The sequence below is a fragment of the Equus caballus genome, chromosome 9, assembly GCF_041296265.1.
Source record: "Equus caballus isolate H_3958 breed thoroughbred chromosome 9, TB-T2T, whole genome shotgun sequence".
In the NCBI taxonomy this organism is placed as follows: Eukaryota; Metazoa; Chordata; class Mammalia; order Perissodactyla; family Equidae; genus Equus; species Equus caballus.
The window spans coordinates 98,261,395-98,810,351 of record NC_091692.1 but is presented as its reverse complement, the minus strand read 5'-3'; the positions used below and the strand labels follow the sequence as shown (position 1 = coordinate 98,810,351).

General features: G+C 52.4%; 28 protein-coding genes, 6 long non-coding RNA genes, 1 other non-coding gene and 1 pseudogene across 156 annotated transcripts in view; 21 read left to right on the top strand and 15 right to left on the bottom strand.

The window, feature by feature from the left end:
• ZNF252 (zinc finger protein 252) overlaps positions 1-10,415 on the top strand; it is a 15,301-nt gene extending 4,886 nt beyond the window's left edge. For all 4 annotated transcript variants that reach the window (XM_005613380.4, XM_014728142.3, XM_005613382.4 and 1 more), the window contains one exon: positions 6,475-10,415. In XM_005613380.4, coding sequence (XP_005613437.1) covers positions 6,475-8,846 — 2,372 coding nt within the window. In that variant the 3' untranslated portion in view covers positions 8,847-10,415. The remainder of the gene's footprint in view (positions 1-6,474) is intronic.
• Positions 10,416-26,047: 15,632 nt separating this feature from the next.
• Positions 26,048-41,979, top strand: ZNF16 (zinc finger protein 16). Of its 4 annotated transcripts, none has more exons than XM_023649319.2 (3): positions 26,048-26,214; positions 28,787-28,991; positions 39,868-41,979. In XM_023649319.2, the coding sequence occupies exons 2-3, from the start codon at positions 28,796-28,798 to the stop codon at positions 41,631-41,633; spliced, it is 1,962 nt and encodes a 653-aa protein (XP_023505087.1). In that variant the 5' UTR covers positions 26,048-26,214; positions 28,787-28,795; the 3' UTR covers positions 41,634-41,979. The 4 variants fall into 4 exon arrangements, with proteins under 4 accessions (XP_023505087.1, XP_070078773.1, XP_023505089.1 ...); XM_070222672.1 differs by having other exon boundaries at positions 26,059-26,214; positions 28,787-28,885; XM_070222671.1 differs by lacking the exon at positions 26,048-26,214 and adding an exon at positions 27,048-27,121.
• Positions 41,980-51,527: 9,548 nt separating this feature from the next.
• Positions 51,528-62,084, bottom strand: LOC138915628 (uncharacterized). 2 transcript variants are annotated; one of them, XR_011421723.1, is made up of 3 exons: positions 61,948-62,084; positions 58,115-58,347; positions 51,528-56,591 (listed from the first exon to the last, which is right to left on the bottom strand). It is a non-coding gene; the product is annotated as an uncharacterized lncRNA (long non-coding RNA). The 2 variants fall into 2 exon arrangements; XR_011421722.1 differs by having other exon boundaries at positions 51,528-56,551.
• Positions 61,520-79,077, top strand: ZNF250 (zinc finger protein 250). Of its 16 annotated transcripts, none has more exons than XM_070222668.1 (6): positions 61,520-62,270; positions 68,862-68,955; positions 69,187-69,313; positions 69,512-69,625; positions 71,712-71,774; positions 74,489-79,077. In XM_070222668.1, the coding sequence occupies exons 2-6, from the start codon at positions 68,914-68,916 to the stop codon at positions 75,811-75,813; spliced, it is 1,671 nt and encodes a 556-aa protein (XP_070078769.1). In that variant the 5' UTR covers positions 61,520-62,270; positions 68,862-68,913; the 3' UTR covers positions 75,814-79,077. The 16 variants fall into 16 exon arrangements, with proteins under 16 accessions (XP_070078769.1, XP_070078765.1, XP_070078762.1 ...); XM_070222664.1 differs by having other exon boundaries at positions 62,131-62,270; positions 69,172-69,313; XM_070222661.1 differs by having other exon boundaries at positions 62,131-62,270; positions 69,169-69,313.
• Positions 77,039-77,179, top strand: MIR9015 (microRNA mir-9015). Its single transcript, NR_128027.1, has one exon. It is a non-coding gene; the product is annotated as a microRNA mir-9015 (primary transcript).
• Positions 79,078-89,364: 10,287 nt separating the features above from the next.
• ZNF34 (zinc finger protein 34) lies at positions 89,365-100,566 on the bottom strand. Of its 5 annotated transcripts, none has more exons than XM_070222673.1 (5): positions 100,487-100,566; positions 94,626-94,713; positions 94,193-94,319; positions 93,635-93,754; positions 89,365-91,773 (listed from the first exon to the last, which is right to left on the bottom strand). In XM_070222673.1, exons 2-5 carry the CDS (start codon positions 94,656-94,658, stop codon positions 90,164-90,166), a joined length of 1,890 nt encoding a protein of 629 aa, XP_070078774.1. In that variant the 5' UTR covers positions 94,659-94,713; positions 100,487-100,566; the 3' UTR covers positions 89,365-90,163. The 5 variants fall into 5 exon arrangements, with proteins under 5 accessions (XP_070078774.1, XP_070078775.1, XP_070078776.1 ...); XM_070222674.1 differs by having other exon boundaries at positions 99,755-100,506; XM_070222675.1 differs by lacking the exon at positions 100,487-100,566 and adding an exon at positions 98,829-100,357.
• Positions 100,567-102,062: 1,496 nt separating this feature from the next.
• Positions 102,063-104,650, bottom strand: RPL8 (ribosomal protein L8). Its single transcript, XM_023649328.2, has 6 exons — positions 104,475-104,650; positions 104,096-104,242; positions 103,874-104,015; positions 103,443-103,661; positions 102,476-102,591; positions 102,063-102,255 (listed from the first exon to the last, which is right to left on the bottom strand). Exons 2-6 carry the CDS (start codon positions 104,231-104,233, stop codon positions 102,097-102,099), a joined length of 774 nt encoding a protein of 257 aa, XP_023505096.1. The 5' UTR covers positions 104,234-104,242; positions 104,475-104,650; the 3' UTR covers positions 102,063-102,096.
• Positions 104,651-107,505: 2,855 nt separating this feature from the next.
• Positions 107,506-120,281, top strand: ZNF517 (zinc finger protein 517). Its single transcript, XM_070222677.1, is given in 9 exon segments — positions 107,506-107,634; positions 110,013-110,078; positions 113,785-113,911; positions 114,096-114,209; positions 114,966-115,908; positions 115,910-117,118; positions 118,586-118,754; positions 119,354-119,592; positions 119,789-120,281. Coding segments are annotated over 6 exon segments (1,506 nt in total). The 5' UTR covers positions 107,506-107,625; the 3' UTR covers positions 116,157-117,118; positions 118,586-118,754; positions 119,354-119,592; positions 119,789-120,281.
• Positions 120,282-129,165: 8,884 nt separating this feature from the next.
• Positions 129,166-143,186, top strand: ZNF7 (zinc finger protein 7). Of its 16 annotated transcripts, none has more exons than XM_070222642.1 (7): positions 129,166-130,456; positions 130,947-131,152; positions 131,507-131,724; positions 131,828-131,872; positions 132,237-132,363; positions 137,155-137,271; positions 141,341-143,186. In XM_070222642.1, the coding sequence occupies exons 3-7, from the start codon at positions 131,635-131,637 to the stop codon at positions 143,137-143,139; spliced, it is 2,178 nt and encodes a 725-aa protein (XP_070078743.1). In that variant the 5' UTR covers positions 129,166-130,456; positions 130,947-131,152; positions 131,507-131,634; the 3' UTR covers positions 143,140-143,186. The 16 variants fall into 16 exon arrangements, with proteins under 16 accessions (XP_070078743.1, XP_070078745.1, XP_070078744.1 ...); XM_070222643.1 differs by having other exon boundaries at positions 130,226-130,456; positions 130,947-130,992; XM_070222647.1 differs by having other exon boundaries at positions 130,254-130,456; positions 130,947-130,992; positions 137,158-137,271.
• A 9,397-nt stretch (positions 143,187-152,583) lies between these two features.
• Positions 152,584-155,424, bottom strand: COMMD5 (COMM domain containing 5). The gene is made up of 2 exons (XM_023649329.2): positions 154,985-155,424; positions 152,584-153,821 (listed from the first exon to the last, which is right to left on the bottom strand). The coding sequence occupies exon 2, from the start codon at positions 153,762-153,764 to the stop codon at positions 153,096-153,098; it is 669 nt and encodes a 222-aa protein (XP_023505097.1). The 5' UTR covers positions 153,765-153,821; positions 154,985-155,424; the 3' UTR covers positions 152,584-153,095.
• An 11,702-nt stretch (positions 155,425-167,126) lies between these two features.
• ZNF251 (zinc finger protein 251) lies at positions 167,127-182,427 on the top strand. The gene is made up of 4 exons (XM_014728141.3): positions 167,127-167,952; positions 168,178-168,310; positions 168,779-168,892; positions 179,598-182,427. The coding sequence occupies exons 1-4, from the start codon at positions 167,920-167,922 to the stop codon at positions 181,274-181,276; spliced, it is 1,959 nt and encodes a 652-aa protein (XP_014583627.2). The 5' UTR covers positions 167,127-167,919; the 3' UTR covers positions 181,277-182,427.
• A 2,179-nt stretch (positions 182,428-184,606) lies between these two features.
• On the bottom strand, positions 184,607-193,157 carry LOC111775069 (uncharacterized). Its single transcript, XR_002810572.2, has 3 exons — positions 192,993-193,157; positions 190,508-190,645; positions 184,607-186,208 (listed from the first exon to the last, which is right to left on the bottom strand). It is a non-coding gene; the product is annotated as an uncharacterized lncRNA (long non-coding RNA).
• A 3,705-nt stretch (positions 193,158-196,862) lies between these two features.
• LOC100064451 (elongation factor 1-alpha 1-like) lies at positions 196,863-201,796 on the bottom strand (annotated as a pseudogene).
• A 23,676-nt stretch (positions 201,797-225,472) lies between these two features.
• ARHGAP39 (Rho GTPase activating protein 39) lies at positions 225,473-350,487 on the top strand. 8 transcript variants are annotated; one of them, XM_023649236.2, is made up of 12 exons: positions 225,473-225,613; positions 280,159-280,322; positions 299,821-300,255; positions 319,535-319,618; positions 329,737-331,111; positions 332,999-333,560; positions 342,234-342,326; positions 345,658-345,731; positions 347,169-347,368; positions 348,141-348,232; positions 348,650-348,819; positions 348,946-350,487. In XM_023649236.2, the coding sequence occupies exons 2-12, from the start codon at positions 280,243-280,245 to the stop codon at positions 349,138-349,140; spliced, it is 3,360 nt and encodes a 1,119-aa protein (XP_023505004.1). In that variant the 5' UTR covers positions 225,473-225,613; positions 280,159-280,242; the 3' UTR covers positions 349,141-350,487. The 8 variants fall into 8 exon arrangements, with proteins under 8 accessions (XP_023505004.1, XP_023505005.1, XP_023505007.1 ...); XM_070222619.1 differs by lacking the exon at positions 225,473-225,613 and adding an exon at positions 225,638-225,767; XM_070222621.1 differs by lacking the exon at positions 225,473-225,613 and adding an exon at positions 226,672-226,694.
• A 456-nt stretch (positions 350,488-350,943) lies between these two features.
• C9H8orf82 (chromosome 9 C8orf82 homolog) lies at positions 350,944-353,808 on the top strand. The gene is made up of 3 exons (XM_023649310.2): positions 350,944-351,134; positions 352,027-352,075; positions 352,300-353,808. Exons 1-3 carry the CDS (start codon positions 350,985-350,987, stop codon positions 352,743-352,745), a joined length of 645 nt encoding a protein of 214 aa, XP_023505078.1. The 5' UTR covers positions 350,944-350,984; the 3' UTR covers positions 352,746-353,808.
• On the top strand, positions 351,045-357,843 carry LRRC24 (leucine rich repeat containing 24). Of its 7 annotated transcripts, XM_023649263.1 has the most exons (6): positions 351,045-351,134; positions 352,027-352,075; positions 355,211-355,460; positions 355,621-355,899; positions 356,065-356,233; positions 356,943-357,843. In XM_023649263.1, the coding sequence occupies exons 3-6, from the start codon at positions 355,293-355,295 to the stop codon at positions 357,773-357,775; spliced, it is 1,449 nt and encodes a 482-aa protein (XP_023505031.1). In that variant the 5' UTR covers positions 351,045-351,134; positions 352,027-352,075; positions 355,211-355,292; the 3' UTR covers positions 357,776-357,843. The 7 variants fall into 7 exon arrangements, with proteins under 7 accessions (XP_023505031.1, XP_023505032.1, XP_023505034.1 ...); XM_023649264.2 differs by lacking the exon at positions 351,045-351,134 and having other exon boundaries at positions 352,024-352,075; XM_023649266.2 differs by lacking the exons at positions 351,045-351,134; positions 352,027-352,075 and adding an exon at positions 352,994-353,127.
• A 390-nt stretch (positions 357,844-358,233) lies between these two features.
• On the bottom strand, positions 358,234-362,244 carry LRRC14 (leucine rich repeat containing 14). Of its 18 annotated transcripts, none has more exons than XM_070222630.1 (6): positions 362,169-362,244; positions 361,799-361,829; positions 361,537-361,582; positions 360,213-360,566; positions 359,446-360,030; positions 358,234-359,351 (listed from the first exon to the last, which is right to left on the bottom strand). In XM_070222630.1, the coding sequence occupies exons 4-6, from the start codon at positions 360,539-360,541 to the stop codon at positions 358,784-358,786; spliced, it is 1,482 nt and encodes a 493-aa protein (XP_070078731.1). In that variant the 5' UTR covers positions 360,542-360,566; positions 361,537-361,582; positions 361,799-361,829; positions 362,169-362,244; the 3' UTR covers positions 358,234-358,783. The 18 variants fall into 18 exon arrangements, with proteins under 18 accessions (XP_070078731.1, XP_070078732.1, XP_070078733.1 ...); XM_070222631.1 differs by having other exon boundaries at positions 361,695-361,829; positions 362,169-362,228; XM_070222632.1 differs by having other exon boundaries at positions 360,213-360,433; positions 362,169-362,228.
• On the top strand, positions 361,892-368,859 carry RECQL4 (RecQ like helicase 4). 7 transcript variants are annotated; one of them, XM_070222616.1, is made up of 23 exons: positions 361,892-362,027; positions 362,570-362,603; positions 362,700-362,791; positions 363,000-363,140; positions 363,441-364,039; positions 364,129-364,228; positions 364,304-364,430; positions 364,554-364,667; positions 364,771-364,902; positions 364,981-365,073; positions 365,153-365,289; positions 365,729-365,812; positions 365,891-366,070; positions 366,150-366,329; positions 366,401-366,542; positions 366,624-366,886; positions 366,960-367,251; positions 367,324-367,453; positions 367,534-367,703; positions 367,773-367,953; positions 368,033-368,189; positions 368,313-368,421; positions 368,512-368,859. In XM_070222616.1, exons 5-23 carry the CDS (start codon positions 363,495-363,497, stop codon positions 368,634-368,636), a joined length of 3,261 nt encoding a protein of 1,086 aa, XP_070078717.1. In that variant the 5' UTR covers positions 361,892-362,027; positions 362,570-362,603; positions 362,700-362,791; positions 363,000-363,140; positions 363,441-363,494; the 3' UTR covers positions 368,637-368,859. The 7 variants fall into 7 exon arrangements, 5 of the variants coding, with proteins under 5 accessions (XP_070078717.1, XP_070078716.1, XP_023505003.1 ...); XR_011421709.1 differs by lacking the exon at positions 361,892-362,027 and adding an exon at positions 362,343-362,505 and having other exon boundaries at positions 364,774-364,902; positions 367,834-367,953; XR_011421708.1 differs by lacking the exon at positions 361,892-362,027 and adding an exon at positions 362,351-362,505 and having other exon boundaries at positions 367,888-367,953.
• Positions 368,860-368,950: 91 nt separating this feature from the next.
• MFSD3 (major facilitator superfamily domain containing 3) lies at positions 368,951-371,154 on the bottom strand. 2 transcript variants are annotated; one of them, XM_070222638.1, is made up of 6 exons: positions 370,720-371,114; positions 370,170-370,230; positions 369,631-369,778; positions 369,420-369,544; positions 369,244-369,353; positions 368,951-369,167 (listed from the first exon to the last, which is right to left on the bottom strand). In XM_070222638.1, the coding sequence occupies exons 1-6, from the start codon at positions 370,849-370,851 to the stop codon at positions 368,994-368,996; spliced, it is 750 nt and encodes a 249-aa protein (XP_070078739.1). In that variant the 5' UTR covers positions 370,852-371,114; the 3' UTR covers positions 368,951-368,993. The 2 variants fall into 2 exon arrangements, with proteins under 2 accessions (XP_070078739.1, XP_001495551.3); XM_001495501.5 differs by having other exon boundaries at positions 370,170-371,154.
• Positions 371,155-372,935: 1,781 nt separating this feature from the next.
• GPT (glutamic--pyruvic transaminase) lies at positions 372,936-378,484 on the bottom strand. 3 transcript variants are annotated; one of them, XM_023649281.2, is made up of 12 exons: positions 377,753-378,484; positions 375,551-375,716; positions 375,324-375,413; positions 375,140-375,248; positions 374,856-374,989; positions 374,469-374,712; positions 374,224-374,303; positions 374,009-374,145; positions 373,720-373,894; positions 373,457-373,612; positions 373,252-373,364; positions 372,936-373,181 (listed from the first exon to the last, which is right to left on the bottom strand). In XM_023649281.2, exons 1-12 carry the CDS (start codon positions 377,905-377,907, stop codon positions 373,091-373,093), a joined length of 1,650 nt encoding a protein of 549 aa, XP_023505049.1. In that variant the 5' UTR covers positions 377,908-378,484; the 3' UTR covers positions 372,936-373,090. The 3 variants fall into 3 exon arrangements, 2 of the variants coding, with proteins under 2 accessions (XP_023505049.1, XP_023505050.1); XM_023649282.2 differs by having other exon boundaries at positions 376,876-377,759; XR_002810565.2 differs by lacking the exon at positions 374,009-374,145 and having other exon boundaries at positions 377,753-377,907.
• PPP1R16A (protein phosphatase 1 regulatory subunit 16A) lies at positions 377,852-384,024 on the bottom strand. The gene is made up of 10 exons (XM_023649295.2): positions 382,971-384,024; positions 381,431-381,501; positions 381,207-381,352; positions 379,896-379,999; positions 379,703-379,827; positions 379,496-379,621; positions 379,328-379,403; positions 379,122-379,251; positions 378,740-378,905; positions 377,852-378,484 (listed from the first exon to the last, which is right to left on the bottom strand). The coding sequence occupies exons 1-10, from the start codon at positions 383,227-383,229 to the stop codon at positions 378,110-378,112; spliced, it is 1,578 nt and encodes a 525-aa protein (XP_023505063.1). The 5' UTR covers positions 383,230-384,024; the 3' UTR covers positions 377,852-378,109.
• LOC138915626 (uncharacterized) lies at positions 379,951-389,066 on the top strand. Of its 2 annotated transcripts, XR_011421710.1 has the most exons (5): positions 379,951-380,189; positions 380,548-380,722; positions 380,854-380,936; positions 383,785-384,095; positions 385,919-389,066. It is a non-coding gene; the product is annotated as an uncharacterized lncRNA (long non-coding RNA). The 2 variants fall into 2 exon arrangements; XR_011421711.1 differs by lacking the exon at positions 380,854-380,936.
• A 24,196-nt stretch (positions 389,067-413,262) lies between these two features.
• On the top strand, positions 413,263-414,996 carry FOXH1 (forkhead box H1). The gene is made up of 3 exons (XM_001917145.3): positions 413,263-413,503; positions 413,843-413,947; positions 414,048-414,996. The coding sequence occupies exons 1-3, from the start codon at positions 413,330-413,332 to the stop codon at positions 414,849-414,851; spliced, it is 1,083 nt and encodes a 360-aa protein (XP_001917180.2). The 5' UTR covers positions 413,263-413,329; the 3' UTR covers positions 414,852-414,996.
• Positions 414,984-422,551, bottom strand: KIFC2 (kinesin family member C2). Of its 4 annotated transcripts, none has more exons than XM_023649242.2 (18): positions 422,270-422,551; positions 421,957-422,038; positions 421,647-421,798; positions 421,400-421,538; positions 421,110-421,234; positions 420,965-421,030; positions 420,745-420,873; positions 420,251-420,328; positions 420,024-420,138; positions 419,840-419,949; positions 419,270-419,378; positions 419,004-419,161; positions 417,100-417,204; positions 416,895-417,016; positions 416,683-416,806; positions 416,439-416,568; positions 416,093-416,349; positions 414,984-415,966 (listed from the first exon to the last, which is right to left on the bottom strand). In XM_023649242.2, exons 1-18 carry the CDS (start codon positions 422,366-422,368, stop codon positions 415,712-415,714), a joined length of 2,355 nt encoding a protein of 784 aa, XP_023505010.1. In that variant the 5' UTR covers positions 422,369-422,551; the 3' UTR covers positions 414,984-415,711. The 4 variants fall into 4 exon arrangements, with proteins under 4 accessions (XP_023505010.1, XP_023505013.1, XP_023505014.1 ...); XM_023649245.2 differs by having other exon boundaries at positions 420,024-420,087; positions 422,270-422,519; XM_023649247.2 differs by having other exon boundaries at positions 415,373-416,031; positions 416,078-416,349; positions 422,270-422,519.
• On the top strand, positions 422,459-438,824 carry CYHR1 (cysteine and histidine rich 1). 7 transcript variants are annotated; one of them, XM_070222612.1, is made up of 4 exons: positions 423,492-423,727; positions 435,249-435,487; positions 436,255-436,466; positions 438,108-438,824. In XM_070222612.1, exons 1-4 carry the CDS (start codon positions 423,635-423,637, stop codon positions 438,497-438,499), a joined length of 936 nt encoding a protein of 311 aa, XP_070078713.1. In that variant the 5' UTR covers positions 423,492-423,634; the 3' UTR covers positions 438,500-438,824. The 7 variants fall into 7 exon arrangements, with proteins under 7 accessions (XP_023505079.1, XP_070078713.1, XP_070078712.1 ...); XM_070222611.1 differs by lacking the exon at positions 423,492-423,727 and adding an exon at positions 425,844-425,931; XM_023649303.2 differs by lacking the exon at positions 423,492-423,727 and adding an exon at positions 425,964-426,499.
• Positions 438,825-441,835: 3,011 nt separating this feature from the next.
• TONSL (tonsoku like, DNA repair protein) lies at positions 441,836-455,296 on the top strand. 8 transcript variants are annotated; one of them, XM_023649232.2, is made up of 26 exons: positions 441,836-442,632; positions 442,725-442,820; positions 443,105-443,247; positions 443,815-443,998; positions 444,373-444,502; positions 444,807-444,978; positions 445,067-445,181; positions 445,749-445,894; positions 445,991-446,143; positions 446,327-446,452; positions 446,574-446,769; positions 448,047-448,102; positions 448,204-448,293; positions 448,613-448,685; positions 448,760-448,923; positions 449,010-449,133; positions 449,272-450,032; positions 450,142-450,218; positions 450,607-450,760; positions 450,843-450,921; positions 451,470-451,771; positions 451,932-452,097; positions 452,406-452,581; positions 453,039-453,112; positions 453,666-453,799; positions 455,034-455,296. In XM_023649232.2, the coding sequence occupies exons 1-26, from the start codon at positions 442,608-442,610 to the stop codon at positions 455,225-455,227; spliced, it is 4,110 nt and encodes a 1,369-aa protein (XP_023505000.1). In that variant the 5' UTR covers positions 441,836-442,607; the 3' UTR covers positions 455,228-455,296. The 8 variants fall into 8 exon arrangements, with proteins under 8 accessions (XP_023505000.1, XP_070078706.1, XP_070078704.1 ...); XM_070222605.1 differs by having other exon boundaries at positions 442,019-442,632; positions 450,610-450,760; XM_070222603.1 differs by having other exon boundaries at positions 442,230-442,632; positions 450,610-450,760; positions 452,346-452,581.
• Positions 455,070-460,899, top strand: VPS28 (VPS28 subunit of ESCRT-I). 3 transcript variants are annotated; one of them, XM_014728129.3, is made up of 10 exons: positions 455,070-455,569; positions 457,081-457,147; positions 457,761-457,789; positions 457,905-457,942; positions 458,234-458,323; positions 459,323-459,428; positions 459,552-459,653; positions 460,214-460,267; positions 460,390-460,481; positions 460,561-460,899. In XM_014728129.3, the coding sequence occupies exons 2-10, from the start codon at positions 457,111-457,113 to the stop codon at positions 460,676-460,678; spliced, it is 666 nt and encodes a 221-aa protein (XP_014583615.1). In that variant the 5' UTR covers positions 455,070-455,569; positions 457,081-457,110; the 3' UTR covers positions 460,679-460,899. The 3 variants fall into 3 exon arrangements, with proteins under 3 accessions (XP_014583615.1, XP_070078715.1, XP_070078714.1); XM_070222613.1 differs by having other exon boundaries at positions 455,478-455,569; positions 457,038-457,147; XM_070222614.1 differs by lacking the exon at positions 460,561-460,899 and having other exon boundaries at positions 455,462-455,569; positions 460,390-460,485.
• A 771-nt stretch (positions 460,900-461,670) lies between these two features.
• LOC138915625 (uncharacterized) lies at positions 461,671-465,453 on the bottom strand. Its single transcript, XR_011421707.1, has 2 exons — positions 465,201-465,453; positions 461,671-462,415 (listed from the first exon to the last, which is right to left on the bottom strand). It is a non-coding gene; the product is annotated as an uncharacterized lncRNA (long non-coding RNA).
• SLC39A4 (solute carrier family 39 member 4) lies at positions 465,048-469,832 on the top strand. Of its 3 annotated transcripts, XM_023649253.2 has the most exons (12): positions 465,048-465,529; positions 466,029-466,310; positions 466,834-467,029; positions 467,145-467,296; positions 467,385-467,556; positions 467,922-468,094; positions 468,244-468,381; positions 468,457-468,588; positions 468,783-468,837; positions 468,977-469,129; positions 469,237-469,424; positions 469,525-469,832. In XM_023649253.2, exons 1-12 carry the CDS (start codon positions 465,314-465,316, stop codon positions 469,651-469,653), a joined length of 1,986 nt encoding a protein of 661 aa, XP_023505021.1. In that variant the 5' UTR covers positions 465,048-465,313; the 3' UTR covers positions 469,654-469,832. The 3 variants fall into 3 exon arrangements, with proteins under 3 accessions (XP_023505021.1, XP_070078707.1, XP_070078708.1); XM_070222606.1 differs by lacking the exon at positions 468,977-469,129 and having other exon boundaries at positions 465,205-465,529; XM_070222607.1 differs by lacking the exon at positions 466,029-466,310 and having other exon boundaries at positions 465,235-465,529.
• Positions 469,833-473,581: 3,749 nt separating this feature from the next.
• CPSF1 (cleavage and polyadenylation specific factor 1) lies at positions 473,582-491,779 on the top strand. 3 transcript variants are annotated; one of them, XM_070222601.1, is made up of 39 exons: positions 474,159-474,266; positions 474,353-474,510; positions 479,471-479,515; positions 483,568-483,595; positions 483,684-483,826; positions 483,961-484,041; positions 484,147-484,298; positions 484,387-484,533; positions 484,696-484,835; positions 484,912-485,022; positions 485,110-485,203; positions 485,344-485,431; positions 485,502-485,624; positions 485,709-485,760; positions 485,840-485,934; positions 486,002-486,076; positions 486,158-486,238; positions 486,313-486,402; positions 486,652-486,762; positions 486,840-486,981; positions 487,058-487,236; positions 487,314-487,450; positions 487,528-487,702; positions 487,780-487,986; positions 488,085-488,174; positions 488,265-488,408; positions 488,491-488,643; positions 489,511-489,627; positions 489,701-489,791; positions 489,864-489,948; positions 490,016-490,157; positions 490,237-490,389; positions 490,465-490,641; positions 490,727-490,793; positions 490,871-490,918; positions 490,991-491,146; positions 491,230-491,359; positions 491,450-491,588; positions 491,667-491,779. In XM_070222601.1, the coding sequence occupies exons 5-39, from the start codon at positions 483,755-483,757 to the stop codon at positions 491,712-491,714; spliced, it is 4,092 nt and encodes a 1,363-aa protein (XP_070078702.1). In that variant the 5' UTR covers positions 474,159-474,266; positions 474,353-474,510; positions 479,471-479,515; positions 483,568-483,595; positions 483,684-483,754; the 3' UTR covers positions 491,715-491,779. The 3 variants fall into 3 exon arrangements, with proteins under 3 accessions (XP_001505047.3, XP_070078702.1, XP_005613423.1); XM_001504997.6 differs by lacking the exon at positions 479,471-479,515 and having other exon boundaries at positions 473,582-474,266; XM_005613366.4 differs by lacking the exon at positions 474,159-474,266 and having other exon boundaries at positions 474,334-474,510.
• Positions 491,766-509,001, bottom strand: ADCK5 (aarF domain containing kinase 5). Of its 2 annotated transcripts, none has more exons than XM_023649267.2 (15): positions 508,886-509,001; positions 500,974-501,080; positions 499,786-499,935; positions 494,334-494,409; positions 493,999-494,199; positions 493,782-493,922; positions 493,583-493,696; positions 493,349-493,480; positions 493,197-493,280; positions 493,021-493,102; positions 492,862-492,940; positions 492,677-492,768; positions 492,358-492,610; positions 492,164-492,283; positions 491,766-492,083 (listed from the first exon to the last, which is right to left on the bottom strand). In XM_023649267.2, exons 1-15 carry the CDS (start codon positions 508,895-508,897, stop codon positions 491,978-491,980), a joined length of 1,749 nt encoding a protein of 582 aa, XP_023505035.1. In that variant the 5' UTR covers positions 508,898-509,001; the 3' UTR covers positions 491,766-491,977. The 2 variants fall into 2 exon arrangements, with proteins under 2 accessions (XP_023505035.1, XP_070078703.1); XM_070222602.1 differs by having other exon boundaries at positions 491,766-492,088; positions 492,169-492,283.
• Positions 509,002-515,800: 6,799 nt separating this feature from the next.
• On the bottom strand, positions 515,801-516,956 carry LOC138915623 (uncharacterized). Its single transcript, XR_011421705.1, has 2 exons — positions 516,820-516,956; positions 515,801-516,014 (listed from the first exon to the last, which is right to left on the bottom strand). It is a non-coding gene; the product is annotated as an uncharacterized lncRNA (long non-coding RNA).
• A 6,787-nt stretch (positions 516,957-523,743) lies between these two features.
• On the bottom strand, positions 523,744-526,543 carry SLC52A2 (solute carrier family 52 member 2). Of its 15 annotated transcripts, none has more exons than XM_070222593.1 (6): positions 526,404-526,531; positions 525,538-525,782; positions 525,287-525,423; positions 524,553-524,917; positions 524,332-524,455; positions 523,744-524,225 (listed from the first exon to the last, which is right to left on the bottom strand). In XM_070222593.1, the coding sequence occupies exons 2-6, from the start codon at positions 525,665-525,667 to the stop codon at positions 524,013-524,015; spliced, it is 969 nt and encodes a 322-aa protein (XP_070078694.1). In that variant the 5' UTR covers positions 525,668-525,782; positions 526,404-526,531; the 3' UTR covers positions 523,744-524,012. The 15 variants fall into 15 exon arrangements, with proteins under 15 accessions (XP_070078694.1, XP_070078696.1, XP_070078701.1 ...); XM_070222595.1 differs by having other exon boundaries at positions 525,538-525,778; positions 526,404-526,470; XM_070222600.1 differs by having other exon boundaries at positions 525,623-525,782; positions 526,404-526,450.
• FBXL6 (F-box and leucine rich repeat protein 6) lies at positions 526,371-529,629 on the top strand. Of its 4 annotated transcripts, none has more exons than XM_023649251.2 (9): positions 526,371-527,017; positions 527,254-527,412; positions 527,571-527,616; positions 527,943-528,074; positions 528,149-528,256; positions 528,340-528,453; positions 528,521-528,752; positions 528,839-529,085; positions 529,377-529,629. In XM_023649251.2, the coding sequence occupies exons 1-9, from the start codon at positions 526,371-526,373 to the stop codon at positions 529,525-529,527; spliced, it is 1,836 nt and encodes a 611-aa protein (XP_023505019.2). In that variant the 3' UTR covers positions 529,528-529,629. The 4 variants fall into 4 exon arrangements, 3 of the variants coding, with proteins under 3 accessions (XP_023505019.2, XP_005613473.4, XP_023505018.2); XM_005613416.4 differs by having other exon boundaries at positions 527,571-527,634; XM_023649250.2 differs by having other exon boundaries at positions 527,501-528,074.
• A 344-nt stretch (positions 529,630-529,973) lies between these two features.
• TMEM249 (transmembrane protein 249) lies at positions 529,974-532,293 on the top strand. The gene is made up of 6 exons (XM_023648347.1): positions 529,974-530,034; positions 530,264-530,491; positions 530,879-530,973; positions 531,090-531,285; positions 531,634-531,719; positions 531,988-532,293. Exons 1-6 carry the CDS (start codon positions 529,974-529,976, stop codon positions 532,171-532,173), a joined length of 852 nt encoding a protein of 283 aa, XP_023504115.1. The 3' UTR covers positions 532,174-532,293.
• Positions 532,294-535,728: 3,435 nt separating this feature from the next.
• On the top strand, positions 535,729-537,159 carry LOC138915624 (uncharacterized). The gene is made up of 3 exons (XR_011421706.1): positions 535,729-535,868; positions 536,952-537,048; positions 537,143-537,159. It is a non-coding gene; the product is annotated as an uncharacterized lncRNA (long non-coding RNA).
• Positions 537,160-548,957: the final 11,798 nt, after the last annotated feature.

The window sequence follows — 548,957 nt, the reverse complement described above, 5'->3', positions numbered from 1 at the left end:
CATCTAACCTTGTGCTACATAGCCTCTTGTACACCATGGTGGATGCATGCCATGGGAACAGTGGGCATGTGGGAGAACAGGTCCCTGTTGGCAGGAAGGAGGTGCAGGTAGCAGAGGTGCAGTAAAATAACTGAGTGGTAGCATGGCCTCTCTGTCTCTCTCACCTGATGAAACAGAACCAGTTAAACTTACTTTTGGGGTCCCCCTCAGTTTCTCCACATGCAGTGTACCACCCTCTGTGGGTTAACAATCTCTTAAACATTGTCCCCTGATGACTCTTTTCTGTCCTGTCATTCTTCCTTGCCTGTACAAAGAGGTAGTTTATCTCCCAGGAGATTTCCCAGAGCCTGTGATGCAACCTCCCATATGGCTTCTTAAGGGCTCAGTCTGTGCTAGGATGGTAGGTCCTTTGTATGAGTTATTTCTAATTGTCATATAATCTACAAGAATGAAACTTCACAGCATTATTTTCCCTATTTCATAGGCAAGGAAGCTGATGATCAGAGAGATTCGTCAGTTACATCTAGCTGGGGAGCACTGGGGTTTGAACCAGAGCCACATGGGCTCCAGAGACTGTGTGGTTCCTTCTGCACCACTTGAGACCAGTGTGGACTTTGTCCTTCTGCCCAGTTGCAAGGATGTTCCTGCTCCTTCAGCTGAGAATTTGACATGCTTCTCCTCCAGGTGGCTTTGTGACATCCTGTGGTTTTGCCTCCTGGGCAGGAGGAGGAGCCTAAGAAGGAACTAAAAGCAGTGGGAAAGTAGGGGTTGCAAGGACAAGGAAGCCCAGGCAGAAGAGTTTGTCAAGGACAGGCTGGTCAGTTAGTCAGGGAATGTGGATGAGTTCATATATGTCAGTGTGTGCCAGGTGCTCAGCTGGGCTCTGGCTTATGATGGTGAACAAGCTAGGTGGCATCCTTATGTCTCTTGAGCCCATAGTATGCAGGGGAGAAGAGGCCTGAACAGAGACACATGTTCAAGAAGTGGACAGGACCACATCAGGCAGGGCCTGGCAAACTGCGTTAGATGTGATTCTTATCCCAGGGGAGTAGAAAGCTGTGAAATGTGTATTTAAAAATAATTATTTTTATACAGTGAACATGTATCATTTTAGGAAAACAACAAAACTGAGCCATGTAGGGAAGTACGGCCGTGAGAATAAAACATCACCCCAAATCTTGCTGCGCAGACATGTTCATTCTTGGCATTATATGACAGTATTTCATAGACCCAAATGCATTGGCTCAACCAGATAGAAATTTGTTTGCCTCATTTAGCGGAGTCCCTGTTTAGTGGGTTCTCTGTTTGACATGCTTCTTCGGAGGCTGGTTTGCGTGTCTGGTTTCTCTCCCATCCTCTGGAGCAGCATGCCCAAATGCTCATCTGCAGGTTTAACACTGGGTCAGACGCCTCTGTCCTCAGGCTTGTGAGAAGGGGAAAGAGAGTGGAGGAGGCAGATCGACTGCTGTGGAGGCTCTGGCCTTGAAGTAGCCCGCCTCGCTTTCACTCACATTCCACTGGTGAGAATTCAGTTATGTGGCCACACTTCATACCATTATTTTCCTAGTTGTTGCTCTAGAACTTACCATATGCATGTTAACTTATCAGAATCTACTTCTGGTTTATACTGACAATTCCAGTGACATGGAATTGTTACTCCTGTATAGCTCTATTTCCTCTTCTCCCTTTTTGTGCTCTTTTTGTGCAATTACATCTATGTATGTTACAAATGCAACAATACATTTTTATAATTATTGCTTTATATAATTTTATGTCTATTATGGAAAAGAGCAAGCATATATTTATAGTTTGCTGCTGTCATTTCTTTACTGCAGTACAATTCTGCTGTCACCCACCTCCTTTGTGCTGTTTTTGGCACATGTAATACATTTCTATCTGTAATACCGTGATTTATATTAAGAAGTATGTATTTGGTCCTTGTCCCCATTCTGGCACAGAACTCCTAAAACCCTTGGAATTTCCTAAACGATGAGAACAATAAAGATTGCTCTATTGCGGGCCAGTCCCATGGCTGAGTGGTTAAGTTCGCACGCTCCGCTTCGACTTGCATGCTCAGCTTCGACAGCCCAGGGTTTCACTGGTTCGGATCCTGGGCGCGGACCTAGCACCACTCATCAGGCCATGCTGAGGCAGCGTCCCACATGGAAGAACCAGAAGGACCTACAACTAGAATATACAACTATGGTTTAGTGAGCTTTGGGGAGGAGAAGGAAAAGAAAAAGAAGATTGGGAACAGATGTTAGCTCAGGTGCCAGTCTAAAAAAAAGATTGCTCTGCTGCTTTTGACAGTGCCCTGGGGTATAAATAGCTCAGCAGTCTGATTCTCTTAAATTTGGGCAGCATTTTTTTTAAGTCAGCCTTAGAGGTTTGTTCTGACTCCAGGAAGGTGGGTGGAAGAAGGGATCCCCTGCCCACTCAGCCATGCTCACCAGCGATTTTGTGTCTTTAACTTGGAGTTGGAGGGAGCAATAAATGCTGGTGGCCTAACCTCCTGGTGAGAGACGGTGAGCCTTCCTTGGGAGCTAAGGGGAGAGGGAGCCCCTTCTTGCCCCACCTAACTGGAGTGGAGCATCTGTCATGCTGAGCTGAGAGGATGGGGGCAGAGTGGGTCATGGTTCAAATGCCACACACTCAGAGTTCTTACCAAGTTTTAGTAGATTTTCTTGAATAAATATTTCTTCGTTTGCTTTGGGTTTTTTTTTTAGAAGGATATACTTTATTTTATTTTTTTGCAGAGGAAGATTTGCCCTGAGCTAACATCTGCCAGTCATCTTCTATTTTGTATATGGGTCACCACCAGGGCATGGCCACTGACAGACGAGTGATATAGATCTGCGCCCAGGAACCAAACCAGGGTCATTGAAGCGGAGCATGCCACACTTAACCACTAGGCCACCCGGCCCCCTACATTTGCTGTTTGTCCTTAGGACAATTTCCAGAGACTTTATTTTGTGTGTGTCTGAGGAGGATTGGCCCTGAGCTAACATCTGGTGCCAGTCTTCCTCTACTTTATGTGGGACACTGCCACAGCATGGCTTGACAAGTGGTGCTAGGTCCCTGCCTGGGATCCAAACCTGTGAACCCCAGGCCGCCAAAGCAGAGCACTCAGACTTAACCACTATGCCACTGTGCTGGCCCCTCCCGAGACTTTAAATGGTTCTTAGTTTGGAGCTTTTTTTGGTTTGGGGGTTTTTTTAATAGTTCCTGCCAGCTTTGCTTGCTTTCCTGTGATGTGGATCCAGAGTTCTTTACACTGTCATCCTGGAAGTGGACTTTCATGGCTTTCAATTTTGAAGAACATTTTTCTGGATGTGAAACTAGGTTGGCAGTTACTTGCTTCAGCACATTAAAATGTGCTTTGATCTGCTGTCTCCCACTTCTAAAGTCAGAAAGTCAGTCTGCAGTCTTATTTTGCTTTGAATGTGACCTGTCTTTACTCCTGCTGCTTTTAATGTTTTCTTTCTTTGGTTTTCAGCAGTTTGACTATGTTATACCTAGGTGTGGTTTTCTTTGAATTTATCTTACTTAGGGTTCTTAGAGCTTTTCGAATCTATTGTCTGTAGACTTTTATCAGTTGTAGAGAATTCTAGGCCAGTATTTCTTAGCATCTCTCTTCTGCCCTGTTCCCTTTCTCCTCTCCTGGGATGTGAGTGTACACACTGCGCCTTTCTGCCATGTCACACTGCTTCCTGCACTCTCTTCTGTATTCCCTGTTCTTTTCATTCTCTCCGTGTTTCAATCCGAATACTTACGTGCCTTCCTGTTGAGTAATCATCTGTTCTGTTATGTCCTGTCTGATAATAAGCTCTCTCTCTATTGAACTCTTAAGTTTTCATTTGATTTCTGGTGTTTTTCTTACATATTTCTTTGTTTTCTTACATATACTAAACATAGGTTTGGTTTGCTTTTTTCTTTTTATCTTGGTTCATGACTATCTGAATCAGCTTTGGGTTTGTTTCTATTGTATATTGTTTTTCCTCTTGGTTTCTTGTCATTTAGTCTTTTTTAAACATGCCTTCTGATATTTAATTGTCAGTTATTATAGATAAAGAATTATAGAGGCCCTATATGATGTTACACTCTTGAAAGAGGATTAAGTCTCCTTCTGGCAGATGGATAATGTGCCACTGTGCCACCTTGTCTGTCAGGGGGTTCGTCTTAGGCTTTGTTAGGGCTGGTCTGATACTCAGAAAAAAAATTCCCTGCTCACTGGTGACCTTTGAGGAATGTAAGAAACTGATTTATTATGCTGGACATTGGTAAGTAAAAGAATCAAGTATTTATTCTCCCTTTACTAGATATATTAAATACCTCAGGATAACTAAACAATTGATGAGTAGAACTTTCTCTTCATTGAAGTTCCGGGTGAAAAAGAATGAATGACAGGATTAGAAATCACTATTTTGCAATCCCAAATTTAAAAACAAATATGATTACTAATGGCTGTTAACATCACAAAAAGAGAAGCAACGAGACATTTTGCACCTCCTGATGGGAAAATATTCTACCACATGTGGAGAGGTTTTTGTGTTAAAAAAAAAAAGAAAGAAATCAAGCCTAAATCCTGAGATATCAACTAAAATACCTACGTACAGAAGCAGCTAATACTACCACATCCTTCCTCTAACCCTGCGTGAAGAATATCCAACAGCAGGCATCTTCTACCTATGGCAAAAGCTAGGGGATTGCCTCAAAAAAAAAGAAATAGCCCTAGAGCAAAGACCTCCAAATTTGAGCATTTGGGGGTGCCCTGGCCTTATAGCTACCACCTCACTCAAGTGCCCTTCCAATTGGCAACACCACTCATACACAGAGTTCCCAAGCATCTTCTTAGTGCCTCTGTTTAAAATACAGACAGGCAGGGGCCGGCCTGGTGACGTAGTAGTTAAGCTCGCATGCTCCACTTCAGCAGCCTGGGGTTCACGGGTTTGGATCCTGGGCACAGACCAGCACACCACTCATCAACCCACACTGTGGCAGCATCCCACGTACAAAATAGAGGAGGATTGGTACAGATGTTAGCAACAATCTTCCTCACCAAAAACTAATTAACTAATTAATTAAATACAGGCATCCAGGGGCCACCAGATATCTGAGGGAAATGGCAGGGTGAACCAGTGTGAGACATTGCTTCGTGATTCACAGATCACTCTGTTCTGTGGTTTGTCATTTTTTTCACATTCTTTATTCTGTTTCCTACCTGGTGAAATACAACCTCTTGATTAGGATCACCTTTTTAGACTCTGGTCCTAAGATGCTGAAGGCTCTTAATACCTCAGATAACCCTGACAGAAGCCACAGGAGTTTGGGTGTTTGCCATCCACAACCTGCCCCTTCAGGCTGCTTATGGGTTTCTAGAATAAATTATCGTTTGCTTTTTACCTTTAATACTTTGAATATTACAATAAGTCCCTTTGAAATACTGCGAGTGGTTCACTGAAGTCTCTTAAGACTACTTAACCCAATTTTGGACCCTGTCCAGTTAACATTTTCAGCTCAGCCTTCCTGTTCTGGCTAAACAGCCAGAAGTAACAGCCTGTTACAGCTCTGATCACACCACTGTCTACAGGAGAGATTCCACTGTGCTTTTGTGGTATCTCAAATAGGGCTCCCCTCTGCCTGTCCTGACCTGGCCTGTCCTTCCAACTGTCTTTGTATCCATGTGATTCAATGATTTTGTTTGGGTTTGGGGTTTTTTTGTTTTGTTTTGTAAATTTCCTTTCATTGGGACTAAGAATTCAGTGATACTACAGTTTTTACAAATTTTCAGGTCCTTTTATTCATTGGGAATGTGTGGGGTGGACTGTTGCACACATTGGCTTTTTTGCCTGTGCTGTGCCTGCTATTTGAATGAGTAGGTTGCTTCTTCATTTCTGTTTTTCTCTATTTTCCCTGCTTTGCTTCCGTGAAACTAAGTTGTGCAGATCAAATGGTTTTTCCCATTATCCATTACTCTGTATACCCTACATTCATTATAAGTCATTTATCATTCATTTATTTTTTCAACAAATGTTTGGATACTTGTTATGTGTAAGCCATGAAAGATACCTTGTTCACAAAGTTTACAGCAGTGACAGGATCACCACAGGCAGTGAGGTTCTCCACCACCACTCCCTTCTTCCTCATTGCCCTCCTCACCTCTGAGAACTTTCCCCTCCGGTCACGCCTCACTGTCCCTGCCCATCGTGCCAGTGAGCCTGTCTGCAGATGTCAGCCTCTGGCCTCGGGCTTCTTCCTCCCTCCCTCCCACACCAGCTTTCATTGCTGTGATGGCATGCTTCCCTCTCCTCTGCTTTCTTCTCCTCTTCCGAGTGAGGTTGTTTGTGGTTTTTTGTTCTGAGAATCCACTAAACCCCCGGGAGACAGTTGTTTCATATAAGTGTTCTTATTTATGCTCTAATTCTTTCTCCTGTAGTAAAACGCAAGTAACTCATTTTTTCTTCATTCTTTCAGGTTATGAGTCTAGGATGGAAAAGAAGGAGCTAACTCCAATGCAGGAAATGTCCGAAGAAATGGAATCCCAGAGAGCAAAATCAGAAAAATATTTAAGGAATATTTCCAAGGAACCTGATTTTGAAGGGATGAGTAAAATTGAGGGCAAATTAAAGAATTACTGGAGAAAATCTTCAGTGGAAGGACTTAAGAAATCCTTCTCCCAGAACAGCAGTTTCAGGCCAGTGACAGTGACACATGTGAAAACCCCCACAGGGGAGGAATGCCAGAGATTCAGTGCTATTGAGGTAAACTGCGCTGCAGACCCAAACCCTGTCAGCTCTCATAGAGTGTCTAGAGGGGAGGGTCTCCTTCAGAGTGTGTCACATGTAGAAAACTTTCAACAAAGTAAGGAGCTCGTTAACCTCCAGAGTTTCCATCTGGGAGAAGGAGCATTTCAGACAGACGTGTTTGTGAGTTCGCCCAGGCAGAGTTTAGTTCTTAGTGAGAAGCCGAGGATTAACAATCCACAGAAACCCTGTGAGTGTACTAAGTGTGGGAAAAGTTTCCGTCAGAGTAGAGCTCTTGTTCAGCATCAGAGGATCCATGCTGGAGAGAAGCCCTTCAGGTGTGGTGAGTGTGGAAAAGCTTTCAGTCGACACTCTTTCCTTAGCAAACATCAGAGAATTCGCAGTGGTGAGAAGCACTACACATGTGGTGATTGTGGCAAAGCTTTCAGTGCTCGTTCGTGCTTTGTGCAGCATCATAACAGTCACTCTGGAGAAAGACCCTACAAGTGCAGTGAATGTGGGAAAGCTTTCAGTACACATTCATCTTGTACTCAACATCTTAAAATTCACACTGGGGAGAAACCTCATGAGTGTAATCAGTGTGGGAAAGCCTTTAGTCATAGCTCTAACCTGATTCATCATCAGAGGATTCACAGTGGAGAGAAACCTTACAAGTGTAAGGAATGTGGGAAAGCCTTCAGTAGACAGTCACACCTCGTCCAGCATCAGAGAGCTCACTCTGGAGAGAGACCTTACGACTGCACTGAGTGTGGCAAAGCCTTCAGTGCACGGTTGTCTCTCGTTCAACATCAGAGGATTCATACAGGAGAAAAACCCTATGAATGTAATCAATGTGGAAAATCCTTTAGCCTGAACCGAACGCTTATTGTCCATCAGAGAATTCACACTGGAGAGAAACCCTACAGGTGTAATGAGTGTGGAAAATGCTTCAGTCAGCGCTCACAAGTTATTCAACATAAGAGAATTCACACTGGAGAGAAGCCTTATATCTGCAACGAGTGTGGAAAGTCATTCAGTGCTCGCCTGTCTCTTGTCCAGCATCAGAGGATTCACAGTGGAGAAAAGCCTTATGAGTGTAACAAGTGTGGGAAAGCCTTCAGTCAAAAGGGACATCTTATTCAGCATCAGCGAATTCACACTGGAGAGAAACCCTATGAGTGTAGTGAGTGTGGAAAGGCTTTCAGCCAGAGCTTTAATCTTATTCACCATCAAAGAACACACAATGGTGAGAAGCCCTATGAATGCAACGAGTGTGAGAAAGCCTTCAGCGTGCTCTCTTCCCTCGTTCAGCATCAGAGAGTACACAACGGAGAGAAGCCCTACGAGTGCCACAGATGTGGAAAGGCCTTCAGCCAGGGCTCACACCTAATTCAGCATCAGAGGAGTCACACCGGAGAGAAGCCCTATGAGTGTAACAAGTGTGGAAAAGCCTTTGGGCAGATCTCTACTTTAATTAAGCACGAGAGGACGCACAACGGAGAGAAGCCCTATGAGTGCAGGGACTGCGGGAAGGCCTTCAGCCAGAGTGCACACCTGCTCCGCCACCGGAGAATCCACACTGGAGATCATCCGTACGAGTGCAGGGACTGTGGGAAGGCCTTCAATGTTCGCTCCTCTCTCATCCAGCATCACAGGATTCATACTGGCGAGAGGCCTTATGAGTGTAGTGAGTGTGGCAAGGCCTTCAGTCAGCATTCACAGTTTATTCAGCATCAGAGGACTCACACTGGAGAGAAACCCTATGTGTGCAATGAGTGTGAGAAGTCCTTCAGTGCACGCTTATCCCTTATTCAACATAAGAGAATTCACACTGGAGAGAAACCCTACAAGTGCACAGAATGTGGAAAATCCTTCCGGCAAAGCTCTCACCTTACCCGACATCAGAGAATTCACAATGGAGAGCAACCTTACAAGTGTAATGAATGTGGGAAAACTTTCAGTCAGAGAATAAGTCTTATCAGTCATGAGAAAATTCATGAGGTTCATGTTGGAGAGCAAGCCTGTAAGTGTAATAAGTGTGGGGAAGTCTTTAGTGCACAGGCAGCTTTCATTCAGCATCATAAAGTTCACAGTGGAAAGTAATCGCCTTATTCGATCAATTCTTCACTGGTTTACATCAGGAGAGTCACCCTGATGACACTGCCACTGCTTAATGACATTCATTTCAGATATTCAGCTCTTCAGAGATTTAACTGTCTCCCAGTGAGCTCCTAACCAAAGGCAGGCTGCCAAATTACATGGTACAACTTCTAAGGCAATGTGCCTTCCCTGAGAGTTGGAGGATGGCCTCTGCTTGAGGACTTTAAACAAGTGCAATTGAAATACACTTATTTAGGGCGTGTTTATAGCACCAGATGTTAAAGTACTGTTAGGTATTTCATTTGGCCACTGGCTTTTCTTTTCTTTCTTCTTCATCATCTATTTCAGCTTCAAAAAGAGTAATTGGGATCCTTGTACTTTCAAGTGTGATGGAACCAGGTTGAGGCTTTCTTATGTATTTGTTTGGCCCTTTTCAAAATGTTTTTGTTCAATTGTGAGAGATATGGTACTTTAACTTCAAAAGTGTTATTTTTTTTCAGCAGCAAATAACCCACACAGGAGAGAAACCTCATGAGTATAAGCAAAGTCTGTTAAGGAATGAGATGAGGCTTGTGTGTAGATTCAAACAGTTGAGATCCTGCCAAGAAGTCAAATGATAAGTGTACAGTGGGTTTTTCTGCAAGGTAATTTGGAAAGAAAAAACCCTGTGAATTGGGAGGAAAATAGGCATAAAGTAGATACGTGATGGCATGGGACACAACTTACAGATTCTGTTCTTAAAGCCAAGATTGGTGTATCCCATCAGTTCCTACAGGAAAGCAGGTGAGTAGCCGTAGCTGCTCCCTTTTCCTGGGCAGCTCAGCACTGAGCAGGGTGGCGGGGAAGGCAGGTCCTGCTGCTGCCACAGGACGGGACCAGGTGAGGCAGGGCCGTGGCAGTGAGCAGCTTTCAGTAGGTGGATACTCGTGCAGGTTGTCAACGCGTGAGCTGGTGTCTGCGCTGGAAAGGTGCCTGTTCTTCTCTGGAGCCATGTTGGTCAACAGTGTCTCAGTGTCCTTCAGTTCTCACCTGGTGTTTGAGATGAGGGTAAATGTCCCAGGAGCTCTGTTTTCCTAAGCGCAGTCGTCAGAGTTGCTGCCCCTGTCCTCTGGGGCCTCTGCCCGATTCACTCACATGTGGTTCACTCCAGCATCCTTAGAACCCTGTTCTCCAGAAACTTCTATAGTACTGTCGTCTTATTTTGTGGAAGAAAGAAGATTAGCATGAAAATGGGCTGAAACAGGGTTATAAATATGAGAAATTCAGCAAAAGCAGTCTGTGAGAGACAGTTCCAGAAACAAATCTGGCAACTGAAAGTGGCTATAGAGTCTGATGAGCAAGCTGGATGTCATATATGCAGACACTTCAGAAGGGGTTGACCACTCGTGACTTGGGATAAACTGTAATGGAACAGTGCTTTGTGTCTAAGAATCAGGGTAAGGAAGAGATGAAATGAAAGAAAAGGTAAGAGCAATGAATTATTTAATAATTGGACATTATTCCCTTATAATATTCTTTTCACTAGTAAATTGTTCCAGTTTTCCTATTTATTAAAGGAACTTCCTCTTAGAAGTTGGCCGATCTTTTCTCCTTACATTAACCTGGCCTGTGGCTCAGGCCTTATTCGCCAGCCTTTGTCCATATAGTAGTAGTGGTGGTCTTTATTCATTTTAGGATTTTGAAAAGCTGATTGGAAAATCTGCCTCTTGGTGATAATCTTCCTAAGCACACTTCACCACAAATAGCTTTGACTTGTTTTTTTTTAACTGGAATGAATTCCCTCTGAAGATAATGGTTATCATGTGCTGAAGAAAAATTCAGTCAACAAACCTTTGCCTTTTTTACCTTAGCGTGTGCCAGGAACTGTGATAAATGCTACTGGGTTTTCTCATTTAATCCTCGCATCAACTCAGTGAAGTAGGTACTTTGATTAACCCCGTTTTACAGTGAGACTGAGGCACAGAGGCAGCTCAGTGGCTGCACTGGCACCACGTGGCTCCACTTCCCGTGCTCCTGGAACACCTCCTGAGCACCTGCTGCAGGCTGGCACCCCCAAGACTTAAGTCACTGCTGGCAGGGAGCTTGCCAGTCTGACTAATTCTAGGTGGGAAGTTGTACATTTTACTCAAACATGGTTTGGTAAATGGGTCTTCCAGATGTGTTATCAATGAAGGAAAATGAGAAAACAGTCCAACAGTGGGTCTCTGGCTTACAACTTACTAATCATAGCCCAGTGGCCACGTTGCCCCTGAAAGGGAGAGAATAGCTATCTTCCTAAGCTGGCTGGAAAGCTTAATCTCCTGAAGTTGTGTCAGAAGCTCCTTCTCACCCAGGTCTCTGGGCTTGAGTTTGGGATGGGGCCTTGGAGCTCTTTACCCAGTTACAACTTCTGCTTCTAGAGAAAGAACTTTTAGGAGAGGAGAAAAAGAAAGTCACTATTTTTTGCTCTGAGGATCTCTTTGGCATCCTTTCAAGAGACAAAGGATGAGGAAGCCATGGCAGTGTCCCCCTCAAGGTTGCATGATTAGAGTGCCAAATCAGGAGGAAATATTTTGGCTTTTTCTTTTTCACTCCCATCTTTATGTACATTGGAGGTGTTTACTTAATTAAGAACATCAGCTTTTATTCTAATCCCATTTTAGGTTGTGTGGCTAAAACATCTTTATGACTAATTTCTATGATCAGTTTGGATTGTTTTAGTTTTCAGCTAAAAATTTCATGCAATTTGTATTGAATTTTATTTGCATAGTTGCAAATGTTCTCAATTCCAGTCAGAAATTTCTGTTACCCAGTTTCTTACTTAGCTAGGTGAAGGCGTTCCTGTCCGTTGGTAGCCAGACTGTCCCCTGATGGTGCAGAGCCTCTGTGCTACCCTTGATGATTGGCACGGAGCAGTCGCCCACTCGGTGCCTCCTGGCTGTGAAGCCAAGTAATTTAGTTACAATTAAGAAGAGAAGGGCATTTCACTTTTTCCAGTTTCTGGAGGAGTTTTATGCCAGTGCTAGCAGACGTACACCCTTCCAAGAACCCCACCATGGCCCACACCAGTGGCACAGGCCTTTGTCACCTGAAACACTCTGGAAGCAAGGAGACTGATGTTAGACAGGAGAGTTTTGAAATCCAGGAATTTGAGCTCTGCTCAGTAGACATCATACTCATCTAGTAACTCATTCCAAAGACTCCCTTATTCGTGCTGTTCCCAGAGGGAGCTGCTCTGTCTAGTCATGCCCGTTGCCCTCACAAGTAGGGTATTTTCAGGTCACCCTGGAAGGCTGCTGTTCTAATGAGGCAACAGGTGTTTTCTCATAGTTCCCTCTTACTAAGTAGAAGGTGGATGACGGCTCCTACCTCATATGTCTGTGTATCAGTAATTCTTCCCACAGGCTGTGTGGGTCATGACAGCAAACAACTTAGGGTGGTTAATACTTTGAGATGTGGGCCTGATCTGCTGCTCAGTGAACTGGCAGAATTCAGCAGTTTGGATGGTCTGCTCTCCATGAACTACTTTTGTAGCCTGACTAGACTTGGGAGCCAGAGATATTGGGAGGGGAGTGTTGAGAACGACTCTTACCTTCAAACTTGTACTCCAGGAGCTGCCAGAGTACTCAGCCTTCCTGGCAGACTGTGGTCACAGTGAGATGGTGGGCCGTGGAGCTCAGCCAGGATCTGCTCTGGGTGTGGGGGTCAGGAGTGGAGTATTTATAAGTCCAGGGTGGTTTTGTTAGCTCTGGTGCCTGGCTATTGCCAGAACATGGGATTATTGAGTAAAATTCCCAGAGACTTTGGGCAGCCTTTGCTTGAGGAGAAAGGATGCCCCAGGCAGTGGAGGTAGGTGCTGAAAGGTCACAGGAACCCCTTCACTTTTCCTCTGGGTCTGCCTGTCTTACGGCATTTCCATTGCTGCCTTGGTGTGGTGGACTTAAGGTTGACCTATGGCCTTGACCTCCACCACTAGCCCTCCACCCACAGCTGAAGATGTGTGTCAGGAAGGGACTGAGATCTGGTCTTTCTGCTGTGAGAGATGTTCTGTCCTTCAGTGCCTGTTAAGTTGTTGTCTATATTCCTGTGACAATCCTACTGGTTTACCATGTGTAGTTGATATTTCAATTTTCCCCACCAATTCTTAAGGTTTGAGTTTTATATGTTTATTCACAAGCATTAAAAGGTAATGAGTGGATTCCATTATTGCATTGCCCGTTTTCATGCAGGAGTGGGAGCCACCTGGTATCATTGAGAAACTGCAAGATCTTTAGGACTCAAGTCCCTGCTTCTGATCCCAATTTCTGAGGACCCAACTCTCCAGGCAGTGGGATTGAGCTGGGTTTTTTCACTCTAACACTGCATACGCACAGCATCTTCTGTGTATCTGAAGGTGGGGCCAGAGGAAAACTGCAGGATTGAAGTTTGAGGGGTTGTGTGTATTAGGACTCCTAGTTGGAGGTAACAGAAACCCACTGAAGATAACTTGAGCAAAGAAGGGAGCATTAGCTGTGAGGATCCAGGGATGTCTCAGGAACCCCAGGCAGGAAAACAGCTGGAGTCAAGAACTGGAAAGATTTCAGGATTTTCCACCGCTCTATCCTGGTTTCCCTAGAGATGTGCTTTCTCAGTTTCCTAGTTCACTGGGCTAAAACTGGCCACCACAGTTACTGGGTTCGTATCTGCTGCTTCTGAGAGGCCTGCCGGAATAAGGCTGGGAACTGTGTGTTTCGATTCATATTCTAAGGAGAGCACTCTGGCCATCTCTGGTCAGGTGTGCACTCATAGACCCATAAACTTGCAAGACTGATAAATATGGCCATGGGTACAGAGTTTGGGGGAGGAACTCTGGCTCACCTGGGTTAGATGTCAACACCTATCCAGCTGCCCCTCTTAAGAGGGGCAGAGTGGCTTCAGGAGCCACTGTGTGTGTTGAGTGGGCAGGAGCAGGTCCTTGAAAAGGTTGTGGGGCATTGGAAAGCCAGGGAGATGACCTGGGGAGGAGAGTGCAGGACAGGAGGGCCTTGTGAATGGAAGGGACTAGAAAGGAACCTACTGCTCTCAGCAGGAACTTCCGAGCACCCACCCAGTGCCAGCTTTGCAGAAGGATAGGGTGCCAGAATTGGGGTGAGGGAGTCCTGCCTCCACCTTAGCAACCTGCTCTGGGCATTCAGTCCTAGCAGCACCATCCTTGGGCATGGCCACATCAGCAAGACTTGGAGCATCAGGCCAGGTGCAGGCTGGTCCAGAGAGAATTAGGATGAGCAAGGGAGGCAGTTTCTCTAAGGTGGTGCATGAGGATCCTAGGGCGAGGGCATCTGGACTGAGGTTTCACCTTCCTAAGACATGGGCCTGGAATGGGGGCATCTCAGTTGAACCTGAGACCATGAGCTTCAGGGAAGAGCTGGGATTCAGGGGTCGTGTTCCAGGCCTGCTGACTGGAGAGGCTCGTTCTGCAGTGGCCAGAAGTTTTGGCAGGTGTCCTGTTCCTGGGGGGAGAGGGAGGGGGGACCATTTGGACTCCCATCTGCACCAGTGTGCAGCACCCAGGATCTCCTGCCTCCGCCGCCACCTTCTGCCACAAAACCCACTAAAGCTTCTCCAGTGCTCGAGATATTCCCACAACCAACCTGTATGGGAAGATGGGCAAAGCTCATTAGTAATCATGGATGTACAAAATAATGTCACCGTGAGGTGCCATATTACACTCATCAGACTGGCAAAAATTGTCTGACAATAACAAGTGTTGCAAAAAATATAGAGCAACAATTACTCTCATACAGTATTTATGGGAGTGAAATTGGAACAACACATTGGAAAATAATTTGGCATTATTAGTAAAGATGCACATAGCCCAAACCCAATTCTACTCCTATACATACATGCAGGAAACACTCTTGCATGAAAACCAGGAGATGTGTCTCAGAATGTTCACAGCAGCAGTGTGTGTAACAGCAAAATGTGGTAACTGATGTGTGTGGAAAGAAGACAAAAAGTTTTTTTATTCATACACGCAATAGAAAACTACATCACAATGAATTACCTACAGCTACCCTCATCAACATGCCTGAAGCTGTCATCTTACAGGAAGTGTGAGTTTTCCTCAGCACACACCAATTTGGTTGCTTCTAGCAGTGAAACCCCAGCAGAGCCAGGAGATGAGTGCAGTTTGACCTGAATAGGAGTGCCCTGCATGGGAAAGAATGGAAAGATTTTGCCAGTTTGCTATCCACAGAAGCCTGAGTCATGTGACTGGGAACACACTCAGGCCATTAGACTAGAGAATATAATGCCGAATTGGGCTGAATTCATGATATGAGTGCACGGATGGCAGACTGGAGTCTGTGCTAGCTTCAGCAGCAACTGGTTGATGGAAGTCTATTTGGTCGTGGCCTACACTGATGAAGCTGGCATGCCAGAACTGCCTGAGTTTACAATGGCGGGTAGGGGCTCAGGGAGATGGGAATGCTGGAGTGGATGCTGAGGAACCTGCTCGCCTATCCCTGCCTGTGGCCCCCAGGAGGGTCTAGAGACACTTTCACCCGGGCTTTGAGAAGTGCATTGGTGAAGGGGTACTAACACCCGTGAAAGACTCTACAGTGGCTATTTTCTTTTGGCTTTTTGGGGTTTTTTTTTTTTTGGTGAGGAAGATTGGCCCTGAGCTAACATCTGTTTCCAATCTTCCTCTTTTTTTTTGTTTTATTCTCCCCAGAGCCCCAGTACATAGTTGTATATCCTAGTTGTAAGTCATTCCAGTTCTATGTGGGATGCTGCCACAGCATGGCCTAATGAGCGTGTGTAGGTCTGTGCCCAGGATCTGAACCAGTGAACTCCGGGCCACCGAAGCAGAGCATGCAAACTTAACCGCTTGGTCACGGGGCTGGCCCCTACACTGGCTATTATCTGTAGGCTAGGAATGCCAGTAGGAGGAGCTGTCATGAAAATGGGTTTCCTAACTCAGTGGAGATGGTCGAATGCCAGACAGCAGTATGTAACCCTTTCAAAGACGGGGAGGTTGTGTCACTGTAACAAGCACAGCCAGAGCAGTAATCAGAATGGTTTGACCAGACATTTTGGCCCTGGATAATAGTGATGGTGTCTCTAGGACTGAAATAGGTAGACTGCCCACTAAAGTCATTATCAGTACAAGTGGAAAGACATTAAATCTGGTGAAGAGATGCCTGAACTTTATGAAAGACACGGATAAAACCAGCTTCAAAGGTCGTGGGAAACAGTAGTTCTCCCAAAGATATGCACAGCTGTAAGCTGTCATAACGTTTTACCTCTGCCTTCTTACTTACTGAGAAACTTTGTTCTCTAATGTCATAGGCTAACAGAAACATGTTAAAAATTGCATCAAGAACAAAACACTCCACTCTTTCCTAGTGGATGTAAGTCACTTTGACACAGAGAAGCAGCCTTGGTTTACAACTGGAATCACGGAGTTTTGACCACATCCCACATGTAAACTTTGTGATTTCCAAGAAAACAGGAGCCTGGGTCCAGACCTGATGATGACCCACTGCTCAACCCTGCTTTGCCACCTGCCCATCAAAACACTGCTTCATGTGGATTTCACCTGAACTCCAACCTTCCCCACAGTTCCGTAGCAACTCTGCTCTCAGGAAAACAAACACCCCCATAGTTCTCCCGTTTGTCACCTCGTGGCAATGGGCCCATAGCCCTGACTTTGTCAGAGTACAGGCTTGTTCCTGGTGGTCTGAGCTGGCACGGGGATTACTGGACTGTGGCTCTGAATTGACGTTAATTCAAAATACTGCTATTGTTCACCAGAGTAGGAGCTTATGGAGTCAAGTGGCGAGTGAAGTTTTAGCTCAGGGCCATCCCACAGCAAGATCACTGTGGGACCTAGAACACCCCCCCCCACCCCCCCCCCCACCCCCAGTATTCACCCAGATCCAGAAAACAGATGGAGTAGACATCTCACACCTGGCAGAGTCCCCACGTGAGTTCTCTGGCTCATGGAGTGGGGCTCTTGTGAAAGGAATCTGGATTAGGAGGCCTGGAGGTGAGTCTAGCTCCCTCCTTGTGGCTGGATTACTCTGGGTAAGCTAACATCTCCCATGTGAGTTTTCTTATCTGCAAAATGGGGATAAGAATACCAATCCTTGAAGGGCTGCTTAGGGATTCGGCAGAACCAAGTGTGCAGAGTAGCCAGGGTGCTACTGAGAATGCAGTGGGCGCACAGCGGAGCGGAGGCCCCCTGCAGCCTTGTCAGGGCAGCAGGCACAGCAGGAGGAGCACACCACCATTGGTGGGGGACAGCCTGGTGACAGTCCTGGCTCCACCTCACTGGCCTGTTTTCTCGTTTGTGAAAGAGGCCATAATATAACTCGTATTACAGAGAGATTTATGTGGGACCTTTATAATGTTGTGGCATAATTTTTTCCCAAATACCACTCTCTCCCCTTCTTAAAAGAGAGCTAATATAGTTGACTCATGGATTCATTTAATCAACAAGTGTAGATAATGAGTACCTATTCCAGCTGTGGTTCTAGTGCCGGGGACAGAGCAGTGAGTAAAACAAAAGCTCTGCTCTCGTGGAGCATGCATCTATGGGGAGAAAGATGAAAAGCAATTAACTTGTCTGGTTCTGATGAATGCCCTGAAGGAAAATAAAGCAGAAAAGAGAACAGAATAGCTGGTCGTGGAACAGAAGTAGGTATCCTTTCCATTCACCGTGGCCAAAGAAACATATCTAGAAGCTCTCATCTCAGAAGAATTTGGCAAGTAGCTGCAGGGCCCGGGTCCCCAAGCCCTGTAGGCATGGGTGCTCTGGGATGGTGACATTTGTTTTTCCCTCAACACTGTGGGGCCTTATTAAGGATGGTCACTGGCCATTATTTGCTTCTGTATCTTAAGTATTTTGTGTAGATCAGTGGTCATTACGTGTTTCAAACCCTGGCCAACCATGGAGAAATTTCAAGTCGCTCATTCCCCACCCCTTACACCCATCCCACGCCCATGGGAGGCCAACCATTGGGAAGAGGGTGGGGGTTCAGGTTTCTGCTTTGGGGCTCACAGGCTTTTCTCTGCTGCAAACCTTCAGCACCCAGGCTTCAAGGATGCATCTGGGGCTGGCAGGTGAGGGAGAAGAGAGCAATGAGAGAGAGTGTAGGGTACCCAGAGCTCACCTATCCCAAACTTCCTCACCAAGGCGGGCAGCTGGTCGTCAGCTTGGGCATTCACTGTGAGCAAAACTAGAGAACAGGCAACAGTAGCCCCAAGACCCAGGAGACAGCAGAGAGCCTAAGTGGGAGCCAGGAGCCTCAGGGAGCTGCCACTGACCCTGCCAGATCCATCTTCACACGTCCAGATGCTTGGGCTGTTCCATTTGCTCCTCGCGGGTTCAATCCCTGTTCTCACCCACCTGGACTTCAGGGTTGTAGTTCTAACTTTGTGGAATGAGAGGAATGAGATCAGGAAGGCGCTCTGTATTATTCACAATCCCATTTTCCAGAAACCTGCAACTGAAGGGGCCTTAGAGGCCTCCAGCTGTGTTGAGAGTCCCTTTTTCTGGGAATGAAGATTCTCTGCCACACTGAAACATCCATGATGTGTCCAATTCCTGAGCAGTGGGAAAGGCCTGCATTGCATCCAAAAGCCCCCTGCCTGCATTTTCAGGGCAGTTTCTCTGGCCTTTTTTTTTTCCAGGTTTATTGATATATAATTCACAAAAATTATATGTATTTAAGGTATACAACATAGTGACTTTATACACCTATACATTGTGAGATGATCACCCCAATCAAGCCAGTTAACACATCTATCACCTCCATAGTTTTTCACATCTTTTTTATGTAATGAGAACACTTAAGATCTGCTCTCTTAGCAAATTTCAAGTATAATATACAGTATTATTAAGTCTAGTCACCATGCTGTACATTAGATCCTCAGAATGCATTCATCTTACAAGGTTGTACTCTTTGATCAACATCTCCCCATTTTCCCCACCACAGTTTTTCTCTTCTTGATGTCTGTTCCAAACTTCTTCATCAGAACACCAAACAACTTCCTAAAAACCATTAAAATGGAGGAAACGCCACCCAAGTGCACAAACTCATAGCTAAAAACAGCCTCCCTCCCACCTACCCCAAAACTCTGAGAGCCAGCCCTCCCTCAGCACCCACATGGGAACATACAGCTCAAATACCCTCAGTTTCTGAGGTGAATACAACCTGTGGCTGTTCGAGCAGTAATGTCACCTTCCTCTGCTCCATCTCCAAGTGAAGGCTGAGAAAAGGAGGGAGGTGGGAGAGGGAGGACCAAATCTGGGTGAGCCAGGGGCATCAGCCAGGCAGTGAGGGGAAAGGGACAGAAAGGAACCAGGGCAGGCATGACAGCAGGTGAGTGTGAGCACAGGGGCCATTCACATGCTGGGTGCAGAGTCCCAGGCAAGCAGAGTCAGAAGCTGAGACTGAGAAAGCAAAAAGCAGCCCAGTTGTACAGGACCTTGTGGATCGAGATTGAGCATTGACTGTAAACAGAGGGGCACTGAAAGCTTTGAGGGTATTTGAACTGGATCCTGTTGGGACCTTGGACAGATGACTAATTTTATGGAGTGTTGCTTTAATCAGCCAAGATAAGAGACAGGGAAGTGGGTGTTACAGCCCTACTGGTAGGGAAAGGAATGAGGAGATTTTAGGGGTGATCCAGGTAAAGGTATATGTGACTTACGTGGTGGCAGGGAAATAGGGAAAAAGGATGTGTTAATCCCGGTGAAGTGATATGGAAATGCACCTATTGGAGAGAAATGGGTAAGGGAGGTGTAGGGTGATGCCAGGAAAAGGTGTTATCAGACTGAAAGGGATAGGAATCATCCAGGACAAAGATGATATGGTACTGAATTCATGAAAAGCGTGCAGGAGAAGGAACAGAAATGTTTAAGGGGCAAAATTGGAAGGACAGGTGACTGGATGGGTTTGGGGAGTGAGAAAGAAATAAGATCAAGGATAACCCATCATTTCTTGTTCAGGTGTCTGAGTGGATCAACCAAGATAAATTTGGGGTATTCTTTTGGGGGGCAGGGGTAGATGAGATGGGAAAGAAGATGAGGAAGAGATGGTGCTCTGGGCCTTGCTAGGGCCCGTAGATTGGCTGAAGTTTGGAGTGGAAAAGTAGGCGCTGGTGTCCTGGGCAAGAGAATAATGGAGGGCAGTTAGAGGAAATGGGATCCATCAATGAGAGAGGGAACTCATTAGTGGAATCAGGATCCTGGTAATGTTGAAGCAAAAGAGAAATTCAGCGGATGGGTGATAAGTGGATCAAATACTGCAGAGGCCCTTTACATAAGGACCAAAAGTGTCCCAGGATTTGACACTTAGAATGTCAACTGGAACTACGAGTACAGCCCAGGGAAAGTGAGATAGGGGCAGGAGCCAGGCTGCAGTGGGAATGAACGGGTGTGGGCAGCAAGTGCAAACTTCTGCCAACACTGCAAGCTGAGAGGGCCAGGGTCAGTTTAGTAGTAAGGGCTATGTAAGGTCAAGAGGAAGGGCACAGAGGGAAGCAAGCTGAGGAAAGTCCTTAGGAGGGCATAAGACCACGAAGCACAGGCTCTGGGCTCTGCTAGTAGACTGCATGCACCTGTATGAGGATTTGGGGTGCACAATGGGGCTGTTGGGGGGATAAAGGCTAATCTTCAAAAGGTGGAGCTGCTTGAGGAGAGCATGTTAGCACTAGGAACACTCGAGGTCCTGGACAAAGAATGGGATGCCCTCGGGAGAAGTCATGGTGATATTGTTGGCACAATGAGGGAGCCAAGTTTCTGGTGTTAAAGCAGAGAGGGGTCTCCCCAGGCTGGAGCCTTCAGAAGTGTGGAAATTAATTAGAAACCTCTACTAAACTGGAGTCACGGAGGCCTGTAGGGGAGCTCTCAACCCATCACACCTGTTAATTACACCAAACAGGAAGAGATGGGCGCTTGCATCTCAACAGGAAGTACCACTACTTTACTTCTGAAGGGAGATGTCTCTCCCCACCTGGTAATAGCCCAGCCAATGAGAAACACCACAGCTCAGCCAATGAGAAACACCACAGCTCAGCCAATGAGAAACACCACAGCTCAGCCAATGAGAAACACCGCAGCTCAGCCAATGATAAATGTCACAGCTCAGCCAATGAGCAACACCACAGCTCAGCCAATGAGAAACACCACAGCTCAGCCAATGAGAAACACCACAGCTCAGCCAATGAGAAACACTGCAGCTCAGCCAATGAGAAATGTCACAGCTCAGCCAATGAGCAACACCACAGCTCAGCCAATGAGAAATGTCACAGCTCAGCCAATGAGAAACACCACAGCTCAGCCAATGAGAGATGCTGCAGCTCAGCCAATGAGAAACACTGCAGCTCAGCCAAGGAGAAACACCACAGTTCAGCCAATGAGAAACAGCACAGCACAGCCAATGAGAAATGCCACAACTCAGCCAATGAGAAGCCAGTGCCACCCAGAACTCTTACTCTCCCTTCATGGACTTTCCTTTAGAACAGCCCCTCCCTCTCCCCTTTTTCTCTATAAAGTCAGCTCCCCTCCTTTCTTTTCTGGATTTGCCTATGGTTTGTCATGGCATGCACATCCCAAAATGCAATTCTTTTGGTTATTCCCAAATAAACTCATTTTGAGGTTTTACAAGTTAACAGGAGCGGGCAGTGACCCCCACCAGAGAGATCTTCCCCATCTTCTGACTCTCAAAGGGGAGCTTGTGCAGGTCCCTGTGAGAGTCAAGAGGTGAGAAGTGCATCCTGGAGGGAAGGGAACAGACGGGGCAGATGGGCCAGCAAGCATCCCATTTCCCCACATCCCTGACTTCCGATAGTCCTTCTGTCCCTCCCCACAAGGCTGCTATCACATCATTTTCCTTATGCTTCTCCCTCCCGGGTGAACCCTGTGCTGCACGGGGCCTGGAAATCCATGGGGAAGCTGGGGAGAGGGGACCTGGAATAACAGAGGAGATTAACTACCTTCTCTCTAAAGGGTCAAGGTCCGTCCGTTGCCACTTTAGGCTCTCTCAGGAGAGCTCGCTCAGCTGGGAAATAGGAGCCCAGGTCGTAGTGTTGAAGGGAGGAGCAAAGGGACCTTGTGGGAGCCTGTCTTCTTGGGCATAGACTACTTCAAAATTTGACGGTCAGCACCTGGGGAATTAGTGTTCAAGGTCACAGGGTCAGTGAGCACAGCAGTAATGCCTAGTCTGTGACTGCTGGGTCACGTGGAAGGTACTTTCACCACACGTCCCAGTGGCCATCACAAAAACCGGCATCGGAACAAAGGATCTATCATACTCAATTCAAATGTGTTTTTCACTCAGCACATTATAGTGGATTTTTGCTGTGTTTTCATAAGACCTTGTCTTGGCCATCTTTATCTGTTTTTTCCTCTTATAATTTCTGATGTTGCTTCCTGGTGTTGTATTTATTGTGTTATTTTTCTCTTGCAGTAGATGTGCAGAATCTGCTGGTTGTCCCTTACTATCTTTCCATTCTCCCTATCCTTTTTAGAAATGGAATTTTAGCTGAGTATTTGCCCATCCAGACAAAAATGACGATTCTAAGCTGTACTGCAGTGAGATGTGGCATGTGGGCCATGGGCGGAGGGATGTGTGCATCTTCTCAGTGTGTCCTCAAGGTCTCACCTTTTCCTTTTCCAACTGGCTGAGATGGGATGTGGTAGTGCAGCATCTTTGGCCACACAGGTGATGGCCATGCTCTGGGGAGGGTGGAGTCCTCAGGTGGAAGGGGCCTGTGCCCCTCCATCTTCAGGACAGCCACCACCCCCCCCCCCCCCGACATGGACTGTCACAGGTGTAAAAACTATTTCTGAACAGCTCTCTGCCTTGCTGAAGCCGGTGTTAGTGTTGAGCCTCTTTACATCAGCTGAGCTTTATTCTAACTAATTCAGAATTTGATACCTGGAAGTAGGGCAGTGCCAAAACACAACCTAATACATGTGGAGTTGGCTCAGTGATCAGGCCATGAGGGCACAGGTGTTACAAGTGGAAAGCTGGCAACCCCTGCTATGCATGGAAAAGCACTTGGTATGACTCTTTCTTGTGATATATTAGGAGTAGACTACATGTGACTAAAACTATAGCCCTAGAGGAAATGGTTGAAAATACTTCGAAATGTTGGCAAGTGTTGGTTACTTCTTGCCACTTTCAGCAAAGCCATCCTAGAGATGCAGGCTAGAAGAAGGCAGACAGAAGTGCAGGTGGAAGAGAGCACATCTGGACAAGGGGATTTGCCTCTGCCTGTGGCTATGGATCTGTTCTCACCCGGAGTCTGGTAAGTGGGCCCCACAAGGCTGAAAACACCAGCTTCTTCTGAACCCCACATGAAGCTTTGAGAAAGCAAGGCTCTGAAGAGGCAGCCAATGTGCCCCACAATCCTCCCAAATACTCAGAGTTCTTGGCCAGATAACAGGGATCAGTCCAGCATTAAACCAAGCTTTTGCCCTTCTAAGCACAGAGCCCTTGTCACTGCACAGATCTAACGCCCATGAAGATGGTCCTGCCCACAGAGAATGGGCCTGTGTCTTGTGCATGGAAGGTAATTCTGTAAATACTTGGTGGATGAATGGCCAAGTTTAGGCTGCCATCTCACCTGAGTTTGTCAATACAGGTGGCCTCAAGGGAGCCATATTGAGCTAGAGAGATAGAGGAGGATGGTGAGCACATAGAAGCCAATAAATAAAAGACAAGCGTCTTCAGACTTAAACCCAAGACTAGATGGGGCATTTGAATCTGGAGCTGAATAGAAGTGTGTAGCAGAAAAGCTGACCCAGGCCTCCAACTGCCAATCAGGAAACCTCTGCAAAGCTGTGCAGCCTTGCCTAGGGTAGCCTCTCACATCGCTTTGAAAGTAGGTATGGGGATCATGGACAAGGAAGCCCCGCAGAGGGTCAGGTCAGACCTGATGAGGCCCAGAGCCAAGGGACTTCCTCCCGTAGCTGAGTTTGGGCACGAGGGTGCTGTCCCACAGCTCCCTGCCCTGCCAGGGAAAGGGTCTCCAGCATTTATACAGAGGTGCCCATGGGAGGACGCTGCAGACCCTGCAAAAGACGACTGCTAGGCTCGCTTACATATGTGAAAACTTTGCATTCAACACAGCTATGCCGTGTACACAATAACCACATGCCAGACTTATTCTTAGACACTGCCAGCAGACCGAATGCTGCTGTGTGTTTCCTATCCTCCTCCTTCTCCACACTGCAAGCTGCGTGTGTAGGGGCAGGCGACTTGCCCTTCAGTTCTAGGACCTGGTGGAGAGGCTGCACCTTGTCCAGAGGGACTGGATGAAGAGGCATTAGGGACTGGACGGGACTGTGGATTGTTCCTCTTGGCCAGGGGTGGCATCCTGATGCAGCAGGTAGCCACATGGAAAGGCTGTGGCAGAAGCAACTGTCATCCCTATTATCCATTCTCCTCCAAGTCAGCCAGCAGAACATCCAGGGGAGGCACCTGGGTCCCTGATCACTGTCTAGGGGAACTGCCATACAAACTTGTGATTTTACATGAGAGAAAAATATTCGAACCTCAAGTGCTAACACTGGTATTATCCAGGCTTCTAACTTTTCCAGCCCAGCAGTGTGAAGTGGTATCTCCTTGTCATTTAATTTGCAATTCTCTGATGGCTAATCAGCAGAGCATCTCTTCCAACCCAGGGTCTCAAAAATATTTCCTGTGTATTTTTTTCTGCTAATCTCATTTCTTTATGCTTCATATTTAGGTCTTTAGCTCATTTAGAGATGACCATTGTGTGTGTTGTTGGGTAGGAATCCGGTTCTGTTTTTCTCCATTGAGTGAGCTCATTTGCTCACACCTTCTACCAACAACCCACCCTTTGGCCATTGAGTGTGGTGCCACTTTTATCATCTATTAAATTTCCATCTGTACAAAAGTCTGTCACTGAGCTCTTCACTGTGCTGTTTTGCTGTTTGTCAATTCTGTGCCAATACTGATAGCACACCCTCTCCTTCCCTTTTTAGGTTGATTTGGCTATTCACTGATGTTTCTTTTTCTATACACATTTTGAGTTTCCTCCTAAAAATTCAAGTAGAAGTTTGATTGGATTGCAGTAAATCTGTAGATTAAATTGGGGGAAATTTTACATCCTTGAAATACTAAATTGTCCCATCCAAGAGCAAGAAATCTCTCTCCATTGATAGATCATCTTCTGTGTCCTTTACTAGAGTTTTCAAAGTGTTCTCTCTTTGGCCTAGAGTGCTCTTTGTTAATTCCCAGTGTTTTATAGTTTTTCTTGCTGTTGTGGAGGACATTTCATTTTTTGTTACATTATCTGATATGTTATTGCTGGTGCACAGAGATGTATTGTTCCTTTTTCTAGCTTCTTAAGATAAATGCTTTTGTCTTTTTTTTTTTTTTTTTTTTTTTGAGGAAGATTGGCCCTGAGCTAACATCCGTGCCCATTTTCCTCTACTTTCTATGTGGGATGCCTACCACAGCATGGCTTGCCAAGCGGTGCCATGTCCGTCCCCCGGATCCTAACCAGCAAACCCTGGGCCGCTGAAGCAGAATGTGTGCACTTAACCGCTGCACCACTGGGCTGGCCCCTGCTTTTGTCTTCTTTAATAATGAAAATGTATTTAAGGTGATATACTTATATATTTTTCTCTAAAAAACATTCAGGGAATATTATATATTTTACACTGAGTTTCATAGGTGTGAGAATGAGATGTTTTCTTTTCATTGCTTTGTAAATAGTCTGTAATTTTCCAGCTAATATCATTTTTGATTCAAAGGTTATGTAGACACTGTCTCGTAAATTCCAACAGTTAACGTGTTTTTGGTCAACTTTTTATCATGTATTTCTAATTTTGATAGTTTTATCCGCCTGTAAAATGCAGAATATTTGTATTCTCTATGTCTAAGTGTATAATGAATTTTTGTAAATGTCCCACGAAATTCCTATTCAAGGAATTTTGGCTTTTCCATCTGTCTGTCGAATCACTTGCTGACGGCGGGATTCCTTTCTTCTACATATATCTCCATGTGCTTATCAATCTACAGCCTGTTCGACTCTAGGTACCCGGTATCCAGGCCCCACGACAGCGGCATATCTGGTTCTCCCCCCATTTCTAACAGGTCATCTTCCGCAGCTAGTTGTCATCTCGTTAGTTGCATGGATACACTCGACCCCAGGCCTCCCACCGCCTAGAGCGGCTACGCTGGCCGGGGCGGGGCGTGCCCGCGTTCCGGAAGTCGGGGCGGGACTTCCGTGGTCCGCCTCGGGGCCTTGCGGCTTCGGGGCTGCAGCCGGTGCGCCCTTCGCAGACCGACCCCCGGAGTAGGGGCCTTCGCGCAGGCCGGGCTCCAGGTCGCCGACCCCGCGCCCGCGAGACTCCGCTGCCGCCGCGGTGGGTTCCGGGCCCGCGGTGCAGGCTCGGACGGGCGGGGGTCGCGGGGGCTGCGGTGGGGCGCGGGGGCGGCCGAGCGGGCGCTGGCCGGGGGCTGGTGGCGGGCCTGCGCGCGAGGCCGCTGCGGAGCGCGGGGCGGGTGTGCGGTGAGTGGTGTCCCGGCGCGAGGGGCGGCGGTGGAGGGGCCGCGGGCGTTCGGCGCGCACGCGGGAGCGGCCCGAGCCGGGCGAGACGTGGGGCTGCCGTTCAGGGCCGGGCGTCCCGCCCGGAGGGCCCGGCGGTGGCGGACTCGGGACGGGGGAGTCCGTTCTCCCCCGTGGAGCGGGCCCGCGAGGGCCGGGCCGTCCTGCGGTCCTTCCGGTCATCTCTGTTCGGCGCCGGGTTGAGCCCTCAGCCGGGAGAGTCCGGTGCCTTGAGTTCTTGCACCGAAGTGCATGTTTCCTCGCTGACCGTCCTTCGCTCCTGGAGGCCCAGTCCTTGCACGGGTCCCTGCGTCTCAGAGTCACAGCAGCTCATGCGGTTAGATGGGGGCCACCAGGACAATCCAGGCCCGTCCCTTTCGCTCCCTCTGCGCAGTCTGTGCTGCTGTGTGGTGGAGCGTGACCACAGGTCCGGGGATTCGGTGTGGACGTGGTGGGGAGGGGCATTCTGTCTGTCACAGGTTGGTGTCAGTCCCCGAGCCAGAGCCGACGTGTACTGAGGTGAAAAAGCAGGATGTAAAGCGAGCATAGTTGGGTACAGTTTATAATAAAAAAATAAAAATATATATATAGGTGTGTGTGTGTATATATATATATATATATATATATATATATATATATTTGTTTGTGTAGGCTTAGAATAATCTGGAAGGATGAATTAGAAGTTGGGAAGGGGAGCTGAGTGGCCGGCAAGGAGGTGTTTCGCCGTAAGTCCTTTTTTACCTTTTGGATTTTGAGCCATCTGACTGCACCTGTTCAGTGACAGTGATAATGATTTCAGGAATTTTAAAATAAAATGAACTAAATAAGTATTGCCTATGATAGAGTCTTCCCTCTGGAGAGGGATACTGAAGGTCCCCCATGGCCGCGGCACCTGCTCAGTTCTGCTGCCGCACAGAGGGACGCCTTAAGTCGGTGCTCTGCCTGCTCTGCGCCGTCCCTCTGGGCACCAGGGCCAGGTCAGTCTCCCTGAGATGTTCGGTCAGTTCTGTCTCCTGCTAGCGAAGTGTGGCCAGCGCCTCCCATTCATCAGGCAGCCTTGGCCTCTTATAGTCTTTCCTGCCATGCCCCTGCCCCTGAGCTCTGCCCACACCTCTGTCCCATTTCCTCTCTACCTTCTCCCACCTTTCTAACCAGACTTGTCCTAAGCCCCCTTCTCTGGGCCTGGTCTAAATGCCCCCACCTGCCCCAGGGCACTGCCCCTTGACTGCTGCCTCTGCCCAGAGCTCTTGCCCACCTTACTGATGTATTTGCTATGACCTGTCTCCTCGCTAAGGTCCCTGAGGAGGATGGTCACTGCTGTGTCCTCACACCATCCCCAAAACAGACCCTGGTGTGTGGTGGGTGTTTGGGAAACACAAAATGCATGTCCAAGAGGAGAAATCCAGTCCTTAGATTGGAAGGCAGTGTCCACAATGGGCTTCTGACAAAATTTCCTGCCTCATCTTCTCTACCCCTAAAGGGTAGAGGGGTCAGTGGTAGCTGTCAATGGTGCAGTGTGAATAAGGGGCCAAGGGGTGCCACCACACTCCTGGGTGGGCCGCTGGACAGGGCATGGTGCATTTGTACAGAGCGAAGGCAGTGGGAGTGGTGGGGGGAATCAGTAACTCCGTCCATGTGGGGGACCCAACTTGTGTCCGGGTGGAAATGCCCTGTTTCCTGCTCAGGGAGCAGTTAGGACTGGAGATGAGCCCAGGTTTGGCAGTTTTCACAGGATAAGGGATGTTGATGCCTCAGGACTGGACAAATTAACCAAGGAAGTTGGTATAGATGCAAAAGTGAAACCTGGGGCACCAGCACGAAGAGGGAGGTGAGGAGGAGCCTGGGAGGGAGCTGCTGGTGCAATGGGAGGACAGCCCAAGAGAGTGGAGACAGGGACATCCTCTGTGGGTGCTGTCAGGAGGGCACAACTCAGACAGACCTGACCATTGGAATGACCAACTGCACATCTGCCGCACACGCTGCCCAGCTTCTGAAACTGCTGCCCCTGCTGTGTGGGAGGCTGGTGGTCCACCCTCAGGGTGTTGTGTCAGGAACGAGGGTGCAGGCTTTGTGGGGGCTGCTCTCCTATCATGGCAGGCCTTGGCCCTTCCAGGAGGTGCCCACAGGGCACTGTGTGCTCATCTTGCCCTGGGTCAGCATCTTACCTATTCCTATCTGTGGCCCTGGCTCGTGAGTCTGTGTCCCCATGGCTGGCTCCCCCTCCCCCTGGGTCCAGGATCAGGGAATGTGGCATTGGTCCCTGACACCCAGCGCCACACCGTACTCAGGCCTGGGCTACAGGGTGGAGGAAGAGACCCCTGCCTGGTGGGAGGATGGGCCCCTGGAGCTAGCCCCTCTGCACACTCACCTACGTCCTTGCTGGTCTCCAGGTCCCAGCCATGCCCAGCCTCAGAGCTCGCCCCGAAGAGACAGAAATGGAGCCCTCAGTTCCTGGACCATCCCCTTGGACCCCCACAGCCCAGGCCTGTGTGAGTGATGCTCCCAGTGTGACCCACCCTGGATCTGCCCTCCGTGGTCCCCTCTGCTGTGGCAACACTGAGCCAAGAACCACCTCCCGTCACCATCAGCAGCCAGGTATTGGGAGCAAGTTTCTCACTGGTGCCTTCCCTCTGGGGGACCTCGTCCACCCCCAAGAGGTGTCTCTGTCATCATTAGGGGTGGGGTGCCTTGTGGACTTGAGAGGCCAAGACTGGAGGTCAGCAAGGAAGTTACCTGGCCCCTGGCGCCCTAAGCAGGACACTAGTTCCCCTCCCCCCCCCATAGAGGGGTCGTCATGATGGTCGTCAGCTGTGCCTTGTTTAGCCCAACCACCAGGCTGGTGGTGGTCCTATGACCTCAGAGTTCTGCCATAATCCAGGCCTTGGTTCTGTTCCCTCCTGGCTGCACTCACACTGCCCAGCTGCTCCCATCCCCTTCAGAAGCCTATCAGAGGGTCCTCCCTGAAGGCTTTCTGGCTCACCTTTTCTGGACCCTCAGCAGTGATTAGGATGGATACTCAGCATTAAGCTTTCCTTACTGACACTTGACAGTGGCTGTTTTACAAGAGGACACTATTAACTACATGGCACCTGTAATTACAGCCAGGACATCTGGGCGGTGCCTCTGTAGCATCCTGTGACATCCTGGTCAGACCCTGTGTGGCCAGGAAAGGTTGGCCTAAGGGCAGAGATGGTGCAGTTCAGTCCTGGGTGTGCTGGAGGAAGGCAGTGGATAGAGAGTGAGAGACCCCAGAAAGTGGCCCTGAGAGACAGACCTGCTGACTGTCTTGGGCAGAGGCAGAATGTCAACCAGATGGCCAAAGGGATGCCAGGCAGAGAATGGGAGGGAGGCCAGGACCTTGCTCCAAAAAACACCAGGTTGATGGTACCTCATATTTAAAAAGCCATTGCAGAGCAAATTAGTAGAGTAGGCAGTTCCGAACACTCATTCCTCCACATAAACATAAAAATACAAGCAGAAGCTGTCAGGACCAACTTTGTCAGAAATCTGAAAGTCAGGTTTACAGCAACTAAGAGAATGCTGAATCAAGAAAAAAACTACTTATGGGGCCCAGTGGCATAGTAGTTAAGTTCGTGTGCCCTGCTTTAGTAGCCTGGGGTTCACGGGTTCAGATCCTGGGCACAGACCTAAGCACCGCCCATCCAGCCGTGATGTGGCAGCGTCCCATATACAAAATGGAGGAGGATGGGCACCACTGTTGGCTCAGGGCCAGTCTTCCTCACCAGAGAGAAAGAAAAAGGCAACTTAAAAATGGCAGGAGAGCTTTGTGGTGTTTTTACTTGTTCATGCCCCAAACACTCCCTGGCTCAGTAGCAGTCTTAAAGTGAGCAGCCTGCATTCCCAGTGTGGGACCCTGGTTCTACTGGGAACAGAGCAGACCTTATTCAGAAATTATTTTGTTTGTTCTAACGTGTGTAGGATTAGATTAAGGTTTGATGCAAAGTGCTCATCTCTGTTTTGCCCAACTCAGAACTTACTCAAGGCAGAAAAGCAGTGGGCTCAAACAACATTGTAAGGTGAACTAAAACCCCACAGCCACTGGCAACATCACCTAACAGTACAGTTAACCATGTAAAGCCTAGGAGGGAAAGCTGGGGAGATGAGGGCATTCCAAGACCCCCTCATACATCAGGGAATTTAGGAAAGACAGGATGTGTGCTCACAAAAGACCTATGAAGGTTGTAGCTTCACCTCTGGCTGATCTCCAGGACCTGTGAAGGCAGGAAGCTGAGGCAGAGTCATAAATGATGTTGGAGAGGCGCCCCAGCACAGAGCCAGTCCACAGAGACTGTGAGAGATGATTATTTTTCTTTTAATGTTGGTGTTCAAGGAAGTCTCTGTCAAAACACTAGCGGAACACAAGCTAAAGAAACAGAGACCTCAGTGACCACACAGGACAAGGAATGCAGTCCTTGCAAAAACAGTTTGGAAAGTCACTAAATGAACAGACAACTGTAGCCTTCAACACTCAAGAACAGAAAACCCTGGAGGAGGGAGAGAGTGATTTACAGAGTTACCACAGTATATATTCAAATGTCTAGCCAAGAACACAAAGACGCAGGAAAATATGGCCAACCCATTCAAAGGAAGAGAAATAACTGGCATAAATTGTCCCTGAAAAAGCATAGCTTCTTGACAGACTTTAAATCAACTGTCTTAAATGTGGTCAACGAGTTAAAAGGAAACGTAGAGAGAACTCAAGGAAACCAGGAAAACAAAATGAGACTATCAATAGAAGACTTTAAATTTATGTAGTTAGAAGTATATGATTTATATTTATATAACTATAAAAAATATAATTTATATTATATATAATTATAGAAAGGAACAGAATAGAAATTCTACAGTTGAAAAGTACAATAACTAAAATGAAAAACCCACTGGAGGGCTTCAGCAGCAGATTTGAGCAGGCAGTAGAAAACCAGAGAACTTGAAGATGGGAGAATTGAAATTGTCCACTCTGAGGAGCAGCAAGAAGAAAAGTTGAAGGGTCTGGCCCGGTGGCACAGTGGTTAAATCACACGTTCCACTTCAGCGGCCCAGGGTTCACCAGTTTGGATCCTGGGTGTGGACATGGCACCGCTCAGCAAGCCAACATATAAAGTAGAGGAAAATGAGCACAGATGTTAGCTCAGGGCCGATCTTCCTCAGCAAAAAAAGAGGAAGATTGGCAGCAGATGTTAGCTCAGGGCTAATGTTAAAAACAAAAATGTTGAAGAAAAATGAACAGCCTAACCGACCTGTGGGATACCATCAAGCAAACCAATATATGCATTAGGAGAGTCCAAGAAGGAGGAAAGAGAGAGAAAGGAGCAGAAAGAATATTTAAAGAAATAATGGCCAAAACATCTCAAGTTTGATGAAAGACATTAAATCTACACATCCAGAAAGCTCAACAAACTCCAACTGGGATAGATTCAGAGATCCACATCAAGACTCACTATAATCAAATTGTTGAAAACAACAACAGAGAAGCACCCATCTCATGTAAGGGATCCTCAATAAGATTAACAGCCAGTTTCTCATCAGGACCCATGGAGGTCAGAAGGTAATGGGATGACATATTTAAAGTGCTGAGAGAAAACAACCTCAACCAAGAGTTCTTTATCTGATAACATTATCCTCCAAAATGAAGGAGAAATTAAGACATTCCCAGATAAACAGAAGCTGAGGATATTTGTTACCAATAGACCTGCCCTACAAAACATGCTAAAGGGAATCCTACAGGTTAAGATGAAAGGACACTAGACAGGGACTCAAAGCCATACAAAGAAATAAAGATCTCCGGTACAGGTAACTAGCAAGGTAAATATAAAAGCTGGTATTACTGTGTTTTTGGTTTATAATTCCACTTGTTATTTCCTACATGATGTAAAAGACAAATGCATAAAAATAATTATAAATCTATGTTATTGAACACACAACATATAAAGATGCATTTGTGACAACAGCACAAAGGGAGGAACAGAGCTGTATAGAAGCAGAGTTTTGTATGCTGTTGTAACTGAGTTGGTATCAATTCAAACTTGATGGTTTTATTTTGGGGATCTAATTACAGTATGGTGACTGTAGTTAACAATACTGTATTATATACTTGAAAACTGCTAAGAGAGTAGATCTTAAAAATCCTTACCACAAAAAAAAGTAACTATGTAGGTGATAGATGTTAATTAATGTTACGGTGATAATCATTTTCCACATAATCATATATCCAATCGTCACATTGTACACCTTAAACTTACACAGTATTATATGTCAGTTGTATTTCAGTAAAGCTAGAGAGGGAAAACAGCTGGGGAAACAAACTAGATTGTTTTAGGATGTTAAGATGTTAATTGTAATCCCCACGATACCACTAAGAAAGTGTCTTAAACTATACAGAACAGGAAGAAAGAAGAAAATCACAATGGTACACTGCACAAAATAAACTGAACCCAAAGGAAGACAGCAATAGAGGAAATGAGGGATAAAGAGGTAAAAGGTCAAAACGAACAGTGAATGGCAGAAGTGAGTCCTCCCTTACTGGTGGTTACGTCACATGTAAATGCCTTAAACTGTCCAGTCAAAGGCGGATATTACAGAATGGGCGAACAGGCATGGACTCAGCTGTGTGCTGTGTACAGAAGGCTTGCTTTAGATGCAAAGACACACATAAGTTTAAAGTGAAAAAAGATATGCCTGCAAATAGTACCAAAAGAGAGCTGGGGTGACTTCGCAAATATCAGACAAAATAAACTAAGTCAAAAACTGTTACAAGAGAAAGAAGGACATTGTATATTGATAAAAAGATTGAAAACATTTAAAGTCTCATCTCCAACCAATAACAGCAGGAAAATTGGAAAATTCACAAATATGTAGGAATAAAAACAACACTCTCTCAGCCAAAGAATCAAACAAGAAATGCCAAGGGAAATTAGAAAATACCTGCAGACAAATGAGAACAAAAGCACAAAATACCAGTAAAACTTACGGGATGCAGGGAAGGCAGTGCCAAAGGGGAAATTTATAGCCATAAAAGCCTACATAAAAAAGGAAGATTGATCAGTACTGAACTTTACATCTTAAAGAACTACAAAAAAGAAGAGCAAACTAAACCCAAGGCTATCAGGAGGAAGGAAATAAATGTTAGAGCAGAGATAAATGAAGTAAAATAGAAAAACAGTAAAGGATCAATGTTGATTTTTTGAAAAGATCAATGAAATTGACAAGCCTTTGACAAAGAAAAAAGACAACAAAAATCAGAAATTAAAATGGGGACATTACTACCAACCTTACAGAAGTGAAGAGGAATATGAGAGAATACTGTTAACAGTTGTACACCAACAAATTAGATAACATAGATGAAAGATATAAATTCCTAAAAAAACACAAATTAGGGGCCAGCCCTGTGGCCAAGTGGTTAAGTCTGCATCCTCCGCTACAGTGACCCAGGGTTTCACCCGTTCGGATTCTGGGCATGGACATGGCACTGCTCACTGAGCCATGCTGGGGTGGCGTCCCACATGTTACAACTGGAAGAACCCACAACAAAAAATACACAACTATGTACTGGGGGGCTTTGGGAAGAAAAAGGAAAAATAAAATCTTTTTTAAAAAACCACGGAAATTAACAGGGTCAGCCCCGTGGCTGAGTGGTTAAGTTCACATGCTCTGCTTCGGCGGCCAGGGTTTCACCAGTTGAGATCCTGGGCACAGACATGACACCACTCATCAAGCCATGCTGAGGTGTCTCTCATATAGCACAACCAGAAGGACCTACAGCTGGAATATACAACTATGTAGTGGGTGGGTTTGGGGAAAAGAAGAAGAAAAAACAGATTGGCAGCAGATGTTAGATGCCAATCTTAAAAAAACACACACAAATTACCAAAAGTGACTAAAGAATAGGCAGGAACTCTGAACAGACCTGTGGCAATTAAAGATTTAATCAGTAATAAAAACCCTCCTAACAAAGAAAAGCCCAGGACCAAATGGCTTCACTGGTAAATTCTACCAAACATTTAAGGGAGAATTAATACCAATTTTTCTCAAACCCTTATAAAATTTAGAAGAGCAAGGAAAGCCAAATAAAGACATCACAAGAAAAGAAAGTTACATATCAAGATCTTTTATGGCTATGGATGTAACACCCTCAACAAAATACAAGCAAACAGAATCCAGCAGCATATTAAAAGTATTTTACCCCATGACTACATGGGTAATAACCCTGGAATACAAGAGTGGCTCAGCATAAGAAAATCCATCAGTGTCATTTACCATGTTAATAGAATGAAGAGAACAAACCACAATCTCGATGCAGAAAAAGTATTTGACAAAATCAAACACCGTTTCATGATTAAAAAAAATACTCAGAAAACTCATAATACAAAGGAATCTCCTCAATATGATAAAGGGCATTCATGAGAAACCCACAGCCAGCATCATACACAATGGTGAAAGATTTAAAGCTTTTCCCCTAAGATCAGGAAAATATGCCTGCTTTCACCACCGCTATTCAACATTGTACTGGAAGTTCTAACCTGAGCAGTCAGGCAAGAGAAAGAAAGACAGGACATTTAAATTGGGAAGAAAGAAGTAACACTATCTCTGTTTGCATAAGACATGATCCCATATATAGAAAATCCCAAGGAATCTGTTAAAAGGCTGCTAGAGCTAATAAATGAATTCAGCAAAATTTCAGGGTATGGGTCAACAACACACAATATCACATGTGTTTCTATACAGCAGCAATGAGTAGTCCAAAAAGGAAATTAAGAAAACCAATTCTTTTATAATAGCATCAAAAAGGAAAAAAACCCTACAAATAAATTTAACCAAGGAGGTGAAAGATTTGTTTGCTGAGAACTACAAAGCATTGCCAAGAGAAATTAAAGAATACCTAAAGAATTGGGAAGACATCACATGTCCACGAGTTGGACTGCATAGTGCTGTGATGTCAGTGCTGTCTAGAGCAATCTCCAGATTTGATACAATCCCTATCAAAACACCAACAGGCTTTTTTACAGAAGCAGGAAAGTTGATCCTCAAATTCATATGGAATTACAAGGGGCCCCAGATAGCGAAAACAAGCTTGAAAAAGAACAAAGCTGGAGGACTCATACTTCCCAGTTTCAAAACTTACTACAAACCTGCAGTAATCAAAACAATTTGGTACTGATGTAAGGATAGACATGCAGATCAGTGGCATAGAATTCAGAGTCTAGAAGTAAACCCATACATCTGTGCCCAATGGATTTTCAACAAGGCTGCCAAGACCATTCATTGCAGAAAGATAAGTCTCTTCAACAAGTGGTGCTGAGACAAGTGAATATCCACATGCAAAAGAATGAACTTGTACCCCTACCTCACACAGAGATAAAACTTAACTCAAAATGGTCCAATAACCTAAATATAATAACTAAAGTCGTAAAACTCTTAGAAGAAAACAGGTGAATTTTCATAACCTTGCGTTTGGCAGTGGATTCTTAGATACAATACCAAAAGCATAAGCAAAAAGAAGAAGATAGGTAAATTGGACTTCATCAAAATTTAAAACTTCTGGGCATCAAAGGACATTATCAAGAAAGTGAGAAGACATCGTACAGAATGGAAGGAAATCTTTGCAAATTGCATATCTAGTAAGGGTGTAGTACCCAGAATATATAAAGAATTCTAACAACTCAACAACAAGAGACAAACAGCCCAATTTAAAAATGGGCAAAGGACTTGAATAAACATTTCTCCAAAGAAAATACACAAATGGTCAACAAGCAAATGAAAAGATGCTCAAATTCATTAGTCATTTGAGAAGTGCAAGTCAAAACCACAATGAGATTACCACTTCCTGTACCCTAGAATGATTATAAGTAACAAGTGTTTTGAAGGGTGTGAAGAAATTGGAACCCTAGTACACTGCTGGTGGGAGTGTAAAATGATGCAGCCACTGTGGAACACAATTTGGCAGTTCCTCTAAAGTTTAAACAGCATTACCGTATGACCCAGCACTTCCACTGCTAGATATGTACCAAAGAATTGAAGACAGGTGCTCCAGCAAGTACATGTCTATCATGTTCACAGCAGCACTATTCACAATAGCTAAAAGGTGCAGACAGCCCAGATGTTCACCAGTAGATGAATGGGTAAACAAAATGTGGTATATCCATGCACTGGAATATTGTCCAGCCATAAAAAGGAATGAAGCACTGATACATGCTGCAATGCAGACAAACCTTCAAAAACGTTAGGCTAAGTGAAAGAATCCAGGCACAAAAAGTCACATGTTATGATTGCATCCATGAGATGTCAGGAGGAGATAAATCCAGAGAGGCAAAATGCAGATTGATGGTTGCCAGGAGCTGAGGTGGGGAGGCATGGAGATAACTGTGATGGGAAAGGGGCATTGCTCTGGAGTGCCGGGAGTGTTTGGGAACTAGATAGAGGTGGTGATTACACGGCACTGTAAATGTACTAAATGCCACTGAATTGTTTGGTTTTTTGTTTGGTTGGTTTTTTTCTGAGGAAGATTCGCCCTGAGCTAACATCTGTGCAGTCTTCCTCTTTTTGCATGTGAGCTACTGCCACAGCATGGCTACTGGCGAGTGGTGTAGATCCACACCAGGAACCAAACCCAGACCACCAAGGCGAACCCTGCCGAACTTAACCACTAGGCCACCGGGGCTCACCCTGAATTGTTTATTTAAAACAGTTAATTTTATGTTTGTGAATTTCACCTCAATAAATTATTACATAAAATGAAACAAAAGCTGCTGTGTGAGAGATGAAAGATTAGTGGAGCCCCCACCTGAATGTGCAGGGGCACATGGGGGTCTGTAAGGCAGGTGGCTCAGTGAGGCACTGGGGGGTGCAGTTGCTGCTGTGCCACTGGCAGCATCCTGTGACCACAGGCACACGTGGCATTCGCCCAAGCTTGGCTTTCACTTGGGTACTTATCTAAAGTTGTTTTTCACAAACCTGGAAGCTACTCATCATGAAGGTCTTCAGTGAGCATTCTTCTTGGTTGATGCCGTAGGTTTAGTGTGTCCTAGAAGGGCTCAGAGTCCTCATTCTTTTGTCCAGTTGGTGTCAGTTGTGGGGTCAGCAAGGACAGTGCAAGCAACTGTGTTTGCCTTCAAATCTTTTGCTTTGCCTTTAAACCCAAATTCTACTGGATTTTTTGTTTTTTTTAGATTTTCTTAAGGAAAACCATATTTCTGATTTTGTATTTCTTTTCAAAAGAGGAACTTTCATTATTTCTTCCAAGAGTTCTTATGTTGCAGAGAATTACATCAGATTTAACAAATCCAAAGTGACTTCACCTTCCTCACCCACAGGACTCACTTTCGTTTCCTGTCTAAATAAAAGACTTCTAGGCCGACAGTGGCTCAGGCCCCAGGACTGTTTCCATTGCCGCCACCTGAGCCACACAAGTGACTGTCTCAGTCAGGGCTCAGCAGACTATGGCTGCAGGCCACATCCAGCTGGCCAGTGGTTTTTTATGAGCTGTGAGCAAAGACTGGTTTAGAGAGTTTTTAAGGATTGTTAGAAAGCAGACCATGTGACAGAGACCATACAGCCACAAAGCCTCAAAAGGGTCCTCTGTGACCCTTTACAGGAAAGCTCTGCTGACTCCTGTGTGTGCCATCCCCTTCTGGTCCTTTCTCCACATGCAGCAAGAAGAGAGCGGGGGCTCCCTGGGTCAGTTGCTGGGGGCAACAGGGGGCATAGTGAGCCCCAGGCCATCCTGTCCAGACCCTTGTTTCCTGCTGCACCCTCCCTTCGTGACTCCTGGGAGCCTAGCAGCATGTGGGCATTTCCTAGACACCCTGAGGCAGGGCTCCCAGCCTGAGGGAGTGAGGCTCACTGGAGGACACGGTCAGCCTGTGTGCAGCGTGTGGCAGTGGGCCTGCCCCAGGGTCAGCAGGAAGGTAAAGCACGTCACCCACATAGGAGAGAGGCCTGGCACAGACTCCATGCAGGTGACTGGAATGTGAAGTATCAGCACCAGATGTGTGCACATCTGAGACATGCTGAGCATGTGACCAGCCAGGTCTGCCTTGAGATCACTCTGGTGACTCCAAGGAGAACAGAGGCATCCATATGAGGCAGGAGAAGTTCCAGGCAGTGTTGGCCCAAACTGAGTGGTAGGTCAGAGGGCCATGGGCCCAAGGAGGCTGTGTGGTGGGGGGTGTTTCACCCACCCACTGAGCGCTACTGACTGCAGCCAGACGAGTGGCTGCCCAGACCCAGGACACGGAGCCCTGTCAGGGAGCGATGGCGGTTGTGCAGGAGATGGCCAGAGGAGGCGCTCCAGTGAGGTATCTGAGCAGAGGCCAGGAGGGAGGGAAGGGGAGCATGAGAACCATCCGGGGAGGCTGTTCAGCAGGCGGATCCTGAGGTGAGCGTGTCCACCTGCTGAGGGCACAGCGGGAGGAGAGGTGGGTATGAGCGTGGGAGGGCCTGGGAGAGTCTTGAAGTACCTGGTGTCACCGGGCTGTCTGGGCATGAGGGGAAGGTGGGGGACCAGGTAAGCTGCTCAGTGTCCAGGCAGGAAAGGCGGCAGTGGTATGGATAAGGGGTTCAACTTCAATGAGACGGAGACTCAGGATCTTTGCTGAGGTGAGAGATCCAGGAGAGCGAGCGTTTCCTTGTTCCTTCAGGCGGGAAGAGAGAAGGGCGAGGTGCCGAAGCCCTTCTGGTGTGGCGAGGAGCCTTGTGCATGTCTCCACCTTCCCAGAGAGACGCAGCCACTTCAGCATTGTAGCATAGCGTGAAATCACCCAGCTAACCCAGTCAGGTCTCTTAGTGGGTCTTAAGGGGCAATAGTGGCTTTGGCAGGGCAAGGCCTCTGAAGGGGCCCCTGTTGAATGAGACAGACTCTGATGCTTCACACAAGTCCCCAGCACAGCCCTCAGCCCACCACACCTCCGGAACCAGCTCTGCTTTTCTGAAGGGAGGGGGCTCCTTGCACCTGCTGGTGGCGGGCCCACCCCCCACACTGGCAATTCCTCAGGCAAAGTCTGAATGCCGTTAGTTGGCACTAGGAGGACAAATGGAGGCTTGAGAAACTGACACCACGCATTGTGGTCAAGAAAAAGGAGTAGAGCGTTCAACAGTGTAAGGCGAAGTGTGTACTGCTTTCCCTGTGCACATGGGAGGGGTGAGCACCTGGGTGTGGAACACACTCCAGGTAGAGCTGACAGGACTTGCTGATGACCTGCTGCGGGCAAAAGGAAGGCAGCTGAGGGGCACTAGGATTTTGGCCTGAACCAGTATGGAGATTGCTGGTGATTTTCTGAGATGGGGCTGAGGGTCAGTCTTCGTTGCTCGGCAGCCTTGTCCTCTCGGAGCTCTCACAGCCCCTCCCTGGCCCCCTCAGGAGATCTGGGACTACCACCCCCAGTGGGTCCCACACCCCTAGACTCACCTGTGTATTTTCCTGTTTCCTTCCAAGTGACTTTGTCTGTCATTTCAGATTGGGACACCAGGACTGAAGGTAAGGAATTTCTTCAGAAGGAGGAAGTTTCTGAGAATTTGGAACTACAGGCAGGAATGTCAGAAAACTATACCAGTGATGTTTCCCAGGCACCTGAGCTTGGAGAACTCTGTGACGATGTGTTAGAAGGAGACTGGGGAGTCCCTGATGACGAGAGACGGGTGGAGTCCCTCTGCCGGAAGGAGGACTTCACACCAGTGGCCGTGCTTCCTAAGGGCCCTTTAGCAGAGAGTGAGCTGGACTCGGATGATTTTGAGAGAAACTTCAGTCTGAGCCCAAACGCAGTGGCATATCCGGGAGTCCCTGTGGAAGAGAGACTGCCTCCGTACGACCTGTGTGGCCAGAGCTTCCAACACGGCGTGGACCTGTCTAGCTGTGAGGGGCTTCGCACAGCTGAAAGCCCATTCATTTGCAATGAGTGTGGGAAAACCTTCAGCCAGAACTCAGTTCTTAGGAATCATCAGAGGTCTCATGTGCGTGAGAAGCCGTATGAGTGCAGTGTATGTGGGAAGGCCTTCAGTGTGCACTCAAACCTCGTGAGGCACCAGGTGAACCATGGTGGAGAGAAGCCTTATGTGTGCAGTGAATGTGGAAAGGCTTTCAGCCAGAGCTCGAGCCTTAAAAAGCACCAGAAGTCCCACGTGAGTGAGAAGCCCTATGAGTGCAGCGAATGTGGGAAGGCCTTCAGGCGGAGCTCAAACCTCATCCAGCATCAGAGAATCCACTCTGGGGAGAAGCCGTACGTGTGCAGTGAATGTGGGAAGGCCTTCAGGCGAAGCTCAAACCTCATTAAACACCACAGGATCCACACAGGCGAGAAGCCTTTCGAGTGCAATGAGTGTGGGAAAGCTTTCAGCCAGAGCTCACACCTGCGGAAGCATCAGCGGGTCCACACTGGAGAGAGACCTTATGAGTGTAACGAGTGCGGCAAACCCTTCAGCCGGGTCTCCAATCTCATTAAGCACCACAGGGTCCACACTGGAGAGAAACCCTATAAGTGCAGTGACTGCGGAAAGGCCTTCAGTCAGAGTTCGAGCCTCATTCAGCACCGGAGAATTCACACTGGAGAAAAGCCTCACGTGTGTAGTGTGTGTGGGAAAGCCTTCAGTTACAGCTCGGTGCTCAGAAAGCACCAGATAATCCACACAGGGGAGAAGCCATATGAGTGTGGCGTCTGCGGGAAGGCCTTCAGCCACAGCTCAGCCCTCATTCAGCATCAGGGCGTCCACACAGGCGACAAGCCCTACGAGTGTCACGAATGCGGGAAGACGTTCGGTCGCAGCTCCAACCTTATCCTCCACCAGCGAGTTCACACTGGAGAGAAACCCTATGAATGTACTGAATGTGGGAAAACCTTCAGCCAGAGCTCAACTCTCATTCAGCATCAGAGAATCCATAATGGATTGAAGCCCCATGAGTGTAACCAGTGTGGTAAAGCCTTCAATCGAAGCTCAAACCTCATCCACCACCAGAAAGTTCACACTGGGGAGAAGCCGTACATGTGTGTTGAATGTGGTAAGGGCTTCAGTCAGAGTTCACACCTTATTCAGCATCAGATAATCCACACTGGTGAGAGGCCCTATAAGTGCAATGAGTGTGGGAAGTCCTTCAGCCAGCGTTCAGTCCTTATCCAGCACCAGAGGATTCACACTGGGGTGAAGCCCTACGACTGCACTGCTTGTGGGAAAGCCTTCAGCCAGCGGTCGAAGTTGGTCAAGCACCAGCTGATCCACACCAGGGAGTGAAACTGAGTGTGCTCTCCCTCCAGCTCACTGGCCGTGTCTCAGCCTCTCCAAGCTCCCAGACCTGAAGCCAGGCCCACCCGCTGCCCTCCATGCCACGTCTCTCCATCCACAAAGCTGGGCCCTCTTTTGAGACGTCCTTTACAGGCTCCCTTCCCTCCTTCCCCCTGCTGTCACTCCTGCCTCATGTGCCCTCTTGTTTCTTCTTTGTTTTGTTTTACGTTTTATCATCAGACTGCCATATTAGGAGGGAAAAGATGATAGAGGCTGCATATTCATGAATAGAGTTTATTACTGTAATCAAACGTAACCAAAAAAGTAAACTGACCTTTGGTTCAGGATAACCACAGTAATTCTGTTGTCTGGTAATTAGACATAAGGAATGAGTTGTTTGTCAGTGGCTGTAATTGATATTCTGTTTACAAAAAGTCAGGCCGAGAGTTTTCAGGTCTGCTTGCTGTCACCCTCCCCCAGAGGTGGTGTGTACTCATTACCACCAATTCCTCCTCCTTTCCTATTCTTTCTGTAATTGCACACAGGACTCCCCCACTGTTCCCTTTCCTTTGTGTCCATCTGCAGTCTCAGGTCCTGCTTTCTCCTCACAGCTCCACTGTGACTCAGGTCCCCATGGCCCCACTTGGGGCTGCTGCACAATTATGCATTCAGCTGTTTCCCAGCCTCCAGTTCTGTGCCTCACGGTCCCAGCTGTCAGCCCTGCAGAGGCCAGCTCTCTCTCTGCCCGTCTTGTTCTCCCCACAAGCTCCCAGGCTCAGTTTTTTCCCAGGTCCATTCATCACTAGAAATTTATGGAGCACTCACTAGGTGCCAGGACCGTGCCCCCCCCCCCCCCTTCAGTTTCCCAGAGCTGTGCTCCTGCTCCCTGAGCGAGGGCATCTTGGCCCAGAAGCAACATGTCTGCCATGAGGGAAGCCCCTGTATGCCAGCCAGCAAGTCCCAACCTGGGGGTGTCATAGGATGGATGGATGGATGGGTGGGTGGAGCATCTCCTGCATTGTTCCAGGAGGAAATAGGCAGATGAGGTCAGGTTTGGTAGTTATGGTGGGAAGGTAAGTGTTTGGCTTCTATGTTTTCAAGGAAGTAGAGGCAAGGCTGTCAGTCACAGATAGGGAAGAAGTGGGAGGTTTGAAGAAAGAAGAAAGTGTGGAAGAGTTGACTCAAGGACGCAAAGGTTGGCCCATCAGCTTGGGCCAAAGGCTGCCTACCCTCATCTCAGAGACCATCCAGAAGAGCCCGTCACCACTCACCTGCAGAGGCACTGCTCGCCACACTCGCCCCTCGGGTTTCCGCACCCCTTCCCCTCCACCGCAGCCCCCCTTTGCCAAGGCAGCACCCTAGACAAAAAACTGCCACATCACAGTTTGGATGACAACCTTGCCCTGTTATCCTCCAGCTCACTTGGTTGGTCTTCTCATCTTGTGGAAAACTCCAAGGTGCTTTCTCATTGTCAGGTAACCCTCTGGCTTTATTTCTCCTTGTCCAGCCTGGCTGTGAGCATTCCTTCTTTCAGTAAATACTTGTTGAATGCTTGCTATATGCATATAAACAAGACAGACAAAAATGCCTGCCCTCAAGGAGTGTACATGCCAGTGGGGAGAGAAAATGCCCTAATGGTAATGATTGCTGTGAAGCAAACTAAGGAGGAGCTGGGGTGTGGCTCAGTTTTAAGTGGGGGCCTCACTGAGATGTACTCTGAGCAACAACTTGAAGCAAATAAGGACCAGTGAGATGGGGGGGCGGGGGTCAGTGAGAATGGCCGGTGCAGAGGCCCTGAGCAGAAGTGGGCCTGGAACATTGAAGGATCATCAGAGGTCAGGTGGCTAGGAGTAGAGCAAGCAAAAGGAGAAGCAGATGAAGTGAGCGTGATGGCCTTATCGCGAAGGGCCTTGTGGCCATGACCAGGACTTTGGCTTTTATGGTGGGTGAGATGGGGAAGTGCTGGAGGGTTTGATGTGACTTCCATTCAACAAGATCATCTGTGTGGAGAAGACACTGGGGGCAAGCACATGTCTCTCTCTGTCACACCCTTCCTGACTCCTTTCACCCCTTCCCCAGCCTTATTATTTTCCTTAAAAGACCCTTAAGTATTTAAATTCCTGGTTTATGTGGTAGAGAAACCGAAAGAGAGATTGGGGAGTGGAGACGGGAAGTGGAGAGGACAGAGAGGGAGAACCCATCACACTCCATGCTGGGACTGGGGTCTGAACACTGCTCCCACCTCCTAAAACGCCCATCCCTCTCTTACCGTGTTCATCCGTGGACTCCCGCCCTCCCTGCCCTGGCTACTACTCGCGTCTCAGGACGGCATTTGTTAAAAGGACTGAAATCGCCCAACAAGTGAGAGCTAGTGCCTACCCTGCCCCGTCTTGTTGCTGCCAATCCCCCAGTTCCTTCTTGTGGTCTGGGGGAGTTCTGGGTACTACAGAGGCAACTGCCATCCCTGATCACCCCGTGCAGGGGCAGGGCCAGCAATGAGCACATCACTAGGCGGCAGGTGGTAGACTCACACACCTACAGACATGTGCCTGTGACAGTGTAACAGCCATGATTCCAAATGGAGCTTCCCCAATTAAATTTTTAAATCAACATCATTTGAGAAAATGCACATTTGGAAAAGGGAAAAAGTTATCTCACACAATTTCACCACTTAACACATTCTCTAGGGACACCGCTGCAGGGCTGACTCATGTTCACCAGGCTTTCTGGGGCCATCTGTGCCTGCATGCAGGATGCTGAGAATCCCAAGCAGGAAGCAATGAGGAGGGAGCACAGCAACTGTCCAGGGATCTACCTCAGACCAACAGTGGAATGGGCAGTCCGAGCCTGAGTTTTGATGTTTGTTGACAGCATTTAGCCTTGCCCCATACACACCCCTTGTGCCGACATAAGGGCACACTGGTAAGAAAGCCTGGGTGCTCCCTCCCTTGATACCAGCAGAAGATTCAAACCACTCTGCTCGAACGTGGGGGGCTCGCCCCAGCCCCACCCCAACCACAGTAAACACCCAGGCCAGTCTCCTGTCCTCATGCTCTCAAACCACTTTGGACCCGCCCTACCGGCCTCAGTCATGTAAGGAATAAACCTTTTCATACCCTCATGGTGTGTGTGTGGCATCATCAGTCTTGACATCAGAACCTAATTTGGGGTGGCGTCCATCTGCCTCTGTAGGTGAACATGAGAACAGGACTTGGCTCTGCGAGCAGACAGTCTAGGCGATGGCATCAGCCCAGGGAGCCACCTTCTCTTTGGCTCACTTGCCAGCCCTTTGCCTGCAGGCTGGTGTGCACTCAGCCGTGTTGCAAGTGTTGCATTGTTGAGTCCAATGGAGCCTCTGTTACAGATTTAGCTGAACAAAATCAGCAGGTTTGATAATTGGTGTTTTAGAGACAGAAGTATGGGTTTGGGGCCCTCCTTCAAGTGGCCCTGGGTTCTGTGTCTGATCCCAGGCCTATCTGTATGTGAAAACAGAGCTGTGACTGACTCGGCTCAGAGGAGAGACTCCACCCTGTGCAGGAGGTGCATCTTTTGGGGGGAATACGCAACACTCATGAGAGCATATTTGGGGGGAGGCATTTGGTGGCATGCTAAGGAAGAAATGTATCAACGTGAGTGCAGTAGAGAGGCCTCCCTGAAGTATATCCAGTGACCCCAAGAAAGGAAGGAAACCTGGATACAGGGTGAGGAAAAAAACAACCAAAACAGGGGTCCACAATTTGACCCACTGGAAATTCAGAATTTACTAAAAGAACTTATGTGACAAAAAGATGAGTGTCTTTCGCGTCTCTATAACATGGGTTCTGAATTTACATCTGAAGAAATGCACCAGTTGGCAAACCTTCAAGACTTGATATTGGGTGTCAAATTACAGTTACACCTGGGGATCCCATCACATTTAAACACGGCTCCATAATTATGACAGAATCACTGAATATAAAATAGAGGACAGATGGTATGTGTAGGGTCACTTGCTCAGCAATAGCTGCGAGCCCTTTAAGAGCCACGTGTCCCGGGCAGGAGGCCAACATTCTGGGATTTGTAACAGTTCTGGGCCTGGCCAACCCAGATCAGAACTTACCTCAAGGAACACAGAGACCCTCCACATGATCTACGGTTCCTGGGAACGCTGGCCTACCAGGGACAGCCCCTCTTGGCAAGCACAGAGTCTTTGTTGCCCGCCTATATAAGCAACCCCTCCCTGTTCACGGCAGCGGCTGCAGGTGCACAATGCCATCCCGCCAGCCTCTCCTAGACAGTCCCAGAAGTAAGACCCAGTGAACCTTTATGTCTGGAACGCCATCTCTGGGTCTTGTCTTCAGTCTCTCCGCAACCTGACCTGCACTGCTCACGCAGCTGGACGTGCAGCCAGACAGCATGCCTCACCGTAACCATCGGAACTGTTGCCTTGCCTAAACTCCCCATCATCATAGCACTCACTGCCCTAAAGTATTCCATCGTGGGCATGGACGCTCCGACGCAGTAAGCAAGCAACTAAAATTTAATTAAGTCTTTGCCACTTACAAGTTGGCTTGACAACATGGGACCCCATGGACCCCGCAGTTAAAATAGTTAATACAGCCCCATGTAAATTAAAACAGGGCATTTAAGGATTGAAACCCACGATACATGACTTATTTAAAGACCACACCCAATATTATTGAAATTACTGACTCCATCCAATCAGCAATTAAGTATTTGGCTATGATAGGGGTGCAAGTTAGGGTTAGGGTTAGGGTCAAGTGGTTAAGTTCGCGCGCTCCGCTGTGGGGGCCCAGGGATTCGTCAGTTTGAATCCTGGGTGTGGACATGGCACCGCTCATCAAGCCATGCTGCGGTGGCGTCCCATATGCCACAACTAGAAGGACCCACAACTAAAAATACACAACTATATATGGGGTGCTTTGGGGAGAAAAAAGGACAAATAAAATCTTTAAAAAAAAAAAAAAGGATTTGGCTATTATAGATTTGGCTAATTTGTCCCATTCAGTGCCTATTTCAACAGCCTTTCAGCCACTGTTTGCCTTCACCTCTGAAGGGACACAACACTCCTTTTCTAGGATGCTCCCGGGGTACCTCAGCAGCCCTACTGTCACAGGCAGTCTTGGCAGACAAGATCTTAACTGCATCCACCTTCTGCAGGAGCACAGGTGTGACATTACATTGATGACCTCCTCCTCCAAGGAGATTCATTTGACATTCATTCATTCATCATTTATCAGGACACAAAAATACAAAGGAGCTCACCAAGAGGGGATGGGCCACTGCCCCAAATGTCATGCAAGGCCCTGCCACCTCTGTTAAGTTACTGAAAATGACTGGTAAACCAAGAGCCACTCCCTCCCTGATGCTGTCAAGAAACAGCCATTGACCCTCTTAACACCCACAATATCTTTTAGGTGTTTTGGGAGTTCTGGAGGCAACATATTCCTCATTTATAAATTTTACTTAACCCCATTTATACTGTTACTTGCAAATCGGCCCACCTTAAATGGGGCCTCCTCCAACAAAAGACTAGAATCTGTCCAGATTGCAATACCACAGGCATCCCCAATACTGCCCCCTACCAAGACCCCTCTATGGCAGGGGCTTCAGCACCCTCCTTTCATGCCCTCTGGAGTCTCGGGACCACCCATGATGGCCGTAAGTCGTCCAAGGGCTTCTGATGCAAGAAACTGCCCTCCTTGCCCCCATATTATGTGTCACTAGAGCTGCAAAATACTGGACCCTCCCGGAATTGGAGGCTCTCACAGTCCCTAAGCCTGTGACGCTCTGTCCTCAGCTGCCCATTCTGCTCTGGGTCATGGAAGCAGCCCCCCACAAGCTCAGCACTGCTGCTAAGGCTGCCTTCGTACAGGATGGGGCCAAACCTGGGTCCTCTGGCATATCCCACCTGCAGGAGGGGTGGCCTCCCCCATCCTCAGTCCCTTGCCAGATGCCAGGGTGCTGGAGGTCAGCCCTCCCTAGACCCCTCAGCTACTTCGGTAGCCCCTTGGAATGAACTAGGTGAACAGCAGTGGGAGTTCATGACTATCTGAACAGCACTGCCAGCCACAAAGGTGTGGAGCTCAGTGGGGAGCTGCTGCTCATTTCTGAACCGGGACATCCTTGAGGGTTGGCACAATTGGCCGAACTTCAGGCAGTTATCTTAACACTGGATGGCCTGGCTAACAAAGGGCCCCATCTGCACATTTTTACAAACTCTTGTGTTATTGCCTAAGAGTTGCCCCCTTTGGGGTAAAGAACTCCAGGAATCTCTCTCCTCACAGATGCCCCAAAATACCAACAAAGGTCACTGACGATTCTGCGTATATGAGCCCGAGGCCCTGTCCCCTCTGGAGTTCCAGACTTTACCTACAGTGGCAGAGGCACTCACGTCACTTCTCAGAATACACAATGCCAGGCTCTTGAAGAAGGCATTCAGTGGGGTTTTCACCTCCTTTACCAGCCTCAGGCTGCAGGCTGCAGAGAGTGCCATAAGGTTTATTTAAACAAGCTCTAATTCAGTTAAATGAAACATGGTATGTCTCAGCCATAAAATGTCAGGGTGAATTGTAATGAGTGGTCTGGCCCCATTTTTTGATGTTTGCTGACAGTGTTGAAGCCTCATCTTCCTTTTTCTCCATGCCCACATCTGGACAAGCTGATAAGAAAGCCGAGTGCTCCTTCCTTTGACACCAGCAGGAGAGTCAAACCACATAAGCCCTTGCCTATGCGTGGGAACCCTCCTGCCGGCCCCATCTGCTGACCACAATAAAGACCAGGCCGGCATCCTTTCCTTGCTCTCTCAAGCCATTTCAGACCTGTTTGAGAGGCCTTCACCACTCTGCCCAGAGACCTTCATTATGTAAGTAATACACCTTTTCACACCTTCAAAAAAAAAAATAGAAGCCCTCCTTGGCCACACCTTCGACGCTGCTCTTGTTTATGGACATCAACAAATTCCTCTGAATTGTGACTTCTCTGAAAGTTTCCTTCAGCTTCTTGTTTTAACTAAACCGCGGCTGCTTCCTGACCACACAGGTCGCCTGAAGCCCTCTCCCCGCCACCCCCCGCCCCATGCACCACTGGAACTGGAGACTGCAAGGATGTGCTTCCTTGCTCCTTTTTTCCACTTCCAGACACTCCTACCTCCAACCAACAACCCCAATTTCTTTGAGAACAACAAAGAAAGTAGCCCTAACAGCTGGGAGCAGGCCTGGTACCAACCGAGCCAGGATCTTCACATGCTTGGTAGTTCTGCGAGATCTCCTTCACGGACTCTCACAGCCCAGGCCCCACAAGTGGGTCCTGCAACTTGTGGGGTCAGATTGACATGAGGGAAGAAAAAGTCTCCCCCGAGAGGTCCCCGTCCACACAAGGTGAAGCAGAGAAACTCTGGAGTGCAGTGTGTGGGGAGTGGGGCCAGGATCCCCAGCAATGCTGGAGCCTCCGTGGACCGGGAGGGAACTCCAGGGTCTGAGAGGAGAACAGGGCCCTGATGGCTGAGGCCACACGTGGCAGCTGTGGCAGCAGCAGAATCTCAGCTGGACCACTCACCTGGGGCTTGGCAGGCAAGGGCCGACAGTCCTCACTGAGCCTCCCTGGAAGTAACACAAAGGCCTGGGGGTCCCCGTGTGGCTTGTTCTACATGAGGGTCTTCTGTGTCCATGGGCCAGGCTCTGGGTTTTTCCCAACATCAGAACATCTACTGGTGAGACCACTCCCATGTGGAAATTTGATGTAAGAAAAAGGTGGCATCCCAAATCTGTGGGGAAAGGATAAACTCACAATATGTAGTATTGGGATAACCAGACAGCCCTATGGAAAAAAGATAAAATTAGATCCATTCTTCACATCATATAGCAGAATAAATTCAAAATGGAACAGAGATTTAAATGTAAAGAAACAAAACCAAACAAGTACTAGATGAATTCCTCCAGAACCTGGACGTTAGGGAAATTTCACTATGACTCAATCAAGAAACAATAAGGGAAAACACTGATAAATTTGACTGCAGAGAAATAAATTCTTGCATGACCAATAACATAGTCAAAGTAAAAAAACAAATGACAAACTGGGGGAAATATTTACAACTTATATTACAGGTAGCATATATAAATTAATTTACAAAAGATTATTTTAAAATTAGGGTTTCATTTTCAACAAATGATGCTGGAACTATTGAATAACCATATACCAACAAAATGAACCTCAACCCTTACCCCACACCATAAATATTTGAGTTAGTTTTTATATACGTATCATCAGGGGCTGGCCCCATGGCGTAGTGGTTGAGTTCATGCGCTCTGCTTTGGGGGCCTGGGATTCACAGGTTTGGATCCCAGGTGCGGATCTATACACCACTCATCAAGCCATGCTGTGCCGGCATCCCATATACAAAGTAGAGGAGGATTGGCACAGATGTGAGCTCCGGGACAATCTTCCTCATGCAAAAAGAGGAAGATTGGCAACAGAAGTTAGCCCAGGGCTAATCTGCCTTGCCAAAAAAAAAAAAAAAAAGAGTGTCACTAACCAAAACGTAAAGTAGAAACTTCTAGGAGAAAACCTTAGTGACACTGACTTTGGCCAACATGTATTAAATAGGATATGAAAAGCATAACTTTCAAGGAAGGAAACCAGTGAATAGGACTTCATCAAAATTTAAAACTTTTGCTCCTCAAAAATGAAATGAAATCAAAAGGCAAAGCACAAACTGGGAGAAAATATTTGTAAAACATATATCCAGCATAGGACTTGTATCCCATCCTACAAAGAAGCCCTACAATTCAATTAAAAGAAGACAAATGACCCAATAAAAAATGGGCAAAAGATTTCAACAGACATTTCACCAAAGAATCTATCTTGGCAAATAAGCACAAGAAAAGATACTCAACATCATTAAGCATTAGAAATGCAAATTAAAACCACAATCAGACAGCACTCTGTACCCACAAGAAGGGCTAAGTTTTGAAACGATTGACTATACCAAGCGAGGGCGTTATGTGAAGCACCTGGAGCTGTCACGTCTGCTGGGGAATGTAAAGTGGTAAAAACACTTTGGAAAGAGGTTAGCAGTTCCTTAAAAAGTTAGACATACATCTACTATACCACCCAGCTATGCCACTCTAGATATTTACCCAAGAGAAACAAAAACAGGTCCACACAAAGACTTATATACAAACATTTGTAGCAGTTTTAGCTGCAATAGACAAAACATGGAATCAACCCCATGTCTAATAACAGGTAAATGGGTAATCAGAGTGTAGTATGTTCTTACAATGGATACTTCCCAGCACTCAAAAGGAACAACTATTGATACATACAGCAATATGGATAAATCTCAAAATAATTATGCAGAGTGAAAGAAGTCAGACCCACCCACCCCCAAAATAATATCTACTCTAAGATTCCATTTACATAAGATTATAGAAAGTGTAGACTATGCGACAGTGACAGAAAGCAGATCAGTTGCCAGTGATGGGGGGATGATTTTAGAGCTGATGAATATGTTCATTGTCTTGATTGTCGTGCTGGTTTCACAGGCATATATTTATGCCAAAATTTTCATCAAATTCTACACGTAAAATATGTGCAATTAGACATACCATATGATCCAGCTCTCCCACTACTGGGTATTTATCCAAAGAACTTGAAATTAACAATACAAAGAGACTCATGCACCCCTATGTTCATTGAAGCATTATTCATGATAGCCAAGAAGTGGAAGCAACCCAAGTGCCCAACAACTGATGAATGGATAAGTAAGATGTGGTGTGTATATATACTATGGAATACTACTCAGCCATAAAAAAGACAAAATTGTCCCATTCGCAACCACATGGATAGACCTTGAGAGTATTATGTCTAGCGAAATAAGCCAGACAGAGAAAGACAAACACCGTATGATTTCACTCATTTATGGAAGACAAACAAACACATGGACAAGGAGAACAGTTTAGTGGTTACCAGAGGGGAAGAAGGTTGGGGGTTGGGGGTTGGGCACAAGAGATGAAGGGGCACATCTATATGGCGATTAACAAATAATAATGCACCACTGAAATTTCACAAGGTTATAAACTATTAGGACCAAAATTTTAAAAATGTGCAATTTATACTTCAATAAAGCCATTAAAAAGACATAGCACTCAAATATTTTAAAAAATCAATGTAGTATCAGCCATATAGTGTATTTCTCCCTATGATATTTCCACTTCTGTTCTCTGAACATGGTATTTCTAAATATCCTCAGTTGTGCACATTAATTAGGTTGAGGACGAATTGAATAATGATAGCTAATGAAATAAGATTAAAAGTATGTAAATTAAAATTGATTTTGAAGTCTACTCTTTATAACCATCTCTCTGGTATCAAATCGATTGCTTATTACAACTTGTCAAGTTACATCAAAAAACTATAAGGGTTGGGAGTTTTTTTTGCAAATTTTAATCTTAAAACAATTGATCAATTGGTGCGTTAAATATAGGGTTTTTAAGATACCTGCAACTTACATCACAAAGGGTTAACATAATGGCGCTTCTAAAACCAGAGTTAAGAGGCCAACAACCCTGTAGGAAAACGAGCAAGTTCACAGATGAATTAAGTGAAAATGGTCCTTAAACATATGAAAGGACGCTCAACTTCCCCATAAGAAAGATGCAAAAGGAAGCCACACTGAGATGCCATTTCTTACTTCCCAGATTGGCAAAATTCCAAATACTTGACAACATACTTGGTTCACAAGGCTGTCAGGAAACATCGCCCGTGGGAATGCAGGATGGTACAACCCTATGGGGGGGAACTGAGCAACACACAGCAAAAACACATTACACACGCCCATTAACCAAGAAATTTCTAGGGATCTATTCCAGAATTAAACTGGCAAAACTATGAAAAGACTCACATAAGCAAAAAGCAAAAGCAGCGTTCAGCATCTGTTGGCAGCGAGCCGCCAGAGGCAGCGCGCATGCCCAGAAGCAGCGGGCGTGGCGGAGTCGGTCCCAGGACCACTTGCGGCGCCTCAGCATCAGTCGCCGCATCAGCCACTGTCGCTTGAACTGTGTCTGTGAGCATCTGTACTTTATTTTGACTTATTTTGGTAGGTTATTTTTGGGGTCTGGGAACACTCAAAAAATTTTCCCATATAAATTACTGGTAGTTGCTTCTTCACTTTACGCCATTTCAGCTTATGAAGGGTTTCATAGGAAAGCTCTACTTTCAGATAGCGGGGGAAACCTGTGTTTCAACTTAATTTAAAGCAGAGTAATATCCCAAATGGGATATATCCTAACAAGAACAACTGCAAAAGAATTTTAGACTGTTTTCAATAATTATACTGGTAATAATATTGACACTGTTATTCTGACACAATTACATATAAATAATAAAGTAATTGTGTTAACATAATTTGGATTCAAGATTTTTAATATAGACATCCCCCAGAAATATTGTGGGTTTGGTTCCAGATCACTGAAATAAAGTGAATGTCGCAATAAAGTGAGTCACATAATTTATTTTCCCCAGTGCATATAAAACTCATGTTAGGAGCTGGCCTGGTGGCGTAGTGGTTGTTTGTGCACTGTGCTTCAGCAGCCTGGTCTTCCTGGTTCGGCTCCAGGGTGCGGACCTACACATTGCTTGTCAAGCCACACTGTGGCGGTGTCCCATATACAAAATAGAGGAAGATTGCCACAGATGTTAGCTCAGGGCCAATCTTTCTCACCAAAAACAAGAAATTTATGTTTACACTATACTGTAGTCTATTAAGTATGCAATAGCATTACATCTAAAAAAACAATGTAGTGGGGCTGGCCTGGTGGCGTAGTGGTTAAGTTCATGCACTCTGCTTCGCGGGCCCAGGGTTTAGAAGTTCAGATCCCTGGTGTGGACCTACACAACATTCATCAAGCCATGCTGTGGCAGCATCCCACGTACAAAATAGAGGAAGATGGGCACAGATGTTATGTTAGCTCAGGGACAGTCTTCCTCACACACACACACACACACACAATGTAGATACCTTAATTTAAAAATTTGTTGTTACTGCTGTCGAGTCAATTCCAACTCCTAGCAACCCTGTGTACAGCAGAGCAGAACCCTGCCCAGTATTTTTGTGCCATCCTCTCATCTTCCAGAGCTACATCAGACAATGTTCCTCTGCTGTTCACAGGGTTTTCAAGGCCAGTTTTTCAGAAGAGGGTGCCCTGGTCCTTCTTCCTAGTCTGTGTTAGTCAGGAAGGTCCATTGAAGCCTGTCCACCATGGGTGACCCTGCTAGTATTTGACATATCTGTGGCATAGGTTTCAGCATCACAGCAACATGCAGCCACCACAATGTGACAGCCAACAGACGGGAGATGTGGTTCCCTGACCGCGAAATAAACCCAGGCCGTGGCAGTGGGAGCACCAAATCTTAAACACTAGACTATCTAGGTTGGCTAATTAAAGAAAAGAAATACTTTATTGGTCAGGGTGGTGGATGCTGAAGGCTGGGGTGCCTGTGGCAATTTCTTAAAGTAAGACAACAGTGAAGTTTGCCACATCAATTGACTCTTCCTTTCACAAATGATTTCTCTGTAGCATGAGATGCTGTTCGATAGCATTTTTGCCACGGTTGACCTTCTTTCAAAAGTGGAGTCAATCCTCTCAAACCCTGCTGCTGCTTCATCACTAAGGTCATGTGATGTTCTGAATCCTTCGTTGTCACTTCAACAACCTTCACAGCATCTTCCCCAGGAGTAGATTCCAGCTCAAGAACCCACTTTCTTTGCTCATCCATAAGAAGCATCTCCTCATCCGTTCAAGTGTTATCATGAGATTGCAGCAATTCAGTCACCTCTTCAGGCTCCACTTCTCATTCTAGGTCTTTTGCTGTTTCCACCACATCTGCAGTGACTTCCTCCACTGAAGTCTTTCACCCCTCAAAGTCATCCATGAGGGTTGGAGTCAGCTTCTTCCAAACTCCTGTTAGTGTTGGTATTTTGACCTCTTCTCATGAAGCATGAATGTTCTTAATGGCATCTAGAATGGTGAATCCTTTCCCAAGGTTTTCAATTTACTTCACCCAGATTCATCAGAGGAATGGCAGCTACAGCCTTATGAAATGTATTTCTTAAATAATAAGACTTGAAAGTCTAAATTACTCCTTGATCCATGGGCTGCAGAAAGGATGTTGTGTTCGCAGGCCTGAAATAACATTAATCTTGTTGTACCTCTCCATCAGAGCTCTTGCGGGAGCAGGTACGTTGTCAATGAGCGGTAATATTTTGAAAGGAATCTTTTTTTCTGAGCAGTAGTTCTCAACAATGGGCTCAAAAGATCCAGTAAACCATGTTGTAAACAGATGTGCTGTCATCCAGGCTTTGCTGTTCCATTTATAGAGCACAGGCAGAGTAGATTTAACATAATTCCTAAGGGCCCTAGGATATCTGGAATGGTAAATGAGCAGTGGCTTAAACTTAAAGTCACCAGCTGCATTAGCCCCTGATAAGAGAGTCAGCCTGCCCTTTGAAGCTTTGAAGCCAGGCGTTGACTTCTCCTCTCTGGCTATGAAAGTCCTAGATGGCATCTTCTTCCAGAATAAGGCTGTGTCATCTACACTGAAAATCTGTTGTTCGGTGCAGCCCTCTTCACCAGCGATCTCAGCTGGATCTTCTGGGTAACTTGCTGCAGCTTCTACACCAGCTCCTGCCGCTTCACTTCACTTTCATGTTATGGAGACGCTTCTTTCCTTAAACCTCACGAACCAACCTCTGCTGCTTCAGACTTTTCTTCTGCAGCTTCCTCCCTTCTCTCAGCCTTCACAGAATTGAAGAGTTAGGGCTTTGCTCTGGACTGGGCTTTGGCTTCAGGAAATGTTGTGGCTGCTTTGACCTTCTATCCAGACCACTCAGACTTTCTCCACGTCAGCAATAGGCTGTTTTGCTTCCTGGTCATTCATGTGTTCACTGGAGCAGCAGCTTTAATCTCCTTCAAGAACTTTTCCTTTGCATTCACAACTTGGCTAATTGGTGCAAGAGGCCTAGCTTTCTGCCTATTTTGGCTTTCAACATGTCTTCCTCACTAAGCTTAATCATTTCTAGCTTTTGATTTACAGTGAGAGACGTGAGATTCTTCCTTTCACTTGAACACTTAGAGGCCATTGTAGGGTTGTTAATTACCCTAATTTCAATATTGTCCCATCTCAGGGAATAGGGAGGCCCAAGGAGAGGGAGAGAGATGGGGAACAGCTGGTCGGTGGAGCATTTTATCAATTAAGTTCATCAACTTATATGGGCTGGTTTGTGGTGCCCCAAAACAATTACAATAGTAACATCAAATATCATTGATTGCAGATCACCATAAAAGATATAATAATAATGAAAAAGTCTGAAATATTGTGAGAATTACCAAAACGTGACACAGAGACATGAAATGAGGAAATGCTGCTGGAAAAATGGTGCTGATAGACTTGATGCAGGGTTGCCACAAACCTTAAATTTTTAAAAAACAAAATATCTGCAAAGTGCAATAAAGCAAAGCACAATAAACTGAGAGGTATGCCTGTATATGAGAAAGAGATACAAATATAAAATCAAACAAGTTAATAACCACCTAGCCCTAAATTTGTATTTGAAATATCAGTGTGAACTCATAATTTTGTTACGTTAAAAAAAAAATGTTTCCTAGCTTTGTCCTCTGAGAAGACCTAGAAGGAAAGAGCAACCCAGTAGCAACAAGCTCTCCTAGAGCCCCAGTTCTGTGCTCTAAACACCATTTCCCACCAAGATGGGCTGGAGCTCCTTGAGAAAAGTATTCCCATGCCAGGTCTCAGGATCCAGGGATTATGGGAGATGAGCCAGGGACATCTTGTGACATCAGAAACTGAAGAAGCTGTCGATGATCACAAGGCTCGTGTCAAAAAGACTCAGGGTGAACTTGAAGAGGCTCCCACTGGCCAAAGATGGGATGACATGAGTATTAATTTTTAAAACTGTAATGGATACAAACACATCAAATATACTTAAATCTTTGAATTCAAATGATAATAGAAAAAAAAACTGGTCACCTCTGGAGAATGCTAGGACGCCAATTCATTTTTCTGAAAGCTAGTAAATAAAGGCAATCATTAAACATTTAACTTCCCTGTACGGACCTACTTAGGACAACCAGTTGATGGAGGGGAATTTGTCTTTGTAGACAAATACAGAATACACAAATACAGAAAGGATGCCAACACCAGAATGTCACCATCTTGCAAACTCCTAGTGAACTGCACATTGGCAATGACTGTCAGTGGACTGTCACAGTACCCACTTATGAGGTATTCTTGCCCCCACCTGAACCTCACGTGCTTCTATCTCTAAGTTTGCAGGAACTTCTAGGGACAAAAGGACACCACAAAAATGCAAATGGCAAAATCCCAAATATGAGAAACTCCACAGGATGCATGAACTGACTTCAATAAATAAATTTCAAAGAGGAAAAAAAAGAAGTAGGAAGGGGCAACAGATTAAGAGATTTATGAGCCTATTGACCAAATGCATTGTGTGTACCTGATTTGAATCCTGATTTACACAAACCGGTTGTGAAAAATAATAATAAATGTATGAGACAAATGGGAGAATCTGAAGACTGATTAGATGTTTGATGATAACAAGGGATAATTGTTAATATTTAGGTGTGATAATGGTCTTCTAATTACCTTTTTTAAGAGCCCTTATCTTTTAGAGACAGATATGGAAATAATTATTAAATAAAATGACCTCCTGTATGGGATTGGGGAAGGAGGTAACTGGATAGGGAAATAGGTGAAAAGAGATTGGCTATGGGTCAATAATTGTTTCATGGGCACGTGAGTTCCTTATACTACTTCCTCTACCTTTGTATATCATTGAAATTTTCCATAAGAAGAAACTAAAAGGAAAAAAGAAAGAGTGAGGGGGGAAAGTGGCTCCCCACAGAGGGGCTCTGTCCCCCTGGTCTGCTCCATTTTTCTTCCCATCCCAGCACACTCGCTGCCTGAAGTCATCTTATTTGCATGTTTATGGTGTTCCCTCACCAGGACATGAGCTCCACAGAAAGGGGCTTGCCACTGCACTATTCCCTAGAACCCAGGGCAGGATTGGTAATAGGTGTGTCAATCGGATAAAGGAAATCAATAGGCTGGAAGATGGGTGAGTAGGGATAGTCACCTCGTGGACAAGTGACGTCCAGCAAAGGACCAGTGGAGGCGCACATGTCATTTCCCACACACAGTCAGACCTGCAGGGTCAGTTTACATAAGAATTGCTGGATGAAAAGGCACGTCCCTTTGTGATGCAGATGGATATTGCTGGATTGGCGTCCCTAGTTGTCCAGATTTGCAGTCCCTGTGGCAGTGTGTGAAGGTGTGCATTTGTCAGTCATTCATCCCTCCACGTATTCACATATGTGCACCCACTGTGCACCAGGCCCTCTTCTAGGTACTTGGGACAAGCCAGTGAACAAAATGAGCATAATCCCTATAGCACTTACCTTCCAGAGGGGTGTGTGGGAAAGATACTCAGGAGAGATTTAATTTGAGAATAAATTATTAAGAGTGATGTTTTAAGAGTCATTTGTGGGGCCAGCCCCGTGGCCGAGTGGTTAAGTTCGCGTGCTCCACTTCAGCAGCCCAGGGTTTCACCAGTTTGGATCCTGGGCGCGGACATGGCACCATTCATCAAGTCATGCTGAGGCAGTGTCCCACATAGCACAGCCAGAAGGACCTACAATTAGAATACACAACTATGTACTGGGAAGGGTTTGGGGAGAAGAAGGAGAAAAAAACACAAGATTGGTAACAGATGTTAGCTCAGGTGCCAATCTTTAAGAAAAAAAATGAGGGGGCTGGCTCCGTGGCCGAGTGGTTAAGTTCGCACGCTCTGCTGCAGTGGCCCTGGGTTCGGATCCTGGGCGCGGACATGGCACCACTCATCGGGCCACGTTGAGGCGGCGTCCCACATCCCACAACTAGAAGGACCTACAACTAAGATATGCAACTATGTATGGGGGGTTTGGGAAGATAAAGCAGGAAAAAAAAAAGAAGATTGGCAACAGTTGTTAGCTCAGGTGCCAATCTTTAAAAAAAAAAAAATGAATACAAAAAAAGTCATTTGTATTTCCTTTTTTGTCAACGGTTCATATTATTTGCCTAGTTTTTCTTAATGATTAGTGGAAACTCTGTATTTTAAGAAAATTTGCCCTTTTGCTATTATATGAGTTGCAAATATTTTTCCCAATTTGAGGGTTGTCTTTTTTGACCTTGCTTATGTTGGATTTTTTTTATGTAGTAAAATTTATGCTTCCAGATTTGATTTAGGACTTCTGCAGTGTGGACTATGTGATAAGAAAGAACGAACAGCTATGCATGGAAGGCTTTCCCAACACACATTAGACCCCCAAAGGTCAATGAAGATGAAGGTTTTAGTGGTAATTTCAAACACACGCTTTGAGAACTGTGGGATAGGATATGGTCAACACAACTGGTTGCCTATGAAATATGCCTTTCCCACTTCTTCCCTCCTGATAGAACTCCAGTTTTATTCAGCATGGTACTGTTCCCAGCTGAAAGGCTACATTTCTCAAGCCCCCCTTGGAGCTAGAGCTGGTCCTGTAACATACTTTAGGCCAATGAACTATAAGTCAGTCACTCAGTGCAGTTCTGGAAAAGCTCTTTACAACGGGATTGACGGAGCAAGTATTTGCTTTTGTCTTTTGCTTTTTCCCATTCTGCTTGGAATGTGGACGTGATGCTAGAGATGGAGCAGCTTTCTTGCAACAAGAAAGAAAATGACAATGAAAAACCACATTTTAAAATGGCCAATGGGAAATAAGGGGGAAGCTAGAGGCCTAGCGGCATTGAGGGGCCTAGACAGCTCACATAGGGACTTCTTGTTCCTAGGGGAAAAAACACAACAAACACTTCTTTGGTTAAGCCACTGTTGTCAGGTTTCTGCCGTACATAGCCAATGCCAATCCTGAGACAGTAACATAATGTGTTCAATTGGCCAAAAGTCGATGTAAATGCAACCTCAAAAGGACAAGTTCCAGCTTGGCACTCTAACAATGCACCAAAAGCACCAAAAATTTCAGGTGCACCTCTGGAAGCCCAGACTTTGGCCTCTCATCCTTTTCCAAAAGCAGTCAGGGATCCTGAGGGGACTGAGTCCAAAGCTATAAGCCAGAAAAGCATGGGAGCCCTAAAAGACCCCGTGGTCAAAAATCAGGGCAGGTTCAATGTCAGCCCAGCTCAGAGGCTCCCCTGACCGTCTGGGACAATTTGGACATTTTTAAATGTAACTAATAATTATAATGGCAGTTAATTGGATCACGTAGAGTTGGTGAAAGGCCTTGAATTCACTGTGCACTCAAAAGAGTTAATAATAAATGAAACAAAAAAGCAGCTATAATAGAGTGACTAAATGTCTAATTCTCCATTTGCTTTAACAAATAGGAGTACGCGTGTGCGTGCCCAAGTGTGTATGTGTTGTCTATAAGTATAAGGTATCAGGGACCAATCAAAGAAGCAGAACCACTAGTAGACAGAAATTACATGCATACTATATACTATCTGTTACAGGGGTTGGACCTCATGCAACTGCAGGACATGAGCAGTTCCTACAGGCTGCTGTCTTTGATCTGACGCTGGAGTAGGACAGGCAGTTGGGATGAGAAGACAAATGTGAAGTGGGGAGAGAAAGAACAAGCTGGAACCTACATCACGAGCTTGGACCTATGAGGCTAGACTGGAAACCCTTTGTTTTCCTGGATGATGCGGGTGTCCTGAAGAAGTGGGAGCCTTTTCTCCTGGAGCTAAACACAGCCAGGAATCAACGAAGCTGAAGGATCCAGAAGAAGGCGGAGCAGCTGCAGACCTGTTGCTGTCCCGGGCCGCCCAGTGAGCCAGGGGTGTGTGTGAGCGGCAGTGGCACCTGCCCAGACCTTCCACAGCACTCTCCGCCTCTGAACACACCCTGCATCCACATCTTTATTCTGTGTACTGCCTGCCTTCCCCATTCACATGTAAGGTCCACAAGGACAGGGATTCATGAGGAATGTTGCTTGTCTTGTTCAGTGATGTCGCCCCAGCACTCAGGACAGCGCCTATCACACACAGCACTCAGTAAATGCTGTGCTTGTTAAAGAGAGACAGAAAAGAGGTGGCAGACTAGGCACAAAAGAGATGAGCTGGGGGAAATGCTAGTTGTTGAACTGCCAGAAAAACTATCAAAATATTAGCTGTTGAAACGAAGGAAAAGGTATACAAGTGTTCATGGTATTATTCTTTCAACTTTTATGAACATTTGCAGAATAAAAACCTGTGGGGGAGAAAAAGAAAGCAGGGTGTGCTGAGAAGGTCCTAGAAGCATCAGTTGGGACCAAAGTTGCTGGGACAGAGTTCACTCCTCGTTGCTAAAAGGTAAACTGAGGCATGTTAAACTCTTGAAGAGTTTATCTGAGCAAACACGGACTGGAACCAGCAGCACCAAACCGAGAGCGGTCAGGAGGGCTGTGCCGACAGGAGCCAGGGAAGAGGTTTCTAGAGAAGACTCGGAAGCAAAGCAAGGAGCCTGACTGGCTGGCTGCAGCTTGGCAGCGCTTTATTTGGCAAGCCTAGTTGGGGTTTGCTTCAGTAGGTACCAAAGCATTAGAGCCACCCCAGTCTAAGGCCTCCCTGTTTAATTACTTTAACACTGTCAACCGGCAAAACCATCCGGGACCAACAACGGGGCCAAAGTCTGAAGAGCCTGGTCCTGCGCTTCACGGAGCCTCGGCAGAGGGGACCCTGCGCCACTGGGGTGTGGGGTAGACGGAGTGCCCTCCGGCAGGCCGACCTCCCTCTCCATAAAGCGGAACTCCCGCCCTCTCGGCTGTCAGGAGACGCGTGGACGCACCCGCACAGGGCTCGGTGCCCACGTGGTGCCCTGCGGCACACACACCCAGCCCCCGTCGACCGTCCGCCCCGCCCCGACCAGACGGTAGCTCTCCGCACGGCAGTCAGGGCGCCGGTGCGCCCGCAGCCCCCGGAGCCTCTGGGCCCGCCTGCCCTTCCTGCCCGTCGGGCTCTTCCTGCGAGCCTCGGAGCCCAAGGCCACCCGCGCCGGATGGCGGGACGCGGGTGTGGCCTGCGCGTCGGGGTGCGTATCAGAAGCGCGAGACCCCTCGGCCAGTCTTCCCCGCTCCCCAGCTGCTCCTGCAGGTCGGCCCTAAGCGTTCCGGGCGGCCTTCAGGCACTGGCCGCCCGAGCCGCCCCTCAAGCGGGTGCGCGCGCCGCTGGACCGCCTCCGCCGGGCGCACGGCTTACACCCCCCAGACGACGTACACACCGGTGCAGGTGGACGAGGAGGCGGTCCCTGTCACACGTGACGACCGCCGCCAGGCCCTTGCCGGGTCCCGGGCACAGCCACGAGCCACGCCTTCTAGGGGACGGCACCCGGCTGAAGCGGAGCAGGGACCACCCGGAGCAGAGACCGGAAGACGGCGACGGACGCGCGGCTGGCGCTCCAGGAGGCGCACCGGAAGCTTCCGCGGAGCTGCCGGAAGTGCGGCCTTGAGCGGCCGGAGCGCGGCGTCGCCTCTCTAGGCATCACGGAGGCCTCGGCTCTCGGTGACTCAAGAGGGCGAAGCACAGCCATCAGCCTGGAAAAAGGTGCCGGGCGGGGGAGGGGAGCCGACGGCTGGACTGGGAGGTGTCGCGCTCTAGGATTGGTGGCCCAGGAGGCATGGGCGGGGCCTGAGGAGGCGGGGCCCGCAAGGATTGGTGGAAGCGCAGACGGGGCGGGGCGTCCTCTTTGTCTGAGTGCGCTCGAGGCGGCCGCCCTTTAGCGCGAGAGGCTGCGGCGTGAACGGTGAGTGAGCTGCGTGTGTGGGTGCCGGCAGGCCGGGAGCCGCTCCTGTGGCTGACGCCGGAGCCGCGGCGTGGTCCGCGCGCGTCCGGGTCTTCCCGCGGCACGCGCTGCTCCCTCCCCCTGCGCGGGTTCCCTCGCCCTCAGGACGTGCAGGGGGCCCCTCCTTCCCGGACCCACTCCGAGTCCCCCAACCCTTTGCCGCACCCGGACGCCCTCCTCACGCCCCCAGACCTCCACCCCTAGGCCCCCGACACCCTGGAGCCCCCCGCCCCCCACCCCTGGGCGCCCCCGACCTCCCCCCGCCCTCGATCTCCACCCGAGCGCCCCTGACACACCCCGACCCTCTCGGGTCCCGCGGACGGCGAGCCTGGCCGAAGGTCGAGCGGGGTGACGGGGGCCCCGGGGAGAGCGGTCGGCGCCCGCACGTCCCAGCCTGGCACGGGGGCTCCCCGAAATGCAGAGCCGCGGGCGTCTCGGCTTCGCGGCAGGCGGGCCGGGCGCGGCCCCCGGACCCCTGCCTTCCCCCGCCCGAGCCCCGAGCCCCGCGCCCCGCCGTGTCCCCGCCCTCCGGCGTTCGGGTGTCTCCCCGCCGGTCGTCCGCTGTTCCGTGTTCTGGTGGAAGCGGGCGGCGGCGCTTCTGAGCGGGCTTTGTTCGCCGCTGTCCCCGCCGCCGCCGCGCCGCCCTCCGGAGGGGCTCCCGCGGTGGGGGCCGGGCTGGGCCTGGGGTCCGCGCTTTCCGCCCCCGGCGCTGGGCGAGGTCGCTTGTGCTTCCTTTGTGCTCTGCCGGTTCCTCTTCCTTTCCGTATGTGTTCAAAGTATTCTCACGTTGTCACTGGGCTCCTGTTAGGGCGTTTTGCTCTGCTTTGGGGGCTTTCTGAGGTAAGAATTTTCAAGTTTTTAATGGTCAAACGCTTACTCTTAAGGCTTGTGGGCTTCGTGCTCTGTTTTAAAGGGCATTCCCACCTCAAGACTCTTTGAAATGACTCTTGTTTTCCCTGGTGCTTGTAAAATGTTGGGTCCATCTGGAATTTATTTTGGTGTGGGGTGTGTTGGGAATCTAGCTTCCTTTTTTCTCTAAATCATGCCGTTTCTAACACTACCTATTGAATAATTCATCTCTCCATTGATTTGGAAAACCGCCTTTGTCGTGTGTTGAATTCTTACGTGTCTTTGGACCCATTTCTGGAATTTGTGGTGGCTTTGATGTGCATGAGGTTTTTATTTTCGTGCGGTGGATCTGTGGGTCTCTGCCCCCCAGGCTTTCTGCTTTTGATCTTTTTCTTAGAAAGGCCCTTCCCACCTAAAGTAATAAAATTTACCTGAATTGTGGTTCAAGTTCTTTTTATGATGTAATTTTAACTCTTATTCATTCATGGCTTCTTTAGACTTTTGATAAAGGGTATGGGAAGATCTGATTTTTTCTGTCCTATTTTTTATGTCTTTGCCTTTGCTTTGCTCTCTGGGAGATTTCTGGAGCTTTATGTATGTAAAGGTCTAATTTTATTTTCCCTGAAGCATCTGTCCCCCAGCGGTTTGGATCACCTCCTCTGTCCCCCGTTTGTTTATATAGAGTTGGCCCTGCTCGGCCAGGCCCACTTGGCCCTCAGCACCGTGGCTTTGTGGGTACAGTGGGCAGAATCAACATTTATAAATGTTATCGTCACATTTATTCATCATATTTCTAAGTTTGTTTCTTGTTGCCGTTTGTGAACAGAATCTTTTTCTGTGTGTATTTGCTGACTGGGTGTTGCTGGTGTGTAGCAAAGCTGTCGGTTCCTGTGCTTATTTGGGATCATTTACTGCTGAAGCTTTCGGGGTTGTGCTTTGTGCTCACAAGCAGCTCAGAGCTGCCTCTTCTGAAGGTGGTTTGACCCTGGAGGGTGGGGCTCCGTGGAGATGAAGAGGGGCAGGGCATTCCAAGCAGGAAAACCTGGGGGTGCGGATGGGGAGGACAGAGAGAGGGAGACCTGGGAGCCGCCCACCCGAGACCAGGGACTCAGTGTGCCTGTCGCAGCCCGTCACTGTGGGTGGGGTCTTTGGAAGCACAGGCTTACTTGGTTTTTGGCATCAAGACCATCCGGAATTTCGACAAGGGTAATAAGTTCCCAAAGCTTAGCTTACGAAACAAAATAATAATAGTAAACCTTGAATTGTAAGTTCTTTGCATCTCTGCAGTCCCTTTTTTGTTGGCTGTCCGTGTTTGCGGCTGCTCAGTCATCACAAGAGCCGGAGCCGGCTTGGCAGAGTTCCTCACTGCAGTGTGGCTTCCTTCCACTTTCTTTAAGTGACCACTGCTGCTGAGAACATTGATCTGTTCTGCTTTTGTTTGGGTTAGTCCCTAGGGAGACTTCCCAAAACAAAATTCCTGCATCTGAAGAATGACAGTGATGGTGGGCGGGTTAGGGTCAGGGCACAGTGTCACGGGTGCTGTTTGTACTTGCTCCTGTATTGGGGCCGCACGGCCTCCCCAAGCGGCTCATCAGAGTCTGTTCTGACATTCAGTGGTGATGGTTCAGGTCCTGGGGGCCGTCTGGGGGCACTCGTCATGCCCACTGTGTCCCTTCCTGTCTAAATTCCTGTTTTTCCCGCAGAGCAAAGCCTGGAGTTGGGCTTCAGAATCCTGAGGGGCGCGGAGGGAGGGGTGCTTGTTAAAAGCCAATTTCGGTGCCCCATATGGCTCTGTGTTTTCCTGCCTTGCAAGTGTCCAGTGGTTTCGGTTTGAGACTCACAGGGTTTTGCACATTTTTGCATCTGATCACAGACTTGTTCCAGAAGACCCAGACCTTTCTTACCAAAGTATAAGTAAAGAAAAATTAAAAATTAGTGCTACTTTTAAAATTTCTTTTGTTCATTTTTTATCAGACTGCAAGTGTCTTAGTCCATTTGGGATGCTGTAACAAAATGAAAGAACAGATATTTATTTCTCACAGTTCTGGAGGCGAGAAGTCAGAGAGCAGGTCCCCACACGGTCAAGGTGAGGGCCCTGTTCCTGGTTGCAGACTTCTGGCTGTGCCTCACATGGAAGGGGCGAGGAGGTCTGTGGGGCCTATTTTATAAGGGCAGTAATTCCGTTATGGGGCTCCACCCTCGCGACCTAAGCACCTCCCAAAGGCCCCGCCTCCCAACACCATCTGTTTGGCATTAGGATTTCACCAAATGAATGGGGGAGACACATTCAGACACAGCAACAAGCATACTTTGCGGTATGCTTTTTTCTCTTGGCAATATGCAAAGGTCATCCTAGGTAGAGATCTTTTGTTTTTATGCTCTTCTAGAACTCACCCCAGGTGGAAGTCTTTTCTGCTTCTCCCTCTGCCTCACGCATATTGACAGCCTAATCCAGTCGGAGGAGATGACTCCCAGTCCAGCAGCATCTGCCTGTACCGGGCAGTTCTGAGCGGTCTTTTCACTGACCTTTTGGTCCTCATGAGGCCCTGAGAGGAGGTGTGTAATCTCCCTGTTTCACAGATGGGGACAAAGTGCACACATCCTTTATGGCCCTGGTGTCTTTGTTTATGAAACAGGAGCATTGTCAACATGCTCTCTGCATCCCCTGCTTTCATTTACCTGTCAAGCCACCTGGCACAGCATAAATCTTTCTGTTAGCTGGTGTGTGACCTGTGTGTGGAAGGACCTTGGTGGCCTTGGTGGCTGCACCTAGAGCCTGTGTCCATCCCAGTAGGGCACCTACTGTCCAAGGGTGATCTGATTCTCCTAAATAATGCTAGGCAGCTTTCCTGAGAAAGAGTCTATTAGAGATTTAGAGATTCCGCTTTCCCATCCCTGCCAGCGGCAGATGCTGGTACTTGGTGTTGTTCTAAAGGATGTAAAGTTTGGTCTCGGTGCTCTTTTAATTTCATTCGTTTATTCAATAAACATTGGGCCACTGGCTGCTCTGCTGGGGCAGGAAGGGAGGGTCTGAGAGCTGGACAGGCAGAGGTCCCCAAGTGGGGTCAGGAGGAAACTCAGTGAGAGGGCAACATAGCCGAACACTGGCCAAGGGGTCAGAGCCTCCCTGGCAGAAGTGAGGCTGGGCAGGGTTCTGAGCAGCCTTGCAGGAGTCAAGGAGGGGCTGGAGCCAAGGACAGTCACTGTGTCCCATAGGGGACAGAGGCAGGACTGTGCTGTAGCAGGGCCAGGTTCTGGGTGCACCTGGAGGGTGTGTTGGGAGTGGGGAGTGAGAGTGTGAGGAGGAAAGGCAGCTTCAGGACTGTGTCTTGTGTACCAGAGCACAGACCGAGCTGTGGGCAGAAATAGGAGCTCAGGGTTGGATGTTAAGTGTCTGAGATGCTATGGAACATCCACATGGAGATGTCCTGTTGGAAAGAAGGGGACCGCCAGCTCAACCACACCGAAGAAGAGCCTCTGGGCTCCACTGAACATTTAGGATTGTAGGATGACCACACCCAGTGCCAGGTATGTTCAGGACGTGGGGCAGGAATCAGCTCAGGTGCACAGACACAGGACACAGGCAGGAGCAGGAGAGGGCCTGGCCCAAGGCCTCATGGCCACATGAGGCAACACCTCCTGGATCGGCCGTACCGGCTGTCAGCACCCACTGGAGAGGCCCTGAATGGGGTTCCTATGGGTCTTCGTTGTTGGATCCCAGCCCAGGTGCAGTCGGGCTGTGGTGTGAATGACCGTCCACCTCTGCCAGGTTCCCAGGGGACCAGCGCTGGATTGTTCACGAAGGTCGAATTCTCATGCAGGTGAGGATGGACAGAGGCTCCTGCTAAAAGAGCAGTGTCCAGGAGACCTAGTGGAGACTGAGTTACAGGAGGACGGGGTGACCGACTGCCCCCACTGCTGACACTAGACAAGGGTTTGGCCATGTGGCGGTCATAGGACACCCTGACCAGGGCCACTTAGTGGGGGAGACCACTCATGGGGAGGCATCTAGACAAGGCTGTGGCCCTTGGGAGGATGACTGACCATGAGAGATGGCAGGTCTGTGGGTGACTCAAGCATGGGACAGGGTGAGGCAAGAGAGATGATGCTGTTCCTCGAGGGGGTGTGGGTGGTGGATATGCCACCAGGAGGGCGGGAGGCAGAGCACATGGTGGCAAGGGCTTCCCCACTGTTAGTTCTGAGACCTGGAGAGACCCCAGACCCCTGCTTCTTTCATATTCTATTCTTTCTTATTCCCCAGCATCCATCGTTCACAGGACTTCTAAGTAGTTTTATAGTCACTCCTTCGAAAGACTCCTGTTGGAATTCTAATTAGAGTTGCATTGCACTTACACACAGATTTGGGGGAATGGGCATTTTAGGTGAACAGAGGGACAGGGCAGTGAGAGGCAGCCGCGGTTAGAAGTTCAGTGTGTATCTTCCCGAAAGTTGTCTGTGCAAACATATGCATACATCTGATGTTTTACACAGAAAACCGGGTCACGGCGCCCCCTGACTTCTTGCCCCCGGGCTTCCCTCCCCGTGGCCCAAGGTGTGAAACCTCCTGTTAGTGGAGGTGCCTGCTGAGTCGTGTGCAGGAGAAGGTTGATTGCATTCTTATACCGTCTTCCCTGGAGTGATCTGCCGGCTGGGCGTCTGTGTCCCTGTTGCAGACCCCCTCAGTGCTCAGAAGATGTGAACCCCGCTCCTCCGTCAGGAGAGCTCCCAGTCCCCCCTTTTTTCCAGCAGTTTGGATGTGACAGACATCTCAGCTTAACTTGTCCTATGTCCCCAGAACCCACCCGCCCCCAGGCCTCCCGGTCAGGTGCGCAGACCAAATCCCTGGGTCACTCTGAACTTAGTCCACCAGAACCCAAACGCGTCTCATGGTCCACTGCCAACTCCTGGTGGTGCCACCACCGGGCTGACACCCTTGCCTCATCGAGTACCACGGCCCTCGGGGCACGACCCAGGCATGGTGAGGCATCAGCGTGCCCACAGGAGGGCATGGTCAGGTCAAAGCGTGCAGGGCCTGGGGTGAGGTCCCCACAGGAGTGTGGGCCTCAAGCAGAAGCAGCCATTCCCAGCCTCTCTTCATTGGGGGTTATCTCTGGAGGCAGCCTGGCCTGGCCCCCACACAGATCTAATGACAACTTAGACCTCTGTGGGTGTCCTTGTGCGCGGACCGTGGACCAGGCCAGGTGAGCTGGGCAGGCGGCCCCGAGCCCTCACTGGCTCCCTAGCCACAGGTGTGGCTGGCCAACCATGAGGAGCCCAGGGGTCTGGGACACAGAGCCTTATGGCCAGACCCTCAGGGTGCACAGGCATCCCCAGGTGTCTCAAAGATGGGACCTTCCTGGGCCCGTGGCCAGAGAGCCCCGCAACTGCTTGTTTTTGCAGCCCCTGAACTATGGAGTCAGAGTTCACAGGGGGCAGGGTCCCCCTGGAAGTCAGGGTTTACAGGGCAAGGCAGGGCTTCTCATGTGCCCCCTTCTCTTCCTCAGCCCTCAGGCTCCTCCGATTTCCATCTTCCTCAGAGACCCCAGGGCCCAGGTGATGGCAGCAGCAGGGCTCCTGCCGCCGCCGGCAAGACCGCAGGTGAGCGGCCCCTGAGGCCTGTGCAGCAGCCCTGCATTCCTCATGGTCCTCCTGTGCCCTCGGCTCCCAGGGCAGCCCAAGTGTCACGGTGGCCCCTTCCTGTCGACCCTTAACTCTCAGGGTGCATCCCCCCATCCCAGGGCGTCCCCCACCCACCTCCACGCTGCATGCACCCACTCTGTCTCAGACGTGGAGACTTACTCCAACCAGCAGCAGCCCCTGTCATTGCAGGCTGAGGTGACCTTCGAGGACGTGGCTGTGCTCCTCTCCCAGGAAGAGTGGGACCGCCTGGGCCCTGCTCAGCGCGGCCTCTACCGACACGTGATGATGGAGACCTACGGGAACGTGGTCTCGCTGGGTATGGCCTCTCAGCAGGCGTTGTCTGTGTCTGTGTGCCCAGCCAGGGGCCATAGGGTGGGGGCCTCAGGGTCACCTCCTGGGTGCTCAGCTCCAGAGGGAGTTCAGTACTGGCTGTCTCATGCCCGCAGGCCCTCGGGTGGGGTGTGGGTCCTCACCAATGTTGTGTAGACAAAAGGACTTTCCTCCCCACGAGCAGGACTTCCAGGATCCAAGCCCAGCATAATCTCCCAGCTGGAGCGAGGGGAAGAGCCGTGGGTGCTGGACGGGCAGGGGACTGAGAAGAGCAGGGGCCCAGGCAGTAGCCACTCAGGTGAGTGAGAGGAACCGGCTCTCCTTCACCGAGAGCTGAGCAGGTCCTGGTGGTTGTGGGCACTGACGGGAGACAGCAGGAGTGGCTTCCACCGCGGGCTTCTCCCAGCAAAGGAGCCTGCAGGTGGGGTGGTGCTGAGCCAAGCAGAGGCCGAGTGCAGGAAGTCCGTACGGAGGTGAGTACAGAGGGCAGTGAGCTGGGCATGCATAGGAAGGGCGAGGGAGAGAGTACCCATGTGGTGATCCCCTGCCAGGTCCTTGGTGCCTGTCCTTATGGGAAATTCAGATTTCGAGGGTTCCCAGGTTGATTCAGAAAAGAACGAATGAAGCATCCTAAGTGTAGAAGGGAAGTTTCTCAATCTGATACTTAGAGTGAGGGCTGAAGGCGTGTGTGTGAGATGAAGACCCAGACCAGGGAGCCACCATCCCTGTATCTGTATAGCATTGTCCTGGGGGTCCCACACACAAAATAAGGCAAGATAAACAAACAAAACAAAACAAAACAAAACAAGAAAACTAAAGCTGTAAGAATTGGAAAGAGTGGGCTGGCCCCATGGCCGAGTGGTTAAGTTCACGCGCTCCGCTGCAGGCAGCCCAGTGTTTCGTCAGTTCAAATCCTGGGCGCGGAAATGGCACTACTCATCAAACCACACTGAGGCAGTGTCCCACATACCACAACTAGAAGGACCCACAACGAAGAATATACAACTATGTACCGAGGGGCTTTGGGGAGAAAAAGGAAAAAAATAAAATCTTTACCAAAAAAAAAAAAAAGAATTGGAAAGAAGAAAAGTGTTGTTTGCAGTTCATATGATTGTCTGCTTGGAAAAACATTGCTTAGAATTCACCAGAGTTTACCAGTTGGCTGGATACAAAATCAGTTTTATTTCTATTTGTCGGCACAAAGGTGTGATTTCTTTTTTCCAGTTTTATTGAGATATAATTGGCATACAGCACCATATAAGTTTAAGGTTACAGTGTAATGATACAACTTACATATATTATGAAACAATTACCACAATAAGTTTAGTTAACATCCACCATGTCATATAGACACAAAAAAAGGAACAAAAAAGTTGTTTTAAAACGTGTGATTTTTAAAAAGATAACGTTTACAACAATATCAGAGATGTAAAGTGTCCAGTAATTAATGTAACAGAAGATGTGCAAGACCGTTATGGAGAAAATTATAAACAGGAAGATGACGGCAGATACGTCCACCCCTGAAGGTGGTGTTCAGCACTTGCTTTAGGCGGAGATGTGCAATGAAGGAGGATGACATCTAAGTCTGGGGAGAACCTCCGTCAGCCTGTCCTGCAGGACGTGGCCCCCTCCGGGTGTGTGGGGGATGGCTCGGCACCACCCTGTGGCTGATCGACTTCACAGTCTCAGGCGTGGCACTCTCCCCCTTGTTTCTAGGGACTGTGTGGACAGGGCACCAGGTGTTACAGACAGCCCACCTCTTACCTGCAAAATCAGATATCCTCAGAGAAACAATGAATGCGCCAGTCCCAGAGGAACTCAGTTTCCCAGTGAATAGTAAAAAAAGACAGCATTATGTTGTGGAAATCTCGCCGAGGACTTTAAACTGTTTGCTGACTGAAGCCATGGTGCACAAGAAAACACAGATCTGCTGCCAAACCATACCTGGCTCCCTGGGCTGGCTGTGGGCTCACCTAATCGAGCTGAGATGAGTGCCCTTCAGATTTGATGCCAAAGAGATTATGAAATTCTCCAAGAGCACAGCGGGTTGGAGATGAGAGACTTTTGTACAGAAGTTCCTGGTTACTCTGCCCCATGCATAGGCCTTGGAGGCTCAGGGCACTGAGAGAGAAGGATGTGCATGGAGCAGAGCAGCCTGCTGTGGCCTGGGGCACTGCCACGGGCACTGGAGCAAGGAGGAGCAGGAAGGGCTGCACAGCTTGCGTCTTTGCCCTCTGCAGGATGGATAAGCTGTGAGCACTGCCCTGCCCTGCTGTTGTTAACTCAGTGAATTGCACTTACATGTTGTAGCAGCAAATGAAAGGATTTTTCCACTTTTAAGACAAGTGTTTTGTTGTCACTTCAACTCTCTGTTCCTTTTGTAGACAGCCTCAAATGTGACCACGTGACAGCTTGTATGCAACAAGACAGTTCATCCTGTCCATGGGGTAAGTGTATGTCTGATCTTTTTAATCCAGTACAGTCCCTGAAGGTGTTAACGCCCATGATTTACAGAATGTAGAGGTTCCTGGGGCGCTCTGATGCAGAACATGTGTTCTCATCATACAGCACATGCAATCTCGGCAAAACTTTGGGGAGGGGTTTTTTAAATTAAAAATTTGTTTCACTGGAATTGCTTTTTTCTCTTTATTTGTCTTGTTATACTTAAAACATTCTTCCGTACCTTGTACTTGAAACAACGGCTGAAGCCATCATTCTGAAAGCGAGGGGCTCTTTGCTCATAGCCAGCTCCTGCAAGCATGGATGAGAAGTGGCCTGTCGCTGGCGTTCACAGCAGCTTGAGTCTGTCTGTGAGCATGAACGTTTGGTCATACGTTGCTTTTATGCCATGGATGATTGAGTGAGTTAACTTCTCCACACTTAGTTTACTTGTTTACTACTAAAGTCATCTTACTCATCTTGTTACTTTGGCATCAGGCCAGAAGCTGCCCACCCATTCAGGAAGCTTCCAACAATAGAAATAATATTTTTCAATGTAAATGAGTAATTATTTATTTGGCCTATCAGCCTTATTTTGTGAAAATGAGGCTTAGAAGTTGAAAAATAAAGAATTAAACTTATTTACCAGTTGAAAAAACACATACTATAACTTCTTAAAAATAAGTTACATAAAAATCTTATTAAGCAGATGACAGTGAACTCAGATATTTTTTAATGAAGAACCTGAAGAATACTGTTACCATTTATCAATACAGTACACACTTAGTAAATAAATTGCTTTGAAGAGAATAAAAGATACAGAAAAACCCGATAAGAAAAGTGGGCATAAAACTTGAACAAGTTCTGTTAGAAGAGGAAAACAGGGCCAGTAAAAAATGAAAACATCCTCAGCCTCATTATTCATCAGTAAAGTGGAAATCAAAACCATGTTCACCTTCAGAATGGAGAAAATGGAAAGATCCGACAATACCAAGTGCGAGTGAGGGTGCAGAGCAGCAGACAGGAGTGTGTGCACACGCTCACTTTGGAAAACAGTGGGGTGTTATCTCATGAAGCTGAAAATAGGAGTCCCCACGTTAAATACTTCCGCTCCCTTGTGCAGACAGTAAGGACGTTTGTGTGGAAGCACCAGGAATCATAGGCTTCATGACAGGAAAAACTGGAAACAACCCAAATGTCCATCAGCAGTAGAACAGACAGATAAATACGGTGTTTTAATATAACAGAACATATCACAGTGCTTCCTAATAAAGAACCCCAGAATGAGACACTTACCACCTGATTCTGGCAGGAAGGGACCACCCTAGGCCCCCGTCTTGGGGCCGCCTCTTCAGGTCTTTGAACATGGAGGAGCAGAGCAGAATGTGGTTTCCCCGAGCTGGAAATGCCCACTTCTTACCCAGACAAACCAGTCATATCAGTTATTCTGCTCACCCTGGAGAGGAGGGAGGGGGAAGAAGCAGTCACCACACGCGCACTCTGATGCTTTCCTAACAGGTATCTCTGTGTCAGCGTTTGTAAAACTCCCCTCAAAGGGCTGCTGGCCCCCCAGCACCTGTCATAGGCCCTGAGCGTGTTGTTTGACAAGAGAGAGAATTCCCTCCTTGGATCTTCCTCTGCCCACAGGGCTTCCCATTCTGGAGTATCACTCAAGGACAGCATGGTCTTTAACCGTCCCCACGAGACCTTGGGAAGCTGGAGGCGTCAGCATGGTGGGTGGAGTTGGCGTCCTCAGCTGCAGGGCTTAGATTGGACACCAGGAGAGTTCACAGGGAGGCCTGGCTGCGTCTGTCTTCCAGGAGGAAGAACGTCCTGTCATTTGGAGTCGGCCTCTGGCCCCTAGCAGCCCTGACTGGGGCCAGCTCCACCTGTTGAGTGTCCTCAGTGAAGGTCGCTGACCACAGCCTCTCCTCCCAGAACATACCTGTTCCCCTTGTAAAGTCTTGGTCTCTGAGTAGCATCTTGTCGTCTCAATGGCTTGGTCTCCAAGATTTAAAAAACTTGTCGTCAGCACCTGCTGCTCTCCTCCACTCACACAGTCAGCCCCCAGAGCCCTGACCTAATGGTAGAAATGTCTATCCCAGCCTTCTCGGCCATGTTCACTGCGGCGCCTCAGGCCTCGTCTCTAGCCTAGACTTGACGGGGTTCCCATCGTGTGTCTCTCGTCTTGCCCCTAGTGCTTTCTGCACAAAGAGGACATTATGGCCTCCCATGTACATGTCTGTTGGACCCGGACATGAGAACCCACACATCTCCCCACCTGCCCCACACTAGGCTTCGCTGTCTGTGTTGCTGTCTGCTGGGCAGGGCTCCCCACCGTTGTAGGAGTGGTCCTGAATTTATTCCTGCTCCAGTGGCTTCTGGAAGCTTGGTGCACAGGAGGACTCCAGGGAGGGCAGGGCTCAGGCAGTGATGGGCTGTCACCCCATTGCTGTGTGCCATATGTGCACCTCACACATGGAAATGACTTCAGACTAGAGTTTGCACCTTTCTCTTACACTGCACTGTCAGCCTGAGCACGTTTCTAGTTGTATGATGTGGTTTTTCTGCTCCTCTGCAACTGACACAGCCATGTGCGTTCAGGGACCAGGTTCCCACCGGCCACCCCACTTCAGCAAAGCCACCTTCATGGTTCCACTTGCTTTCGAGTTTTGAGTGGATTAGCATTTGAGTTAATATTTTCACTTTGGATTTGTTTCAGAATGTGAAAACAAGGGAGAGAACCAAAATAGAGACTTGAGTCTTAAGCCATTCATTTCAGAGGAAATATCAATGATTCTGGGGAAAACACCCACAATGTGGGTTGATCAAGGAAATTATGAATCTGAGCGGAGCTTCTGCCTGAGTCCAAGCCCTGTTGGCCCCACCCAAGTTCAGGTCCTGAGCCAGAGCGTGGCTGTCACTCAGCATCAAGCCGCTCCTAACGGGGAGAGACCCTACAAGTGCATGGAGTGTGGAAAATGCTTTGGCCGGAGCTCCCATCTCCTCCAGCATCAGAGAACCCACACTGGAGAGAAGCCCTATGTGTGTGGTGTGTGTGGGAAGGCCTTCAGCCAGAGCTCGGTCCTCAGTAAACACAGGAGGATCCACACGGGGGAGAAGCCCTACGAGTGTAATGAATGCGGAAAGTCCTTCCGCGTGAGCTCGGATCTTGCTCAGCATCATAAAATACACACGGGGGAGAAGCCGCATGAGTGTCTCGAGTGCCGGAAGGCCTTCACTCAGCTCTCGCACCTCATCCAGCACCAGCGGATCCACACCGGAGAAAGGCCGTACGTGTGCCCGCTGTGCGGGAAGGCGTTCAACCACAGCACGGTCCTGCGCAGCCACCAGCGGGTGCACACCGGCGAGAAGCCGCACGAGTGCGCGGAGTGCGGGCGCGCCTTCAGCGTGAAGAGGACGCTCCTGCAGCACCAGCGGGTGCACACGGGCGAGAAGCCGTACACGTGCAGCGAGTGCGGGCGCGCCTTCAGCGACCGCTCCGTGCTCATCCAGCACCACAACGTGCACTCCGGGGAGAAGCCCTACGAGTGCGGCGAGTGCGGCAAGGCCTTCAGCCACCGCTCCACGCTGATGAACCACGAGCGCATCCACACGGAGGAGAAGCCCTACGGCTGCTACGCCTGCGGCAAGGCCTTCGTGCAGCACTCGCACCTGATCCAGCACCAGCGGGTGCACACCGGCGAGAAGCCCTACGTGTGCGGCGAGTGCGGGCACGCCTTCAGCGCCCGCCGCTCTCTGGTGCAGCACGAGCGGATCCACACGGGCGAGCGGCCCTTCCGCTGCTCGCAGTGCGGCAAGGCCTTCAGCCTGAAGGCCACGCTGATCGTGCACCTGCGGACGCACACGGGCGAGCGGCCCTACGAGTGCGGCCGCTGCGGCAAGGCCTTCAGCCAGTATTCGGTGCTCATCCAGCACCAGAGAATCCACACGGGCGAGCGACCCTACGAGTGCGGCGAGTGCGGGCGCGCCTTCAACCAGCACGGGCACCTGATCCAGCACCAGAAGGTGCACCGGCGGCTGTGAGCTCCGCGCGGCGCGGCCTGGCAGCTCGGCGGGGGCCCCCGGAAACTCAGTGTCACCGAGTGACTCCGGAGAGAAGCCGGGCGAAGCTGCAGGGGACGCCCGTTTCATCCTTCTCCACGGCTCCAAGTTGCGCAGGAGAGGAATCACACAGCTGTGGGTTTTGTAAAGACACCATAATTCTTTAACGTTAGACAGTGTATTTGAACTGAGAAACTAAAGGAAGCTAAGGCATAGGATTACTGTCGCAATAAAACTTTCTGACATTCCAAATAACCTTTTTTTCTTAGAGTATTGCGTGCCTTCCCTAAATACAATGATTATTCTAGTTGAAATTAGAAAGTTGGACTATTTTCAATATTCTGTTAAAACACTAAAGTGCTGTGTGGATAAAATATTTTTAAAAAGATTGTCATCAAGTATCATGTAGTATGGCTGGAAATCTTAAGTGTGTGGAACTACCTGTTTGGTATGCAAAGGGAAAAGTCTAGAGGTTAATTCGTGAGAAATGATGTAAATTTAGAAAACCCTTATCTAGTGCTTTAACTTTATTCACGATCAGAAGGGATGTCCTAACTTTTTAGTGAAAATTCAACTCAAAAGTGGATCTTTTCCTCAAAACCCACCCTCATGATACAGAATCTGTGGCCCCAAAATCATGGGATGTCTGTGGCCTCTGGGCTCCAACTGGACATAGGAGGGGGGCTCTGATCTCAGGGCCCAGACTCCACAGTTGCTACACCATGTGGGTGCCTCTTTACACAGTAATGGTGTTTTAAAAAAAAAAAGTTACTAAAAAGACAGTTCTTTCGTGCATAATTTTAAAACATAAAATTCTCAAATTCAAATAGTTCTTTTCACTGTCTCTAATATCACTATTCCTGTGTTTGAGGGGTTTTTTGTTTTGTTTCATTTTTTTACTCCCGGTTCCAAGATAGTCTAGTATCCCATTGTCATGTACTGTGATGCATCTGGTTTAGTCATAATTTTAGTTATTTTCTCTTTCTTGTGAAAACGTTATCAGCGTCTCAGGAAAAAGTGAGCGCTAGGGCATTGATCCTTAAGGCCACAGCCGTGCACGGTGACGCAGATAAAACCTTGTTCTCGCTTCTGCAGACAGCGGTGAGACAAGGTCACTGGATGTCATCACAGAGGAGATGAGGTCACTGTGTGTTACTTCTGAGAGGAGATGAGGTCACTGGGTGTCACATCCCAGAGGAGACGAGGTCACTGGGTGTTACTTCTGAGAGGAGATGAGGTCGCTGGGTGTTACTTCTGAGAGGAGATGAGGTCACTGGGTGTCACATCCCAGAGGAGACGAGGTCACTGGGTGTTACTTCTGAGAGGAGATGAGGTCGCTGGGTGTTACTTCTGAGAGGAGACAAGGTCACTGGGTGTCACATCCCAGAGGAGATGAGGTCACTGGGTGTTACTTCTGAGAGGAGACGAGGTCGCTGGGTGTTACTTCTGAGAGGAGACGAGGTAGCTGGGTGTCACATCCCAGAGGAGATGAGGTCGCTGGGTGTTACTTCTGAGAGGAGACGAGATCGCTGGGTGTCACATCCCAGAGGAGACGAGGTCACTGGGTGTTACTTCTGAGAGGAGACGAGGTCGCTGGGTGTCACATCCCAGAGGAGACGAGGTCGCTGGGTGTTACTTCTGAGAGGAGACGAGGTCGCTGGGTGTTACTTCTGAGAGGAGACGAGGTCGCTGAGTGTTACTTCTGAGAGGAGACGAGGTAGCTGGGTGTCACATCCCAGAGGAGATGAGGTCGCTGGGTGTTACTTCTGAGAGGAGACGAGGTCGCTGGGTGTTACTTCTGAGAGGAGACGAGGTAGCTGGGTGTCACATCCCAGAGGAGATGAGGTCGCTGGGTGTTACTTCTGAGAGGAGACGAGATCGCTGGGTGTCACATCCCAGAGGAGATGAGGTCACTGGGTGTTACTTCTGAGAGGAGACGAGGTCGCTGGGTGTCACATCCCAGAGGAGACGAGGTCGCTGGGTGTTACTTCTGAGAGGAGACGAGATCGCTGGGTGTCACATCCCAGAGGAGATGAGGTCACTGGGTGTTACTTCTGAGAGGAATGACATCACTGATGTCCTGACGCGCCGCAGAGCAGCTGTGATCAAGGCTTACTTCAGAGGAGCTGACATCACTGAAGCGGACTCCCTGAGGAGTCATTTTAGAGAGGAGAAGAGCTCACGGAGGTGCCGCCACACTGGAGCTGGGTCACACGGCTGTGACTTCAGGGCTGGAGCAAGTGTCTGTGGTGATGCTTTAGGAAGGCTGAGACCATGAGGTGACCGGGTAGAGAGGCTGAGATCACTGGGCTACTGAGAGAAGCATGGATCGCTGAGGAGTGACTGCAGAGAGGAGGTGAGATCACGCAGGTGTTAGTACAGAGAGGAGCTGCGGCCACATTTCGCACCCCCGTTGGCTGGGTCCACAGCTGGCACGCGGCCTGGAGCCCAGTGCTGCTCGGCACGATTCCTAATCATGGGGAGGAGTTAGAGTAAGAAACAGTCATGTTCCAGTCCGGATGAAAACAACAGTTCAATTAAACTCAATGTCCAGAAATACTGTTTGGAAAGACGCTCTCTGTGTATCACAGGACAACTCAAAGCACACAGTACACGTCATGCTGGATTGCTAAGTCCGCCAGAGAACCTGGGGTTTTCGGGAACATCTTTCCAAAATGTACAGTTTGCTTTCCTGCCTTCGTGAATGAAGTGTACTTGGTATCGTTCTGCCTTTTCTTGCTGTCAGCTGCCCGTGACCCATTGCGGGGCGTGCAGGCTCGGGCGTCCACGGAGCTGGGAGGTGAGCTCTAGTGCCCCCTCCCCGGGGCGGACCCCAAGGACACGCATTTTTGCCACTCACGTCCTCTCCAAGGAGCAGGAGGTAGCACATCACATACTGGAACATATGGGCAGTCTGTCTTTTGTGGAAGTGGCATCAGAGGCCAAAATGATCTTTGGGGTCCCCCTCACCCTGATAACAGCCTTCTCGGCCATTACCTCCCACCTCTGACTTGTCAGCAGTACTCCACACTTATTTTGGATTTTTTATTTTTATTTGGAAGTCTTTACATTTTATGTATTTAAATCTTTCTCCATCATTTCTCTTTATAGCTACCAAGAATTTGAACTTGGTTCTCTTACAATTTTCTGTTATTTGGAAAACATTTTAGTCCACCTGAAAGTTACTTCTCTGTACTATGTATAATCTGACATATTTTCCAATAAAAAAGCAGTGACTGCAACACATTTGTGGGTGAAGGAAGCTCAGTAATTTTGGCATAAGGATCTCCTACAAATCAGTGACCGCAGGACGTGAGCCGGCAGTTCCCCAAAAGGGAAATACAACCAGGAAAGCTTGGAAAAGGCTCGAGTGTGCCAGTTCCAAACTAAAAAACTTGCCACCTCCTCCCAATCAATTAGTAAAGTTTATCCGTACTACGCAGAGCTGTGGAGGAATGGGAAGACGGGCACTTTCACGTGTTGCTGATAACGTTCTTAATACAATCCACCTGTGCCAGGTGTGGGGCCACAATAGTGTGACCCATCTCTTCTCTGGAGGAAGATGACTGCACACCAAGACTTGGCTTGGCAGGTGCCAGGCAGCCCAGAGGTGGCCCCAAGGGAGGCCGGGGCACTCCTGTAGGACAGGCTGGGGAAGCTCAGGCCACCAAAGGCCACTCCATGCACAGAGGGGCTGATGGTGAAGGTCCAGGAGGTTCTCTCCCAGGAGTTAGACTTGCCCTGGGGCACAGGGAAATCATAGGAGGTGGTAATGAGAGCAGCACTGGGGGGCCCTCTACTCTGGCCCACCTGGATGAGTTTGGGGAACACTTGGTTTCATGTGTAAAAGTTCCCAAGCTCAGAAATGCAGGTGAGGTAAAGTTCAGGGTCTCAAAGACTGCCCTCACTTGTGACTCCAATTGCAAGTTTAGGGGGTCCCCAAGATCATCCTCAAGTTCAGTAATTTGTTACAAGGACTCCTAGAACTCACATTGAAAGCTGATATACACATGGTTACAGTGTATTACAGGGAACAGACACAGATTGAAATTAAAATTGACATTGGCCAAGGGATTGCATGGGGCAGCATCCATGAAAAGTAGCAAATTCTGAACTTCTGTTTTCCTCTCCCTGTGAAGTCTCGGACCATTACTTTCCCCGCAGTCATGTGTGACAATGTGCACGAGGTATTGCCAACAAGGAAAGCTCACCTGAGCCTTGGCATCCAGAGCTTTCATTGGGGCTCAGTAACATTGACGCAGCTGGCTGCCTGCACATCGGCCCTCAGTCTCCTGCCCCTCCAAGGTCAGGCTGATGCCACATGGTCCGAAGCCCCCACCATAAATCTCACTGTTAGGGTAGACTGTCTGGCATGGCCAAAGGCCAGCCCTCTCAGGGGGCAGGTTAATCATTTCAGCACAGGTGGTTCAGAGTAGGTCAGAGCCCAGGCCTGCCTCCAACTGCTGAGACATCGGTCCAGTCACTTCTCTTCCTGAACCTCAGGTTCTCACCTGTAGACAGGAATCCCACCATCCAGGTCATAGGGTTACTGTGAAAAATTAAATAAAATCACTGCAGGAAGACCAGCCCGGCACTCAGTTCTGTGTGGTCTGTGTGTTGTGAGTTCGAGGGACTCTGGACAGGTGCAGCCACGAAAGGGGGTTGGAGGCCATGGAGAGGAACGGGTTGGGGAAGCAACTTACCCCCCAACAGGGGCCAGCCGAATGCTCCACAACCCCAAGGTATCTTGGAGAAGCTAGTGATGCATGCAGGAAACTGAGATGGGGCACAGCCGGCCCTAGGCAAGGCCTCATTCCCTTCTTAGCCTGAGAGGCCACACAGCCACCTCCAGTGGGGACTCAAGGAGAGCCTAGAGGCCACTAGCCCCAGTGGGCACCTGTGGACTGGCCCAGCCTGAGTACAGAGGTGAGAGGGCCCAGATCCAGCTCCCAGCAACTCTCTGGCACAGATCTTACATCCTGCCTGGGTCTCCCTGCCCCGGGAGTACCCGCAAGGCCAGCCATAAAGGCCTAGGACATGGGGCACCATTCATGCACACAGTAAGCATGACCCCACCCAGCCTCAGCACTACCTTCAGGGTGGGTCCATTACCTCTCTTTTACCCAAAGATGCTGATTCAAGACTCCTCTGACAAGCCAGGGTCCTCAGCTGTCTGACCCTCTCCCCATCTCCTGACTCACTGCTAGCTGCCCAGAGCTATTAACAATTATTAACAAGCAGCCCACAGTCTGAGATGACATCACTCCCAAAGGCCCTCTGACACCAGCAGGGTGACAATTCCGTTTCTGATCTTGTGAGCTGAGGAGACAACAGGACGGCCACAAGGAGTTAGTCCACCAGATGCCCAGGAGTGACTGCCCAAGATGGCACAGTGGAAACATCTAGAACCAATAGAGCCCTTTGCCCATGTTCCCTCCCCACCCCTAGACAAGACTGACACTGGGCCCCTGTGAAAGTGTGGTAAGTCATGCTACCAGCCCTCAAGTCAAAACCAAACAACCAAGAAAATCTGTCAATCCATACGTTCTCTAGTTTTGTACAATGGGAAGAACCAGCACATTTTTCTTTTTCTGGGTATACTTTATAAAAATATGCTTCTTCAGACTGCAGTACCCCATTACCCCTCCCTCCCTCTCCAGCCCTTCCACCCAGGGCTGTAGGGCTCCCTTCAAGGGCCACAGTCCCTTGACGTGCCACTGGCTCAGGGGGCATCCATGCTGACAGGACGAAGGAGTCCCAGAGGGGGATTCTTAACAAACACCCAATGAGAAGCATCTGGGCCACAAGCAGTAACAGGGCAAAGCACATGAAGGGAGAGGTGGTTCCTACAGAAACTGACGTGAAGAAACACAGGTTCCCTGAGTAATCAAACTCAGTAACCAGTGGCAAAGACGTGCCTACGTAATTAGCAAACAGAGGGTAAAAGTACAACATCCAGTGCAGGGAGTTTGTGCGGAAATCACTGTTCTCTACTCAGCTTTGCATCCTGGCAGGCAGGGAAATGGTCTTCCAGGGGTTCAGTGCTGGTGACGTTATATATTGGGTACAGCCACTTTGGAAAGTATTTACATATAGTCATCAGTGTCCTTTAAAAAGTTCATCTTGTTTCTAGGAATGTATCCTAAAGACATAGTTTGAAAGAATAAGTTAAAGGCATGAAATTAGTCACTATGGAATAATATATGTCCAAATGTTAAGTTTTATAAACTAAAATATGTCAACTAGGGGACTGGCCTGGTGGTGCAGTGGATAAGTGTGTACATTCTGCTTCGGCAGCCCAGGGTTTGCCGGTTCAGATCCCTGGTGCGGACATGGCACCACTTGGGAAGCCATGCTGTGGTAGGCATCCCACATATAAAGTGGAGGAAGATAGGCACGGATGTTAGCTCAGGGCCAGTCTTCCTCAGGAAAAAGAGGAGGATTGGCAGCAGATGTTAGCTCAGGGCTAATCTTCCTCAAAAAAAAGAATAAAGAAAAAAGAATTTAAATTTAAAAAAAACAAAGAGAGTAGTAAACTTCAGTGAATTTCCACATTTGGCATAGCACCTACCATGCCTATGCCCTGGTGCCACGGCAGGCAGCTGTGTGGACAGCAGCCTGCATTCCTGGTGCAGCTTGCTGAAGCCAGGATGGGCAGTAAGGACCTTGTCCTCCAAATATCAGGGTTGTGTGTTTTGATGATCGATTACCACTGTTGATCACTGCAGGGCTGGCGCAGGTTTGACTGCTATTGTTTTAACCACTGAAGAGGTTTCTAGGGGGAATTAAAGAGATAATACTTGTTTCTTGCCCTTTTGGAAGCCAGACATTTAAGGAAATCTTTTTCAGGTCACTAGATGACCACACAGATAATGGAACAGAAACTTCAGGGACCACACACATCAAAGAATACACATTCTGTTGGAGCCAACCCCGTGGTGTAGCAGTTAAGTGCATATGCTCCACTTTGGCGCCTGGGGTTCACAGGTTCAGATCCCAGGCACAGACCTACACACCACTCATCAAGCCATGCTGTGGTAGCATCCCACATACAAAATAGATGAAGATTGGCACAGATGTTAGCTCAGGGCCAATCTCCCTCACACACACACATAAAAGAGAATACACACTCTACAGAAAGTCTTTAAAAGTCACAGATGGCTCCAGCCCACAACAAGCAAAGGGGCAGGAGACAGAATTCCAGAGTTACCACAACATAATACTCAAAATGTCCAGTTCTCAACAAAAAATTACAAAATATACAAAGAAACAGGACAGCATGACCCAATCACAGGGGAAAAAGAATTTGACAGAAACCATCCATAAGGAAGCCCAGACACTGGAATTATTAGTAAAGGATGTTAAATCAATGGCCTTAAATATGTTCAATAACCCAAAGAAAACCAAGGACAAAAAAACTAAAGGAAATCATAAAATGATATATGAACAAAATAAGATTAATAAAGAGACAGAACTTATAAAAAGGAAGCAAACTGGGGCCGGCCCCGTGGCCAAGTGGTTAAGTTCATGTGCTCCACTTCGGCAGCCTGGGATTTCACTGGTTTGGATCCTGGGCGCAGACATGGCACTGCTCATCAGGCCATGCTGAGGTGGCATCCCACATGCCACAACTAGGACCCACAACTAAAATATACAACTATATATTGGGGGGACTTGGGGAGAAAAAGCAGGGAAAAAAAAAGAGAAGATTGGCAACAGTTGTTAGCTCAGGTGCCAATCTTTAAAAAACAAAAAAAGGAACCAAACAAATTTTGGAGCAGAAAAGTACAATAACTGAAATGAAAAACCTCACTAGAGTGGTTTAACAACAGATTTGAGCAGGCAGACAAAAGGATCCAGGAACTTAAAGATAAGACAACTGAAATTACCTGGTATGAGGAGCAGAAAGAAAAAAGAATGAAGAAAAATGAACAGATCTGAGAAGCCTATGAAGCACCATCAAACATACCAACGTACACATGATACGATTCCCAGATGAAAAAGAGAGAAAGGGGCAGAAAATATATTTGAAGAAATAATGGCCAGGAACTTCTAAAATCTGAGGAAACATGAATATATATGTCCAAGAAACTCAATGAACTCCAAACAGGATAAACTAAGAGATGCACACTGAGACACATTAAGTCAAATTGTCAAAAGACAAAAGAGAAAATTTCAAAAGCAGCAACAGAGAAGCAACTCCTCACTACAAAGCCTCCTCAGTAAGATTAACAGCTAATTTCCCCTCAAAAACTATCAGGCCAGAAAGTAGTGAGGTGATGTATTTACAAGCCTGAAAGGAAAAAACTGTCAACCAAGAATTCAATATCCATCAAAACTGTCCTTCAAAGGAGCTGAGGGCATACAACGGAGAAAAGAAAGTCTTTTCAACAAATAGTGCTGGGAAAACTGGAAAGCCACATGTAAAAGAATGAAAATTGACCATTCTTTTTCACCATTCACCAAAATAAACTCAAAATGGATCAAAGACCGAAAGCTGAGACCTGAAACCATAAGGCTTCTAGAAGAAAATGTAGGCAGTACACTCTTTGACATCAGTATTAAAAGGATCTTTTCGGACACCATGTCTTCTCAGACAAGGGAAACAATGAAAAGAATAAACAAATGGAACTTCATCAGATTAAAGAGCTTCTTCAAGGCAAGGGAAAACAGGATTGAAACAAAAAAACAACCCACTAACTGGGAAAAAATATTTGCAAGTAATACATCTGACAAAGGCTTAATATCCATAATATATAAAGAACCCACACAACTCAACAACAAAAAATTAACTCGATCAAAAAATGGGCAGGAGACATAAACAGACATTTCTCCAAAGAAGATATACAGATGGTCAATAGGCACATGAAAAGATGTTCATCATCACTGATCATCAGGGAAATGCAAATCACTAAGATATCACCTTACACCCATTAGAATGACAAAAATAACTAAAACAAACAGTAAAAAATGTTGGAGAGGTGTGGAGAAAAAGGAACCCTCATACACTGCTGGTGGGAATGCAAACTGGTGCAGCCACTATGAAAAACAGTATGGAGATTCCTCAAAAAATTAAAAATAGAACTACCATATGATCCAGCTATTCCACTACTCGGTATCTATCCAGAGAGCTTGAAGTCAGCAATTCCAAAAGTCCTATGCACCCCAATGTTTATTGCAGCATTATTTACAATCGCCAAGATGTGGAAGCAACCTAAGTGCCCATCAACAGATGATTGTATAAAGATGTGGTATATATATATATATACAATGGAATACTACTCAGCCATAAAAAAGAACAAAATCGTCCCATTTGCAACAACATGCATGGACCTTGAGGGAATTATGTTAAGTGAAATAAGCCAGATAGAAAAGGACAATCTCTGTATGACTCCACTCATATGAGGAATTTAAACCTGTGGACAAAGAGAACAGATTAGTGGTTACCAGGGGAAAGCGGGGGGTGAGGGGTGGGCACAAAGGGTGAAGGGTTGCACTTACAACACATCTGACAGACAATAATATACAACTGAAATTTCACAAGATTGTAACCTATCATTAACTCAATAAAAAATTTTAAAAAAAAACATGGAAGTTCTCAAATCAGTAACTGTACACTTTAAGGAACTGGAAAAGGAAAAAAAAATAAACCCAAGATAACAGAAGGAAGGAAACAATAAAGAAAGAGTGGAGACAATGAATTAAAAATAGAGAAATAGAGAAAATTAACAAAACCAAAAGTTGGTTCATCAAAAAGATTGACAAAATTGACGAACCTTTAGCTAGACTAAGTAAATAGAGCAGGTGCAAACAACTAAAATCATAAATGAACAGGGGGATGTTACAACCAACCTAACAGAAATAAAAAGGATTATAGAAGAATATTATGAATAACTATAAACCAACAAATTAGATAACCTAGATGAAATGGACAAATTCCTAGAAACTCACAATCTACCAACACTGACTCATGAAGAAATAAAAAATGTGAATAGATTTATAACTAGTAAGAAAATTGAATTAGTAGTTAAAAACCTCCTAACAAAGGAAACCCCAACACAGACAGCTTCACTGGTCAATGCGACCAAACATTTCAAAAAGAATAAACACCAGTTCTTCTCAAAATCCTCCCCAAAACTGAAGAAGTAACACTTCCTAACTCATCCTATGAGGCCGGCATTACCCTGATATCAAAGACAGACAAAGACAAAAACTATGGGTCCAAATCCCTTATGAATACTGATGCAAAAATCCTCAATAAAATACTAGCAAAGTGAATTCAACAGCATATTAAAAGGATTATACACCAGGACCAAGTGGGATTTATTCCTAGAATGGAAGGGTGGCCAACATATGAAAATCGATCATTGTAATACATCACATTAGTAGAATGAAGAAAAAAACCACTTGATCATTTCAAGTGATGAAAAAAAGCTTTTGACAAAATTTAACAGCTTCATGATAAAACACTGAATAAACCAGGAGCAGAAACTTCCTCAAAATGACAAAAGCCTTATAGAAAAACCTAATGTCATACACGATGGGGAGCGACTGAAAGCTTTAAGATCAGGAACAAGTAAAGGGTGCTTACTTTTGCTACTTCTGTTTGACATAGTACTGGAGGTTCTAGCCAGAGAAATTATGCAAGAAAAATAAATACAAGGTATCCAAATTGGAAAAGAAGTAAAATGATCTCTGTTCACAGGTGACATGATCTTCTGTGTAGTAAACCCTAAAGAGCGCACACACACAAACAACACAGACAAACATAAGAGCTAACAAACTCACTCAGCAAAGTTGCAGGACACAATATCAAGACGAAAACTAGTTGCATTTCTGTATACTTAACAATGAATAATCCAAAAAGGAAACTAAGAGAACAATTCCACTAACAACAGCATTAAGAGAAATAAGATCCTCAGGAATGAATTTACCAAGGAGGCAAAAGACTGCACAGTGAAAGCCACAAAACGCCACTGAAAGAAGCTCAAGACACACAAACAGCAGAAACACGTCCTGCGCTCATGGACTGGAAGACAACACTGCCAAGATGCTAATACTAGCCAAAGTGACCTACATACTCAGTAAAATCCTTATCAAAATCTCAATGATCTTTTTTGCAGAAATAGAAAAACTCATTCTAAAATTCATACGGAATCTCAAGCAACTTCAAATAGCCAAAATAACCTTGAAAAAGAACAAAGTTGGAGGAGTCACACTTCCTGATTTTAAAACTTACTACAGAGCTACAGAAATCACAACAGTATAGTGCTGGCATAAGGACAGCAATAGAGACCAAAGGAATGGAGAGCCCAGAAGCAAACCCTTGCATATATGGTCAATTTACTTTTGACAAGGGTGTGAAGACCATTTGTTATGAACTGAGCGTTTGTGTCCCCTCCCCTAAATGCCTATGTTGAAGCTCTAGCCCCCAACGTGACTGCATTTGCAGACAGAGCTGGTGGTGATAAAGGTGACATCATTGGTCAGGAAAATGCCACAATGAGATGCCACTTCATGCCCAATAGGATGGCTATTATCAAAAAAATGGAAAATGAGTGTTGGCAAGGATGCTGAGAAACTGGAACCTTCCTGCATTGTTAGTGGGGATGTAAAATGGTACAGCTGCCGTGGAAAAATAGTTTGGCCATTCCTCAAAAAGTTAAACAAAGAATTACCATATGAGCCAGCAATTTGAACCCTAGGATTACACTCAAAAGTACTTAAATGAAGTCATAAGGGTGGGGCCCTATTCTGATGGGGCTAGTGCCCTTATAAGAGGAAGACACCAGAGGTCTCTCTCCACCATATGAGGACACAGTGAGAAGGCAGCTGTATGCAAGCCAGGAAGAGAACCCTCACAGGAACTCAATCAGCTGGTACCTTTCTCTTGGACTTCTTAGCCTCCAGAACTGTGTGAAATAAATTTATTTTTTAAGCCATCCACTAAGGGGGGTGGCATAGTGGTTAAGTTTGCACACTGTGCTTCAGTGGCCCGAGGTTCGCCGATTCGAATCCCAGGCTCAGACCTACACATTGCTCATCAAGCCACGTTGTGGAGACATCCCACATAAAATACAGGAAGACTGGCATGGATGTTAGCTCAGGGACAATCTTCCTCACTGAAAATTTAAAATTTTAAAAAGGGGCTGGCCTGGTGGCATAGTGGTTAAGTTTGCACACTCTGCTTCGGCAGCCCAGGATTCACAGGTTCAGATCCCGGGCGTGCACTAGCACCACTCATCAAGCCACACTGTGGCGGCATCTCACATAAAATAGAGAAAGACTGGCACAGATGTTAGCTCAGTGACAATCTTCCTCAAGGAAAAAGAGGAAGATTGGCAACAGATGTTAGCTCAGTGACAATCTTCCTCACCAAAAAGAAAAAAGAAAGAAAAGCCATCCACTCTGTGGTATTGTGTTATGGCAGCCTGAGCTAATACACCATTCAATGGGAAAAACAAAGTCTTCTCCAAAAATGCTGTAAGGAAAACTAGACATCCACATGCAAAAGAATGAAGTTGCATCCTTACCTTATACCACACAAAAATTAGCTCAAAATGGATCAAAAACCAAAACAGACGACCTAAAAATGTAAGAGTCTTAGAAGACAACACAGAGGCAAATTTCCATAACCTTGGAGTTAGTGAGGATTTCTTGCATACGATAACCCAAAGCACAGGCAACAAAATAAAAAAATAAATTGAACTTCATAGAAATTAAAAATCTGTGCATCAAAGGACACTATTGAGAGTGCAGACAGACAACTCATAGAATGGAAGAAAACATTTGCAAATTATGTATCTGACAAGGGATTACTATGCAAAATATATAAAGAACTCCTACATCTCAACAAAAAAGAATAAAGAATCCAATTCAAAACTGGGCAAAGGGCATGAATTTCTCCAAAGACAAACGGTCAATAAACACCTAAAAAGATACTAACATCATTGGTCAGGAAAATGCAAACCAAAACCACAATGAGATGCCACTTCATACCCAATAGGATGGCTATTATCAAAAAAATGGAAAATGAGTGTTGGCAAGGATGCTGAGAAACTGGAACCTTCCTGCATTGTTAGTGGGGATGTAAAATGGTACAGCTGCCGTGGAAAAATAGATTGGCCATTCCTCAAAAAGTTAAACAAAGAATTACCATATGAGCCAGCAATTTGAACCCTAGGATTACACTCAAAAGTATTGAAAGTAGGGATTCAAGCAGATACTTGCACACCCATGTTCACAGCAGCATCATACACAATAGTCAAAAGGTAGAAACACCCGAGTGTCCATCAACAGATGGACTGATAAGCAAAATGTGGTATCTACACACAGTAGAATATTATTCAGCCATAAAAAAGAATGATGTGCTGATACTGGCAACAACATGGATGAACCCTGAGGACATCATGCTAAATTAAATAAGCCAGACATAAAAGGCAAATGTTGTCTGATTCTACTTATATGAGGTACCTAGAGTAGGCAAATCATAGAGACAGAAAACAGAATAGAGTGGCTGGAAGAAAGGGCACATGGAGTGTTATTGTTTAATGGGGACAAAGTTTCTGCTTGGGATAACAAAACAGTTCTGGAAATACATAGTGGTGATAGTTACACAACATTGTGAATGTATTTAATGCCACCGAGCTGTACACTTAAAAGTGATTAAAATGGTAAACTGTGTTATGTATATTTTACCACGATAAAAAAGGCAATTATCAACTCTCTTAAGTGACACAGAAAAGTATGACTCAGTTATTGTTTTTAAATTTACCATATGTAAAAGTATCTATGTGGCATTCTCTCCAGTGTGAGTTTTCTGGTACTGAGGAAATAGCAGAGGTGAAGATCCTAGTGCTACGATGACAAGGCTGTTTTCTTTTTAAACGCTCCTACATGTGTCTGAAAGGAAACTTAGACTAAATCAGCAGCAACGAGGTCTCTTTCTCTAAGTGAGGGAGGTTACAGGAGCTTTCCCTTTTTGCTTCCTTACTCTCTCTCAATTTGTCTAAAAGGAACATGCACTGCTTTTGGTTTACGAAGAGGTTTTTTTAATTAGACAGAAATGCCCTTTGACCTGTGACATCACTGTGTGGACAATAAATAAAGGGGTGGGTGGATCATGTAGAGCAAGTGCGCAGAACTCACAGGCCCTCCTCCACTGTCAGGGAGAGGGGTTCCCGCTATGGATCCTCTGATGCGGGAACACAGTGGACTGTGCTGGAACGCCTTCCTACGCTTGCCATGCTTGCAGGGCTTCTCCCCTGTGTGGCTCCTCGGATGTTGAACAAGTTTGGTTTTTTGGATGAACGCTTTCTCACATTCGTTACATTTACAGGGTCTCTCCAGTGTGAATTCTTTGATGTTGGATAAGGTTAAAACTTTGGGTAAAGCCTTTGCCGCATTCTTTACACTCAAATGGCTTCTCTCCAGTGTGAGTCCGACGATGTCGGATGAGGATTGAGCTGTCACTGAAGGCTTTCCCACAGTCATTGCACTTATAGGGTTTCTCTCCAGTGTGGATCCTCTGGTGATATATAAGGGAAGGGTAGGCGCTGAAGTGTTTCCCACACTCGCCACACTTGTAGGGCTTCTCCCCAGTGTGGATCCTCTGATGCTGGAACATGTTGGAACTGTGCCGGAAGGCCTTGCCACACTCGCCACACTTGTAGGGCTTCTCCCCCGTGTGGATCCTCCGGTGCTGGATGAGGTAAGCGCCCTGGCTGAAGGCTTTCTTGCAATCACTGCATTTGTACGGCTTCTCTCCATGGTGTGACCTTTGGTGATGGATGAGTCTGGAACTGTTGTGGAAGGCCTTCCCACACTCACCACACTTGTAGGGCTTCTCTCCTGTGTGGATCCTCTGATGTTGGATGAGGTGTGTGCTCTGGCTGAAGACTTTGCCACAGTCATTACATTCATAGGGCTTCTCTCCAGTATGGCTCCTCTGATGTTCAACAAGTTTGGTTTTTTGGATGAAGGCTTTCTCACATTCGTTACATTTATAGGGTTTCTCTCCAGTGTGAATTCTTTGATGTTGGATAAGGTTAGAACTTTGGGTAAAGCCTTTGCCACATTCTTTACACTCAAATGGCTTCTCTCCAGTGTGAGTCCGACGATGTCGGATGAGGATTGAGCTGTCACTGAAGGCTTTCCCACAGTCGTTGCACTTATAGGGTTTCTCTCCAGTGTGGATCCTCTGGTGATATATAAGGGAAGAATAGGCGCTGAAGTGTTTCCCACACTCGCCACACTTGTAGGGCTTCTCCCCAGTGTGGATCCTCTGATGCTTCATGAGGTTGGGCCTCCGATTAAATGTCTTCCCACACTCATCACACCGGTAGGGGATCTCCCCTGAGTGCATCCTCCGGTGATTGATGAACTCGCAGCTCTGGCTGAAGGCTTTCCCACACTCATCACACTTGTAGGGTTTCTCTTCACTGTGAAGCCGCTGGTGCTTGACAAGGTTAGCACTGTACCTGAAGGCTTTCCCACAGTAACCACAATAATGCAATCTTTTCCCAATGGGAATTTTCTGATCTTCTTTAACAACTAAATTTGCACTGAAGATTTCCCCAGAATCATGAACTGTATTTGGTTTTTTTGACCTGTGTACACGCTTATGGTTATTGAGGTATGATCTCTGTTCAAAACTTTGTTCACATATGTCACACTTGTGAGGTCTCTGATCAGGAACAGGACTTGACTCCAATGTGAGGCTTCCCCCAGACTCCTGGCCACTTGCATCATTGGTCAGTGTGACTGGCCTGGGGCCTCTCTGTGCCACAGGCTTGTCCACACACTCCTCCGGCTCCCTGGCACGTTCACATTCCTCTCTTGGCTCAGGTCCTTGGGGAACAGTCTGCCTGAGTCGGCCCAGTTCTCCACCATCAAGCATCTTCCCTGAAGTCAACTCCTTGTACTCAGTCCTGGTCTCATGAGCTGAAACAACAAACAGAACATCTCAGAGTCACCTGTTCTGACTCTGGAAGGAAGGTGTGAAGATGCTGCTGACCACCTGTGGCATACCAATTCCATCATCCCCAAAGTCACACCACCTTGCAGGGATGAGAGCCTGGAGCCTCAAGGCTTAAAGACCTCACCCAGGGCCATGGCCACATGGCAGCACAAGCCTTTAAACACAGATCTGACAACTCTAACATCCACACCCTTCCTGCCTGCCTTCCACCCACAACCCCTGCCTGAGTGGGACTGCAGGACACCTGTCCTCATTACAAAAGGACAGAGATGGAGGCTTCACAGCACCATGGAAACCAACGCAAGGAGGGGCCCTGAAAGGCATGGAGGACATCTGACTGACAAAGAAATTAAGGCCAAGGAGCGTAAGGCTGACTAACAGCAGCTAATTCACGCTGGAAAACCAGTCACCTCCCCAGGAGGGCAGAGGGCTGAGTTTGTGCCAGCTGTGGAGGAGAAGGGCAGAGCAACAGAGGCCGGGGTGCCTCAGCTCCCCCTAGCAGGCCACCCCATTCCCACGGCTCTTCCCACAGGTCTGAGGCGTCGCCCAGGTGAGCCACCAGTACCTTAAACTCAAGATGCCACACAGAATGCTTCCTGGTGCTCAAGCCTCCATTCCTTCCTTCCCTGACTAGATGCTCACAGTGACTCCACTTGCAGGAAAACACCCACCAGAAACGCATCCTCTGTGAGCCAAAAGACACATGCACAATGCCATGATAAGTACAACCAAATGTCCTCTACAGGTTGAATGGAAAATGACTTGTGGTGTGTTCACACAACAGAGCAGTGGATGGCAACGAGAAAGAAGAAACGCACGCAGCATGGCGACCCTCCCAAGGTTCAGATGCCCCACCCGTGTCCAGACAGACAAGCCCCAGGGCAGAGCAGCCTGCAGGAACAGAGAGAAGGGCCCTGTGGGGAGCAGGGGAAATGACAGAGGAGGCCTAGTGGGCACCCAGGGAAACGGAAACATTCTGTATTTTGATATAGAGGCTGGCTTTTTGTAAAAGTTCACTGAGCTCTAAACAGGGTCTGCCCCATTTCTGTAGGTATTTGTATTCAAATAAATTTACAAGAGAAAAATTCAAATCCTTTGAGTCAGGAATTCCTTCCTAGGACTTTATCAAGACACGTGCAAAAGGATGCTCATCAGCCTTGTTCATGGCAATGAACCTAAAGAACACCATTCCCACTGGCACTTCCAGTGACAGCAGTGACCGAGACTCGTGGGTACTGAAATGGAAACAGGTTTAGCGAAAAAGTCGGGGAGACAGCAGTGCACATAGGATCACTGCACTCCTGTTAAGAAGCAACACTCGTCTACAGAGGTGGAACTGACGGTGCTAGAAAAGGTACACAGGGTACACACCAGAACACACTTGTATCTGAGGGTGAGATTTGGGTGACGTGTATCCTCACTCTCCTGCAATGGTCTATGATTGTCAAGTGGGTTAGTTCACAAGAGGGGAATGAAGCAATGGTCTCCATCACTATGTCCCTATCTGAACCCCTCGTAGGGCATGAGCTCTAGAGGGCAGGGCTCCATGGGGTCCCATGGACCCAGCCTTCCCTCACAGAATGCCCTTCCCTCTTCTCGTCTGCCAACACTGTCCCTCTCACTTACCTAGGAGATTCAGCTCAAGAAATCCCACTGAGATACCAAGGCTGAAGAAGGTGACCCAGGTTTCAGCAGAGACCACTCCCAAGGCTGCCATGCTGACCCTGATGCATCTTCCTCCAAACTCCTGAGTCATTAGACACACACCTTGGACCCTGACAAATGCTTGTTCAGCAACTGAGTTAGGGAAGCAGCCCCACGCACCTGAGCCATCAACTTTCTGTCGCTCTCTCCCCTCGACGCCCTGTGTGTCCAGGACCCATGGCTCATCCCCTCGCTCCAGCTGTGTGATCACTCCAGGCTTGGGACCTGCAGGCCCAGCTCCTGGGAAGAAGGGGACTGGGGTTAGTGCCAAGGATGTAGGGCTGCGCCAAGCATGGTCTCACCATGGGACTGCAGGGGGAGGGGGGAACACAGGTATAGTGGGGTGACAGAAGTCTAGACACTCTCTGGAGGGCTGGGGTGGTCATGAAGATGAAGATCTGAGCATAAGGAACAAGAGCACAGGGGGCTCTCTCCACCAGGAAGTGTGCAAATCCCCCTGGGGAGGGGCCTGCCTCGGGTCTGAGGCAGTGGGGCAGTTTTATCCAGCTCAGAGGAGGGAAGGGCTGACCCAGCCCCACCCGCCCCCCTCCTCTGCACACACCGGGCTGCCTGGGTCAGCAACACTCATCTCTGGGTGGTGAAGCCCCCAGCCTAGCCCTGCTGAGCCCCCAGTCTCCAGGGCTGTTCCCTGAGCTGCATCCTAGGGAGGGACCTTACCCAGGGAGACCAGGTTCCTGTAGGTCTCCAGCATCACGTCCCTGTAGAGGCCCCTCTGAGCAGGGTCTAGACGGCCCCACTCCTCCTGAGAGAGGAACACAGCCACGTCCTCAAAGGTCAGCTCGGCCTGGAATGACAGAGGCTGCTGCAGGCCCAGGTGTGGCTCAAGCTGGCCCTGGGGCAGGGGTAGCAGAGGTATGCTGGGGCAGCAGCACAGGAGTGCCCATAGGCATGAGCCCCCAACATGGCCCAGGGGGTGTCCTGACCCTTTAGCCAGTGAGCCAGCTATCCAGGGAGGCTGTGGGAGTCCCAGGCGACTCTTCCTCTGCTTAGCGCCCCAGACCAGAGATGCCTGATAACGTCTGCTGAGGCAGAGCAGGCAGGGAAGCCCTGGGTGGAGAGCTCACATCTCCCGGGCAGGACAGACACTCACCTGGGGTGGGGCAGACAGGTGCAAAGCCGCCATCACCTAGTACCCTGGACTTCCGCGGGGTGGTAGGCAGGAGCCAGTCACTCAGGTGCTGAGGGAAGAGAGAGGAACATACGGAGGCCCAGCCTGGCCCCTCCTGCAGTGGCTTCAGGGCCTCACTCACGCCCAACAGGGCTGGCCTCCCTGGCAGACTCCACTCCCTGCCTGGGGCAGCCCTGCCCAGCCCCACCCCCCTGCCTGGATGGCCTCCCTCTTCTCGTGGGACCTGCCCCACCCCTGCCTTCCCCGCCTACCCCACCACTCCTCCCTGCAGAGGAAGTTGCCTCATTCAGAGGAGGACGGAGACACTCACTCACTTCATATGAAGGAATAAAGACAACACATTAAGGGTTGAGAAGGAAGTAAAATAAAAAATCAATAGAAGGCATAGAACAAAGACAAAGTACAGAAGGTAAAAATACAAAACTAGTACAAACAAGTCCAACAGATGAGCAATGGTGAGAAATAAAAGGATTAAACTCACCTACTGAAAGCACAAGACTCTCCAATTAGACACACAAAATGCACCCGTACAACCGGAAATAAAATAACCCAAGCTGAATATAAGACAGATCAAAGAAACACCAATCAAAATAAAGCTGTAATAGCTATAGACCTTTCCGGTGTCTTTAAAGCTCTTTATTGAAGTACGACATTTACACAGAAGAGTGAGTAAATCCTCAGCACACAGCTCAAGGGGCAGTCACAATAGGCCCATGCCCATGGAACCAGTGCCCAGGTCAGCCCTCCTGCCCCTGCAGGCCCCACGTCCCTCCTGAGCTACTGAGGGGAGCCTCTCTCCTGACCTCCACCACCACAGATCCGCTGTGCCTCTGGGGAACTTTACTAGAGGGCCTCTGCCGTCTACACTGCTCCGTGCCGGCTTCTTCCCCTCGCTGTAGTGTCTGTGAGCTTAATATGCATTGCTGCATGTGTTTAGTGATACTTATACCAATGAAAACAGAACTGAAAGTAAAAAGTCATTAATAGGAACAAAAATGGACACCACATATTAATAAAAGGAAAAATCCACCACAAAGCTGTAATTACAAGTATGTGCGTATCTACCAACAAACTCTTGAAATGCAGAAAGCTAAAGCCAACTGAAGCAGCAAAGAGGGACTGGCAAACCCTCCCCTGGGATGAGAGGTTTTAACACACTTCCCTCAGAAACGAGTGGATCAAGTAGAGAATATTTACTTAAAACACAGACAATACACATTTTTTCAAGATGTACACTGAATATTATAAAAAACATCACATACTAGGCAACAAAGAAAGTTTCAACAAATTCCAAAGGCTGATATCATTCGGCAAAACATTCTCTGACCATATTGTTGTTTTAGTAGAAATATATGATAGAAAAAAATAACCCCTCCAAGAAAAACATAGAAGCAGAAACCAAGGCAGAAATGGAAACAAAGTCTACCTAGGGGAAAATGTGCTTCTGAATGTACTTATTTTAACACAAGAGAGACTGAAATAAATGATCTAAGCATTCAAGAAGAAATCAGACAGAATGAGAAAGTAATTCCAGGAAAGATGATGAAAGAAAATAAAGAAAACACGACTTAAAGAAACATAAAACAATCTCAACACCTGTTCTTTGAAAATGCTAATAAAATACATAAACATCTGGCAGGTCCAAGCCGGGCAGGAAGAGATGGAAAATGAAATACTATTAAGAACAAAAACGGGGACACAATGCTAATGCCACACACACAGCAGTGGTTCTCAGTGTGGTCCAGGACCCTGGGGTTCCCAGCACTCCAGTCTGTTTCCATAACAGTACTAAGATAACACAGCAGAGGCACTCACAGGAGTCAGAGACAAGGCTGCTCCCTCCCCTGCTGCTATCCAACATCTACCAAAGATCCTAGCCCATGCAGCAGTCACAGAAAAAAAACACAAGCCATAAGGACTGGAAGAGAATAGCCGAAACGGCCATTATTTGAGAATGATAAGATCATCAACATAGAAAATCCAAGAGTCTCAACTCACTGTTCGGATGATCAGAGTTCCCCAGGATTGCCATATACAAGGTTAATACAGACTAATCAATACCACTCCTATATACTAGCAATCAGCAACCAGAAGCTGGCATTCACAACAGCTGCAACAACTGTACGGCACCTTAGAAGAAGTCTAACAAAAAATGATAAAATTTTATTGAAAGGCATTAAAAAAAAAGCATATGGAGAAGCAGTCAATGTTCATAAATAAGAGAACTCAATATCATAAAAATGTCAGTTCTCCCCAAATCGATCTATTAATCCTGGGCAATCAAAACTGCAAAAGGATATCATGAAATCTGACCAAAATGACTCTAAATATCACAAGATTAACGATCCAGGATCAACCAAGGCAATGCCAAAAAAGAATGAAGGACAGGAGGGCCTGCCCTACTAGACATCAAGGATTATTGTTGGGTTCTAGCAACAAAAGTGAGGTCCGAGCATAGGAGAGAAGATACTGCAATAGATCCAGGCACATGCGAAGGACACAGCCGCAATGCAGCAATGGGCTATTCAACAAATTGTGCTGGCACAACTGATTTTCCACAGGAAAATAAAATTAGAACCCTGCCTTCTTTGGCACACAAAAATATATTTCAGGTGGGTTGAAGACCTAAATGTTCTTAAAAAATGCTGATAGCTAATATAAGGAAATAATATGCAAAAAACACAGTCCAAAAAGGAAAAGTTGTTTACTTTTACTCCATCAAAAAAAATCTTCTGTACAAGACCCTACAAAATTAAAAGATGACCTGCAGAGTAAAAGAAGCTATTTGCAAATGTATATAACAAAAGACAAATATACAGAATATATTAAAAAATACAAAAAGGAAAAGACCATTCTATTGAAAAAACAATGAACACAGGATGTGACCTGGTAAATCACAGATAAAGAAATCAAGCTGCCCAATAAATAGCTGAAAGATTTTCAACATTATTAAGAATTAGGTAGAGGCAAATTAAAAGAAGACTTCTTTCCCCATAAACTGGGGAAAATATAAAATTCTTCACAATATGCAATGTTGAAGACACAAGGAAACATGGAGACTCTGAGTCCCACAGGACTGTAAGTTAGTACCATCACTCTGGAAACACTGGTAAAGCTGAAACCCTGCAAACCCCTCAGTCAGGAACCTAACTCTAGGTATGTGCCCTACAGCAACTCTGGCTAATGCACACATAAAGACACACAAGAACATTACCGCACGCCTGTGTACAAGAGAAAAGGGAACGGCCTCAATATCCATCAAGGAACAGGCAAGGTCACAGTGTTTGAAAGGAATGAACCACATCACTGTCACGGAGACACAGCACAAAGCTGCAAGGTTGAGTAAGGCTGTTAAGTGTAGAATGTCAATAGTACCATACGTACGTAGATTTTAAAATACAGAAACACTACTAGGTGTGTAGAAGAAAATGTGCTGACAGCAAAATAATCAACAGAGTGAAAATGCGCCTAAAGAATGGAAGAATATACTTGCAAACATATGTCTGATAAGGCGTTAAGATCCAAAAATACAAGGAACTCACACAACTCAACACCAAAGAAACCAAATAATGTGATTCAAAACTGGGCAAAGAACCTGAATAGGTATTTCTCCAAGAAGACATACAGATGGGCACATGGAAAGACGCTCAGCATCACTAATCATCAGGGAAATAAAAATCAAAACCACAGTGAGCTGTCACCTCACACTTGCTGGAACAGCTGTTATCAAGATGCAAAAGCTAACAGGTGCTGGTGAGGATGTGGAGAAAACGGAACCCTTGTGCACTGGTGGTGAGGGTGTAAACTGGCGCAGCCACTGTGGAAAACAGTATGGAGCTTCCTCAAAAAATTAAGACTAGAACTACCCTATGATCCAGCAACCCAAGTTCTGGGTATTTATTCAAAATAAATGAAATCTGGATCACTCAGAGAGATATCTGCACTCCCATGTTCACTGCAGCATCATTCATGATAGCCAAGACACGGAAGCAACCTAAGCGTCCATCCATGGATAAATGGATAAAGAAGATGTGGCATATAGACATATACAATGGAATATGACTCAGCTATAACAAAGAAGGAAATCTTGCCATTTGCAACAACATGGATGAACCTGGAGAGCATTACGCTAAGTGAAATAGCCAGACAAAGACGAATACTGACCATCTCATCTGTGTGTACATAGTCCAACGCACGGGAGCAGAGAGTAGAATGGTGGTTGCCAGGGTGTGGGGTTGGGGAAAAGGGACAGCTGCTAGTCAAAATACAAACTTTCAGTTATGCCAGATGAGTAAGGTCTGGAAACCTGAGGTACAGCATCCTGACTGCAGTTAACGACACTGTATTGTACACTTTGAAATTTGCTAAGAGGGTAGGTCTTAAGTGTTCTCACCAAAAAAGAAAAAAAACAAAGAAAACGGTATCTTTGTGAGGCGATGGACACGTCAGGTTGAACGTGGTGATTATTTCATTTACAAAGTACACGTTTAAAACATCAGGTTGTACACCTTAAATGTATACAATTCCCGTGTCAATTGTATCTCAGTAAAGCTAAAAACAAAACTGTTGAAAGAATACTGTTCAAAACAGGGGTTACCTAACGAAGCGAACGGGACTAGGACTCTGGGTCTAAAAGTAATCTCCCTCAACAGTTTTCTTAAATTTATTAAAAAAAAAAAAAAAAAAAAAGAGGCTTGGGGCTGGCCCCGTGGCCGAGTGGTTAAGTTCACGCGCTCCGCTGCAGGCGGCCCAGTGTTTGGTTGGTTCGAATCCCGGGCGCGGACACGGCACGGCTCATCAAACCACGCTGAGGCAGCGTCCCACATGCCACAACTAGAAGGACCCACAATGAGGAATATACAACTATGTACCCGGGGGCTTTGGGGAGAAATAAAATCTTTAAAAAAAAAAAAAAAGGCTTGAAACAACTGTGGCAACAAAGGAACTGGCAAGCCCAGTCACCAGTGTTTGCTAATCCATTCACTGTATTTCCTTCCATTTTAAACTTTCCTTAAAAGGGTTTGTTTTGTTTTGTTTTCTAACATACACTAAAAGCACAAAACCGTAGGAGAAATGAAAAGGTTTCCGACCTTGAATAAAGGCCCGTGCGAAGAGAAACCAAACTGCGGCTGCAGGGAGGAGGCCCCGGAGCGCCGGGAGCAGAGGCACGGGGAGGAAGGTGGGCAGCTCGGCGGGGCGCGGGGAGGGCTCAGAGGGGCGTCAGGGGAAGAGAGTGTGCGGGCATCAACAGCCCCGCCGGGAGCCGGGGCGGGGGAAGCGGCGGGAGACGGGGAGCGGCGGGGCGGGAGAGGGACAGACAGCCCCGAGCATGCGCGGGGCGGGGGAGCGGGCCAGACAGCCCCGAGCCCGCGGGGCCGGGCTGGGCCGGGGTGGGGTTAGGGACAGACAGCCCCGAGCGTGCGCGGGGCGGGGGCGCGGGCGCGGGACAGACAGCCCAGAGCACGCGGGGCCGGGCTGGGCCGGGGCGGGGTTAGGGACAGACAGCTCCGAGCGTGCGCGGGGTGGGCCGGTCTGCGGGGCCGGGGTGGGGTTAGGGACAGACAGCTCCGAGCGGGCCGGCGTGCGGGGCCGGGGCGGGGCGAACCCCGAGGGGCCGTCAGTCCGTGGAGGGCGCGCCGGCGCGGGGCGGGGTCCCGGGGAGAAGGGACGCAGAAGCAGCCTCGTGAGGCGCCCTGGAAGGGGAGTCAGGCAGGGAGGCCCCGGCACGGGAGGCGTCGCTGACCTGGGGCGGCCCCGACCCCGAGCCTTGCGGCAGTCGCGAAGGGAACGTCCGCGCCCGCCCCTAACGGACCCACACTCACCTCAGCGCCGCAGAGGAACTGCCGCGCGACCAGGCCCCGCCTACCCAATCAGCCCCGCCAATGGAAACCCAGCAGGAAGTGACGTAAAGCCCCGCGCCTTGGGAGGAGGCGCCCTTGGGCCGCTCTGGGAAACGAACTCCACATCTCGGTGGCCGGCCTCCTCGAGGACCATTAAATGCAACGCCGTAAATCCGGGACACTGCCACCAGGTGGCAGGCCACAACCATGACCTCGAGGCCTCAGCACGGATTTCGGATGCTAACAGATTACAGTAATTTTTAGTTGTCTCTTCCTAGTGAGGCGCTAAAGGCACTACAACCAAGATCCGACTTTCCTTTACACAAAAGCACAGCCTTCCTCAGGGCCACCTGATCACCCAGAACGTTGAGTGAAGAGGATACTTACTGGTCAAAGCCCATTTCAGAGTTTAACTCGCTGCCCTAACTCCTGTACAAAGGGCCCAGTATCCACTCAGAATGAGACTCCTCGGGAGCCTGACTGCTCCTGGAACAAACCCTCCCTGATGGTCACGCGTTTGGCCAAGGCCCCAGGCCACATCACAGAGAAGCAAGCAGTAAAAGCAGCGGCAAGTTACAGTCCAGGCCACCACACCCAGTGCTCTTGCCTTCAGGACTAAACACTGCCCTGTCTTCTCTACCCAGGATCCAGGTCCTAGCCGTGCTGGAGTCACTGCCTAGGTATGCTGGGTGGCCAAGGGTAGGTGGGGCCCAGGAAGGTAAGATGGAGAACGAGGAGTGAAGCTCACAGTAAAGACCCGGACCATAAAAGCAAAGTGCCACCTTGTTAGCCAGGAAACACACTGGTTCAGCCTCTCCAAACACCCCTCAAGTGACCAGTCCTCATGCATCCAACTCAGGGAAGTCAGGAAGACTCTCTGGCCAGTGCATCTCCACCGGCAGCCTCAGGGACCATCTCACCTCACCAAGCCACCCAATCCTACTGTCCCCAAACTGCCTGCCACACGAGCAGTCAAAGGCAGTCACCTACAACTCCACTTTCCTGTTGGCTCACGAGGGGAACCACTAGGGCCTGGGGCTCTGGCTGGCCTCTGGGAAGAGAACATTCTGGTCCTAAGTCATTGGGGGCCTCCACTCGCACCTTAGTGCCAAGTCTGCCCTGATCCTATCAACTTTCAACAACTTGTCACAAAGTTTGCAGTAAAGTGCTGTGGGCCACAGACCCCATTTGTGCTGAGAACTCAGCCTGGCTCGGTCCTGGCCCTCCCACTGCAGCACACCTTCTTTGCCTCCCAAACTGTGGCTTTAGGAGTCCAACATCCACTCTCACCTAAATTCTCCAAGTGCTCAAGCCAAGTTAACGAATGCAAGTATGGTGGCTCCATTCCTCAGGGGTGGGCTTCTCTGCTCCATAGGCAGGGTGGTGAGAGGTTCCAGAGGTAAGATGTGAAACCACCGGCACGCCCACCTGCTCTCTCCGGAGCTCCCACTGTTCACTGGTACATCTCCCGATGTCCCTGCTCCCTATACCAGGGGCTCTGTAGCAGTTGGCCCATTAGGAATCCCACCCTCTGAGACCACAGGCAAACACAGCTCAGTGGAGGAAGGACCAACTTTATTGAGCCCCCAACACTAGTTCTCTTTCTCCTGCACAGTCTTAGTTCCCCGGAGACGCCCGGTCCGGCGGGCAGCGATGAGACCCACTTTGCGACCAGCAGGGGCATCTCTGCGGATGGTGGAGGGTTTGCCGATGTGCTGGTGGTTGCCACCTCCAAAGGGATGCTCCACGGGCTGCAGGCAGAAGCAGACGGTGTCACATCAGGGAGGCCCCAACCTACCTCAGGAGAGCTTGGGGAAGGGCACAACCAACCAGCCTCTGCCTACAAACCACTGCCCAGAGCCTCACTACAGATCCCCTACCAGCGAGGAACACTCCAGGAAAGAACCTGTCCCCCCAGCCTCATGGCCCCTGTACCCTGAATACCCCACTGCCTGTTTCTTGGCTACTTACGTTCATGGCCACACCCCGCACACGCGGCCAGCAGTTCCTCTTTGCCTTATATTTGTGGTAGGCACGGCCAGCCTTGAGGATGGGTTTGTCAATGCGGCCACCTCCAGCCACCACACCTATTGGGGAGATCGGGTACCTCAGGGAGGTGAATCACACCCTGCCCAGCACTGCAGAACCCTCCCATCAGGCAGAACAGCCCCTGCTGGGTCCTTGCCAGGGCCCCATCCCCTATCCTAATTACCCTCTCTGTACTGTCATACAGCATCACGCGGCTCCCAGGAACTTCAGTACCGCCTTGCAACTGTACCACCAAGGAAACTGTCAGCTTACGGCAAGTTTCTTCAGGCTCCGCGGTGCAGCCAAGGCAGGCCTCTAGCAAGCATCTGGAATGCCTATCTCAACCCCTGGTTCTTCAGAGAAGCCCTTCCCTGCTCGACCATCTGACACTGGGAGGTCCCTCAACCTCTGAACACCCTCCAAGAGGATGGCTGACAGTCTGCTACATCTCAGCCACAGTTCTGTATATTCTACGACTCTACCCTCAAAAGTCTCCCCCATGCAGGACTGAGATTGCCACGGGGATTCAAGAATGCTATCAAACAGCAAAATCAACAAAGCTGGGTTCAAATCCTTCAACACACTTAGTGAGTGGTTTTCAGGAATCACATTTTTTTAAGATATTACTAGCCAACTGGGCAAAAGCAGGAATCACCTGTATCCGAGTTACCCCACAGTGCAGACCAGTCTGCCTGAGAAGCCCCAGCTGGCTCAGTCCAGCCTCAGTCAACTTCTGACCAGCGGGGAGGGAGGCACTAGGGTGGCCGCTCTGCAGATTCTCTAACTCAGAGACTACACAGGTGCTGGAACTCAGAGCCCACGCATCAGTGGACAGGCAGTTGGGGGCCAGGGTCTAGCTGCTGGCTGTTAACAGGCAGCCCCCAGCATTCGACTGCCACCTGCCACTCACCGACCACAGCTCTGTTGGCCGAAGAGATGACCTTCTTGGAGCCCGAGGGCAGCTTCACTCGCGTCTTCTTGGTCTCGGGGTTGTGGGAGATGACGGTGGCGTAGTTCCCGGAGGCTCGGGCCAGCTTGCCCCGGTCACCAGGCTTCTCCTCCAGACAGCACACGATGGTGCCCTCGGGCATAGTGCCCACCGGGAGCACGTTTCCGATGTTGAGCTGGGCTGCAAGGCGAAGCAGCACGCGGCAGTCAGCACAGCGAGGCCGCCTATCTTGACCCCCACTACCCAAATGCAAAGCAAACCCACCCACCCTCGGCAGCCCCCCATAACGGCCCGCGCAGCATCAACGTCCAGCCGCTCCTCCACCTCTCCGGCCACGCAAGCCTCACCAGGTGAGCCTCTTCAGGCGCCCCCCGCCGCGGCGCGAGGCTCACCCTTCTTGCCACAGTACACGAACTGGCCGGTGTGGATGCCCTCAGCGGCGATGAACAGCTCCGTCCGCTTCTTAAACCGGTACGGGTCCCGGAAGACCACCTTGGCGAGAGGCGCGCCGCGGCCCGGGTCGTGGATGATGTCCTGCGGGCCGAGGGGGCGTGAGCGTGGGTCCCGGCCTGCGCCCCGCGCTCCTCCGACCCCCGCCCAGCAGGCGCCCGCACCTTCACGATGCCCTTGATGTAGCCGTGCCGCTCGGCGAAGTCCACGGCGCGCAGGCGCGCGGGGCCCTTGCGGTGTTTCACGTGCGCGCGGAACACGGAGCCGGCGCCCTTCCTCTGCCCCCGGATCACGCGGCCCATGGCGGCGATCTGCAGGCGGCTCACGGTCAGCGACCGGCCGGCTCAGGCGCCCGGCCACCCCGAGGGTGGGGGCCCCCGCCACCCCGGCTCCTCCCTCCAGCCCCCAGCCCCCTCCGCGACCCCATCCACGGCCATGCGCCCTCTCGGGTGTCGGCTGGGTCTAACGTGGGCCCCAAGGTGGCGGATGGAGCCGGATGGCAGCGGATGGGTCCAGGGCCGCCGCGCCACAAAAACATCCTACCTGCTGCCGAGCGCGGCTGAAAGAGGAAACAGGACTCCCGCGACTCGCCTTATCTTCCGGGGCGGGGCCGAGAGCCCCTCGACCTTCCGGGCAAGCGACGCGGGCGCGAGCGCACTGCACGCCGGGACCTGTAGTCCTCACAGCGGGTGCCCGTAGCCGCTCCACCGCGGCCGGGGTCTCTGCGCAGGCGCACGGGGTGACGGAGGCTGGGTCAGCTGCGCCAACGGTCCTTTAGTCTGTCCTGGAGGCGCCTCTTCCGTCTCGGGTCCGTGGTGTGGGCGAGCCACGGGAGGAGGGTTAAGGTGCGCCCAGCCGTCACAGTCGCCTCTTGGGAGCTGGGGGTGCCCCACCGAGCGGGCTAGGAGGCTCCTAGAGGTTGAGTGACTTGTCCAGGATCGCGCGGCCCCCGACTGAGCCCGGGGTTGGGAGCACCCGTTTTAGCCTGGTGAGAGCCCCACTGTAGGGCGAGGACCCCTTGTAGGGGTACAGTGAGAGTCCTCTTAGGGCTCGGGTGGCGGCCCCCTAGGAGGGTTAGACCGAGGGTCTCCTCGGAGGGCTACAGCGGGGCTCCCCTTGGAGAACAAGGGCCCGCTGAGGGCTAAAGTAAGGGTCCCCTTGCAGGGCTAGAGTGAGGGCCCCCTTGGAGGAGTAGCGTGTGCATCCCTTTGGAGAAGTAGAGGGACCCCCTGTGGGGTGAGGGCCCCCTTGGAGGCCTAGAGCCCCTTTGGAGGGGTAGAGTGAGGGCCTCCTCCCAGGGTGAGAGCCCACTCAAGGGAAGCCTGGGCCAATTCAGGTAACATGGTGGTTTATGGAGTGAGAAGAGGAGGGTCTGGAGAACAGATAGCAAATGTCTGACTCTCGCTCGGAGGACGTGGGCTTTGTGCCCTCGTGCGTCCTCGGAGGGGTCAGAGCGGCCGTACCTGGATGTGGGTATTGGGGAGAGAGCCAGGGGGATCTTGGTCTTTGCCTCGAGGGACCGAGGCGGGGCGTGGTCGTCCGTGGGTTTGCCGTCGGAGCCGCGGACAGACTGGGCGACAGCAGAGGTCCTGGAGTCTCATTGGGATGGGTGAGCCCCCAGGTAGGAGGAGAACTGCCCCCCTGCCCTGCTATACCATGCTCTCTGCAGGCAGACGGAGGAGGGGAAGCCAGCCTGCGAAATGAGGAAAGCAAAGCTGGGGGTCCTAGGGACCGGGAAGAAGGAGGGGATGGACGAGGTCACACGCTGAGAGAACTAGGACAAGGAGACTGGATGAGAAACCCTGCCCAGAACCCTGTCGGGAGGAGGTGGGTGGGGTTGGAGCTGAGAAAGTGAGCAGCTTGTGGGGAGGGGGTTCTGAGCTGGAGATGAAGTGCAAGTTTCCTTCAGGGCCCCGTGCTTCAGATAGGGGGCTTCCTGGAGTGAGCCCGTGAGGAGTGGGAAGGGTCCTGCAGGGGAGGGTCCCTGGAGTTAGCAGAAAAGGAAGTAGGACCCATATCTGAGTGAGAACTGTCAGCAGGCGGGGACGGGAGAGTCCTGAGTGTGCAGGTGAGGCGGTGGAGGGAGAGCCAACAAGGTAGGGAGGGAGTGAGGGCAGGGGTCCCAGTGGGTGGAGAGGCTTGCCCCATGGACTCTGGGGTGGTATGTTTGCTAGCACCAGTGCAGTCAGGTAAGCCTTGCAGGAGCAGAGGCAAGAATGACACCATGAGAAGGTGACAGGAGCGGGCTGGGGCATGTGGCCATGTGCTGAAGCCACTGGGGAGCAGAAGGGGCTGGTGCATGAGGCCCCATGAGAGGCAACAGAGCTGGGGGTTGGCAGGGATAGGGGATCAGGAGGCAGCACAGCCCACAGCAGGGCCAGAGGCTGAGGGATACCTGGGCCTCCTTGGGACAGAGTAAGGTGTTCTGGGGTCAGCCTGGGATAGACCCAGAGGACCAGAAGGGCAGAAGGAGAGTGGGACGGAGGTGGGGACAGTGCTTGGACACTTGGGCTGTGGGGTCCTTGAGAAGGTCCCACAGGTCCCTGGAATGGCGTATGGGAGATCAGAGCCCCCAACTCCCCCTCTGCCCCTGAGCTGGATGCAGCCAGGAGGCTGACCAGGCCTACTGCAAGATGTGGGTCCAGGGCCTTGCCACAGAGATGGTCAGGCCCACAGTCTGCAGTGAGACAGGCACCCGTGTGCGCCCAGGAGCCCCAGGGGGTGTCTGGCAACTGTGAGCTCCCACTGGGGACCCTGGGCCAAAGGAAGCCTTGAGAAGTGCTGCTCTGGGGGGCTTGTTCACGGGGGCTCTTCCCTGAGGCCCTCCTGGAGGTGGCAGGTGTGGACTCAAGGGAGGACAGCCAGTGCTGGGGCTCCGGGAGGTGCATACACCCACCCGATTTTTATCATGCCTCTGCCTCGTGCTCTGTGCGTCTGTCCTTGCAGAGACAGGCGTCCTGGCTGGCATCTCCCCACAGTCCAGAGACCTGTTACTCAGCTTCATCTTGCTGGCCTAAATGTCATCCTACACATGAGGCCACTAAGCCTGGCATAAAACGGGCTGTGCAGAACGGGGTGACCCAAGGATGGTGGTCACTCTGGGTGGGGGCAGCCACACTGGGGATGGGGTTCTCTGGCCTTTGAGAGGGGCTCATCTGCCTCTGCCCCCAAATGCCCCCCTCCACAAAGTGCTTTTGCCTATGCTGGTCAGCTGGGGCACCCTCTCTCTCCTGCCACCCAAGGTCACCTCTTCCCTGCATTTCAAACTTACTTAGAAATGATTTGCTTTTCCTTTTAAAGTTGTTCTTTAAACGTTTCTTGTCACATACACACAGGAGTAATTTGGTGTAAACGCACATAACCATAACCCTCTTCTGTCTTGTTCTGCTTGGCTCCTCACCCCCAGCATGAGCTGCCCTCAGGCAAATAACAGAACACTATGCTCTCATCATCTTTAATATGGGAAGAGTAATACTATTTCATAGGGTTACTGTGAGGGTTAAATGAGTGAACACACAAAGTCACCAGGGCTGTAGAAGTCACAGAGTGGCCACACTCAGGCGCAGACAGGAGAGGCGGTCTGAGAAAGTGACCAGAAGGGAGCCCCAGGAGGCTTCAAGGTCCTGGGCACAGTCAGCTTGTCGACAGGGTGCTCGTTTCACAGGCATTCAGGGTGTGAGGATTCCTCTGCTGTATGCTGAAGGTATTTGTAATTCCTTTCTGTGTATTCTACTTCTAAAAACTTTTTTAAAAGTGTGCATGCGAACTGATAAAAATTCCTGGGAGGTCTTCAGACCTCCAAAAGCCGTGGAAGGGATGCGGTCCAAGCCTTTATCTCCAAGGAAGAAAAGGGGAGCCCAGCTAATATTTGGGGTAAAATTGGAGTAAACAGAAATTCATATATATATAATATATATCATGTATCATATATCATGTATGGGTATATAGATATATCCCAAATAAAAGTGAAAGAAAATATGCATCTTGAGACAAACAGAACAAAATTTAACGCAACAAAAACAATTGGTTCTTTCATGCATGTTTGCAGTAGTTGAATATATGTGCTGAAAGGTTTTATATATATATATGCATATTATATATATGATATATGTTAATTTCCCTCTAAGTATCCTGCAAAGTGCTTTCATTCTCTTTCAATTCTATGTATGTTGTAGTGTTCTATATTATTTTCTCTTTATCCTGAGTTATTTACTAGGTTGCTAGTTTACAAACATAGAATATTTCTTTAAACTAACCATATCTAAATTTAATGTTTTATTTTTAGATAATGTAGTTTGTATGCTGATGCTTCCCTGCAATGTAGATGCTGCTTTTGTGGCCTAGTAGATTTCAGCTTAATATGTGTTCCCTGTCTTCAAAAAGGTTTAGTCCCTGCCTTTGCACTTTTTTAAATGAGAAAACATTTAAAGAAAAATATTTGAGATTGCGCGGCATATCATAAGAGTAAACGGTTTTGTAAGGGCTTTTTTATTAATGTATCCATAAATATAGAGGAACGCATGCGCTGGGTCACAATGTGAAGCATGTCTTGTGCGTCTCAGAAAAGGCGGACAGACAGGACTGTGCTGCCAGGAGCCCTGTTACCGACGCCTATACAGCCGTCTGACAGGGTCCGGGCTGAGAAGGGCCAAGGGGCGCAGGGATGCCCCTCCGTGAAGAATGGCCGGCCGACACCCCTGATATTTTCTGAAATGTATGCATGCTTTCTATCAAGGTTATGACTATACTTGTTTCTGCTTTTTATTCTTGAAGATATATAGTTTAACTTAGCTTTTCAGCCTGATACCTTACTAGCAAAATGATATTTTCTCTGGGCAGTGTGCTCAAGGGACAATTAGCCCTACCTCCTGAAAGGCAAAGGAATGCTTTCACCCCCTAAGGGACGCGGGAATGTAAAGAATCTTAACTACCCCCTGAGAACGCACTTGGCCCTGGGGATAAGATACCCAGGAGTTGCCTTTTGTTCCCATTAACCATCTACACTAATGGCGTGGATGATTGAGGGAGGCAGGGGTGGCTCCCCCAGGACGTAAACAGACGGAATGCTGTCCTGTCCAGAGGTCTGGACCTTCTCTCTTTGATTTAACTTTACCATGAATTACAACAGATGTCAAGGTGATGTGGATTAAGGCTGCCCAAGCTAGAGAAGCCCAAGGTGACCTGGCCTACATGCCAAACTATATGACCCAGTGGATTTTTTTTTATGGTATGAATTAGGGCTGCCCCAGGGAGAGAAGCCCAGGGCATCCTCACCTACCTGCCGATCTATATGGCCAGATTCATATCTAAAGTTATATGACTATACAATAACCAGACCCCATCTGCACTGAAATCATTTAATGACTTTTTACATCATCTTTTCTTTTTCCAGTAAAAATAAGTCACGTACCCATGCCTTATAAAATTAGCCCTAACCCTCAACTCAGGGCAGCAGCAGGAGCTCTGACTGCCCATGGGTCCTGTCCCCATGCCTGCAGCAGCAGCAGCAGCTCTTCACTGCCCATGGGTCCTGCCCCCATGCCTACAGCTCTTCACTGCCCATGGGTCTTGTCCCCAGGCAGCAGTAGGAGCTCTGACCGCCCGTGGGTCCTGTCCCCACGCACCAGCTCCGCCTGCCCATGGGTCCCGTCCCCATGCCAGCGGGGGCAGCAGCAGCTGCTCTGCCTGCCCATGGGCCCTGTCCCCATGCTATTCCACACTATTCTCTAAATAAAAGAGCACTACTGCCAGATCTTGAGAGTCTAAGAAATCTTTCTTTCGACTCCTCGGCTCACCGAACCTGCATCAAAGGTACCTATCTCTTTTAGCTTAGAGACAATAAACAATAGTTAATTGCAGAGAAGACGATCATTAACCTTATGCTCTATAGAATGGAATGCTAATACATATTCTTGTGCTCGCTTTTACTTCCTTATCTCTCTGAGAATATTTGTAGAGCTATTTCTGTACTAATCCTGAAAAATATAAAAACTGACACTTGTGCACAGTAAAGTTAGACTTGATTACACCGACTCAAGTCCCACCTCTCCTCTCACTGCGCCGACTCCGTCCCTCCCTCAGGAACCTGGACTCAGCTGGAGCAGGACTTCGGCACCCTGCGGAGCTTTTCACAAAGCGGGGAAGCGGGTAAGGACGGCCAGGACCTCTCTACCACCTTCGGGGCTTGCGGGGGGTTTCAAGATTATTTCAAAACCAGGGCCGGCCGGTGGCCCAGTGGCTGGGTCCACGTGCTCCGCTGTGGCGGCCCAGGGTTTCGCTGTTGGGATCCTGGGCGAGGACATGGCACCGCTCATCGAGCCACGCTGAGGCGGCGTCCCACATGCCACAACCAGAAGGACCCACAACTAAAAAAATATGCAACTATGTTTCGGGGGGCTTTGGGGAGAAAAAGGAAAAATCTTTAAAAACAAAAATTAAAAGGGAGGGCACTGCCTCAGAACCGGGCTCCCTAGAATGATGCTGCACGTCTGTCCCGCCCCCCGGATTTCTAGAGGTCTCTGGGAAGGCATCTGCTCCACGGGGCACCAAGCTTTCGGGCCCACGCCCGGTACCCTCAGACCTGGCTGGCTGGACCCGGCCCGGCCCCGCGTCCCTAACCCGCTGCGGCTCTCGCGAGAACCCCGCCCCTCTACCCAGGCGGCGGAGGGCACCATAGAGGCGCGTTTCTCCGAGCATCCTAGAGCGGTGCTGCGGCCGTTTGCGGGGGCGGGCCGGAACAGCGGGTCTGGGCCGGGAGCGCCGGGCTCCTCCCGGTGCTGTCCCGGGTGGAGGCCCCGGTTGAGTTGGGCTGGCCGCGGAGCTGGTGCTGCGGCCCATCCTCCGACTCCGGCCCAGCTGGAGCTGCGGCCCGCCCGGCCCTCGCTTCTCCCTGGGTTCTGGCTTTGGGGGTTCCGGTTGGCGGAGGGGCCGGGCCCCCTTCCCCAGGCTGGGCAAGAGGCGTGCGGGCCGGGCCCTGCGTCCGCGTCCCCGGAGCCCGGTGGTCGCGCAGAGCCGAGGCTGCGAGGCAGGCGGGAGGGCCGGTTCTGTTCGGGTTCCCGTCCCCTCGGCGCGCCCGCTGGGAGCAGCAGGCGCTGGCCGGCGGTCCCCTTGCGGCCCCGCCTCGGTTCCCGCGGAGACTGCCCGCCCGGCGCCGTCTTGCTCGTGCGGCTCTCTCCCGCCCCGGCTGAGTCACGGGTTGGACGGCAGGCACTCCGTGAGCAGTTAGGAAGAACGCACCATGTCCAGAGGACTCTCCGCGGGCCTGGGCTCACGGAGCATGTGTTGTAGTAGAGGCGAGACAGTAAGCAAATAGATTTCGATCGTGACAAGGGGTTTGAAGAAAATAAACCAAGGGGTTAGGATTGTGAGAGATGCGGGGTCAGGGCAGCTATGGGTGCTCAGGGAAGGCCTTTGCAAGGGGTTAACATCTCAAGTGAAACCTGGTGGCCAAGAGGCCTTGCCAATCCCTTAGAAGAAACTTGGAGGTGAAAGGAACTGCACCGGAATGGCCTTGGCTGGCTTGCGTTAACGCACAGAAGGCCGGCCTGGCTCCAGTGTAGGGAGCAAGCGGGCAAGAGAGGCAGCTGGGCAGGGTGCCTCTGGAACAGAAGTTTTGTTCTAAATTGAAGGGATAAATGACTCCTGCTGGTCCTCCAGGCCCCAATCAAATGTAATTTCCCCAAAAGCACCCCCTGATCCTCCATCTAAGTTAGCAGTCCCCTCCCCTTGATATTTTCCCTCCCAACATTCTCAACCCAGCACTGTTTTCCTCTGATTAAAGACTATTTCCTGATTCCAGAGGTAGAAGTAAAAGCAGGTTTTCTCCCCTCTAACTGGGCGGCTCCTCCCTGAGGACATGCACTCCCCAGATACGAGCAAACAAGAACCAGTGATGGAGACCTCCCCTCCCAGCAGTGGGCAATGGTGTGTGGGCTAGGTCTTCCCCTGAGATGCTCTGGTGGCCTTGTCGGGGTGAAGAGGACGGCAGATCCATCCGTCAGCAGGAGCCGCAGCAATGGTCCAGGCAGGTCCTGCCCTCAGACTGCCCTGGACAGACAGCCCAGTGGGGGTCGGCTGGCAGTGGTGTGCTTTGCAGTCTGCTGTCTGCCCAGCGTCTCAGATCATCCTCAGTAGCCATTGTACTCTCATGTTAAAAGGGCTCTCCTACCAAATGTCACCTCATGGCATCGTAACTGCAAGCTTTCTGTTAACTGATGCCTAAGTGGGATGTCATTTCACAAAGTGTTAACTACTTAGGAGGCTCAAACCCCACAGAGGAGGATCCCCCAGAGACCTCCTTCCAAACCCAGGAGCTCAAGTGTCTGTCGGGGGAGGGGCACTGAGACCAGGGCCTGGTGCCTTCTCTGCAAACACCTGGCCAGAGCAAAATTGTATTTATTGGATTTTAAATAACTTTTCCCCAACCACAGAGGCAACACACATTTGTAAATAAGTCTTGGAGGAATCATAAAAACGGGAAGAAGGAAAATAAGAAGCACCCATAATTCTATGACCCCAGAAGAAACTAGAGTTAATGTGCTGGGGTATGTGCTGCCAGGTTTATTTTTCTGCTTATAGTCTTGTTTCACATAATAAAGTAGTAAGAACATTTTCTCATCTTCCACAACATGGTCTTACTGGTTGCAGAGTCACCTACATCATGGATCCACTCATTTACTCTACAAATCCTTGCTGAGCACATGCTGGGTGCCAGGCCCTCCCCCAGCCTCTGGGGGTACAGCATGAATAACCAGACCGCAGGCCTTGTCTAAGAAGCAAGTAAGTTGACATAAGGCAGGTGACATAGGTGCTGTGAAGAAAAATAAAGCAAGGATTGAGGGTAGAGATTCTGGGGTGTGGGTGGCATTTTAAACGGAATATCATCGTTCCAGAAGGCCTTCATGGGAAGGTTGGAAGGAGTCGGGGGGTGGAGCCATGTGGGTGAGCAGGTCTTGGTACGGCTTCTTCTTGGGGCAGGAGGGAGGTGGTGGACAGACACTTGAGCTCCTGGGTTTGGAAGGAGGTCTCTGGGGGAGATGTTCTTGCCCCGTGTCTCACCCTTTCCTGTCTCTTTTGAGTCTGGATGGTCCTTCTGGGGGGACGAGGGTGGGTGGCCCTTGGGCCTGGGCTCCTTCCACTCAGCACTCACTGTCCCCAGCGCCTTCCCCGGCGGAGACCCTGGAATGGCGGTGCCACTCCCGACGCCCGAACCCCAGGTGGGCCTCTGCTTGGAGCCTTAGCTTCTCAGCTCTGAGTACCTTCCCAGGGAGCCCCAGGCCCATCCACGTCACTCCCACTCCTGCAGGGAGTTCACGGGATGGAGTCTGCAAGCCAAGGGTTGGCCTCCTCCCTTCACAGCCTCGCAGTGGCTCTGTTGACTCCTTGCCAAGGCTTTGGGCAGAAGTGGGCTGCCTGGAGCATCCTGCGCCCAAGCTACTAGGGTTGGCTGGCAAGGGCAGGGTCCCTGTCCTTCCCCAATGCCTGCCTCCACCCTGGTGTGACTGGTCAGCCCTTCCTTGGTCACACAGCCTTTGGCCTCGACTGGGAGCTGAGAACTGGGCTGGAGGCTCGGCCACCAGCATCTCTGAGGTGCCCCCTCCCCACGTCCCTGACAGCCCACAAACAAGCATGAGGCCAGGGTCATCTCCCACTCCACCTGTGGCTTCATGGCAGCGGGACTGCCCCTCCCTGGAGAGTGTTGAGTTGTTCCCTCTGTGCCAGCCCCTGAGGGTACAGCAGTGACCACACACACAGGCCTTGACGCCCAGAGCTGATCAGGTCCCCTGAGTGTTCTTGACATGGCCTCCTCATCTCCTGCCCAGACAGCCGTGGACAGTAGGATCTGTGGTTGCAGGAGGCCATTGTGTTCGAGGATGTGGCCGTGTACTTCACAAGGATAGAGTGGAGTTGCCTGGCTCCGGACCAGCGGGCGCTGTACAGGGACGTGATGCTGGAGAACTACGGGCACGTGGCCTCCCTGGGTGAGGCTCCCCAGTCCATCCTGGGGCTGGACTCAGAGACCACCTGCCTCTTCCACCAGCCATGCTGGGGAGTTGGTTCCTTTCCAAAGGCAAAGTCCAGCGTTCAGGGAGGGGGCTGGAGGGGCGCCAGCAGCTGGGTGTCCTCCCTCCTGCTCTCTGACTCGTGCTGTTCTCCCTGCACTAGGCTGTCTTGTCGCCAAACCAGCGCTGATCTCCCTCTTGGAGCAAGGAGAGGAGCCAGGGGCCTTGATTCTGCAGGTGGCTGAGAAGCGAGAGACAAGGGCCAGCCTGTGCCCAGGTGAGTGAGAGGCGCACGGAGGCCCGGCCTCCGCATAGCTCCTTGCAGGCCCCTGGGTGCTTACACACTGGGAGGGCTGTGTGTTTAGTTTCTCACAGCAGAGCCAAATTTCCTACTAAACGCCTCCCTTGTGGTCCAGAGTCACCCAGGACTAACCTCTGTAAGGAACCCGAGTGTGTGAGCATCCATCCCAGTGCCCCGAGGTGTCAGGCCAGGTCTGTGTGGGCAGTGGCTGTGTGGGGAGGACCCAGCAGGGAGACCCTGGAGCTGCTTTGATTCTCCTGGTTCCCCATGGCTCGAGAGCCAGGGCTGAGCGGGGGGCTACAGAGCTGCCGAAAGGGAGGAGCGGTGGCCTCCATCCTTGGAGCCCGCACAGGCAGCACCCCATGTCCTGGGTGAATGGACTGTGGGTGCATGCCCTGAGGGAGGGGGAGCAAAGGACAGGGGCATCCCACATGTCCTGCCCCTGCACCTGGCCTGCATCCCACTCCTTTGGGACAAGCCAGTGCCCTCCCCCTCCCTCCCCTCCCTCCTTGAGAACCCCCCCCACCGGAGCCAGCCTCCCACAGTGCTGAAGCCCTTCTTAGTCTCCCTTCTCCTGCCCCTTTCTCACTGGAACCTTGATCTTAAAGCTTCTTGCAAGAAGTTCTCAGACCTCCCTGGTTCTTTGACGTCAAGATTCTGTCTTAAATCAATAAGTTCCTCTTGTGAGTATAGAGGTCAGGTCATCCTTCCGTTTTCTGTCCATGCTTCTAGGTTCCAGGATGGAGGCTAGGATCAAGGAGTCTTCCCTGAGGAGAGTGTCCTCTAAGCAGGCGGGACTGTTGGGCACAGTTTGGGGGCGACGCCCCGGGGGGGACCCCGGCTTACCTGTACTGAACGGCAGTCCTGAGGAGGGGTCAGGCGGCCCTCCAGGGGAGTATGGCGCGGCCCCTGCCGCCCTGGAGGAAGGACGGCTCTGCCCTGGCCCTGCGGCCGTGGCTGGAAAGAGAGCGCACCGGTGCGCCTGCGGCAAGGCCTTCAAGTACCACTCGCTGCTGCTCAGGCACCAGGTTGTCCACACGGGCGCCAAGCCCTACCAGTGCACCGAGTGCGGCAAGGCCTTCAAGCAGAGCTCCATCCTCCTGCGGCACCAGCTGATCCACACCGAGGAGAAGCCCTACCGGTGCGGCGAGTGTGGCAAGGCGTTCCGGCAGAGCACCGAGCTGGCCGCGCGCGGCCGGGTCCACGCCGAGGAGAAGCCCTACGAGTGCGGCCAGTGCGGCAAGGCCTTCGGGCGCAGCTCCCAGCTCCGGCAGCACCAGCAGTTCCACACGGGGGAGAAGCCCTACGAGTGCTGCGAGTGCGGCCAGGCCTTCGGCCGCAGGTTCACCCTCAAGGAGCACCGGCGCCTCCACAGCGGGGAGAGGCCTTACATGTGCCCGCAGTGTGGGCAGCGATTCATCCGCGGGTGCTCACTCCGCAAACACCACAGGCTGCACGGCGAGGAGAGCCCCCGCAAAGACGGCGGGTGCCAGAGCCCCCTGCTCAGCGCGGCCCAGAAGGCCCCCTCGGGGGACAGGCTCCACGAGTGCCTGGTGTGCCAGAAGCCCTTCAGACACAACTCCCTGCTCCTCCTGCACCAGAGGCTGCACACAGGCGAGAAGCCGTTTGAGTGCAGGGAGTGCGGCCGGGCCTTCGGCCGCAAGTCCAACCTCACTGCACCAGCAGACCCACACCACGGAGAAGCCCTTCGCCTGTACGGAGTGTGGCACGGCCTTCCGCAGGAGCTACACACTGAGCGAGCACTACCGGCTGCACAGCGGTGAGCGGCCCCACAGGTGCCACGCCTGTGGGAGGGCCTGCAGCCGGCTCTCCGCCCTCATCCAGCACCAGAAAGTCCACAGCCGAGAATGCTCCCAGGAAGGTGGGGAGGGCGGGCTGGTGCCCCGCTGGGCAGCCCGGTGAGGTGACAACAGGCAGAGAGCCAGTCCACCCTCCCGCTTGGCTGTGCAGCGGGCATTTGTCTTGGACGGAGAAGGAGTGGCTGGGGCTGTTCTCAGGCTGGCCAGAGAGGGAAGCGGAGCCAGAACAGGTCCCCAGCACTTCTTTTTTATAAAGATTTTATTTTTTTCCTTTTTCTCCCCAAAGCCCCCCAGTACATAGTTGTATATTCTTCGTTGTGGGTCCTTCTAGTTGTGGCATGTGGGATGCTGCCTCAGCGTGGTTTGATGAGCAGTGCCATGTCCGCGCCTAGGATTAGAACCAACGAAACACTCGGCCGCTTGTAGCGGGGCGCGCGAACTTAAGCACTCGGCCACGGGGCCAGCCCCAAGAGCAGCACATCTGAACCACCCAGGTCTGCCTGGATACACACAGGCTCCAATAAACCACATGGGGTTGGGGGGCGGGTGTTTTCCTTTTGCACTCGTCTGTTTTCCAAATGCTGACTTGTGATCAGAAAAAATGGATACCTTGTTTCTTTGGTGGCTCGTTTGTTTTTAGGATTGTCCAAGGTCAGACCGTGTTTGCAGGGGCACCAGCCACCTGGTGGGAGCGGGAGGGGCACGGGACTAGAGTCCACACAGCGCCTGGAGTGGGGACGTTTGGAAGTCATGGGCAGGCTGAGGGTTTGTAACTGAGCCAGGGCCAGAGGGGCGGTGGTGACTGAGGCCAGGGCTCAAGGAGGGTCTGTGGGCTGCTGGCAGCACCTCCCGAGCCCCAGCCAGGCTGGCATGGCCTGCTGTCCCTGGGCCTGTCAGCAGAAGGTGCTCACTGGGGAGAAGGCACTGAGGACTTGCTGGTGAGGGAGGCCATCTTCGCGACCCCTCCTCACCACCAGCACCCCCAGGACCCCCGAGAATACTGACAGGCTTCCGCAGCGTCTTACAGAACGTGTGCCAGAGAGGAGGCCACCACCCTGAGCCAAGGTAAGGGCCTGACCCGTGAATGAGTGTTTTTTAATTAACAAGTTTTTTTTTTCTGAATACAAAGTTGTTATAGAACGTTTCAAAAATACAGAAACTTATAAAAAAGAAATGTAAAAAGTTGCCCTTTGCGCCCCTCTCCAGGGCTGGCTGCTGTGACGTTTGGTGTGTGTGCTTGGTCTGTTTGTAATGCATGTGCAGATACTGGTGTTACGAATTGGATTAGGCTTTGCTTAGGAGTTTGTGCCCACTGCTGATTAGACGCCCAGCACACCCGCCATTTTCTGTGGCTTGTTTAGCAGCTCCCTTATCGTCAGATCTCTGTCCCCTTCCCACATTTTCGCTGTTCCCGACCCCACAGCGGACGGTGCACCTCTGTCGCATCCATGACGACTTCTTTGGGGTGGATGCCGACTTTGCAGGTCAAGGGCACTGGGAGTGGGGAGGACTGTGTTTAATCATTTCATTAATTATGAAAAATGCCATTCTTGTTTTTATTTTCATTTCTTGGCCTTTTCATGAGTGAATTCCCTGTAAGCTCTTGCACCTGTTCTTATTGGGTTTGTAAGACTTCTGTGTTGAGTTCCGATCCCTTCCCCTTAATATCTCTATTTCCTCAATTGTGATACTAACCACAGGTTTTCTCTGGGGGTGGGGAGGTGGAAGGAAAACTGCATCTCAGAATTGAGGGAGTGATATGTTACAAATGTTTTCCCCGGTTCTTTCTTTGCTTTTGATTATGAGGTTTTTAATATGAAAAATACATTTCCCCTGTGGCCAAAACTGTCTGTCCTGATAAGATTAGAAAGGCTTTCCCACCCCAAGATTTTATAGAACATTTTCCTTGTTTTGGTTAAGTTACTAAAGTAATACATATTTATAGTAAAACAGCAAGGGAGCCTCAACAGAGAAACAGGAAGTAGGAACCCCTCTGCTCCTTCCCCAGACACCACTGCGAACAGTTTGGGTGGCTCCTTCCAGGTCTCTCTGCATTTCAAACATTCAAACTGTCCGTGTTTTTAGAGACAGGATCATTCTGCATGTGTTTGTGATGGCTTTTGATGTGTCGACTTGCTGGGCTGAACTACAGCCCTCAGAATCCCCTTTAGGTGGATCCGGAGAGGTGGGCTATGGGGACAGAAGGGAGGCAGCAGCCATTTGTAATTCAGACACCTTCTCCCCACTATGCAGACACCAACTTGAGTGCTGCTGATTCCGAGAAGGGATTCTGCAGATGTGATTAAAGCACCTAAATAGTTGATTATAAGCTAATCAGAGAGTATCTCGGTGGGCCTGACCTAGTCAGTTGGAAGGCCTTTAAAAGCTTAGAAAGTTTCCCTGAGACTCCTGCCTGTGGAGAAGGATCAGCTGGTGATCTTGCCCTCCCGAGTCACTGTTCTGAGGACTTTGCGCTTGCTTAGCAGCCTCACAATCGGCAGCTACTTATCTCCTGCTGGTTCTGCTTCTCAGGTGGACCCTGCCTGATCCACAACTTTCTGCACCTTGGCCTTCCCATGAGTCGGTGACAGTGTCCTGCAGGCAGGCACAAGCAGAGCTGGCTTGTTCTCTGTGGTGTGGATGTGCCGTTGGCGCGATCAGTTGTTCCCCCGTGAGGGGACGTCACCTCACTGCCCACTTGGTATGCACATGACACTGCAGTCAGAGCCCTTCCGTAAATGCTGGCTAGCACGTCCCATAAACTTGAGAGCCAGGTCCCTACAGGTTTAGATGTTAGTCCTCTCACAGGACTGGAGGTTTTGCAAGGCTTCAGTGTCCAGGCGATTCCAGGGTTCTGGCCTCACTCCCTTCCCACCCTCCAGTCTCCTGCCAGGGCTCCCATTGGCCAGACCCAGCTGGAAGCCAGCAGTCATGAAAATCCACTGAGGAGGCCACATGGGCCTGGGTGGTGACGGGGGCAGGTGTCGGAGAGGGGTGAACCTGGAGGAGCAAATGTGAGTGGGCAGCATTCGCTCTCCCGCCCAGCGTGTTCTTCCTCACACTGCCGGCTGTGCTCCCACTAACTTGGAGCCTGCCACGCCACACTGGCTGCAGCTGGTGCCTCTGAAACTGTCTGAAAATTAGCCCTTGGCCTGTCCACTGCCCTCAGGCTAAGATCTCAGACAAAGAGGTAAGAAAAGGGAAGTCTGGTTTTCGAGATGCCACATGAAAGGTCCCTTAGGCTGTCTAAAGTCTAAAGTCGTTCCTGTGGCCACAAGTTGCTGCCCTCTGCGGGCGGAGGCCCGTGTTCCCTCCAGGCCCGTGTCCTCCCTGCTGGATCCCGCCCAGGTTGCCCGGCGCCGTCCGCGGTGCTGAATTCCCGCAGGAGCCTCAGCTGAGACAGGTTGCCTGGGCAGGGGTGAAGAGCCAGCTGGTTGCCGCATACGACACAGTGGAGACCAGGACCTGCTGCCAGGCCTGCGTTTTCCGTGCTGTTTACAAGGTCCAAGTTAAAGAGGATCGGCGACTCTGTGCGAAAGGTGAGTGAGGAGAACTCTGGGGTTTCCCCATGCTGACACAGGGTCCTGGGGTACCGATGGCTCCTGGGCAGGGGAGGTCTCAGCAGGCGCCCCGGCCACGGTGGCTGCCCCTTTGCTCTGTCCCTGCATTCTCCTGCAAGCCTGTCAGTGGTGCAGCTACAGCCAGTCGTGACCTTCCCCACCTTTCTCTCCTCAGGATCCCAGGAATGGGTTTCAGAACCTGTTCCTCACAGAAACCATAAAACTGGAGCCTCCCAGAGGAGCTCTGCGGGTTCTGCTGCAGACAGACGCAGCCTCTCAGCTTTCATTCCGTGTGAATGTGCCAGAAACTACCGCCCCACAAACCATGTTCCTGGGCTTCTCCCCCAGTGAGATTGAGTGTGACAAAGAATGACGGCCATCTCCATTCTCCCCAGCGTCCTGCGTCCATACTTCATCGCTCTTCCTCCCTGGGAAGGGCTCCAGCTTCGCTGCTGGAGGTTCCCCACCGGGGATCTGAGCTCATGTTCCCGAGCTTGAGAAAACGAAGGCTCCAGAGTCCCTCCCTCTAGACCCATCCCCACCCCTGCACAGGCTCAGCCTTAGGGCTGCCTTCTCCTCATCGGTCCCCACTGAGGAAAACAAGCCAAACCAGGAAGAGCAGATCCCGTCTTTTCTGTTCTGAATTAAAGGAAATACTGAAGTAATAAGGGAGCGTGCAGTTTCACGTCAATGTCTGTGAATCCGAAAGTTCTCAAGTTGTCCTCAAGTTGAGGAAGGAGAGGAAAAGAAAGCAAGAGGAGGGGACGGCCCCATGGCCTAGTGGTTAAGTTCTCACGCTCCACTTTGGTAGCCAGGGTTTCACCAGTTCAGATCCTGGGTGCGGACATGGCACTCTTCATCAGGCCACACTGAGGTGACATCCCACATAGCACAACCAGAAGGACCTACAGCTAGAATATACAACTATGTACTGGGGGGCTTTGAGGAGAAGAATTAAAAAAAAAAGATTGGAAACAGATGTTAGCTCAGGTGCTAATCTTCAATAAAAATAGAAGAAAGCAGGAAGATAAGTTAGGCAACTAAAGGTGGTTGGACTGCACGAGGGTGGTGCATTTTAACCAGGGGAGCAGCCTGTGCAGGAGGAATAAGAATGATCTGGAGACTCGGGCCAACCCCTGGGAGCAGATGCTGGCACAGTGATTTGGAGTCAGACCCGGGGGAAGGAATCCTAGCACTCCCACGTTGCCAGCTGAGTGATGGGGACCCTCACCACTTGGGACTGTTGAGGACAAACGTGCCACACAGCCAAGGGTTTTGATTGATACAGCTGATAGAGCTATTCTTTTTTTTTTTTTTTTAACTAAGGAAGATCTGCGCTGACCTAACGTCTGTTGCCAATCTTCCTCTATTTTCTACATGAGCCACTGCCACAGCATGGCCACTGACAGACAAGTGGTGTAGGTCCAAGCCGGGAACCAAACCCAGGCCACCGAAGCACAGCGTGCTGAACTTAACCACTCGGCCATCGGGGCGGGCCTGATACAGCTATTCTCATGCTACAGAGCTGAGAGATGGAAGCCAATGAGGTGGTGTCTAGGTTTCAGAGAGTTTAAAAGGAGGTGGCAGTGAGAAGCAGGGGGTGGGTGGAAGGGAAAGGATGAGGTGCAGCTGCTGTCCTGGGTGAGGACAGCACCCGCAGGGGGCAAGAGAGGATGGAGTCTCAGAGTCCCCACCTTGCAGCCAGCTTGGCAATCCCCACATGGCTCAGTTTCTCAGAAACACTCACACGAGCCGACCAATATTCAATGCTCAGTTAATTCTCAGATGAAAGAATGACTAAAAATCAGAAACTTGGACAAAGAAAGTAGAAAAGAAGTCTAGAAAGAGGGACTCAGCCTGTCGCCAAGGAAGACCAAAACTACATCAAATTGGGCTCCTGCAGCTTGTATGCTGTCTGGCCATCCTGCATCTCATGGTGGTAAATGCTCCATGCCACCGCTGTTTGTAATCCCCGTCCCTGAGGGCCACTCCATCACTCCCTGGGATTACTGCTCATTGGCTCTGGCTGGGCCTGGTGGTGTTGGCCCCCTGCCCGACCCTCCTTGAAGCCGGCCCTGCTGCCCCTCCCCTCCCCCCTCCTCGCTGCCTCCTCACCCCTCCCGGCCCAGTCCTCAAAGTGGTGGCCTGGAAGGGGCTGCAATCAGCACACTTGCCCTCACTCATCCCCTTGAGTTTTCCCACTGTTTCTGGCGCAGCGGGGGTCTGTAGTGCCTCCCCTCGCTCAGGTAGGGGGATCAGCTGAGCTCTGGAGGCTGGGAGTCCTGCTCGAAGGAGACAGTGTGAGGCCTGAGGGGCGGCCAGGCTGGGCACACCCAGGGCAGCCGGCCACATGGGCAGGGCTGGGACCAGAGCAGATCCAGGTCTTGCACACTCTCCCACCCAGCTGGCCAGGCGGGGCCACCCACAGGACACTTGGGGGGTGAGAAGGGGCTCTAAGACCCCACCTGCAGAGCCCCCACTGCCTCCAGCCTCAGGACTTCTGGAAGCTGGGGTCGGTCTGGAGTGCTCGCCCAGCAAGGCCGCATTCCTGTCCCTTCCTCCAGCACCACGCCCCAGTCGAGTGTGACCTCTGATAGGGGCCCAGACACTGCCACTCCTGGCAGGTACAGTGCATGGGCACATCCTTAAAGGTCACGTGGTCCTGAAACAGCGTGGGGCCAACGAGGAGCTCTCTGTGGGCCACACCCAGGCCAGGCAAGGCACAAGGGAGCCAGACAGACCCCAGGCTGGGGCAGGGCCTGACGTCAGATGAGGTGTCTCCCCAGGCCTCGAGAGTGATTTCCTTGCAACACTCGGGGCCAGCCTGTGCCCCCTGCAGGGAGAAGACCACGGGAAGCCCCTGGAGAGCAGGGGGGTGACCAGGGCTGGCTTACAAGGAGCCCTGTTACCCTGCCCTGCGGTGCCACAAGTCTGCTCCCAGGGCCCTGTGTTTGCTTCCCTGTGCTCATGGAGGTGGCCTCACCATGGACAAACCATGCTGCCCTGGGTCACCCTCGCTCCCGCAGCCCCCTGCTCCCTTCCTCTCTCCCACCCAGCCCTGTCTCTTCACAGCCACCACCAGCCCCTGGGTTGGAGCCCTTCTCTCCTTGCCTGGACACGAGCTCCTGGCAGGCCTCACCTGCAGGCCGTCGAAGCTCCCAAGTTCCGCCCCCCACTTCACAGTGAGCGGAACAGGAAGGCACAGGGTCCAGCTCAGGTCCACAGAGCTCCAGGCACTCTCCCTCCGCACATACCTCACTCCTCCCCACCCTCTGGCCCACCGTCCTGCTCCATCTCCACCTCCAGCTGGCCTTCCTAGTCTGGCCTGGGCATTCCCTGACCTGGCTGTAGCCCTTGGCCGACCACAACACTGTCCTCTGAGGTGGAGAGCGTATGTTGGGTGCTGCAACTGGGCTCCACCCAGGCCGTCTGGCTTCATCCTGAGATCAGCTTATGTGGGAGGAATAGCCTCACTTTTGAGAAAAAACAGGGCTGTGAGCTCAGCTGTGGAACGCCTGTGGGTTGTTTCCATCCTGGGCACTGTGAAAGCCCCCCAAGCCTGGAGGACACGAGCCCTGAGGGCCACAGGGCCCCCCTGAGCCGTGCTCCCCCAACCCAGACCCACGTCCCGCTCCAACTTGCAGATCCTGAGTCCACGGTTGCTCCTGTGGCGCTGAACTCTCATGTGTGGAGGGACAACCAGAACTAGTGGATGCTGACCCTGCTCCACGCCCCATGGGGGTGGCACGTCGGGTGCTGGGGGCACCCCTCCAGGTGCGTCTGCAGTTGGCCCTCTCAGAACTCTGCTTCTCAGCATGAGTGTCCAGTCCTTCCCTGCAGGAGACAGTGAGGGACAGGGCCTGTGTTACCTGCTGGGGCCTCTCTTTGGGCTGGCTGCTCTGTCTCTCCCCAAGAACTCTGTCTCCCATCCCTCCTGGGAAGCAGCACATGCAGGGGGGAGACAACTAAAACCCAGAGACCATCACTTCAACTGCTGAAGCCTCTTGAGCTCTGCCACCTCCAGACCCTGAGGTCGCCTACCTGAGTGACACCTGCCCTTCCTGTCAGCCCAGTGTGCAGGTCACCTCCCAGCAGCTCCAGAACATACCACAGCTCTAGGTCAAGCCTGTAATCACAGGACTAGGGCCTGAGCATTGGAAGCTCCTGAGAAGCCACCTGAGGGTCCACTCTCCCCCCAAGATGACAGCGTAGATTGTCCCTTGAGCATCTAGCAGCTGCACATGGTAGGAACTTGGCGTCTGTTGAATGCCCCAGTGAGGGGAGCAGAGTGGTCACGGAGAGACCTTGATTCCAGGAGTGGCTGGGCCAGGCACAAGGGGAGCTGGAAGGGTACCACCCCACCAAGGTGCCCAGTGGATGCTGCTGATGCCTGGAGGCCAGCCTGCAGGGAGGTGGGCCAAGGTGCCCAGGGGGAATGAGGAGTGCTGGTGACAGGCAGGGCTGGGGTCATGCCCGCCCCTACGGCTCTGGCTCGAGAAACCTGGTGACAAAGGCCAGGCCCCCTGGAGGTCCGGAGGGCATTTGAAAGGTGGGCCTGGTGCGTGTTGGGTGTGAGTCTAGGCAGCATCTGGTCCCTGGGCATCGAGCTCTGTGGAGAGTCTCCGATGTGGGTGAAGGTTTTGGTTAATTCACTACAGGAGCATGAAAGGGGAGCAGGGAGGGCCTTGGAGAGCCTGGCACTTAAAGAGAGAATGGTGTCAGAGGGCCACAGAAAGGTCCTGCAGAGGCGATGCTCAAGGTGGTCGTTTCCGGATGACACCAGATCCCTGGCATTCCTCACTCCTGCCTCGCGATGCGGTTGCGAGGACCAGCAAGGAAGGCAAGTGAGGCAGAGGAAAAGCTCCCAGAGCCATCTCCTTCTGTTGCTCAGACACGCCAAGGCAGGCACTGGCCGTGGCCCCAGCCCGCCAGCGGGGCAGGGAGCCACTCTGGGTTTTATACGCATTTCAGAGGCGTTGGAGGACCAGAAGCCAGGGCTCATTTGCCTCGTGGATGTTTGGGGGATGTGTTTGGGGTCCCCTCAGCCCCTTCCCTCTCCATTGGCTCACACCTCCACTCTCTCCCTGTGTCAGCACACAGATTCTGCCATCTGCACTGAACCTGCCTCACCAGCTACCTGCTTCCATTTCATCTACCCTCCTTGTTTGTTGTTCTGATCTCCTGAAGCAGAACTGAATATTCTGGAATCATGCAGCAAACATACAGGACAGGCCTTTGTGTTTTCGCTTTGAGTTGATCCTCAGTTCACTGGCATGAGCAGAAAGGGGATTTCCTTCCGCTTTTGGAAAGAGGTTAGCAAATCCCTGAAATATTTGTAAAATATAATAGAGATGCCCTCTTTCCAAACACAAAGAAAGCCGATTTTCAGCTCTGACTTTTTTTTTCCAATTTTTCAAAATTGTGGTAAAATACACATAATATTTACCATTTTTTTCCTTTTCTTTCTTTCTTTTTTTTTTTTTTTTTTGAGGAACATTGGCCCTGAGCTAACATCTGCTGCCAGTGCTCCTCTTTTTGCTGAGGAAGACTGGCCCTGAGCTAACACCCGTGCCTATCTTCCTCTACTTTATATGTGGGATGCCTGCCACAGTGTGGCTTGTTGAGCAATGCGTAGGTCCGAGCCTTGGATCTGAACTGGCAAACCCTGGGCTGCGGAAGCAGAGTGCACAAACTTAACTGCTACGCCACCGGGCTGGCCCCCATCCTAACTATTTTTAAGTGTGCAGTTTGGTGGCATTAAGTATATTCGTATTGTTGTGCAGCCATCACCACCATCCAGCCCCATAGCTCTTTTCATCTTGCAAAACTGAAACTCTGTCCCCATGAAACAATAACTCCTCATTCCCCCTCTCCCAGCTCCTGGCAACCCCACATGCTACTCTCTGTCTCTATGAATTTGACTACTCTAGATACCCTACAGAAGCGGAATCATACAGTATTTGTTCTCTTATGACTGGCTTATTTCACTTACAATAATGCCCTCAAGGTTCATCCATGTTGCAGCATGTGACAGAATCTCTGTCTTTTTTAAGGTTGAGTAATATTCCATTATATGTGAAAACCACAATTAGTTTATTCATTCACCCATAGATGACACTTGGGTTGCTTCCACCTTGTAGCTATTGTGAATAATGCCACTATGAATGTGGGTGTATAAATTGCACTTTGAGGTCCCGCTTTCAGTTCTTCTGGGCATATCCCCAGAAGTGGGATTGCTGGGTCATATGCTAATCCTTTGTTTAATTTTTTGAGGAATCTCCATTTTACATTCCCATTGGCACAAGGGTTCCGATTTCTTGACATCCTCGCCAACACTTGTTTTCTGTTTTTTTGATAGTAGCTATCTTTTTTTTGGCTGAGGAAGATTCGCCATGAGCTACATCTGTGCCAATCTTCCCCTATTTTGTATGTGGGTCACTGCCACTTCATGGCTCACGAGTGATGCCATGGGATCCAAACCCACAAACCCAGGCTGCTGAAGTGAAGCACTCCAAATCTAACCACTAGGCCACAGGGCCAGCACCAATAGTAGCCATCCTAGTGAATGTGAGCCCTGGCTTTTTTAACTTGCAGCATTCAAATGGACACTAACAGGCAGCAGCTTTCCTCTTGGAAAAGAACCCAAAAGTATTATGGCATCTGGTAAAGTGAATTTCGTAAACATGCATCTCTGAATCCCATTTCAGCCTCATTTTTCCATATTCGGGTTCCATCCTGATTAAGCTTGAGCCTTCATTATGAGTGAAGGAAATCTGTTTCATTTCTGGAAATCCTATTTTATTTTCCTTTAAGGAAAAATAAGTTTGCTGACCCAGAGGTTAGTCGGTCTTTCAAAGAATCTTCTATGGTGCACATGTGTTCTTTGTTGAGCACAGGAGAGAGATGCAGGACCGAAATGCCACAGGCTCTGCCTTCCAGGGACTCAGGTCTGAGGAGAAGTCCAGCACAGGACAGGAGTTAGAAGCAGGAGACAGGGCCTCAGGAAGTGCTGGGAGCCACAGTGAGCCCAGCAGGGGTGCTGATGCCTTCCTGTGCTGGGCACGGGCCCTGTCACCCACCTCCTCAGGCCCCCTCGACATCTACTTCCAGCTCCTCCTTTCGCTCTCAGGATGCCCAGCCCCTGGCCTCCACAGGTAACATTTCCCTGGGGATTCAGGGAACATCTGCTTCTGTCCAGGATCCTGGGGTCTCCTGGTTCCTCCCGCCAGCTTTTGGGAGGAGCAGGGCTAGATCCAAAAGGCATTCCTAGAGATGGCAAATGATCCTTAGAGCAAGGCTTCCATACAAACCAGCCAGTTCAGAGCCCACACCCCCAACCATCTCCTTGTCAAACTCTCACACACCAGTCCAATATTCCCCTGCCCCAAATCACCGCAGGGCCAGGGATCAGACAACCAGAGACACCCTATAGCCTGGAGCCTGCTGAAATTATTCAAACTATGCACTCCTAAGCTTACCTAGTGTACCGGCGCTGCTCCGCCCATTCCTTGCTGCAGAAACCCCAGTAAAGGCTCTGGGCCACCCCCTTCCCTCCCCTTCCTCTGCCTCCCGACTGACCCGTGCTTCCTGCGCAGCCCTACGTGCTGTGCCCTGGACTGGTGCTTCACTGGTGGGCCGGGTGGTGTGCCCTGCCTCCTCCTTCTAGGGGCCTGAGACTATAAATATGTTCCTTCACGACAATCACTTCATGTGTTTATTGGACATCTGTATATCTTCTTTGGAAAAATGTCTGTTCATATCCTCTGCCCATTTTTTGATCAGGTTGTTTGCTTTTTTATTGTTCAGTTGTGTGAGTTCCTTATATATTACGGAGAGTCACCCCTTTCAGACATATGACTTGCAAATATTTTCTCCCAATTGGGTTGTCTCTTTGTTTTGATCCTAGTTTCTTTTTCTTTTTTTTTTTTTTCCTTTTTCTCCCCAAAGCCCCCCAGTACGTAGTTGTATATTCTTCGTTGTGGGTCCTTCTAGTTGTGGCATGTGGGATGCTGCCTCAGCGTGGTTTGATAAGTGGTGCCATGTCCGCGCCCAGGACTCGAACCAACAAAACACTGGGCCACCTGCAGCAGAGCATGTGAACTTAACCACTCGGCCACGGGGCCAGCCCCGATCCTAGTTTCTTTTGCCTTGAAGAAGCTCTTTAGTTTGATGAACTCCCACTTGTTTAATTAATTAGTTAATTAAATTAATTAATTTTTTTGAGGAAGATTAGCCCTGAGCTAACAACTGTTGCCAATCTTCTTTTTCTTTTTTCTGCTTTTTCTCCACAAATCCCCCCAGTACATAGTTGTATATTTTAGTTGTGAGTCCTTCTAGTTGTGGCATATGGGACACTGCCTCAGCATGGCCTGATGAGAGGTGCCATGTCCATGCCCAGGGTCCAAACTGGCGAAACCCTGGGCAGCCAAAGAGGAGCCTGCGAACTCAACCACTTGGCCACAGAGCCGCCCCTGACTTGTTTATTTTTTCTTTTGTTTCCCTTGTCTGAGAAGACATGGTATTCGAAAAGATCCTTTTAAGTTTGATGTCAAAGAGTGTACTACCTATATTATCTTCCAGGAGTTTTATGTTTTCAGGACTTATCTTCAAGTCTTTGATCCATTTTGAGTTTATTTTTGCATATGGCGTGAGATCATGGTCTACTTTCATTCTTTTGCGTGCGGTTGTCCAGTTTTCCCAACACCATTTCTTGAAGAGTCTATCTTTTCTCCATTGTATGTTCTTGGCACCTTTGTCAAAGAGTAGCTGTCCATAGATGTGTGGTTTTATTTCTGGGCTTTCAGTTCTATTCCATCGATCTGTGTGCCTGTTTTTGTACCAGTACCATGCTGTTTTGATCACTGTGGCTTTGTAGTATATTTTGAAGTCAGGGATTGTGACGCGTCCAGCTTTGTTCTTTTTTCTCAGCATTGCCTTAGCAATTCCGGGTCTTTGGTTGCCCCATATGAATTTTAGGATTCTTTGTTCTATTTCCATGAAGAATAAACCTCAGGTACATTTTAACACACTGTGAGACTCCTGAGTGCCCAAGGATGGTGATGGCCTGTGGAGGGTCTCTGTCTGCTCCAGTTTGTTAAAGTATTATGGCTCTGGGCCATCCATTAGAAACAGAAAGTGCCCTTGGAAACGCATCTCCTTGAAGGTAATTTTTAAACTGGGCTTTTTTCCTGGGAACGTTTACAGCTTGGCATCCGAATCCTAGGCTGGAAATAGCTGGGAAGGAAGCTGGGATGGCCCAGAGAAGAGGCACTGTGACCATGTGAGGGACCGTTCAGGCCCCTGGCTCTGAACGGTGTTTGCTCTGTGGGCCGGAGGCTCGGTGAGGATTGTGGGACTGGGGTGTGGAGGCCCGAACCCTAACCTTCTCTAGGACCCCGGGAGGGGGTCTGGGAGCTGACTCCGCTCACTTCCTTCCTTTGCTTTGCGCCAGATTTTACTCTGGCTGCGTCCGAACCCCGGGATTTGAAACCCGGGATCCGTCCATCAGTCGGGTCCTCCCCCGCGAAGAGATCTGCGCGGGCTCTGCCGGCCCGGCCCGCCCCCGGGCTGTCCGTGTGAACGCGGCTCGGCTGCTGCAGAGAAGGACGGAGCCGCCGGGAAGTGGAGGCTCCCGAAGACGCAGGAGCGACCTCCCCGAGGCTGCAGGAGCTGGGCCGCCGAGGGGAGGCTCCTGCCGAGATCTAAGGAAGGGGGGTGAGCCCGCCCTCTCGGGCAGGGCAGAGCGTGGAGCTGGGGGAACACCCGGAACAGATGGCCCCGGGTCCGCGTGAAGCTGGGGAGGGGGGGCGCCAGGAGGAGAAGCCTCGGCCTGACCTCGGGGAGCGCCGCCCTCCGCCTAGGGGCCCACCCCATCGGTCTCGGGAGGTCCTGGGCCGTCCTGCTGCCCCGAAACCCGCGCCGCAGCCAGCGACCCCAGCCCGCGTCCGCGTTTACGACGCTCGCCTGAGCCTCTCTGCTTCTGGGTGGTCCACACCGTCCTCAGCTCTCACCTTCGGCGCCCCGGCCCTGCGGTGGTCGGCCCGGACCGCCCGCTCCTTCCCCTCGGCCCCGCGGCCCGGCGGCTACAGCTGGCCGACTTCCGGACCCCTCGGCGCCGGGCATTGCCTGGGTCGGGTGCGTTCTGCTGCAGACGTCCGGGCACAGACCCACTGCGGGGACAGCGCCCTTGGACTGGTGACCCGAGGTGCGCTGGGCCCGGCCCGGGCGACCCTCTGCCTTTCGGCCTGCTTCCTCAGAGGTCTGCTCTGCTCACTGACTTGCCGGGCCTTGACCTCCGGGGCCGCCGGACGCCTGAGCACGGTCAACCCGGGACTCTGGCCCCGCCCTGTCCTGGACTCCAGCCACGCCCCTCCCAGGACTCTGGCCCCGCCCTGTCCTGGACTCCAGCCACGCCCCTCCCAGGACTCTGGCCCCGCCCTTCCCTGGACTCCAGCCACGCCCCTCCCAGGACTCTGGCCCCGCCCCTTCTCTGGACTCCAGCCACACCCTCCCAGACTCCAGCCACGCCCCCCAGGGCTCTGGCCCCGCCCCTTCTCTGGACTCCAGCCACACCCTTCGAGACTCCGGCCCCGCCTCTTCCTTGGGCTCCGGCAGTGCCCCTCCCTTGACTCCGGCCCCGCACTCCCCAGGTTCTGTCAGGTCCCTCGCACTCTGGCCCCGCCCCTTCACCCGCGCCCTGGAGGTTGGGCTGGAAACCACAGAGACGGCAGAGCCTCCGAGCGGCCCAGAACGGCCGGAAGTCTACGGGACGGAGCGGGCGCGGGCTCCGACGCCCTTTTCCGGCGTCGCGGCGCGTTCCGAGCCTGGGCGATCCTCTGGGAGGGTGAGTCGTCTCAGCGGGCGCAGCCTCGGGCCAGGCGGCCCACGTGCTCCTCGCCCGCGGGCAAAGTGGCTGCGGCCGGCCCCCGCGTCCTCCCGCCTCCGCCACTGCGGGCCCCGCGCTCCCGGCCTCTCCGTGGGAAGCGCGGAAGGCGCGGCGGCTTGGGGGGACCGCGGGCGCCTGGCGGGGGAGGTGGTCGAGCCGCGCCGCGTGGCCCGCGGAGGCGGGAGGCGTTTGGCTGAATCCCGCGGGCCCGGCCGCCACGCTGCCCGCGCGCCCCCCGCGGCCTCGCACCGGGTCTGGGCGGCTCCACGGGCTGCAGACGCTCCTTCCTGCTAACCGCCCCCTTCCAGGGCCTTTTCGTCCCTCAGTTACTGCCCCTGGCACATCTAGACCTAGTGACGGTGGCGAAAAGGGCTGGGCCTTGGGCGGGGTAGGCTGTTTGCCTTCTCTGAGTTCCGGCTGCTGCTCAGGGGCTGCTCTTCTCTTCCAGGGACCCAGGGTCCGGCGCTGGAAGCTGCACTCCTGGCCAGGCCCAGGTGGGGGGCCCACCTGACACTGGTCGCCGCTGCCTGGGTCGGACTCGCTGTGCCCACGGCTTCCGCCCACAAGCCACTTTCTGAGCCAAAAGCTCCCCTAGGAAGCCCACTTATTCTGACCTCTTGGGGGATGTCTGGGGTGGGGGCCAAAGTTATGTAGGTGAGACAAGTGTTTCTGTATCTACTCCTCTTTTCCCTACAATCCATCATTCTGGCTCCTGTCTACTCCAATCTCCAGTCACACCATCTTCACCTTGCTGCCTGTGATCCAGCCCCACTGGTTTGTTCAGTCCCATTCCTTTCTGCCTCAGGCCTTTTGCACATGCTGTTCCTTTTGCCTAGAGTGCCATCCCCACCTCCATCACCTGGCTTCGTTAGCTCCTGGAGGAATGCTCCATCAGACTAAGTCAGAGTTTCCTGGTTTAAATGCTTTCAGAGTTCCTTGTATTCCAGCGCTATCACGGCTGCAATTTTGCATTTATTTGTGTGATTATTTAACTCTTTCTTCCACTAGACTGCTTCATGAAGGCAGAGCCTTGTGCGTGGTTCACTGCTGCATCCCCATTGCTCAGTCAAGCACCTGCCACACGTGGCAGCCACCCCTTTCCTGTTTGTGGAGTGACACACCACACGCTCTGAAAGATGAACAAAACTTCGAGGGGCAGATACTCAAGTGCCGTAGCCACTTGGGTCCCACCTCATGTCTCTGCCAGAGAACATCTCGGGTTGGAGGTAAAGGATCGGAAAACACAGTACTCCTCGATTAGCCTGGGAGTCAGAGATGTGGGCCTCCAGCACCCACCGTGACCTCTGACCCTTCCATTACTGCTGACAGGTATCTCGGCCAGGACAAGTGGATGCCCGCCCACCGAGCCTCATGGTAGGAGTCTGCCTCCATCCCCTCGCTGGTCCTGGAAGGGCCCCTGCCTCCTCCTCCGGGGACCCACCCTGGGCCCTGCCTGTTCCCTGTCTCTGGCCCTTGCCAGGCCCAGGCATGCTGCCCCCAAGGTCGTGAACACACTCCTGCCCAGACGGGCCCCCGAGGCTCACAGGGGCGGGCTGTGGATCACCATGGTCTGGGTCTCCCCTCCTGCATATTACCCCTCCCCTTGATTTTAGAGCCAGAGGGGCCTGGTGGCTGTCTTCTCCAGCCCTGTGGTGCGCGTGCCTGAGATGCCACGAGGCGGCGCCAGAATGGGGCTGGCACCCAGGGGTCCCTGGGCTGCTGGTGTGTGTCCTTTCAGGAGGCCGTGACATTTGGTGACGTGGCCGTGCACTTCTCGAGGGAGGAGTGGCAGTGTCTGGATCCCGGCCAGAGGGCCCTCTACAAGGAGGTGATGCTGGAGAACCACAGCAGCGTGGCCGGGCTAGGTGAGACTGCCCCTCAGGAACCCCCTGCATCACTGGTCACTGCATCATTGGTCAGCACCCACCCGGCCAGGCCTCTGTCACGCTGGGAATATGGAGGCTCTGTGGTCAGGCCCTTCCAGGCTAAGGGGTGGCCTTGGGCCTCTGAGTCTTTGAGGGTCGGGGTCACAGAGGGGTGGGCAGGCTCTAAGCCTTGCACATGTCACATGACTCAGTCCTCACTGGGTAGATGGACTTCTGGGAGCTAATAAATTCTCCTGTGCCTGACCTAATAGATTAACTTGTTTTAAGACATAGAATCCAAATCAGAAATAGCTTGGACAATAAGAGTGAAATCAGTGGTTTGTGGGATTCTCAGAAATGGTTGCATAACAAAGCCAGGGCTGCAGCGATGCCCCAGGGACTGCCTCGTGGATGCCCTCAGCGCCCCTCACCCCTCCTGCCCTGCCAGCAGTCTCCGTCTCATCTGCCCACCACCAGAGGCAGCCATTTGAGGAGCTTCTTGTCCGTCTGTTTTTTGCTTGTGTTCTTGCAAGATGTGCCCTGTTCCTTGTATTGCACTTTTGTGGAAGGGCGTTTGGCCTCATCGGTCTCCAGCCCCACAGCACGTGAGCACCCTGGACCAGCGAGTGGGGTGGGCAGGGGCGAGGTGGTCAGCAGGTGTCTCTCAGTGTGCTTGACCAGGCCTATACCCCTCTGTCCCAGCCAGCCTGGCAGGGCCCAGCTTTCTGGTGTGTTGCCAGGCAAACAAGCACATGGTGAGAGCCTTTCATGGTTTGAGCTTGCGTTTCTCTGATTACTGCTGCCTCAGCATCTTTTCAGTGGATGTAGAGTTTCTTCAGTAAAGGCTCTGCTCAGAGCCTTGGCTGTTACCTCCTGGGGTTGCTGGGCCTTGTTGATTGAAGGTGTTTATTCTTTCTTGTATTAGGTTTCATCTGGTCTAAAATGCAGTGCATTGTGATGCATCAGTGTTTTACATGCCATTAAGAGGTAGAATGCTGGTGATTAAACTGCAACACGATTTTTTCTTATCACTTAAGTTTTTTGTTTTATTTTTTTAAGAGTGAGCGCTCTTAGACTCATTTAAACGTGGTTTAGCATGTCTCACTGAAATAGAGAAAGCCACATGGAGTCAGTGGGCTTGGGTGTTCCTCACGTCCCCTCATGTCCTCTGGTGAAATCACTCTAGCTTGGTTTCCATGTCCACATTCTGACCTGTGGGCCTGCTGTGGGCCATCGAAAGCATGGGTGATGCAGCCTGCCTTTGTTTTTTTTTTTCCCCCAAAGATTTTATTTTTTAAAATTTTTCCTTCTCCCCAAAGCCCCCTAGTGCATGGTTGTGTATTTTAGTTGTGGGTCCTTTCTAGTTGTGGCACGTGGGATGCCGCCTCAGCATGGCTTGATGAGTGGTGCCATGTCCGCGCCCAGGATCCAAACCAGCGAAACCCTGGGCAGTTGAAGCGGAGCGTGTGGACTTAACCACTTGGCCACGGGGCTGGCCCCGACGCAGCCTTTCTTAAGTGTTGCTGGAGCTTTCTTCAGCGAGGCTGATGCTCACACTTTCTTGGCCAGCCCGTGGCAGCCATTCCTTCCGTGTGTGTCTTGGTGACAAACCCAGACGGCCCCATCGCTGTGCCCGTCCTCTTTCCTCAGGCCTGGTGTGCAGTCGCGGGCGCACAGGTGACGGAGCTGCAGTCAGTGCTCTGGCAGCAAACCCTTTGCTTCTCCATCTCAAAGGGACGCCCCGCTGCTCTTGGTCCACGGCCTTCTGCTCCTGCAGTAACTTCTGCGTCAGTGTCAAGTCACAGGGTAGTATTTTTGGAGACGGGTGGAGAGCAGTGAAACTCAGCGTGTGCTGCGCAACAGTGCGGGTGACTCAGCTGAAGGGTCGGGCCGGGTAGCTGTGGCCCAGTTTGTGTGCGCACAGCACGATGGCGGTCACCGCCACCCTCGACTGAGGGTGTGACCCAAGTTTAGAGAAGTGAGAGTCTCTTTAAGTCTGTCTTACCACACGGCAGATTCCCCGTAGGTTTTGTGCGTTGTCAGTATCTTTTCCCATTCTCTCATGTTAACTTTGTGAGGTCAGGTTTTCATGTAATTAAATCCAGCAGTTTTTGCCTTATGAATTGTGCCTTTGAAGTTTCGTTTAAAAGTTCTTTCCTGCTCTGGTGTCTTCACGATGGCCTGCCTTTTCTCCTGTGGATTTTATAGTTTATATTTCCTCTTTAGGTCTGAGCTCCACATTTGTGTGTGGATTTAAGCAAGGATTTTGTTTGAGTTTTGTCCGTTTCCCCAGCAGCCCGTCCCTTCCCGTGGGTTTGTGGAGCCGCCTTTCTTGTGTGTGTGACTGTGTGTTTGACCTTGGCCTCTTCCTCCATCTCTTACGAGCCCGCTCGCTGCTGTATGTTTGGTTGTTTTCTTTTTATTCTTTTTAAAATTTAACTTACCTACTCACGGGGAATAGGGTAATTCTTTCATATAAATTTAGAATAAGTTGAGTTCCTTAAAAATTGCACTGGAATTTTTACTGGGAATGCTTTGAATTTGTGGATACTGTGAACAGGACTGACATCTTTCTGATGCAAACTGTTCCCATACAAGACGGTGGAATGTGTCTCCATTTATTCCACTTACCTTCTGTGTCCTTTTTTAGAGCTCTGAAATTTTCTCCAGAGTGGTCTGGGTTTGGGTTGATCTGTGAATGTGCCTTTTCCATGTGGCTGTATTTTTAGCTGATTATTGGGCTGTGCAGAAATGCTGTTGGTTTGGGAGGGTTGATGTTGTATTTGGCAACTTAGTTGAATCCCTCCTGGTTCTGGTGTGCTCCAGGAGGAGGGGCCTGCAAGCGAGAGTTTGGTATTTTCCCTCCCAGCCCCAAGTGTCCCGACCTTTAGCAGTGGCTGGAGCTCAGGACTGCTGTGGGCATGCTTGCTTTGTTCCTGACTTTAAAGGGGATGCATCTAATTAAGAACAGAGACGGAGTTTTGTTTTTTTCTGGGTTCTTGGTAGAACTCACCTGTAAGACCACCTGGGCCTTGGGTCCTGCACTAGCATTCACATTTCTTTAATGTTTTATGGTCATCCAGCTGGTGGATTTCCTCCTGTGCTAATTTTGTCATTTCTGGTTTTTCTACAAATTAAGCTATTCATTTAGACTTTGAATTTTTTTAGCATGTATTTGCTTATAGTACTCTTCCTTTTTTTTAAATTTATTTTTTACTTTTTTTCTGCTTTTTCTCCCCACATCTCCCCCAGTACATAGTTGTGTGTGTGTGTATATATATGTGTGTCTATATATAGAGAGAGAGAGAGAGATTTTTTTTTTTTAAGTTGTGGGTCCTTGTAATTGTGGTGTGTGGGACGCCGCCTCAGCATGGCGTGATGAGCAGTGTCGTGTCCGCGCTCAGGATCTGAACCCGTGACTTCTGGGCTGCCAAAGTGGAGCACGAGAGCTTAACCACTCAGCCACTCAGCCATGCCTCTGGCTCCTCCTTTTCATTTTTGATCTCTGCTCTGTACCTGGTTGTTTCCCTTCTTTCTTTTATTTCTTGGTGGTGTCTTCGCTATTGACGAAGTTTTGATGAGTTTTGCCACAAGACTGTTTTAATTCGTCTTTTCAAAGAACCAGCTTTTGGTTTTGCTGATCTTTGGGGGGTGGGGGGAATGTTAGGTCTCTGTTCTCTATTTCGTTGAATCCTGCCCCACCTTTACTCTTTTCTTCCTTTTTATTTACTTGGGTTTGCTGTGTTGTTTTCTTCCCAACTTCTTGAATTTAATATTTACTGCACTTGTGTTTTACCATTTCTTTTTTCTGGTAAATGTATTTAAAAAGGTAAAATTTTATCTTTTGAGTACTGCTTCAGCTGCATCCTACAAATTTTGACTTGTAGTAAATACAGATGCTTCTCAGTAATTCACTGTTTAGTTTCCAGTAGCTACTGGTTTTGAGCTGGCCGTTGTGATGACCTTCATGTCCAGTCATATTTTCTTGGGCACGCAGCCTGTGGACTGCACCTTCCTCCCTTCATGGCTGGCCCGAGGGTGTTTCTCTCAACGTTCCACATGAGCGTTCCACTTGCTTCCTGCCCGCACCTGAGGCCTGCAACCTCGGGTCTCTCTGCCTGTCCTTCCCAACGCCACAGCCAGAAGCTGGAGGGAAGTGCCAACCAGAGGCCATGGACGGGCTGGGAGCATGTGGCTTCTGCCCAGCATGGGGGCTGGTGGCCCAGGAAGGCGGGTGTCAGGTGGATGCCCACAGGTCTGCGCTACTCCCCAGTCTGCCAAGGCCCTTAGGGCTTTGCGCAAGTTCATGAGCCTGGGGGTGGCCGCGTGAGGGTTGGACTCAGCACCTTCTGGTTTGAAATCCGCTTCATTTGTTGGCTTATTTTTGTTGCCCTTGTCTTGTTCCCTAACCACCCCAGTTCTTGGAGCGTCCCTGCCCTCTGCATGGGGGGACGGTGCGTCTCTGCTGAGGGAAGTGCTGGCAGAGCCTGGCTGCTCTATCCTCAGGTTCCAGCTGGCAGTCTTTGCAGCCTCTTTGGTGACAGGGTCCCCTGGGCATCCTGGGGCCGCTGCAGATGGGACAGGCTGGGCATCCAGGCATCCACTGCTGTCCAGCCTCGGGAGCTGGACAGATCTAGACAGAGGGACACTGCCCAGACCCTCACCCCCTGATGCTCCCTTCAGAGGCTCTGCCTACACCCCAGCCCTCGCCCCTTTACTCCTAGAAACTAGGGGCTGAGCCATGCGCTCCCAGCCATGCCAACGCAGTCTCCTTCTCTGCCATCCCCACAGCAGGATTCCTGGTCTTCAAGCCTGAGCTGATCTCCCGGCTGGAGCAGGGGCAGGAGCCATGGGTCCTCGACCTGCAGGGAGCAGAGGGGGACGAGGCAGCAAGGACCTCCCAGACAGGTGAGATTCAGGCATGTGGCAGAGAAGCCTCCAGGCGCAGGTGAAGGGGGTTTCAGAGAGCCCATGCCCAGCGAGGTCTGAGGGTGGGACGCTGGAGGCCGACCCTGGGGACCAGCCCTGCGGGCTTGCTGGGCTGCCTGGGAGCACCACGGGCCACAGGGTGGGCCTGCTGATGGAAGCACAGAACCAGCTGTGGGGCTGCCTCGGGAGAGACTGGACTACGGAAAAGCACAAACACAAAACACTTTCACGTTATGACAAAAACGAAGTTTGTTTTTCAGCCACATTTTATTCAGTTTCTGACTTTATTCATACTCTTACTGAGCAAAGGTACAAACATGGATCCGAGCGAGGTGCTATGCTTGGCTCTGGGCAGCCTCTCGGATAAACATTAGCCGTCCCTGACGCCCCGCCAGCAGCTCCCTCCATAACATCTTGGGGCGCTGGGTGACCCCAGCCTCTCAGGCCAGGCTCCAGGCTGTGTTAGTGGCCTAGGCTGCTGTAACAGCAGCAGGAACTGGAGGCTTAAGCAGCAGAGACTTACTGTCTCCTGGTCCTGGAGGCCATGTGCCTGAGGTCAAGGCCTCATGGATTGTCTCCCCTCTGGAGCCTGTAGGGAGGCCCCCTCCTGCCTACTCCGGCTTCTGGGGGCCCCTGGTGTTCCTTGGCTTGTGGCTGTGTCCCTCCACTCCTCCATCATCACACGACCTTCTCTCTGTGTCTGTCCTCTCACGAGGACACCAACGTGTTGGGTCAGGGCCCCGCCCTGCCCCACTGCATCCTCATCTTGACTAACTGTGTCTCAGCGAATCCTGTCTGCAGTCAGCTCATCTCCTGAGGTCCTGGGGCCGGAGCTTATGCACACCTCTTGCCGGAGCACGGTCAGCCCATAGCAGGGGCATCGGCCACCTCACAGTGTGGGCTCCCACGGGGCCCCTGTTAGATGCCATTGCCTCCAGCCTTGTCCAGACCTCCCTGGCAGACACGTCCCCCGTTGGGTCAGGGAGCTGGGTTTGCATGTGTCATGACCGAAGAGAGGAAATCCTCCTCCTGCTGGCCCCAGTGTCCTACAGTCACTGCCTTGCCCCCGTGCCCTGGAGACCCAGCATTCTGACAGTTCTGGAGTGCACTTCCTGCCTGCAAGGGCCTGGAGGCATTCTCCTTGAAACAGGTCACTGAGGCTCCGAGGCTGTTTCACACACATCGCTGCGCGGAGGACAAGGGAAGTGTGGGCAGGAATGTCAGGAGCCTTGACCCCTCCCCCTCCCACCCCTGTTCCCCAGCACTTTGGCTCCTAATCAGAGGCCCTGCCTTCCTGTTCAGGCCCTTTTCTGATCCTTCCTGGGAAGAAGGTGAAGCTATAGGCTGGCCCAGTTAAAACCCAGCCCCCGTTAAGTATTTCCAGGGTAGGGGAGACTTGAAAGGGGGCACTGTGGCAGAGAAGCCCGCCAGAATCAGCAGAGGGAGGTAGGTCAGTGGGTTTGTGTGCAGCGCACGGTCTTTATGGTGACAAGGTGGCAGACAACATCCCTGCGATGAGGCCAGAGCTGCTCGTGGACCTGAGCGCACGGGCAGGAGAACGGCCTCGGAGAGGGACATGGGGAGCATGTCAGAAAAACTACATGCCCAGCAGTGTGACTTGTGCCCAGCTGGTGCAGAGTGGTGGGAGAGGGCAGGGCCTGCAGCTGTGCCCCCGCCCTCAGTCACAGCCACTGTACCCAGAGCAAGCGGGCTTGGTCATAGCAGGCACACACGTCCCTCCTCTGGGGGAACATCGCCTCCAGAATGAGGCTCTGTCTTTCAGTATGTGCATGTTCTCAGAGGTTACCCAGAGCTCATGCAGAAGAGCCCTCCTGCTCCAGGGGAGGACGGGAACCCTGGGCCTCAATCACGGTCCCCAGGAGGCCTCATGGGCGGCATCAAGATAAACAGCCAGACATGAGTTAAAATGGTGAGGACAGGTTTCAGTCCGTACTAACTGCTGTGGTGGGGAGAGTCCTGTGTGAGCTGACTCAGTGTCCATGTCCAGAGGTGCCCGGGGCATGAGGGGCGAGCCGGCTCAGGAGAGCCAGGGGAGGGCCGGGTCCACTGACCCGCCTGGCAGGCATAGAGGTTAGGACCTTCCAGAGGGTCTGGAGACGGTCTGTCCTCAGGTGTGACTGGGACAAGCAGACGTCCTTCTGGCAGCCCTGCGTTTTCTCAGGCAGGCGCTTTAGGGGGCTGGGTCACCCTAGGGACGTGGCCTTGAGCTGTTAGAAGTGCTGTTAGTGTTTCATCCTGACCGGCCTGGCCGCAGAGGGCTGGTCTAGTCAGGAGAGGGTCGTTTCAGAGGAGGCCAGTACTGGTCAGTGGGACAGGAAGAGAGGGGCTGTGCTTTGTGAGGGGTGGTGTGGCCTGGAGGGACAGAAGGAGGGAGCGTGCGACATGCTGGGCCGCGCAGGAGGCCAGAAGCGGGCTGGGGCTGGAGCGGGGAGGCGTGTGGGGAGGCAAGAGCTTCATGATGTAACCCAGGCTGCCTGCTGACTGACTTACAGGGACCCGGGGAGGCTGACTCCAGGGTGGGTGGCGTCTGGGTGTCTCATTCCCTCCATGGCTCCTGTGGCTGCTTTGCCAGGTGGCGTTTCATTTCTTTCGTGCAACCAGAGTCCCGGGCTCATGGCTGGCTCTCCAGACAGGCGTCTCCACCGCCTTTTTCGTGGCCGTCTGCAGGGCCCATGTGTGCCAGCAGGAGGCAGAGGAGACCAGTGCCGGATGGCTGCTCCAGCCCTGTTGAAGGGCAGGTTTGCTGAGGTGGAATGATTGTGCAGCGAAGGCCAGGCGGGAGATGCCCTGCGTCTTAAGGGCATGGAGAGGTTGAAAGGGCACACATTTGGGGAACAGGACCCGGGTCCATTCCTGAACCTCTCATTAGCTGTGCAATGATGGCCAAGTTGCTTAACCTGTCTGAGCCACAAGCCCCTTATCTGTGGGGTGGCGATTCCACTACTGACCTCGTTGGGTTGTCCTGAAGACTAATTGAGGAATGACCAGGAACTGTACCTCGTGCATAGAAGATGCTCAGTGCACGGTGACCCCTTCCGCATCCCAGGACTGACTGGCAGATGCAGATCACTGTAGCTGGAGTGAGCACTGTTAGGGGCTGGCAATAGCCCTGTGACTGGGCCCCTGGATTTCACTGTGGGGTGGAAATGGGCTGCTTACGCAGGTGGTTATGATGCTGGTTATGAAGCTGGTTATGACCCTGATCGTGATCATGGACACCAAGTTGGTGTCTCACTCAGCAAAGGTGCTGTCTGGGATTGCAGAGTAGGAAAGAGACCGACACTTATTTGGAGAGTCCAGAAGGAAAGTGGACATCAGGAAGGCCTCATGGGGGGCAGGCAGGGGTAGGTGGACCCTCCAGAAACCCAAGGGAAGGAGAAGTCAGTATGGGCCAGTGGGTGTGGCCACCTGGAAGCTGAGGGGCAGACCCACGTGGGACGTGGTCAGGCACAGGTTGGAGGGAGTGGCTTGGCAGCAGCTGGAGAAAGCAGAGTTCAGGCCTGGGGTCCTGCCCTCTCAGGCCCACCCTTCTGTCCCTCGGCAGCTCTTCTGTCTCATCTCCCTCAGTATGTGCCTGTCGCTCTGTTCAGGTTAAAATCCCTCTTCCTCCTCACACTCTACCTCTGGGTTTGGGCGCCTCTGCCCCCTATGCCCAGCCGTGCCATGCGCTGAGTGTCCCACCCTCTTGGGATCACTTGGCTTCTTTGCGGGTGTTTCCTCGTACCACTTCCCTTAGGACGAGCCCCTCTGCTGAGTAACCCTGTGAAGGAGGGTGGCTCTTAGCACTCTGCCAAGTACACGGGAGTTGAATGAATGCATGAAATAAAAAGTACAAGTGACACAAAACTTTGAGAACTGTTAAAGACGTCGACTTTTTGTGGCGTCTTTCCGCATGGAGTGTATTGAGGCTCACACAGCCTGTCCTGGGTAGGGCTCAGTTCCCAGGGATGCTCTGTACCACACCGCCCGTCTCTGTCCTTTCTCTGAACACCGGGCTAAGGAACGTTTCCCTTCCTCTTTATTCCAGATTCCACGATTAGGACTGACAGTGAGCAGGCCTCTGAGGACACTGGTGTTCTAAGTGCAGATTCCCATGCAGAGATGGTCCGGATCCCCCCACAGGATGTTTCTCTGCGTCCTAGCATTGGAGACGCCTCTGAGTCTGAGGTCTGGTCAGAGCGTAAGCCAGGCTTCCTCTTCCAGAAAAACTGCTTGAACACAGGGGCTGTGGCCCCGAGAAAGGCCTCTGCCAAGGGGGGCACCCAGGGTCATGGCGAGCTGGGGAGCAGCGGCGGCCTGGGTTGTCAGCCCAGTGAGAGTCAGGGCAGTGCCATGGAAGGCACGTCCCGAAGATGCGACGTGTGTGGCAGGAGCTTCAGATCTACCCCTGATGTTGCTCTGCGTCAGGGAATTAGTTCACAGAAGAAACTTACCAGATGTCAGGAGTGCCAAAAAAAGTTATCTGATTGCTTACAGGGGAAACATCAAGGTAACTGCCATAGAGAGAAGCCATATGAATGTGAGGAATGTGGGAAAGTCTTCAGACTGTGCTCACAGCTTAATCAGCACCAGAGAATCCACACTGGAGAGAAACCATTCAAGTGCATTGAGTGTGGAAAAGCCTTTCGTCTGAGCTCAAAACTTATTCAGCATCAAAGAATTCATACTGGAGAGAAGCCGTACAGGTGCGAGGAGTGTGGAAAAGCCTTTGGTCAGAGCTCCAGCCTCATCCACCATCAGCGGGTGCACACGGGAGAGCGGCCCTATGGCTGCCGGGAGTGTGGGAAGGCTTTCAGCCAGCAGTCTCAGCTGGTCCGACACCAACGGACCCACACTGGGGAAAGGCCCTACCCATGCCGGGAATGTGGGAAGGCCTTCAGCCAGAGCTCCACCCTCGCTCAGCACCAGCGGATGCACGCCGGGGAGAAGCCTCCAGCCCCACGAGCCCCAGAAAGCCCCAGCCTTGTCGCCCCTCAGAGAATCCTCGCTGCAGAGAAGCCGTTCAAGTGTGGTGAGTGTGGGAAGGCGTTCAGGTGGGTCTCTCGCCTCAGCCAGCATCAGCTGACTCACACTGGAGAGAAACCTTACAAGTGCAACAAGTGTGCAAAAGCCTTTGGTTGTAGCTCACGGCTCATTCGGCACCAGAGGACACACACTGGAGAAAAACCATTTAAGTGTGATGAGTGTGGGAAAGGCTTTGTCCAGGGCTCACACCTAATTCAGCACCAGAGAATTCACACAGGAGAGAAGCCCTACGAGTGCAGTGACTGTGGGAAAGCCTTCAGCCAGAGCTCCAGCCTCATTTACCATCAGAGGATCCACAAGGGGGAGAAGCCCTACGAGTGCCTCGAATGTGGGAAGGCCTTCAGCATGAGCACACAGCTCACCATACATCAGAGGGTGCACACTGGGGAGCGGCCCTACAAGTGTGGCGAGTGTGGGAAAGCCTTCAGTCAGAACTCCACCCTCTTCCAGCACCAGATAATTCACGCTGGAGTGAAGCCCTATGGATGTAGCGAGTGCGGGAAAGCCTTCAGCCGGAGTTCGTATCTTATTGAGCACCAGAGAATACACACTCGAGCCCAGTGGTATCATGAATATGGGAATACCCTGGAAGGTTCTGCCCCCGTGAGCCGTAGAAAAGTTAATACTGTAAAGAAACTGCATAAATGTAATGAGTGTGAGAAAATATTCAGATGGCGCTCGCATCTAATTATACATCAGAGGATTCACACTGGAGAGAAACCTTATAAATGTAATGAATGTGGCAAAGCTTTTAATCGGAGCTCAAGGCTGACTCAGCATCAGAAAACTCACGTAGGATAGACCTTTATAATGTGTAAAAATGTGAATAAACCTACAGCCTTAACTTACTTATTTTATATGGAATCATTTATAATGACAAGAATTTAGAATGTTGGGAAAGATTCAGAATTGCTCTCTTAAAGAATATTCAAATTCATACAAAGCGTATGTTTGTTGGGATCTTTGACTCTGTCCATTCAATAAAGCCTGTGCCTCACCTCAGGGTGCACATGTATAGAGCCCTGAGTTCACCTGGGATGACCCCAGGTCCTGTGGATGAGGACAGCCCGGTGAGCTCTGCCAGACAAGCAGGTTGAAGGAAGTTCCCAAATGTCTTCCCCTGAGCACAGGGTCTCAGCCTGGCTCCAGCGGTGAGGATGAGTTAGCTTGTGTTAGCGGGAGTCCAGAAGAGGCGTGCCTACAATTCCCGTCTCCCTTCTTCACTGACTCCTTTTCTTTACATGTCGTCCCCCATCAGAGCCATGCAGGGCTGCAGCCCACGCAGGCCAGAACGGCCGGGTGCCAGCCTCTGCTGAGTCACTGGTCAGTGTGATTGCCTCTTGTCAAGGACGGATGTGCACAGGCCCTCCACAAACAGCACCTGGGCCCAGGGACCTGCTGTGTAACCGTGATCTCACTTGCCGTCCCCAAAATCCAGGGCCTCTGCTCATCTGAACATTGTCATAGGGTGGTCATAAGACCTAAACTCTGCACAAGGACTCTTCTCACAAGGCGAATACGAGTGGCCCCTTGCATCACACCCATGAGACCCAGAGCCAGAGTCTCCAGCCAAACACAGCGTGCGGACCTGGGCCTCTGCGCTGTGGGGGCGTCTCTTTAGCCAGCAGACCCCACGGAGGCCAGGATGTGTGTTGTTTATTGCTGCTTACCAGATTTCCTCACAACTCCTGCCACACAGCCTGCCAGGGCTGGGAGTGTCCATGGGCCGACAGGTGAGCCTGGGGCCTTTGCACAGAGGTCAGCTGGAGCCAGAGATGGAGACTCAGCAGGAGTCAGCATGTGGGCCTGGTCACGTTGGTCCCCCACCCCCAAGTCCCATGGGATGACAGGGCCCCGATGGCTGCCATGTACACTGCGTGTGTGTCAGCTGAGAAGCAGCTTGGTGAACTCACCACTTTAGTAGTGAGCAGGGAGCAAGTCTGCTTGCTTGTTGGGAGCTGGCAGAGTGGGGGTATTACCTCATCCCTCAGGGTTTTTGTGCCAACACAGCCTTGAGAAAGGGCCCAGGTGAAGAGTGGTCAGGGCCATGTGGCGTTCTTGGCACACATGGTAAGAACATGTGGGGAAGACCGCCCCCCCACGCTCTGCCCCGTGGCCTGAGGCCTTCTTGCCTGAACTTGAGTTTTCACACGAGCCAGCCACTGCTTTAGCCACTCTGGTTAATATGACCGACAGGTTGGGGACATATCTGTTGTCTCAGAGAGCATCTATTAAGGCCTTCGGGTGAGGCCACAGGAGAAGGCCAACATGCAGTGTTGACCCAGCCCTGCCCCAGGGTCCTGGACTCACCAGCTGAACAATTCCTGAGGACCAGGAGTCTTTTTCAGATTGGCTGCGACCCAGTGCCACCCACTCAGGACCTGCCGATCTTTGGTGTCATTGCCAGTAATCACAAGGCAGTGTTTGGGCCACAGTGACCCCTATCCCAGTGGAGAGGCCTATTCGTCCCACATATAGGCAGCTAACCCAGAGGGACACAGGTCACTTCAGGATTTGTTACAACACTTGATTTGGGTCACTGTGAGCCCGTGGACAAGTTCCCGAGACATTGCAGCCTTGATCACCATGCAGGGCACAGCCCGATAGCGGGTTATAGATTTGTATTAGGTGAAACAAGTGCTGGCCCCTTGTCTGCACCGGGAGGTTCCAGAGCTTTCTGGTGGCGTTGGGAACAGCAGAGTTCAGGACTGTTGAGTCCACGTAGGTTGCATGATTCTAGCACGTGCACGGGGGTCTCAGCCCTGCTCAGGTCAGCCTGATCGCCAGCCGCAGCTGCTTAGCCAGGCACACGTGATATGTTCAGGCTGCAGTGCTGGTTCTGGGGCTGAAGGTCATCCCCCAGCCTGCACCTGCACCTTCCCTCCCCAGGTGCTGGGACGCTGTGAAATCAGTGTGCCCACTTCAGTAGCTCTAACTCTGCTTCTCCAGCTGTCCCCTCCTCCACCCAGAACTCATGCCCAGAGGGTCAGTGCAAGAGGACCAGGCGGTTTTGTAAACTGCAGAGATCATGACATTATGTCCCTGCCTTGGCTGCTGTGCTAACCAGGTCCCTGCCTTCAGGTCTGGATGGGGGTGGGCCATATCTAAATGGGCTGTAAATATTTCAGGTTTTGTGGTCGCCCAACCACTGGGTGGACGCGCCACACTCCTGTCATCTGCTGGCACGTGGTGCTGTTGTGCCGAAAGGGCTTCTCCAAAGGACAGCTCCTCCCTCGCCACCTCCCAGCCCACATGCGTTGGGGAGGAAATTTGGTCACTGAAAGCACCATCCCCAGAATGGAATCCTCTCAGCCACTTCCCAGGTGACGACGGGACAAAGCAGTGGACGGTTATGTGCACTCCCCCAGCTCCCACCTGGGGCTTGATGCTTCCTTCTTTCGCCCAAGAGCAACTGCCGTCAGCCAAAAAGTGCCCGAGGCTTCACCCTTAAATCCCTCTAGCGCCTGGCCTGTGCACTGACGTGGTCCTGGGTCAGGGCCTGGCCGACTACAGCCTGTGGGCCCGATGCGGTCTGCCACCTGCTTTTGTGCGGCCTGTTAAAGTAATCAGACACGGAGGCCGTTAGATGGGTGGCTCTGATGGCTTGCTACTGACACAAGCAGACCGAGACCTAAGCCACTCAGTTCCTAAAATGCACTCGTATCCAAGAAAATGAAATTTAGGAACAGCCAGTCACCAACAGCCAAAGAGGCTTTCCTGACTAAGGCGCTGCCCAGCTGCAGCCAGCCAGTCAGGCTCCTTGCTTTGCTTCCGAGTCTTCTCTAGAAACCTCTTCCCTGGCTCCTGTCGGCACAGCCCTCCTGACCACTCTCGGTTTGGTGCTGCTGGTTCCAGTTCGTGTTTGCTGAAATAAACTCTTCAAGATTTTATTACGCCTCAGTTTACCTTTTAACAGGCCTAAGAGCTGAGAATGGTTTTTACATTTTTAAATGGAAAAAACAAGACTGTTTTGTGACATTTGAAAATTATGCTGAAATCCAGTTTCCATGTGACCAAATAAAGCTTATTGGAACACAGCCGGCCCCTTTGTTTGTGGGGACCTCTGGGCACTCGTGCCGCATGAGCCAAATTCACCGTGCCAGCTGGCCGCGCTGTGTTCACTGGGTAAAACTTCATGCCCTCCAGCCTCTGAGGAATTATTTTTCCTCTTATCTCTTAGTGTGGTTTGTTCACTTAAATATCCCAATACAACTGAGAATTCAATAGACATGACCTAAAGTCCTGCGTTCCAGTCTGGAAGACCAGCTGCAGGAGTATGGGGTGCGGGGCCCTTTCTCAGCGTGTCCACTTGAAGACGCTGGTGCTCCTGGGCCACGGAGTGAGACGTGAATTCAGATACTGCGCAGGTTTGAGGTCCCGGGATGCATGAGAAGCTGTGATGTCTCGTGTGCTGGTGGTGCTTTTTGGGGAGAGGAGGAGAGCTTCCCATAGGTAGTACACGTTTTGGGATATTCTGTTCTAGTTTCTTTTTTTTCTTCTCCTCCTCCTCCTCCTCCCCAAAGCCCCCCAGGACATAGTTGTATATTCTAATTCTTCCTGTGGTATGTGGGACGCCGCCTCAGCATGGCCTGATGAGCAGTGCCATGTCCACACCCAGGATCCAAACTGGTGAAACCCTGGCCACTGAAGCAGAGCACATGAACTTAACCACTTGGCCACAGGACCGGCACCTCTGTTCTACTTTCAAGCTATATTTCCCAATTTCGGCTTCAGTATATATAACAGTAAACTCATTTTAAGAATTTCCAGAACTCTTGTTTCAGGGTAGATTTTAAAATACTCTGGATTTCTCTTTTGGAGATGGTAAATTAAACCCATGATTTTGACCTGAAATTGCTTTTTTTTTCTTCTGCTAAGACAGCAGAAGAGATGATTTATTGTACACGTGTTACATTCAGCCACGATCAAGAACGGAAGTAGTCCAGAACGTCACAGGTCCAGGGCAAAGGACCAGAAGGGACTATTTGGTAAGAGCGAAGTGAGTCTCTCAAAGGTGGTCGCGGTGATCAGGTGGCGATGGATGTTCCAGATCCTTTGAGACAAGTTCTTGACAGTAGGCATGCAGTCCAACAATTGGTACCAGCGCCCCGGCCTCTGGCTTTCCTTATTTCTGCTCCTGTGGCTTCCACGGGTGCACAAGCTGGCGGTTTCCTTGGACCTCTGTCTCACCTTCCTTCTTTTGCACTTCAGCCTGTGCATTCGCTTTTTCCTCCACTTGGCTCTCATGGTGTGGAGGTTTCGAGGAAGATGGCGCTAAGGCTGAGAGCGCTGAAATTGCTTTTTATCTCAATTATTAGATTAAGCTTTGATATGTGACATTGGATTGGAACTATCTGGAGCTTTCTGGAAGCTTCACAAATAAATGGGGGAGATGTCAGAGCCCAGGTGGGTTTACACATCTCTGTATCCCCAGTGTGTGTGGCTTACACTCAGAACCTGGGAAATGTTTGTTAAATGAAGCAGTGATGCATTTGGGGAGTATCCAGGCTTTGATGTCAGGACGTTAGGGACCCATGGAAGAGAGGAAATCCACCAGCATAAAGTTTCCACAGAGATCTAAATGAGGTCAGCATAACTGAAAGGGGTAGTTTTCCAGGTGTGAACATCTGTTCTCTGTGCAAAGGCCTTGTGCAGGCCTGGGGGCAAAAGTGGACAGGGCTGGCCCCCATCCTCAAGTCCAGGTCCATGCTGGAGACTGACCACAGATGAGGGTGGACAGTCTCTCTGCAGCCTGGGGGAGTCCTGTGGACGCACAGGGTCTGCCCACCCCACCCTGACAAGGGCTGAGCGAGGGAGGTAGCAGTTGGAGTGGCCACCCCCCCACCACCTGTTTTGTACGGCCCTGGAGCTCAGAATGGTTTTAAATGATTGAAAACAAAATATTTTGTGACGTAAAATTTTAGTGCCCTGGGCCAGCCTGTTGGCGCAGCGGTTAAGTGCACACGTTCCGCTTTGGTGGCCTGGGATTTGCCGGTTCGGATCCCGGGTGCAGACATGGCACTGCCTGGCAAGCCATGCTGTGATAGGCATCCCACATACAAAGTAGAGGAAGATGAGCACGGATGTTCGCTCAGGGCCAGTCTTCCTCAGCAAAAAGAGGAGGATTGGCAGCAGTTAGCTCAGGGCTAATCTTCCTCAAAAAAAAAAAAAAAAAAATTTCAGCACTCTTAAAAACTTCAGTTGGAACATGAGCGTGCCCTCCGTCCCCTGGTCTCGGTGCTTTGGTGCTTCGACTGACGGCAGAGCTGACAGAATCCTTGTGACTTGGAAAGCTAAAATACTCACCCCTTTCAGAAAAGTTCACCAGCTCCCTGAGCTAGAGGGCGTGGTGAGAAGGGCCACCCCCACTGGCCTGCAAGTCTGTGTCCTACAGGTGGAGGGACCTGCTCCAGTCAGGTCGTGTCTGCCCCTACAGCTCCCATGGTAAGGACAAAATCCTGTGTGTGGCCTCAAGGCTGCTGCTCCTCATCCCCTCGCTCTGTCCCAGCCACAGGAGCTAACAGTCCTGGGAACCAGCTCCCTGTCCTCTGTGCCTCACAAAAGCCACTTACCACCTGTGCCTTGACACATGTTGTGTCGCTGTGTTCCTGTGTCCCCCAAGACAGAAGCAGGAGGGCTCTCAGACTGGGACAAACTAGGAATTTCCAAGATCAGTGATGTCAAGGGCTCATCCGAGGCCTGAGACCAGGTCTGTGCTACCTGCTCCTGAACGCAGGGCTCTGCCAAGCAGCTGGGGAAGCGGAGGGAAGGGCTGCAACGTCGTCTATCCAGCATGGAGAACAATGTTCCCACCCTGCTCTTCCTCACCAGAGGGCATAACAGGCACAGACAGCACCTTCTGTGGGGTAGGGGGGCTGGTGAGTGAGCAAAGCACTTGCCCCCACTTACCTGGAACCTGGTGAGGGTGGAGGCAGGAGCAGACTGTGTGACCAGATGACCTGCGAGGGGCCCGGGGACCTCCTAGTGTCCGCTGACCCTCCTCAGGTCCTCACGGGCCCAAGGAGTGGACTTAGAAGAGTGGGCACACTGATACAGCTGTGGAGACAAACAGCCAGGTAGCCTGGCCGGGCTCACAAGGACAAGGCGGGGTGTCTGCAGCCTGGCGGGCAAAGGGTGTGTGCATCCTGGTGCTCGCCCACTATCTGACACATGAGACCCACTAGCCTCAGTCGGCCCATCTGCGGATGGAGAAGCACCCAGCCTGCAAGGACTGATGAGGGTCCCAAGAGCGTTCCAAGTGACGGCTCTGTCCTCCTAAGGGTTCCCTGGGAAGGAGTGCGCATTTCTTGTGGACGCCAACAGCAGGGCAGCCCGGGAGGTGCCACATACACTGCTGCGAGGTGTATGATTTAAACCACGGAGCCCCAGCCACGCGGCCCCTCCTCAGCTGCAGTCAGAGCACCCTGCTGGGGCAGGGGCTGGCTCAGGTCCCAAGTCTCTCTTCCTGGCCACACTGGCCAAATCCCACCACAGCAACCCTGCGCGGGGGAAGCCCCCAGGCCTCCGTGGCTTTCACCTCTAAGTGTGTGTCCTCCCTCCCTCTGGGACAGCAGCCACTCAGGGCACGAGAACCAGCAGAGGAGCCTCTTGAAGCCCCCAGAGGACACACACTGCCCCTCCTGCTACCCTCCACGGTCACAAGCTCAAAAGTCAGTAGACGAAGGACACTGCCATGGGGAAGCCTTATCCAGGTGGAGGGAAGGCTGATGGAGAACAGACCACCAGCTCCCCCGACAGCTGTGTGACATTGGGCAAAGCACTAACATCTCTGTGCTTCATCCCTTGTGAAGTGAGGAACCTCACACTTTATTGTGAGTTAATGCATTAACACATGTGCAACACTTAGATGGGGTCCTGGCAAGAGCACTTCCATCTGCACCTGCAATTTTTGTGCTCACAGCTACATCACCAGGAACTGGCCTGTAGGGGACACTTTAGAAATACGTACCGAGGATGTACTCTGGGTCATGGTTTGGCAATAATATCAAAGGCTCTAAAATGTTTAGAGGGGGCCAGCTCCGTGGCCGAGTGGTTAAGTTCGCACGCTCCGCTGTGGCGGCCCAGGGTTCAGATCCTGGGCATGGACATGGCACCGCTCATCAGGCCACGTTGAGGCGGTGTCCCACATCCCACAACTAGAAGGACCTGCAACTAAGATATACAACAATGTACTGGGCGGGCGGGGGCGGGGGGGGGAAGGGGGGCGCGGTTGGGAAATAAAGCAGAAAGAAAAAAAAAAAGATTGGCGACAGTTGTTAGCCCATGTGCCAATCTTTAAAAAAAAAAAAAAAAAAGGAAGATTGGCTACAGTTGTTAGCCCAGGTGCCGATCTTTAAAAAAAAAAAAGTAAGTTCGTAGCTATTGATTCTGATGATTTAAAAAAAAAAATGTTTAGAAAATTTGGCTTCCCCTGTTCCTACTTCTAACTAGTTTTAATACATAAAATGCTTTCACCACTAACATCACTGTGATTTTTAACAGCAAAAAAATAAACAAAAACATGCAGAAGCAGCTATGGTCTGAATGTTTGTTTCCCCCCAGTTCATATGGTGAAATCCCAATGCCCAGCTGACAGTATTGGGAGGTGCTTAGGTCGTGAGGGCGGAGCCCCGTGATAAGATTAGTGCTGTTATAAAGGAGACCCCCTAGAGCTCCTCACTCCTTCCATGTGAGGCACAGCCAGAGTCTGCAACCAGGAACAGGGTCCTCACCCAACCGTGCCAGCACCGGATCTCTGACTTCCAGCCTCCAGAACTGGTGTTGAAATAAATGTCTGTTTAAACCACCCAGCCTGTGATATTTGTCTGTTACACATAAGTAAGATATCGCACACCCGCTGGAGATGTCACGTTGTGCAGCCATGAGACATGCTGTCATACTCAGAAGTTCAGTGAGCAGAGCTGTTAACACACAGACACACGTACACTGTAAGATAATGTCGGTCAAGGCAGTTTCCACGGTTGTCTATGAGCAAAAGGACTTTTAAATTCATTTTTGTAAAGTGTTTTTGTTTTTACTTTTTGGGTTTTTCCTGGTGTCACGATGAGTACGCATTCCCTCAACGTGTCTAACGGTCTAGAGAGAAGTACCCGGCCCTAGGAAGCCTCCATCTCTGGCTGAGGCAGACACAGCCCTCAGCCCACCGTGACACATCCTGGGTGGGCCTGAGAGGCAGCCAGCACGGCCCAGCCTTGTCCTTGGGGAAGCAGGGCCCAAGGACGCCAGCTGATGCTGAAGGAGACACAGGGAGTCTGCGCCCCTTGGCTGAACCAGGCCTGGGCCCCACTTGGAAGCTCCACCCGGGGGCTCAGCCTCTGAAACCCCAGCTCCGAGTCCACCACAGCCCCCAACCTTGTCCTCAGCACCCCTCCTGCTCTCCCTGCCCTTAGCCCACACCTAACCTGCTGTGACCCTCATTCAGAGGGAAAAGCCCTGAGATGGTGGAAGTGGTCTGTAAACAGTGCTGAGCAAAGACTGCTCCTCGTGACTGGCCGGGCACAGAGCAGGGGGGTGGGAAAGAGGCGCTGGGGAAGGGCAGGGTGCCAGGCAGGCAGCAAGCGCATTTGCTGCCTTCAGTGGAAGTTCCTGCACGCCACTCAGGCCTATTGATCCTACGAGACTTGTGACCTGGTTTTCCTAGAGAGAGCAGACCACGGAGGTAGGACCACCACCAGAGGAAATAGCCCGATGGCAACTGGCTCTCAGAAAGCATGACCCCATTTATGCCAGAGGATGGAAAGCTGGCCATGGGCCCTGCACGCTCCCACCCTAGAGGCACCAAGGAGAGGCCCCTGCTCCCCTCTCCCTGCCATCACCCACTCCACTCTGGGAAGAGCCTCTCCAACAGGGTCCCCCCCCCACCTTGTGCCATACACTCGGCTCTCAACATAGCATCCAGTGGGATCCTTTTAAAACAACTGTCAGATCACACCTGTTTCACTCAGATTTGAGCCAAGTTCTTACAGAGACCCCTGGGGCCTGTCCTCTGTACCCTCCACTCACCTCCCCCTCACGTGGCTGCAGCCACATGGCCTGTGCACTACAAGCTGCTCCCTCTGCCTGTAGTCCCTGCCCCTCAGATCACGCTGCTCCCTTGCCTCCTTCAAGTCTTTGCTCAGACACCATGTCCTCCAGGAGGCCCAGCCCACAACCCAATTTAAAATGACAGCCCAGTCCTCCCATCGCCCGGACCCTGCTCTATTTTCTGCGTCACTTACTGTCCTCTGACAAGCCACACCAGTTATTTTTATTATGCATTTTGTGATGTCTCCCCCTCCCCAACAGAACATTGGCTGCCTGAAGTCAGGGCTTTTGGACAGGAGAATGAACTGTCCAACTGGAACACAGGGTTCCCAGAAGCGAATGAGTGGAGAGCTCAGATGCTATGTGGGGCCAGGCTGAGCAATATCACAGCGCTGGTGTAAAGGCCTTGGCCTGGACCCCAGACTGTCACCGGACTACACACGGTCACAGCAGAGCAGCGGGTATCCTCACCCAGCAAGACCAACGGCCAGGTGAGGGGTGTGCAGTCTGCCCTCCCACTTAGGAAGACGTTTTTTATAGTTGCTTTACTTCCAAAAAAAGACAAGACACAGCTGTCACTTTCAATCAAACAGAGAATGACACGATTACAGTCAAACACTCACTAAAGGGTGCCTCCTGGGAAGGGCGGCCTCACTGGAGAGACACCTGAGCCTGCTGTCCCCAGAGGACCAAACGGGAGTGGCGAGCACAGGTCAGTCCTGCAGTTTGCGCTCACACCTCTTCTCCAGGTCAGCCATCTCCTTCAGGACCAGGGCCACGCTGTAGCGCAGCTCCTGGAACTTGGCTGTGGAGACCTCGAAGCGGTATGCCGACCCATCCGACAGCTTCAGCTGCATCAAGACGCTCGGCTGCAGGGAGCGGGCCAGGCTGCTGGTGGAGATTGCCACGTCTACCCTCCACCGCAAGTCGGCAACATGGGGCAGCCAGGCCCCCTGCTGCCTGGCCACGGAGTCGAGGATAGGCCGCTGGCTCCCAAATACCACGCTGGCCAAGTCCACGACTAGGTCTTGGGGGAGGCAGAGCTCCTGGAGCTGGTCCTTGAAGGCATCGGGCTTCAGGCTGGCCAAAGGCAGCCGGAGGGCCTGCTGGAGCAGGGTGTGCATGCCGGCGAGCAGGGCACCCAGCCGCTCCTCTGGCAGGTCCGCGCCAGCCCCGAGGCGCTGCACAGCCTCACGACAATCCTCTCCCTGTAGGCTGCTGACCACCAGCTTCAACAACTTTCTGAATGTGCCCCTGTCCAGGTCCCCCAGGAGCCGGGGCATTGCTGCCACCTCTGGGGGGAGCTGGGCCCCCAGGAAACTCACCCGGCCACTGTGACTGTCACCAGGGTGATGTAGGTATGCAGCCCCCACGGCAGACATTGCTGCTTCGTCCTCTTTGATCAGCCAGCCCAGAGGGGTCGTTCCAGCGGCAACTGCCTGGGGAGGTGAGGGAGAGAAGCCCAGTGACTCACATGTCCTTTGGGCCAGCAAATGAGGACTGATGTGGTCTCTGCCTTCCAGACGCTGACAAGTGAACCACTGATGACAGCCAATGTGATGGGAGGCACCCTGGGAGCAGGTGGCAGAGGAGCCCACCTTAGTCCCAGGAAGAGGGGAGGCAGAAGTTGGCAGGGAAGGGAGACAGGGTGGGGAGGAGAGAATGAAGAGAACCAGGAAACAGGAGAGCATACGTGAAATCCTCCAAATGAACAAGGCACAAAGCCTGGAGAAGGAGAAAGGTCCCGGGAACACAGACGCAGCAGCCACTGCCGCCGCTGCCCACCACAACGGGATCACAGCCACTCAACTCCAATCCTCACGACAGCCCTGCATGAGCCAGTTATCACTCTCACCAATGAGGAAATCGAGGCTCAGACGCAACCGTCCGAGTCAAGGACCCGAACTCAGGTCTGTCTACAGAGGTCCCCTCTGTTCCCACCACAGGACAGGGGGAACCAGACACAGCCCAGGCAGGACGGGCTGAGGGGCACACGGCGACAGAGGTACATGGTATCTGGAGAAAAGGGCTGACGTCACCTGAAAGGACAGCACAACGTCTCGGCAGGTGTCAGGTGACTGACAAACACCTGCCCAGGCAGCAGGAGGGCGCGCCGCACGTCTCAGCCGCCCCGGGCGCGGGAGCAGGCCCGGCAGAGCGCAGCCCAGGTCCGCACAGCACCGCGGGCTTCACCGTGCCCCGTCCTCCGGAGGGCGGGCCGCCCCCGGCTGTCAACGCCCACCCGCCGCCCAAGCCCTCGGGGTCCCCCGCTGCCTGCCAAGTCCCGGCCGCCCCGCCGCTCAGCCCTGCTCCCGGAGGCCAGCGTGCTGGCCCGCGCGGCCCTCTCCGGCCACCGACGGCCTCCAGGAGGCAGGAGCCGACAGAGGCGGGCCCGGGCCGAGTCCTGCTTGTGCTCGCCGCGGCGGCCCTGCCCACCTAACGGGCACCCGGCCGCGGTCAGCGCCGTCCGGCCCCGCCCCAAGCTGCCGCTCATCGGCCTCCGGCCTCCAGAGCCCCCCGGACACGGTAACCGAGCACCCGCCGCCTCCGCCCGGGAAGGGATACCCTACCCACCGCAGCCCCAGCCCGAGTCGCCCCGCACCTGCAGCGCGCGGTCCGCAAAGGAGCGGCCCTGCGGAGAACAGCAACGCGGCCGGGCCGGAAGCGGGGTCCGGTCCCCGGAAGCGACCCAGAGACACTTCCGGGCAGCTCTAGGGTGCCGGAGGACCCGACCCTCTGTGATCCGCGGGCCCGAGGGGCGGGGCCGAGACCGCGGAATGGGGCCGAGCGGGCAGGCTGCGCGTCGGTCTTCGTTCCCCGCCGTTTCGGAGGCCTTTATGGCACCAGCGGCCTCGGTCTCGGCTGGCGTCTGGGGCCGCGCCCGTCGCCCACACTAGCGGCCTCTGGAGCCTGTAGGCCCGAGGGAGGGACCAGGAGGAAGCAGGAGCGGGAGCGCGCGGACCGGGGCCTGGGCTGGGCGGCCCGGGGGGAGGGGGCCCGGATGGTGAGGGTCCTCGATGAGGAGGGCTGCCTGAGGGGAAGGGCGCCCGGATGGGGAGGGTCCTTGATGGGGAGGGCGGCCCCAGGGGGTGGGCGGGGTGGGGGGGGGGTGGAGAGGGAGGCCCTAAGGAAGAAGGGCGCCCTGACGGGGAGGACGGCCCCGGGCGGGGACGGGGTCCGGACCTCATGCCGGCTCGGTGGCGACGCCGCACAGCAACGTGAACGTACTTAGCTGCTCGGCTGTACACTTTAACTGCGTGGATTGTATGGGCTGCAGATTATATCTCAATAGAGCTGTTACTTTTATTTATTTTTTTAAAGACTTTATTTTCTTTTTTCTTTTTCTCCCCAAAGCCCCCCCCCCCATAGTTGTATATTCTTAGTTGTGGGTCCTTCTAGTTGTGGCATGTGGGACGCCGCCTCAGCGTGGTTTGATGAGCAGTGCCATGTCCACACCCAGGATTGAAACGGCAGAAACACTGGGCTGCCTGCAGCAGAACGCGCAAACTTAACCACTGGGCCACGGGACCAGCCCCAGGTGTTACTTTTAAAAGTCAATGAAAAGAAGGCAAACAACCCAATTAGCAAAATCAGCAAAAGATTTGATTACACATTTCACCAAGGAGGAGATAAAAATGGCTAATGAACACGGCATTGCTGGTCACTAGGGAAATGCAAATTGAAGCCAGAGGGAGGTGCCATTTTGCGCCATTAGAATGGTGATAATCAAAAAGGACAGTGCAATGGACTGAATGTTTGTATCCCCCCAAAATTCATATGTTGAAACCCTAACCCCCAGTACGATGGTATTAGGAGGTGAAGCCTTTGGAAGGTAATTAGGTCCTGAGAAGCCCCATGAATAGGATTAGTGCCCTTTAAGAAGAGCCCTCAGAGCTGACCAGTTCTCTTTCCGCTCTGTGAGGATACAGTAAGTTGGCAGTCTGTGCCTGGAAAGATGGCCCTCACCAGAACCAGACCGTGCTTGCCCCTGATCGCAGACGTCCAGCTTTCAGGACTGTGAGAAAAAAGCTTCTGTTTATAAGCCACCCAGTATAGTACTTTGTTATAGCAGCCCAAACTGACAAGGACAAATCAGGATTGGAGAGGACGTGGACAAAATGAACTCCTGTAGTTTGTTGGTGGGAATGGAGAGTGGTATGGCTACACTGGAAAAGAGTTTTGCAGTATCTTAAAAAGTTAGAAATATTATACGACCCTACAGTTCCATCCCTGGTTATATGCACGAAAACAATGAAAATATGTTGCCACAAAGGCTTGCACAAAAATGGTCTTATCAACATTATCCATAATAACCAAAAATGGAAACAACCCAAATGAACATCAGCTGGTGAATACATAAACGTATTGTGCCATAGCCATACAATGGAATAGTATTCAGCAATAAAAAGGAGTGATTTATGACATGCTGCAACATGGATGAACTTTCGAAACACTGCTGAGTGAAAGAAGCCAGACATGGAAGACTACATACTGTATGATTTGTTTATATGAAATGTTCAGCTAAGGCAGGAAGGAAGGCAAAACAGCAAGCAAGCGTGGGTACAGAAAAGGCTTACATACGCACGAAAGAGAAGGGCCTTCTCAAAGCCTCTCTTCCAATGTCCCCTGATGAGCAGGTGGTGGTCCAGAGGACCTCAACATCAGGGACACATGGGCCTGGTCTGTGGGACCCTGAGCCAGCCTCAGTCAGTCAGAATCTCTCTTCCTGGAAAAGGCCAGTGAGCATAGGGAGAGAAGAGCTCAGCCTTGGAAAGGATGGCTTGTGGGAATGGCTGCCCTGGCTCCCCTCAGTTGATAAGTCCCCGGTGCACTCACAGCTTTGAGTTCAGTCAATGCTCCCCCTCCTTCCCAGCACCCTTCAGGGATTGCTCCCACTACAGGTCAGTTTTGGCTTTTCTGGGATTTGACATAAATGAGGACATACAGCATACACTCTTTCAGATGAGGTTTCTTTCACTCAGCATGACGTTTTTGTGATTCATCCGTGCTGTTGCCTGCTATCAGGAATCTGTTCTGTTTCATACTTCAGTAGATTGAGTATGCCACAGTTTGTTTCTTGGCTCTCATACGGATGGACACCTGGGATGTTTCCGGGATTTGCTTATTATAACTAGAGCTGCTATGAACTCAGGTACAAGTCTTTGGTGTATGTGTTTTCATTTCTCTTGAGTAAATGGTCAGGAATGAAATCGCTGAGTCAGAACAGGTATATATTTAGTTTTTTGAGATAATGCATGATTTTTTTTCAGAGTGGTAGTATCATTTTACATTCTTTTTTTTTTTTTGAGGAAGACTGGCCCTGAGCTAACATCCATGCCCATCTTCCTCTACTTTATACATGGGATGCCTGCCACAGCGTGGCTTGACAAGTGGTGCCATGTCTGCACCTAGGATCCGAACGGGTGAACCCGGGCCACTGAAGCAGAGCGTGCTCACTTAACCACTGCACCACCGGGCCGGTCCTCATTTTAAAGTCTAATGAAAAGTTTCAAAGAGTTCCAGGTGCTCCACATCCCTGTCAACATTTGTAGCTGTCAGATTTTTTAAAATTATTCCTGCCAGTGGACATGTAGCGGTATCTCACTGTGGTTTTGGTTTTCATTTTCCTGATGACTAGTGATGTGCACTTTTTCTTGTGCTCCTTGGACATTCGTGAATCTTTATAAAGGGATTGTTAAAATATTTTGCAGGGCCAGCCCAGTGGCGTAGTGGTTAAGTTCACATGCTCCACTTCAGCAGCCTGGGGTTCCTGGGTTCAGATCCTTGGTGTGAACCTATACACTGCTTGTCAAGCCATCCTGTGGTGGCATCCCACGTACAAAATATAGAGGACGAGTGGCACAGGTGTTAGCTCAGGGACAATCTTCCTCAAGCAAAAGGGGAAGATTGGCAACAGATGTTAGCTCAGGGCCAATCTTGCTCACCAAAAAAAATAATAATATTTTGCCTATTTTTTATTGAGTGGCTTGGCATTTTTATTCTTATTTTCTTATTCTTATTCTTATTATTACAATTACTTTATTGAGGTAAATCAGCCTCAATGTAAAAAGCTGTACTTATTTAATGTGTACAACCCAATTAGTTTGGGGATAAGTATACACCCATGAAACTATCACCTCCAAAGGTTTCCTCCTGCCCCTTTATAATTTTTTTTGTGTGTTTGTGTCAAGAACACTTAATGTAAATTCTACTCTCTTAGCAAATTTTAGGTGTACAATACAGCCTTGTTAGCTGTAGGCACCACGCTGTGCACTCGATCTCCAGGACTTAGTCATCTTGCACAGCTGAAGCTTCCTGCCCTTTGACCATCACCTCCTCAATTCTCCCTCTGCTCCGCCCCTAGGAACCAGCATCGTACTCTCTGCTTCCATGAGTTCAACAATTTTAGATTCTGCATATAAGTGAGATCATACAAAATTTGTCTTTCTGTGTCTAGTTTATTTCACTTAGCATAACATCCTGTAGGTCCATCCATGTTTTCACAAATGGCAGGATTTCCTTCTTTTTTAAGGCTGAATAAAATTCCCTTGTGTGCGTGTGTGTATATAGTTGTATATAACTATATAAAAACAAATGTGCCTAGTACATATATTATAGTTTATATATATAGTTTACATATATATGTATATATACATATATATATGTATATATACATATATACCACATCTTCTTTATCCATTTGTCCTTTGATGGGCACCTAGGTTGCCTCCAAGTCTTGGTTATTGTGAATAATGCTGCAATGAACATAGGATGCACGTGTCTTGATGCATTCGTGTTTTCATGTTCTTTGGATAAATACCCAGCAGTGGGATAGCTGGATCATATGGTAGTTCTATTCTTATTTTTTGAGGAATCTCCATGCTGTTTTCCATAGTGGTTGTACCAGTTTGCACTCCCACCAGCAGTGTATGAGGCTTCCCTTTTCTCCACATCCTCTCCAACACTTTATTTCCTGTCTTGTTAATTATAGCTATTCTGACGGGTGCGAGGTGACATCTCATTGTAGTTTTGATTTGCATTTCCCTGATAGTTAATCATGTTGAACATCTTTTCATGTGTCTGTTGGCCATCTGTATATCTTCTTTGAAGAAATGTCTGTTCAAGTCTTTTGCCCATTTTTTAATTGGGTTGTTAGTTTTTTTGTTGTTGAGATGTGTGAGTTCTTTATATATTTTGGATATTAACCCCTTATCAGATATATGGTTTGCAGATATCTTCTCCCAATTGTTAGGTTGCCTTTTTGTTTTGTTGATGGTTTCCTTTACTGTGCAGAGGCTTTTTAGTTTGATATAGTCCCATTTGTTTATTTTTTCTATTGTTTCCCTTGCCTGGTCAGACATGGTACTTGAAAACATGCTACTAAGACCAATGTCAAAGAGCATACTCCCTAGGTTTTCTTCTATAAGTTTCATGGTTTCAGGTCTTACATTCAAGTCTTTAATCCATTTTGAGTTCATTTTTGTGTATGGTGTAAGATAATGGTCTACTTTCATTCTTTTGCATGTGACTGTCCAGTTTTCCAAACATCATTTATTGAACAGGCTTTCTTTTTTCCATTGTATGTTCTTGGCTCCTTTGTGGAAAATTAGCTATCCATAGATGTGTGGGTTTATTTCTGGGCTCTCCATCCTGTTCCATTGATCTGTGTGTCCGTTTCTGTGTCAGTACCATGCTGTTTTGGTTACTATGGCTTTGTAGTCTATTTTGAAATCAGGGAATGTAATACATCCAGCCTTGTTCTTTTTTCTCAGGATTCCTTTGACTATTCGGGGCCTTTTGTTGTTCCATATACATTTTAGGATTCTTTGTTGTATTTCTGTGAAAAATGTTGTTGGAACTTTGATAGAGATTGCATTGAATCTGTAGATTGCTTTAGGAAGTATGGACATTTTAACTATGTTAATTCTTCCAATCCAAGAGCATGGAATATCTTTCCATTTCTTTGTGTTTTCTTTGATTTTTTTCCACAATGTTTTATAGTTTTCAATATACAGGTCTTTCACCTCTTTGGTTAAGTTTATTCCTAGGCATCTTTTTCTTTTTGTTGCAATTATGAATGGGATTATATTCTTAATTTCTCTTTCTGCTACTTCGTTGTTAGTGTATAGAAACACAGTTGATTTTTGTATGTTGATTTTTTATCCTGCAACTTTACCATATTCATTAATTATTTCTAAAAGTTTTTTAGTGTATTCTTTAGGGCTTTCTATATATGAAATCATGTCATCTGCAAATAGTGACAGTTTCACTTCTTCCTTTCCAATTTTGTTTCTTTTTCTTGCTTGATTGCTCTGGCTGGTACTGCCAATACTATGTTAAATAAAAGTGGTGAGGACCAACCCCGTGGCTGAGTGGTTAAGTTTGCTCGCTCCGCTTTGGCAGCCCAGGGTTTTGCTGGTTTGGATCCTGGGTGCGGACATGGCACCGCTTGTCAGCCCACACTGAGATGGCATCCCACTTGCCACAACTAGAAGGACCCACAACTAAAATATACAACTATGTACTGGTAATTTGGGGAGAAAAAGCAGGGAAAAAAGGAGAAGATTGGCAACAGTTGTTAGCTCAGGTGCCAATCTTAAAAAAAAAGAAAAAGAGTGGAGAAAGTGGGCATCCTTGTCTGGTTCCTGTTTTTAGAGGGATATCTTTCAGTTTTTCTCCCTCGAGAATGATATTTGCTTTGGGTTTGTCATAGACGGGCTTTATTACGTTAAGCTACTTTCCTTCTGTACTCATTTTACTGAGAGTTTTTATCATAAGTGGATGCTATATCTTAAATGCTTTCTCTGCATCTATTGAGATGATCATGTGATTTTTAGTCTTCATTTTGTTAATGAGGTATATCACGTTGATTGATTTGCAGATGTTGAACCATCCCTGCATCCCTGGAATAAATCCCACTTGATCATGGTGTATGATCTTTTTAATGTATTATTGTGTTCGATTTACTAGTATTTTGTTGAGGATTTTTGCATCAATGTTCATCAGTGATATTGGCCTGTAATTACTTTTTTGTGTTGTCCTTACCTGGTTTTGGTATCAGGGTAATGTTGGCTTTGTAGAATGAATTCAGAAGCTTCTCCTCCTCTTCTGTTTTTTGGAAGAGTTTGAGAAGGATAGGTATTAAATCCTCTTAGAATGTTTGGTAGAATTCTCCAGGGAAGCTGTCTGGTCCTGGACTTTCATTTTTTTAGGAGGTTTTTGATTACTGTTTTGATCTCCTTACTTGTGATTGGTCTATTCATATTCTCTATTTCTTCTTGATTCAGTTTTGGAAGGTTGTATGACTCTAAGAATTTATCCACTTCTTGTAGATTATCCAATTTGTTGGCATATAGCCTTTTGCAATATTCTTTTATAATCTTTTGTATTTGTGAGGTGGCCATTGTAATTTCTCCTCTTTCATTTCTGATTTTATTTATTTGAGCCTTCCCTTTTTTTCTTGATGAGTTTAGCTAAAGGTTTGTCTATTTTTTTAATCTTTTTAAATTTTTTTTTTATTTTTTAAGTTTTAGTCTCATGGGAGACCAAAACTGAACTCTTTCTCTTTTTTTTAAATTTTGTTTATCTTTTCAAAGACTCAGCTCTTAGTTTCATTGATTTTTTCTATTTTTTTTTTAGTCGCTATTTCATTTATTTCTGCTCTGATTTTTATTATTTCCCTCCTTCTACTTCTTTTGGGCTTTGTTCTTCTTTTTCCAATTCCTTTAGGTGTACTGTTAGATCTTTTATTTGAGATTTTTCCTGTTTGTTGAGGTTTGATATTTTTTTTTTTTAAAGATTTTATTTTTTCCTTTTTCTCCCCAAAGCCCCCCCGGTACATGGTTGTGTATTCTTCGTTGTGGGTTCTTCTAGTTGCGGCATGTGGGACGCTGCCTCAGCGTGGTCTGATGAGCAGTGCCATGTCCGCGCCCAGGATTCGAACCAACGAAACACTGGGCCGCCTGCAGCGGAGCGCGCGAACTTAACCACTCGGCCACGGGGCCAGCCCCTGAGGTTTGATATTTTTGACAAGCTTTCCAAATTATTGAAATTCTAGATGACATTCTTTTCTACCAGGATGTAACTTTGGGATTTTCCAGAAGGTACCTGGGACATCTCAATAGATTTACTCCCTTTCCTTATAAAAAGAGAGAGATTACACTATCTAGGTTTATTTGGTATGTCCAGTTACATTAGAAGCATGGTCCAATAAGCAATAATATACATTTTTAGGTTATATTGCATGGGTGAATATTACTAAATTGTTCTAGAACTTGTATAAAATTTCTAAAAATCTGATATGTCCTAATATAATGTTCTTACCTATAATTCTAGTTAGTATCTAAACTGTATGTCATAAAAATACCCAAATTTCTTTGTCAATTGTATTTACCCACTGCCTTTTTTTAAAAAAAGTCTTTTGTCAGTTATAGACAGTTATTGTTTTACTTTGCTGCTTTTACAAATATGTCTTATTTTCAAAGAGACTTGTGGAAAAGACTGACAAGTCCTCTGGAATGTAGGTTTTGATAACTTTAAGATTGTAGTTCTGGGGCCGGACTGGTGGCGCAGCAGTTAAGTGCGCACGTTCTTCTTCAGTGGCCCAGGGTTCGCTGTTTTGGATCCTGGGTGCGGACATGGCACCGCTCGGCAAGCCATGCTGTGGTAGGCGTCCCACATATAAAGTAGAGGAAGATGGGCACGGATGTCAGCTCAGGGCCAGTCTTCCTCAGCAAAAAGAGGAGGATTGGCAGCAGATGTTAGCTCAGGGCTAATCTTCCTCAAATAAAAAAAAAAAGATCATAATGCTGAACAGGGGTGGGAATTTCTGGGATTCAAGTTGAGGACTGATTGCTTTGATGTTTTGCTTTCCAAATGTAAAGGACTCCTTTTTTTCTCCTCTCCTTTAAGCTACCTATAACTCACAGCAATTTAATAAAGTGTATCTTTGCAACAAGGTTTAAACATTTATCTTTTTCTCTCTACCTGATTCCTTAAGTGTTCTTTCCATGACAATGTAGGTATCTGCATGAGTTCAGTGAAGTTCTGTTCTCTTTGTAACAAGACATAATGGGAAATATTGGCTAATATTACCAAGGCTACTACTAGAATGTTATATTCAAGAAAAATGTACACAGACTCAGAAATGACCACACAACTTTAAAGAACTGCTAAAAAAAACCAGCCTAATACCCTGCTTACAAGCTTTCAGCAAAGCAACCTTAAAAAAGAGCTTGTATGGTCATCACTATTCTTGCTGCATTTATATAATCAGGCCAAGTTTAATACAAACAAACTATCTTTACTATGATTATCTTTATTTTTAAAATGAGGGTTAGTATGAAGAGAGAAATTATGTTTGAACCTTTGTAGATATTAAATTCTAGTCCTATCAGTTGTCCTTAAGGTTTTGTTACACCTATAAGTGGACTGGATCCTAAATTCTTCTAGTTTCCTTAAATGTCTGGATACAATACTCCAAACTGACATTTCTAACTTTATTGCCCTTGAAATCACCTTGGAAGGGACTATACTAGCCCCTCTTCATTACCCATATGGCAGCCAAACTTCAGGGACTTGAGCCTTGGATGCACATGTCACAGCTAAAGAAGGCTCCACCTAACATTTGGTCTTTAACAAATGCTAGAGACCTCCAAGTCAAACTGATCAGGAAGAGAAGCAGCTGACATCTGAGGCAGAGAGCTTTCCCAAGACAACTGGGCCAGGCCTGTATACCCTCTTCCCACTGTTGTTCCTTACTTTATTTTTCCCCTCTCTTTCTGGGAAGGACAATGCCCTTGTCCACATTTCCCAATCCCTTGTGAAAAGAAGAAACCTCTATGACTGCTGGATTTGCCATCACAAACTTCTGTCCAAAATAGTAATGACCCTACAAGTAATTTCCCTGGGGTTCCAGATGCTGTTGTTTGTGTAAATTGATCTGTTGGCCCATTTTACTGACTTAGGGTGCTAAGCCTGCCTAAACTTAACCCTTCGCTTTAATTTCACCCAACTTTGGAAGGAAAACAAGATCTTTTGAATATTTATGTGAAAAATTCTGTGGGGCTGCTAATGCAACCCAGACTATCTGTAAATTTCTAGATACCCATGTATTTATGCAACCTGTCAGTGTGTAACAACACAGTATCTGAGCCTAGGTCTTGTAATGCTAACACCTCTATGTTGATGAATGAGTCTATAGATGCTATCACTCACACGAAGGCCCTTGTGCACCACCCCTGGTTATGTCTTCTTCTGTGGAGGTTTCAGTAATGGCCTTTATGCTTGGACAACTCATTGCCTTGACAGCTGGAGAATACAAGGACAGCATGCCCTTGCCATAGTCACTGTCCTGTTCTCTCTGCATAACCAGAGACCTCTCATTGGTCTCTCCCATTGAATCTCCATAGTCACCCTAAACAAGAACTTCCAGGAGGCGTACATGACTCTGGGTTTTCCTCCATGGGAAGAACTTTCTTTCCGTGGATCAGAGTGAGTGCCAACAAACAAATGATCAGGAGTCTCCCTGACTCTAGAAGAGTTGGCTGACTCCACAGCCAAAGTAGTTTCAGCTCAGCAACCATCACTGAACTCATTGGCCAAGGTAGTCTTGGATAATTGTGTAGCCCTTGATTATCTATTTGCTGAGCAACGACATTCTGTGCACTGGGGAACGCCTCCTGGTGCACATGGATAAACACCTCTGGAGAAGTAGAAACCCAGTTACATAAGACTAGAGAGCAGGCACAGTGGCTACAACCATTTTCACCTAACAATCCACTGTCTTTTGATTTGTCCAGCTGGTACCTTCAGGTCTGGGCTCCTGGTTTAGAACCATCTGCAAACTGGGCTTGTTGTGTTGTTCTTAATCTTACTCTGCCTACTTGTTGTGAACTTCTGTGCCTATTGCCTGTTGAACTTCTGTAAAAATGAGGTGTCCAATAAGGTGCTGCTGGCTAGGCAATTTGAGATGATCTCTAAGCCCTATGACCTTGGAGAACCATAGACTGTAGATGGGAAATGCCTGAGAGTTCTCCCTCCTAACCTTCCTTGTTACTCAAATGTGGCCTAAATGGTTTCCAACCACTATGTACCTTCCCTCCAACGTGGTACACGACAACCAGAAAAGGTCCTTCTTGACCCTGACTGTTGATCAGAGATGCTTTCAGAGAAAGATCTTGATCATAAGGATAAATGTGGAAATTAGTAAAAGAAACCTTAACTAAATTGGAGTTAGGAAGGGCTATAGGGGGACTTCTCACCCCCATTACACATCATCAGTTACACAATTACAATCAACAGGAAGTAAAAGTGCTTTACTATGAAGGAAGATTTCTCTCCCCACCTAGCAACAGCCCAGCCAATGAGAAACACAGCAGGTCAGCCAATGAGAAACACCACAGAGCTCAGCCAATGAGAAGCCTCCACACTCAGCCAATAAGAAACACCACAGCTCAACCAATGAGAAACACCACAGCTCAGCCAATGAGAAACACCACAGCTCAGCCAATGAGAAACACCACAGCTCAGCCAATGAGAAACACCGCAGCTCAGCCAATAAGAAACACCACAGCTCAGCCAATGGGAAACACCACAGCTCAGCCCATGAGAAACACCGCAGCTCAGCCAATGAGAAACACCACAGCTCAGCCAATGAGAAACACCACAGCTCAGCCAATGAGAAACACCGCAGCTCAGCCAATAAGAAACACCACAGCTCAGCCAATGGGAAACACCACAGCTCAGCCCATGAGAAACACCGCAGCTCAGCCAATAAGAAACACCACAGCTCAGCCAATGGGAAACGCCACAGCTCAGCCCATGAGAAACACCGCAGTTCAGCCAATGAGAAATGCCACAGCTCAGCCAATGAGAAGCCATTCCCACCCTGAACTGTTCCTCTCCCCCAATGGATTTTCCTTTAGAACAGCCCCTCCCTCTCCCCCTTTTTCTCTATAAAAGCAGCTCCCCTTCTTTCTTCTTTGGATTTGCCTGTGGTTTGTCATAGTCTGCGAGCCCTGAATTGCAATTCTTTTGGCTATTCCCAAATAAAGTCAATTTCAGCTAAAATAGGTGAATTTGCTTTTTCAGTTGACAGTCCTTCCCCCTCGTCTGCTTCGCTGCCACCTCGGTTTTATCGCGCTACTTTTTAAACCATGTTTTATTCGAAAATTCTTATTTGCGAGTTCGCCTGTATGAAGAGGAACACAGAAGGGCAAGAAGGGCGTGCTGACTGGAGCGATGAGGCCAGAGCGCGGCCCTGGGGACCGCGAGGTGCCGGGGCGGGTCCCGCTGCGCTCAGACACCCACTCCCGGGACTGAGCAGAGACGTGGCAGCGACGACCAGGCTCCGACCGCCAGCCCACCAGCCCACCAGCTTCCCGCGCGCATGCAGCTCGCTCAGAGCCGCCCACACGCGGCGCGCCGGCCCACGGCGCCCCCGGAAGTGCGGGGCGGGGCCCGCGCCGCCATTTCCGGCCTCGGCGGTCTTGGCGCAGGTCACCAGCGCAGGCGAGGGCGCCCCCGGGGTGACCCGGAAGAGGCGGGGCGACCCTGCGCGCAGCTCGGTCCCGCCCCTTCCTCCGGCCCCGCCCCCTTCGGGCTCCCCTATTCCCGCGCTGTGGGCGGGGCGGACGGCAGGCAAGAGCTGCGGAGCGTTGGTCGCGGGCGGAGGGGTCGTGGGCGTGGCGCGGGGCGGCGCAGGTCCCCTGGGAGGCGTGGGCGGACCCCGCAGGCCGAGGGGCGTCCAGGCGGGGTCTCGGGAGGTTTCGGCCCGGGTCACGGTGGCCAGGGGCGGCAGCGCGGAGGTTTAAGGGGAGAGCTGCCCGGCGGGGGCTCGGCCCCGAGCGGCCTGGGAGCGCGGGCGAAGCGGCGGCCTGTGCCTGCAGCCCTGGAGGCCAGAGCCGGCGGGCCCGGGAGCCAGCGAGGTCGCAGGACCCTGGAGGCCGGAGGGGAGGCTGTTGGGAGAACTAGCGTGCGACCGCAGGCTGGCCTGCGGGGCGGCGAGGAGACGGGAGGCCGCCCCGAGGGGCTGGGGACGAAGGCGTGAGAAGGCCGGCAGGCTTCTGGCTGCACCTCGGTGGCTCGGGCCCCACTCGCCCCTCCCACGTCCCCTCCCCCTCGTTGGGCGGGCTGGGGGCTGCAGGGCCTGTCCCGGGTGCGCTCTTCGCACCAGCGTGACCCGGGAAGCTGGGCCCCTGGAGCTGCCCCTGTCACCCGCCGGCGCCCGGCCCCACCGGGGCTCTGGCTCTGCCGGTTTTGGGGAGTGTGCGTGTACCCCTGGGCAGTCGGGCACGCGTTGGCTCGTGCTGCAGTGACCTGCCTCTGACCGGTTACTTCTACGGGCGATTTTACTCGTGGCCACAGGTGGCCACTCAGGAACCCATTTCTGCCGTTCTTCACCTGGCCACCCTCCACACCCTTGGGCCATGGGAGTTAATGGGGTGACTTAATGACACTGAATGGTTCTGAGTAGGGGTCCCCTTCCCCTGAGGGTGAGAGAGGGGAGGCCCAGGCCTGAGATCCAGCTTCCCCAGGATGGCAGCGGCGCTTCGGCTTCCATCGCCCCAGGTGAGTTCACCTTTCTCCCTGCCCTGCCTCCTCTGGAGCGGTGAGCCCCGCGCCGGGAGAAGGTCTCCGGGCGGCAGTCCTAGCACCCAAAGAAAGGGTTCTGGGATTGCACTCACGCCCTCCCCCAGGGAGAGGGGCTCTGCTGTCCCCATGGCAAAGAGGGCAGCTGGTGCTCGGGCTGACCGCAGCACGTCTGCCCAGTGGTGCGGCCACCTGTCGTTGCAGAAGGCGGAGCCGCTGACCTTCCAGGATGTGGCCGTGTACTTCTCTCGCGCGGAGGGGCGGCAGCTGGGCCCGGACCAGCGGGCGCTGTACAGGGACGTGATGCTGGAGAACTACGGGCACGTGGCCTCGCTGGGTGAGGCTGTCCCCCGGCCTCGCGGTGGGGGCCTCTAGGGAACTGGAAGGGGGGGGCTGCTTCCGCACTTTGGAGCCCAAAGAGGAGGCTCCTGTCCCTTGTCCCCAGATACCAGTCTGGTCTCCGCGTATTCGCCATGGGAGAGCCTGCCTTGGTCCCAGTTCCAGCGACTTCGCTCTGCGCTGCCCACGCCCACAGCTGTCCCCCAAGGGGTGGGAGGACTGATGAGTGAATTCTCTCTGGGCACTCCCTCAGCCTCTGCCTCCCCTGAGCAACCTCTTTCTCTCCCCCAACAAGCACACACTTTGTGCCCTCCCCCCCCCCCCCCGCCACCGCGAGAGCTCCCCTCCCACCTGCCTAGGGTGCTCCTGCCACTGGGCTTCTCTCCTGGCCTGAAGACCTGGCGGGCAGTGCCCTGCCCCAGCTCCCCAGGCCGCACCAGCTCACCCAAGGCCGTCTCCTCTACAGGACTCCCTGTCCCTAAACCAGAGCTGATCCTCCAGCTGGAGCAAGGCAAAGAGCTGTGGGTCCTGGATCTTCTGGGAGCTGAGGAGCCGGTGGCCTTGAGCAGCTGCAGAACAGGTGAGAGGTGGCAGGCCGGCCCCAGAGACGGTGCTGGTTGGGTGGTGATGCTCACTTCCGCGGGCTTCTGGGTGCAGCCTCAGACACACACAGCAGCCTGTGCTTGTGCAGACAGATGTACATGCTTTAAAGGCTCTATCTTACTGCTTTGCCTTAAAAAACACAGTTCTGATCATTAGGGAAGTTTGCCTTTAGTGTTTTCCTCTGTAGTTAAACAGTTATAAACAGCCTCATTCCCTCTGTCTCTAAATCCCTTCTTACTCTCTTTCTTTAGACAGTGGCTATAGGTTCTCCACCTGGTTCACCTGTAAAATAAACTTCTATCCTTTTTCTCCTCTGTCTCCCAATTTCAGTCAATAGTATTCCTTTTTAAAAAATGTTTACCTTTCTTGAACATGCTTCTACTGCTTGACTTGTCAGCTCTAAATGTTCTCTTTGACTTCCAGTGACCTTGTGTTACTTTGCTTTTTTCTCCTCATTTTTGGTCAGTTGTGTTGTTTCTACATTGTCAAAGCACGTAACACTTCGTCGTTTGTATCCCCTCCTTTGTTAGTGCCTTAGATCTACGGTGAAGTGCACTGTTTGTCCAGGTTCTTTTACCAAAGTTTTCTCCATCGTCTCTTGGTTGGGTGGAGTTTATCTTCTAGTAGTTTATTCAGAAAGGCTCTTGTGAATAATATACCCACAGTTTGGGCATATTCAAAGTTGGTTATATGAAGCCTTTAGTTTCTAAAAGTAGAAGCTTTGATTGATTTGAGATATTTCTTCTCATAGGTAATTAAAGTTATAAATCGTCCTCTAAGCACAGCTTTAGATGCATCCCACAAATTTTTAATATGTTGTAGTATTTTTATCACTTAGTTGAAAATATTACCTAATGTTTCTCATGTTTCTTCTTTGACCCAATGATTATTTAGACATGTGTTGTTTAATTCCCAAATCGTTGATGTTTCCTAGTTCTTATTGTTATTAATTTGTAATTTAATTCTGTTGCAGTCAAGAACATCCTCTGTATGACTTCATTCTTTTTACATTTATTTGCTATTGTTTTATGACCCCAAGTTTGTCCTATCCTGGTACTTTGGTCTGTCATGTGTGCTTATAAAGAATGGGTGTCCAGCTGTTATGTGGTTTTATAAATGTCAATTAAGTGGAGGTGTTGGTGGCATTGTTCACATCCTCTATGTCTTTGGGGATTTTTCGTCTAGTTACTCTTTCAGTTGCTAAGAGAGGGGTGTTAAAATATCCAATATGATTGTGGAATTATCTGTTCCTCCCTTTAATTTTTTCCATGTTTCTTTCATGTATTTTGAAGCTGTGTTAATGGGCTCATTCACATTTATGATTATCCTTATAAAGTGTTTCTCTTTATCTCTGGTAATAAATTTGCTCTGAAATATATTTTATCTGACACTAACCTAGTGACTCCAGCCATCTTATGCCTGCTGTTAACAAGGTATATCTCTTCCATCCGTTTAATTTCAGCCTAGCCATGTCTTCAGACTTTAAGTGAATCTCTTGTAGACAGCAGGGAGTTGGGTCTTGTTTTTGAATCCATCTTTACAATCCTTGTCTTTCACTTGGAGTGTTCAGCCCATTAATATTTAATATAATTATTGATCTGGTTCAGAAAGGCATTTGTGAATAGCATTTTTTTTTATTTTATAGCTATCTCCTCTATTTTGTGTTCCTCTATTCCTCTCTCGCCTTTATTTGGGTTATTTGAACATTTTTTAGAATTCCCTTTTAATATTCCTATCTGCTTTTTAAGTAATCTTTTTGCATTTTTTATACTGATTTTCCTAGAGATTAAATAGTCATACTTAAGTTTTTGCAGTCTAATTACAGTTCATTATGTACTACTTCACATAAAATCCAGAAATTTTGCAACCATCCCCCCACCCTTTATGTTACAGTTGTTATATGTAATATATCAGTATATATTTTTAAACTCTACAAGAAAATGTCATGTTTAGTTTCAAACAGTTATGTAGTTTACAAAAAATTAAGAGGAAAAAGGCCAAAAAATAGTCTTTCGAATTCTCCCCAATATTTTTTGTGTCCACTGCTCTTCATTCCTCTCTGATGACCTGAGTTTCTACCAGGTGTCATTTCCCTTCAACCTGAAGACCTTCCTTTAGCATTTCTTGTGGTGCTCATCTGCTGGGTCAATTCTCTTGGTTTTCTTCTACATGAAATGTGTGCGTTTTGCTTTCATTCCTCAGTGATATTTTCTTTGGATCTAGAAATCTGGATTCACAGAGGGTTTTTTTGGTTTTTTTCACTCAGCACTTTAAAGATCTTGTTTCACTGTCTCCTGGCCTCCATGGTTTTTGATGAGGAGTCAGCCATTAATTGCATCATTGTTTCTCTGTATGTAATAGGTTGTTCTTCTGCTTTCAAGATTTGCTCTTTATGTTTGATTTTCAACAGTTTGACTATGATGTGCCTCAGTATGGGCTTCTTTGTGGTTATTCTGTGTGATGTTGTTTAGCGTCTCAGTTCTGCAAATTTCTGTCTTTAATCAAATTTGGGAAATTTGTGCCATTATATCTTCAAATTTCCTTCTCCACTGTACTCTCTCTGGTCTCCTGAGATTTCAATTACACATATGTTTGACCATTTGATATCATCTTACAGGTCCCTAAGGCTCTGTTTATTATTTTTAAAGTCTTTTTTGTCTATGTTCTTCAAATAATTTCTATTAATCTAGATTCAAGTTCACTTACTCTTTCCTTTGTCATGTCCATTTGGCTCTTAAGTCCATGAGTGAATTTTTAAATTTATAAAGTGTATTTTTGAGTTATAAAAGGTGCATTTGTTCTTTTTTATTGTTTATATTTCTCTGCCGAGACTCTCACTTCCATGAGATTTTCATGTTTTGTTTTACTTCATTGAGTATAATTACAATAGCTGCTTTAAAATCCTTGTCTGTTAATTCTAACATCTGGTTCATTTCAGGGGTCGACTTTGCTGATTTTCTTTTCTCATGAAAATGTGTTGTGTTTTCTTGGTTGTGTGTTGGCTAATTTTGGAGTGGAGATTCTGGATTCTATTATTTTCCCCTGATGAGTGTTGTTTTCTTTATTTCAACAGCTGATTTTCTTGGCTGGGCTTGAACTGAAAACTTTGTTTCCTATGCAGCGTCTCTGGTGTCTTCAAGTCATTTGTTCTTAGCTGGGCTGCTTTGAGTGTGTCCCGTGCATGTGTGGTTCAGGCATCAGCCAGGGATGTGGGCGTAAAGAGTTTGGGGCGCCCCTTTTTGGCTCTTTCCTTCCCAGGAATCTTCCATTATGTTTAGAGTTCGCAGTGCCTGGCCGCTCGTTTCTGGCTTCCCAGGCCAGGAAGGCTGTGTGTTTTTCCAGCTGTGCCCCTGCCTCTTGGCGTGGCAAGGCTGCATTTAGCCTCAGGGTATGAGCTATGGAAGAGAACTTACTCTGTTGCCCCCTCGCCCCTCCTCTGAGTGAGTGTGCACCCCCACCAGCACACATCAGCTTCACCCCAGTACCTTCAGATGGTTGCTTTTTTGTGTTATGTCCTGGTTTTATGGCTGCTTCCTCAGTGGGTGGGGGAGGTGGTCCAGTAGCATCTTTGTCCGTCATACTCAGAAGCAGAAGCCATATGTGGCCTTTACACTTGAAAGACAGCCGACTGGCTGTAAAATCTTTGGCTCACATTTTCTTTCCTTAAATAACTTGGAGGTCTTGTTCCACCATCTTCTGGCATCAAATAAACTGACTCCAACCTGTCTTCTTTCTCTCATAAATGACTTGGCCTCTTCGCCTGCATGCTCCACTAAATTCTTTGTCTCTGAAGCCCAGGGTTTTTACTAGGGCGTGGCTCAGTGCTGCTTGCTCTGGGTCAGGTTGCCCTCTCAAGGTGTAGCTTCAGGTATTTCACTTCAGAGAAGCATTCTTGAATTACAGGTTAAGTTGTCCTGGCTGTAAGTGCTTGGCCTGTTCCATTTATTTAGTGTTCTTCGGAGACTCCAGCCATGTACACATTGGGTCTCCTTTGTCTGTCTGCTACATCCATCATTTTCTCTACGATCCTTGAAAGATTTATTTATTTCTGTGTCTTGCATAGTGTCTGTTCTCCCTGTGTTGCTTCACTAAAATTTTTTCTTTCCCTCTCGCCCTCCACCTCCAACTCTGTCAGTCCATTCTCTGCCTCTTCTCTGGCCCTCACCTCCTAGAGCCTGGCCATCTCTTCTTTGGTTCTGGTATTTCTGCTTGTGGATTCCTTCACAGCTTTAAATTTTCCTTTGTCTTTTAATTTGTGTTGGCATGTAAGGTTACAATTTTCGTTTGCTTCATGATAATATTTTTCTGATGACTTTTCACTGGCTTGGGAAGGTTGGGTTGCTCTTTTTCATCTGTTCTCTTATTCTTTATGGCTTTGTGAAGACATGAGAAGATTCAGAACTAAACTTTGTTCCTACTGAGACCTGATATTGAGATCCAAATTTACGATTTTATATTTCCTTCTAGGTTGGTGTGGGGAGAAGGGTCTATGTCTTTCTCCACAATTACCCATTTAGATGCTTGAATTTTGTAAATGTCCCATGATGTTTCTTCTAATCTATTTTCATCTTCATGTTGTCTATTTTATTTACATGTTATCTGTCACTTAGCCAATATTTTAGTATAATGAACCTCTGTGGGATTTTTTTATTGATGTGGGCTTAAGTAACATTCTGTCAACATTCCTGTTACATGCAAGCAAATGATTATTACCAGTAGTAATGTTACTTAGTATAATTTGCTTTTGAGGTCCAGTAGGTTGTAACGTTCAGTCTGATGCATTTGGCCAACGTTTTCTTTTTGCTATGACCTGCCAATCATACATACATTCTGGATTCTTTAGGATTTATATGAAGTGCTTTCCCCTCAACATCTTCTTATGAAACTTCTCACCATACGTTACAGTTGAAAGAATTTTATAGTGAACGCTTGTATACCCGCCCCCTGGATCCTGCCTTTGACATTTGCCTGTGCTGGATGAGCACATGTCCACTGGTCTCCCTATCCACTTAGTCTCTTGTTGCTTTTCAAAGTAAATTGAGACATCAGTTCACTTTCTTTAAATACATGTGTATCATTAATTGGAGATGAGTATTTCTTAACAGTTTTTTCTTTTGAGGTAAAATTTACATAAGCAAAATGTACAAATCTTAAGTGTAAATTTGCTGTTTTAACAAATAGATGCATCTATGTAAACCAAACCTCTGTCAAGACATAAAAGGCCCTCATCACCCAGCAAGTTCCCTTGTGCTGTGCGTTTCACTGAGGGCACATGTCTTCACTGGCTAGGGGAAAATTAAGAGCTGAATAGTTTTATGTAGCCATGGTTCTAATGGCCACTGTTTTGTGGTAATTTTGACTAAATCGTCACTTAGCTGTTCGAAACTCGTAGTGGAGTTAGGCTGTTATACATGGTTAGTGCCGCACTTAGAACAAGGCGCCCAGTGTGGCGTTTAGCTCTGCAGTCCAGGTGCCACATGGGTCCTCTCAGGTGAGATCTGCCCTCAGGGTTCGTGGGAAGACTCGGAGTCCTGTCTGGGTCGGAGGAAGGAGAATGGGTGCAGCCCAGGAGACACGGTGGGTGCGATGGTGCCCCTGCCAGAGGGGCGGCGCCCGCAGAGTGGCCGGGGGTCGGCCTTCCGGTCTGATGGGAAGAGGTGATTGCTTGTGTTGGGGTTTCTCCTGCAAAAGAGCGCGCAGGTGTCCTGCTTTAAAAGTAATTACCCCACGTCCGCTGGGGGCGGGGCTGCGCAGGCTGAACCTGGTGAGCCTCGGACGCAGGAGAGGAGGCCGCTCCGCCCCGGAGGGCGTCCTCTGGGGACCGCGGCCCGTTCTCGCCCGCGGGGCGGCTCGGGCGGTGCCTGCGCGTGCGCTCTGCTCCCGGCTGCGCTCGATCGCGGGGACCTGGGGTCGCCCTTGGGCGGCCTGCGCCTCGTCCTGCTCCGCGCTGATTTCGTCCCTCGGGTGCTGTCCTACCCCCGGCGGCCGCGGGTGGCAGCAGAGCCCTGCGATGCCGCGCATCCCCCTGTCCCCTCTCCGGTCCGGCGGGCGTGGGCGCGGTGCTGTCGCTCTCCCCGCGGACCGGCGAGTGTCCGGGCGGGGTCGCCCCGGGGCCAGGCCGCAGCGTTGGGACCGTGGTACCTGCGCTGTTTACCTGCGAGGTCTCGGGGGAGGGAAGATTGCGACGGCGCGAGAGCTGGTTTTAAACTTGCTTTTTCGTTGACTGCAGACATCAGGGAGGAACCTAGTGTCTGCCAGGAAATCTGTGTGATCGCTAAAAGGAGAGCGTGGGAACAGTGACGGGGGAGATGTGGAGATTTTTCCCAGTCTCTCTCTTGACTTTCCTAACAAGGAGCTTACGGTTTAACTCTAATGTTTAAAATTTTTTAATGTAAATATAGGCGTTTATTACCTCAGTTTTGAAGTCTTAAGATTCCTAAATAATGTTAGAATGACAGAAGAAATAACCACATCCTAGCAAAATATAATGAAAAATTAACATTAAGAATCACTAGAGAAGCATCAATTTTTTAAAAATTGTATAAATCTTTAAATTGTACTCAGAAAGATTAACTGGACAAAGTTTATTGGTCTACAGCATTTTACAATATTGTTGGAATTTCTTTGTAATAAGACTCCATTCAAAAGGGCCATTTATTTGTATTTTTATTTTAAAATTTTTATCACAGTTACCAGTAACCCATATTCATGTTGCATTTCCATACAGTAAACCCCAGTTTACATAAGGGTCACTTTGTTATTATTATTAAGCCCAGTTTAAGAAATATAAGCAGTTTTAGCTGTTTTGGTGTAACAGTCTAGGTCTTCACGTGAATTAAAATCACCATATCTGTATTTCATTTTCATATTGTCTGGTAACAGTGCCATTACCATGGGCATAAAAAACAAAGTCACTCTAAAGGCCTTTTAATTTTCCATAGAGATTTTCTCTATTTTAATCTGATGTTTCAGGTAATGACTTTTTCAAACTGAGCAATGTACAATTTCTCATTTTCCTCTATGTATTTTTTATTTCGTATTAAAAATTTCAAATCTTAGTTACATGAGAATTTTAAGGAAAATTATTATCACCTATTTCTGAAAGAGAAAAGTTCAGTCTACAGTGGACTAGCGTTTTTCCCAGCTGTGCCTGACTTCACAGTCTGAGCTCTTCACCATCAGGGAAGTGGTCCGTGGTGCCCATCGTGGGGAGGGGCACCCTGCTCTGTGAAGCCAGGAGAGGAGAGCACATGGATATAATTTCCTCTACCCCATTCCTTTTTCTGTCCTTGACCAATCTTAATATCCAGGAGAGCAAATCTTCTGCCTCCTTGTCTGTCTGTCCACAGTGGAGTCTTACCTGTTCTTGACCCTTTGTGTTTCCATATTAATTTTAGAATCAGCTTGATCAGGTTTGCATTAAATCAGTTTGGGGAGAAGTGGGTATCTTTACAAGCTGAATACCACAACCCATGAACATGTTACATCTCTTTATTTACCTTGGTGGGGTTTTTTTGTTTTTTGTTTGGTGGAGGATTGCCGTGTCCCAACATCCGTGCCCATCTTCCTCTGTTTGGTACGTGGGAAGCCGCCACAGCATGGCTTGATGAGCGATGTATAGGTCCACGCCCAGAATCCAAACCCACAAATTTCAGGCCACCAAAGTGGAACACGCGAACTTAACCACTACACCACTGGGCCGGCCCCTACCTTGGTCTTCTTTAATTTCACTCAGTAATGATTATTTTTCTGTGAGGAGGCCTTTTATCTCTTTGATTAGATTCATGCCTAGGTGTTTGGTGTTTTTCCTATGCTCAAGTAAGTGGTATCTTTCTCTCTCTCTCTTTTTTTTCTGTAAGTTACTTTTATTTCTCCTTTATATTTTAGTCAGGGCAATATATTAATTTTTTCTTGTTTTGTTTTTATTTGGTTTGGTTTGTTTTTTTTGGTGAGGAAGATTGGCCCTGAGCTAACATCTGCTGCCAATTCTCCTCTTTTTGCTGAGGGAGACTGGCCCTGAGCTAACATCCGTGCCCATCTTCCTCTACTTTATATGTGGGATGCCTATGACAGCATGGCTGGCCAAGCGGTGCCATGTCCGCACCTGGGATCCAAACCAGCAAACCCCAGGCCACTGAAATGGAACGTGCGAACTTAACCACTGCACCACCAGGCCGGCCCCCAGCCTATATTCTTTCATATCTGGCTTCTTTCTCTCAAAATTATGTTTTTAAGCCTCATCCATGCTGTTGTGTGCAGTGTGGTTCGTTTGTTCTCACTGCTGTCTCATCGCTTGCATGGGTATGCTGTGATTTAGTCATCCATTCTACTGTTGGTGGGCATTTGGGTGGTTTCCTATTTGGGCTTAAATATCTTTTAATTGTAGTTTTCTAGCTATTACTTTTTTTTTTAAAGATTGGCACCTGAGCTAACATCTGTTGCCAATCTTCTTTTTTTCTTTTTCTTATTTTTCTCCTCAAAGCCCCCCAGTGCATAGTTGTATATTCTAGTTTTGGATCTTTCCGGTTGTGGCATGTGGGACACCATCTCAGCATGGCTTGATGAGTGGTGCCATGTCCACACCCGGGATCTGAACCGGCAAAACCCTGGGCTGCCGAAGTGAAGCACTCAAATTTAGCCACTCGGCCACGGGTCTGGCCCCTCTAGTTATTTATTTCTATTTTTTGTACATAGAAATGTAGCTAATACTTTGATTTTTTATGCAGCAAACTTGATAAGCTATTATTAATTCTGATAATTTACCTGCGAATGATGATTTCATTTCTTCCTCTCTGATCTTTGACTCCTGTTACATTTCTTTTTGTCTTGTTGCTCTGGCCCAGACAATGCTGAATAGAAAGTGATGGCAGACTATCCAACCTCGAGAGGAACTTTCCACATTCACCATGAAGTGTGGTGTCTGTTGTAGGTGTTTTTGTAGATGCCAATTTGATATTAAGGAAGTTTCCTTCTGGTCATAGTTCTCTAAAAATTTGGGTTTTTTTTTAAATCAGAAATTGATGTTGAATTTTGTCATAAATCCTTTCTGCGTCTATTGACAACCATATGATTTTTCTTCCCTTTTCTGTAAGTATGGAGAGTTATATTGATAGATTTTTACTAAATTTGCATTCCTGAAATAAACCGAACTTGTTATCCTTGTTGTGTGTTACTGGTTTTGTCTTATTAATGTTTTAATTAGGGTTTTTGCATCTATAATTGTGAGTGAGATTGGCCTGAAATTTCCCTTTCTCATATTGCTGTTGTCAGGTTGTGGTATCAAGTTGAATTAACCTCACAAAAGGAATTGGGTCATATACTACCTCTTCCTATTTTCTGGATGTAACTGATCAAGAATAAAAGAGAAAAGGAACAAATAACCAAAGTGAAAAAGGAGCCATCAACACACATACTACAAACAGATAAAAAGATCCTTTGAACACATTTATGTGAAAAATTTTGAACATGAAGATAAAATGTATAAATATCCTAGAAAAGTACGATTTATCAAAATTGGCAGAAGAAAAGGTTAACTACATAATCCTATAAGTATTTAAAAAATTGGCTCAGTAATTTAAAACCCTTCCTCAGAAAACACTAAGCCCAGATGGCTTCGCCAACTGGTACTAAACATGCAAGGAAGAAACAGCTCCTATCTTACCGTGTATGTTTTCAATAAAAGTTGGTTTATGCAGTATATATAGTTTGAGAATGTGATTTTTACTTTATAATAGATCTTGGACTTTTAATTATAAATTCTTCTGTTATATAATTTTAATGGCAGAATGGTGTCCCATCATATGAATAGTCTATACCAGGTTTAACCATCCCTAGTTTTTGGACCTTTGGGTTGTTTCTTGTTTTCCTACAATTAAAAAGGGCTTTCCGTGACTGTCATAGTCACCGTGTCTTTGTGTGTATGACTGTCCACTTAGGAAAAACTGCTAGATGCATAATTTTGACAAAGGATGTGTGATATATCAATTCTTTTGGTACATATTTCCAGATTTCTCTTTAAAAAGTCATGTTTATTTACAGTCCCAGCCACAGTAAAAGACAGTGATTGTTTCTTTGGTTCTTATTAACACTGGGTATTATCTTTAAGTACTTGGAATAAAGTTAAAGTTCTTGAGCTTTTGTAGGACCTCATGTTCTGTTGCTGCCCATCTTGCTGCTCTCTCCTCGCTCTTCTTGTTCCAGCCATAGTGAGATTCTTTCAATTGTTGGACCTGATCGTTGTCACATAGCACATCCAGGTCCTCGTGTCTGCCACTGCTAGGTGTTAATTTCAGGTTTTAGCCTAAACCTCACTTATTCCCAGAGGTCTTCTCTGACCGTATAGACCAGCTGGGAGCCAGTCTTCTTGACTGTGATATTCCTTACCTAGTATGTGCCTGGCCTTCTAAATATTTGTTGAATTCTAAGTATTTTCTGAATGGATTAATTTGCCAATTTATAGGTGAAAAATAATTTGTTTTAATCTCTATTTCTTGATTACTAATGAACTTAAAATATTTTATCCTGTTGATTGGCCATGTTTACTTCTTAGTTCTTCCTACCACTTATTTTCCTATTGGAGTGTCTACCTTTTGCATGACAGTTTGTAGGAGCTTTTAACATATTATGGATATTGTCCCTGATAGATGGTTTCTCTGGTAATTTTTTTATGTTTTGTGTAACAGATTCTAAGATTGGGACTGCGAAGGAACTATTCATTCTAAACCAGAAATGTTCTGAAGAAGTAAAAGCCCCAGAATCGACATCAAGAAGATTATCAAGGGATAACCCACAGGCACCCAAGTTGCAGGAAGCTTTGGGCTGTAAGAGTCAACTAGAAGGATACCTGGGAAATTCTGATGGGCAGACTTTGAAGAAACCCCAACTTCTCGAGAGAGTTTTTAGGAAAGAAACTGTTATGTGTAGGGCAAGCTGTCCAGGAGAAAAAAACCAGGAGAGTGGTGCATTTGATAGAAACTTGAATCTGGGCCAAAATGTTGTGAGACTTCAAAGAAAGAAAACAGGAGAGACAGCCTTTAAATGTGGTACATGCAGCAAAACCTTCAGATATAACTCAGACCTAACTAGGCATCAGAGAAGTCACAGTGGAGAAAAACCTTATGCATGTGGTCAGTGTGGACGAGCTTTTACTCACAGCTCAAGCCTTATTCTGCACCATCGAGTTCACACTGGAAATAAACCATTTAAATGTAATGAATGTGGGAAAACCTTTGGCCTCAATTCCCACCTCCTCCTCCATCAGAGAATTCATACTGGAGAAAAACCTTTTGGGTGCAGTGAATGTGGGAAGGCTTTCAGTCGAAGCTCCACTCTTTTTCAACATCGTATAATTCACACGGGAGAGAAGCCGTACAAATGTAATGAATGTGGAAGAGCCTTCAGCCAGAGCCCACAGTTAACACAGCATCAGAGAATTCACACTGGTGAGAGACCCCATGCGTGCAGTCAGTGTGGGAAGGCCTTCAGTCGGAGTTCAAGCCTTATTCAACACCAAAGGATTCACACTGGAGAGAAGCCCCATAAATGTAATCAGTGTGGGAAGGCCTTCAGTCAGAGCTCCAGCCTGTTTCTCCATCATCGGGTTCACACTGGAGAGAAGCCCTATGTATGTAATGAATGTGGCCGAGCCTTTGGCTTTAACTCTCACCTCACTGAGCACGTCAGGATTCACACTGGAGAAAAACCCTATGTTTGCAATGAGTGCGGCAAAGCCTTTAGTCGTAGTTCAACTCTTGTTCAGCATCGGAGAGTTCACACTGGGGAGAAACCCTATCAGTGCGTTGAATGTGGGAAAGCCTTCAGTCAGAGCTCACAACTCACCCTACACCGCAGAGTTCACACTGGAGAGAAACCCTATGACTGTGGTGGCTGTGGGAAAGCCTTCAGCCGGAGGTCAGCCCTCACTCAGCATCAGAGAATTCATACTGGAGAGAACCCTCGTGAAAGCAGAAAAAGTGGCCCAGCCTTTGTTCATGGGTCCAGCCTTAGGCCACACAGACAGATTCTAACTGGAGAGAAACACTCTGTGTGTGATGGACGTGGCAGAGCCTTCAGCCATGGCACAAACCTTGTTCTGCATTGGATGATTCAAGCTGGTGAGAAATCCTTTGGGTGTAATGAATGTGGAAAACCTCCCACCTCACAGCCCATTGAACATCAGAAAATTCATGCTAGGCAGAAGCCCTATAAGTGTCATGGGTGTGGAAAAGCCTTCAGTCAGGGTGCAACCCTTATTGAATGTCAGGTAACTCACACCAGTGCAAGACCTTATCATTGTCCCTCAGCCAGAGCTTACAACTCACCCCGCATTATCGAACTCATGTGGGAGAGAAACCTCCTTTAAATGATGAATCTGAAAGATACTTTATTCATATCAAAAAGGTTTTCCAAAAAAGACATTTTTAATGTGATAAATGTGGGAAACAATTTAGCAATTGTTCATTTTATGTTGGATAGGATGGCATCATGAAAGTCAAATAAGAAGGTCTAAATATTACTAGCAAAGCTAACAATTCAGATGACTATTAAGTCATTAAATTCCAAAGTAAACGTAATAGAATTCATTCTGGAAAGTGACAGTGTCTGTGCAGAGGTTACTGTTGTGCTAGAAGGTGACCTCTGTGCTCAAGTTGCCACCAGGAACTGATGGTGAATGAACGGAGGCCATGAAAATTGAGCTCGCTCAGTTCTGTGTCAACCCAACCTGATGTATTCTGCTCAGCTCTGCTTTCCTGCCTAAGCCCAGGCTTGTGGCTGAGATTGTCTAGTTTCAGTCCTACACACCTGCTTCCACGTGAGCACAGAGAACCTTGCCCCTTGGGCACATTCAAGCCGTATTTCCCACCGTCAGGATGGTCTGGCTCATCCCCCAACCACCCCACAGAGGAACTGCAGGTCGGAGTCCCTTCCTTGCATGGAACCCCAGTGTTGCATTTGTGAAACCAAGTTTGTTTATTTTTTTCATCCTAAAGAGCTCTACGGTTCAGCCAAAGAGGGTACCTCGGGGGCCAGCAAGGCAGGGGGCTGGCAAGTAGCTTTACTTTTGAAAATTCTTATTAAGAAGTCAGGTTTTTTGAGGTATAATTTTCATACAATAAAATTCACCCTTTTTAATGTACAGTTCTATGAGTTTTAACAAAAACATACAGTCGTGTAGCCACGACCACAATCAAAATATAGAATATTTCCATCATCACCCAGAATTCCCTTGTAGTCGACCCCACCTCACCCCCGGCCCCTGGAAGCCACTGGTTTGCTTTCTGTCACTATAGTTTCATGTTTTCAGAATCATTGTGTGTGTGGCCTTTGGGATCTGGCTTTCACTTAACATAATGTGTTGGAGATTCATCCATGATGTTGCGTGTATCAGTGGCTCATTCTCTTTTACTGGCAAGTAGCTTTCTGCTGTAGCAGTTTATCCATTCACCCATGGAAGGGTATTTGGGTTGCTTCCAGTTTGGGGCAACTATGAATAAAGCGGCTGTAAACATCTAAGACAGGCTGTTTTGTGAACCTCACTTTTCAGTTCTCTTGGGCAAACAGCTAGGAGTGGGATACTGGGTCATAGGGTAAGCGTATGTTTAACTTTTATTTTTTTTAATTTTTCCTTCTCCCCAAGGCCCCCCAGTACATAGTTGTATATTTTAGTTGTGGGTCCTTCTAGATGTGGCATGTGGGACGCCCCCTCAGCATGGCTTGATGAGCGGTGCCAGGTCCACGCCCAGGATCTGAACCAGCGAAACCTTGGGCCACCGAAGTGGAGCGCGCGAACTTAACCACTCAGCCACGGGGCCAGCCCCCATGTTTAACTTTTTAAGGAACTGCCAAACTGTTTTTCAAAGTGGTTGTACCATTGACATTCCCATTGGCAACATATAAGAGTTCAGTTGCAGGGCTGGCCCAGTGGTGCAGCAGTTAAGTGCGCACGTTCCGCCTCTCGGGGGCCTGGGGTTCGCCAATTTGGATCCCGGGTGCAGACATGGCACCGCTTGGCATGTTTGGCAGGCGTCCCACATATAAAGTAGAGGAACATGGGCACAGATGTTAGCTCCGGGCCAGTCTTCCTCAGCAAAAAGAGGAGGATTGGCAGCAGTTAGCTCAGGGCTAATCTTCCTCAAAAAAAAAAAAAATTTTAGTTGCTGTGAATCCTCACCAGAACTTGGCATTTTCAGTTTTTTTATTCTAGCCACTTTACCGGGGATATAGTGGCATCCATGGTTTTAATCTGCATCTCCCCACTGACTGATTTGAACAATAAGCTATATTTAAAGAGTTTCACTGAGAAGTTTGAAAAACATGGGCTAATCTCTATGACTTTACCACCCTGACATCCTGACTTTAATTCTGAGACTACCTGGAGGAATCTTTTTTCTAATCCACTCTTCATTCCCGCCAGGCCCAACTCAAATGTTGCTTGTCCAAGGAAACTTCCTCAATCTTTGCTCCCACCGTTACTATGTTTTCTTAGGGAATTTGGGACCACTTCTGCATTTGGCTTAACGTTTGTCTTGTGATTTGCTTGACTCATGTTCTGGCTCTTCCATTATATTATTAAAATTCCTAAGCACAGAACCTCTCCCAAGTGTGGACTTGGCCAGCCCCAGTGTGGTCTGTGTGGAGGGGTCTGCAGACCTCATCTGAAGGCCTGCATCCTAGGCCCCTTCTGCCTTGGGCTCACTCTATGACCTTGAGTAAAACATTTCGTCTTTCTAGGTCTTTCTCCTCATCTCTAAAATGGGGATAAAAGTATCTACCTCATTTAACAAATATCCTTCAGAAAAAGTAACTCTGCTACTCTATATCTCACAGCACAACCTTCACACCCACACCAGACCACAGCTCATGACTTCTTTGACTCTTTCTACTTGGTTCTCGTACATTACAGCTGTAGCTTTTTGCTGTCAGTGATTTTGTCTTATGCACTTTTATATCTCCAGCACATGATACAGATAAGTACTTCAGACATGTTTTGGGAAGGAAGAAAGGAGATAAGGGAGGGAGGAAAAGAAAGGAAGTGATGAAAGCAGTGTCATGAGTCGTTTCTGCTTACATCTTGTTCGTGAAGCACGCTGAATCACAACCGGTTTCCCTCCTAAGCTACTGCAGGCCCATAGTGACGTTTCCTCGGAAGGCCCATGTCTCCTGTTTGTGTCTGGTAGAAGCATTGGTGCAGGCAGAGCTGGTGTGTGGCTCTGACACTCTACCTTTGTTTGGGGTGGAACCTGGGGTGAGAATGTTAGTAGGAAAATTCATGGTTAAGCACGAAGGGAGTGAGGAACACCCCAGGGGCTAAAAATGAAGAGAGAGATGAAAGTCAGAGCTTCCAGCTTGGAAACTGATTCTATGGCAGCTCTGAGGGCCACGGCCTACTTACAGCTTCTGTGGAGACAACAGATGAAGCCTGGGTGACTCCAGAATGATAGTGGGAACCTAGGCCCCTGTCCAAAGCTGGAGGCCCAGAGGCTATACTCTCTGTAAAGGTAAACTAGAGAAAAGTCCATCTGCTTGCACAGAGATGCTGGGCAGTCTTCAGGAGTTGAGGAGATGGAGCTGGGAGTCCAGGGAGGCCAAGCTGACGAAGTCAAAGGGAGCAGAAGAAAACTGTAGTACCCCAAAGTGAGGTAATTATCTGAAAACAAGCATTTGGAGATGTCGACCTTAAAACAGCCAGTTATTTTACCAGCAAAACAAGTTTATTTGGGAAAAACCATTGCAATTCGAGTCCCACATGCTATGGCAAAAACCATATACAAGTCCAACAATCAAAGGAGAGGAACATTATTTTATGGGGACAAAGGAGGAAACTTGGAGGGGTTGTTTTGAACAAAAGTCCACCGGAGAAAAGCAAGAGTTCAGAGTGGTGATGGTTTCTCATTGGCTGAGTTGCTGGGGTAGTTGATTTCTGTTTGGGATGCAATGTATGTTTCTTCTGGTTGGGGTCTGTAATTGATGATTCTTCCTATTGATGACTTCTTTCTATTGGGGTCTGTAATTGATGACTTCTTTCTATTGGGGTCAGTATTGACTGTCTTTCTTGTAATTGACCTTGAGTGGTACTGTGTGAGAGCTCCCCCTTCCAGCCTCCAGAATCCATTTTAAATGGGTTTCCCTTTATTAATTTTCACATTCCTCCCTTCTGATCAAGATCATTCTCTGAAAGCATCATTGATCGAGAGCCAGGATTTCTGCACTTAGTGGTCTTGTCCCTTGGTGCCAGGAAGGACCTTTCCTTCTCGTCATGATCCATGTTGGAGGGAGAGTGCATAGTGGTTGGAAACCATTTAGGCCACACTTGAGAAACCAGGAAGGTTAGGAGGGAGAACTCGCAGGCACTTCTTATTCAAAGTCTATAGTCGTCCAAGGTCATAAGCATTGGAAATCATTTCAGATTGCTGTGCTAACGTCACCTCATGAGGTACGTCATGTTTATAAAGGTGTCACAGGCAACAAAATACAAAACTTAAAGTATTTATACAAAACAGAATTGAAAGTAACATGACAAATCCAAATTGTCTGATGGTTCCAAACTAGGAGCCCAAACCTGAAGGTAACTGGCTAAATAGAGGCTTAATGGGGTGAACCAGTGAGAGGCTTCTGATTTGTTATGAAGAGAAAACAGAACAGCAAATATGGTAAGAGCACACTCAAACTGAAAGAATTAACTGAGCACATTGGGAAGACAGTGCAGGAATAAACATGAAGCAATAGCTGATGAACTCTTGCAAAAAATTCAAAAAGACATATTAAAACAGTATTGTCATCTCGAAATAACTGGGAACCAAATGCGTTATCCAATAATACTGCCTGTTAGGTTGCAAATTCAGAGACCATGGATTTGGATAAGAACTCAGAGTCAGCTAACAGTCCAGATGAAAGAAAGACTTCTGTGAATGCTGAACTTTCTAACCCTTCAGAAAAAGCAAGCAAAAAGGGGATCATAAGGAGGCTGTTTCTGAAAGGCCATAATCAAAAGAAGAGGTTTCCCTCTTCTGCAAGCTTTTGGGAAACGCAGACAGGGGCAGTCTTTCCACGAAAGAGAGAGAGAAGAAGCAACAGTGGGAAGAGAATATACAGGCCTGGTCTGGTCGTCTTGGGAAAGCTCTCTGCCTCAGATGTCACCTGCTTCTCTTCCTGGTCAATTTGATTTGAGGTCTGCAGCGTTTGTAAAGGGCTAGATGTTAGGTGGAGTCTTCTTTAGCTGTGAGATGTGCACCCAAGGCTCAAGTCCGTGAAGATTCGCTGCCATATGAGTAATGAGGAGGACCTGGTATAGTCCCTTCCATGGAGATTTCAAGGACAGTAAAATTGTAAACGTCAGTTTGGAGTATCATATCCAAACATTTAGGGAAACTAGAAGAATTTAGGGTCCAGCCCAGCAAAGAGGTATATAACAAAATCTTAAAGACAATTAATAGGACTAGAATTTAATATCTACAAAGGTACAAACATAATTTCTCCACAATTAACCCCATTTTTATTAAAGATAAGCATAGTAAAATTTTGTATTAAACTTGGTCTGATTATTTATATAAATGCAACAAAAAATAGTGCTGGACCACATAAGTTTTTTTTTTTTTTTTTGGAGGAAGCTTGTTCTTGAGCTAACATCTGTTGTCAGTCTTCCTCTTTTTGCTTGTTGAAGACTGTTGCTGAGCTAACATATGTGCCAATCTTCCTCTGTTGTATGTGGGATGCCGCCACAGTGTGGCTTGATGAGCAGTGCTAAGTCAGTGCCTGGGATCTGAACCCGTGGACCCTGGGCCACCAAAGCAGAGCACACAAAGTCAACCACTATGCCACTGGGCCAACCCCTGCCCCCCTTTCTTTTTTTAAGATTGCTTTGCTGAAACCTTGTAAGCAAAGTACCAGGCCAATTTTTTAAGCAGTTCCTTAAAGCTGTCTGGTCATGTCTGAGTCTGTGTGCACCTTTCTTGAATGTGACATTCTAGTCAAAGCCTTGGCAATGTAGCCCTTACTTACAATTGTGTTTTGTTACAAGGAGAACAGACCTTCACTGAACCCAGGCAAATACATACATTGTCATGAAAAGAACACTTAAGAGTTTCCAAATTATAGAGGGATCAGGTAGAGAGAAAAAGATAAGTGTTTCAACACTTGTTGCACAGATACACTTTACCAAGTTGCTCTAAGATAGAGAGAGCTTAGAGGAGGAAAAGGGGTGCTTTACATCTGGAAAACAAAACATCAAGGCAATCAGTCCCCCACTCGAGTTCCAGAAATTCCCACCCACTTTAGTATTATGATCTTAAAGTTAGCAAAACCTGTATTCCAGAGTATTTGTCAAAGTCTTTTCCATGAATCTCTTTGAAAATGAAACATATTTGTAACAGCACCAGAGTAACACAATTACTGTCTGTAACTGACAAAAGGCTTTTTAAAAAACAATGGGTAAACACAATTGACAAGGAAATTTGGGTATTTTTGTGACATACATTTTAGAAAGTAACTAGAATTACAGGTAATAACTATATTAGGACATATCAGATTTTTAGGAACTTCATACAATTTCTAGAACACTTGTAACATTCACCCATACAATATAACCTAAAAAGGTTTATTATTACTTATTGGACCATGCTTCTCATGTAATTGGGCATACCAAATAAACCAATTAATGTAATTTCTCTCCTTATATAAGGAAAGGGAACAAATCTTTTGAGATGACCCAGGTGCCCCCTGGAAAGTCCCAAAGTTACATCCAATGTCAAAATTGTCATTTTGAATTTGAATATGTTAGGAAGCTTGTCAAAAATCTCAAAAGATTTGGACACTTGACCAAATAGGATCACAGAGCATTACAAAATAATATTTAAATATCTATAACAGGTTTCAAAGGTAAATACAAAAGGTTATATGATTGTAAGCAAAACATAACACCTTTAATACTAAGAAGACTCTGTTCCCTTAAGTAATTAAACACCTGATAGAAACAACAGAGAAAATTATTTTAATAAAACACAAAATCTCTGTTTTCTAGTTAAAGAAGCTTTCACAATCTATCAAGAGCAGACCAATAATCCAAGAAAATCTTGTCCTTTCAACAGAAAAGAAAGCCAAACTTTAATTTTCATTAGTTTATTTTGGTATTAAAACTCATTTTAATAAATTTATTTTAATCTTAGCCAGCTTGATCACATATTAAAATTCTCTTCCCAAGATTCCTTTCCACAGACCTTCTACACTTTTTTTTTACATTTAGGTTTTGTTCTATTTTTTTCGCTTTCCCATTCCAAATAACCAGCCTCTTTAGGACAAAATTATTTTCTTTCCCCCAATAAAATGCATTTCCATTCCTCATACCTTCTTTTATTGAAACACACATTCTGCTTTCCTTGCAGACAGAGATATTTCCCTTATTATTATATATACTGATTAGAATTTTTTATTTTTTATTAAGATTATGATAGATTACAACCTTGTGAGATTTCAGTTGTACATTATTGTTAGTCATGTTGTGGGTACACCACTTCACCCTTTGTGCCCTCCCCCCACCTCTCCTTTTCCCTGGTCTGATTAGAATTCTTAACTCCTAGAATCCTTAATTCCTAGTGAAAAACTAAGAAGAAAGCAATTGTGGAGACTAGTAAATTTATAAATGCATTCATGATTTCTAGAAGCATATGCTCTTCTAAATAGTGCAGTCTTTCAATGTGGCACAAGACATGGTTACCAAGAGACTCAAATTTATCTTTAGTTTCTTTGCAATAGGGAGCCAAAAGTAGATACATATGTTCAATAATGAATATTTTCATATTTTATATTTGGAAAATAATCCAGATACTCAAAATTCCATCATTTAATTTAACTAGCAAAAACTCTAAAGTTTTAAGTTGCCCAAAAAGATTTGGGGATGTTCTTTGTAAGCACACATACTATAAAACAATTATTTCCCAAAAAAACTTTTATCCAATTTTCACCTATCTAAATAATTTGTTCCCAATGATTACGCTTATATTACTCACAAGAACTTCATAAGATATTAGACAAAATCAGCCATCATCTCAAGCAAATTTTCTTTTTGACAAATTTTGCAACAAAGATAATATGAACTTATCTGACCAACAAACTATGTAGGATAAAAGTGTGATATTTAATGTTGTTAGCTCTAAAGACATGCCTGTTTCAGTTAAACCAACAAACTTAAACTAGCTTTAATTTCTAATATTTTCCTAGATCACATGAACCTGCAAAGCATTTGGGTTAGTTTCTATTATATTTCTGAGAGTTTTTAGGAATACTTAATTTATATAAGCACTTGCCTTTCCTTAAGCCAATTAAACAGAACTATTTTACAAATTCATTTTGGCAATACTATCCAGAGGTAGAAAAATATCACACATGGGGCTGGCCCGGTGGCGCAGCAGTTAAGTGCCCACGTTCTGCTTGGGTGGCCTGGGGTTCACTGGTTTGGATCCCAGGTACGGACATGGCACCACTTGTCACGCCATGCTGTGGCAGGCATCCCACATATAAAGTAGAAGAAGACGGGCACAGATGTTAGCTCAGGGCCAGTCTTCCTCAGCAAAAAGAGGAGGATTGGCAGCAGTTAGCTGAGGGCTAACCTTCCTCAAAATAAATAAATAAGAAAAATATCACACATGTACATAGACATACATAAGACACAGAAAGGCACAGAGACCTTATAGCTTTTGTTTTAAGAATTTCAGCCACGTCTCAGGTACAAAGTTCAAAAGAATAGTTGATTCCAAATTGTGCTTCTGGAAGATGGACTAAGTTAAGGTTACTTGCTCAGATGGCCAAAGTTTCAGCACTAGATGCACAGAGGGAAGGAGGGAGATGGCGCCAGAGTGGGGCCTGAGCAGAAGACGAAGAAAACAGGGGAAGGGAAAGGGAAGCCTCAGAAGCCATTTTTGTCTTCCTTCAATGTTTTAGTTGTTTCAGCTAATTTAGATATAGTACCTTACAGTGAGGTGGTTTTAGAGTTTTGTGCCTGTTTGGAAGCTCCAGGTACAATTAAAATAAATGTACCGTTTGTTTTGCTTAATTTTAGAGCCGTAGTCTTACTATTTGGTTTTAAGAAAAATGAGTTTGGGGAGATCGAAAGTTCCCCATTATGGCCATTGTAATTCCAGGCTATTCTTTGTCAGTTTGGCCCACTTAGTTAAAAACGCACATGCAGGGGGTCCAAAATTCTTAAACTTAATCCTGGCTGGGGCCCCTTAAGAAGGGCTGCCCTCAGGTCATTGAGATGACTGGGATCCCATTTCCCAGCTTCAAAAGCCCAAGTTGATTCCAGGAGGAAATCAAAACCAAAGAAAATCCAAAACCAAAAGAAAATCCCCGCTAGCTTGACCCCCAAAAGGAAAGTTGCTGCCACGCACCTCAGAAGACAGACAAGCACTCGTTGGGGAAGACTCTAACCCTTCCCCCGAAAGGACAAAGTCTTTCTCTGTGAAGATGGAGCCTAGGATGAAACCTCCTGAAATGACGCTAACCCTTTTCCGAGAGGGAAAAACCCCCTCCCCTTTCTGAATAAAGTCAGACAGCTCAAATCACAAGAAAAGTGGAGCTCAGAATCTGACAGGAAACTCACCAAACCAAAAGTAGGCCATGACTCACAGAAGCCATGAGCTCCAGGGGCCCAGAGCAGGTACCTCGCTCAATTCTGGGGCCCATCGTCTCTTGAGGGTCGCCTCCTTCAGATCCCACTTCAGACACCACGTATGTCAACCTGAAAAATAAGACAGTCAATTATTTTACCAGCAAAATGAGTTTATTCAGGAAAAAGCAAGCAATTGCAGTTCAGGACCCACAGGCTATGGCAAAAGCCATAGGCAGGTCCAACAATCAAAGGAGAGGAATGTGATTTTATAGGGAAAAAGGAGGAAATTGGGAGGGGTTGTTTTGAGCAAAAGTCCATTAGAGGAAAGCAAGAGTTCAGAGTGGTGACAGTTTCTCATTGGCCGAGTTGCTGGGGTAGTTGATTTCTGTTTGGGATGCAACATACATTTCTTCCTGTTAGGGTCTGTAATTGATGATTCTTCCTATTGATGACTTCTTTCTATTGGGGTCTGTAATTGTCTTCTATAATTGACCTCGATCGGTACTGCCTGAGAGCTTCCCCTTCTGGCCTCCCAACTCCATTTTAAATGATTTTATTAATTTTCACGGAGATAGTGAAAACACCTAGAATCAGATCTTTCAAAACAAAGAATGAAAATGGACCCTACTCCTCCAAAAAACAGGAATAAATTCAATAAGAGATCAAACACGAGAAGGAAATTAAAGAAAAAGCCATCTTTTCAAGCCATATATTCAACCTACTTCCTGAAATGGTTCAGGAAATATTAGAGAGAGATGATAAAATAAGTGACACAAGTTAAAAATTGGTGAATCTGAATTAAGGTTATTTGGTAGTTTGCTGTATTATTGTAAGTTTCCTATAAGCTTGAAATTATTTCAAAATAAAAAGAGTAAATAAAAAAGCTTAGGGGCCAGCCCTGTGGCCGAGTGGTTAAGTTTGCGCTCCCCTTCGGTGGCCCAGGTTTTCGCTGGTTCAGATCCTGGGCGCCGACATGGCACTCCTCATCAAGCCATGCTGAGGCAGCATCCTACATGCCACAACTGGAAGGACCTACAACTAAAAATATACAGCTATGTACCGGGGGGCTTTGGGGAAAAAAAGGAAAAATAAAATATTTTTTAAAAAAGCTTAAAAATAAACAACTAATATCTTCTCTAAATGCATGTGATCCAAAAGCAAGAAATACTGAGATGCAGAAGGTAGCTATAGAAAAACTACTATATCTTCTCCTGCTCTCATACTTATTAAACAAATTCCATGGAGTCAGAGGAGAAAAAGGCTGCCTTTTTTCTTCCATTTATCCTGAATTTTGCTCTCCTTTTGTTCATTTCCCTCCCATAAAATTCCCAGTGCCCTCCTTTTCCCCTTTCTCTTCCTACCTTCTTCAACTTTTGTTACCCAGAAGCTGAAAAATCAGTCTATTACTGAGTCCACCTTCAGTCTATTAACTTATAAAATTTTAGGAAATAATTTTATTGTCCTTTAATAATTATATGTCAGAATTAATGTTAGAAAGTTAAATGTTCAACGTAAGCTAGACAAAAAAAAATACTAAAATAAATCTAAAGAAAGTAGAAATAATTAAGAGGAAAAAAATGAACCTCTAAAAAAGGGAAACGATAGAGTGGATGAATAAATCCAAAAGCAGAATCTTTGAAAAAGATACCAAAAGCACAAGTGAAAAAACAAAAACAGAAATATTGGACCACATCAAAATTAAGAACTTTTATGGGGCCGTCTCCGTGACTGAGTGGTTACGTTCGTTCGCTCCGCTGCGGTGGCCCAGGGTTCGGATCCTGGGCGCAGACATGGCACCGCTCATCAGGCCACGTTGAGACGGTGTCCCACATCCCACAACTAGAAGGACCTGCAACTAAGATATACAACTGTGTACAGGGGGTGTTTGGGGAGATAAAGCGGAAAAAAAACCCAAAAAACAACTTTTGTGCTGCAAATGATACTGTCAAGAAAGGGAAAAAACCCACAGCAGGGTGAAAATATTTGCAAACCATGTATCTGAAATAAGGAACTTGTATCCAGAACATATAATCTTACAGCTCAATAATAAAAAGATAACTCCATTTAACAATTGTCAAAGGGTTTGATTAGATATTTCTGCAAAGAAGATGTACAAATGACCAATAAGCCATGAAGAAAGGCTCAACATTATTAGTCATCAGGGAAACGCAAATCAAAACCACAATGAGATGCCACTTAGCAGCCACTAGCATGTGGGTAATAAAAGAGAGAATGGCAGGTGTCCACCAGGATGTAGAGAAGCCAGAGCCCCCAGAGACTGCCCGACGTAGGGGTGGGTGCAGAACGGGGTTGCGAACCGCGCAGCTGCCTGGGAAACAGCTTGGCACTTCCTCAAAAAGTTGAACCTAGAGAAACAGGATTCTCAAATTCAGACCAAGGCTTTGCTTCGAGGGACTTAACCGAGACCCCGCGTACAGCGGCGGCCGCGGCTCCACCGTGCCCTCCGGGCCTTTACCGTCTTCACACGCGCGCGCCCCGGGCGCTCCCACTCCCGGCCGCCAGCACCGCCCATCAAGGCCGCCCTCCGGCCGCCGGCGCCCGCGGCTCCCCCTGCAGGGGCGGCCCGCAACCACGACTGACAGCCGCGCCTCCCGCCCGGCCCGCCCAACTCACCGCCCAGAGCAGGCGGGGCGCACCCGGCGGGAGGAGCTCGGCCGCCGGAAGTGGCCCGGGGCGGGGTCAGCGACCGGGGCGGGGTCAGCGCCCGGGGCGGGGTCAGCGCGCTCGCTGTCGGGCCGCTCTAGGCTGCCCGGAAGACCTCCGACTCTGGTTGCTCCGCGGCTCCGCCCTCGCTGGTCCAGGCAGGGATGGGGAAGGGGGAGCAGGATCCCAGGAGGAGCCCTTCAGTTGTTCCTCTCTTCAGTTCTTGATTCGGGATTGACGGAGAGGCCATTCTTTGCCAGGTCCCGAGTTATATGCAGCGGTGAACACAAGAGCCACGTCCCTTCCCCGCGGATCCTGAATAATTGCAGCTGCTACAGTGTTGTGGCCGCTTGGCCCCCTTAAATCTTATGGTTTTATCCTAAGGGCAAAGAAAAAGTACCGCCGACATGTGGCGATGGGTGGTGCTGGTCCCGGGGGGCTGGAATGTGGGGGGAGCAGGAGTCGGGTGCCCCCTGGGTGTGGTAACACAATTGGGTTTGAGTGTCAGAAAGCTCGCTCTGGGCTCAGCGCGGAGGGGGATGGGTGGGACAGGGGCGGCAGACAGAATGGACGGGAGCACACTAGTGAGGAGGCTATGGTGAAAGTCCAGGCAAGAAGTGACGGTAGCGTGGACCAAGATGGAAGCCGGGGAGAGGCAAGGTGGGAAAACGACAGCGATATTCTAGAGGTAGTAGGGACAGGACTTGGTTATTGGTTGGGGTTGCAGGTGGCAGAGAAGAGTCAAATAACAAGTCCTCAGCAACTTGGCCCGTGATGGTTGTGAAAGGAAGAGCTCTCAGGGGAAGAGCAGGCGACGAAAGGAAGATGAGGAACTCAGCTCTGAGGGTGAAATGCCTGTGGAACATCCCAGTGGAGGCTCAACCTACAGTAGCCAGGAGAGTCCGGGTTGTGGATGCAGATTTCGGCGTATTGATGGTCACTGATACCACTGGAACACATGAGGTCACCCAAAGAGATTGTTGAGTGAGAAGAGGCCCTGTGCCACTGGGGCTTCTTAAGGTCTGGGCAGTTGAAGAGGAAGGTGGCATCCTGGAGTGTGAGGACTCTTGGAGCGGGCCTTGGTGGTAAGGGCATTAGGGCGCATGGGGCTGGGTTCCATAGAGACCTTCATGGAATGAGGCCACCGTGACCCCAATGTTGCTGAGGACTACTGGGGTCCATGCAGAATGAGAACTAAGGGATGTATGTGGAAAAAACTTTACTCCTCCTTTTAGGAAAAGTGGTTATCTTGGGAGTGCTTCTAGGCGGCTGTGGGCAAACCCATGAGCACATAAGCTACATGTCAGAACCTGGGTCTTGTTGCTAACTTCAGGAAACAGTTACCTCCTAAGCACTCGGAGTTCACAAAGATAATATTGCTCTTAGGGATTAACCTGGTAAAAGCCAACTGTGATTATAACAGTATCTGCCAATCATTGAGCACCTGCTATGTGCCAGGTTGTGCCGAGTGCCCTAAATGCACCAGGTAGGTATTAATATGACTATTTTACAGGTAAGAAAACTGAAGTTGAGGAGTTAGACAAATTGTGATCACACAATAAGTGAACTCAGATCTGCCTGTCTCAGCCCAAAACCCATGCTCTTTTTCTTCCTGGAAGACTCTCACAATGGGTGTGGTTGGCCATCTGTGGAAACAGGACAAGAGACTGTAGGTGTGCTACTGAATAGTTTGGAGTCACCCTAAAACTTCTTTAACCCTAATCTTACTGCCCAAGAGGGCAAGACAATGTGATTTTAATTTAGTGAGCAGAAAAGTGATCACTCATTAAAGAAAGTCTGAGGAAACCTACATTCAGCTTAAACTCCAAGCCTCAGAGAAAGAAAATGGACACACAAAAAGTGATAAAGAGATAAGAACAAGGTCAGAGTTGAAGTGATGGTTATCACGACCACCTCAAGGCTGAACTATGGACAGAAACAGAAAATTACATTTTAACCTTGACTGTCGCCAGATGGCTGGAGAACAATGCAGTAGTTTTTCCCTAAAGTTAGGATATTTAGAAAGCCCCGGGCACAAAATAAACTGGGGCTGGAAAGGGCGAACAATATGAACTGGACTCAGCCTTAGCCTTGCATGCTGTGCACTTTTTGCCTTTAAAAATCAGCCACCCCTAGACCGGGGAGGTGGAGCTCACCTATCAACTTGTGGGATGAGGTGTACTTCCTTGCTTTGCAAATTTTTTACATAAAGTCTCTCTTTTCTTTAAAACTTTATTTTTGCCTTGTAAAGCTGTTAGTTTTGGTTAACAGTTGCCAGACATGTGCAGACACCATCCAGGCACTGTCCCAGGGCAGCTGTGGCTGGGCAGCGACTGCAGTGACCACACGTGTGATCTGATCCCTATTGTGGAGATGCAAGCAGTGGCTCTCAGGGCTTGGAGCCACAGAGATTTGAGTCCTATGAGCCACTTCCACATTCTGAACCCCAGCTTCCCTTGAAATTTGTGCACAAAGGCAGCAGTCCTAGTGGGAACACTGGTACTGGTGGTACCCGAGAGGTCCCAGCAGGGCTCACGTTTGTGCCCTGGCTCTCTGGTCTTCTATGTCCACTTCCTGGAGTGTAGGGAGCATCCCAGCATGGCAGCAAAATCAGAGTCTGCAAATCTGAGCAGACCCGGGCCAGTGAGCCTGTCTCCGGACAGCCTCCCCGCTGGCTCCCCATGCTCCTGACCAGACATGGACTCCACTCAGCCACAACCTGCACAAGATCGTCTCTAGACCCAAGTCCTGCATGAAGGAAATGGAGCATGTGACTTGGGTAATCAAGAAACTGATTTACAATCTCTCAGAAACAGAGAAGCCTCCATATTACACCTGGATGACAGGTAAGATGAGCCACACAGAGTACCTCCCAAGAGCCCCTCACACTCCACGTTCCTAGGCAGCCTGAAGATTGACTCTGAAACCCTCCTTGGCCGATGTCTCCGTCTTTCTCAAAATCTTCCAATGGCTCCACAGCCTCCAGGACTGCACCCACATTCTCCAGGACAGCCTGAAAGGCCAGGCCTGCCCTGTTCTCCAGTCACATTCCCATCTTGCCTGTATCTGGGAAAATGGACCTCTTTCTTGCATCTTTGCTTGTGATGCTTCTGCCCGTTTCTGCCATCATCCTACCTGTTCTTCAAGGCCCAGTTCCAATCCTTCCTCATCAGGCCTTCCTGACCACAGGCACCTCCTCCACTGCACGTGCTCTGGTGCACACAACAGGACAAGTGGAAGGGAGTAGGCCAGGCCTCCATCAGTGACCCAAGGAAGCACCTGTCTGTGACGACACCTGCTACATCTCTCGTTCCCTGTGAGGAGGCCACAGTTGAGGAGAGGACTCAGAAAGCCCTTCCTTCTCCCTTTCTGACAGAGGCAACAGCTTTGCTCCTTCCACCCAGGACTGGCTGTGTGGAGACCTTGAGTGCATGTCGGCTGCTTGCTCTTACCCACACCTCTGGACTCCTCAAGACCAGGCCTCTGAAGTCAGGTGTGCTTGGCTGAGTCTGTGCCACTGCCTGGTGGCAAAGGGGGGCTGGGAGGATGCATTTCGCAGCTGGCTTCCTCTTCAAAGGCTTTCCTCCTTTCCCCTTGGATTGGGCCTAAAGGGGAAATCTAATTCAAAACTTTTTTTTCTCATTAAACTTTATTTTAATGGGTCTCAAAATTCTATGACAAATTTTTGGTCAAGTTGTTTTCACTTAAAAGGACTGACTTTTAAAACTAATAGCTTAAAACTGGCACACACAAAGACCCAAATGGCCAACAAAACACCTTCCTTTCCTTCTGAAGGTTTTACAATTTGTTATCATTAACCAGTATTTTACTATAAACTTAAATGGCCAATTCAGACAGTTCTGAGACTGTTCTCCCACCACTGATTAAGACTGGGGTTGGCAGGTATTAGGAACAATATTCATTTAGCCTTCTGAGCTTTCTGGGCAGACCAGATGACCTTGCCAGCTCCAGCAGCCTTCTGGTCCACTGATTGATGACACCCACAGCAGTTGTCTGCCTCCTGTCATGAACAGCAAAACAACCTGGCAAAACATAGTGAGAAAAGCTCTCAACACACATGGGCTTGCCAGAAACCATATCAATAATGACAGCATCATCAGATTTCAAGAATTTGGGGTCATCCTCCAGCTTGTTCCCAGATCAGTGGTCAATCTTCTTCAGCTCAGCAGACTTGCAAGCAATGAGCTGTGTGATAATCCCCAACAGGTGCATAGCCGGCACAGATTTGGCCTGGATGATTTAGGATGATCTCCTGAGCCATGAAGCCAGCCGCTTCCATTGTTGGGTCATTTTTGCTGTCACCAGCCACACTGCCATGACAAACATCTTTGACAGACATGTTCTTGACACTGGAGCCCACACTGTGCCCAGAAAGAGCTGCTCTCAAAGTTTACTGGTGCATCTCAACAGACTTGACTTCAGTTGTAACGTTGACTGGAGCAAAGGTGACCTCCATGCTGAGGGGGTGAGAACACCAGTCCCCACTTGGCCCACAGGCACAGTATGAAGACACCAATTTTGTCATGTCCTGGAGGGGCAGATGCAAGGGCTTGTCAGTTGGATGAGATGGTCGGAGGATGCAATCCAGAGCTTCAAGCAGTGTGGCTCCACTGACATTGCCATCTTTATGGGTGACTTTCCATCTCTTCTGGCTGTAGGGTGGCTCAGTGGAATCCATTCTGTAAACACCAACAATTAGTTGTCTCACACCCAGTGTGTAAGCCAGGAGAAGCTGCTTGTGGATCTGCCCATTCTTGGAGATACCTGCTTCCAATTCACCAACAGCAGCAGCAACATCAGGATGGCATAGTCAGCCTGAGATGTGCCTGTAATCACTTTTGATAAAGTCTCTGTGTCCTGGGGCATCAATGATGGTCATATAATACTTGCTGGTCTCAGGTTTCCACAGGGACATATCAATGGTGACACCATGCTCACATTCAGCCTTCAGCTTATCCAAGATCCAGGCATACTTGAAGGAGCCCTTTCCCATCTCAGCAATCTCCTTCTCAAATTTTTCAATGGTTCTTTTTTTTTTTTTTTTTTTGAGGAAGATTAGCACTGAGCTAACTACTGCCAATCCTCCTCTTTTTGCTGAGGAAGACTGGCCCTGAGCTAACATCCATGCCCATCTTCCTCTATTTTATACGCAGGACGCCTACCACAGCATGGCTTTTTGCCAAGCGGTGCCATGCCCGCACCTGGGATCCGAACCGGCGAACCCCACGCCACCAAGAAGCAGAACGTGTGAACTTAACCGCTGTGCCACCAGGCCGGCCCCTCTTTTGTTGATCTCACCACATCTGTAGATCAGACGGCCAAGAATGGGGGACTTGCCCAAACGTACGTGTCCAGTGATGAAGATTTTGATGTGAGTCTTTTCCTTTCCCATTTTGGCTTAGATTTAGTGGTGATTTTCATGACACCTGTGTTCTGGCAGCAAACCCACTGCAGAAAAAGTCAGAAACCTTTCAACAGCCCTTTTGTATAAACAACCAACTATTCAGTTATACCTATGGCTTGAAGTTCACAATGGATTTATAACTGTTATTTTCTACTTTAATGACCTTATTGTATATATCATTATTTAAATCTAGCTTATTTTTGGGAGGTGTGAGCCATAAATAAGCAATCTTTCACAGACCCTTGATCTTGGAATGAAGTGTTTGCTGCAGCCAGTACTTCCACTGATTGACCCCTGATGAAAACCCAGATGCTACACGGAGGCAGGGTTCACACCCATTCTACATGCTTCAGATTTAAGGAACTTAGTACAGATATGCAGTAAACTGTTTCAGCTACTCTCCACTTAGGTTTCATGAAGATCCTGAATCATTGCTCATCACTGTTCTGGATAAAGAAACAGCTCCAGGGACCCAACACTAACTCTAGCAATTTTGCCTTTTTCTGAGAACCCACTGTGGGGACTCATTTCTCTACCTGCTTCTCTCAGCACATTTTATTCTTCTGCTATTTGGGATCTGGCCACATCATAGATCACTGGCTTCCCCTACAGCTGGGAATAAGGCTGCCTTTGTCTCCATCCCACATCCCAGCCTAAAGGCAACAGGTCACCTACTGAGCATGTCCACCAATGGGCAAGAACTGCTGGGCATTTGTTCAAAAGGAAGTGGATGACAATAGTGGGCACCTGGAGTTTCACCTTCTGCCCAGAACACATCAAAGCCTTTCTTGTGTCCATTACATCCCATACGAATTATCTGATTGTGAATAAGGTGTGAGCTCCAACTAAATGCTTTCTCAACATTCATTACATCTGTCGGGTTCTCTCAAATAGCAGTTCTCAGAAACTGTATAACAAGTGACAATAAAAGGTTTTCCCACCTTTGCTGCATCCGCAGATGTTTCCTCCTCCTATGAACTGAAGGATTCCTCTCCAGGAGGAATTGTGAGGTAGTGACTGAGAGGCCAACTCAGACTGAGAGCCTGTCACATTCATGTAATTCATATGTACCCTCCATGGTGTGAATGACTTGCTTTCTAGTAGGTGTTGAGCTCTGACTGAAGGATTTCCCACATTCACTACATCCATGAGGCTTCTCTCCAGAATGTGTTCTGTGGTGGTCAATCAAGTGTGGCATCTGAACAAAGCCTCTCCTGCACACAGTACACACATAACATTTCTCTCCAGTGTGTATTCTTTGGTGATCAATCAGGTGTGATGTTTGATCAAAGCCTTTCCCACAGTCATTGTGCTCATAGGGCTTCTCTCCAGAATGCACTCTTTTATGGTGAATCCAGTGTGATGACTGACTGAAGCTTTTCCTACACTCTTTACATTCAAAAGTTTTCTCTCCTGTATGAATTCTCTGATGCTTAATACGATTTGCTCTCTGTTAAAGGTCTTCCCACATTCACTACATTTATAGGGCTTCTCTCCAGTATTTATCAATTGGTGTTTAATATGGTTTGAATTCCCACTACAGGTCTTGCCACAATCATTACACACATAGGGTTTCTCTCCACTGTGAATTTTCTGATGTTGTATAAGGATTGAGTTTTGATTAAATTTTTTCCCAAATTTGATACATCTGTAGCGCTTCTCTCTGGTATGAATTTTCTGATGCCAAATTAGGTGAGAGTTCTTGCTGAAAGATTTCCCATGCACATTACTCCCATGGAGCTTTGACACACTGGGATTTGTTGTCCACTCTGCCCTGAATCACATGGAAAGCCTCTGCCACGTGTCTTCTGTTGACTGTCTCTTTCCTGGTTTGCTCCTCTGAGGTGCAACAGGCTTTGCACTTAGAGTCAAACTTTTCCCTAATTTGTTACATTCCTGGTCTCTCTCTGCTCCATAAGTTTTAACAGAGGAGCCAGCAGTTGCCCAGAATCTCTCTTTTGGGAAAAGAGATTCCTCCTGGCCTTTACTGTGAACTTTTTCTGTGAATGTTCTGCTCCTGTCTCAGACCCACAAACTTGTTGAAACTAAAGCACCTCTGCATTGACTCTTTGGAAAATTCCATGAGTTACTCCTTGTAATTCTTCACAAGATTTTTCCTTTGGAGTTGATTGTGCTTTGTCTTGACCTGAGAATCTGAAACAAAGAATGGAAATTAAAAGCTTCCCTGTGAATGAAGAAAGGAAATAGTTATTCTTATGAATGAGCCAAATCAAATTTCCTCACAGCTTGCATGTCAGCCTGATCAGAGCTTTATCCCTTCTGTTAAGGATTTTACTCCACTTTGTCTTGAATCACGGTTAGTTGTTCGTGTCCATCTCTCTAGCTGGACCTGAGATTCTGGCGGCAGGTGCTTTCTCACACAGGTCTCTGCAGCATCTTGATGGCGCTGTGCACAAAGTAAGTGCTGACAACAAAACAAGCACATGAGTGCACTTCAAGAGATGTTTGCCTCCCATATGAGTGCATACAAGTGCCTCCCACATGTCAGGTACCACTCTAGCCTGGGGATGGTGATGACCAAAGTCGCTGCTGCCTGGTGCTACATTCTAATGAGGAGACTGACAATACACAAATAAATACATGACAGGACATCAGGCAGGGACAGAGAAAGCCTCCCCAAACTGGAATGTTCTTCCTAAACCAAAACGCAAATGCCACGAAGACAAGGGCTTGGTTTTGCCTGTTCGTAACCCTAGCATCTAGAAGAATGTCTGCATATAGGTGGCACTCAAAAACATGTGTTGAATGAATGAGTGAAAGGATGGGAGGCGATGCTATTTCTGATGGCATATTCCAAATGTAGACACAATGAGTAGTTCTCTTTATACTCTGAAATATGGTGCTTGTCCGTTCATCAGGTGAGAGCCTGGTCACCAGTGGAAAATGACGGTCCTATCTGAGGAGCAACACACAGCGCATCACTGCACTCTCCATCCTTACAGCTCACCCACACATCACATCACAGCCTTCCCTAACAAACCTACCCTGTCACTCACCTGCACAGGAGAGCCCTGGCAGGGTCACGACCCACAACATTTCCCCCTGCTCCAGCTGAGAGATGACCCTGGGTCTGGACACTGGAAAGCCTCTTCATCAAGAAGATAATGATCAGTGCTGGAAGATCAGAACAGGCCCAGCAGAGGGCCACAGAAGCCAAGGGAGGAAGGGGGCTCCAGGGGAGGTTCAGAGAAGGGAACGGGAAACCAGATCACTGGGTGCTCCCCGCTAGGACAAGGGCACCCCCAATATGGACTGGACGTTTTTGTTCTATTGAGTATCAACAGCCCAGACCGGTCACCGAGGAGTGGGGAGCAGGGCCACTGCCTTGAGTCACTATGTCAGGGAGAGACAGCTGTAACCCTGAGGCAGTCACAGCCCGAATGAGCCTGGAGGGCAAGAGGCTGAACAAGGGTGGCTTCAGGTCCCTGTCGGGGAAGCACGCTTCCCCAGAGCCATCAGGGTGCGGTAGTTCTCCAGCATCCTGTCCAGGTAGAGCACTCTCTGCTGGGGGCCCAAGTGCCACCCCTCCTCTCGAGTGAAGCAGCTACCTCCTCAAAGGTCACCATATCCTGGAATCACAGGTACCTGCTGCCTAGAGAGCCTCAGCCCTGCCCTCGGGGACAGGTCACCTTGAAGTCACAGTGAACTTCCAGCAAGAGGCTCCTGAATGCCTCTCCCCAGCCTCCAGCCATATGTTTGGGAAAAGGGCTGGGTGGGTAGGCTGGTCAGGGAAAAGGGTGCTGATGGAAACGCAGAGCCCTTAAAACTGTGGGCTCTCCCCTGAGCCCTGCTCCCTGCTCAGCTGTGTGGAATAGCCAGCGAGGCAGGGCCTACAACCAGAGGAAGAAGATCCTGCCTCTGCTGGGCAGAGGCATTCCAGGCTGAGGGGGAGGGGGACCCCTGGGACAGCAACAACAGCTCCCTGAAGGCTGGCTTACCTGGGGCTTGGCCATCATTGCTGGGCTACTTCCCATGAAGGCGAGAACATGGGGGAACAGGGGTGAGAAGGAAGGCACAGAAGAGTGAGAGCTGCCTGTACTCCTCCCATTGGCAGCATCCCCAGGTCCCCATCATGCTGCTTCAAGGAACCAGGTGGTTATGTAAGGAGAAGGCGCTAACCCTGCCCCCATCTTGGGCACTGATACTTCCTTCAGCACAAAGCACTCTCTCTTCTGAGACCTCCTCACCCAAGTGAGCCTGGACCGGGCTGCCAGGGAGCCTGAGTTCAAGTTCAGGGATAACGTTGTGTTTCTTGCCTCACTTGTGTCTTTGTGACATCAGGACCACTCCTCTTGGAAATACTGCATGACTTGTCACCCACCGCCTGCTTCTCCTTCCCTCACCTCAAGAGTGGGCTGCTGAATGACCAGCAGGGTTCAAACCCCAGCTCTGCCACAGAACCCCTGTGTGTCTGCAGCTAGTCACCTCTCTGAGCCTCAATCTCCCCACCTGGCATATGAGAAGAACACAAGTGTCCGCATTGCTAAGTTAGAGCCTAAATGCAGTGATTCAGTTAGAGGATTTGCTTTGGGCCCAGCAGGCAGGCAGAGTGCTGATGTCTACCTTGTCCACAGTTCCTCCTCCAGACCCACGTATCTAGAGAATCGTCACCTGGTGGCAATATCACATCCCCATCCCCAAGGAAGCGGGGTACCATTGTGACTCTTCTCCCACATTCTATCACCCCCACATTGCTATTCCACCTCCCAAGCACCGCCCCAGCACCCATCCACTTCCCTCCATCCCAACTGCCACCCTCACCTGGACAGCGGCCAGTTGCCTAAATGAGTTCCCATGCCAGCCTTGGTGCAGTCTCCCAGTCCCATTCTCCCCAGTCCCCATGACAACACTCTGGTCCTCCTACTGCCCTGTCCCTGGCTCACAGCCGCCAGCACCAGTCCTCAGTCTCTACCCCTCTCTACACGGGCTGCACCAGGTGGAGGGGAGGAGGACTTCTGGGAGGAGATATCACAGCATGTTGCATGTTGATGGAACATAAGTGACACGGGAGAGGTCTCCACGCCAGGGCGAGGTCTTTGCGCACTCGAGGGGATGGGAGCCAGGCACAGCTGGGGGCTGGCAGTGGACAGGTGGGACTGGTCACCTCAGCCAAGGAACAGTGAACTAAGATGCAGGAGCATCGTCAGAGCCAGGGCTGAGGACGGGGGCAGGGCTTTGGAAGCAAAGGAGAAGGCACGGCTGTCAGAGATTAAGGCCCAGGTTCACACCTGTGACCTCCAGTGAGAGTGGCCAGTGAGGATGTGTCTCTTCTCAGCCACAGAGGCCTTGGGCGGGGGGGCGGTGTTGAGGGCAGGCACAAAGCAGGTGGAGAGCTAGACTGGGCAAGTTCTGCACAATGGGGAGGAAGGGAGCAGGCAAGGGGGCACATGCAGGGGAGGGATCTGAGTCATGGGCCTAGAATCCAGATCTGCAAGGTGGGGCCAAGGGCCCAGTAGGCTGGCGTAATTGCGGGGGTCAGGGGACCAGAGAGCATGGCTGGGAGGGCAGGAGGTGATGGTCAGAGGGTGGGATGTGGAGATGATGGTGGTGACAAGTTGACAGTTCTGAGGCAGGGGTAGGACGAAGGGTGCCCACTGGACGCCAACCCATGGTCCACCCTCCTCCAGCATCCTATAGCATCATCACTGACTTAGGGACAGGCTCCCTGGCCTCCCCCTCCTCAACTGCCACCATGGAAAGAACATACAGTCCATGGGGAAGACAGACATAAATGAAATCAGCATACAATAAATTTAAAATTGCAACTGTGAGAGACACATGGGGTAGTGGGGCCTTGAGTGGCAGACTGGGCCTAGCTGGGTGAAGGAGGGCATCCATGAGCAGGTGAGGGTTACATGGAAATCTGAAGGGTGAATAGGAAGTAATCAGTGGGAAGGCTGTAGGAAGAAAAGCCCTTGGGAGGGTCTGGAGCTGTGGGAGCAGGAAGAAGAGAAAGGCCAACATGCAAGGAAGGTCAAGAGACAGGGAGGCCTCCTCTGAGAGGGAACAAAGCAGGGTCGTGTGAGAGAGGCCTTGACTGTGTTAAGGATTTTGCTCCTCATTCTAAGAGCAATGGGAGGTAACGGTTACATTTGTGCTTTGAAAAAAACACCCTGATCTCAGAGTAAGAGATGTCTTCTATTTGCAGAGAGGAAAAGAAAATGTGCCTTTACAACCGCCATTGGCTGGCCGCTACCTTAACCACTGATCACCTTCTGCCTCTCAGAGCAGAGGCTGAGGCTCTGACAACGTGGGTGTGAAGGGCAGGGAGTGTTAACTGTGTGGGCTCCAGATACATGTAGAACGTGGGGCATGCCCCAAGACAGATGGCACACGTTGTCACAAAAGTCAATATTATAAAAACAAGTGAAGAGTCAGAGGGACTGTTTCTGATTATAAGAGCCTAAAGAGACACAGTCAAATGCAATGTGCCATCCTTAATCACTCGCTGGATTAAAAAAACCCACAGGTATAAAAGACATTTTAGGGATAGGAATTATGAGAACATGGAATTATTGTTAATTTTCTCATGTGTGATATGGAATTGGGGTCATTAACAGAACTTCTTACTTGTAGGAAACAGTCTGAGCTACTGAAGGGTGAGTGTCATGATGTCTACAAATTAATTTCAAGTTACTCTTTCAGCAACAAAAGTCATGACGTTCAAAGATACAGCGAATGTGGCAAAATGGGAGCAACTGCAGAATCCAGGTGAAGGGCGTATGCTGTTTGCTCACTGTTCTACTCTTTGCACTTTACCGTGGATTTGAACATTCTCAAAATAAAGCCGAGAGAAACAGAAAAGGTGGTTCTGGCTGACTGCGCTGCGGCCTCGAGGAGAGGCTGAGGAAAGCTGCATCCAGAGCACAGGGGCGGACGACAGCAACGGTGCGGCCGCCTTTGCACGTTGTCCACGCTGCTGGTCACTAACTCGGACTGAAGCCGAGAGAGGAGGGGCTGGCCCAGGGCACCGGGCAGTGATGGCAGAGCGGGGTCTGGTCCGGATTTCCCTCTTTTCTGCCTCACCACGTGCCCGCCGCGCCCGGTGCTCGAACCTCAGGCGCGGGCCGGTGGAGAGGAGGGCGGCTTGGAGATCTGGGGAGAGGGCATCGTCGTACGGGGACTGGATGCGAGGCAAGCGGCAGAGAGGGGAGAAGGGAAGGAGGGAAGGAGGGAAGGAACGCAGAAATGCAGGATCTTATCTCCCGCCTTCATGACCGCTTAGTATTGGGGGGTGGTGCCGGGCGACCCCAAAAGTGACCGGCACCGCTGGGCTTTGCAGCGGGTACGGCAGGGCCAAGAGGACAGGGCGGAGAATGAGGGCAGCGGCGGCGGTCTCACCCCTCCCTGCACCCCCAGAGCCTGGTCACCACCGAAGACACCCCGGCCGACCCTGCCCCGCCGACCCTCCATACAGACCCTCGTGACACGACCCTGTGACCCCGCCGACCCTCCACAAGGCCCCCCGGGAGCCCGGCCGACGCCCCGGGAAGCCAACTCACGGGCCCACCACCGGCCCGGACAGCTCGCAGAGCAGGGTGGGGCGGCGGACTCAACCGGAAGCGCGGGCGCGGCCGCCCTAGGACGCCGGGAAGACTGTGGTCTCGGTGGTCGCCGTCCCCGCGGGCTCGGGGGCGGGAACAGGGGGCGGGGAGCTGGGAGCGCGCCCTCACCCTTTCTCTTACAGGTCAGATATGGCCTCGGACGTGTAGGGGTGGGGCTCCCAGGGCCTCAGGCCCGGGCAGGCGGGGGTTCGTTGTGTGGGGGGCGGTCCCCCATCTCCGCCTGTTTCTCCACTGCGCCTGCGCCTGTTCCCAGGCTGTGGGTCACCGAGAAGGACTTCCTGCTGCTCCCTTTCTCCTTCCGGCATAGAAGCGGGCCTGGACAGGCTGGGAGCGCTCCACCGTGTTGAAGAGGAGCGGCCTCTGTCACCAGGTGTATCCCGAGCGCAGCCCTCACACGCGCCTCCAGTTGATCCTGTCTCTCTTGAGAGCCCTGACTAACTCAGGGTCCAAAAAGACGTGCATCAGTAACTGGTGTCAAATCTGCTTTAGCTATTTTCTGATCCCTGAACTGTTAGTGAAACCTTATTTGAACGTTTTAGCCCAGTGTTGTCCAGTCCTGCGAGGTGGAAATGTTCACCTCTGTGCTCCCCATGCTGTAGCCACCAGCCACTGTGGGGATTGAGCGCTTGAGATGTAGCTGGTGTGACCGATGTGGAAATTAATAAAAGAAACCAACTAAATCCGAGTCAGAAAAGCCTGGCGGAAGTTAATAGAAACCTTAACTAAACTGGAGTCAGAAAGGCCTGTAGGGTGAGCTCTAACTGGCATCACACGCCATCAATTACACCAAACAGGAAGAGACAGGTGTTTGCGTCTCCCACAGGAAGTACAACTACTTTACTAGGAAGGAAGATTTCTCTCCCCACCCAGCAACAGCCCAGCCAATCAGAAACATTGCAGCTCAGCCAATCAGAAACGCCATAGCTCAGTCAATGACAAACTCTGCAGCTCAGCCAATCAGAAACTCTGCTGCTCAGCCAATGAGAAACACCACAGCTCAGCCAATGAGAAACACCACAGCTCAGCCAATGAGAAACACCACAGCTCAGCCAATGAGAAACACCATAGCTCAGTCAATGACAAACTCTGCAGCTCAGCCACTGAGAAACACCGCAGCTCAGCCAATGAGAAGCCTCCACAGCTCAGCCAATGAGAAATGCCACAGCTCAGCCAATGAGAAACACCACAGCTCAGCCAATGAAAAACCAGTGCCACCCTGAACTGTTACTCTCCCCTCATGGACTTTCCTTTAGGACAGCCCCTCCTTACTCCCCCTTTTTATCTATAAAAGCAGCTCCCCTGCTTTGTTTTCTGGATTTGCCTATGGTTTGCCATAGCATGCACATCCTGAATCGTAATTCTTTTGCCTAGTCCAGAACAAACTCCTTTTGAGGGTGAAATAAGAGGCAAATTTGCTTTTAAGTTGACATTGATGAGCTGGGTTTTTAATTTAGTTTAATTTTAGTTAACTTAAACATAAATAGACACATGAGACTAGTGGCTACAGAACACCTGACCCAGGATTTCTCAACCACAGCACTGGTAATGTTGGGGCTGGGTGATTCTTTGTAGTGAGGGGATCTGTCCTGTGCATCTGGGAAATTCAGTAGCATTGTTGGGCTCCACCTGTGAGATGCCAATAGCATACCCCCCGAGTTGTGACAATCAAAAAATGCCTCCAGACGGTGCCAAGTGTCCCTTGGTGCAAAATTGCCCCTGGTTGGAAACAATGGCTGTTATCAGCATTCTGATGGTGCAGGGAAGGAGGACCTCAGTGGAGGAGCATTGGGACCCAGTTCAGGTAGAGGATGGAGTCAAGCTTGAGTGGTGTCCACCATAAATAATGGCTCTTCCCCTTTTGGGGCAGCACCCCGGAATGGCTGCAAGTTTTGTAGTCCTGAAACTCTGCTCAGAAATCTCCCAGGGCTACCCGCTGACTACAGGATCAAGTCTAAACTGACGTGCAGCTTGCAGGGTGCTTCGGGACCTGGCCAACCCTACCACCCTTCCTTCTCCAGCACTCAGCCATATTTGCCTCTCAGTGCACTGAGAGGTAGGCACCTTGCTGCTGTTGCCACTCTCCAAAAGCCAGTTCTCAGGAAACCCAACATGCCACAGCACCAGTTTGCTGAATGGCAGGTCACCTGTTCACCAAAGTTATGAATTAACCAGACAATTGTTTTAAGAAATAATCTTCTTGACTATATTCTCTAAATATGAATATATTCTTGCTATGAGCATCTCTCTCTCTCTCTCTCTCTCTTTTTTTTTTTTTTCAGGAAGATCAGCCCTGAGCTAACATCTGCTGCCAATCCTCCTCTTTTTGCTGAGGAAGACTGGCCCTGAGCTAACATCAGTGCCCATTTTCCTCCACTTTATATGTGGGACGCCTACCACAGCATGGCTTGCCCAGCGGTGCCATGTCTGCATCCAGGATCCGAACCGGTGAACCCTGGGCCGCCCGAAGTGGAACATGCACACTTAACCGCTGTGCCACCGGGCCGGCCCCAGTGAGCATATCTGTTGAATATATTAATGAATAGATTCTTCTAAAAGTTAGAAACTGGATTTCAGTATTTTGATGGGTGCCTTCCCATTATACACTGTTACTTCTAATCCTTTTCAAATCAATTTTTTTTGAGAGATTTCTTTTCTTTTCTTTCTTTCTGTTTTTTTGGTGAGGAAGAATGGTCATGAGCCAACATCTGTTGCCAATCTTCCTCTTTTTTTTCTCTCCCCAAAGGCCCAGAAGATAGTTTTATGTCTCAGTTGCAGATCATTCTAGCTCTTCTCTATGGGATGCTGTGACAGCATGGCTTGGTGAGCAGTGTGTAGGTCCACGCTCAGGATTCAAACTGGCAAATCCCGGGCTGTGGAAGTGGAGTATGTAAACTTAACCACTCAGCCACAGAGCTGGCTCCTCAAAATAATTCTTATGTTTTTTCAACTTTTTAGCATTTCTTGGACTTTTAAAACAATTTTGCTGAATGACTAATTCACCAAATCTACTTACATCAAAAATCATTTAGCAAAGAAATGTTTTGGGATGAGTTTAAGACTTGAGAAAACTGCTAGTGTCACTTTTCTACTGCAACGGGAAGGCTACCAAGTGAATTGTTCCCTTTAACACCACTGAGATAATTTGAGCTTTTATCAGTTTTGAAACAATGTGTCCTTAGGAAAAGCTTTGTAAACTAACTGCTAAATCTTCTCCATCAACGGATGCAATTTTTAAATCACCATTGTCACAGTGACTTTTGTGTAACATATCGTTGTTGAACTTTGAATCAGAAGTGTTCATAATGTTGTCTTATGACAGCATTTAACTTGGAATTTACATTATTGATCCATTAATTTTACTGTTTTTCACAGTTTCTATTACACTAATTAGTCAACTGATACAGAAGTAAACATAATCCTCATTATTGAAGAGATTCCATTTCTAATGCTGTGCTGGAGAATGAATTTTCAGGGAGCAGGAAGCTGCATTCCATTACTTGCAATGGGAAAATAAAAGTGGATTCTTACCTGATACAAAAATGCTCATTCTTCAAATTTTAAAGTTTTGTGTGGTTCTTAAATCTCTCAAGCCAACCCAGGCTTGCTTTGAAATTCAGCTCTTCCTGGGGTCACCTTCCTCCATTGCCTCCTCCTTCAGATTATCAGAAACTCGAAGGGCTGGTGTCAACAAGACACTCCACAGGATCGTGCGGGTCAGGGCTCTCTGTTCACACACAGAAAGGTGTCTTGTTTACAAACAGTAAACCCTGCTTGAGTAGCACTGTGGAGCTTTCCAGAATAAGCAACTTTAATAATTTGCTTTATTTTCTTATGCATAGAAAACAATTGTGTGGGTGGGAGTGTGTGCTTGGATGGGCCAGCATCTGCTTTGTGTTCACTTCTCTCAGCCCCTTATCACTGCTGACTTCTCTTCTGATGTGTGGGCTTTCCTAGGTCTCTTGAGCTTATCTGCTTTCTCTATATGCCTTCCCACTTTCTTAGAGGACAATTCCATTAATAATGTGGGGCAGATGAAAGTGATCAAGGACAATGCATTTCAGCATATTGAGCAAAAGCCACGCACACTCTCACATCTGACCTGGCCACGACTTTACTCTCGCCCAGGCCAGCACATGCACACTCAGCAGGGAGCTTGTTGATTCTGATGGCGAATGTGGATAAGAGCATTTGCAGATCACTATAGCAAATATTCAGAATGTGAGAGCCCAGTGTGTAGTTCACACACAAGGAACTACAAATTGCTCTTGTCCATGAAACTGTTCAAACTCACTCATTAGGAGAGTAATGCAAATTAAAACCACAATCCAATGCCATTGGTGGTGTAACTGAGATAACCTCTAAGGAGGTCAGTGGTCAGCTTCTGTCAGTATTAATATAAGCGAATGCTTTGAATATGTACAAAATAATGTGCGCATGAGAGTAGTCATTTAAACATGTCTGTGACAGAGAAAGATTGGAAATAACACAAAAGGCCTCCTTATGGAACGAGTTCAGTCAATCGTGGTGCGTACATTCACTGGAATGCCATGCCCAGCGAAAGAGAAGGGGCAGCCTCACACTTCCGTAATCAGAATGACCTCCAAGGTCCATTGTGCAATGAAAAGCAAAATGTAAAACAGGGTATAGAACATGTTATCAATTTATTTAATAAAAGGAGTATAAATGAATATACTTGAAAACATATCTTGTGTATATGTATGCATCGTGTATGCACGTGTGTATCTTGCGTGTATGCATCTTCTTGCATTTTGCATCTTGTTGACATGACTGTGTTGGAAGGAGCCACATGCACAGGTGAGATGGTCTCACCTCTGAGGAGGAACAAGGTGGGAGAGGCTTACTTTTCACTGTGTACCCAGTGGTACCTTTAGAGGTTTATAGTGTGTGCATATATTGCCTAGTCTAACAATACATAAAATGTAATATTTCTAAAGAAAGAGGAGGTGTGGAGCTGGAGAAAAGGCTCTGCTTTTCTCCAGACTTGCTCACCTGCCCTGTGGTCTGAGGAGGGAGTCCAGGAGGCTCTGCCCTTCTGGAGCTTCCTGGGCACATGACCACGGGGGCCTTGCCCACTGCTCAGCACAGTAGACGCTGGACAGAGTGGGCTGGAACAGGGGTTGAAGGCAATCTAACTGTGGAATTTTCTGTCCAGCAAAGCTGGCAAGGCCCCTGGCTAGAGGTGCGCTGAGCAGAGGCACTGGGTCTGTGGCCACATGGCAGCCAGCAGTAGGGATGTTCCTCAGGAGGGTAGTTCACCTGGACTACCAAGGGACCCTCAGCCAACTGTCCTGGCCCCCCTCAGAGGAAGGTCAGGCCCCGAGGGAGCAAGCACAGGAGTAGGAAGGAAGAAGGAAGGGGGGCGGGGAAGATATGGAGACATGGGTGGAGCTGCACGGACCTGAAGCCCCATCGTTCTCTCTGCTGGGGGACCTGGGCACAGCGCTCCTGAAAGGTCCCTCTCTGCTCTCTGTCTCTTCCTGTCAGATCCACGGATGGGGATGGAAGAGCTCAGGGAGCATGGGGCCAAGTCAGATGCACTGCGGTGGTCAGTGGGGAGGGGGCCCTTTGCCTGCCCTTCATGTCTGCAGAGCAGGGAGAGGCAGTACTGGTTCCAGCTACAGAGCCCAGCTCTCACTTGCCTGGGAACCACAACCCCAAAATTCGGTCGTGTGACTCTGGGTAGTCCTACCATCTCCCTGACGCTCCTCGTAAACCTGCAGGGCCCTCACCACACACCTACGATCCAGGTATCTTAAGTCATCCACTGCAGAGCGCGGAGACCACCCGGCCTCCTGGCAGACTGGATGAGGAGCAGGACGACACGGGGTGAACACAGGGACTGCAGAACCAGGACTTGTCCTGGGGCTTCATTGCGGGTCTTCAGTAAAACCCTTAACCCCTGACCCCCAACCGTTACACCTGCTGGGGAATACACCCACAGAGATGAAGAACTTTTTTTTTTTTTTGAGGAAGACTGGCCCTGAGCTAACACCTGCTGCCAATCCTCCTGTTTTGCTGAGGAAGACTGGCCCTGAGCTAACATCCATGCCCATCTTCCTCCACTTTATATGTGGGAGGTCTACCACAGCATGGCTTGCCCAGTGGTGCCATGTCTGCACCCAGCATCCGAACTGGCGAACTCCAGGCCGCCGAAGCAGAATGTGCAAACTTAACTGCTGCGCCACTGCGCCAGCCCCTGACAAAGAACTTTTTAACTCCTTGTTGCCTTGCATTATTTGCCCCTCTCTCCTCCTCTTCAGGAGGCAGTGGATACCAGAATCTTCCATGCACTTGAGAAAAGAAAAACTCCTGTGCCACTGTCAGGAAACAGTGGAGGTTCTTGGGGCACCCCACAGAGTGAGACATCTTCGAACTTGAGGACACTGTCTTTCCTCAGAAAGCTCTGGGTCTGCCTGATTCTCCCAGTGCTTGGGATACTGACAGATGCATGGGGAAGTGGCAGATATGCCTGTGAAACAGAAATGAGAGAAGCACTGTCAGTGAGTTTTCTCATGGGAGGAGGAGGGCAGGCAGCATAAGATGATGACAAACACTCTCATCAGCCTCGGTCTTTGTGGCACACCACGTTCTTTCAGACACTTAGCCCCATCGACGTTTTGAGCATCCCCTGAAAGGGAAGGCTGGCCTTCTCCTTGCACAGACAAGGACACAGAAGCTTCCAAAGTGCTAGAGGTGAAGCTAAGTTTGGTCCTGTCTTCCCACTCCTCCCTGCCCCCACAGAGGTCCATACCCTGACATCCAGACCAACCTCAAGATGCCAGTGACCACTCATGGCCAGGGAACACCAGGGAAACTGCTTCCTTCCTGTTACTGCAGGCTGTACCAGGCAGGCCAGGAAAGGCTAAGAAAACCTGGATGAGGGGCCAGCCCCATGGCCAAATGGTTAAGTTCACACACTCTGCTTCAGCAGCCGAGGGTTCACCAGTTTGGATCCTGGGCCTGGACCTAGCACTGGTCATCAAGCCATGCTGGGGCAGCATCCCACATGGAGAAGCTAGAAGAACCTGCAACTAGGATATACAACTATGTACTGGGGGGCTTTCGGGAGAAAAACAAAAAGAAGAATATTTGCAAGAGATGTTAGCTCAGGGCCAATCTTAAAAAAAAAAAAAAAAAGATGTTTTAAAAAAAACCCAGATGAAATGAAGATATTTCTAGCAAAATATTAAAACTGAACCAAACAAATTAGAAAACTTGAATTAACTATGAAAGGAAGAGATTAGAGAGGTGATTAAAAAGCTACCATTAAGAAAAACTCTAGATGCCTTCACAGCTGAGCAATCGCCAACCTTTAGAGATTAGATAATGTGAAAGTTATTTAGCATGTTTCAGGCCACAGAAAAAATTAAAAATCCCAATTCATTTTATGAAGCCAGAATAAGCTAAAAATGATAAAGACGGCTCAAAGAATCTATGGACCCAGGTCACTATGTATAATATTGATGTACAAATTATATTTATAGAATTAGAAAGTAGAATCAAGCAGCATATCAAAAGACTACTATGCCATGACAAACCATGGTTTAATTCAGGAGTGGAAGGATGGGTCAACACCATTATAATTCATTAACTCAACAAATCAAAGGAGAAAAAGCACTTTATCAATACATAGGAAATAATATGTAATAAAATCCTAGAGCCACTCCAAGTAAAATCTCAAAGGAAACAGGAATATATGAAAATGACGTAAATATGCTAAAAACTATTAACTAACAAACAAACAAAACCCAAGAGAAGCATTGTTCACAGAATGAGATGCTAAAGACGTTTGTCTTAAAATCAGGAACAAGACCAGGAAACCAACTTACGCTATTTGTGTTCAACATTTACTATGAGCTGAATCGTATTCCCTCAAAATTTGTGTGTCAAAGCCCTGACCTCCCGTGTGACTGTGTTGCAGACACTTTGCGTCAGTCTGCTCAGGCTGCCATGACGAAACACCACAGGCCAGGAGGCTTAAACAACAGCAATTTACTTCTCATAATGCAAGGAAGCCCAAGATCAGGGTGCCAATATGGTTAGGTACTGGTGAGGGCTCTTTTCCTGGCCTGCAGATGGCTGCTGTCCTGCCACGTGCTCACATGATCTTTTAGAGCACACAGAGGGAAAGAGTACAAGTTCTCTTGTGTCTCTACTTATAAGGGCACTAATCCCATCGTAGAAGCCCCGCTCACATGACCTATTCAACCCTAATTACCTCCTCAAAGCCCATCTCCAAAACCCATCACATTGGGGGTTAGAGCTTCAACATATTAATTTTAGAGGGACACAAACATCCAGTCCATAAAAGCCTTTAAGGAGGTGATTAAAGTTAAATGAGGACATAGGGTGGAGTCCTGATTCAGTATAACCAGTGCCCTTCTCCTCTCTGACTTCAGAGGCTGCTCCTCTCCCTTCCGCTCCTTCTGCTCCAGCCAGAGAGGCCTTTGCACTTCCTTCCTCCTCTACCTGGAACACTCTTCCTCCAGATATTTGCCTGGCTCATTCTTCTTTTTTTTTGAGGAAGATTAGCCCTGAGCTAATGTCTGCCGCAAATCCTTTTTTTTTTTTTTTGCTGAGGAAGACTGGCCCTGAACTAACATCTGTGCCCATCTTCCTCTAGTTTATATGTGGGACACCTATCACAGCATGGCTTGATAAGTGGTGCCATGTCTGTCTGAGATCTGAACCGGCAAACCCCAGGCTGTCGAAGTGGAACATGTGAATTTAACTGCTGCACCACCGGGCCAGCCCCTTTGGCTCATTCTCTCACTTCCTTCTAGTCTCTGCAAATCACTCTTTCTTGGTAAGACGCCCACCCCCTCCCCTCTCTGCAGCTCTGCCTGTCTCCCTTCCTCTGCTTTACTTGTCCCACTGCACTTGGCTCTATATGATGTTACTGGATTATGTGTTTGCTGATTTACTGTCTACCCTCCACCACCAACATACCCTGAATGTAAACTCCTGGAGGGCAAGGACATTGTGTTTTACAGACTGCTGTATCCCTGGTGCCTAAACAAGTGTGTGATCAGTAAATATGCATTGAATGACTAAAAAGTCATGTTGCCCCTGCATGGAAGGCAAACCCACCTCGGTGCCTAACCAGTACTTCTGCAGTCATCCCTAACATCACATCTGGGAGCAGCAGATGGGGGCAACTTTGAGGAGGATTTATAGTTAAACAAGTAATTGCTGCATTGTGGGACATCCACGTTGGTCCATGTGCCTGTCCCAGGGCTGCTCCCCAGGCCATGCTAACTGGACTGGATGGTTGTGGGTGCACTGAGCCTCTGTACAGCTGAGGGGCAAGTGTCTGTCCCCAGAAGGGCCAGACAGATCCCACTCAAAAGATTAAAAATAGAATTACCATATGATCCAGCAATCCTACTCCTTGGTGTATATCCAAAGGAAATGAAAGCAGGATCTCAAAGATTTATGTGCACACTCATGTTCATAGCAGAATTATCCACAATGGTCAAGAGGTGGAAGCAACTCAAGTGTCCATCAACAGATGAATGGATAAACAAAATATATATATATATATATATGTATATATATATATATATATATATATATATATATATATATGAGTATTTTTCAGCCTTAACAAAGAAGGAAATCTTGTCACATGCTACAACAAGAATGACCCTTGAGAACATTATGCTAAGCAAATAAGCCAGTCACAAAAAGACAAATACAAATACATTCTACTTACGTGCAGTATCTAAAGTAATAAAATCCACAGGAATGGAAAGTAGAAGGGTGGTTGCCAGGGGCTGGAGGGAGGGGCAAATAAGGAGTTGCTTAAGGGGTGGAGAGTTTTAGTTTTGAGAAATGAAAAAGATCTGGAGAGCTGTTGCACAACAATGTGAATATACTTAACACTCCTGAACTGTACAATTATAAATGGTAAGATGGTAAATTTTACGCTATTTTTTTTTTACCACAATAAAAAAAAAGACTCTACATCAACTGTCGGTGAGGATGTGGAGGCACTAAAACTCTCATTCATTGTTGGTGGGAATGTAAAAGGGTACCACCACTTTGGAAACTGGTATGGTGGTTTCATAAAAAGTCAAACATACACCTACCATGTGGCCCATCCACTCTACTCCTAGGTATTTGTCCTAGGAGAAAAGGATTCCCTTTCTATAAAACTCTAGAAGATGGAACTAATCCCAATAGTGGCAGAAAGAGCAGTGGTTCCCTGGAGATACGTAGGGTAAAAGGGAGGATCTATCGGGGCCGGTGAGACTGAAGGAGTGACAGCTATGTTCATTGTCTTGATTGTGGTAATCCTTTCACAGCTGTTTAGTACATCAAAGCTTATCAAACTGTATGCTTTAAATATGTGCAGTTTATTGTAAGTCAATTATATCTCAGTAAAGCTGTTTAAAAATATTCTTAAAAGAAGTCAGCCTGTCTGCTACTTATTATCTAGGCAGCAAATCAGAGGAGGTCTGAAGGTTGTTTGACCTTCCCAGCAGCCAGCCTCCGACCAGGGAAGGGAATAGAACTCTACAAACAAATGAACCGTTGGGGGCGCGCACATCACTCTCCTCTGGACTCCCTCGGACGCGGGGGGCTGAGTCCCTACCTCTGTCACCACTGCTGGGCGACCTTGGGCAAGCTACATCAACTCTGTGCTCCGGGCCTCCACCCGGAAGGTAGCATGGTGACAGAACCTACCTTAAAGGAAAAACTATACTAAGCCTGCTGTGGGGAGGAGCTTTTAGTGATGCAACCCATAGCCTCCTTCGGCAAGAGACGAGCATCCCTGATAGAATCCCTAAGCAATTTCTGACGAACTTTAATAGAATTAAGACTCTTGCGGGAAACTAGGTACTACTACCTACGCAGTTGACCGTCAGCCTGTCCCTGCCGGTGGGCAGAGCCCCAGACCTGGCACAGAGCGGACTGGAAATGGGGAGTAGCCTGAAGTCGAGACTAGAAAGAAGGATTGGACCGCCCAGAGCCGGCTGGGAAGAGGGGTGGGCCTGACGGCCAATGTGATCCCGCTGAGGAGAGCCACGGGGGCGTGGCCCGGGAAAGGTCTGGGCACGGTGGGGAGGTGGGGTCCCGCGGCCGCGTTCCGGGGCCAGGGGCCGTGGCCAGGGCGGACGTAGTCTTAGGGGCGTAGCCCGGAGAGGGGAGAGGCCCTGGTGAAAGCATGGTCCTGCGGGGGCGTGGTCCGGGGTCGAAAGCAAGGTCCCGTGGGGAACATTGAGGAGGTTAAGAGGTGGTGTGCTCTCCGGGGCAGGCGTGTCCCTGGGCAAGGGGCGTGGCCCAGGCGGCAGGGGAGAGTGACAGGGTAAAGCAGCCGTCCAGGAGGGGGCGTGGTCGGGAAGGGCGGGGGGGGGGGGGGGGGGGGCGTGGCCTGGTGGGCGTGGTCGGGGATGGGCGTGGAGCGTTGGGGCGCGGCTTTGTGGGCGTGGCCTTGGAGGGAGGGGAGGATTGGGGCGTGGCCTGGTGGGCGTGGCCTTGGAGGGAGAGGAGGCTTGGGGCGTGGCCTGGCGGGCGTGGCCTGGGAGGGGGAAGGTTTGGGGCGTGGCCTGGCGGGCGTGGCCTGGGAGGGGGAAGGTTTGGGGCGTGGCCTGGGAGGGAGGGGCGGTTTGGGGGCGTGGCCTGGTGGGCGTGGCCTGGAAGGGCGAGGAGGCGCGTGCCCGCCGTAGGGCGGTGCCCCGGGAGGGCGGGTCCGGGAGGACGGGCGTATCGCGGGGAGCTCGTCCCACCCGGTCACAGTGTCCGGCCGGCGCGGGGATCCTCCCGGGACCCAGGCCGCCGTGCCCGCGCTGCCGCCCGGTGGGGACCGGGCCTGGATGGGCGGGGACCAGCCGCGGGCGCAATCGGGGCTGGGCTACAGGCGGATGCTAGAGCGCGCTGCTGGGGGGCTTCGCAGAGTCCGGGTCTTCGTGGCGCTGTCCCTGGGGGTCGGTCGTGGCTCTGAGCGAGGCTTGTGAGGGCTGGCCGGTGTGGGGTAGCAGGGCACAGCGAGGGGACGAGGAGGGCGTCTGAACGCGAGGCCCTGGGCCCTCATCTGGCGGGAGCAGGCGCCTCTCCCCTCTCTTTCTCATTGTCTCCCTGGTTCCTTTCCGTCCCTTAAACACACCCTAACGTGTTTTATACGCGTCCACAATATGAAGTAAGAATATATATGTATATCTCTCTCCTACTTTTCTATTGGAGTTCCTGTTTTTTGTTTGGTTTTCTTGTTGATAAGGAGAGCTCTTGCATATTCTAGATGCCAATCCTTTGACAGGTTTAGATTGCAAATGTCTTCTGCCAGTCCGTCATCTATTAACTTTATGATGTAGTCTGTTTAATAGAAATCAATTCGGAGGTAGTCAAATTAGGTATTTTTTTGCCTTGTGGTTGTGGTTTTTACCCTCTCCAAAGTCCTAAAGCTACACCCCTATTTTTTTATTAGTGTTTTAGTTTTACTTTTCACCTTTATGTCTATAATCTAGGAATTCAACATCATACATATTAGATGCGGATCTAGCTTAATTTTTCTTCATGTAGTTCACCAACAAAGAATCTATTAAATACTCAGTCTTTCTCCGTTAGATTTTATACGTTGGTGAGATTCTGAATTCTTACTTTTGTTCAGTTGGTCTATTTTTTGTGTTCCTGGGCCTATCAAACACCACTGATTTGGAGCGCATCCTAATATCTAGTAGAGTTCATGTCTGCTGTGTGTTCTCCTTCGAAACTGAACTAGCTATTTGTAGACTCTACTCTTTCGTGTAAATTTTAAAATATGTTTTTCACATTCCTCAAAACATCTTACTGGAAGTTAGATTATTAGTATTTTGTTTTTAGATTATTTTAGTGAGAATCGACATGTTTATAGTGTTTTGCCTTCTGGCCCATGAACACAGTATATTCCTCCGTTTATTTAGGATTTAAAAAAAAAAAAAATTATTTTTTCTTTTTCTTCCAAAGCCCCCTGATACATAGTTGTGTATTTTTAGTTGTGGGTCCTTCTAGTTGTGGTATGTGGGACGCCGCCTCAGTATGGCCTGATGAGGGGTGCCATGTTTTTTTTTTGTTGTTGTTGTTTTGTTTTTTTTTTTTTTCAAAGATTTTATTATTTCCTTTTTCTCCCCAAAGCCCCCTGGTACATAGTTGTATATTCTTCGTTGTGGGTTCTTCTAGTTGCGGCATGTGGGACGCTGCCTCAGCGTGGTCTGATGAGCAGTGCCATGTCCGCGCCCAGGATTCGAACCAACGAAACACTGGGCCGCCTGCAGCGGAGCGCGCGAACTTAACCACTCGGCCACGGGGCCAGCCCCGAGGGGTGCCATGTTTATCCCCAGGATTCAAACTGGCAAAACCCTGGGCCACCGAAGCAGAGCACGAGAACTTAACCACTCAGGCACCGGGCCAGACCCCTTATTTAGGCTTTTTAAAACAATCTTTTCATGGAGTTTTTCAGTGTCATCTATAAAGATTTTGTATATTTTTGTTAGCGTAACTCCTACATGGTTTATAGCTTCTCTTGATGTTGTGAAGTGTATCTTACTTTCCATCATATTTTCCAGTTGGCTATTTCTACTGTAGAGGACCATTGTTGAGTTTTCTAAGTTGATCTTATTGATCTTATTGATTCTGATATTTTGTTGATTCTGTATTTTTTCTGTGTTGTTTCATATTATCTTCAATTTTTGAGACTTTAGGTTATTCTCTTCTTATCTTTAGACTCTTTTTTTCCTGTATTATTGCATTGCCTGAGTGCCCCCCCCATTAGTTAGCATCTTTTCTTGCTCCTGATCTTAAAAGATTTGCATCTAAATATTCTCAGTTGAAAATAATTTTTATGGGATTTTAGTATATAGCTTTTATCCAGTTAATAAAAGTTCTTTTTATATTCTCAGTTTAAAAATTTCGATCATAAAGAGATGTTGACTTTTACCAACATTTGAGAGAAGCATCTGATTTTATCCTTAGTCCAATGATGTAGTGAATTATACTGACAGATTTTTCTGATGCTGTGTTATCCTAACATTCTTGAACGTTGTATTTTTGCCTTCAGTTAACAATATTTTATGTAGGAAATTCACACCTATGTTTTTAAATGAAACGAGCCTATAACATTTTTTTCTCATACCAAATTTATCCAATTTAAGCATCAAGATTATAGTCGCCTAAAAATAAGTGAGGTAGCTTTCCTCTTTTTTGGAACAACTTGTTTAAGGTAGCTACTCTCTTTCTTTACAGATTGATAGAGCTCACCTGTTAAACTATGTAGAAATATGTGGTTTGTGGGTTGGTGAAGTATTTGGTTACTTTTACAAATTCTTCAACGCATATTGGTTTTTGCTAGGGACTGAATGTTTGTGTCTCCTCAAAATTCTTATGTTGAAACTAATCTCCAATATGATGGTATTTGGAGATGGAACATTTGAGAGGTGATTAGGTCATGAGAGTGAAGACTTCATGAATGGGATTAGTGCCCTTATAAAAGAGATATCAGAGAGCTTCCTTGCCCCTTCTGACGTGTGAAGACATGGTGAACAGACAGCAGCCTATGAACCAGGAAGGAAGTCCTCACCAGACACCAAATATTCCAGCACCTTGATCTTGGACTTCTCAGCCTCCAGAATTGTGAGAAATAAATTTATGTTGTTTATAAGCCACCCAGTTTATGATATTCTGTTATGGCAGCCTGAACTAAGACAGTCTTCTCAAGTTTTCTGTTTCTTTTTGTACCAACTTTGACAGTTTTCCTTTCCGAGAAATTTGAAAAGCCTAGACTTTAAAATTAAAATGTGTTAGTTTACAGTTGTTTATGCTGTTCTTATTTTAATCTTTTTGTCTGTAGTTGTTTCTCATTTTTATTCTGGATTTAGTGTATTTGCAGGTACTCTTCTTTTTTTGTCCATCAGTCTTCCTAAAGGTTCATTTTCTTCATTCATTCTTTCTTTTATTAACAAATATTTATTGAATGTATCCCCTGTGCCAGGCATAACTGTTCTAGGCACTGAGGATACAGTAATGAATAAAACAGGCAAGAATAACCTCTGTGAAATTGATATTCCAATGGGCAAGACATGTAATGAGAAAGATAATTAGGATATATATGTATATATGTAGCATGAGTTCACCAAGGCAGTGAGTGTAGCTAGAAAAGAAACAAGGTCCAAGGACTGAGCTTTGGGGCCATTTAACATTGAGGAATCATGAGGATGAGGAGGAACTGGGAAAGATTAAGAGGGAGCAGGTAGAGAAGTAGATGGAAAGGCAGGTGAATGAATATCCTGGAAGACCAAGTGGAGAAGGTGTTTCAGGTAGGAGAGATCATCAGTGGTGACAGATACTTGTGACAGCTGCCATAAAGTGAGGCCATGAGAACTGAGGATTAACCACTGGATTCAATACGATGATGCTCTCATTAATCTATTCTTAATCTTTTCAAACAATTGGCTTTTGGTTTGCTGATATTCTATATTTTCTTGTTGATTTTACTGATTTCTGCCCCTAGTTTTATTATTTCCTTCCTTCTTACTTATTTGGGATTGCCTTGTTTTTTGTTTTTCGTTTTGTTTTCCCCCCCAATTTCTGGAGTTGAACACTTAGCACAACTTTTTTCAGTCATTCCTATTTCCTGAAAAATCTATTTAAAATTTCCTCTATTTCTTTAACTCTGTCCTAGAAATCTTGGTGTTTTTAATTGTTTTTCAGTCCTATTTAAATATTTTTCTTTATTACTTCTTCTTTAACTTCTCCACTTGGTCTTCCAGGATATTCATTCACCTGCCTTTCCATCTACTTCTCTACCTGCTCCCTCTTAATCTTTCCCAGTTCCTCCTCATCCTCATGATTCCTCAATGTTAAATGGCCCCAAAGCTCAGTCCTTGGACCTTGTTTCTTTTCTAGCTACACTCACTGCCTTGGTGAACTCATGCTTCTTTAACTTCTTTTAGCTGTTTAGTGTTTTATAGCAGGGGGTTTGTTTCAAGACATATAGGATGTGTTTTAGCTATCCCTTCATAATTAATTTCAAAATTTTTTCCGTTTTGACTGGCGATCATTTGTCTGAATGTTGTTGATTCCCTGGAACTTATACCATCTTCCATAGTACCATGGTCAAGTTTTGTGAATGTTCCATATATTTATTTTCTGCTTTTTAGATATAAAGCTATTTCTATAACTATTAGTTTGTTAACCATGTTATTCAAGTATTCTGTATCTTGGTATTTTTCTGTCTGATTTATCAAAGAGATAGGTTAAATTCTCTGTCTACAATTGTTGCTTTGTCTATCTTCCCATAGATCTGTTTTTTATATATATGTTAATGCATATATTAGTATGTATTGTTAATTATTTGTAGTCTTTTGTGTAACAGAATGTAATTTTCTTTTTACCATTGGTAATGTTTTGCACTTGAATTCTATTTTGTCTGATATTAAAATTTCTATCTTGGCTTTGTTTTGGATCATTTCCTCCAAATATGTCTTTTTCCATACTTTAATTTTTTTCTGTTATATAAATGCGCTCACCCATGTCTGGCAGGGGGTGAGGAAGGAAAATGGAAATGGAAAAACATTCCACCAGTAGGTCTATATCTTTTTCCATGGAAACCCTCATCCACCCTCTCATTTACCTAGCCTACACTTTCCTAGAGTGGTGAAGGGCAAAAGATCACAGAAGTCTTTGGCTGCCTCCTTGAAGCCCTGAATATATGTGTTTGGCACATTTCCAGAATGTGTGGACATGTAACACCCGTTGTCCTCAGCCAAAACACCAACATCCTGTTGTGTTACATGCAGATGACACACAAAGTCATGTCCTCTGAGCACCGGAATTGCACATTCTGTGCTCCCATCAACAAAGGGAACTCAGGCTCAAGATGTTGGATGTTCCTGACAGGGCAACCAAATGACGACAGAAAAAAGTACACTGGAGTCAGCAATGTGACCTAAACACAAACATTTTCCATGGAATTGGAGGATGAGGAGAGATTGAGATAAAAACAATATGTCGGTGAGGTGCAGGCAAATCTTTTGAGAAGCATAGACAGCAGGGGATCCGAGAGGTGGATTGGGACCTGGGAGGGGGATGTGGAGCTAAAGGACGCCTTTTGTTTTTATAATTAGAAATATCAGAGTGTGTTTGTATGCTCATGGGAATAATTAGAGAAAGACGAACAGATGTTGCAGGAGAGGAGATAACAGAGCAACATCTTTGAGAATGCAAAGGGAGTGGGTTCCAGTTCACCAGAGGGATTGTCTTAGACAGGATCAGGGAAACATTGCCTGCACATTTTCAAGAGGCAAGGTGAAGGGCAGGGGATGGATGTGGGTGAGCCTTTGGGTTTGGTGATAAGAATTTTGTTTTTACCTGTAGGCTCAACTAGAGAGGCCTGAGAAATTCTGATGGCCACTTTGGAGAGTGGGAGCCTCACCCTCCTGGAGAAAATCACAAGATTGCCAAGGAGCGTGAAGTGACCAGTTAAAGTGTGAAGTGAAGCCAACCATCCTGGTTGTGTGATGTTTCTGGAGCAGTCATGATGAAGGAGAATGGGTGGGTTCTCCCACTTTGGATTTTCTCAGGTGCGTGTAATGGAGAGGGAGCTAGAGACAAGACAGCAGAGACCTCTTGTCCATGTGTATGGGAGTGAAGTGTGAGGAAGGGCCAAAAGGGAAGTGCAAGAGTGGTGAGACAGTCCTGATTAGAGAGCTCCAGGTGGTGAAAGCATTACAGTAGTGGCGTATTGACGGTGTGAGCGTCAGGACAGGAAGCGGAACTCACTTGAGGACTTTGAAATGAGCTTTCAGCCCTTTGCAGTTTCTTGTGATGATGGGATCCGGGGTGAGGCCACGGACTGCGTGGTATGGGCTAGGAAGTCCATTTTTGCTAGAAATGGAAATCAAACACAACTTCCAGAAATGAATATAGGTAACAAGAAGTTTAAAAAGCTTAAAGAACAGGCTAAACACAAATTAGAAAATGCTGCAGAAATTAATAAAAGGAACCTTAACTATATTGGAGTTGGGAAGGCCTCCAGGGGGAGCTCTCACCCCCATCAAACAGGAAGAGATGGACACCTGCACCTCCACCAGCAAGTAAAACTATTTTACTGCTTAAGGAAGATTTCTCTCCCCACCTAGCAACAGTTCAGCCAACGAGAAACACTGTAGCTCAGCCAATGAGAAATGCCCACAGCTCAGCCAATGAGGAATGCCTGCAGCTCAGCCAATGAGAAATGTCTGCAGCTCAGCCAATGAGAAATGTCTGCAGCTCAGCCAATGAGAGATGCCCACAGCTCAGCCAATGAGAAGGCACTTGGCTCCCCGCACTGTTCCTCTCCCCAAAGCACTTTCCTTAAGAACAGCCCCGCCCTCTCCCCTTTTTCTCTATAAAAGCAGCTCCCCTCGTTTGTTTTGGATTTACCTACAGTTTGACATAGCTGCACGTCTTGAGTTGTAATTCTTTTGGCTAGTCTCAAATGAACTCAGTTTGAGGATAAAGTAACAGGTGAATTTGGTTTTTAGGTTGACAATGCTGAAAAGAGCACTAGGAAAGATGAAGCTGAGCAACTACCAAGAGTTAATATGACAAGCAAAAACATAGAAAATAGAGATGCGGAGCCTACAGACCGTCCAACTTAAACAAATTACAGAGGGAGAGACTACGAGAATGGGGGAGAGCCAATATTTTAAGAGAAAATGGCTGAGAGCTTTCCAGAGTTGAGGAAAAGTGAAATCTCAGATTGAAGAAGTCCAATACGGTTTGAGGAGGTAAAATTACACCAGATCCACACGGGAAACGTATGAAATGTTAACTGCACGCACCAGAGATGGAAGAATCTCAGGAGAGAGCAAATAGGAAAGGGCCAGGTGCGAACCACGCGGTCCAAGGAGGGCTGCGGGGTTCACCTGGGGCGGGGGAGCCCCCTCGACCAGCCTCAAGACCGGGGTGACCTGGGCAGGCGGCTCCCCGCCCGGGGTGCCCCACCCCCAGCCCGAAAGACCTAGGAAGGACGCGCCCCCCCTTCGCCGGCCCGGCATTCGCGGAGACCGCGCGGACCCTCCACGCCGGCCTGTGGGCGGAGCCAGACCGACCGCGCTCCACGCTCCCGGCGTGCCGCACGCCCCCCGGTGGGACTCCGGCTCCCGGCATGCCGCGCGCGCCTGCGCACGCGCACGGGGCTGACAGCGGCGCCTCCTGGCGGCGAGCGCAGGGCGGCGCGGGGGCGGGGCCGGAGGCGGGGGGTTGCGCTGGTGACGGGAGGACGCGCGGCCGCGGCGCGCTGGGCCGGTGGCGGCGGCGGCGGCGGCGGCGGCGGAGGACGCGGACCAAGCGGGCGGCGGCAGCGGGAGAGCCGCGGGCAGCTCAGGCGCGGCGCGCGGGCCGGGATGAAGGGCTGTGGCGGCGCGGCCCGCGCGCAGCCGGCCGGTGAGAGCGCGGGCGGTGGGCGGCGCGGGCCGGGAAGATGGCGGAGAGGCCGGCGCTGCGGTCCCCGCCCGGCCTCGCGGAGGCCCCCAGCCCGGGCTCGCGAGGATCCCGGCCCTCGGCGACCGAGGGGACTGGCGGGACCGCGGCGGTCCGGGTAGGGGAGGGGATGTGGGTGCGGGGCCGGGCTGGGCGGGGCCGCCGGGCGCAAGGGGCCAAGGCCGCGCGGGGGCAGGGTGTGAGGTGGGTGTGGGGGCCCGGCCCGGGAGTGGGCGTCAGTGTGAGAGCGCCCAGCCCAAGGGTGGGCGTGAGTGTGAGTGTGCCCCGTCCGAGGGTGGGCGTGAGTGTGAGCGTGCCCGGCCTGAGGGTGGGTGTGCCCGGCGCGAGGGTGGGCGTGAGTGGAGTGCAGGGCCTGAGTGCGGGGCGTCGGCGCGGTTCCCCGGCGCAGTCGGGGCGGGGTGGGAGCCGGCGGCCCGTTGCGGGCGATGCGGGGCCGGGCCGGGCCGGGCTTTGTCCGAGGTGCGGGGAGTCGGGACGCGGGTCTCCGGGTGCGGGCCGTGGTGGCCGGGCCCCGCGGACCTGGCCTCTGCAGCAAGGTGGGCTAGGGCGGTCGGCCCCTTCCCTCCCGGAGCTGGAATTCCCTCAGTTGCTTCCCGCTTGCTGGAGTGGAGCGGGTGGAGGCAGAGTGTTCCGTGCCGAGGACTGCGAGCGAGGCAGGCTGTGCATCTTGGGGGTCAGGACGTCTTTTATTTTAAAACATGCAGCCGGCTGCGAGGCCGCGGCAGCTGTGAGTGTGTTACATGCTGCTCCCACCAGCAGCTGCTGTGGGCGCTGCGCAGCCGTCAGCAGCAAAAATGCGGCGCCCCCCACCCCCACCCCCGCTTCGGTGTTGTAGGGTTTAACCAAACCTCCAGTGACCTCTACAGAAACCTACGGTTGCAAGGCTTGGTGTTCCTCCCCTGGTGCAGACAATAGGAGATTTGTCTTTGAAGCCAGTGAGGGGAATTGAACCCTGTGCGTCCTGGGTGCCTCTGTAAACAGCAGGTGGTTCCCGGTGAGCGGCTCCCCTTTCACAATGAGCAAGGTGTGTTTTCTCCTCATTGGGGGAGGGGAAGGAGATTTGATAGGAGGTGTGACTGTAAAGCAAGGATACTCATTCCATAAAGCGTCCTAGGTACCTCCTTGATGATCCTCAAACGCTTGCTCGGAGACTGAACAGAGGCCAGGCGGTCTCTCTGCCTGCACTTTGTCTAGTCAGCTATCTTGCCAAGAGGCTGGAAAACATAGTGGAGGAGAGGGCGGGTTCTGGAGCCAGACTGCGTGCCTTTGAGTTGTGACTCTTCTGTTTACTGGCTTTGTGTTGTGTGCCTTCGGTTCCTCATCTGTAAAATGGGAACACTAATAATATTGGCTTCCTAGGGTGGTTGTGAGGACTCAGTGAATTAAGACTGTAAAACACTTTGTGCCTGGTACATTGTAAATATTCACAAAAGTTAGTAGTTGTCATCACTGCCAAGATCTGGTTTGCAGAGTGCATTTGCTGGTCATTGGTTTTTCATTTGTCCCCTAGCATCACAGTCTTAGTTTACATTAACTTGAAGTCTGTGGCTCCCTTTTCTTACACAAGCAAACTGGAATCATATTTTGAGAAATAAGTCTTTATAAAGGTAAATGAGGAACAAATTTAATGGATTTAGATAAATTATTATATAGAACAGTTTTAAAAAATATTTTTGGAAAAAGAAAGCTGCTAATGAGCCACTCTAGAACACTGTAGTACTTATTGCCCTTGGGTAGGTAGGATTGTTGTTGACAGAAATGAGATTTAGAGCAGCTCTTGGGTAATTCTCTGTTTGAATCGTTATGTTTCTCTTCACAGTGTTATCCTTGTAATAGAAAGGATAATTTATTAACAAACTTAAAGTGACAGTGAAGACATGAGCTACAGAAAGTGAGAACTTGGAATTACCAGTGCTGTAACATTCTATCTTGCTAAGCTCTTCGAAGAAATAAGACTTAACTTGCTTCAGAACAAAGTGGAAAAATTCCCCATGTTTCCCAAGGAGATGACTCTCTCAGACATAGACTTACCCTAGGTAACTACATCGTGTCTCCTGGCCTGCGTGGCGCTGAGACTAGGAGGAAACCCTTCCACTTGCACTTTAAGTAGAGTCTTTTGCATTTGTGGGATTTAAGGTGAGAGCGTTTAATGTTCAGAACAAATGGTAACAAAACAGCTTCTGTGAGCAAACTTCAAAATATCTAAAGATAGATTTAAAAATGTCCATCCGGGGATTCTCTCCTGCGTGTGTGCTGGGATGGGCTGTCCTTGGACAATTTCATAACAGCAAATACAGTGTCTTGTTAGGCTTCTCCCGGGTTCTTTGGTGCTTTTGAAAACAGTGTCCACATAGGGTTCTCATGGTAAGATAGCTAGTTTTACTAGCAAAACCCCTTTGCTGTGCCTGTTCCCTGACCCATGGTCATTTGGTCATTTGCCATTGGCCTTTGTGGGTGTCCTGTCTCAGAGGCACAGCCTCCGTGCGCAGCCATGTGTGCAGCCCTGGGCCTGGCAGTCATCTTCTGGTAGAGCTGAACTTGGTTGTCTGCCTGCCTCCAGGTCCCTTCTGTTACCTTGCTCACTCTCCCAGGTAAAGTCAGTTATTGGTTGTCTCTGCTGCCTCCTGTACCTGCCTCACTGTGCCTTCTGTTTGCCTCTGGGACTTGCCCCTGACATTATTTAGAAGCTCTGCCCTGCTCCCGGAGGTCGTGTCTGACCCTGACTCCCAACCTCTGGCCACAGTGGAACAGTGTGCTGTTCCACCCTGTGAGATAGACCTCCTCGCTTGGGTCTGCAGTCCTGGCTCACTCCTGCTTCTGCTGTGCTCAGGTCTCAGACTTCCTGGGACCAGCATTTTGCTGGGATGGTGATATAAATGAATTTTATCATCATATGTCCGAGAGTTCTGATAACATGAAGTTGCACACACACACACCCCATTCATAAGCTTGTCAGTAAACTCATAAACTCATATTGGTCTTTGACACAGTATGTGTGTTGTGAAAAGAACTTATTGGCCACTATTATGCTCCATTGGGTGGAATTTTTCTTGGTTTAACATTTGGTGTGGCTTTTCCCTGCTTTTCTTTGAAGTCTGGAATTTTGTGGGAAAACATAATATTCAGCATTAGGAATATTTTTTCAGTATTCTATATAAATGTTTCCCGAGTATCATTAATTCACTACTTTTTAGATTGAACATCTAATCTGTGCTCAATTAGTTGTGCATAGATTGTAGTACTACAGGCATGTGGCACACTGTTCTTTCATGGAGCTTGAAAAGGAGAAAGTCTGCTAAGGCTGTGAACCCTTCTAAGATTAAGGGCTGAACAGTGCTCTAGACCAGGTCCCCTGCGTGTTTTTGTAAATAAAGTTTTATTGAAACACAGCCACCCTTGTTCACTTTTGTATGATCTGTGGCTGCTTTGGCAGAATTGACTAATTGCAACAGAGACTATATGGCCTACAAGGCCTAAACTATTTACTCTCTGACCCATTTACAGAAAAAGTTTGCTCTTGAAATTCAGAAGGGAAATGATTGCAGGGGACTACAGTGTGACAGAAAGCTTCAAGGATTTGGTGGTCTTTGAGCTGAAACCTACTTAGCAGGAGGTGAGTGGGGGAAAAGAGTGAGGGCATTGCAGCACCACACACAGAAAGTGTTTGGGGTTTTGGGAACAAAGGCAAGAAGGTGGATTATGTGTGGTTTGTGGGATTAGAAGATTGTGTAAGGAATAAGAGGAAATAAGGATTATATTGTGAAGGTCTTTGAATTCAGGTTAAAGCCTTTAGATTTTAGTTCTGTGGCTAATAGGAAGCCACTTCAGGGCTGTGAACAGGGGAAGTCCTGATAAAATGGTTTAAGAACATTTAACTTTGGGACCATCATTTGCTCAGTTGCTACTTGGAAGGTTGGCGTCCTGGGTTCACCCTCTACTACCACATCCTGTTGCTCCAGGTTCTGCTCATTATACCTCCTAAGTAGTGGCCAAATCCATCTTTCCTCTGTCACCAGGGCCACTGGTCAAGCAGGGCCTGTGCCGTATCCCTTCTGCATTATGGCCACGCCTCCTGGATGGGCTTCCTCCCTTCTGTCTTACACATAGCTGCTCAGGTGATGTGTGCAGGGCAGTGGTTCTCACCCAGGGGTGATTTTTCTGGAGACATTTTTGGTTGTCCCAACTCGGAGGGGGTGCTATTGGCATTGAAAATTTGGAGGCCAGGGATGCTGTTCAACATCCTGTGGCGCACAGGATGGCCTCACGGCCAGTATACCAGGCTAAGGAGCAGGCCTAGAGTGTGTCCTGCTGGTTGCTCCCCTGCCCTGCATTCCTCCCTGGCTCCCTGTGCTCTCTAGTGACACCAGCCAAGTGCTACCAGGCCTCCTACCCCGACCCCCGCCGTGTTGCCTCTTCTCATCAAAACAGACAAAGCTCAGGTGGCCCATTCAGCTCCTTTGACCCTCACTGGGGGCTGCCCAGCAGGACCCTGTCCTGATCTCTCCCTTAGCCCAGCAAGTTCTCTTTCTGTGCCCCATGGCATTCTGAGCTGCTCCATTGGTCACTGCACAACGATGAGTTGTCTCCTCTCTGGCTGAGAGGTCTGAGGGCAACAGACACATTTGTGTTCTTAATATCTCATGGCAGCGTTTTCTTTGCGTATCAACATCAGAATAAAGGTGGGTGGATTTGATCAGGAGCTGCCCCAGAGAAGGATTGACACACTGGCAGAGCAATTCCTTGCTTCATTTCCCCATGTGGCTGCTTCCAGCTGCTCAGGGCCGCTCATCTCTGGCTTTCCTAAATATACATTTTTTTCCTTCTCATAGATTCTCTTTATTTTTGCTTCCTGAAAAGCTTTAAAAATTTTTTTGAACAGATAATATATTCCTGTTTGAAAGTACAGGGTGCACAGTGTCGCCTCCTTCTTTCTGCTGGTAGGAGCCTGGTCCCCTGGAGGCACCTGCTGTATCTCCTTCTAGAGATGCTTTGTAACTATGCAGGCAAAGGTGTGAGTATATATTCTTTTTTCCTATCCCTTTCTGTGAAAGTTTCTGAACCTTGCCTTTTTTAACTAAATATGTTTGGGAAGTCATTCCATATCAGTACATTTTCCAATTCATTCCTTTTCATGACTGCATCATTTTTGGCCATATAGAGGTGCTATAATTTATCTAACCAGCTGCTACTGGTGAATATCATATTTTGTGCAGTTACAAATAAGGCTGCAGGTACAGCATTTTGCAAATGTGCAGACTGCTTGTAGGACCCATCCCTAGAAACAGCACCTGTTTCTTTCATCACTATTTATTCTGTTAGATCAGGTTTTGCTTTTGTTTCTTAAAGTCTTTAACTCTGTACTTCCTTTGGTCATTTATTTCTCCTAATTATCTATCTATCTGTATTTTTTTGTGTGTGAGGAAGATTGGCCCTAGGCTAACATCTGTTGCCAATCTTCCTCTTTTTGCTTGAGGGAGATTGTTGCTGAGCTAACATTTATGCCAGTCTTCCTCTATTTTATGTGGGATGCTGCCACAGTGTGGCTCGACAAGTGGTGCTTGGTCTGCACCCGGGATCCAAACCTGCAAACCCCAGGCCACTGAAGCAGAGTGCGCAAACTTAACCATTACGCCACTGGCTAGCCCCTATCTATCTATCTATGTATTTTTTTTTTATGAGGAAGATTAGCCTTGAGCTAATATCTGCCAAAGAATGGCCCTGAGCTAACATCTGTGCCCATCTTCCTCTGTTTTATATGTGGGACACCTGCCATGGCATGGCTTTTTTTTTTTTTTTTTTTTGAGGAAGATTAGTCCTGAGCTAACATCTGCCAATCCTCCCCCTTTTTTTTTTTTTTTTTTTTTAAATAATCCTCCTCTTTTTGCTGAGGAGGACTGGCCCTGAGCTAATATCCGTGCCCATCTCCCTCTACTTTATATGTGGGACGCCTACCACAGCATGGCTTGCCAAATGGTGCCATATCTGCACCTAAGATCTGAAGTGAAGTGTGCGAACTTAACCTCTATGCCACCAGGCCAGCACGCATTTATATTTTAAATAATGTAGCGTGGTCAGATTAAATGAGTTTCTCAATTGGAAATTGGCTTACTTTTCATGTGTTCTTATAGGTAAGAGTGACTAGGAAAACATATCCACACAAAAACTTGTGCATGAATGTTCACAGCAGCAATTATTCACAAGAGCCAGAAAGTGGAAACAACCCAAGTGTCCTTCAGCAGGTGAATGGATAAACAAAATGTTATGTATTCGTAAAATGGAATATTATCAGGCAATAAAAAGAAATGAAGTACTGATTCATGTAATGATGTGGGTGCACCTTGAGACATTATGCTGAGTGAAAGAAGCCCGACACAAAAGTCCATATATTGTATGGTTTCGTTTATATGAAATGTCCAGAATAGGCAAATCCATATCGACAGTAGATTAGTGGTTGCCAGGGGCTGGGGTATGACAGCTAAGGGGTATGGGTTTCTTTTTGAGTAATAAAAATATCCTAAAATTGACTGTAAAGGCTGTGCATGTCTGCGAACATACTAAAAATATGCTAAATTTGTACAGTTTAAATGGGTGAATTGTATGGTCTGTGAATTATATCTCAATGAAGCTGTTAAAAACCAGAGTGACTAGGATTTTTCAGAAGGGAGCATTCCAAGGTGGGGGCCCACAGAGGGCCTTGGTGTTGATGCTGTCCTGGGTTGTGGTGAGAAGTCCAGGAGCAGCAGGGAGCGAGGTGATGCATCCCTGATCAGTTTCTGAGATGCTCGGTGTAGCTGATGTAAACTGGTCTTTGTGCAGAAGACTTGAGTTAAACTTTGACTCAATCCCTGACTTGTGTGATTGATCACAGATAAATCGCTTAATATCTGAGCCTCGGCTCTCATCTGTGGATGAGACGGTAATCTGTGCTGTTTGTTTTCCAGGGTGTTGTGAGGCTGAGGCGTGACTGAGTTTCAGAGGATTCTGTATGTTACTGAGTGTTATATGTATATGTGGTTTTTAAAAATGAGTTTCAACAGCAAGAGGCCAAGGAGTCAATGGTCATGTTTTCTGTCCTCTTGCAGACTGGTCCAAGACTAGACAACCCTCAGTGTAGTCAGCTGCAGTATGAACAGAATTGAGGCACAAACAGAACTGTCACCCCAGCTTGAAGCCCTTGCTGGCAGCGAGGGTGCTGGTGTTCAGGCATGAGAGTCCCTCATTTGGCCCCCGGTATTTGAGCCTGTTTTCCCTTTTGGCTGCACTCTTTTGTCTGTTATGCTTCTCTTCTTGGTCCTTTCTTGAAGCTCCTAGAGGCCCCAGCACTGACAGAGTGGCTGTTGCTTCCTCCATGGTTGAGCTTTACAGGAATATTGTCCCTTAGGACTCTGTGGGTGGTTTTCTGTTATAGTCCTTTCAGCCATTTTCTGGGATTTCTGTGGTGGCCAGCTTGTTCTTCCTAGCAGTTAGGATTGTGGTGAAGCGTATGCAGTATGAATTTCCCCAGCCTGCAGTCTCATTATTTGTGCGTCAGATTATGTGTGTCACTAATAAAGGTGAAGCAGCTTCTAGACTCTAGATATTTTCTATTTAATTGCGATGGTGTTGGCCCTTTATTTTGTATTTAGAATTCAGCCATGCTCTTAGGATTCCTACTTCTTCTGACTCTGAGAAGCCCAAGAAGTGGCCTCTGGTTCCTAGAAGCTGGGAGGGAGTAGTAATGCTGTGGGTCCCAGAGACCCCCCATTTTCAGGGATGTGTGGAAGCTACAGATAGCTGTCTAGGAACAATGCCAGCCTTCCTTCCTGAGGCCGTGGGGCCCAGGACTGGCATCGCTCAGGAGTAGAGCCCTTCTCTGTTGGTTTGGCAGGACTTCATGTCTGGTTCTGTATTTGGCGGGCCTGTCCACATTCATCCCGCTACTGTTTCTCCTGTCGCCTGCTATGTGCCAGCCACGTGCCAGTGAGGTGCCCTGAGATGGGACAGACCAGGCCCCTGGTGAGGGACACACGGGAGTGGATTGTGATAACCTCACATGGACAGCAGCTGTGGAGGTGTGTGTGGGGTCTTGGGGAGATGCCTAGAGCAGCTGCTAGCCTAGCCTGGGAGATGTGGAGTTTAGGTAGGCTTTCTGGAGGAGGAAGTGTCTCATCTAGAAAGGCGGGGTATCTGTGACCAAGTCTTCAAGGGTGTTAACCAAGCAAAGAAACAGTGCACCGCAGGTGGAAGTGGTAGCATGGGGCAGGAAACAGCAGGTGTGTGGGGAGCCTTCAGCAGCACTTTGTGGCTAGGGCGTCCAGTGAGGCAGGGATGGGCAGAGCAGGAGGTCAACAAGAGGGTGAGAATGCATGTTTGCAAAGCTGAGAGCTTGGACTGCCTCTGACAGGGTAGCACCCTTCATCTCAAGTCCCACCTGCTGTGGACAGGCTGCTGGTAAGCCCAGGAAAGGGTTTTACAAGAGTCTCTTTTAGTGCAGGCTTTACTCATTCACTTCCTTTCCGGAACACATCAGAACTTACATGAAGGTGTTATACACCCTCGATCCATTCTAATGTATTTTAAATGATGAAGATAAATTATTTGCAAGAGCCTAGACTGCTGCCTGTTGGCGACTCTGCATAGCTAGCTGTGGGACAGGGGCTCCATCAGTTGCCCCTCTGAGCCCAGTGTGGTGGCCCTCATGGAGGACAAGACACATAACACAGGTGTCATTTCACATTAACTGTGTAGTCCTTAAAGAGTACTGACGTTAGGAATTTGCACACTGGAGTTGGCATGTGCTTGGTATGTGGAGGGCCCCAATGATTATTCAGGGAAGCTTGGCTGCCCTGCTTCTTGGTGACTCTGCATACTTTCTCCTGAGCATGAGGCAGCTGAATGATCAGTGTCTCCAGTGCTAGGGTCTGCTAATGCGAAGTGAGACCCCTGCCTCCTGAAGCTCAGAGTCCAGTGCTGGGAGCAGACACACAGTTGACAACTGTGGTGTGTCTGCTGAGTGATGGGGATGGGGCTGTGAGAGCAAACCTAGGGTACCTCTTTTAGATGATAGGTCAGGGAAAGCCCTCCCTGGGAGTGAGACTGAGTCTGAGGCCTGAGGATCAGATGGAAAGTGGGGAGGCAGATCAGCTGACGTGGCAGTCCTGGGGCAGCAGGGCCCATGGGGCAGGATCCCAGGGCAGGGTAGGAGATGGGGCAAGGCAGGTCGCCAACCAGACCCTGCTGACCACGGGAGCTGTCAAAGGGCTGACTCAAACGGCTCATCTTTTTGAAGCCTTGCCCTGGCTGTTGTGTCAGGAGTGAATTGGAGGAAACGAAAAGTATAGAAACATGGTCAGGTGAGAGAAGATGGGGCAAAGGCTGATGGGTCAGCAGAGGTGTCAGGTCGATGGGGCTTGATGGGTTGGATGTGGAGGGTGATGGGAGAGGGAGTCATGAGCCAGTGGCACAGGAACCTGGTCTCAGGTGCTGCTGTCCTGTTTGTCAGTGTGTTGTTATATGGGCACATATCAGAATTCCACTCTTTTTATTGCTGAATAATATTCCACTGCACGACTATGCCACATTTTGTTTATCCATTCATCTGTTGATGGATGTTTGAGTTTTCACTTTTTGGCTGTTACGAATAATGCTGCCATTTGTACGTGTTTGTGAATAAGTGTACGTATTCATGAACAACTGTTTGCACATATGTTTTCGTTTCTTTGGGGTATGTACCTAGGAGTGGAGTTGCTGGGTCTTATGGTAACTCTTTGTTTATTTTTGAGGAAATGCCAAAGTAGTTGCACCATTTTACATTCTTGCCTCTCGTGTATAAAGTTTCCAATTCTTCCACATCCTCTCTGACACTTGTTATTGTCTGTCTTTTTTATTACAGCCATCCTAGTGAGTGTGAAGTGGTATATTGTGGTTTTGATTTGCGTTTCCTTGATGGCTGATGATGTTGGGTATCTTTTCATGTGCTTTTTGGCCATTTATATGTCATCTTTGGAGAAGTGTCTATTCAGATCCTTTGCTCATGTTTCAATTGGGTTATTTATCTTTTTATTACTGTGTTATAAGTGTTCTTTATATATTCTGGATACAAGTCCCTGGTCAGATGCATGATTTGCAAATGTGTTCTCCCTGATTCTGTGGATTGTCTTTTCACTTTCTTGATGGTATTATTCTCAACACAAAAGTTTTAAATTTCCATGAATTCCAATTTATTTTTTCTTTTGGTGTTTGTGCTTTGGTGTTGTAGCTAAGAAACCAATACCTAATCCAAGGTGATGAATATTTACTCCTACGTTGTCTTCTAAGAGTTCTATGGTTTTGGCTCTTACACATACGTTTCCGTCTTTATTCTTTGCTTTATATATTGTTGATCTATACTTTTGGGTTTCTGATCCAGTTTGAGTTAATTTTTGTATATGGTATGAGGTAGGGGTCCAACTTCATTCTTTTGCATGTGGATATCTAGCTATCGTAGGACCATTTGTTGAAAAGACAATTCATTATTTCCACATTGAATCATCTTGGCATCCTTGTTGAAAATCACTTGACTGTAAATTTGAGGGTTTGTTTCTCAACTGTCAACTCTGTTCCATTGGTCTCTGTGTCTGTACTTATTCCAGTACCACCCCATCGTGATTACTGTAGTTTTGTAGTAAGTTTTCAAGTTAGAAACTGTGAGTCCTCCACTGTGTTCTTCTTTTTCAAGATTATTTTGGCTTTTCTGGGTTCCTTGAATTTCCATATGAATTCGTTTTTTAGTCTGTCAATTTCTGCAGTAACAGCAAGCTGAATTTTGATAGGGATCTGTTGAATCTATAGATCAGTTTGGAGCATTTTGCCATCTTACCAATGTTAAGATGAATATTCCATGAACATGGGATATCTTATCACTAGGTCTTCTTTAATTTCGTTCAATTATGTTTTGTAGTTTTTATTGTACAAGTCTTGCACTTATTTTGTTAAATTTATTACTGAATACTTCATTCTTTTTTCATGTTGTTATAAATGAAATTGTTTTCTTAATTTCATTTTCAGGTTTTTCATTGCTAATGAGTCTTTTAAAAATTTTTTGTTTTTTCTACTGGAACAAATGTTCAAAATTTGAAAGGTATTTTTTTTTTTTAAAGATTTTATTTTTTTCCTTTTTCTCCCCAAAGCCCCCCGGTACATAGTTGTATATTCTTCGTTGTGGGTCCTTCTAGTTGTGGCATGTGGGACGCTGCCTCAGCATGGTTTGATGAGCAGTGCCATGTCTGCGCCCAGGATCCAAACCAACGAAACACTGGGCTGCCTGCAATGGAGGGCGCGAACTTAACCACTCGGCCATGGGGTCAGCCCTGAGATTCTGGATGTATTTTGAGGTTAACCATTAAGATTTCCTGGTGGAATTGCAGCGGGCAGCTCAGGAGTTCAGTTTGGGTGTGTTGCATTTGAGAGTCTGACATCAGGGGAGCTGACAGTCAGGAGAGAGGAGCTGCTGGGAGGGAATCATAGGCCTGGAGATGCCATGCAGGTGTTGAGCCTGGGGAGCCCTGGAAGCAGGGTAGGTGAAGGTGGAGCCGGGGGGAGGGCTAGATAATGGGGAGGAAGGAGTGACCTGTGCATAATGGCGAGGAGGGGGTGATCCTTGTGGATCATGTGGAATGGGAGGTGGTCCTGGTGGATCATGGGGAGGAGGGGGTGGTCCTGGTGGATCATGGGGAGGAGGGGGTGGTCCTGGTGGATCATAGGGAGGAGGGGGTGGTCCTGGTGGATCATGGGGAGGAGGGGGTGGTCCTGGTGGATCATGGGGAGGAGGGGGTGGTCCTGGTGGATCATAGGGAGGAGGGGGTGGTCCTGGTGGATCATGGGGAGGAGGGGGTGGTCCTGGTGGATCATGGGGGAGGGGGTGGTCCTGGTGGATCACAGGGAGGGAGAAGTGGTTTTCAGTTCCCTAGGCTTCGAGGTCAGAGAAACAAGGATGAGGAACTGCCATTGGGCTCAGGGTCAAGGTGGTTGGTGATATGGAAGAGCAGATTCTGGTGTTTGTGTGTGTGGGTGGGGAAAGCCAAAAGCATGTTTGAGTGAGTTTAGGAGAAAATGGGAGAGAAGAAATTGGAGGTGATGAGTACAAACACCCCTTTCAAGGATGTTTGCTGCTAAGGGGCAATCAAAGATTGTTTATTCACATGTTTTTTGAGATGCAAGAAGTGACAGCTGTTTATATGCTGATGAGACTAACCCCTTAGAGAAGAATGATGTAGAAGAGAGACCTACTGGAGAGTGTGGGATCACTGTGCAGTGGAGGGCAGGAGGGCCAGCTATGTGCTGGTCCACATGGGCCTGTGGAAATGCTCTCCTGATGCTTTTCTTAGAAGAGTAGGAAGCAGGCTCTCCATGGAGAATGAAGATGGGGGAGGAGATGCTGGAGGTATGGGGAGCAAAGAAGGTGTGAAAGGGTGACCAAGGATCTTGAGATGGCCAGGCAGGAAGGGGAGGCCAGTCACAGTGTTTTCCTGTGGGAGTGCTTAGCTGCAGAGGTCAAGATGTGGACATGGAATGCGGGGAGCAAGTACTGGGTTAACCATGGTATTGCTTTGCCAACTAAGCAGGGTCCAGGGGATTCCAGGGCATCATGGAGTAAGATCTTATTCCCCCTTTTAGAAATAAAGAACCTGAGGACAGACTAATTGGTGGAGCCTGCGTTTGTGCTAGTCTGGCTGGAACGTGGTATGTGAGGAGGAGCCAGAACTGTGGGGCCTGGAGAGCCAGGGTCTCAGAGGACAGGGACAGGGTGGGGTTTCAGTCTAAGAATTTGGGGCCTTACAGGGGCATGAGCAGTGGGCAACCTCATCCAATGGACTGTTTGGAAAACTTTCTGCCTACTCTTGGAAGATGGAGTGTGCATGTGATTGTGTATGAGCATGTGTATGTGTGACTCTGTGTGTGCCTGTAAGTGTGCATTAGCATGTGTGTGTCTGTGAAGAGGGCTCTGGTGGTCCAGGAGTGCATGATGGTGGCAGGACCCCCGTGTTTGGACTGGGTGCATTCTGAAGGTAGAGCTGGGAGGGTTCCCCATGGCCTGGCTGGACTGTGATGTCTGGAAATGGGGGCTCCCTGAAGCCTTTGTTCAGGGACAGCAGTGTCCCTCAGAGGTGCAAGAAGAGCTTCAGGACCTGGGCTCCAGGCTGGCTTGTCAAGTCCTGAGCTCATGGATATGTGAGTGGGAAGGTGACTCTGAGCACTGCTGTAACTGGAAACAGGCAGCTTGGTTGAATGCAGAGCCTGAAGTGAGATTGATGTTCCAATTTGGAACCATGTATAATTGCAATGTTTCACAAACATCGAGAGTCATTATACTTCCCATAATGGGACACTGTGCTTTAGGGAATGAGCTGGCTGTGTCTGTGTCTACGTGTGTACGTGTATGTAGATGTGCGTGCACACATAGATGTGTGTATAGACAGACATATGCACAGATGGCCAAAACATACGAAGTGAAAGAAGGAAAATATACCAATCCACCGTATATGTAGTAGGACCTACTTTTTTAAATTGAAAAGAAGAATATGTGATTTTATGTGTGCTGATATGTACATAGACTTTTCTGGAAGAAAACATAAGACAATTTGCGGTGTTGTCTTTGTTGGAATCCACAACCGTGTTAAAACTTATTTTTTAAAGCTTGGTGCGCAGACTAACCTATTTCATTTTCTTCTTTATCCTTCTGAGTGAATGTACCCTGGAGATGTGTGTTATTCAGAACAGGAGTCGGATGGGAAAGGGAAGAATCGCCACCTTAGCATTGATGAGGAATGCCTGGTGGAGGCCTGGCAGGGATGGGATTGTGACGGGGCCAGAGGTAGATAGGAAAACAGCCTAGGAGCAGCCCAGGCCGAGGTGGTGAGGAGGTAGGCCCCAGAGGAGGCCCACAGCCAGGCCCTTGGTCCCAGTGCAGTGGGTTGTGGCATGCGCTGTTCTCCTCAGCAGCTTGCCCGAGACCACACAGCAGGCAGGCCTGGAGCTGACAGGCCAGAGCCCAGCTTTCAGCCCCACGTGGTACTGCCTCTGGGGTGAGATCAAGAGTCTGCTGTAGAAGGGGCGCTGGGGTCCAGATCTTACTTCCTTCACCTTCACTGTGCAATGATCGGTGGTGCTCACCTCAGACGGTGTGGTGGTTTTGTAATTTAAATTGTATCATGTTTCTCCCCTGCTTAAAACTCTTTGGTAGCTTTTGTACTTAGGACAAAATTAAGAATCTCAGTGTTTTCTCTGAGGCCTGCAACTCTGCAGTCACTCTGCAGCCTTCCATCCCCAGGGCACTCAGCCACCTTGTCCTCTCTCTGGCTGTGCGTCTGCTTGCCTTCCTTGGCTGGAGGCTCCTGCCAGCTCATCTGGCTCGTGCTTTCTCCCATTTGAGGTCTTGGCTTCAGTGATTCCAGTCTAGAGATGAGGCCTTTTCTCAACCAATTTAATGTAGGTCCTTCCTCAGAGAACTTCATTCTTTTGTGGCACTCACTAGAATTTGTACTTATACGCTCACTTCCACTTGTTCCCTATCTCTCTGTGTCCTGTGGAGTGTAGGGCAGGGGCTATGTCAGTGTTATTCATCACCGTCTGCCCAGAGCCTAGGACAATACTGACATATAGGTGTAAAATAAATATTTTTGGAATGAATTAATGAATGCATAAAAGAAAAAATAAACACTGGGAGAATTAATGAGATCCATCAGGCATGCCAACTACTGCCATACATAAAGTTATTTGTTCTTTTTTTCTTTCTGTTTTGGTGAGAAAGATTGGCCCTGAGCTAACATCTGTTGCCAATCTTCCTCTTTTTGCTTGAGGAGGACTGTTGCTGAGCTATCATCTGTGGCAATCTTCCTTTATTTTGTATGTGGGAGGCTGCCATAGCATGGCTTGATGAGCGGTGCATAAGTCCATGCCCAGGATCTAAATCTGTGAACCCTGGGCTGCCAAAGCAGAATGTGTGAACTTAGTGACTACACCACCGGCCTAGCCCCCAAGTTATTTAAATGATGGAAATAAGTATCACACCATTCAGAGGTGACAGGGCCTATTGGGGTGGGTGACTAAGCGCTGCTTCTTAAAGGGTGGATGGTTTTGGTTAGAAAGAGAGGAGAGGAGAGAGCCCACAGGTGGGGAACAAGCACCCAGGTAAGAGTGGGGCTTGGCAAGTGGGAGGCATAACTGGGGAACAATTAGCAAACTATTTCTCTTGAAACAGAGTAGAAGTGGAAAATGGGCCTGGACTGAGACGCTTCGTCAGGGACCCTCTCTAGCTGTGCTGTCACTAGCCTCAGCACTAGCCTTGCTTGGTTGGCCATTAGCACTGAGAGTGAATGTTAAGTGTTATTTAATCTTAATTAATTTACATTTAAATAGCCACAGTGGTGAGTGGAAACTGTTTTGAGCAGTGCAGTTCCAGAAGATGCTAGTGTAAATAGCGTCCCTTTATTGTGGGAGCACCATTGAATGTTTATCATGACGAAAGTGAGGTGACATTGGCTGGCCTTTTGGGCGATTCTTGAATCTGGCAGTGGGAGTGAGATGGGTTGGGAGAGGGAAGGTTGAAAGCTTGGAGAGTCTTCTGTTATTTAACCAGAGGCTGGCAAGAAGGAATTCAGTCCTGAATGTGTGCAACAGGCCATGAGGCTGTGGGAGCAGGTGGCTGGTGGCCAATACCGAGGACCGTGGTAGAATGGGCAGTGGCAGGGACCTAGGAGAGCAGGAGGGGTATGGGAACATTCCACACCTTTGAGCCTGGAGGGGCAGAGCAATGTGGTACGGCAGACAGAAATAGATACACAGTGCAAGTGTGTGGGGTCGTTGGGAAAGAGATCTGGGGAGGAGAGTTTCATTGTGAACACCATCCAGGGCAGTCCTACCTGGCATTTGGGTTAGAGGTGGTCAGGCAGAGATTTGGGACTTAACTACAGAGAGGCTATAGTGGGAACTATGGGAACAGAACCAGGAGTTCAGAGGGTTGGGTGTAGAGGGAAAAGAGCCTTGGGGTGTCCTGCAGTTGGAGGGGCATGAACAAGTGGAGCCCCAGGGCAGTCAGGGAAGGTGGGAGAGAAGCAGGTTAGCTCTGTGCCCAGGGGTGGGGGGTGGGGGGAGTCGTCACTGGGGGCGCTGGAGTAGGGTGACGTGTGACCATCCACAGGTGGAGCACTTAAGCCAGAGAATGAGCCGAGGCCAGAGCGTTCATCAGAAGATTGTCTGGAATTCTCTGATTTCTTGGTTTAGACCCCACAAAATCTTCTGGAAAATGTCCTCCACTTAGACTCCTGAACTTTGAACTTTGATTTAGTGATAACTCTTGTCTCTCCACACTTAGATCCTAGGGCTGGTGATGATCAAAAAGGAAGTATTCATTAGCTCCAAAGATAATTTATGGTGACTGAGACAGGACTCAATGGAAATAGAAAGTTGAACTGTGTGAATTGCAGTTTTTGTAGGTAAAAAAAAAGTGTTGAAAAATGGCGATTCCGTATGATTTTTTCTATTGTATAAAGAAATCCTTCTTCAAATGAACAGCTTCGCAGCACATGTAGGGAGTTATGAGTTGTTTCCCCCCTAGCCTTCACTGTGTTAATCGAGTTCTGCTCGTTGTACTTTAACTGTCCAAGTCAGCGTGTTGCTGGTTATCTAGGTATCTGCCCTTTGACTGTAATCATTATATCCTATACTTGTGTCTCCCCTCCTTCCTTTACAAATGTACAAATTATTAATTACTGTCTGTGTTGGGTTTCCTGGGAAGTAGACTCTGAGATGGAGATTTGCAGGAAGTTTACTGAGTGTGCTCTCGGGATCAACATCTGTGTGGCGAGTGAAGGGCGTGGGACTGGACAGAAGGGCCAGTTGAAATGTGACACCATAAGCTGTTGAGCCTGCCAGTCCATGAACCTAGTACACTCTCCATAAATTTAGATCCTTTTAAATTTCTTTCATCAGTACTCTGTACTACTCAGTGTACATATTTTGCCAAATTTATCCCTAGTATTCATTAAATACTAAAATTTACCCCAATATTAATTAAAGATTTATATTTAACTTTTTAATATATACACTTATTTCATCTGTGAATAAAGATAGTTTTATTTCTTCCTTTCCAATCTGAGTGCCATTTATTTCTTTTTCTTGCTTTATTGCGCTACCTAGGACCTCTGGTAAAATGTCATACAAAAGTGGTGAGAGTGGATTTTCTTTCCTTGTTATTAATCACAGGGGGAAGCATCCAGTCTTTGACTATTTAATATATATATAGCTATAGGTTTTGTATATATATTCGTTATCAAGTTTAGGTTGTTTCCTTCTATTCTTACTTTACTTTGAGTTTTTATAAGAATGAATGCTGGATTTTGTTAAATGTCCTTTATGCTTCTACTCTGATGATCATATGTTTTTTTCTTTTTTAGTCTGTTAATGTGGTTAATTACACTGATTAATTTTTGAATGTTAAACCAACCTTGCAATCCTGGGATAACCCCCCCTTGGGTGTGATGCGTTATCCTTTATAGCTGGATTCAATTTGCTAAAAATTTAAAAATTGTAAGGATTTTAAAAATCTGTGGTCATGAGGGCTGTTGTTATTTAGTTTTTTTGTAATGTCTTTGGTTTTGATATCTGTATAATATTCGCTTCATAAAATGAGTTGAGAAATGCTTCTTCTAGAAAGTAGAAGTGGAGGAATTTGTATAGAAATGTTATTTTTCTTGAATGTTTAGAAGAGTTCACCAGTAAAACCATCTTGGCCTGGAGTTTTCTTTGTGAGAAGGTTTTTAATTATAAATTCAATTTCCTTAATAGATGTATTGGCTATTCAAGTTATCTATTTCTTCATGAGTGACCTTTGATAGTTTGTGTTCTTCAAGGAATTTGTCAATTTCCTCTAATTTGTTAACTCTAATGGCATAAATTTGCTAGTAGTATTCCCTTATTATCCTTTTGATATCTGTAGAATCTGTACTAATGTCCCCTTTTTCATTCCTGATATTTTATTAGTTTGTGTCTTCTCTTTTTTTTCTGGCCATTATTGCTAGAGGTTCAGCCAATTTCGTTGATCTTTTCAAATAATTAGCTTTGGGTTTAATTGATTTCTTCTATTTTTCTGTTTTCTATCTCATTAGTTTCTGCTCTGTATTTCTTTCTGCTTACTTTGAGTGTGGCTTACTTTTGGTATTTTGTTCTTTTTTCTAGTTCTTAAGGTGGAAGCTGAGACAATGATTTTAGTTCTTTTTTTCCTACTTTATTTAAAGATTTTATTTTTTTCCTTTTTCTCCCCAAAGCCCCCGGTACAGAGTTGTGTATTCTTCGTTGTGGGTCCTTCTAGTTGTGGCATGTGGGACGCTGCCTCAGCGTGGTCTGATGAGTAGTGCCATGTCCGCGCCCAGGATTCGAACCAACGAAATACTGGGCCGCCTGCAGCGGAGCGCGAGAACTTAACCACTCGGCCACGGGGCCAGCCCCATTTCCTACTTTATTTAATACATTGACCTCTAATCACTGCTTTAGCTGCATACAGCAAATTTTGATTTATTGTATTTTCATTTTCCTTCAATATAATATATTCTTTTTTTTTTTAAAGATTGGCCCTGAGCTAACATCTGTTACCAATCTTCCTGTTTTTTTTTTTTTTCTCTCCATAGCCCCGGTACATATATCTTAGTTGTAGGTCCTTCTAGTTCTTCCATATAGGATGCCACCTCAGCGTGGCTTGATGAGGAGTGCATGGGTCTGTGCCCAGGATCCGAACCAGTGAACCCTGGGCTGCCGAAGCAGAGCATGCCAACTTAACCACTTGGCCACAGGGCCAGCCCCTATAGTATATATTCTCATTTCCATTATCCTTTCTTCTTGGCCTGTGTGTTATGTAGCAGTATGTTGTTTAAGTTCTAGATATTTGGAGTACTCCAACTCACTCTCTATTACTGGTTTCTAGTTTAGTTCTCTTGTGTTCAGAGAACATAGTCTGTATGATTTTATTACTTTTAAATGTATTGAGACTTCTTGTATGGCCCAGGATATAGTCTGTCTTGGTGAATGTCTCTGTGCAATTGAAAAGAAGTGTATTCAGCTGCTGTTGGGTAGAGTGTTTTATAAATGTCACTTAGTTTAAGCGGCTTGGTAGAGTTCCAATCTTATATATACACTTAGACTAAATTTTGAATTTGTCTCTTACCCCTTTCAGCTCTGTACTTTTTTTTGCTCATGTATTTTGAAGCTCTTTTGTTAGATGCACATACACATTGAGGATTGTTACCTATTCTTAGTGAATTGACCCTCTTTATTTCTGGTAATATTTCTCATCCAGAAATCTGCTTTGTGTGATAGTATATAGGCTCTCAGCTTTCTCATGATTGGTGTTTGTGTGGTGCATGTTTTTCCTCCTGTAACTTTTAATCTATCTCTATCATTATGTTTATAATACCTTCCTTTAATAGTATGTATTTGGGTCTTGCTTTTTTCTCCAGACTGAGAATCTCTTGCCTTTTAATTGGAGTCCTAAGACTATTGCACTTAATGTCATTATCAGTATGGTTTGCTTTCTATTTGCCTTATCTGTTTTTTTTATCCTCTTTTACCTCATTCTTTCAGATTAATTATTCAGGTTTTAGTATACTGTCGTTTCCATTATTGGCTTATTTCCTCTATCTGATTGTTATAGTTTTCAGTGGTTGTTGTAGGGTTCACAATGATGAGTGTGTGCCACTTCACATAGAATGAGAGACCCTCCAACAGCATCCCTCCCTTTCCGCCATCGGGCACAGAAGTCCCTTGACTTCTGCATCTGCTCTAAACCCCCTGATGCGTGTTATCATCCTCCTATAAGCAGTTAGTTATCTCATAAAGAAATTTTAAAATGAGGGAAAAAGTTTATTTTCTTTCTTATTTGCTATTTCTGGTACTCTTTTACATTTGTATATTCAGGTTTTTATCCAGTATCATTTTCTTTCTGCTTGAAGAAATTAGTATTTCTCTTAGTGTAAGTCTTTTGGGAACTAATTCTCTCATTTTTGTTTCTCAGGAAAAAATCTTCATCTTGTCTTCATTTTTTAGGAATATTTTAACTAGACTTGGAATTCTAGATTGATAGCTTTTTGGATTGGGGATTTTTTGGTCTTTTTCTTTAGTATTTTAAAGATGACATTCATTTTCTTCCATTGTCCGTGGCTTCTGATGAGTTTTTTCTTGCTGGTTTTAATAATGATGAGCCTTAATGTGATTTTTTTCCTGCTTGGTAATCATTGTTTCTTGCATCTGTGGGTTTTGGTTTTCATGAAATTTGGAAAAGTTTTGACAATTATCCTTTCCACTATTTTTACTGTCTTCTCACTTTATGGAGGGGCTCCAGTGATGTGTGTTAGTCTGCTTGATGTCCTGTCGCTGAGCCCTGTTTGTCTTCTCTGTGCTTCTTCCTCTGTCTTCAAGTTCACTGCTCTTTCTTCTCACAGTTTTTAAGGCACAATCAGTTGTACCCAGTGACTCTTCTTGGCTCAGTGAGTTGTCTGCTTGGGACCCCCGTCCTTGCCCCATGGTCTGGAAAGTGTTTTCGTGCAGAAGCTGGGGGACAGCAGGGCTCACCTCCTTTGTTTTCCTTTCCTGTGCTGCCCGTTGTCCAGTATTTGACAAGAGTGCTTCCACATATCTTGTACAATTTCTAGTTTCTGCAGCAGGAGGACAAGCCCAGGCCCAGTCATGACCAGAGCTCTGGCTCTGTTGAAGATTTTTTAGGTCAATTTTCTACATGGGAGGTCTTTCGCTGCAGATTACATGAGGATGTGGAGATTAAGCATCAGAGTTTTCAGTCTCTGTTGGTCAACATTAGTGATTTCAGTCTGGGGATTTTCCATGCAAGTGAGAACACAGCACTGGTGTGGGGGGATATGCTTCCTTCTGGGTACAGGCTCATTTTTCATCATCTCAGCAACTCTTTACTGCACAGTTAAATGTCAGGCATGGTGTTGTATGTATGGCTTACTATTTCTAGTTTCTGTGATTTCCTATTAATTCTTTTTGCCTTAATTTCTGTTTTCTCTGTCAGTGATTTTTCAACTCTGCCTGCACATGAAAATCACCTTGAGAACTTTAAAAATATACTGGACCCTGCCCCTAGCTGCTTTTTAAAAACTGATTCTTTTGAAGTCCTCCAGGTGATTTTAACTGAGAATTGTTCTTTTATGATCATATTCTACATTTGCTTTTGATTCACTTGGCCCTTCACTGTGTATCTGACATCATCTGTATTGTTGTTGAGTGACACTTGTTCCACCTTTTAGCATAGAAAGTTTTTTAAACGGTCAGCAATTGAGTTTACTAATATCTTTTATTTCCTCAGCTTAGCATTGTTTCCCTCCAGGCACTTTTCTTTCCGAAATGAATCCTTCAGGAGTTTTTACAGTGAGGTTCTGTGAGTGTCGAAATCTGATACAACTTTGGTCGTTATTTCTTTGTAGATGATTGCCCGAGTTACTTCTGCTACATAACAAATCACCGCACAATTTAGGGGCCTAAAACAATTGTGAATTATCACCTCTCATGGTTTCTGTGGGTCAGAAATTTAGGAGGAGCTGAGCATGGGGTCTTGGGCAACTGCAGTCTGATGGAAGCTGGGGCTGGGTCATCTCCAGACCTCCTCACTTCACCTGGAGCTGGGATGGAGGAGCAGCCGGCGGTCTGTGGGAACAGCCAGAGGCCTGCTCCAGGGTAGAGGAGCAGCTGGGAACCTGAAGGAGCTGCTGGGGCAGAGGAGCAGCTGGAGTTGGAGGAGCAGCCAGGGTAGAGGAGCAGCTGGGGCTGGCCATCTCCCTATGGCCTCTCCAGAATGGCACCTTGGTGGCTGGATGCTTTACTCAGCTGCCAAAGCATGTGTCCTGAGAGGGCAGTGGACCTCAGCACCTTTTGTAGCCTGGCTTCAGTGGTTATGGCATCGCTTCTTCCTCATCATATCTGCTAGGAGGGAGTTGGTAAGGCCAGCCATGGTCAAGGAAGGGGGATTAGACTCTGCCTTTGTTTAGGACTGGTGTCTAGGAATCTGCTGACATGTTTTCAGACTATCAGTCTTCTTTCTCTGTGGTAGCTTTTAGGACATTTAGTCCTTCACAGCAATGAATCTAGAGGTTAATTTATTTTATTCACCCTGCCTGGTACATGGGTGTACTTTTGCTCTGGAAAATCGCTGGCCAGGGCCAGTTCGGCTACATCTTCTCTTGGAGTTCCCTTGGATTTATGGTGGCTGCCAGACCATCCTCCCAGGCATGGTGCTTCCCTCTTTGTTTCTTGTGCATTCTGCATGAATTTCAGTACTGTCCTCTAGTTCACTTATATTTCATAGTCTTTGAATAGGTGTTATTCTTTCCCTCATCCACCGAGTTTCCTAATCTGACACAGTTTGAAGTTATTTTCAGATTGCTGTGTTGTTTTGTTTTATGAGGACTAACCGGAGTCCTTTTTTGCATTTGTAGTGTGCACACAGCTGCAGGCCAGCTGATGGGCGACTGTAGGCTGCTGAGAGCCAACATCCTAGGTCTAGTGGGAATGGTGAGCAGGGAGCTCAGAAGCACAGTGGTACCAGTGGGGAGGACATCCCTGGGGGTCTGCGACAGTGAAAATGAGGACCGGTGACAGTGTCTGGCATGCTGCCGCCCTCAGCATGGTGATTATGGGAGATTAACATGTGGACAGACTGCTTCCTTTCCTTACCATACTGACGCATAATTCTCACATTTTAAGAAGGATCGGAACAAAGGCTTCCAAGCTGTCGTCCATCAAGAGAGAGACATGAAAAACGCCATCCTGACCATAGGCGCTGGCGTATTCTGGGAACGTCTGGTCCTAGTGATGCGTGGCTGCAGTGACTGTGACTTGCAGGATGCCTGGGCCTGTGTTTCCAGGGAGAGGCTCTCATGAGGAGGTGACACTGTGCCCCAATCCTGGGAGGATGTTCTGGGTGGGAGCAATGGCATGTGCAAAAGTCCTGACACCTTCTTGTGCCCAAACTGTTGTGGTATCCTGCAGCTTCCAGGGTGACCCTATACTGTGTGTGGTTCATCTTGCTGATTCTGTCTCATCATAGCACAGGTGTTTGTAGCTCTGGGTGTGAAGTTGACGCGTCTGAAGCTGTACACAGTGAGGCTTAGGTCTTGCTCCTTGTTGCAGAGCTGGACCACCTGGACACTGGCTTTGCTTCCTCCTTGTTAAAGTGAGGCTTACAGTTGACCCTTTGTGAAGGAGGCTTAGAGGATGTAGTGTGCCCATTTTGGCTCCCTGGACGAGGCATGGCAGCTTGTGATGGGTCCCATGAGGGACAGAGTCTGATGACATGGAGTTGAGTTGTGAGGCGGGATCCAGACGATCTCAGATTTGGCCTGGGTGCAGGGAGGGGCAGGTATAGGGTGGGGGCGCTGGGTTTGGGTTTGGAACCTGTGGTGGAGATGCTGGCAGAGAGCTGAGCACGCAGGCTGGGTGCTCAGAGAAAAGCCAGGTGTGAAGTCATAGATGGGACATGCCTGGCTGAGTTGATACCTCACGAGAGTGCTTATAGAGTGAGAAGGCCTTGGATGCCAACACTGAGTGATGTGGAGCCCTGCAATGTGTGGGAGAAGCAGGGAGGGAAGCTGCCGAGAGCCGGAGAGCTAGCATTCATCCTGTAATGTTTTTAACAGCTTTATCGAGGTATAATTTACATACCACAAAATTCACCTGTTTTTAGTATACACTTCAGTGGTTGTAGTCAATTTGCAGAGTTGTGCAACTATCACCATATCCGGTTTTAGAGCATTCCATCACCTGAAAGATCCTGCCTGTTCATTTCCAGTTGCTCTTTTTTCCTACTCCCAGCCAGGCAGCAACTCCGCTCCTTTCTGTCTCTGTGGACTTACTTGTTCTGGACATTTTGTGTAAGTAGAATCATACCACGTGTGGTCTTTGTGTGTGACTTTTTCACTCAAGAGTTACTTTATTGCTGGAGCATCCCGTTGTATGGATATCCACATTTTGGTTATCCATTCTCGGGGTGGACAGCTGGGTGGTCTCAGGTCTTAGCTTTTAGGAGTAGTGCTGCTGTGAACACTCACACACAAGTCTTTGTGTGAACGCCCGTTTTCATTTCTCTTAGGTAGATTCCTGGGAGCAGAATTGCTGGGTCAATGGTAAATTTATGTTTTAACTTTTTAAGAAACTGCCAAATTGTTTTCGAAAGTGACTGCATCATTTTGCATTCCCACCAGCAGTGTATAAGTGTCCGATTTCTCCCCACCCTGTCCAACACTTGTCCATCTTGTTGATAACAGCCATTGTAGTGGGTGTGAAGTGGCATCTCATTGTGGTTTTGATCTGCAAGTTCCTGATGACCAGTGATGGTGAGCATCTTTTCATTTGCTTTTGGCCCTTTGTATGTCTTCTTTGAAGAAATGTCTATTCAGATTCCTTGCCCAGTTTTTAATTGGGTGGTTTTTCTTTTTGTTACTGAGTTTTTTATATGTTGTGGATACAAATTCTTTATCAGATTTATGATTTGCAGATACTTTCTTACTGTCTGTGACTGGTCTTTTCACACTTTTTTTTTTGCTGCAGAAGATTTGCCCTGAGCTAACATCAGTGCCATACTTCCTTCATTGTGTATGTGGGTTGCCGCCACGGCATGGCCACTGATGAATGGTGTAGGTCTGCACCCAGGAACCAAACCCAGGCCGCTGAAGCGGAGCACACCTAACTTAACCACTTGGGCCATGGGGTCGGCCCCTCACACTTTTTTTTTCTTTCTTTTTCTGGTGAGGAAGATTGGCCCTGAGCTAATATCTGTACCAATCTTCCTCTGTGCCAGTCTTCCTCTGTTTTGTATGTGGGATGTCACCACAGCATGGCTTGGTGAGTGTGTGTGGGTCCCAGCCCGGCATCTGAACCTGCAAACCCTGTGCCGCCAAAGCGGAGCATATGAACTTAACCACTATGCCACTGGGCTGGCCCCCTCATCACACTTTTGATGGTGTCTTTTGAAGCACAGTTTTGAATTTCGATAAACTCTCTTTTACTAGTTTATTCTTCTTTCACATGTGCTTTGAGTGTTGCATCTAAGAGGTCTTGGTCTTTTGGTAATATTAGTGCCAGTCAGTGGATTGGAAGTTGCTGCACCTGGTGGAGTGGTGGGGCCACAGTCCAGGGTTACAAGATCACAGGAACTGAGGAGGTGGAGACCAGGGGCACAGCAAACCTGGGGATGCATGGGGACCAGAACGAAGGTGGTGACTGGAGAGACAGAGGATGAGGGCGCAGGCTCTCTGAGTCTGAGTTATTATGTTTCCTATGGGCAGACTAGGACGTGATTGAATACTGAAAGGGAGGAGTCAGTGGAGGGAGATGGCCTAAGCTTCCCGAGGAGGAGGAGCAGCGTGTTAGCTGTCTGTTGCAGACTTAGCAGCTCTAGGCAGCGCCCATCTGCCACTCACTCCAGGCCTGGCTGGTGCCGAGGAAGTTCCGTCCCTTTGGGGTTGGGTTTGTGGGTGAAAGTGGTGAGGGACCCAGGATGTGATAGTGTGATTTATGATAAATATAAATTTTGGTTTTCTTACGGTTCTGGCTCACAGCTCCCAAAACCTTAGGAATTTCCTAAGGGACAAGAACAATGGGGAACATCTTTTGTTACAGCGTTTGGTCTTTTGTCCTCAGTTCCTGAAATTGCTTCAGAGCCAATAAGGTGGAATGGGTGTCTTATGTTAATGAGGTGACTTTTGGAAAGCCCCTAAGGATGGAGCTGGTTGCTAGGAGAACCAACCATGTGATTAAAGGGTTGGAACTTTCAGTCCCACCCTCAGACCTCAGCAGGGGGGAGAAGAGCTAGATATTGAGCCCAATCATCATTAGCCAGTGATTTAATCAGTCATGCCTACTAATGAAGCCTCCATAAAAACCCAAAAGGATGGGGTTTAGAGAGCTTCTGGGTTGGTGAACCAGGATGCATCTTGTGCTGGTAGGGTGGCGCACCCCAGACTCCATGGGGACTTTCTGGACCTTGGCCTGTGTGTCTCTTCATCTGGCCATTGATTTGTATCCTTTAATATCCATTGCAATAAACCGTTAATCTAGTGAGTAAACTGGTTTCCTGAGTTCTGTGAGCTGCTCTAGTGAGGAGGGAGTCATGGCAACCTCTGATTTACAGCCGGTCAGAAGCACAGGTGACAACCTGGACTTATGATTGGTGTCTGAATGGGGAGCAGTCTTGTGGGACTAAGCCCTTAATGTGCGGGATCTCCAGGTAGAGTCAGAATTGAGTCAGATTTGTGGGACACAGGTCAGTGTCTGCAAGAATTGGAGGGTTGCTTGGTGGTATGGAGAATACATAGTGAAGAGGGCGGGGGGGGGTGGGTTGGGTGGCAGGAGTCACTGCAGTGATGAGCAGGGGCCTGTGCAGGTGCGCCTCTTGGGCACAGGCAGCAGCTGTGGTTGCTGGTGTCCCCAGGCCTCTGCTCTCTTACTGCACGCCCACCCTGGGCACGGCCGGTGGGGGATGGAGCCAGTGTGCCTCTCAGGCCCCTGCAGGGTCAACCCCCGTCTGTGGCAGGAGGCTGCTTCCTGGGTTCGCTTCTTAAATAGACCCCCTGAATCTGCTTTCGGAGGAGCCCAAACAAAGGCCATGTCCAAGTGGAAGATGAGCAGGGTCAGGCAGAGATGGGTAGGTAGGAGCGAGGCCAGGGAATGTGTGCATGGCAGAGGTTGTCAGGAGGGAAAGTCGGCCATGCTGTGTGGCAGGTGAAGGGACCGAATGGACGTGTGCGCGGGCTGGGGCATTTGTTCCTGCATGAGTGCGGGTGAGCAGGAGTGGCTGAGTCTAGGAGCTGGTGTGCAGACTAGTGGCCTGGTGTCTCCTCCTGGACGGTGTCTTTGATGTGGTCATTGGTCTTCAGTAGGCACAGGATCTGGTGGTTTGCTTTGCTTTGCTAAGCTCCTTGTCAGCCTAGATCCCTGTACATGGCTTAAAAGCTATGTCTTATCTTGTTCCCACTTGACAGATGGTAGCAGCCAGTCGTCTTTACTACATTTCCATGAAGAGTTGCTTAATTGTTGGTTTTCCCTTTCATTCAGTAGTTCCCTCCCCCACCTCTTGTCCCTGCTGCATCAAGGGCCTGGGGACCAGTGCTCACTGCTTATGGGCCCTGATGCCACAGACTGGCCCCTGATAGCTGGGAGCCAGCCTGGCCTCTCCATCTGTGATCTTGTGTCTGGGAGGAAACCTTTCAGATACCATGTCCCACATCACTGCTGTGAGAGCTGGTGCCGAAGGAGACCCTGAGGATCACGACTGGCCTAGAGGTCCCCTGAGATCCTACACACACAGGAGCAGGCTTCCAAGCTGATGAGGAAGGGCATCTCCAAAACCCACGTATCTATCTAACTTTTAAAATTAAATAATATCTCAATAAAAGAATTGTGCTTTGAATTTTTGTACTTAATAGAAGGAATATAAATATTATTGAGATAAAAATACATAGTTGAGTGTAAATTTTACTATTATAAGTAAAAAAGGAAAAATAAAATAATGCCAACATAGATAAAGAATGAGATATTCATGCCGTTTATTCCTATGCAATAAGGCCTGATGAAATAGCAACAACTGGAACAAAACATTTGGAGATGCTCAAATTGACAACAGTGAAATGAAAAGTTTGGCTAAATTTTTAACAATATTTTTTGGGATGTTTTTCTGCCCCAGTGGGTATTTATCAGGAAAATACTGTTCTTTCCTGCAGTACTTCAACACTTTTTGTTGTTGGTGGTGAATCTGAATTGAAATGTTGCTTTGTAAGTTTGCCATGAAAACTGCCTTGTTTTAGTTACATATGAAACTGAGCAGAGTCACAGCAGAAAAATAAGCAAGTGATAGCTTGTTCGAACTTGTCTGAAGTTAGCAAATCCTTGGTATCGGGGCACATCTGATAGGGCATAGATTCCTTGATCTGCCTTTTGGCAGAAATGGTTTTCACTAACATAACACTTGTAATATAGTCTACAAAGAGCAAGTGTTCAGGTATTTCTCACTTAACATTGATAACCCATCCTGAAAATCAGACATTCTGTGTGAAAATGGTAACCGAGTGTATTTTTGATACTAAATGGGAAAAATTGATCATTCACTATGTGTCAACCAACCAGTTTCCCAAAACATAACCAAAACACTGGCAAAACACCTTTATATGAGAAGTAGCCTATCATATTAAGATGTAAATCATGGTGTCCTGATTTCCAGACAACTGATATGAAATATTCATTGTTGCTTTTCCTGTGGAAACATCAAGAGGCCTCTCTGTGTGGGCAGCGTCTAAACAACTCGTGGCTGTTTAATAGTCAGTGTACTTTTCAGATGTGTAGTTGTGATTATGATTTCTCCCAACTGAATTTGGAATGTACCTTGAAGTTTTTTTCCCTGCACGTTGTTTTGAGGAAAATATTGATTTGTTTTTTGAGATAAATACAAAATTTACCCCTATAACCATTGACTGAAATACATATTGGAAGAATAATATGATTTATGAACTTTTGAACTGTCAAAAACCATAAGATATTCCACCAAGTAATGTTAACCAGGAAGATGTCCATGGGGTATGCTTGTATTTGTAATATGATTAATGTTAACGGATGGTGAGGTTAAGAAGTTATTTCTTTTGTATTTTGAAATAATTTATATGGTGGAAATGAAATTTAAATTAATTAAAAATTTGTGGAGTCCAACTCCAATTTTTTATGCTGAAGGTAATTTTTAAAGAAAGCATACTGGCTTTCAGGTAAGAGTGGCAGATTGGACACATGCTTGCAATTTCACTCTCTCTCAATCACTTCCTAAATGACAGTAAAATGTTGTTTTAAAAAGTCAAACTCACAAGGATGGGTAATGTAAGAGGGGAGACAATAGCAATAAAGTTTTGAAAGCTGGGAAGCAGATGAATAAGTCACAATTTACTTAGCAGATCTGAGACAGCCAGATTCTGTGCTGGCAGTGAGGAAAGCTGAGAACTAGTCCTGTTTGCACTACAGAATCCTCAAAAGGCTCAAAATTTAGAGGCACTAGGGACTTGAAAGAAGTAGAAGAGAAAACCACAAAGATGAGCAGAAAATAAGAGGCTAACAGGATCAGGAAGATTCGAAAGAGACCAAATAGAATCTCTAGAAACAAGTAATAGTTGAAATTTTAAAAATTAACCAACAGCTGAATATCGGATTAAACTAAATTTAGTTTTCTAGTTGTCCTCAGCAAGAGTTTTGGTTGCTGAATGCTCTTCCATCATTGGATGGAAGGTGTCAGACATCTGAAAGCTGGAATGCATGTGACCACCAGGGTCTCCTCACCTCATGATGCCCCTGAAGGAGTGCTTCTTGAGGCAAAGAAAACCATGTGACCAGTGGTACCAAGGTTGCAGGTCAGTGGGCCGCCAAGGGGCCCAGTGATGGATCACAGCTTGCGGCCTCTCTGTGGATTCCACCAGCTGCCCAGTCACTTGCTGTCTCCTCCTGGCCTTTGCTGTGGGAATCACAGCCCCTGTCTTGAGCCCTCTCTGCCCCAGCAGCAGCGGCTGGGCCATGCGATCTGTGCTGACGCAGTGTGGGTCCTGGAACAGGAGCCACGCCCTCGCTTGCTCTGTCCTGTGTCATGAAAACATCCTGTCCCAAGAGGGCCCACTCCGAGCTGCGATGTGGGTAGACCGTGGAGCAGAGCTGTGCTGGTTCGAGACGTCATGTGGAATGAGCAGGAGGAAACCACTCCTTGAGATTTGGGTTGTTGATTACTGTGGCACAGCCTTTTTGGTTGAGATGTGCCCACTGACTGGTCTTCACAATCTGTAGAACTGTGCCTTTTTGTGCGTATGCCAAAGAGGGAGCTGGTGCCTTGGTGCCCAGGGGTGGCAGCAGGGACTGTAGGAGGAGCAGTGCAGTCTACATTCGTGATATGGCTTTTATGACTAACACCATTTAAATGCTTCAAATTTTGAATTATCCTGCTAGCAACCACTCCAGGTAGTTGAACCCTGGCAGCTGTCACCTCAAGCAAAATGAACCCTTCTTTTATAACCAGCCAAACTGGCCTGTCCCATGTGTGCATGACCTTGGCAGTCTTGACTTGGTCTGGGGGGCCCTGCAAAGCTTCCTGGGGTCACAGCCTTGCTAGGGGGTTCTCCTGTTGCCCACATGGTGCTGTCGTCTGGTTGCTGCAGCTCAGGATGCAGTGTGAATTCAGAGCCGGGCAGACACTATGCGTCCCAAGGAGGCTTGTGGGCAGCAGAGCTCCAGTCAGTACCCTAGGACCGGCAGGCTTTCCTGGGGCAGGAGATTAGGGCCTTGTGCTTGGATGGGAAAGGGTGTGGGTGCAAATAGCTGACCTTCACTGGACATAGGGTTTTACTTGGCTTCATCAGTCCCACAGCAACCCTTCGAGGTGGGTGCCTCCCTGTTTCACAGATGGAGACGCTGAGGCAGGAGGGACATTGCCTGGCCCCACAGCCAGTGTGCACAGGACTGTGCTGGGAGCAGACCAGCCACCCTGAGCCTGTGCTCACCCTGCATGTGGGGTGCTGGGGAAGATTGCTTGGGGACTAGAATCAGACGAACTGGAATCTGGAGAAGGTTAGGCTTCAAATGGCAGCCGTTCTATGGTCCCAGGGAGCTGTGACACAGGTGGACTCTGAGGGCTCAGTGCACTGTGGAAACTTAAGGTGGGTGGGCAAAGAGACTGGACACCAGAGGTGGCTGAAAGTTGTTGTACTGACAATTTCATACCTGCTTTTGGTCATCGAAGGAGAAAGAAGGTTATAAAAATGGTCCTAAGGCTTCACGTTAGCATTCCAGACAGGGAGGAGGCATATGGGGCAGCCCTGTGCTCGCTTGGATGCTGGCAAGGGTTCTTCCACAGCTGTTTGAAGAGTAGTTGGATGCCTAGATCCTCTTCCTCACTTCCTGAGGTTGACAACTGCCCCTGCCCTGTCCCAGGAAAAGTATGAGGTCTTTCCTCTGGAGAGAGGTGACAGAGGTCATGGGAATGGGGACTCTGGCACCAGTGAGGATGGGGGTATGTGCCCAGGCTTTGGTGGCCAGGTCTTTCCTTTTGCACCAGCTTCTTTGGGGGGATCCAGCCAGCAGGAAGAGCTAGAGAGGCTTACACCAGGGACTCCGTCCATTGGCCCAGCACTTGGTATTGACTGGGCACAGTTTCAGAGCCAAGCTTCTAACAAGAAGGACACAGACTAGCTTGCAGGAAGTGGAGACTGCTCAGGGAGAAGGGCATTGTCCTGTCTCAGAGGGGAGAAGACTTCCATCCATGAGACAAGGCAAGATGTTGTGTGAATGAACAGAGAGCAGAGTAAGGATGTGAGAGCAGGATGAAAGAGTTGCTGGATGAGCAGGTGAAATGGATGTAATCATCCAAAAGAAGAGCAGGAAAACAGAGACAAAAAGAGGAACCAGACAGAACAGTAGAGGCTGGTCTAGGAGCTCAGCATCATAGTAACAGGAGGAACGAGGGAATAGAGGGCGGCCATCCAAGAATGACCCAGCAAGTGTGGGGGGTGCATCAGCCACCACATGGGAACAGGGGAGCCTCAGAAGCACTTCCAGAACTCTGACAAAGTGAACTCCGGCCCAGCCAAATAACCTGTCTACTGCCAAGGTAGGAAAAGTACTTTTAGATATGTATGTTTTGAAAAATTTACCTCCCACCTCCCCTTTTTTGGGCGAAAAAGCTCTTGTAGTGGGTGGGGTGCTCCCAGGACAGCAGCACCCTGAGGGGAGAAGATGAGAGCGCCCAGCCCTGCCCGGCGTCCATCTGGGCACCTCTCTTTGCGGAGACATCCTAGTCGCCCCCTCACTGGCTTGTCCGGTGTCCTGCTCACATTCTGTGTCAGTAACCTCCATATGTATCCTCACTTTAGCGCTTTGTGATTATGTTGCACCCACGTACGCCCGTCTGTGGGCGCTCCCAGAGTGCACCCTGAGTGGAGTGTGTGACCTCGGGGTTGCTTTGGCTCTCCCTGCCAGCAGTCCTGGCCACATGTGTCCTGGCAGCCAGGCAAGGCCATTGCCTGCCTGAGCAGGTCAGGCCCAATGAGGACAGGCATCTGGGCTCGGGGAGGTATTGGAAGACAGTTTTTGAGAGCCCAGTTGCTTTCTAGGTCTGCATTCAAAGTAGACGGGCTGCTCATGTGAGAACTTTCAGAGTGTTGGTGGGAAGAGAGGTCCCTGGAAAGTGGTGGAAGCCTCCAGAGCAGTGCCTGTCCCTGCACACATCCCCATGCTGAGGCTGGGACTGCCGTCATCTTTAGTGGGTTCCTGCCTGTCAGAGCTCTGGCTCACACCTCAGTAAGGAGAGTTTTAGAGTTTTTAGCCAAAATCAGGTCCATACCCCACCATGGTGCCCTCTGCTCACCTGTGTCATGTTGCCTTCCTGTCCCAGCTCTGCTTTCTCAGTGCACACCTTCTGTTAGCTTTCACAGCTTAAAAACAAGCAAAACAGCTCTTGACCTCTTCCCCGAGGCTGCCACCCTGTGGTCCTGGACCTGGCCTACCTGTACCTGCTGTCCTCCTCGCTCTCTTGAGCCTGTCCCCTGCTGCCTATCTCCAGGCCACTGTCTCCTCAACCCTCTCCATCCTCCCCTCAGTCATCTCTGCTAGTTCATCCCACCCTGGCTCACTGATGGACCCCTCAGTGAGCCCATCCACCCGTGCCTGTAAACTCACTCATCAGGAAGTAGAATTCCTGTTAGGTGCTGACTTCTCAACTTGTTTCCAAACCTCAGACCTCTTCCAGAACCACAGGGGCGTACGGCCGACTAGCTGCTGGATACTCAGAGTCCTTGTGCCTCACCTGGTGGAAACGCCTGCTGGTGGCAGCCTCCCCTTCCCCTCGAGAAGTCCTGTCCAGCCCCAGCCTTGGAGGCAACTTACCATTCGGTCTCCATCGTTCCCACACCTGACTGCTGCCTCTGGTTCAGCCTGTGCCTGCCACCTGGGTTGTTGCCTGTGTGCCTCACGGGGCCGACCTGTTAGGGGCTGTGCATGGGATGCAGTGAAAGGAGAGGCTCCCTTACACAGGACACCACAGACAGGATGCTGCGACCTGCACAGCAGATGACATGCATTCTCTGAATGAATGGCAGACTTGAACCAGTTACTAAGATCCTGTGGAGGAGCGAACCGACACCTCTCCAGAGGAACTGCCTGACTACAGGGGACCAGGGAGATGCAGGTGAAATCTCGAGCACATGCATCGCATCAGGAGCAGCAGCCCAGTAGTTTAATCATAGGGAATATTGGCAGGGGTAGGGAAATGGGGCCCTTACGCACATGATGAGGAAGCTGAGGTTAGAACAACACGCGCAAGAGAGTTTGGCCCCTGCAGTCACGTGGAAGGCCGGTCTGTGTGCGTGGGCCGGCAGGGTCTGCTGCAGTCTCTAGGTGCTGAGTCTGTCATCTGCTTATCCCTTCAGTTCCCGAGAAGGGTCTGAAATCTCCCATGATGGCTGTGTCCGTGTCTCCCTTCGGCGCCTGCTCCGCCGTCTGAGGCTGTGGCTTCCTGTTTTGTCTTCCATCTGGTGACCCTTCGTTGTGGTGGAGTGTCCGCCTCTGGGCATGCTGCTTCCTGCCGAGTGGGTGTCGAAATCACTGTGCCAGCTCTGCGTTGTTGCTGCTTGTCTTCCTGCCACTTGCTGCCAGCCCTTCACACGTCTTCTGCATTCGGGATTGGGTTTGTTTCACCCCATGAACACTTACAACTGCAACGCGAGGGGCAGCCCTAGCTGCTCTCCACCTCGAGGCCTGTGTGATGTAAACGGGGCGAGAGCCTGGGTGCCCAGCACTGAGCACATGGCTGCTGTGCCTCTCCCAGGGTCCAGAGCCCCAGGCCCAGGTCACGCTCAGAACGCAGCAGGCACAGCTCTTTCAGGGAGCGTGAACCCTTCCTTACTTTCCTCTTTCTTGTGGCCTGGGGTCAGCCTGCTGCAAACCAGGGCCCTTGGAGAAGGGGCAGAATCGGAGACTCCTTCTGCTGCGCCCCACCCCTCTTCTCCCAACTCCTCCCTCCTGATGGCAGCAGGTGTAGGGGTTAAATAGCTCCAGGAGGGCTCTATTGATTATCAGCTACGGCCCAGCTTTAGCAGCAATAAGGGATCCATTGTCTGTTCATTTGGCTCCTTCACGAGGGTCGTGGCTTCAGGGATGGCTGGATCCAGGTGCCAGAGAGTCTTTCTCCTTTCCTTCATGTTTTATTTCTGCCTCTTTGTGTTTTTCAAGAAGCCTCTCCCCACTGGGGACAAAGTGGCCCAACAGCTGCAGGCCCCAAGCCCCAAGCTGGTGCTTCCAGCAGGCAGGGCACGTCTTCTCCTACAGTCCTAGGGGACATCTTGGCTGCCTTGGCACTGTGCCCATCCTGTGGGGCAGGGTGAAGGCGGGGCCCCTAGTCAAACATATGGAGGGCCCCAGGAAGTGGGTCTCATGGAAGATGGGGAGGTGAGAGAAGCTTAGACAGGTGGGGCTGCAGCCCCTGTGGCCCTTGCCAGGCCCAGTGGGAGCAGCAGGAGCTTCGGAACTTCAGTTCAGACATTGGTCTTTTTGAAATAGTACCTAGGACTTCTGCCTCCTAAGCCGTGTTGTCTGTCCTGTAAGGTGAAGACAGACACAGCTGCTGCCTCTGAACACAGAAGAGGGAAATGGGACGGTGTTTGCACAGCTCAGTAGGCATTATACCATATACAGCAGGTGCTCAGCAGACGCCACAGCCAGGGCAGGGGTGGTGCCCATTTAGACCCTTAAGCTAGAAGCAGTTTTCTGGAGCCAGTATGTCTTCATGGGTGCTTTGAAAGAGATTACAACGCAGTTGGTGTCGGGGGTGGGGGGATGTGGCACATCACTCTCTAGTCTGAGCCTGGTGATTTGTGGGTCCATCCTTCCTGGCCTTCCCCCTGAGTACGTAATTACTTATGGGGTGACTGCTGTTGTATATACAGAAGGCTCTCTCTGTCATCAGTTACCCTCCCGTCAAACCCGCAGGCTGGCTGTGCTCTACACATTGGGTGCAGACCCCACCCTGACGGTCGACATAACTGAGTTGAAGTTATTTGTGAAGCTCGGTGGTGTGGTAAGCAGACCAAGTTGTGGCACTGGAGTGACTGCATGGTTGTAGGTTTCCTTAGAGGTGAGAAGGAGCTCTGCATGGCTTGTGGCATCTGGCTCCCTCTGGGCCAGCAGCTGCGGCCCTGCCTGGTGTAGCACATGGTTGTCCTGTCAGCTTTCTGATCCCCTCATACCAGAAGCACCGTGATATTTCTTCGCTCGAGGCTGCTGGCTTTGGGAGCATGTCACATGTACTCCTTTTCTCCACGTGGCATGCTGTTTTCATGACCGCAGATGGCTGATACGAAGCCCAGGTCCTTTACTGGGAGGCATCGTGTTGGTTCTCTCTACTTGTCTGCCTGGCACTTGCACTGTGGGCAGGGACCATTGCTGAGCAGCTTGTCCTTTGACATTTGTTGAGAACTGGCTTTATGCCCTGGTGTGCAGTCAGTTTTCAGGAACGTTCCCTGGATGGTAGAAGAGAATCCATGTCATGTGCCCCCGAGATGAAGCCTGGTTGGCTGTGCCGTCTCTTTTCCCTCACAGATGTGAGGTCCCCTTCCGCATGGTAGGCCACCCGGTCTCCTGTACTGTCGATTTGCTTTCTGTGCATGGAGGCTGTGCCTACCAACCACTGTGTCCCCTGGGCCGGTTGGAAGGCCTGTTTCCAGCAGCGCCTCTGCATGGCATCCGTGGAGCTCTAGCAGCTTTCCCTGGGGTCGGTAGATTTAGTCTGCTGTGGACTTTTGGAATTCTGCATCCTTGTGTTTTAAGTGTGCCTGTTATAAAGCAGATATCAGTATCTTTAAAACTCTGGTCCTATCCAACCGCTGGTCCCTTCACGTTTATTAAGATTATTATGTTTGAACTTATTTCTTACTTTGCGCTCTATTTGTCTTGTCATTTTGGGACAGGTTGCTTTTTTTCCTACTTTCCTAACTTCTTTTGGATTATTTTTTCTAGTTTCTTTTTTCTCCTCTACTAGATTGGAATTCATTCATCAGCTTCCATAGTGGCTGCCCTGGGTATTTTAACACATGGAATTAGTTTACCAAAATCTAAACTTAATTGATATTTTTACTCTCCTCCGAATTACTGGTTACTTCCACCCCACCCGTAGGCCTGACCTTCCCTGCTCCCGGCAGGCAGCACCTGCTTCCTCGGGGCAGAGGACTGGGTTTCCTCAGTGGCCTTGGCCTCGGGTGTCTTCGAGCGGGTTTATCACCAGGGCCCGTCCAAGGCTGTCTGTTCCCTCCCCTGCTTCTTCAGAGCTGTACCAGCGCTCAAGATGGGCTGCTGGCCAGGCCCTCGGATGCCAGATGGCACAGGGGTTCCTTCATTTCTCCTCTTCCTGGTTGTACTTAGTTTTGCCCTCTGAAGTTCTGAACTGTCTTCCCAACTCATCAGTGGATTTAGAAAATTTTTAAAATAGTTTAAAGCTCTCATAATATTGTTTGTTCTCTCTGAGAGGGTTGGTCAAAGCTATGTAGTTTGTTATTCTGACAGAAATGGAAGTGTTTACTCCAAAAATATTTATTTCCAGTAGGCGCTGCGGGCTGGTCTCCTGTGTCAGGGTGGGGGCGCGGCTCCTTCTCCTAGGGCACTGCCACCTTGCACAGTCACTCCTAGTTCTCCCGTTGGTCTGACGGAGCTTGGCCCTTCTAGGAAGTCGCTGTCCCTTCTGTTACTGGGACTTGGCAGAAAGGAGCCTTTGACAGTCAGAGTTGATGAAGCGTTTCTCGTGTTTATCAGCAGTTTTCCAGAACCTCCAATGAACAACTGGAAGGACTCCCCCAGAGGCAGCAAAGCCCCCTCAGGCCCACTTGTGACAGAAAGGGCATGGCCCCCGAGGCCCCACTGGGCCTTGTGCAGACCCCAGAGGGTCCGTTACCTTGGTGGCTGCTGTGCCATCTGTAGGTGTGCTGGGCTCAAATCTTCTGTGTTTTCTGGTTGCATCCTTTTCTTAATGTTTTTCTTTCCTGCTTTCCACGGGATAAGTAAAAAGCTTCTGTTTCATTTTATTTTCCTCTGGTGCTCGATTAACATTTCGTTGTACACACACTGTGGATCCTCCTAATGACGCCTGTGGTCACTCTGTTCTCCTCACAGGCCTGAGAACTGACCCGTCTTGGTTTTGACTAAAAATCCTATTTTATCCCTTTGAAAACCCTGAACATGTGCCTTAGCCCGTGGTCAGTGTCTCCTGCCTGCTTCCCTGCTCCCTGGCCCTCCCTCCTTGCTCAGGAACATTCTTCAGCATTTGTGCTCACAGGGTCTGTGGGTGGGAAGTCATGCTATTGCTTCTGTGTTGGAAAATGACTCTATTTTTCTCCGATTTCTGAAAAATAATTTAGCCGACCTTAGAACTCCACGTTGGTTGTCCTCTAAGTTCTGTGGGTTTCCTTTTCCCACCACGTGGATGCAGACCTGTGGCCTCTCAAGAAGCGCTCCCCTCCCCTAGTGTATTGTCCCTGCTGGACTCGGCTCAGCTGCGTGGGTTTATCTTCGTGGGAGTTGGCAGACTGCATTCGAGAGCTGTCTGCTGGCCTTTCAGCCTTGGGGGGTGAGGAACCACTCGGGGCGGTGTCAGGTTTATGTTCTAGAGCACAAACTTCCTGAAAGTGAGTCAGACCACAGGACAGGAGGGCTTGCGCCAGGCTGGCCCTGAGGTCCCGTTTGGAGGTGCTGACAAAGTGACTGTGTGAGCGGAGCAGGGGTGGGGCTGGCCTCCTGGGAGATGCCTCCTGGTCTGGACGAGAACTAGTGGACAGAGGGTACTGTTTAGTGTCCCAGTTGCTCACCCCAACCTGAGGGCACTGCTGGCGGCTGTGGGCTGTGGGCAGTCTCAGTCACCATCTCCGGGTCACAGGTGTGGAAGTCACTCGTGGAGTGGTCGGGGGAGCCAGGTGCAGGTGTCCCAGGGTGTAGTGTCCCCACCAGGCAATGAGGAGCTACACACGGGGAGGGCCATCCTGGACCCCATCAGGCCTGATGCTGTCAGTCAGGTGAGCGCTGAGGGCTGCCTCCTGTGGCTGGGCTCCTCCGTGCAGGCACTGCACTCACACGCACTCTCACATATGCACACACGTGCTCACACACATGGTCAGCACCACCCAGGCTGCACACAGCCAGAGCTGCCAGCCTGGGCTGGTAGGACAGGGCAGTCCCCTCAGCACTGGGCCCTGCTCTCACCAGGAGGACCGACCCTTGGAGACGGGGCTGGGGTGCCCGAGCTTGGGTGTGAGGAGCAGGCGCGGTGGGGCCCTTGTCTGTGTGAGGAATGTTGCCAGCACCAGGAGCAGATTGCAGCTTCTTGGGGCTTGTTCTCCAAACAGACCCCCTCAGGAGCTGGCACAGAGCGTCTTCTGTTCCAGAACTCGCGTAGGAAGTTGGAATCAAGAACCTTCTCGCCCACTCATGACTGGAACTTTCCCTCAGAGCCAGGGGGAATGGGGGGACAGCGAGAGGCCTGGAGGGTGGTTTGGGCCCCCCCCATAGCATGTCATGTGGGCACCAGCATCTTGTACTGCTCCGGGTGTGTCCCTCACCTGCCAGCCATCCTGGCCATCCCACTCAAGTCTCCGAGTGTCGGCACAGGCCAGGTCTGTGCCAGCAAGTGACCCTGGGTCACCATCTCATCTGTGGGATGAGGACTGAGCAGGACCTACCTCATGAGGTGGAGGGAGGGACCCGAGCAAGCCCCACATAGTAAGGGTCCGAGAGGTGGATGAGCTCACAGCTGCTGAGAGCACAGTGGGCACTGGAAGAGAGCAGCCGTTGTCCTTGAGTGAATCTTTCATGTGTTCACTGCCCTCACTGTGCCAGGTGCTCTTCAAGAGGCAGGGGCTGGGAGGCCCTGAACAGCCAGCAGAGCCGTCTCCTCATCCCCTGAGCAAGGGGCAGTGAAGGGAGGGGAGCCAGCCCTCGGTCTGCGGACAGCGGGTCGTCGTGCGCCGAGGCTCAGAGTCTGCACAGCTGCCACGCTGTGCTGTCCGAGGGGCTTGTGCTGGGGTATGTCTGCCCGTGGCCTTGCCGAGGCGCATCCGATTGACTTTCCAGGTAGTGAACCTCCTTCAAGTGGGGGGTCTACGTGCAGCGTTTTGTGGGGAGTGGGTCAGGATGGAACAGGGAATTTACGTGTAGGATGGCTGCATGACCCTAGGGCCAGGAGCATGCTTTCCCAGCCTCCCTTTAAATTACTCATGGCAACAGGCAAAAATCCCCATCAGTAAGCTGTGAGGCAAATTCTTTTAAAGGCCCATAGGAGGTCACTGAGCAGAAGAGAGGGGCAGGCAAGGGGCAGACTCCCACTGTCTCCAGGTGACCCCAGGAGAGGCAGGGCAACAGTGCCCTGGGGAACAGCTGAGAAATACAGGTTTCCAGACTTTTTGAGAAACGTTTCAGTAGCCGCTAATAGAAATGAAAGCATTCTATTCTTTTGAAAATACGATTTTAAAAATAAGTACAGGCAACAAAAGCAGAGCATAAAACTATCGAAAGGAGACAAATTAAAAGCAGACTGAGAGAAACAGCCTGTGCACTGGAGAAATGTTTCAAATCCCACTGTTAAAAAGCGAAAGGCTCTCTTGAGACCCCGAGACCAGATGTCGCTGTGCAGTGGGCGGGACGGGCGTGCGGTGGGGCTGCCTGTGCTGCGCTGTCCTCCACTTCTGGTTGGCCTGTTTATTTCAGAAGTTTTATTTTCCTCATGGACCCTCCATTCTCTCCTGGGTGGGGGGCAGGGGTGCCTGTCCCCTCAACGCCCCCGGGTTTGGCCCTGATGGCAGGCGTGTGTCCTGGCTGCGCCCTCGCTGGTGCTGGCCCGAGAGGAGGGACAGGTGAGAAGAACCCTCCACACTCGACCTGAGCGTTTCCCTCCTTCCTCCGCCCCTCACACTCTTATGTCGTGTTTTCCTTCAAAAGGAAACTTCTGTTAAGAATTCAGCCCGTTATTTCATTTAGTGTTTGAAGGTTGACTGAGCAAAGGTCTAGGCACTGGGGTTGCAGTAGTGAGCAGAAAGTATTGTTCTAATTTAGTGTATTTTTAAGCAATCGCAATGAGATTTAAGTAATAAGAAAAATACCCTCTGCCAGAGAGCTGCCAGCTCTCTCCTTCCTTCATGGAGACGCAGGCCTCCCTGTGCCCTGGTGCCGAGGTCACTTGCTGACCCCAGGCCCTCCCTTGCTGAAGCCACATGTCACCCCGTGGGGCAGTTGGGGGTGTCTCCCACCACCTGGAGACTGGGGTGCTCACCTGGAGGGGCCCAGGGCTGGCCGGCGCTCTCCGACCCTGTGGGTGCTGGGAAGGGAGACAGGAATGTTTGTGTTCGTGTCACAGCAGCTGTGCAGGGCCGAGAGCTGCCATCTCCTCTGTCACAAAGCCCTCTGACGGCTGTCCTCATTTCTCCTGGAGCCCAGTGGGGCTGTGCCATGTTTGTGGAGGGTTTTAGGAACAAGCCAGGACCCTGGTGTTGGGCTGTTCCTGGTCACAGGCCAGCCTCTCTGTTCCAACTACTGGCATGTGAACATGTGATAGATATTTTGTTTTCTCTAAATGGTCCTGCAGGGGCCCCTGGTGTGGTTTTGTTAGTGAGGGAAGCCCAGGAAGGTGAGGATTGCTGGGGCACAGCCTTGCTTGTGGTAGACATGTGAGCAGAGCAGGGGCTGTGAAGCCCAGGGTGTCTGTGTGTCCTGATTGCCTGTCATGTGACCTCTTGCGGCCAGGGGTGTCCCCAGAGCAGCGGCTTTCCCAGTGCTTGAACGGCAGCACCACCGTCAGAGATTCATTTTATGTTGCAACAAAGTGGTTCCAAGCAACGGTGGCTCCCTTTCTATATGGGATGTGGTCTGACATCTTTTCCGAGAAAGATTTGAAGAGCTGGTCCTGACCTGTTGATTCCATGACTTGCTGATGGGTTGATTGCAGTTTTGGCGGTAACAACATGGCCTGTCCTTTGGAGGAGGGGAGTTGATGAGAACAGCTGCTGCAGGAGGTGCAAATGCGGAAATGCCAGCCCGTCCTGTTCCCTGAGCGGGGAGAATGGGGCATTGTACCTCCAACTTAGAGCCAGGCCTTCAGAACATGAAACTGAGAGGCGTTCATTGTTCAGAACTTGGATAACTTATTAAAAACAGCATTGAGAATGGAACTTAGGCCTTCTGGAAATGATGGCTGAGTAAAGACTTGTTTATTCTACTTCCCTCCCTGAAACTCACTGAAATGAACAAAAAGAATGAAAAATAGAGGACAAGATTTAGTCCGCAAAGAATCTAAGGGATGGCCATAGCGAGGAGGGTGTCAGCGAGCCGGGGAGGAAGAGTGCAAGCCAGAGCCTTCAGCAGGGCTGAGTACACATTTGACAAAGAGGATCTTTAGGGACACTGTTGACGGCAGTTACTTGAAAGAATGGGGTCTGTGGTTTGGGTGGGCCTTGGGAGAAACTGAATGTGGGCGGGCATCTGGTGAGAGAGATGAGCTGAAGGAGGAAGACTTGGGCGCTCAGCCTGCATTTCCTGCAGCATCCAGGTCTTAAGGGTGGAACAGGGAAGAAGCGAAGGGAAACCACAATTCACTGTGGAGCTGCCGACCTCTGGCAGTTCCTCAGGTCTTGTCTCCTGCTGGCTGCTCTCCTGGGATTTGACTTCTAGCAACAACTTGGATTGTTGCTTGCAGGCAGTCGCCTTGAAGGAGATGTGGCATGAGGGCCTTCTGTGTGCCAATGGAGTTTGCCTTACCACCTGCCTGCCTCCCAGCATCAGCTGTGACTAAGGCCCCAGTGGTTGCTCAGATGCTTTCAGGAGACTCTCTTGTTGGAACTAGAGGGAAGAAACTTCTGGCAGTGTTCGGGAGTGTTGCTGTGTGGTGCACGGAGAGAGCCTGCCAGCAAGTGCAGCCACCCAAGCAGAGGGTCTCAACCCAGACAACCTGTTAGGTGAGGGTGCAGGTCTCTCGCAGTTTGAGTCAGGTTTCTGTCACTTGCAACCAAAAAAATGTCCTAGTAGCAGAAACTCATTTCCAGAGCAGAGCCTGTAAGAAAATTTGGCAATAGAGCATTCTGAAACAACATACTGGCTTTCAGCTGCCCCAGCTCAGTCCCTTTCCTTATTAAAGATGAGCAGTGGGGCCGGCCCCATGGCTCAGTGGTTAAGTTCCCGTGCTCTGCTTCGGGAGCCCAGGGTTTTGCTGGTTCGGATCCTGGGCACAGACATGGCACCACTCATCAAGCCATGCTGAGGTGGCATCCCACATGCCACAACTAGAAGGACCCACAACTAAAAATACACAACTGTGTACCGGGGGGCGGTGGGGGGGGGCTTTTGGGAGAAAAAGAAAAAATAAAATCTTAAAAAAAAAGAGCAGTAATTAGAAGCCAACATGGGACCCTAAGTAGACAGTAAAAGAAGGAGAAGAAAAAAGGAAATGAGCACAATTAAACGGCTGGTCAAGAAAACATTTAGAAGAAGAATTAACAAGGAAATAGAGGGAAATTTTAGATAGAACCTTCTCTGTATACTAAAAAATAGCAAATTAAAGATACATAAATTAAGAGAAAAGAGTTCAAAGAAAAGATAAGATAGCAGAAGGACAGAAAGTGAGCTGGCAGAGCTGAGGAAGAAAATTAAAGACAAAAAACCATTATGAACATGAGAGCCCCATGAGCAACAGCAGATACCAGGATGGATGCTGCTGAAGAATCAGTCACCCAGAGGACGGGCTGCTTGGGAGCAACATGCTGTGTAGAGAAAAACAAAAAGGTGGTCAGAGAGAAGATGCCAGAGCATCAGGGCTGCAGGGAGACTGGATGGAGGTGGTGGGGGGTGTTGGAGTCCAGAGAAGAAGCAGTGTGCAGGGTGTGAGGGGACAAGTAAAGCCAGACCTCCCTGGGGTAAAGGAGGGGCGACTTTGTACATTGAGACAGTGCATCCTGTTTCTGGAAAAATTGGATACAAAATGGCCAGTGCCAGGATAGGACCTGGGAGATTAGGTGAATATTTGTACAAGCCCAGCTGCCTCATGCTCTGCTCCGGAAGCAGTAGAGCTAAGGCAGCAAGGTGAGGGAGAGAAAAGTGCCCTCCAGGAAGTCATGCTGAGCCAGGCTGGTCTTCCTGTGTGGCGCGCCCTGCCTCAGGATGGGGCACCCCCCTGGCTGAGGGGTGTCTGCCAGGCATTCCACTCTGCAGCTTTAGAAGGAAGGTCACAGTGGAGAGTCATGCTCTCCCTCTTTGGGGACAGAGTATTTACATAGATTGTTCCTTTTTTTTGCTTTTTTTTTTTAAACTTTTTATTAAGATTATGATAGTTTACAACCTTGTGAAATTTCAGTAGTACATTATTGTTAGTCATGTTGTAGGTGCACCGCTTCACCCTTTGTGCCATCCCCCCATCCACCCTTTCCCCTGGTAACCACCAATCAATCCTCTTTGTCTCTGTGTTTAACTTCCACCTATGAGTGGAGTCATACAGAGTTCATCTTTCTCTGTCTGGCTTACTTCACTTAACATAATACCTTCAGGGTCCATCCATGTTGTTGTGAATGGGACGATTTTGTCTTTTTATGGCTGAGAAGTATTCCATTGTATATATATAACATGTCTTCTTTATCCAATCATCAGTTGATGGACATTTAGGTTGGTTCCACGTCTTGGCTATTGTAAATAATGCTGCAGTGAACATAGGGGTGCATGGGACTTTTGGAATTGCTGATTTCAAGTTCTTTGGATAGATACCCAGTAGTGGGATGGCTGGGTCATAAGGTATTTCTGTTTTTAATTTTTTGAGAAATCTCCATACTGTTTTCCATAGTGGCTGCACCAGTTTGCATTCCCACCAACAGTGTATGAGGGTTCCTTTTTCTCCACAACCTCTCCAACATTTGTCACTTTTTGTTTTGGTTATTTTTGCCATTCCAACAGGTGTAAGGTGATATCTTAGTGTAGTTTTGATTTGCATTTCCATGATGATTAGTGATGGTGAGCATCTTTTCATGTGTCTATTGGCCATCCGTATATCTTCTTTGGAGAAATGTCTGTTCATGTCTCCTGCCCATTTTTTGAGCGGGTTGTTTGATTTTTTGTTGTTGAGCTGTGTGAGTTCTTCATATATAATGGAGATTAACCCTTTGTCGGATAGATAACTTGTAAATATTTTTTCCCAATTAGTGGGTTGTTTTTTTGTTTCAATCCTGTTTTCCCTTGGCTTGAAGAAGCTCTTTAGTCTGATGAAGTCCCATTTGTTTATTCTTTCTATTGTTTCCCTTGTCTGAGGAGTTATGGTGTCCAAAAAGATTCTTTTGAAACTGATGTCAAAGAGTGTACTGCCTATATTCTCTTCTAGAAGACTTATTGTTTCAGGCCTAATCTTTAGGTCTTTGATCCATTTTGAGTTTATTTTGGTGAATGATGAAAAAGAATGGTCAATTTTCATTCTTTTACATGTGGCTGTCCAGTTTTCCCAGCACCATTTGTTGAAGTGACTTTCTTTTCTCCATTGTAGGCCCTCAGCTCCTTTGTCAAAGATTAGCTGTCCATAGATATGTGGTTTTATTTCTGGGCTTTCAATTCTATTCCACTGATCTGTGCAGCTGTTTTTGTACCAGTACCATGCTCTTTTGATTACTGTAGCTTTGTAGTATGCTTTGAAGTCAGGGATTGTGATGCCTCTGGCTTTGTTCTTTTTTCTCAGGATTGCTTTAGCAATTCGGGGTCTTTTGTTGCCCCATATGAATTTTAGGAGTCTTTGTTCAATTTCTGTAAACAATGTCATTGGGATTCTGATTGGGATAGCGTTGAATCTGTAGATTGCTTTAGGTAGTATGGCCATTTTAACTATTTGTTTGTTCTTCCAATCCGTGTGCATGGAATCTCTTTCCATCTCTTTATGTCGTTATCGATTTCTTTCAGGAAAGTCTTGTACTTTTCATTGTATAGATCTTTTACTTCCTTGGTTAAATTTATCCCAAGGTATTTTATTCTTTTTGTTGTGATTGTGAATGGGATTGAGTTCTTGAGTTCTTTTTCTGTTAGTTTATTGTTAGCATATAGAAATGCTACTGATTTATGTATGTTGATTTTATACCCTGCAACTTTGCTGTAGCTGTTTATTATTTCTGATAGTTTTCCTATGGATTCTTTGGGGTTTTCTATATATAAGATCATGTCGTCTGCAAACAGTGAGAGTTTTACTTCTTCATTGCCTGTTTGGATTCCGTTTATTTCTTTTTCCTGCCGAATTGCTCTGGCCAAAACCTACAATACTATGTTGAATAAGAGTGGTGAAAGTGGGCACCCTTGTCTTGTTCCTGTTCTCAGAGGGATGGCTTTCAGTTTTTGTCCATTGAGTATGATGTTGGCTGTGGGTTTGTCATATATGGCCTTTATTACATAGATTGTTCTTTTGCAGAGAAATTTATCTATCTTTACTTACTTATTTACTCATTTATTTATATCAGTATGGATTTGTGGATATTTATTTTATACTTTGGGTTATAATCCAATATGACTTTCTTTTTTCCTCAAATTGCTCCAGCTTTGGTCCTTGGGAGCTCTTTCAGTTGGCTCCATTGTCCCTCTGACAGACCCCATCATTGTGGGGTTTTGTTTTTGTTTTAGCTCTAACTTACTTTCTGGCTCTACAAGATCCTCCAGGCTTATCGTGTCTGTTTCCTGCCTCAGTCATTTCAGCCATTTCTGCAAGGATTCCTGGTTCCTGTCACTGTAGAATGGTGTTAGGGCCAAGATCTGGGCACTGGGTGTGCTAATTGCTATAGGCTGTTGTTGTTTCTAGACCAGTTAGCTCACAGAGCCAGGAAACATATTTGTGTATATTGACCTATGTATATAGCCACACACATAAATATTTCTAGATGCGGCCATCTCTATCTATATTACACTAAGCATGAGTTTCTACTGATGTTTCCAACTCTAGTCCATCACCACATGAGCCATTCTAGACTCCTCCCCGTGCTTGTCTGTAACCTTCTACTCTAATAGCGAGAAACCTGGCTTCCACCATCTGCCATCCTTTTGATTAATTCTTCGGTTCCAGGTTATACATACAGCAGTGTCAGAATTGTAAACCACACTCCTGGAACAGCTTGATCAGCTGGAGCACATGCTCACATGCAGTTCCTGGTGCCTTCGTCTTATAGCCTCCACTAATTTCCAGAGTGACTTAGGGCAGCACCTTTCCTCCTACCCCATCCCCTGGGAAGTTGTTTCATACATTTGTAATGCAGTTAGATTGTTTTGTAATATGCTGCATTCCATCCTGAGAATCTTGACCTCCTAAATTATTTTCTTTGAAATTTGTATACATTAATGTTCACTTTTTTTGCTGTAAACTGCCATGAGTTTTGAGAAATGCGTAGTGTCAGGTATCCACAATGGCGGTATCATACAGAGTAGTTTTACCGCCCTAAAAAATCCCCTTGCTCACCCATTCACCCTTCCTCCCTCCCCTGAATCACTGGCAGCCACAATCTTTTTACCATCAGTATAGTTTTGCCTTTTCCAGATTATCATCTACTTGGAATCATTCAGTATGTAGTCTAGGACAAACATTTTAAGTCCTTAGTTATATAGTATGCCAAAATAAATTCCAGGCAGATTAAGGAATGTGTTTATTCAGTAAATTTTTGATTGGTCACTCTGTGTCAAGGATGTAGTGGTTAACAAAACAAACATCATCTCCGCCTTCAGGGAGTTTACCCTCTAGTGGGGGAGACAAGTCTCACAGTTACAATGATTCATTTGTTTAACTGTACAATACTAGATAAAAGTACTTGGATTTCTACCTATGCACAAGATGGGTAACAAGGATCAGATTTACCCTCGCACCTGGACATAATAAAAAGCTGGATAATATTTATGGAACCTTGGTTTTCTGAACTTTGGGTATGAGGCAACAAAGTACAGTGATTCCTATGAGACGAGACTCTAACAAGATGAACCCAAAGATTTCCCCAGCTGACTGCATTAGAGGGGTTTCCAGGTTGTGGTGTGAGGTGGCAGGGCCTGGCAGACTCCCTGAGTTCAGGAGAGGGAGCTTAGAGCTTTCAGAGAAGAGTCCTAGAGAGCAGAGAGCTGCAAACAGACAGAGCTCAGAGGTGTGCAGAACGTCTTCCTAAGTTTTCAGCAGAGTGCTAATCAGCAGGTGAGTATGAGGAAGCTAACAGGCCAGCGAAAGAATCACCTGGAAGGACTAGAGGGAGCAGCACTCAGAGCTCTCACAACACTGAAGAGTGCCTTGTCATCAGGCAGACTGAGAGTCTGTATGACTCAGGGCATTTGATAGACTACTCAGTGGAGGCTAATTGGCCCTAGCATAGATGCCGATCTGGTGCTCCTACCCAGTCTTAGAAGCAAGAACCAAAAGTTTCACACTGTTTCCCAGGAATTGTATCCCAAAACAAAGCTCAAGGGTGTTTATAAGAATATAGACATGTACAGCTTCCAAAAGAATAACATTTACAATGTGTGACATCAAGTCAAGAATTACCAGGCATAGAAAGAAACAGGAAAATACAACCCATAATGCAGTGAAAAATCCATCAAAGCTGATGTGAAACTCAGATGTTAGATTTAGCAAAAGTCAGTAAAGCAGTTATTACAACTATTTTCCCTATGTTCAAAAAGGTAAGGGAAATATTGGGCACATTAAGCAGAGACATGGTGAAGTATAAAGACAGTGAACTAAAAAAAAAAAATCCAGATTAAACTTCCAGAGTTGAAACTAAAATATCTGAATACAAATCACATGGAAGGGGATTAGTGTCAGATTAGACATTGCAGAAGAAAAGATTAGTGAACTTGAAGACAAAGCAGTAAGAACTATCCAAACTAAAACAAGGAGAGAAAAAGTATTTTTATTTCTTTCTTTCTTTATTCATTTATTTATCTGCTGAGGAAGATTTGCCCTGAACTAATGTCTGTGCCAATCTCCCTCTATTTTGTATGTGGATTACCACCACAGTATGGCCGCCAATGGGTGGTATATGTCTGTGCCCAGGAACTGAACCTGGGCCACCAAAGCAGAGTATGCCAAACTTAACCACTAGGCTGTGGAGTTGGCCCCTAGAAAAAGTACTTTTAAATAAACAAAAGTTAACAAGAGCATGACTGAGCTGTGGCAACTGGCAAAGGGCTGTGTTTTTGTGTAACTGGAGTTCCCAAAGTGAAAGGGATGGACAGAAAAACTGTTTAAAGAAATAATTGCTGAAAAGCTTCCAAATTTGATGAAAACTATAAACCTAGATCAAACAATCTTAGCAAACACTACACACAAGAAGCACGAATAAAATTACACAAGACACAACCTAATTAAATTGCCCAAAACCACTGATGAAGAGAAAAGTCTTAAAAGCAGCCAGAAAAAAAGACATATTACGTGCAGAGGAATAAAGATACAGACACAGCACGTTTCTCTGGAAATAATGCAAATGAGGAGACAATAGAGCAGCATGTGAAAATGCTGAATGAAAACTGCCAACCTAGAATTCTATATCTGAGTAAATGTCTTTTTGAATGAAGTGTTGAAACATAGAAAAGCCGAAAGAATTTAACACCAGCAGACCTTCACTGCAAGAAATGTTGCAGGAAGTCCTTCAGGCTGCGGGAAAAGGAAACGAGGTGGAGATCGGGATTTACACAAAAGGATGAAGCCTGGAAATGGTAACGACATGGCTAAACATATAAGATACTTCTTAATACTTAAAACTCTTTAAAAGATAATTATTTAAATAAAATAATAGCAGTGTAGCAGAGTGGGGGTTATAACATATTGAATAAAATATATGACAAATATGGCACAGGAGAGGAGAGATGGCAAACTGATAGACTTGACATGGTATAATGTCACATGAAGGCAGACTGTGGTGAATTAAACATGGACGCTATAAATCCAAATCCCCTACTGAAATAGCAAAACAATGAATTACGTGCAACTGATAAGTCAACAGTGGAGATAAAACTGAATCACATAAAATGCTTAATCCAAGAGAAGGCGGAAAAAGGGAACAAAGAACAGATGGGCCAAATCAAAAACAAGTAGCAGGATGATTGATTTCAACCCAGCCATGTCAACAATCATAAATCTAGGTGGTTTGAACACCCTGATTAGAAGGTAGAAATTGTTAGATTGCATAAAAATGCGGAAATATACCAAATACCCAAATATATGCTGGCAACAAATATAAAGATGCAAATAATTAAAAGGAAAACAAGAGACATACAATCCTCACACTAATGGAAAGAAAGCCTGGTTGCTATAAATAACAAACTTACTGATTTCAAAACAAGGAAAACTGCCAGGTAAAAATATTTCATAATGATAAAGAAGTGAATCATCAAGAAGACACTATAAATTTTATGCACCTAAAAGCAGAACTGTGAAACACATGAAGCAAAAACTGTTAGAACTGCGAAGAGAAATAGACACATCCACAATGATAGTTGGGGCTCTCAATGCCACTTTCTCAGTAATCAATGGAACAAACGCCCAGAAATTCGTATTGGCTGTGTCAACCAACTTGACCTGATTGACTTTTATAGAACACTCCACCCAACGGCATATTTTTTCCAGTGCATATGAAATATTTACCAAGATAGACCATTTTTTCCGTGCCATAGGTTTTCTGACAAAAATGGAGTTAAATTAGAAACCAATAAAAAATATCTGGAAAATCATCAGCTATTGGGAAAATAAATAACATAATTCTGTATGATCCATGAATCAAAGGAGAAATCAAAAGGGAAATTAGAAAGCTTTTGAACTGGATGAAAATGGAAATACAGCATATCAAATTGTGGGATGTCAGGAGAGCTGTACTCTAAGGGGAATTTTACAATACTGAATACCTAAATTGGATTAATATTTTAAAAGGTTGCACATCACTGAACTCAACTTTTACTTTAAACTAGAAAGAGGAGCAAATTAAATCCAAAAGAATGCAAAGAAAGGAAATAATACAGATCAAAGTAGAAACTAATCAAACAAAGCAGGAAAACAATAGAGAAAATTAAACCAAAAGCTGTCTTTTTTACAAGATCAGTAAAATTGACAAACTTCTGGCCAGACTGATTAGTAAAAAGGGTGAAAAGTTATCGATAACGGGAACAAAAGAAGTGGCATTGCTACAGACTCCATTGGTCCTAAAAGGATAATAAAAGAATAGTATAACAACTTTATGCCAGTAAGTTTAACTTATATGAAATGGACAAATTTCTTGAAAGACAAAAACCACTAAAACTCACTCAAGAGGAAATTTAAAGCCCGGTTAGCTCTATTTCTATTAAACAAATCCAATTTGTAATTAAGAACCTTCCCACAAAGAAAACTAGATGCCCAGATGACTTTACTTGTGTATTCTACCAAACATTTGAGGAAGAAATAATAGGAATTCTACACAAACTCTCAAGAAAATTGAGAGGAGGGAATACTTCTCAACTCGTTTTATTATGCCCACATTGCCCTGCTACCAAAGACATTACAAGAAGAAAAAAGTACAGACCAATCTCCCACATGAACATAGTTGCAAAAATTCTTAGCAACATTTTAGCAAATCAAATCCAATAATATATAAAAAGGCTAATATGTGATGACCAGTTGGGATTTGTCAAGGAATGCAGAGTTGGTTTAACATTAGCAACTTAATCAGTAGACTTCAACTATTATGAAACTACAAAAGAAAAATCATGTGTTTATTTCAATAGAAACAGTAAAAGCATTTTAGAAAATCCAGCATCCATTCCTAATGTTTTTAAAAAACTCTGCCAGCTAGGAATTCTAGGCAACTTCCTCGGCTTGACAGCCTGCAACTGACATGGTACTTAATAGTGAAACATTGTATACTTTCCCCCAAGATTAGGTAAGTCCGCACTTACTCATTCTGTTCATCATCATCCTGGAGTTCTAGCCAGTGCAATAAGGCAAGAAAAAGAAGTAAAATGATCCAGACTGGAAAGGAAGAAGCACAGTTGTTGGTGTTCACTGTTGACATGATCATCTATGTAGAAATCCTAGTCCAAAAAAAAAAAAAACGCAATTAGAACTAATAAGTTTGTTTAGCAGGGTTACACATACAAGACCAATATGCAAAAACAAATTACAGGCACACCTTGGAGATGTTCTGGGTTCAGTTCCAGATCACCACAATAAAGCAAATATTGCAGTAAAGCAAGTCACATGAATTTCTTGGCTTCCTAGGTGCATATAAAACATGTTTACACTACACTGTAACGTAGTCTATTCCGTGTGCAATATCATTATGTCTAAAAAACAGTGTACTACCTTAATTTAAAAATACTGCTAAAAAATGCTAACCATCATCTGAGCCTTCAGTGAATTGTAATCTTTATGCCGGTGGAGGGTCCTGTAAAAAAAATCTGTGAAGTGCAATGAAGTGCAGCACAGTAAAACAAAGTATGCCTGTGTATGTTTCTGTGCTAGCAACAAACAATTGGAAATTGTTTTATATTTTGCTAGCATCAAACATATGAAATACTTATGGATAAATCTGACTAAATATGTGTGAGATCTGTACACTCAAACCTACAGAACACCGCTGAAAGAAAGTAGACCTAAATAAATGGAGAGATATGCCATGTTCATAGATTAGAAGATTTGATATTGTTACGATGTTAGTTTTCTTCATATTGATGTATAGCTTCAACACAACTACAATCAAAATCCCAGCAAGCTTCCCAACTTTGCAGAAATTGAGAAGCTGATTCTGAAATTCATATGGAAATGTGAAGGACCTAGAGTAATGAAAACAACTTCAAAAATGAAGAGCAAAGTTGGAGGACTAACAGTACCTGATTTCAGACCCAGGGTGTTTGGGGTCACCAAGACCTAGTGTCTGTCTCAGATTGAAGAACGCTTTCTGGAGGAGGTGATGCATGAGGCAACTCTGAGACAAGGAGGGCCAGTCAGATGCATTGAAGTAGACGTCTTTGCCGACTGCTGTGTCCTGCTCTAGACCGGCCGTGAAGAATGGGACGAGACCGAAAGGAGATACACAGGTGGAGGTGGTTGATTTGAGTTGCTTTCGGGTTATGGTAGATACTTTTTAGTTTCTCAAAATTTCACTAACACTGCTGTGTTTTTATTTTTATTTTTTAAATGTTGGAGCCATACCAGAAGGTTACCTATTTTCTCTCAGACAGACAAGAAATTAGAAACACTTGACTTTCATTTTTAAAAATGGCCGGCCTGGTGGTGTAGGTTAACTTCGCGTGCTCTGCTTCAGCACCCCAGGGTTTGCAAGTTTGGATCCTGGACATGACCTCCACACCATTCACCAAGCCATCTGTGGCAGCATACCATATACAAAAAATAGAGGAAGATTGGCACAGATGTTAGCTCAGTGACAGTCTTCCTCAGGCAAAAACAGGAAGATCGGCGCCAGATGTTAGCACGGGGCCAGTCTTCCTCACCAAAAAAAAATAAATAAAAATTAAAAATTGGCGTTCCTATTAGTCTCCAGCATTTATGTAAATATTTGTGTGGACATTTGACTGGCAGAAAGGAGAAGGCTGGGAGCCTGTCCTCCAGGTCAGCCTTCTCCAGCTCGTGAACTGAGCGAGTCAGATTGGACCTGCAGCACCAGAGTCCTCTGGGCCTTAGAGAAAGTGTCTGCTTGGCCTGCCGTCTCCTCCCCTTGGGCCCCTGGCTGGCTATGCCCCCACCTGCTGCTTTGAACCTGTTTTATTTCCCCTCCAATAGCACAGTTAAGATCTGTGGACGGCCTCTTCTAGGGAGGGCCCCGACCTGATGCCAACTCGGATGGGGACAGGGCACAAGGAGGTGAGTGCCCCCAGTGATGCCCCAGCTCCTTATTTCTGCAGACTTTACTGAAGCGAGGCATGTATACAGAAAAGTGTGAAAGCACAGGCGTGAAGCTCTGTGAGCTTTTACAGACCCACACTTGTATAAAGGGCACTTGGCCGGAAACAGAGCGGCATGGCCCTCAGGCCCCTCCTGTGACTACTCAACCTGAGGCGGCTGCTCCTGATTTCTAACAGGAGAGGCTGACTTTGCCTGATGTGCACTTTGTGTAAGGGAATCAAACCCTGTGTGTCCAGTGATGTCTGGCTTCTGTCTCTCGCCTTCTGTTTGGGAGCTTCACCTAGGTCGTTGAGGGTGGACCCCTGTGTGCACTTTGAGTGTCCGTTCAGCTGTGACGAACATTGGCAGTTTCTCATTTTGGCCATCGTGACCAGGACTTCTGGGAACACTGTGTGCAGGTCTTGGAGAGCGTATGTGTGAGCCTCTGCTGGCCTCCATCGCTAGAGGTGGAAGCTCTGGGTGGCTGGGCTGGGGGTGTATGTGCAGTTCTAGGAAATGCTGCAACCGTGGTCTGGAGTGGGTTAGCCAGTTTCTTGCAGCCGTAGATGAGCCTCCACATCCTTGCCAGCATGTGATAGATTTTCCTCTCTATTTTCACCATTTTGATGGGTGTACCAGTATCCCATTATGCTTTTAATTAGCATTTCTCTGACAATTAGTGAAGTTGAGTACATTTCCATGTGTTTATTAGTCATTTAGATATTCCTTTTTGTAAAGTGAGTATTCAAGTCTTTTGTCCATTTTTCTATTGGATTATCTGCCTTTTTATTATTTATTTCTAGGAATTTTTATATGTTCTGAAACATGGCAGATTAGATACGTATACACTCATGTGTTATATGTGATGTACCGTGCATCTTCTGTATAGCAAATATTTCCCACTCTGACTTGCCTTTTTGCTCATAATGGTGTCTTGATAAACAGAAGTTCTTAATTTTACTATAGACCAATTTATGCATTTTTCGTTTGTGGTTAGTGGTGTTTTGTGCCTGATTAAGTTATCTGTACCTAGTGTAAAGCCACAAAGATTTTCTTAGACGTTTTTTCTAGAAGGCTTATTGTTTTACTTTTGACATTTAGATCTACATTAGATCTACAATTAGATCTATGTATAACTGAGTTTTGTGTATTGGATGAGGTAGGGGTCAAGGTTCTTTTTTCCCCCATGTATATATCCAGCCAACACGACACTGTTTTTGAAAAGTCCACTCTTTGTCATAAACCAGGAAACCCTACGTGTGCATCAGTTTTTCTTGAGTGTTGCCATGGGGTGGCCCTTGCTGAGCACTTCCTGCACATAGCCACAGTGGCACGAGGTTGTGGTGCTGTCCCTATCTGGCAGCTGAGGACACTATGTCTCGGGGCGGCAGGCCGCTTGCAGGGAGCTGGGCAGGGCTGGCCCAGCTGGGGTTCAGGGGCAGGGTGCAGGGAGTGGGAAACCACGCTTAGGCCTGGGTATTCCTCATTCTCGCCAGAGCACTGGGCTGTTATTGCTTCCTGAAACCCAAAGGTGTAATAAGACGTTTTCTGAATTTACGTGCTTAGAGACTCTGCTCTCTCACAGGGTGGCGCCTTCCCGACTGACACTGGAGGGGCATCCCAATGACCCGCTGACGTCTGTCCACTCGGTCCTCAGGAAAGGGCTGCAATGTCCCAGGCTCAAGACTACGAATGTGAGAGCCGTCATGCTGGCACGCAGGAGCCGCGGGTCTCAGGGTCAAGCACAAGGTAAGGAGGGGCTGTCTGTGCACGCTAAGTTCCAGAGGAGTGGCTGAGTGGGATGGAGCACTCTCTTCCTTTAGGAGAAGGACTCTTGGCTTGTTAACCAGTGCTGTGGCGGAGGAGCTGCTGTCCCGCCTACACACAGCAGGACTGGGGCCACTTTCCTTCAGAGCTGACTTGTGCTTACTTCTGAGTTTGACCTCCCCTGGGGAAGCTCAGTCCCCGGGTGTGGCCCCACTTCCTGCTGCAGATGCATGACCGGGCAAGGGCCTTCTCCTCACTGAGGTGGACTTGCTGCCTGGGCTGGACACCCTGCAGGCCCTGTGGCTGAGCCCAGTTCTTTATGCTCCTCTGAGCAAAGATCTATGCTGAGGCAGTAGCCATAGTTTCTCATTCTTATTTTTCTAATTTTTAGCTTTATTTGGAAATAACTCCATACTAACAGAGAAGTTGCAAAAACAGGACAGTGCGCTGACCACTTGTGTCCCCTTGCCCAGATTCACCCTTGGTGGCCATCGTGTGCTCCCTCCTCCCTCCACACACAGTGCTGTTCTCTGAGTCATCTTGGGTTGGGTCGCTCAGGTCATGGGCCAGTGTTTGCTCGCTTCCCCCAGGACTGGTGTCACTTTGAGTAAATCTGCTAGTGCGAGGCTCGGGTCTCCTCTGCTGCCCTGTCCAGCTCTGGCAGCTGGTTCCCTGTCATCCTTCATAGCATTTCCTGGCCCCGCCATCGTGCACTCGCCTCACCAGCTCACCCCGCCGGGCTTGCATCTGCTGCATCTGGAGGGTTTCTGCAGCCTGTCCCTGTCTTTTTTGACATTGACACTTTTTAAGGTAATAGTTGCCCTTTTTTAAGTAGAGCACCTGGTTTGGATTTGTCTGATGGTTCCTCAGTGGAACGCTGCACAGCAGTGTTGTGTCCTTCTCAGGCTCTCTCAGGCCCACGTCCACCTTATGCTCGTCCGCTGTCCCTGGGCATGATGGCTGCTCTCCCCTCACCACCCATGCTCCGCACGGTTAGGTGTTCTGATTGTTTCTTACTCGATCCAGTCTTACCTGGGATGGGCACAGAATGCCGACTTCCCCACTACAGCACTCCTCCCACCTGTGCACCCTGCTAGAACAGGAGCCCCTTCTCCCTGTTAATGTGTTCACTTGTTCATTCTTGCTATGGACTCACGTATTCCTTTCTGTTTTATGTGGTTTGTAGTTCATTCCTGCACTTAATTTCTTTGGTGCTCATGTTGTTGCTGAACACAAACACAGGTTCGTTTACCCACTGCACAGGAGGGCCAATAACTGGAACGCCAGGCTTGTGGCAAGGAGAAAGGTTTATTATAGAAAGTCAGCCAGATGAGGAGAGGGGAGTTAAAACTCAGATCCACCTTCTAGAAGGGAAAAAGGTAGGAGTTTTTATCTGAGATTTTAGGTAGGGGAAGGGGAGCACGTAGCCTTGGGAGCTTAAGTTTTAAGAGTCCTCTGCACAGGCACGGCTGTTTCATATTTCTTCACAGGTGGCATCTGCAAATTCGGGGGAGTTCTATGTGTTGTATGTGGTGGATTTTTAGTCTGTAATGTCTGAAGTTTACAGTCATTTTAGCTTCTCAATGCTCCTGCAAGATGCTTAGTCAGGCGGGGGCTGTGGGCAAGCTGCTCTTATCCCTGTCCTCCTGCTGTTCTGTAAAACCAGCTCAGAAACTTTGGTTACTTTGTTTCCTGTGTTAACCTTGTGGACACAAGGCAGAGTTTCGCCCTAATTCAGGGAAGTTTTAACTCTTCAGTTCTCGCTTTAAGTGTTGCCCCAGATTGGCCTGGTGCACTCCTCCAGGCTGGCTCCTGTCTCCCATGTGCTTGTGATTCTTGGAGCTTTCCTTCCTTCTGGCTTAACAAGATGCTCCAGGCCTCTTGTGCTGCCCTACCCTGGAGCAACTGTTTGTCCCAGGAGCCCGGGTTCCTTTTAGGAAAATGGAGTGTTACCAACTGAACTCTCTCTCCAACTGGGGAGAGACCCGAGGAAGTGTCTTCTGCCCTTCCTCTTGAGGTTCTTAATCTGTTTGGTGTCTCAACTTTGAAATGAGACTGAAGCTGAGCATTCAATAGCACAAACTTTATTCAGTGGCCAAAGAATGGAGAAGTGGGAACAACACACATCAGCTTCTCAGCTCCTGGGGTGACTAAGCAGCTGTTATAAGGGGTCGAGGTAATGAAGGGGAGGAATATGCAGAGTTGTTCGGGGAAATGGGCAGGCTGTTCTGGGGAGCAAGGGTGCCACCTCTTTCTTTCCTTATTTGGTTGTGTCCTGCCATTGCCATGGCAGCTGTAAACTGTCATGGCGTTGGGGGGTGTGTTCTATAATATGGTGACGTATTACAGTGAGCGTATAGTGAGCTGTGGGGTCTGTGTGAGGTTAAGTCGGACTGCCATGTTGCCTTCGACGGGTTTTGACTGGTTTTGTTCAGCCATCTTCTCTTTCCTTTCTTTGTGGTTTTCTGCGAGCTAAAGAGAATGTTAGGCTTGTTTTGAGCAGGGTTGTGGTTAACATCTTATGGGGCCAGGGGCCAGAGTAGCAGTACTGGAGGACCAGTCTGCATGTATAGTATGCTCATGGCTCCCACAGTGTGGTGGCTTCCTGGCCCTTTAAGCACTGACAGACTAGAAAATATGTACACAAATGTGCACATGAACATACACATGTTAGAATTGCTGAGTTCACACCAACACTTCCAATTCCAGTCCATTCCCCTTCCTCGGTCACATCCCCTCTTCCTGGGTGAGAACTCTGCTCCCAGAGAACCACTGCATCTACTCATTGGCTCATCTGATAGTATGTCCAGAATTGTTTCTCTCATTCCACTACAAAAATATGTGTGTGTGTGTGTGTGTGTGTATATATATACACTAAAAACAAAGTTCAGTATTTATTTGCACCCGCATGCACACTCCACCCAGGAGCAGGAACAGTGTCCGGCCCTGTGTGCACAAGTTACTGGGATTAGTCCTTATTCCCCTTGTTGTGGTCCTGATGTTCACTGAAATACAGTTGAGTTCATTTGTTTTAGTTTGAGTTGTTTTCCTCCCCTTTCCCCTTCTTACTGATTTAATTTTGTTTTTTAAACATGTGGACCATTCACGTTCTTCCAAAAGATGACAGTATACAAAAGGTGTATTCAGAGAGGAGCCGCTCCTCGTAGAGCTTCTCCAAGCCCCACACCTGCCTCTAGCAGGTAGGTTTCCTGGCTGATCTAAGTGTCTGTCTGGAAGGACCCACTGGATCACTGCCTCTCGGGTCACAGAGCTCGTCCTGCCTTGCAGCTTCCTGGTTGTGTGTGTCAGCCAGTCCCATGTTGGACATTGAGGTAGCTTCCAGGATTCTGCAGCGAAGAGCCTTTGCTCATGTAATTTGTGTTGTTGGAGGTGTTTCTTCAGGTAAATCTGGGCAAGGGGTTGCTGACTTGGGGATGTTGTCCACCGTGTGCCCTCCAGGGAGTCGTGTGTGCTATGCCTGTGTGCCGAGGGTCCCAGTGTGGCCAGGCTTTTATGTCTGATGCCAGGTGAAGTGGCATGTCTTCCCTGTGTGAATTGTCTATTCTTATCTCATACCCATTTTTCTACAATATATTTTGTTTTTTCTTCTCCAAATTTGTGTATTAAGGATATGAGCCCTGTACCTATAATTTATAATGCAAATATTTAATATTTTCATCAAATATGTCCAAAAAGCCAAAACTTTTTTTATTTTGCAGTTTATTGACCTTTTCTTTTAGTGCATCTGTATCTTTAGTCACCGTTAGAAAGTTTTTCACTTCACCCAGATTGGGGGCAAAGCCCAAAGCTTTCTGATGGTGCTGGTATAGTTTTGCTTTTATGTTCACATCCTGGATCCACTTGGAGTTTATTCCTGTGTGTGGTGAGGGATGAGTCCGACTTTTTCATTTCCTAAATGCTATCGAATGGTCCCAGCACCATTTGTTAAAGGCTGCCTGTGCCCTGGTCGGAGCTGTCTGTCCTAGGTTTCCATGAGGAACTGGATCTGCTTCTGCCCTTCTGGTGATTCCACTGACCTCTGTGCACGTGCCCAGCCACACCCTGACTTACCCAGGCTGCACAGCATCTGTCTGCTTCTTTCTGGCCAGCTCTCCTCATGCTGACTCTCCCTATGGTTCATGGGCCATCATGGGGCACGGTCAGCACCTGACGGAACACCAGCTGTCCTCCCACAGCACCCATGCCATTGGGTTCCAAGTTTTCCTTTTATAGATGGTGCCCCAGAGGGCCCTGCAGGCAGTCATGCCACAGAGCACCTGTGTGTGATCCTGCGGCTGTGGGCGTGGCTGTGCCTCCCACTGAAGGCTCCATGGCAGCTGCAGGGTTGGTGTCTCCAGCCTGCACAGATGCTGGATGCTCTCTGGGGTGTTCTGCCCGTTCCTCCCCTACCACAGCGTGCCTGCTCCATCCATTTTCTTCTTGGTCAGTGGTCAGTCTGTGGTTTTAGTGTCCGTGCCTGATGCCTGGGAGATTGAGTGTCTGTGTGTTCTTGGCTCCTCATTTTCCTCCTCTGGGGATTGTCTCATCCTTTTGCTGTGTAGAATTGTTTGTCTTAGCTTCTCTGATTGGCAGACTTGCCTGTGCATTCTGGATAGCAGTCCTGTGTTGATTACACACATGGAATATTTTGTCTTGGTCTGTGCTCACATTTTTGTGTTGGTTTTGATTTTTGGTGAACAAACATGTTAAGCTCTGACATACTCTGTCTCACTGTCTTTTCTCTGTGCTTTTTTGTCTTATTCAATAAACCCTTTGCTAAATGAGCTCATGAAACTCTTCTTCCAAATGTTTTAAGGTTTTGCCTTTCACGTGAATTACTGTGTATCCACCTGGATGGCCTTCCCTGTGGACAGTCGATCACCTCCCGAGTCTGTGATGCTACCTCTCCCCCACGGGTGCACATCTGCAAGGGGCTCTGTGCTGTCCGCCCCTCTGCGCCTGAGCTCACTGCCTTCCTCGGCTTCCTGCCGGGTCTTTATGCCCACCCTCTCCAGTCCTTCCTTTCGAAAGCACCTGGCCTCTTCTTGGTCATTTGTTCTTCTCTATAGCATTAGTCTGCCCGCCTTTCTCAGAAACAATGTCCTGTTGGGAGTCTGACTGCTGGTATATCCAGATAACAAGCTAATTCTGGGAGAAGTGCCGGCTGTGGTGAAGCCAGTGCCCCCGCCCCTGATGGAGGCCTCCTCCTCGGGCTTTCAGGTCCATCATGCACCCCATGAAGATCATGCGCCCTGCTGGCGTGTTCCCAGGACTGTGTTCTTGCTGTTGTCTTGCTCCTGTGACACCATCTCTTGTCTTCAGTCTCACTCTCTCACGTCCTTTTCCTGAGGTCTTAATGCTCCTGTTGTCTTTAGGGCTCAGAGCACTGGACCCTCCAGGCGCAGAAAGTGATTGCAATGCTCTGGGTTGTCCAGTTCCTTCTCTGCCTCCTTCAGGGGCAATGGTGAAACCAGAAGGAGTTTCTGTGGTTTCTTGGCTCTGATCACGCACTGAGGTGTGAGAAGTGTCAGCTCTGCTCTCGCTCTGAGGGAAGGACTGTGGCTGCCCTGATCATGGCCGAGAACCCCGGTTGCTCTGGGACATCGTGAGAGGAGTTGCTGATGCTGCTGGGCAGGCTCAGGAAGGCACAGGTGCAAGTGTCCTGGGGCTCTGAGTCATGACTGAGGTGATTTTGGGGGGATCCCTTGGGCCAAGCCCAGAAGGAGAAGAGGAGGGCAGTGCCAAGCTGGTGGAAGGTGTGCATGCTTCTCCCAGTGTCCATGGGGACACAGGTGACCAGGCAGACTTGGGCTAGACCTGTAAGTCCAGAAGGACCATTGGGTGTCACAGTTAGTCCAGCAGTCTCCGCCAAAGCCTAGGCAGCACTGGCAGAGCAGACGAGGCCCGTGGGTGTGGAGCTCCGCACTGGTTGTCTCCTCTGTTGTGCTGCATCGCCAGTTTTCAGTTGGTACAAGCTTGTTTCCTGAAACATGGAACCTCCCTGTGTCAGAGCAGCACCTGGGTGCAGGCAGGGCCATGCGCGTGCTGCCTTCACCTTCCCAGGCGGTGCTCAAGGCTCCACACATGCAGCCCTCCTGCCCTTTGGGAGGGACGACCGAGCCCAGGCCCCTAGTTAGGAGCCGGGGCACTGCACTGAGCAGAGTCCGCCAGTCGGGGGAAGCGGAGGGGTTTGCTCTTTGGGCAGGGCTGTAGAGGAGGGAGACTCAGCATGATGTGGCCGTCCCGGCAGGAGGAGGGCAGATGGCAGGCACTCGCAGGGACAGCGAGGCTGGTAGCGTGAGAGGGGTGCAGAGGACCCACGAGGGCTCCACTGCTTCTTCTGTGGGGACTCCGTGGGCTCTCTGCCCGTTCCCAAGGTTTTGCTCTTAGGCTGCTGTCTCCATTGATGAATTTGTGCAGTATCGAGAATGGGTGTGGTGTCTGCTGGGGTCTGGGACTCAGAGTCTTTGTGGTCACACCAGCTGCCTTTAGGGAGCAGGAGAAGGACAAGACAGCACCCTGCAGAAGGGTGTTGTCCAGGAAACACAGTGGCCTGTCAGTGTAGGTGATGGGAATTCAGTACAGAGGAGGACTGACTATTCTTTGAAAATCTAAGGAAAAGTGAGGTCTCTACCAAACACCGACATTCCATAGAAGGATGGACGAGACCGTTATATCAGCTGTGAGAGGCCTGCTGGCCCCAGAAACTGAGCTTTGCAGGCAAGAAGGGGGTAAAGAGAAGAGCGGGGGCTACTGGGGACACTGAGGCAAGCAGGTGTCTGTGGTGGGGGCTGATGTTGAGGAGGGCCCATGGCCCAGAAGGGACCCTGGTGTGTGGGGGGCCAGTGGGGGCGCCCTAGGGCTGAGCATTTACCAACGCCCCAGCACCCACTCAGGCCATGGCTAACTCAGATTAGAGCCCAGAGGTCCTTCCTCCCCATCGGTCTCTGGAGCACATGCTCTATTCCTGGACACCAGCTGTCCTTTAGGAAGTGTTGGACCTCTGCACCCCAGGTCCCCTCTGCTTCTCGTGGCGAGCACCCCAGCCCACTGCCCCTGTACCTGCTGGATTCTCCTCCAGTGGCAGTCCTTCTTTTAACTGAGATATGATTCACATACCATAATACTCACCCTTAGAAGTGTACAGTCAGTGTTTTTGGTACATTCACAAGGTTGTGCAAAAATGTCCAGAACATTTTTACCACGCCGTAAAGAAACCCCTTCCCATTAGCAGCCACTGCCATTCCCCTGCCCCCACTCATCTGCTTTCTCTCTGGATTTGTCTGTTCTGGAAAATTTAAACAAACGGAATCACACCATAGGTGGTCTTTTGTGACGTGCTTTTTTCACTCAGCATGTTTTCAAGGTTCGTGCATGTTGTAGCCTGTGTCAGGGCTTCCTTTTTATGACTGAATGATACTCCCTTGTGTGGATATATACCACATTTTGTTTATCCATTCATGAGGTATTGGACAGTTGGGTTGTGTCCACCGTAAACAATGCTGCTGTGAACGTTCATGTACAAGCTTCTGTGTGGATGTGTGTTTCCATTTCTCTTGGGTATCTGCCTAGGAGTGGAACCGCTGTGTCAGACAACAACTCTCTGTTTATCTTCTTGAGGAAATGCCAAACTCTTTTCTAAAGCGGGTGTACCGTTTTACATTCCCACCAGCAGTACATAAAGGTGGTAGTTTCTCCACATCCTCTCCAACACTTGTTATTATGGTTTTTAAAAAATTATGATTACAGCCATAGGAGCAGGTGTGAAATGATCTTGCAGGTGGTTTGATTTGCACTTCCCTGATGACTGATGACATTGAGCACCTTCGTATGTGCTTGTTGGCTCTTCATATATCTTCTTTGGAGAAATGTCTATTCAGATTCTTTTGCCCATTTTTAATTGGGTTATTTGTGTTTGTATTATTGAGTTGTAAGAGTTCTGTATATATTCTGGATACAAGTCCCTTATCAGATACGTGATTTACAAATATGTTCTCCCATTCGGTGGTTGTCTGTTCATTTTCTTTTTTTTAATTGAAGTATAATTGACACACAATATTATATTAGTTTCAGGTGTACAACCTAGTGATTTGACATTTATATACATTATGAAATGATAACCATGATGTCTAGTAACCGTCTGTCACCATACAAAGTTATTGCAATATTATTGACTGAATTCCCCATGCTGCACGTTACACCCCCTGACTTATTTATTTCATAACTGCAAGTTTGTACCTCTTAATCCTCTTCGCTTGTTTCTCCTGTTCCCCATCCCACTCCACTCTGGTGACCACCAGTTTGTTCTGTGTACCTGTGAGTTTGTTTCTGTTTTGTTTTGTTTTGTTTTTTAGAGTCCACATATAAGTGAAATCATACGATATTTGTCTTTTTCTGACTGACTTATTTCATTTAGCATAATGCCCTCTAGGTCCATCCATGTTGTTGCAGATGGCAAGATTTCATTCTTTTTTGTGGCTGAGTTATATTCCATTGTACATATATATATATACCACATCTTCTTTATCCATTCCTCTATCAGTGGACACTTAGGTTGCTTCCATATCTTGGCTGTTGTAAATAATGCTACAGTGAACATAAGGGTGCATATTTCTCTTCAAATTAATGTTTTTGTTTTCTTTGGGTAAATACCCAGAAGTAGAATTGCTGGGTCATAGGGTAGTTCTATTTTTAATTTTTTGAGGAACCACCATAGTGTTTTCTATAGTGGCTGCACCAATTTACATCACCACCAGCAGTGCACAAGGGTTCCCTTTTCTCCACATCCTCGCTAACACTTATTTGTTGTCTTTTCGATAACAGCCATTCTGACAGGTGTGAGGTGATTTCTCACTGTGGTTTTGATTTCTATTTTCCTGATGATCAGTGACGTTGAGCATCTTTTCATATGTCTGTTGACCATCTGTGTGTCTTCTTTGGAAAAGTATCTATTCAAGTCCTCTGCCCATTTTTCAATTGAATTGCTTGCTCGCTTGTTTGTTTGTTTTGAGGAAGATTAGCCCTGAGCTAACATCTGCCGCCAATCGTCCTCTTTTTGTTGAGAAAGATTGGCCCTGAGCTAACATCTGTGCCCATCTTTCTGTATTTTATATGTGGGGTGCCCGCCACAGCATGGCTTGCCAAGGGGTGCGTAGATCCACACCCAGGATCCAAACTGGCAAACCCTGGGCCTCCGAAGCGGAATGTGTGAACTTAAACACTGCACCACTGGGCCAGCCCCTGAATTGCTTGTTTTTTTGGTAGTGAGTTGTATGAATTCTTTCTATATTTTGGGTATTAACTCCATATTGGATATATGATTTGCATATATTTTCTCCCATTCAGTAGGTTGCCTTTTCGTTTTGATGATGGCTTCCTTCCCTGTGCAGAAGCTTTTAGTTTGATGTGGTCCCCCATGTTTATTTTTGCTTTTGTTGCCTTTGCCTAAGGAGACAGATCCAAAAAAATATTGCTAAGAGTGATGTCAAGAGCTTACTGCCTATGTTTTCTTTTTTTTCCCTTTTAAAGATTTTATTTTTCCTTTTTCTCCCCAAAGCCCCCCCGGTACATAGTTGTGTATTTTTAGTTGTGGGTCCTTCTAGTTGTGGCATGTGGCATGCCGCCTCAGCTTGGCTTGATGAGCAGTGCTATGTCTGTGCCCAGGATTCGAACCGGTGAAACCCTCAGCCACCGAAGCGGAGCACATGAACTTAACCACTCGACCACAGGGCCAGCCCCTGCCTATGTTTTCTTCTAGAAGTTTTATGGTTTCAAGTCTTTTCATTTTCTTGGTGGTATCACTTAGAGCACAGAATTTTTAAGTCTTGATCAAGTCCAATTTATCTATTTTTCTTTTGTTGCTCATGCTTTTGGTGTCAGATCTAAGAATCCATGGTGAAATCCAAGGTCATGGAGATTGACCCCTGTGTTTTCTTCTAAGAGGTTTATAGTTTTAGCTCTTACATATTTAGGCTTTGATCCATCTTGAATTAACTTTTGTGTCTGGTGTGAGGTAGGGGTCCAGCTTCATTCTTTTGCCTGTGGATCTCCAGCTGTCCCAGCACCATTTGTTGAAAAGTCTGTTCTTTCTCCAGTGAATGACCCTGGCACCCTTTTTGTAAGAATCTGGAGGGCAGGGAATGAACTTGGTCACGCTTGCATCCATTTCACCTGGTAAGTTGCCTGGCATGTACTTGACGCTCATTGTTTGCTCAGGAAGTATTTATTTGAACAGATCATTGTCTGCAAGTAAATGTCTCCAAGAATTGGGGAAAACAGGAAGGTCCCTTTATGTTGACTTTAGTACGCGCCACACCGAGCATGCTGGGGAGAGCTGGAACCAGGAGGGCTGCAGACCAGTCTGTGGCCCTCAGGTATTGCCCCACAGCCTCAGTCCAAACCTGGGAAATCGCGGTCATCTGATATCCTTCCACCACTTTCACCAAATGTCTTATTTTTTCCTCCAAAGTCATTCTAAATACTGTTGCCAAATAAACCTTTCTCAGTCTCAGCTCGGGTGGTGTCAGTGGGCTGCTGCTGTCAGTCCGTCACCTGCAGGGTCATGATCCCTCCTCCCAGCAGCAAAGCCCCCAGGGCAGTTTCAGCAGTTTCTCTGTTACACGCCTGGTGACCGAGTGTCCTTGCACTGACCGAGTGCTGGGTGTGGACGGCACTGACTCCAGGGATGAAACGCGTCTTCTCCCATCTGCACAAAGTCCACTCTCCCCACCTGCCCAGTAGGAGTCTGGGTGGAGGAGCTGACTACCGGCTAGCCCTGGCTCCACTCCATCCCTGCCTCGCTCTGTGCAGGGTCTGCCCGGCCTCCCTGTCCGGCACGCATTCTCTGCTCCTTGGTTCCCTGGGGGTCTTGGTTCAATGCTGTACCCCAGGAGGTACCCAGAACATTCTTCTGAGAAAGTGGGGGTCCTGCCCATATGCAAACAGGATCGTGCTAAAAAGGGAACAAACACTATTCTTTGTTCAGAGAGAATTATAACCATTAAATTCATTTGAAAGTGTATTTAAAGCAAAAATAAGAATTGGTATTGCTTCTTTAGGGCTTAGAATGTTCAGTTCAGGGCTCTTTGAGCTTCTCTGCTTGAACAGTCCTCCCTTTGGGAGTGTCGGGACTGTGTTCTGGCCAAATCCAAACGCTATGAGCCAGGAGAGAAGAGCAGCGTGGCTGTGTGAGGTGAGGTTCAGGGGTCCCCATCGTGGGGCAGCTGCCTGCAGGGAGCCACGGGTGCCTCCCTTCCTCCCTGCAGGGAGTACCAGAGGTGCAGCATCGGCTGAGCCATCGATTCCCCGTCTCTGAGCCCTTGGTCTCCTGCATCCTCTCTGCCCCTGCTGAGGGGTCCATGTCGCCCTGAGTTCTGACCCGGGACCCACAGGGGCCTGCTCCTCTCCTAACTGCTCAGGCTCCCCTCCCCTCCCATCTCCTGGCCCTTGGGGAACACACTCGATCTGTCCATGGGGCAGGCTCCTGCCCCGCCTTCCTGAAGCCTCCATCCTTGTTCCCCCAGATCAGCCTGAGTGAGACCATGTCAGGCCTGTCCAGAACCTTTGACTGGCTTCCCTCTTCACCCGAGCACGACCCACAGTTCCTGCCTTGGCCTCCAGGCCTCTGCCTACAGGTGCCTTCTTTGGGTTCCCCCAGCGTTGTCCCAGCACTCTTTTTTCTTCCTACAACGGAGAGAGCCCTCGGTCAGCCAACCATCTTCTTCAGAGTCCAAGCAGGTCCCTTTCATGTTCTTTGGCCCATGCAGATCAGTGCCTCTCAGCATGGGGTAGCTGCCCATGGAGTCCTGATGTCTGCCTGGTGGGAGAAAGGAGGTGCCCATGCAAGGGGCTCCATGGGTTGGGGCTGTCAGCTGTCCCGTGAGCAGAGCCCAGTGGACCAGGAAGCTGAGAGCAGAGCCATGAGCTTTGGTGGGAGTGCACTCCATCCCTGAGGTGGCCCAGTGAAGTGACCCAACTCCCAGGTTTAGCAGTTTGCTCCAAACTCAGTATAGAAAATGGCCAGCCAGCAACCAGCCGGGTGGTCCAGGCAGGAGAAGGCAGGGGGTCCAGGGGCTCAGTGCTGGGCCAGGAGGTGGCTCGCAGCAGGGGAGGGGTGCACCCTCAGGACGGAGTAGGGAAGCAGGGCTGCTGTGGTTCCAGGCACTTAGGACGTCACAGTCCTGCGTTGAGACTCAGGGCAACAACGCCCACAGAAGCAGTGATTCCCTAAAGGGGTACTTGATGGAGCTCTGGGAGCCAGCATTGTGCACCTGCTGGTTTCCTGGGGTCCGAAAGTTTCGTTGCTGCGAGTGTGGCAGAGAAGGAGTGGAGTTGGTGTGAGGGGCCGAACCATGCGCTGACTGAGGGTCTCAAGGGGAAGCCGCTGCTAAGTAACCCTCACCACCCTCTGGGTTCTCTGCAAGGCAGTCATTAGGACATTCACAGAGAGGAGCAGGTGAGAGAGAGGTGAGGCTTCAGAATACTGATCGTTTTGCATGGTACCATGGACAGCGTGTTGGAGCCTGGAGTGGCTCCTGCAGAGGCTTCGCACCATGCCGCCCATCCTCCCCGTCATAGGGTTTCCTCCGGTAGCACTGCACAGTCCTGCTACAGGAGCAGAGAAGGACGTGGGACAAATCCAGGGGTAGAGGGTAAACACACAAGGAAACAAGGCATAACAAGTGAGGCTCAGCAGGAACAGCCCCATAAAAATGCCAATATTGAAATTATCAGGGTCAGAGTAGCTTTTTTTAAAGAAATAAGCTCATAAATGTGTGCAGAGAACAAAAGACCCTGAAGAATGACAATGGAGATTTGGAAAAGAACTAGCAGGTTGAACACAGCCAAAGAGAGAATTAATGAAGTAGAAAGAGGAACTAAAGAAATGATCTGGTAAGCGGCAGACGAGACATGGATGGGAAGTGTGAGCCACATGCAGGCACAGGGGCTCCTGTGACAAGCGTGACGAATCTTCTATGGGAGTTCCAGAAAGAGGCAAGGGCGTGGGGGAGGGGGGTATTTGAAAAGATGCTGTGGAAATTTTTCCAGAATTGTTTAAAGAGTCAACCCTCAGATCCAGGAGTTCCCCAAATCCTTCATTTCAATAATTAAAAATGAACCCACACCTGAATCCGTATCATAGTAAACTGCAGAACACATAGATGGAGAATTATTCATTTTAACCATTTATCTGCCAAATTGATTGTGTTTCTACATAATCATGTTATATCATACACAAATGAAAATAGGTTTGTTCCTTGTTTATTCACAAGTGAATCTACAGTAGAGTCAAGAAAATTTAGCAAGATTGCTTATAAAATAATATACAAAATAAACTGCATTTCTGTACACCAACAACAATCAGAAAATTCTTTATAAAATGAATGATGCAAACATTAAAACATCAACAGGCAGGCCAGGGTGTAGAGTAACAGACTGTGCTGTGCACGCTCAAGGAGAGCAAGTCAGTGTCCTCTGGACGGTTGCTGTCTACTCCTGGGGCCCAGCGTCCCACTGCTGCAGTCTCCTTGCCAGGCTGCAGAGTCACATACAGATCTTCCTTGACTCACGATTACATCCAATAAAGCCGCGGTGAGTTGCAAATATCATAAGTGGAAAATTCATTTAATACAGCTAACCTACCAAATTTCATAGCTTAGCCTCGCCTGCCTTGGTGCTCAGAACACTTACGTTAGGCTACAATTGGGCAAAATCCTCTAACACAAAGCCTGTTTTATAATAAAGTGTCAAATATCTCATGTAATTTATCGAATACTATTCTGAAAGTGAGAAACAGCTGGTTGTATGGGTACAGAGGGTTGTCAGCGTGTCGGTTGTTAACCCTCGTGATTGCAGGGCTGACTGGAAATGCGCTTGCTGCTGCTGCCCAGCATCACGAGAGAGGATTGCACAGCATATTGCTAGCCCAGGAAAAGATCAAGATTCAAAATTTGAAACATAGTTTCTACTGACTGCTGTCACTCTCGCACCATTGTAAAGTTGAAACTAAGTCGAACCATGCCAAGTTGGGGACCATCCGTATAAGGACGTTCACAGCAGAATTGTGAGAAGTAGCCCCAAACAACAAACTCAGATGTCAGTAGCAGAACTGATAAAGTGCCGCCACTTCATCCAGTGCAACACTGTACACAGTGAGCTTGGGCAAGGTGCGGCTGGGCAGACCACCAGTGAGTTTCAGCTGTAAGTGAAAGAAGCAAAATACAAAGTATACAGTTTTCTTGTTTGAATATATTATTAAAAAATAGACACACCTGAACTAATTTGTTTAAGGTTGTCTTCAGAGATGGTAAAACTATAAAAGCAAGGAAGTGGTTGCCTTAAAACTCAGAATAGTGGTCTCCTCGAGGTGAACAGAAGTGCGACGTGGGGAGATGTCAGGGATGCTGCATTGTTTTTTTCTTGATGAGTGCTATACAAACGTTAAAACATAATTGTTTATTATACTTATTTTTATATTCTGTACATTTTTCTGTGTATGTTGTATGTCATGATTTTATTTTTAAAAGAGTAAACATACCATTTACAATAGCAGGTGTGTGTGTATGTGTATAAAACCTGGGAATAAATCTGACAAAAGATGTACATACCCTTTAAAGAAGACCTAAACGTGTGGATACACCATGGTCTGGGTGGAGACTAAGTCACCACAAAGACGTCCCTATTCTCCTGGGATAGATCCAGCGAAGGCACCTACTATGTTTATGCACATTGACAAGCTGATTCCAAAATCCATGGGGAAGAGCGAGAGTCCAGAGCAGCCAAAACATGCCTGATGAAGCAGAGAAGTAGGGACCCAGCAGTGCTGACTGTGCAGAGCTGTCGTGGGTAAGACGACGTGGTGCTGGTCAGAGAAGGATCGGCCAACAGAGCCAGCAGGGAGCTCAGGCACAGTGTCCGACACTGTCGCTCCTGGAAGAAAGGCTGCTGTGTAACGACCCATCCTGAGACCCCTGGCTGTCCACGTGCAGAAAATGAAATGTCACACAGTAAGCAAAATCGATTCAGGTAGTTAACGAATTGAATATGAGAGGCAAAGCTGCAAAACTTTGTCAAATCAACTTATTGGAGAATGTTTTTGATCTAGAAATAGGGAAGATTTCTTAAACAAGGCAGAAGAGGAGAAATCGACTATAATTCAACTGTAATAAAATTTAAAACATAATAAAATTAAAAACTTCTTTTTATCAAAAGGCAAAGGCACCATAAAGAGAGTGAAAAGACAAGCCACAAGTAGGAGAGAGATTGGTAACAGACTCAACCAAGAGGGATTGCTATTGAGAATACATATGTTTTATATTCATATATAAAATATATGTTTATATTATATATGTTTATATTTACATATGTGTTTATATTCATATATAATATATATGTTTTAAAAATACAACTCCTACAAATTAGCAAGAAAAAAAATTTTTAATGAGCAAAAAGTCACTGTTTCTAGTAAATGAGAAGTATAAATGGCTCATGAATATGAGAAAGATGCTTGACCTCATTAATAATCAGGAAAAATTTAAAACCTCATACATGGGCATTCATTATACTAATCTATTTTTGTGTATGTTTGAAATTTTCCATTATAAGATTTGAAAAAAATTAGATAAGTAAAAAAGGAAAAATGTAAAATTGTGCCAAATTCCACTACTCCTAGGCAACCCTTTTTAATACTTGGCTTTACCCTTCCAGCAATTTCCTACACAAATATATACATATAAACATGTTAAGCCTTTTTTAAAAAAGGCTATATAACTTTGTTTAATTGTTAACTGTAAAAGTCCATCCCTGTCATTAAGTTTGGATTCACATTAAAACACACCCCCAAAGGGAGAGACCATTGATCATTACACCCTCTCAGGAAGCTACCACTGATCACCCCCCTACACAGGGAGAGACCATTGTCCACCCCCTCTCCCCACCCACCAGGGAAAGACCATTGACCACCCCTGCCACCCAGGAAGAGACCACTGACCAGCCTTGCCCCCCCAGCCCCAGAGACCATTGGTACCTGCACACACACACAGGGAAATAACGTTGATCATGCTCGCCCACAGGGAGAGACCACTGGTTGCATGCCTGAGGGATGTGCTGTGCAGGCCAGTAGAAAGTGTGCAGACACATGATGGAAATGTCCACTAAATCTTTAAAACTTTAAAGATTGACACTGAAAGTCTTATTGTATGCCATAGTTGGAAAATGTATTGAATGGTAGATAATGTCTCTTAATTTTTGTCTCATTACAAAAGTAATCTGTGAAAATTATAGAAAACTTGGAAAATAGAGAAGAGTGGAAAGAAGAAAAGGTGCTACCATGGCAACCACTGGTAACATGACAACGTCTTTATCCTACGACACTGAGGATAGAATTCCAACTAATACATGTAGAAGGATCGACAGAAGCAGACAATCAGTGTTGGGCCAACACCGCAGTAATGAATGTTTCCAGCAAGAATCATCAGTGAATGCTAAAATAGTGGGTGAAAGTGTGACAAGAAACAGGATAATTAAGTAGAACATCTCCCCTCCAGACACATCCTAGTCACAAGGAGAAAGAGCAGCAACATGGTGGGGGGACTCCTGGGGTGCTGCTATCTGCTGTGGACAGAACCCCCCAGGGCCCAGAAGCTCTCCTGCACACTCCTGCCAGACGCCCAGAGAGCCCCTCACCTTGATCCCTGCATGTCGTCTATGGAGTAGTAACACAGGGAATCTGGACGAAGGCTGTTCTTTGAACTCTTTGTAGACCTGAAATTGTTTATGTTATGGACTGATTGTGTCCCCCCAAAATTCAAGTTGAAACCCTCCCCCTGTGTGATGGTATTTGGAGGTGGGGCCTGTGGGGTGATTAGGTATAAGGGTGGGGCCCCGTGAAGAGATTAGTGCCCTTAGAGTGGAGAGCTCACTGCTGACTCTGCTCTCCCGCCACGTGAGAACATGGAGATGGGGCTGCCTGCAGCCGGGAAGGGGGCCTCACCGGCACCCAACCTGCCATACCCTGGCCTCGGACTCCAGCCTCCAGCACCGTGAGACGTAAATGTCTGTTGTTCATAAGCCACCCAGTCTGTGGTGTTCTGTTCTAGCAGCCTGAGCATTTCAAAACAAAAAGTTAAAAATATGAAAATAAAAGGGGGTGGTCAGTAGTACCAAAAGTGGCACAGTTCCATCGAAGACCGGAAAGTGCTGTTTGTGGATCCCTCAGTGGCTCCTGCAGGAGTGTGGGCCGGCCTGCAGTCATGAGCTGAGTGGTGGAGGGAGCTGGGCAAGGGACGGTGGAACGCAGGCTGTGGAGGGGGCGGGGGAAGAGGGGTTGCCCTGGTCATCAGTGAGGAAGGTGTCTGTTTGGGAAGTGCTGGTGCTGAGGAAACAGGACAGGTCACTCCCTGCGCTGGATCCTTGGGGGTGGGGTGAGGGCTCCACATTGCTCACGTGTGGCATCGGGAACATGCCTAACCAACATCCCAGCTTCCTGCTTCCCTGGAGCAGCAGCATTATGCAGAGCCTCCTCACACTGGGCACCACTGCTCGCTGGTGGTCCTGGGACACACAGTCGCCACCCCTCCTCCTCTCTGCTGTCCCCATCTGCTTTTGGCTTCCTTTTGTTTCTAAGGCGAGCTGAGCATGACTGTCTCCTCATCCTCTCCATCCCATCTCTCATACAGCCTGCTGCTTCTCAGGGTCTGGTGAGTCCCAGGGGCGATCCCATGTTGGCATTTCCTCCTCCAGCCTTCAGGATCCCCAGGGTGCACCCTTCCCTCTGATCCTCCCTCATCTCCTGCCCTCTCCATGGCTCCACTTGCCATCCACATCCTCCAACTCATTGTGCCCCTCAGCCCCCATGGCAGAGCCCCATCCCATGAGGCAGCCCTCCCCACGTCCTCTGCCCTGCCAGGCCACTCCACTTCCTGTCCTCCTGCCTGGCCTCACTGCACTGTGCTGGGTGCCCACACTCAGGCACTGGCTGAGACACGGGCCCTGGACTCACCTGGCCCTCCTTGTGGGCTTCTGGAAGGGTCTGCTGACCCAGAAAGAGGCCCCAGAGCCTGCAGGGCTGCTGCAGGGGGCACTGCCGCTGGGAATGGACAGTGAGTAATGGGGGCTGGGCGTGCCTTCTCTCCTCCCTAAACGGGCAGCCAGCCCTCAAACAGGTCTGGTCTCAGAGTAGGGTGAGGTCCTCAGAGAATGAGCACTTATGTTAAGGCCGTCAGCGCCCCCTCGCCCTCTGCCAAGCCCACCTTTGCTCGCACTTGGAAGACACGGCCTGGAGGCAGAGAGGGAGCTGCAGGCCACCCCTCATTGTCTCCAAGCCCCTGGAATTAGCGCTCTTTGTCCTGGAGACCAGACTTCTGACCATCACAGGGGTGGTGAGAAGCAGGCCTATTGCAGGGTTTCCAAACAGCAGATTGGTGGACAGACAGGCAGGCACAGAGCGTCCACACTGCAGAGTAGTCTGTGGCATTTAGAGGGTTGTTATTTATGTGGAAACTTGGAAGCAGAATAAAAATACACCAGATGTCAGCTGGACCACACCCTGACATCAAACGTATCAGCATTAAAACTGCCTTGTTCTAGATAGAGTTAATTTACATTGTTTTCCAAGTTATCTTTTTTTTTTTTGGTGTGGAAGATTGGAGCAGAGCTAACTTGTTCCTCCTCAAAGTGCCAGTACATAGTTGTATATCCTAGTTGTAGGTCATTCTAGCTCTTCATTGTGGGATACTGCCACAGCATGGCCTGATGAGTGGTGTATAGATCCGCGCCCAGGATCCCAACCAGTGAACCCAGGCCGCCTAGGCGGCGCACGTGCACTTAACCACTCAGCCTGGCAGGCCCCCCAAGTTATCTTTTTAATTAAAAAAACTTACCAGGATGGAAGCTGTGTCCTGGGGGTGGGGCGCTCTGGGGGCCCCTGGGAGGAAACCGTCTCTGCTGGGCCCAGTGTGGAGATGGTGGTCCCTGTTCCTGCTGCAGACTGATGGGCAGTGGTGGCCCATGGTGGTGGCCCACGGTGACCAGGCAGGCTGAGAGCAGCCAGGGCTCCTGGAGGATGCTGCCGGACGCGAGGAGAGTGGACAGCCCCTTTGAGGCGGGAGCTCCGTGCCCCCTCCACATGGGGTGGGCCAGAGGGGCCAGACCCAAGACCCCTCAGAGAGCGCACAAGGGCCTGGGAACTAATGAGCATTTAGAAAACCAGGGGTGGAACGTGGGTTTGGGCTGGTTTTATTTTGTGACAGGATTTCCTGCTTTTGAAACTGTTGGATGTGAGAAAAGGTCTGATGCTGGATGTAGGGTGGACCACCTGGCGGCTTGGGATGCAAGGCACGTTGCCTAAGGGATGGGGCTGCCCGTGGGTTGGGGGCCAGGCCCGGGGTGGGGCCCCCTGCTTCTCTCTGCCAACCTCCCGTTCTGGTCCTGGGCTGGCCGCCTGCAGCGCCACCACACGCTAATACCATCTTCTCTTTCTCAGGCTGGAGTGGGTGGAGATCATCGAGCCACGCACCCGCGAGCGCATGTATGCCAACCTGGTCACCGGTGAGTGCGTGTGGGACCCACCCGCTGGCGTCCGCATCAAGCGCACCAGCGAGAACCAGTGGTGGGAGCTCTTTGACCCCAACACGTCCCGCTTCTACTACTACAATGCCACCACCCAGCGCACCGTGTGGCATCGGCCACAGGACTGCGACATCATCCCCCTGGCCAAGCTGCAGACCCTGAAGCAGAACACCGAGTCCCCCCGCGCCTCCGCAGAGAACAGCCCTGGGCGAGGCAGCAGCGTCAGCCGTGATGGCAGCACCAGCTCCTCCCTGGAGCCCGAGCCGGACGTCAGTGAGAAGGCGCAGGAACCACCAGGGAGGGCGAACCGGCAGGCCGTGTTTGGGGCTGTGAAGGAGGAGAGCGGCAGGTGAGGCGGCCCGGGCAGACCTGGGGCACGGGGGTGGGGCCTGATTGTTCCGTGAGCAGTTGCCTGTGCCCACTGCCACCTATGTCCCCAGTGGCTCTCGTCTCCGTTTGACAAGAGCCTTCCGTGATGGGGAGGGTTGCGTGTCTCCTCACCTTTCCCCTCTGGCACCAAGATCTGCCTCCCTGCCAAGTGGCCTCTGGTGGGGACAGTAAGTGAGAGCCGCTCTCCTCTCCTTTCCTAGATGCAGCTGTCAGGAAGTGTCTGGGGCTGGAGATTTTCTGGCTAAAAACTGTGGAATTGTCTGGTTCTGTGTGCTTTGGGAAGTGCAGACATGGCGTTAGTACCCCCCAGAGGCAGCTCCCACAAAGTACATGCCATGAAGGGGAGGTGCCTTCTCCTGGCGAAGCCCCGTCTGGGCAGACGAGGCCTGTGATTCTCAGGAGGCAGGTCCTCGGGGACCTGAAGGACGGGCACCAGCATAGGTGCCAGCCCTCCCCTGCCCAAACTTGATGGGTCTCACTAGAACCCCAGAGGACGGTGCTATTGTCATCCCCGTTTTACAAGTAAAGGATTGAGGTGGTCAGGCAGCGGAGCAGAGCGTCCAGGCCCTGTGCCCCAAGCGCCAGAGAGACCCCAGGACTCTGGCCTTGGGGTTGAGGATGTGTCTGCCCCGTCCGCCAGCCGCCATGGCTGTGTGCAGAGGTGACACGTGGTGGTGGATGCCTGGCCTCCCTCTTCCTGTTAACCTCATGCACATCAGGATATCTTGTGGTGCTCATATACCCACCATGTGGTTTCAGTGGCAACATTGACCAGAGTGTGCACCCCGGAGCCTGCACTCTGGTGCCCCATACCCCGGAGCCTATACCCTGGTGCCCCATACCCCAAGTGCCTGACCCCGGAGCCTGCACCCCAGTGCCCCACACCCTGGAGCCTAGACCCTGGCGCCCCATACCCCAGAGCCTGTACCCCAATACTCCATATCCTGGAGCCTCACCCCAGTGTCATGCACCCCAGTGCACCATACGCTGAGTGCCTACACCCTGCTGCCCCATACCCCAGAACCTGCACCCAGTGCCCAATACCCTGAACCTGCGCCCCAATGCCCCATACCTGGGAGCCTGCACTCTGGTGCCTCATACCCCAGGTGCCTGCTCCCCAGTGCCCCATACCCCGAGGGCCTGTACCCTGCTGCCCCATACCCTGAGTGCCTGCACCCTGGTGCCCATATCTAGCAGATACTGTTCTAGGCCCCAGAGTAGACCCCTGGGCCCAGTGCCCAAGGAGCCAAGTCCAGAAGGAATGGCTGGATGGTAATGTGCCAGGATGGTGTCTGTCCTGGTGAAAACCACGTGGGGTCCCTTTTGCTCCATGAAAACGCCATGCGGGTGGCCCAGGATGGAAACAGGCCCACTGGCAGTCAGCAGCAAGAGTGGTAACGCCATTCTGTGCCACACAGTCTGGTGTTTGTGCAGGCGGCTTTGGGGTGCACTTAGGTGCTCCTGCGTGGGATTGGGAAGACAGGACATGTATTGGGGTCAGATCAGTGTGGATGCTGGACACACACTAGGGGTCAGAGGCCAAAGAGGCAATGGCTGGGCAGGTCTGAGCGGGCTTGGAGGGGAAGTTTGGGAGTCTTCTGCAGAAGGGGAGCTTCTGTTGGTAGGAGCCAGAAGTCCCAGGGGGAGCAGGAGGAGAGAGCAAATGGGTGGGTGGGCTGGGAGTTAACATCCTTAGAAACAATGCTCCCACCTCTGGTCCCCTCCTGGAGCCCACAGGCTCTCCCGTGTTTCCTCTTACACAGCAGACCTGGCAGGTTCAGGGCTCAGATAACGTCTCATTTTTTTGTTTGTTTCAGGGTTTTTTGTTGTTTTCTTAAAGATTTTATTTATTTATTTATTTATTTTTGTGAGGAACATTCACCCTGAGCTAACGTCTGTTGCCAATCTTGCTCTTCTTTTGCTTCAGAAAGACTGGCCCTGAGCTAACATCCATGCCAGTCTTCCGCTAGTTTGTATGTGGGATGCCTCCACAGCGTGGCTGATCGGTAGAGTAAGTCCGCACCCAGGATCCAAACCCACAAACCCAGGCCGCCGAAGCGGAGCATGCGGAACTTTAACCACTTAGCCACAGGGCCGGCCCTAGAGTCTGGTTTTTATTGGACCGTGATGATTTTGAATTCTTTATTGGTTGCTGACTCATCTCTGTAATTAGGTGAAGGGATTGGATTCTTTTTAGGATTCTGTTGACATGTGTGTCCATCACCCACACTCTGGGTTCCAGGTCTTGATAAGCAGCCGCCCTTCTCTGCCCTGCGCCCTCTACCCTCCAGCCAGCACCACGCTGTCTGCGGGCAGGAGTGTCCTCTTTCCAAAGGTGTCTTGGATGTTCTGTGGGATTCCTGGGTCAGTTTGGGATCAGGTTTCCACAAGAATCCCTGTATGGATTTGGGTTAGAATTGTGTTGAATTTATGGATCAGTTTGGGGGAAATGGACATCTTGAGTATGTCGTCTTCTCCCACGTATAAAGATGGTGCATTGTATACTTTCTCCACAAAGGCCTTGCCTATTTCTTGAAGGTTTATTTCTAGGCACTTTATCAATTTTATGGCTCTGGCTTTTGTAAGTTATATCTCTTTTTAAAGCCCTATTTTCTGATTGTTACTGGTATACAGATGTTGATTTTTATATGTCAGTGTCGTTTTTTACACTTTGTTGAGCTCTCATTAATCTCATTAATGATTCATCATCCGTCTCCTGGATTGCCTGTGATGCTGGCCCCACCCCACGCTGGCCAGGACTTTCGGAACGAGGCTGAACCAAGGAGGGCCAGCACCCTGGCCTTGTCCTAACGCTCAGGCTGCAGGCCTGCTGTCCCTGGGGTGCTGGGATGCCGCCTGTCAGCCTAGGAAGTCTTCTGCTGTAGGCTGTTGGTCACGAACGGGTGTAGTGTTTTATCAAGTATGTTTTCTGAGTCTATTTATGTCAGTGTTGTGGGCTGAATTGTGTCCCTCAAAAAGATTTGTTGAAGTACTAATCCTCAGTACCTGTGATGTGACCTTATTTGGAAATAGGGTCTTTGCAGATAGAATTAGTTGAGATGAGGTCACACTGGAGTAGAGTGAGCCCTAATCCAAGAGGCCTGGTATCCTTATAAGAAGATAGAGAACGCCGGTGAAGACAGGCAGAGACTGGAGCGACTTAGCCACAAGCCAAGGGACGCCCAAGGATGGCCGGCACCAGGAGCAGGAGGGGGGCCTGGAGCAGAGTCGCCCTCAGAGCCTCCAGGAGGAGCCAGACCTGCCACACCTGGCTTTTGGACTTCCGGCCTCCAGAAGTGTGAGGGAGTGAATTTCTGTTGTTTTCAGACTCCCAGTTTGTGGGGCTTGGTTACAGCAGCCCGGGACGCCGCTACAGTTGACATTTTTATTATTATTATTATTCTGTATTTCTTGCATTCCTGGGATAGTAGGTCTCTGTGATTTTTTAAATAGATTCAGGTTGCTAGTAGTTTATTTAGGACTTTTTTTCCATATTGATAAGTAAAATGGCCTGTACTCCTCATTCTGTGTTTGGCTGGTTTTCACGTCAGCGTTGGGAGCACTTCCTCTGAGACATTATCTGTTCCTGGGTGTGTGGCAGTTGCACTTGCACACGTCCGGGCCTGTGGCTTGTGTGGATAGGATACGTTTTTAACTACTGATTCAATTTCTTTAAAGCTGGCAGGAATATTCAGGTTTTTAATATCTTAAATCCAATTTTATAAAATATGTTTTTACTAAATGGTCCATTTATCTAAGTTTACAAATGTACTGGTGTAAAGCTCTGTGCAGTGTTCTTTGTCTTTTGAGATACTCTCCCCCTGTGTAACCTACTCCTCACCCTACAGTTGCATGTGCTCGTTCACCCGGTCAGTTTTGTAAGGGATTTTCTGTGGCATTCTATGTCTTTTCAAAGACCAACATTTGGCTTTAGTGAGCCTCTCTTGTATCTTTGCTCTTTTCTTTATATGACTTTATTTTCTCATTCCTTTTCTAACCTTTTGTGTTGGAAACTTAACACATGCGTTTTCACTGTTTCTTCTAAGATGAACTTTGAGAAACTAGACTTTTGGTGGTGAACATGATGCAGTCTGAGCCAACATCTGCTGCCAATCCTCCTCTTTTTGCTGAGGAAGACTGGCCCTGAGCTAACATCCATGCTCTTCTTCCTCTACTTTATACGTGGGACGCCTACCACAGCACGGCTTGCCAAGCAGTGGCCTTGTCTGCACCTAGGATCCGAAGCGGCAAACCCTGGGCCGCCAAAGCAGAAGGTGCGAACTTAACCGCTGCGCCACCGGGCCAGCCCCTCAACATACTGTTTTAGTTTTATTACACAACTTTTGGTATGTAGAATTTTCATTGTTGTTCAATTTTAAGTAGTTTCTCATTTTAATTATGATTTCTTCTTTGACTCATTTATAACTAAGAAATGTCTTAATTTCCAAAACTGTAGGTTATTTTTCATTCTTGTTCTTGATCGCCAACTTAATTTCATTTTGGTCAGAAAGCATGATTTTTTTTTTAGGAAGATTGGCCCTGAGCTAACTTCTGTTGCCAGTCTTACTCTTTTTTTTTCTCCTCAAAGCCCCAGCACATAGCTGTATATCCTAGTTGTAAGTCCTTCTAGTTCTTTTCTGTGGAATGCCGCCACAGCATGGCTTGATGAGCTGTGTTAGGTAAGTGCCCAGGGTCCGAACCAGCCAACCCTGGCCTCCAAAGCAGAGTGTGCGAACCTAACCACTCACTCATGGGGCTGGCCCTGATTTTTTTTTTTTTTTTTTTTTTTTGAGACTTGCTTTGTGGCCTAAATCCTGAATTTTTGTAAATGATTTTATGACTACTTCAGAAGTAATTTCTATTCTCTGTTAATTAAATCTAGGGTTCTCTGTATGTTCATGAGGTCAAATCTGCTGTTGTATTCATTGAGTTTCTTACTAAGTTTTGGTCTGCCTGATCTAGCAATTCCGAGAGGTGGTGTCTCCACTGGAATGGTGGAATCTGTCTGTTTCTCCTGTCAGTCCACCTGTGCTGCTCCCTCTGTGTTGAAGCTGTGGTTTGGTTGCACATACGTTTAGAATGCTTGTTTTCCTGGTGCTGTTTCCTTCTGCCATTATGTAGTAATGCTTACTACCCCTCATGGTGTTTTTGCCTTGAAGTCCACTTTCTATGACGTTAACATAGCACTGCTGTCTCTCTTTGGTTAGTATTTCCCTCTTGATGTCTTTGCACTAACTATAGTCCTTGTCCTTATACTTTGGGTATGTTTCTTATAATAATGAATGGCTGTTCGGTTTATTTCTCATCCTTTCTGAACACCTGTCTCTGGTTGGGCAGGATGGTTGCAATCGTGTACTGTGTTTTCCATCTACAATTGCTTGAATCTGCAGATGCAGAATCTGCAGGTATGGAGGGCCACTGTGTATTTACTGAGATCACTGATGCAGCAAAAGGACGTAGTTTATCATCTTTTCGTGGTTACCTTTTGTCCGTTGTCTGTGCGCACACCACTCCCACGCCATTGTCTAAGGTGTGTCTTGCTGTGGGAGTGTGTTCTTATGAAAGGTGGTCTGGAGGCTGCACACCTTCTTGGTGGTGGGAGGCTGTTCTTAGGCTGCGTCCCTGCAGTTCCGTGCACTTGGCGTTAACCTCTCACCAGCGGGACAGCCCTGCCCCTCTGGGGGCCTGGGTCGGGTGTCCTGGCCTTTGTGCTGCCCCATGAGAGGTCAGCAGGGCAGCCCCCAGCGCTGGGCTTTACCCAGCCAATCCAGTCAGTCCTCGCTTTAATGTTCATTCCTTGTTTGCCCTTGATTTTGACTGTCTCTCCCAAGCTTGGCAGCCTTTTGAGTTTTTTCTTATGTGAATTGCCTGCTTATATTTTTCTACTGGAGTGGTTGGCTCACTTTCTGTATAAGTTTGCAGGAGTTCCTGGTAAATTCCAGATGTCAGTTCCTTGTTCGTTTCAGACATCATGTGTATCTTCTCCTTCTCTGCCACCTGCCTGCTAACTGGTTGGTCCCTGGTGTCCTTGATTTTGATGCAGCTAAGTTTATGGGCATTTTTGCCTTGTGGTTTATATTTTTAATGTTTTGTTTAAAAGTTCTTCCTTGGCCTAGGCCCAAGTATATTCTCTTACATGTCTTGTGTTAACATTATAGTTTTATTTTTGCCATTGAGGCTCAGTCTGTCTGGAGCCACCATTGTATAGGGCCAGGAGGGCTCCACCTTTCACCTCCTACACTGCCCGCCTTTGCCCAGCAATGCGTGTGCTTTTCACCCGTGCTGACTTGATCCCCCACACCACACAGGAGCCTGTGCTGTGGGCCCTGAGGCCCGTCCGTCTGTTCTTAGTCAGCACCACCTGAGCCCATGGTGGGTGTCACATGTGCGGGGGGAAGTCTCCCTTCTCCTCTTTGTGGTTAAGACAGTCGTGGCTAGTTGTGAACTTTTATTCCATTGTGTATATTTTAGAGTTCAAGTTCCTCAGAAAATTCAAGGGGAAATTCCGTTGGATCCATTGACTTGCATTTTGCGGAGCGCTGACCCCTCTGCCACATTAGCTCATCCTCTGTGAGTGCTGGGCCATGTGCTCACACTGCCTCCTGGGTGCTCGCAAGGTCTGCAGTCTTTAATTCTCCGCTGTTTTACATTCTCTTTTGCTAGTGTGAAGAGTTCCTGATTTTGTGTTACCTTATTGTTGGCTATTACTATTATAGAGAGATATTGGGCTGCCTTTCTCTTTATTTATTTTTTTGCCTCCTACTAGATTAAGTGGGTTTTGTTTTATTTTCCCCTCCTCTGGTCAGGAAATTATATCTCTTATTATTCTGTGAGATTTTTATTCATTGATTATACTTAAAATATTCATGGCATGTTTGACTTTGGGGGTCTACTGGTTAAGATTCCGCACTCTCACACCATGGCCCAGGTTCGTGTCCTGCTGAGGGAACCACACCACCCGTCTGTCGATTGTCTGTGGCAGCTGTGTGTTGCTGTGATGCTGAAAGCTGTGCCACCAGGATTTCACATACCAGCATCGTCACCCACGGTGAACCAAATTTCAGTGGAGATTCCAGACTGACAGACAGACTAAGAAGAAGGACCCGTCTACCCACTTCCGAAAAATAGAAACCCTGTGAATAGGAGCTGAGCATTGTCTGGTATAGGATGGAAGGCAAGAGGATGGTGCAGAAAGACCAGCAGGGGTCAACCCTCTTTGCTGTCCACAGGGGCACTAGGAGTTGGAATCAACTCGAGGGCAGTAACAACAAGTGTTTGACTTATCAGGAATCTGAAGTCAGTTTCTGCCCTTGTCCCACCCTGCAGGGCCCCTGCAGCATGACTTCTTCTTGTTTGGATGCCTCTTGTGTAGATTTGCCCACAGTTTATGTTTCTTTGCTCACGATTCCTTTTTACCTTGTTCTTCTTCAGATGGTTCTTTTCTTCTCTGCAAAAATCTGTTAATGGTAAATTTGTTGTCTTGGTCAGGAAATATACCACGTTTTCCCCTCATTTTTGAGAGTTAGCTGAGTCCAGCACTTGTCGGCCAGAACATCAGCCCCATCCCCCCTCCCCAGGGCTGGCCCTCCACCTGGGACTGCTCTGGTTCATTATCAGCCACCACTTATGTTCACAGCAAGTAAGAGCGATTCTGCTGAGAGAATTCACACAATTTACAGAACGGAGCATCAGCTGCTAAAAATCTTGGTTTTAATGAGAAGCAGCTATCATACAGCTTACAGAGATGTTTTCTCTCTGCATGCCAGGTTTGCACAAATAGAGCCATCCTTTTCCCTGGCGATTGTGCCACAGGACACACACGCACATACACAGTTCACGCATGCCTGCACACGCATGTGCTCTCACACACAACATCCCACATACAGCTGTTAAGGTGCCTCAGTTTAGGATGCAAGTCAGACTGGGTGCAGTTGGACTTGACTGCTTGTGTTGGGTACCTTTTGGAAAGGGCTGTGAGAACCACATGGGCGGCTGGGAGTGCCCAGGTGAGGCAGAGCTCTGGCCTGGAGAATCATGACCGCTCCCTGTGGCCCCTGCACAGTGAGCAAGCGTGGTGGCTCCGGCTGCCCTGGGTCTGGGAGGCACAGTCTTCAGGTCTCCAGTTGCCTCCAAAGTCTCTGAGTGCTGACCTTCCATCCTGGAGCAGATCTGAGCCCTGCTTCCCAAGAAGGGGCCCTGGTTGGGGCGCCAGCTCTGCTCGGCCCTGCCCCCGGGGGTCATTCAGCAACTTGGCCGCTCCTGACCCTGCTCTACTTAGGAGAATTTTGTTTTAATTTTCAAGAGTATGGGGTTTGTTTAACTTATGTTATTTATTTTAATCATTATATTATGTCCAAGGAATAGAGTCTAAAATTCCCGCTTTTTAAAATTTATTGGGCTTTTTTGTTCTATAGGTGATGATCCAATTTGGAAATATTTTGCGGACACTTGAAAAATAGCGTTCTCATTTAAGAGCATGAAATTCCATGTTCATGTACTGATTCCACTGTATCAGTTACTTACTTTTTCCTTTTCATGTCCTAGTCTGGGCCTTGAGTCCCCACAGGACTCCTCTCTGCCGTGCAGGTGTAGCACTGCATGTTTCTGTCCAGCATTAACTCATGTGTCCAATTTAGTCTTGTTACGTCTTCAGCATTGAAATGCTCTTTGTCATCAGAGACGACCTTCCTCTCACATAGCCCCTTCACAGCAGGCACCGTGGTTGCTCCAGACCCTCTCTTCCGGGTTACTTGTTGGTGTAATAGAGTTTTCCTAACTTCCCATCTGTGGCTGCCTATTCGCTTTAGTTAGGACTCCAGGAGCATCATGGTGCTGGATTTATCATTTAGCCCTTGTAATGTGGGAGACTTGGAGCCCACCAAGCTGGGCACGTGGCCTGGGCCCGCCATGCCCCCCGCGTGTGCTCCTGGTGTTCTGTGCTGCAGCACTTGCTGATCCTCTTCACTTTCTCTGTTGACATGGTGTGTGTGTGTGTGTGTCACTTTTGCCACAGTTTAAATGTTATATGTCTTTTTTTATTCAAGGATATCATTAAAAATTTTTAGTCTTGTTGAAAACAAAGAATGTGTGCTTTTTAGTCTTTTTTTTTCACTAATTTACTGTGATTCTAAAAACCTCTGCCCCATCCATCTCTCTCATTGAGGTTTTTCTTACACGTGTGCCCTTAATAAACAGATCAAACCATATGAAATCGGTAATATTTAACCTTGTTTCAACCTACAAAAACAACACTGCCATTTGTTCAACTTAACATGTTCCTAAAGCTCTATTAAATGTGTTGATTTTCTAAAGCACTTTCCTCCTTAGCGATTACTTCCTGCTCCTCTCCAGGATGGTTACTCTCATGCCTTCCCCACAGGGGTTCATTTAACCTCCATGTTCAGGAGTGTAGGCGGGCACTTGTGGTGGTGTCAGTTACATGACAGATCTGAGTCCTGCTCCCTCTCCCTTCCTGTGACAGCGTGTGTGCGTAACGTGCAGAGTTCCTGAGCGCCTGTCTCCCCCGTGGGGTCTGTAGCTTTGCCTCCCTTGTCTTCTAACTTCATTGGTTTTATCTGTTTTTGTTTGTTTAATTTTGATTATTACCAAGAAGGAAAATGAAGCTAATTTAGTGTCTAGCATGTGGACATGCCGGCTGGATTTGCTGTCTGTGCTGGCCCTGTCCTGGTGGGAACCAACAGGACGCAATGGGGTACCCCGCTTCCCAGCTGGGCAGCACAGGCAGCCCCCTGTGGTCTCTGTCAGGCAGGGCATGCAGGAAGCCAACCCTGAGGGAGACAGAGGCCCACATGTGTGTCTCCACATTTCCCATTTCCTGGCTGGGGCCTCCTCGCAGGGCCCTCCCACCCTCCTCCGGCCTGATATTCCAGACAGGGAAGTGCAGGTGCTGTCAGGCTTGCAGTTTGTGAGGGGCATAGGGTGGGAAGAAGCTCTGCCTCTTATGCAGAAAAACCGTTGGGGGAAAACAGGCCCCCAACCACGACGGCTCCTCTGCAGAGCAGAGCAGCAGGCTGCAGCCTGCAGGACGAGCACCTCAGACAGGCCTGGGCAGGACTGGACTGGGGGTGGCCAGCTGCTTCCACCCTCCCTACCCCACACATGGAGGTCCCGTCCGCCCTGGAGGCAGCAAGCAGATGCTGCATGAGTCCAAGTTTCCATGTGACCTTTGGGCTGGGCACCCTGTGCAGGGTCGGCCTAGTGGCAACAAAGGCAGCATTCAGGCCACAGTAGAACTCGGCCTCTGCCCAGGGGACAATGCCGAATCGCCAGGAACTCTCGGTCCAGACCAAGGCCTGCTCTCTGCTGCCGTCTCCACTCCAGCGCCCGGCCCCTGCCTGCCCTCTGCCCCGCATCCTTCCAGGTCGCCCTGTCTCCTACCCCACCAAAGGATAGCCTGTGTCCCCCACGGGGCAGCTCTGGACTGACTGGTGGGGCTTCTTGGGATGGAGAGTGGTTGGGGCAGACGGGCCCTGGACTCTGGGGTCCTGCAGGTCCACCCAGTGGGTCCTTGATGTAGGTTTTGTTTGGATTTCCAGTTCAGTTTTTGAAGGGACAGAAACAACCCCCCACAGCTTTGCTTCCCAGGGGCGGGAGCTTTGGGGTGAGGCAGATATGGGTTTTGTTTTCAAATTGAAGGTAGCTTTACTGTTCTTCTCGCCCCCAATTATGAAGATATAAATTTTCACAAAAAACGTTGAAGTAGTCGAGGAAAGTATATAGAAGAGAAAAACATGTCCTGCTCAGTGTTTTTTCCTGCCTCCCTGCTTCTCGGTGGGGACATCAACAGGCAATGCTACCCAGGTGTAAAGCGTCTCACCATATTTGTGCATGTATGCACCCATGAAACCACCACATCACAACCATGCATGTCTCCGTCATCCTGACAGTCTCCTTGGCCCTCCTTGGCCCCCGGCCCCTCTCTGTACCACCCCCCATTCCCAGATACCACTGATCTGCCTTCTATCTGTAGATGAGATTGCATTTTATAGGATTTTATGTAGATGGACTCAAACAGTATGTATTCTTTTTTGCCATCTTTCACTCAACATAATTGTATTTGTTACCCTGGCCCCTGACCCCATAAGATGTTAACCACAGCCCTGCTCAAAACAAGCCTAACACATTCTCTTTAGCTTGCAGGAAACCACAAAGAAAGGAAAGAGAAGATGGCTGAACAAAACCAGTCAAAACCCATCGAAGGCAACATGGCAGTCCGACTTAACCTCACACAGACCCCACAGCTCACTATACGCTCACTGTAATACGTCACTATATTATAGAACACACGCCCCCAACGCCATGACAGTTTACAGCTGCCATGGCAACGGCGGGACACAACCAAATAAGGAAAGAAAGAGGTGGCACCCTTGCTCCCCAGAACAGCCTGCCCATTTCCCCACATAACTCTGCATATTCCTCCCCTTCATTACCTCGACCCCTTCATTACCTCGACCCCTTATAACAGCTGCTTAGTCACCCCAGGAGCTGAGAAGCTGATCTGTGAACTTTGTTCACACTTCTCCCTTCTTTGGCCACTGAATAAAGTTTGTGGTATTGAATGCCCAGCTTCAGTCTCGTTTCAAATCCATGAGACTGAGCAGAGAAGACTCCTGTGAGGAAGGGGCAGATTGTGGGCATGAGGCCCAACCATGGGCCCTCCTCAGAGCTCCTCTGAGTGTGGATCAGAGTCCTACCAGAGTGAGGTGAAATTGGTGACATTTTGACAAGTTTTTACATATGTCAGTAATTTATTCCCTTTTTCACTGCTGAGTAGTATTCCACTGTGTGGCCCTACCTCCTCGTGATGGGCATTTGAGTTGCTTCCAGGTTTGGCTCTTAGAAATAAAACTGCTATGAACTTTCATGTAAAGTCTTTGTACAGACCTGTGCTTGGATTTCTCACAGGTAAAATACCCCCGAGTATTTTGCTCCTCTGTAGTTAGGTGCCTAAACATTTACAATTGTTATGTCTTCTTGGTGAATTGATCCCTTTATCATTATGAAATGATCCTCTTAATTCCTAGTAATATTCTTTGCTCCAAAATCTACTTACATTAGTATAGGCACTCCAGGTTTCTTTTGATTACTGTTAGCATGGTATCTCTTTTTCCAACCTTTTACTTTTAACCTATTTCTTTGTTTTTATTGTGATTTTCTTGTAGGCAGCAGACTGTTGAGTCCTACTTTTTTATCCAATCTGACTGTCTCTGCCTTTTAATTGGGAAGTTTAGACCACTCACATTTAATGCAATTATTTCTATAGTTGAGTTTAAATCTTTCATTTTGCCGTTTATTTTTTTGTTTTTTCTATCCTTTGTCCCTTTTTTTATTCTTTCGGGTTGAGTGTTTTCTTATTCCACTTTTTCCCTGGGCTGTGTTTTTTATTCTCTGCTGTGTTTTAGTGGTGGTTTTGTGGTTGCTAGTATAGACGACGGATCAGAGTCGACCTCCAGGCAGCATTACAACACTGCACATGTGATGTAAGGACCCAGCTTTTCCCCAGACGTCATCCTATTGCTGTCATGGATTTTATTTCTGTTATAGACCTCTTGATACGTTGTTGTTTTTGCTTTAAGAAGCCAATTACATTTTTTTAAAAAAGGAAAATGTTTTTTACATTCATGCATAGCTACCTTTTCTAGTGCTCTTCCTTTCTGGTGTAGCTTTCTGTCTGGTGTCGTTCCTTCTGTTTGCAGACTTCACTGGACAGTGCTTGTAATGCACGTCTGCTGGTAAGGACTTTAACTTGTGTTTTTTAAGAAGTACTTCAATCTCGTTTTTGAGATATGTTTCTTCTGGGTCTAGAACTCTAAGTGGACAGGTGTTCCCATTTTGCAGCACTGCTGTCTTCTGGCTTGCATCATTTCTGATGAGAATCTTTCATCTTCACTTTGTACTTCTCTGTATGATGTGTCCTTTCACTCTGCTTCTTTTAAGATTTTCTCTGGGGCCTGGCTCTGTGGCCGAGTGGTTGGGTTCACGCACTCCACTGCGGCGGCCCAGGGTTCGGATCCTGGGCGCGGACATGGCACTGCTCGTCAGGCCACATTGAGGCAGCATCCCACATCCCACAACTAGAAGGACGTGCAACTAGGATATGCAACTGTGTACGGTGGGGGGGGTTTGGGGAGATAAAGCAGGGTAAAAAAAAGAGATTGGCAACAGTTGTTAGCCCAGGTGCCAATCTTTGAAGGAAAAAAAAAAGAGATTTTCTCTGTATTGCTAATTTCAAGCAGTTGGTTCACTATTTGCCTTGATGTAGTTTTCTTCCTGTTTCTTGTGCTTGGGGTTAATTGAGCTTCTTGGACCTATACCTTTATAGTTTTCATCAAGTTTAGGAAATTTTCAGTCATTCTTTTCTTCAAATATTCTTTGTCCATTCCCATCAGGACTCCGATCACGTGTGTGTGAGGCCGCTTGACGTTGTCCCACAGCTCCCTAGTGCTCTTGGATTTTCTTTTGCTTGATTTTCTTTTTCTTCCTTCCTTTCTTTTTAATCTTTGTTTTCTCTGTGTTTCATTTTGGATAGTTTCTATTGCTATACTTTCAAATTCACTAGTCTTTTCTTCTGTAATGCCTATTCTGCCATTAACCCCTTCCAGTGTATTTTTCATTTCAGACATTGCAGTGTTCCTCTCTAGAACTTTGACCGGGTCTTTTATTTGTTCCATTTCTCTACTTAACATGTTCAGTCTTTTTTTATAGCCTTTGAACATACAGAATACAGTTTTAATAACTCTTAAGGTCCTTGTTAGTAGTTCCATCATCAGTGTCAACTCTGGGTCAGGTGCGATTGACTGAGTTGTCTCCTCGTTACAGTTTGTTTTCAGCAGGAACCTGAATCCTGTGAGGACAGACCGTGTCAGATCTGAGGGCAGGCTGTTCCAGCAGAGGACGTACCAGGTGCTGAGTCGGAGGAGGGAGGGCTCTTGGTGTGCTCAGGGGGCAGCAGGAAGGCCAGTGTGGCCCCTCAGCGGGACCAAAGGGAGTTGCCCTTCCCTGTCATCAGAATCTGTACAGATGTTCATCTGTTATGGCTTGTGATGAGATTTTACATGTTTCATCTTTGAAAATGTCTTTTTACACATGTAGGTACTAAAAATACTGATATCAGTCCAAGAGCTTGTCAATTTGATTGCACATAGTCATCACTTGGAAAGCGTTTATCAAATTCCATTAGATTCCCCTCTTGATTTTTGCCTTTTCACATGTCATTACGTTGCAGATTCATCACTTCTAACTGAAGGTTAGATGGGTGCTCCTCATTTACACACTCAAATGGATTTTGAAATGTGGAAATTTCCTTTGCACTTGCACTTACATTGAGGTCTGAAAAACCCTGCTGGAACTGTAGTTTGAGCTTGGAAAATATATCTACTGCAAATTTATGTAGGAATGGAGATCTCACTTCTTGTTTTGATTTTTGACAGCATGGGAAGTAGATAAAGCACCTTGGTATTACTTGTGACTCAGATATCAGTTGTCATCAAAATGACTTGAGTGCAGTATAAGTTTCTCATTTAAGCACTGTTTTGCCTTGGAATTTTAGGTTGAATTCATTAAGAAACATCATCAATGGATCCAGCTAAGCAGCGGTTAAGTTGACACGTTCCACTTCAGCTGCCCAGGGTTTGCTGGTTCGGATCCCGGGTGCTGACATGGCACCGCTTGTCAAGCCATGCTGTGGTAGGCATCCCACATATAAAGTAGAGGAAGATGGGCATGGAGGTTAGCTTAGGGCCAGTCTTCCTCAGCAAAAAGAGGAGGATTGACAACAGACGTTAGCTCAGGGCTAATCTTCCTCAGGAAAAAAAGAAAGAAAGAAACATCATCAAGCCTTTGGAAAAAACCCCACATTCGTTGTTTGATAATAGTGGTTGAGAGGGGTTTTTCTCATTCAGAAAATTTCAGTCTCAGCCTCAAGTTTTCAAAAAATTGGAATAAAGCTTTCCCACTGTCAAGCTGTTCAGCTGCTGTGTGGTAGGGCAGGGTGGGGTATTTAGCTTCTGTTTCTGACAAAAACCCATGGAACTGATGATGGCGACATCCACAAGAGTTAATGAAGTTCACTGTCAACACTGCTGTTCCAATTACTCTGTCATATAGTAGATTCAAATATTTGCTGTAAAGTAGCTGCAAGTGAATAATACACTAAATAACCAGAACCTTTAAACACCTTACGTTTTCACATGCTTTGTAAATTTTTAACTAAGCCTTTTCTGATCCACATACATTCGTAGCATGATCACTTGTAACACATCTTAGCAGATTCCACTTCAGGTTATACTGAATTGTATGTTTTCTCAACTTCTTTGAAAATAATCTCAGCTGTAATTGAGTGGAATTGAGTTCCATGTGGGTGATTGGTAGATGCTGATTCCTCAGTCACTTCAAACTCAGCATTGACTCCTTGAATAAAATAACACATCTGAGCATTATCAGTGACATCTGTTGACCATCAAGAGCCCAGGAAACACTTGAGGCATTTGAGTGTTTGTGTCGTTCTCATTGTCCTCGGCTCTTTAAGCCACTGTTCTTGCCAAGAGGCTAATAGTCTTTAGCAAGTTTATTTTCCCTGGACACAAGATTTTAGCTGCTACGATCAACACGATTTAATTGACTCACCAGTGAACAGGTTTCCTGCTTGGCTAACAAATCAGCCACTTGGAAACTTACGTGGTAGAAGAGTCATTTTCGTTTTGTGAAATAATTCTACCATGATAAGATTTCCATTTGAGAGTCTCTGTTTCTGTCTAAACTTCTCTCTGACTGTTGCGTAAGTTGGGAACATTGTGCTGAGTCCTTTGTCTAGTGATGTTGACACGTGTTCTTTTAACAAGGCTGTGTGTCCCTGCATAATGGGCACAGTGCTTTCCGCCTGATGCAGCAACATACAGCCAACACTCCACCATGCCTTAGAAGTGTAACATTCAAGGTCCACTGTTCTCTTTTTATTGTAACCTTATGAGTATGCACTGGTAATAAAAACATAATCAAATGTTGCAGGGTGGCGCTACGTGTGGCGCTCGCCGCTGTTGAGTTACGGCTGTATCGCTGCACTTTGCGCTGTGCTGAGCAGTGTTGCAAGGTGATGAGAGCGCTGCATCTGGTCTTGTCACAGCTGTTCAAGTCTGCTGTTAGGCAGAAGCAGCCACAGACAGCATGGAAACGAGTGAGCAGGACTGTGTTCCAATAACATGTTACTTATGGACACTTGTAGTTTTCACACACAAAAAATTAAAAATATAAAAGTGATTCTTAGCTCACAAAAACAGACAGCAGGCTGGACTTGGCCAACAAGCTATAGTTTGCTGACTCCTGACGTAAAGTGAAATGCAGGGTTTCCATTGTGGCCAGCCCAGAAGGCCTTGTGTGATCTGGCTCAGGCCCCTCTGCGCCCCCACTCACTGTTCGCTGGGCCTCAGCACAGGGGCCTCCCTTCTGTTCCTGGGATGTGCCAAACTCGGCTCCCTTGCAGTCCCTCTGTCTAGTCTCCTGTTTCCCCCGTTCTCTGCTGAAACTGCCCTCTCAGAGAGCTGTCCCCGGCCTCCCTCCCTAGGGCTGCTCCCTGTCTGGGTCCTACAGTGGCTTGAGGCTCTGGTTCGTTCCGTGGTGAACTCCACACTGAATGTGAGCTCTGTAGGAGCAGAAATATATCTGCCTCACCTGCTTTGATCCCTGCCCCCAGCCTAGACTCAGCATGGAGTTGGTGCTTTGGTTGGTCAGCGGCAGTCTGGAGGAGAGTTGACAGCCCTGGGCACTGGTGGCTGGAGTGGGGAATGGAGCGTCAGAGCCCCTAAGGGCCCAGGGAACTGTGACGCCATTGAGTCCAGCAAGAGGAGTCCATGGTGCCTCCAGGATGCTGAGGTGTAGGTCACAACCCAGTGGTGGGAAGACAGCATTGGCTCTGACTTTGAAGAAAGAAGAACCATGGTTCAGCCTGGCCTGGGCACCAGTGGCAAAGCCACAGTGATCACAGGGAGCATACAGGGTGGTGGCCGTAACTGTAACCAATGACCAGGGTGCCCGCAGCTTGCAGGGCTTTTGGTGGCCAGTTAGAAGCAGGAGGAGGGATGCGCTGACTGATGTAGATAGAGATGGAAGTATCGGTATCTTATAGATGGGTTTGCATATATCATTTTTCATATTTCCAGCTTTTTGTTCTATAGCATAATTATATCTTTGAAGATATTGACTACCAGTCAGTGTTAACATTAGCCATTCATTTATTCAACTTTTTTTTTAAAAATTGACATTTTTATTAGAGAAGCAATGCACATTAGTTGTAGAAAATACATATAATTACAAAGAAGAAAACTTTAAAACCCACTTGGTACTGTCTGCTATCAGCTTTAAAGTACCACAGCGGTATCTCCACAGCTGCATTCTCTTTCTCAGGTTGGACAACAGTGAGCTGATAGGAGCTCCCTTTGCTAGACACATGATTTTTTTCCAGTGTACTTGCTAAATAGGAAATTTTTAATTCTTATTTACTAAATTCTTACATATATTTGGGTCAATATTTAGGCTTTCTATTGCATTCCATAATCTGTCTAGTCCTCTACCGGTGCCATATTGTTTTAATTATGTAGCTTTATAATATTGTTTATAACTGATGGTACAAACAATCTCTCCCATTATCATTTCTGAATTTTTTCTTAGTTATTCTTATGTTTAATTTTTGGGGTTAACTTTTTTTTTTTTTAAAGATTTTATTTTTTTTTTCCTTTTTCTCCCCAAAGCCCCCCGGTACATAGCTGCATATTCTTCGTTGTGGGTCCTTCCAGTTGTGGCATGCGGGACGCTGCCTCAGCGTGGCCCAACGAGCAGTGCCATGTCCGCACCCAGGACTCGAACCAACGAAACACTGGGCCACCTGCAGCGGAGCGCGTGAACTCAACCACTCGGCCAGGGGGCCAGCCCCTGGGGTTAACTTTTTAAACATTCTAAGTTCTAAAAACATTCCTTCCTGTTGGAAATTTTATTAGAATTACATTAAATTTATTAACTAAAGAGAAGTTATATCTTTATAATTATCAAGTTTTCTCATCCAAGATTATGTGTTTCTCTGTTATATATTAAATATATATGTATACCTCAATGAAAGATATATAAAGGAATTATTAAAAATAAAATGTTTTATTTCATGTTGAGCCAACATGTTCCTTGTTAATTTATGCCTAGGACTTTTGTTTTATTTTTGTTGCTATCACTATGATGAAGCGAACTTTGTTTCTGTCCAGTTACTGCTAACACAGAAAGGCCATTGATTTTATGTGTTACAGAAGTGAACACTACATTACCAGTCTCTCTTAATACTTCTAATAGTTTGTCAGTTGATTCTTTTAGTTTTTCTAGGTTGACAGGTAAGGATAGTTTTATCTCTTTCTTTCAAGTATTTAAATCTCTTACTTTTCTTTTTCTCGTCTTGTTGCATTGACTAGCATTTCCAAAACTATTACATAGTGGTAGTGAGAGTAGATGATCTTATCCTGACTTTACTGGGTTGCTTTCAGCCTTTTACTACTGAATATCATAAGGCCTTGGGTTTATTAGGGATATTCTTGATCAATTTAAGTAAATTTTCCTCTACTTCTGGGTTACTGAGAGTTTTTGAAATCATAAATAGATGTTAATTTTATCACGTGCCTTTGAACATCTGCTGAGATAATCACCCACTTATTCATTTCCCAGATATTGAGTGCCTGTTGTATTCCAAACCCCCACCTTTAAGAAGGTTACTGTCCCCATAAGGGGTATTTCTAGTGCTGCGTCCTTCTCGGGTCGTCTGGTCATGTCTGGTCAAAGCTGTGAGTCTCACTGACCCCCTCACTGTGCATTTAGAATAGGAGCCCCAGTTACAGTCATCCGAGCTCCTAAAATCCCGGATGAGGCCATCAGTGTCCTTGCCTGCCTCCCAACCTCTGAACGGGGCCACAGTGGGGCTGTCTCTGCTAGAGGGCAGGTGGGTCTCCAGTCCGTTCCATCCAGGCCGTGTGCCAAGCACTGTAGGGAGGTGGGCTTACAGCAGAAGAAATAACTGTTTGATCAAGTGACAGGGACAGCTTTGTGGGCAGGAGCCAGGACACTGGGGTCATTTGTGAGAGAGTGAAAGGGCCACACTCACATTCTTAAAAGTGAAATCATATTGTTTTAAATGTACTGTGTTTTAAAATTATTGCACTTACATTCGTGTTTTTCATTTTGCTGTATTTCAGTTCTTCACCACCGGGAGTGTTCCTTGAGAAGGACTATGAGATTTACAGGGATTACAATGCAGACGGCCAACTTCTTCACTACAGGTAGAGCCCACTGTCTCAGGCTTGGCCCTGTCTACTGCCCCGAGGGTGGTTTTCTTGGCAGCTGCTGGGTGAAGTGGAGAAGAGTCTGGCTCAGCAGCTAGCTGGATGTGCACGGTACACAGTGCCCTGCACTGTCCAGTGGAATGTGAGGAGAGGCTGTTGGGGCCACTGTCCTGGGCAGAGCCTCCCAGAGTGTCCCCCAGGCTCATATGGCAGCTTTTGATTCTGGAAGAACCTTGTCACTGCCCAGTTTAGGGAGCCATGGAGCTCATGGCACTGCCCCGGTCCCTGGAGGAGGAGTGAGGTCCTGGGGGGGTCTTCAGCATGTGGTCTCCCTGGGAGCTGCAGGCCATGCATGGGAGCACTTCCCAGGTGAAGTCGGGAAGATTGGTGTTAATCGTAGGAAAGGGAGCAGACTTTGGTCTCTCTCAGCCTTGGGTTGGCTTTTCAGGACTTTGGAAGGTTCTGGGGATGACCTTCAAGACCCTGGGGTGCAGTAGCTGCCAGGCTGGGCAGGGGCCATCCCTCGGTCAACTCGTGTGTCCAGGCTGGAGCAGGCAGCTGCTCCCCCAGCTGTGGGGGAACTAGGTGTGGTGCTGTGCCTCTGGGTGGCCTGGGTGCCCCCAGCACACCAACAGGAGTGACACCAGTGTTGGGGAAGAATTTGAAGACCTGAGGGGCCTTTGGTGGTTTGCTCGGACAGTTTAAGAATGAAGCTGGGAGGTGGTACGTAGGTTTGTTGATGTAGAAGGGAAACTGATCCCACACTGGGTCCAGTGGCGTGCTGTGTGACAGTGGGCATGCTTCATAGCCTCCCGTGCCTCCAGGTGTGGGCGGCTGACTGGCAGGACTCTCCATGCTGGGCAGGTCAGGGCATGTCCCCAGACTTGACATTTCCCATACTGGGTGGTGCTCTAGCAGGCTGCCCATCAAAGGCCATCGCACCCTGTAGTGTGTTTATGCCCGCCTGGTCTTTGGTGGCCCAGTGCTGCCCCAGCACTACCATCCTGGGTGCCACCCAGGACATGAGAACAACACGTTGTTGTTTTAGGAGTAACGCTCACCCAGAAAGTGTGGGAAGAACAGGGAAGCTGACTTTTGTGGACAGATTGGGGAAGAGACACTCCCCGTCCCAGACACTGTGGACAGGCTCTACGAGGAGGAGGGGAAGCGGGAAAGAGCCTCTCCAGGCCTAGCCCATGGTGTCCACCAAGGCTGTGCACTGAGCAGGGCAGGGGCTGGCAGCTTTGGAGGCCATGGGGCAGGGTAGCAGTGGGGACACAGCCTGGCATACAGTCTGCCCAACTCAGGCATGGGGGGGCCCCGGTGGACCTGGAGGTTTGCAGGGCAGTCAGAGAACTAGGTAGCTGAAGTTGCTTTTCAAACATGACTTGAGACGTTTGGTTTCTTCTTGTTCCACGTGAGCATGCCTCTGTGAGTTGTGTTTACGAGCTTTGGTGCAGAGGTTTTCCTCTGAAACTCTTGGGGTCAGGTCTGGTTCTCTCTTGCCCCTCCCAGGCGTCCATACACAGAGCAGTGCATCCCTGAACAGGCGGCAGCACAGCAGGCTTCCTCCGGCTTTGGTTTTGTGCAGGGCTCTCTGTTCTTTGGAAAACAGGCCATGGGAGAGACGCCCTGGGCTGAGTGGAGCCGTCCATCCCTGCTCTTCCACACCTGCCTCTGCGCTGCCTGCCTGGCTTCCAGCCTCTCCAGAGGCAGAGGAAGCCTGTTTCCTCCTTCCCTCCTGGTTTGACAGAGTCCACTGAACAACTGTATTGGGCAATCATCCCATTTTATTTAGGGGTGGGTGGTGTCCCTGTGCCTCGGTACCACTGTCCAGGCAGAGTTGATGGGGAATTAAGGAACGGATGAGGAAGACAAGCTTCCTGGGTTTGGGGAGCTGTAAAGAGACAGAGGTCGAGGTAGGCCAGGGAGGTTGGACAGCGTGGAAAGTGCAGCTGCAGACAGCAGGGTCATCGGGCCACTCACTTGTCCCAGAAGGGCAAGCTTAAGAGACTCTGGACAAAAAGCAGACAGCAAGACCTAGAAACTGGATGTGAGGGTTCGGGGAGGGCTCCCAAGAAAAGGGCAGAGCAGTGGAGTCAGGTGGGAATATGGGGCCCAGCCTGGGGATGAGAGGTGAAGCCGCCTGCACAGTAAGTGGGTGGGTGAGGCCCAGAGGGACAGGGTACAAGAGATGCCTCATCAGACCAAAAGACTCACTGGATGCCTGCCAAGGGTGGGCCCCACCTGGCTGTCCATGGGGCACCTGCTCTCCATGACCAAGCGCCATCTCTGGGCCCCTGAGGGCTTGTTTCCCCATGTGTGATATGGAGCCTGCGACTCAGGTACCCACACAGGCCTCAGGCCTGTCTTGAGGATCGAATGAGAGACTTCTGTGGAGGTGCTTGGCGCGCATACGTACTGCAGCACTGGCCTCTGCCCCCAGCCCAGGGACACCTTCTACTGTGGAGGGCAGGGCCAGAAGTCTTCTTTCCTCCTGTTTCATCCTCTCCCATCTCTGCCCTAACTAGGTGGAACTACTTTTGGGTCCTGGAATAGATGTGTCCTCTGACCCACAGGCCTCTCATGTGCTCTTGACTCTGCCTGACACTCCTCCCAGCCTCCTCATCCAGCAGCACCTTGAAGGCCCACGACTGACAGGCCAGTGAGGTGCCTTCTTGGGCCACACCCCTCAGCGCGCTTCCGCAGGCAGGGACCGTTCTTTACATCACAGCCCATGCAGAGGGCCTGGCATGAAGGCTGTGTCACTGTCTGCTTAGTGGTGAAAAGATGTGCAGAAATAACGGGTCACACTTGCGGAGTGTTTCCTGTGTGTCAGTACTGAGCTAAGGACTTTATCATATGCACGCTATGTTATATAATCCTCATGAGAACCGATGAGGACACTGAGACAGAAATGGTAGGTAATTTTCCCAAGCTCTGCTGCCGGGGAGTGACGGGCTGGAGTTCAGTCCCAGGTGTCTTGGACTCCAAAGCCAGTCTTCAGGGTTTGCATGCCCTGGCACACTAACTGCCACCTTTCTCTGCCTGGCTGGCCGCGTGTGGCAGGCCTGGAGCAGTCTCCAGCAAGCAGGAGCACGAGCAGAGTTCCCAGAAATGGGAGCCTGTATTAAGAGCCTTGCTGCTGTCCAACCTCTCCTTGGGGTGGTAAGGCCAAGCTGCTGGACATCATGGCCAACCAGCAGGGTTTGATCCTGGCTGCGCCGAGTGGGCCATGAACCCAGCACACTGGAACAGGCTGCCACACAGTCAGCACGGGCCCTCTCACTTGCACCCTGGTCTTACATTACTGACCCTCATTCTTCAGATCCCGTCTCACCCACTCCCAGTAATTGGGACTTGTGGCCTTGTCCAGAAAGGCCCAGCAATAATCAGAGGACGGAGGCAGACGGACCAAGCTACACAACTGTTTCTTAAGAAGCTTGGGATTTCCACATTCTGCCATGGTAGATTAACTGCACACCGAGAACAAAATAGACAAAATCATCCTGCACTCATCAGAGATCTGCTGAGGAGTGGGGACTTGAGAGCCGAGGTGCAGAGATCAGTGCAGCTGAGCACACGTGTGACGCTGCCTCTCCCTCATGACAGTCAAGAGGCTGAGAAGGCGAGCAGGCCTTTGGGTGGTTCCACAGGGCTAGAGGTCCAAATGTTGGCTTTCAGGAACCACAAAGAGGGACTCTAGTTAACATTCCCTGTTTCCACTTGAACTCCTGAAGGGCTACACCTAGGAACAGGGTGAACCTTAAGTAGACCAGCCCCCAAACATAAACCCTACTTCCAGTCAACTCAGTCCCCAAGGGGATTCAAGTGATCTGCTCTCACCCCAACTGCCCGCCAGAAGCAAAAATGCACCTGGGGCCTCAGATTCTCTCTACAGCTTTCCATACACAGCTACCAGGATTTCAGTCTAAAAGTACCAGAACTGATTAAAAAGAAAAACAGACATTAGAAACAGACCCACGGGAGATCTGTATTTTAGAGTTATCAGACACAGACTTTAATAAATATTCATATGTACAAGGTATTAAATGGTAGTTTTTAAAAATCAAATAATTTTACCAAGATCACATTTTGGGCTGAAAAAACAGGTTAACAAATTTAAAAGACTGGAAATACAATATCTGCTCTTAGACCACAATGGAATTAAACTAAAAATAAATAACAGCTGGAAAGTCCCAAAATACTTGGAGATTAAATAGCACACTTTTAAATAACACATGGGTCAAAGAAGAAATCTCAAGAGAAACTTTAAAATATTTTGAACTAAATAAAAATGAAAAGACAACTTATCAAAATTGGTGGGTTGCAGCCAAGAAAAGCAGTACTTGGAGGGAAATTTATAGCAGTGAATGCATATACTGGAAAAGGAGACAGATCTAAAATCAATCATCTAAGCTTTCATTCTAGGAAACTAGAAAAAAAAGAGCAAATTAAATTTGAAGTAAGCGGAAGAAAAATAAAAATTAGAGCAGGAATCAAATGCAATTGAAAACAGGGAATCAATAGGGAAAATCAGGAAAATGAAAAGTGGATTCTAAGAAATGTTCGATAAAATCAATAAGTGTCTAGCCAGGCTAGGAAAAAAAAAAAGAAAGAGGACACAAATTATGAATGTCAGAAATGAAAGAAGAGATATCACTACAAATCCTATGGACATTAAAAAGATGATTAAGAAACACTATGAACAACTCTATGCAAACAAATCTGATAACCTAGGTGAAATGAACCAATTCCTTGAAAGACATAATCTGCCAAAACTCACACAAGAGAAATAAACAATCTGAATAGGCCTATATCTGTTAAAGAAATTGAATCAACAATTAATCATCTTCAAAAACAGAAAGCATCAGGCCCAGATAGGTTCACTGGTGAATTCTGCCAAACATTTATGGAAGAAATTATACCAATTCTCTACAATCTCTTTCAGAAGATAGAAGCAGGGGGAATACTTTCTAACTCATTCTGTGAAGTCAGCGTTACCCTAATCCCAAAACCAGACAAAGACATTGCAAGAAAAGAAAACTACAGACCCATCTTTCTCATGAATATAGATGCAAAAATCCTCAACAAAATATTAGCAAGTCAAATCCAACAATGTGTAAAAGGAATTAGACTCCATGACCAAGTGGGATTTATACCAGGTATACAAGTGTTGTTCAACACTCAAAAGTCAATATAATCCATCACATCAGCAAGCCAAAGAAGAACAATCCATGATCATATCAACAGATGCAGAAAAAGCATTTGACAAAATCCAGTGCCTGTGCGTGATAAAAACTCTCAGTGAACTAGGAATAGAGAGGAACTTCCTTAACTTGACAAAGAATATCTACAAAAACCCTACAGCTAATCATACATAGTGGTGAGAAGCTCAAAGCTTTCCTGGTGAGATCAGGAGTAAGGAAAGGATGTCGCCTCTCACCCCTACTTTTCAACATCATGCTGGAAGTTCTTGCTAATGCAGTAAGACAAGAAAAAGAAAGAAAATGTATACAGATTGGGAATGAAAAAATAAAACTGCCTTTGTTCACAGATTACATGGTCATCTATGTAGAAAATCCTAAAGAATTCACAAAAGAACTGCTGGGGCTGACCCCATGGCCGAGTGGTTAAGTTTGCGCGCTCCGCTGCAGGCGGCCCAGTGTTTCGTTGGTTCGAATCCTGGGCGCGGACATGGCACTGCTCATCAAACCGTGCTGAGGCAGCGTCCCACATGCCACAACTAGAAGAACCCACAACGAAGAGTATACAGCTATGTACTGGGGGGCTTTGGGGATACAAAGGAAAAAATAAAATCTTAAAAAAAAAAAAAAGCCAACTGCTTTCCTATATACTGGCAATGAACAAGAAGAATTTGAAATTAAAACAATACTATTTACATTAGCACCAAAAAAAGTCAAATACTTAGGTATAAATCTTACAAAATCTTTGTGAGGAAAACTACAAAACTCTGATGAAAAATATCAAAGAAGAACTGCTAAATAAATGGAGAGATATTTCATGTTGATGGATAGGAAGACTCAATGTTATCAAGATATCAGTTCTTCCCAACTTCATCTATAGATTCAATGCAATCTCAATCAAAATCCCAGCAAGTTATTTTGTAAATATTGACAAACTGATTCTAAAATTTATATGGAGAAGAAAAAGACCCAGAATAGCTGACACAATATTCAAGGAGAGCAAAGTTGGATGACTACTACTACACGATTGGAAGACTTGCTATAAAGCTACCACAGTGAAGACAGTGTGGTGTTGGCAAAGAACACACAAATCAGTCAATGGAATAGAGTAGAGAGCCAAGAAACAGACCCCCATAAATATCGTCAACTGATCTATAAAGCTACCATAGTCAAGACAGTGTGGTGTTGGCAAAAGAATACACAAATCAGTCAATGGAATAGAGTAGAGAGCCAAGAAGCAGACCCCCATAAATATGGTCAACTGATCTATAAAGCTACCATAGTCAAGACAGTGTGGTGTTGGCAAAGAACACACAAATCAATCAATGGAATAGAGTAGAGAGCCAAGAAGCAGACCCCCATAAATATGGTCAACTGATCTATAAAGCTACCATAGTCAAGACAGTGTGGTGTTGGCAAAGAACACACAAATCAGTCAATGGAATAGAGTAGAGAGCCAAGAAGCAGACCCCCATAAATATCGTCAACTGATCTATAAAGCTACCATAGTCAAGACGGTGTGGTGTTGGCAAAAGAATACACAAATCAATCAATGGAATAGAATAGAGAGCCAAGAAACAGACCCCCATAAATATAGTCAACTGATCTTTGACAGAGGACCAAAGGCAATACAATGGAGCAGAGTCAGTCTTTGCAACAAATGGTGCTGGAACAGCTGGACATGCACAAGTGAAAAAAAAAAGAATCTAGACACAGACCTTACACTTTTCACAAAAATTACCTCAAAATGGATCACAGACCTAAATGTAAAACACGAAACTAACTCCCAGAAGATAACATAGGAGAAAACATAGATGACCTTGGGTATGGTGATGACTTTTTAGGTACAACATCAAAGCACAATCCATGAGAGAAGTAATTGATAAACTGGATTTCATTAAAATTAGAAACTTCTGCTCTGTGAAGGACAGTGACAAGAGCATGAGAGACAAGTCACAGACTGTGAGAAAATATTTGCAAAAGACATATCTGATACTCAAGGACTGTTATTCAAAATATGCAGAGAACTCTTAAAACTCCACAATGAGAAAACAAACAACCTGATTTTAAAATAGGCTAAAGACCTAAAGAGATAACTCACCAGAGAAGATATACGAATGGCAAATAAGCATATGAAAGGTGGTCCACATTATATGTCATCAGGGAAATGCAAATTAAAACAACAGTTAGACACCACTATACACCAATTAGAAGACAAAAATTTAGAACACTGACAACACCAAATGCTGGTGAGGATGTGGAGCAACAGGAACTCTTATTCATTGCTGGTGGGAATGCAAAATGTACAGCCACTTTGGAAGACAATTTGGCAGTTTCCTATAAAATTAAACATACCCTTACTGTAGGATCCAGCTGTTGTGCTCCTTGGTACTTACCCAAAGGACGTGAAAACTTACGTCCACACAAAAACCTGCACGCAAATGTTTACAGCAGCTTTATTAATAATTGCCAAAACCTGGAAGCAACCAAGACGTCCTTCAGTAGGTGAATGTATAAATAAGCTGTGGTCCATCCAGACAGTGGGATGATATTCAGTGCTAAAAAGAAGTAAGCTATCAAACCATGAAAGGAGCACCGTTAAATGCATATGACTGAGTGAAAGAAGCTAATCTGAAAAGTTACATACTGCATGATTCCAGTTATATGACGTTCTGGAATCATACAGACTGTAACCTTTGCACAGTGGCTTCTTTGGAGGCCAAAGATCTGCTCACTAGCTTGGCTTCTGTGGAGACAATACAAAGATTATTGGTTGCCGACAGTTGGGGGAAGAAGGGATGAATAGGAGGACCACAGAGGAATGAAAATACTAATACTCTGTATAATATCTTAATGGTGGATACATGTCATTATACATTTATCCAAACCCACAGAATGTACAACACCAAGAGTGAACCATAAAGCACACTAAGGACTTGGGTGATTATGGTGTTGCAACAGATGTACCACTCTGATTCGGATGTTGGTAACTGGGGAGGCTGTGCATGAGTAGGGGCAGGGGGTTTCTGGGAAATCTCTGTACCTTCTTTGCAGTTTTGCTGTGAACCTAAAAATGCTTTAAAAAACAATGTCAAAAAAAAAAAAAGAATTAAATATCTATTTAAAATAGGCTAAAAACCTAAATAGATACCTCACCAAAGAAGATATACAGATGGCAAATAAGCATATGAAAGATGCTCCACATTATGTGTCATCAGGGAAATGCAAATTAAAACAACAGTTAGATACCACTATACATCTATTAGAAGACAAAAATTTAGAACACTGACCAAATATGGGCAAGGATGTGGAGCAAATAGGAAATCTATTCTAGAACTGGAAAATGTAATAACAAAAACTAAGGACTCAGTAGATCAGTGTAAGAGCAGATTAAACATAGCTGAATACAAAATTAGTAAATTGTAAGGTAGATGAGAAGAAAATATCTGTTGTGAAGTGTAGAAAGTCCAGGGAATGGGAAAGACAGAATATGGCATGAAACCATATGGCACATAGTGAAAAGGACTGTAATTGATCCCAGAAGAGAGGAGAGAGGAAATGGGATAAAGGTAATGTTTGAAAAGGTAATGGTCAAGAGTTTCCAAAAATTACACAGCCACAGATTGAAGAAGTGCTGTGACTCCCAGACACTTAAACATGTGTGCTGAATATGAAATACAAAAAGAAAATCCTGGGCCAGACCTTGTGGCCTAGTGGTTAAGTTCAGCATGCTCCACTTCAGCGGCCTGGGGTTCAGTTCCCAGGCATGGACCTATACCACTCTGTTAGCAGCCATGCTGTGCTGGCGGCCCACATACTAAAAAATAGAGGGAGAGTGGCATGGATGTTAGCTCAGGGCAAATCTTCCTCAGCAAAAAGAAAAGAAAATCCTAACACCAGCCAGAAGTTGTTTGAGGGAGAGTGGAAGTGGCACAGGTGAGCCCCACTCATCTCTCCTGGACTTGAAGTCCCACCCCTGGCATTGCAGATGCAGCCATGGGCCCCAAGTGCTGACCTTGAGTGGGCGGAGCACAGTGTGGGCACTGAGTCTGCACATCCTGCCAGCAGCTTCCCAGGGCAGTGTCACTCGTGGTCACCAAGCAATTGAGGTTCAGAAGAGGCCACACATGCAGCATGGCCCCCCACTGGGTGGAGAGGCCAGGATTCAGCCCCATAACCCCTAGGGACTGTGGGAGTTATGCAGGCTTTAGCAGGCATCTCCATCCAGGTGCAGAGTGCTGACTGTGAGGGCAGAGGGCACAGGGGGTCAGTCAGCCTTTTGGGATCTCACAGGAGCCTCTGTGGTTGAAAACAGGGCTTGACATGCTGGTGCACGGGGCACGTCACCCCACTGTGCAGTAAGAGCAGGGGCAGGTGCTGAGCCCAGGAGCGAGGCCTGCAGGGAAGTATGCATATAGAGAGAGAGGCCTCCCTCTGGGAGGGCCGCCTCTGGGTTCTCCATTACAGAAATAGTTGTGTGCCTGGTGCTGTGCTGGGACCAGAGCAGAGACACACAGAGAGGCCCTCGCAGGTAGTGTCATGATGGGCAGCAGCCAGGGACCTTGGGGAAGCTCCCTAGTCAGGAGAGACCCCTGGAGGGGAGGGCTGCAGGGCTGAGTCAGGAGGTGTGTGAGGGGAGCTCCCAGGACAGAGGGCAGCTACATCCTGGGGTCAGGGCCCTAGCAACGAAGGGTGCACAGGTTGTTTACAGGGAGCCCTCTAGAAAGTACCAGGCCCCCACAGCCTGCAGTCTCATTTTGGGGGTGAGGAGGATGCTGAGAAATGACCAGTCCTTCTGGGCCCTGACTTCAAATGCCCATGAGGCCAGGGCGAGTGGGTAATGGCTCCAGGCTGGCAGTGGGGCCAGACTTCCACTTCCCCCAGGTAACCTGTGCCTGTCCCCCTCAGGACCTCCTCACTCCGGTGGAACTCGGGCACCAAGGAACGCATGCTCATCAAAGTTGCTGACCGGGAGCCCAGCTTCCTCTCCCCGCAGGGTAACGGCTACCCCCTGGACAGTCAGCCTGGGGGCCGCTCCCGCAGACCCTCGGGTGGGCAGCACTCACCCAGCCTGCAGACATTTGCCCCTGATGCAGACGGTTCCGTCTTCTTCCCTGAGCGGAGACCGTCGCCCTTCCTGAAGAGGGCTGATCTCGGGAGCTGCTCCCCACTGCTGGCTCAGCCCCGCAAGCCTGCTGGTGACTCGCAGCCCTCCTCCCCACGCTATGCCTATGAACCCCCTCTCTACGAGGAGCCCCCTGTGGAGTACCAGGCCCCCATCTACGACGAGCCCCCCATGGACGTACAGTACGAGGCTGGCGGGGGCTACCAGGCCGGCTCGCCCCAGCGGTCCCCGGGCCGCAAACCGCCGCCCTTCCCACAGTCGCCCAAGCAGGCCTCCGCCTCACCCTACCAGCAGCTGGTGCTCACCAGGCAGAAGTGCCCCGAGCGCTTCCTGAGCCTCGAGTACAGCCCCGCGGGCAAGGAGTACGTGCGGCAGCTGGTGTACGTGGAGCAGGCTGGCTCAAGCCCCAAGCTGCGCTCAGGCCCACGCCACAAGTATGCGCCCAACCCCGGGGGTGGCTCACTCTCCTTGCAGCCCAGCCCCTGCCCACTGCGGGACCAACGCCTGGGGGTCACGTCTGGGGACTACAGCAGCATGCAGGGCCCTGAGCCGCGGCACACCCAACCACCCACGCCACTGCCCCAGGCCCAGGACGACGCCATGTCCTGGTCCAGCCAGCAGGACACCATGTCCTCAACGGGCTACTCCCCAGGCACACGCAAGAGGAAGAGCAGGAACCCGTCTCTGTGTCATGCCCCCAGCACCTCATCTGCTGATGGCCCTGGGGACCGCGACCTGCTCAGCGAGCAGCCCCTGGCTGAGGAACGGCCCTCGTGTGGGCCCAGCCTGGCCCCAGTGAAGCGCACAGAGAGCAAGGCGGGTGAGGCAGATGGGGCACGGGGCACAGCCGAGCCCTTCCTGGCTCAGGCGCGGCTGGCCTGGGAAGCACAGCAGGCCCACTTCCACCTGAAGCAGAGGGGCAGCTGGGACTCCCAGCAGGACGGCTCGGGCTATGAGAGCGACGGGGCCGTGCCACTGCCCATGCCGGGGCCCGTGGTGCGTGCCTTCAGTGAGGATGAGGCACTGGCCCAGCAGGAGAGCAAGCACTGGCAGAGGGGCGCCTTGGAGAGGCTCGCCTTCCCCCAGATCCTGCTCGAGAAAAGCGTCTCTGTGCAGACCAACCTGGCCTCACCGGAGCCCTACCTCCACCCCTCACAGGTAGGGACACGTGGCCACGGCGAGGCCCCAGGCAGGGTGGGCTGGCACTCAGGTTCCTGGCTGGTTTGGTGATAGGTTGCAGGTGCCCCTGAGGCTCCCAGCTGCGCAGGGCTCCCTCACGTCAGCTCCCGGCCAGGCCTAGCCGGGTGCTGGCAAGTCACCTGGGGTCCAGAGGCTGTGCCCTGATGCCAGGCCAGGCAGGGGAGATGGGCAGGCAGCCACCCACCCACTCTATTTTCCCGCCTGTGAATGGCTTTTCAGGTGAGGAACTGTGCAGGTGGAGCGTCAGGCCCTCCTCCCATGGCTCAGAACTCTTTTCGAGCAAGGCTCCCCACACACAGGGAGACTGGACACCTGGCCCTGGGGTCCAGGACATGCTTAGCAGGCCCCAGGTGGCTCCTAGGATCTCGGGCTGCAGCTGGAGACAAAGCAGAGGCCTGGCCTAGTGTATGCTCCCTGGGCAGTGCCAGGCACAGACATCAGTCAGGCTCTAAGGGCCTGCAGGCACCTTCTGTCCGGGTCATGTGCTGGGAGCCCTGTGCCCCAGGACTCAGTGTAGGCGAGTGTCCTAGTTCTTACCTCCTGGCCCCTGACCTTTCACACCAGTCTGCTGCATGAAGTCAAAGCTGAGGGTCTTCCCTGGCATCTGCTTGGAGCTGCCAGTGGCCAGAGGGCCTCCCGGTGTCAGACTCCTCACATTCACCCCAAACCTTGCCGAGGAAGAGGTGCCAAGGGCCTGGTGACCTTGGGCAACCAGCATCCCCCAGGCCAGGCCACCTTAGTGCCCTTCCAGGCTGGAGAGCTCAGAACAGCATTTCTGTCTGTGGCTTGTAACACGGGAGGACACAAGACAGATGGGAAGAGGCAGCCTGGGTAGGTGGGAGATGGAGAATGAGCAGCAAGAACCTGCTCCTCAGACAGAGGGCACGGGAGCTCCCAAGAGCGCCAGGTGAGGAGGAGCTGTTATCTGAGTGACAGGCCTTGTGCAGTTAGGCTGAGGCCGTTAGGGAGGCAGGCAGGGGCCTTGGAGCAACCCCCACTCTTCCCAGCATCACGGGATGGGAGGCTTGCAGCCCACAGCCCCGCTGAGGCCTGATCCTGCCTCTGCACGGCATCACTCTACCCGAGATGCCATATGGGCATCTTTGCTGGGGAAAGTGGACACAGCAACAGGGAAGGGGAGGTGGTTTTGAGGACCAAGGGAGAATTTGTGTTTCTCTGTCAGACTTTGCATCTGGGGTCTTCCGCGTCTTCATGGGGCTGCCCTTTCCATCTGCTTCCCAACCTCGAAGCTCAGTGAACCAGCAGAAGCAAAACAGCAGCAGCAAGGCCAGCAGGAGGCAGCCCTGCCACACCCTGTGGGCCCCCACACACGGGGCCAGTGTCCAGCCTGGGGAGGGCCACGTGAGCACCTGTGGGTGCTGCGTCCCTGGCATCTCCCCACCTGGGGCTACAGGCACCTCGAGAAGCCGAGGAAAAGCACATGCGGTTTCCTCCCACCTCCAGGCCCACGCTGGCCCCTACAACCCTTGGTATCAGGAGCAGGGAGGGTACCTCCTGGAGGTCAACTCTCAGGGTAGAGGTTGGAAGAAGGGCCTCTCTGAGTCCCTGCCCCAGCCTTTCGAGAGGACGGTGCTAGCATGTCTTTACGAAGCGAGTGGAACAAGATGAGGTGCAAAGCTGGAAGCCCAGGCCTAGCCCCAGCCTGGGTTGCCCAGCAAAAGTTGTTTTCCTGCCTCCCCTGCCAGCAGGTCACCTGAATGCCCACCCCACCCTACCCTGGCCTTACTCCTCCAGCAGCCTTGGGGCCAGCAGGGAGGCCACGCCTCTCAGCTGACTGGGTCAGGTGGGACCCCCACCCCCTCACAGCCCCTCTGTGCTCCCCAGTCCGAGGATCTCGGGACCTGTGCCCAGTTTGAGAGCAGCCGACAGACCCGCAGTGTGATGCCCAGTGCCAGCTGCGTGTTCCCCACCTTCACGCTGCGCAAGCCATCCTCGGAGACCGACATTGAAAACTGGGCCTCCAAGCACTTCAACAAGCACACGCAGGGCCTCTTCCGGCGGAAGGTGTCCATTGCCAACATGCTAGCCTGGAGCAGTGAGTCCATCAAGAAGCCCATGATCGTGACCAGCGACCGCCACGTGAAGAAGGAGGCCTGCGAGATCTTCAAACTGATCCAGATGTACATGGGCGACCGACGCGCCAAGGCAGACCCACTGCACGTGGCCCTGGAGATTGCCACTAAGGGCTGGAGCGTGCAGGGCCTGCGGGACGAGCTTTACATTCAGCTGTGCCGGCAGACCACGGAGAACTTCCGCCTCGAGAGCCTGGCCCGCGGCTGGGAGCTCATGGCCATCTGTCTTGCCTTCTTCCCGCCCACACCCAAGTTCCACTCCTACTTGGAGGGCTACATCTACCGGCACATGGACCCCGTCAATGACACCAAAGGTAAGGCCCAGCACATGGGACTCCTTGCCACCTTGGGCTCTGCCCCCAGCTCAGGTAAGTGCTGTGGCGAGAGCTTCCTGGCCTGCGCTGGGCAGTGCCTCAGGGGCAGCAGGTACATGGGAGCTGACACAGCACTTCCAAGCAGACACATGTGCCCCCTAAGGGCCCCATTCTGGGTTTCCCCTGGGCACTGAAGCCCTAGGAAGAGCAGCAGGCAGTCCTGGCACAGGGTCCCCCGGCCACGGGCCAATAGGAAGGGGGGCCTGAACAAGGACACATGGCATCCATGTCTTAGCCAGCCAGTGTCCACTCTGTTCTGAAGCCACTGTGGCTCTTCACCCTGCCTAATGAGGGCAGAAGCAAAAAGCCCAAGAGCAGGGAGGCCATGGTCGGCCTGTAGGTGCTTACTGCATTTGCTTTCAACCGTCCTGCAGCATGGAGGAGTGACCACCTCAGCCTGGCTCAGGCCATCTGTTGTAGGTGGGAAGGAGACTGTGCGGTCCTGGAGGAGGGCTTCTCAGAGTGGGGAGGAGCATGGTGATCGCAGCGTTCATTGGCCCAGCACCAGGTCTGGCAAGACCAGCAGGCCCTTGGGGTGCTGCAAGCTGAGAGGCCCTGAGCTTCCCCAAGGGGTCAGAGATTGGGACCAGTACGGGTAGCCACCTGCTATGGCAGCCTGAGGCCAAGTGCAGGGCCAAATTCTGCCTGAGGCTCCCAAAGGCCATGCGTCGGGTCCATCTGGGCCCAGGCCTGGCCTGCTCGGGGGAAGACTAGGGACAATGGTCCTGCTGGCCAGGCGGTGCCCATGCAGCTGACCTGGCAGCTGGCTGTAGTCTGAGGCTGGGCAGAGTGAACATGGGGACAGGGCCATAGGCAGCACTAGGCTGTCTGCCACCCTGATAGTCCTGGGTGTCCACAGGGCACAGCCACGGAACCAGCGTCCAGACAAGCACATGCACAAATGCACATGCATGCACACACTCAAGCTCCCACAAGCCCTCCAGGTCAGACGTGCTGTAGACTGCTCTGCAGGAGGACCTTGCCCAAGCCTAGGTGTGGGGGGCCAGGGCGTGTGTACACAGTGATGGGGGCTACAGCTGCTTGGCAGTGGTGGGCCCCAGTGAAGGTGCATCGAGCACATCCAGCGTGTCAGCTGTTTGGGGGGATGTCTTGGAAGCCATGAGATTTTTGCCCAGGCACACAGTTTTGAAGCAGGATCACTGGACACAACAGACAGCTCCCCCCACTTGCAGACGTGCAGCCTGGCGGGGGCCTGGATCTGCCTCATTCTTCTCAGGCCTTTCCAGGAGCAGGTGAGCCCTGACTGGCTTCATGGTTCATCTCAGCTTCTTCCAAAAAGGCCTCGAGATGTCACTGCCTTGAGCAGGAGGCTTGGAAGTGTTGCCCACTGCTCAGCACGCAGCCCATGAGGCCCCAGGGAGTGCTTGCTGAGTGAAAAGGTGAGTGAGCAGTGAACACACAGAGGCCGGAGGCTCCCAGGGCCATTCCCGCTGCCCATCGGGGCTTCCACAGGGAGTTTAGGCCTCAGGCCCCGTCCAGGGCCTAGCAGGACACTCCCCTTGCCACAGAGGTTTGTGCACCTTTGTCCTAGTGTCTACACCAGGAGGCCTGGCTGGCATGTAAGAGGGAATAGGGGATCAGCCTGGGCATCCATGGCTTTGAGCCCCCTTCCCCCACCCCTTGAATGAGGCCGGGTGGTCTCAGAGGGCTGTATGGTCTGGGCTCACAAAGGGAGACAGGATCTGCATGGTCCTATCGGCGGGGGCCTGCGTCTAGGCTTGGGGATCGGGTCTCATGTCTATGGCATGGGGCCGCCCTCCAGCCAGAACCCTGTCCCCAGCCCCAAGAGCCACTGCTGGGTGGGCATCTGCTGCAGGCCCTGCTCAGCACTGAGCCCAGAGGAGAGGGCTCGCACTCCTTCCCACCGGCCCATCAACAATGTGGGTGCTGAGTGTTGGTCAAGAACGCAGGCCCCATCAGCCCAGGAGAATGTAGCCTGCATTTAGCAGAAGAAACCTGCAGCGGGTCCCAGGAGTGCCAGAGAGGGCAGAGCTGAGCCTCACCCTCAATCCCACTGCCTGCCTTGGCCTCAGAAGCCTTTGATTAGTCTGCCAGCATGTGTACGACATCTCTTCTGTGTGGTCATAACCCTGAGGGACCAAGGTGCCATGCAGTGAGCCCCAGTTCACATGCCCCCCAGCTTAGCCTCGTCTCACACATGGTCACACCTTGGTGCCAGCCACCAGCAGGAGGGTTTCACAGCTTGTCTCCCGGGACCTCCATAAGCACAGACATCACAGGGGTGCTTAGTGGTGGACACAGCCGACTACAGCTCTTCTATCTGCTCTGTAAAGGAGCCCTTTGGAAGGCTGTAGACCCTGAGGTGTTTCATTCACTGCTTATGCATTCGTGTGTGCAGCAAGACTTACTGGCTCCCAGGTAAAGATGTCAGATTGAACAACATGCGTTTACTTGGACTTCACCTTGAACTCCTGTTAAAAGAACAGTGAAGGAATTTTTTAAAGGAAAAAAGAGAAACCCTCATAAGAGAATGTAAAATGGTGCAGCCAATGTGGAAAACAGTCTGGAGGCTTCTCAAAAAATTGAACATAGAACTACCATAGGATTCAGTAATTCCACTTCTGGGTATATACCCAAAAGAATTGAAAACAGAAACGTAAACAGATATTTGCACACCCATGTTAATAGCAGCGTTATTCACAATAGCCAAGAGGTGTAAGCAGCCTAAGTGTTCCTCAGTGGATGAATAGGTAAACAAAATACATAGGATGGAATACTATTCAGCCTAAAGAAAGAAGGGAATTCTGACACATGCTACAACATGGATGAATCTTGAGGACATTATGCTAAGTGAAATAAGCAAGTCGCAAAGAAACACCTACTGTATGATTCCACATTACGAGATCCCTAGGGGAGTCAAATTCATAGAGACAGAAAGTAGAATGGTGGTTGCCATGAATTAGGGGGAGGGAGAAAGGAGAGTTGTTAATGCATACAGAGTTTCCATCTGGGAAGATGAAAAAGTTCTGGAGATGGATGGTGGCGATGGTCGCACAACAGTATGGATGTAATTAATGCCACTGAGCTGTAAATTAATTTTAAATGATTAAAATTGTAAATTTTATGTATATTTTGTCACAATAAAAAAAAATTAGCCCCACAAGGACAAAGAGAATGGAAGAGGAAGAACAACTATGTTTTGGAAGCTGAAAAACACATGGACGAGTATCAGGAAACTGACTTGGTAGACCAAAAAAGGTGCATCCAAGCAGACAGTAGGAAAGCTAGGAAGCTGAAGCAGGCAGCAAACCCTTACAAGCTCACTTGTGGGTGAGCCAGCTTTCTTTAGCAGTGGTTTGGAAAGGGGCGACCTTAAAGTTGAAAAGAAAAGGACTAGCTGAAAGTCTGTTCAAGAAACAAAGGAGCTACTGTGGAGGAGGTGAGGGCATAGATTCTGGACCCAGAGCATCTGGACTCAAATCCGAGCTACATTTTCAAAACAGGTCATATTCTGTGCCATAAAACAAGTCTCAATAAATGTTAAATAATGGTGGTTGCTGTGGATTAGGGGGAGGGAGAAATGGAGAGTTGTTTAATATGTACAGAGTTTCCATTTGGGAAGATGAAAAAGTGTGTTCTCTAACCATAACGGAGTTAAATTAACGATCAGTAACACAGAGATCTCTGGAAAATCCCCCCGTATTTGGAAACTAAAGAACATACTACTGAGCCAGCCCTGATGGCCTAGTGGTTAAAGTTCAGTGTGCTCCACTTTGGCAGCCTGGGTTTGGTTCCCAGGCATGGAACCACACCACTCATCTGTAGCTACGCTGTGGTGGCAGCTCACATAGAAGAACTTGGACCTGCAACTAGAATGAATATACAACTATGTACTAGGGCTTTGGGGAGGGAAAAAAAACAACATACTACTGAATAACCCATGGATCAAATAAAAATCAAAAGGGAAATTAGAAAGTATTTCGAAAGGAAAGAAAATAAAAACAAAACATATTAGAATTTGTGAGATGCAGCCAAAGCTGTTCTTAGAGGGAAATTTTTAGCACCAAAATGCCTGTATTAGAAAATAAGATCTCAAATCAATTACCTCAGCTTCTACTTTAAGAAACTTAAAAAAAAAAGTAAATTATATTAAAATAAGCAGAAGAAAGGAAATAAAGAAGATCAAAGTAGAAATCAATAAAAGAGAAAACAGAAAAACAAATAGAAAGTCAGTGAAACAAAAAGCTGATTCTTTGTGGGTTGGCCCAGTGGTGTAGCAGTTCAGTTTGTGCACCCTGCTTTGGTGGCCTGGGGTTCACCAGTTCAGATCCTGGGCACGGATTTACACACTGCTTATCAAGCCACACTGTGGCAGGCGTCCCATATATAAAGTAGAGGAAGATGGGCACAGATGTTCGCTCTGGGCCAATCTTCCTCAAAAAAAAAAAAAAAAAAAAGTCTGATTTTTGAGAAGACCAATAAAATTAATAAACCTCCAGCCAGACTGATCAGGACAAAAAGAAGACATAAATTACCAGTATCAAGAATGAAAGATGATATCACTGCAGATTCAACAGATGTTAAAGAATAATGAAATATTATGAAAAGCTTTATGCCAGTACATTTGAAAATTTAGAGGAATAGACAAATTCCTTGAAAGACACACACTACCAAAGATCACTCAATAAGAAATAAATAACCAGAAAAGTCATATATCTATTAAAGAAATTGAATTGGTACTTAAAACCCTTCCCAAAAGGAAAATTCCAGGCCCAAATGGCTTCACGGGTGAATTTTACCAAACATTTCATTGTTTGTGTAACAATTCTTTACAGACTCACCCAGAAAATTGAAGTGGAGGGAATATTTCCCAAATTCACTCTGTACCAAAATTAGAAACAGACATTATAAAAAACAGCACAGACAGTATCCCTCATGAACATAGAAAAATTCTTAACAGTATTTGAGGAAATTGAATCCAACAATATATTAGAAAGGATAGTGCATCTCGAATAAGTGGGGTTTATCCCAGGAGTGAAAGGTTGGTCTAACATTCAAAAGTCAATCAATGTAATTTGCCATATCAACAGAGTAAAAAAGAGTAAAGAAGAAAAGTAAAAAAGAAAAGTCACATGATCATCTCAAAGGCATTTGACAAAATTCAACATCCATTCCTGATAAAACTCTAAACAAACTGGGAATAGAAGGGAGCCTCTTCAGGGCCAGCCGGGTCGTGCAGTGGTTAAGTTCGCACATTCTGCTTCAGTGGCCCAGGATTCGCCGGTTTGGAGCCGGGGTGTGGACCTACACACCACTCATCAAGCCGTGCTATGGCAGGCATCCCACATAAAACAGAGGAAGATGGGCACGGATGTTAGCTGAGGGCCACTCTTCCTCAGCAAAAAGAGAAGGACTGGCAGTGGGTGTTAGCTCAGGGCTAATCTTCCTCAAAAAAAAAAAAAGAGGGGACACTTTTCAACCTGATAAAAGGCATCTATAAAAAACCTGCACTACCCAAAAGAATGGAAAGCAGAGACTCAAACAGATACTCCTACACCAATATTCACAGCAGCATTATTCACAAGAGCCAAAAAGTGGAGACAATCCAAGTGTCCATCAGCAGACGAATGGATAAACAAAATGGGGTCCATCCTTACAATGGCATATTTTCAGCCACAACAAGTAGTGAAGTTCTGATAACGTGCTATAACATGGATGAACCTTGAAAAATTATGCTAAGTGAAAGAAGCCAGACAAAAAAGGGCAAATATTGTATGATTCAACTTATAGGAAATAGCTAAAATAGGCAACTTGATAGAGACAAAAAGTAGGGTAGAGGTTACCAGGAGCTGGGGGAGGGGGAATGAGGAGTTATTGCTTAATGGGGACAGGGTTTCTGTTTGTGGTGATGAGAGGATTTTGGAAATAGATGTGGTGATGGTTGCACAACATTGTGAATGTACTTAATGCCACTGAATTATACACTTAAGAATTGTCAAATGGCTATATTGTTATGTTTATATTTTACCACCAAAACAGCCTTTGGCCAGCATCATACTTAATGGTAAAATGCTGAATGCTTTCCCCCTAAGATCAGGAACAAGGCAAGGACCTCCAACCTCAAGTGCATCTACTCCACATCACGCTGGAGGGCCTGGCCAGTGCAAAGTCACGAAAAAGAAATAAAAGGCATCCAGATTGGAAAGGAAGTGTGCAGTTGTCTTTATTCACAGGCAAGGTGAAGGTTAGACAAAAGTTTCTTCTTGTAGAAAATCCTATAGGAGCTATAAAAATAGCATTAGAACTAAGAAGTGTGTTTAGCAAGGTTGCAGGATCTAAGACCAAAAATTGATCATGTTTCTATATATTAGCAGCAAACTACTGGAAATGGATATTTTTAAAATAGCATTTGCAATAGCATTATAAAATATGATAAACTTAGGGATAAATCTGACAAGGTACGTGTAAAACTTCTATGCCAAAAACTAAAATGTTGATGAAAGTCAAGAAGACCTAAATTAGTGGAGAGAGAAACCGTATTTATGAATCAGAACACTCAATATTGCTAAGATGTCACATCTACCCAAACTGATCTATAGATTCAGTCCTAATCAAAATCTTAGTAGGTTAGGGGCTGGCCCTGGCAGAGCGGTTAAGTTCGTGTGCTCCCCTTCAGCAGCCCAGGGCTCACTGGTTGGGATCCTGGGTGCAGATCCATGCACCACTCATCAAGCCACGCTGTGGCAGCATCGCACACAGGAAACTAGAAGGACCTGTAACTAGGATATGCAACTATGTACTGAGGCTTTGGGGAAGGAAGGAAAAAAAGAGGAAGATTGGCAACAGATGTTAGCTCTGGGCCCATCATCCTCACCAAAAAGCATACATTAAAAAAAAAAAAAAAGTTTCTTTTTAAATTTAGAAAATAACAGGCTGATTCTCAAATTCATAGAAAATGCACAGGACCTAGAACAGCCAAAACACCGTTGAAAAAGAACGGAATGGGAGCAGTGACACTGCCTGACTCCAAGACGCGCTGCAAACCTGCAGCGATCAGGGAAGGTGGTGTCGGCCCAAAGGGGCGGAACAGAGAGTCCATAAATAGACCCAGACACATGGTCAGCTAGTTCTCCACAGAGACGCAAAGGCAGCTCAGTGAAGAAAGGGTAGTGTTTTCCTCCAGTGCTGCTGGGGCACTTGGATATCCAAATGCACAAAATATGAGCTTTCAACCCTTTTTTTGTACTATTTGCAAAAATTAACTCAAAATGGATCGTAAACCAAAATATAAAACCTAAAACTATAAAACTTGTAGAATGTAGGAGAAAATCTTTGTTTTCTTGAGTTAGGCAAAGGATTTTTTATGTGACACTAAAAACACTATCAAAATTAAATCTCCTGTTCTTCAAAAGACACTGTTAAGAGAATGAAAAGATAAACCAGTTACAGACAAGCAAGGATAGGGAGGCTAGAAGGATCCGTGTGGTGGTGGGTTAGAGATGGAGGCATCATTTTGGAAATATTTATAGAGATGTGTGTACAGGGGCTGCAAACACATGCATCTTCCCTTCCTTTGTCAGCTGCGAGGGCCTGGAAGCAGTGACACCTCAGGAGCAGAGAGCACACCTGACACCCAGATCTTGGTTTCTAGCACCATTTCCCAGTAAAAGGAACCAGAGCTCCTTGAGAAACAGCTGATTCTAGGGCTGATGCAGGGAATGTAAAAGGTGCAGTGCCGAAAGTGAGGAAGTGGTAGAGAGGGCAAGTGGAGATGGTGGGGTTTGTCACAGGACGCAGGAGCCCACTGAAAGAACACCCTGCAGCCAAAACTGGGGCAATGTGAGCAAGAAAATAAAGTCGTATTGGAGTATAACCCAGAGTGTAAAATGAATATCTCTAAGTCCATACTGATATAAATAAATGATTGATAGACATCTCCCATGCAGAAGAATTACAAATAATTCATGTGGATGGTCCACCATCAGGGAGGAGTGTAAGTCCCGCCTAGGGGTGGGCTGTGCACGGCCACTTCCTCCCAGAGAGTGCAGTATGGAGGGCAACAAAGGGGTCTGCCATCAGCCAGGCTGACACTTTGTGTGGAGTGAGAGGCATGCCCAGACCAGCCTGAGGGGGGAGCCCCGGCCCCTGCTCTCGCCCAGCGCCACCTCCAGCACCAGCTCAGGAGCTGGGCCCCCGGAATGCAGCCATTCTGGAACCCCACCCCTGCCTTTCTGTCAGGGGTGGGTCATGAGCTGACTGCATCCTGTCCCCACTGCCCAGGGGCACTGTCCCTGCACCTTCCTGCCCACCTCCAGCATGAGGAGAGCTGGCTTTCTGGGCAACAGTGCTCAGAAGGGCCCCCGGCATCTCCCCCAGGGTACACACACCCCTCCCTGTCCCCAGAAGTGTGAGCAGGAAGTGGCCACTTACAGGACACTCGCCCCCACCCCATCTGGGCACTGGCCCAGTGGCCCTGTCTCCCCTTGAGGAATCCAGCAGGGGTGACACCTTCCCAGCTGAATGGCAGCCCCCGGCAGGCCCAGGGGCCTCCTCGTGGCTGCGTGGGGACCCATGTGGGCATGTGTTCCTGGCTCTGTGTTCTGTGTCCTCATGGCTCTGTTTGCTCCCCAGTGACACAGCACATGAAAGAGCTCCTGGAAAGGAACACTAAGAAGAAGTCCAAGTTGAGAAAGAAACCCAAGCCTTATGTTGAGGAGCCGGATGGTAGGGCCTCTCCCCGCAGCCCCTGTGCGCTGCGTCTGCACAGCTCTGCTCTCCGGCCTCGGCCGCCTGGCCTTTTCTCTCTAACCGCTTCTGGGCTGGGGTAGGGGGGCACTAACCATCAGGCCTGCGGCCTCCTCCTGAGCCAGCTGGAGGCCTGGGGTCATTGGCGGGGCTCCTGGGAGAGGCCACGCCTGCCTCCCTTTCTCTGTGGAGCTCAGAACAGTTTCCAACTTGCATGCTGGGTTCTCAGTGTGGAGGGGGCATGAGGACAGTTGGCCAAGGCCAACTGGAGGCCCCCAGGTAAGTGTTTGGTGAGGGAGTGCCCATGGTCAAGCACCTCCCTGCCCTGACCTCTAGCCCCGGCATCCCTGGGGCAGGAGCTGAGCTTGGCTGTGCTTCCCTGGTGGGCCCACAGCACAGCCTAGGGGTTTCCCAACCTCCCCCCAGCCCCCCAGCCCTGTCCTTCTCTGGGCCCTGGCTCAGGACCCCCAACCCCGTACAAGCTCCAGGGAAACCCTGTTAACCCCAGGCTGTGCCCCACTGCTTGGAGATCCAGTGGTCCCCACTGCCCATTGCTGGCCCGTCAGCTTCCCCTCCCGGCACCAGGGCTTTGGGACCAACCCCTATCCCATCTCCGGGACTTCCCCCAGCCTTGGCACATCCAGTCCCCCATGCTTGACCACTCCTCTTTCTCTGAGACCACTTAGCCTTGGCACCCTTTACTCTGGGAAGTGCTCTGGCTGCATGCTGCCCTTGGCAGGAGAAGGGAGGCAGCTGCGATCCAGGATTCCCAGCCCCTTTGGGCCACTCTCATCTGGGACAGGAGTGGAAGGAGCTCTGAGCTCCTGCCTGAGCCCATCCATTAGGGTTATGTTGCAGCAGCGAGGTGGGGCTGGGGACACAGCCAGCAGGCTCCTGTGGCCCAAGTGGTATTGGGTGCAGAGGAGGGAGCTGGACACTGCCCCCTGGGAACCCAGCAGGTTCAGTGCCAAGAGGCAGCAGGTGCTGGCTACACCCAGCAGCTTTTGAGCCTTATGGCCAGGCCTCAAGGACTCAGGCCCCAGGTGGGCCTAGACCCTAGCACAGCGGCACAGACGCTAGGAGGGCTAGTGTGTTGCTCCCTCTGTGGGCTGCTGTCTCCCCACCTGTAACACTGGGTACAGGCATGACCTGGCGAGGTCAGAATGGGGCAGAGTGCTCAGAGCAGACTACCCACCAACACCATGAGTGTTTCCCTGGGCTGGCCATGGGAACTGCCATCACCCAGCACTCAGCAGACACCCCACTGTCCTAGCCCGGGAGGTTGTGCCCATGGAGGTTCAGGTGCAAAGGCACCCCAGCACACATTGGCCTCAGTTCCTCGTCTGCCCACAAAAACTGTGACACCAGCAGCCACATCTGTCATGCCCTCACTGGGTGCCAGACTCTGAGGGCAGCCCTTTATGGGCACCCTTGTCAACCATGTTGTCCCTGTCCCCATCCTGCAGAGGAGGAAACAAAAGCCCAGAAAGGCTGCATTGTGGCCACAATCACCAGCTGGAGGCAGCCCCAGGGTCTTCAGATCACAGCCTGTTGAAAGGCCTGGTGGGGCCCCAGGAGGCCCTGGGACAGGGGTCAGGGCGTATCCCTCAGCCCCCGAGACCAGGGATGGGAGGGACTCACCGAGGGAGGGGTATGCACACCCTCAGGATGGAAAAAGGGAGTCCCAGGCTTCTGCCTTGCTGCAAAATGCCCTCCGGGCTCCAAGCGGTCAGGGTACAGCCTGGGTCCCATTTGCTTAAACACCGTCCATTCTCCTTAAACCAAGAGCCTACCCAGAAGGGCCACGTCGGCCTGTGGCCAGAAGTTCCAGGTGCTGTGTCCTGAGCTGACCAGTCAGAGGCTGCAGCTGGGATTCTCTGCCGGGGATCTGTGGGTCCTCGGGGGCCTGAAACCAATTCTCCAGGGTTTAAATGTGTGAGAAATATTTGTCTTCATTTTGGCTATTCTAAAAAAGAACTCCCTTACCACTTATAATGACAAAACTATTTTGTGATAATTAGAAATGAAAAGATTTTCATGGACTAAGACATGTTTGTGTTTTTCACACTGGGGTCCAAAGATCCCAGTATCCTCAGAAGTCCACAGAAACTGCTTCCTTTGAAAGAAGACTCTATTTGGATTTCAGACTTGAGTCTAGAGGCCTCCCTCTGGCAGACAGCAGGCACATGGGCCCGGAAGGGGCCAGTCTGGAGCCTGGAGGCACATGTTCAGCCCATCTGCCTGTCCATCCGTTGGTCTGAGGCACCCTGGCCCAGACGGCTCCTCTGGGCTCGGCGTAACTGTGTGCTTTCTGCCTCACCACTGCATCTCCTTCCTTTCCCTTGCCTAGGCTAGAAGAGATGCTCCACACATTTCAGACACACCCTGAGTGGGGTCCCCTCCCTCTTCTCTCTCCCCTCTCTGCTTGGAGAGCCCCCTGGCGGAGATCCCCCACAAGGTTGCCCTCGGAATGCTGGCCCGGCCATCCGCCCGTGACCACCAGCTAGAACTTCTGCTGCCAGGGGCGGAGTTTTAGGAAGCTTCCTCTGTCGAGAAAGGAGACCAGCCCTCTGCTTGCTGCCTTCAGCCACCTCCAGTGGCACTGCCCTCCCAGCAACACCCAGGCTCAGGACACGGGGAATCCCCTCCACCACAGGCCAAGCCTCGGGCCTCCCTCTCTCTGACTCCTGCCCAGGTAGCCCTCAGCCAAGCAGGTGTGGGGCACCATGGGCTGAGGCCCACTCCCAGGGCTACCCAGAATTCCTCCTAGAGGCAGGGCTGCAGGAGAGCTGGGCCCGCTGTCCAGCCAGCCCCAGGCGCCCTCCTGCAGTGCTGGCCCAAGGCAGTGGGCACCAAGCTCCTCCAAGCCTGCTGCATGTCGACACCCCCCCTGAGAGGGCCAGCAGGGGAGGGAGCATGGGGTTTGGAGGCCCTGGGGCCCAGGCCCTGCCCTGTCCTCCCTGTGACTCCTCAATGGAAACAGGCCTCATCCCCAGCCTACCCTTCCTAGTCAAGGGGAGAAGTACGTGGGCTGGCGGAGGAGTTCCTTCCCCAGACTGGCTCCTCTGAAGGTGAGGGAAGTGCCCCTTGCCTCTACACATTGGCTTCTGCTCTAAAGGACCTAGCCCAGGAGAATGAGGACCTACCGCCCTGGACAAGGGGTGGGCAGGAGCCTGGCCAGGCCAGCCCAGACCCCCAGGGCTCACAGTAGCTGCCTCTCCTCACCCCTCTTGCTGCTTCCTCTCTTAGTCACTGGCTGGCCTGCAGCCCCTGCCCACCCCAAGCCAACCGGCGCCTGTTCTTTTTCCAGGGGTGGCGATAAGCACATATGCCAAGTACTGTTACCACAAGCTGCAGAAGGCGGCCCTGACTGGGGCCAAGAAGGTACGAGCTTCTCCAGGACAGCCGGGGAGGGGTCGGCAGGCTGTGCCAGTGACTCCTAGACAGGGTCCAAAGGGAGGCGAGGACCCTTGGGCAGCCAGCCTTCATGTCCTGAGGGCCCTGCTTTCCTCAAACCCAGCCTGCACATTCGGGGGTGAGGGAGTGACAGCTGATGGTGCAGAGGTGCTGCAAGGAGCCCACCTAGGCAGGTGACCATGGAAGGCCTTGGGCAGGGTCTGCACCCTCAGTTCCAGAGCCAGTGCAGGCAAAGGAGTGTGTGGCTGGACCAGGGCATCAGATCACCAGCCTGAGTGAGGGTGGGGTGTGCTGCGACAGTGACACCAGCTGCCTCAGGCCTGCCACTGTCGGGCCGGCGTGGTGAGGTGTAGAGGGCAGGCATAGTCCATGGGCGGGCCAGGAGACCCTCGCCTCCTGGCAGCCTGCCTCTGGACCCAGCGGAGGCTCAGCCTTGTACTGCAAGGCAGGCTCAGAAGACCACCCTGTGCCCCCCTTGCTCACACTGGGCTGTCCATCTGGTTGTGGAGGTCCGAGAGCCCAGAACCATCACAGGGCTCCTCCCAGTGCTATCAGCCAGGGCTGGGCGAACCCATTCCAGGGTGGGCAGGCAGGGCAGGTAGTCCCAGCAGTGCTCTCCACTAGGTGCTTCCCTAACCCCTGGCCAGCCACTGGGACCCCTTACCACCTGGAGGAGCTTGGCAGCCACAGCCCTTCCCTCCACCTGGTCAGTCCTCCTTGTTCCAAGCCTGCATTCTTTGGCTACTCCACAGGATGGGAGCCTCAGTCACACCACACAGCTGGACCTTTTCTCTGGCCTCGTCAGGAGGTGTGGGCCTCGGCCATCCTCGGCCAGGTGCCCTCCACCCTCTCAGCCCCTATCCTCACCCAGGAAGCCCCTTAGACCCTCCTACACCTGACCCTTCCCCACCTCTGATGAAGGCAGCTGTGCCCTCACTGTTCCAGAGCCTGGCCACCCCTCCCCACTTTGTCCCCGCTCCTGATGCATTGCTCCAGTCCAGCCACAGACTTCAGAATCCACTGCCTACAACCACCACCACAGGGTAGTCTCACATGGCCCCGATCCGCCAGCCTGGCCCTGCTTGTGGCCCCAGGCAGCTCCCAGACTGGCCTGTCCAGGAGTCACTCCCACCTTTCTCCTGCATGACCAATGGGGCCTCTTGAAGCTTCAGGATGCTGTAGGGGGTCCAGCGGGAGACCCCCCCTGGTGACTCGGGTCAGGACCTTGGGGATGCCCTCAGTTCTGGCTGGACAGAAGCCTGAAGTTCACAGGGATGAGAGGACACGAAGAGAGGAGGGGTGGCCAAGCCAGGGCAGCCCTAGGAGGGATGCAAGGGGAGGAAGGGTTGGGAGTAGGGCAGCTGGGCATGCACGCAGGGACAGAGAACTGGGCTGTCTTTGCAGGGGCTGAAGAAGCCCAACGTGGAGGAGATCCGGCACGCCAAGAATGCCGTGTTCAGCCCATCGATGTTTGGCAGTGCACTGCAGGAGGTCATGAGCATGCAGAAGGAGCGGTACCCTGATCGGCAGCTGCCCTGGGTACAGACACGGCTGTCTGAGGAGGTGCTAGCGCTCAACGGTGACCAGACGGAAGGCATCTTCAGGTGCCCTGCATCCTGGGCCCTGGTTGTGGGGGCCTCAGGTGTCTCCATCATGTGTCTCAGGAGGCAGGGGCTATTGGGCACCAGGCCCACTGGGCCTACTTCCCTGCCCCAGCCCAGGGCAGCGGGGCCAGCAGCCCTGTGCCCCTGCCTCAGAGCAGCCCCCTGAGAGGCCAGCATGTGGGCAGGGAGGGCACCCTGGAGCAAGCGGAAGGGCAGGCCACCATTCAGCCAGGAGAGGCAGGGCAGGGCCTGTGCTTAGGAGGTCGGTCAGCAGGCTCGTCCCCTGAACCACAGCATGCCTGAGCCAGCCAGGAGGGCCAGCCAGGGGCAATGCCCCTGCAGAAATGGCCACTAGGCGCCCAGAGGGCGCTTGGACCCCAGCCAGGGGCAGGGCCTGAGATGTGAGTCTAGAGAGAGACAGCATGCCCCAGCAAATGGTCCTCACCTGGGAATGAGGGTGATGGCCCCTGCCCAACAGGAGTGGCACATGGCCAGTCACTTGCTGTCATGACCCACTCCCAGGCCCCATAAGGACAGCTGGGAAAACAGGCCTGTGGGTTTGGGCCTCAGTAGCCCTATGGAGGAAAACATCTGCATGGGGGTGGCCAGCAGAGGGACAAGGAACGGTGGTTTGGGTGCATGGGGCAAGGGCCCCAAGCCACACCTCTCTGGTGGGAAAGAGGTCAACTGGGTGAAGAGAGGTCAAGTGGTCCTGACCCCTGACCTTGGGCAAGCCAAGCTTCTCTCTGAGACCCTCCCTGTGCCCTGGCAGGGTCCCTGGGGACATTGATGAGGTGAATGCCCTGAAGCTACAAGTGGACCAGTGGAAGGTGCCTACAGGCCTGGAGGACCCCCACGTCCCAGGTAAGCCCCCCGCCCCCTTGGCAGCAGGAGCAGGCCTGGTCCAGGCAGCTCAGACAGTTTGCTCTCCCTGCCCCCAGTGATGCCACGGCTCCGTCTATTTCCAGCACAGACATCCTTGCAGCCTTGCCTGCTCACAGCAGCTGCACAGCCCTCCTTTCAAGAAGTCACATTTTGCATGTCACTCCCCCACAATGCCCAGGTCTCCAGGATGAGTCCGGGCTCTCAGGACCACGAGGTTACTAGGATCTGGGCTGGTGCAGCCCATCTTGGCCAGGTGGACCCTCTCCAGTCGGGTTCCCTCCCGGTCACAATCCCCTCTCACTCCCTGGTTGCTGGTCAAGTGGGTCCCCCACCGTACTGGGCACTGCCCGGGGTGCCTGCGTAGCAGGTGGCTGAGCCCCAGCATTGTGCCTGCAGCGTCGCTGCTGAAGCTGTGGTACCGGGAGCTGGAGGAGCCCCTGATCCCACATGAGTTCTACGAGCAGTGCATCGCGCACTACGAGAGCCCCGAGGCCGCCGTGGCCGTGGTGCACGCGCTGCCTCGCATCAACCGCCTGGTGCTCTGCTACCTCATCCGCTTCCTCCAGGTGCGCCCCCTCCCCGCCCACGCCAGGCCCATCCGGGTGTGGACATGCCCCACTCCCCTCCTCTGCCGGGCCCCACCCCCAAACCGCCCCCCGCCCCACCTGGGCCCACCCGCCGCTCCTCCGCAGGTGTTCGTGCAGCCCGCCAACGTGGCCATCACTAAGATGGACGTCAGCAACCTGGCCATGGTGATGGCGCCCAACTGCCTGCGCTGCCGATCAGACGACCCGCGTGTCATCTTCGAGAACACTCGCAAGGAGATGTCCTTCCTGCGCGTGCTCATCCAGCACCTGGACACCAGCTTCATGGAGGGCGTTTTATAGCACGTGGGCACCGAAGGACCGAGGGTGGGGACAGAGCCGAAGCTCGGGTGCGCCTGGGCAGGGGACACGCCGGGAGGGGGGAGGGAAGGCCCCAGCCGCGGAGGTAGCATGCCAGGCTCCGCCCATGCCCGCCCCAGCCCTGGAACCCCCCCATTTCCCCACGCAGGCCCTCGGCCTGAGGGCGCAGCAAGGGCAGAGGGGCTGCAGGAAGGGCGCCTCTGGCCCCCTGCCTCGTGGCCAGTTCCATGGGCACTGCACCGCCCACTGCCGGCCATGGGCCAGCCCCGAGAAAGTGCCTTCTGTTTCCTGGAGCCAAGTGACACTGCCCCTCCTGGGCCGGCCCAAGAGCACACGCCGCCCTTCCCGGGGTGAGCTGCCTTGCTGGAGCTCCTGCGCTCAGCGTGGTCCTGTCCTGGGCCCTGCCCCGGCTGCCTCTCTCTCCTCCTCTGCCCTGTTTGTTCTCCTCAGCCACCTGGCCTGCAGTCTTCACGTTCCCCAGCCCTGCCCCGCTCCTGCTGCCTGTGGCCTCCGCGGTGACTGCACAGGAGTTGGGGGCTCTAGGGCACTGGGCTGCCTATCACTGGAGCCGGGCCCAGCTGGCCCAGGGCCCGCAGGCGCTCTCTGGGTGGGGAGGGGCCCCCAAACCAAAGTCCTCTGGGGTGGGGGCAGGGTTGGGCAGGCATTCTTGGGGCAGGGTGGGGGAGGGGCAAGAATATTTTTCTTCATGTAGCTATAAATTCAGAATCTATCCTGCACCCCAACCCACCTGTGTATAGAGATATAAATAGAGCAAAAGATATAAGAACTAAATTTGCTAATGACATAGTTTTAACCCAAATGCTATTTATCTCTGAGCTCTCCTCGCCCGTCCTCTGTGCAGAGCAAGTTGATATCATTCCTTCATTTTTTCCTCCACTTTCTTGGCTTCTGACCAAAATCCAGACCTGCCCCATCCCCATCTGGGACCTGCAGCAGATGAGAGGGAAGGACCCCGAGCTGGGGGACCAGAGGGGTGCCCAGGACTGCCCTTCCTCGAGGCCAGAGCTGGCGGGAGGTACCTAGACTCTCAGTTTGTACATTTTCCATTTTGGAATTTTGGGTTCCAGTTGTTGTGAGACTTAATTTCTCCCCAGTTTTTATATATATATATTTTTTAGAGTTGTTTTTATTTATTATTAAAACCAAGCCCAGCCCTGCCGAGGCCTAGGTGTCCCCTGGGGGAGCATCTTCAGTCTGGTGGTTTCGGGGCCTGGGCAGGGGCGACCCGGCCACAGACTCTCATCCTGACGCACGGACTCGAGAGGTGACAACACTTGGTGTGAATAAAATCCATATGGACACTTGCGAGCCATGGTCGCTGCCTGTCGCCTCCCGCCCCTCTGGTCGCTGCGGGTGTCTGGGTGGGAAGCTGGGCAGCGCCCCACGGCAGCCAGCTGGTTGCTGGTACGGGCACCTGGGCGGACGGGCCAGGTGGGGGAGGGGGCGGGGCGCGGCTGCTTCCTGGGAATGGGGGCGAGACGCCCACCGGAGTATCGGAGTGGACCCCGACTGCGGGGGGCTCCGACCTGCCCCCGACTCGGCAGCGGCTTCTAGGCAGCGTGTGTGTTCACGTCTTTACGCGGTTCCTGGGAGGACACGCACACTGTCCGCCGAGCCGCGCTCAGGACGGGGGAGGCGAGCGGCCGCCGGCGCCCCGAGCCCAGCACCCCGCCTTCAGGCGGCCGGGCAAGAAAGAGCGTCGGGGCCGCCGGAACTCAAATCGCGAGGCCGCGGCCGCCGGAGGACGGGTGTTCGCGCAGCGCGGCCCCCGCGTGACCCTCTGACGGCTTCCGGCCTGGAGAAGGATGTGGCTGGCGTGCGGGGCGCTCCGGGCCTGGGCTCGGTCTCCGGGGGCCCGGGCCTGCGGCGGGAGCGGGGGCGTCCCCTACACGCAGGGCCAGAGCCCCGAGCCCCGGACGCGCGAGTACTTTTACTACGTGGATCATCAGGGCCAGGTGGGCTGGGGGCGGGGCCTGTGCCGGCCAGGGAAGGGCCGGAGAGAGTGCCCGGGGCGGGCGGGGCCGGGGGAGGGTCCTCGAGGGGGCGGGGCCAGAGGAAGGTCCCCCCCAGAGGGCGGGGCTGGAAGAGGGCCCGAGGGGCGGGGCGGGAGAGAGTGCCCCCCCGAAGGGGCGGGGCCGGAGGGAGGTCCCCCAAGGGGGCGGGGCCGGAGGAAGGTCCCCCAAGGGGGCGGGGCTGGAGGAGGGCCCGAGGAACGGGGCCGGAGGGAGAGTGTGCCCCCCGAGGGGGCGGGGCCGGAGGAAGGTCCCCCCAAGGGGGCGGGGCCGGAGGAAGGGCCCCCCAAGGGGGCGGGGCTGGGGGAGGGCCCGAGGGGCGGGGCCGGAGGAAGGTCCCTCAAGGGGGCGGGGCTTGGAGGAGTGCCCGAGGAACGGGGCTGGAGAGAGTGCCCCCCGAGGGGGCGGGGCTGGAGGAAGGTCCCAGAGGGGGCGGGCTGGAGGGGTGGGCGGGGTCTCTAAGGTAAGTGAATCCGACTCTACTGAGCTCAGGCGCCAGAGTCCTGCATCCCCAGTTCCGCCCCGCCTGCTTTGGAAAACCTGGCCGGGGCATCCGGCATATCCGGGAGGAGGCAAGTCAGGTCGCCGCCACGGAAGTGGTGGCGTATCTGACTAGAAACTTGAAAGGAGGGAAGAGGTGCGGGGAAGGCATGCCAGCCGAGAACCGGTGCGCGAGGACGCACGGCCCCGCGTGCGGAGCAGATGCGGGAAAGTCGGCAGGCCACCAGGTTTACCCACGCGCCTCCCTGCACGTGGTGTGCACAGAGCGACGGGGCCGGCTCCATCGGGCTTCCAGCTGGGACTCATGGGCCTCGGCCTGCCCCTCTGTCTGCAGCTTTTCCTGGATGACTCCAAGATGAAGAACTTTACCACCTGCTTCAAAGGTACTGCTGCGCCCTCCTCCCCACCTTCCTTCTCCCTTCGGAAAGGGCCCTGGCGAGCTCCGCTCCCCGCCCTGCCCGCGGGCTGCCCACAGCAGGGGGCTGGGCGTCCTGCGCTCAAGAGCCTGGATGTCTAGGCTGAGGCCGGGGCCAGCTCTTGGCGCGGCCCAGGGCGAGCCGCCCGCCTCGGGGAGCATGGTGAGCAGCCGCGCCCTTCGCCCCCCCAGACCCGCAGTTCCTGGTCACCTTCTTCTCCCGCCTGAGACCCAACCGCAGCGGGCGCTACGAGGCCTCCTTCCCCTTCCTCTCGCTCTGCGGCAGGGAGCGCAACTTCCTGCGCTGCGAGGACCGGCCCGTGGTCTACACGCACCTGCTGGCCGCGGGCCCCGCGCCCCCGCGCCTCTCCTACTGCGGCGGCGGCGAGGCCCTGACGGTGCCCTTCGAGCCCGCGCGCCTGCTGCCCCTGGCCGCCAACGGGCGCCTCTACCACCCGGCGCCGGAGCGCGCGGGCGGCGTGGGCCTGGTGCGCTCGGCCCTGGCCTTCGAGCTCAGTGCCTGCTTCGAGTACGCGCCCGGCGCGCCCGCGCTGCCCTCGCACGTGCGCTGGCAGGGCCGCCGCCTCGCCCTCACCATGGACTTGGCCCCGCTGCTGGCCGCCGCCCCGCCGCCCTGAGCTCCCTCCGCCCTCCGGGCGTCCCCGGCCCGCGTCGCTGCGCACGCGCCACCCGGAGCGCGCGCCGGCCGAGTGCGCGTGCGCGGCGGAGGTGCGCCGTGGCCCCGCCCCGCCCGGCGCTGTCCGTGGTGCTGCCGCGGCCCGGGCCCCGACGGCCGGGAGGGTCGGGGTCGCGGGCCCTTCCTCTCCCTCCCCACACCCTGGGCTTGGGGCGTCCTCCGGTTCGGCCCTCGCTCGCGACGGCAAGCCTGGGCGTCCGGGCGGGAGGCGCGGAGGCCCCAGTGCGCTTGCGCGATCGGCGCCCGCCCCCCTCCCTTGCCCGGCGCTGCTCGGTGGCCAGGGCGCCGGGCTCGGCGGGGGAGCCGCGCCGCGGGAGCGTCAGGTGAGGGGGCGCCCGACCCAAGGTCAGCGGGCGTGGGGGCGGGATGGCGCCGTCCCGGCTCTGCCACCGGCGCGCACCGAGAAGGGCGTGCGGCCTGGCGGGGACCACGCCCTGCCCTGAACCGGCCGGGGATAAATCCGCGCTGGAGGGGGTGCAGGGGACGCCGTGGGGGGTCGAGGCACCCCACTCGGGCCTCCCACTGCACTCGAGGGGCTCGCAGGGCTTCCTCCCTCTCCCCTCCATCCCTTGCACAGATGGGCGCCCTGGAGACAGTGACAGCCATCACCGAATCCTGTGTGCGCCGCCCCGCCCCCTGCCAGCCGGATTAGGGGGTTGTCCGCTGGGTAAAAGGATTTCTGGGCTGGCCTCCCCTGCTCTTCCCACCTGGGCCCTCATCCCTGCCCAGGCCGGCCCTTCTACACGAATCAACATCTAGGGGGTCTCCATGTGAACAGCAGTACCCCACGTCCTGAGGAGGAGGCCAAGAACCTCCACTTGAAAGGCCTTGCCGCTGGAGACTGGGTGGAGGAGCCCTGGGCCAGCCCTTTTGCTCAAAGAAATGGATCCCAGGGGCCCAGAGAATGCCTCCAGCTTCTTGGGGTTCACACACATCCTAAGACACCTGGGGACCGCCTCTGCCTGGGCAAAGCTGTTCCATTAAAACTTGCTGTGCCTACCTCACCTCTAGTGACTTTAAGTAATCATGTGAGTTACAATTTAGAGCAAGATTTAAACGAATACCAAGGCCCCTTGGTACCGTTCCACATGACTCACTCTCGCCAAAGGGGAGAACTGGTGAACAGGCAGGTGTTCAGAGCAGGGACCACTTGAGGTATGGCCAGGAGCTGGGTGACAGCACACCCTCAGCCTCACCATCCCTGGCTCTGGACTGGCTAGTTTCTCAGCCAAGGTCCCCACCTTTAAAACTGTACCCGGAACTGTGTACTGTACCTGGTACTAAACCCAGGCCTTCCCGTCTTTCTAGGATCAGAGTTGCATGTGTGTAAACCTCCAAAACACTACTCACTCCTTCACAGTCCAGGAGGTCACTGCTCCTAGAGCCCACTTGGGGAACTACACTAAAAACTCGGTGGCCCAGGCCCCTTTGACACCACAGCTGTCCCAGGGCCCCACCTACCCCCAAAGACAGAAACACTTTTCTGCGAGCCAGCATGGAGAACACAGGCCCATAGCTTCTAAACTGACTCTCTTAGTGTCTGTCTCATCCTCCAATTCTCTAACAAGCTCCCTGAGAAAATCCCCAATTCTAGCTAAGCTGTCCCACCTACTCCCACCCCCAGGAGGCAGAACAGGGGCTGGACAAAGCTGGGATTTGATTTTCCTGTGGCTGGTGGCTCCACTCAGACTAGTTTTGCCCAAGTCACAACAGGTGAATCCCAAGGTTGGGAACAGAGCATGACTTCTAGGGATAAAACAACTAGCATTAACACTGGGTCAAGGTCAAGCAAGGACAGGGACACGGGCAGCTTGGGGCCTGAGGCCTTGCCCTGGGGGCACAAAAAGGACCTCTGCTCTGGGCTCTGTGCCTGATGAGGTCTCATGCCCGTCCCCACTGGGTCCATGTGGAGACCATGTGGACAAGGAGATGTGTCTGCCAGAGCCTGCTCTTTCGCTTCCAGCCCATTTGGGTAACTGGGCCCTGGATTTCACTGCCCATGTGTCCCCAAGCCTATACCTCACACCACCCTCTTGCACCCTAGATCCAAGGAGTGATCAGTTGCTAGGGCGTGGAGGGCAACGTGACCTCAACATCCACATGCATGATCAGGAAGCCACTCACAGTGCCAGGAACACGGAAATGTGAAGAGAAGGGGGCTGGGTGGAGTTGGCTCTCCCCAGCGGCCAGTGTAGCAAGACTGAGGACGTCAGAATTTCTAAGTTGGAATCTGATGCCCCAGATCTTTATCACTGTTTTTGTAAAGGAGAGCAATGAATGTTTTATTTATCAGTTTCTTGAACTGATGTACAGCTTTTCAAAAATTAGACACAGGGTGTGGGCCTTCATCCATGCTCTTTGCTGGCTCTCAAATGTAAGGGCAGGCCTGCCAACCTGTGTTTCCAGAGGTGCATCCCATCGCGGGCCACACTGTAGGGAGGCTGGTGAGGAGACTGCAGCTTCTGGTCCACGGCCAGTCCCGCGGGAGATGGCCCCAGGGGCGCCCACACTACTGCTGCTGTCACTGCTGTTGGTGCCCAGTCTCCCACTCCACGCTGCCGGATGCCCCACCACCTGCCGCTGCTACAGCACCACAGTGGAGTGTGGCGCTCTGCGGCTGCGCGTCATCCCACCTGGAATCCCACCCGGGACGCAGGTGGGCACCACGTGGGACCACCAGCTGCGGGCTAGGGGTACCTGCGACAGGGAGAAACGGGGTGTGTGAGCGCCCCAAGTGGCTAGATGGGGCACCCTAGGGAAGAAGCAGACTCCCTCAGCAGGGTAAATACCCACCCTCCCTCTTCCTCCGGCCGCAGACGCTGTTCCTGCAGGACAACAGCATCGTGAACCTGGAGCCAGGCATCCTGGCGCCCCTCACTGCCCTGCGCCATCTCTACCTGCACAACAACAGCCTGCGTGCCCTGGAGCCAGGCACCTTCCGCGCGCAGCCACGCCTGCTGGAGCTGGCACTCACAGGCAACCGGCTACATGGTTTGCGCATCGGTGCTTTCACTGGCCTGGCCCAGCTGCGTGTACTCTACCTGGCTGGTAACCAGCTGGTGCAGTTGCTGGATTTCACCTTCCTGCACCTGCCGGTGAGGGGGGTGGGGATGGGGCAAGAAGGGGTCCTCCTGTACTGCTACCTGCCCTGCTGGGTTGGAGCAGTGAAGGGGAGAAAAGTCAACTTAAGTATAGCCTGGTAAGAAGAGGACCTGTCCCCCAGGACCCCCTTCCCTGATGGTCTGCTGTCCCTGCTTCAGCGACTGCAGGAGCTGCACCTGCAAGAAAACAGCATTGAGCTGCTGGAGGACCAGGCCTTGGCCGGGCTCTCCTCGCTGGCACTGCTAGACCTCAGCAGGAACCAGCTGGGCACCATCAGCCGTGAGGCCCTGCAGCCCCTGGCCAGCCTGCAGGTCCTGCGCCTCACAGGTACCTCTTTCTGGGGCAAGGGGGTCTCATGCAAAGTTGTCTTCTTTGGCCACAGTGGTGTCAGTAGGGAGCAGGCACAGGTGTGGAGGGGGCTCCCATGGCAGTGCTTCTGAGCTGCAGACCATCAGGCAGCACTCTGGAGGGCCACACCACTACCTGCAGCAATAACAAGGCTGCTAGGAATTGGGACGCTGGTAGGGACACAACTCAGGGACCTTGCCTAAGCGAGACAGAAAAGGTAGAGGTCTCTGGACAGACTGGACAGAGTTGAGGGGCTTGCACACTTTGGGGCCATTTGATGGCAGGCAGGCAAAAACTGGAAAGATGAGCTCAGGACTGGGAGCCTTTCCAAGAGATAATAACTGAAGACAAGGCTGACAAGATTTGCAAAATTTTAGTGGCAGTGGATGTCTATGGGGGGACAGAGTTTCCCCCAAAATAGTGGAACTTGTTGCAGGGAGAGACCTGAGAAGCAGGGACTTTCTTAGAGATTGGTGAAGTGAACTGGTTGTGCATCACAGAACTAAAGGAGCCAGGGAAGAGCCTGCCCACACTCCAAGGAGCTTGGAGTCAGAGAAGGGGTGGCAGGGGCCCTCAACTCTGTGGGAGGTGGGCAAAGGGCTCCTGCGCTGCCCGCAAGAAGCCCAACTGCACAGGCTGCGTTCTGGGCCACCCCTGAGCTACCTGCCCACTGCCGCTCTGCCCGCAGGGAACCCATGGCGCTGTGACTGTGCCCTGCACTGGCTGGGAGCCTGGATCAAGGAGGACGGCCAGCGGCTGCTCAGCTCCAGGGACAAGAAGATCACGTGTGCGGAGCCCCCGCGCCTGGCTCTTCAGAGTCTTCTGGACGTCTCTGGCAGTAGCCTCATCTGCATCCCGCCTTCTGTGCACGTGGAGCCGCTGGAGGTGACGGCCAACCTGGGGGAGGACCTGCGGGTGGCCTGCCAGGCTTCCGGCTACCCGCAGCCCCTGGTGACCTGGAGAAAGCTGGCCCAGCCTCGCGAGGGGCAGCCGCGCGCGCAGGCCCAGCCGGAGGGCGGCGCGCCGGGCCCGGGCGCGCCCGCGGCCCCCGACACGGGCAGCGGCATGCTCTTCCTCGCCAACATCACCCTGGCCCACGCCGGCAAGTACGAGTGCGAGGCCTCCAACGCCGGCGGCGCCGCCCGCGTGCCCTTCGAGCTGCTGGTCAACCTGTCCCGGCCGCCGCCGCCGGCCGCCGGCCGCGAGCCCCTGCACGAGGCGGGCAGCCTGGCCTTCCGCGCGCTGGGCCTGGCCACGCAGGCGGCGGTGGCGGCGGCCATCGCGCTGCTGGCGCTCACGGCGCTGCTGCTGGCCGCCCTCATCTGCCGCGGGCGGCGCGGGCCACGGGCGCCGGGGCCGCCGGGCGAGGGCGCGCTGTTCGTCAACGACTACTCGGACGGGCCCTGCACCTTCGCGCAGCTCGAGGAGCTCCGCGGCGAGCGCGGCCACGAGATGTTCGTCATCGACCGCTCCAAGCTGCTCCTCGCCGACCGCCCGGCCGCCCACGGGACGCGCTGCTGAGGGGCGCGCGCTAATGACGCGGCTCGCTCGCGCATGCGCCGGCGCCGTCAGTAAAGGATGGAAGCTGCGCAGTGTGCGGCGAGCCTTATGTGGGCCCGGGGGCGGGGGACCCCGGCTCTGCGCTCCCGGGGTGCGGACCGAGGGTGGCCAGGGAGGCTCCCGACGCCCGCACTGAGGCCCTCCAGGAAAGACCCCGCCCAGAGCGACCCAACCTCCAGCTCGGCAGGGCCCGGCCGCCCGGCGCCGGCCTCCTGCACCTGCCCACGGGGGAGGGGCGCCGGGCCGCGCCGCCAGGCCCACACGCTGCGGGCCCACACGCTGCGAGCTGCTGGGGATGCCCGGGAAGGGGAGGGGGCGGCACACTAGAAGACAGCTGTTACCCAGCAGCCATGCTGGGGTGCCAGCAGAGCCAGGGACAAGTCACTCTGACCAATTAGGACAGAAAAAACAGCCACAAATTTAAGTTCCAAACGCACTCCACATTTGTACCTTAAGGACACTCTCTGGCCCCAAAGCCCAGCCAACAGGCGGCCTCCTGGGTGCCAGGGCAGGGAGAACCGTGAGAAGCCCCGGAGTGCACGGAGACCCAACCCTCCCTGAAGCAGGCCCCTGCCCCAACTTAAACCTCAGGGCAGTCTGCTCTTGGGAAGGACCCGAAGAGCACACTCTCTCTCAGCTCACAGCTGGGACCCCAGGAAATTCCACAGAGAGGACCAGGATGCTGGAGGGCAGCCAAGCGCAGCTAAACCAAGTGGGCCTGAAACGCAGCCCTCAGGCCCACAGATGGTCAGCCAGTCAGGAGAGCAGGAGCAAGGCAGACTGCCCAGAGCACTGCAGAAAGCACAGGGAAGCTCAAGGTGCGCCCAAAAGCAGGAAAATGAGAGACCAGTGCCTTTGTGTCAGGCCTCTAGCAGGGTCCCAGCAAAGGCTCCGCCTAGCCAAGTGGGGGAGCAGCCTTCAGCAGCTCTGGACCCCAGGACAGCCTGTCTCTCACCCAGAGCTCAGAGATCACAAGCTAAAGTAGTCTGCAGCTAAGCGCCCATAGATGTCCGTGGTCCAGAGCACATGGGCACGCCCTGAGGCCAGCAGCAGTTGGTGCAACTCAGCTTCCACACGGGCAAACTTTTCCTCGTTGATGGAGGCCTCCAGCAGGACAGAGGCAGGCGGCGGCCAGGGCAGGCCCTCATAGCAGTCCACAGGAAAGGGGTGTACCACTGTGCGCAGCTCAGCCTGTGCCGCCGAGTCCCGCAGGAGCTCCTTAAGGCCTGCCATGGACAATGGGTTGCCATAGAGACCGAGGTAGCGGAGGCTGGCACAGCGGGTCAGCACAGGGAGTGTGGCCAGTAGCTGGGTATCGGCAAGCTGGCACTCGGTCAGCTCAAGGTGCAGCAGTGTGGCTGCTGCTGCCTGCAGCAGACCCTGAAAGGGCTCCAGCTGGCTGCCAGACAGGTCATTGCCACTTAGGTCCAACTTCTTGAGGTGGACAGCATGGGGACTCCGTGCCAGGGAGCGCAGGTCCTCAGGCAGCAGGGCGCAGAAGGCCAACTCCAGGCTCTCCAGGGGACTCTGCAGGGTGCTGCAAAGGACACAAGAGGTCACGAACAGGCAAGGCCAGGGGAAAGTCTCATGGAGGGGAGGGAAGGAGTGCAGCAACAGTGGGGCCTGCTCACCTGAGCAGCTGGTCCAGCCGCCCTGAGAGGAGAGAGGAGCCCATGCTGAGCTCCCGAAGACAGGTAAAGCGGCCCATCTGAGCTAGGAAGTATCGGAAGTTGTCCTCACCATCCACGGAGGGCTGCCGTGAGTCCCCATGGACGTAGTGCAGCCGCAGGCTGGCCAGATGCTGGAAGCGGGCCACATGTGGGATAATGACGGACAGGCCGCGAAGGCCCAAGTTGTTGAAGCGCAGGTCCACGCGGCGCAGACAGCCGGCATCCAGAAGCTGCAGCAGGGCCACGGTGTTGCGCATGGGCAGGTCCTCAGCCCGCAGGTCTCGGCAACAGAGCCGCAGCGGGCTGCCAACGCTGCTGCGGAGCGCCTCCCGCAAGAATGCATAAGAGGCCCGGTTTACCCGCAGATCCACACGCACCTCCACAGGAATGGGGTCCAGCCCAGGCTCCACAGTCCCGCCCTGCTGCTGTGCGATGCACGTGCGGGCCACAGCTGCTGTGCAGTCCCACATGCTCATGGTGCCAGGGTCCTGCTCCACACCATCATCCAGGAGGCCTGTCATGTCCAGCACCCGCAGGGCATGCTTCCTGGGAGCATGGGTGGGCTGAAGCAGGAGACAAGGGGGCAGAGCCCACACCCACTCCCAGATACCTTGGGACAAGAGCAACATGCCTGTTCCTGCACTGACCTCTTGTACCAGCCTGGAACCTCTCAGGGGACCCTCTTTGCACCCCCCCCAGGCCTGAGGGCCCCTCAGGCAAGCCCATACCTGCAGAGGGGCTGTGTGCCAGCCTCGGTCTCTGGGGTGTGGAGCCGGGCTGTCAGCCCCAGGATCACGGCCTGCATGCTCTCTGTGCTGGGCCGCTCCTGCAGCAGGGCTCGGCTGCAGTGGGCACACTCCTGAAGCAGCTGCTGGAAGCTGAGCAGTGGGAAGGGCCACGTGTGCACCAGCTCGCGCAGCACGACGGTCTTCTTGTCCATGAAGGCCACCTTGAACAGCAGAGGGAAGAGCTCGCGAGGCAGCAGGGGCAGAGCCTGGCAGGCAGCTGGCTGGCACTGGAGCACCTGCCGCGTGCTCAGGAACACAAGCGTGTGCATGGTGCTGGGCCCGGCAGGAAGCCACCTGTGGGGAAGGGCTCTTCAGCAGGGAAGACACCACAGAACATGACCAGGCCACAGCCCCATCCATGCACTGGTAGTGGGAAAGCCCAGCATGGGGCTTGGCACAGAGCTGGTGCTCCGTGGAGCATCTCAGCACCTAAGAGCAAGTGCTAGGTGCCTAGCAATGGGCTGGGAAGAGTGGAAAGGGGGACAAGGTCACCTCCCAGTCCCCACTCTCTAGCAGTGTGGGGGCTTCTTTAGGAACACAAAGCCATCAAGCAATATGTAAATAGCATGCCACCAGAAGTGACTAGCTGGCCTGGGTATGCTTTTTATGGCTGTTGCTCTGCAGGGGCTCCCATCTGTACTCCCTGCCCCTCAAATCACAAACCTATCTATCAGAAGTCCTCCCTTCCTCAAAGGAGAATAAAACTTAGGCCCCTCCCCCGACACACAAGCACTAGAGGTGGTGGCACATTCCCAGGGGACTGGAAGCTACATCACAGTTCCCTCCCCTCTCCTTCGTAGAGGCCTCGTGCAGGACACCCTTGGATTCACAGCACAGCAGAGGGGCGGGAAGCACAGGTGCAGGCAGATAGAAATGACCAGGACTAGGGAACACAGAGTCCAGACAGCCTGAGTGACACAAGCTCTCAGCGCAACCCCCTGTCCCACTACTCTCCAGGAGCATTGGCAGGCATGGAGACCCCTGGAGGTTTGCAGAAAGCAACCCTCACCCACCGAGGTCATTGTCATCTGTCTAAATATCTCTCTCTTCCCTGGAGAACCATGTTGAGAAACCAAGTCTCAAACCCTTGGGATTCAGAAGGCCCCAGGCCAGGGATTGTTCAGATGGGTAGAGGCCACTGCCGAAGGGACATCCAAGCTGACAAAGGGCACACAGGAGATGCCTGAGGCCACAGGGTACCCCAGGTGTCACCTCTGCTACTGATTTCAGCAGCCGCAGCAGCAGCAACACTTAGCCAACTTACTGTGCGCCAGGCACCTCATCCTCAAAACTGCTTCCCGGTCATCCCCCTGAAAACAGATTAGAAAACCAAGACCTAGGCCTTGCTCGACCAAGGTCACAGCCTGGGTGATGAGCTGGGGCAGGAGGCAGTCTGGCCCCAGAGCCCCTGCTTTCGCGGACCTCACACACAACACAAGCCCTTAGGGCACTGGTTCCTGAGGAGCCCCGAACGCCAAACCCTCGGCCTCGCTCTGCCTGGACAAATCTCGCGAGGACGATCATACCTCGCTGTAACAGGACAGACCAACCGAGCACCTGTCACGAGAGGAAATGAAAGCAGCCAGTGGTCACCGTGGGAGGAGCCTTTGTGCGGCCGCCCCCGCCCGGCTCCTCCCGGCCTCGAGCCGCAGGAGGCGCTGAGCCCACCGCCCTCGGCCTCCCGGGCGGGGTCTGCCCATCTAAGCCTGTGTATCGTCCCCGGCCGACGCCGCTCAGGCCGGCGCGGAGCTCCAGGTGCTTTCCCAGCCCGCAGCCGCCCCGCCCGGGCTCCCGCCCCGCCTCCCGGTCAGCGCCGCCCCGAGCGCCGCGTCCGCCTCCAGCGTCCAGGCAGGGCCGGGGGCACACGCCGGCCAATCAGCCCCCGGCCTCGCTCACCGGCCTCGAAGCAGCGGCCACCACCGCCGGCCCCGCCCCGCCGTCCGGGGCGCCCCGCCCAGCGCCGCCGCGCGCCGCGATGACGTAGCCGCCCCCCATTGGCCTCCCCGCCAGGGCCCCCGGATTGGCTGCCTCAGCCCCGTGGCCGCCACGCCGCCCCGCCTCCGACGTCGCCGAGTGCCTCTATTGGCTGGCGGCTGGCGCCGAGCTCGCGGCGGGAGATTCGCGGGGCGCGGAGCGCGGCAGGGCTGCCATGGAGCGGCTGCGGGACGTGCGGGCGCGGCTGCAGGCTTGGGAGCGCGCGTTCCGGCGGCGGCGCGGGCGGCGGCCGGGCCAGGTGCGGGCTGCCCGGGGGCGGGGGGCTGAGGGCGCGGCCCCCGGCTGACGCGCTCTCTTCACAGGAGGACGTGGAGGCGGCGCCCGAGGAGACCCGCGGTGAGCGCGCGGGGTGGACGGGGTGGAGGTTCTGGCGGGGGCCGGAGGGAAGCCACCCGACCCCTGACCCCCCCGACCTCTGACCCTCGCCCCCAGCGCTCTACCGGGAGTACCGCGCCCTGAAAGAGGCCCTGGGCCAGGCCAGTGGTGTCAGACCCGAGCAGTCGCTTCCCGCGGTGGCCGAGAAGGTACCCGGGCCCTGACACCCCAGCCTCCAGGGCAGCTTCCTGCACGGTGGAGCCAAGAACGGGCACAGAACTTGCGGGGAGGATTGAACAGGGTGGAGGAGGGCCTGGCCCCTCCCTCGGCTTTTGGGGGGCTGAGGAGGGAGGCTGGAGACACCTGTGCCCCCACACCAGCCTTTCCCTCGTCCGGCCCCGCTGTCTTTTCCTGCAGGCGTTAGAGCCCAGCTGCTGGGGGTCCCACCTGAACCGGGCTGCGACCCAAAGCCCCCATCCGACTCCAGGGCCAAGCCCTCAGGCTTCTGTTCAGGACTATGGGAAGAGGCTTAAGGCCAACCTAAAGGGCGCCCTGCAGGTGAGGGGTGAGGGCTGGGCACGCAGTGCGTCCAGGCTAGGTCCAGAGCTTGCCTCGGCCCAGGAGCAAGATCACCAGACCCTCCTTCCCGGCAGCCCCTCCACACACACACACGTGCTTGCACTACCACAGTTCCAGGCACGACCCCAGCGTTAATCAAGGCATGACTCCTGAGAAGAGCTCAGGGCCAGCCTGGTGCTGCTCCCCTTGCCCCCCTTGTGGGTGGGGACCTGGCAAGTTTCATAGTCTGCAGCAGCCTGGGGGCCTGAGTTCCTGCTTGGTTTGTCCTCCCTCTCCCAGGCTGGGCCAGCCCTGGGCCACACACGCCGGCCTCCACGAAGACCCTCATCCAAGATGCTCTCCTCAGGACTGCCTGCTGCGGGGGCTGCCCTCATCGCTCCAGAGGAAGTCAGTGAGGTGCCCCCACAGGCTCTCAAGCCCCAGCTGAGGCCAGGCCGGCTCCAGCAGCTACGGGCCTCCCTGAGCCTGCGGCTGAACTCCCTAGACCCTGGCTGGCTGCAGAGGTGTCACAATGAGGCCCCAGACTTTCAGGGGGCTCCCGAGGCCTGCCACCCTGGCCTGGATACAGACTTGTCACAGCCTCTGACTTTAAGTGTCCCATCCGTTGGTCCCAGCACTGGCCCTGAGGCACCTTTACCAGCCCCAGAGGCTCCAACCCTACAGGCAGTCAGAGTCAGTGCAGGGAGCCCCCAGCCTAGCAACACTCGAGGCAAGAAGCGGAGGCGGAGTGAGGAGCCAGGGGGAAGCCCTGCACAGGCCCAGCAGGACAGCAGCCAACCAGAACTCCCACCAGAAGGAGCTGGGGCTACAGCACATGCAGAAGGCTGTCTAGGGGAGCCCGTGCAGGCACAGCTGCCCAGCATCCCAGCGGCCCCCAGGTACCATGGCTTCATCCTCCCAGCAGGGTACCTTGAGTCCAGCCAGGTGGGAGGGCTTCAGGCATGGCCCATTTGTGTGTTCTTTCTAGGCCAGCCATCCAGGACAGGGGTAATTATGTGCGGCTCAACCTGAAGCAGAAACGCTATGCACGGGGCCCAGCCCTGCGTGGCAGGCTCCTCCGTAAGCAGGTGAGATGGCAGCAGACACTCCCCTCACCCCTCCTGCCTCTCATCTTGTGACCTTCTTTTGTGGACGCCCCCCAGGTGTGGAAGCAGAAGTGGCAGAAGAAAGGAGAGCGTTTTGGGGGTGGTAAACTCAGAGCCACAGTCAAGGATTCTTGCTTTTGGTGTGGGCAGCTTGGCCACTGGGCATCCCAGTGCACCCACCCAGGTGAGGCCTCTGCCCTGGGTGGTGGGTTGGGCCAACACTGCTTGAAGGGGGTGTTATGTTCATTGGAAGGGCGGGACTTCTGGCTCCAGCAAAAGGCCCTACCACCTCCCCACCCCGGCCCAGAACCCACCCTGGCTTCCCAGAAGGAAGGTGGTGAGGACGAGGGGGACACACAGACCCTCCCCACATTGGAGGAAGTAGCCCAGCAGCCCGGCACTGCCTACTGCCAACTCCCTGGTGAGTGAGGGCCTGCAGGAGAAGTTGTGGTCAGTGGCTTCTTCCTAGAATGACCCCTGCCCAGCCAGGAGCTCCAACACCACTCTCTCCTGTCTGCCCCCAGCAGGTAAGGAAGATACAGAGCCTGCTGGGCCTGAGCTGCTGGCACCCACGCAGCAGCCTGTGCCCAGGGCCCCTTCCCCACCCCCCACCATGCCACCACTCTATCTGCGGGAGCCCTCTGGGCAGGTGGCAGGTGAGTAGGCCAGCCCAGAGCCTTTAGTAAGGGATAAGGGTGACTTGGGTCCGTTCTGACTGAGACCTGTGTCCACAGAGACACCGGCTGAGGTGTTCCAGGCCCTAGAGCAGCTGGGGTACCAAGCCTTCCGTCCCGGGCAGGAGCAGGCAGTCATGCGGATCCTGTCTGGTGAGCATGGCTGCCAGGCAGTGAGGAGGGGCTAAGGCCAGGCTACAGAGTGGCACTACTGACCCTGGGTCCCACACAGGCATGTCTACACTGCTGGTGCTGCCCACAGGCGCCGGCAAGTCCCTGTGCTACCAGCTCCCTGCACTGCTCTATGCCCGGCGAAGCCCCTGCCTCACGCTGGTCATCTCTCCCCTCCTGTCACTCATGGACGACCAGGTGGGCGGACAGGGCCCTCTGCCCTGTGCAGAAGGCAGGAACTGATGCCCACAGCTCCTCTGACCCCCTTGGGCTGCTGCTTCTTGCCCCATCCCCACCTGGGAACTGCAAGAAGCCTACCAGCCCTATCCACAGTCCCAGGCCTGGCAGTAGCCCGACGGCAATAGGGATGTGGCTAGCCAGATCCAGGCCCACCCCCAAGAGGAGTAGTGCTGAGAACGGGGTCATCCCCACAGTGGTCTGTTTGTTCCTGGTGCTCCTGAGCCAAGGCCCACAGGTGGCTCTGAACCCTTGGTCCTAGGACCCAGGATCTGAGTATTCTCCCTACAGGGCGTGGGGTGGAGATGGTGGTAGCTGTTGGGCACAGCAACCCTGAGAGGCATTTGGGGAAGGGTCAGGGTTGGGAGGCCTGTGGCACACTATGCTCCTGTACCTGCAGGTGTCTGGCTTGCCCCCAGGCCTGAAGGCGACCTGCATTCACTCAGGCATGACCAGGAAGCAGCGGGACACTGCCCTGCGGAAGGTGAGGGGCCTCACAGGCCCAGACAGGTGGGGGCAGCAGGCAGCACTTGGGTGGTGTTCCTGACCTTGCTGTCCTCAGGTCCGGGCAGCCCAGGTACATGTGCTGATGTTGTCGCCTGAGGCGCTGGCTGGAGCTGGGGAAGGGGGCCCTGCCTGCCTCACTCAGCTGCCCCCGGTTGCCTTTGCCTGCATCGACGAGGCCCACTGCCTCTCTCAGTGGTCCCACAACTTCCGACCCTGTTACCTGCGAGTCTGCAAGGTGAGCCTTGCCCAGGTTACGGGTGAGCATGCCAGGGAGGGTGCGTTGAGCATCCTTACTGCCCCCTACTCCTGCACAGGTGCTGCGGGAACGCATGGGCGTGCACTGTTTCCTGGGTCTCACGGCCACAGCCACCCGCAGCACTGCCCGCGATGTGGCTTGGCACCTGGGCGTGGCTGAGGAGGCTGTCCTCAGGGGACCAGTCACCATCCCTGCCAACCTGCACCTCTCTGTGTCCATGGACAGGGACCCAGACCAGGTAGGTGTGCACACATGGGCCCAGCAGAGGCCCCGCCTCCTGGGTGCCCACACTGACCACTGTCCCCCCAGGCTTTGGTGACACTGCTGCAGAGTGAGCGTTTTCGTGCCCTGGACTCTGTCATCGTCTACTGTAACAGGCGAGAGGACACCGAGCGAGTTGCTGCGCTGCTCCGCACCTGCCTGCGTGAGGCCTGGGCCCCAGGGCCCGGAGGTGAGGCAGGGGCAGGACCACACCCCACAGACCCACCCAAGGCATGTGCCCCACCCAACTGACTATGCGTCTGCCCCGCAGGCCGAGCCCCAGAGGCCGTGGCTGAAGCCTACCACGCTGGCATGTGCAGCCGGGAGCGGCGGCGCGTGCAGCGGGCCTTCATGGAGGGCCAGCTGCGGGTGGTGGTGGCCACGGTGGCCTTTGGGATGGGGCTGGACCGGCCAGATGTGCGGGCCGTGCTGCATCTAGGGCTGCCCCCAAGCTTCGAGAGCTACGTGCAGGCTGTGGGCCGGGCGGGCCGCGACGGGCAGCCTGCACACTGCCACCTCTTTCTGCAGGCCCAGGTTGGTACCCACTCTACTCACCGTCCCCCCACCCCAGTTGGTGCCACAGCCCATGTTCATGGCCGTTCCACAGGGTGAGGACCTGCGGGAGCTGCGCAGACACGTGCACGCCAAGACCACTGATTTCTGTGCCGTGAAGAAGCTGGTGCAGCGTGCATTCCCACCCTGCACCTGCTCCCACACCCAGCGGTCCCCGGAAGAGGAGGGAGACCACAGCCAGGAAAGGGGCTTGGCCAGGGCCCCTGTGACCATGTGCCCACGGGAGGCTGAGCAACCCAGCAGTGAGCACACAGCCCGGTGCCCAGGCCACAAGCGGGCACTCCCAGTGCAGCCGACAGTGCAGGCCCTGGACATGCCAGAGGAGGGTGAGGAACTGGGGGCAGGATGAGGGGCATCCCCATGTCCCCACGTTCTCTGAGCCTTGCTCTGCCCCCCAGCCATCGAGACCTTGCTGTGCTACCTGGAGCTGCACCCGCAGCACTGGCTAGAGTTGCTGGCACCTACCTATGCCCATTGCCACCTGCGCTGCCCTGGGGGCCCCACCCAGCTCCAAGCCTTGACCCACAGGTGAGCACACCTCCCACCCGGGCTGGGGGCAGGAACGGAGAACTAGGCTTGCCAATCACACATCCTTTCCCCTGGCCCAGGTGTCCCCCGCTGGCTGTGTGCTTGGCCCAGCAGCCCCCTGAGAACACAGGTCAGGGAAGCAGCTCTGTGGAGTTTGATGTGGTCCAGCTGGCAGACTCAATGGGCTGGGAGCTGGTCCCTGTGCGACGGGCTCTCCACCAGCTGCAGTGGGACCCAGAGCCTAAGACAGGTGTGCCTTGCCCCCAGCCCTGCTTGCCACCTGTCTGCCCACAGGCCAGTCTGACACACTCTCTGGCAGGTGCACCTCGGGGCACGGGGGTGCTGGTGGAGTTCAGGGAGCTGGCCTTCCACCTGCACAGCCCCGGGGATCTGACAGCCCAGGAGAAGGACCAGATCTGTGACTTCCTCTATAGCCGCGTGCAGGACCGAGAGCGGGAGGCCCTGGCCTGTCTGCACCACACATTCCGAGCCTTTCACAGGTGCGGGAGAGGGTGAGCAGGGCCTGGGCACCACACCCTCCCCAAGGCAGGCAGCTCTGATGGGCCTCTCCCACTGCAGTGTAGCCTTCCCCAGCTGTGGGCCGTGCCTGGAGCAGCCAGATGAGGAGCGCAGTGCCAGGCTCAAGGCCGTGCTCAGCCACTACTTTGAGGAAGAGGGAGGAGAAGGGCCACGAGGCACGGAGGCCGAGCAGGGGCCAGAGCCGGGGCTGGCCAGGGTGAGTGCTGGCCCTTCCCATGGGACCGCAGAGGCGCATGTGCACACTGCCCTCCTGCCTTGCACCGTGGCAGGCCATGTGCAACACAGTGCCATGCAAGCTGGGATATGCCCCCACCCCCAGCTCCAGGACTGGGAGGACCAGACCCGCCGGGATATCCGCCACCTCCTCTCCTCGTGGCCAGAGCAGCAGTTCTCAGGCAGGGCTGTGGCCCGCATCTTCCACGGCATCGGTGAGGGCCTGGGAGGTTTGGCTAAGACACAGGGAGCACTGGGGTCGGACCTGCCAAGTCCTCAGAGCCGTGTCTCCTGTTCCACCGCAGGAAGCCCTTGCTATCCTGCCCAGGTATATGGGCGGGACCGGCGCTTCTGGAGAAAGTACCTGCACCTGAGCTTCCATGCCTTGGCGCACCTGGCCACAGAGGAGATCCTGCTGTGGGGCCGCTGACTGCCCTGCAGAGGGAGGGCCCTGGTCCCCCCACATCACAGATGCAGGCATGAGCTGAACTGTATGACCACTGGGTGGAAGGTTCTGGTGCGGCAGCTTATCAAGGGAAAGGCAAGACGACATCAGTGGTCAGGTCGGTGACTGACCACCCCAGATAAAGCCCACTGCCAGGAGTGTGGGGGCAAGGGGACCCTAAAAGGCAGAATAAAAGATGTTCAAGTCATTTCTAGGGATCCTCCTTTTCTGGTGGCATGGTCCCCACAGGCTGAAGACAGCTTTGTACGTCATACATCCCGAACACAGACACAGCCAGGCCCCGGGCACACACAGCTTTATTGACCAGTCCAGCAGCCCCGCTCAGGCCACGGTGCTGGGTGCCAGACCCAGGTACACAATGGGCATGGCCGAGAGAGCAAGAAGGAGGGAGAAGCAGAGATGCAGCCCCAGGCCATCAGCCAGGGCTCCGGCCATCGTGCCCAGCAACAGCTTCCCCAGCAGCTCCAGAGTGGCTAGGAGGCTGTAGTGTGTGGCCTGGGGGTGGGGGGATGAGGTCAGGACCCGACGACCCCAGCCCTGCAGCCCCTCTGTCACAGCCACAGCCCCTCACCTGCAGGGCACCAGGTGCCAGCTGGCTGCAGCTCATCATCAGGGTGAAGGTGGCAGTTGTGACCAGGCCCCCCAGGAAGTGCTGCAGACACAGGCTCAGCAAGGCTGCCCCTGGGAGGGCAAAGGTCAGCAGGGCCCAGGGCTCCAGGTTCCTCCCCCCCATGGCCAGCCCCTCACCTCTCAGGACTGTGCTGGGACCCAGCCTAGCCCCTGGGGTGTCCAGGTGGAAGAGCAGGACGGTCTGGCAGGCCAGGCCTCCAAGACGGAACCGAAGCACTGACTTCAGCAGGGGCAGTGGCTGCCTGGGGTGGGGAGATTAGGCAGGTCAAGGGGCACGGAGCAGGTTAAGGAGTGAGCAGGTGGGCAAGGCAGGCTGGGGAAGGCTCACCGGTGCCTGGCCAGCAGCGCCCCGCCCAGGGATGAGCCAGCAATGGAGCAGGCCACAGCACCTACACTGTTCCACAGCCCCAGCTCCGGGGTGGAGACACCACGGTCCAGCAAAAGGAGTGGAAACAGACTGCCAGCTCCCTGCTCACCTGTAGGGAGAATGTGAGCAGGGGCGGCCCGCCTCCCTTCCCCACCTGGGGCCTGTCATGCTGCCTCAGCTGGGCCACTGCCCTGCCTCTGTGCTGGGCCATAGGTGCAGGGAGACAGCTGGGATTGGGCATTGGCCAAGCTCAGGGTCAGCATGAAGCAGCTTCAGAAAGAACCCAAGGGTTGTGGCTAGAGCTCAGAGTGGCCGTGGAGTTGGAGCTGGAAAAGGATCAGAGGCGAGGCCCAACTGCAAAGCCAGGTTGGGCTCCAGCCTGCAGGTCACACCCCGGAAAGAGGGCAGCCCCACAAGTGGGTTTCAGAGCTCCTGGGGACCTACCTGGAGTTCCCCCAGGCTCCCACCCCTGCAGTTGCCTGACTCAAGGCCTCACTCACCCAGCTTGTATGTGAGCACAAAGCCCGCTGTCCACAAGGTCCCAGGCACAGCCAGCAAGTCCTGCAGAAGGTGCAGGGTGTGTGGGGGAGGTTCTGAGGCCTGAGGTGGAGGCAGTGGCTGCAGGGCCCGGGCACCCCAGGCCAGGGCAGCGGCCAGCCAATAGGTGGCAGTCAGGAGCAGAAAGAGCAGAGACCAAGAGAGGGTGGGCACAAAGGCCAGCAGCCCGCCCCCGGCCAGTACCGCCCCCAGCTTGTAAGCGACCACCTGCACGGTGTTGCCAGGCCCCAGTTCAGCCGGCTCCAGGAGCTGCACGGCTAGCGTGTCCAGGGCCACATCCTGCACAGCCGCACCCAGGTTCAGCAACAGAAGCAGCCCTGCCACGGTGACGGGCAGCCCGGCCTGGCCAGCTTCAGCAGGAGGCAGCGCTGCCAGCAGCCCACACACCAGGCCCAGAGCTGCCGTGCTGAGCGTCAGCCAGGCCCTCGGGGAGCCCCGCGTGTCCACCAGTGGGGCCCACACGAGCTTGAACAACCAGGGCGCGTACAGCACCTTGGCTAGCCCCACGTGTGTCAGGGAGAGGCCGCGGGCCCGCAGCAGCACGGGCAGCAGGCCGGACTGCAGCCCGTAGGGCAGGCCCTGCACCAGGTAGAGGCCGGCCAGCGGCAGCAGCTTCCCACGCATGGCCGGAGCGCGAGCCCAGGGCCAGGGCCGAGGCCCGCGGGCCAGGCCGGGGGAGGAAGCGGGGGGGCGGGGGGGGGGGAGGGGAGGGGGCGCGGGTTGGTCCGGTCAGGATGGCATCAGGGGTCACACGGCGGCATAGCTTTTGGCCTGGGCTGGGTGGAGCGGCGTCCGCACTCGCGCCCTAGTTCCGGGGTGTCGGTCCGGGTAGCGGAGAACCGCCCCCCGCCTCCGCTCAGTGCGGGCGCGCGGCTAGGAGGCGCGGCGGCCATAGAGCGTCCGAGCGGGCCAGAGCGCCGGCCATCCGGCCGCGGGCGCCCCCAGTGGCCAACCTGGGTGCGGCCGGCCAGCGCGGTCCCCAACAGGAGTCCTTCGCAACCGGCGGCCCATCGTGCTCCCTCCGAGGGTCATCAGCTCCGGCCCCCAGACCCCCTGGATTCAGACCCTAACTCTTCAGAAGTGCTTCCCGGTGTCTCACCTGGAGGCTTGTTGCTTCAGCATCCACCTGGTCCCTCCAGCATTCCCCAGGGAGGAGCTGGCCTCTTGAGGTTCCACTGTCCACTACTGCAGCCTTCTGCACTGGACCCCTCACCTGACTGTGCTTGTGGTTTCAGCGCACCCCCCCCCCCCCAAGCCAGTGGCCACAGAGGGCCATGGAAGGCAGAAGGTTTGTGTGAAAGGTCAGGGCCCAGGCTTGGCCAGAATTCAGGCATCTGCTGCCTGTGGTGCCTTCTGGTGTCCAGTGACAAGACCAGGAGAGCATGACCATGAGGCCAAGCACTGCAGGACTCCAGCTGGCCCTACCGGGGGCCTATCCAAGGGGAAGTACAAGGCAATGTGGGCTCTCATGCCGGTTCTCCTCCTGCCTAGAGCTGCACTCCATGGGCCCCTGAGGCCCAAAGGAGCTAGTGAAGCATAGCCCGTGCCTAAGAAGCACTTCTGGAGCCGACAGAGCTGGAGCCTTGACCAGTACTGTCTCCAAGCCCCTGGGTCCTGCAGCTGGCCCAAGCCCTAGACTAACCAGCAGGCACTTGAGCCAACACACTCCCTCGGCTGCTGAGGCCCGTTTGAGTGGGCTTCCTGTCACTCCTACATATTTGGAGGGCCTAAGTTTACTCGTCTACAAATGAGGACTACCATGCCTATCTCAGAGGAACCACTGGGGCATCAACCCACCAGTGTCTGGCATGCACACAGTAGGCACTCATCCCTGTGTTCCCATGGCAAGGACACAGGGCTGCCCACCCGTCCCCAGTCTGGGTCCTCCAGCTCTCCCCAGGCACCTCTTCCTCAGCATCTTATCTGCCCTCTTCTCTGGCACCTGCCCTCGGGTGCCCCAGCTGGAGAGGGCCTCCCAGCCCAAGGCCAACATTTGCACTAGGGTGTCACACACTTCAAACACAACATGGGCAAAGCAAAACCCATTTGTTCTTCCTCCCCTCCCCTCTCGGCACGGCTGCTCCTCCAGCAGCCTCAGGTGGCAGCACCACCGCCATCTGCCCAATTAAGAGGAAAACCAAGACTTGCTCCTTGAGCCCCCACTGTGACTCCACATCCACTGCTCACCCCATCCAGCCAACTCCATCCTCCAGCTAACACGTTCCCTGTACCACCAACAAAGAGGTGGACAGTACAGGTAGGGGAGCCAGGACAGCGGACACACCTTTCTGTGTCTTCCTCAGGAAAAGGAACTTTTTCTGACATGGCCACCCTGGGACCTTGCTCCTGTGTCTCTTTGTCCAGCCCCATCCCCACCCCTAACAACTCTGGGGTCGCCCCTGAGGATGTGCAGGTGGCCCGGTGCCTTCCTTCACACTTGTCTCACTATTCCTAATTCTTCTGCGAATGTTTTCAGTCTCTGCCCCAAGACCAGGGACTACGATAGAGACCCAGCACACCAGAGGCTCTGCATCTATAAGAAGGTCACCGCCTCTGGAAGTCCTCCTTGACCACACCTCCTAAAGGCAGACGAGCATCCCACTCAGGGCTGGGTCCCCAGGCCTGCACAGAACCTGGTACAGAAAGGCAGTCAGCAGTGGATAAAGGTGGGGGAGGCACATACAGGTGTGCACACATCCTCCAAGCAGTTAGGCTGTCTCATAGCTTTATTAGGGGCCTACAGAGAGGCAGGGGCCCAGCCCCACAGGCTGCAGGAGTGAGACACCCAGGGCCCTGGGCATGGTCAGTCTAGGGTTGGCCCTGCCACACCAGCCTGGCCGGGCCTGGGCCCCAGAGGGGGGCCTCAGGAGTACTGGCGAGTGAACTTGGCATGGAACTGGCTTAGCTTCTCCAGCAGGGACCGCAGCTTCTCCACGGGGGGCAGAATGGTCATCCTAAAAGGAGGAGCAAGGTAAGTGAAGGGAACGAGGCCCGCGAGGAGACCCTGCGCAGGCCAGGCCTCACCGGAAGTGGTAGGTGCCTTCCCGCTGCCCGAAGCCGCTCCCAGGCACCACGCAGATGCCGGTCTCCTCCAGAAGGCACATGCAGAAGAACATGTCAGGAGCCAGGCCCAGCTCCTGGGGGCAGTGAGAGCGTGGCTCGTAGGTCAGGGCGGGGCTCCCCAGACTCCACCCCCGCGGGCCCCGCCCCCTGCCCGCCCACGCCGGACCTGAGCGCGCAGAACAGCGCGCGGGGGCAGCTGCACTCGCGGGAACGAGTACATGGCGCCCTGCACCGGGTTGCAGTGGATGCCGGGAGCCTCGTTGAAGACCTGCTCTGTCAGCTTGGCCTTGGCCGCCAGCTCGGCCAGCACCGCCTGCCTCTCCTGTGGCCACGGAGGGAGGGACGATTAGGGCTGGCCAGGGGAGCGGTGCTTCCCTGGCCCCCACTCGCCCACTTTGTCGCCCCAACCCCTCAGCCCTTGCAGCTCACCGCCTGGAACTGTGCGAAGGAGGGGTCGGAGGGCGCGGGCGGGCTGACCACCACGTGAAGCAGGGCCTGGCCTGGCACGGGCGGGCACAGCCGCACGCTCATCAGTTTCTGCATCTGCTGCTGCACGGCGGCGTCCATGTTCACCACCTCCACGTAGCCGGCGCGGAACCCGCACCTACGAAGGGAGGGCGGACGTCGAGGCACGGCCGGGAAGAGGGGGCAAGCCTAGCGGGCGAAGCGAGCCAGGCAGCGGCCGAGGTCCACGAGCCCCCGCCCGGCCTGCACGCACTCGCCCATGTAGCCCTTGGAGACCGAGTGGAAGGAGGCGAGCTCCTGCTGCGCCGCGTACGGCGGCCCCATCTCCATGAGCACCTTCTTGAACGAGTGGAACTGCGAGCCCTCAGCGTACACGTTGTCCTGGTACACCTGGACGGGTGGCCAGGCGTCACGAGGGCACTCGCTGCTGCCCTCCTCCCCCCAGCCCACGCGCACCCCTGCCAGCACCTCATCAGCCATCAGGAAGAGCTGCTCTTCGAAGGCGAAGCGGATCACGGCCTCGATGCACTCGCGGGGCTGCACCTGCCCTGGGGCACGGGGGATGCAGCACGTCCGGAGTCAGCCGACAGCGCGCCCTGCTCTCCACGGGGCGGGGCGGGGCGGGCCAAGCTGACCCCGGCGCGGCGGGAGGGGGCGAGGCGGGGCGGGGCGGGGGCGGGGCCGGGGCTGGGGCCAGGGGGCGCGCGGCGCACCAGTGGGGTTGCCGGGGTTGATAACGCAGAGTGCGCGCGGGTGGCAGTGGTCACGCGCCTGGCATAGCGCGCGCCGCAGCTCCGCCACGTCGAGCGCCCAGGCGCGCTCCTCATCCAGATAGTAGTCCACCTGCACAGCGTTGAGCTCTGCCAGGGTGGCCGAGTACAGCGGGTACTGAGGGATGGGGATGAGCACGCCCGTGCGTGTATGACCTTCGCCAGCCACCAGCAACTTCAGTACCGTCTGTGGGCAGGATTGGGAGGTAGGGTTGGCAGGGCGAGGGGCTACACCCATCCCCCGCCTTGGGCGGGCGCCGCCGTAACAAGACAAGCTGGACCGACCCAGCCATGCTCAAAGAGCCATGGTGTCCTCCTGCCCCGGCCTACCACGATGGCGTCGCTGGCCCCCGTGGACAGGAAGATGTTGTTGGGGTCCGCGGGAATGCCTCCGTCGCGCTGCTGGATGTACCGTGCCACATCCTCCCGGATCAGCTGAATGCCGGAGCTGACGCTGTAGGCCCCTGGGCCAGGGGGTGGCGCAGGAGGGGGTGGGGGTGGGAGGACAGGTGAGTTCCTCTTCCAGCTTGCGAGTCCACCCCTCCTCTGGGACAGCCTCCCTCCAGCTCCTGCTCCTCCCTGGGGCTTGAACTGGTTCTGGCACTGGCACTTACCCAGGCTGTGGCCCCCACACGCCTGCAAGATGTGCTCCGCCCTTCTCTTGGCATCCTCAGGGAAGTTGGGGCTGTTCAGGAGATCAGGGTGGATGCAGAGGGCCAGGACCTGGGAGAAGCAAATGCTGAGGCCAGGACACATGGGCTGATGGGGGAAGGGCACTAAGGCAGTGCCAAGCCTCACCTGGCGCAGGAAGGTGATGGGCTTCTGCCCCATGGCCTGTGCATCCCCGATGTTGGCACGGATGACCTCAGTGAAGGGCTTCTTTATGCCCTGGGAGAGAGGGGGTACTGACAGTGAGAATGGGCCTTACCACTCCTGTAGGCCGTTTTCCAGTGTGACACTGGGAATGGGGCCTACTCGGCTGCGCAGGTGCAGCCTGGAGGGCATGGTGGGGCCCAGGGCCATACCTGTCGCAGCTCCTGCTCCAGCTCCAGGGCACGCAGCACAATGGGGCCTCGCACTGCATACTCCACCCTCCGAACACACGGGTTCATAGTGTCCAGCGTCAGCACCTTCTCCTTCAGCCTGTTCATGGCAGCCTGGCTGTGGTCACTTGCCCTCAAGGCCATGACCCTGCTCAAGACCGGGCAGGAAGGAGGCTCAGGAGGCAGCAGGATCCAGAAGAGGGGATGAGGGAAGCTGGGTCCAGGCCCGGTGGGCCAGGCTGGGAAGGGGGGGCCTGGGTGGGGGACTCAAGGTAAGAGGGCCTGGTCTTCACTGCAGCCTGCTGGCCCCACTGAAAGGGACAGAAAAACTGAAGGAGGAGCTGGGGCCGCCCGGCCCCGCCCCACGTGTCTGGGCACAGTTCTGCCCCAGGGAGCCATAGGGAGTGGGTGAGGAGGCAGGCGGGGCTTGGGGCAAGGCCCAGCACCCGCCCAGTGTCCCCATGACAGGGGAGCAGGAGACCCACATGGGGGGTAGGGACAGACGGAAGGTCCACGAAGCTGTGAGGGACTGGGCCTGGGGGAGGGGAGATAGGTTGAGCACCTGGGCCAAGGGGCCCTGAGGGGCTGGGAGAGCTGGGCAGCACTGAACCCCAAGGGGAAAATGGAGCCTGGGGCCTCTAGAGATTTACCCCAGCAGGGCCCAGCCAAGGCCTAGCCCCCTCAGACCCCCCATCTTTGCTTGGGCCAGCAGGCCTGTCTCCCAGGTAACTGTGTCAGGTCTTGGGAGTCCTGGGGTAGCGGGGAAGGGGAGCGAGGTGCTCAGACACAGGGTTCCATCTAGCCCCTCCTGGGCTGGTGCCATGACCTGGAGGCTGCAAGAGCCCTGTGATTGGACCTTGGTCCCCAATCAGTGCTGCAAGGCTGGAGTCTCTGGGTTGGGGTGTTGGGGGAGGGAGCACGGCAGCTCTGGCCCTTGAAGGGCCCTTGGACACCTCTGCGGCTCTAGGCTGCTGCTGTGCCCTTTCACCACATGCCAGCCTGAGGCTGACCTTGGGGCACACCACAGGCCAGGTGACCTAAGCTCCCCCTCCCTGTTGCACCTGATTGGTGGAGAAAGGGGGACGCTACCCTAGATAGGCCCTTGGGCCCCACCTCTACAGGCCTGCAGGGAGCTGATAGGCCTCGCCCAGGGGTGGCTACCCCCAGACACCAGCATCTGACTCTGAGCTGGACTGTGGGAGGGTAGCTGGTCGGGCAGGGTAGCTGGTCAGGCGTGAGAGGAGCCTTGGCTCCTGCCGGCTAGAGAGGAAATAACAGGAGCCCCAGGAAGCCGGCCTGTCTCTCACCTTGCACCTCTCGGCTCCGCTGCCACCTCGGCCTCCCAGCTGCAGGCCTGCTCCTCTGGCCCCCAGGCTGGAGCACAGGTTAATATGCACCAAGCCCCACATGGAGCCAGCCCCCACACCCCCCATGGCAGTAGGGCCCAAGTGGCAGCTGTGGTGGCAGGTGGACGTTGGGCAGCTGCACTGTTCCACACTAAATTTAACCAGCAGCCTACCCCGAGCCCTCCCCCAGCCTGCTGAGGACACACTCCCAATGACTGATGCTCAGGGAAGGGTGGGCCCTGCAGGCACTGGGCGACTGGGTCAGTGTCCGTCAGGGAGAAGGTGACCAGAGCCCATGACACCCACTGCTGGTGGCCATACAAAACTGCCTGCCACGGACAGATGAGCTGGCAGTGCCCTCAGCCCTCCCACGCGAGGCCCCTAAGGGGCCCCTGTCACCCTGACATATCGTGCCCAGCCAGCTCAGAGCCTGAGAGGCCAACTGCTGGCCCCCTTTGCCAGCCCAAGCGGAAGCTGGCAGCCAGGCCCCAGGATTGAGGCTGCATGCCAGGAACGGGGGACCTGCCCCCCCAGGGAGTTTTCTGATGCTAGCCTTGTGCTGCTTGGCTCCTCTGGTTCTGGCCCAAGAGTCTCATGGAAAACACCCCCTCCCTTTCTAAGCCAGGATTCCTGCCCCTCAGCATGAACACCTGGCCCCCAAGGAGTGCCCTTCCAGAGCTCTCTGCTCCCCTCAGGAAAGCAAAGAGTTACAGAGGAGCCTCCAGGAGGCTGGCAGGCAAGGACGCAGGGTGCAGGAAGGGCCAGGCTTCTTGCCCAGTGGCTGTGGGCCTCACTCCCATGCAGGAGCCAGGCCGCCAGAAGCAAGCCCGGCCCGTACCTACAGGCCTTAGACAAGGACTGGTGCACCCAGGCCCAGCAGCACAGCAGCTCCCCACCGTGGGGACGGTGGCCCAGCTGAGACACACAACAAGGCAGATGGCAGAACGGCTCTTTATCAAGAGTCACAGGATTAAACCAGGTCTCTGCAGCCATGTGCCCCCAAGGTATGGCTTCTCGAGGGTCCACCCCTGAACGAGGAGGCTGATGTCCTGGATGGGGGAAGCCTAGGAGGTCCCACACTGGCTGCCCGCCCACAGCAGCACCAGGACACACAGTGGGGTGTCCAGAGCAGGGGCTCTAGGCAGCCTTGGGATGGGCCTGGCCGCAGGACCCTTGCCGCCCTGAGCTCCAGCCCTCACATAAGCAAGCAGCACGGCCTCTTCTCCACGGGGGCCTCCTCGGAGGGGGCTGTGAGCTTGAGCAGGGGTGGGTCTTCGCCAGCGCTGGAGCCACACTCGGACTGCGGGTTCTCAGGGTCCGCAGGCAGGCCGGACTCAGGCGCCTCAGGCCCCTCGGGAGGGGAACGCTGCAGCTTAGCGGCTGCTCGCTGGCGCTTGAGCTCTGCCAGGGTGTGGTGAGCCTTGGCCTGGACCAGAGCGTCGTGGGCGGTGCTCTCCAGGGCGCTCAGCTGGTAGGAGACACTCCGGTCCAGCCGCTTGGAATACAGGTGCCGCCCCGAGGGGGCCCCGACTCGGCCGTTGTGCGGCCTGGCCACCTCAGGATCCTCCTCCTGTGGGTGAACGCAGGCCCAGAGGCCGTCAGGAGGCCTTCTCTGGCCTCCCCTGGTCTTGGGCCCGGGGCTGCATGGTAGTCGAAGGACAGACACAAGCGTCGCGTCGGGGCAGTAGCTTATGGGGCACTAGACGGTCCCACCAGCTCCTGGGAAGAGCGCAGGGCAAGAACCGACGCACCGATGTGTGGTCGCCGCCGGCTCCAGCAGGGAGGGCGGAGCCGGACCGCCCAGGCTGGGCTGGGCGGGGCTCACCTGCGGGGGCGGTGGCCCAAGCTCCACGTCAGTGAGACCGTCCTCATCCTCCTCCGGCGGCTCCGGGCTGGCGGGCGGAGGCTGTTGCCACACGATGGCCTCCTGGGCGTGTTCCTTGCGGTACAGGCTGGTGCGCTGGGTCAGGCTCACCCGCCGCACCACCTTCCTGGGGGAGGGCAGGGTGAGGGTGGGAGGAGGACGCCGCCCACCCCGGGGACTCTGCCCCCAGCTCCAGCTGGCACCGCGGCCTACCGGCTGACATCAGCGGGGGAAAGCCCTGGGCAGAGCCGGTGGGGTGGGGCCTGTGCCGGCAGGGGTGGCGGGGGCGGGGAACGAGGCCTTGTGGGCCTGGACCGGCCCGGGCTGAGGCAGGGGTGCTCACCCCCGGCTGCCCGCGCTCGAGGTGCGGCGGTGCAACAGAGAGCGCTGGCGGCCCTGGGAGCGCAGGAGCGCGTCGTGCTTGTGTTTCAGCTCCAACAGCTTGGCCCGCACCTCCTCGTCCCCGCACACGTCTGAGGAGAGGTGGGCGAGGGTCATGGGCGCCCACCGCCAGTCCCCTACACCGGGAGGAGGTGGTCCCCAGCTCACCAAGCGGAGTCTCATCCATCAGGGACTTCCCGTTCAGGTCGGCCCCGTGTGCCACGAGCAGCTCCACCAGGTGCACCTGTGGGCCAGCGAGCCCGGGCTGCTGAAGGCTCCGGAGCCGCCCACGGAGCCTGACCGCCCTCGCCCTGGCAGCCCCCACCCCACGCGCACCTGGCCCCAGTAGGCTGCAGCGTGCAGCGGCTCCCAGCCGTCGTGGTCCTTGGCGCTCAGGCTGGCCCGGTGTTCCAGCAGCAGGGCCGCCGCCTCACTGAACCCGTTGGCAGCGGCAATGTGTAGCTGCAGGCAAATCACCGAGCCCTGAGTGTGCCCCTCCAGCAGCAACCTCCCCTGCCTGCCTCCCGTGGGCCACATCCTCACCAGCGTGGCCCCGTGGTCCAGAGGGGCGTCGAGGTCGGCCCCTGCCTGCAGGAGGCTCCGGATGTCGTCCAGCATGTGCAGCTCCGGCAAGGCCCGGGCCCCCTCGATGCTGTCCTGGGTGATGCCTGCGGGGCAGTAGGCTCAGAGCTAGCACCCCTGGCACCACCTAGTGGGGAGGTGGGGTCGCACTCACCTCGGTTGGCCATGGCCGTCTCCAGGCAGTCCAGTGTCTGTTCATCCTCACACAGGTCATAGGGCATGTTCCCATCTGTGTTGACCGCCAAAAGATCAGCCCCACTGCGGGAAACATGGACAGAAGTGCTGACCACAGGACCCTTCTCTCCCAAGAGAGGCCCCCAGGCCCCTCACAGAGGTCCACCCTCTGGGGAGGCACTCAGCCTAGGGCTGATGTGGAGGAGGTTCAGGCCCAAGCTGCTGCTGGAAGAGGCTGCCCCTCAGCCTGCCCTGGTTCCTAGCCTCAAACCAGGTAGGCTGTCCCGCAGTCACCACGCATGTCCGAACTCCAGGTTCCTGGCACCGATCTGCCCCAAGAACATGCACAGTGGGCCCACCTGCCAGGAGTGGGTGCCAGGACTCGGGGGGCCCCAGGGAGCAGAAGGCGGTGGGAGGAGGAGAGTCTGGGTGCCAGGAGAGCCCCACAGAGCTGCAGGGAACAGGGCTCAAGCGGGAGTATCACCCAAGGGGAAGGCAGGAAGCTGAACGGGAGCCCAGAATACAAGGGTGGGTGCCCGCCGTGGGGAGGAGTGGAGTGTGGCTAGGGGCCGCCTGTGCACACCTGCCTTGCTGCCCCAGAAGGCTGCACACTCACCCCCTCCCACTCCAAGGCATCTGAGTGCTGAAGGGGAGACACTCCCAATCACCCGTACACCCACCATCAATGCCTGAACCACTCACTCCAAGGACAGCCTGAGCCCCTGACCATCTTCTAGAGGGATCAGAGTCGAGCCATCAGGGGATCCTGGATCCTGGTGAATCCAACCACCCTCCCCATTCACCAAGGCAAGTGTTCAGGAGTCCTGCCCTGCTCTGCCCTCCTCCTCATTCAAGTCCCCACCTGGGTCCAGGTACCTCCTCCCTCCTTGCCAATTCCTCTCGCCTCACTTTAACCAAAATGGTATTTCTCTGTGCAGACCCTGGGGAGGCTGGGAGGCCAGAGCTAGAGACCAAGGAGTTCCCAAACTCTTAATGGTGCTTGGCAGAAGGCTGTACCCAGGTGAGCAGCCTGGCGGGCAGATAACACTGCCCTGAGCACATGCTCGTTCCCTTGGGTCACAGTGTTTGTGGCCTCTGCCCAGGCCCTGCTTTCCAAGCCAGGTAAGTGGGAACACAAGAGTCCAGGTACACTTCCCTCAGGAGAGACATCTGGGCTGCATCTCAGGACAAACAGCCCCCTGCAAGGAAGGCCCTGCCTGCCCCTGGCCCAGCTGCAGCCCTTCGCTGACAGATGCCCACACTAGCCACACCTAGTCTCAGTGCACCCTACCGGGCAATGAGCAGCTCCACCAGATGCAGGTGGCCACAGGTGGCCGCAGCATGCAAGGGTGTCCAGGACTCGCTATCACGGGCGTTGACCTTGGCCCCAGCCTCCAGGAGCTGCTGCACCATCTCCCGGAAGTCATCAATGCAGCTCTGTAAACCAAGCAGCCTGAGTGTCAGAGCCTCAGGCCAGTGCCTCTCCCTTCCCCTTCCACCCTGAGCACCGCTGACCTGGTGCAGGGCTGTCAGGCCGTCCTCATTGGCCAGGTCAGGGCTGACCCCACTCTCGAGGAAGTAGCGGACTGCAAGAAGTGGGGAGATGTGGTCAAGGCATAGGGCAAGAAATCCTGCCACAGGCCAGCACTGTCCTGGCCAGACCCCTGTACCTGAGGGCACCTGAGCTGACTACTGTGCTGCAGCCAGGTAGCAGAGAAGAGTGACAAAGACAGTGGTACAGCTGGCAGGAAGGACATCAGAGCCCAGAGCTCTGAAACCAGGGTCCTGGGCATCTGTCTGCACCAAGAGGGGCACACACAGCAGCCCTCTGCCTCCAGACCCCAGCAGGACCCACCCATCCCGAATCATGACATTCCAACCCTCAGACTCCCAGAACAGGCCCCTCCTGTGCGTGAGCAGTCCCCACTGGGCTACAGGCTGTCCCACTCTGGCTTAGGTACTGCCACCCTCCCCCAACAATCCCCCATCAGACGGCTGACCGTGCCCCTCCCCTTACCCCACCTTCCCCACTGGCAGACCACTCTACCCCCACACATGCCCCTTCCCTGGTACCACCAGCCCAGAGCAGGCTCCCTGATCCAATGCAGCCTTGGGTGTGGGCCCAAGGCACCCAGGCCTGCCCCCTCCAGGGTTTCCCCAAGAGCAGAGCTGGTCCCTGCACTCACTCCTCAGTGGTCCCATCTTGGGCTCAGGCTCTAGTCAAGGTCACCGGGACCTCCGTGGTGGGCTGGCCCTCCCTGGCCATGCTCAGCAGGCGACACGAAGACACACCCTCCCTCCCACAGTTCCAAGTGCCCTGGCCTGAGGCATACCCACCGCACCCTCCTCCACTTCCCTTGCATCCAGGACTGCCCACAATCCTCGCCCTCTGCACCCCAGCCTCTGCAGCAGAGGCCCCTGCCCTGGAGGGAGACAGGAAGAGCCCTCAAGAGCCTCTGGAGGAGAGCCAAAAGGCTGTGAGCATAGGGGCACAGGGGAGGAATGGGGAGCCTTCCCAAAGCTCAGGCCTCTCATCTGGCAGGAAGGCTCTGATGAAAAGAAAGAAGTGAAAGACCGAGACCAGGGCAGGCGTTGAGGGGGCAACCTGTGTGGGGGGCCCTGCTCCCTGCCCTCTGACCTGCTAAGGTAGGTGTTCCTGTCCTACTTTACAGACGCAGAGACTCAGGACCCAAGTAGGTGGTGGCCAGGACTCTCCTGAGCATCACCTAGCACCCTGGCAAGAGGTGGCCAAGATTATGGACCACTCCCAGCCCACCTAAGCCAAGCCCTGGGTGCTTCTCCAGGCTCCTATGGGCCCAGCCCATGCCCCTGCCTGCCCAGTCAGCCTCACCCCCATAGGTTCCCTGCATGCTTCCCTGTCACAGGCTGGCCTCGGGGCTGCCCACCACTTGGGGCCTGCAGCTGAGGAAGCCAGGCCAGATCCTGGGACCCCACAGAGGGGGCTGCATCCTTGGCAGTTCTCCTGAGGCCTACGCCAGGGTGACAGGGACAGGGCTGTTGGCCGTGAACTGCCCTAGGGCTCAGCCACACTCACCTTCCTCCAAGTCATTTCGGGCAGCAGCCTCCAGAAGGGTAACACTGGGAGGGAATAGGACCCGCTTCTGTGGCCTGTCGCTGGCCGCCTCCTTCCGCAGCCGCTCCCTGTGGCCCTTCTTGCCCTGGGCCTCCTTCTCAGCCTGGGCCCACATCTTCACCTGCTGGGCACGTCGCTTCTGGGCATGCTTCAATCGCTCCTGCGTGCTCATCCTGCCCACCATGGGCATTTCTGCCAGCAGTTCCAGGTGCTCGGCCATGGCGGGGACTGCCTGCCAGGGGGGCTACTTGGGGCACCAGACGGGGGAGTGCAGGGGCCAGGCTGGGCCTGAGGGGCGGGGCAGCTGGCTGGACTGGCACCCTCGGGGGCATCCCCTCCCCAACGCTTGGTGCCCACTGCCCCTGGCAAGGCTGGGTCAGGAGGCCCCACGCTGTGAGCAGGCCCAGGCAGCCCTGAGGGGCGCAGGCCCCAGGCAGCAAACACAGCGTGGAATGGTGCCAGCAGCCGGCCTCTCAGGAGCCCTGGCACCTCAGCCGCTGAACAGGCAGGGCCTCACCTCCCTCTTGGGGTCAGGGTGCACAGCCTGTGGGAAGCAGCCCAGGACCCGGCCAGCCTCAGTCCAGGGTCTGAAGCTAATTACCCAGATAACAAAGTTGCAGCTTCCTGGCACCTGGGCGAGCAAGAAGAGAATGGGTAGAGGCCTCTGGGAGCCGTAGAAGCTCCCTCACCTCCCAGGCCTAGGAGCCTGGGTGGGGCCTGGAAGCAGCCATGAGTGGCCTTTCCTCCCTTCTCCCTCCTCCTGGCTGTCTTCCAGGGTCAGTGCATCATTGCTAATGAGGAGGTGTGGCCGGAGGGCGGGCTCAGCAGCCACAGAGACCAGGGCAGGGCGTTCTCAGAGTCCTGGGGTCCCAGCCCCCCCGTGTCCAGGAGTGATGCTCTCCAAGCAGCCAGGGCACTGAGGGCACAGCGGCCCTGCCAACTGTGTCTTCAGGAGGGCCTCCCCTTCAGTGGAGCCAGGCGATCAAGCTGCAGAAAGCAGGTGGCTCCCGCTGGCCTGAGGAGGAATGAGGAAGCACATCAAGGCCGCTCCTGGATGAGGCAGGCCCGGCTCCCAGCGGTCAGCAGGTGAGATCAGGGCCCTGCCCTGTGTGAGGCCCACCCCCTGCCTGCAGCAAGCACTGCTGGACAACAATCCTGGCAGATGGGAGGGAGCTTGCTCTGCCCCCATTCTGGCTCACACACTCAGTGTTTTCAGAGAGGGTGTGCAGCCGAGAGAAGGCAGCAAGGCCTGTACTGCCAGCTTGAGGTGGGCCTTCCTAACGAGGCTGCCCCGCCAGGCCCAGGCACTGGCCTCTGGGAGGTCTCTGCAGCTTCTCAGGGCCCTGGGCTCTGGCCCTAGCCCCCAGAGCATTGCTGACCTGTCTGCCCCAGGCGAGGTCAGGCAGGGTCACCTTCTCCTTGAGATCTCCTGAAACTGTGCTGAGGGCTATACAAGCTACAACCTTCCCGGGGGCAGGCCCTGCCTCCTGGGCCTCAGGCCTCCCTGCTTCTCGGCTGCTGAGGGCAGCGGGCACAGCCTGTCCTGACCAGCACCCCACCTCCTCACCGCCCAGCATCTGGGCCTCTTCCTTGTTGGGATCCCTGGTCCAGGCCAGTCAACGCCTTGACCATGCTGGGCTGCAATAAAAGCCCTGGTTGTATGGACACAGACACCAGCGGCCTGCCTGGCTTAGGATCTATCAGAACAGGCAGGCAGGGAGGCAGGCAGCTCGGCTGGGGCACAGCCCCAAGTACCCATCACGGGTCGTCCTGCCCAGCACCCCTGGTGTGGTCGCTGGGTATGATCACAGGACACTCTTCAGGAGGCCCTGGCCATGCTCCACCCAGAAGGTGCCCACTCACACCTCAGCCTGTCCTCCAGGAGCCCCCATTCTCACCCGGCCAGGCCTCGTGTCCATCTAGATACTGACCCAGCCTTCCTCTGGCCTGACTTGTTCTCAGGGGTCTCAGTGAGTGCCCCCTCTTTCTGGAAGGGAACTGTCCTGGGCCAGATCAAATTAGGTCAGTCCTTCCTGCTTCAGGACCCCCAGTGTCCCTAGGAGGTTCACTTCCCAAGTCTGACCTGCCTGGACTCACCCGTGCTTCAGTGGTCCACTCTGCCAGCCTGGCCTCAGAGGCTTCCTAGGGATGGGGCAGGACCAGTAAGGCCCAGGAAAGAGCTTTCTAGGTAGCACCCCTGCTCTGAGCAACCTGCCCCCAACTGGCCACCTCTGCATGACTGTTGGGGCCAGGGCAGACGGGCACTATCCAGATACTCTGCTGGGCCCCCAGGGCCTGCCTTTGCCCTCTGAGACAAAGCTTCCCCACAACCAGACAGGCTAAGGGCCAGGTCCCTCAGGCGCCCGCCAGCTCCCCACCATGAGGATGGGGTGGGTCCCAGACCACACCCCGGGCATGGCAGAGCCCTCACGCACCTCCTTCCTTGCTGGCCACTCACAGCTCCCCTCATGCTCACCTAGGGGAGCTGGCACCACCCCCACACACATGGCTGCAAGGTGGGACCTTCTTTCTGCCGTCAGTCTGTGGGCCTGCCAGGGAAGCCAAACTGAACCTCCCACTCCAAGCAGGGCCCCCAGTCTCAGGCTGGGGACAGGGAGGGGACCTGAAGAGAAGGCCATGCCCCACCCTGTTCATGAGGGAGGCGGCCCCCCCACGGGCCAAGGCTCCCCAGTAGAATGGTCCAGGGTCTCAGGGACCAGTTTCACTTCTCCAAGATGGGTGCTAGCATCAGAGCCACCACTTGAATTTTGTTAAGTTTAACAAGGTTTACCGCCATCATTTCATACGAGAAAGAGATTCTGATGCCCAAGTCTGATAGAGAACACCCTAGAAGAGCAGTCGGCTTCTCCAGCTGAGTGTGTGCTGTCTTTGGTTTTCTCATTCTGAAGGCCATCTGTGAAAATTCATCACGGAGCAGACCTGGAGAGCCTCAAGCCCGGCCCACCGCTCTGGCTGCACCAGGAAGAGAGGACAGAGGCCAGGGCTAGACCAGGCCCCTCTGGCCCGCACGCCCAGGAGCAAAGGCAGAAGACTCTGGCTCCTGGTCTGGGCCGTGGCAGCCCACATGGGTGCTCGGCCGCTGACTCTGACGAGCCACTTCCTGAAGCCCCACGTCCCCTCTGGGCCCCTGTATAGCGTTCCTTGCTGAAAGCTGCCTGACGGCAGTCTCTGAATAACCTTGGGCAGGTCCATGGGTAACCCTACAGCCTCCTCTGAGAGAAAGGAAGTGCCTAAGGTGACCTTAAGGAGTCCCAGGGCCCCATTGCAGTGAGCACCTCGTCCTGGGACAGTCTCCATTGAAGGGGTGCCACGGTACTCAGTGCCCTAAGCTTTCAAACCCCCAACCCTCTGGACCCTGCCTGCTGCCCCTTCCTGAACCTCACTCAGCCACCTCCTCCCAGCCACACAGTCCAAGAACAGCCTGCCAGAGCTGGAAGATGCCCCTCGGCACGAAACCCAGGACAGCTCATGGAGTCCCTCCAAATGGACCCTACACCACACCAAGGCCGAGGGGGTCTGAGCAGGGCAGCCCCCACCTCAGTCCACAAATCCTCCCCCAAGCCTCCCTGGAATGCCACACAGAGATAAGCTGGGTGATTTCGTCCAGTTTTCACCTCCGTCCCAGGCAAGTGCATGGAAGTCTGGGAGGAGCCTTCTGGAAGAATGGCCACTGCCCCCATCCTCTCAGCCCACAGTACTGGGCCATCCCCAAAGACTGCTGAGAGTACTGCCAGACCCCTGGCCTAGGGGATGGACAGCCCAGTGCCCAGACCCAGGCCCAGTGTAGACAGACCCATGCTGGCATATGTGTCCCAGCGCGGACAGACCCGTGCTGGCGTACGTGTCCCAGCAGCCCTCTCCTTACTCACTGCCACAGCCCTCCTCTGGCAGGTCCCTGTCATCATCCCCACTCTCCAGGTGGGGAAACTGAGGCTATACCTAAATCCAGAGTCCCCTGTTAATCCCTCCATCATCCTGCCTCTCACGCCCACTCATAGCAGCTATGTGAGAATTAGGGGCACTGCAACAAGATCCCAGAGCCCGTGAGGGGCAATAAGTGCCCCTCTACTCACCCAGAGACAGGGCGGCCATGCCTTGTTCAGAGAGAGGGAGGAGGAGGTGAAGGGGCAGGGGAGGGAAGGGAGGAGCAGCAGGGGGTCCGGTGCCCACCTTCCCCCTGGTTCTAGGGCTTCGCATCCCTGTTGCTTAGCTTGTTGGAGTAGGTTCCTGTAACTTGCAATCAAAAGTTGGTTGTATTTGTGGCATTATCTACAATAGCAAAAGACGGGAAACTACCTAGATGCCCCTCCCTCTGGTAAGAGTAAAGTGTGTGTCCTCATTCTGTAGAATCACACACACAGATGTGTCCATTAACAAGGTGAGGTCATCTAGATGTCATGGGTGAGGGGCTGTGACGCATTCACCAGAAACCCCAATGCAGAGCTGACACTATCCTGGTGCAAGATGGGCTGTCACGGAGACAAGGTGGTCTACTTGCACGAGCAGAGAAGGAATGAGGGCAGGGACTGTGATGTGGGACTCATGGGGCAGTGAGGGCACGCAACCAGGCCTCTGGGGACATGCTTAACCTGATTTGAGGGCCAACCTCAGCACCTGTCCCACACTCACCCACCCCTACCCCGGCTTGGCTCACCTCGGAATTCTCCTGTCACCACGGCATGTCCCGACTCCTGCAGGCACAAATGCCCCACAGCAGCTTCACGGGCAGACGGAGGCAGGACACCAGATGCCAAGGGCACTTTTGTCCCAGCCTGTGCCTTCCACCAGAGGACAAGCTTGTTGAGGGTACATTCCCTGCCCGTCTTTCCAGCCACGTGCCAGGACCTGGAAGAAGGGTCTTCGTTCAGTGTTTGTGAAGGGCTGATGATGCAAGGCCAGGTGCAGCTCAGTGTGGCCAAGGAGTGGACGTGCTCAGGCCAGAGGTGCCTGTGGCCTGCATCATCCAGGCAGGGAAGGAGCCAGGCATCTGAAGACCCTCATACGTGACAAGTGCAGCACTGGGCCATGAACAGGTGACCTGGCCCCCCGACCCGGGAGGGCAGGGCATGCTTCACAATGGGCACTTGACTGGCATGCATGCTCTGGTCACTTGACAAACTCTCCTCACTCCCCTGCTCCACCTGGCTCTGCTCTGGGGACGGGGTCATGGGACAGAAGGGGCCAGGACGACAGGTCCTGCCCTCAGCAGAGGAGCAGGAAGTACGTCAGTGAGTAAGATGACATCCACTGTAGTGGGGCACAAAAGGCCCTGGGCGCGGCTCTGGGGAGGGTTTCTGCACCCAAACACACATGAAGAGGAGTAAGTGGCCACAGGAAGCTCTGGGGAGGAGGCCCCAGCTGCAAACCCATGGCAGGGCCTCACAGGGCACACTGAGAGAGCCGCAGCTGGCAGTGGGGGGGCAGGCTGAGGAGGTGTGAGTGGCAAGGACATTGAGGCCAGGGAGCCAAGTGTGGGCAGCTGGCTCCTCACACTGGCCAGGAGACCACAGGAGGAGCAGATCTGAGGGTGCTGCCATGGGCACCCTCACCACTGTGATATCGTGCAAGTGCAGGGTGGCCATCCCCAGGGTGCACTCACCTGCCCCCAGCAAGCCTGCTCTAGAATATTCTAGAGCTAATCCCGCAGCACTACTATCAGGCCCCTCGCTGCAGCAGCCTTTATGACAGAAAACACTGGAAATGACTCACATGTCTATCAAAGGGGTCTCATTAAATAAGCCCCTGAAGGGTTTATGAGGAAGCTCCCTGTGCACTATCATGGAAAGGTTGCTAAGAAATAGTGTTTCTCCAGTGAAGAAAAAAGGTATAAAATCTGTATATAATATGCTACCTTTTGTGTAAAAAGGGAGTAAGATAAGAATATACACTTACATATATATAAGAAACACAAAAAAGATAGACCAGAAATGACTAAAGTGGCCATTGGAGGGGAGCAGAGGGCTGGCGGGCCGGCCTGGTGGGTCATTACTGCTGCTTGACCTTTGAGCCATGTGAGAATAAACCTCTTCAAAACAATTTTAAGCACTCTGTTTTGGAAGAGTAAGTATGAGCACACCTGCTGGGTCTCAGGTCAGGCCTGGGAGGGCAGGGCTGTAGGAGGAACAGTGTCTTCTGTCCCCAGCCAAGAAGCTGGCCTCTGCCCAACAAACTGTGGGAGCCACAGAGGCTTTCAGACAAATGAGTGATAAGATCCAAACCGGGGGGGCTGGGGGGAACCTTACAGGAGAGATACTGGGACCCACACGCCCAGCAGGGAATGGACGGGAGAGGACAGGAGTAACAGGATGAGACTAGGACAGGCTGTCAGATGCAAGGAGAGGGCCAGCGAGGAGCAGAGAGAAGAAGGAGGGCCTCAAGAAGTGGGACCAAGCAGTGTCCAAGGTGAGCTGGGGCCAGGAAGCCCAAGAGCAAGTGGTCAGCAGAGATGCAGACAGGAGGACCAGAGTGGCCACAGCAGGAAGTGCAGGAGAGCCACGTGGGCAACAGGGGAAGGACGGCTCCAATGGACAGCGGGCAGCCGCCTAGAACACAGAGCTGACTCCCACCTCTCCTCACCCCAGTCAATACCAGACACAGCACAGACACAGCAGTAAGGAAAACCAAAACCACAGAAGTACAAGCAGGAAGAAGGGAGAACATTCGTGTGATCCCAGCAAAGGCGAAAGCCTTTCTAAGCTGACATAAAACCCAGAGACCGAAGAGAAAACTGATAAATCCGAGTATACTGTAAAAACAAAACAAAACCTACAAAGTCAGAAGGCAGATGGTCAACTGGACAAAAACATTTACAATACACAACAAAGTGGTCCTCGGGTCAACCGTGAGGGGGCCGTGTGTGCATAGTGGGCACAGGGCAGGACAGCTCACGGGACAAAGGGCACAGACCTCACTGGAAACAACCAACATACACTCAACACCCAAATAATTAACATGCAAATTACAAGTAGGACACACGTTTGGACCACGAGTGTGGACAGCACACGCAGCTGGGCCACAGAAGCCAAGAGCATCAGCCCTAAGAGATGCCCTGGAGGCATCTACTGAAGTGTGAAAGGCCTTAGACCCAACACACTGTTTCAAGACGGTGCCCTAGGGGTATGCCTGCCCCGTGCACAGGTGATCTTTCTCAAAAGAGCAACTCTGTCTTTTTAAAAGAAAAAGTGTTACGAGATCACTGCTACCCAGGAGCAGTCCCAGTGGAAGCCACAGTGGGTGGAGCCATGGGGGCCCTCCCTTCTAGGAGCCTTGGCTGAGAGGCGAGGTAGGCAAGAGAGAGGCTTTTCAGAGAAGGAGCACAGAGGATGGGCTTCTGACCCCACCCTCCACCCCGGAATCCTGAAGCCCTTCCCTGGAGCCAGTCACCCACAACCCTCCCGTGTCCTTAGGCCTGTTGCTCACCTTCGCTCTCCTGCAGGAACCCCGGCTCCCCTCCACCCTGCTCCCTTCCTGCCAGCCTTCTCTGGGGGCTGCTTTTTCTCTCCCCACCTTGGCCCCCTGGCCTTGAAGTGGGGCACCCACCCCTGTTCCTTGCTGTGGCCTGCAGCCCCCTCTCCTCCCCTCTCCCTAAGAGTCCTCGCTGACATGAGCCATCAGCTGCACCAACCACCCACACCGGCCCTTGCTGTGGGCATCACCCCATCACTGTGTCGGGTCTGAATTCCTGGTGGTCTCAATATTCTCAGGGACCACCTCAACTCCCTGCCCCTCAGTCTTGACCTCTCCTTCCTGCCAATGGCCTTGTCCTCTGCCCCAATTATGTCCTCAACCCTGTCACCACCAGAACTACCCCCCACCCCACCCCGGCATTCAATTAAACACGCAGTTCTCTGACCACCACTCCCTTCCCAGCTCACTCCCGAAAACCCTGACTCCAGCACTCCAGAGGCCCCAACACTTCAAGCCTGCTTCACTGTCTTGGTTGGAAAATGCCAGCCCCAGTCAAGCTCGACTGCCCCAATTCTGAATGTACAAGCAGAGCTGCTGACTGAAGACCACACTTGACAGCCTTAATGCTTCTGGAAGTCTCACAGCTTCCCTTGCCCCTTCTCTCTCATCCTCACACTCAGCTGCTGACGTTTCCTGAGAAGACAGAAGCCATCAGAAGAGGACGTCCACCTTGAACAACCCACTTGCCACTGAGCCCCCCTGCAGGGCCTTCCCACCTGCCACAATGCTCCACCCACGGCACAGACCTGTGCCCACTCCCGCCCCCAAGACCCCTCCAGGACCCCTGTCTTCCAGCATCAGCTCTCTCCCTCCTCTAAATCCTTGCCATCAGCATGGTGATTATCCCAACCTAACTAAAAACAAAACAACAAACCCTAAGGGATGAAACAAAGACACGTGCTACCACTAGTTCTATTCATATTGCACTAAAGGTTTGAGCCAGTGCAATTGGGCAAGAAAAAGAAATATAAGGAATAAGGACAGGAAGGTAGAAAAAAACTCATTATTTGCAAATGACATATTGTGTATGATAAAAACCTGAAAGATCCTATAGAAAAACTATTAGAATTAATATGAGAACATTATATTGGTAAATATAAGTTTAATGTACAAAAATCTACTGTTATTTATAAATGCCAGCAACAATTAAAAAATGAAAAATTATAATGATACTATTTATAATATAATAGTATCCAAAAGCATTAATGTCCAGGAATAAATCTAATAAAAAATGTACAGGACCTCTACACAGAAAACCAGAAAAACTTATTGAAGGACATGAAAAAAGACTCAAGTAAATGGAGGGACAAACCATACGTATGGTCAAAAGACTCAGAACTATAAAAAGGTCATTTCTCCCCCAATTCGTCTAAGATTCAAATGTAATCCCAATCAAAATTCCAGTAGTTATATTTGAAACTCACAAATTAATTCTCCATTTTATATGAAATGCAAAGGCCAAGAATAGTTGGGACAATCCTAAAAAAGAACAATCTGAAGGACTTAGACTATTAGATATCAAGATTTATTATAAAGTTTGGTAAGTAAGACCCTGAGGTCTTGGCTTAGGGTAGGAAAAACAGACCAGTGGAACAGAATGGAGTCCAGAAACAAACCCACACGTGGGTAGACACTCAATGTATGACACTGCAGAGCAACAGAAAAAGAGCCTTTTCAATAAATGGTGCTGGGTCAGCTGGATAGCCACCGGTGAAAAACTCATCTTGCCTGCACCCCCCCCCCACGGTGTGTTGTCCATCTAAATGTAAAAGGTGAAGGAATACAACCTCCATAAAGACTGACACCAAAGCACAGCCTCTAAATGGGACTGTGGACCTGAGCAAAATCAAGAACACTATCTCTACTGAAGACCCTGTGAAGAGGGTGAGGAGACAAGCTATTGACTGGAGAGCACATGTGCAGACCACAGCCCGAACAGAGGGCTTCCAGCCAGCACACAGGGAGAACCCTCAAAACGCAGCAGTAAACAACCAAACAAGCCAATGAGAAACGGGGCAAAAGATGCGAATAAACGTTTCACTGAAGAGGAGGTAGAGATGCAGAAAAGCCCATGAAAGAATGTTACACAGCAGTAGCCATGAGCCAAACGAAAATTAAAACCACAGTGACACACCACTACACACCTGTCAGAATGGCCGGGATGTGAAGAAAATGGGGTTCCCACAGGACCGTGGGAACATGAAATGACACGGCCACCTGGAAAACAGTTTGGCAGTTTCTTAGAAAAACTAAACATAAACATGTGCTTCCCATATGACCCCGCTGCTGTGCTCTTAGGCATTTATCCCTGAGAAATAAAACTTTAAGTGCACATAAAAACCTGTACACAAATTTCATAGCAACCTTATTCATAACCGCCTAAAACTGGAAACAACCCAGATATCCTTTGATGGGTGGTTAACCAAACTCTGGTCCACCCACAGCGTGGAACACTCCTCAGCAATAAAAAGGAACCAGCTGTGCTGCACGCAACCTGGGCGGATCTCAAGTGCACTGTGCTCATTTCTATCAGTCACACGTGGCGCAACCCCATTCGTACAACATTCTCGAAGTGGTAAGATCTCAGGGCGTGGGTGGGGCTCAGGGAGGAGGTGACCATGGCTACATAGGGAGGGCAGGACCCTTGTCATGGAGCTGTTCTGTACCCTGACTGTGGTCATCACACAAATCTAGACATGTGGTAAGACTGAACAGAAGTAAACAAACGCATGCACGCACACTCGGGTGCACATAAAACTGGTGAAATCTGGAAAGGTCAATGGAAGGTGTCGAAGTCAGCGTCTTCGAGGAGTCTGCACTACAGTCATGCGCCTTCAGGGGACTGGGAGAGTGCGCAGGGCTCTCTGTGAACTAGTTCTTACAACTGCAAGTGAGTCTGCAATGATCTGAAAATAAAGTTTAAAAACAAAGAGTGAGAGGGGTTGGCCCAGTGGCGTGGCGGTTAAGTTCACACGTTCTACTTCTCAGTGGCCCAGGGTTTGCCGGTTAGGATCCTGGGTGCGGACATGGCACCGCTTGGCAAAAGCCATATTGTGGTAGGTGTCCCACATACAAAGTAGAGGAAGATGGGCATGGATGTTAGCTCAGGGCCAGTCTTCCTCAGCAAAAAGAGGAGGATGGGCAGTAGTTAGCTCAGGGCTAATCTTCCTCAAAAAAAAAAAAGAAAGAAAGAAAATAATAATAAAAAATAAAGAGGGAGAAACTCAGCCACAGAGTAGGAAATGATATTGGCATCACACACCCCATGACTGATATCAGAAGAGCAACTAGAAGCCAAAGGAAACCTCCACCAAATCATAAAACAGGCCAAAGGTGACAGCAGTCATTTCACACCAGGAAACACACAAAAAGGTGCTCCAGGTCATTAGTCCTCAGGGAAATGCACAGGAAAGCCCACACTCCCACCAGAATAGAGACCAAGTATAGGAAGGCATGGAACCACTGGGACTGTCCCATGAGGCTGCAGGGGTGTCTGCAGAACAGACATCCTCCCCCCGCCCCGCCATCCCACTCTAGGCACTGCCCCCAACAGAACCACGCAGGGGTCCGACACCAAACCTATTTGGAGGGGACATTGCTATAAAGGACATTCCCAGGACAGCTGGCCAACTGGGACCTGGGCTGTGGACTCAGGTGCCATATTGACGTCCAGCTCCCTGAGGTTTCAAGCTGCGCAGAGTCACAGAAGCAGGAACTCGAGCTCAAGGATTAAGGGCACGAATGGCCTCCCGAACTCCTGGCCTCGCAGGCAGTGGGAAACCACGAGGATCATTCCAGCAGCAGAAAGGGCAGATCAGCTGTCACCTAACCCTTGCTTGGCACAGCATCAGATGCACTTTCAGAGACAGTCCTATACAGCTAGAGAGACTGCCATCCCTGCTTACAGCCCGGGGCAGCAGAGGCTCCTCAAGGGAGATGGGCAACCGGGAGTCTTGAGTCCACCCTGACTCCCCATGGCCACATCCCCCTGCCTCTTCTGGAACCCTCGCTTTTGGTGACTCCCACTCTGTCTCAGCAGCTGGCTAGTCATGTTCACCTGTCATTCGAGGCTCCCAAGTGTCTCACAGCCAACAGGAATGCGGTTAATGGTCTCCTATCCCAAAGGGGTCCTTCTTTCATGTCCCAATCTCAGAGTGGCACGTGCCTGGACCTCCTAACGTCCCTGTCCTTCCACCTTCCTCCCACCACAGGGTCTCGGGGACCCACTTTGGGCAGCAACTTGGTGGGCCTGGCTCCAAACCTGTCTGCATGGCTGCCTGGGGCCTGGGGCCTCCTATGGCCCTTCTGAGTCCCCTGGGCCCAGCCCCTGCTGCCCAGACTCCCAGGCTCCCACCCTCAGGGGTCCTGAGGACCCCCAAGAAGTGAGTTCCTGCTCTGGGACTCTTGGCACTGGTCACCTTCCACCATGGCTCGGTGACCCTGCCACCACAACTGTCACCAAGGCAGATCCAGACTCCAGAAAGCCTGCATCTCCTGCTCCTCTTCCTGCTCATTCATTCATTCTACAAGTAGCAGCAACAGCCCCTGCTCCTCCCAGGCCAGCATTCAAGGAAGGGCAGCAGATGATGGACACAGCTACAAAGTGCCCATTTCATGGGCAGGAAGGAGCACCCAGGCCAAGTAAAGTGTCAGGGCAAAGGCCCAGCGGAAGACACCTGGCAAGTCTGAGAACTGGAAAGCAGCAATGGGGGGAGTGAGGAGGCTCAGCGAGGCTGGGCCCTTATCTCAGGGAGCAATGCCACCCAAGGTGAGGCCAGAGGACCACCCCTAGGCCCCCTCCCTCCAGCCTGTTCCTACCCCCAGGTCCCATTGGGTCTGCAGTTTTCACAAGGCCTCTACCTGTGTTCCTGCTCCTAGTCGGGGCCCCAGACGCTCTCCATGCTGTAGCCCCAGGGCACTGAAAAGGCAAACCTTGACCCAGTCACCCCTGCGTGAAATACTCCTCAGGCCCCACTGGTCCCACAGAAGGTCCAAGCTTCTTACATGGCCCATGAACATCCTGGGCCCAGGGCCTGCGCAGACTTCCACCTGACCACTCAGCAGCCCAGTCCATCCCCCACCAGGACACCCTCCCACTACTCTCCGGCCAGGCTGGACCTTGTGTCAGTCCTGCATGCCCTGCCTCCTGGGACTGGCGGAACAGGGGTCCCCTGTACCTGGGACGTGCTTCCACACACGCTTCCACCAGTGTGTCAGGGTCCCTTTTTAAAAACTTTTTTTATTGTGAAGTGTGATAGAAATATAGGCAGTGCATAAATCACAATGCACATAAAACAGAAACGCAAAGCGGTGCGAGCACCACCTCATCAAGATGCCAAGCAGCCCCAAGACTGCCCCTCACTCCTCCTGGCCGCAATCGCCTCCTTAGTTTTCTTCACAGTTTTCCCACCTCTGACCCACACACGCCCTGGGAACGACAGGGCGCAGTGCTGACAGGCTGGACTTACGCAGGGGAGCCGGCCCGCGTTCTCTGCGCTCTCTCACTCCCGTCACATGCATGGGGGCCATCCACTCCAAGGGGTGTGGCTCTAAGGTTTCGGCCTTTTGCAGGGCAATAGTCCACTACATGACTGAACCCCCCGTGACACAGCCCCCCGCTTCTGAGGGACCGGGGCATTTCAGCCTGGGCCTGCAATGGACAGGCCGCTGTGAACACCCCGTACTCAGACCCTGGTGCACACCAGTCAGGTGCAGGCTCTACAACATGAATCACTGGACGCTGCAGCTGCTTTCCAAAGTGGTTGGAGCAATTCCCACTCCCAGCAGCAACAGAGGAGCGTTCCAACTGCTTTATATATCACTTGTTTTACATAAAACGTTCTTTTTGGGAACCCTCATACACTGTTGGTGGGAATGCAAACTGGTACAGCCACTATGGAAAACAGTATGGAGATTTCTCAAAAAGTTAAAAATAGAAATACCTTATGACCCAGCCATCCCACTACTGGGTATCTATCCTAAGAACCTGAAATCAGCAATTCCAAAAGTCCCATGCACCCCTACGTTCATCGCAGCATTATTTACAATAGCCAAGACGTGGAACCAACCTAAGAGCCCAGCAACTGATGATTGGATAAAGAAGATATGGTATATATATACAATGGAATACTACTCAGCCATAAAAAGACAAAATCGTCCCATTCACAACAACATGGATGGACCCTGAAGGTATTATGTTAAGTGAAGTAAGCCAGACAGAGAAAGATGAACTCTGTATGACTCCACTCATAGGTAGAAGTTACACATAGAGACAAAGAGGATTGATTGGTGGTTACCAGGGGAAAGGGTGGATGGGGGGATGGCACAAAGGGTGAAGTGGTACACCTACAACATGACTAACAATAATGTACAACTGAAATTTCACAAGGTTGTAAACTATCATAATCTTAATTTAAAAAAAAAAAAAAAAGTTCTTTTTGCCAGTCTGGTGCAAGGCAGTGGTACCTCCCTACAGCCAATTTGCATTTCTCTGAGCATTAACCAGGTCAGGCATCTTCCCAAAGAGAGTGTATTCTAAAAGCACGATAGCTTACATCACATTTAGGTCTGTAATCCACGTGGAACTGACGTTTTTGTATGGTGTGAAGCAGGGGTCTGCGGTTTTAAAATATGCCCACAAGTTATCTGATATTCCTCCCTTGAAAAGGTGGAGCCTAATTCCCCTCCTCTTAAGTGTGGGCTGCTCTTTGTGACTCGCTTATAATGACCAGAGTGTGGCAGAAGTGACAGTGTGTGACGCCCAAGATCAGGATGCAAATAAAAGGCACTATGACTTCTCCCTGCTCTCTGCTAGATTGCTCGCTCTGGGGGACGCCCACGCCACATCATGAGGACACTCCAGCAGCCTATGGAGAGCGCCTCGGGGCAAAGAACTGAGGCCTCCCGCCAACAGCCACAGGAGGAGCCACCTTGGAAGCAGACCCTCCAGCCCCAGCGGAGCCTTCAGATGACGTGTGACTGCAAACACGTGAGACCCCGAGCCAGAGCCATCCAGCCGAGGGGCCCCTGGATTCCTGACCCACAGACACTGTGAGATAAATCTTTTAAGCCACTGCATTTGGGGGCACTTCGTTACACAGTAATACATAACTAGTACAGGCTCCAATTTAATGTTTCTTCCACACTGCCATCCAATTGTCCCAAGAACCATTTCTGTCAAAGCTGCTTCTCTCCACACGGTCTTCAGTGTCTTGGTAATAAATTAAGTTCCTCTACATGTGTGAGCCTGTTCTAGACTCTCGACCCTGTTCATTGGTCCATCTGTCGATCCCCGAGCCTGTACCACAATGTCCTACCCACCATGGCTTTATAATGAGTCTCCTTTCTGCCTCCCAGCCCTCTTTTGGGGGCTAACTCCTACTCACGTTCTGGTCTCAGCTTCCTTTCTGACCCCTTACGTAAGGTCTGTGTCCTTTCTCAGTGATCTCAATCCTCCCCAAACTTCCCTTAGCATAACACTTAGCAGTAGAATCATATGAAACTGAAGCTATTCCACAGTTTTTGACCTACAAAAGTGAAATTTCATTTGGCTGTCACAAGTGCTTAGCTGACAATCCCGTGAGGGAGGACCCCCAAGACGTTGGCAGGTTTGCGCATACCACACTTCCAGCCTGCTAGGCCCCTGGGACAGAGCAGGCACTGGAGAGCTGTGTGAACCACACAAGGAAGGACCGCCTGCGAACTCCAGCAGCAGGGCCTGTGAGGGGCTGGAAAATCTGGGAAGGCCTCTTCCCAGAAATCAGAGGGGATCCAAATCTCCCTCCTCAATTTCCTCTCCCTTTGCCACCCAGCTCCAAATAAATCTAATAAACTGACTCACAGCAAGGTGTCAGAGGCCTAGCTGTCCCAATGAAAGACGCCACCCAGCCGGAGGCATCTGCATTTGAAAGGTGTCTCACTGAGAACTGAAGATAAAAGCCAGCCCCTGGCAAGGAGAGAGAAAGGACTGAGGACTTCCAGAGGCCCAGGGGGGTCACACCTCCCCAGAGGCCAGGGCCCAGGCTCCACTTCCTGAGCGAAGTATTGCCACATCATCATATTGCCACATTGTCACATTTAGCCCCGTTTAGCCTCGTGACTCTAATGGGCCATGATCCCACCTTGTAGATTTGGAAATTAAGGTCTGTCAAGTACAACAGTGTCAAAACCAAAATAACAAAAGTGGGTTTTAGAGGGGACAGTGTTGTAATCCCCAGTCTGCTCTGACTCAAAACTCACTCCCCTACATAAACAAGGCCCCTCATTAGGGAACCTGGGGACCTGCCAGCAGCATAGGGCCCAGGAATTGTGGAAGGAAGAAGCACTCGGGCCACAAAACCCTAAAACAAGAGACATGCAGGGTCTAGATGACCAACTGAGCACACATGTGTACCCACAATGAGACCCTCGTCCACCTAGAGGAGAACTAGAGGGCCAACGGAAAGGAAGAGAGTTCACGGTTACTTTAAAAATTCCTGGAAGTTGGAGGGAAGAATAGTAGGAGCCACAGAGCAAAGAGACAACTGCAGAGGGGAGGTGTCCAGGAAACGACGGAGGTCAGAAAGACTCAAGGACATGATAAAGGGGACTGGTAACACATGGAACAGCAGAACCCCCAGGAACTTGAAGCCAGCCGAGAACGCTATTCTTCCAGGGGTGCAGGAGCTGGGACACTGGACTCACAGATGAGGAAGCATAGTTTGAACACACTGTCTACCTCTGCAGACAGAAAGACCGACATCGTTTCCAACTTTTGCACCACAGGACTGTGAGCTATGGTACAGAATAGAAGGTAACCATCAACCATGTAGCGTAAAAGTGAAGGCACATTCCATTTCCAGGTATATAAGCAAAAGGACTAAAAACTGGGACACAGATCCTTGCACACCCATGGTCATGACAGCATTATTCACAATAGCTAAACGTGGAAACAACTCAGATGTCCACCGACAGACAAATAGATAAACAAAATGCGGTCTGAACACACAGTAGAATGTTCAGCCCTAAAAAGGAGTGAAATTCTGATACATGTTACAGATGTATCAGACAAAAGGACACATATTGTATGATTCCACTTCTATGAGGTACCTAGAATAGGTCAATTCATAGAGACAGAAAGTAGAATGGTGGTGGCCAGGGGCTAGGGCAGAGAGAATGGGAACTGTTTAATGGGGACAGAGTTTCCGTTTCAGGTGATTGAAAAGTTCTGGAAGTGGATAGTGATGATGGTTGCACAACACTATGAATGTACTTAATGCCACTGAATTGTACCTAAAAATGGTTACAATGGTAAATTTTATGTTATGCACATTGTACCACAACTGAAAGAAAAAAAAGTAAAAGGAGAGGCGACAGGAAGAGGAAGGGGAAAAACGGATGCAAGGCCACAGCTCCCTCTGATGAGCAGAGCCAGGCTGCTGTCAACTGCTGGAGTAGGGAGACAGGCTCACCCAGGCAGTGGAGACCTGCGCAGGTAGTCCGTTTTCAATAGTTGCATGACCAGTGGTAAAGCTGGTATTTTAACCTCAAGACTGTTCTAGGCTTGTTGTGGGATGAGGGAGATAAGTAATTCATACTTAGTACCTGTAATATCACAATTCTATCATCCAGGGTCACTGAGAACCAGGATTCTTGGCACGGGAGAGAAAACATACAAATGTAAGAGCAAGGAGGTGAAGTAAAATTCCTGTAGTCCTAAATTTGAACTGGAAGTATCAATACAAATGTTATTTAATTTAATGTAACGTTATTTAATTTAAAACAAACTTCTGGGGCCGGCCCGTGACGTAGTGGTTCAGTTCACACGTTTTGCTTCGGCAGCCCAGGGTTCACCGGTTCAGATCCTAGGCATGGACCTAGCGCCACTCATCAAGCCATGCTGGTGGCGCCGCACATAGCAGAACTAGAAGGACTTACAACTAGGGTATACAACCATGTGCTGGGTCTTTGGGGAGGAGAAAAAAAAAAAGAGGAAGATTGGTAACAGATGTTAGCTCAGGGCCAATCTTCAAAAGAATAAAATAAAGCAAACTTCCTTCCTACTTCTGTCCACTGAAAAGACCTAGAAACAATGGCCACCCAACAGCAACAAGCATTCCAAAAGCTCAGACTGAAATCTCCAAAGGCTTTTTCCCTCATAAATATCCTTGGAGACATGACTGATTGCAGGCCTGGGGTAGGAAATGTCCAAGATTAACCTGGAACATCTTGTCAAACCAGACAGTGAGAGAGCCATCAAAGACGACAGGGTCCAGGGTCCACGTCAGAGGTTCCCACTGCCAAACTTGGTACAGACGTGGTACAGGTGAAACCAAGGTGACAACTGCAATGGCCTGAAACGTATCACATGTCTATATATTCACACCCAAGAGTTCACAACAACACTGAAAACAAAACGAGACAAAAAACAACCTCACTGCTGGGGAATACTAACTCATCTTGAAAACTGGAAAATAAGGAAGAATTGATTATTAACGTGACTTTTCCTATCTGAACTGTACCAAATACCTGATGTGGGAAATTTTTATCAATTACAAAAAGAGAGACTACTGGACAATGTGCTCCACAACAGAAGAACAGCCACTTCCTATAAAGCATGCTTCCTAAAAAACAAAGAAATGAGAATCTGATCAAGGCTTGACTCAACTACCAATTTACAGGAAATATATGGGATAGAGAACAGGTTAAATGACACCACAGAAACGCAATCAGAAAAAAACATAATGTGAGAAACTATAAAAAACAAGTCGCTTAGCTTCTTCAGAAAATAGACTGAATAGGAAAAAAAATGATGGCTGGGAACCTATACATATTTAAAGAAGACTAATAGATATTTGCAGTGTATGGAACTTTTTAAAATCCAGATTCAAACAAATCATAAAACTATAACAGTGACATTTATGAAACAATTGGATATTTGAACACTGATTATATTAAGAAATTACAGTTAATTTGTTTAGGTATATTAATGGTATTATGGTAATAGATCTTTGAAAGCATTGCTTTTAGAAATACATACAAAAACATTTGCAGGGTGAATGATATATTTGAGATTTGCTTCTAAATAATATAAAAGGTACAAATGAAAAACTGGCATGAGTTAATAATTGTTGAAGTTGGTGACAAATATACGGGGGTCTTTTCTTTTTTTTTTTTTGAGGAAGATTAGCCCTGAGCTAACCTCTGCTGCTAATCCTCGTCTTTTTGCTGAGGAAGCCTGGCCCTGAGCTAACATCCGTGCCCATCTTCCTCTGCTTTATATGTGGGACGCCTGCCACAGCATGGCTTGCCAAGCAGTGCCATGTCCACACCCAGGATCCCAACCGGAGAACCCCAGGCTGCCGAAGCGGAACATGCACACTTAACCACTATGCCACCAGGCCAGCCAGGATCATTATATTATTCTGTCTACCTATATAGCTGTTTGAAATTTTTCATTAGTAAAAAAAATTCATTCATCAAGATAGATCATATGCTAGAACATAATACAAGATTCTATAAGTTTACAAGGAATGAAAGCACACAAAATAGTTCACTGACCACAATGGAACGAAATTAGGAATCAGTAACAAAGAAAATGTGGAAAAATTCCCAAATATTCGGAAACTTAAAAGCATACTCCTAAATAACCCACAGGCTAAGGAAGAAATCACAATGAAAATTAGAGCACATTTTGAGCTGAATGAAAATGAGAACACACCATACCAAAATACGTGAAATGCAGCTACAGTAGTGCTTGGAAGGAAATTCCAACCTTTGAATGCTTAAGTGAGAAGAAAGGTCAAATCAATGACCTTAGCTTCCAATCTAAGAAGCCAGAAAAAGAGGAGAAAGTTAAACCCAAAGTAAGTAAAAAGAAATAGTAATAACAGCAGAAAATAATGAATAGAAAATAAACAATTAGAGGAAAACAATGAAACTAAAAGACATTCCTTTGAAAATATTTGTAAAATTGATACTCTCGCTAAAATGATCAAGAAAAGAAGATAAAAATTACCAATATCATGAATGAAACAGGGGACATCACTACAGATCCTACAAGGATAAAAATGGGAATGTTCTGAACAATTTACTCAACAATTTAGGTGAGGGGTCAACAAACTACAGCCCATGGACTAAATCTGGCCTACTGTCTGTTCTTGTAAATAAAGTTTTATTAGAACGCAGCCATGCTCATTTGTTTATGTATTGTCTCTGGCTGTTTTGTGCTACAATATTGAGTTGAGTAGCTGCAAGAGAGACCATATGGCCTGAAAAGCCTAAAATATTTACTATTTGGCCCTTTATAGAAAAAAATTGCTGTTTCACAAATAAACAGGCAAATTACCTGAATGAAACAAACTATAAAAATGGGCTCAAGAAGAAATAGCAAACCTGAATAGCCCCATACCTATTGGAGAAATTAAATTTGCAGTTAAACTTCCCCACAAAGAAACTCCAGGCCCAGATGGCTTCACTGGTAAACTATAGGGAACACTTAAAGAAGAAAAAATACCAAATGTACAAAAACCCTTTCTGAAAATAGAAGAGAAAGAAAGACATCGCAACTCATTTTATGAGGCCAGTATTACCCTGACTCCAAAACCAAAGACACGACAAGTTAAGAACACCACAGGGGCCAGCCCTGTGGCCAGTGGTTAAGTTCGCATGCTCCACTTCAGTGGCCCAGGGTTTTGCGGGTTTGGATCTGGGGCACAGACATGGCACCGCTCATCAGGCGGTGCTGAGACAGCGTCCCACAGAGCACAACCAGAGGCACTCACAACTAGAATCTACAACTATGTACTGGAGGGGTGTGGGGAGAAGAAGAAAAAAAAAAAGACTGCTAACCGATGTTAGCGCAGGTGCCAATCTTTAAAAAAATAAATAAATAAGAATATCACAGACATTTCTTCATGAATAGCTGCAAAAATCCTTTAAAAAACATTACCAAATTGAATCCAGCAAAATATAAGAAGGCTAATACATCATGACCACATGGGTGTTATTCCAATAATGCAAGCTTGGTCTAACATTTTAAAAACCAACATAGTTTACTATTAAAAAAATACAACCTGGGGCTGGCCCAGTGGTGTAGTAGTTAAGTTTGTGTGCTCCACTTCAGTGGCCCGGGGTTCGCAAGTTTGGATCTCGGGCACGGACCTACACACCACTCATCAAGCCATGCTGTGGCAGCATCCCACATACAAAATATAGAGGATGATTGGCACAGATGTTAGCTCAAGTACAATCTTCCTCAAGCAAAACGAGGAAGATGGGCAACAGATGTTAGCTCAGGGCTAATCTTCCTCACAAAAAAATTAATTAATTTAATTTAATTAAAAATACAATCAAATTAGTAGAAGCAGAAAAAGCATCTGGCAAAACTCAACTTCCATTCATGATAAAAAGAAATAATAATAATAAAACTTAGAATACTAGAAACAGAAGGAAAATTCCTCAACCTATAAAGAGCATCTCCAAAAAACCTACAAGTAGGGGCCAGCCCCGTGGCCAAGTGGTTAAGTTCACACACTCCGCGGCAGACGGCCCAATGTTTCGTCAGTTCGAATCCTGGGCGCGGACATGGCACCACTCATCGGGCCACACTGAGGTGGCGTCCTGCATGCCACAGCTAGCAGGACCCACAGCTAAGAATAGACAACTATGTACTGGGGGGCTTTGGGGAGAAAAAGGAAAAAACCAAAATCTTTAAAAAAAAAAAAAAACCTACAAGTAAATCATGCCTAATGGGAAAAGAATGAACACTTTCCCCTAGGATTGAGAATGAGCTAAGGTTATCTACTCTCACCACTGCATTCAACACTGTACTAGAGGTCCTAGCCAATGCACTAAGGCAAGAAATAAAAAGCATACGGATCGAAAAGGAAGAAGTAAAACTCTTTAGATGCAGAAGACATGTAGAAAATCCTTAGGAATCTACAATAGGGCTATTAGAATAAATAGGTATAGTTAGTGAGGTTGTAGGATACAAGGATGATATGTCAGAATCAACTGGATGTCTCCGTACTGGCAATAAACAAGTGGAAAATGGAAAATGGTAAACAGCATGGACTTCTTTGACACCCCTTCAAAAGGCAGACCCTAACCCCCTTCCCCTCGAATACGGGTTGGACTTAGTTACTCACTTCTAACAAACAGGAAAAAAGCAGAAATGACGATGCTTGGCCTCAGAGACTAGGCTGTAAAAGGCGACATGGCCTCTCGCTCTCTCGGATAGCTGGGGCTCGAGGAAATTAGCTGCCATGTTGTGAGACACTGAAGCTGCCTATGGAAAGGCCACGTGTGAGGAACTGCCAACAGCCACATGAGGGAGCCACAGCCCTCAGACGGTGCAGCCCCAGCTGATTATCCGAACTGCAACCACACCAGACCTTGAACCAGAACCACCCAGCTAAGCCAGTTTTGAATTCCTGACCCACAGCAACTGTGAGATAATAAATGCACATTGGTGTTTTTGTTTTTTTTTTTTTTGGTGAGGAAGATTAGCCCTGAGCTAACTCCTGCCAATCCTCCTCTTTTTGCTGAGGAAGGCTGGCCCTGAGCTAACATCCGTGCCCATCTTCCTCTACTTTATATGTGGGACACCTACCACAGCACGGCTTTTTGCCAAGCGGTGCCATGTCCACACCCGGGATCCGAACCAGCGAACCCCGGGCCACCAAGAAGCAGAACAGAACATGCGAACTTAACCACTGCGCCACCAGGCTGGCCCCAATGCTCATTGCTTTAAGCCAGTATATTTTAGGGTAATTTGTTATATAGCAATAGATAATTAATACAGAGACCTAAATAAATGGAGAAACATACCATGTTCTATATTGTTAAAATGTGAATTCTCCCCCAAATAGATCTATCACTTCAATACAATCCCAATCAAAATCTCAGTAAGCCTTTTTGTAGAACTTGACAAGCTAATTCTAAAATTTATATAGGAGGGTGTAATATCTTGAAGAGCCAAAATGATTTGAAAAAGAGAAACCAAATTGGAGAATTAACAATACATGATCTCAAGACTTATTATAAAGCTACAATCATCAAATGTGTGGGATATTAGCATAAGATCAATGAGTAGAATAGAGAATCCAGAAATAGGCCCACACATATACTGTCAATTGATTTTCAGCAAGAGTGTTAAAGTAATGCAAGGGGGAGAAGATAGTGTTCAAAAATGGGGCTGGAAACGAGTGGATATCCAAATGGAAAACAATGATCCTTCACCTCTACTTACACCATAACAGGAAGCACAAACCACAAGGCAACAAAACTGACAAACTGGACTTCATCAAAATTAAAAGTGTCTGCTGTTCAAGACACCAGTGAGAAAACTAAAAGGCAAGCCACAGACTGTGAGAACATATTTGCAGTACAAATATCTGGCAAAGGACTTTCATCCTGACGATACAAAGAACTCAAAACTTTTTTTTTTTAAGATTTTATTTTTCCTTTTCTCCCCAAAGCCCCCAGTACACAGTTGAGTATTTTTAGTTGTGGGTCCTTCTAGTTGTGGCATGTGGGATGTCACCTCAGCATGGCCTGATGAGCGGTGCCATGTCCACACCCAGGATCTGAACCAGCAAAACCCTGGACCGCCGAAGTGGAGCGCACAAACTTAACCACTCGGCCACGGGGCCAGCCCCCAAGAACTCTTAAAACTTGATAAGATATGCAACCCATTTTTTTAAGGGCAAGAGATTTGAACAGACACTTCACAAAAGAAGATATACAAAGGACCAATAAAATAAGCACAAGAAGATGCTCAACACCATTCATCATTAGGGAAATGCAAACTAAAGCCACAATGAGCTCCCACTACACACCTATGAGAATGGTTAGACTTTAAAAGGACAACAATGGGGCCGGCCCCGTAGCACAGCGGTTAAGTTCGCACATTCCGCCTCTCGGTGGCCCAGGGTTTGCCGGTTCAGACCCCGGGTTCGGAACATGGCATCGCTTGGCAAAAAGCCATACTGTGGTAGGCGTCCCACATACAAAGTAGAGAAAGATGGGCACGGATGTTAGCTCAGGGCCAGTCTTCCTCAGCAAAAAGAGGAGGATTGGCAGCAGTTAGCTCAGGGCTAATCTTCCTCAAAATAAATAAATAAATAAATAATAAAAAAAATAAAAGGACAACAATACTGAGTTAAAGAGAATATGGAACAACTGGGAATGTAAAACAATAATACCATTTTGGAAAGCAGTTGGCACTTTCTTATAAAGTTAGACACATACTTCAACCAACCATTTCCATCATTTCAACCCAAGAGAAATAAAGCATATGTCCACATAAAGACCTCTATACACGAATGCTCACAGCAGCTTTATTCACAACAGCCAAAACTGGAAAGAAGTGAAATGGCTACTAGCAGGTATATGTATAGACTAGATGGTGGTCTGTCTACGTAATGGAATACCAGACCACTCAGCAAAAAAAAGAGAATGAACTACTGACACGCGCAACAACATGAATTTCCTAAACACTGTGCTTGGTGAAAGAAGTCAGACACAAAAGTATTTATTCTGTATGATTTCATTTATGCGAAATTCTATAAAAGGGACAGTGAATCTATGGAAATAGAAAACAGATCAGTGGTTGCCTGGGGCCAGGTGGAAGGACGACTAACCACAGAAGGGAATGAGGGAACTTCTGGGGGTGACAGAAATGTTCCACATCTGGATTACGGTGGTGTTTACAAAGATGTAGCCATCTGTCAAAACAACCAAACTGTATACTTAAAATAGGTGCATTTTATTGTATGTAAATTACACCTCAACAAAGTTTGATGTAAAAAAATAAAAGTGTACAATCCAGAAGTCTTACCCTCGCCCCTAAACCCTGCGTAGCTGGGCCCTGCTTGCCGTGCTATCTCCTCACACACCTCCCTCTGCCCAACCAGAGCTCTGCCCAGAGGAAACATGGGAGGTCCACGGGCAACAGCAAGGCTCTGCCCCATGCCCTGCCAGCACAGGGAGGGACATTCAAAGCTACCTGGATGGTGGGGAGGGCTCCTCAGGAGACTGACCCCTTCATCTGAGTCTTGGAGGCTCCCAGGGGGTCACCTGCATCTGCACCACCCTCCCCTCCTTCCAAAACAGGAGGAGGTTCTAGGGGGGTGAGGGTGACACTTACACAAAAGCAACAAAATAGCACTGGTCAAACAATGGCCAAGGTCTCAGGGAATCCTGGCATGGCAAGATGGGGCTGAGAGTGAGACGAGGACTCTAGCTCCTTCAAGCCACTTGGCGGCACCACCACCCACTCTCCACCTCCACTTCGCACTCAGCCCTCTTCTGCCAGCCTGGGACCTCAAGGCTGTCAGTCACTCCTCCACCCGAGCCCACAACCTCTCTGGATCCCTGCTGACCTCGCCATTCAAGCCAACTCCAGTCTCTCCATCTCCCACACACATTGAAACTCCTTTGTGGACTTGTCTGCAGGCCCCATCTCCACGGCCCCACCTCCTATGCACTCCTCCGCCAGCACCTATGTGTCCCATCTTTGTGTTTGTCACGGCCATCAAGGAAGGACACAGCCTAGAATCCAACATCCACCGTCAGGCCTTACCACACCTGCTCTCACAGGGCTCCCAGCAGGCAAGCACCTGCTCTTCCTCCATGGGGCCCTGTCCCCTAGGTGTATGAAGAACTAGACTTTCTTGGACCTCTCTGTCCTTCCTGCTCAGCCTGCTGTGCTGGGTGGCCTTGCCCAAGGCCACAGAAGGGGTGGGGGCAGGTTCACTCTCTCCCTTCCACCACCATGCAGGGGTTTAGTATGGCATGACACACACAGAAAGGTAGTCAAGGGTAGGGTCAGGGGGCAGAGGACAGGACCTAGTCTGCAAAGACAGGCGAGTGTTATCCTGAAGTCTGTGGGAAAGGATGTCAAGGAGGAGAGTATAAAAATCAAATTTGCATTTCAAACCCATCACTCTGGCTAGGGTGAGAAGGAGGAAGGCAGGGGCTGAGATAGAGCCAAGAGGACCAGCCGGGGCAACTGCTGTGATCCCGGGAGGAAGAAGGAGCCACAGAAGCAAGCTACTTGAAGGAAGGGATGGACAGGAAGGGCCAAGAGCAGGGATATCCAGGAGGAAGTTCTGAGAGAACCTGGAGGTGAGAGAAGAGCCTGGAACTGCCACCAGATGTCTTGCTTTGGCTAACAGGTGGACTGTGGCAGAGGCACTGGGGTGGGCCACTCTTAGGGCAGATACGGTGTGCTGGGTCACCAGAAGTTCACCTGAGACTGATGTTCCAAAACCACACGCAGTGGAGACAGGCTGTTGGTAGAGACCAGAAATTCATAAATCCCTAGAACACAGACCCCATCAATGAGTCCACAGATACAGGACCCCCTTCCTAGGTGCCTGCCAGCCCAGGCAACACTCTGTGGAAAGCAGAGTCCAGGCACACCCCAAGCAGATGAGGGATGAGGGCAGGATGGACCAGTGGAGAGCCAGGAGAGGAGGCTCCAGCCAACAGGCCAGAAATCCAGTGCAGGCATCACAAGGGAAAAAAGGACCTGCTAAAGCTTCCCCATCTCAGCTCTGAGCAAGAGCTTGAGGGGTGGGGGAAGGGGGCAGGGGCAGGCAACTGGCTGCTCAGAGCATCACACATCCATCACAATAAGGAGCACAGAGCTAGCCTCTGTGCAGGTTCCTTTGGGCAGCCACCAGCCCCTTAGCAACTAGACCCCAGGCTGGGGCTCTCCTTGGGGCTCCCAAAGTGAATTAGGCAGCACAACCAGAGGCACAGAGGCCCTTTCACACTTCTCCCAGGGAAACTCCAATCCTGCCGGGGGAGCACCTGGAGGAGCAAAGACACAGGAGGGTTCACTGCTGGGCCAAGAGAGGCTCTGAGAAGAGCAATGTGGTACCCCTACCGCCACCTCCACCCCCAAGTTGAGGACCCAGTGCTTTGGGGAGAGCCAGCCTTTCTCTAGCTTCCCAAAACCTGGAATGACTCCATACAAGCCTCCCTTCTGCACCCATGGAAATTAATCCCATGGTCGCCTGAGCCTCTGCTCCGGGACAACGAGGGGCCCCAGCCAGTAGTGGATTCCCTCGCAGGCCTGGAGCACCTCTGCACCAGCACAGGGCCAGGCACTTCCAACACATACTAGGTACTTCTGGCCTTGACCTCACTCTGTGAGGTGGAGCCCAGGATTCCCACGTTACAAGTAAGGTCACTTGAACCCCTGAAAATGTGAGGAATTAGCCCCAGAGAGGCTCCAGTTTCTCCTCTGGCCTACCTCTAAAGCCCACACAAAGCCTGAGCAAGTCACTTCTCTGGGGGCCTTAATTTCCTCGGCAGAAAATGGAGATAATTCTAGTGCTGCCTACCTGACTAACAGGCTGCAAGAATGAAAACTACCGGACGTATAGATAAAACGTGAAAAGCCCTACTGCTGGCCTTCACAGGCTGCCACTACTAGAAGCCGTTTGTGATCCTTAGCACCCGCTGCCCTGGGCCTCCTCCACCTGCGCCCGAGGCGGGCGTGCGGAGACTTCTGCCCTGGCCTCTGTGTGCTGGCCAGATATGTTTCCTAAGGACTCCCCCATCTGGGCCCTGGCCTCCTCTGCTTCTCATCCCGATCTAATCTCTCTCTATTCCTCCCTCTCGCTCAGCTCAGCTGAGCCGGTCTCCCCCGCCCCCACCTCCCCAGCAGGGCCCAGCCTCCTCTTCACGCCCCTAGAACGCGGCCCGGCCTCCTCTCCCCTGAGCCCCTGCCTCCTCTGCCCCCTACCTCTCTCCCCCCGGGGCCCGGCCTCCTCTGCCTCCAACCCCGGGGCCCGGCCTCCTCTCCCCGCCCGGGGCTCGGCCTCCTCTCTCCCCCTTGGGGCATGGGCTCCTCTGCCCCCCACCCAAGGGCCCGGCCTCCTCTGCCCCCAACGCGGGGGCTCGGCCTCCTCTCTCCCCCTGGGGCCGGGTCTCCTCTCCCGCTGCAGCCCCCGGAAGTCGCGCCTCACCTTCCGCCTCGCGCAGGCCGCCACCGCGCAGTCGATCGGATCCCGTGGGCTGGTCAGTCAGCCCCGCGCTACTCCCGGCGCCGTGGGGGCGGGCCCCGCGCCGGGCCCTCGCCATGGCAACGCTATACTTCCGGCCCGCGCGGCCCAGAGCCGGAAGCCGCTGCGCCCCGTGGGTGCCGGGGGCGGGGCCGAGCTGCCCGGGGGCGGGGCCGAGCTGCCCGGGGGCGGGGCCGAGCTGCCCGGGGGCGGGGCCGAGCTGCCCGGGGGCGGGGCTGCCGCGAGCAACTGGTGGACTAGTGCGGCTGCTGATGCCGGCGTGTGAGCTTCTCTTTGGCAAGGACACCCTCGGCGCGGGTGGGGCCCGGGTGGCGCCCGGGTGGGACGGGAAAGGCAAGTAGTCAAAGGACTCCCAGGAGGGTGGTCATCTATTTATGCTGGGCTTTTAAGGAAGGGTCGGAATTCACCGGACAGAGCAGAGGCATTACGGGCAGAGGGAACAGCATACGCAAGAGAGAAAGGACCTGGTGCATTGGAGCAATGGGAAACAGCTGAGATAGTGGTTTAGCAGGGCCGCAGGGAGAGTGTGGTCAGACCTGAGTAGTCAGGACACAGGAGCCTTGAATGCCAAACCAAGGAGTTGGGCCTTATCCTGAAAGCAAGGGAGGACCAGAGGAGGACAGGGGTGACTTAAGACTTGTAGGAGGGGGCCGGTCCGGTGGCACAGTGGTTAACTGCGCACATTCCACTTCAGCGGCCCGGGGTTCGCTGGTCCAGATCCCGGGTGCAGACATGGCACTGTTTGGCACACCATGCTGTGGTAGGAGTCCCACATATAAAGTGGAGGAAGACTGGCACGGATGTTAGCTCAGGGCCAGTCTTCCTCAGCAAAAAGAGGAGGATTGGCAGCAGTTAGCTCAGGGCTAATCTTCCTCAAAAAAAAAAAAAAAAAAGACTTGTAGGAGATAAAGACCTCTTTGCTAACTGAGTGGGGCCAGGAGGCTATCGGTAGTAACAGCCTGGTGAGACACAAGGACCCCCTAACTAGAGCCCTGGGAACTGAAAGGAGTTGAGGAAGTGACATAGGAGCCCAGAGAAAGCCAGGTGAAGTCTGAAGGGAGAGTCTGAGATAGTGGGGGAAGCAATGTGGTACCCCATATACATCATCCATCTCAGCCCAAGGCTTCCTCCTCCAGTGCACCCATCCTTCATTCCTTCCCTCAGTGCCTCAGTAGGAGCTGGACACCCACTGTATGCTGTGGATTTTCAACCCTTTAAGTGTATGGGGTCAGGGGCTGCACAATAAAAGATGAGTAAACTGATATAAAATGTGTCCCTGTGCTCCTGTGGCATCCCTTGGGTCTGGGGGCCCTGGTACCAGTACCAAGCACCACTGCTAGTGCCCTGGGCCTGATACCTTCTTGGGCAAACTTGGGTGTGTGTGTGGCGGGGAAAGTTGACACAACACACATCTGGGCTTTGGGGCAGGGTACAGACCACAGGTCTTGAATGACTTGAGGGGAGGGCCACAGATCAGATGGCCAGGGAGGAAGTGAGGGGACAGAAGAAGGCGTGGGAGTTAGGAGGACTGGTGAGTCTCAGGAGAGCTGCCAGAGGCATTTTTCTTGGACCACACCTTTGGGCTAGGTCCTGTGCCTGCTAGAGCCTTCAGAGGCTCTGGCCAGGCCTGAACAGGGGGTGCTGGCCACACAGGCCTCTGCAGCCTAAGCTTCTATTCCCTCTTCTGTGCTCCTCCTCCACTCAGACTAGTCCTCACCTGCCTGGGGAGCATCTCCCTCCTTCTAGACTAAGCCACGGGGCCTTAGCTGCCTGGGAAGCCCTTCCTGTTCACCCACACACAGCACACCTGGACTCACTCCCACCCAGGGCAAAGCCAGGTGGTCCTTGCAGTCTCTCCTGGGCAGGGACCATGACCTATGAGGATGTATCCTCAAGTCCTGGCTCCAAGAGGTGTCCAGTAAACCCCTACAGCTAGAAGATCTCTTCCTCCATGCATACCCATACAGGGGCACTGCCCAAATGCCCCCAAGAAACAAGGGGCATCCTCCCCGGGGGCAACCTCCAGAGCATCTGGACCCAGAGGACCAGAAGAGGAGGGAGGGAAGCTTGCCTCCGGGACGTTCTCTGGGGCCAGGCAGGTACAGCTCACTCAGGGCAGGCGAGGTGCACAGTGAGTAATAAGGGCTAGTCAGCTCCCAGGATCCACTGTGGACAAGCACCAAGGACGGAAGTGGTCTCCAGAGCCTGGAGACCCTGCTGGGACCCTTCAGCAGTCCCTGGGAAAATCTCGAGTCAACTGTGCCCCTCCTTTTTCCTGATGTTTCCTCCAGGAAGCCCTCCCAGACCACCACCCAGGACCTGCTAGCTGCTTGGCCTTGAACTCTCAGCAGGACCCACCCACTCTTGGCAGCTCAGCTTGGGCAAATCACTCCCGGGTGGGTTAAATGGGAGCCTGAGACTGACTCTGGACGGAAGGGGTAAAGTAACCTTGGGTCATAGGCTCTTTCCAAGAGCTTTTCCTTCCAGGTCATAGGGGGTGCTGAAGGCAGCCCAGGGGTGAGGAATGAGGCCTGAGTGGCCGCCTGCAGCCCCCACTGGAATCTTCCCTGCCCCTCCCTTTCAGATTAACTGAAACCTGCTAATTGTGGCAGCCCTCTGCACGCTCCCCTCCCCCACCGCCGTATTCCTCCCTCCCGTTGCCTCCCCTCCCCTCCCCCTTCCATCCGAATGATAAAGGGCCCGGCCCGCCTGCCCCCGCCCGGCCTCAGGCCCCGGCCCTGCCTCGCCACACTGCCCCAGTGCCCTGCGCCCTCCACGGGCCAGGCCTCTGCCCACGTTGTCGGCTTCCCCTGCATGGGGCCCTGCAGCAACCCACGCCTAGAGCTCCCCGGGGCGGAGTCGGCCTCCCAGCCCCCCAAGAGGAGGAAGAAGAGATACCTGCGGCATGACAAGCCCCCCTACACCTACTTGGCCATGATCGCCCTGGTGATCCAGGCCGCACCCTCCCGCAGGCTGAAGCTGGCCCAGGTGAGAGGGTCCCCCACTCTCTTCACACTCCGAGGTCCCCCACTTTCTTCACACCCCAGACCCGTCCCCCACCTACTCCCAGGCTCAGGTTCGGGCCTCCACCCCCACCGGGCCCTACCCAGCTGTGCCAGCGCGGCCAGTCCCGGCCTGGGCACCTGGCGAGGGGGCTGAGATGCTTAGGCGAGACCCTTTTCAGGGAGGTGCCCCCTTCTCCCTCGGGCTCAGAGGTGTTCTGAGGGGGGCGGCGCTGGGGCGCCCCTAAGCCCAGCTGTGGGGGAGGGGTGGTTGCCCCCTCCGCGCCCCGGTTCACAGCGCCTGCCGGCCGCCCCGTGGTTTCAGATCATCCGTCAGGTCCAGGCCGTGTTCCCCTTCTTCAGGGACGACTACGAGGGCTGGAAGGACTCCATCCGCCACAACCTCTCCTCCAACCGATGCTTCCGCAAGGTGGGGCAGGGCGAGGGTCGGGGCCGGGGGGCGGGGCGGGGGCGGTAATCCCGAGTATCCGGGGTCGCACGGCCCCACCCAAGCCTGCCCCCCCAACCAGGTGCCCAAGGATCCTGCGAAGCCCCAGGCCAAGGGCAACTTCTGGGCGGTCGACGTGAGCCTGATCCCCGCCGAGGCGCTGCGGCTGCAGAACACGGCCCTGTGCCGGCGCTGGCAGAGCAGGGGCGTGCGGGGGGCCTTCGCCAAGGATCTGGGCCCCTACGTGCTGCACGGCCGGCCCTACCGGCCGCCCAGTCCCCAGCCTCCGCCTAGCGAGGGCTTCAGCATAAAGTCTCTGCTAGGGGACCCCGGGGAGGAGGCGCCACGGAGCAGCCCAGGTCTGGCAGGCTCCACGCGCAGTGGGGAGGACGTGGTGCCCACTCAGCCCCTGCCCTCTGAGAGGTCTCTGTGGCCCCTTTGCCCCCTCCCCGGGCCCATGAGAGCAGAAGGGGAGGCTTCCCAGGGGGGAACCAGCAGGCCCTCGCCCCTTTCCCCTCAGCCCAGAACCTGGCCCCTCCACTTACTGCAAGGTACCCCAGACTCTGGGGGACTGTCCAGTGGGGGCCACAGGGCCTCACTTTGGGGGCAGCTACCCACCTCCTACTTGCCCATCTACACTCCCAACGTGGTAATGCCCTTGGCTCCACTACCACCCACATCCTGTCCCCAGTGCCCACCATCAACCAGCCCAGCCTACTGGGGGGTGGCTCCTGAAACCCATGGCCCCCCAGGGCTGCTCTGGGATCTAGATGCACTCTTCCAAGGGGTGCCACCCAACAAGAGCATCTACGATGTGTGGATTAGCCACCCCCGGGACCTGGCTGCCCCCACCCCAGGCTGGCTACTCTCCTGGTACAGCCTGTGAGGCTCCCAGGGCAGGGGCTGCTTGCTTCTCCCATCCCCTCCTGCTGCCACTGGCTTGTTAAAGGGAAACCAAGGCCAAGAGGACCAAGAGATGTCTGTGGCCACAGAGCCTTGAAACATGAGACACCAGCTGTTCTGAGTCCACAATGTTTATTGGACAGCCCCACGAAGGGTTGTGGCCCAGCTGGGCACCACCCTGGCCCTGATGGTCAGTCATGCCTCTCCTACCCCCAGAGGCAAAGCTGGAAGGAGCAGGGCTCTGCTTGGAGTAGCCCTTCCTGTCCCTTTCCAGGTCCCACCTTCTCTGGCCGTCTGTCCGTCCGTCCATCCCTCCATCCATCACCATCTGTCGCCTCCCCTCCCTGGCTGCAGGCTGGGGGAGGGACAACCTAATAGCGGCTCCAGCCTTAAGTCTTGTGCCCCCTTAACTGTCTGGGAAGGAGATAGCACCTTTTTGGGGAAAAGGGATCGGGAAGAAGGACCCTACAGTAGTTCTGGTGATGGTAGTGGGGAAGAGCACAGTAAAGGAACAGACCAGATTTTAATGGCAAGTCTGATTTTTGGTGGTGGGGTCGGTAACTGGTGACTCGGGTAACACTGGGCCCGGGTCTGCGTCCCCTCCCGCAGCTCTGGGATCCCTGCTGTGTGCCGCGATAACAGCAAATGGTGATAAGGAGGGAGCTGAGGGCCTGGGGAGCAATCATTTTCCAGGCTTAACACTCCTCCTCGCGGGGCGGGGGGAGGGGCAACTCTGGGAGTTTGGGGGGCAGTGGGCCCCCAAAAGGTCAAGAAGGTTGTTTGGGTGTAGAAACTTCGCTGCCTCCGCCGACAGAAGTGCGACCCTAGACTCCCTGGGCAGGACTACGAGGGCAGGTCCTCCGGGGGCACGAGGGCCGAGCTGGAGCCGCTGTCGGGGCCGGGGCTTGGAGGGCTGCCGGGGGGTGGCGTGGGGGTACAGGGGGTTCCAGTGAGTGGTGTGTCGGTGCTGAGCGAGGAGGGCGTCCCGGAGCGCGGGGCCCTGCGGCGCCGGGCCGGCCCCAGCTCCACTTGGCCCACTCGCTCGGCGAACTTGAGCGAGCACACAGTCTCGCCGAGGTCCTCGGGCCGCGTGGAGATCTGCGGGGGAGCGGCACTGGTGGGCGGCCCCCGAGTGGGCGGAGCCTGGCGTGCAGACCGCCCCCCTTGGCCCTGCGCCCCGCCCCGCCCCGCGCCCGCGCCCGCGCCCGCGCCGCCCGCGCCCACCTGCAGCAGCAGCACGGCAGTGGCGCCGGGACCGAGCGCCGGCTGCAGCAGGCGCGTGAGCTGCGAATCGCGGAAGGGCACGTGTGGCCTGCGGGCCCGCAGCGCAGCCATCACGCCTCCCAGCGCCAACAGCGAGCGGTTGATGGTCCGGGCCTCCCGCAGACGCTGGGCGCCGTCCGAGTCTCCCCGCGCCGTGCCGGCCGCCCCCGCCTTCCAGGCACGCTCGGATCCCGCCAGGTCCACCAGGTGCAGCGTGCCTGCAGGGGCGAGCGAGTCCGACGTGGAGAGCGCCCCGGTTTCAGGTGCGACGAGGCCTCCCGCAGGGCTCAGGCGCAGGCCGCGGTACCTGCGGGGCCCGGACCGCGCGGTGGGAACGCCGCGCGCAGCGTCAGCGTGACCATCGCGTGCGAACGGGAGCTGTGCTGGTTCATGGCGGTGGCGGCGGTGGCCCGGTTGCTCCTCCCCAGGCTCAGCATCTGGAGGGCGGAGCGACAGGGCTTGCCTGCTGCTCGTGCTGCAGGGTCTGCGCCCCCAGGTGGGAGAACAGGGCGGGGCCTTGGAGGGCGGCGCTGCACACTAGGCAGTCTTACCTGGTGCAGCGTCTCCAGGTTGGGCACGTCCCAGTAGGTGAGGCCAGCCACCTGGATCCCCCCTTGGCCTGCTGGGCCCTGCCTCACGGCCAGGCGCTCGGGAGGCCCTGGGGCTAGGAGGTCCCTGGTGAGAAATGGGAGGGCTTGGTTTGGGGGTTCTCCGGGGAGCCAGAAGCCTCTGGGACTAGGGGTGGGGAGGAGGCGGTGCCGACCTGACAGCCTCGTTGTAGATCTCCACCATGCTGAGGGTCACGCGGTGCTGACCTCCGGTCCCCATCTCCCGGAACAATGACTGCAGCGCCCTAGGAGCTATGCCAGGGTCCTCGGGTGGGCCCTGGGGACGGGATGGAGTGCCACATCGGGCTCACATCCCAGTCCCTAGCCCCAGGAGCCACCCAGAGTGTGCCCCCTTCCCACCTCCATGCTGTAGGTCTTCCCAGTCCCTGTCTGACCATAGGTGAAAATGCAGACACTGTAGCCTCGAAGGCAGGACAGCACAGCCGGCTCCAGCTCCCTGAAGACCTAGGGGCAAGAGGAGTGCGAGGGGTGGGGCAAGGTGTGAACAGAGCTTGATTCCCCTGGGAGGCAGGCTTTAGGGGAGCATGGGGGAAGGGTGGATCTCCCCACAGAGGAGGCTCCCTGGAGAAGTGGGCATTTTCAAGAATTTTCCAGGCAAAGAAAAGAAGGAGAAGAGGTGGTGCAGAGTACTGGGGAGGCTGGGGGCATGGCAGTCAAGAGCCCAGATGCTGGGCTGGAGCACCAGGTTCAAACCCTGGGTGTGACAGGAGGCAAGTCACTCATCCTTTTTGTTCGAGGTTTCTTTCTGTGAGCTGAAGACTGTAATGGCCCCCGTCGTCAGGGCTGAAGGGGAGCATGTGCTGAGAGACTAGAGCAGTGCTTGGCACACAAATGATGAGCCCAAAAGGGCCCCAGGGTGTGAAGGATGGGCCAACTAGGATTGCTGGAACCTGGGCCCTGGGAGGTTGCAGAGAGGTAGCCAAGGGGGATGTGGGGCTGGGACTTGTATCTTGTTGGCAACTGGATGCCAACAGGAGCCTTTTGAGCAATGACATGCCAGCTTTCCAGCTTAGAAGGTGGCTGGTAATGTCAGTTCTGCCGGAAGTGTTGGTTGCTGGCCATGAGGGCAGAATCCAGAATTGCCGTGTGGTCACTAAGATTCCATGACTGAGAGGAAGCTCTGGGGGTGACCATGGTGGTGGGACTGTGGTTGGGGGGACTGTGGTGCCATTGCAGAGATGGGGAAGAGATGCGGGGGCTCGGTGACAGATGCCTTTGGTTCTTTCATTCAGACACATGGAGTTGGAAGGCCCTGTCCAGAAGGGCTGCCTGTGAGGCAGTGGACAACGGGGGGCCCGTGCAGGGCTGCAGTTTGGGGCAGCACGTGAGGCTGGGGTGGTGTGTGGGATACACAAGAGAGGTGAGTGGAAAACAGCTGTGGTACTCCAGGAAGTGGAGGAGGGCGCCCTGGACACCTGCCACGCACTCTCATCACACCGTCTGTCCCTCTGAGGCCAGCACAGGTCTGAGTCTCAGCCAGCTCTGCCCCGTACCTCATCCCCTCCTGGCCCTGAGTCTGTTTCCTGAGCTATGGAAGCTCTAGCGGCAAAGTTTGTGTGTGACAGAGAGAGAGTATGTGAAGCAAGTTGCTGGTAGGCTGGGGCTTGAGCCTCTGTTTTCTGCTGAGTCTGGCAGGAAAGGAGAGGAGGAAGGAGGGCGGGATCTGTGCAGGGCAGCGGGAGAGCACTGAGGGCCAGAAGCTCTCCCACTCACCCATGTCCCCCTCTGCCCACCTTGGCCACAAAGCCAGGAGGGTTTTCTGCTCTCACAGCTAGCCAACTCTGGACCCCGGGCTGGGGGAATGGGCAGCCAGCAAAGCCTGGAGAAGGAGGTCACAGCACTGTCCCCACCACAGCAGCACCATGCTCCACAGCCAGCTCTGCCTGAGCAGTAACCGTCACCTCAGAAGGTTCATTTTCTTTAGTTTCCTGATGAAAAGTTATTTTTGAAAATGTTAACCTTCATGTCTAAACGAGAAGGTCTGTTTCCCCTGGGCCTACAGAGCCTGGGGGTGGGGTGGGGGGGAGAGGATGCAGAGGAACAACCCTGGAAGGAAAGGAAGTGCCCAGCTAGCCTGCCAGTCCTGCATCCCAAATCCTCCGGCTCCCTTCTTTTCCCTGCTGGAGTCCAGCCACTCTCCCTCCTGGGAGGACAAATAGACTAAAAAGGGGAACCCAGAGTGTCTTCTGGACTCCAGGAGACCCTGAAGGAAGGTGAACACAGGTGCAAGGGCAGAGCATTACCTCCTCCTGGCTGGCATCTGGAGGGAAGACCCAGTCCAGATGGAAGCGATGCTGGCGCCCTCGATAACAGGTGGTGACACTGCCACCCGGGCCGGGCTCTGAGCACACCAGGCTGGAGGGTGTTCCTGGCCTCAGCCGACACAGCACACGGATATTTCCTGAGGTGGAGAGCAGGCCAGTGAGCTGCCTCCTGGGCCATGAAGCATGGAGAGGCTCCACTTCCTTCAGCCTGCCCCTCACTCCTCCACTCCCCGGTCCTGCCATACCCTTGAGCTCCAGCAGTCGCCCTGGGCATCCAGTTGGGGTCCTCTGCTGCTCCTCAGGGAGCTGAGTCCCAGCCCCTCTGGCTGACAGTGCTCCCAGGGCCCAGGATACCTGGGGGAACAGGGATGTGATGAAGACAGCAGGGAACTGCTGAGGGAGGAGCTGATGGGGTGGGTGCTGAGAGCAATGTGGAGCCACCGTGTGACCACACAGCTGTGGTGATCTGCAACTTTCTGTGGCTTCAGGTCCCTAAGAACATCCTTCTGCGGACCTGGGATGGAACCCAGGAATCTGAGGAGGCCCACGGACAAAGACATCATCTGTCTCCTCTGGGCTCTTGGCAATCCTGAGAGATTCACTGTCACCCCAGTTGGCACAAGACAAAAACGAGACCCAGAAGTGACATCGCACACAGGGTCACACGACTGTTCTGGTTCCAGAGCCTACGTCCTCCATCAGAGCAGGCAGCTCCCAGGCTGGGAAGGGAGAAAGGACAGGGGCTCCCTGAGGGAAGGACAGTGATGGGGCTCCCCAGAGATCATGTGTCAAGAGAGGGGGCAGGTGGTCCTGACCTGGCCCTGGGCCTCGCTCAACGAACCCTGACAGCTCTGGGTGAAGGTGCTGACCAATCCTCGGAGGTCCCCACAGCCCTGACGCAGGCTGGCCATGCGTGCCCGGAGTCCTGGCAGGGGAAGGTTGTTGAGGGAAAGCCCAAACCCGTGGCCTTTCCATGAGCCCCCCAGCCCCTGGACTTACCTGCCAGCTGCCCATGCATCTGCTGCAGCTCCCTTCTGCAGTTCTGCTCAGTCTCCTGCTGGAGCTGCCGGAGGGCCCCCCGAAGGCCCTGCAGCTGCACCTCCTGCACCCCCAGCTGCCCCGCCCAACGCCACCCATTACTGAGGATAGGGCACTTAACAGTCCCCACCTCAGATGCCCCTCTCCCCAGTGCCCCAGCCTTTCTGGCCCCTGGGCCCAGCACCCACCTGGACTCGGAGAGCTTCTGTGGTGTCCTGGGCCTCCTGAAGCCGGCCCTGAAGCTCCACTAGTGCCTCTGCCTCATCCTGCAGGAGGGGGGAGGGGGGCAGCCAGGTCAGCATGTGGGAGGGGCGCCCCAGCAGCCCCATTTTCCAGCTGGGAAAGTCAAGTCAAGAGGAGCAGGCAGACCCATGCCTCCTAAGTCCGTGCAAAGGTCCTTTCCCCAGGTCCCTCTGTTCTCCTGGGGTCAGTCACTCAGGGGAGCCACGGGACGGGGTGAAGGAGTTCTCCCATAGGCAGCAGTCTCCTTGATGGGGCTGTCCTGCACAGACCATCCCAGGGCCTAGCCACAGTCCTGGGGCCCTGGCCCTTCAGGTCACAGAGGGCCCCCTGCCTCTGTTCCAGCATTCAGGACATTCTGAGAAAGCCTGAGCAATATCGCTGGAGGCCAGTGTGCAGGAGCCCCAGACTGCAGGGAAGCAGCAGCTAAGGAGCAGGGTACCTGGGGAGCCCTGGTGGAGGGGCCGGGGCCCCAGTGCAGCAGGAGGTCCCGAGTGAGGCTCAGGCTCTGCTTCAGGGCCTCGTTCTCCAGAGTAAGGTGCTGAACCCTCTTCTCCGAGTCTGTCGCCCCCTGGCGGAGAGAGAAGCCCTCAGGACTCACCTGAAAGTCGGGGGGCCCTCTCTCTTGAGTCCGCTCCTGGACCCGCCCCCAGCAGCCTCACCACTCCCAGGCGCAGCCGGCCCAGCTCCTCCTCCTGCAGTTCTAGCTGCTGCTTCAGTTCTTCCAGCTGGGAAGGAGGAGAGGACACGTGGTGGAGCACCTCCTTCCTGTCCCCCCCAGTCCCTGCTGCCTCCTGGGCCCCTCACCTGTCCAAGGATGAGCTGTTCCAGCCGCTGCCAAGCTCTCTGGTCCTCTTCCAACTGGGGGGACTGTTGCCCCTGGGTCTCACCCCTTGGTGAAAGGGAAGGGCTTTCTTCTTGGGATGGGGGCCCTGTGGTGAGGTAGACCCAGTTAGGACTGATGAGGTCTCTGGCTTGAAAAAGGGGCACCTTCAGAGCAGAGCTAGGCTTGGGACCCCGTACTCCACGCCACTCAGGCTCTAGTGGGCTTCACTCCCTCCACACGCTCCCTTTTCAATTCACTACTCTTTACACACCAGCGGGAGTTGAGGGTTGCACCCCCGAGGCTGACTGAGTCCCCTGGGGCAGGGCCTGCCTTCCCCTGGGGCTCCGAATCCATGCCAAGAGGGCCAAAAGCTGACCGGTCACCGTCAACAGTAGGGGAACATCACCAGGCTGTGAAGGAAATAAGAATCAGGCGGAGAAGATGGGAACAGGAACGTGGAGGCCAGAAGGACTGGGGAGATAACGGGTTGCCGGAGAAGGACCCTCAGTCCCGCTCACCTTGGTCACGTCTGGAGGATTCCCGCAGCTCTCTTCCGCCCCCAGCTGGGCCGAGAGGAACTCCGCAAGACGCACCAGAGCCTCTTCCAAGGAGACCTCGGTTGCGTGGCCCTCGGCTCCCCCGACCGGCCCATCCTCAGACTCAGAGCAGCCTGCGAGGCCAGGTGGTGGGAGGGCAAGGTGCGCTGGGTCACGTGTTGGAGGCCAGGGCACCAGATGGCACCTGCCGGGTCCTCCGTCCCAAGGAGGTCACAGGCACCCCTCCCTCTCTAGGACGGCGGGGCTCCCCCGACGCACCGACAGTACCTACCGACCAAGCCGGTCAGCTCGGTCCACAGTTCTGCCGTGGGCTGGTCGGGGCGGCGGCGACCCCCAGGCTTGCTGCGGGCCCTCTAGGGAGCGAGCAGGGGAGCCCCTGAGGCGAGGCCAGGCAGCCTGCCGGGCTCTCTCCCTCAGGAAACTGGACCAGAGGACCTGGGGCTGAGGTCTCTGCTCCCAACACCAGAACGACACGGGGTCCTCCGCGCGGCCCCCTCCCCAGGGTCAGCGCCCTACGCTGCGCGGGCCCGCAAAGCAGCTCTCAGGAAGGGGTCGCCGGCCGCGCTGCGCCCGCCCCCACTCACCTGCGCCGGGTCCCCGGGGTCGGCGGGCCCCGCGGCCCCGCCATCCCTGCGGAAGAGGCTGTAGAAGATGTAGATGAGCAGCGAGTAGAAGGCGTACATGGGAGTGCGGGGCAGCAGAGGGCCCCGCTTCGCGCCACCCCGCGTCCCCTCGCCCCGACTCGGCGCCCGCCCGCCGCACAGGCGGTGCGCATGCTCGGGGCGGCCGCCCCCACGGCCCGGCTCCGCGGGCGGAGGGCGCGCGCCCGAGGAAGGGGGTGCCAGAGACAGGTGGCCCCGGGACCCCCGCGGACACCTGCCCCGCGCCCCCTTCTATTTCGCGGAGACGTAGGGCTGAGAGCGCCAACGGACCCCGCACCCCCTTTTCTCGGAATCCCTCCCAGCCCTCCGTGGACGCCCCACCACGCTCATCCTTGGAGCTGTCCGCCCACGGGTGTCCAACCTCCACTCCCCGCACAGCCCCGCTCCTCCCCTCACAGCCCCGCCCCCTCCACCCTAGCGCGAAGCCCCGCCCACACCCCGCCCCCTCAGGCCCCGCCACGCCCCTCTCCTCATAGCCCCCTCCTCTTACCTCCCCGACCCTCCCAGTCCCGCCCCTCCCGGTCGACTTCCCCTCAAGCCCCGCCCCTCCCCTCACAGCCCCGCCCAGACCCCCTCTCCTCACAGCCCCTTCCTCAGACCCCTCCCTCTCCTCACCACACATCCCTCCAAACCAGCGGGCTAATACACCGCATCCCCGTACAGAGCCCCCTCCTCCTAGTCCCCCCTCCTCTCTTACAACCCGGTCTCGCTCTCCTAGAATGCCCCCTTAGCCCAGGCCCCGCCCCCTGCCGCTCTAGCCTCCACTCCTCTCGTTGGTTCACTCCGGGCCTCCGCAGGCCCGGCGCGGGAGGCGGGGCGGCGGCGGACGGGCGGCACTGTGAGCACGTTCAGGCGACCGGTCGCCGTTGCGTTCGGGCCGCGCAGTTCGGCCGCCCCTGAGAGCCTGGGCTGTTGCTCCTTCCAAGCGCAGGGACCAGGCCGAGTGGGCCTGTGAGCGCCTCGCTCCTTCTCCCCCAGGTCCGGCGCCCCAACTTGGGTTCAAGGGCCCCAGGGCTCACGCCCACCCACCCCGCACTGCCTTCTCCCTTCTTTTCCCGGGAGAATTAGGTTTTTCTTCCCCACAGTTGTGTCCAGTGGCCTCAGGGCTCCGGAAAGTTTCGGATGAGCCTATCCCCATCCCAACATTTAGAAATGGTGCTCTGGAACCTGGGAGTCCTGGGGAGTCGCCCTTAGGGCTCCCGGTCGCCGGCTTCTGCGTTCTTTTTTCATCTCCAAAGTTGAGGATCCCCTGCCTGTCTCCTCAAACTCCCTACCGCCCAAGGCGCCATGGCCCTTAAGCCTTGGAGTGAGTGGAGCACGGCCCTGTCCCACCTGGCGCTAGGAGTGGTGTCTCTGCATGCAGCCGTGAGTACTGCTCAGGTGAGTACACAGGGGCCTGGCAGAGGCGTATCCCACTCCCAAACCCCAAGGACCTAGCTAGTTCCCTGGATCAGGGAGAGGGTGGTGGGAGGTGAGTCGGGGGGACCAGGCTTCCAGGAGACCACCAGAACCTTCCGTGCTTAACGGAAGGTCCTGGCCTCTTTTTCCCACATCTCCCTTCTCTGTGTTGACAGGCAAGTCGAGGGGCTGCTGCTGGCTTCCTGCTCCAGGCCTTGGCCACCGCCACCATGCTGGCCCCCGGGCTGGGCACAGATGAAGACTATCTTGCTGGAGCCTGGGTAGCCACTGTCATTGGTCTGCCCCTTCTTGCCTTCGACTTCCACTGGGTGAATGGGGACCGCTCCTCCGCCAACCTGCTCTTGGGAGGGGGCATGGTGCTGGCAGTGGCTGGGGACCACCTTGGTGCCGAGGGCCGCTCTGTGGCTGGTCAGGCGGTGGTGCTAGTGGTCGCAGTGACCATCCTCATTGTGGCTGTTTTCACGACCAACATTTATGGAATGTGGGGGGGCGCCATGCTGGGTGCTGCAGGCCTCCTGAGTCGGCTGGAGGAGGACAGACTGCTGCTGCTGCCAAAGGAGGACGTCTGTCGAGGGGCCCTGGCCGCGGGGAGTTGGGCCTACCACCGGGCACTGCACACACAGCGCCTGCAGTGGGAGTGACAGTTGGAGACAGCAAGGCAGGGCTTCTGCCCTGGCTATCACCTTCCCCTCCCATGGACCTGCTCCTGAGGCCTCCTCCTCTAGGGATAGACTCTCCTTTCCCTCAAGTGGGCTTGCTGCATGGTGACTGGTCAGGGGGCAGAGTCTGGGCACTGCCCCTTCTCTGGCTGAGTGTGGGGACTTGTTTAGATCAGAATGAAAGGGTCCCAGGCATGTTTTGGGACCTGACTCTGGGCAGGCCATGGTCGTAGATCCAGAGAGAGGCTTGGTCTCCAATAAACCTTAGGGATTCAGCAGAAATATGGAATCTGCCCATTCTTCAGAGGGATTGAGGGGCTGGCCCGGTGGTGCAGCGGTTAAGTTCGCACGTTCCACTTCTCGGCGGCCCGGGGTTCGCTGGTTCGGATCCCGGGTGCGGACGTGGCACCGCTTGGCAGCCATGCTGTGGTAGGTGTCCCACATATAAAGTAGAGGAAGATGGGCACGGATGTTAGCTCAGAGCCAGGCTTCCTCAGCAAAAAGAGGAGGACTGGCAGTAGTTAGCTGAGGGCTAATCTTCCTCAAAAAAAAAAAGAAAGAGGGATTGAGGGGTCCTCCAGTGAGCTTCCTGAGGCTCCCAGGGCAGCAACTGGTTTCTCTGAGCTAAAGAAGGGGATGCGCTGGAACCAGTCTGGGGCGTCCCCCAGCTTGGCCTCCTGCTGGTATCTTTGTCAGGAGAACCCCTGGACTGAGAAGACATACTCCTGGGCCCTTGCACGGCCTGGCAGGTGGCCCTCTGGGGCAGTGACCTTCACGGGCTGATGGCTGGGGTGGAAGCAGGGGAGGGCTGTACTACAGCTTCCCAGAAAGCCACATCTTCTCCCCGGGCTATGCGACCTCTGCCTGTTTGCCCTCTGGCCTGTGCAATAGAAGTCCTGATTTCCCAAGACCCTCAGTTTGCTCAGTTGACCCCTCTTCATCTCCCAACCCCAGGGTTAGGAAGCGGGATTGGGCAGAACAGTGGGTTAGACTCGGGGTCGCGAGTCCTCCCGCGAGGAGTCCGGGCGCTTAAGTCCTGTGGAAGCACATCTCATCACGCACAGGAGGGGAAGGGGTGGCCGGCGGGGTTTCCAGGAGCCAGCCCAGGGCCCCGCGCACGCAAGCCCGAGTGTTGGGGGACAAAGGCGCAGGCACACTCCGACGTGCGGTCCAGGGCTGCGTCGGTCCCGGTGACCCTCGGCGTGTGGGCCGCGCCCTGAACGCCCGGAAGCGCCGCGCTCGCCCCCATCTCAAGACTTCCCCACCCCAGGCGCGCACCCCTCCGCGGATCGCCCTGGGCCCCGCCCCCTCCCAGCCCACTTTCTGCAGGGGCGGGCCCTCAGGAACCCTCGAGCGCCCATTGGCCCTGGCTGCCGCGCCGTCTCGCCCAGAGCGGCGCTCCCATTGGTTCCGCGCCGCTCACGTGACAGGGAGAACGAGGAGGCGGTGGCGGCGGCAGCGGCGGGGGGAGCGCGCAGCGAAAACAAAGATGGCGGCCACGCCGGGGTTGGTGGCGGCGGCGGCGGCTGCGGGGCGACGCGCGGGCCGGACCCTCTGAGGCGGCGGCGCAGGGAGCGGGCTGCGGGGTCGCGGCGGCGGCGAGAGGGCGGCGGGAGCGCGCGGCGCCCCTAACCTCCAGCCGCGAGAGCGCGCCGGCACCCGCCCGCCGGGCCGGCTGGCCTCGATGTCCGGCGCCGAGGAGGCCGGCGGGGGCGGCCCGGCCGCGGGGCCCGCCGGCGCCGTGCCGGCCGGGGCCGGGGCGGGGGCGGGGGCGGGGGCCGGGGCCGGGGTCGGGGCCGGGCCCGGGGCGGCCGCGGGGCCGGCGGCGGCGGCGGCGCTGGGAGAGGCGGCGGGGCCCGGGCTCCCGGACGAGGCGGGCCTGGCGGGCGCCCGGCAGCTGCAGGAGGCGGCCGGCGACCCCGACGCGCCGCCCAAGAAGCGGCTGCGGGCGGCCGAAGCGGCCGAGGCGGCGGCGGCGGCGGCGGCGGCGGGCAGCGGGAAGCTGGAGGAGCGGCTCTACTCGGTGCTGTGCTGCACCGTCTGCCTGGACCTGCCCAAGGCCTCCGTGTACCAGGTAGGGCCGCCGGCCCGACCCCGACCCGGCCCGGCCCCAGCCCGCCGCGGCCGGCCCCGCGCCGCGTCTCCTCGCAGGCCGGCCGGCCGAGCCGGGCCGGGACTCCGCGCCTGTTGGGAAGCTCCTCGTTCTCCTCTTCTCAGACTGTCTTGTTTTTTGCGTGGAACCCCCTTCTTTCTCGTTCTGACTCTCCTTAATTCCCCATCCGAATCTCATCTCTCTCCCTCAGATGCTTCTCTTTCCAGCTGCCCCCTCCTCAGCAAACCCCCCGCCCACCCCCTCAGGCTGACCCCACAGAAAACTGGGGCCAGATGCCCATCCTCTTCCCACCTCAGAGCCTGTTGTCCTCATTCCCGAGCTCCCTGGGCTCAGGGACCCCCTGGTCTTTCCTCTTCACTGAAGAGCTCCATCTCTATTCTTTTGGTAGCCACACCCCCAAAACCTGTCCTCCCGCTCATCCTGTACCCCTTCTTCCTCTCCAATGGAAGAATCCACTTCGCCTTGTCTGTCTCTTTCTGGGAAAACATTGAGAAGGGAGGGGATCCCCTCTTTTCCTTCCTTGGTCCCTTTCTCTCATTCCTGGTATGGATGAACCACCCGCATCCAGCCTCACAGTCTGGGTCCCTTCTCCAGCCCCAGTCTGACCCAGTCCCTTCTGGACATGCTACGCCCTTGGCTAGGCTCCCCCGCATCCTGCCTCACCCATGCCAGGCCTGGCTTCCTGGGCTGCCAGCACTCCAGGAGGTCTGTCCACCCTCCTCCTCCCATCTGAGGATCCAGCATAGGGGCTGGACGCAGAGTCCTTAACCAGCTCAGGGCCATCAGAGAGGGTACCAGGCCCAGGTGGGTCTTACGTGTGCATCACGTAGCACCAAGGGCTGCACTCTGGCCCCAGAGTCGGTGTGCAGTGTCTTGCCTTCTTTGTCTGTCTCTCTTCACCTTACCCCCCACCCCTCCTCTGATCCCTGCTCTCCCCAGAGCTCCTTGAGGAACAGAACAGGTTCTCTATCCCTTTCTTTGCACTTACAGGATCTTGACATGGTTGACGGGGTCTTGTTCCTCTTTTTGTACTCAAACTGGGGGCCATGGGTGAGCGAGCCATTCTTTGTAGTAAGGAGTGTGGGGCTGGTTTGGGTTATCATTTTTTCAACCTCTGAATGTGCAAATCCTTCTCACTCTGGCAGGTTGTTTGGGAGGACCCCAGTGCGTGTGCATAACAGAGGAAGAAAAGAAGGCATTGACGGGGAAGTGGGTTCAGTTCTTTGGGGAGAGAGCACTAGTTCTCATTCCACCTTCCTGGGCTTTGGGAAGCTCCTGGGCAGAGGCTCTTGCTCAGGAATACCACAGGCCTCCTGACCCAGTGCCAGCTGGGGGAGTGCTTCCTGTAAGCCCCTCAGCCTTGGGGGTGCTCCTCAGGACTTGTCCTCTCTCTGTCCTCTTTTTCCGTTGCCCACAATCTTTTGATCCTCCTAGGTAGAACTCTTCCTTCCTTGGGTCTTGAGTGACAGCCCCAGAAGCCAATGGTGAGGGGATTCCTAGGGGAATTCAGGAGTCTCCTGTCTTCTCTCCTGTGAGTGGGCTGGGGCTGGACCTGGCATAATGATAGGCCACGTGGTGCTGTCTCCTGGTCTACTCAGCACAGAGAGTCTCAACTCTGCCTCTGGCCAGAGCTGCTGGTGACTGGACCTCTGAGCCTGGCTGGTTTAAACCGGCCTGCACTGTGCTGGGAGCTGAGTGTATCCTGGGCAGCCGGAGGCAGACAGCTGAGCAGCTGTGATGGAGAGTGAAGGCACTGGGGCCACCCTGAACTGTGGCCCTCTCCACAGCCCAGTGGGCTCTGCTCCCTGGGAACAGGCCCACTGAGCAAGGAGAGCCAACTGACACTGAGCTACAGGCTCTGGCACTGAACCCCTGCTCCTCTTCCGTTCTTCCCAAGTCACACCTGGGCCTTGGTAGGGAGTTGTTTTCCTCTCATCTCTAGAGGCCTGGAGAAAGTTCTAGAATATGTGATCAGTGGGAGAGCCCTTGGCTCTAGAAGGATTGACCAGAGCTCTGCCACGGGTCAGAACTCCTTTAGCTGCTGGAAGACCAGCCATGGGATGGGGGGCATGTGGGGCATGGATGCCCAGTAGTACCTATGCTGGAGGTTGGGGTGTGAGGGGCCTGAGGGAGGGGCTGGGGGAAGGAGGGAACGCTTCTTGGTGGCTCCCTGCCACAGGTAGGATTCCACTTCACCTTCACAGTGACCCTGGATGGGGGCATTGAGGTCAGGGGTCTCTTGCCTGGTCAGCCTCAGAGCTGGGTTTGCTTCCTGGAGGATCTGGTCACAGATGACATGGGCTGCACACATGTTGCATCAAGATGGGTGGGCACAGAGCCTTCTTTGTGTCCCTGGTCAGGGCCCACTGCTAACCATCACCTTCTGGCCTGGGTTTTTGCTGGCCCATCTCTAGTAGACTAGTCTCAGGCGTGTTCCACTCTTTTCCTACCGGCAACATTTTTCCTAGCCCTGTTGGGACATGTGGCTCGGGGCTGGTACCAGCCCCACCGTCCAGCTGGGGGCTCTCTCAGATGGTGCCCAGCTCTGGGGTGAGGAGAAGAGCCAGTAGCCATGCTGAGCACTGTGTGCTGTGCCTGGCACTAGAGCTGCCGGAGACAACTCAATGGGCTTCTAGAGTTGGCTGGGTGCACGATAACTCAAGAGCTTACTCTCTGGCCACCAGACCCCACCTCCGTGCCACTAGGGAAGCCTTGGTGGTGGTGAAAACTCGCCTCAAGCAGACATGGGCTGCATGGGTGGACCTGTCCACCTGCTTCCAAGTCTGAGCCCCTAGCCTGGCAGGGCCTGCTCCCCTGCATGCCCAGCACATCGCACCACACACCTGGGTTGGGAAGTGCTCCGGTGTCAGACCAAGGCACTTGTACACATAGTTCTCACTATGGCTGGCATTAGGACAGGGTAGGGCCAGGGCAGGTACAGCAGATGGTGGCTTTGATGTTCTCCAGGCACGCAGGTGGGAATAGGAGGGCTGGAGGTACATCAGGGACGCTCACGCAGGAGCAGATGGTAGGCAGCCTGTGCTGGCAGGAGTTCTAGATGCAGCCCAGTGGCCCCAGGGCAATGTGACCCTCCTCTACTGCCTATGAGAGCGCCTTCTCTGGGGGAAACACAGCCTCATTGGTGCCTGGAGTGATGCAGCTCCATGCCTGCATCCTCAGCTCTCCCCTAGCCCTTCACATGAGGCTCAATGTGTCCTCCATCAGACAGACCTGGCCCTGACCCTGCTGACATGAGTGAAGGCCCTGAGCTGTGGACTGGCATCTGGAGGAAGGGGCTGCACAGCTCTGTCCAGCCTCTCACCAGCCAGAAAAGCTTGTGACCCCTGTCAGGGTGAGGGACTAGTCAGGGGGTCTCTGTTATGGAATGTGACCCCAGCTGGCCTTCTGGCGCCTGTGCCCACTGTGCCCAGCCTCCAACCTGGGCCTTGCCAGCAGTGTGCCCTGCTTCTCCAGCCCATTGCTCCTGTGCCACTTCAGCCTGTCTACCCTCTCCCTGTCTCTGCTCATTCCTCCTCCTCATGATCCCCACCGAGGCGGCACCGCCCTGCTGTGGCCCTCTTCCCTCCCTGCTACAAGATACCCATTCCTCCCCACCTGACTGGGGCACTTGCTGCTGTCTGCCCTCTGGGAGGTTGGGTATGGCCTCCTACGCCTCCCACCCCTAAGGTCTTCTATTTCTGCCAGGACTCAGCTCAGGCCCTAGCCCAAGGGGACTGGTCACCTGAGTGGTGGTCATGCTGGTAAAAGGCCCAGGAAGCAAGGGTGGCTCCATCTCTAACCCGGCCTTGGCCAGTGTGGGCACAGGCCTTGGGGAGCCTCCCAGCATGCCATCTCAGCGGCCGTCGGCATGGCTCGTGCTGCAGGCTCTGTTCAGGGTGATGTTTGAGGAATCCCTGGTGGTGCTGCCCACCCATGCATCCTGGGTTCCTCTTCCCCAGCTCTCGGACTGCGGCTGGCTTGAGCTTTGAGGTGAGAAAGGTAGCAGAAAAGACTGAAAATACGTCTGCTTAGGCCTCCAAATCAAGGGCAGAGAGGAGAAGGCTTCTGGACTCTGGCTAGATGAGAAGCGGTGTTTTTGTGGTGCTGGTTTGTCATTTGAGTTACTTTTCGATCCTGGCAGCACTTAGGTTCTGAGCAAGAGGCTGACTCTGCGGGATTGCCTGCTTCCTACCCAAGTCCTGGCTCTCGGGGTGGCTTGCCATTGAGAACCACTGGCCCAGAACTTCAAACCTAAAACCTGGTGAAGGTTGGCGTGCTGGCTTCCCCCAAAACAGCTGTGTGTCTTGGACACTGCATGGTCTCTTCAGGGCCCCGTGACTAAAGAGGTTGAGGAGACCTCATGCCAAGCCTGTGGGGGTGTGGGGTGCCCTGAGGCCCTGCTGGGCCTGGTGAGGGCAGACTTCCAGCTGGGCTGAGTGGCACTTTTGGGGTTGATGCCCTTGACTGTGCTTTGGAGGGTGGGCTGCTCACATGGGCCTGGGTGCTGAGCCTTCCTCTAGTGGGAAAGAGTGGCTATGGAGGGACCCCAGAGTTTGAGGGGACTGGGCACTCCAGGCTTCAAAGAGGGCTTGAAAGACCTACTGACCAAGAGCTTGGTTCCCGCGAGTTGTCAGGGGATGGGACTGGGGCGGGGGTGGGGGCATTTTCTAAGACGTGTTTATGGCCCAAGGCCCGGGGGTCAGGGCTTTTTTTCATGAGTCTGGTTGGTCCATTCAACTCCCCCTTAGCCCAGGGGAGAAGTTGGCTCACCTGGAGGCCCTGGGCATGTACAGCCTGGTGCAAGTAAGCGGCCAGGCAGAGGGCGGGGCTGCTGCGTGGTGTCCTCAGGGGCCAGGTACAAATGCCTGCTTCTGGACCATTTGCAGAGGGTCTTGGGGGTGGGGCCCCGACTTGGGTGGGACTCGGGACCCCAGGGGCAAGGGAGAGGCTTTTGCTGAAATCACAGGTCTGTGTCTGAGTCCCTTCTGAGGCTGTAGGCAGGGCCTGTGTGAGGAGCTCGCTGGGCTCTGCTGCATGATGACCATAGTCGTGGGCGTTTGTTCTGTGCCCACCAAGTGCTGGGGGCCGAGCCACACTGCTATGTATGTTGTCCATCCTGCCTCTTCAGCACATGATGAGGCCAGTCCTGCCCTCGTTGCCTTTTGTGCCAGAGGAAATTGAAGCCCAGAGAGGGAAGTGACCAGCCTAGGATCATGCTGCTGCTGACCTGTGGGCTGGAGTCTAAGCCAGCATCTGTCCTGGGAGGGCCTGGGAGGCCCTATGATGTTGTCTTGGGTTGTGGTATCCCTCTCCCTGCCTCTCCCTACCACCAGGGTCTTCCTGGCAGGTGGTGGGAAGGCATCCTGGCCCAGGCACTGCAGGAGCTGCTTCTGGGGGCGCCCAGGCTTCTGGGGGCTTGGCCCTAATATATTGAGTGGGGCACTCTCGCCTGCCCTGGCTGGTGCTGTCCATCCAAGGCTTGGTGTGCGGCCAGCACCGTGCAGAGTCCTCTGGGGCCTGGCTTCTGGTTGGGCAAATTGGGGCAGGTGCGGTCCAGCCTGGCCACTGCAGAGGCCAAGTCAATGCTGCCCTGTGGCCAGGCCTGCGTGGAGTGTTGAGGTCTTCCTCAGAAGGCCAAGAGGGGCCTGGGTGGTGGGGAGGGCTTTGGAGCATGGTGACCGCCCTGCTTTGTACACCTGGGCAGGGTGTTGGCTGGGCTTAGGCCAGCCACTTGGTATCCACCCGGAGAGTGTCCCTTGGTAGCTGGTGAGGGGCTGGTTGCATGTGGACATTGTCTTTTCCCTTCGCTGGGCCAGCAGTGCTTTGGAGTATCTTGCTGGCTCACCACGTTCCGATCTAGAGCTGAGCTGTTGGGTCCAAAGGGGCAGGGACACCACCTCCCGCCAGAGCCTATAGGCCCCCTCAGAAGGCCTAGAGCAGGAGGGCAGGGTCAGCGCTGCCTCCCTGTGGTGCCGTATCACCCGTGCCTGTGTTGGTTCTGGGGGCTCTGGGAAAGGGGGCAGGGGCTGGCCAGGGATCTCGTGTGTCCCTGCAGCCCCCAGGCTCTAAGCAGAGGCCTGCCAGGAGGGCATATGGGCAGGCTCTCTGCTCCAGAGCAGTGGGCTTTTGGGGTGGTGCTGGGAGGTAAGCAGTCACACACTTGGCAGCCTCAGTGTCCCTCAGGAGTCCCAGGACTCCATCCCTAGTCTTCCCCTCAGGCCCACACCCTGACTGGGCCCCCAGAGACAAGAGAAACCAGGTGGGTGGGGCCCAACAGGGTGTTGCTGCCACTCTGCTCAGGCAGGGGCCCCAAGGTGACTGTCGAGCTGGGCCCTGTCCAGGCAGCCTAGTACTAGAGCTAGCCACACACAGGCATGGGGCCCCCAGGCCTGGGGGGTCTTGGCGTCCTGCTGGGCTTCCTCACTGCGGGTGCTGGGCAGCCGTTGGGGCTTCACCGCACGTGGTGCCACCTGTCTCAGCCTCCCTTCCAAGGGGCACCCTGAAGTTTCCTCCTCCACGAACAAGTGGTCACATCAGCATGTGTGGCTTCCCTCTCGGCCTTGGCACACAGTATGATCCTCTCCCTGGGGTTCTGGTGTGGCAAAGCTGGGCCTCTGTTGAGTCAGGCCCTTGGCAGGGGCTGTGAAAGGGGGTGTGACCATGGCCCCTGGTTTGTGCCTGTGGCGTCTGTATCCCCCTCCGCTCCTGTCCACTCACTGCATCTCTGGCTTCTCCACTGATCCCTAGGAGTGGACAGACTGCTTTTCCACCCTGCTCTTCCTGTGGGCAGGCCTCACCTCATCCTGATCATTCCTGGGACCAGCCTCACTCCCTACCCCCAGCCAGCCCTTGTGCCCAGAACTGGCGCTGGCCCGCCCCTGCCAGACCCTGTTCCTCCACTGTGAGTCCAGCCAACTCCCCTTCATCTTGCACATTTAATTTTTGACCTGACTTAGAAACTGAGATTTGAGTGCAGATAATCTGTGGTGTTTGTGTCAACATGGATTCTGTGCATGAGGCCTTTGTCCCCAGCTCACCTGCCCCCACTGTCAGTCCTCAGCATGTAGCTCCCATCACTCACTAGAGCCCAGGCCCAGCCCACAGGTACTCAGAGCTCGCTCAGCCTCCTGCAGTTCCTCAGCTCATGGTGTACAGATGCCTGAAGTGATGGGATGGCAGCTAGTGTCTACTGAGGACTTCATGTTGGTGAGCGTGGCCAGGCAGTGACTCTGTCTGCCTCCACCCCACTGCATCTCACTATGAAAAGGGTCCTGGACCCCAAGGGACCCGTGTTGCTCAGTGGCTTTCTGGAGGCTTGCCATGGATGGCGGGCCCAGGCCAGCCACTGGAGAGGCGTGTGAAAGTGCTGCCTGCTTTTTCATCCTCAGCTAGCTGTGGGGGAGTCTCCCCAAATGGAAATCCAGCTAGTCCTTGGTGGGCCCCCAATGGAAAGCTGAGCCCAAGGCCCGCACACCCCTACCTCCCAGCATTCCCTGGGCTCTGTGAGACCACCACACCTGCCCCTCATCTGTACCAGCCCCATGGGCCAGGCCTGAGGGGAGCTGTGTCTGCCCCAAGAGGACACTCAGTCCAAGTCTTAGCTCTTGTACCTCTTGGTTTCTGTGTGGGTTTCTCCTCCCCCAACACTGTAAGCCCCTGGAGGACCCAGCCCACAGCCTACCATATATCTCTCCATGGCACTAAGTGGGTGCTAAGGAGGTGTGTGTGGAGCTAGTGAGAGACCCAAGATAGGAGTTGAGGTGGCAACCCACTGTCCACACATGGAAGGACCACCAGCAAGAGAGGCAGGTTGCTGACAGGCAGCTTCCGGGTCTCAGATCTGCAGGTTCAGAAAGGGAAGGGACCTATTGGCTCCTGTTGACCCAACCCAGCAACATGTCCCACTTGCAGCCCCTGTTCCCGCCTCCCCCAGGCACACATTGTACCCACACACCCTTGTCACAAGCCAACTTGGCTTTTCCCCCAGCCACAGCTGTGTGCCATCAGCTCTTGGGAAGGCCCCCACAGGTAGCTAGCTCCACTGGGTGGGTGGCAACTGCCCTCTCACTTGTGCTGGCCAAGGAGGGCTGGAGGGGTTATGCTGGGGGTGGATTTGAGCCAGGTCCCCAGCCCCCAGCCTGAATGGCCCTTGTGAAGGCCAGGGAGAGGGTGCTCCTGCCTTGGCACGAGGAGCAGTGTCTCCTGCCCCACTCAACACCCGATGGCTAAGTGCCACTGCTGTGCTTGGCCAAGAGCCCGCTTTCCTGCAGGCATCCTGAAATCAGGGCCTGTAGGGACTCTTGGGAGAAGCCCTGGCCCCTGGCGGGGGACAAGGCCAGGATCCAAGCCCCTATGTGGCCAGACCAATCACCAGCAGGCCTGCCTCAGTGGAGAGCCATAATCTGCAAGTTGATGAGGGCCACCCTTGAGACACCCACTTCTTCACAGGGGCCCAGTTGGCTGTATTCTTGTAGTGCTCCAGGAAAAAGGCTTTTCCCTCCTGAGCAGCAGCCCTCTGTGTTTGCTAAACAACAGCATGCCTGTACCTCTCCTTGCCAGCAGCCCCTCCTACAGCTGGAGTCCCTCAGGATGGCCGCTGGCTTGGCCTTAGCTGGAGGGGGTGGGGCGGGGCGGGGCAGAGCAGGCAGGCGCAAGCGTGTGTGCAAGTCCCGCAGGTCTGTGAGCTTCATCTCCCTTTCCTTCTTCGCAGTGTACTAACGGTCACTTGATGTGCGCTGGCTGTTTTATCCACCTACTAGCAGATGCCCGGCTGAAGGAGGAGCAGGCCACATGCCCCAACTGTCGATGTGAGATCAGTAAGAGCCTCTGCTGCCGCAACCTGGCTGTGGAGAAAGCCGTGAGCGAGCTGCCCTCCGAGTGTGGCTTCTGCCTGCGCCAGTTTCCCCGCTCCCTTCTGGAGAGGCATCAAAAAGAGGAGTGCCAGGACAGGTAACCACCTGTCTGGCCCTCCTGCCACAGGCTTGGCCACACGTGCAGGGCCCAGCACAGGGCTGGAGACCACTCTGGTGTGGGTGAGACCCAAGTGTGCGGGATACTCTGGCTGGTCCTTGTTGCCCAGACCTCAGGTTCCGCACACGCAGCCCACCGACCACCTTTTAGGGCTGGGCCAACGTGAAGCTGCTCAGGGCCCAGGCCCTGGAGGGGGGTGGCCCCACAGAGGGCAGGGGGCTTGGATTTGTACCCAGTGTCCATCTGGTAATCATCCTGGCTCTGCAGGGTTCTCTTTGACTGTGTGGTGCTTCTTTGAGGCTGTCCTTGGCATCCCTGAGCCCAGGAAAGCATGGCCAACTCAGGAGCTGTGGGAGCTCTCTGTGAGGGTACGATGGCACCCCAACCCAGCCCTGGCTGGTTCACACTGTCGCCTGCTGTGGGGCCAGGCCACTGAGCCTCACCTGGAGTGAAGCTGTGTAGGGTCCGGGACCGTGATCAGTGGCCACTATTGCCAAGCATTAGAGAGACCCCCTAGCAGTGGGTGTAGGTGGCATGTGCATTCACAGTCCGAATGTGCTCCTCTTCTCTCTGACTTTCACACATGCTCTGATCCCTTCCAGGGAGCCCACACACAGCGAGTGTGTCCTTCAGAGAGTGGCTCATATATGAGCAAGGCTGGGCAGAGGCCCACCTTTGGAGGACTACTGGGCACAGCCACCTCCCCAGGGCGCAGGCTGTGACCATGGTGCTCACCTCCTCTCCAGGGTGACCCAGTGCAAGTACAAGCGCATCGGCTGCCCATGGCACGGCCCCTTCCATGAGCTGACAGTGCACGAGGCTGCATGTGCCCACCCAACCAAGACGGGCAACGAGCTGATGGAGATCCTGGACGAGATGGATCAGAGCCATCGCAGGGAGATGCAGCTCTACAACAGCGTCTTCAGCCTGCTCAGCTTTGAGAAGATCGGCTACACAGGTGAGGCCCTGCCCACCGCACGCAGCCCACTGCACGCCACTCAGCTGAGGGGCCAGGAAAGCAGCAGGCTTTGGGCAGTGGGCACAGGTCGCGCCGGTTGCTGGGCTCTGGACAAGCTCCTGGCCATGGAAGGATCCCTCTGGGGGAGAACACAGGCTGGAGGCCAAGCAGGGAAGGGGCTGGGGCAGGACTCCAGGGGTACCTGCATGGCTCTCACAGAGGCCCCTCCCACCTGTCCTTTTCACCCCATCCCCGCCCGCCCCCCTCCCCCCCCCCCGCCAGCTAGCAGTGTCCTCACTGCATGGGGCTGCACAGCCCTGGGACAGTTGGGGTCTAACCAGAAAGTGGGTGTGTCTTGGGGGGCCCAGGAGCTGGGGGCCTGCCCTGCAGAGCCAGGGGCAAGAAGAACACTTGTCACGTCGGGTCCTACCTGCGGGAGGTCACTGCAGTGGCCACAGGCCTCCTAAGGCCAGCAAGAAGATGCTCAGGGCCAGGGCTCCAGAATGAGCGAGGGTGCCCAGCTCAGAATGCAGAGCTGAGAGTGGACGTCTAGGGCCGGGCAGGCTGGACCACGCCCAGGCCCACTGGATCTCATGGGCTCTCCAGGCTACTGCTACTGCCTTTGGACGTGCTGGGGAGCAGGAGCCAGGCCAGAGCCTGGTCCATACACAGAGAACAGCCAGAAGTACCTGCTGATGCTGGGGCCATTCAGGGAGACTCCAGCCCTCTACTACCCAGCCCATACCAGGCGGCCAGCTCAGAGCATCAAGGGCGGTCATGGGCAGCCAAGTCACACTGCCTGGACTGGGCCTGGCTAGGTGTGGGCCTGCATGGGCCTGAGAGGCTGAGGGCCCAGGGGCCTCAGCAGCAGAAGGCCGCGGCCCCTGGTTAATTGCAGCTTCAGCCACCCTGGTGGGCGCCATGGCACAAACAGTCCAAGTCAGGCCTCAAGGGTCCAGGCAGGCCAAGGTGTTGTGACTGCGGCGGTGGTGGGCAGGGAGCCCTGTCCACTCAGGAAGGACTGGCCGCCTCCGTGGAGGGACTTGCCAGCCACAGGCCACGGGCTATGCTGAGAGGACTGTGTGACGGCAGTCACCCATTGACTGATGGGCCCTGCAGATGGCTGGCAGAGCCCAGCACTGGGCCACACGCTGGTGCTCTGCCTCACAGCCCAACGCAGGCTCCAGTGCCATGTGCCAGCCTGCCCGCCGGCTTTTCTGGCAGCTCTGTATGGGAACCAATAAAGTGCACTTGTTCTCAGAACTGCATCCTGTCTGTGTGTCTGCTTACCCACGCCCCTGGGGCAGGGCCTCTCCCTCTGCCTGGGTCGGGCCCTGGGGAAGGGCGAGGGGGGAGGCCAGTGGGGGTTGGGGCTGGCCACTCACTTCCCTCAGCCTCTGGGCTCCCTGCAGCTAATGCGTGTTACTTCTGTTTATAGTTGTTTCCCCAAAGCTTGTGTACGCCTCCATTTGCCATAATTGCGTTTGATTTGCCTTGTGACAAGTAGAGCACGCTGTGTCCTGGTAAGTTGCCTTCCTCCCTGGCTGAGCCTGTGTCCTCGGCTGGCCGGTAGGGAAGGCGCCGCCACGCGGCCCCGCCCACACTGACTGCCGGCTCTTCCCGGCCTGTCTGTCTCCACAGAGGTCCAGTTCCGGCCGTACCGCACCGACGACTTCATCACGCGCCTGTACTATGAGACGCCGAGGTTCACAGTGCTGAACCAGACGTGGGTTCTGAAGGCGCGCGTGAATGACTCAGAGCGCAACCCCAACCTGTCCTGCAAGCGCACGCTCTCCTTCCAGCTCCTCCTCAAGAGCAAGGTCACGGCACCCCTAGAGTGCTCCTTCCTGCTGCTCAAGGGCCCTTACGACGACGTGAAGATCAGCCCCGTCATCTACCACTTCGTCTTCACCAACGAGAGCAACGAGACGGACTACGTGCCGCTGCCCATCGTCGACTCCGTGGAGTGCAACAAGCTGCTGGCCGCCAAGAACATCAACCTGCGGCTCTTCCTGTTCCAGATACAGAAGTAGGCGGCACTGCTGTGCTGCCCACACCTGCCTGGCAGTGGCTTCACAGTGCTCTCTGACCATTTTAGTAAAGGAGGAAGGAACAGAAGCGAATGTTGGGAAAGTCTGCATGTGTGTGCGACAGTGTGAGCGCTCTGCCTTGCCCTCCGCCGGCCCTCCGCCCCGCCTCCCCTATCCTGGCGCCTAGGCTGGGCCACCTGCAGAGGAGACGGCGGCTCAGGGAGCCCCCAGCGCGCAGCGAGGTGCACGACCCGCTCTGGGCCGGGCTCAGGCGAGCTGACTTCAGACGGCATATTTGATTGCAATTAAAAAGGCACCTTGTTTGCTACTTTCTGTTTTGTTCAAGGGGAAGGCATGGCTGTGATTGGACAGCGTGGGAGCTTTGGTTTGGCCTCTGGGTCAGAGCCTACCCATCCCTGTTACTGCATCTCAATATGCCCCCAGGAGAGACTTGGAGATGCTGCCCCCTCTGTCCTGCTCCCTACAGGCCTGGTCAGGGGGCGGGCAGGCTTGGGGGTCTTGCAGCAGTCCCAGCGCACCCCCCAGCCACTCCAGGGAGGCAGGACTTGGCCACCAGGGCTCAGCAGACATTTCGGAATGCAGGGTGAAATTCTGTCTCTTCCTAGGAAAAAAATTAAACTCTTTACAGGCTCTTCTATAAGGTATACAAATTTAGAGAGAGAATCTATTTTCTGTATTCAGCCTGGAGGGTGCAGCGTCCCCAGGCTGTGAGGAAGGCTCTGGGGGCCGCTGGTGGTGAGTGAGCCTGGCTGGGTGAGGGGCCGAGTGGGCCAGCCACCCCATGCTGTTCTCAGGGACCAGCTGCTGGCCCTGCATCCTGGGGTCTGCTGCAGAGGTCAGTGCTTGGAGAGGCTGGTTTCTCACCTGAGGGAGGCAGGCTCTTTCCAGCCTTGACTTTGCAGCCCTGGCCCCAGGACTGCAGTGAGCAGGCCTGATGTGTGGGCCTCACAGGGTGGGAAGGAGCCTTGCCTGGAGAACCCCAGATCCCTTGGAGCTACTGGGAAGGGGAGAGCTTAGCCACCACCCCCCTTGCTTAGGAGACGTGGCTCTTCTGTGATAGTTTTTCATTGCTTCAATACCAAAGAACCGTTTCCTTTGTCCATGTCCAGGCCCACCCCATGCCTCAGAGCAGGCCCCCCCCGCCCCCCACTGCCAGCCTGGTCCCCCAGTGCCCGGACGCTGTAAAATCGGCGGGCAGGGCAGCCCTGGCAGCAAGAGTGCAGAGGTGCAGGCCTGGCCTCTCTGAGGGTTCCTTCTACTGGCCCTCAAGTCAGGGGCTGAGAAGTGGGGGGAAGGAGCTGTGAGGTAGAGCAGGAGCCTCACCCCAGATTCTAGTGGCCAAGACAGCCCTCTGAGTCAGTTCTACCCCAGGGCGGCTCCCCAAGTTCTTCCGAGAAGCCTGTTTAGCTTTCTGTTCCCAGCCCAGGGCACGGGGCTTGCAAGGGATCCCCCTCCTGCAGGGTCAACTCTGCCTGGCCACTGAGGGGATCTGGAGGTGCTATGCTTAGTTCTCTGCTCTCTACAAAGAAAGACCCTAGCCCAGCCCCCAGCACACCGTTGGGGGCAGCGATCTCCGACTTGGGCACAGCCTGGCGGGAGTCCCACTGCCCTCAGGTCTGCCCCCAGCTGGCGGGCACAGAGGATGACATTCAGGTAGACACGTATGGGGCCTTGTATGTAGAGGATGGCACGTGTCACTGCATCTCCGTGTCTCAGGAACTGACATCTATGTAGAGTTTCTGGATTTCAAAGTGACCATGTTGCAAGGAGAGCCGGGAGAGGGGCAGGCTTGCCCAGACACGTGCGTTTGGGTGCTTGTGTGAGAGACTGAGTCAGCAAAAGGTTGGGCCCCTGGCGGCTCTCTTGGGGTGGGGCAGGGTGGGAGGTAGCAGATCTCTGTGCAAGTGAAGGTATGTGGCTGCCCAAGGGGGCTGGGCAGGGGACCACAAGGAGGGAGAAACCAGGGCCAGCTAAGCCCCCTCAGCCCTGTCTCCTCAGCCCTGGGGCTAGCAGCCCTGCATTTGTGGGGCCGGGGGCAGGAGGGGCTGGGCTCTGTGGCACGAGGGTCAGCTATGTGCCAGGGGCGCACAGCCCACTACTTCCAGCAGCCCAAGGGCATGTGTTGGAGTGGGGTGGCACCCAGGTGAGGCCCTTCCTCTAGGAGTGTGGGTGTGTGTTTGGGGGTGCCTGAGAGGACTGCCAATACATCCCAGCATCGCCATCCCCAGCAAGGCCCCCACCCTTTGACGGTCACCTCAGCAGCTGAGCCTTACAATCTGGCGGAGCCAGGCATCCTGGGAAGTTGTAGTGCACCTCCATCACCACTGGGGGCTGGCGCCACAAACCTTTGCAGCATCTCACTTTGGGTCATTGATTTACTGGGTGATGTCCCATCAGTGTTGTTAGAAAGAAGATAGCAGTGGTCTGTCTCCATGACCCATGCCATCTTGGCATCCTGACCTGGAGAAAGTGGGGCTTCACTCTCAGCAGATGTTGGGGGAGGCCTGGTGGCACAAGCCAAGCCAGGTTTCCTCTCCTCACCCCCACTCCCCTGTGAGCACTACATCCCTCAGTTCACCCAAAATGAGACATTTACAAAACTAATAAAAATAATTTTTTAAAGAGCAGAGCAAGAGGTGTTTTTACCACCGTCAGAAATGACACACATCACTTTTGTGGTCTGCGTTCTCTGGATATTTTCTGTATGTAACTACAGTTTTAAAAAAGTTCCAAACCATGTTTTGTCTGTGTTTCCTTATGAGAAGACAGCCTCATGGATGGGCTTTCCTGGGCTCTGCTAGCCATTCGGCCAGGGGTCAGCTGCCGCCCCTGCTGGCCCCCAGCCTGTGGCCTCCCCACCCTAAGCCTCCAGCCACTGGCTGGGCACCACCTCATATACACATCCCTGTCTGATCAGTGGGGAAACAGGCATACAGAAGTTGGGTGCTCTCTGAAGGGGAAGAGGGCCCCCAGGACCTGGGCTGGCCTTTGAATGCTGGTGCTGGAGAGGGAGCCTGGTCACTCTTCACAGCAGCTCTGGAGAGGCTCCCTCCGCTGTTCAGCCGAGCCAGACTGTGCTTCCGTGGCCTTGCTCCCCTACCCCGCCTCCACCCTCGCCCCTCGCCGTGCCCGGCACACCTCACCAGCAGCCTTCCCGCCAAACGGCCGCCTTGGCTTCAGTGCCTCCCTGTCCTGCGCTCCAAGCCCCGGGCCCGACTAGGGGCCCAGCAGAGCACCTCACCCTCCAAGAGAAGAGGACGGCCACCCCGCTCCAACTGCCCACCTCCTGCAGCTCTTGGGGTTTGGCCTTGCCCCGCCCCTGCGGCCGGGCACTGGCCCAGGGCAGCATTCCCTGGACCCATGGACCCATCCGCCGCCGCATCACTCCATCTCCAACACTCTGGCTGTGCATCCACTGGCTGAGTTTACCCCATTGGTCTGTTTCTATTTCCCTAGAAAATAAGCGCGTCCATCTCCCTCCCACTGTTTCCAGCCTCCTCCGAGGCCTTTGGACGCGGGCCGTGGCAGCGGGGCCTGACGGTGCGGCCGGGGTGCACGACATCTGCCAGGTTCCGCAGGTGAGTGGTCTGCACTACGGCGCCCCGAGCCTAGCTCCAGCCCCTCCGCCAGCAGCGCCGGGCTCGACTCCAAGAGGCGCCGGCCGCCGAGCTATTGGGTTCGGCGGTTCCGTGGGAGGGGCGCAACTGGTCCCGCCTCCTCTTCCATGAGGGCGGTGCGTTCCGCAGGTAAAGTGGCACGAGCAGGTAGGTTTCGGGCGGGGGGCGCGGGTGATCAGCGGCAGCACGGGGCGGGAGCCCAGGAGATCCCCCTAGAGCGGCTGCGGGGCCGGGGCGGGGGGACTCAGCTCCGGCAGCGGCCCCCGGAGTTTGGGGAGGCGGGCGCCAGCCAGACTACAGCTCCCAGGATGCTTCGGGCGGATGGACTACACTTCCCGGGATGCTCCACACTTCCCGGGATGCTCCGCGGCCTGCGGGGACGGGACTGAGCCTGCGCGCGGAGCCTGGGGCGGGGCCGCGGCAGCGGCCCGGGAGCGCGGGAAGTCCGGATCCCCGCGCGCGGAGTCCGGAGCATGAGCCTGGAGCGTGAGCTTCGCCGTGAGTCCTTAAGCCCAGCGCGGAGGCCGGGAACGGGCCTGGCCCCCCAGATGGAGGGGCTCAGCGTCCTGGCCTCGTCCGTCTCTCTGCAGAGCTATACAAGGGCAAGACCAAGGCCCAGAGGAGCGGGCAGCTGCGAGAGGAGGCCGCCCTCTGCCACCAGCTGGGGGAGCTCCTGGCCAGCCATGGTACGTGCTCCGCGCCAGGCCCGGGGTGGAGGCCGGGGCTGGGGGCCGGGGCAGCGAGCGGGGGAGCCGGGAGGGAAAGGGAGGCCGGGGGGCCGGAGGAGGTGCCGGGAGGGACGGAGGACGGAGGCGGGAGAGACGGGGGAGGAGGCAAGGGCCTGGGGGGCCGGAGGGTCCGGGAGGGACAGAGGATCGGGAGCCTTGCTGAGCACGCCGCCCGGGCCTGGCCGCCGCCCCGCTCGCCCTCGCGGCCCTTGGCCTACTGCCCTGCCCTCCCGCCTGCTCAGGCCGCTACGCGGAGGCCCTGCGGGAGCACCAGCAGGAGTTGCAGCTCCTGGAGAGCGCCAACGACCCCCTGGGCTGCGCTGTGGCCCACCGCAAGATCGGAGAGCGGCTGGCAGAGATGGAGGACTACTCCGCTGCCCTGCAGGTGGGCGGTGCCCCCCCCCAGCACCCACTCTGGCCACACCCCGCCCTGCTGGGCCACACTTTGTAGGGGTCTCTTTCTCAAGAAGGAGGCACAGTGTCCACTGTCCAGGCCTTTGGCCAGAGGGGGATACTGTGCAATGCAGCCTCACCTTCAGAGGGCTGTGGGCCAAGGAATGGTAGGCTGCTCCTTGAGTGGAAACACACAGCCTCTCTTGGGAGCCTGGCCCCAGGAACCATTAAGGAAAATATTACTTGAGCAGTGTTTGTGGGCTGGCTGGAGGTTCAGGACCTGTCCACACAGAGCCGGCCCTGCAGCAGCTCAGCTAACTCCCACTCATTGTTCCTTCCCTGTAATGACATTGGTTGACTAGAGTGTGGAGCTGTTGTCCCCACAGGCAGCCCTTGGCATAGAGGAGATGGGGTGTGCATAGTTTGGCTTTGGCGTGCTCTGTGGAGGTTTCAAGGAGCAGAGGGTTCTCCTGAGCAAGAGTAGGGACCCCCTAGAGTTGGGGGACCGGGGGGGTGGGGCGGAGGTATGGTTCACAGCAGCCATCCCTCTGTACCCCAGCATCAGCACCACTACCTGGAGCTAGCCCGTTCCCTGTCTAACCACATCGAGCTGCAGAGGGCGTGGGCCACCATTGGCCGCACCCACCTGGACATCTATGACCACTGCCAGTCACAGGATGCGTTGCTGCAGGCACAGACTGCCTTTGGGAAGAGCTTGGCTATTGTGGACGAGAAGCTGCAGGGTGAGTGCCCTCGGGGGCCTGGCCATCCCCACCTTCTGCCCCCTGAACTGCAGGCAGGGGAAGCTTTAGCCCCACTGCCCATCGTGCCAGCATGGCAGGGTCCACCTGCCTGAGTCCTCCCTTTGTGAGGCTGAGATCTGTCCCTAGGAGCGCCCCCATGAGGGGATGCACGGCCTGTGCTCACTGCAGCCTGGCAGCTGGCAATTGTCTGCTCTTTGTGCCTGCACACTCTGCCTGCAGCAGGATCCCGGGCACCCACAGTGAGAGGTGGGAAGAGGGGTGGGGGAGAGACTGGACAGGCCTTGGACGGGGCCCCAAGCTGGAGACCCCAAGTGGGGATGAGGCACTGAGTGTCTGGAGAGGGCATCTTCCAGGGACATTGCCCAAGCGAGAACTGAGTGAGATGAGGACCCGACTCTATCTCAATCTGGGCCTCACCTTCGAGAGCCTGCAGCAGATGGCCCTGTGCAACGACTACTTCAAGAAGAGCATCTTTCTCGCTGAGTAAGACCCCCCCCACTCAGCCCCAGGAGGGAGGTGAACCCCCTGTTCCTGGTGGAAGTAGCTGGGGGATGGGCAGCTGAAAGGGCAGGCTGGCTGGACCTCACCCCTGCCCCGTCCGTTTCCCATTAGCAGAGGAGCCCTGGCACGTGTGTGTGTGCCATGTGCTGAGGGAAGAACAGGCTTGGCGTGGCAGAGCTAGAATCCCAAGTGGCATCAGCAGCTGCTTGTCAGTGCTTCAGGTGCCACTGTGCTGTCCCAAAGTAAGAGTGCCGTGGGCACTCTGAGCACCTGTCACCATCCGCAGGCAGAACCACCTCTACGAGGACCTATTCCGCGCCCGCTACAACCTGGGTGCCATCCACTGGCGCAGAGGGCAGCACTCCCAGGCCATGCGCTGCCTGGAGGGGGCCCGGGAGTGCGCACGCATCATGAAGAAGGAGTTCATGGAAAGCGAATGCTGCCTGCTCCTCTCACAGGTGCTAGTTCTCAGTGGCTCTGGGCTCAGCCCCTGGGAGGCCTTGGGCCTTGGGGAGTCTGCAAGCCTCACCTTCCCTTGTCCCCCAGGTCCTCCAAGACCTGGGGGATTTCTTGGCTGCTAAAAGAGCCCTGAAGAAGGCCTACAGGCTGGGCTCCCAGAAGCCTTTGCAGAAGGCAGTGATCTGCCGGACTCTCAAGCATGGTGAGTCTGGAAGGGATCCCAAGAGGCTGAAGCCGCATGGGAAGGGGTAGAGAGGGCTCCCCTCCCTCAGTAGAGGAGGCCTCAGCACATGTCCTTGGGGAGATGGCAGCATCAATATGGACATGTTGCTGCCCCTCCCCTACTTACTGTTGGGAGGAGAGCCCCACTTCTCTGAGTCAAAACCTAGCCTGTTGGAGGGACACTTGGGGGTGGTCCGGAGACTGGCTGGGTGTTTAGGTGTGAGCCAGCATCTCCACTGGCCAGCTGGAGGCAGAAATCATCCCTGTCTACTGAGGATGGAGTGGACAGTGCCCGCAGCCAGGAGGACTGACGAGTGGCAGTCAACAGTGTTCCCCTCTGCTGCAAGCCAGGCACTGCTCAAGTTATTTGTTAGTTCTAATCCTCGCGGTCCTGCAAGATAGATTCTCCTATACCCCCTCTTACCAGTGTGTGAGCAGAGGCCTGGACAGGGTGGGTGGCTGCCTAAGGGCACACGGCTAACAGGTGGCAGAGCTGGGTTGGAGCCCCACGCTCTGCCGCCCCCTTGCACGAGGCTCTTACTGGCAGTGCTGGCAGTGGTCCAGCTGCAGCAGCGGCTGGAGGAGGCTGAGGGCAGTGACCCTCAAGGCGCCATGGGCATCTGTGAGCAGCTGGGGGACCTATTTTCCAAGGCAGGCGACTTCCCCAAGGCGGCCAAGGCCTACGAGAAGCAGGTGCACACCCCTGGCTAGGGTGGGAGGAGAGGGGCGACAACACTCAGGGCTGGCAAGGTGTAGGGCGGCCCTGGCCTCACTGTCACTGCCTCCCAGCTACATTTCGCAGAGCTGCTAAACAGGCCAGGGCCTGAGCTGGCTGTCATCCACGTGTCCCTGGCTGCCACCTTGGGAGACATGAAGGACCACCGCCGGGCTGTGTACCACTATGAGGAGGAATTGAGATTGCGTGACGGCAATGCCCTGGAGGTGAGAGCTGATGGCATCCAGCCCTGCCCAGCACATAGTGGGTCTCTGTCCCCATGGCTCTTGCATTCCCTTCCCAGAGCTGCCATCCTCCTGTCTCATGTGGGCGCAGAGGGGAGCTGGGCCATGGCTGTGACCAGCTAGATGTGGTAGGGAGTAGCCACTGAGCTCATCCTCCTGCTCCAGGAAGCCAAGACCTGGTTGAACATTGCGCTGTCCCGAGAAGAGGCTGGCGATGCCTATGAGCTCCTGGCGCCGTGCTTCCAGAAGGCTCTCAGCTGTGCCCAACAGGCCCAGCAGCCCCAGCTGCAGGTGTGGGAGCCCACCCACCCACCCTGAGACCCCAGGCACAGCCTGCCTGTCCCCGCGTTCTCTCCACTTGGGGCAGTTGACATCCCTGGGGCCCCTGAGCTGCCTGTACCCTGTTCCTCAGAGGCAGGTCTTGCAGCACCTCCACACCGTGCAGCTGAGGCTGCAGCCCCAGGAAGCTCCTGGCGTTGAAGCCAGATTGCAGGAGCTGAGTGTTGCCAACGATGGGGAGGACCAGGACCAGGACCAGGACCAGGACGAGGAGGAAGAGGGGGATGACCACACCCTGGAGGCCAGCGAGGTGGAGCTCTCAGAGAGTGGTGAGGCCCAAACACCTCCTTGGTCACCTTGCTGGCTGCCCCTGGCATTTCCTCCCCGATGCCTGCTCTGAGCCAGGCCCTGGACTGGAGCTGGTGAGGGTGGGGCCCTCGAGGGGCCTGCTCACAGGCTCATGACAGGAGGAGACAGTCCCTCGGAGGAGGGGCAGCCAATGCCGGTGAGGCAGACGGAGGAGGGGCATGTGCAAGGAGCTGGGGCAGTCCTGGGACCTTCTGGGTGGGGGGCCAGGGATGGGAGCTGTGGGTGTCCGCTGGGGGAGGTGGCGCAGGGTCAGACCTGGGGCTATGGCACCATGGGAGGGCTGGGACTCAAGCCAGGCAAGGCGGGAGCGGAGACGGCACACTGGCTGCCATTCTGCAGCTCAGCACCTCCTAAAACCCTCGAGAGCCAGGAGCTGGTACAGTTTCCCCTAGGCCAGCATGGTCAGCCTCATGGAAGGTGGCCAAGAGGGACAGGCTGGGGTGGGCTTGGATTGAAGCACTCTCAGGGCAGAGGGAAGCAGGGAAGGGTTGGGGCCAGGTGGGAGAGCACAAGGAGTGAGCTGGTTTCTGGCTAAGTGGTGGGGAGTGGGGACCTCGTCCTTGAGGCCAGGAGGGGAGAGTTCCGTTTTGAACTTGAGGGGTCTCCAGAACCTCTTGGTGAGTGACCAGGGCCGTTGGGAAGTTCGGGCCATGCCTTAGGGGTCATCAGTCTGCATGTCACTGGTGTGGGTGCGGGAAGCCACATGAGGGGCGGGGAGAGAGGACCAAAGACAGGAGCTTTAGGCAGTGCTGTTCAAGACAGTCCCAGTAAGAGAAGCCTGTGGAGAGAAAGAAGTTTCTAGAAAGAGTCAGAGGCATAGGAGGGAGCAGAGAGCAAGAGCAGTAGTGAAGAGTGGGACTGGGCAGAGAACAGCTGGGAGGAGTTGGACGCAGACAAGAGGGCCAGGAGTGTTCAGGTAGAGAGCATCCGGGTTCTAGAGACAAGCTAGTTTTAAAGTATGACATGACTTGACAAGGAGGCTTCCCAGGAGAGGGACAGCAGAGGTCTGGGATGGGAGAGACTGACCCACAGAGCAGGGTCTGCATACAGGGCGAGAGGTCAGCACATGGTGGACAGGGAGTCAGGTGGGAAGAAAGGTCAAGAGTGCCCCCCGTGGGCAGAGGGACCGGCCGGGAGTGACCATAGGCAAGGTTGGGAGTGGGCTAGGAGTCAGCTCCAGGCCTGGGAGGGCAGGGCACTTGGCTCACCTGGGGTGGTGGGCTCGGCTCTGTTGCAGAGGATGAGATGGAGGAGGAGCTCCAGAGCTGCCGGGGTCGGCGGAGAGTGACTGAGGTGAGGACAGCAGGGTGAGTGTGTATCCCCGTCCTGGGCTCACCAGCGCTGCCTGGTCTCCTCACACCTCTGCTCCCCATTCTGGGGTGGCTGTCCCACAGTGGAGTCGGCGCAATGACGTGGGGGAGACCATGCTGCACCGAGCCTGCATCGAGGGCCAGCTGGGCCGTGTCCAGGATCTCGTGAGGCAGGTGTGCCTACCGCCCCATTCAGCCACCCTTCAAGCTGCAGGGGCTCCGATGGGTACACTGTCTCCCCAAGGGGACAGGGCTGGACCAGGGGGCTGGAGGGAGCACCGTGGCTGCTGGCCCTGTGCAAGCCCCTGAGGCCCTCCCAGGGCTGCGCCTCATGGTGGGGCAGTGTCTCCCTCGCTCTTGCGGGACCAGGGCCAGGCTGGGCCAGGGAATGGATCTGTGGGGGCTGCTCCAGGCTCTGAGACCAAGGCCCTAGCCCTCCCCAGGCCTCAGAGCCCTGGGGTGAGGCCACGCTCCTTCCCGTCCTTGGTCACAGGGCCACCCCTTGAACCCTCGGGACTACTGTGGCTGGACACCCCTGCACGAAGCCTGCAACTACGGGCACCTGGGTGAGTGTGGGAGAGCACATGGGGGAGGGTCTGAGAAGGGCTCTGGGAGCTGACTCATGTCCCCTGGTCCACAGACATTGTCCGCTTCCTGCTGGACCATGGGGCTGCAGTGGATGACCCAGGCGGCCAGGGCTGTGAGGGCATCACTCCCCTGCACGATGCCCTCAACTGTGGCCACTTCGAAGTAGCAGAGCTGCTCATTGAGCGAGGGGCCTCAGTCACCCTCCGAACCAGGAAGGTGAGTGGGGGCTCAGGCTAGGTGAGCATGGGCTATGGTTGGCGGGGCTTGCTCCTGCCAGCCCTGCTCAGCTGGGTGCCACACAGGGCTACAGCCCACTGGAGACGCTGCAGCAGTGGGTGAAGCTGTATTACAAGGATCTGGACAGCGAGACACGAGAGAAGGCTGGCGCCATGGAGAGGCTGCTCCAGGTGGCCTCCTTGGGCCAAGGCAAGCAGGGACCTCTTACCCCTAGGGACGTTGCTCCTTAGCCTGAGGGTGCCCTGGGCCCTGACTCCAAGGGGCAGTTACCCTGGGTGGCAGGGATGGTACGCGCCCAGCCTCACAGTCAATTCTGTCTCCCCACAGCTCCCCACAGCTCCCTGGCTCCCCAGACCTTCCTAAGTAACCATCTCTTTGACCCTGAGACCTCTCCTCCCTCAAGCCCCTGCCCAGAACCCCCAGAGACTTCTCAGGCCAGTGCCAGGGTCTCCCAGGGGCAGGCGGTGCCAGCTGTGGCCAGGCCTCGGAGGAGCAGGCACGAGCTGGCTAGCAGTAGCAGCTCGGAGGGCGAGGACAGCATGGGCTTCCCCCAGCCGATCCAGAAGAGGCCTCGGCACTCTGCCCCAGCACAGCAGACCAAGGCCCGGATTCCTGGCCCCACCAGCAACAGGGAAGCAGCCACAGCGAGTGCCGGCCGGGCAGCCTATGTGGCAGCCATCCGAGGCGTGGGCAGTGCCCAGAGCTGCCGCCGGGGGCCTGGTGCACCTCGAGGTGCAGGCGAGGCCCCCGTCCCCCAGGCAGCGCTCATCCCCGAGGAGGAGTGCCTGGCTGGGGACTGGCTGGAAGACGACTTGCTGCTGACCCAGAGCCACCGGGGACGCCGCCTGCCCCGCCCCCAGGGCGGTGGGGACAGCACCAGGCACTGTGCCTTGGAATCGGGCAGAGACAAGAGCCCTGTCAGGCTGCAGGCCCAGGCCAGGCAGAGCCAGCTGCCCCATCTCAAGAGTCGGAGTGCGCGGGTTGCGGCAGGTGGAGACCACAGCTCGGCTGCAGAGCCCCCACAGAGCCCTGACGTCCCCAGGGCCTCAGGGCCCAGCGGGGAGACCCCTGTGGCAGGCCAGCCCTCGGTGGGTGCTCGAACCTAGAGCAGAGCCAGCTCCCTGGCTCAAGGCAGGTGGGGATGAGGGGCTCTGTCTCTCCTGGCTCAGCCCCTGCCTCCCTGCGCCCCCCCACTAGGGTCCGGTCCTGCCCCCTCCCATCCGGGTTCGAGTTCGAGTTCAGGATAATCTTTTTCTCATCCCTGTCCCACACAGGTAAAGTGTCACCTGCCCTCTCCCAGGTGGGGCAGGTACTTCCTCTGGCCCCCGTGGGCTCCGTTCCAGGGGGTGGGGCCAAGGAATCCTCGTGTTTGCACGTCGGGACGTGCGATGGCTCACTTTGTCTCCTGCTGGCCCAGGGGCTTGGGTAGCTGGGCTGAGTCCACAGGCCAGAGTAAGGCATAGGCAGGGTCCGGGGTGGTCAAGTCAGGGCTCCCGGAACCACCTGGAGGAGCTGGAGGTGTCCCGAGCAGGGGCAGAGGAGAGGGAAGGAGCCAGACAGGGAAGCTGGCAACCCACAGCAGAGATGGTAGGACCGGGGCCTTTCCTCGGTGTGTGCAGGAACCTGGTGGGGCCAGGGCTCAGCGTGCCCCAATCCCCACAGCAGGGAAGCCCACTCTGTGGCCTGGCTGGCTGAACAGGCTGCCCAGCGCTACTATCAGGCCTGTGGGCTGCTGCCACGGCTCACCCTACAAAAGGACGGAGCCCTCCTGGCCCCACAGGACCCCATTCCTGACGTGCTGCAGAGCAATGAGGAGGTGAGCAGAAGCCGGGGCCCTGAGCTCGGGGTGTAGCCTGGTGCTGGGGGCCCTGGGGCTACATGGCAATGATGCTTTCCAGGTGTTGGCTGAAGTGACTTCGTGGGACCTCCCCCCACTCACCGACCGCTACCGCAGGGCCTGCCAGAGCCTGGAGCAAGGTAGGGTCCAGGAGGGCCTCAGCGGCCTGGCAGCAGGACTGGGTATGCAGGCTCCTCCTCCCCATGCCACTCCTGGGTATCCATCAAGGCTGCCTCCCACCACACCTGTCTTCAGGTGTTCTTTCCCCACCCAGTGTCCATACTTGTCGATGGCAGGTAGGGGAAGATGGCTCCATCTGGAGGTGGGACAGAGAGCCACCAGAGCCATGGGGACCAGCCCAGTGCAGGGAAGTCTGGCACAGCTGGGAGCTGCCAGGAAAGCTTCCAAGGAAGCTTGCCTCAGGGACTCTGAGGTGTGGGGGTGGCAGATGGAGGACAGGGCCCCTCTGGGGAGGGCCTGATGCAGCAGAGATGGATCAGCACCATCCACCAGCCACACACGGGACTCACACTGTGCTGGGTCCGTGGGCTGGTGGGAGTGGGCCCTGCACCACCTCCACTGGGTGCCCCATGGCTCATGAGTAAGGAGGGGCCGCCTGGTTTGCTGTCCTGGGTTCACAGGGCAGACCAGGTAGGCTCTGGCCCTGGTGACACCCACCCACCTCCAGGGGAGCACCAGCAGGTGCTGCAGGCCATGGAGCGCCACAGCTCAGGCCCCTTGTTCAGTGCCTGCTCCCTGGCCCTGCGCCAGGCCCAGCTCACGCCCCTGCTGCGGGCCCTCAAGCTGCACACAGCACTCCGGGAGCTACGCCTGGCAGGGAACCGGCTAGGGGACGGATGTGCCACCGAGCTACTGGCTGTCCTGGGCACTGTGCCCAACCTGACCCTCCTCGACCTGTCCTCCAATCATCTGGGCCCTGAAGGCCTGCGCCAACTTGCCATGGGCCTCCTGGGGCAGACCACCTTGCAGGTAGAGGCATGGGGAGCAGCGGGTGGTCATCAGGGCAGGGTCAGGACATAGGCGTTCAGCTGGTCACTAGGTGGAGAGGTGCAGTTGGGAGTGCCGGCCGCTGCCCAGCTCTGGGACAGCAAGGAGACCAGATCCTCTGGGGGGCCTGTGTCTTCTGCAGAACTTGGAGGAGCTGGACTTAAGCATGAACCCTCTTGGGGATGGCTGTGGTCAGGCCCTGGCCTCCATTCTGCAGGCCTGCCCCTCGCTCAGCACCCTGCACCTCCAGGCTTGTGGCTTTGGCCCCAGCTTCTTCCTGAAGGCAGCCCTAGGCAGCGCCTTCCAAGGTAAGCTGACAGGCACATGCGCTCCCTGGCCCCAGGATTCCAGTTGCCATCAGAAGGGCGTGCCCAAGGGCCCAGAGAGGCAGTCACTGGGGATAGTCAGGGGACCCAGAAATGGTGGAGACAAGCTGGGCTCAGCAGTCTGGCCCTCCCCTGTTCCCAGCTGGGAGACCCTGGGCAAGAGCTGCCTCCATTTCCCTGTGCACAGAACCCCAGGGCTTCCCAGAGGGTCATGAGGGTTTTGGGCCCAGGATTACACAGCAATGCTGATGGCCACATGGAGCTGACAGAGGTTCTGGGCCCTGGTGCAGATGCCAAGCACCTGAAGACGCTGTCCCTGTCCTACAACGTCCTGGGCACCTCCGCCCTCGCCCAGGCCCTGCAGAGCCTGCCCACCCACACCCTCCTGCGCCTGGAGCTCAACTCCGTGGCAGCCATAAAGAACGACACCAGCTTGGTGGAGCCCCTGGTCAGATACCTGACCAAGGTACGCAGTTGGGGAGGGGCGCCAAGCCAGAGGAACCCTGGCCAAAGGTCCCACAGATGAAGCCTGGGGGCAGGGGGCTGGGAAGAGGGTTGCAGGTTACGGAAGAGCAGCTGCGGGGGAAGCTTTCTGGAGAGCTGCCTGCCTCAGGCTGTTAATTCCTGGCCAGCAGGAAGGGCCCCAGACAGGTCCCAAGGAGCACACCAGACTCTCCAGGGGGCTCTTCCAGGCAAGGCTGGGTCCCTGTGTGGCAGGAGTGACTCACACCAGAAGAAGAGGTGTTTCCTTCTGATCTGCAAATTCAGGGGACGCTGCTCTCCACTGGTGCCTCCAGGGTCAGAGAGTGTTTGCTCCCTTGTTCCCAAGGAAAAGGAAAGATATCCGGCCTCCTGGGTGTGGGGAGCAGGGAGGCCAGGCGCCCCACTCAGTCTGGCCCCCCTCGGGCCTCTACTTTATCTAGGAAGGCTGTGCTCTGGCACACCTGAGCCTGTCTGCAAACCACCTGGGCGACAAGGCAGTGAGAGACCTAAGCAGGTAACGCCCCTGCCCATGCTCCCCCGCCCTCCTGTGCTCCCCTGTCTGATCTCCAGGCCCAGGAGCCTGGGGGAGCTGGGTCCAGCAGGGAAGGACCACAGAGGTGCCCGCTCCTTCCTCAAGTGTGCCCCGAGGCCTGGCTCCTTCCAGCTTCTCCGCTGCCTCCTGCCCGACCCTCTTTGTGTTTCTCTCTTCCCATAGTCCTGTGGCTCTTGAGAGCCCTTCCCTTGCTGTGTCCTTTCCTGTCACTCTTTGTGCAGCAGTCCACACAAGGGCCACTTGCTCTCATGACCCTCCAGCCTTGGCTGGCTCTTGGGAGTGTCAGGGGCACCCAAGCCAGGCAGTCACACCCAGGCCTGGCCACTGTGGTCCTGGCCCTGGCAGTGCCCGGCCGGCCCTGGGGGAGCGCCTGTGCCTGTGCCCAGCTGGGGGCAGGACCTGCTGGGCCTGGCCTTTGGCTCATAGAGCTGTGGGCTTGCCTGGGGCAGCTTTGCCTAGTGGTGGGGGCCTCCCTCTCTGGAAGCTTACCCTCGTGCTTCCTCCCTTGTCTCAGATGTCTCCCTCTCTGCCCCTCACTCGTCTCGCTGGACCTGTCTGCCAATCCTGAGATCAGCTGTGCCAGCCTGGAGGAGCTCCTATCTGCCCTCAAGGAGCGACCCCAAGGCCTCAGCTTCCTCAGCCTGTCAGGTGAGCCCTCAGTGTGGTGGCCACACCTGTCACACCAGGGCTGATGACAGAGATCCCTCCTCAGGGACCTTCCTGAGGCCCAGCTGGCTCCTCTGAAGGGGCCATCACTGCCACCAGCCAGACAGCAAGTGTGACACAGTGGGGAAAAGTGACCAGCATGACTGGAAAGGGGTGTGAACCCAGCTCCTAAAATGATGGGTTAGGAGGAGCGTGGGGTCTCTGGCCTGTTCAGCCTGACTCTGGGCCATGGCTGAGGAGTCCCCTTCCTCAGGGACTTCATTCCCATTGGCGAGAGGAGGGGCTCAAGGTCAGGGTGGTGAAAGCTGCCACCAAGGGACCTTCTGACTTCATGGCAGGGGCAGCTCTGACCCTCATTTCCCTGCCTGTGGCCTGACTTAGCTTGTTCTCATTCTGGTCACACCAGGGCACAGTACCCCACCACAGCTGTCTTGAGGAAGACCCCAGGGGTGGTGCATTTGGTAAACTGACCACCCAGCAGCCTGGCACATCCAGATGGGGCCTTGGGCAGGAGAGCACCAGGCTTTGCCCTCCAGGAGGACAAGGGCTGGGAGTTGGTGTGCACATGGGGAACCCCTGGGTTCTTGCTGCTCCTCAGTCCCTACCCCACAGGCCAGGCTGGCTGCTCTGGGAAGGCCCCACTGAAGAAGGCAGGCTGGTGGGAGAGCGGCACTCAGCTGAGGGGCTGCTCCCCACACACCTGGCTTGCTGGCATCTGCTCTGTTTCACCAAGTTCCCTGGGGTCCTGAGCCTACTGGGCACTCTCTGGCCTCTGAGGATCAAGCCTTGGAAGCTTAGTGTCCTCCTGAGACTCACAGGCAGCCATATTGTGTCCATTTTATGGATGGAGAGACCTAGGTGTCGTTATAGACAGTCAGAGGCACAGATGTGAATGCTGTTTATTTTGGCGGATCTCCCTTCTGTGTGACCACTGGCCGTGGAAGGCGCCCATGGTCCCAGGCAGCCCCTCTGGGAGAGCACTCCTTTCTAGACTGTTACCGGGCCTCCCCTGGGCTTCTGCCCATGTGCCTGGCTGCAGCCCTTGGAGCCTCAGGGGAAGCGTTTCTTCCCAACGGCCACACTGGTAAAGAGAGAAGGACACGGGCTTGGGAGTCGTATGGGGCTTGCCTGAACACTACAGGCTCCTACAGGCGCGCCCAGCTCTGTCCTGCCAGAGCCACTCTAAGGCCTGCTCCTGCCCCTGCCCCCTCTGCAGGCTGTGCCGTCCAGGGCCCCTTGGGCCTGGGCCTCTGGGACAAGATCACCGCGCAGCTGCAGGAGCTGCAGCTGTGCAGCAGACGCCTCTCCGCTCAGGACCGGGACACTTTGCGCCAGCTGCTGCCCAGCCATCCGGGCCCTGGTGCATGCACCCTGGACCGCGGCCCCAAGCTCTTCTTCAGGCGCCTCTGACGGCGCCGCCCCGTCCCCCTCCTCCAGGAAGCCCTAATAAATCAGAGCGGCTGCTGCCGCAAGGCCCAAGGCGGGTGTCCGCTTTGCTGTAGGGAAGCTGAGAGCCCGCCGGAATTGCGGGCAGTTCCGGCCACTTAGAGGCGCTAAAGGCGAGGGCAAAGCCTCGGCAGTACCGATCGCGAGCCAAGTGCCCGCCCCCGGTGTCGGGGGCGTGGCCAGGGCGGGGGCCGTCCCCGGCGCGCGCGTGCGCAGACGTGAGGGGCGTGCCGATGGGGTGCGCGCAGGCGCAGGCGGGGGCGACCCGCCCCGACGCCATCTCCGGGACCCGGCGAGCCCGCCCAGGTACCGCGGGCCGGGGGACGGGCGGGAAAGGGCCCGCTGGCTGGATGGGGGCGGCGACTCTGGCCTAGGCCCGCGGGCGTCTTCGCACCGTGGGGGGCTACCCTCTTTGCGCCCGGGACCCCAAATCCCTTGGCTTCGCCCGGGGGTTGGCGCCTGCGAGCGAGGCCTCGTTGCGGCGGCTACCTGGACCCGACCGCCGGGCTCTCGGCGTGCCCGAACCTGGCCGCCCCGGCCGCACCCCTTCCGGTAGCACGGCCCCGTGCCGTCACCCGAGTGCGCCTCGCGCTGCGGCCTGGCGGGCGTCCCCGGCGGGCGCGCTGGGCCGCTAGTGCGCTCGTTGCAGGGTCATTCGTCCTCGGAATGGAATTCTCTGGGCCCGCCCAGAATCCTTATTCTTCTTTCGGTCCGGTCTGACCTGGCTCCCTCCTCCCCGGCGTCCGAGGGGGCTGCCGCATCGTGTCTGCGTCCGCACCCACACCCAGGGGTCTGCTGTCGCTGCGCCTGCCTCGGACACGGCCCCTCCCTGTCTGCGCCCTGGGCGCCCCGGCCTCCAGCCTTGCTCTTCCTCTTGTATCTTCGTTCACCCCTTAACCGTCCTCTTTGTGAGGCCATCCTCCCCGACGGTGTCGCCGACCCAGCGCTGCCAGCCTGGGCCTCTCGCCTGGCCTCCAGCTGCCTCATGAGGCACGCCTCCTGGGGTGTCTGCAGAGCCTCTTAAACCCAACACACCCGAAACGGCACACTGTGCTGCACACCTGCCTGCCCTCCAAACCTGCTTCTCTTCCCGGCGACTCCCTCTCAGTCCTCCTTACTGTCGTAGTACCATTGGGCCAAAAACAGGGTGTCATTCTTGGCTCCTTTTAAATTCCCAACCCGGTTCATGTCCATCACTGAGTCTGGTGGTTCACCTCCAAAGCGTGTCGGGAGCTTTCCCCATCAACTTCCTGACTGGCCAGGACCTTCCCATGGGCCTCCTGCTTCTGTCCTTTCTCAGCTCCCTGCCCAGCTGGGAGCCCCAAGAGCTTGTCTTCAACCCTCCAGTAGCTCGAGCTGTGTTAGTATGAAAACTAGAATTCCTTCTGCTGCACGCTTGATCCCGCCTGCCTCTCCATTCTGGTTCCCCAGGAAGCCCCTCAGTCAGAAAGACCTTGGCCCCTGGCTTGTCTGTTCCTCCAAATTTGTGGGATGTGTGTGGTTCCCTCTGCCCAAATGCTTCTCCCCAGCGTATAGCTGCTACCATCTCCTCTTCCTCCTGGTCACCTGGCTCAGAGCAGCCTGCCCTGACTTGCCATGAGGCCCACCACCCCCCCCCACCCCACCTGTTGCTCTGTTCTCTTGCACCCACTCCTGACAGCCTCCAGGTGGGACTGGTGTTCCCAGCAGGGCACAGAATGCCCTGTGTGTTCAGTGTTGTTTCCTATCCCTCTGCGGGGGACCGGGAAGCTCTTTGTGAGGTCTAGTGCTCCAGTTTTAGGGGTCACCTTCGAGTTGGTGCTGGCTCTGCTCTGCAGGTCTCTGGTGTGGCTGCCTGAGCCTGCAGGATGTTTCACGGGATCCCAGCCACTCCAGGCATGGGAGGTGAGTGTGGGCCAAGCTGGGCCTGGGACCCAAAGGGCCTAGGCTTTCAGTCCCTGCTGCAGAGGTTGATGGGAGCAGCGGCTGGGGATTGGGGGAGGTGTCTATAAGTTTCCCCCTACACATGGCCTAAAGGGGTGGCCAGGGGCTGGTACAGTTTATCACTTTATCACTGGCCCAGAGACCTCCAACTGTGGCTGGCTGGGCAGAGATGACAGGGTTGGTGCAGCTGGATTCTGAGGGGCTCTGGGCATCCGAGAGTCACCAAGCCAGGGGAAAGGTCACAAAGCACGTGACACACATTGTTTCTGCCCCATAAGCAAGGTGTGGTCACCTGCTGTAGAGGGAGAGGGCTGCGGAACAGTGGTGGGGTGAGGGGCCAGGCCTGGCTTGTGGCCCTCTGGCCTCAGAGGTGTGTCTTCTGCTCAGGTCCCCCCAGGAACTTGGGGGGCCAAGAGTGGAATTCCCATCCTCCAGCTACCTCTGGGCTCTTGGAGACAGCACAGGGAGAGGCCTCAGGAGAGGTTCTGAAATGAGAATGGGTCCAGGACAGGCAGACAGGCCCATTAGGGGTCGCCTTGTGGCCCGCCTACCAGCTCTGTTTCCTCTGTTGCAGCCCCTGGAAACAAGCCAGAGCTGTATGAGGTGAGTGGCTGACGCTCACCTGGCTGGCATTGGCCAACAGCCAATGCCCATGTGAGCTTCCCCAGGACCCTGCAGCCACCCTGGTGCCACTGACACACTGCCCCCTCTCCAACAGGAAGTGAAGCTGTACAAGAACGCCCGGGAGCGGGAGAAGTGAGTCTAGTACCCAGGCTGCCCACCCCCAAGGAACACATCCATGCCTGCCCGCCTCCCCCAGACAACCTCCCCCAACCCCAGACCCACCCCCACACCGACGGTCAGAAGCACATGGGGTCAGGCTGGGAAAGCAGTGCTGCAGTGCCGTGGAGCCTTGCTGAGGGCCGGGTGGGAGAGGCAGACTGTGCCGAGCTGCCGTGGCTGTGCCCGGGCGGCTGTGCCCCGGGCTCTGGGGGCTTCGGCTTCCTTGCCTCGGTGGACACAGTCCAATAAAGACACTCTCCTTAGGTATGACAACATGGCAGAGCTGTTTGCGGTTGTGAAGACAATGCAGGCCCTGGAGAAGGCATACATCAAGGACTGTGTCACCCCCAATGAGTGAGAGCCTGCCATCCCTGTGCCGTCGATGGCACCCATCCTCGGAAGCTTGTTTCCACCCTCCAGGGCCTGGGTGCTTAGTAGGAAACAAGAGCAAGGGTCTGAGGCCCGAGCTGGGGATTCGTGTGGGTCTCCGCCTCTTCTGTCAGGCTGTGAGTTGCCCACTTCTGTGGGGCCTGCCCAGCACCAGGAGGGTGCCCCTAGGTGCTGGTGGCCTCAGTGTTGTCTCAGCTGGGGAAGTCCTGATGGTGGTACTGAGTGTCCCAGGGGAGAATTGTGCCCACCACCCTGGTGCTGGGGTTCCATCCCAGCCCTGCTCTCCTGGGCACAGATGTCCTTATCAGTGAGAGGGCTTCAGAAAGTGAGAAGGAGTGTTGGAGAGGCCAGTTTGTGAGGTGCTGCTGGCCAGGCCTGGTGCCCAGGAGGTACGTAGGGTCTTTATTCAGTGAAACAGGCCCGCCCCTTAGGACTTTTTTTTTTTTCGTTTTTTTTGGTGAGGAAGATTCACCCTGGGCTAACATCTGTGCCAGTTTTTCTCCATTTTGCATGTGGGTCACCACCACAACATGGCCATTGACTGTTGTAGGTCCACACCCAGGATCCGAACCCGTGAACCCAGGCCACAGAAACAGAGCATGGTTGAACTTAACCACTACACCACGGGGCCTGCCCCAGACCATGAGCTTCTGATGTGGAGGCATGGTCAACATCCCAGGAGAGCGGGCACGAGGGGCTGGCCAGGCCTCTGCCTAGTGCTGGGCTTGGGGCCAGTTTGCACAGTCCAGGCCTGGTCGTGTGTGGCAGCCATACCTTGCACTCCCCTGTCATCCAGAGCTCTTCCTCGTGTAGACCCCCCAGCCTCCCCTCGACAGCCCGTATCTGACCTGTCACCCAGCCCTCCGGGACACCTGCCCCATGCCTGGATGGGCCAAGGGAGAGCGGCATGTGCCGGGCAGGGCTGGCCCAGTGCTGAGGGCAGCGGCCTGGCCCTCTCCCTAGGTACACGGCAGCCTGCTCCCGGCTTCTGGTCCAGTACAAAGCCGCCTTCCGACAGGTTCAGGGCTCAGAGATCAGCTCCATTGATGAGTTCTGCCGCAAGTTCCGTGTGAGTGAGCTGCCCCTCCACCCCGAGGGGCGGGAGGTGGGAAGTGTGGGTGCTGTTGGGACAGGGCCTGGCCAGCACAGGCCTGCTGTCCTGCAAGGCCCAGCACTGTGTGCCCTCCCTCAGCTGGACTGCCCACTTGCCATGGAGAGGATCAAGGAGGACCGACCCATCACCATCAAGGACGACAAGGGCAACCTCAACCGCTGCATTGCAGATGTCGTCTCGGTGTGCCCCATGGCCTCCCGGGAGCCCTGCAGGGAGGCAGGAAGGCCGATGCTGCCGGCCATGGTCACACATTCACACTGAGTCCTGGGGTTTGCAGGGCTGTGCAGCACTTGGACTCATTGGGTGGGAGCCCCCCATAGCTGGGAATGAGAGAGGTGGGCAGGCTTTTCTCCCTGGGCAGCATCCAGGAAGCCCCCCTGAGGGTCCTCCCCAGCCTGAGACCCATGTGGGTGGTGCCCAGGCTCAACACAGCCAGGGCTCCCACAGCCCCAGGAGGCCCAGCCAAAGCGGGGCCATGAGCAGCAGCAGCCCCCACGTCTATGGGCCATGCAGCATGGGGAGGAGCCCCAGGCTGCAGGGATGGGGTGCAGGAGGAGCCCCAAGGGACCAGACAGCTGAGGCTGAGGAGGGAGAGGTGGGTTCCTGAGGCCAGAGGGGCTGGGCGAGGGCTGACCTGGGCTCAGCCCTGCAGAGGAGCCAGGCTTGTAGGCTACAGGTGGTCTCCATCCTCAAGAGCTTAGGGTGGGTCTGTGTTGCCTCATTCACACACTTGCCTCCAGCTCTTCATCACAGTGATGGACAAGCTGCGCCTGGAGATCCGGGCCATGGACGAGGTGTGGCTCCTGGGTCGGGCAGGGTGGGTTGGGGGACTCGGAGCACCAGCAGTGGGGGGCAGGGAGCAGGCTTGGCACACAGCAGGGGACAGGGGGTGGTTCCAGTGTAGCCTCGTCCACAGATCCAGCCTGACCTGCGGGAGCTAATGGAGACTATGCACCGTATGAGCCACCTGCCCCCTGACTTTGAGGGCCGACAGACCGTCAGCCAATGGTGAGTGTCCCCTTAGCTGAGCTGCTGTGTGCCCTTGCAGCTCTGTAAGCCCACACACGCCAGCACTGTGCTCCTGCAGGCTGCAGACCCTGAGCGGCATGTCAGCATCAGACGAGCTAGACGACTCCCAGGTGCGCCAGATGCTCTTCGACCTGGAGTCGGCCTACAACGCCTTCAACCGCTTCCTGCATGCCTGAGCCTGCAGTCTCCCGCCCGGGCTGTGCAGGGAGGAGGGACCAGGTGGGCCCAGGGGAGGGCCACAGCCTCCCATGATTGTTCCTGCTTCCTTCGGACACCCGATCCCTGGACGGTCTGCACAGCTCTTGCTGTCTATAGTAGCCCTGTCTGTGTGTCCATCTATGGTGTTTTGACCCCAGAGGCCCCTCTCCTCCTCACAATAAAGATGCTTTCTAACGTCTCTGCTACTGTCTACGACTCCCCCCATCAGGCCTACCCCGCATGTTTGTTGCTCTCTGGGCCTCAGGTGGGATCCTGCCATCCTGGAGCACTCAGGCTCTGAGCACACAGCCGGTTCATCAGAGGAGGGCCTGAGTGCCCGTTCAGGGGCCACAGCCTCCCTGGTGGGCACTGCCTGGGCAAACGAGGGCAGGTGAGCCTTCACCTGGGCCAGATGTGGCTTGAATCTGACCACAGAGGAGGCCACCTGCCATACCCACCTCTCCTGCCCTTGTCTGAGAACTCCAGGCAGCTTGGGGCCCAGCTGGCTAGAGGCAGCGGTAGCTGTGTCGCCCCAGGTTTGGAAATGTGGCTACAGCCCCTCCAGCATCTCCCCATCCTGAGGGACACTGCAGGCCAGCACAGGGCTTCTGACTTTTCACAGCAGGGCCCTAGGTACAGTGGCTTACTGGAGCCCAGTACGTAAGTCATGGTGGGGGCAGTTTGTCCTCCTGCCCGCCACCAAGGGTGTTCTCGCACGGGAGCAAGGCCTGGCCAGTAGGTGCCACAGAGCTCCTGGGCCAGCCTAGCCTGAGGCCTGGTGAGGGAAGCAATAGACTACAGGTGGGGACATGGGTGTGCAAAGGCCAACACTGATTCATTTACTAGTGTTTACTGTGCACCTGCTACAAGGCAGACACTGTCAGCACTGAAGGCAGCCCTGCCCTGTGGTGTCCACGTCCATGTCCTTGTCCTCACGGGCGGACAGCAGCAAACCACAAGACCAAAGCTCTGGACTCCAAGATAACATTGTTTCATGTTTTAGCAACTCTCACATTGGGGTTGGGGATGCGCCGGAGTTTAATTGTAGCATTTTCTCATTTTTAATGGTGCTTTCTTGATACCTGTGGGATCAAGAAGCACAAAACAAGGCATGTAGTATTTCAGGTGGTGATAAGCAGGGTTGAAGGCTGCCAGTGGAGGGGTGCCATTTCACATGGGGCACTCAGGGCCAGCTGGCCAACCCTGGACAAAAGAACAAGGAGGAAGCCAGGTTCCACAGGGGGAAGAGGGGAGCAGGGGTTGATGCTCCGAACAGAGGCATGTCCCCATTATCACTTGGGTTTTACAGGGGAAAGAGAAGAACAGAAGGGAAAGAGAAGAGACAGAGCCACTGGTGTGGGAGGCCAGGCCCAGGCGGGGTGGGGTGGTGGTGACGACACCATCAGGTTCTTGATGTGGACTGTGCTGCAAGTTGTGCCTACAGGATTTATCGCTGGGCTGGATGCGGTGGAGGGTGAGAACTCCAGGATTACACCCAGGCTTGGCACTTGAGCAACTGGACGGATGGAAGAGCTCCAGCTGAAATGTGGACTCCTGCGGGGGAGCGGGGGCTCTGGGATGGAGTAGCCAGAGCTCTGTTTGCACAGGCTGAGTTGGGTTTGTCTCTCAGACAGTCAAGGGGAGCTGTCAAGTGGATGGCGGGACATCGGAGGCTGGAGTTGCAGAGGGAAGTGTGCAGCACAAAGGCTCCGTGTCTGTGGGGCAGAAGCCTGCAATCAGGTGCCAGGAATTCTACCCAAGAGGTCCAAGGACTGGCACTGCCATGCTTGGAGGTTGGGGATAGAAAGACCCGCAAAGGAGCCAAAGAAGGGGCACCAGGGCCAGGGTAGGAGACCCAGGGGGTCCAGGGCAGACTGAGCCAAGGAGAAACACCAGTAGGTCTGTCCTCTGGGGCTCTCAGTGACCTCGACAAGAGTCGGGGGAGGTGGGGCTTCTGGGGAACCTGGGAGAGGCTGTCAGAGCCAGATCCAGGGCTGCACTGTCAAGGGCTGAAGGGGCAAAGGACCAGGGGAGGTTCTTTTTTTTATTTTTAAAGACTAGCACATGAGCTAACGACTGTCACCAATCTTTTTTTTTCTCCTTCTTCCCAAAGCCTCCTGGTGCATAGTTGTAGGTTCTAGTTGTGAGTGCCTCTGGTTGTGCTGTGTGGGCCTGATGAGCGGTGATATGTCCGTGCCCAGGATCCAAACCGGCAAAACCCTGGGCCACCAAAGTGGAGCGCGTGAACTTAACCACTGGGCCACAGGGCCAGCCCCCAGTCTATATTTTTTTATTGCAATAAAATACATAAAACATAAAATTTGCTATTTTAAACATCTCTAAGTTCAGTAGCGTTAAGTATATTAACAGTGCTGTGCAGCCACCACCACTCATCTCCAGGACTCTTCATCTTCCCACACTGAAACTGTCCCCGTTAAACAACTCCCCATCCCCCTCCCCCAGCCCCTGGCAGCCACCATGCTGCCTGCTGTCCCTAGATCGACTCCTCTAGGGACCTCACATGATTGGGATCACACAGTATGCGTCTCTCTGTGATGGGCTTATTTCACTTAGCATAATGTCTTCAAGGTTCATCCATGTTATAGCGTGTATCAGAACTTCCTTCCTTTTTAAGGCTGTATAATATTGAGTTCTATGTATTTACCACACTTTGTTTATCCGTCCGTCCATAGATGGACACTTGGGCTGTTTCTGTGTGTTGGCCACTGTGCACATGGGCATGTGTTTTAAGACAGGAGTGACTGCAGTGTGCCTGTTGGATGACGGAATGATGCAGGAGGGGTCTGTGGATACAGGAGAGGGTGCAGCACCCAGAGGACAACCCAGCACCAGGCGGGGGGCAGGCAGGTGTGCAGGGGAGCTGGTGACTCTGTCTGTGGCTGCTCTAGGCTAGGAAGGAGGACATCGGCTGGGAGAGGTGGGGGGACATGAAGCAGAGGAATGTGGGCCAGCACTGAGGTCCGCTGAGGTGTGAGGGGCTGCTGAGGGGAGTGCCAGCCATGTGCTGAGCCCTCAAGGGCTCAGGCAGGTCTGCCCCTCAGCCAGGGACCTGGGAAGGCCAGTGGGTGGCTGGGCTGAGACCTTTGCCCAGAAGCTAACAGACCCTTGAGTAGTGGCCTAAGGCGGCAGCCTGGTCCCAGGTTCCAGCTCCAGCTGGCCCAGCCGTCCTGATGTGGTAGGTGAGGAAAAAGACCAGTTTGGGCCCACAGTTTTCAGAACTGTGTGAGGGGGTGTCTGAAGCTCTCCCGCTTCCCTCATTGACCCAGGGATCCGGGAATCATCTAGATCCTGAAGGCTCTTCCCATCCCCTCCCCTGCCCCAGCACCCCCTTAGGACCCATGGATGTCACATCTTGGTGCTGTCCAGCATGTGTGTGGGTGGGGTGGGCAGGAGAAGCACTTGACCCCAGGCCCAGGACATTGTCCTAAGCCTGATGCCCTGCCCTGGGTGCCAAAGGACACTGGGGACAAAGTCCTTGGGCCTAGGCTTCCCCACCCCAACCACACTCCACCCCATGGCTGTATGTCATATCTACCCTCAGGGTCAGGGGTCACTGAACCAGGTGAGGAGGGGCCCTCCAAAAGGCAAGGCTGCCCTGAGACCTGGGTGGTGGTGTTGGCTGGCTCCCTGGGGTCTGCCCCTTCCCCTAGACTGCCAACTAGGCAGAGATAAGGCCCAGGGGTTCAAAGGCCAGAGAGGGAACCTGCAGGGAGGGGCAGGGAGCAGGGCTGGGAGCCACAGCCCTCCCCCACCCCCCTGGGCCTAGAGCCCAGGATCCTGCCACACTTCCTCCCCACCTGCAGAGCCCCTCCCCACGGGCCAGGGGAAGGCAATGTTGGGGGGGGGGATGGTGGAGGACTCAGGTTCCCATTTGTCCGTGTACGGCTTTCCTAGGGAATTTTCTCTGGAACATTTGTGGGGGAGCATGACTGAGCTGGCACCTCATCGGTTCCCTTGGACTCCAGCCCACCCCCAACACGGAGGGCCTAGGAGGAGAGGGCCCCACATCTCCACCCCCAACTGGGACCTCAAAGGCTCTGGGGTGGCGGTGGTGGGGTGGGGTTGGGGGTGGTCTAAGCTGTCTGAGCCAGCCAGGCCCCGCTGGAAGGGGCTGGGAGGGGAGTGGGGCAAGGGTGTGTAGAGGGGGGCAAGGGTGTGTGCTGGGGAGCTCACCGGTGGACTGCTGGGGATGGGGTCTGTGTGAGACTGTGCTGGCACCCATGCACCTCTGCCCCAGGCCCCTGTGCCTGAGGCAGCCCCTAGAGAGAGGGCCACAGGAGGTGACACCCCAGATCCTTGGGGGAGTGGAGAGGGTGGCCCTGCCCCACAGCTCTAAGGGGTGGCAGGCAGGCTAGCGCAAGCCCAGGCTGCCTTGGCCAGGGGAAGGGGCCCAGCTCCTCGCTGTGGGGAGGATCTGCCACTGGAATGGTTAACCCACGACGCCTTCAGCAGCCAATCACAGAGCCCTGCAGGAAATACCTGAGAGAGATCCTCGTGCCTGGGGCGGGCGGGTCGAGCCCAGCCCTAGTCCAGCCCCAGGCAGCCTGCGCCCGCCCGCAGCCAGCCCCAGCGAACACAGCCTCCCTAGGGCAATGAGCGCACGTGGGGGCCTCAGCATGGCAGGCCTGCTCCAGCTCAAGCCGGGGCTGCTGCTGGCCGTGCTGGTGGTGACTGGGACGGCGGCTCAGCCCGCCCTTCTTCTGACCTTGCTGTCCTCAGGCCAGGGAGTTCTGGACCGCGTGGCACTGGGCAGCCTGTTAAATACACTGGCGGCCCGTGTGCACTGCGCCGACGGGCCGTGTGGAAAGGTAATAGCCCCACCCGACAGGTCCCCCAGCCCTGGCCCGCTCCACCCCAAGGACTGGCAGCAAAGGGCCCTGGGCAAACTCCAGGAGGCGGGCCGAGGCCGGGTGGCCAAGAACCTGAGTGCCCTAGCCCTGCCTGCAGACCCGAGCCCACCCTCCTCTGCTCCTGTTCAGATAGGCCTGCTCTGCTGAGGGTAGGGGGGCTGCACTGGGGATACACAGCTCCAAGTCCCCAGGCTGCTCCCCCACCCCAGCTGCCCAGCAGTCCCCAGGCCATCAAGTTGGCAGTGGTTCCAGGAAGAAACACTGCAGGATGAAGGGACCACTACCTGGGGTCCCTCTGTGTGTACAAGCCTGTAACTGACGGTGGGGAGGAGATGCAAGGGGCGTGCATGGGTGTGTGAGGGAGAGGGCGGCGATTGGTGTGTGTGGACCCTGCAGGGAAGCGGGCAGCTCCTCAGCCGCAGGCACCTGGCCCCGGCCCACCTGTCTCTGCCCACAGTGCCTGTCTGTGGATGACGCCCTGGCCCTGGGCAGGCCTGAGAAGCCAGGGCCCCAGCAGTCCGTCTTGGAGCCCGGGCACATCGCCCGCCTCAGTGCTGCCGCTGCCCTCTACCTCAGCGACCCTGAGGGCACATGTGCAGACATCCAGGCTGGCCGCTGGGCCTCCCGCGCCGACCACCTCCTGGCCCTGCTTGAGGGCCCTGAGGCCCTGACCCCAGGCCTGAGCAGGCTGCTGCAGAGGATTCAGAGCCAGGTCGCTGGCCGGTCTACTGCAGAGGAGGTGAGGGCCCAGGCAGGCCAGCCATGTGGAGTGGGTAAGGAGGACCCGAGGGGGAGGGGAGACCACTGAGGGGGTCGGGCCTACCTACGGTGGGCAGAACATCTGAAAAGCCTTCCTGGGCACCTGGGAGAGTCTGAGGACACACTGGGGAGGCTGGCCTGGGCTGAGAGATCACAAATGGATGCTCACCACCCAGTGGGACAGGGTCTATGGGAGCCCTGGGACTGGGGGATCACAAGGGACAGTGGCTGAGAAGGCTCCTGGGGCCACAGGGAGGAGCCCAGGGGGCAAGTTGGGGGCCTGGGCCAGCTGGGCCAGGGAGAGGAAGGGGCTTCAGGGAGGGGATGGGCTGGGCCATGTCTTCAGGAGCAGGAAGAGGTGGTACTCTGAGGAAGCTGGGCCAGGACCTGGTGGAGGCAGGTCCAGGGGTCAGTGTCATCCAGGGAGCACTAGGGGTGATGGCAGAGCAGAAGACCAGGAAGGCCACACTGTGGGCAAGGCTGAGGGCCAGCTCCTTCCCCAGGCCTGTGTGGACCTGCCTCAGCTGCTGGAGGAGGCAGCAGGGGCAGGGGCTCCTGGCAGCCCAGGCCCAGTGCTAGCTGTCCTGCTGGACCACGTCAGGAGCGGGTCCTGCTTCCGCACCCTGCCAACCCACCAGTACTTTGTGGACTTCGTGTTCCGGCAGCACAGTGATGAGGCTCCCAACATCACACTGACTGGTGAGGCCTGGGCTGGGCCACAGAGTGGGGGGTGCCCTGAGCCCCAGTCTCTGTGTCCCTGGGGAGGGCATGGCTGGAGCCCATACACGCTTTGTAATTCTGTCCTCCCTGCCAGAGCTGGCAGCCTTGATGCAGCGCCTGGGGATAGGCGAGACCCACGGAGACCACGATGACCACAGTGACCATGATCATCTGGGAAAAGGGGCCAAGGCCCGGGACTCTGTGCAGCTTGCCACCTCCAACAGCAGCTCCAACACATGGGACACAGTGAGCAACCCATGTGCCCCAGTCCTCGGGAGAGATGGGGTCCTACGGGCCTGCTCAGATTCCTGACTCCCCGTCCTGCCACCGCCAGCTATGCCTGAGTGCCAGGGAAGTGATGGCTGTGTATGGGCTGTCTGAGGAGGCTGGTGTGACCCGGGAGGCCTGGGCCCAGCTGAGCCCTGCCCTGCTCCAGCAGCAACTGAGTGGGGCCTGCAGCCCTCAGCCAGAGTCCTCCACCGAGGAGCAGCTCAGCAAGGCAGAAAGTGAGTGCCCACCTCCCCAGCTCTACCTGCCTGGCTGTGCCCAGGGGTGCTGGCAGCATGGAGGTGGGGCCGCACAAGGAAGAGGAAGTGGCTGCTGGGCTGGGGGAGGGGTGCGTGGAGCTGGGCCAGGGCTGGCTGGAGAGAGGGGTCACAGAAATGTGGGGGGCCTGGAAGAGAAGAGGATGAAGCTAGAGGTTGGAGGGCTAGCATGAGCAGAGGCCTGGCCCGAACCTGATGGCCTGCAGCCCTGGTGAGCTCCTGCTCACTCCTGGACCTGACTTGAACACCTTCCCCTGGGAAGCAGGGGGTGGGGGTCTCAGATTGAGGGAAGCTCTCACCTCAGCCCCCACCACCCCGCCCCCCAGAGTACCTGTATGGCTCACTGGCCACGCTGCTCATCTGCCTCTGTGCAATTTTCGGTCTCCTGCTTCTGACCTGCGCCCGCTGCAGCGCTGCCACCCACTACGTCATCCAGACCTTCCTGAGCCTGGCTGTGGGTGCGCTCACTGGTGATGCCCTCCTGCACTTGATGCCCAAGGTCAGCTCCAGCCAGGACCCTCCCACCAGTGACTCCTCTAGCCAGCCTTGCTTCAGGGTGCGCCCTCCTGGGGCCCTTCTGCACCCCTAACCCTTCTCTCCTTGTCTGGGGGGAGGAAGCCTAAGGCACAAGCATGCGCTGCCCCCCAGGTGCTGGGACTGCACACCCACGATGGGGAGGGCCATGACCAACAGCCCACCTGGCGCCTGGTGGCCATGCTCGGAGGCCTCTACGCCTTCTTCCTGTTCGAGAACCTCTTCAACCTCTTGCTGCCCCTGGACCCAGAGGTCAGGCGGGAGGGGGATGGACGCGGTGGTTGGACGGGGCGGAGGCGTGGTGGGGCTGAGCCGCTGTCTCCGCAGGACCCAAAGGACGGGCCTTGCAGCCACAGAGGCCACAGCCACGGCGGCCACAGCCACGGCGTGTCCCTGCAGCTGGCGCCGAGTGAGCTCCGGCCACCCAAGCAGCCCCACGAGGGCTCTTGCGCTGACCTGGTGAGCTGGCCCCGCCCGATGTCCCCACCCCAAGCGGAGCCCTCTTCACAAGGACCCTTTCCCGCGCCTACATCCCTACCCCCACCCCAGGGCTTCTGCCCCTGGCCTCCGATGCTGATCTGGGGACTCAGCCTCGCCGCGCCCCTCCTCGCCTCATCCCCGCCCAGGGGCTAAAACACACGGACCCCTTCCAGGTGACGGAGGAGAGCCCGGAGCTGCTGAGCCCGGAGCCCCGGAGACTGAGCCCAGGTGAGCCCTGACGGAGGCCCCGGAAGGGCTGGGGGCCAGGGGTTTGTGCGGAGCGCGGGCGCAGGCCGGGGGCGGGGAGGTGGGGGTCGCGGAAGTGGGGTACCAGGCCGACGCCGGCCCACGCCCGCCGCGCCCGCAGGGCTGAGGCTGCTGCCCTACATGATCACGCTGGGCGACGCCGTGCACAACTTCGCCGACGGGCTGGCCGTGGGCGCCGCCTTCGCGTCCTCCTGGAAGACCGGGCTCGCCACCTCGTTGGCCGTGTTCTGCCACGAGCTGCCGCACGAGCTGGGTGAGGGCGCGGGGCCGGGCCGGCCCTGGAAGTGGGCGGGACTGCGGGGCGGGGCGGTGCCTTCCAGGGTGGGCGGGGCTCTGCCTGACCCCCGCCCCCCACCGCAGGGGACTTCGCTGCCCTGCTGCACGCAGGGCTGTCGGTGCGCCGGGCGCTGCTCCTGAACTTGGCCTCGGCGGTCACTGCCTTCGCCGGCCTCTACGTGGCGCTCGCAGTCGGCGTCGACGAGGACAGCGAGGCCTGGATCCTGGCGGTAGCCACCGGCCTGTTCCTCTACGTGGCGCTCTGCGACATGGTCAGGGCGGAGGGCGGAGGGCGGAGGGCGGGAGGGGTCCGCCCTGGGTGGGAGCTGAGCAGGCGCGCTGAGCTGGCCGCTGACCCAGTGCCCACCTCAGCTCCCGGCCATGCTGAACATGAGGGACCCGCGGCCCTGGCTCCTCTTCCTGCTGCACAACGTGGGCCTGCTGGGCGGCTGGACCGTCCTGCTGCTGCTGTCGCTGTACGAGGACAACATCACCCTCTGATAGCCGCCGCCCCATCTCTGGCCTTTGACTCGGCTCCTGACCCTGGATTATCTCAGCCCCTTAGACCTGCCAGCCACACCCGAACCTGTATCCAGCTACCCGGAGAGCCCCAGGCCTTTGAGAACCTCCCTCCTCCATGCCCCAGCACCCAGCTTCAATAAAGACATTCTTGCTTTGGAGCCCAGCCTGCTTTCCTTGCTGGAGGCGAAGGGTCTCCCACCAAGAAAGGCCAGCTAGTGGGGCAGTACCTCTCTCCCCATGGTAGTGCCTGGGGCCCTGATGAGGAACCGGGCTAGCTGTGCTCAGGGACATCTGGGCAGCCAGCCTCAGTCCCCTCCTCTGTAATGCGGAGACCCTGCCTGGGGAACGCAGTCAGAGAAATTGAACAGGGTCTGTGGGCCATAGATGGGACCTGGTCTCCAATTAGGAATCAAACTCATTTACTTATAGCAGAAAAACCAAAACAGCCAGCAGATGAGGGCTCATTTCTCTCTCATGAAAACTAGGCTTGGGGATAATCAGACCAGAGTGTGTGGCAGCCCATGGTCAGTGAGGCCCAGGCCTCTTCTGACTCTGCTCCGCTGTCCTCAGCAGAGGCCAGAGCCCCCTTGCAGTTGTCTTCTAGGGCTGTGGTGTAGCCCACCACAAATCGGGGGCCTTAAAACGACTGAAATTTATTGTCACACTTCTGGAGGCAGAAGTCTGAAGTCGAGGTGTCAGCAGGCTGTGCTGCTCTGAACTCTCTAGGGAAGAATCTGTCACATGAGTCTTCACGGGCTTCTGGTGGCCCCAGGTGTTCTTTGGCCTGTGGCAGCATAACTCCAGTCTCTGCCTCTGTCTTCACATGACCTTCCCTCTTGTGTCTGTCTCTTTCCCTCTTCTTATAAGGACACCGGTCATATTGTATTACCGGCACATCCTACTCCAGTATGACCTAATCTTGTTCCAAATAAAGTATCATTCTGAGATTCTGGGGGTTAGGTCTTCAACATATCTTTTTTTGGGACACAATTCAATCCATAACTCCCCTCATGGTCCAAAATGGCTGCCAGAACTTGAAGCACCAAACGTACTCTCTAGGTAGCAGAAAAGAGGTAAGAATAAAGAGCAAAAGGAGTAAGGGGCCCAGGAGAGCTCAGATCCAGCCTGTCATGCACCCAATAGCACTGGCACAAGAGCAGGAGAGTGGAGGTCAGTTTTGTGTTATGCTCCATGGGTTCACTCATGCTGGAGGGAGGCAGGTGCCACCTGCCAGGAATTTGAGGCAAATTGGGCAGGAAGGACCATGTCTGAGAGCTCCCTGGCCTGGCACAGGTAGCCAGATGCCCCAGACTCTCCAAGAGACATTGATTCTTCAAGAACCTTCACCGACCCTACAAAAGAAGTCTGGAAACTACCACCTCCCTCCTAAACCCAGCCCACAATACTGAACATGCAGAGATGGCCTCCAGGCACAGGAAGGAGGTGCAGAAAACCACCAGATTCCAGCACAGGGCTGCCCCATGGGAACATCAAGAGTGTGGTCTGCACTGTAGTGTCCACTAGTGTTCTGTCACACGCCCAGCTGGGTGAGCAGTGAGGGATAGATTGCCCAGAGACCAAGGAAAAGACCCAGAGACAGTGAATGAGACATATGGGTTTATTGAAGAGTTACTTATAGGGAAGGTCCAGTGGCGCCTGACTGGACAGAAATGGACACCATTGCCGCCCCCTGAGAGCAGCTTGCTTAAGTAGGCAGAGGAACAAAGGCTGTGTGCTTGCCAAGGGGGACTGTCCCTGTACGACCTTCATTCCAAGGACCAGAGCCTCCCCTCCGGAGCGCCTCTGTGTTCCCTCAGACCATGAAGGTTTTGTGCTAACTCTCCTACGAGAAAGCAGCCAGGTTGGCCACGCCCGGGACTGTTATCATTGTGAGTGCTGGTGCATAGCTCATACAAGGAGCCTCAAGGACACATGGTTTTAAAGAGGCATGTCAGCTAGTGCCCCCACAACTAGCCACGGGACCCAAGCTGCAGGAGCTGATGGAGCACTTCACCAGCTTTTGGAGAGCAAGGCCCCCTGAACTGTGGAGCTGAGAGCCAGGAGTTGCCAGGGCTTATACTGGCAGCCCCATCACTCTTCCCCCCAGCCTGGGACCACTTTCCAGTCAGTCATGGTCCCTCTTCAGCATCTCTATCTCTGAGCCCCCACTTCTGCTGACAGCCTCCCTTCATCTCTCACTGAGGAAGTAGATGCACCTCTGCCTTCCTACTGCCAGCCCTGCAACCTCCCAGTCTCTCTGCCCGCTTTCTCCTTCTGCCCTCTCACTGGGATGGAGCCACATCCTACCAGCAGGACTGTCCTCCTTCAGTATTTCTGGCTTTCTCTGCACTGACCACCTCTCTTCCACAGATGAGCCCTTGTTCATTTGTTAGGGCATTTGCCATGTGTCAAGCTTGAGTCTGACGGTTCTGTGGGTGCTGAGTTATTCAATCATCACAGATGCCCTGTGATGTGGGCGACATGACAGTGCCCATCTGACGAGGATGCCAAAAGCTGGCATCCTGGCTTGGGCCCCAGCTGCCTCCTCCCACACACTTTCACAATCCTGTCTGCAGTTTTTCCTACGACTTTTAAGGGGGTATGCCTCAGGGGTCACACACCTGCCCGTGGATATGAGTGGCCTCTTTGTCCACCGTTCAAGGGTCCAGACTCAGAGCCGTGTTGTTGACATGAGCAAGTGGGCAGACGTGGATGCAACATAAACACATATTTCTATGCCATTTTCTTGGGTGTGACTATACTTTCTTACTTGTTTTATTTCTTATAATTCTATTTCTAAGTCCCAGGCCTGCCAAGAGCAACTAGGACAAGTCTTTGCTGTCAACTTAAAAAGCAAGTTCCCCTGTTATCTTATCTCAAAACGAGTTTATTTCGGAGTAGCCAAAAGAACTGCAATTCCAGTAGCGTCTGCTACGTCAAACCATAGGCAAATCTGGCAAGCAAAGGAGGGGAGCTGCTTTTATAGAGAAAAAGGGGTGGGGGCGGGGCTGTTCTAAAGGAAAGTCCATTGGGGGAGAGGAACAGTTCAGGGTGGGAATGGCTTCTTATTGGCTGAGCTGTGGTGTTTCTCATTGGCTGAGTGTGGAAGCTTCTCATTGGCTGAGCTGTGGTGTTTCTCATTGGCTGAGTGTGGAAGCTTCTCATTGGTTGAGCTGTGGTGTTTCTCATTGGCTGAGTGTGGAAGCTTCTCATTGGCTGGGCTGTGACATTTCCCATTGGCTGAGCTGCAGTGTTTCTCATTGGCTGAGCTGAGGCATTTCTCATTGGCTGAGCTGAAACGTTTCTCATTGGCTGAGCTGTGGTGTTTCTCATTGGCTGGGCTGTTGCCAGGCATGGAGAGAAATCTTCCTTCATAGTAAAGTAGTTGTACTTCCTGTTGAGATGCAAGCACTTGCCTCTTCCTGTTTGGCATAATTGATAGCGTGGAATAGGGGTGAGAGCTCCCCCTATAGGCTTTCTTGACTTCAGTTTAGTTAAGGTTTCTTTTTCTTTTTTTGAGGAAGATTAGCCCTGAACTAACATCTGCTGCCAGTCCTCCTTTTTTTTTTTTTTGCTGAGGAAGACTGGCCCTGAGCTGACATCCGTGCCCATCTTCCTCTACTTTATATGTGGGACGCCTGCCACAGCGTGGCTAGTGAAGCAGTGCTAGGTCTGCACCCGGGATCAGAACCGGCGAACTCCCGGCCGCCAAAGCAGAGCGAGCAAACTTAACTGGAGTGCCACCCAGGCCGGGCCTAGGTTTCTTTTATGAATTTCCAGTTTTTAAGTCCCAGGCCGGTCCAGGGTACCTCGGGCGAGTCCCTGCCAAGTGAGGGGCGGTCTGCTTAGCTGTGCGTGGCCCTGGCTCCAAGGTCCTCAAAGTGGACGACGGTGCCAGGCCTGGGAGGGAGCAGTGAGCAAGCCCGGGGAGAGGGGCTCCCGTCGGAGCGGGGAGGACCGGCAAACCCTGGCCGCCGGGCCGGGCGCCGCGCGTCCTCAGCGCACGTGTGCTGGCGGCGGGGTCGCTCTGCGGAGGGACCGCGGAGCAGAGGCGGGACATGCCATCTCTGCAGGGAGCTTCCTCGACCCTGGACTAGGCGGGCCTCCTCCAAGCTGGCGGCTCTTGCGGCGGGCGTCACTGGAGCGCGTTCGCGGCCGAGCGTCTCTTCCCTCCCGGCCCCACGCTCCAGGCTCGCCCGGCTCACGGCGTCAGCCCCCGGGACGGCGCCTCGCCCACAGCGCCCCCATCCTGGGTCAGGCGGGGGACTCACCTCTGGGTTCTGGGGCGGGAAGGGGCCCCGGGCCCAGCCGGCCCTGCGCCGCCGCATCCCCCGCCCCGCTTCCACCCGGCCGCTGCGTTCCCCCGGCCGCGGTACCTCCGGGTTTCGAGCGAGCTCGGGATCCGGGACCCTGGACGCGGAGCCGCGGCGTCGCCCCGCCCGGCCACCAGGGGCCGCTGTCGCCCCGCAGCCGCTCCACCTCGTGGCGCTGCGCAGGCGCAGGAGCCCGGAACCTCGGCGCTCAGCTTCCGGGCCCGGCCGGGCCGTGTTCGCCGCCGTCCCGGTCCCCCGCGAGCCTGCTCCAGCTGCCAGGTCGGGGCGGGCGGCGCCGGCCGTGGGGGCGGCGGGCTGGGGTCGCGCGGGCGGCCGCGCTCATCCTGCCCTTTGGCCCCGCGCAGCCTGGCTCGGCACCATGTACGCCGTGTACAAGCAGGCGCACCCGCCCACCGGCCTCGAGTTCTCCATGTACTGCAACTTCTTCAACAACAGCGAGCGCAACCTCGTGGTGGCCGGGACCTCGCAGCTCTACGTGTACCGCCTCAACCGCGACGCCGAGGTAGGCGGCCGCGCGGGCCCCGAGGCGTGTCCAGCGCCTGTGCGCCGCCGCCGCGTCCGCCGCCTCTCTTCCCGCTCCCGGTGGGCACGGCCGCCTGCCCCGGCGCGTCTTACCTGTTCTTTTGCTTTTCCAGCAAATTATGTGAACACCTGCCGTGTGCTAGGTGGTAGGAATATAGTGGTGAATAAAACCTGCAGCAACTTGGGGCAGGAGATCGTCCGCAAAATCAATAGACGCCCGTAAACACGCTGGTAGATTGCACCAAGTGCCGCTGAGGAAATGGAGGAGGGAATGAGGGAGGCGGTGGATTTCCAGTTGGTTGATCAGGAGAGCCCCCCAGGCCGAGTAGGCGTTTGTCGGGAAGAACATTCCTGGCAAAAGGAACAAGGCTGGGGGGACAGACTGTTGGCAGGAGTTTTAGTAAAGTGTGATGAACCCATCAGTAGAGGAAATACAGGGGTGCTTTGGTTGTTGGAGAGGAGGCACTTGGTCCAGGAAGGGTTCTTGCAAGAGGCGGCTTCTTATCTGTTCTTGAAGGGCGAGTAAGATTTAGCCAGGCACAAGGATGGGGAGTGGAAGGTGTTCAAGGCAGAAGCAAGAACCTGTGCACAGGCCAGAAGTGATTGAGTGTGGGGAGGGCATGCAGAGTGGGACTGGGTGTAAAGTGGAAGTGGGGTAGGGGGGAGGATTGTTGTTCACAGAGCAGGGAGGAGTCACCAAAGGGTTTGGAGTAGGGGATGATGCAGCCGGCCCATGGGGTCAGAGGGGCAGCCAGAAGGAGGACCATGTTCCTGGGTACCCACTCCAGGACACGTGTGTTTGTTTTTTGCATTAAATGTGTGTACTACTGTACTACTACGTACATGATAAAACGAGCAAAATAAAAAGGATGGAATATCATATAAAGAGAACTTTATAACTGAATGTGTGTCATTAGAAAAAGCCTTAGTTTAAGCCTTTGTGGTACAGCAGTTTGGAGGTCAGTGTTTGGCTTTTGTCAAAATTTCAGTCGAAACTGGAAAGGTGATCTTGCAGAGAAATACTTACAGCTCCACACTGAATGAGAGCATCTTTGTTGTATTTCCTAAACCTGAGGCTGGTTTTTCAGTCCCATCTTCCTATAAAGTTTCCTCTTTCCTGATGCTAGGCAACTTTTAGAGACAAATTGGAAGTTTTTACATCGTTATGTTTTTTACAAATGGGAACACAGCCCACTGGAATTCCATCATTTGTCCTTTCAGCAGATATTTATTAAGCGCCTGTTTTACACAGGCGTCTGGGGAGATGTTGGCGAGCACTACAGTCAGAGAGACCTGCTCTCGTGGCAGTCTTGTTCTCCTGGGTGACAGACCACACACGGCCGGTACAGTCATGTGCTAGAGGTGAAAGTGTTGTGGAAACCAGCAGAGCAGGAGGGGGCAGTGGAGAACCAGGTGCAGTGTTAAATCTTGCCTCCTTGGGAAGCTGAGATTTGAGCAGGTGAGGAGGAACTGATGGAGAGAACCTGGTGAGTATTGGGCGAAGAGATTCCAGACAGAGCCAAGGTCCTAAGGCAGGAGGAGCTGGTATTCAAGGAGGAGCCAAGAGGTGGTGAGTGAGGAAGAGAGAGAGCAGAAGGTCAGAGAGGTAACAGGGTGGGGGTGGGGCATCAGCATAATGACCTTTTGGGCCATTGTAGGAATTGAGCTCTGACTGTGAGGCAAATGGGAGTTAATGTTTTGGCAGAGGGGTGACTTCATCTGACCTGTATTTTGCAAGGGTCACTCTGGCTGCTGTGTTAAAAACAGACTGTAAGCTGGGGGGTCGGGGAGGGGGTGGGGGAGGTGGGTTCGGTCAGGGATACCAGTCAGGAGCACGAGGCAGTGGAGGTGGTGGAAAGCAGTCAGGTTCAGGGCGGACAGGATGCGGGGGTGAGGAGAGGAGCTGAGGGCAACACCAAGGTTTTGCCAGAGTCCAAGTTTTGGTCTGAGCACCTGGAGGGGTGGAGTTGCTGTTATGTGACTGGAGAAGGCTGTGGATGGAATAGGGGTGAGGAGAGGGGATCAGGAGCTCATTTTTGGACGTTGTATTTGTTACTTGTTACTGTGTAACAAGTTGTCTTACAGTTTCTGAGAGTCAGGAAGCAGGAGTCTCTTCGCTGGGTGGCTCCTTTTCAGGATGTCTCAGGAGGTTGCAGTTAGATGTTGGCTGGGGCTGCCATTTTCTGATGGCTCCAATGGGGTTGGAGCGTCTGCCTCCCATTCACTCACTCGGCTGTTGAGAGGAGGCCTCAGTTCCTCACCATGTGGGTCTCTCCACAGGACAGCCGCCCCCAGGTTGAGGGCTGACAGGCAGACCCACCAGGACGGGAGCTGCAGTGTCTTTTTTTTTTTTAAAGATTTTATTTTTTTCCTTTTTCTCCCCAAAGCCCCCCAGTACATAGTTGTATATTCTTCGTTGTGGGTCCTTCTAGTTGTGGCATGTGGGACGCTGCCTCAGCGTGGCTTGATGAGCAGTGCCGTGTCCGCGCCCAGGATTCGAACCAACGAAACACTGGGCCGCCTGCAGCGGAGCGTGGGAACTCAACCACTCGGCCACGGGGCCAGCCCCTGCAGTGTCTTTTTTAAGCTCAACTGTGGGTGGCACACCGTGAGTTCTGCCATATTCTGCAGGTCATGTTGACCAACCCTGGCGCAGCGGGAGGAAGCTGCACAGGGTGTGAATTCTGAGAGGCAGGAGTTATTGGGGCCATCTTGGACACTGGCTACTACAGATATGTTGAGGTGCTGATTCCATGCCGAGGAGGAGCTGAGGGCAGGAGTTTGGAAGTGAGAAGAGGGGTCCAGGCTGGAGCTAGAGTTGGGGTCTTCAGCCTGTGGGTGGCGTTTAGATTCTGAAGCTGGTTGGCTCATCCAGAAGACAGCCACCTGGGCCCTGGGGCTCCCCAGCACTGAAGGTTGAGGAGAAGAGAAGAGGCCATCGAAGAGTTGGAGGAAGTGTGGCCAGGGAGGTGGGAGGAAAGCTGGAGTGGGTCCTGGCAGCCAAGGGAAGGCAGCATATCGGGGGAGGGACCACGCTGTGCGGCCTCAGGTGAGGCCTGAGACCTGGAGGGCCCTGGTGACACTTGAAAGGCAGTCTGTGGCAGGTGGGGATGTGGGCCTGTGGGGTTAAAGAGCCCAGTGGAGAAGGAGAGTTAGTAACATTGACAGCTCTGGAGGAGATTCATGCAAAGGGAGGCAAAGAAATGGCAGGAAAAGAGGTTTTTTTTTTTTTAATTTAATTTAATTTTTTTTTTAAGATTGGCACCTGGGCTAACAACTGTTGCCAATGTTTTTTTTTTTTTTTCTGCTTTATCTCCCCAAACCCCCTCTGTACACAGTTGTATATCTTAGTTGCAGGTCCTTCTAGTTGTGGGATGTGGGACGCCGCCTCAACGTGGCCTGACGAGCGGTGACATGTCCGCTCCCAGGATCCGAACCCTGGGCCGCCGGAGCAGAGCACGCGAACTTAACCACTCGGCCATGGGGCTGGCCCCAGAGGGTTTTTTAATGATGAGTGAGACAGCAGCACATTTATGCAGTGAAGAGAATGAGCAGAGCGTGCCAGCCATGGCACGGCCCTGGCCTACTGAGATCTAAGGAAGATTTTTATATCTTTAAAGAGTTGTAACAAATTCCAAAGCAGGATTCTCAACAGACCAGATGCCGTTGCAAAGCCTCAGTCAGATGTCTGCTCTTTGACCCCTTCCAGGAAAGTTGCCAACTCTTGCACCAGGGAGTAAAGTGTGTGGCAGAGGGAGGTGGAGATGATGGAGGGAGAGGTGGGGAGGGGTCCTCGAGTGGGTGAGAGTGTTTGGGATCAGTCTAGTAATTGCCGTAGAACAAACTGCCCTGGGGCTTCAAACAGCAGTCTCTTACCGTGGCCACGCACATCTGTGAGTCAGTCAGAGTTTGGCCAGGGCACAGCAGGGGCCGTGGGGACTCCTGGCCTCTGCTCTGTGAGGTCTGGGCCCCCACTGGGTGCTTTGAAGGGCTGGAGGCCAGCAGGAGCGTGTCTCTCCCTCCCTCCCCGTCTCTCCCCGCGTGGCTAGCTTGGCTTTTTTGGCAGCATGGTGTCCTCAGGTAGTTAGGCTCCTTACCTGGAGCTCAGACACTAAGGGGGAAGCTGCCAGTCATCACAAGGGCCAGATGCTGGGGGCACGGTGTCACTTCCACCACAGCCTGTCCTTCAGAGCAGCCCTCAGCCCAGATTCAGGAGGGAAGGGATGGCCCCGTCCCGAGGCTGTGTTGAATCTGCCCTAGGGAATCGAGTGCAGTGCAGGCGGCTGCTGCAGTGAACCGCTCACCCTGGAGACAGGAGGGAAGCAGAGAGTGTGGGAGCAGATGGTGGGGGTGGGCTGTGTGGCTGGTACCTCAGTCCTCTGGGCGAGGCAGGAGGCAAGGGCAGCTGAGCGAGAGGAGGGCGAGCTGCTCTGCAGAGAGCGGAGAAGCTGTGTGTGGGAGGTGGACGAGTGCGTGGCCTGGGGCAGCTGTAGTGTGACAGCTGGGCAGCAGGAAAGGCCCCTGTGACCTTTGGGAGGAAAAAACGTACAGCACTTTATTGAAATTAAGAAAAGAACTGAGTAAGTGGAAAATATATCATGGTTAGGAATGGGAAGTCTGAATAGTATAGCGATGTCAGCCCTCCCCAAATTAACCCGTCAATTCATTGTCCTTCCTTGCAAAGTTTCAATAAAGTTTCTCATTAGATTTAATAATCTGATTCTCAGATTTACATAGAAGAGCCAAAAGTCAAGAATATCCAAGATAATTTTAAAGATGAATAAGATGGGGCACTTGCCCTACAGGATCATCAAGAATAGTGTGTGTTTTAAAGCTGCGCTATTAGGTACACACAAGACAAATTTAGAATAATATTTCACTTTGAGCTGACCTTCTTATCATGAAGTGTCCTCTTTTCTCTCTGATGCTTTTTCTTTCAGATCCGCATTGTCCAGTAGTAATGTGCTACCTCAGCTTCCTTTTCTGTAAGTCCTTGCACGGAATGTCTTTTGAAAATCTGTCCTTCTGTTTACGGTGACTAGGTACAGATGGCTGGGTGTGGACCGCCCCTCAGTGTGTCTTCTCGGGGCGGGGGGTTTGTCCACGTGTGACGTCATTTCTCCTGCAGCGGGGTGACCACTGTCTTGGTCTGTGACTTTCTGTCTGTTGTTCCTTCATTCTCCTTTTTCCTTCTTCTCTGTGTTTTGGATCAGTCTGGTATTTTCATTTCATTTTATCTTCTCTATTGGTTTTTCGTTGCATCTTGTATTATCTTCTAATTAGTTTCTTTAGAGATTACCACAGGCTTCCCTGTTTTATCACAGTCTGGCTCAAATGAGTCCTTTTGCCCCAAATGACACAAAATCCTTGTGACGCTTCAGCCCTTTTACCCTGTACTCTTTGTTCTGCTGTGCAGGTTTTACTTCTGCATATGTTGTATGCCTGGAAAACATTATTGTTGTTGTTTTTAGTATTTCAGTTTTACACAATTTCAGACTCACAGCAAAGTTGCAAGAAGAGCACAGAGATTTCCTCTGTACCTTTACCCAGGGCCCCAAATGTGAACATTTTCTGTTCCTCTGTCTCTTTCCTGAACCTGGATAGTAAGTTAGACAGGAGGTCCCTTGGCTCCTAGAGGTCATCGTGGTGGGTGCATCGCGACAGCATGACAGTCTCTTGCAGAACCACAAAACAATGATATGAGTCAAGATGGTGACACTGATATAAGTCTAGGCCAGTCAGATCTGGCCACTTTGTCCTAATGATGTTCTTTGTAGCAAAAGAAGTGCCTTGATGTCCCATTGTGCAGTCACTGGGGTGCTGGCTTGGATGGCTTGTTTAGGGTGGGTTGGCCAGGTTTCCCACTGTAATGTTATGATTTTTCCTTTGGTAGCTAATAAGGATCTTTTTTTTTTTTTTTTTGAGGAAGATTAGCCCTGAGCTAACATCTGCCAATCCTCCTCTTTTTGCTGAGGAAGACTGGCCCTGAGCTAACATCTGTGCCCATCTTCCTCTACTTTATATGTGGGACGCCTGCCACAGCATGGCTTGCCAAGCGGTCCCATGTCCGCACCCAGGATCCGAACCAGCGAACCCCAGGCTGTTGAAGTGGAATGTGCGCACTTAACTGCTGCGCCACTGGCTGGCCCCGCTAATAAGGATCTTACGCGGACTTATTTGGAGGCTGTGTAAATGCTGTCTTACTCCTCAAACTTTCGTCTTCTAGTTCCAGCATCCATTGTTTTGTCAGAATCAGTTATGCTGATGATGGTGGCTCTTGCACTTTTTCTAATCCCACCATTCCTTCTACGTCTGTGGTGGGCTTTTCACCAGAAGGAAGAGCTTTCCTCCCTCTATTTACTTATTCTTTTATTTATGTCATCACAGACTCATGGATTCTTACTTTATTCAGGAGGTTATAATCCTTTTTAGTCATTGGACTTTCAGCCTGAAGATCTTCCTTTATTAATTCTTATAGAGTGTTTCTCCTGGTGGTGAATTTGCTGCGCTTTTCTTTGTGTAAGAGCATCTTTCTTTCAACTTCCTTTTCAAAGGATATTTTCACTGGGTTTAGAATTCTAGTTGACTTTTTTCTTTCAGCTCTTTATTTATTTATTTATTTTGTTTTTTATTTTTTGGCACCTGAGCTAACATCTGTTGTCAATCATCTTCTTCTTTTTTTTCTTCTTCTCCCTAAGCCCCCCTGGTACATAGTTGTATATTCTAGTCGTAGGTCCTTCTGGTTGTGCATGTGGGATGCCGCCTCAGCATGGCCTGATGAGCGCTGCCATGTCTGCGCCCAGGATCTGAACCAACAAAACTCCGGGCCGCTTAAGCGGAGCGCGCAAACTTAACCACTCAGCCACGGGGCTGGCCCCCTCTTTCAGCTCTTTAAAGATGTTATTCAACGGTCTCTGGCTTGTACAGTATCCGTTCAAAACCAGCTTTTAGGAAGGTGACGTCTCTTTTTTCCTGTGGCCACTTTTAAGATGTTTTGTTTTTGTTTTTCTGTCTTTTGACTGTGATGTGCTTGGTTGTAGTCTTCTTTGTATTTATCCTGCTTTGGGATTTGATGACCTTCTTGAATCTGTGGATTGATGCTTTTCATCAGTTTTGGAAAATTTTTGGTCAACATTTCCTCATTTATTGATTCTGTCCTTCCCTCCCTCCTTCCTTCCAGGATGCCAATAGTATGTTAGTCCATCTGACTGTGTCCACGCATCTCTTAAAATCCTTTTGCATTTTCACTCTTGTCTTGCAGGTGTACTGAGGTGCAGTTGGTCTCTGTGTGTTGACCTTGTACCTGGCAAGGGGAGACCGTGTGTCCTGGGCTGGTCCGATCCGTTTTCCTCCAAGTGCAGTGTTGCGTAGATAACCTTTATTCACTTAAGGAAGTTGCATTCATGGGTTGCTAAGAATTTTTATCATGAATGGGTCTAGGATTTTATCAAATGCTTTTTTATATCCGTTGAAACGACACACGTTTCTTCTTAATTTTGATAGTATGTGAATCGTAGCGACGGGCATTCTTGTGGTAAACTAGTTTCACATTCCTGGAATAGCTCAGTTTGGTTGTGATGTAGTGTGCTTTTCGCATGTCACTGGGCTCATTTGCAGGTATTTTGAGGAGTTTGGTGTAACTTCCTGTCTCACCTGCCTGTGCACTGTTGGTGCTGGAGGTGCCGTCAGCCTGGGGTCAGGCTGTTTTTGTTTTGTTTTTGTTTTCTTTGGTGTTCTTGAAGTTTACCATTATTTCTGAAACTTTTGATAGAATTCTCTGGCAAAATCCTTGGCCTAGGGTTTTCTTTGTGGTTGTGAAATAGGTATTGGGTGTATAAAATGCCCTTTCTGTTCTTATTGAGTTAATTATATGGCTTATCTCAAGCAGCTTTTTTCAGGATGCTTTCCCCATAGTACAAGTGTATTATTAAAAAGGACCTTTTTTTACTCATTATTAAAACTTTGCCTTGAACAGATGACATATAAATGTGTTTGTCAGTTTGTTTTAAATAACTACTTAGTAGCAAAGAACAAACAGCCTGTTATCATCGTGAAAGGGTAATGAGACTTGGAGCCTTTGTTTTTCTATGAAAGAAAAATGAGCAACTGAATGTAGCCAGTGATCACACCCACCCTCTGCATGGTGCAGAAGGTGGCCACGCTTACTCCGGTTTCATTACCGAAGATGAGAGAGGCTCTGCAGTTTGTGTAACTCGGTCCAGACATCCTCCTGCCCTGGGGAAGGTACTCGGCAGGACATGGGATAGGGCGAGGGCCACCGCCCCGGCCTTGGGGTCATTCTGTGCCCGCATGCCCAGTCCAGGCTCAGCGGGGCCCCCTCGTTGTCAGCCAAGCTGAGGGTTCCTTCTTCAGAGCAGTCACTTGTAATTGGCAGCTAGCGGCAGCCCTTGGCTCAGGCTGGAAGCCCAGCTTGTAAAGTGCCACCTGCGCAGTGGCCGGGCCCAGGCGTGAGTCTGTGGAGGCACAGCCAGGCTGGCGTTCTCCCAGCGTTGGGGCAGGCTGCTGGGGAAGCTGTGAGGGGAGCTTCCTGAGGAGGAGCCCTGTGGCCCCTTGGGGGCCCAGGGTGTGAGTGCGAGTTTGTGCACGTTTGGCTGGGGTGTGCACGGCTATCTCCAGAAGTGCCTGGTTGCATGCTCCCCACTGCAGTGAGGGTTCAGACAGGGTTCCTGGTGGCAGTGCTGGCCCTGGGCCGTCTTTTCCCGTCGTCCCTCCGTGAAGTGGGGCTGCTGGTGGCAGTGCTGTCCCTGGGCCGTCTTTTCCCGTCGTCCCTCCGGGAAGTGGGGCTGCTGGTGGCAGTGCTGGCCCTGGGCCGTCTTTTCCCGTCGTCCCTCCGTGAAGTGGGGCTGCTGGTGGCAGTGCTGTCCCTGGGCCGTCTTTTCCCGTCGTCCCTCCGGGAAGTGGGGCTGCTGGTGGCAGTGCTGGCCCTGGGCCGTCTTTTCCCGTCATCCCTCCGGGAAGTGGGGCTGCTGGTGGCAGCAGTGTGGCCCTTTACTGCCCTCCCTCTTCCTCCCTCCAGGCGCCAACCAAGAATGACAGGAATGCAGGTGAGCTCAGGGGTGGCTGCCCCACACCTGGGGGTGTGGGTGGCTGGGGTGCGGGGCCCAGACCCGTACCCACTGGCCTCTCCCCCAGAGGGGAAGGCCCACCGGGAGCACCGAGAAAAGTTGGAGCTCGTGGCTTCCTTCTCCTTCTTTGGCAACGTCATGTCCATGGCCAGCGTGCAGCTGGCGGGCGCCAAGCGGGATGCCCTGCTCTTGAGCTTCAAGGATGCCAAGGTGGGTGGTGCGCTTGGAGGGGGGAGCAGGTGGGGGAGGCCTGCTGGGGGGTCAGGGGCACGGTGGTGGGTTGTAGGGGGTGGTGCTGGGCAGGGCTGTGGTGAGCAGGCTGTTCTGACACTCCGCCATCCCAGCTGTCCGTGGTGGAGTATGACCCAGGCACCCATGACCTGAAGACCCTGTCTCTGCACTACTTTGAGGAGCCTGAGCTGCGGGTAGGGCCACCCCTCCCCACCACTGTCCCCCGCCCTCTAGCCCCAGCCGGTCGCATCCCTGGGGTCTCCTGCCCTGTGGCTGGCCTGATGCCCCTCTGCCCCCAGGACGGGTTTGTGCAGAATGTGCACACGCCACGGGTGCGGGTGGACCCCGATGGGCGCTGTGCGGCCATGCTCATCTACGGCACGCGGCTGGTGGTCCTGCCCTTCCGGAGGGAGAGCCTGGCTGAGGAGCACGAGGGGCTCATGGGTGAGGGGTGAGTGCTGGGGCAGGGGAGGGGCTGCCTGAGCCCAACTTCCCTCCTCCCTGCACCCCTCTGGCCACTGAAGCCCCTTGCCCACCAGGCAGAGGTCCAGCTTCCTGCCCAGCTACATCATCGACGTGCGGGCCCTGGACGAGAAGCTTCTCAACATTGTTGACCTGCAGTTCCTGCACGGCTACTACGAGCCCACCCTGCTCATCCTGTTCGAGCCCAACCAGACCTGGCCTGGGTGAGGGGCCTCTGCTGTGGGCTGCAGCTGCCTCAACCTGGGGCGGGGCCTGCTCAGGGAAGGGAGATGCTGAGGCGGGTCCTAGTGGGGTCAGGACCCTGCCACCCAGCCCTTGGAGCACTGTGATTGGCCCCCTGACTGACCCACCTGCTGTGGCCCCAGGCGGGTGGCTGTGCGGCAGGACACGTGTTCCATCGTGGCCATTTCACTGAACATCACGCAGAAGGTCCACCCTGTCATCTGGTCCCTCACCAGCCTGCCCTTCGACTGCACCCAGGCCCTTGCTGTGCCCAAGCCCATAGGTGAGGGCTGCGTGTGTGTGGGGGGGTGGTAGTATGGAGGGCACTGTGCCTCACCTACCTGTGTGTCCACCTTCAGGTGGGGTGGTGGTCTTTGCTGTCAACTCACTGCTGTACCTGAACCAGAGTGTCCCTCCATACGGCGTGGCTCTCAACAGCCTCACCACCGGCACCACTGCCTTCCCCCTGCGTGAGTGTGGGTGGGGGCAGGGCTGAGGGGTGGGTCTGGGGGGCAGGGATGGGGCACTTAGTGAGTCCCTCTGACTGTCCTGCCCAGGCACCCAGGAGGGCGTGCGGATCACTCTCGACTGTGCCCAGGCGGCCTTCATCTCCTATGACAAGATGGTCATCTCCCTCAAGGGTGGCGAGATGTGAGTTCTCCCCACCTTCAGTAAGCCTTGCCCCCTCAGCACCCCTATGCCCAGCTCGGTGTCCCCCCAGTGAGCCCTGCCCCCTCAGCATCCCTCCCTGGTGAGCCCTGCCCCCAGCTCAGTGTCCCCACTCCCGGCAGCTACGTGCTGACCCTCATCACCGATGGCATGCGTAGCGTCCGCGCCTTCCACTTCGACAAGGCTGCCGCCAGTGTCCTCACCACCAGTGTGAGTTGGGACTAGGTGGGGGGCCCTGGGTTTGGGCCTGGCCCCACCCTCACTGCCGACCCACCCTCAGATGGTTACCATGGAGCCCGGGTACCTGTTCCTTGGCTCTCGCCTGGGCAACTCCCTCCTCCTCAAGTACACGGAGAAGCTGCAGGAGCCCCCAGCCAGTGCTGTCCGCGAGGCCGCTGAGAAGGTAGGTGCCTGGGGCCTGTCAGGACACTACCCCTTGAGCAGGGGTGCCTCAGAGGGCTGCTCACTGCTCCCTCCTGCCTCACAGGAAGAGCCTCCCTCAAAGAAGAAGCGAGTGGACTCCACAGTGGGCTGGTCAGGTGAGGGCTGGGGCTGGATGGGGAGGGCCGAGGGCTGGGTGACCAGGGTGGGCTCAGACAGGCTCTCCACGTGCTGCAGGGGGCAAGTCGGTGCCACAGGACGAGGTGGATGAGATCGAGGTGTACGGCAGCGAGGCCCAGTCTGGCACACAGCTGGCCACTTACTCCTTTGAGGTGAGGCTGGGCACAGAGGGGGCACCCCCACCCTGGCCAGCCCGCCTTACCACTGCTGTGCCTGCAGGTGTGTGACAGCATCCTCAACATCGGACCCTGTGCTAACGCGGCCATGGGCGAGCCCGCCTTCCTCTCTGAAGAGGTGCCTGCGGTGAGGGGAAGAGGAGGGGGATGGTGTTCACACAGTGGCGGAGTCCCGTCCTCACCCCAAGCCCCTGTGCAGTTTCAGAACAGCCCCGAGCCAGACTTGGAGATCGTGGTGTGCTCCGGTTACGGGAAGAATGGGGCCCTGTCAGTGCTGCAGGTGTGTGGGGTTGGGTGGGGTTGGCGCCTCCTAGGTGCAACCTGGGTGGGCTGATACCCCCATTGTCATTCCAGAAGAGCATCCGGCCCCAGGTGGTGACAACCTTTGAACTTCCTGGCTGCTATGACATGTGGACGGTCATCGCCCCTGTACGGAAGGAGCAGGTAGGAACATCTGGGCTGTCAGGGAGGCCCCAAGGGGGCGGATGACCCCTCACTGCCCTCCCTGCGGACTGTGTGGGGGCTGCCTGGAGGCAGCTGGGCCCGGGACAGGGCTCTGCTGTGCCGGTTGAGGCACTGCATCTGCTGGCTTGCGCTGACTTGGCCGTGGGGTCTGTCCGGGTTGAGAGTCTCCCCTTGTCTCCAAGCATGCCTGGCTGGGCAGTGGGCTTCCTGCTCTTTTTGCCTTCACAGGAGGAGACCCCCAAGGGTGAGGGGACAGAGCAGGAGCCCAGCGCTCCTGAAGCAGATGATGACGGGCGAAGACATGGGTTCCTTATTCTGAGCCGGGAAGACTCCACTATGGTGAGGGGTGGGGGTCTGGCAGTGTGGGGCAGGGTTCCCCCAGGTGAGGAGTGCACCTCACCCACTGTTGCCCACAGATCCTGCAGACGGGGCAGGAAATCATGGAGCTGGACACCAGTGGCTTTGCCACGCAGGGCCCCACAGTCTTTGCTGGCAATATCGGTGACAATCGCTACATCGTGCAAGTGTCGCCGCTCGGCATCCGCCTGTTGGAAGGAGGTGGGCTGGGCGGGAGAGCCGGTGTCCGCGGGTGGTACATGCTGATTACCCTGTGCTGACCGTCCTGTGCCCTCAGTGAACCAGCTGCACTTCATCCCCGTGGACCTGGGTTCCCCCATCGTGCAGTGTGCTGTGGCCGACCCCTACGTGGTTATCATGAGTGCTGAGGGCCATGTCACCATGTTCCTGCTCAAGAGCGACTCATATGGGGGCCGCCACCACCGCCTGGCGCTGCACAAACCCCCGCTGCACCACGTAGGCCCCCTCCTCCATCCCTGGGGCCTGGGGTCGTTGTCCGTGCCCACTACTGACCCCTGCCCCCGTCCCTGCAGCAGTCCAAGGTGATCACGCTCTGCGTGTACCGTGATGTCAGCGGCATGTTCACCACCGAGAGCCGCCTGGGAGGGGCCCGCGATGAGCTGGGGGGCCGCAGTGGCTTGGAGGCGGAGGGCCAGGGCTCGGAGACCAGGTGCGTGGAGGGCCGGGGTGCAGGCCAGGGCTGGGCTTCTGCGGCAGGCTGCCTGTGACGAGTCTGCCGGCCCCCAGCCCCACAGTGGATGATGAGGAGGAGATGCTGTACGGGGACTCGGGCTCCCTCTTCAGCCCCAGCAAGGAGGAGGCCCGCAGGAGCAGCCAGCCCCCTGCAGACCGGGACCCCACCCCCTTCCGGGCCGACCCCACCCACTGGTGTCTGCTGGTGCGGGAGAACGGAACCATGGAGGTGGGTGGCGCCCTGTGCCCAGCGCAGCTTCCTGCCCCCAACCCCACCTGCCCCTGCTAACCCCACTCCCCCCACAGATCTACCAGCTCCCTGACTGGCGGCTGGTGTTCTTGGTGAAGAACTTTCCCGTGGGGCAGCGGGTCCTGGTAGACAGTTCCTTCGGTCAGCCGACCACACAGGGCGAGGCCCGAAAGGAGGAGGCCACGCGCCAGGGCGAGCTGCCCCTCGTCAAGGAGGTGCTGCTGGTGGCACTGGGGAGCCGCCAGAGCAGGCCTTACCTGCTGGTGAGCACAGGCCAGTGGCCACCCCTCACTGACCCCTCCCTGCCCCCCGTGGCCACACACTGCAGCCACCTCCCTGACGACCCCACGCTGCCCCCCAGGTGCACGTGGACCAGGAGCTGCTCATCTACGAGGCCTTCCCCCACGACTCGCAGCTCGGCCAGGGGAACCTCAAAGTCCGCTTTAAGAAGGTGCCGGGGCCGGGCCGGGCCGAGCCGAGCTGGGCGGGGCTGAGGGAGGGGCAGGGGAGAATCTGGCCCTGACGGCAGCCCCTGCCCCAGGTCCCCCACAACATCAACTTCCGTGAGAAGAAGCCAAAGCCGTCCAAGAAGAAGGCAGAAGGCGGCGGCGCCGAGGAGGGTGTTGGGGCCCGCGGCCGCGTGGCGCGGTTCCGCTACTTTGAGGACATTTATGGCTACTCGGGGGTAGGCTGGTGGCTTGACGGGAGTCCAGAGGGGGGCAGATGGGGCCTGTTCCCAGCAGCCTCTTCATGGTGCCCTCCCCCAGGTATTCATCTGTGGCCCCTCACCCCACTGGCTCCTGGTGACCGGCCGAGGGGCCCTGCGGCTGCACCCCATGGGCATTGATGGCCCCATTGACTCCTTTGCTCCATTCCACAATGTTAACTGCCCCCGAGGCTTCCTGTACTTCAACAGACAGGTAGGGAGGCCCCAGGGCTGGTGGAGCCTCACGTGGCCCCAGCCTGGTTCCCTCTGACACTTGTCAGTGCTGCCGGAGGCAGGACCAGGTGCTGGGGCCCCGGATGGGAGGCCTTCGATGGCTGGGGACAGGGGGAACCCTGGGCTGCACGTAGAGGATTGGGGGTAAATAGAGGGTAGGGGGGTCAAGGCCAAGGAGGTGAAACCTGGGGCTTCACACTGGGGGGAGGTTTGAGGACGGGGCAGTTGGGAGTGGAGGCTGCAGCCCACCAGGGCACCTGCCTGGACAGCTGGGGTCCAGTGACTGCTCTGTGGGCTTCAACTCCAGCTCTGCCCCTTAGGCACTGTGTGACTCTAGGTGAGGCTCTCACCTGATCTGAGCCTCAATTTTCTCTTCCTTGACATCAAGATAAGAGCAGTGACCCCCTGGGCCACTCTGAGGACTCAGTGATGGTGTGGCAAGTGCTTTGCAGGTGCTCACGCCCTTAGGACTACAGGTGAAGGAGATCACTCTGGGCTCTGGCAGGGGCTCCCTTGCCTGTTTGTCAGAGCCTGGTGTGGCCCGTGTGTGGGCAGCCGTTTGCCTGCAGCTCCCAACGCCATCCAGGCCTGGCCCTGCCTTGCCCTGGCCCAGACCACAGCTGTGGCCAGCGTCCCAGCCCTGGGCGAGCCTGGGAGAAGGGCCCGGAAGCCCACAAAGCACAGGATAGCAAGCTGCGGCCTCTCTCAGGCCTCACGTGGACACAGCAGCCCCTTGCCCACCCCACTCCAACAGAGCTGAGAGCTCATCCCAGGGAGCCCTTGGAGGCCTGGGTCACCTGTCTTCCCTGATGCCAGGCCTCACTGAGCCCCTCCCCCCTGCCCCTAGGGCGAGCTGAGGATCAGCGTCCTGCCTGCCTACTTGTCCTACGATGCCCCGTGGCCTGTCAGGAAGATCCCCCTGCGCTGTACAGCCCACTATGTGGCTTACCACGTGGAGTCCAAGGTCTGACCCCTCCACCAAGGCCGGGGCCCTTCTGGGCCTGGCCTCTGGCATGTGACACCCTCCACTCCCCCAGGTGTATGCTGTCGCCACCAGCACCAACACACCATGCACGCGCATCCCGCGCATGACGGGCGAGGAGAAGGAGTTTGAGACCATCGAGAGAGGTGCGAGACGCCCAGAGCTGGGCCTGTTCTTGGGGCTCCCCCACCCTGACTGTCACCCCTTTGTCCCTGCAGATGACCGGTACATCCACCCCCAGCAGGAGGCCTTCTCCATCCAGCTCATCTCCCCAGTCAGCTGGGAAGCCATCCCCAACGCCAGGTGAGGTTGTGCCTGGGCGGGGGCTGGCAGCTGGCCCAGGGTTGTATCCTGACCCAGCCTCATGCAGGATCGAGCTGGAGGAGTGGGAGCATGTGACGTGCATGAAGACAGTGTCGCTGCGCAGTGAGGAGACCGTGTCAGGCCTCAAGGGCTACGTGGCCGCTGGGACTTGCCTCATGCAGGGGGAGGAGGTCACGTGCCGCGGGCGGGTAAGGGGCTGGGGGTGGTGGCAGGCAGTGCCCAGCATCCCCTGTGCTGTCCCCACATTTCGCTCCCCACCCCTGGCAGATTCTGATCATGGACGTGATTGAGGTGGTGCCCGAGCCTGGCCAGCCCCTGACCAAGAACAAGTTCAAGGTCCTGTATGAGAAGGAACAGAAGGGCCCCGTGACTGCGCTGTGCCATTGCAATGGCCACCTGGTGTCGGCCATTGGCCAGAAGGTGTGCCCCTGCTCCCCCCGCCCTGCCCTGCGTCAGCCTGCTGCCCACCACTCACTGCCCACCCCCTCCCCCTAGATCTTCCTGTGGAGCCTACGGGCCAGTGAGCTGACGGGCATGGCTTTCATCGACACCCAGCTCTACATCCACCAGATGATCAGCGTCAAGAACTTCATCCTGGCTGCGGACGTCATGAAGAGCATCTCACTGCTGCGCTACCAGGAGGAGAGCAAGACGCTGAGCCTCGTGTCCCGGGTACCCGGAGGGGCCTGAGCGGTGTGTGTGGCGTGGGTGCTGGCTCCAGGGCTGACCCTGAAGTCCCTTCCCTCCCTCTCCCCAGGATGCCAAACCCCTAGAAGTGTACAGCGTGGACTTCATGGTGGACAACGCCCAGCTGGGCTTCCTGGGTGAGTGCAAGGTCTGAGGGCTAGGGTGCCTGAGACTTTGGGGATGGCTGGGGCTGACTCTGGGCTCTGTTCCCCAGTGTCTGACCGCGACCGCAACCTCATGGTGTACATGTACCTGCCGGAAGGTGAGTGCTCCCTCCTCCCCTCTGCTGGGCGGGAGGCTGGGCGGGCAGTGACCTGAGGTCCTTCTGGCCCAGCCAAGGAGAGCTTCGGGGGTATGCGCCTGCTGCGCCGGGCGGACTTCCATGTGGGTGCCCACGTGAACACCTTCTGGAGGACTCCATGCCGGGGGGCTGCCGAGGGGCCCAGCAAGAAGTCAGTTGTGTGGGAGAACAAGCACATCACGTGGTTCGGTGAGTGCCAGGGAGGATGGGGCCAGGGAGGAACAGGCCGGGGTGTGGTGAGGGGTCGGTCAGGCTCACACTGTTCCCCACAGCCACACTGGACGGCGGCATTGGGCTCCTGCTGCCCATGCAGGAGAAGACCTACCGGCGGCTGCTAATGCTGCAGAACGCACTGACCACCATGCTGCCCCACCACGCCGGCCTCAACCCCCGTGCCTTCCGGTGACTGTCCCACCAGTCTGCCACCACCCCTCCTGCTTCCCCCCACCCCTGGTCTATCCTGACTCCCCACTGCCCACACACCTCCCCCAGGATGCTGCACGTGGACCGGCGCATCCTACAGAACGCTGTGCGTAACGTCCTGGATGGGGAGCTGCTCAACCGCTACCTGTACCTGAGCACCATGGAGCGCGGCGAGCTGGCCAAGAAGATCGGCACCACGCCCGACATCGTGAGCCAGCCACAGCCTCACCCTGCCCTCACCCACCCTCAGCCCACCCCGCTCTTACCCCACTCCCTCTCCCCACAGATCCTGGATGACCTGTTGGAAACAGATCGTGTCACCGCCCACTTCTAGACCCTGGACGCTGCCCCCACGCCCCTTTTGTACAAAACATGAGGAAAAAGATTTGTTTGATTTGAGAGGAACATGTGGTCATTGCAGGGCCTCCTGCCTTAGTCGTGGTCAGAGCCCCACAGCCCCCCACTTCAGGACACGGTTGCTTCAATGCCCCAGGTTTTATGGCGTCCACACCTCCAGCCCTGGCCAGCTCCATCGGCCTGAGGCTGGGCGCACTGCTGGCCCTGGGCAGGCTTTGCGGTCTTCCTGCCCTGGGCTCCCTAGGTCTCCAGGAACTCATAGAGCCCCTCGGGCTTCGGCATGAGGCCCAGGTGGACCAGGACTCGAACCAGGAGGGCGGTGAGCCGCATCGACAGGGTCTCCAGCCTGGGGTGGGTGAAGGGGTCGCAGGTTGGTGGGCAGCAGGCCCTGGTCCCCCACCCGCTGGCCCCCTCCTGTCCACTTGCCTCAGGGCCACTTCAAACTTGAACGTCTCCCAGATGACCTTGACCTGGCGAAGGAGCCTGGCACCACAGACCTTCTGGTATGCTGTGCCTCCCACCAAGCGGCTCCAGCCCCTGACCGCACTGCAGGGAGACACAGTCAGCCTGGCCCAGCCCTGCCCGCCCTCCTCACCCCCCAGGCGCCCCACAGCACCCACCTCTTGGCCATGAGGAAGTAGCGGTCGACGGGGGCGCCAAGGGTGGTGTTGATGGCGCGCACAGTGTTGATGTTGCGCAGCACGAGCAGCATGGGCCGAGGCAGCGCCTTGAGCACGCCCATGATGTCCTCGAAGTGCTCCCGCGCCATGTCCTGCATGTAGGCCGCCTCCTCACGGCTCAGTAGGTGCGACCGCCACAGCTGCCCCAGGCGCACAGGCCGCTGCATGAGCACCTCAGAGAACAGGAAGTAGTCTGGGGGTGGGCTGAGCCAGGGCTGTGGGCCCTACATGCCTGTGTACCCGCATGCCCCAGCCTCACCTTGCACCCCAAGTGTGGCTGCGTGCGCCTTCATCGCGGCGTCATCCCTCAGAATGATGGCCCGCCACAGCTGGCACAGGGCTGACCGGTCCCTGTGGGGGCCCAGCAGTGAGCCCAGAGCACCAGGGCAGGAAAGGCCAGCCCCAGGGTGAGCACCCACCCCAGACCCTGGGTTCCCAGCTTACTTCTCATCCAGGAATTGATACAGCCCGTGGTCCAGCAGCACCAGCTGTGCCTTCCCATCCGGGCCTTTCCGCACCAGAACTGGGTACATGGCACTCAGGGTTATATCACCACTCCCCCAGTTCCCACCCCTGACCTCCACCCCCTGGGGCTTTTCCTACCATTGCCAGGGTGGGGGTCAGAGTGGATAAAGCCCGTGTAAAATATCTGCTCAGCAAAAGCCTGGATCAACTTCTCTGCTATCTGAGGAGCGAACAGGACCACGCTGCATCACCCTGTGCACACGGCCCACTCACCTCTCCCTCGTCCCCATGCCCCGTGCACATGGCCCACTCACATCCTGCACTGCGAGCCCCATAGTCTTGATGGCCTCCACATCGTTGACCTTGCAGCCCTCACAGAATTCAGCAGTAAGCACGCGCTGGGAGAGAGCAAGAGGCTGAACTTAGCAGGCCTGGGCAGCCCTACCCAGGAGGGGGCCCAGCCCACCTTGCTGGACGTGTCCCAGTGCACACGGGGCACCACGATGTGCCGGAAGTGCTGCAGCTCCCGTGCACAGCGCTCAGCATTTCGGCCCTCGTTCTCGAAGTCCAGCTCCTGGGCCAGCGTCCCCTTCAGGTCCTGGGGGCCACACAGGCAGTCAAGTGTCCAGGTCAGGGGCCAACCCGCCCCCAGTATGTGCAGGATGCTGCTCACTGCAGCCTGCCTGTGGGCAGCGGTTACCTGCAGGACCCAGCTGAAGCCGAAGCTGGGGTGCATGAACTCGATGAGCCGGAGCAGGAGCTCCAGGGTGTGGATGTCCCCGTCAAAGCGGTCCCGCAGGTCAATGTACTGCACCTGTGTGAGGTGAGGGTGCAGGGAGGGCCTGCAGCCGCTGCCACGGCCTGAGCCCACTGCAGTGCCAGGCAGGCCCCCCACGTACCTTCACGGCCACGGCAGTGCCGTCATGCAGCTTGGCTCGGTGTACCTGGGCCAGGCTCGCAGCGGCAATCGGCTGGTAGTCGAACTCCTGGAACAGCTTGTGGGGTGGGGCCTGGAAGTCTTCAAGGAACAGCTGGTCCACCTGGCAGGAGAGGGTTCTTGGAGAAGCGTGGGGGCCACTGCCAGAGCCCCCACCTCCCAGCCTCAGCAGGGCTCACCTCCTGGAAGCCACGTGTGAGAGCTCTGTCCTCCAGCACGCGCAGCGTCCTGACGTACTCGGGGGGCAGCAAGTGGTTGAAGGAGCACAGCCCCTGGCCCAGCTTCACGTAGAGGCCACCGTTGCTGATGGCCCCGGCCACCAGCGCATCGGCTGCCCGCTGGTGACACGCAGACATGACCTCCAAATACCCCGGGCTGTTCTGACCACAGGCATAGAGGGAAGGGATGGGGACAGGTGTGTGCCTCCTCAGTCGCCCCGCTTCCTCCAGCCCTCCCCCCACCCCCCTGCAGAGTGCAGACAGGTTCAGCTATGGCCCAGGTGGCGGGGACAAACCTCTTCCACCCCTCGCAGGATGACGTTTGTGCACCACCAGTAGTCCAGGGAGATCTGTAGGCCGATCCTCAGAGACCTGCCAGCAGAGGGCACCTTCAGCCCTGGGCAGGCACTCATCTCAGATCCTGCCCTGTCTGGCCCCGCCCCTGCCAGCCCCTCAGACCACTGTGAGCACGTGGCAGGGGCTGCTGAGTCCCGGTCCAGCCTCCATGCTCTCAGGACAGCACTGACAGCAGGTCAGTCTCGGCCCCTGGTCTGCAGAATGGACAGCCTGCATCCACACCACCCCTCAGTCCCTGCACGCACCCTGATGGGCACCCAGGACAGATGGGAAGGGCCAGAGCTGGGATGGGGTCTCGAGCCCTAACCACCAGGTGTGGTTTCTTTTTCATTCTTCTGTAACACTCATTATAAAAAATTCCACCCAAGACCTGGCACAGCTCTGATGGGATGCCAAGGTGGCACTCTGTTACCAGCTCCCGTCTGCAGATGCGCCCTCACTCCAGGCCCCCCTGCACTCCTGCCTCCTGCGCACTCAGCCACCTCCCCCAGACTGGGCCCTGCCAGCCCTCTGCAGGTGCCCTCCACACACCTGTGGACAGGAGCCCCTAGGGAGTTGAGTCTCAGAGCTGGGACTCAACTGCTCTCCTGGCCAAGAGCATGGCCTGTGCAGTCCTGGAGGTCCAAGCCCCTTCTGGTGTCAGCAGGGGTCCTCACTCCCCACGCCCCAGGCTATGGATGAGCAGCCCTGGGTCTGGAGAGGGAAGGATCCAGGACCAGAATCCAGGCCTCCAGTGTTGCAGACCCCAGACCCTTGGGCCTTCCTGACAGGGGTGTGGCTCCTGCTCCTTAAGACAGCCCTGAGAGGACCTGGGCCACCAGTCCAAGCTGAGCCTCTCCGTCCTGCCTCTCAGCTGTCTCCTGCTCCTCGCCGCCTCCACCTCAGGAGGGACCAGAATGAAAAGGCTGCTGGATTCGGACAGTTTGCTGCCCGGGCCGGGCACATGCTGCTCCCAAGAGTTGTGGAGATCAGGCGTCTTGGAGCAGTGAGGTCGGCCCATGCCTTACACTTGCCAAACTGAGCTCCACAGACTGCGTCTGTCCCACTCACCCCCAGCCTGACACAGGGGACAAACAGTGTCGCCTGAAGAAGGGGGCGCGTGTTGGCCAGGTGAGCAAGGAGCAGGGTTTCTGAGCTCCCTGGGGGCCCAAAGGGGAGGCCTCCCTCCTTCCTGAATAGTTCAGTCCACACAGGGTCTGCCCAGGGGTGATGGGGTGATGGCAGTGGGGTGAAGGCTGCGCTCAGCGCAACTCGTCAAGTGAGTCACTAAGTCAAGGGCGAGGGCAGCCAGGTTTCTCCCGGTTGGAGGGGGACGGCAATGCGTGTTGGCAATGGGAGGCACCTGTGTGGATGCAGGGCTGACATTTATGACTAGAGACAGGAATGAGCACATGTAAGGGTGAGTGCGCACATGTGCACACAGAAACACCCCTCACTCTAGTCCACAGAAGCAGACACAGCCCGAGTGATGCGAGCACGCCCTGTCATGGTCCCTGAGACCTTTCTCCACCCCTAGGAGCCAGGCTCCCTGGAGAGTAGCAGCTTCTAGGGCTGGGAGAGAACAAGAGGGGCCTGGAGCATCCTGTGTGCCAGAAGGAATAGAATGCTCAAAAGACACGTCAAAAGGATTGAAAAAGTTAACGGTAAAATCTAGGTTCACTGTAGAGCATTTCCAACTCTGCTGTATCTTTGAAGCTTTTTATAATAAAACGTTGGAGATTAAAAAATTTTCAAAAGGGGGGCCGGCCTCGTGGCTGAGTGGTTAAGTTCTGCGCGCTCCGCTTTGGCGGCCTGCGTTCGTGCGTTTGGATGCCGGGTATGGACCTACTCCACTCATCAGCCACACGGTGGAGGCATCCCAGATACGAAATAGAGGAAGACTGGGATGGATGTTACCTCAGGGCTGATCTTCCTCAGGCAAAAAGAGAGCATGTGAGCTCAGGGTGAATCTTCCTCACAAAAAAATAATAAAAATAAAAAAGGGTCACAAAAGCCAGGTTGAAGGGGCTCCCACAAGCCAAACCTGGAACATTCTTAGCAAAAAATGATAGTGACAGCAACAGAGAGCAACCCATGGAATAAAGTACAAACCCACAAGTCCAGACTGACATGAATAAGTGAAGGGATGAATAAATGGGGAGAAATCTCTCCTCACAGTAGTACACGAATCAACAAATGTGGAAGGAATTAGTCGAATTAGAAAACACCATTTGGTGACTATCACAGTAAGAATGAATGCCCAAAGAAATATAGGCAGGAACTAAGCCAGTGGACAGCAGGGATGGGAATGAACACTGACCTAATTCAAGGTACAAGGAAGTCAAGTGGCAAAAGTTAACAGGACAAACGGAAGTCATGTGCCACCCCAGAGATACCAGAGAACACAATTCTGTGCTATTGCTGCCCAAACGCACCAACTTAATCTAACTACGAGTGATCAGACAAACCCAAACTGAGGGACCTTCTAGGAGAGGGGTCACAAGATTTTTCTTTACAAGGTTAGACAGCAAATACTTTAGGCTTTATGGGCCAGGCGGTCTCCACTGCCCTTACAGTGGAAGCAGCCACAGGCTCATGTAAGCGGATGGGCGTGGCTGTGGTTCCAAGAAAGCTTCATTTATTAAACAGGCAGCAGCCATGTCTGGCTATAGTTTGCTGACCTCTTTTGTGCAGTATTACTGGCCTATAAGCCTCCAAATGTGTCAAGGTCATTGTGTAGTGAAGAATTACCTTCACCTGAGGAGAGGTCTGGCCTTTGCCCCAGCTCTTGGCAGATGGCCTCTCAATCTGTGGCATTTTCAGTGACAGCAGTTTTGTGATCCATGATGGGCCCTGACTGTCTGTGCTAACACGGCGCTCTGACAGCCAGAAAGACCACTCGTGTGATTAGAGTTTTGGGGCTCTGAGCCAAGTGGTATCAGCCAAACCAGGGAGGATGGGGGACTGGAGACAGTTCAATTATGAAACTGATGACTCAGTCATTTGTGCCCACGTAATGAAACCCTAACAGAAACTCTGGACACCGAAGCTTGGGGGGCTAATCCAAATGGACTGTCACATCGACGACAGGAGGGTAAGGAGAATGAGGACGTGGAAAGTCTGAGTTTGGGATCCTCCCGGAACGCACCCTGCACATCTCTTCCTTTGGCTGGTGCCCTTTTGCTATAACAGCACCGTAATCGCAAGCATAGCACTTCCTGAGTTCTGTGAGTCGTCCTGGGGAACTATCAAAAACTGAAGGAGTCTGTGGGGACCCCCTAATTTGTAGCGAGTGGTTTGAAGTGACACAGCCTGCTGGGCCCCCAGAACTTGCAGCTGTTGTCAGAAGTCCTAGGCAGATGTGGGGGTCTGGGAGACCAGGCCTGGACCTCAAGTTTAGCTATGAGAGTCGGGGGGCACTGGGGAACTGCTCCAGACTGGGGGAGGTTAGACGTGAACCCTGGACCAGATCCTTGTATTAAAAAGGTTGTTGCTGGGGCACCTGGTTACACACAAATGGGGTCTGAGGGTTACAGGGACATAATGGATGGTTCTTGATTACGGTTATGGAGGAGAATGTCCTTGCTTAGGAAATACACTCAAGATTTCAGGGATAATGGAGCACGTTGACAACTTATTTGCAAATGTTTCAAGAAGAAAAAAGTTCCTTTGTATTATTCTTGCAACTTTTCTGAACATTTGAAATTGTGTCAAAAAAAAAAAAAAAAAGGCAAAGCCCACAGAGATTTAAAAATTAAAATTAAATAAGGACGAAGGAAGCCAGGGCCCTGATGCAAACCTTCCGCCACCCCATCTCTGAGAGCCTGGGCACACAGGACGTGTTCTGATCTCCGCTCTCGTGCAACAGAACAAGCCGCCAGCTCCGCGTGGTGAGCTGGTCCTGACTTACTCCCCACTGTGCTCCTTCCTGGGCCCCCATTACCCAGGACATGCTGTGTGGCCCTGCGGTCACCCTGTACCCAGCCAGGGATGCTCCATCAGGCTTGTCCGTCCTGGCAACTGTTAGGACTTCGAGCTGACAAGAACGTGCAGACTGTTGGGAGAACAGTAGTTCTAGCTCCTTTCCCTCCAATCCCAGCTCAGCCTCTTAAAGCAAGCTGTGAAAATTAACTTTCCCAGGAGGGAAGCAGAGAAGGCAGGCAGGCCAAGCCTGCTGCTGGGGTATCTAACACGGGAAACAGCAGAAAGTGAGACAAGCCAATACTTGTCAAGTGTGCATTTCACAACCAGGTTGCATAGGCACAGTCCCCACAAGTCTTGCACAGTCCTACACAGTGGAGGGTCACGGAAAAGACAGAGCCGACTCCAGGCTCTGCCCTCATCCACCTCAGGGGTATGGAGACTGGACAACCTTGCAGGACACAGAGGCCACTGCCCAGAACCTGCCCCGAGGGCAACCAGGAGTTCCAGGCAAGCCCATCAACTGAACACCCTGGGAGCCAGAGCAGGGGCGCCACTGCCACCAGTGAGCTGAGAAGTCATGTGCTTGTTTCGTCCACAAGGCAGGAAGGGGTCAAGCATTCAGTCACCTGCCCACCTAGGGCCGCCACTGGCGTAAATCTTAATGAAGCTTCTGGTTGAGAGTCTGAAGGCCTTTGCAGGCCTAACCCTTCCTTTGAGAAACTGACCTAGGCCAAGAGGGAGCAGGTGCCCGGAGCCAGTGGAGTGGGGCACCCACCCCCGCAGCCTCCTTAACTGAGGTCTCATGTATGTGCACTTCCCAGCCCAACAGTGGGTCTGGGTAAATTGAGGCTTCATCAATGCCAAGAGCTGGTTCTCAGAACTTTGTGGCTGTAGGAGTTCCTGGGTCTGACCAGAGCAGGGATGCCGACCCACGCTGCTCCAAGAGGAAGATCACCCCTGCCCCCCAGAATCCTGCACTGGGAGACAAAGGAGTATGAAAAGCGCCTTTAGTTTAAGGCAGCCTTGATGTTAATATGCAGACATCACCCACCCCTAGTCCAGCCCACTGGGAGGGAAGGTGAGATGGCAGCCCTTCCCTCTTAGCCCTAAACCTCTCTGTCTGGATGCCAACCCTCCTTGCGGGGCAAGAGGGAAGATGAGGAGGAGGAGGCAGCTGCTTGTCTGCCCACCAGCAGAAGTCTGAGGTGGGGGAGGTACTGGCTCACCTCCCCTGCCCTTCACAGGTCAAGGCAGATGTCAAGGGTCTGTGGAGGCTGTGGCCAGTAAGGACGGCTCTTCTGCACTATGCCCGTGTGGACCCTGCGATGCTCGGCTGCCCCACCGGGCAGCACAAGGATGCCTGGAAGGTAGCTTGAAAGTTCCCAGCAAAACCCTGCAGCCCCTCCCAGGCCCCTCGAGGCCCCATGTGTCTGAGAGACAGGACTCAGCAGGGGAGAAAGCCACGCCACACCACCCGGACCCTCCTACCTGCTGAAGCGCCCGACACCGTCTACCACGAGCCGCATCCGCCTCTTCTCCTGCGGCTCTGCCATGAAGTAGCGGACTCCCAGGAGCAGGGGCACCCCCACCGCCGTGGCAGAAAGCGCCTTCTTCCACAGGGGCTGGGGTCTCAAGGACCTGGTGGAGACAGTTGTACAGCCAGGTTAGTTCCCATCTGTGCCCCCCACCTGGCCTGGGTTCTGCAGGATTTGCTCCCTTGAGCTTGCACAGCACTCACGGCCAAAGCCTGGCCAACCCCACGGATGCTGCAGCTGCGTCAGGAGCCTCTGCAGGTGACATCAGTTCCAGGCACATGTGTGGTCAGCATAGTGCTCTCTGACCACCGTGTCCAAGTCGCCTTGCCTGAGCCCCACAGACACCCCAGACACCAGACTCCAAGGGGCCAGTGGATGCAGAAACTGGCTCCTCAGCTACATGGGAAGCAGCTCAAGGACAGGGCTGGGATCCTCATGGGACCAGGGCCACCTATACTATACAGGGTTACAACCACCGTCCACCTCGCTGACGGCCCAACTGGACTACAAGTGTCAAGAGAGCAGAGCCCGGGTAAGACATAGATAACACACACTGAATAAGGTGAGAGCTCAAGACAAGGAGTCCAGTAGGAGCCCCACACATGCTGAACCCAGTGGGAGCTGAATCCAGCAGGCGCCCCAGCATCCAGTCACGTGTCTGCGCCCTGGTCGGCAAGCAGTGAGGGAGCACCTGGGCGACTCCCGGCCCGCGGCTCTGCCAGGCCTGAGCCTCGCTCCAGCCGCCTCCCCCCTCACTACCGCCCCATCCTGCCCACTGCCTGCAGGCCTTGGGCCCTCCTCCCTGCGTTGCTTGCTGCTCCTACCCCGTTTTGGCCCCACATGCAGCAGTCCCACCCTCCTGCACTCTGAACCCATCACTGTCTTCTTGGGAGTGCACGGCTCCAGCTGCCATCTGCTCACGATGGTGCTGTCAGGGGGTCCCGCCCCTGAAACTCCAGTCCCAGGTCAGAACCCTGGCGGTCGTGGATCCCAGCGCACCGCACTGAGAAGCGAACGCATCCTGTCTTGAGGGTGGGGGTTCAGAGAAGGTCCAGCCTGGGGCCTCAGAGCAGAGGTCATCCATGCCTGCCTGCTGAGAAGCACACGCCCGGAAGGGTGCCTGTGGCTGTGGAGAACTCACCACCTTGCAGGCGAGACCCAGAGGTTTCTCCTGAAGAAGGCAGCAGGGGACGGCCAGGGCTTCAGCCCGCTCTGCAGCAGAGCAGAGTGGAAGTGGCAAAGTTGTGACTGCAAAGTGAGCAAACAGCAGGGGTCAGACGAGGCAAGAACACACCTTCTGCTCCCCGGCATCCACAAAGGCATGCATCTGAGGGGCAAGCTGCACCTCTCGCCACCCTCCGCCCAAATACGTCATCAAAGAAGGTCAGTGCTTCCCGCAGCCCATGCGTGGGGCCAGGCCCACAGGTCTGACTCAGCAATGCAAGACAATTCCACCTGTTGAGAGCAAGGTTGAGGTCAAAGTGTCACATAAGAGAAGGCTACACACAGTTTGCACCAGGAGCTTCTGCCTCAGACACACCTCAACAGGCCATTAGAACTACCCTGCCTTTGAATGTCCCCTTGGTCCCTGCCCCTGCCACTCTACTGGGACCCTATCCTTTACTATTTCCTGCTGCTGAGACCACTGCCCAGCAGCCTCGGAAAGGCACTCTGCGTTTCCAAAGAGAATGTCAGAATGCTTAATCACACATTCAGAAAGAAGATGTCAGACGCTAAGGTGGAAGAACGGGTGCAGGAAAGACACCCCTCGTGCAGGCGGTTGTTCTCAAAGCAAATGAAGGCACAGGAACTTCGACACACTAAGACCCTAGAGGTGGAGCCCGGGAAAGCTTCTGCCTGGAGACGCGGGGGGAAGGCCGAGCGGACGACGTGCCACAGCCAGCAGGACCTGAGAAGCAAAGTACCAGGGTGACTCCGCACAGTGTGCTGCCCTATCTTAGCGACCAGGGCAATGTCACAGCTCTCCCGAGCAAACTGGCAACCTCGGTCTCCCAATCCTATTTGAATTATGAGGTCTTACGAGCTCCTCAAGCACAAATTCCCCAACCATAAATGCTTAGTTTTTAGAGAAAAAAGATTGTGCCTAGTAAGTCATAACCCGCGGCACTGATGTTAACGTTATTCTTGTGAACACCGGGTCAAATAAGGACCTGACTTTCCAATCACTTTCTGGCCAAAGTGTGCAGCCCTGAAGACAATTTCAAGGACTCCAAAACAACGCAAAAGTCAGAGGAAAAGGTCCATGACCTATTGTCCCAAGAGGAGAACAAGGGCTGACAGTAAACCTCTGCTCAGCAAGGCCACACGCAGCGAGTACAGATCCTCAAGGAAAACCATCCAGAGGCAAGAGAGGCAGCCACAGGCAGACAGGAGGTGGGGGCCAGCAGCAGGCAGAGACCCAGGGGTCCACAGCTCCAGCCTCCTGTGCAAGAGGAGCCACCCACCCTGCTGCCCTGCTGGTCCACACACCTGACCTGGCCACAGTAGAAGAGGAGGCCGGTGAACAGGCACCTGTGACCACAGGTGGTGGACAGCGGCTCAGAACATTAGTCAGCGCCTGCAGGATGGCTCGTTCCAGGCCGAGATCCCGACTACCTCCCACCTTACATCACACAAGGGTTTGTGACAACAAGCAGCTGTGCCAGGAGGGCTCAGCCCTGCCTGCCCCTCCCCCAGAGGTAACTCTGCCCAAGCTCTGTCCAGACCCTGCCTGTTCTCTGCGAGGAGGTCTCCAGACTCTGCCCTGCACTCCTCACCCAATTCCACATCTCCTACCATACACGCCCAGCAAGCAACCCTGCCTGCGAGGACCAGGGGCTGGTGGTTTCTGTGTGTGACCAGGGACCACATATAGAGGCAGACAGAGCCACAGGGCCACCAGGACAGCACGGGGCTTGAGGGAGGGAGGGATCCTGCGACCTGGCAGCAAGCAGGACTTCCACGTGGACGCTGGGGAGGGTCTTCTAGGCAGAGGGCATGGCATCAGTGAAGGCCTGAACCCAGGAGAGCACAGGGCGTTTCCGAGCAGGAGCCAGGCCTGTGTGGCTAGAGACATAATGTGTGCTCAGGAAGGGGAGTGGTGGCTGCCCCAAAGGAAAAGGTGGGCAGCAAAGTGAGCTGCAGCCAGCCGGGGCCCCGGAGGTTCCCGCGGGGAGGGGTGATGTGTTGTGGAGGTCACTGGGGGGCGGGGGGCAAGTGTCCACTCAGAGGGGGCTGGAGCCCTGGGCAGAGCCATGGCCCAGGGAGGGTGGCTGGGTGACGGAGTTAAGCGGATGCAGGGCAAGCGTGAGGAGCTGAGCAAGATGACCAAGGCTGGCACCTGAGAGCCAGGAGTGCCTCGAGGCCGTCTACACCAGCTGCCTGCTCCTCTGGCCAGTGAGGATTCTGTTGTGACTCTGATCTGGGCAAGACCACAAGCCCACTGAATCAGAACCGACAACAGCTGCCAGCTGCCGGCCACCGGTGCTCAACATTCCTTATCAGTGACCCTGAGAACACTCCAACAAGCAGATCCCGAGCGCGGGACATTCTCCAAACAATGGCCTGGCCCCTTCAGGAAGAAGTCAATAGGACCCATGAGTTGGGAACTACTGGTGCTGGGCATAGTCATTTATCAATTCTCTCTACTTCTGTAAATATTTGCAATTTTTCATAACAAGAAGTTAACAAGTTATGGGGGAAAAAAAGTAGGAGGACTGTTGTAGATTAGGAGGCTAGACAGACCAATGTCAAGTGCAAAGCACGAACCTTGACCAGACCCCAATCGGAAAGGAAGCATTTACAACACACACTTCTGGGACAACAGACAGGTCTGAATATGGACAGCACAGGTTAGGGAGTCACTGTTAGTATTTTAGGCACCATAAATTTACCATGACTACACAAGAGAATGTCCTTGTTTAGGGGATGCATGTTGAAGTGTTTACAGATTATGTGTCAAAATGTCTGTAACTTACTTTCAAATGGTCCAATGACAACACAATATATACCTTCAAATAGAAACAGAAACAAGCAGGGCAAGATATTAATAATGGATAGATCTAGGCAGTGGGTATCTGGATTATTAAATATCTGATACCACTCTGTCAACTTGTCCTTGTATTTAAAGGTTTTCATAATCAGAGGTGGCAAGTATCTGCTACGCTACTCAAAGACACAACCAGGGGCTGGCCCCGTGGCCGAGTGGTTGAGTTCGCGCACTCCGCTGCAGGCGGCCCAGTGTTTCGTTGGTTCGAATCCTGGGCGCGGACATGGCACTGCTCATCCAACCACGCTGAGGCAGCGTCCCACATGCCACAACTAGAAGGACCCACAACTTGGAATATACAACTATGTACCAGGGGGCTTTGGGGAGAAAAAGGAAAAAAAAAATAAAATCTTAAGAAAAAAAAAAAGACACAACCAGAAAGGTGGCATTTCAGAGATGAGGCAGCGAGGGCAGGGCAGGGGCCTCATCTGGAGCGGTCCTGTGCCAGGACATCTGGTTCTGTCTAGAGACACTCTCAGTTGTCACAGCTTGGGGGAAGGGGTGCTCCTGGCATCGAGTGGACAGAGGCGAGGGACGCTGCTCAACATGTCAGTGCCCAGGACAACCCCACCCCGGAGACTCAGGTAGAGCAGAGGCTGAGAAAGCGGGGCAGACTCTGGACCCAGACTTCTCAGGCTGGAACTGGAATCTGGGCTCCAGCACTTACCAGCCACGCAGCATGGGTCAGTTATCTCCCTCTCTGGGCCTCAGTTTCCCTGTCTATAAATCAGGTACCGCTGCACTGTTAAAGTCCAGAGCAGGTGAACTGACATTTGCAAAGCCATTGGCGCGGTGCCCGCCCACACAAGCACTGTGGAGTGTGTGCAGAGGTGCATGCTGGGGTCACCCTGGGGTCAAGGAGCCACTAGTCTCCCCCAGGCCCTCCTCCTCCTCACTGTGCCAAGCCGTCTGCTGGTCCCCAATGCCCTTACCCTCCTCCCAACAACTTGCCCCCTACTTTCAGCAGCGTTGAAAGGGCAGCAAAGTAGGGTTTGCTGCAAAGTTGCAACGGGGCTCACTGACTCAGAAGCTGCACCACTGCAGGGAACAAGGAACAAGGCCAAGGCTGACAGACAATAATTATTTTGTATCGTTAGCATCCAGAAGGAAAGGAAAGATCCACGACTTAGGAGTAGAGTACAGGGCCTCACGATTCAGAGGCTGTGCGCGCCAACGCTGAAGCGAGGGCTGGCAGGGAACATAACATGCTCGGGACCAAGCACAGCTGCCCCAAGACTACGGGCTGAACCAGCCTCTCACGACTCCCCGGATACCCATGAGGGCTGAGCAGGAGGGAGCCACACATGTGCTCCGGGTATGTCTGACTTAGAGACGGCAGAAGACTGCGAGTGAGGAGGGCGCCCCTGAGAGAGGGCTCGCCACCTGGAGAAGGCCCACGGTCCCTTAGGGAGACCCGGAGGGGTGCACAGTGAGGACGCACCCCCAAAGGAGAGGTGTATGCAGCCCAGCCCTGGCCAGGCACCAACCAGTAGTGGCCCCTGAGGTTTTCTGGTGGCCCCAGTGTAACGGCACAGAACGTACGGACGGTGCATAACGCAAAGCACCCTTGCGCTGATGGGGTGCCGCGGAGCAAGGCAGAACCCCCCGAGTGCAGAGCCCCTGCTGGACAGGCCTGGGCTGCACGTCCCTCCACCCCTCACCCTGTACCTGGCTGCTGCCCTTCTCCGACACCTTTCGTCTGCAAACAGGAGGTAACAGTGTCCACCTGCAAGGCTGGAAAGGTGAGAGGTGGTGGAAATACAGGACCTCCCCCAGGGCCCACACATGACAGGTACTCAACAAAAGGTGGGCATTACCTACAGCGGCGACTGCCACACTTACTTTCTCACGTGATCCACAGCTAAAACTCCTGGCAAAGCTGGGAGTGGAACCCGAGTCTAACTGCTTCCGCGGTTGACACTGAATTGAGACAAACGGTGGCTAAGCACAGAACATTCCCAAACTGGCGTGCAGTGAAATCCCTCAAGGTGGAGGGTCTGACAGCCACAGAGCAGAGCACATTGTCCCCGAGAGCCATTGATAAGCAAGGGTTTCATGAGAAAAAGTCAAGTTATCTAACAAATAACTGTAAACATCATCTTCATGTCAAAACATACGGTTCTTTTACAGAGGAGAATGCTAAATCTCAATTATTTTACACTACAGCATGAGAACCTGGCTGCGCCCCCAGCCTCCTGACAACTGCCCACCACTGTCAGGAGCTCTGCTGGGGAAGCTGAGGACCAGAGTCCACAGCCTCTGGGCACCTGGTCGACACAGTGCCAAGTACTCCGTGTACAGAGGCTCAGACCGGGTGAGGCCAGAGAAGTAACAGCTGGCTCCTGACCACAGTCCCTAGTAAGAGTTCTCTGCTGTTTTCTTAGGAACCGCCATTGCAGTCGGAGCTCCAGCTGCATCTCATTCCCCGACTCATCTCCCAGCACTGAATCCTCACTCACGCTCCCTGGCAAAGATCTCTCTGGTAGATCCTGGACACCCCAAGCAGAGCCAGGCCCAGGCTTGTTCTCCAGGCTGCTGTCCTGTCTGGGATGCCCTTCGCCCCAACCGGATTCGCACCACTCCTGTCTCGCCACACTCCCCTCACTCCTGCACCTTGTATATACCTCTCTCAACGTCCTGGTCCCACAGGCGTGTGACTGCTAGTTTACGGTCTGTCTCCCCCCCAGACTGAGTAAGGCCCTCCTCTCAATCACCTCTGTACTTCTAGGATCCAGCACGGTGCTTTGCTAGGTGAGGTAGAAACTTCATGAATGCTTGCTGAATTGAGACAAATGGTGGCTAAGCACAGAAAAACCAGGACCCCCCATGGCCCAAGTGAAAGTGCAAGCTGAGCAAGGGGCAAAGGCTACAGTCAGGCAAGAGATGGCAGCAGCCTGGCTCGGAACAGGACTCCAAGGAGGAGGCCACAGAACCCCGATCAGGGCCCACAGGGCTGTTCAAGTGCCTGGTTCCTTCCAGTCTGGGATGTTCAGTGCTCCCCAAACTATCCCCATCACACAGGAGACATCCCCAAAGCCCAAAGAGGTCACATGGCTATAAATGTGAGGCAGAGTCTGCAGCCAGACCTTCCAGGAAATAGTCCAGGGCAATTTCCACCACATCACATATAACCCAAACCACACCCAAGGCTTCAGCACCAGAGCATGCTGGGAAACAGGTACAGAGAGAAGCCGGTCCCCAGGATATTCTCCCGCACACCAGTGCCTTCGCGCCAGGGTGACCACACACCCTGGCTTGCCTGGGACCGTCCTGGTCTACACTTGTTGTCCCAGCACTCCTCTCACTCCCAAAGCCTTCCAGTCTGGACAAGATGAGACGCGCCTCCCCTAGCGCAGCCTCTCAGGCTTTCTCAGTGTGTGCACAGTCTGTCTGCAGACACAGAGCGTTCATCTGCAACTCAGCTAACAACCTATAAAGTAGCAAACAAGAGCTCCGAGTAACACTCAGATATTACAACGCTCACAAAATCTGTGTGTACTTTAAGACAGAACCATGAGTGCACGTGCTCACGTTTTAGGGACAAGCTGAGTTGTGTGTTTTTCTAACACCCTGTGGATTAGAGACAGATTAGAAGGGAGACAAAAAGTCACTGTGCATGGACAAACCACGCAAAGCAGTAAGAAGCAACTGCTGAGTCTCATGACGAGACCTGAAACAGAAAAAGTACAAAGAGGTGACAAGAACCAGGGCAGTTTAATGACAGGGCCAGCAGCCCCACGCACCTCAGCAGGAAAGGAGACCAAGGCACAGAAATGTTCTCATGGTTAGCAAGCGGCAGACTGGGAATCGGGCCCAGGAGCGGTGGTCTGGGGACCATGACTAGGGCGCCCTGCCCCTTTCTGTCCCAAGGGTCTGTGACCCTCTCAACACCAGCCAGGACTCAGAAGCCTACCTGGCCCACTCCACTGACTAGTTATGAGCAGCTCCTAATCAGGGGCTAAAACCTGCCTGTCCACTCCCCAAGTTCTCTGGAGGATGAAGTGACCTCAGTATTCGAAGAAGCTTTATAAACTGTAAAGTGCTGTACTAACGGCCGACCCGGTGGCTCTCTGCCTGACTCTTAGACTAACCCAGCTTCACCATCTCAGCTCAGAGAACGCCCCTGTGCAATGGAGCTGCTCCCTGATAACCACGAGAGTTCGTGGAAATTCGTCTGTACTGTTAATATCTGGATCCACGAGAGGCTTACTAGGAAAACACAAACTCTGCAGAAGACTCCAAGCTGAAAATGCTGATGAACCCCCACCAGCCTCTCTAGCTCGAAACCTATGAGGAAAGGGCTAGATTCTTGGGGAGCGAGTGGGTAGGATCTGGGCCCCTGATGAGGACACCTGGTTTGGAAGGTGCCCATGCTAACTGCAGAGATGCCGCAAAACGGGAGGCCCGACCGGAACACACCACGGGAAAGGCCGCTGCACTCTCAGGATCCAAAGCAGCAGGCGCTGGGAGGGCAGCGAGGGCCAGGCAGAAGTCGAGGGGGGCCTGACAGAGAGGGGCTTCTCGAGACCTGGGGGGCGCGGCCTCCGAGCGGGGCAGCCCACAGAGACGGCCGCGCGTCCACCCCACAAAGCCCTCTGCTCAAAGGCGGGGGCCAGGCGGCGGCTCGGGGCGGTCGGAGGCGGGCCGGTGACCAGGCGAAGGGCCCTCGGGGGAGCAGGTGAAGGGACAGGCGGGGAGGGCCTCCAGCCCGGGTGCCGGCCGTCCGGAGCGCGGGTCTGCGGCAGACGGGCCGGGAGAGGGCGAAGGGGGTCCGTGGCCTGGGGAGCCGGCCCTGGGCAGGGCAGGGGCGGGCGCTCCGAGAGGCCGGCTCGGGGGTAAGGCTCCCACCACGCGAACCCGCTTCCGAGGAGGAGCGGGCTCCGGGGCGCTGGCGGCAGGCCCGCCGCACCCGCACAGGCCGGGGTATCGGAGAGCTGCCCCGACTCCCCCGCGAGCCTGCGGGGGCCGGGCCAGGGGGCGCGGAGCCGCGCGGGCGGGGGCTCACCGGTCGCCACATCCTCCAGCAGCGCTCCGCTCCCGCAGGGCGCACAGCCGCGACCCGCAGCCCAGGAGTCCCTGCGGGAAGAGGCGCAGTGCGCACGCGCGCACGCCCCGGCGGCGGTGGGCGGGGCTTGAGGCCACGCCCCGAGCGAGCCCGCGTCCGCGGCGGAGCAGCGCCCCTTGGCGGTCTCCCGCGGCCTAGCGTTAGGGCTGGGGCTGCGGCGGGCACCCCGCGGGCCAGTCCTCGCTGCGGCTCCGGGGTCTTCTCCCACCCCCGATGGAAGCCGCGGCTCGGGGCAGTCAGCTCACTCGCTCGCCAGGAGCTCTCAGCTTGGGCAGAAGCGGGGAGGGAGACGGGAAGCCACTGGGGGGTCGATGCTGAGAGAGCCGGAGCCCCGACTTGTGAGGTGGGGAATGCGGCCTTTGGGCTCAACACTGTCAAAATTGCCTCCAGTGGAGCCACTTGAAAATGGAGTCTGAGCGGCCTTTCCAGAGAAACAGCTCTTTGACTAGTTCTTAGACTGCTCTTGGACTTTGCTGTCTTGAACCTTGGATGGGGGCAAACGTATGGACTGGGCCAAAAGGGCAACTGTTTTACAAGCGACAACTTAAAAAGCAAATTTGCCTATTTTATCTCAAAATGAGGTTATTAGAGAACAGCCAAAAGAATTAGAACTCACAGAGAACATGTTATGGCAACCTGTAGGCAAATCCACAGAACAAAGGAGGGAAGCTGTTTTTATAGAGAAAAAGGGGGAGAGGGAGGGAATGGCTTCTCATTGGCTGAGCTGCAGCGCTTCTCATTGGCTGAGCTGAAGCATTTCTCGTTGGCTGAGCTGAAGCACTTCTCATTGGCTGAGCTGTGGCATTTCTGATTGGCTGAGCTGAAGCAGTTCTCATTGGCTGAGCTGTGGTGTTTCTCATTGGCTAAGCTGTGGCATTTCTCATTGGCTAAGCTGTGGCATTTCTCATTGGTTGAGCTGTGGCGTTTCTCTTTGGCTGAGCTGTGGTATTTCTCATTGGCTGAGCTGTGGCGTTTCTCATTGGCTGAGCTGTGGTGTTTCTCATTGGCTAAGCTGTGGCATTTCTCATTGGCTAAGCTGTGGCATTTCTCATTGGCTGAGCTGTGGCGTTTCTCATTGGCTGAGCTGTGGTATTTCTCATTGGCTGAGCTGTGGCGTTTCTCATTGGCTGAGCTGTGGTGTTTCTCATTGGCTAAGCTGTGGCGTTTCTCATTGGCTGAGCTGTGGTGTTTCTCATTGGCTGAGCTGAAGCGTTTCTCATTGGCTGAGCTGTGGCGTTTCTCATTGGCTAAGCTGTGGTATTTCTCATTGGCTGAGCTGTGGCGTTTCTCATTGGCTAAGCTGTGGTATTTCTCATTGGCTGAGCTGAAGCGTTTCTCATTGGCTGAGCTGCAGTGTTTCTCATTGGCTGGGCTGTTGCCAGGTGGGGAGAGAAATCTTCCTTCAGTAGTAAAGTTGTTTATCTTCCTGTGGGAGACGCAAGTGTCCATCTCTTCCTGGTTGGTGTGATTGACAGTGTGTGATGGGGTGAGAGGCCCTTACGGGCCTCCCCAACTCCAGTTTAGTTGAGGTTTCTCATTGATATTTCTACATTTTGAGGAGCTACCAAACTTTTTTCTACTTGGTGATGCTGAGCATCTTTTTTTGCACTTATTTGCTATTTGTATATCTTCTCAGGAGAAATGTCTGTATAATATTCTACCCATTTTTAAATTGGGTTATTTGCCTTTTTATTGTAGAGCTGTAAGAATTCTTTATATATTTTGGATACAAGTTCCTTATCAGATAGTTGGTTTGTGAACATTTTCTCCCATTCTATAAATTGTCCTTTTGCTTTCTCCATAATGTCCTTTGAAGTACAAAAGTTTTTAATTTTGGTAAAGTCCAATTTACCTATTCTTTTTGTTGCTTTTGCTTTTATATTGTGAAGATTTAGTCCTATGTTTTCTTCCAAGAATTTCATAGTTTTAACTCTTAAATTTAGGTCTATGATCCATTTTTCGTTAGTCTTTGTATATGATGTGATGTAGGGTCTAATTTCATTCTTCTATATGTGAATATCCAGTTGTATGAAAGATTATTCTTTTGACATTTAATTGTCTTGGCATCTCATCAAAAATCAATTAACCATAAATGTAAGAGCTTCATTCTGAACCCTCATTTCTATTCCATTGATCTATGTGTCTATGCTTGTGTCAGTACCCAGTACCACCCTGTCTTCATTAGTGTGGCTTTGTAGTAAGTTTTGTAATTGTGAGTGATGCCTCAACTTTATTCTTTTTAAAGATTGTTTTGGCTATTCTGGATCTCTTGCATTTTGTTGTGAATATTAGGATCAGCTTATTAGTTTCTGCAAAAAAAAAGCCAGCTCAGGGGGCTGGCCAGGGGCTCAGTGGTTAAGTTCACACGCTTTGCTTTGGTGACCCAGGGTTTTGCCGAAGCAGAGCACACAAACTTAACCACTGAGCCACAGGCCGGCCCCTGAGTATTTTATTTTTTGATGCTATTGTAAAAGAAATTTTTCTTAATTTCATTTTCAGGTTGTTCATTGCTAGTGTATAGAAATAGAACTGATTTCAGTATATTTATCTTGTATCCTGCAACCTTGTTGAAATTATTTTCTAGTTCTAATAGATTTTTGTGGATTCCTTATTATTTTCTCTGTATAGGGTCATGTCATCTGAGAACAGAGACAGTTTTACTTCTTCTTTTCCAGTCTGGATGCCTTTCATGTCTTTTTCCTGCCTAACTACCCTGGCCAGGTCCTCCAGTACAATATTGAATAGAAGTAGAGAGCATTCATCTTTGTCTTATTCCCGATCTTCAGAGGACACCTTTCAGTCTCTCCCCATTGAGTATGACAGTAGTTGTGGGTTTGCTGTGGATGCTCTTCACCAGGGCATCTTCTAATCTTAGTTTGTTGAGGGTTTTTTCTTTTTACCTATTAAAATGGTGTAAGATTGGGGCTGGCCCCATGGCCGAGTGCTTAAGTTCGTGCACTCCGCTGCAGGTGGCCCAGTGTTTCGTTGGTTCGAATCCTGGGCGCAGACATGGCACTGCTCATCAAACCACGCTGAGGCAGCGTCCCACATGCCACAACTAGAAGGACCCACAATGAAGAATATACAACTATGTACCTGGGGGCTTTGGGGAGAAAAAGGAAAAAAATAAAATCTTTAAAAAAAATGGTGTAAGATTTTGTTAAGTGCTTTTTCTGAGTCTACTGATATAGCATGTGGTTTTAGTCCTTTATTTTATTGATATGATATGCTGTATTGATTGATTTTTCTTATCTTAAACCAACTTTTCATGTCTGGGATAAATCTCACTTGTTCAGAGTATATTCTCCTTTATTAGGTCCTGCTGTATTCAGTTTGCTAGTATTTTGTGAAGGACATTTGTGTCTATGATCATAAGGAGTATTGGTCTGTAGTTTTAATTTCTTGTGATATGTTTGTCTGGTTTTGGTAAGGGTGATATGGCTTCATAGAATGAGCTGGGGAGTGTTCCCTCCTCTTCTATTTTTTGGAAGAGGTTGTGAAGGATTGATTTAATTGTTCTTTAAATATTTGATAGAACTCACCAGTGAAGTCATTTGGGCATGAACTTTACTTTGTGGGAAGTTCTTAAATTACTAACTCAACCTCTTCCTTATCACCGGTTTATTCGGATTTCCTATTTCTTCTTGAATCAGCTTTAGTAGATTGTATCTTTCTTGGAATTTGTCCATTTCATCTAGATTATCTAATTTTTTGGTGTACTGTTGGGTTGAAACCTCAGGAGCATCCCAGGTGTAATCTGAAACTGGAGTCCCATACTTGGAGGTCAGGGAGAGACTGAAGAAAGAGGCAGACCACTCCTGATTGGTAGGTGGCAGTTTTATGAGCAAGGGCTTGTCTTGGGCAGCTGCAAGATGAGTAACTCTCCGCACCTGTCCTCTAGAATCTTAAAAGTTTATAAAGAGGCCTCAACTGGGCTCAGTCACGTATACCGTCCAGGTGGTCTCAACAACACATTACTCTCTCAAGGCTGCGTCCTTGGGAAACTTCTAGCATGGAGAAGGCAAGTGGAACACACATTCCAAGGACAAGGGAGAGGGTGAGGTGCTTCCAATTACCCAGGTCTAGCTCATGCGTCAGCCGGCGATCGCGTCCTCTCAAGTACCTCCTCCAACACGTATAACTGTTCATGATATTCCCTTATAAGCCTTTTGATTTTTGTAGGGTCAGTAGCAATGTCCCAGTTTTCACTCCTGATTTTAGTAATTTGAATCCTCTTTTTCTCTTGGTCGGTCCAGCTAAAGGTTTGTCAACTTTTTAAATCTTTTCAAAGAACCAACTGTTGATTTTCTTTCTTTATTTTCTAGTCTGTATTTCATTTATTTCTGCTTTAATCTTTATCATTGCCTCTCTTCTGCTTGTTTTGAGTTTAATTTGCTCTTCTTTTCCTGATTTCTTAATTTGGAAGTTAGAGTTATTGATTTTAGATCTTTTTTTTCTTTTTAAATATGGGAGTTTACTTGCTATAAATTTCCCTCGAAACACTGCTTTTACTGCATCCTATAAGTTTTGATACATAGTGTATTCATTTTCATTCAGCTCAGAGTATTTTCTAATTTCCCTTGTGATTTCTTCTTTGCCCCACTGGTTATTCAGAAGTGTGTTTTTAATTTCCCCCCCATTTGTGGATTTCCCAACTTTCCTTCTGTTATTGATTTCTAAGTTTTAATTTTTTGTTAGTTCTAATTTGTGGTCATAGAACATGCTTTGTGTAATTTCAGTCCTTCTAAATTTATTGAGACTTGTTTTATGGCCTAAAAAATGGTCTATGCTGGAGAATGTTCCATGTGCTCCTGAGAGCAGGACGTGTTCCCCCATTGTTGGGTAGAGTGTTCTATTGATGTCTGTTGGGTCTGGTTGGATTATGGTGTTGTTCAAATATTCGGTTTTCTGTTGATTTCTTGTCTAGTTTTATCCCTCATTATGAGCAGGGTACTAAAGTCTACAACAACTCTTCCTGAATTATCTATTTCTCCCTTCAATTCTATCAGTTTTTACTGCATGTATTTTAGGCCTCTGTTTTTAAACGCCTATATGTTTTTAATTCTTACTTCTTGATGGATTGACCCTTTAATTATTGTAAAATGCCCTTCCTTGTCTCTAGTAACAATTTTTGCCTTGAAGTCTATTTCGTCTGATATTAGCATAGCTAATCCAGCTCTCTTTTGGTTACTGTTGGCATGGAATGTCACTTTCCATCCTTTAACTATTAACCTAATTGTATCTTTGAATCTAAAAGGTATCTTTAAAAAAAATTTTTTTAAAGATTGGCACCCAAGCTAACAACTGTTGCCAATCTTCTTCTTTTTTTTTTTCTGCTTTTTCTCCCCAAATCCCCCCAGTATATAGTTGTATATTTTAGTTGTGGGTCCTTCTAGTTGTGGCATGTGGGGTGCCACCTCAACACGGCCTAATGAGTGGCACCATGTCTGTACCCAGGATCCAAACCAGCAAAACCCTGGGCCACTGAAGCAGAGTATGCGAATTTAACCACTTGGCCACAGGGCTGGCCCCTAAAATGTATCTTGTGGACGGCATAAAGCTGGATGAGGGGTTTTTTTGTAATCTATTCTGTCAATCTCTACCTTTTGATTGGAGTGTTGAGTCTATTTACATCTAGTGTAATGACTGATTAGGTAAAATTTACCTCTGCCATTTTGCTATTTGTTTTCTATATGTCTTCTGTCTCTTTGTTTTTCTATGTCTCCATTACTGCCTTCTTTTTTGCTAAATAGATATTTTCTAGTGTACCATTTTGATTTTTTGGTCATTTCTTTTACTATACATTTTTAAATTATTGTCTTAGTGATTTCCTTGGGGATTAAATTTAACATCTTAATTTACAACAATCTTGTTTATATTAATGCCAACATAATTTCAATAACATATAAAAACTTTACTCTTATACATTCACTTCTATATATCTCCATCCCATCCTTTCTTTTTGTTATTATTGTCATACAAATTATATGTTTATATGTTATAAATCTATATAGTTTTATGATTATTGCTTTATGCAGTTATATTTTAGATCAGATAGGAAAAGAAAAAGAGTTACAAAGAACAAATGCATTAATACTGAATTTTGTATTTACCTATGTAGTTACCTTTACTGGTGCTTTTCTTTCTTTATGTGGGTTCGAGTTACCATCTCATGTCCTTTCACTTCAGCCTGGAGGACTCCCTTTAGTGTTTAGTAGAGGGAAGGTCTATTGGTGACAGATTCCCTCAGTTCTTATTTATCTGGGAATGTCTTAACTTCTCCTTCATATTTGAAGGATAGTTTTGCTGAATATAGAATTTTTGGTCAACAGTTATTTTCTTTCAGCACTTTGAAAATGTAATCCTACCACCTCTGGCCTCCGTGATTTAAGAAGTCAGCCATTGGTCTTATTGAGGATCCCTTGCACATGGTGAATACCTTCTCTCTTACTGTTTTTAAGATTCTCTGTCTTTGACTTTTGACAGTTGGATTATGATGCCTCTAGGGGTGGATCACTTTGTTTATCCTACTTGGAGTAGGTAGAGTTTCTTAGATGTATACATTAACATTTTCATCAAATTTAGGGAGATTTCAGCCATTATTATTATTATTTTTCAAAGATTTTATTTTTTCCTTTTTCTCCCCAAAGCCCCCTGGTACATAGCTGTACATTTTTAGTTGTGGGTCCTTCCAGCTGTGGCATGTGAGACGCTGCCTCAGCATGGTCTGACGAATGGTGCCATGTCCATGCCCAGGATCCAAATTGGCAAAACCCCGGGCCGCAGAAGGGGAGCACACAAACTTAATCACTTGGCCACAGGGCCGGCCCGCAGCCATTATTTTTAAATAGTCTTTCTTCTACTTTCTATACTCTCCTTCTAGGACTCCCATTATGTGTATATTTGGTATGCTTGATGGTGTCCCATAGGACTCTGAGACTCTGTTCATTTTTCTTCATTTTTTTTTTCTCTTCCTCAGACTGGATGATCTCAATTGACCTGTCTTCAAATTTGCTGATTCTTTCTTCTGCCAGCTCAAATTGGCTATCAGCCTCTTTAATGACAATAGCTAAAAAACAAACTAAAGATTAACAATCCAGGGGCCGGCCCCATGGCCGGGTGGTTAAGTTCGTGCTCTCTGCTTCGGTGGCCCAGGGTTTCGCCGGTTTGGATCCTGGGCACAGACCTGGCACTGCTCATCAGGCCACGCTGAGGCGGCATCCCACATGCCACAACTAGAAGGATGCACAACTGAAAATATACAACTATGTACCGGGAGGCTTTTGTGAGAAGAAGGAAAAAAAGAAAATTTTTTTTTTTTTTCTCCCCAAAGCCCCCCGGTACATAGTTGTATCTTCTTCGTTGTGGGTCCTTCCAGTTGTGGCACGTGGGACGCTGCCTCAGCGTGGTTCGATGAGCAGTGCCATGTCCGTGCCCAGGATCTGAACCAACGAAACACTGGGCCGCCTGCAACGGAGCATGCAAACCCAACCACTCGGCCACGGGGCCAGCCCCAAAGAAAATATTTTTTAAAAAAAAGAAAAGAAAAAGATTAACAATCCAGATTCTTCACTATCTCCCACCCAGTAGACACTAGATGTCTATAAACCATTAGTCCATTTACAGAGCTCACCAAGTGGTCAGACCATGAAACCAAGGCCTACCATTGCTCCATTGCTGTTAGTGACAGGGAATGACTTATTGGCCACAAACAAAACAAAATCCCACAAAATCATTTGAGAGGAAATTAGAATTAGAAAAATTACAATTGGAAAATCATAATTCTATTGCCACTTCAGACTCCCCGCTAGGAACCAAAAAGAGACCTGCCTGAGCTTAGTCTGTGAGGCACGCATTCAGGAAACGTCACTCACCCCGCTCTGTCAGGTGAACTGTGGCATCTCAGTGGAAGCCGTCCGACACTGTGCAGGAAAACTTTCAGGAAAGGTAAAATCATAGCTCTTATGCAGATATAAAATGAACGCATGGCAAAGATTTTATTTAAGTCATTAATTAATAAGGGATCCAGGACTGTTATAACTGCGTCAGAGGAGAAGTCTAAGAATCATAAATCTATGCGGAATAAAGGAATGTTGAAATTAACTTATAAATGGATACAAAACCGGCTTTTTCCATAACTAGGGGAGGGAAATCAATTGAACCTCCAGGGGATGGAATTCATTTTCTGGTCTATAGGAAAGAATTATTTACATTGCTATTAGTTATCTACAAACACAAAGTTGTAAAATAGCTTGAAGACAATGACAGGCACCGACCTTATAAATCAGAGACCCTCTAAACAGAGCATAGCTTTCCTTAGAGACCCCGGTAATCTGCTCTGCTGAGTCAAAGTCTTAGATTTTCTTCACATCCCAGGCCCCATCCCCCAAGTGCCCCTGGTTTTCAGTCCCCAGGATTCCCAGATCCTCAGTCCCCCTAGAAAGAACTCTATTCCACTCAGTCCCAGACCACCTCCCCAGACCCCCAAGCCCCACTCCCAGTAACCCCAGTACCTAGTGTAACTGTGGGCTCTCCAGGACCAGTTCAACTGACCTCATCTCTTTTCAACAGAGTGATTAAGAATTGCCATTCAGAAAATCTGCAAAGTCACACAGCCCAGGCATGCACAAAAGCAGAGATTGTGACCTGAAATGACCACAGAACCAAAGATCCTTCTTCCCACAGAACCCAAGGACGAGGAAATGACTGGAACTTGAAAGTCAGACTCTTACCAGAAGTGAAGGGTACCTCATTCAGGAAGATCCGGTGTTCAAATTTCTTCCTTGCCTCATCATAAAAGTTTAGAACCTTACCATAAATGCTTGAAGCCCACCAATCAAAGCCTGCCCCACCAGCATTTCCGCGTGCAGCCCTTTCTCCCTAACCTCTTAAATTTTGCCCCAAATCCTGAACTGGGGAGACAGATCTGAGGGCACATGCACCCTGTTCTCCCTGCAGACCAATCTCTAAGAATAAAGCTGCTCTCTTTTCCCAAAGGCTGATGCTGCAATTAATTGGCTTGTCTATGTGCACTGGGCAGAGAATCCCAATTTTGTGTGCTAAGACTAGTCCCCCACTTCCCATATCCTCTGGCCCCAATTCCTCCAGTTCCATGAATTTTCTGGCCCTCAGACCCCTCATTCAAGTCCCCCGAGTTTGCTTCAGCACCAGCTCCATGGCAATTCCCAAAGACTAGGGGTCAGACCACCTCTCACCTTGCCCAGAGCCCCAGATGGTTCTAGCATATCCATGGAGAGGGGAGGTCCAGCAATGTCTGAGCTTGGCTGACCACTGGCTTGGTGGGTGGGGAGGAGGGGGATGGTGGCTCTTCATTCAGAAAAATAAAGAGTGTGATTTTCCTCATGCTGAGAGCCCTGGAGTCAGGCTCCATGACACTACCTGCTTGGAAGAGGGACCCGGCCAGCCAGGCCATCCACACTCAGGATGGCAGACCCTCAGGAAAGGTGAAGCTGTTCAGAACTAGGTTTGTTTTTGCCCACCACCCGGAAAGCCAAACACCCAGATGACAAGATTGCAGCAGAGAGAGGGTTTAATCACAAGGCAGCCAGGTCAGGAAGCAAGGGAATGAGTCTCAAATCTGCTTTCCCACAAATGAGGACTCAGGGATATTTATGGGGTAGGGGGCAAGGTGGTCTGAAATGTGGAGATAGATGATTGGAGGTGAGGAGAGGTGAGGTAATTGATCTGCGCAAGTGTAGTCAGACTCCTCTTCACAGGAGTCTGACCTGCAAGGGAGCAAAATGGTGGTGTTAGCATGATCTGAGGGTAGAGTTTTTAGTCTCTTGACATCAAAAGGTTGCTTATTGGACATCTGCACAGGCCCAGTTGACGGGTTAGTAATCTGAACCAGCCTGAAGTGGACAAGGAGTTCTAATTCCTGAAAAACAGCTCAAACACTCATTACCATGGTGACCCAGGCTCCAGGGAGATGTCATCTATAGGAGCCTAGTGGGAGTCAGATAGCATATTGCCTGAACAGCATAGTACTTACAAAAGGGAGAAAAAAACTTTTAGCTCCTAGTTACCTAATCATCAATGGCTAACTCTTTGCCCGTTTCAATCCCCCTATTCCTTTGTCATTCCTCATTCTTGGGGGATTTGGAGTGACGACCCATCTATCTCCTTCCTGCTGAATCAGGGCATAGATCCAGGTTAGAGGAATGAAACTGTTTAGCACCCATTTGGGCATATTCTCTTGTTCCCAACTTCAGGTTGACATTTTGCATTATTAGAACTTTTGTACCTTGCTCAACAGTTTTGGAACAACATCTAAAGGCACATTTTATAATCAAGTATCAGACCAAAAGGATAAGAAGTACAGATGACCCAAGATTTAACAGTTCCTGAAAAATAGACCTAATCCCAGTGGGGCCTCCATCTGACCTCCAGGTGGGGGCAGACATCTGGTCTCCGTTCCTGACAGTCTTTTGTTTTACTGGCTGTGCATCAGAGACCAGAGAAACGCCCTATACCGTGATCTTTCAGTTGTCCTTGATGGTGGATGATGGCTATCAGCATGGGCTCTCTGCCCAGGGGTCATCACATTCCTAAGGAACTCAAAAGAACAAAGTTATCATCTTATCGCAGCTGGGAGGAGCCATAAAATCTACAGAGCATGTCGGGGTTAGTTAATCAGAGGTCATTCAAAGTTACAATATGGTTTCTTTTCTACAATTCGGCTTCCCTTATATAACCTTGTATTGAGCCGATATCAAACTCCAGACCCTGCTCTCTGCTGAGGAGACCAGAGAGGGCAAGGACCACAGCTCCAGGCTCCCAGCACCACGCTCACCTCATCACTAGTTCCCTTTGAGTCCCTGATTCCTTGGGGGACCGCCAGCTGCCTCCCCTCAGGTGTCTCTCTTTCTCACCCTCTCTGCTCCTCAGGGAGGTTTCCCAGACCCCAGACTTCACTGTGGGTCTGCTTTCGTCTCTCTGGATTCTTTTGTCCGGAGTGTAAACATCTTCTCTTCTCTGCAGGTGTGACTGGCTCTGGAATCAGAGAGCCCTTGCATTCTCATTTCTTCACATTCTGGACGCCTGACCTAATGTCCGCATTGGGGGTTGATGCGGGTGGCCTGCCTTTCCCAGTGACTCGCATGTAGAGAGTTGGCACGCCACCCCTTTGAGCAACAACACACACTCACTCAGCACTCTCAGGAAATGCCGTCCACAGAATGATTTTTCAAAGGGAATATCAAGGGGTGGCCCAGGGGTGTCAAGGAGGGGCCAGGTAGGGAATCTTTTTCAATCTGCCTTCTAATTAGCTTAGTTTCCCCACTGCCCTTGCAAAAGGATAGGAATTTCAAGGTTGGCTTGCAGCTTGTCTTTCATCAAATTAAAATGCTGATAATGTGTGCAGATGGAAAAAAGCTTCCCCAGGACGTGCCCTGAGAGCACCCCTGGAGGCCTTGTCTGGGCAGTCCAGCTGAGGAAGGCCCTGCCTGTTTCTCTGCCTGGCCTGGCTCTAGGTGTTCTGAGATGACCAGATGCCCAGGGAACGCTCCCTTGCAGGTCAGAATCAGGTTAGGGAAGCGCCATGCTAGGGAGCTTGAGGTGGAGGCCTTGGAGAGGGAGGGGTCGTAGGGAGTATGTCAGGGAGAGTTGCCAAGAGAATGATTCACTCTACCCCAGGCAAGGAAAGATGGACCACTGCTGCATGTCCAAAGGTCTGTGCTGTCCCAAATGTTTCAAAGAGGGGACAAGAGAGGGTTTCACCACTCCCTCATCTGTGAGCTTAAACAAGCAAGGAATTGTGGGCCCACAAAACATGGAAGTCCAAGGGGTCTAGCTTCAGGTGTGGCTGGATCGAGGTTAGCCCAGGATGTTGTCAGGGTTCTGCCTCTCTCCATCTCTCACTCTGCTTCATTCTCAGATGTGCTCCCTGAATAGTTTGGGTAGTTTTTACAGCTCTCAGGATGACTGATACCCCCAAGACAGATCTCATGGTGGACTCTGACTTGCTCCACAGGGGCGTTGCCTCCCAGTTCAGTCACTGTGGGCAGGAGGATGGGCCCCATGACTGGATCAGCCGGGTGACCCACCCAGCCACAGGTTGGGGAGCATGGGTCCTCTGATTAACACTCCACCAGAACCCTAGTGGCCTCCAAGCCCCTTGGAAGGCGCAGTAGAGACAATGAGGCCAGTGCTTGAGTGGAGGAAGCCAAAGTGTCCCCATGGAGGTGGACAATGAGCTTCCCCAAGACGAGGTGGGCATGGCCAGAGTGGCTGATTCTGGAATTGCTGATGACCTGCACCCAATCCCTGGCCAGGGACCCAGCCAATCCCACACTCCCATTTCCTGGTGCCATGGAAGCTAGGAGGTCCCTTTGAATTCTGTCGAGGGCAGAAAGCCCCTTAAAGGACCGCTGTCCCATGTCCCCAAGCCAGGCAGTGGGGGCTCTGAACAGACACAAACGAAGGGACACTACCATTCTTTCACCCCTGGAAAGGAAGCTGCGCACGGCAGGCCAGGCCCCGGCTAGCCCTCCCGTGGTCTTTAGGAACTGAGAGGCCTGCTCTTGGTGGTGGGACAGACAACACTGGGCCCTATGGCTGAGGCCTCGCTGGCACCCAGGGCACTGCCCTCTGGGGACAATAAGGTGTCTTAGGTCTTACCTCAGCCACTGCCTCCTCTCTGGGGTCTCCTTCAAATGCCCCCCAGCCCTGTGTCTGAGAGAAGCTTTGGGTAGGACTGTGAACCTCAGAGCGACTGACCACCTGCTGTCTAGTTGGAGGTGCCCTGAAGAGGCACTGGGGACAGGGCTCAGCTCCGAGGGACCCTGGCGTCTGGCCTCAGCCCTGGGCAGCCACGAGTGGGAAGGGAATGCAGGGGACTCTCAAGGACTCAGGGCTGCAGTGCCTTCCTCCCTTTGTTATTCTGGCCTTGACCTGTTTCCTAAGGAGCACTGACAGGAAGGCCCTAGACGCTTCAAACGGCAGCAGCTTCTTCACACTGCCCACCTCCAGCCCTGGCCCTGGGCTCAGGGCCACCTGCCCCTCTCTCCGGGAGACCATGCATGTCCCACAGGGCCCCTCTCCTCCATGGCCCTCGGGCCTGGCACACCTGGCACAAACACACACGTGGGCAGAGCAGAGGCTCCACAAAGACCTTTGATCGTCGCCCAATGGGAGGGAGGGCAGGAAGGAACTGGGAGGAACCTCCACCAGCTTCAGGCCCAGGGTGAGTGGAAGAGGGGTGCTGATGTGAGATGAGGGCAGTGTCAGAGGGGGCTGGAAGGGTGCGATGAGACCCATGGCCATACCTTGTCCTCCTTCTTACGAATCTCCACTTACCGTCACCAAAGGTGGCTTCCTCAGTTCACATCCCACCTGCTGGCTCCCATCCCCTAAAGGCAAACAGCCATGTCAGGCTGCCACTGCCCCCAATCCTCCTCCTAGTGGTCAGCACTCTGGAAGGCTAGGGCCTGCCGGGTGGCCTCCTGCCCTCAGGGCTGGGCTGTCTGAGCCACTTGGGAGCCAGGCCCAACCTGACGCTTGATGGAACCCCAGACCAGAGGATCTGGTGGTCAAAGCCAGGGGGGAGGGGAAGATGAAGGGGCAGGAAGAGGCCTTCAAAGGCTCACGTGCAGGCCAAGTCAAGGGCAGGTGGCTTCTGAAGTTTAGAAAGGGCATCCGCAGACCAGAACAATCATGGGGAGGAGCTGAACAACAGCGGCAGCAGCCTTTTCTCCCATTGCCCATACTCCCTGCTCCTGTGGCTGCAGGGAGAAGTGAGGCCCTTTCTGAGAAAGAGGTCTCAATGCCACGCCAGTCCACTGGATGGAGGCAGGACACTCCCCTGGGAAGCCTGTATCCCCCAGGGGTCTCTGCTTCCTGCCTGCCCAGGAGGTGCAGAGGAGGCAGCAGAAGCCCAGGCCCCTGCCTCACTGCAGCTTCCATCTGAACATTCTCCCAAATCTGAATCCTCGCCCTCCTGCTTTGCTTGGGTGCTCATGCCAGTTCCCCTCAAGACTTTTCTGTAGGAGAACCACCCAGTCCAGGGCAGACAATGGTCGGTGCTGAGGCCCTGCTCCCTGAACACACCAAGCAAAGGTCCAGACTGCTGTCCCAGGGCTGGGGCAGGTGAACGCTGCTCAGGGCCAGGGGCCATCTGAAAGCGGCCCCGAGAGAAGGCAGCAGTTGCCACGTCCGCCTGAATAGAGGCTTTGGGCCTTCAGGGGTTTTATCAGAGAAGCTACAAACAACCCTGGTGGCTCAGGATGGAGCAATGCTCTTGAGCAGAAGCACCCAAGATTGGTTGGAACTTTATGCCTCTGTCTCTTCTAAGTCCCACTCATTGAACCCCTTCTGTGCCTGGCAGGATCCTTCCGTAAAGCAGTGGGGAAGTGCTACCATGCTCAGGTCACAAAGCGGGAGACAGCCCATCAGGCCTGACCCTCATGCCCAGCTAGCTCAGCCCACCATGCAGCCTTGAGATGCTTGTGGAGCAGTGGCCCTACTGGGAAGAGGCCCCGCCATTCAGCTGGAGATCCCAGATGGGCTGACACTGAGTGGACACCAGGCTGTCTCTGACCACCACAGCCTATGCAGGCCCTTGGCTCGGATTCCAGCCCTGGAGGTTGGCCTTCGCCCTCCCTCTGGGCAGTTTTCTGGGGCTGGGGGGACAAGAGTCCTGGACTCACAGGGCATGACCCCAGGATCTTTGAGAGCAGCCTGGGGGTGGCCAGCCCCTGCTGAACAGGTCAGGCCAGCGTGCCAGCCCAGGGGAGGTCTATCTGCACTGGGAAGGTGCCCTCAGGGATTAACACTCCAAGTCATGGAATAAAAATGCTTTATTGTGCAAATCCCAACAGGTCCCAGGCCCAGGGCCAAGTCTACAGCTGCTGTCAGGCCCTGGCTCCATGCCTTCTCTGTGGTCCCTACCCTGGCCTGAAGCACGAGAGTCTCCCGTGGAGTGTGCAGGTGTCCGTCCATAAGTGTGCCCGTGCATAGGGAGGGCCTCCCTGGGCTGCAGGTACTCAGGCACTATAGCAGCCTCAGCCTGAAGACAGGTGGGGCCAAGTGATGTCCCTGCTGCCCCAGCTCAGGGTCCACATGGGTCCACACAGTCCTTCCTGCTGTGGAACACGTGGTAGATGCTGGTGGGAGGGAACATGGCGACAGCACCAAGCATGGAGCCCAGCTGGATGGCCACGCCAGCTGCCAGCAATGCCGGTCGCCCCCCCGCATGCAGCAGGGAGCTGGCAGCCACCTTCACGTAGGAGAACACGCCCAGACACAGCACCCACAACAGCACCTGGCGGAATGGATGCGGCAGCAGGCTGAGCATGAGATGTTCCAGCTCTGGGGCAAACACCCTCCTCAGTGCCACCCCTTTGCTTCTGTGTCCCCAATGTACTTACCACAAGGACCACCCCTGCAGAGGTGCCCACCAGGGGCGGGCAGGGGCTCAGGATTGCCAGCGCCATCAGGTAGGCCCCAAAGAGCATGCCTAGTAGACAGAGACCACCCAGTCCTGCCAGGGACCTGCCAGGGGTGAGCAGAAACTCAGGGCTGGCCGCACAAGAACCCAGCCCCTATCCCTAAGTTCCACCCCCTGAATGGTTTGGGGCCCCTTGTGTACCTGCACAGCACACCCATGGCCAGGAAGCAGGCAAGAGGGCTGGCGGTGCTGCCCAGCACCACAGCCAGGTGGTAGGCCAGGCGTCCATAGGGCAAGCAGGAAAAGCTCTGCACAGCAGGCAACACGCCGTTGGTCAGTGCGTTGGTGACAGCGAGCAGGCCCAGCAGGCAGGCACTGCGCGTGGAGGGCAGCTGATGGGCCTCAGGGTCTGGACTGGGGGTGGTGCCTGCTGCCTGGCTTGGCGGCTCCTGAAGCGGCGAGGCCTCTTCCTCCTCCTCCTCCACTCCTGGGGCTCCCATCCGCAGGTCAGGCCCTGGGGCCCCTGTGGGTATGGATGGTGGTGATGGCAACAACAGCAGGAGACCCTGGAAGGCAGCAGCCGAAGTGACCAGAAGGGCAGTCAGTGCCCAGAAGAAGGTGCTGGCAGAAAAACGCTCTGGGAAGTGGTGGGGGGGCCCAGGGGTGCCATTGATGGGGGCTGGCGGGCACTCAAGGCGGCCCACACCCTGCACTAGGGCCAGCACACAGGGCAGCAGAGCACTGAGGCCCTGACCCAGAAAGAAGGACCGCAAGAAAGGAGGTGGCAGGTGGCTCAGGAAGGGCAGGAAAGTGACATTAGAGGCACAGCAGGCCAGTGCCAGCACCAAGGCCAGCGTTAAGAAAGCCACAGAATGGAGCTGCCCTGCCACCGGCGCTACGTGGTGCCACAGCGGAGCCAGCAGTGCTGTGCCCACCATGCTCAGCGCCTGCACCACCTGGATGGGGCCCCGCTCGCCCTTGCCCGGGGCCAGCCGCCTCCACAGGGTCACCACCAGCAGACCCAGGTTCCCCAGTGCCACAAGCACAGCAAGGTATGAAGGAAGGCTCCAACCTGCAAAGAAAGGAGGAGGCCATGTCAGGGGCAGGATGCTAAGGGACCAAGAGCTGTTGCAACCCACTTTGCGGGGCACACCTGCCCTGCACTTCCCTGCACACGCCCACTCACCCTCGGGGAGGTCTTTCACCACCACAGGCAGCTCCACCCAGATCCCATTGATGGCAGCCCATGAGCCCATGCCGAACAGAGCTACCAGCAGGTGGGTCAGCACCAGACGGCCCAGCGGCGCTGCTGCCATTCAACCCAAGGCTGGGCCCTCCAAGACAGGGCAAAGGTCACAGCCAGCTCTTCTTTCCCCGCCTAGGTCCAAAGAAGACGCTTCGGCTCTTCTAAGAACTGAAGATCTCTTCTAGCTTGAAGGAAATAGACACGCATGCAGGATCACAAGGAGACACAGAACCCGAGTGAGAGGAAGGCCAGACCGCCGAGACCAGGGAAACTGGGGGAGTGTCCGGGGGTGGGGGATGGGGAGGAGGAGGGGCCAAAACATACCAAGAAGCAGCGGCCGCCTGTGTCGGGATGACGACACAGAAAGGCGGGCAGGCAGAGAAGCAGGAAGCCGTGCTTAAGGCGCCACGACCCCACGGGAAGAGCTGATCTTAGGGTCTGAGTTGCCGAGACCACCATCACCCTCACCCCAAGACGGACACGAGACCAAGGACCCAGGGACAAGGGCACCCTTCAGGCGCCACGCACACCTCTGCGGCTTCGGCGCCCACCTGGGACCGCCTGGGCCCCGTCGGGCTCTGAGCGGGTGTGGCCGCGGCGGGCACCGCCCCCCGCTGGGTCCGGTGGGTGGCGGGGAGCAGCGGGGCGAGGGGGTCCCTGCGCCTCCCGGTCCGCGCGCTCCCCGACCTGGCGGTCAGCCGGCCGCCCCGCTGCGAGGGCGCCGCCTCTGGCCCAGGGTCGCGGCCCCAGCTCAGAGCCGGGGAAGCCGGTGGATGCGACCAGGCAGGAGCGCGGACTCTACTCACCGCGGAACTCCAAGACGCGGCTGGCCGGCCCGCCCCCGGCATGGCCCGCCGCCGGAAGCCCCGCCCCGGAAGTCGAGTGCGCAGCCGGCGGGGAGGTGCTGGCCCGGGGTCCAGGCCACGCCCCTTTCGAGGGCACACCTAGCCAGGCCCCGCCCCTTCCGTCGCCAGCCCCGCCCCTTCCGCTCCTCGGGGGCCGGCTGTGTAGCGCGCCTGGTGGTTATGGCTCGCGGGGCTGCCAGGGGGGCCCGGCGCAGAGTCCGGGGCGCGCCGCCGGTCATGGCGCGGGGCCGCTCGGCAGAGGACTGGTGGTGGGATCGGCTGGCTCCGAGCGGCTCCGGGTACCACCTGCTGCAGGCGGACAGCATGCTGCTGGTGCTGCCCGGCCCGGGGCCCGCCCGCGCCCGCACGCACAGGCGCGCTGCCCGCCGAGCTCAGCGGCTGCGGCCCCCGGGGACCTGCGCCGTGGCAGCCAAAGCCAAGCCCAGACCCGCGCCCGCCCCTGAGGCGCCGCAGGGGCCCGACGCGGGCTGGGGCGACCGCATTCCCTTGGAAATCCTGCTGCAGATTTTCGGGCTGCTGGTGGCGACCGATGGGCCCATGCCCTTCCTCGGCAGGTACCCCAGGCCGACCCAGCGCAGTGGCATGGCTCAGGCTGACCCACAGCGCAGTCTCACAGGAGGTTCAGTTGGAGCCCCAGAGGCCTGACTTTGAGCTGAGGTGTCCACAGCGCTGTGAGAGTTGCGGGGGCAGGTCCTTCCTCATAGAAAACTCCATAGCGTCAGCAGGTGGGGGGTGTGGGGGCGGTATTGGCCACGAAAGACCCTGCCCCTCAGCAGAGATTTTCTCCCAGGGCTGCACGCGTGTGCCGCCGCTGGCACGAGGCCGCCTCCCAGCCCGCGCTCTGGCACACCGTGACCCTGTCTCCTCCGCTGGCTGGCCGCCCCGCCCTTGGCGAGGCCAAGGCCGAGAAGAAGCTCCTTGCATCCCTGGAGTGGCTTATGCCCACTCGGTGAGGAGTTTATTCTTTTCCTTGTCCCCTCACTCCACTTGGGTGGTATGTCAAAACTTCCAGGCCCCTTGCTTTCTCCCTGCACCAGGGTGGGGAGGACGCCGACAGAAGGGGCAGTGTGGGAACACTTTGCAGCTCTGCTTCTGCTGTCGGCCCAGGTTCTCACAGCTCCAGAGGCTGACCCTCATCCACTGGAAGTCCCAGGTACACCCCGTGTTGAAGGTGAGAGCTCGAGGCTGCCCTGCCTACCAGCCGTGACACTCTCGGGTTGCCCAGGACTTCCAGGGAGTGGGTCAGGCACCCTGGAGCCCACCGCTGCCCCATGGGGATGCCTGCCTGGTTCTCCTTTCCTGTTGTCTCCTCCAGCAGGGAGGTGTCAGAGATGGGAGCACCTAAGTGGGCCTGGCATGGGCAGAAAGGAGGTCATAGCTGAGGCAGTAAAATGGGGTTGGCACGAGCCATTGGTTTCTTTCCTTTATGGACCACAGCCTGCCCTCCCCCAATTCTGGCTGACTCTCTGTCTTCCACAGCTGGTTAGCGAGTCCTGTCCTCGGCTCACCTTCCTCAAGCTTTCTGATTGCCATGGTGTGACCCCTGACACTCTGATCATGCTAGCCAAATCCTGCCCCCAGCTCCACAGCCTGGACATACAGCACTCCATGGTGAGCCTTGTGTCCCCAGGAGCCCCAAAGAAGCCTGGGCCGCGGTGACAGGTACCCCTGTGTTGGGTTCGCAGGTGGAGTCCACGGCTGTGGTAAGCTTCTTGGAGGAGGCAGGCCCCCGAATGCAAAAGCTGTGGCTGACTTACAGCTCCCAGACAACAGCCATCTTGGGTGCGCTGCTGGTAGGTTGGTGACAGACAGGAGCAGAGCTGGATGCTCAGGGACTGCCTGGCCACTGGCCCCATGTTCTCCCCAACCTCTGCAGGGCAGCTGCTGCCCCCAGCTCCAGGTCCTGGAGGTGAGCACCGGCATCAACCGCAACAGCACTCCGCTCCAGCTGCCTGTTGAGGCCCTGCAGCAAGGCTGCCCTCAGCTGCAGGTACCTGACGCCCCACCTCTCCCACCCGTCACCCCCTCCCCATCTGCAGCCTGGGCCTTGCTCCCAGGTGCTGCGGCTGCTAAACCTGATGTGGCTGCCTAAGCCTTCCGGGCGAGTGGTGACTCCTGGCCCAGGCTTCCCGGGCCTCGAGGAGCTCTGCCTCGCCAGCTCCACCTGCAACTTTGTGAGCAATGAGGTCCTGGGCCGCTTGCTCCATGGCTCCCCTAACCTGCGCCTGTTGGATCTTCGTGGCTGTGCTCGCATCACGCCTGCTGGCCTGCGTGATCTGCCATGTCAGGGTCAGCTCCCTGGGTGGTGGCTGGGCAGGTGGGATGTGGGGACCCTTGCCCACTTTGCAGCTCATGCTCACCCCTCTCACCTCCAGAGCTGGAGCAGCTTCACCTGGGCTTGTACGGCATGTCGGACCGGCTGACTCTAGTTAAGGAGGGCAGCGCCCTATTGACCCAGAAGTGGTGCCACACGCTGAGGGAACTGGACTTGAGTGGCCAGGGTTTCAGCGAGAAGGACCTGGATCACGCCCTAGCTGCCTTTTCAGGCATCCCTGGGGGCTCACGCCCAGCCCTGTGCTCCCTCAACCTCAGGGGCACCCGGGTCACACCAAGCACTGTCAGGTTAGCACCCCTTCCCACAGTCCCTTGGAGCCAGTGTGGCTTGCCTCCCTATCCTGCCTGGCTTGCCTGCTCCAGGGGTCCGAAAGGGGAGTGCATACTGGTCAAGCCCCTGCTTGGGATTGGTCTTGGGGATACCAATGGGACTGGGCTTGGGCCTCAGTGGCTGTGGGTGGCAGAGGCAGTTGTGGTACATGGGCAGAGAGGGCTCCTTAGCCTGGCCCAGCCCTACAGGGGCCTGCGTCGCCTGGGGGCCAGTGGTTCAACTCCCCATGGCCTATCCTGTCCCCACAGCTCTGTGATCAGCAGCTGTCCAGGCCTGCTGTACCTCAACCTGGAGTCCTGCCGCTGCCTTCCCCGGGGCTTGAAGCGGGCCTATCGGGGCCCAGAGGAAGTGCAGTGGTGCCTGGAGCAGCTGCTCACCAGCCTCCCGTCCCTCAGCTAGGCAGCTCCAGACCCCAGACCCCTGGGCCAGCGAGCCCTGCCCTGCTCCCTTTCCCAGTTTTGGATCTTTGAGCATTTTGTTATAATAAAACATTTTCAGGAACTCTGTGTGGTCGTTGGGGTGGGAGTGAGGGGACAGGGGTTGTACCTAAGGGACAACCGGTTTGGGCTAGAGCTGAACCACAGGCCTATGTGTTGTGAGAGGGGGCTCCTGAGTCTGCCTGTGGCTGTGCCTTGCCTGCTCACCCCTGGGCCCGAATCTTGGTCAGAGTGTGTATGTGTGTGTGCGCGTGTCCCCCCCTCGGGGCCACTGAGGTGAGCTGTCCGTGGCTGTATGTGAGGCTCTGACCAGGGCAGAGGTGCTGCTGGAGAGGGGGAGGTCCTGCTCAGCCATGAGGTTTGGTGTGGAGTGCCTGCCTACAGACTTTCCTCCAGTTTAGGCCTGGAATGTTCCGCCACCCCACCCTTCAGGTGAGGGCTGTGAACCAGACTGTACAGGAGGCCCCCGGTGGGATGGGGAACTAGGCGGGAAGTGCACGCCCACCGCAGGCCTGGCCAAGCGACCCCCTGGAGAAGGGTCGTGGTCACAGAATGGCTCCTTCTAGAACCTGCCGCCCAAAGCTTCTAGAACCCCGGGCGGGGCCCAGCCTGGATCGCCACCTAGTGGCGCTCCCCTGACGGTTGCCTGAGTTCCTGCTCCTTCCTGGACCGCAGCCCTGGAGGCATTCTTCTCCCAGGTAAGAGCGCAACTGTGGGCAGAGGGCGGTGGCAGCAGACGAGCCGCCCAGTTGACGACCGCCTGTACCAGATCCAGATCCCCAAGGGCCGGATTACCGGCTTGCCCACGACCTCCAGCGGCAAGCCTTTCCAGCTCTGGGCCCTAGGACACTTGTGCACCGAGCGCCACCTGGCCAAGCGCCTCAAGGACAACAGCTTCTACCCGTTCACGCAGCAGCAGCCCAATGGTGCGCGCGGCCGGCGGCTGGGGAACCGGGTCCTGAACAGGGCGAAGCCGGGGCACGGGGGCCGGAGACCTGAACAGGGCGGGGGCGGGGACCTGAACGGGGAGGCGGCGGAGACCTGAACGGGGAGGGGGCGGGGCCGGGACGCGGGGGCGGAGACCTGAACAGGGCGGGACCGAGGGGCGGGATCTAGGCGGGGCGGGGGCGGGGCCAGAGCCCGTGGCGGGGCTGGCCCGTGGCGGCGCCGGCCCAGAAACTGCAGGCGGAACGCTGACTACGGCCCCGAGCCCTTCGTGGGGCGGGCTGTTCCGGGTCGAGCCCTGGCACTGCCACCCCCGGCTGCGAGCAGGGGCCGGCTGTCCTCACACGCCGCCGCCACACCGTCCCCAGTCTTCGTGCTCGAGTACTACCTGGACACGCTGTGGAAGGGGACGCTGCTCTTCGTCGTCTGCCTCTTATTCGTCAGCTTCGGCTTCTTGAGTCAGGTCTGAGCTCCTGGGCCCACGTCCCACGGCCTTCCCTCTCTGGGGGGCGGGCCCACCGCTCGGCGCCCCCTCCCCGCGCCCCTCGGCCGCTAAGAAGGTCCCCGCGGCGCCCGCAGGTGCAGAACCAGGAGACTTGGGGCTTCCCCGCGTACGGCGTGGGCGTGGGCCTGTGGCTCATGATCTCGTCGCTGCCGCGGCGCCGCCTGGTGCTGAACCACACGCGCGGCATGTACCACTTCTCCATCGAGGGCCGCACAGTGTGTCAGGGACCCATGCACCTGATCTACTTGCGCCTGGCACTCAACTCGGACGGTGACGCACGGGGCGGGCCGCGGAGTGGGGGAGGGTGTGCAAACGAAGGGAAAGACGCTTGAGAGTAAGGCGAGTCATCCGGCAAACTGGCCCACGGCCCGGTCCCCTGGAGCGCCCGCCCCCTGGTGTCTCTACCCCTGGAGCCCCCGCCTCCTGGAGTCTCGGCCCAGTGCAAACCCTGTCTCCTGGAGCCCCCGCCCCCTGGAGCCCCGCCCCCTGGAGTCCCCACCCCCTGGAGTCCCCACCCCCTGGAGTCCCCACCCCCTGGAGTCCCCGCCCCCTGGAGTCCCCGCCCCCTGGAGCCCAGTCCCCTAGGGTCCCCGGGCTGAGCTGCTTGCCCCTCACCAGCCTACGGAAGGTGCTTCTTCCAGCTGGTTCTGTGCGGCCACAAGCTGGAGCCGCTGGTGTTGGTGCAGCTTTCAGAGCGCTACGAGGTGGGTCCCGTCCCAGCCCGCCCCGGATCCCCAGACACACTCCCCTCCCCGCCTCGGTTCAGCTTGACGCCTCCCTCTGCTTAAGGTCTTAAGGTGGGGCTATTTCCACGCGGTCCTAGCCCAGACTTCCGCTCGGAGCCCGTGGAGAGGGCCCTGGGGCTGAAGGGCAGGGCTGGAGATGCGGCCTGGCAAGGGAGGGGACGCCTCAGTGGCCAGCGGCGGGGCCTCTCCTGTCCAGGCAAGAGCTGACCGCCACCCGTTCCCCCAGCAAATGGAATACCTGGGCCGTCACATCGCCCGGAAGCTCAACATTAACTACTTCGACTACCTAGCCACGTCCTACCGGCACGTGGTCCGCCACTGGCCGCTGGGGACCACTTTCAACCCAGGCGTGGTGCTGCGCAAGACCGGCGCCTACGAAAAGCAGGGCTCTCAGTCCGACCTGGACGTGTAGATGCTGCGGGCTGGCACCCCATCCTTCCCCCACCCAGGGCTACATTCTCCCTTCCCCTCCAATCTCCCACCCCTACCCCACCACTGGCCTTCCTCTCAGTAAAGATGCTTCTTGCTTCCAGCTGGTTGTTTCATCTTCGAGGGGTGGGGGGCTCCCGCTCCAGGGTCTTCCCCTGGTGCACACCTCCCAGGGCCTCAGGGAACAACTCCCGGACTTTGGGTTGGAAAATGGGGGTAGTGGTGGGAGTGAGGTGATGAGCAGCCAGGTCTCTAGGAGGTCAGACCCACCATAGGACAGGTATGGGACACACTTACCCATCTTGGCCAGCAGCACTGAACTGGTCCTAGCTGGCCTCAGAAGTGCTGACCAGGGGCCGGCCCGGTGGTGCAGCAGTTAAGTGTGCATGTTCTGCTTTGGTGGCCTGGGGTTTGCCGGTTCGGATCCCAGGTGTGGGCATGGCACCGCTTGGCACACCATACTGTGGTAGGCATCCCACATATAAAGTAGAGGAAGATGGGCATGGATGTTAGCTCAGGGCCAGTCTTCCTCAGCAAAAAGAGGGGGATTGGTGGCAGATGTTAGCTCAGGGCTGATCTTCTGCAGGAAAAAAAACCCAAAAAAAACAAAAAAGAAATGCTGACCAATAAGTTAGGAGTCAGATCTGATTGGTCCAGTCCAGGTTAGGTGCCTGTTACTCGTCCAATGAGTGATGGGATGGGCACAGTCATAAGCCAAGCCCTGTGCCTGGGGGTGCATTCTGGGTTAGACACTTCCCAAAGTCCTGCGGCATAGCTCCCAGGGAGGAGGCTGCAGAACCCTAGGCCAGGGCTCAAGGCCTGCTGGGGGTGAGGGGTAGACCCACCATGTTGTGGAGCTTGCACCCATGTGCCTTCTGGAACCCCAGTCCCATGTTCCCTTGTCCAGTGGGTGTTCCCATCTCCTGGGAGCTGGGAGCTGGGAGCTGCTGTGGGAACAGAGAAGGCAGTGGTGGGCCATGGGGATCCAGGAGTGGCACCTGGCACTATCCACCTGGCTCTCCTGGTCAGCGTTTTCCCTCAGGGCCATGCTGGTGACCCAAGTCTTTGTGCATTGTGCCAGCTGAGTGGCCCTCGAATCAAGACCAGCTGCCTAATTTGCAGGGCTCCACACAAAATGAAAATGCAGAGCCCCTTGTTAAAAAGTTATTAAGAATTTCCAGAAGGCAATGCTAGAGCATTAAACCAAGTGTGGGTCTTTCTGAGCTTGGGGCATTTTGTGATTGCCCAGATTATGTGCCCATGAAACTGGCCCTGCCTGGATTCATGGCTCAGAGTTACTCACTGGTTGACTCTCAATCTTGAAGCTGGCCAAACCCAGTGGGCACACCAGCATCCCTGCCTGTCTCTGGGGCAGAGTCCAGGGACTGCTGGAATTACTTTAGGCAATCCTAGGGAGCAGTTGTTATTCATGGCACAAGTACAGGGACCCCTGCCCCTCAGAAGATGGGGTCTAAGTTTTCCTCAGAGTGGCAGTGCCCAGCTTTTACTGGGGGATGGGCTCAAGATGGTGGGCAGAGCCCAGCAGTGGAGATGTTGGGACATGTTGGGGAACAATGTAGTGGGGAGATATGGGGTGGGGTGTGGGCCAGAGAGCTAGGCTGGCTGGGTGAGTGCGTGGGGCACCCAGGCTGCCTGTTGGCTTTGCACAGGGGTTAGAATGCCAGCCCCTCAGGCTCCAGGAGGCTTCTCAGATCACCAGAAAGGCTTCCAGTTGGGGACTCAGTCTCACCCAGGCAGGCAAAGTCCCTGTCCTCCTGGAGCTGATGATCTAAGGGGGACATAGACGGAGGAGTAAGTTTTGCCAAAGTGGCTGGAGGAGGGGTGAAGTCCTTCTAGCTAGAGGGTCAGGCAAGTCTGAGGATGCAGGATTTGAGCTGCTACCAGGAGCTGGAGGTCATGTGGAGCTCTGGGGGAGAGCATTTGGGGCAGAAGGGACAGGAAGTGTAAAGGGCATGATGCAGTCCTGAGCTGGAGGGGGACTGGCTGGTGAGAATGGAGAGGGGGACCTGGAAGGCAGGAATCAATGGGAAACCACTGGGGAGTTGTAAGCAGAATGTACCATGACCTTGGAGGGAGTGGGAAGGGCCAGGAGGTGGCAGGAATGTGCAGGAGGAGAAGGGTAGCTGGGCGTCAGGTAGGGGCAGGGGGAAACAGAGAGGACCACCAGTAGGTCTGAGCTACATTTTGAGTTCACAGCAGACAGAATTTGCTGGCAAGCTGGATACAGGCTGGAAAGGACAGCAATTCAGGGTGAGTCTGGGGTTTCTGGCCTGGCTACTGGGGCTGCTGGTCCTGGGGAGGAGAGATTGAGGAATCAAGCTGTCTGAGTTAGGGGAGATTTTGAGAAGGCAGGGAGGCACTGGGGAGAAGGGGCAGGAGCAGGAAGCAGAGATCTGGAGCCATCATCCCACACGAGGTCCCTCAGGCCAAGGTCCTGATGTCTCCTGGCAGTACAATGGACAGAGAAGAGCAAGATGAGCCAAGGATGGAGCTCTGGCACCCGACATGCAGAGGGTGGGCAGAGGACAGGCCCGCAGAGGGAGGGGGACCAGAAAACTAGAGAGGGGTGGAGGGGAGCCAGTGAGATAGATGCTTACTAGGAGTAGCCTCAGGGAGGGGGGCTGAGCAGCTCAGCAAGAGTGGGGAGTGGGGATGGAGAGGATGGGGGGAGAGGGGAGGCAGGGGGAGATCACACAGGGAGTTTCACTGCCAAGGGCAGAGACAAGCCGGCTGCTTAAGGGAAGGAGGTCTTCTTGTTTGTTCACTTTTAAAGGCATATTATTGGTGTGCAGGTGGGAATGGCCCTAACAAGAGGTGTTTATTATGAAGTAGGTGGCAGTGGACATTTGCAGGAAAAAAGTTCTTGGCTGGGCAGAAGAGGAGGGGATTGGGAACAAAACCGGGGGGGGGGAGCAGGATCTCTTGTCCATCTTCCACTTGTTCCTTAGCAAGGAACCCCCCACATTTAGCTAGGCATATGGTCCCACAGAAGAAACACTGCATTTCCCAGCCTCTGTTGCAGATAGATATAGGTAGTCTTGAGACTAATTCCTGCCCAATGCAATGTAAGAATCAGTATGTGTAATTTCCACAAGTGTCCTTAAAGGGAGGAGTTTGCCTGTCTCTGCCATTTCCTTCTTTCTGTGGTCTACAACGCATCCATGATTACTGGAGCTCAAGCAGCCATCTTGGACCATGAAGAAGAATGTGTGTATTGAGGATGGCAGAGCAACAAGATAGAATGGTGGATCTCGATGACTTTGCAGCTGCCATGCCAACTCTGGATGGTTTATGATGGACTCTATGCAGAAGAGAAAAACTTCTAAGGTTTAAGCTATTGTTATCTGGAGATTTTTTTTTTTTTAAAGATTGGCACCTGAGCTAACATCTGTTGCTAATATATATATTTTTTCTTCTTCTCCCCAAAGCCCCCCAGTACATAGTTGTATATTCTAGTTGTAGGTCCTTCTGATTGTGCTATGTGGGACGCCGCCTCAGCATGGCTTGATGAGTGGGGCCATGTCCACGCCCAGAATCTGAACAAGCAAAACCCTGGGCCGCCGAAGCGGAGTGCAGGAACTTAACCACTCGGCCACAGGGCTGGCCCCTGGAGTTTTCTAACACTTGTAACCAAGCTCCTGATTCTAAATAAAGAAGGTTACTAGCTTTGTGTGGGAGGTGGTGGCAATTAGGAGGTTTCAAGGAAAAAAGACAGGGTATGAAATAGTCTTCCCAGAGAATGGGAGGGTAACTGGATGAGAAAAGTATACAAGATTGTCTGGCAGTGTGCAAAGCCCACTAGAAATGTGTTATAAAGTTAAAGGACCAGTTAAGCATGGTTTTATGTTTTTCTCCAGCAAAGTTTTGCTGCTTGGATGTAGGTCTGGAGTAGGTGGTAGTTTGATCTAACAAGAGTTGGGGCTTAGCCAGGAAAATATGAGTTGGAGGGGCAAGGGAGTAATTATAATTCTTGACCATGGGACCTGAGCTGGGAAGGCAGAGAGTGGAGGGGTGAAGGACAAGGGGCTTCAGCTCTCTGTTACTACATAACCAACTACCCTAAACTTAAGGGCTTAAAACAGCATTGATTTACTTGTTCTCATGATTTTGTGGGCTGGCTGGGCTTGGCTGGGGGGTTCTACTACTTGCATGTGGCTGGGATAGTTCATGTGGCTGCATCAGCTGGGAGGTCAGCAGGGGCAAGAATGTCCAAGACGATGCCCATCCTCCAGGGCCTCTTTCCATCATCATTCTCTCTCATCATTCAGCACACTATCTTGCTACTGGTTTCTGGGAGGGAGTGTTACAGGAGGACCTGATGCAATGGGCCACCATCCCATTAAGCATTTGCATGCGTCATCATACTAATGTCCCATCATACTAATGTCCCAGTGACCAAGTAAGGTCATGTGGGCAAGCCCAGAGTCACTGTGGAAGGAGTTTGCCAAGTATGTGAACACCAGGAGGCTCGTGGGGGCCCTGAATATAGGCAGCCCATCTTCTGGCCCCTCCCAAGACCCCCAGTATCTCATCTCATCACAGCACCCAGCTTAGGCCTCAAGTCCAGGATCAACACATCTTTTGAGGGAGAAGGACACAATTCAACCCATAACAGGCAACTTCACATTTTCCCAGAACTCTCCTTACCTATAACCAGTTCATTAGGTACCTTTTTGCCTTCCAAGTGACTGTAGGCAGCAGCCTCACTGACTTGTCACTGACATGGTCCTCTTTCTCCAGGCTCTGCTGACAATCTCGTCAGGCCTCTGCTTGCCATCTGGTCCCAAAGCCAATACACTTGTGTTTGGGGTTTGGTACAGCAGCACCCCACCTCCAGGTACCAACTTCTGTCTCGGTCATCTATTTCTGTGTAAACCACCCCCAAACTTAGGCACTTATAATGACAGCTTATTATTTCTCCAATTATGCAGGTTGACTGGCTCAGCTGGGCGGTTCTGCTCCGTGTGGTATAGCTGGAGTCACTCATGTGACGGCATTCAGCTGGGAGGTCAGCTGGGGCTGCTCTGCCTGAGAGGGCCTCCCATCCTACAGGACACCCTGCACAGCCTCTCCTCAACGGACAGCCCGACCTCTTCATGTCATGGCTGTGGGCATCCAGGAGGAGCCTTACAGAGAGTGAAGCCTACAAGAGCATGTATTTACCAAGCCTTTGCTTGTGTCACTCTTGCTGATGCCCCATGACCAAGCCCAAATCAATATGGGGGTGGGGGGCTTAACCCCAGGGCGGGGTGATTAACAATGGCCTCCAAGAAAGCAGCAGCCACAGGCAGAGAGGAGTGGTTGGCCTGGGGCTAAAGTCCTGTCAAGGTTGGGAAGTTGGGATGGGAGGATGAGACAGGGATTTAAGGATGGGGGGCCAAGCAGAGAATAGGGTACCTGGAATGGAGACTTGGGCAGCCCCCCCCAGGATGAACAGGCCCCAGGTGGGACTCCAAGAAGGGTGTTTTGGGGCAAGTAGTGAATCGGGCCATCAGAGACAAGAGGCGGGTCTGGACATATTGTTTCCAAGGACTTTGCGATTGGAGAGCACAGAGAGAGCCAAGCCCAAAAGCATGTCTCCAAGGAGACGGGGGGACAGAAGTGAGGAGGGGACAGGAAGGGGGGCCAGGAGTGTCAGGTGGCCAGTGTTTGAAGGAGCAGAATAAAGATGCCCCAGCTTGGCTCTCCAGGAAGGAGGGTATTTATAGGGAGTGCCCTTGGGGTGGATTTCTGTGGGAGGCAGGGTGAGAATGCTAGGTGGGGTTCAGGGTTGGGTGAGCAGTAGCCCAGGAGGACGGCCTCAGCTGACCTCCAGAAGGCCTGAGCTGAGGTGACCCATCAGAATTGTCCTGCCATGGCCAGAATGCCCCGGCCTCTGTACAGTCTTTGATGTGGCTGCTCCAGATGAGATGGCTCTGCAGCTGTGACAATCCCCAAGGGCTGCCTGGTGACAGCACCCTCAGCAGCTGGGGCAACCAATTCTCCCAGAAGGGAGAGCGGGTGGTGTGTCTTCACATCCACTGTAGTCCCCCCTTCACTGCTCAGATCCACTTCTTCATAGATGCTCTGGACCACAGTGGGTGGTGGGGTTGCACTGGGCACTCAGGGTCTCATCTCCATGATCCGCCCCGCACTCCCCTCGCCCCCTACCACACTTGTCTGTTTACTGCCAGAAGCAGGCAGGGGAGGAGCCATGTGGGCCAGCAGGGCACACTCCCTGCTCCTGTCCCGTCCCAGGCCCTGCCTCCTCTCAATGGTTAGGTCAGCTCCCCTGCTGGGCAGGTCACTCCTCTTCCGGCCTCTTGGTCCTGGACACAGGGAGCCAGAGTGCCCTGGTAGTGGCTGTGACCCTCAGCTCAGTGGGACTGTGGCTGTGTCCCCTGGCAGAAGCGGTCCTCCTCTGGGACCAGGACATCTAAACCCACCACCTGGGAGCTGTGGGACAAGGAGCCCAAACTCCCAGTGGGTCACTGGGGGGACAGTGGGGAGCCACACCTGCTCCCACCCGTTGGTTCCTGGACCCATGTGGTCCACCTGCTGGACATTTTAGAGCAGTACCCCCTCCTGGACATATCTTCTGAAGAACACTCTTAAACCCACTACATGGCTTATTTGGGGTGCACGGCTCTTCCTCTTTCCTCGCCCACAGCACGTGCTCTGCTGTGTTAGGCTGTGACTTTAACTGAGTCACATGCCTCATGGCAGGAGGTGGGGACAGACCCTGAGGACATTGTAACACCTGGTCTGGAGAGGGAATGGCCTCTCCATCTCTTCAAGGCGAGGATGCTCTTATCGGTGGGTGGCACTTCTGTAGGCCCAGAGGGTTAGGGGGTCTGGAAGTCAAAGATGTTCAGGGACATCCACCCAGCTGTCCCCTTCCCATGTCAGGGCTTCACTCCTTCTCACCCAGGGTCTGTCTTGGCACTGCAGTCCTGCCTTCACTGTGAGTTTAACCTTCTTTGAAATGACACTCTCAATCCCTGGCAATACTCTTTGTTCAGAAATCTACTTTGTCTAGTATGAATATAGCCACCCCAGCTTTCTTTGGTGTTTATATGGTATATCTCTTCCTGTCCTTTTATTTTAGCCTTTTAAGTCTCTGTATTTAAGATTGGCTTATTGTAGGCAGCATATAATTGAGTCCTGCTTGTTTTTTTTCTTGCTGAGGAAGATTCACCCTGAGCTAACATCTGTTGTTAATCTTCCTCTATTTTGTATGTGGGTCACTGCCACAGCATGGCCACCAACAAGTGCTACATGTCCACCCTGGAGAAATGAACCCGGGACCCTGAAGTGGAGAGCACCAAACTTAACCACTAGGCCACAGGGCTGGCCCTGGGTCCTGCTTTTTTATACAACCTGACAATCTCTGCCTTTGAATTGGGATGTTAGATCATTTACATTTCATATGATTTGCAATGTGGTTGGGTTTGGATTGACCATCTTGCTGTTTGTTCTCTATGTGTCCCATCTGTTCTTGTTTCCCTTTTCCTCCTTTTCTGCCTTCTTTTGGATTCATTGAGAATTTTTATGATTTCTTTTCCTTGTTGGCTTATTAGCAGTAACTCTTGCTGTGCTATTTTAATGGTTTCTCTACTCCTTAGTGTGCATCTTCAGCTTATCACAGCCCACCCTCCAGTGCTCTATGCCACTTCACAAGCACAGTAACAACTTGGGCAGAGCGACGTTCCATTCCCCTCTGTCCACCCCACCCCCAGCCCCGCCCCAGCCTCTGTGCTATCTTGTCACACATTTACCTCTGCATATACTACAAATCCCACATACATTATTTTTTATTTAATCGGTTGATCCTCTTTTAAATAATAAGAAACAAAGTCTTTATATCTACCCGCTTAGTTACAATTTCCATACCTTTCATTCCTTTGTGGCAATCTAGATTCTCACCTGGTGTCATTTTCTTCTGTCTGTAGGACTGCTTTTAGGATTTCTTATAATTAGGGTCAGCTGGTGATGAATTCTTTCAGCTTTTGTGAGTCTGAAAAGTCTATTTAACCTAAGTTTTTGGGAGATATTTTCACTGGGCATAGAATTCTAGGTTGATGATGTTTTTCTTTAAAGAAGACTTCAAAGAGGTTGCTGCACCATCTGCTAGCTTGTTTTATTTCCCTGAGATGTCTGTCCTCGTCATTATCTTTGCTCCTTTGTACATAGCATGCATTGGGTTTTTTTCTCCCCTCTGGTTGCCTTTAATATTTCCTTTCATCATTTGATTATGATGTGCCTTGATGTGGTTTTTGTTCTGTAACATGTGCTTAGGGGTTGTTGACTTTGGATCTGTAAGTTTATAATTTTCATCAAATCTGGAAAAATTTTGGCCATCATTTCTACATTTTTTCCAATACCTTCTCCCTTTCAGGAATCCTGTTGCTTCAAGTTCACTAATCTTCTGCAGTGTCTCATCTATCATTAATTCCATCCTATGTATTTTTTTAAAAAGTCTCAGGCAGTGTAATTTTCATTTCTACAAGTCCAGCTTAGGTTTTTTTAATATATCTTTCATGTCTCTACTTAACATGTTCAGTCTTTCCTCTAGCTTCTTGAATGGCTGGAATATAGTCATAACTGTTTTAATGTCCTTGTCTACTAATTTTGCCATCTGTGTCAATTCTTGGTCGGTTTTGATTGTTGATTTTTCTCCTTATTTTGACTAGTATTTTTCCTGGTTCTTTGAATGCCTGGTAAGTTTTCATTGGAGGCCAGACACGAAGTTTACACTGTTGGGTTCCAGATAGTTGTGTCTTCCTATAAGTAATCCTGAGATTTGTTCTGGGATGCAGTTTAAGTTCCTTGGAAACAGTATAAGCCTTTCCAGTCTTGCTTTTAAGCTTCATTAAGAGGTCTCAGAGCAGTTTTAGTTTTTCCCACTATTGAAGACAGCCCTTCTGAATGCTTGACCTCATACCCTGTGAATTAGGAGGTTTTCCCCCCTGGCTGGTGGGATTAGGCACCATTCCTGGCCCTGCACGAGTTCCATGGATTGTTCCTTCTCATGCTTTCAGGTGGTTCTTTCCCGGACTCCAGAACTTGCCTCATGCTCGTGCACCAGTCATCCCTCTGCAGGACACCTGGGGGGACCCTTGGCAGACCTCGGGTCCTCTGGGCTGCAGACTCTGGCCATCCTGGCCCTCCCAGACACTCAGCTCCATCGTTGAACCTGCGGAGTCCACGTGGGCTGCCTACCTGTGCCACGGCCTGGATGCTCTCCAGGCAGTGACCTGGGGCAATGGTAGGGCTCATATTGCTTGTTTCCTGTCTCCCAGGAGTCACTGTCCTTCACTGCCTGATGTCCAGCATCTAGAGATTCATTGCTTCATATATTTTGTCCAGCTTTTCAGTTGTTTCAGGCAAGACAGTAAATCTGGTTTGCCATAACTGCCCTCTGTGCCAGAAGTGGACATCCGTTTAAGTTTCTTTGGAGCTCGGTACTCTAACAGTTGAGTCATGGGCCTGACCCTCACCTCTCTCTGCCCTCTGGCTGCAGAGATGGGAGCCTTCCTCAGTATATGCTGCCAAGGGGACTTCTGGCCTTCACCTTGGCCTTCAATGGCCAGTCAATGGCTCTCAACCTTTCATTCTTCTTCGTTTTTTTCTTTTTTTTTTTGAGGAAGATTAGCCCTGAGCTAACATCTGCTGCCAATCCTCCTCTTTTTGCTGAGGAAGACTGGCCCTGAGCTAACATCATGCCCATCTTCCTCTACTTTATATGTGGGATGCCTGCCACAGCATGGCTTGCCAAGCACTGCCATGTCTGCACCTGGGATCTGAACCGGCAAATCTCGGGCCACCTAAGAGGAACGTGCGAACTTAACCACTGTGCCACCGGGCCGGCCCCTCATTATTCTTTCTTTGGAGCTTTGAGAGAGCTGCACAACAGCCACCCTACCCCACTTCTCTATTGTGACCGATACCCCAGCACCTTCCAACCACCTGCTATGGCATCCAGCTGGTGTGTTCCCTTCCTGCTGTGTGATCCAGGCTCATCACTGGCAAAAGTTCTAACCTTTGGACCTTGGCCTTGTGCCCAGGCCCCTCTCTACTCCACCTACAGCAGTGATGGGTCCTCACTGCCAGCCAGGCTGGGAGCAAGCCTGCCCAAGCCCCTATTGCCTGCCTTCTCACACTGTTCCTGACCCCATGTTCCACAGTCTGGCTTCCCTGAGGAGGCCTGAGGCAGTGGTGTGCAGGACGTGCCATGTGATCAAGCCTGTGGAGAGGAGAGGAAGCAGGAGGGCCAAGGCCTCCCCACAACCCCCATGAGAGCTCTGGAGCCAGACGGCCAGCCAGAGGTTCCTGCATCAGGCCAAGATGGCCAGGCCGTCTACTTCTGCATCCATCAGTCACTGGATGCAGGCCACCACTGGAAGGCCGGGATATGGGGCCAGGGGCAAGCCCTGGAGCCTCTGACAGCTGAAGGTGTGCACTCTGAGCAGTGGGGCTAAAGTCCTTTCCTGGGAGGGTGATATGGGCAAAGAAAAGCTCTAGAAGTCGCAATGGGAGATGGGAAGAAGCCACCTAGAGTTGAGAGGATGACCAGCTGCCCTAGGTGAGGAAGTGTGGTCCTCAGGGGGCCAGGTTCCTGTGAGAGTGAGAAAGAGGAGGGGAGGTGGCAAACCTCTCTTGAGGGCAGAGCTGGGGGAGACCTGGGTGCAGGGATTGGGGAGAGCATGCTCTGAGGCCTTGGTGGAGGAGGGCGATGTTCCAGAGCAAATGCTGAACATGTGCAACCCCACAGGGAGGCCAGGGAAGCGAAGTGGGGAAGTCCACACTGGATCAGGAATTACCAGGTAGCCAGACCACCCCACGCCAAGCTTTCGTGGCATGCAGGCAGGATGGCAGCCCACCGCCTGCTGCCAGAGCCTCCCCCTTGGTGGCCAGGCAGGCCCTGCCATCTTCCAGTCGCTCCCTGCCCCTCCTATTCCTCCTCCTCCCCCAGGGATCCCTCTCCTGATCCTCCAGCCTCTCCGTCCACTGTTTCCTTTAAAACTCTCGCAAAGAACTGTGTTATAGAGGGACACAAGTGTCCTGTGTCTTGGTAGGGGTGGGGGTTATAACAGCAAATGCATTTGTTAAAATGATGGAACTCTACACCTAAAGCATTTTACTGTATAGAAATTATATCTCAGGCTTAAAATGAAACCAGATCGAGGGGCTGAGCAGGCTGGGCAGTTGGACTCTTTGGAATGAGGCAGGACCTGGGCCACTTTGGGGCTGCTGGCCTTTCTGATGGCCAGCCGGAGACCCTGGACACAGGAGGTTGATGGGACACCCTCCCTGAAACAAGACTGGGGAGGACCCCATCACATCTAGTTCAGCGGGGCTGACTCAGAGGGGGAGACTGGGGCTCTCAAGTCTTTATTTACTAAGAAGAAAGTGATATTCTATGAGATGATTTCTGGGATTTGGAGGAGGGAGGGGGGCAAAAAGGAAACTAGGCTGGCTGTGAGCTCATCTTGGGTGATGGTGGGCACTTGGGAGCTTGTCATTATCTGACTCTCTGCACTTCTGTGCATATTTGATCTTTTCCATACCAAAATACAAAAAAAAAATTACAAACCCCCCTGAAATTTGCATTTTGTTGTTTAATTTGTGTGTCTTTCCTAGTACGGTCTCATTTCTTTTGCAGTAAATTGCTTGTTAACCTCTTGTGTGTGTGTGTGTGGGGGGGGGGTTTCAGCACCTCTGTTCTGTAACGAGTCCATTTATACCAGTTACCCTACAATCAGAATATTAGCCGCTGTGACATTTAGTGCAAATACTCTTTACTGCTTTGATGTCTGCTATGTTTTCCCTTGTCTTTTTCAAGTAGACATTTTCAACTGCGGTGTGGTCTACCCTCTCCCTTGTAGCTCTGAAGCTCCCATCTCAGCAGGGACAGGGGCTGCCTCATGCCCTAGTCTCCATGAGCCCCTCCTAGCACACACAGCCTGTTTTGGAGTAAGGGTCCCCAATCCTGAAGCCCTCCCCTGGAGCCAGTCACCCACAACCCTCCCGTGTCCTCAGGCCTGTTGCTCACCTTCGCTCTCCTGCAGGAACCCCGGCTCCCCTCCACCCTGCTCCCTTCCTGCCAGCCTTCTCTGGGGGCTGCTTTTTCTCTCCCCACCTTGCCACCCTGGCCTGGAAGTGGGGCACCCACCCCTGTTCCTCACTGTGGCCTGCAGCCCCCTCTCCTCCCCTCTCCCTAAGAGTCCTCGCTGACATGAGCCATCAGCTGCACCAACCACCACACTGGCGCTTGCTGTGGGCATCACCCCATCGCTGTGTCGGGTCTGAATTCCCGGTGGTCTCAATATTCTCAGAGACCACCTCAACTCCCTGCCCCTCAGTCTTGACCTCTTCTTCCTGCCAATGGCCTTGTCTTCTGCCCCAATTATGTCCTCAACCATGTCACCACCAGAACTCCCCCCCACCCCACCCCAGCATTCAATTAAACACGCAGTTCTCTGACCACCACTCCCTTCCCAGCTCACTCCCGAAAACCCTGACTCCAGCACTCCAGAGGCCCCCATGTGCATCCTTACCCCCTCCTCACTCGGTTTAGATTCCACAATTACTGCCACCCCTCCCCTGCACGTGTCCTTGACTCAGATGCCCCTCTCAGCATCTCACCTGGCAAAACCCCAAACCTGGACAAACCCAACCCCTCTGCTCACCCCTACTGGTCTCCCTGCTGCTCCTCAAAGACATACAATCCCAAACCCTTTGGAGTAGAGGCCAAAACCCACAACTGCCTCCTAGGCCTGGTCTCTGCCCTCTTCCTCTTCTCCTGCCTCAATTTGTTACTGCTGCCCCTTCCTGCACCCACCCCTCTCCCTAGCGCTTCCACCCACACGCCTCCCACTGTGGCCTCAGGACCTTCGCAAAGGGTTGTTTCCCCCAGTACTGTTGAGTCTCAGTAGCTCTCCACTGCCTAACTCCATCCCAAGTCCTGCCCCTCCTGCTCTCATCATCCAAGCTGTCACCTAGTCTACTCATCTTTCTGGTTAGCATCTGTGTCCTCTGCTGGATTGTGGGATCTAGGAGCACAGGGGCCAGTGTCTGTTGCCCCCTGCCTTGAACAGGCACTGCAGAGCACAGATGGGTGTTCAATACAGTTCTTCTGTTGGGAGAAGGCAGAAATGGCTCCAGACACACTCACGTCTGCAAGTCCTTGGTTAACTGTACACACATCAACTCCAGCCTGTGCTTGCTGAAGCCCACGTGAAGGGTGCAGTGATTTTTGAATCCTGAGCTACAATGGGAAGGGGCTGCTCAGAGCTGTGAGTCCCACCTCCCAGATGGAGAACTGGGGGCTGAGCCAGAACTAGCAGGTCAGGGCAGCCCATTATGCACACAAGACCCCAAATGGCTTCCAGGAAGGCAAGATACCCCATCCCCCAATCTGCAGTAGAAGAGAAGGCTGGGGGCAGGGGACTGGGGTGCCAAGGAGCCAGACCAAAGGAGGTAGCTAGGGAGTGGGATGTTCAGAAGGAGGTTTGGACCCTCTAGGCTAAGCTGGGCTGGGTTGGAGCCCTAATAGGGCAGAGTGGGGTGAGAAGGTGACCACAGGGCCTACTGGTGGGCACACACAGGCCTCCTGGCTCTGCAGGGGGGAGGGTGCTTGGTACACAACACTGGGAGTCTCCCCCTTAAAGCCTGGCCTTTTGGCAACATGGGACTACCCAGAGCTGGAGGTGGCACACCCAGAAGCAGAGGGAGAAAGAGGGACATAGAATCAACACAGCATCCCCCATCCCACATGGATAAGGGGTTGGGCCCAGTTACAACCTGAACCAGGAGAGGGGAGTGCAGTCCCTGAGGCCCAGAGGCTCTGTGGGGGTGGAGAGGCCAAGCCCAGTCAGTGCCTATGCTCGGGTGTTGGCGTGTCCCACAACCGGCTAGGTCTGCTGGAGGACAAACTGGCCTTGCCTCAGGATCCCAGTCTCCTCTCTTGCAGCAAAGCCCCCCATGCCTCAGGCTCTCAATGGGAGAGACTCAAGGTGGCCTCCAGTGGAGGAAGGCTGACACTTTCCAAAAGCCTGAGAATCTCCAACTGTCCTTCCCCAGCCTCTTTTAGCTGGACCCCAGGACGGGCACAGCGACCTTGGGATGGGGGGGGGGGGGGTGGGAGCAGGATGCTCCAACGGCGGTGGCGTGAGGAGGTCCAAGTAATTGAGCCACATGTGCGCTCCGCACCCGGGGCTGCTGCAGACTGATGGCCAAGGCCTGGGCCCAGCTGCCCTTCCCCGCCGGGTGCCCCGAGGGGCTATGGGCTCCACCCGAGTGAGCAGGAGCAAGGGCGGCCCGAATGGTCCCCTCGAGAGCGCCCGGCTGTGGGACACCTGTGTCCGCGCTCTGACGTCTCGTCGGTCAAGACCGTTGGGCCAAAGGGGTGGGGAAGTTGACAGAGAGAGGCAGGGACGGGGACAGCGAGCCAGGGGATGGAGGGACTGAGAGTTCGAATGGAGAGACAGAGAAAGGAGGGGAGAGTGAAGGGCGATCGAAGAAGGAGACTGAGGAAAGAAGTGGAGAGTGAGGGACAGAGGACCTGGCGGGGAGGAGGAGGCGGGGCAGGAGGACGGGGTAGGGAGTGTGGAAGAATGAGGAAGGGGGCGGAGGAACAAAAGTACAGAGACAGAGCGACAGGGTGACTGAGACTAATGGAGGGGACAGGGATGTGGTCGGGAACAGAGATGGGGCGGATGGTCTGGGAGGAGGCGGGGAGCGCGGGGTGAAGGGATTGCGTCCGGCACATCCCGCCGGAGCCCCGAGGGTTCGCCAGGTAATTAGCCCTCGGTCCAGATGGGCCCCCCAGTATAGCAATCAAAATGGTAATTGGCCCCGCGCCTCCGGCTGCGCCTCGGCCCGGCCCCCCTGGGAGGGAACAGGGACGAGCGGTTCGGCCGAGGGGGATCCCCCGTCCCCGCCCCCATTGCGGGCCTCGCCGGCTGCGGCTCTGCGATAAGGGGGCGGCCGCACCCCGCCCCCGCCCCTCGGGAGCAAGTGCCACGCAAGATGAATATCCCGCCGCTGCCGCTGCCCAGGCCACCGCCACAAAGCCGGCTGTGTTCTCCGCCGCGCCCCCCGCGCCGGGCTGGCTAGCTCACACCGGATCTCGAGCTCTCTTGGCTCCCGTGCCGAGACGCGGAGGAAGCGCCGCGCAAGCGGGTGGAGGCTGGGCGCCGAGCTCCGCACTCCTGGCAAGCCCCCGCTTGCGCGCCCCCGGTGTGGCCCGCCCGCCGCGCGCTCCCGGCCGGTGTCCGCGGGCCCGCCGGGCCGCCCCGCACAAGGTCACCGCGTGCAGCGACCGGTGTACGCGCGCGTTCCCCTTGCGCGCGCTCTCGGCTCGACCGCGCCCGCACACTCCCCGGAGCCACCCCTGCGACCTTGGTCCCCAGGGACAGCGGGCCGCGTGGGGGCGCGCTCCGAGCGTGCAAGCCCGAACCACCGGGAGGGAGCGGGTGAGAGGACAATGGCGGCGCCGGGCCCTAATTAGGGACATATGTCCCCGCGCGCGACCATTGTGCGGCCCGGAACCCCCTGCACCCCGGAGCCCCGCCATTGGCCGCTGTGCCTGACGTCATGGGGGCTGCAAACTCGGGGCGGGCGGCCGCGGGAAGGGTTATCCGCCTGGTTGCGGGGCCGCCTTGGGGAGCTGCAGTGGCGCGGAAGGGCGGAAAACCACCAATGAAGCCGAATTTCTGGAGCAAGGGCATGGCAGCCCCTCTCCCCCTCCGCTGCGCTCGACATCCGCCCCTTGGGAGAGAGGAGGGGTGGAGGGAGGCCTCTTCAGCGGGCACGGGGTCAGCCCGGGTGACCGAGTGGCAGGGAGACACTGCGGCAACAGGGTGCGCGCATTGCTTCTACAGTGAGCTTTCGCTGCCTCAGCATTCGCTCCTTCGCCTCCCGCCTCCTCCACCCGCCCCCGCCTCCACACTCGAAAGCTAGGCAGGCTGGACCAGACTGGGGTCCGCCCTTCCTTCCTCCCCAAAAGATCCCAAGTCCGGGGCTCGTGGGTCCCAGGTCTGTTTCCACCTTTGCCCCTACTCCTGACAATGCCGCGGACCGCTGGGCTTCCATTCCGGGAGCTGCTCAGGGGAACTCCACACATGCCGGGGCCGCGGCATCCCCAAGACCCCTCCCGGGAGACCCTTGCCGGGGCCGGGCGCAGCGCAGCCATTTCCGCCGGCCTCTGTCCCCTCCCCTCCCTCCCCCTCCCGCAGCTCCTGGGCTTTAAAAGCCAGAGGCTGGGCCTGGCCGCAGGCAGAGGCGGCCGCGGGCGCAGGAGGCTGGGCCCAGGAGCTGTCCGAGCGCCGAGCCCCGCCCCCGAAGCCCCCGTACCTCCCTCCTTCCTTCCCTCGGCCCGCCCTCCTGCGCACCCCTCCCCCCGAGGACCCCCGCCCCCCGCCCGCCGCCCGCCGCCCGCCGCCCGCCGCCGCCGCCGCCGCCGCCACCTCTCGTTCCGGCTGCAGAACAATAAAGCAAGCCTCCCAGAGACCCCCGCCGAAGACCCCCGCCCGGCGGCCGAGCCTCCGCGGCCCGCCCCTCGCCGCCCGCGCGGGCTGAGCGCGCCCGGTCGCTGGCCGAGGTGCTGGCCGGGCCGGCGCTGGCCGCGGTGCTGAAGCTGCTGGCGCTCCCGCCGTCGCCGCGTTCTCCGGGCCCGGCGCCGCCACCCCCGGGGCCATGGGGGGTCGCTGACTGAGGCTCCGCCGCGGCGGCGGGGGGGGAGGGGAAGGGGGCCGCGGAGCC

Coding starts and splice junctions, on each gene's coding strand:
- ZNF16 (XM_023649319.2), top strand. CDS start 28,796: ATGCCCAGCCTCAGAGCTCGCCCCGAAGAGACAGAAATGGAGCCCTCA. Junction 28,992..39,867: donor CCGTCACCATCAGCAGCCAG/GTATTGGGAGCA, acceptor CTGTCATTTCAG/ATTGGGACACCAGGACTGAA.
- ZNF250 (XM_070222653.1), top strand. CDS start 68,623: ATGAGGAGCCCAGGGGTCTGGGACACAGAGCCTTATGGCCAGACCCTC. Junction 68,956..69,168: donor CGCCGCCGGCAAGACCGCAG/GTGAGCGGCCCC, acceptor TCCAACCAGCAG/CAGCCCCTGTCATTGCAGGC. Junction 69,314..69,511: donor CGGGAACGTGGTCTCGCTGG/GTATGGCCTCTC, acceptor CCCCACGAGCAG/GACTTCCAGGATCCAAGCCC.
- ZNF34 (XM_070222673.1), bottom strand. CDS start 94,658: ATGGCGGCTTTGCACCTGTCTGCCCCACCCCAG. Junction 93,755..94,192: donor CAGGAACCTGGTCTCCCTGG/GTAAGGTCCCTC, acceptor CCTTCTTCCCAG/GAGCTGGGCCTGCAGGTCCC. Junction 91,774..93,634: donor ACAGAAAGTTGATGGCTCAG/GTGCGTGGGGCT, acceptor TTGTTGTTTCAG/CTCATGAGACCAGGACTGAG.
- RPL8 (XM_023649328.2), bottom strand. CDS start 104,233: ATGGGCCGCGTGATCCGGGGGCAGAGGAAGGGCGCCGGCTCCGTGTTC. Junction 104,016..104,095: donor ACATCAAGGGCATCGTGAAG/GTGCGGGCGCCT, acceptor CTCGGCCCGCAG/GACATCATCCACGACCCGGG. Junction 103,662..103,873: donor CGTGTACTGTGGCAAGAAGG/GTGAGCCTCGCG, acceptor TTCGCCTTGCAG/CCCAGCTCAACATCGGAAAC.
- ZNF7 (XM_023649314.2), top strand. CDS start 131,635: ATGAACAAAACTTCGAGGGGCAGATACTCAAGTGCCGTAGCCACTTGG. Junction 131,725..131,827: donor GAGAACATCTCGGGTTGGAG/GTAAAGGATCGG, acceptor TACTGCTGACAG/GTATCTCGGCCAGGACAAGT. Junction 132,364..137,154: donor CAGCAGCGTGGCCGGGCTAG/GTGAGACTGCCC, acceptor CCATCCCCACAG/CAGGATTCCTGGTCTTCAAG.
- COMMD5 (XM_023649329.2), bottom strand. CDS start 153,764: ATGTCTGCCGTGGGGGCTGCATACCTACATCACCCTGGTGACAGTCAC.
- ZNF251 (XM_014728141.3), top strand. CDS start 167,920: ATGGCAGCGGCGCTTCGGCTTCCATCGCCCCAG. Junction 168,311..168,778: donor CGGGCACGTGGCCTCGCTGG/GTGAGGCTGTCC, acceptor TCTCCTCTACAG/GACTCCCTGTCCCTAAACCA. Junction 168,893..179,597: donor CTTGAGCAGCTGCAGAACAG/GTGAGAGGTGGC, acceptor TTTGTGTAACAG/ATTCTAAGATTGGGACTGCG.
- ARHGAP39 (XM_023649236.2), top strand. CDS start 280,243: ATGTCCCAGGCTCAAGACTACGAATGTGAGAGCCGTCATGCTGGCACG. Junction 300,256..319,534: donor GTGAAGGAGGAGAGCGGCAG/GTGAGGCGGCCC, acceptor GCTGTATTTCAG/TTCTTCACCACCGGGAGTGT. Junction 319,619..329,736: donor GGCCAACTTCTTCACTACAG/GTAGAGCCCACT, acceptor TGTCCCCCTCAG/GACCTCCTCACTCCGGTGGA.
- C9H8orf82 (XM_023649310.2), top strand. CDS start 350,985: ATGTGGCTGGCGTGCGGGGCGCTCCGGGCCTGGGCTCGGTCTCCGGGG. Junction 351,135..352,026: donor ACGTGGATCATCAGGGCCAG/GTGGGCTGGGGG, acceptor CTCTGTCTGCAG/CTTTTCCTGGATGACTCCAA. Junction 352,076..352,299: donor CTTTACCACCTGCTTCAAAG/GTACTGCTGCGC, acceptor TCGCCCCCCCAG/ACCCGCAGTTCCTGGTCACC.
- LRRC24 (XM_023649259.2), top strand. CDS start 354,909: ATGATCAGGAAGCCACTCACAGTGCCAGGAACACGGAAATGTGAAGAG. Junction 355,461..355,620: donor GAATCCCACCCGGGACGCAG/GTGGGCACCACG, acceptor CTCCGGCCGCAG/ACGCTGTTCCTGCAGGACAA. Junction 356,234..356,942: donor GCAGGTCCTGCGCCTCACAG/GTACCTCTTTCT, acceptor CTCTGCCCGCAG/GGAACCCATGGCGCTGTGAC.
- LRRC14 (XM_070222625.1), bottom strand. CDS start 360,632: ATGGATGGGGCTGTGGCCTGGTCATGTTCTGTGGTGTCTTCCCTGCTG. Junction 359,352..359,445: donor CGGCTGGACCAGCTGCTCAG/GTGAGCAGGCCC, acceptor TGTCCTTTGCAG/CACCCTGCAGAGTCCCCTGG.
- RECQL4 (XM_023649235.2), top strand. CDS start 362,422: ATGGAGCGGCTGCGGGACGTGCGGGCGCGGCTGCAGGCTTGGGAGCGC. Junction 365,290..365,728: donor TGTCACTCATGGACGACCAG/GTGGGCGGACAG, acceptor CTGTACCTGCAG/GTGTCTGGCTTGCCCCCAGG. Junction 368,422..368,511: donor CCGCATCTTCCACGGCATCG/GTGAGGGCCTGG, acceptor GTTCCACCGCAG/GAAGCCCTTGCTATCCTGCC.
- MFSD3 (XM_001495501.5), bottom strand. CDS start 370,851: ATGCGTGGGAAGCTGCTGCCGCTGGCCGGCCTCTACCTGGTGCAGGGC. Junction 369,545..369,630: donor GCGCTGCTGGCCAGGCACCG/GTGAGCCTTCCC, acceptor TCCCCACCCCAG/GCAGCCACTGCCCCTGCTGA. Junction 369,168..369,243: donor TGGCACCTGGTGCCCTGCAG/GTGAGGGGCTGT, acceptor CCCCACCCCCAG/GCCACACACTACAGCCTCCT.
- GPT (XM_023649281.2), bottom strand. CDS start 377,907: ATGGCTGCAGAGACCTGGTTTAATCCTGTGACTCTTGATAAAGAGCCG. Junction 375,717..377,752: donor TCCTTGTCTAAGGCCTGTAG/GTACGGGCCGGG, acceptor GGTCTTGAGCAG/GGTCATGGCCTTGAGGGCAA. Junction 374,713..374,855: donor GGGCCAGCGACGCCATCGTG/GTAGGCCGGGGC, acceptor TCCTGCCCACAG/ACGGTACTGAAGTTGCTGGT.
- PPP1R16A (XM_023649295.2), bottom strand. CDS start 383,229: ATGGCCGAGCACCTGGAACTGCTGGCAGAAATGCCCATGGTGGGCAGG. Junction 381,502..382,970: donor CCGAAATGACTTGGAGGAAG/GTGAGTGTGGCT, acceptor CACTTCTTGCAG/TCCGCTACTTCCTCGAGAGT. Junction 379,828..379,895: donor GACGGCCATGGCCAACCGAG/GTGAGTGCGACC, acceptor ACTGCCCCGCAG/GCATCACCCAGGACAGCATC.
- FOXH1 (XM_001917145.3), top strand. CDS start 413,330: ATGGGGCCCTGCAGCAACCCACGCCTAGAGCTCCCCGGGGCGGAGTCG. Junction 413,504..413,842: donor GCAGGCTGAAGCTGGCCCAG/GTGAGAGGGTCC, acceptor CCGTGGTTTCAG/ATCATCCGTCAGGTCCAGGC. Junction 413,948..414,047: donor CCAACCGATGCTTCCGCAAG/GTGGGGCAGGGC, acceptor CCCCCCAACCAG/GTGCCCAAGGATCCTGCGAA.
- KIFC2 (XM_023649247.2), bottom strand. CDS start 422,368: ATGTACGCCTTCTACTCGCTGCTCATCTACATCTTCTACAGCCTCTTC. Junction 420,874..420,964: donor GCCGGCTGCGCCTGGGAGTG/GTGAGGCTGCTG, acceptor TCTCTCCGCCAG/GGGGCGACAGACTCGGAGAA. Junction 417,017..417,099: donor GGAAGACCTACAGCATGGAG/GTGGGAAGGGGG, acceptor TCCCGTCCCCAG/GGCCCACCCGAGGACCCTGG.
- CYHR1 (XM_023649303.2), top strand. CDS start 426,110: ATGTCCGGCGCCGAGGAGGCCGGCGGGGGCGGCCCGGCCGCGGGGCCC. Junction 426,500..435,248: donor CCAAGGCCTCCGTGTACCAG/GTAGGGCCGCCG, acceptor CCTTCTTCGCAG/TGTACTAACGGTCACTTGAT. Junction 435,488..436,254: donor AAAGAGGAGTGCCAGGACAG/GTAACCACCTGT, acceptor CCTCCTCTCCAG/GGTGACCCAGTGCAAGTACA.
- TONSL (XM_023649228.2), top strand. CDS start 442,608: ATGAGCCTGGAGCGTGAGCTTCGCC. Junction 446,453..446,573: donor CCCAGCAGCCCCAGCTGCAG/GTGTGGGAGCCC, acceptor CCTGTTCCTCAG/AGGCAGGTCTTGCAGCACCT. Junction 452,098..452,345: donor CCTAGGCAGCGCCTTCCAAG/GTAAGCTGACAG, acceptor TTTTGGGCCCAG/GATTACACAGCAATGCTGAT.
- VPS28 (XM_014728129.3), top strand. CDS start 457,111: ATGTTTCACGGGATCCCAGCCACTCCAGGCATGGGAG. Junction 457,943..458,233: donor AACGCCCGGGAGCGGGAGAA/GTGAGTCTAGTA, acceptor CACTCTCCTTAG/GTATGACAACATGGCAGAGC. Junction 458,324..459,322: donor GACTGTGTCACCCCCAATGA/GTGAGAGCCTGC, acceptor CCCTCTCCCTAG/GTACACGGCAGCCTGCTCCC.
- SLC39A4 (XM_023649253.2), top strand. CDS start 465,314: ATGAGCGCACGTGGGGGCCTCAGCATGGCAGGCCTGCTCCAGCTCAAG. Junction 465,530..466,028: donor CCGACGGGCCGTGTGGAAAG/GTAATAGCCCCA, acceptor CTCTGCCCACAG/TGCCTGTCTGTGGATGACGC. Junction 468,838..468,976: donor GCCCCGGAGACTGAGCCCAG/GTGAGCCCTGAC, acceptor CCGCGCCCGCAG/GGCTGAGGCTGCTGCCCTAC.
- CPSF1 (XM_001504997.6), top strand. CDS start 474,367: ATGTACGCCGTGTACAAGCAGGCGCACCCGCCCACCGGCCTCGAGTTC. Junction 487,703..487,779: donor GGGAGAACGGAACCATGGAG/GTGGGTGGCGCC, acceptor CTCCCCCCACAG/ATCTACCAGCTCCCTGACTG. Junction 491,147..491,229: donor CAAGCACATCACGTGGTTCG/GTGAGTGCCAGG, acceptor TGTTCCCCACAG/CCACACTGGACGGCGGCATT.
- ADCK5 (XM_023649267.2), bottom strand. Junction 493,103..493,196: donor TGGGGCTCGCAGTGCAGGAT/GTGAGTGGGCCA, acceptor TTCGCTCCTCAG/ATAGCAGAGAAGTTGATCCA. Junction 492,769..492,861: donor TATCAATTCCTGGATGAGAA/GTAAGCTGGGAA, acceptor GGGCCCCCACAG/GGACCGGTCAGCCCTGTGCC.
- SLC52A2 (XM_023649299.2), bottom strand. CDS start 525,667: ATGGCAGCAGCGCCGCTGGGCCGTCTGGTGCTGACCCACCTGCTGGTA. Junction 525,424..525,537: donor GGTGAAAGACCTCCCCGAGG/GTGAGTGGGCGT, acceptor CTTTCTTTGCAG/GTTGGAGCCTTCCTTCATAC. Junction 524,456..524,552: donor GCCATGGGTGTGCTGTGCAG/GTACACAAGGGG, acceptor CACCCCTGGCAG/GTCCCTGGCAGGACTGGGTG.
- FBXL6 (XM_023649250.2), top strand. CDS start 526,371: ATGCGACCAGGCAGGAGCGCGGACTCTACTCACCGCGGAACTCCAAGA. Junction 528,257..528,339: donor CCATCTTGGGTGCGCTGCTG/GTAGGTTGGTGA, acceptor CAACCTCTGCAG/GGCAGCTGCTGCCCCCAGCT. Junction 528,753..528,838: donor GCGTGATCTGCCATGTCAGG/GTCAGCTCCCTG, acceptor TCTCACCTCCAG/AGCTGGAGCAGCTTCACCTG.
- TMEM249 (XM_023648347.1), top strand. CDS start 529,974: ATGTTCCGCCACCCCACCCTTCAGGTGAGGGCTGTGAACCAGACTGTA. Junction 530,035..530,263: donor GACTGTACAGGAGGCCCCCG/GTGGGATGGGGA, acceptor TTCTTCTCCCAG/GTAAGAGCGCAACTGTGGGC. Junction 531,720..531,987: donor AGCTTTCAGAGCGCTACGAG/GTGGGTCCCGTC, acceptor CCGTTCCCCCAG/CAAATGGAATACCTGGGCCG.